This window comes from Chiroxiphia lanceolata, chromosome 7 (assembly GCF_009829145.1).
Source record: "Chiroxiphia lanceolata isolate bChiLan1 chromosome 7, bChiLan1.pri, whole genome shotgun sequence".
NCBI lineage: Eukaryota > Metazoa > Chordata > Aves > Passeriformes > Pipridae > Chiroxiphia > Chiroxiphia lanceolata.
Genome location: NC_045643.1, coordinates 17481151 through 18041473, shown reverse-complemented (window position 1 = coordinate 18041473; position 560323 = coordinate 17481151). Strand labels below are relative to the sequence as shown.

The following is a 560323-nucleotide window of genomic DNA, read 5'->3' as shown; positions in this document are numbered from 1 at the left end:
AAGGGCCTTTGTGTAAATCAAATGCAAGTCTTCATGTTATGGCCTAGGGAAGACTTAAATAGTGCCAACACCTTTGAGTTACCCTCAATGTGTATCCTCAAACCACTGACTGAACTCCCAACGTCTTGTCCCAGCACGCACAGGATTCAGAGTTAACCCTGGAGCTTGCTGCCTGAGAAGACAGTTGTTTCAAGCTCCTAGTCAAGAGTTTGGAAGTGACGCTGACACAGCAATAGATCCTGAAAGCCAAAGGTTCAGTCTTTCAGTTGAATGGATGAAAATCACTTCTTGAAACTTGGACTACAGATAACCTAAAACATTTCTCTCTCTTAAAGAAAAAGTGAAGTGTTCGAAGTGTTCTCCCTTAAATGTGAGAGAGAGCATACAATAGCAAAAAAAGAAAAAATGCTTGTGAGGTATATTCTGGAATACTCAGAGTTAATTGTTTGACAAGAAATTCTAACACTGCTCAGAGATGATCTACATAGTTCAGAATATAATGTAATATGCTCCTCTTGAAAGAAGTTGTCAGTATCTGATGGGTTTTTATTACAATTGCTCACTATAAAACGCACTATTTAATTACTAGCATGAAAGTGATTCTAGCATAAAGGAAGAAGGGGAAATGAGACCTCTCCACCTTTTCAACAGTTAATGCACTTGTGCATGTAAAAATACAATGCTTTTTCATATGTATTTTTAATGATGCATTGCATTTTCTTAGATCTGTGGGATCTAATTTCTCTATTGATGTCCTTAGATATGATGTAATACCTAAAGCAATATATGATGACAGTATATAATTTAAATAAATCTAAAATTCTTAAGATACTGGTCAAGAAGAGATTTGTGATTTTGTGCCCAACTTGACAATCCATTAAATGCCATGTGGTGTTCAGCTTCTAAAATATACTATCATTCCTAAGACATTTCATGTTGAGCTTCTAAGATAAGACAATTGTTTCCAAAATGTTGAATTAACACTTCTGCAAGGTTGTGTATAATCTGGAACTTTACATTTTTTAACCAGACAGCCAGATTTCAAAACATCCATTCTCCAGATATTGTAATAAAGTAATTGTCAAAATAAACATACTAACACAGAACATAATGACAGAAAACACAAATATTTTTAACAGTGAGTGGCAGGTTTTCAGTAAAGCAGAGCATAAGTCAGAGTTTATGACAAACAAGTTTTTTTCTTTTGTGCATCTCAGAATCTACAAACTGCAAGTGTACATGGTCATTCAATATTTATATGCACTATCAAAGAAAAAACTGAACACTGTGAATTTTCCTTACTCTGACTGAAAACTCTTGTACCAGGACAACCATATCCACTAGGAAAGCAGTATTATTTGGAAAGAGGCCAGATCAGACAGATGGCAGAGAAAAGGGAATCAGTGAAATGTTCAGTGTTGGAAAGTTTCAGTAGCAATGTAACATGTTAAAGGACAAAAAAATTGGTCAGTCTCTTCAGCTTCTGAGATTAGTAAAACCAAAGAAAGGTATAGCATAAGCAAAACATTTTTCAAAATTAAATCAAATAAATATAATCACCCGTGGCTTTGAGAAAAAATATCTGAAATATTTAGTGAAATAAGGTATCAAGCAGTACACTTTCTCTCCATATATAGTCCAAAATATTTTCCTGTGTTTTCCAAATGAGTATACACTGTATAAAAAAAATCATGGTCCTTTGCTACCTTAATTTTTAACATAAGTTTATGAAACTAGGGTAATTTGTTTCTTATTATTTTTATTATCTGTATGGCCACCTGTAACTTTCACCCTTCTAGGTATGATAAAAAGATAACAGATTTAGTTCAGGTGTATGATCAATAGGTTACACAGTTCAAGTCACTGGTCTTTATATGATGTAGTGCTGCTCACAAAAACCCGAGACAGACACCGTCTCTTTTCCTGTTTCAGGCACTGAGTTTAGAGATGCCCAGTGCAACCCTAAAGTAAAGATTTAACCAGAGCTAATTAAGCTATCAAACAAAGATTTGAGCAGATCTGCTTCTGTTACAAACAACACACAAAATGTTGATGTGGCTCTGTCATCCAGCCACTTGGACTCCTCACCTGGATAACTCTGGGAGATTGATACATTTGGGAATGAAGCTCTGACTCGTACAACAGCATCCATAGTGGTCAGGGACATAGGTGGCAACGAGCATCTGCTGAGACACTGGGGAGAATCCTGCGGAACTACAGTGAAACCAGTTATCGTTTGCAAACCCTCTGAACAGTTCAAGGGAAGTATTTTACATAGACACACTATCAAGGGTCCTGTAAAAATTTTTGTATTAAACACAACTTATATGTACATATTCTCTGTATCTTCTCCTATCCAGCTCAAAAACAGGGACAATACGGATTCCACTGTGCCAGCCATCATGCTATACAACTATTTTCATTTGTACTGCCACAAACAAAGAATTAAATATAAAAGTGGTACCTCTGGTATGAAATCTAGCTTTTATTGTTGAGATTATTTCCTTGCCCAGTGACATAAAAGTGATCGGTATGCCATTATGTGGATAAAACAATTAAAAAGTTTCTCAGAACTAACTCTGTCATCTTGGACAGCAAAATTACTGCTGCAAGGAGCCACCAGCACATTTGTTTTCATTATAATCAAATATACCATCCTAATCAAAATGATAATTTGACAGAGTTTTTTTTGTTCAACTCATGCCAATTTATCTATGTCAGTTCAGTGTTTATTATCTTACTGTCATGAAAGCTCTTATGCAGACTGCTAGTTCATTATCTATACATGAGTTTAAAACAGTAGTTTGCCTGATCAGAAATGCCAAGCAGCTTATCATTTTACATTTGACAAAATTATTTTGTAATAGGTTACTGGGTTTTCCTCTTAGAAAGCAATCTGTACTGAATATTTTGTTAAAATATAAGATAGTCAAAGCCTCTACTGGATAACTACAATTTCATTGGAGTACAGTGCTATTGTTTCAATTGATTGTATCTTGCAACAAAAATTTTGGCTAGTTGTAACAAAAATAACTATCAATTCTCAATCATACATTCTATTAAACACCTCTCTGTAAATTCTCAGATGTCATTTCTTTTGTCCACTTACAAGAATATAAAGCTGAAAAAAGTAGATTTTTTTTATTGGCAAAACACCAAGATTAATAAATGCTGAGTCTTAGCAAAAATCTGAACATTTTACATACTACTCTGGGAAAGTAACAAAGACACAGTAAAATATAACAACAAGGATATAGCCATGTAAAGAAATACAGAAGTTACATTAGTGATGAGTGTTTCATTTATGAGGGAATTGGATTTCTAGCTGTAGTTTGTTCCTTCAAATTTTAAGATCTTGTCTGTAAAAAGCCTTCTCATAATCTCTGTAGAACATTTTCCTAACTACCACTAACACTCAGTACATTCAGCTTCATATGATCTTGGTATGTATTTTCTAAAATTGTTTCATCTCTTCTGCCTGAATTTTTTTCTGATGTACCCCAGGCCCTGACTTAGTCAGCATCAACAGTCAGCAACACTCTTCTTGATACACTGGTCTTTCTTGAGTTAAGGTTTAACGTTTTCTTTTACTTTTAATATCTGCGCACCTTTGCAGGGGCTGTGTGGAGAAATCCCTGTGATTATGCCCTCCAGCTTGCCAGCTTTCTGTCAAGTGTTTTGTTTCCTTGTGCTCCCCTGTCTGCATCTGAAGCCTCTGATCTCACACCTACACTGCAACTTCTTTGGGATTCTGTCCTTGGTTAGTCTTCCCCAACCCCACCTTAAAAACCACCTCTCTTGACTTCAAATACAAATCCCTCTAGTGTACATGTGCCAACACAAACTACTTCAGTTCCCCGCTATCTGCATCTTACTATGACAGCTCTCTGGATCACTAGCTGATGATCAGTATGGCTGAAATAGAGTTGTTATTCTCTACACCCTTCTCTCTCTCCAAGTTAACCTTGCACAAGGTCTCCTGTTGTAATACTGCCATCCTTATGATCACTCAAACACACAATTCAGATATCATCTTCAACTTAGACCTCTCTATAGATCCTCTCCTAGTAGCTATGTACAAGGATTACAGAACCTTACTGCTTAGTGCATGAGGTAGTTTTCCCACACATCCATATAGGTAAAACTCTTCTCCAAACTCTTATCATCTCACGTCTTAGTTATTCCAGTATTGTTTCTTCAAATCCTGCCCAAATGCCATCCTGTTGGATGGTCAAAGAATAACACATATACCTTAGCCTACACTGCTCTTCACACTTGAGATTTTCAGAAATACCTGTAAAGGATAGTGTTATCTTCAGATCCTTCCTTCAAACTTTCTCTTACACTGTGCCAATTAAATGCTGAGAAAACTGCTGTGCTACACTCTCAGCCCCGCACTGCCACTGAGTCTTCTGCTTCCTGGTTATACCTACACTGCAAGGACTTTTGGGCAGGGCCAGCTTCTTGTGTTTGTATAGTGCCACCCAGAGCAAAGCCCACTTTATGACCAGAACTTCTGGAGGACATTGACCAGTACTGCAAAGCACAGCAAAGCATCACTGTGGTAAGAGCAGCTCTCTTTGTCAGCATAACTTTCCTTGATGCAGAAGGCAGTGAAACCCCAGCAGACCTTTCTTCCCAGACTTGTCTGCTGCAGCTTCTCTTAACAAAATAGTGTCTGCTTGACTTGGAGGCAGTCTGTCCAAGGGACATATCAGTGTCTCACCCTTTGAAGCCTGTCTAGCAGTCAACCAGCTTTCTTTTCCTCATCAGAGAAAGAATAAGGTAAAGTTTTAAGAGACAGAGCGAACAAAAACAGTGTCAAAACAAGCAGGGGCCAAATCCAGAACCTATTATATTTAAAGGAAATGCTAAATTTACTTTAATGGGCTTTGACAAAGGTCCCCTGTTATAAAGAAAAACAGGCTGAAGTTGGCCGAGTCATCACAGTAAGAGGCAGAACTCTCTTCCAGTTCCACCACTGAGTTATTCAGCCATTCCCAGCCACCTGCTGGCAGTTCACACTCCCTCTCCAGGCTGCCTTCCTGTAAAACTAACATATTCCAGCTGTTCTGTGGTCCCAGGCCTTAACTCTTACCTCCCCTAAGTACTTGTCTTCCTCCATATCTTCATTTTTCCCAAGGAACTTCATTTAATGGACTTTATGCAACTCTGTGATGAGGCCTAAGAGAAAGGTGAACTGTTTAGATTCTGGAGTAAAATAAAAAAACAAACAAGCCCAAATTTGGATCTTCTTCCTTTGGGAATTCTAGAGGGGTGAATAAGATAAAAATAATAATCTGTTCTGGATCTGAATATTTTGCAACCACTTGGTATTTTAATTCTAATGAGAACATAAAAATAAGTGATAAACAGGTCTTTAGCATTTCCCTTTCAAATTTATATCTCAGGAACAAAATTAGTCCTTGCCACCCAAGTTTTACATACATATTCTATCTATACTTTTCATATATATATGGATATAAACTTCTTTGTTCTAGTTCTACGGGACAATTGCTGCCTTGGTATATTTATAATACAGCAGACATAGTCTTAGTACTGTTGCCATGTGTCACTGGTCATCATGTGAGAAAAATCAAGGAAAAAACCCTACAGTTTCTTTATAAAAACAAACAAAAGCCTTAATTCAATTTCCCTAAACTAAACAAAAAAGTGTTATGATAATTTTGTATGTGTCTTCTTGTCATACTGATAACCAGCTACAGTACAGAGAATAAGTACTTCAATTCCATCCATGGTTCCCACCTATTAGGGGAAAGGTAAATAAGTTCTTCAAGAAGATTGCTTTACTTTGCTGCTTTTTCAAAATACATTTTCACATCCTCAGGTACTGTGTGTGGCCAAGCATTGTAATTGTTTCAGTTGGAAGAAACATCAAGTAGAATCTGTCAGTAAGTCAAATGCAGGGTCATAATTTAGGTTCTAAAATGTGAATCTGGGAGATGATGGGGGGAAAATATAAGAGGTCTACAATGACAGTACAGACACTAAGATAACATGGTAGCATACATTTAACCTCCACCTTGCACTCCACCTGTTCACATACAAAGAGTCAATTTATATTCTGTATGTTCTGTCTGTTTTGTGACAGAACATACACAGTTCATATTACAAAGTCATTAGCTGACATGCCTTATTGCAGGACTAATGTACTCTGTCAAATGCCTATACATGGAAGGAAGCACTTGGGATTGCAATGAAAATATCCATGAGGGATAGCATTGATTCACACCTTACTGGAGGTACTTACATAAGGCAAGCCAGCTGTTAAAAGGAGAAAGCTGGTTCAGTGCATTCTACAAGGATTTAAGACAGTTTGAGAAACAGTCTCAGTTATTAGGAATACCAAAGTTTTGGTGATCATCAAACATCCTAACAGGTGGCTAAAATGCACCGAGACCTAGCTTACATCTCAACTTTCATGTAGTTGAGAGTCCTTATCAATAACGTAAAAAGGATTAGAATAAGTTTTTACTACAGAGAAATTAAGCAACAAATAAAATTTATTCCAATTTTGATTTTTTTACTTGTATACAGTGATATATGTACATTCTCAATCTTTAAAAATAGTTTTAAAATTATATATTATTTCTAAGAGTATCAGAAACTGTACAGCATGAAAGGCAATTAGAGCATTGTATATCCATAGGAAGTACTTCAACAGATAGATGTAGAAAAAGAGGGATAAGATGGATTACCCTAAAGCATGCAGGAATTGGTCCAGAAATGTTTCAAAATTTTGCCATTGAATTGTGAAAGAAATAGTGAGAAAATATGGGAAATCCTATGCAAACCACAAAAAAAAATTCTGTGGATGATGACTAATCTTCTCTACTGAGCCCATATGCAGAGGCTTTTCCCTGCCCCTAAGAAAGCTAATCAATAAAATATGGAATCTAATTTGGATATTTATTTCTAGATCAAATATAAATTATTCATTGGTTCCTTTTGCAATTTGGGGGATTTTGATCCTGCCTCTTAAAATTTCTAAGTGAAGAGTCTATTTGAAACTTTTCACTATGATATGAGTACCCTGTGAAAGGAGAGAGTCGGTAGTGTCTACCAACCTAGACTAAACTGACTTTCAAGACAGCTAAGACGGCAGTCACATGGGGTTTGGTATATGCTTCATTTAAGGATGCTAAAATTATATGTCTGAAGAGTGGAAATTTGAGAAGTATTGATTTTAACTCTGAGTTACAAATCTCTCCAATTTATTTTTGTATTTGACTCTTTAGGGAGATTTATAGGGAGAATTAGAATATGAGTCTCCCACGTAAACTTCCTGTTGTGTGAAGTGGTATGCTGGTAAAATAGCCTTCAATTGCCACACTCTAAATAGCTCCAGGAGGTCCAAGGTATGGGGACATGGGGCAAGAGAGATAGAGCTTTGTCTACGATTTTGAGTAACTGGTGACCCTATAAAACAGGTTTATGCTGAGGATTATATCTTTCTAATATACTGTACAACAATGACAGTTAACACAGATGCTTTAGCAAGATCTTGCTAAGCAATGTATCAGCTTCCAAAAGCAAAGGCTGACAAGTCTTTAAAAGCGTAGTGATTGCTATTACAAGTTGCTAAGTAAGGTGTTTAGAAGTATTTAAAAGACACAATCTCTGGGTTAGCTGACATTTTTCTGACGATATTTTCTACTTTGTTTCTTACTCAGATGGCTTCAAATGGTGATTTGGGCAGCTGGAACCTGGGGGCATATTTGCTTCATTACATAGACTATTTTGTCAGCTGGAGCTGATTTTTTGTTAACACACAGATGGACACAGAAAACCTTCAAAGACGGTACAAATTTATTTTGTTTTAAATGTAAATACCACCCTGGTATCATTAATAGCCAAGCTAGCTTGTTCCTCTTAGCATTCTATGGCTTATATGCCAATAATCTCAGGGCTTTATTTTGCCTGATATAAATTTTCATTAAGCCTGAGGAGGGCTCTTTCTGTCTTTCCTGACTGATTCAGGTTTAATTGGCCTCTAAGGATAGTAAGCTGCTTGAGGGTTCTTTCAGAATCTGTGTTCCTCTGCTTCTTTGCCAAATATTTTTTTATTTCATCTAGCAATTTGTTTCCATCAGCTTCTTTTCTCCATTTTTGCTGCCAGAGACAAAGCTGCTACATTTTTTCTCTCATTATATAAGCATTCCCCCTATCCATGTTCTTGGAACAAACATCATTTTTCAGGTAGCTCCACCTTTTCTTTCAAAGTCTATTCTGACATGCCTTTAAAAAAGGTTTAGTCAGAAGATTTTTGCTATTTGCCTCTACTCCGGTCTAACTGAATCTCTGCAATAGATGTGTGGGCTGACCATGCCATTTAAATTCTTTCCAGCAAGGCCAAACCAAGTATAAAGAAGTCGGAACATAACTGAATCTGAGATAGAGACAGCATGAAAAAAATAGAAAACCAGAAAAACCCTATTATATAAGAAATTCAAAATTATACAGAAAACTACTTTCCTCTTAACTTTCTTTTTCTTTCTTAATAATCATATAACATTCTTGAAACTTTTTTTCCTTCTTTCTATTAGGGAAGACTAGGATTCTTATATGATTTCCTTTTAACTGAAGAGTTTTGCTATCCTTGTGCATTGTCCTGGTTTTTCATTCTCTTCAGTGTGGATATAGAAGCTTCCATTTCAGCAATATTTTATTTCCATAAGAGTACCGAATCTATTATTTGCTTGTCGTGTCTCTGTGCTTTTATAGTTTCAAAAATAGTCCCATTCTGCAACAGTAATTAGCAGATTTCTAAGCTGGTAGCTCACGGTTTGCTTTTTTGGGCTGTCTTTGTAGCCAGTACTTCTCTGTTCCCCTATGCAGCTTTATTCATGTAACAGATTTCCAACCATAAAGTTTGTGACAGTCAAAGCCATCTCTCTTTTCATAGATGATCACAACATTCAAATTAATGGCCATTTCATATGGCTGAATACTCAGACAGCCAAGCTGAGCCTGAGATGGATTCTGATCTCTCACAGATGATACTAGGTTCTTCAGTGGTGTAAACTACAAATTTTGAACCATAACATTGTCAAATATGCTCGCGTGTTCATGTCATATTCTGACATTAAAGAGTCTTTTAAAAAGGAAGAGAAAACTATTCCAGAATTTGGTGAAGTCCTGGATAGTAACAGCAGAAATTTTATCAAGAGGAGTCTAGCAAAAGTCAATAATTTACTGCATAACATTTTTTATGTGTAAGAACTAAACATTGCACAGAAAGGCTAAAAAAATGTACTATTTATACAGGGAGAGAAGAAAGACGAAAGACTCCAGAGTGATAAAAGTAATGGGAAAGAAATAATAGGGAGGAGACAGAAAAATAAAATGTTAAGACAGAGCAGTCTGCTTCTGACCCAAATGTGGTGAATGCTTCCCATTAAAGCAACTGTCTCAAACTAACGAGCACCTTGAATGAAATTCTGCATACACTAAACATCAAGGGGGACAAGATTCCATCACAGTGTTTGAGATAAAACCAAATAACTGTATAGATGTTTAAGACTGCTGTTAGCGTGCTTTTCGTAGTCTTTCTTGAAATGAAAAGAATGAGAGAGAAAAGCATGGAAGTAAATAGTTTAACAGTCTCATGCGAGTATTTACGCTTACCTGGCTGAAGAGAATCAGGAAAGTAAGTTCTCCCCGCTCAAGTGCTTGCTTGTAATTAGTCTTGGACCCTTTCGTTACCTTTTTCTTCCTCAAAATGTGCAAAACTTTCATGCTCGAAGAAATATTAATCTAAGGTAACAAGTGATAATATATTTGCCTTAGTAAGTTTACATATACAAAGAATATATGTCAATGGATACAAGATCTCTTTTATAAACAACATAGCCTCACATTACCTGATAATCATCAAATACAGTAGCTGTATCTCAGCCTGGTTTTGAAGTCTTGGGATTGCAGGTTCACATTTCACTTCTCTGCTATGCACAAATTGTCTGCACACACTAAATGAACAGATCAAAAAGTGTGCTGCCAAACACAGAAACTAAACAAGAAAAGAGAAGAAAACTTTTGGCCTCTGTGGTATTTTCCAGTTGTTGCTACTTTGAGCGTTCCTCAGATTAAGCGCAGGTTAAAATACCTCAAAGACAAATGTCATTTTAAATCGCAGGGATCACTAATATGTGCTGAACAGTGCACTTCAAAAACAGATCACATTTTGCATGCACACACCAGTCTTTAAACACTCAGGTTGCAAACTGTTTATATTTGACATGCCAAGTGCTGGGGGGAGGGTTGGTGTTGACTTTTTTATAACTTAGATAACTATTAATTTTTTAAGAACTTTGTTATAATCTTTTACAGCTGTTAACATTCTCTTATTCTGAAATCTACAATCTTTTTACAGTATTTGGTGCTGAACTTCAAAACTAGCCTGTTTCTAAAGCATGAGAAAAGTCATGAACATTGAAAGAAAATTCACAGCCCTTACTCAAAATAATAAAGGTGTTTCACTTGACTCATTTTTTGTGGCATAACACTGAACCGAGCTTTAATATGGCAATCACTCACTTCTGTCAAAAAACTTAGCAAAACAAAAGAATATAACTTGTGTGTAAGCAATAAATTATTTATGAATTTGTAGATTTAATTATATATTTTTATAAAAGTGAGAATTTTTTCTAATTTTATAGGTTTAATTGCATGAAGTTATATAGATGGGATAATGTAGTCTTGCACAGTTTTAAAAACCTGTGTGATGACTGAACAGGGGACATCCACAAACAGCTCTTTTACCTGAACATTCTCAGATGTAAAGGTCCCTTGCAATGACATCAGGCCAGTTAACTCTGCCCCCTTTTTATGTGTTCAACATTCAAGAGCAGAGTCCTTAGTTTGTTTTTTTACACTATCTCACTCATAAGCAGGACAGAACAAAGTTTTGACCATTTCTGCTCCAATGCTCTCTGCCTTCCATAAATAAACAGACAGGAAACATCTGTTACTCTTGCTTGAAGAGGCAGGAGGAGCAAAGGGGCTTCTAAGAAATTTGGAGAGCTGCAGAAGAGGTGAGTGTTGAGTGAGGCTGAAAATCAAGGACTGAAAGATTAACACTGGGAGGTTACAGTTCACCTCACATACTCTGCTCCCGAAGTCAGAGCTCATCCATGATTATTCCCACTCACTAGTGTTTGGTATCGTACATGTACTAAGCGGGAAAATTGTAAAATATGCCAGATCCTTCAATCCTCCTGCATTTAAAATATTTTTTGTAGCTACACCTTCCTCTGAGGACTGTTAAGACTTTCAGGGAAGCTCTCTCCAAATCTCAGATGAGCAAATACATAATTGGTCATATAAAGAGGTAATTAGCACAACTGAAAATGGTACTATTTCAATTCTTTGGGTAAATACTGATCGGAGAAGTCGTTTTTTTTCTAAGGAAACATAAGAGAAGTCCCCAAATGACATTAAGAATTGAACATAACTTTAAAAGGTGTGTTATTTACAGAAACTACTTGAATAGCTCCTTTGGAAGCATTTTGAGCTGTTAAATAATAATGTATTTAGGATACATTACATGTAGTTAGAACAGCTACAAATGTACGTGGAAAAATTATGATTAAATCCTGTTATCTCAGACAGCAGCTTCGGCACAAATAACCCCCAGAGCGAATTCTGGATTTAAGTCAAGAACACAAGGCTATGGCACCTGTGACTGCCTATGACGCCCCCTCACCTCTCACTGGCATGGCAGCACACTGGACAAACATCACTTAAAAACAAAGGCCACATGTTCGCACCCACAGCCCACTCTCACCACCTGCCTTTTCCCTCCTTAGCCCTGCAGGCCTTGTGTCACCTGGTAATGGGCAGAGGGGAGACGGGGCTTGGGGCCACAATGCCCACCCTGCGCTAGGCCACAGATCCCCGCTGCGAGCAGGACCTGGGCCAGCCCTTTGGGATGGTCTCTAAAATAAATAACGTCGATCCAATTGTGCTCTGTGTGTGCACATCCCTGTAGAGGTGGCTGCAGTGGAGTGATGGCCCGGGAGCCACAGGGCTGTGGAGATGTGGGGGGCCTGTGGGTCCTGCACCTGGCACCAGTGTACTGTGGACCTGGGCCACCACACGCCAGCTACCAGAACCGTGGAGACCAGCCCTCACCACAGCAGGGAGACTCGGCCCATGGGGCTGGGGAACTGAGAAATAACTTTTTCCTCCGACAATAAATAAAACCAATGTGCAAAAGAGCTATGGAAGAGTCAAGCAAGCCTGATGCTACCACAAGACCAACCCCCTCTCTCATTCTTAGCCTCCAGTCTAGTTCCTAAACAAGCTACAATATTCTTGTACTTAAATGAAAGGATTTAGCCAAGACACCACTCAAGCAGCAGCCCACAGTTCAGTCTTTAATGCACATCTGTTTTTCTCTATCGTAAATCACCTATAGTAGTGCATATTGCCAGATACAAGCTTCATTAGTTCTCAAGCAATAATGCATAGTATGGCAAACCCCAGTCTAGCACATGGGTTTCTGCTAGGATTATGGTATCTGATGACCTAGAAGAATTACAGCAGGAAAGAAGTGCAGTGAAGAACCAAAAGGCAACAAAGACTGCTACGAAAGCAACATGAATATTAGAAAGCTTTATGCAGCTCTCAACTTTTTCTTTCTGGCCCCCTTTCCTTGCTTTATTGCATCTTGTCTAACCCATTGATGGCCTCCCCCCAAATGGCTACAGTGACACGTGTCTGGAAACTGGACCCTAGAAGGTTTCAGTAAGGGCACCAGGGATTAGGACCCATATATCAACTCTTACTATTGTCTCTGCCTTCTGCAGCCCTGCTCCAACCCATCTGTTCCTACTTCTTCCCACCATCCTCCCGTTGTTCCTGTGTTCACAAGTCTTCCTTCCCAGGCCGTAATTTGTCACAAGAACACTTTTTCTTAACTGCTTGTTCAGTGTCTGCTACTAATAAGCTGCTTTATATCAGCTCACTTACCTGAGCTCTTCTTACCCACTCCCCCATGCTGCTCTTGAAAGTATGGCAAAGTGTTGCCATACAGCCCTGTGTCTGTCTGCTTCCAACCACCCTTGAGCATGAAAATGTTCCTTTATGCAAGGCTATAGCTGAGGTCCCAACAGGGATCCAAGGCTTACATAGTAAGGGATACAGCTGTGCCAGATTAGCTTGTCCTCAACAGCTCTGAAACAGACAAAGAGTGTGACCAAAAACAGCAGGAGATCAGAGAAGTGGAAGAACTGGTGGAAGGCCCTGGGGCAGGTTGCAGCCAAGCTAACGCTACAAGACATGGCTACTTCCCTTTCAGAAGCCATCATTTCACCACTAACCTTTCAGCAGTACCATTGTAGTAGTAAAATCAGACTCTAGTACCAGGGAGAGGAATGGCTGATAGAACACAAAAAAAAAAACCAGTCTCCAAACCCTCAGTGGTAGAAGCAATAGGATCTTTTTCTATTCTAATACCTTCCCTACATACCAATAATGATTCATGCAGTGGCCTAGACAAAGAGAACAGAAATCAGGAATCAATTTAACCAGTAAATGTAGATCAGTCCCATCAGAAACATCATCGTAGTGTCTCTACCACAGAGTAAACATATGCACAGAATCCCATTGATTTTCCCTGCAAACCTTACCATCATGTCATTTCTTCAGACACAGCAATGGTGGCTTGCAACATAATGGAGTAGACTTTCTCCTGTGTTTGTCTGTTAAATCAAAACATGTCCTGATGGAAGAAAAACATCTAGTTAGGAAGCACCTGTGATGAAGTAGCCACTGTGTGGGTTTGGGGCATAAATTATAAATAAAATTCTGTGAATACATTGCATGTTCCACAGAAAACAGAAGGCTGTACTTAAGAATGTGGGTGGGTGGGTGGCCCAGTGTATGTGAAAGTCAGGGACTCCTTTAGATAATGTAAGATTTCAGTGATATTTTGTCCAGGCCTGGAACCCAGCTCAACCCCCTCTGATGGTTCTTTTCTTGTCAGGGGCCACGATATCCTTACTTGAAAGACCTTTTTGGATAAAGGCGTGCTGGATTATGTGGTACCACTTACTGACTAATCATTGCTGCTTAAAAATTACTTGCTACTATGATCTGGCAGCCTATAATACTTGCAAGGTTCTTGAAAGTAGTCTTGTGAAAAATGCAGATATGTAAGATACACACAGAAGTAAATCTTGTTCTATCTGTAGGCATGACAGTAGTATGGTCAAGATTTGAACTTTCTGAGGCCACAAGAAAAGCTATGCTCAAGCAACAAATAGTTCCGAATCTTGCTTTGAAACCTTTTCTGGTGGTGTCCATCAAACGTGGAGTTCAAAATCTGTGTAATTGAGCCTTTTGACTAATAGAATGCATAGTTGGGGAAGAAAGGTTATTTCCTTGCAGGTAATTTTCATAGCATTCTTCTGCCAACTGTACTGACTTGTCCAGACAGAGGCTTGGTCAGCATCAAGATGCCAAAGTGAGCTCTGGAGTTACATAGAGACTGTTTTGAAACAGAAATGGGGCTTTTTTGTGTTGGTTGTTCCAAGATTAAGAAGGAATTGTATGTCAAACCGCTTGTAAAAATTCTTCCTTTTGATACCATCTTTTAGAAACTAGAGCACAGAATAACCTGATGCCAACCACTGGTGTGGAAAATGGCTACTATTCCTGTCTAGTCGAGTCAGCCACATCATCTTCTTCTGCCCTTTTCTATGGTACATGCTCTGCATTTGTGGTGGCAGGTAGTGGTAAAAAGCTGGAGGAAAGACAGCCAGTTGCTCATTAGTACTTACTTAAAGGACACAAGAACCACTCTTGACAGATGACTATTAGCTCCATTCTCTCTTTCCCCAGTACACAGAACAACTTGTGAGAGCACATATCAGAGCTTTCCTAAAGCCTTGGGAGGCTTATCTTACTGATGCCAGCAGCTCAAAATGCCTGAAATTAAGACCTGATATATCTTCTTCAGACAAGTCCAAAAGAAGTGCTTTGTTGAGTCCTTTGCCAGAGGAAAATCTGCATCATCAAACCAGAAAATCCTGCTCCTCACAGTCTTTTAGTGACATGATACTCTTCTTAGTCAGATTGCCCATTGGCCTGGTAAGTAACTGATTAAAACCTCCTTCTCTGTAAGAATCAGTGGTCTGTTGTAACTTGCAAGGATCAACCATTAGTTCTTTCAGGAATGAGCCCAAGAATACTTAGATTATAGCAAGTGTATGTATGTACAGGCCTTGTACTTACTGAAAGTAAGTACCCTGACTATTGAAATTGATGCTCTCAAGTTCATGCTCTCTTGCAGAGCCAGTATTAGTCTTCTTAATTAGTGATTACACCAGACTGCAAGAGATACAAACCACCCAAGGATCTAAGGGCTACTATATCAAGAAATTATACAAGCAAGGAAGCCTGACATGAAAATGAAAATAAGTATGTAAAATGCTAGACTGTACTAATAAAAAGCAAGAAGCACACCAAGCAACCCTTGTCAGGAATCCATGAAGAACTGGAAAGCCTTCTACAGAATGCACAATTTTGTCTTAGTATTGCATGAGTGACTAGAGGACCAGGAAAGCATGCCATGAGGTAGCAAGAACCCTAGATACACCAAAGATCTTAGGCTTGTGAACCCTTTGCCCTGGAGGTGAGCAGAGGGTTTTCAAAAATCACTATCACAGTGATTTTCAAAAATCACTAAGGGCAGATAGCCCTTAGACTGCAGGCTTTCCATCGCTTTCCTACACATTTCCAGAGTTACTTTCTTCCAAAACATCTACCTTCTGACTTAACAACAAAATATCCTTTTAAAAACTGTGCTACCTAAACACTAATTAAAGTAACCATTTGATGTAGTGAGCATAAAAGCTCTGAGAAAAAAAGCAATCTCGTCTTCAGCAACAAGGCATTAAAACACCTTCATCCACAGATGGGACTTCAGTGAAAGTGTCATTCCATAAAACTTGTGAAAAGCAGTTTAAGAAAGTAGTCCTCTTCCTTCCCACTTAAAATAATGCACTAATATAGCTACTAATGGCTAGTAAGATGAGAAACAGAACATAAGTATTAGAAATATACTAACATGCTCTGTGAACTATAACAGCTTTTGGAAACCAAGCCCATTCACCTGCCTAAAGGAAGTGGATTCAGAGTATGTTAATATATTGACAACATCCATGGAACACTGAAGTCTGAGCAGAACTCTCTTCTCTCGCAAGCTGCTGCCCTTTGACTTCCCAACCAATTTCCCCCTTTTATTTTATTAAACAGAAGATTAAGCTGATGGTGAATTAACTTGCTTTTCTCTGTACCTGTCAATTCCTGTTGCTTTGGATCTCAAAAGATTTGCATTAATTTTTTTTTCCCCACTAAACTGCAAATTCGGAAAATCTTACCTACATGACTTTTCCCAGTTCTCACTTTTCTAGGCTGAACTCTACCTGGTTTATCCAAAATTATTCTGGTCTGTCCTCTGGCCATTTCATACTCCAAGACTTTAGACTGCACAAATAAAAGCTCTTCACTTTCATTAGAGCATCACATACAACCATCACTCTAATTAACTCACAGTTCCCATTTAGTCACAGTTCCTTATCACTACTCTCTGTATTATGGCATCTGCCAGAGGCCTTAGATGCGACCTCTAGGATAGGGCCTACGTGTCCTTCATGCCCTGCTCAGCATAAGGTCAAAATGTTACCACTACACCAACACAGCATATAGTACATTCACGTCCATGCACATATACATGGGGCTTTTTCTGGAGCAAGAAGGTGGTGTATTATCATCTCCACGCCCATAGGGAAAGGAAGGACCTTTTCTGCTTTCCACCACCTAGCGCAAAATAAAACACGTCAGGCTATCAAGATGTATTATGAAATGACACCTTGTTAGTTAACAAGAAGCACAGTAAACTCATGTCAAAAGAAAAAAAAATAGTGTTTTATTAACTACCACACTGTTATAATACACTTTAAACGTACAATAAGGTAGCCTTTAAATTTGAGGTGGTTTTAAGAATAACAAATGAATAGATTTCCAAATGTTTGTAAATAGGTGAACTGCAGTAATTATTGTTGTACATTTTTTGAAAATGGTATAGCACTTACAGACTGGCTATATAACTTCATTTTGTACATTTTCTATAATTGAAAATATAAACAGTAATTAAAAAATAAAAAGAAAATTCAGCATAATAAAAAACATATATGTTTATCAGTTAAATGTACTGGATACATACAATTTTTAAGGGAAGAAGCAAAAAAAGGAAAGATGGCTGATATTTAAATGCAGATTGACTAACCAAAAACTAAACAACAAACAAATAAAAACCTCATAAACCCCCTAGTTCACTATGACTATATCCATATGTTTGGGAGTACTGTCAATATGGAAGTGATTTTTCTGTTGTATTTGCATATGTTATATTTTACTGGTAATTTACAAGATGGCTTTTAAGGCCCTGGGAGACACATGTTTTTTTGGAAAAAGATTTGAAAAAAAAAAATCACTGCTGAGACGCAATACACCTTATTTTTGGTCCTCCAATGTTCAAAAGAAGGGATATACTTCACTATAACATTTGCCTTACCACCCAAATGCCTCAACCTATACATATTTATTTTTCTTAACATTTTAAGCTTTTTAAACATTGGTTATATTGCCCACCTTGGTTATTGAAAGAATATTAACAAGACATCATTTTGGCAAATTAAATCTTAAACATGGCTTTTCAATAGGATTTAAAAGGTGACTATCCCTAGAGTTCCATGTTAAAATGTAGTTTTCAAAATCTTACAAGAGTAATGCTTAAAATATTGTACATAGTTAACCTAATTAAAATAATTAGCTTCAAAATGACAAGTTGATGAGCTAAGTAAAGCCTACACTATGTAACATTTGCTTGGAAACTTGATTTGTCAGTTATGCATAATAAAAATTCCAGTCATCAAGAAAATTACAAAATTTCTTTTATCATAATGTGATTTCTTTTCACCCATCAACTTCTTTTATCTTACAATAGATAAATACCAACGTGTTCTCATTTTTTTTTACACTAAACCACACAGGATTGATGCATTTGGTTAGACTACCATTTCCATCGTTAAATTCTTTTTTTTTTTTTTTTAATATAACTTGGTAAAATTTCATCTCTTCTAGATTCCAAAAGTACCTACAAAACCCATGCAATTTTACCATTTTAATATACTATGGAATATCATACAAAGTAAGGCATTTCAGTGTCATGTATAACCAAGTTACTGTCAATCCAAAAATTTTTGCACATCAATAAAAAGATATCTAAGAACTTAGGAACAATATTCTTCTCACTACTGTATAAAAATAACCACAATTAATAGGTATCTTGTGTAATATTTACTCCATTGTCTCGTTTCCCGAAACTGTGACAAGCTGTAAAGGTATTTCAGTGTTGGTAAGAATATCCTGATTGCTGGTGCCAGATGTATTAACAGTTCCTATTCCTGAAACAGAACCTTGTTGAATATTTGCAAGGATAAGTGTTGTTCCTCCTGCAGTAATCAAAGTATCATCAGGTGTTGCTTCTACTGATGCCAGCACTGTACTGCTAGAGTGAATACCTTTTTTATTCTGATGTGTTTTAATGTGTTTGGCAAGGTGGTCACTTCTCATAAAGCGTTTTGAACATTCTGGACAGACAAATTTCTTCTCACCTGTCACAGAAGATAAGAAAAAAAAAGACATTCAAGAACATTAAAAATATCACACATACACAAAAAACTGGAACAACTTACTGCCTTTAAGAGTCAGAATTCTAACAACATCTATACTGAAGAAAGCGATCCAACCTGTGTTAAATTTCTACACACCCATACAAATCCTTTATAGGAACTGAATTATTTTTTTGTGTCTAACTGAGCTTGTGGAGATCTTTCAGGCATGTAAAGAATATTGCCATCTCATATTCTTAGGCTGCTAAGTTTCATTGCAATTATTACCAATAAATAACTTTTAGAAGGAGAACAAAATCTACGAAATGACGGACATGGAAGACTCTATCACCTCCAGCAGAATCACACTTCAGACTGACAAAGAAGATCATAGGGTAATTCAGGTTTGAAGGGACCCTTCAGGTTTGAAGGGTCTTTATTCCGATCACTTTCTAAGCAGTCACCTATGAGGTCAGATCTGGTTGCTGAGGAATTTATCCAGTTTTGTTGAAAACCTTTAAGGATGGAGAGTGCAGAAACTCTATGGGCATCCTCTTGCAGTGCCTGGCAATTCCTATTAGAAAAAGGTTTTGTCTATAGCTGGTCTCAGTCTTTCCTGTTTCAACATATATGTTGTCTCATCCTCCAATCAATGCACCACCAGGGAAAGTTTGTCTTTGTCTTAATGGTAGCCTTTGCAGATACTAGAAGGTGGCTACTAAGCTCCCCCCTGCCATTACTGTTCTCTTTGTCCATCTAATAAGCCAAGTTCCCACAGCCCCTCCTCATAAGACAAATGCTTCTGCTTCCTGATCATCTTGGTCACCCATTAGTGAATTCAGTAATGTCATAAACGTCCTTCTTATACTGGGTGTTGAACACTAGATGCCATATTCTAGATGCAGTCTAACCAGTGCTGAGAAGGGGATAATCACTTCCCTACAATTAGTGTCTTTGCTTCTGTTGATAAAGCCCTGGTCATCTTTGCTCCTGGCTCTTGCTCACGTTCCAGTTGCCTATCAAGACTCCCACATACTTTTCAGTAGAGCTGTTTCCCAACTCTTTGTGCTTAACCTGTGTTGCTGTAAGGGTTAATTTCACCCCAGGAGCAGTACTTTGTGATTATCCTCACTGAATTTCCTAAGGTTCCCCTTAGCCCATTCCTTCAGCCTCGATCCCTCTCAATACCAGCCTTGCTGTCAAAAGCACTGACTGGTCGCCCCAGTTTGGGCTCATCCACAAAGCTAAGAAGAGAGAACTCTGCTGACTCCTCAGGTCAGTGATAAAGATGTTAAAACAGGTCAAAGGATGGATCTCTGCATTTTTCTACTTTTTACTGATATGCAGGTACACCAGGAGCCATTAACCATATCCTCTGACCTGGATCATTCAACTCGCCTTTCTTTTTAAAGCCATATATCTGTTTGTCCATCCAGAAAAACTGTAACATCCCAAATTGGGTTAGAGCATCCAAGATGTCTAACAAAAGCATAGGAACAAAACAGAAAACATTTTCCATAGACATTGCAGAGACATTTTTCTAAGCAATGCAAATGCTGATAAGCACATAAATTATTCATCTGTGGTCATGGGTTTTTTCAAATACTATAATCTTAAAAGGCAAGCATCCTGTAGAATGCAGTTTGTAGGAAAACAGGTAAAACAGACAACAGATTTGAAACTAACTTCTCTGGAAAGGTGGAATATCTACAATTATTTCTTTTCTTTATATTAGTCAAAAGGAGAAATGTGAACCTGGAGTTCCTAAAGGGTGGTCTAACCATGAAACTAAAAGATGCAGAATGAACCACCATCACATGCTCTTCCTTGATTTTGTGAATGATATCTAATCTCCTGGCCATCTAGTCCTCTATTTTTATTTTTCTTTTTTAAAATAATGGAAAATTATTGAAGTTTTGAGCTGGAACAACAGTTCTAATCTGGTTCAAACAATGACATGCACTGCTGAACCTGAATCAAAGTATTCTGATTTAACTATATTAAGCATTAGCTTAAATGTCAGTTCTGAATCAAGAGGTAGCTGTTTTCTCCTCAGACCTACCAAAGATTTTAAAGTGTATTAACAGCAATGAACTACTAGCTGATTTTAGAAAAAAGTCACATTGCATTAAAATCAATCCATTTCAAAGATACGTTCTCCTCTTAAAAGTTATTTATCAAAGCCCTCTCGATAACATTCCTGCAGTAAAATACACCAGAACCAAAGACTGAAACCTGTGTGCGTTCTTCGGTGTCGCTGAAGCTCATCACTGCGAGTGAACCTTTTGCCACAGAACATCCAGTTACAAACAAATGGACGCTCTCCAGAATGCCAGCGGAGATGAGCTCTCAAATGTGAAGTTTTCCCATACACTTTGCCACATCCTGGTATGTGACAAATGTGTTGCTTCTTTTTTCCCAAGTTGGAGCCTCTGCATTAAAAAATAATAATAATAAAAAAAAAAATCATTCATTCTAATACCTTCCTCCTAAATACTGGTTATGTATATACACAGGGCTACACATACCACAACAGATCTGCAAACCAACATGACCAGCTTTCTGTTTTTGTTTCAAATACAGTCCAAGTCCAGTACACTCCAGAAGAAGCTGGAAATAAATCCTATAATGCTATCCCAACTCTGCAATAAACTATAAATTCAATTTCAACTATGTGTAAAATTTACGTGATAGAAGTGTAATCTTTAGGAAGCATACATGGGTATGAAGTTGGAAATACAGTCATTACAGCAGTTCATACCATTTTGATGCCCATATTTTAAATTTCTCCCAGTTTCAGTTTTTACCATACCAAAGATAGTTTTGGCAAGGAAAACACAAATTACTGCAACTGCCAAATGGACACTGGAGATTTTGGCAACTGGGAAGAGAACAGATGGGACTTTTGGCATCTTGGGGAAACCTGAGAAGCAGTTTGGGGTTTGAAGACAAGCATAGTAATCTGAGTATTTTCACTAAAAGGGGTGGAAGCTAATCTTGCTGACATTTAAATTAATTCTTTCACATTTCAGGAAAAAGAAAATAAAAATCCATCACAATGAACACAGAATTCACAGATACTATAACTCAAACTAGTCAGCTTGACGATTATTTTAAGATGCTGCCTCACTGAAATGGCAGGTGATTGATTCAGGGGGAGCACCTGACACAAAAGTCTAATTTTTTTTTAATAAAATCACGAGAGATAAGAGCTTCTGAAGACCTAGAGAAAGAGATCAGTCTAGCCAGTGCAGGGCATCATGATTGATTTTAGTCAATTTAAGTGTTTGCTACTGCTGTAAGAAGCACTTCAGGGAATAGGTCTGGCTGACAACGCAGCTATATGAATGGTAAATGCTGGTACAAGGGAGGAGATTGGAAAATGCAGCCAAGCATCAGGCCACCTTATTCATCAGCAACGTTAACTCAGAACATCTTAAGTGGATTCTGAAATCACAGTCTTGGGTGCTCCATCCTCCATGACTGATTATACAATTTTCAGTTGCCTCCCCAGGTCAATTTTTTTCCCTTAAATTGTGTGCTAAGCTTCTGTTTAACTGTCCAGTGGCTGAAGGATTTGCCAAGTAACTGTTAAACCTAGATTCTCATCCCTGCATTCAGAACAATTCTGGTTTACATCTAATGAGGGTTCAGGGTAAAGTGCATACACACTTCAAGGACCTAGCAAGTATTTCCAGACATGAACAGAAACTAAGGGAATTCCAACCTAAGCGCTTATGTACCTAAAACATTCCAGATAGCCCAGAACAGTAAGGAGATAAAATCTCATCAAGTCCTACAAAATGTTTTTAAGACTTCTCAATATAGAGCAATCTTCATAGTACTTCATTAGTAATTTTGTTTCAGAAGAAAAAAATATCACCTTTACCTACTAATTATTTGTCATGACAATATATGTTTTGACTTCAGAAAAAATTCAAATGCAGTAGAAGCAGAATCCCAAAAGCTTTTGACTCTGCTGTTGTCACAGAAGAATCACATGAGCCTATGGACACAGTGACAGAAGAGATTCTGCTTATCTATCTAATTTGTTGGGTTTATGGCTACCACTCAATCCTCAGCCTCAAAGGAAGTTCATCTGCCTATTTTATCCAGCTTCTTTATAAATTTCATGCAAAAATTCTCTGACACCTGACCTGACATCTCAAGCTCTTCCCTCATTATTAGTTTTGGCAATAATATTTTTCGCCTTGATTTACCTTTTTCAAATGTCCTGAAAAATCACCACTTCTTTTGGGTAGGACAAATATTGCCTTTTTTACATCTCCTACCTCAGCTGAAACATCCATTTTTGGTAACCTTTGCTAAATCTAAACTGTCAGCTTTACACTCCTCTATGGGCCTTCCCTCAAACCAAGATTAAAAAGCAAAATTAACTGTAACATCAGGCATTATATGCCACCTACACAAAAGCTCAATACTCACAAGTTTTGAACATTCAGTCAATCTCAAAGGCATTTAGCAAAATGTCTTTAGATTGCTCCTCTTCTTTTCTAGTTTCTCAGCCCCTAAAGATGGCTAGGCTACCACACAAAACTCACTGTACCTGTAACAGTTCCAGGGGCATTCATCTATGGGCCCAAAGCACCCAGCTTCCCAGACTCCAAGGACAAAATTTTCTGCATTCCTCCATTTGCCTCACTGTAACCAGTTCCACTGTTCTCAGGATCTACATTCACCTTTATCTAATGACTCAGTTCTAGACAGCTCTTCTTCAGGTCCTCTTGTTCAGTGGCTAAATGCATTTGGCAATTGCAGTGCAAGGCAAAGGAACAGCCAGGGAACTCTTCTCCATTATGCAGTCTTGGTAACTGAAAGAATTCTCCACAGGATCCCACTATTCTGTGTTTTTTAGTTGCCTGTCCAACTCCATGTAACCCCTAAGAAGTGCTCAGCCTGTACTTAGTAAAACAGAATATATTCCTGCATTTGAGAATGTATTTCTGTATACAGAATAACTCTTGTATTTGGTATTTCATCCTCACACCATCTCCAAATATACCATAGTCTTCCTTTCCATAGTAATCAGTACAAATATTTTGTAACTTGGCATGATACAGAATACAAACTAAATGAAATCACATCAAAATTCCCAATCATTTGAAGTTTCTTCATTGCACCTTTAGTCTAGACTGAAGGAAACCAAGGTTCAACTCATGATCAGCTTACTGTGCATAGGTGGTGTAGAATATGTAATTTTAAGTACCTCACCTAATTGGTGACAGAATTCCTTAGCAGATTCCAAAGTTCAAAGTGATGGGAAAGTTAGGGATCCCCAGAATGAAATCTGCATAACTGCTGTGAATTACTAACTAAGTGTATTTATTCTACACAGCTTCATATAGCCATCTGCATGTTTGCTTCATGTGTGCTCTAAACTGACAGGATAGGAGCCAAATTCTGTCTGGACACCTCACAGCTGTGACAGCCTGGCACTATGCCCTAACACATCATGCTACGAGGCCTTTCTTGTTGCACTGGCCAATAACCATCATCACTGAGTAAAAGGATGTGACTCAGGTCTACTCCTTGACTGGAGTCTTAAAATCAATTAATATTTAAGTATTTTCATAATACATTTTAGCTTTATAGAGACTGAAAACCAAGTTTCTCAGTAACCAGACAGACTGCAACAATTTCAGCAGGAAACACCTTCATTCACTGAGAAACTAGACTATGTTCAGCAGTATTTCCAGGAAGAACATCAAGTATTTCAAAGGTAAAACATACACTTTTTAGTTATTTTAAAAGTGTGTATTTTAGAGTTACATACCTGAAAGCATACTCAGAAGCACTGTTCCTCTATACATCCAGACAGGAGTAGTTACATCTGAATGTAATTCCAGATGTAAATTGAGAGGAGGGTGAAATCTCTAGATGTAACTGAAAGGAGGCTGCACTTGCTACCCAAGTTGAGACACCCTAACTAAAAGCCTTATACAGCCTGTTTGAAATCAGAGTCATCCTTTGAGGTATGTCTCTCTCTCTCTGCTCACTTGCTTATTCCCCAATTACTACATAAGCTTGAGGTTATATAGTGGTGATTTACATACCATACTCTTCCTTTCCTACCTTCCCTCCTGCCAAGTAAGGTAAAGATAATAGGCTTCCCATTTCAAAGAACTGGTACAAATCTGAAGACTGCAATGTAGTCCCAATTCTTGTATCAAGAGTCAAAAAAAACCCCAAAAGGCCAACAACAAAACCCAGAAAGAACCTCTCAACTCCCCTTTGCATCCAGAAAATACAAAATGCAAGAAATACAAAAACTAAGGCTATACAATAGATGAAATGATGATGAAGTCTGCATGTGAAGCCATGTACTACCTTCTCCTACTCCATTTAGTGCATAGGAGCAATAATATTAATTGAGTGAAACACTATTTTTTCATACCAATTTAATGTGCTTTTCTTGTCTTACTAGTAACATATTAAGTACTATGTTAATACAGAATTATTCATTTCTCCAGTTTTTTTTTTCCTTGCCGTGGGTACTGACAATACTCACTCACAGTGTCTAAGCAATTCACAAACATTAATGGATTTATCATCTTGTAACACTCCTGTGTAGTGAACTTGAACTAGTACAATCACTTTGTACATCCAGATAAGAGGTAGAAAGAGATTAAGGCCAAAATTGTCAAACACCCACCAGCTTGAGGTGTCAAGTTCAATATAGCAGAAGCATATTTTCTTAGAGTACTGTAGATGTTCACAATTCAGCTCAATCGACTTCTTTACAGGAATGAATTCAGTACTTCTGCAGTGGACAAGGTGGGGTGGATAGACAAACACCTCCAAAACTTCAGAGCCCTGTTGCTGCAGTCCCGTATCTCATTCCCTAAACGCCTCCCAATTTCTGCAATAAGTGAAGCAGGTGACAATCATTACACAGCCCTGATTCACTCACTCCCTGTGCATCATCCATCCCATCCACTGAATGGCACTGGGATCATATGAAAAAAAAAGTATGCAGTCATGTAAGTAGAAACTAAGTGATAATGTATATGCACAAGGGATTAAAGTTGCCCAGGATATCTTAACGTCAGCATTCGCTCAATTTTCAATTTGTATCTTTAACAACATTTTAGAATTGTGAATGCTATTGGAATAAATTTACAAAACAAATGTCCTATTATCTGAAACTCTGCAAGTCACCGGCAGAGTTGAAAGACAAATCAAAACTCAGCATTACAGCACTAAACAAGTTAACTGTAGCAGCTACAGAACATGATCAGCGCTCAAAAATTCCTCCAAGTGGGCTTACTCCTTTTTCCTAGACTCTAAAGGAATTCTAAAGTTGCTCTAGCAACTGTAAGCATTTTCACTCTTTTTCTGTTTCCCTACCAGGGTCTCCTTCATTCTATTCCAGTTCTAATTCCTCTCACATCCTGACTCCTTGTCCTACTTTTCCTAGTTGCTTTGTACATTTGATGTGCCCAGGCCCCTCCTTTACAGTGGATTTCAGATTCTCATCTAACTAAACTTATCCTAGTTGTTATCTCTCATCTGAGTTTTGCACATCTGAGTTTCAAATCAGACCACACCCTTCTCCAGACTTCATCAAAACCATCTCTCAAAAAGATTCCCTCTTGGGCTTCAACTTTTTTGTGTTACAGCAACTCCACTTAGGAGGAAGAGGATTTTGCAGTACAGATTTCTAAATTAAAGCCACTGTAGTTTGGAATAGGGCATGAGGAAGATGAAGCATGTGAAATCTCTCCTAGGAGTACAGGCAGTGCAAATCACATTTTCAGAGTTTTTTCCCTAATTAAAACAAATCTCAACCCAGGGTGTACTTCTGGCAGATCTTCATGGCAGAGCCAAAGTTCACCAAGAACTTAGAAATGTCTGTGCCATGTTGCAGTGAAGTACCCACAGAAATTTAACAAGAGGACACTGATGGACAAAGATGCTGTATAACCCACAAATATTTTCACTAGCTTAATTTGTGATGTAAATGTATCTAAGTGTTTCTGTCTTAAACACTTAAAACTTACTTGGCATGGCTGCCTAAGATATTACCTCTCTGTGCTTGCAAGGAAGATATCTAGGATATTCAGCAAGAACTCACAAGAGACTGGACAATAGACATAATTCAGCCAGTACTATTAGAACTCTTAGTGCCACTGGACATGGACAGGTTCTTTAAAGAGATTTTAGTAATTTGCACTACAGTTCCCAAATAAATAAAGACTTCTATTTTAGAAAAGAAACTATTATCAAAATGTAAAAATTTTAGTGTATTGGAAAGAAGTCCCTGCACAATTCTGCCAAGAACAAACACACCTAAATATTTTCACTTGCAAAAGGCAGCTTATTATCCCCACTTCCCCTCTTATATCCATAATTGAGATGTTTAAAATGAAGTGTTTTGGAGTAGAATAAAATCTTTATAATAAAAAAACCTTGAATAATACTTTAATGAGATGCACAATAAAACATGGCTTCCAATGCAACTCTGAAGTTTTATGAGTTGGAACTTAGTACCTCTTTGTTAGTTAAATCTCCACTAACTTTGATTTAAAGGAAACAGACAATTCAAAATTCAGTATTTAGAGTTATTATACAAACTTTGTTTTTCCTAGGCAACCAGTGACTAAGAAAACTAGGATAACTGTATTTTTGTAACACTCTAAAGCAATCAAACTGTGGAAAAAATGCTCAATCACTGAGGAAATGCAGGAACACAGGATTTAATCAAGTCCTTGACATATGATAGGAAGCCAATCACAGATGTGCATATTCCAAAATATTTCATATTCCAAATTTTCATATTATTTAGGGCAATGTTCTATCTCCCTCAGTTTTACTAGGTGACATCCAACTCCAGACTTTTTCAACTAATCTCAGTGGAGTAACTCAGAAAGAATGGAATAATCTGCCTGTCCATCTGCAAGCCCATAAATAAAAGTGGTAGTCCTTTATTGCATAAGCTCTTTTGCATAAGCCTTTAGTTTCCTCTCACTGCAGACAACTGCTTTTAACAAAGGCTCCTTTTTTTCCTCACCCTTTGTTTGTTTTTCATCATTATATGCATTATAGGACATTACATACCTTCCACCACCTTCTTTGCAGTTGGGACATGTGCATGCTACTCGTCGCAGTCTTTTTCCCTCTTGATGTGGTTGGTCCCCTTCCCTCATCTACAACCTGTACTCTCAAATGTGTTAGATCATTGGTATTCAGTGTAGAATCACCACTGAGCTGCCACTCTTCTGGATCAGGATCCTCTTCTTTAATCCTAATATCTGAGGAAAAGAACAAACACAGATCCATAAGTAGCCCATTAGAGAGAAGGAAACCATAATGATCAAATCTTTTTGCTCTTAGAGCATTGTGTCAGTCAGAAGTCAATGTCCTTTAGTGCATACTGACATTGCTTCTGTGCCCTTGTAACCTGTAACGTATTTAAAAAGTTTATCTTACTGCACATTTCAAAGTTAAAGGCAAGCTATAACGAAGTATTAAAGTTTAAGTCTGACTGTTCTTGGTGAGGAACGCTGCCACCAGAATATTGCTTGCTTGAAACTTGGGAAAAACTGAGGAACAAGAGGTTGGACAGAGGTTGAAAAAATGTAAACACATGTTTCACATGATCCCGAGTAGCCATTTCTCTTTCCACAGAATTTCTCAATTAGTGCCACATGCAGTAGAAGAAACAGCCTTTCTCAATGGTCTTCAGAAGTTTTTCAGTATGCACAGTGATATATAAAGTAAATGAGAAATCAACCTAATAAAAGGCTTTGGTCTGAGAAAGACTGAGATACCTAAGGAAAACAAATTTATGTCTCTGTTCCATTTTCCCTTCTCACCTGAAATTTATGTCTTTTCCACAATATACAGAGAAGAAAACATTTAGGGAACAATGTTATTCAGCATTAGACAGAGGTAAGCAGCTCACAAACCACTTCAACATTTTGATGTGCCAGTAGTCAAAATAGGTCTTAGCAGTTTCATGGATGCATAAAGCTCCTAGTTATTCCTCACAGGATGGACATTTTGCAAGTATGTGTACCCTCTCCCCTACAGAGCATTCATTCAAACTAATCCAAGAACTAATTACAGCATCAAAACAACAATTATTTTAACAAATTACATTTTAATAGGAACACTTTTCCCCTCAAAACACTATTCTGTATTCCCAATGAGCTTAAAGTCTGGATTCTAAAAAGACAGTTTAGATATATAATTTTTAGAAAGCTGAACCCCAACCCCTTGTTCAGTTGAGTAACTTACTTTGTATTTTTTTCTATGAAAATGATTAGCCACTAGCACAAACTAATAAGCAAACCACCATAATTTTTGTAGGTTTTTTTTTTCTTTAACTTTTTGTTGAAGTTTTCAAACTAAAGGCTGTGTTATCTCTCTGGACATGTTCAAGAAACTACTGTCTCTAGCGAAAAACTCAATTGTCATGTAGATTTTTATCCTTAAGCACTGAAATTTTAACTGAGCATTGTGGCCACTCTTAAGTTCTTTCTGGGAGTCAGTGCATCAGCTATCATCTGTGTAATGAAGATCATACTACACAGATTACATTACAAAATATGAGAAAAAATGAGCTGGGTCATATCATAAGAGCCTCTTGTCCCGTAGAGATTAAGAAAGAAAACCAATGATAAAATACATAAAGAGTAATAGTTATGTGGTCTACCTTCAAATCATCTCCAAGCATTCATCTGTTTAGAGACAAAGGATTTGTCTCTAAAATTTGTCACAAAAATTTGCTTGATGCTAGTAAGGTCTCAGCCCAGTCATTCCCAACACCAGTTTGCCTTCTTTTGCCACATATATAACCATTTGCAGGACTGTGCTGTTCACCACTAATCTAACTATGGTACAGTAACTCTCTAGGAAACCACTATACTGGGAAGAGAATTCCAGGTCAGAAACAGAGAAGTCTAGAATATTTATCTGGTTTGGCTGCAAAAGTCAATGCCAAAACTAAGCTTGCATGAATATGATAGGCTCTGACTGTGGGAATCCAGGAGCTAGCACACTCAGTTTTGCCTGACTCTTTTACACATGTGGCACTACTGTGGTAAGCTTGTTCAAAGTCACCTGCACACTAAGCTTCACTGTTACCATAACAAGTTCACAATTGCAGACAGGCATCATAACAAATCTTTCACCTGAAGACACAGAAAACCTGTGGTGACTTCTGGTCTTCTGCATAAGCCACCAAACTATCTTTCCTACCAAATTAAGTAATTTTCTGAGACTCATCTATGAAGTAATTTTATTATCTCTAACAATTTGTATATATAGAATTAATTTTACATAAGCAATATTAAGCAGTATACATCAAAAAGTTATAGAATTATCTTTCAAATGGATACTATCAAGTATATTAATACATTCACTTAGAGTAACTTTAGAAAAAAACAAAAGCCTGCTTCACTCTTATGCAAAAGGGCACATAATAGGAATTCAAATACAGCAAAGCAGCAAGGCTGCCAGCACAGCCCAATGCAAGTCTCCAAGCAGTTCTTTTAGACTGGATACATTACACACCCATACTCAAAATTCTTTTATCAATCAAAGGTTCCACAAAGCATATACTGTATAAATTGGTTTTATTTAAAATAAGAATTAAAGTACTGTTAATAAAATAACACACTGTATTAAGAAGTAATTTCAGTATGATCTCACTAACATTAGACATTGGACATTTAGTGTGTTTGCAAAGTCAGTAGCTGAGTCCACTTAACACTGCATATATATAATTTGAAAGAGGTATGTCCTAGCAAAGATGAATGGATCAAATTAGGGTATGGATCTGTGCTCCCAAGACCCAACTCCACTACTGAAGTCAAACATACCATATAAGATATGATTTCTTCTATTATACTGACCTTCCAAAGTCACACTCCAGTAACAGAGATACACCTAAAATAGAAGCATGCCCAGAAAGTCTATTACTGCATGCTAGTATCCATGACTTTACACCTTCTTCTATGCAGTGTTTGTTTCATTTCACAACTTCATCATGAGTTCCTTTTATCAGTATGTCTCTATTCCCAGTCTCTCCCAATCACCACCCATTATTGCAGCAGCACAAAGACTCATGATAGCTTTATAATGGTAGAGGCATAATTAAGACATTTATTTGGGACCAAAAAAAAAAGAGGGTCAGACAAAGCACTCCTAACAGTTGAGGAACTGGAGAAAATAACAATTTACATAGGCATACAATACTTAATACTATTATTTAAAAATGCAAAACTGAAATGAAGGCTAAGTAGCACTGTGTTTGTAATTTTGTGCTGTGTTTACTGGTTATCTTGGTAAGACAGAAAGTCTAGCTATTGCTTTAGTTAATCCTCAGAAGGACTATCTTCTACTCCAGGCACACAGAAAGTACAACGTAAACTACCAGTATACAAACAGGACTTCTTAATACTTAATTATGTAGATTATACTTTAAATAAAAAACAATTAAAGAAACATCAATAGATTAGTGTTTATCTAGCCTCTCCAGGATATAGTATAGCAGAGAGTGGATTGCATCAAAACTCATAGTGAATGTGCCTTAATTGCCTTAAATGAGGTACTTGGAACTGATGCGTCTGTTGCCCTCCAAGTAGATTTTATATTATTGCAAGAGATAAAGTAAAATTCTGTGACTAATTTTGGAGGGAGGAGGGCATGCCACTCATGAAGGTGTTTGAAAGGGCAAACCATGGAGAAGAGTAAAAGATTAAGTCTTCTCCAATGCAATGGAATTTGAGATTATGCAAATTCATGTAGATACCAAAGACTGCATTTCTCTCTTCGTGTTCTTCTAGATGTGTTCTGTTCTAATTCAGCCTCAACTGACAGGTTTTACACATATTCTGCAAAAAATGGAACTAAAAGAATTACATAATCCCTAAAGTCATGACAAGCTGACACAAACACTAGTAAATTTGAGGCAACTTTTTGTCTTCTCCCAATTAGACATAGGTTAAATGAAGGTTACATTTTCTTTACTATTTTATTTCCATGCCTTCAAATTTCTATATGTTATTACTTCTTAATTAAATTCAAGACTTAGTATTAGATAAGTATGAAGATGAAATTTAGACAAAGATACTGTTTTAAACTGCCAACAGATTCTGAAACCCATATATTCTGTTCAAATTCTTCTTCCTATTTAGCATTCTAGATTTGTTTTAGGTTTTACTTTTCTCTAACAGATGGAAATTGGGATCTTGGTGTACAATTTTGTTCCAAAGGTAGCCTTTTTATTCAGCTAAGCTTTACAAGTTCCTGATCGGAAAGCGGAAATATGGTCTTTCAACTGAAAACAGATTGCAGCAGCACTGCAACATACCTTCACACCAATTTCCTCACAGCATCACAAATTGACTGTCTGCCATTTCAACATCTTGTAATCAGACATGTCTATTCATTTATTTTTCCGAATAGAGGCTTCTCTTCTTACCTCTCCCAAGAAAACAAATGTGAATTCCCATTTCCTTTCTGTCTTCTCTTGTTAATTTTGTTTTGTTTTCTCTACAGTGCAACCCACATTCCCTCAGTACCTTGACTCATCTTGCCTTAATCTCTAGATATGAGGAAGCTTTAATAAAGATGGTCAAATTTCTTAGACACTATCCTTGTTCATTCCCATCTAAACTAAACTTTCTAAATTAAACTATCTAAATTAAACTCCCTCTACTAGTTGACCAGCTGTGCAAGTCTTTCAGATGGGAAACTGAACAGAGTTAATGATTTTTACTCTGATTTGCCCCCCAAAACTTAGGTGTGAATTTAGGCATTTTTATTATACAATAAATTACAAGGCAACATAAGATACACTACAGATTGTCTTCTTGAAATACTGGTGAACCTCAACTCAGAAGACAGACTGTCAAGTAGATTCAATAGCTCTAAATCAGATTTTAATTTTCTGAGGAAAAACAACTTGTGTGTACAAGTCTAGGAGCAGGACCTCACAGTGCTGAATATTCAAGCAGTATCAGCAAAATGATTAAAATAGAACCAGAGATTTTTTTCCTTGCAAGAAATGCCACAACTGTATCTCCAAGTGATCCTATACAATATTCTAAGCCAATTATTTAAGAATTTGAATCACGAAAGCACTTAAGCCAGTGCTACCACAACACACATTATGCGTCAAAGAACAGTTACTTCCCCTACATTAACTCTACTCCCTTGAGATGTGCTATCTACAGATCCTCAAGATTTTGGATTCTTACAGACAGTAATGCCTGCTGTAGCATGCCCTTTTTCTGGTTTTCTCACGGTTGAAAATATAAGCAGGGATTAACTAAAAAGGGGGAAGAAGTCAATCATGCTTGACACAGAAGCCATGAATTCCATAAATATGTAAGGAAAGCAAGAGGACAGAGCAGCAGGATCAAGTATTTCAACCCAGAAGAGTATCAGACTGCTACTAGAGCCAGACAACAGAATTGTCAGCACTAATTCAGGAAGACAGAACTGTTCAGCAAGTGTTTCTGTTTAGGCAAAAGTCAAACAATGGTTCTATCACTAGATGAGAATGAAAAGCTTCCCACTGACAACAAGTCAGGAAGATGTAAAAACAGATACTGAAGTAAACACTTAATAAATCAACAGATTAGGATAATTTTCATTCAACACTTTTAAGAGAAGGCTGAAGAGCTCTCTGTGGTTTTAATGCTGTAAGCCTTTGACCATGTGAATGCTCCAGTGGGTTAGAAAAAAGCTAGTACTGTGATAATACTGAAAGAGGATAATCAAAGACTCAAAGAAGTAAGGAAAGAATTAATGTCACTCAAAATGGGATTATGTGAACAATTAGACTAAAAACTAAATTTTTTTTAATCAATGATGACACCGTTGTTGATATAATATACTTGAAAGTTCTGCACAGCAAGTGACTTATTAGGACAAAGGAAAACATTTTGATTAATGAAGTACAAAACATATGTGGAATACATGAATAAAGACTGACATGAAGTTTAGATGCACACTGAGAAACTATCATTTCTATACGACAAATTACAAGGACATGTCCCTGACAACGTCTGTTTTATCTCCTTTTGTCCTTAGAAATTACTACCTTTTGAAAAAAAAATTGTGCCTTCTCCAAGCAGTGAAAGACAACCCACCAACAACCCAGCCTGATCTTCAAGAGGGCAATCACAGCTAGGATCCTGGTGAGCATTCCTGGCATTATGAAAAGACTGCCACTGCCCTTGGAAGAAACTTCAGATACTTTTTACAAACCAGATGCACTGATAAGTTTTGTTCTGATGTGAGAGATCAGAACCAAAGTATGTGATCGTGCCCAAGAGGTTCCAAAGGCAAGAAAACTGTGCAGAACCTGAAACAATGGACCTAAGTGCTGAGACTGCAAAAAGACAGCAGATGAGTTTCTAGCCTTTTTTAAGTTGATGCAGTACTGGAAATAAAATCCCTTCCCTCTTTCACTTCATGGATACTTGCTGCACACTCCTACAGGTGTATTAGAGTTTTCCTTTTGCTTCAGGAGTATTTGCAAAAAGAGTATTTGAAAAACGAAAAAGAAACGAGCACCTGAAACTGGGTAATATATTCTTTTGTGAACATCCTGAGGATATCTGAGACTAAGATAAGTCAGGCTATTGTCCTTAACCTTGAGAATCTAAGTTGCACGCCCAGACACTTGGCATTCATGAGAGATGTTTACTTAGGTACATTTGTGCAACGAAGTTTCACCTCACCACTAGAGGCTGTAAGAAAATTGAGGAAGACTGAGCTGTTTTGGAACATAGAGCAGAATAGCACATGAAGCACAGAACAGGAAGGATGCAACAATTCAATCTTTTCAAGAATTTGAAAAAAAAAATGTAATTCTACTCCACAGCAATAGATTTGCATTAAAAAATTATCCAGACTAACCATAGTTCTGCTAACTTTCTTACACTTCAATTGAGATAATTACTATGTGCTGTTATAAGCAAGATTCTGAAACACATACAGCATGATCATCTAATTCTTCCACAATTTATTATTTCCTTTGAAAATGATGCTAAAATAAGGAATTAATTTAAGCATGCTGTAAGCAAACTATTACACAAGATTGGTACATAAATAGCTCTAATTCCCACACTAACTTAAATTCATCAGTTTCCAATTTTAATTTTCATATAAAAAATAAAACAGTAGGGGAATTGTTTTTAACTGTTTTGATTCTACAACATGCAAACTAAATGCCTCAAATGAAAACTGGATAGCCCTAAACAGATGTTGTGAGATGAAAATATTTACTCAACATCATTGTTTCAGTTTACTTCACGCATTTCACAAGACTTTTTAAAATCAGATTTAATTTCATAATAATAACATGCCCTTGTCTCAAAAGCTTGGTATAAAGAATGCCTTAGAAGGGAAACCTGCATAACTGAAATTAAAGGCTAAAAAACTGGAACTTAGAAAGGAAGAGAAAAAACTAAGTTGTGTAATACTGAAAACCAGCCAAAATTTTTTAAAAGTTCTAAATGCCAGAAGAAAGTGCAGAACACTACTTAAAGCATAGCTATCTCATCAGAAGCATTAAAACGTTAAAAATGGAGCATTCACAGTTTTACTTGCAGGGATGGTTGTTTCAATTTTGCTTGTTTGGGAGTTTAGACTGTTTTATGAAACAGATGTTAGCCCAAAGCCTCACAAGATATCAGTAGATGAAAGACAAATTGTCACCTGGGCAAACTATTTACCTGAAAACTGTCAGGTATTTTTGGTCAAATTTACAGTAGCTAAATTACTCCAGCATAAGATACCTGGCAGGAATGGAATGAAGTCACCACCACAAACAGCCACCACTCCCACTCATTATCAACTGGTGTAAGCTGACCAACAGCCCTGACTGCAAGTTCAATGGCAGCAGGCAGATGAGTCCGACAAGGAGCTGTGTACACTCTTGCAGAGGAGGAGCTGTGGAAGAAAGATGTAGAAATGCAGACCCCAGTTTTGCAGTGACACTTTGAGTCAACTCTTGAAAGGAATCCCTTTGACTTGATTCCATCTGTAGACCAATCTGGAAAACTGTTTGTAGAGGGTTTTTTTCTATTAAATAAATGAGTCTTTCCAGGTGAGCGTGTCTGGGCTGATAAGTAGCAAAGTCCATTCTCAAGCCAATGCTACTTTCTTTCAGGTAATTTCTAGTTTCTTCAGATGGTACTGGAATAGTCAAAAGAAGTATATATAAAAAAATGTATCCAGCATCCTATAAAGCGTTAAGCAACCTATATAAGAGCTGGTAAATTGCCTTTTTTTTTCCCAGGAAATAGCCAATCCAAAACTGTGATTCAGTACATTCCTAAATTAGCTGAGATGCTATTATGATTATATTTTGATTGACACAGTAAGTTTCCTTTGTCCAGACAACGGCAGAGGGAGAAAGGGCAGTGCAGGCAGGAATCCAAAAACTTACAGATTCCTCCGAATTGACAAAACTCACAGGATCAGAAATACGAAAACCAAGCCGGTACATTTCAGTACCCAATATTTTTCAAAAGAAACACTACTTTATATTAAATGTTTTAAGAAAAAAATCAAGATAAACATGCTAAAAAAACCTTTCTTGAAGAAGTAAGTCACTAAGGAGTAATGTGAACTGTGCATGTAATCGCTCTTTTTGTTACATACAACACAGTATCTTATTACGACTGCCAACAAAAGGAACAGACTACTAGAGAGCTTTCTCAGGGTTTAATTTCCTCTCAAGATCAAAAGACTGAAGCCAAACACAGGAGGGAAAGATATCTCTTTGCCAGTGTTTAACAGTAGATACTATTTGATACAGCTTTTGTTGGAAAAGCAATGCTGAAGAGAGTTTCAGCTATGACTAACCAATACCCTTCCCTTTGCCACCACAGGACAACACTAAGCACAATGAGGAATATGAGCTCTAATTAACATTTGAAGATTAAAAAACGCTCGGCCAAGACTTCTCAGGAGAAATTCAGTGCAACAGAAGTCTCTGCATATGTATGCCTGGTAAAGTGGACATTTTGGTAGAAAAATAATTACTGGACATTTTTCAAAGAAAACTGTACATTTACTGGACAGAGCTGTTGGCTTTGTATTAGGGGTTCTGGTGGCTTTCCATTATGCAAATAAAATATAGGACCTAGGTATAGACATTTTTAATCTCTCACACATTCATGAGTACAGTAAAGATGTCCCCTGCTACTTACCTGTGAAGTGAGCCTTGAAGAACACCTCTCACACAATGGCCTGTAACAACCAAAATCCAAAACCTACTGTTTTCACAGCTACACTGCTAATAGAGCAAAATACATTATCTGGACCTCGGGCAGTACCTGCATATTTATTTTTCACCAAAAGAAAGGGTGCCATACTATATTGTGAAGGGTTATAAACAAGAAGAGGAAGAACAATGCTTTCTGTTACTTTGAAAAAGTGAGTTTCTTCTAACATAAAGAGGGACCAATTACATTCTTCCCAAATTTAGGGGATGGTAGTTTTAATACCTTCCAGTCCATTTACTACTTCTAGACAAGTAGGAAGAATGTCACTATAAATCTCCACCTCATCTTTAATATAATCAGGTATTTATAGCTATTCACTTCAGGCAATAGTTTCTGCTATTCATCTAGTACTTCTGTCTATTTAATCACATTTCATATATCCATTTAATCTCTTGCCTTCCCATGTGAAATTTCTCATAGGAAAATACAGTTAAAGAATCCTTGATGGAACTCCCTTGCATTTTATTATGAACACCATTGAAATATTCTCAAGAACCATCAACAGACAAAGTGATACACATGGCACAGAGCAGGCTCAACTTCTTTTTCACGTCTTTTTTTTGCTTCCTTTCTCCTTTTCCTTTCTATCTTTCTTCTCAAGTTTCTGTTACATTTCTTCACAAGCAATAATATTAGCTACATACCAAACATAAATCTCAGAAATAAGTTCTCAACTTTCTTGTATTTGGTATTAGCCACAGGCCCTTTTTCCAAGATTTAGATTCTGACATCTGAGTTTACCTGTATTAACATGCACAATACGTGCTTTTTGTTACTGATGTCTGTACCCCATGTCCACACAGGTAACCAAGTATGATGGAGACAAAGACTTTCTCACTGGAAACAGAAAATGCCCTGAAATTTGGAATGCACTGTATGAAATTTACCAAGATAAACAAGCATTTTTATTTTTTCTCACATAAGAAACACCTATTTTAAGAAAACAGTACTTCTTCTCTGCTTACAGAGATAAAACACGCTGTGAAATTATCACTCATGACTGTACATTCTGAAATATACTGCAAATAAGTAGTACTGGAATTCACACATGTCCTTAAGCACAGACTCCATTTTGATATTTACATGCTTGTTTCACTTCTGCTTACATGAGCTTCCTACATCATAGTTACACTGATACTAAATCAGCAGGAAATGAGTTGAACAAAAGAGCAAATGAATAACAGCACCACAGGGGGTCTGAAAATTTTCAAGGGAAAAAAATTGCATCAACAGATATCTTTGGATTTTCCACAGAAACTTCATCTACTCAGGACTAGAAAGAATGGGTATGCTTATGATGGGTATGCCTTAGAATAGTGGCAGTTGAAAGCCAGATTTCCCCTCTTTCAATTTAGTATGCAGATCTTCTGTATGGTAAGTCTTGTAACCATCTATAAACACTGAAGTGCTGTTAACAAATAGGACCAGTTGGAGTTACAGGAGCTTATATGAAAGAAGTGAAGTAGGGCTATGTTCTACCATTCTAATGGAACAGTACTGTCAAATAAAACCTATCATCACTATGCTTAACCCACTGTATTATGTAGGCTTCCACAGCAAAACAATCATGTTCCGATAATCACCATTTAAACCAACGACATGCAGTAATATAAAAGAATTTTCTGCAAAAAGAGTAAAATAAATACCTGCAGGACTGCCAGCATTTTCTCCTTGATGCAGCTGAATACCAGCAGAATCTATAGAGTTTACTGTAACTGTCTGTAGATTTGGCAATTGAGCAGTGCTTAGACTAACTGGAGTTGACGTCAACGCCCCACCTGCTGCAACTTGGCCAAGAGTGAGAGTCTGCACAGGGGTCAGAGTTATTTGTTGACCAGGTGCATTCTGAATTTGCAAGTTCTGCAAGTTCTGAACTCCTTGCACTTGAAACGTCTGCCAGGTTATCTGCCCAGAAGGGGTCACTGTTTGTGCCTGAATTAAAAAAGTTCCAGGATTCAGCTGCAGTTGAAGATTTTGAAGAGCCTGCTGAGAAATACTTTGACTTGCTTGTACACCGTGGATTGTCTGTTGCGCAATACCTTGTACAATCTGGGCTTGACTGGTTGGCTGCTGAGATTCTTGTAGCTGTATGTGTTGTACAATTGGCTGTGCTGTGGAGACCTGAATATTCTGAGCCTGTGTGTCATCAGAGACTGACGTTTGGATGTAATTTCCCTGAAGATCAGAACTATGAACTTGAGCACTGGTTGTGGTCAAGTCATTTGCATTTTGTTCCAATATACTTGAACTGTCTATGGTAACGGGCAATTGTGATGAAGATGACGTTGGCACAAATAAGTCATTATCGGTCGCGGTTTCTGTAATTTCAGGAGAAACTTGCTCACCAGTCCTTTCAGAAGTATCTGAACTCTCCATGGCTTGTCCAGTATTTATCAAGTGCCCATCTGCATTAATGCCTGCTGTCATGGTTTGAGAACCACTGCCAAGTCCCAGAGAATCTAGATCGACACTATTGATGGGTACAAAAGTAATATTTCCTGGCAGTCCAAGAGGGACGTTAGCAACTACCTGTGCTTGGCCAGGGTAGGATGAACCACCAATTGCAACTCCCTGAACCTGGACTTGACCAGACTGACTAGATAAGATATTCTGAATATTAGCTGAAGATGTTCCAGAGGCAATGATGGTTTGATTAGAGCCAGGAATGATCTGAATTTGACCACTTTCTTGATTTATACTGCTATTATCAGAAGAGGCTGCAAAGCCAAGTTGAACTTGCTGACCATCCGCTGTCTGGATCTGGGGTATTACTTGGTATTGTACGTTAGACACTGTACCATTCGACGAATCTGATCCTGGTGCAACAGAAAAGATTTGTTGATTTTGCAAACTCTGAATAGGAAGGACATACTGCCCACTTGAAGTTACTGTGGCAGCACCTGGAATCTGTACTATATTACCAGCTTCGTCCTTTATAGTGGTAGGAGCTGCAGACAAGACCTCCCATCTGTTTGGAGTTCCGGCTAATTGCACAGAAGCCAAATCCCCTGTCTGAATAAAAAGAAAAAAGAAAAGACAAAATTAAAACAAGTGATGTACAGACTATGTGTTAGACCAATCATGCAATTCAACACTAGATATTGATACACTACTGGAAAACATGCAGTACAGCCTGTATGAACATCAGCAACCGGATTTAAAATTATGAAATACAGATTTTGTAAGTGAGCTAATGCCTAACTCAGGGTAACCAATCTGTAGGTTTTGAGCTGCACATTGCTTGCAAACTTCTCAAACACAGCTCCTATGTCATGGCTATGTCATGTGATCAGCAGCAGGGTTATTCTGGGGGGGTAGGGCTGCTGGGTAATCTAAACCCCTGGCTCTGGGAAGAAGGGAGCTGGCAGGGGCTCCTGGAGCTCTCAGCACCAATTTACCCCAGGACTCAGCTACACTCTGCACCCAGCCTGGCACCTATCACACAGAAGTGGAGGAATCGCCATGCAGCCAGTGCTGCCTATATCTCCTGGAGCTCCACTGCCTTTTGACTCTGTTATATACGATATAAGTGTGCATGTTGTGACTCTCAGCAGTACAGAGAATGTTAAGAGGTGACACAGTCACACAGCTGAAAAGACTGGACAGCCTCAGTTAAGTTACACTAACACAAAGTCCTACTATCTAGAAGTTTATAGGAGTTACTGTTTCACTAGGGAAGAAGGCTTCTAGACTAAGGATTTTTACACTGATATCAGGGTTGGATTAGTCATATGTATCATTTGGGGAGGGGGGGAATCTCTCTTAATTAAGTTGGAACAACAGAAAAGACCAGTGTTTCAGAACAGCCCCCCTAGATGGTTAAAAGAACCTAGTATGCTACTGGATTTTATTCAGCAAAGAAAAGGTAAAAAGCACTTACCTTTCTTTACCAAAGCAAGCTTTTTCAGAATAGGGTATTAAGAATTAGATTTAACATTCTGCAATGCTTAGCACAGATTTGCATAGTCAACCAACTTGATATTGTAAATAATAATCAATCTAAAGAATATCAAGTTTCTCTTTATCTGTTCTACCACACTACAGTAAACCAATAGAATAACTTAATATTTATCAACAAGCAACCAACTTGTCTTACAACCAATTCAGCTCTGTGAAACAAATTTAGTCCCTTTGTCAGAGTCCAGAGGACGTAGAAAGAAAACCTCTAGTTTGTCCTTCTGCACTGATACTGTGATCACTCCTGGTAGGGAAATTACCAGAGCATATCACAACTTCTTTGTGATGCTGCATTCTGACTTCACTTACAGTAAAGCCTGAATATGCAAAATATAGCATTCATCTAACTCTTTCCTAACACAGCACTGAGACTTAGCCAGCCTGAATGAATCCTGTGGCAGCTGAGTGAATTTAGTCCACAGCACTGGATGGGACTTTGCTCGTTTCACTTTCTTATCCTATTCTGGCCCACAACACTAAAATCTTCACATGTACAAAAAAAGTATTCTATTTTTTGAGTGCTTATTAAAAAACAGTTTCACTGTGCTTGTCAAGCTTCATTTCCAACAAGGAAACACATATCTTGGTTCTAAATACCTCTCAAGAACTGTACAAATAATGACTGTGAAAAAAAAAAAGAATGCTGGTTTTCTTTAGCCCTCAAAGATATGGGCCATTCACTTTAGAGTTGGACTCAATGATCCTTGTGGGTACCTTCCAACTCAAGATACTCTGATTCATGTGTGATTCATAACCTTACATGTAGTTTATTAGTAAACAGATACAGCATCATCAGAACAAAACTAATTTTATGGCCTTAATGCTTCAAGGAAAAGAAGGAGTAAAAGGAGTAATTGTAATTCCTTTTATTATTTTATTTTCCTCTTATACTGATTAACCTGTCATTTACAGAATATATTTAAATCCTTTAGTCTGTCAAGTTTGTAACTTATGATATTTGAAAAAAAAAGTAATATTCCATATCATATATCTTATCTAGAAGGTGGCAAAAAATTCCATTTTCCTCTGCTATCACATGAGCTTTATACATTTGCATTTAATATTGTTTACATACAGTTACCAGTTGCTGAAATGCTGCTAAGAAAGTTCATAACTACTCAATTCACAAGCATATAAATACTTATTAACTGAAGGTTTTATAAAGTAACAAAACACCCATAAAAGTTACAAGGTAAAACATCAGTCAGAAAACATCAAAAGCAAAAATATGACTGTTATATGTTTTAAGTGTGTAATTATAAAATAAATGTATAATATAACGTGCTGATAGTAGCTGTTAGAACAAAAGAGAAAGAAAAAGTAATGGAAACCATTACAAGTCTGATATAATTCTTCACTGATATAAAACTATGTACAAGCAAATGCTGCATGCTTAGGCTAAAACTGGACTGATCTAGTATGCAATAGCATGTCTGTGTGTACTCCTATGTAACACATATGAACATCCTCCACAGAAATAGTTCAAAGGGAATCTGTCTCCTTCATGATATGGAAGTGACCTACGTTATTGTATTTCCAAAACATGTAGATTCCCATATTGCCATTTTCATGTTAGGCACACATCTCTTCTCACCTTTTCACGATCTAGTGAAATCTTCCCTCAAATCCTGCTCTGTAAGACTTTTAGCACAATAGAGCCACTCTTCTAGTAGATGTACTTGTCAGTCCATGGAGAAGTTCAGGGCAGCCTGAACTTCTGCATGAGGATATGAAGCCACTGCTACACACAGCACTAAATGCCTGTTATTCACATGTTGCTCTTACAGCTGGCTATATCAGACACCAGCAGACGAATCATGAGGAGGGAGGGGCAAAAAAAGGGTGAGGCTTTCAAGAAGCTATCTGGCAGCTATTGAAATTACTAGCATTACAGCATGAAAAAAACCTGCATGGTAAAGAGTATTTAAGGATGATCTCTAACCTCAAATGGTCATCAACCTGTCATAACAAGATTGACTCTTATACCCTTTCTCAAAGTCTGATGGGCTAGTAGGACATTTCTTGGACTTCTTTCCTACTAACTAAAGAGTAGTAACCTTTCTTTGCATCCTCAGGCAATTAAGCATTTTGGTAGTAACTCAAAAGTTCTGCAACTGATATATGAGCAGTAACATCTGCAGCCTACTTGTTTACTGATCTTTACAAGGTAGTTGAAATCCTCCCAGTTTTATTTGTTGTCTCTCAGCCATCCGTGAAATATACTTAAGAGGGCAGAGATAAGGCAACAGCTCTTTTCCTTATCAACTGATGCTCAGGCAGCAGCTATTTGGAAGCTGTTCCTTTAAGAGAAGGCTGGACGGTTGCAATCCAAAGGCTCCGTTTCAAGAGGAAGGGACAAAGATCTGAGGAAAGTTCAGCACTAGCCAGCCAAGGAGGAGAGAACAGGAAGCAACGGGGAATTCACTGGAAGCAGCATCAGGAAACAAGAGAAAGAGACAGGAACAGAGCAAAGAGAGTAGCTGACATGAGACATGGGAAGAATTAAAATCAAATGATATGTCCACCTGGAGAAAGGTCAAGTACCAACAAAGAGTGGAAGCAACAACCGCTGTTCAGCCTGTCTTTTGATCCTTTAACAGGCCTTGTATAATTTCTAGTGGGTAAAATAAATAGATGTCTCTGAGCCAAAAATCCCATCCCTGAAGAATCAGGGGTCATGATAAATAAAAATCTAATAATTGTCTTGTTCAATGTGTTTAGAGAAAATTAAAGTAACATTAAGCCAAATGTGGAAGGAGATAAAAGAAAGGCATACAGAAGATAAAATACCTTTTAAAAGTGATCTAAACCATACTGAATGATAGAACTTGGGTTATAAAAAATAAAATATCCTTCACCAAAGTAAAACTGGAATGGGAAGAAATATCCCTGTGAGAACCTGCCAGGTTGTAGACACCTGAATTTCAACATGTCAAATGTGACCAACTGGGTACATGCCTTTGGCCATCAGTATTTTATTGCTAAAGAACAACTGAATGCTTATCTCTGCTGGTCTATTGTAGACTGCTTTTTACTGCACTTTTTGGAAAGTCACTTTTGCCCCATTTAGTCCTGGAGCAAAAGCATCAACAAAATGAGCAGAGGTGGACAGATAATGAGTCATGAGCTCCTAAACATTTAAAAATCACATACCAAAAGAAGAAGATTGGACACTGCCTCATCCAAATTGTTGTTTTATGAAAGAGTTAGGGTTCTAATGCATGAGTTTAATACCATGTGTTTACCAAGCTACAGTAAACTATCTCTGCATTCTTAGGTCATTACAAATACTAGATAAAATGCATTTGCTTCGACTCTTTCATTAAAGTATGAGCTAATACATTCTATCTTGTATTTGCCATAGGTTAAAACCATGTTAAACATCCGCCACTGTGGTTCAGTTGACACAAAGCTGCTTGTTAAGGCAAATTAATTCTGTTGCATGTTTCAGCCCTCTGCCAATGAAGCCACTCAATTCAGAGAAATACATGTGCCCAAATCAAATGTTTAGAGAAACAAAGAATGTTTCAGGGAAAAAGTATTATCTGGGCCTGCTTAAAATGTTACTTTAAAATACACGCTAATCTGGTGAAATACATCTGTGTCTCTTTTAAAGAACATCATCTTTTTTCTTAACGTGGACAACTGGAGTCAAAATTTCAGTAGCTTTTTATCAATCAGCAGAAGTTCAGAACCTGCCCAAATTAAGACAATACAATATTCCTGATGTTAGAAGAAACAAGGAAGCTGCAATACTAAGGAATGAAACATGGCAACAAGGAGACGTTTTTAACAAGACTGTAGGTAACTTCATTTGTTTATTAATTATTAATCTATATATGTGTATAAATCTCAATATAACTACATGCCAAACTAGAAATTAGCATTGTGTGAAATGGTTTGTTATCCTTGTGCTTTTAACTCAGGTTAAAACTCAGCTCATTCAAATCATCAAGTGGGACAAGACAGGAGGACCTGAGATCAGTCAGACTGAACTTGATCTTTGGGAAGGCAATGGAGCAAATAACCTTGAAAATAACCTTGAAAAAATTAGCCTTCAAATAAATTTGGGGGGTGTGGCAGGGGAGAAGGCAGTGATCAGAAGTAGCCAGCCTAGATTTAGAAAGTAGAAATAACTAAGTAACTAACCTGACAATGGGCTATGATCAGAAGACTGGCTTGGTAGATAAGGTTATGCAAGGAATATTATTTATCACTACTTCAGTCAGGCTTTTGACTCTGTCCCCCATAATGTAGGAAAAAACTTTTTTTTTTTTGTTACCATAAGGGTGGATCAAACACTGGAACAGGCTACCCAGAGAAGTTGTGGAGTCTCCATCCGTGGAGGTATTCAAAACTCACTGGACACAGTCCTGAGCAATCTCCTCTAACTGACCTGCTTTGAGCAAGTTGGGAGAGGACCAGATATTCTCCAGACTCCTTCCAAGCCTCAACTGTTCTATGAAATCTTAGACTTCTTACTAATGTTTAAAATTACAGAGAGAACTTTCTGGTTTATGCTGCCTTCAAATATGGAGATGCTTTAAAATGTACATTTTCTTACTTTCTCCAAAACTATAAAGAGAAATAAAACATAATTTTTTTAAAGAACATCCTTAAAGCAACTTCTTCTAGAAGAACTTCTATACTTGGTTCTAATCCAGTACTAGAAAGACTGTGTTCCCCTGGACAGCAGCAGGGGAAATACACTGTTAGTCACTACATTCTACCTGAAACTTCTTTATTCTGCAAAAGTATAAAACAAAGAGAAGCAAGACAATTTCAGGCAGACTTTTCTATAGTGGTTGAACACATTATGGTACACCCGTTCACATCCAGAAACATGGCATCAGGAAGCTATCTTATCACTCACAAAGGAAAAAATGGATGTCAGAATAATTCTGAACTTTCTCAAAATGATTATACAGGCCAGAGAACCAAGTGGTATAGTTAACTCTGACACGTGGCATTCATGCATATTTTTGCCTAGTGGAAAACATGAAATTTAAAATGCCTTCCAATTTCTCTATGCTATCACCACTACTAGTATTTCCCCCCAAACTGAGGTTGAGCTAGGTGCATCTCAGATGGTTACAGTAATGTTCTGAGGCATAAACAAACTGGAATTCCAGATTTTCATTAAGTTCTGTGAAGTAGTGATATTCAATTCTAAAGCTCAAGTTATGCCAAAGCAGTCTTAAAACACTGTAACCTTTATTTGTAAAAGATACAAAGAAATGCTTTGTCTATACCAGATAAATGATACTCATCTTCCCCATATTGCTAATTATTAAGCTGTCCAAATGTTTTCCACATCATGTTGGTAAGCAACAGCACAAATAAATCATATAAATAATTCCCCTCAGCCTTTTTTTTTTTTTTTTTAAGACTAGAGAATTAGCGTACCCAGCACCACACTAGATGCAACTACATACCACAACTGGGGCAGTCATTTCTGACAGCTCCCGTTCTTTGGCAGCTGCCAGAGCCCACAGTTACCAGCCAGCCTGCGCTTTTCCCAATTCCCCCGCCTTCCAGACCCCCCAAACAATCTCCCATCAGTCTTGCGCTGTATCCTCACCTATGCCAGTGCCACACAGACAACCATAAGAATGCTCTTGGGAGTGTGATAGTTAAAGTGAGTCTTTAGCTTTGCATTACAATGAAGTAAGAGAACACAAACAACTGGTTATCATCTCAGCTTTACAGCTTCTTAAACAATTATCTGATCGTGCCAACCATACAGCTGACCATCAACGCTTTGTCTGACCTAAATCTGTTTGCTTTTTTCGTTTTCACCCCTATGCACAGCTCTGCCACCTTCTGCTTTGTTTCTCATTTTCACCTAATGCTAAAATCTTCGCAGATGTTTAAACTGGAATGAAACTAGAGTATTTATAACTAAACGAAAAAGAATCCTAAATCTGACAGTTGGAAGTAGAATTATTAGTCAACGATAAATAGTGCAAAAGCAAGACCCAAAATAAAACTTCTCAGACTTTAAATTCCCAGGAGAGGGAAAGACATCCAGAGAGACCAAAACATGAGCTGTCATTCTAGGTCAAGCATTAGTGCATACCATCCTAGCAAGGCTTTCACACATACTAGAAGGCAGCAATATTCAAGGCAAGCATTTGAACAAACCACGGACGCAGCAGTATGGCAACTGAGGAGAAGATTCTCAGGTAAACAAATTCAAGGCCATGTACATGAAAATCAAAAAGCAGCAAGCAACACACAAAACAGTGATGCTGGTTGATCATAGGCAGAATAAATCACGGAATCAAAGCTGAAAGACTTCAGTCTTCATCAACGCACAGAGAGACAAGATTCGAAAGTAATGCCTGTTAGGGCCTCTCATTCAAAAGCAAATACAGTTCTAACCAGAATCCTGGGCGGAGCTGAAAACCTTGTGGACTAGAGACAGCCTGCCAGGACATTGACAGGATGGAAAGAAGAAGAGGGTTGAGTTTAATTCTGTCAATTGTTTTCATGTGTTTTCCATTACAAGCAGTTGCCATTTTCATTAGTCTTTTTACTTTGCCACTAATCCTGTCAGTGGCATAACAGCAAAGTCCACTCAAACAGCAGGCCTGGACTCAGATACCAACACAGAATCATAGCATAATTTCAGTTGGAAAGGACTTATGAAGGTCATCCGTCCCAACCCCTGGGTTTAAAGCAGAGACAACTAGATCACAACAAACAAGATCACATTTGCTCCAGTTCTTCCCAAATCCCATACACGCAATATTCCCTACATTCCTATGGGAGTTTTGCTGTTGCTTTTAAATCATACTGCTGGTCTCTTGGGGAGCAGCTGCAGCATTCCATTTCAGCCAGGAAAGCAGTGTGCTAGCCCAGCATATGGGCTCCAGCCCTGCCAGCTCCTAGGAAGCAAGTGGCAGTCAGTAAAACAGTAACAAAACAACCCCCAAACCACGGTGCCACTAGCCCTACACATGCAGGCTCTTCAAACACTTCTAAGAGGAAGTACTTAGTTTAACTTTTACTATCTCTTTGCATGGATTGAAAATTCTACCAGATGTTCAGCAGACAGAACTGCAGTCCAGGTATAGAACATACTGGGAAAAGGCTGCCTCCCCATCACTACATTAGGCACTATCACCAATACACAGATATCAAACTGATTCATCTATACTCCTGAGAAAGGAAGGAGCATCACAAACTGCAGGAAGACGCTTATGTCGCTATCTATGCATATAGATTTCATTTTCATTATGAGGTACCTACAACTGAAGGCTTTTTAGCTCCTTCCTCCATCCTCTGATAAGATAAACTCAGGGGACCAGAAAAAAAAAATCTTTACTGCACTAATCCCTTTTGGCCTTCTGTTTTCCACAAGGAATGTATTTCAGGGCCTTTAGTCCCTCCTCTCTCTTTATTAAGGTCATCTTAATTAAATCCAGTCTCTAGTTCAGCTGCTGTAGGTATCTCCTCCAATTTATATTTAGTTTCCACCCAAAATATTCTGAATCATTCAAGAGTTATGTTGTAGGAGTGTAAAAATTACCAGAATGCTATAACCTAACTCACAGAAGATATGTAGGAGGGGCCTATCTGCATGTATGAAAAGTAGTGAGTGAGCTTATATTCAGATTTGGTTTAAGATTTTGGCTTCTCTTGAATTGCATCTGCCCTGCCCTGAAAAGCTTCTTATACGTAAACGCAACAACAGATTAATTTAACAGGAATAAAGAAATACCATTTCAAAACTGCTTTGCCCATTTTGAACTATCAGGAACCATTTGTCCTGTACTACCATTCTAGTATCCTGTCAGACCTAGTACTGCTCATCCTAAGTGAACAACCCCTCCTCACGGTGCACAATTCCAGATTTACAATGAGAACAACCTCAAGGTGAACATAGGAAAGGAAGCAATTGATAAAATGTAATTCATTTTTCAATATGTATGTTTATACTTTTCAGTGCTGTATGCATCCAGTATTACGAAACAAATCTCAGAGCTATCAGGCACTTAACAACAATAGAAAGATTTTTAAAAACATACCGCTTGACCAAATAAACAAGTTTGGCAGAAAGGATGCTTCAAAGGGAGTCAGAATCTTAATATATTTTTGAGCTCTATCATTAGTCTACAACCTGCTGTATGACCTCAGACAGCTATTTTACTTCAGCTTCCCTTTATGTAAAGTAAGCTGAAATGCACAGACGAAAAGTACTTTAAAGTTTAGCACTCAAGTATTTAGAAACTTAACAATATCACTAACATTTCCACACTTGTTAAAAGCTTGCCACAGACGCTTCATGCACCAGTATAATGCTTTGAGTTTTTCTTCCTATTTGCAGAATTCTAAAACATACAAGGCTGTTGTATGGCAAGTTTAAAAAACAAAACTTGTTTTAAAAGAAAAGAAAAAAGGTTTTTTTGCTAATTTTAAAGATGTTTTTGTAAAGAAAAACTCAAATTAGAGGTAATATGTCTGGTTATCCAAGGCCAAAAAAACTACTTCAGCTTGTCATTTTAGAAGATATTTTGGAACTCTCTTTTAATATACCAATATTTTCAGCTATTTGGAAATGCACAAGAGCTTTGAGTTCTATGAGCCTATGCCAGCAAAAGAGTTTAGCCAGACCAATTTAGAAACATGTGAGTTTCCATTAGGCTTTTGTTATGCGGATTGTTAAATTAGCTTCAGCACGAATATATTTCTAGTCTGCAAGATCCCTCTCATCACGCAAGGTCCCAAGGTCATCAAGGTTCCTTTTCGAGCCGACAGCGCATGAGAGATAAGGACAGAAATTCGGTTTGCAATACGAGGAACCGCACGATAACTCTCCCTAGAAAAACCAGCGTCGACACAGGAAGCTGCTTTCCACCACTGCGTTCGCTTCTAAACAGCCATTTTACTTCACTACATCCTTCCCTACAGCCAGCCTTCATTTTGTGTTCCTGCCTGGCTGCGCGGTTCCCGGCTGACAGCCTGGAGAGGATACCGGGGGCGCGCTCAGGTGGAGGTGAGATGCCTCCCAGCATCGCCGGGTGCCGAGCGAGCCGTTCCGGTGCCCGGGTCGGGGGAGGGAGACTTCCCGCCTCCCCCCCTTTTTGAAAGTAAATGAAGCCGCCGCTCCCAATGGCGGGGGAGGGGGGAGCTTGGCTCCCTCCTCCTCCCGGGAGCCCGGCTCCTCCTGGAGAGGCAGGGGAGCCCGGGGACCCCTCTCCTGGCAGGTCGGCCCTGCTATCGTCCCTCCCCCCGGGCGGGCAGTGCCGTGTGTCCCGTCCCTCCCCCCGGGCGGGCGGGCTGGCTGTGCAGTCTCTCCCCCCGGCAGGCCGTGCGAGAGCGGCGGGGCGGGCACTCACCGCTCCGGCAGAGTGAGAGGCAGCGGCGGCGGCGGCCTCATCCTCCTCCGGCGACGGCGGGCCGATCTTGCTGCAGGTGGCCGCCAGCAGAGCGAGCGGTGACGGCTGCGCGTCCTACCCACAATGGGCGGGTTCAGGGAGAGAAGGGGGGTGGCGGTTAGTGCGGGACAGCGACCGGGCTCCTCGCAGACGCGCACACAGGAAGCGGCGGCGGCGGCACCGGCTCCGCACCCGCTCACAACGTGTCACCCGGGGGAGGGGGGGGGAAGGGGCCCGGCTGGGCCTGCGCTCACCTGGGGGGCGGCCGCCCCGGCGGAGGCCGAGGCGGCGCCGTTGCCGTGCTGGAGATACTCGCTGTGGCTGCTGCTGTCCACGTCTAAGGCAGCCATTTCCTCTTGTTTCACGGGCTTCTCGGGAGCTGCGGGCACAGCGGGGAGGGGGAGGGGAGAGTCACTGACGGGAGCGATCACCCCCCTCCCTCCCTCTCCCTCCCTCCCTTCCTCCCTCCCTCTCCCCCCCCCTAACCCCAGCGCTCCCCCCGCCCTCCCGCACGGAGCCCTCCTCCTCCTCCTCCTCCTCCTCCCCGTGCTGCTGCCCCTGCCCCTCTTCTCCCTCCTCCCCCTGCTCCTCCTGCTGCTGCTCTCAGTGCCGGTCTCGCCTCGCTCGCACACGGACGCTCCGGGGCCGGAGCGGGGACGCGCAGGGCCGGAGCAGGAGCGGGGAGCCCCCGGGGCGGCTCGGTCGGTGCGTACGTACCGGTCATGGTGTGAGTGCGAGCGGCCGGCTGGCTGGCTGGCTGGGCGGGAGGCAGGCAGGCAGGCAGGCTGGCTGGCTGGCTCGCACACAGGCCCTGCTGGCTGGGGCTAGGCGGCTGCCGCCGGGGACATGCTTATTGTGCTCACGGCGGGCTGAAGCGGCGGCGGCGGCCCGAGCCTACTCCGGTTTTTTTTTCCTATTTTGATTGACGGTGCGGGAAAGCCGAAAGGTGGGGCTTGCCGCGGGAGAGGGGGCCCGGCCGACACCGCCGCCCGCCCGCCCGCCCGCCTGCCAGCCCGGAACTCCCGCCCACGCCCGCGCGCGCGCGCGCTCATTGGCTGCGCCGCGCCGCCGCCGCCGCCCGCACTGGCCGCCCGGGCTGCCAGTCACCCGCCGGGGGCGGGGGGGGCGCCCCATGCCGGGGCGGCTTCCTGTTTGCCAGGGCTGGTGCGGGGAACAATGAGCGGGACCCGCCGGGAGCCCGCGGCCCGTGCCCGCCGGGCCCCTCCGCCCCGCCGCCGCCCCGACAGGCGGCCCAGCCGCCGCGCCCCCTTGATTTCCCGGGGTCTGTCCGCCCGCCCGCCCGCCCGCGGCGCAGGGGTCAGCGCACAGCCACAGCTGCGCGGTGGCGGTGGCGCTCTCTCCTCCCTGCCCGCCCCCCCGCGCCCCCGCCGCTCCTGTGCCCGGGGGGCGCCGGGCCGGGGCCGCGCTCGTTCGAAATCTCCCCGCCGGGGCTGTCAGTCACGGCTGGCTACAGCCGCGGCTCCGGGGCAGCGGCCGAGCTGCGTCCTGCCTGCACACAGCGCCGCCGCCGCAGCGCTTTGTCCCGTCGGCGCTAAGATGTCGGCGCAGCGTCCCCAGGGGAGCGGGCCCTGCCCGGCGGGTGCCGCCGGCGGCCCCCCCTCGGGACAGGGCACCCGGGCCAGCGTCGGGGGCTGCTCACGCCTCAGTGGGGCGGCCCTGTCGTGACGCGGTTGCATAAGCGCTGTGGCTGCAGCGGGCTCGCACGTGCCTGACCCGGCCGGGCCGAACATAAAAACCTCCTCTGCAAAACAGAGCCCGTCGAGGGTAGGGCCGTGAGTTAGATTTTAGCGCGACACGTCCTCCCAGCGGGAGTATCTGCCCTGAGCTGGGGAGCCGAGCCTTGGCACCGATCGGGTGTTTGTGCCAGCAGGTTTTATTTTGGTCATGTTAAGGAGAATTAATAAGATTCCCCTCAGCGTCAGTTTGCTGCTCTGCCCCTCGTGTTACGCAACACAAAGGAAACTGGGAGCTCTCTGATTGTTAAACTAAGGCAGGAAATATGTTTAAAGCGTTACATAAGTATATGATGATACAGGAATGATTATTAGTGGGGCCTGTTTCTCTGTTACACCACGTAGCTTGTGAAGGGTTCCTGTAAAGGGGAACAACGTCGGCTTGGCCTTCCCTTAGTCTAAATGCATGTGCAGGGTGACAGGACAGTGCGTGGGTTGAAGCAGTGATTTTGACCCTTAGCTTGCAAATTCCCCTGAAGAATGAATTTTTCTTAGTTAACTTTAGTGTGGTGTTCCAGAGAGTCTGAATGAGGCGGAAAAGTGTTAGACTGAAGAGCACAAACCTACTTTACTGTTACAATATTTAATGTAATTAGCACTGAGGATTACCTGGGAGATACAGCGAGCACAGACTCTCATATGTCAATAGTTATGCTGAGTATTTGTAGTCACCGGCTATGCAGATAAACCCACGGTGAGGTTAGTACCTAGGAAACCTAGAATTATGGTCAGGATTTTCAACAGCTTCTCTGAGCAGAGAATAAACAGTGCTTTTTAATCAATCCAGCACTATGACCCTGCAGTAACTGCCCAGTCTTAGTTTAGAAACTATTACCGAACAGGAAAAAGTGCACTGAGAAAATGTGAACTTAATATCAGGAAGTTATGATGAAAGAAGATTGCTATATCTTCACTGTCAGTGGAAGATTGCTCTTACTGTGTGATATTTAGTCTTATTTCAAGCCAATTTACTTTGCTAGTATGTTGAGAGTACCTTCAGGTAACTTAATAGTAAGTTGTAAATTAAATCCCAAGGCTGTTCGTTACAATTCATTTTTTCCAGGGCAGTTAAAAAAAAAAAATCCCACTTCTGTTTGTGAAATGTCTGTATTTGTTTACGTAGTCTTTTGTCATTCTACTTTAGAATCAGTTGTTGGCAAGTTAAATAACATAGCCATAAAGAAGAAGCTTTGGTTGCAATTTGTATTTTTTGTTTTAATAATAAAACAATGAGAAGCAAAAGTTGTAACTAGTTAGAGAAGTCAATTCTTTTTTACATAGTGTCGGAAATAATTTTTTGCCAGTGTAAGCTAAAGTATGCAATATTAAAGATGTGTCAGTAGGCATACATAAGGAAATTTTAGGAGATAAATGAAAATGCAATATCAGAAGTTACCAGTGAAATATATGGTAGTCTGTCATCCTGGATCCAGAACTATTACAGATTACTTTGGACTTCCAGTAAGGAAGTCGTTCGTTTAAAGACTGATGTGTAAGAAAAATAATTCCTGTTCATATGCTGTGAAAGAGGGAATGATAGTAAAAAACTGGCCCTTGCTATTTAGCAGGGTACTGCCAAACACTGTCAATGGCATTTTGCTTTAGGACAATTATGTTGTTTAGGACTTAATCTAAATATGAAAGTTGGTCTGCCTTCTACAATTGTGTGTATGTTGAGAGTTCTCTGACTTAAGTGAGGCCTTGTCAGTAGAGCAGTTTACCTGCATGGATCTGATTGCAGGCTTGGGGTGTAACTGCAGTGCTTTAGGATAGAAGTGTTTCAAATACCAATAATGGGATTGAGTTTATATATAAAAGAGTTTTTCAGTGCAGTACAACTCAGAGGTAATTAGGCTTAACAGCACTAGTTGAGGACCATCTTTTTCTAGTCAAGTATCTCAAATTAGGGAGGACGCTGTTATGGTAACATTAAATTCAGATAAAAAAGAAGCAAACCAGAACATTTGTAGACCATTTTAAAAGTATACAATTAAAAAATAAAATTACAAGAAAGTTGCAAAAAAAGATGTACTGTTATAAAAAAGAGGTGTGAAGAGACTCAGAAATATGTTAAATGTTAAATAGAAAGTGGTTGGTAATAGAAATCAAGTGTTTATATACCACTTCCCAGTGGAGATTAGGAACACGTGAGGAGGGAAAAAAAATTTAAAAAGAAAATACATTATTTGTAGGGTTTTTTCCTTATCAATATACTAGCATCAAGACATTCACTAGGAAAAAATTTTGGATGTATCAGGGAGATACTGTTTTGGAACTGGACCGAAGTTCTGTTAAGGGGCGATCTTCCTGCTGAGTTAGCACTGCTCTGATATCCCCACAGAGACTGAGCTCCATGCCCAATTAGAGGAGTCATTGTTTTCTCTTTCTTGAGATTACCCACCAGATGTACTGTATCAGTATGTGAGCTGAATAAACTAACCATGACCAGTTTATTATTAAAGAGCTTTGCCTCTTTAAGCCCCTGCCTCCTCCTTCTAGCCTGTTCATGGTAAACTGCAGGTCCTGGGATGAATTCTCAATCCATTTGCTGAAAATGGTGCGCTGCAATTTGAGCTGTGTACATACAGAGAAAGTAACACTGGTCTATACATAATGAGAATACCTCCAGCAGATACCAGAATGCAGTAGTTTCAGAACTGAGATGCAGCCTTAGTAGTAAGTAGCAGTGTACTTTGGGAGAGGAAGCAATGCCTACCTGCTTCTGATAAAACTTGAGAGAAGGTTTTGACAGAAAGAACACTAAAACTTGATACCTACCCTGTATTTCAGCTCAATGCTGAATTTGTGCACTGTAAGTTATATCTCATTGGTGTAAGTCTTGGAGCTCAGTCTCTGTGTGAGTATGTTCAGTACAAATTCAGAAGAAAGTGCACCACCTAACACAATTTCCAACCAGCACAGTGCCTGCTATACTTGGAAATGGTGTTTCTGTCTTAATAGCCCTTTGAAACTTCTGAGCTATGACATAATATTTCTGTCTTTTAATAGTCCCTTCTATTGGTAACCCTGCATTTATTTAAAAGAATGTATTATTGAAGGGCTGTTGGTATGTGGTCCAGTTCAGTGTTCACTCACAGCTGTGGTACTCTGTTCCTCTGTAAAGTGGTGGGTTTGCCGTGCTGAAGGCTAGAATGCAACTGGACAAGACGGACAGGAATGCATTCTGCTGGGATGTGTTCTGTACCACTGGGAAAACTCAGGCTGAGGTCGCTTTAGTTTGAAAGGCTGGGTTTAAAATTACATTGAAGAATCAGTAGGGATTCCATTCAACAAGTTAGCTTAACACTGCATTCAACAAGCTTCTGGAGAGACAACAAGCAGCATTATCTGCAAATCTTGTACCTCAGAAAGTAACCAGGACACAAAAAAAAATTCAGGGGAGGTATCCTTTTGAATTTGCTATAATAATCTGTTTAAAATTTAAGTAGAATACAGAAGGCCATATGTTTTGGTTTCTAAGTGCCAAATATTTACATGGTACTACAAAACCCAAGATAATTATAAGGTTCTGAATCAGACCTATTAAACTTACTAGAATTCATCTTCATTCTGGATTTTCGCCTTCCTTTGCACTTTGTTTGAGTCGTTCAGCAGAGAGGAAAAGGAACGTAGCTACCAGTCCTGGATACTGCACTCTTAATTTCTGCATCCTGTATGGGTCCGTTTGCTTAAAAATATTGGGACATCTTTACAGAGGGCCACAGGAAGAACTGACAGGATGTTGCGAGCTTTCGTGAGCCAGCACACAGTAGTTGGAGATAGTTGCATGACTTGACTGTAGAAATAAACAGAGAAATGAGCTTTTGCCCGGTATAAAATCAGCAGTGGTCAGAGAAAGGTGTTGACTGGCATTGTGTCATCATCCCCCAGAAAGCACCTCCCTGTTCTGACATGAGTGGCTACAAGACCACAAATTTTGCAAGGCGGGAGCAGGCTTGAGCAGTAGGTGTGGTTTGCCCAGAAGCTGAGCCAACCTAATAGCTCACAGACATCGCCATAAGAAAATAAACCCTGCAAAAATACTGCTCCCCTTATTGTGAGCTAAATTGAGTCAAACTAGACACAGTGGGGAACACGGGTGGGAGCAGATGAGGAGAGTTAAGACTCCTTTCAACAGCAGCAAGTAGATTAATTCAGTGTATCAAGCTTGCTAGACAACACAGGAATTTGCTTTTGGCTATGTTTTTGTAAAGTGCCTGTCAGTAGCCCAGGATTTCAAGCCTTAAAGGAGCACAAACAGTACATGGGAGCATGTGAAATATCAAGATATTTGTATAGTCTGCTGCACAAGTATGAGGGTATCCAAGTGTAACCATCTAAAAGACAAATAATATTTATTAATAGTGAAATTGGATTTTAGAAGAGCAATTTTTCTGTTTTAAATGGGGAAGCAATTATAAAAATACTAGTATCTGCTTGAAACAACTCCGTTAAAGAGAGGTCAAATTGAAATCTGGTATCTGGATCCAGCTGTTAGCAGGGCAGACGTTCGATTCCACTGGTCGGCTCACATCCAGTGGAAACTGTTGATGGGATAAAGGCAGGCCTAGCAAACTGATGGACAGTGTAGCAGCCACAGCAGGGACATGCCAGCTCCAGACACTTCCTGCACTTGGCTGGAGGTCTGAGGCACACAGCCTAGCCACAGTAAGAGGAAGAACCTGTGAATAAGTAGCCGTAGCCTAACAACCTAGTCTGTGCACAAACCTAAAGGCCGTGACTGTTCACCGACACAGATGACAGATCTTCGAGGAATGAGGCCAACAGAAAGTCCGTCCAAGCTCTACATCCACCAGTGTGTGAGGACAATCCTCTGCAACATTGTTTCTAGCCTAGTCATTGTATTTATGAATTTTTTTGAGCAATTGAGACAAAGTAAGTCATGTTCCTTTTTAGTCAGAAATTCTTCCTCGTTTGTTACAGCTGTAACTCTCCCCAGGTGATATGTTCTTGTATATTTTGCAAATTGTCAAATTCCCTGAGGACATCTAATATTTGACTCGTAAACAGGTTCTTGTCTGTAATAACATGTTAGAGAAAACTGTTTCTGCTGTTTTTTCTTTCTTTCTTGTGTTTAACTATGTGACTACGATAGGGGATAAATTTCAGTGTATTTGCACAAGTTGGGTTTTTTTCCCCCAATTAATTATTTTTGCTTTTAATTGTGTAACAAAATAAATAAAGAGAATATTAATTAAATCTTCCCTGTAAAATGTGTGGGTTTTATTCAACTGGCAGCATAGTCCATCTAAGTAAAAATTTATTTCATTAACAATATTTGTTTCTTATGAAGATAAAATGAATTCATCTAAGCTCCCTCCCATTTGGAGAGAGGTGGCAGGAAAAAGCAGATGGGTATATATCTGAAAACTTGCCATTTAGTGGGTTAATCACTGTAGACACTTCTTTCATTTTACCTCCCTTAAATTAGAAATACATATCTCTTTTTTCAAGCTTCCTGAAAGTTACTGCCTTTGGGCCCCATCATTATCCTGTTTGTTTATGCTTAATTCCTACCCTTCAAGGTCATCAGAACAGATAAAATTTAATTATAGAAATAATTGGGGGGGAAAAAATCATAGATCCTTTAGGTAAGGTTAGAAAAATTGTTCAGAGGAAGAGGCCACATAATGATGACTTGCAGAATCAGTAATAGAGCATCTAAGGATCTTTCTCCAGAACCCATCACAAAATTGGAATAGAAGTAAATAAATAGATACATAGATAAAGTCACCTGAAAGGAAAACATGTCTTGTATACTTCTTGTCTAATTCTATCTTTCTCCCAATTTGGCATTTTATTTTTAATAGTACTGATAGAAAAGTAGGCCATTGAAATGAAAGAGCCTGGCAAATTATATACTTGCACATATGTTTACTGAAAAATTGAAAACTTAATAGGAGTTACGAATTCTGAAAGGAAATACTTCTAGAGGGATGAAATGACTTATTTTTATGAATCTCAGTCTGAATTTCCCTTCCCAAAACAAAAGCAAGTAGGACTCTCTGGCTCCCTCTAGAAGAAGGAAGTGGGGGACTGTAGTCCAAACCACATCCTGTGCTCTTTCTGGCATTTCTCAGTTACAGCAGCCTAAAGGCCTGAACAGACAGTGAGGGGTCAAGTGAGTGTCCATTTAAGGACATTCCAAACCTGGATGGCAGTTCTAAATTCTTACGTATCTTTAGGTGAGGGGAGTTTTTTGTTGCTTAGGAGACAAAAATCCCTCACTGAATCTTTGAAAGAGGAGTTGTGGGTAGTGACTTGCAAAAGAGGGCTGGACAGGAGACAGCGTGACAAGAATCTTCCCTAAGCGATGTCTGGTGCAGGGAACAACCTGACCTCATAGTGGTTCTCAGCATTTTGTTTTAATTGGTGCTAGGAGACTGCACTCAGCCCATGTCATCTCAACTGGCTGGCTTGGATGCCCCCAAGGTGCCTGGTCTACTCACCCTATGAAGATTTCCAGTTGTTGAACAGAGTTTTGGCATGTTCAGAGTGGCATATAAAACCTTTGTTGTTTTTCCTACCAGCATAATTTCATTAAAGTAGACAAAAGCAGTAAAGAGGAGCAGAACAAATTAGGTTTGTGCCTTTCTACTTACTAACTTTGAAAAAGAAGGTGGATAGTTCTAGGGATCATTTCACATTTATCCGTGTTTACATTGCAGAGAAGTCAAAATTTAAAATTTGGACAAGACTGGTAACAGATGCATTCCCCTTACCTTCCTGCAATACCACAGGCAACCAGAACTGCATCACACATACCAAAGAAGAGAAGGCTGAGTGAGAGATGAAATTCCAGTTCTGGTCATAGAAGAAAACTGATTTGGCAGGGGGAAAGGGGAAAGTTACTAATTAAAATTTATCTAAGAAATGCCTCAGTAAAAGAATCATCAATCTATTTCAGCTGAAGTCTGAAAGAGGCACATTTGAGGCTAAAATGACAATAATTAACACACCAATGGTACTGACATAAAACACCAGTAGATGCTTTTTAACTGCTAATTAACCTCTGGCTTCTATAAGTATCCTTTAAAAAATGCACATCTTCATCACCTTCTTTGCTGCTCACTAGCAATCACATAGTTTATACTATTAGTCAGACCATGCTGCAGATTGCTCCTGGTCCTTTTGACCCGTTTCCATTTCCAAATTACTGCACAACCTTCCCAATCTAATGACACTTGCAAACATCTGCACTTGCTGCAGGTGCCCTTCCTATTTCTAAAAATTAATTAACGAAAGTTAATTATTTCTTAATGTATTGTTTCTCTCTCTTGTTTCAATTAATATCTGAGTTATTGAAGTGGATCATTTCTATTAGTTTGTTTTCACGAAGTTGGAAAACTCTAACTCCACTATCATCTTAATTACTTACAAATGAAGGGTAAAATGCCTTCTTTTCTGTGGCAAAGCTCCAAAAGATGTAATGGAGACGGGATGTCGCGGCAAACCTACATTCCCTACACATTCCTCCAGTCTCACCAGGACCACTCAGGCACTGGAGGCGAAGCGTGCGTGCCGTGCACAAGCACAAGTATACAGTTCCAGGACACAGAGCCCACCACATCTTTTACTTTATAATAGTGGTGCCAGATTTTCAGCAACACATGTTATGTTTAAACAAAGCAGTAATTGAATATTCTGTCTGCTGCATAGAAAAAAATTAGTTCATCCTCCTTTTCCTCTCCCAAAGAAATAGCATTCCAATACTTTTTTACCTAGCCTGGATTCCTATAGAAATTAAAAGGGGTTTGAGATCATTATCTCTTCATGTGTATAATAAATCTCTGTGTGTGTCCACATGTGTGCACACATACGTGCTTGTACATACTTGTGTGTTGTGCAAGAGAAAGGGAACAAGAACAAACAGTAGCCAATTTTAACCACATCTGACAGAGCAATAAAATGCTGAAAATGCTACATTCCTATACATTTCATAAGAACAGGCTGCTAAGAAAAAGGAGACCCACTGCAGCTTGAGTTAAACCCTTATTAAACACCAAGAAAACTGCAACGATGAAAGATGTTATGAATACCCACCCACAGGAAAAGCTGCAGCCAGAGCTTCCAGCTACGTAGACCTAGGAGAATCCAAAGATTTGCCCAAGGGAAACAAAGCCCTATCAGATTTGCAGCTCACAGGACTACTGGTTTGTGCTGGATTTCTAATCCATCACTGTCCTGCTCTGAAGATAACATACTCCATTTTTGCCCCTTGACTTCAGGGGAAAAAAAAAATTATTTTTTTTTAATACAGATTTCTCAAACCTGATGAGCTGAAACCTAAGATGAAAGGAAGGACCAGAACTGGTTCTTAAAAACCCCATGCGATACCCTCACCAGCATCCACACATACAGCACACTAGACAAAGAGAAAACAGCATCTTCAGTTTCTGGTGCACTGGAGACTGGAGAAAAACTTCATACTCTGTCAGCCTGGACTTTGGTCTTAAGTTAGCAAGAGTCAGTACTATTAAAAAGCCTTTCATCTCACCTTCTGACCTGTCACATCACTTATGTCCATTCTCAAAAGTTTGGTGAGAGACATGCATGTTGGGTCTTTAGATTTCCCTTTTTTTTCTGTAATACTGGTGTGGTATCTGTGCAGAGGACACAGCTGGAGGAGGGAGTTAAGTCAGGGTTCTTGGCAATGTTGACCTTGCCAGTGCAGTGCAGAGTCCTTGGCTCTGCTGGTCTGCCAGAGACTCCTGCCAGTGTCACATCTCTTTGGCATATCACTTGGGTGGTAAAGGAAAGCTGAAAGTGAGAGAGGACCCAAACACAGTCATGCACCATGGATCAGTAAGCAGACTATCTTCAAGAAGACACCCAGTATAGTGTTTGTCTCAGTCACGTTTCCTCCCTGTTTGTAGCTTGGGAGTGGTTTGACAAAGTTTGTTTCCTTCACCCCCTAGTTGTGTGTTCATCACCTGTCAGTCACACATCCAGGGACAAACTCTGGCACTCCAACATTCACAATCCCTTCTGGATGACTGCCTGACTTTTTATGTTCTAGTCACAGTAAGTCACCTTTCATCTATACCTCTCTTCTGCACTGTATACCCTCAGACCTTTCTTTGCTAGGCACGTTCACATCTCTAAAAATACAATCCAGGAACTTTTTATTCTTCTTGTTGTGCAGCAAGGAAACTTGTCTCTTAAGCTCGGCAGTCTTGCTTTTGGGTGCTGAGGCAATCAATGCACCTATGCTGCCTTGGATGCCTGTAGCCATATCTCGCAGTGCTCTGATACACTGTCCTTCGTACCCCACACAAAGGAAGGAGAGCTAATGAAAGAATTCAGCAGCCAAATCCTGCTATTCCCCTCTTCTTCCGAAAGAGATTAACTCCAAAAAAAGAGAAGTGCCCATTCTTATCACAGGGTGACAAAGGGATGTGTGTGGTATTGTTATTATTCTTGCTGCTGCATGTTTGTGAGGTTATCTTGAAATATTTTCTATGAAATTTTTTTGGGGGGTCTTTTGTTGCAAAGAGTATAATAATAACCTAAATGGTAATAAGAATCTCCAAATCTTGGAGCAATAAAGTCTTCCGAACCCTTAACTTCTAAACTTTAACAGTCTTCTAAACTAGCTACATTTTGCAATTTTATGGGAAAATAAATACCCATTCAATTTAGTATGTTATATCTATCAGTCCCTATTCTTCCTAGTGTAAAATAAGTTAGATGAGTAGCCTACTTTTTGTGCTTTGTCATTCATTACTTAAGGATATAGAGAGGAAGTTAGAACAGCATGTTGGTTAACTAAGTAAATATTTAACAAATTGACTCTGATTTTAACAATCTAAGGGAACAGTATCATAAAACCTTAGAAATTTGGCAGTATTCATCTGAGGTTTTTTATGTGACTCTCAAGTTAGTCATTGGAGCCATTTCATTTCCTGGATGAATTATGTAATTCCTGTAGTAGGACAGTTTAACATAAACACGTATAATAAAACAAGTCAGTTAAATCTGCAAGTTAATTCTAGGCCAAAGGGAGAAAGCTGCCTCCTTCTTATTTACTGTTCCCTAAGGAGTCAAGGCCTCAGAGCAGTAGGACTCTGTACGGACTAAAAGTTAAACTCACATTTGATTTCTGAGTTCCTGGGACCCAGACCCTTACAGTTCTGTTGTAATTCACATTTGGATGTGCTGTAGTCAGCAAACATTTCCTTATACCCCTGATATTCAGGCAACGGAGGAGACAGGCTGGGAAGCAGGTTTCTAAAGGTCACAGAAAAAAAAAAAAACAGCAGAGAACAATTTCAGGGGTTTACAAATTACCTGTGAAATTTAGCAATCTACCCTGGGGCTTTCCACGGGGAAAAGAAACTTACTGGTAAAAGTCAGCATAAAGGACTCTGATTTTTGGCTTCTGTAAAGTGTGAGTTAAACACCACTTTTGTCAAATAGAAATCTATAAGAATTATTGTATGTTAATGATTTCCCACAGGGGCAAAGAGGCAGCCATTTGCTCATCAAAAATGAGCAGCAACCAACACGACAGTGAGCTGATGATCCTTTCTCCCATTTCCTCATTGGTTTGTCTACTGTTTGTCCACATTTGCTGTGCAGGTCATCAGCATGAGGATTATAAGCAGAGACTTCACAGGGAACATAACTTGTGGTGTCCTAAGTGAAAAAGCCTCAACCTGCCCAGTATTTCATGGTTAATTCAATTCCCCATTTCAGCCTGTACCAGACTATTTAGAATGTATTAACCGAGTCTGAGAACCCCCAACTAGAGACTATGCAAAGTATTTTCATTGCTGCAGCTAATCTACGAAGACAAATATTATTGTGTTTACACTGTGAGAAACAAAATATCCTTATCTCCAATAAAAAACATTTGCTCTTTGTTGGATACCAACACTGTTCAACTCCAAAGCTGTTTGAAATCCTGGCTTGTTGCTTATCTAACTCAGTGGTGCCTGTACTAGAAGGAAATCAGACCTCCTTCTGATACTGTTCTACCTCCCTGCTTGAGGACTCAATCTGTTGAGGATGTTCTCCTCATGAAATCTCTTTTGGTCATGGAAGAGATTATCCCCATTTCACGGACATGAGTGAGATGTTCAAGAGTGACAAGAGCCTTGCCAGAGGTTACACATGAAGTCTCATGGCAGGACCAAGTAATAAAGTCCCATTTTTTAAATCCCAGTCCATCCTCTATTTCACCATCTTTTTACCTCAAAGAAGAAAAATGGATCAACATTATTCCTTGTCCTCTCTTTTGAACAAGAGCCTAATTATTTGACTACTGCTCTATTCCATTCTCCAGAAAACATTTTTCCTTACTTTTGTAGATTTTCCCCATACCTTCATGATTTACAAATTGCTGCCATACAGCATCAGTTAGTGTCCCGGGAAGCAGCAGGCCAGTTGTGGACACAGCTCCCAAGCAGTACCAGCCCAGGTTCTGTCTGTACTGTGCATCTGTAGTGATGCGGAATGAGAAAAACTCAAGGCATTAATGGTGAGAGATGCTCTGAATTCAGCAGTATCTCACTGTCCTCTTGGGTGCCCCAATGCCTGAGCAGGGAATCCTGCAAAGCCCATAGAGATCCTGCTGCTGCCTGCCCCATGCTCTCTGCTTTGGACCATTTTGCACACACCAACTTGAGCTTTTCAGCCTGGATGTTAATAGAAGCCATTCCCAACATTTTGTCAATTAGTTCTACTACCAAGATACTGGATGGAGACAACTTAGATCTGGTTTTCCACCTTTTTTTTTTTTTTAAGGTTGTGCTGCACTTAATAAAACCCCCAAACTAATCTTTCCAAGCCCACCACCTGTGCAGTATTAGTAGCTGTTTCCTTGTGGGACAGTACACTTCTCTCAATCATCTCTGTATGGTTTTCAAGCCTTACCATCCGCCCATCTAAGTTGTTAATTCTCTGTGACATTTCCCTGTATTTTTCTTTCAGAGAAGAAAGGGACCGTTGAAGAATATCGTGCAGTATCTCAAGCAGTTCCCAAATTAATTCCTCAAGGATCAGGCTGGTGAGAGGGCAGCACAACTCAGAGGCAGAGCCCAGCAGAATTTGTGGAGGAACCTTTGAGCCAGCAGCATGCTGCTTGAAAAGCCTTTCTCCTTTAGACACATTTGTGCCTCAAATCACTCACTACCAAATACAGAATGTATTCTTTAAAGGATACTACTTTCCCCACATGAGGTATATAAAACTGATGGAAAAAGCAAAGCTGAAAAATACAATGATACCATATGAGACGTGATTAAATCAAAATGCCCGCACAGCCTGACCTGGTGGCCATACAGGCCTTCACTTTACTCGCACAGGTAGGTGTATGAGATAGAACCAGACTGCCCAGGGGAGTAGAGGTATCCACACACACATGCTGCCAGCTATGGGATAGACCATGCGGGCACACGGCGTTCAAGCAGCCTGTCTGCATGTAGGAAGGGGCATTCAGCAGGACCACTGTTAATAACAGGAAGATATTAAAAGTAACCAAAGCAAAGAGGCACTGGCGGTTCACAGTTGCCGCTCCCACTGTCGTCATATGTGGCCATCACGGAAATGGTCAGTCTCAACTTTTTGTCTCAGTCAGATAGAAAACAACATTATCAGGTCCTTTCCCACCAGGGCTCCAGACCCAGGCACCCACTGCTCCCTTGGCCCCTGGCCTTTCTGCCCTGTTGCCCTCTGGCTGCTCCTGCAACGCAAGCACTGCAGAGCGATGGGTAAGGCAACAGCGCATGCCTTAGGCACACACACTCACCCGAGAAGCCCAGAAAAAATGCAGTGCAGTACGTGTATTTTTACATTTGAAGTGAAATAATGATATAAAAAACTGCCTAATTTGCATGGTTTACATAACATATCCTATAATCAGGAAAGGTAGTTCCTAGGAAAAAGTAAAGCATGAGTAGGAGAAGGATAAAGTCCTTCTTGCTACTTTTTAATCCCTTTCTTGCTGTATATGCTTCCTTTTTCCCTCCCAGGAAGCAGTCTTGCATTTTAGGGGCAATTCTTGATCTAAAAAACATTCTAGATTCTTTCACACGAAGAAAAAAACGTTTCTGATTCAGTGCTTACACTGGGTAGTTGTTTTAGTCCCAAAAACTGTGGCCAGCAAGACTAGGGCAGTGATCATACCCCTGTACTCAGAACTGGTAAGGCCAGACCTCCAATTCTGTGTTCAGTCTTGGGCTCCTCACTACAAGAAAGACATTGAGGTACTGAAGCATGTTCAGAGAAAGGCAAGGAAGATGTTGAAGGGTCAAGACAGAAAGTCATGTGAAGAGCAGCTGAGGGAGCTGGGGCTATTTAGTCTGGAGAAAAGGAGACACAGGGGGGACCTCATTGCTCTCGGCAGCTACCTGAAAGGAGGTTGTAGCAAGGTGGGGTTTGGTCTTTTCTCCTAAGTAACAAGCAACAGAGCAAGAGGAAACAGCCTCAAGTTGTGCCAGGGGAGGTTTAGATTAGATGTTAGGCAAAATCTCTTCACTGAAAGGGTTATCAAGCATTGAAACAGGCTGCCCAGGGAAGTGGTGGAGACACCATCCCTGTAGGGATTTAAAAGCCATGTAGATGTGACCCTTAGGGACACGGTTTAGTGGTGCACTTGGCAGTGCTGGGTTTAACGCTGGACTTGATCTTAAAGAACTTTTCCAATCTAAAAAATTCAATGATTCTAAAAAAGGAGGAATAACTCTCCCTCCCTTTGTTTCTTTTCCACTTTTGCCCAGTCCCTGGTCTGCTTCCTCTGTGGCTGATCTCATCTCTGTGTTTTTCTCATATATCTTGTGAGATTGCTCACTCCATCCATCACCTGTGCATTTGACACACATTTGCTTCCATGCCAAAGTCCCGAGTGAGCTCTGTTATGTAGTCCAAACCAGCTCAAAGTTGCAGCCACCTACCTTGTCTGCCAGCACTGCTTAAACTTCTCTCTCTTCAGGTATGTCCTTGACAGGTGTTTTGAGCTGATCCAGGCTTCGTTGTGGGGGCCCAAAACCCTCAGAGCTGGTGGTCCCAGCTGGGCTCATTTGCTCCTTCCCACCAGTGCTGCCCTGAAAGCCATTAAGGCACAACATTCGCCAGGAAACAATGACCTTGAGCAAATTCCCTCTGCTGCTGCAACACAAAGTATGAAAAGCAAGATCACAAATACTGCTGCAATAAGGTATTCTAGGTTTTGATGCACATCTGCTTGAACATTCAAAGATCCCAGCTCATCTCAACAGCTTTTAGACTTTGTCAGCATTTGCCTTGGTGTTTCTTTACCTCATACATAAAGACTAAAAGCCACTATTCAGGCCAAAACTAAAGGCTACACAAGCAAATGGACCGTTCATTTGTTGTGTAGTGTTTAACCATGGTATGAAATGAGCCATAAGAAAATGGCAGCCATTTACTGGAATTAACACACTTAGAAATAGATTGGGATAGTCATAATAACAAGATGCAACTTATATACCAGAAAAGCCTGTGCTTTGAGTTGTGTGCATCTGTTGCAAAATAGCACTTAGATGCTGCAGCACTGGGTGGTCATGCTGCTTGGTTGAATGAAAGGAAAAAACCAGACATGAGAGGAGAAAGCAAACTGTCCCTGCCCCTTGGGTCAGAGCACTGACAGTCTGCCCGCTCTGTTGCTCTGCCTGAGCACCTGAATCTGATCATACTTGCACTTCTGAGACATGAATACAAATATATCCCTTAAGTGCTGGCCAGCTGATTGCTTCTGTCTTGCAACATTTTGATATTGATTTTGGTATCCTTTTCTTATAAGGCTGATAAATACAATCTGAACATTGAGGAAACTGGAAGATCCAGTGTACTTCCACACTGACATTGCATTCCTAGAAGGTAAATCTAGTTAAGGCAAATCTTACCCCTCTGCAGGAACTCAAAGAAAACGCCACATACTCCTAGTTTAGATCTTTGATCCACCAGCTTTACACATGGAGCACAGCATGCCTTCCATGGAATTTTGCTGAGGGCTATTTTTCCCTCGTACTGCCAGTTGAGACCCCAGGAGGTGCAGTGTGCGTCTGTTCCAGCTGCAGGACAACAGCTGGGGGTCAAGAAAATCAGAGGCAGAACGGGCATCAAAACTATTTTCTGACTCATCACAAAAAAGCAATAGAGGAAAAAAAGTCTTTAAAATCCTCTCAAGATGTTTTTAATATTAAACATTAAAAATTATACAGATGTGATACAAGTTGCTCCCAAATAAACGAGAACTTTACAATCAGCTATTAGAATACTGTACAGTTTATAGTAATACTATTAAAACATAAAAATATTTACAGTCTTCTCTTCTAACCCAGGGATGTGCCAAAATGCAAAAAATAATTCTGGTAACAAGAAGACTTACAGACAAAATTGTCTTGCAACATTTCCCAAGCTGCAAATAGTGGAAATGCATTGGGATCCTGCTTGTTCACAGACACGGTTTAAACAGCAAACATCGGGTTTAAATATCAGGTCTCATCATAGGAGAGACACTCTACAGCTCCTGCTGGACACCTGGCAGTGGGTATCTCCCACCTTGGTCTTGGTCTCAATTAAGTTAAAAGAAGTGAATGAAACAGCATACCACATTCTCTATACTCTTACTAATGAACTGTTTCTAGCTGCTCTACGTTGGAAGTTTCTGAGCATCAGCCAATACTAGTCTTCTCATTATAGTGGTGCAAAGAAAGCCAGTAGTGGCTCCAAGGTTGGATAGGATTTAATGCTAAACACAGTACTAACAGATGAGTAGAAGGTATAATCAATCTATTTCACTGTTAGCCTACAGAGATATTTCCTTTGCAATTCAAGGCAAGGATCCAAGTATCTCCTAACTGTGCCTTCTTAGCTGCTATACTGGATTAGCCACTAGGGACTACAAAAGAAATTGTCCCATTCTGTTGAAGCCCAGTCAAGCAGGCAGTGGCAGGACTACCAGAGTCATATCCAAGTGGCCTGGCAGGGATGGGCACCTCAGTGGGGCTGTGCCACAGCCTCGGTAAGCCAGACCAACAGTGGATTATCCTGTCATGTCTTGTGGTTGCTTATATCCCACCACGAAGTTCTTGCTTCCCTTTCTTGGCCTATGATATCTTCTTTCTATTCCCTTCATCCCTAGCTGTCCTTGGTATTTATAGAAGTTTTAATTCTCTTTTGTTCAGCTTTATTTATTTTGTTTTCTTGTTGTTCTCAGTATTTCCACCCAAAGATACATGCTTTCTCCTCTCCTTTCAACATGCACATTTGGAACAAACAGCCACTGTGTGATCTCTGTACTTGTCCCTGCACAACCAAGGAGAAGAGAGGCATTGAGTAGAAATGAGAAAAAGAAATAGGGAATGAGGCTGAGTTCATTGCAGCTGCTGTGGTGCCTCTGAGCAAGGCTAGTCCTCCTACATGAGCCTAGAGCCTCCTACCTGCCCCATATCAACAGCAATGACTTTAGCAACCTAAATGTCACAAGGCTTTGCCTCCTTCTGCCTGACGTTCAGACAGTGCAGGGCATGTGGGAAAGAACTCACTCATTAAAATAACACCTTCAGTGGATCTTTTCTGAACCTCCTAAAATGCCAAGCAGCTACAGTGTTTCCAACAGGTCAGTGCAGAAGATACACAGCTCCCTGGATAACTCACCATGGTTCCCAGCTCTTCTTTTCCTGAATTCTTTTGAATCCTGGTAACCCCCGCATCACACCCACCACAAAGTGGGGTTCCAGCTGGCACTCTCCTACTGTGACATTGCACTGGGACCTGCCAGGACCTTACACCTCCTGTCCCAGTTCCTCCACCATACTGGTGTGGAGGAAATGGAATGCTGCCTTTGGCCGGTGACCTCCATGTGCCCCTCAAAAATCCCAGAGGGATGTGTGGGCCTTGTGAGCTCTTGCATACACATTCCTTGATATGACTGGAGTGTTATAAACTTCAGAGAAAAACAGGCTGCCATTTAGAAAAAGTAGTCTTAAAAATTCTTTATAGTAACAGCAAGTAATTTTTACATGGCTGATGTCTTTGAAATACTGAGTAATATCATGTATTCAGAGAGTCATAGCAAGATTTTTGTCTTGAGAATGGTTAATTTCCTGAAGCGCATATCAAAATCCCACCCAATGAATCCCTTCTGTGCAACCAAGCTTTCCTTGTTAAAATTCTACACAAGCATATTTCCTCCCTGCTCCCTCAGGTACCATTCTCCCTATGTACACTGCAATAACAACTGCGCCTTTACTAAAACTGAACACAATAACCAGGTCTTTGTAGAGGATAATTAACAGCCAGCAGTGAATCTTTGTGCTTATTCAATGGGATATGAATGAGTTATGAAAATTCTTTGCTGGAGAGGTAATGGGATATTGTTAAGTTTACATATGCTTCGCCTCTTGCATGATAGCATATTTATGGTGTTCATAGTTTAAAGTCAGAAATATGTACACATATATTATGCATTTGTATTCAGGCAGTTATGCCTCAACATGTTTGCCTCCCTTTTTGTCATTAACAAAATCCCCACTCCATCTGCATCTAATCTAAATTCCTCGTGTCCATTCTGAGCAGGATGAGTAGACCTGAGCCTCTCCAGCTGTTCCTAGAGATGCAAAGGTTCATTTCTGGAATTGAATTTCCACGGTCTTACATAAACTATCTAGGTTAGTGCCCTCACACAGGATACTTCACAGAGTACTTGGAGGTAAATATGATGACATTACACAGTTCTGAAATACATGGAGCCTGTAAATTTTTGTGTGCTTTTAATTTCATGATAGAAAACTGTCATGTGGTTCTTCACTACTGACCAGCTAAGTATGTGAGGAAAGTAGCAACTCTCATTTGCAGTAGTGTATATATATCCATAGAGTGTATTCATGTTTGTATATACATTATATATCTAAAATACAGAAATACCTCTCAACACTTAAGACTAAAAAACAATTGTAGCATAATTGAAATGGGAGCATGGTTTTTTTAAAGAAGAAATACTAATGACCATTGCTACAAAGGTAAAAGGAAGAAAATATATCCAGATATGTTTAAAAAATAATTAGTAAATAAAAATTTATAACAATAATTTATAATAATTAGTAAAACAGAACAGCTCTCACCTGACTGCACATTGCACGTGAACTCCCTCATCACCAGGGCGTCTTGAGATGCAACTGCTTGAGTGCAACAGACAGATGGGGACGTGCTGAGCTTTGTCACTGCTGTTACTTGAGTTTGCATTGCTAAGCACACACAAAAACTTGGGAACGCTCCCAGAAAAGGACTCTCTTCATCTAACCTTAGGCCTGTGAAATGGTTGGAAAAGCAATAATGTGATTGCTGGCATACCAACAAGTGTGCCAGGCAGCCGGTCTGGTGTAGGCTGGAAATCGACCACAACAGGGAATTTCCCATTGCAGGTCAGAGTTTGCCAAAACTGGAAAGATGGTCACACTTCACACCAGTACTCCCAGCAATAGCCCTCACACCATTTCTGTAATTGTTACTGAATAGGTGGGGGTTTTCTTCTCCCTTGCAACCTCAAAATCCCCTTTCAGTCCAGCAAGTCATTCACACTGAAGGTGTGTTTCCAAAGTGATGATCTTAAGAGAGGATGGGGAATAAAAACATTGCAGCCATCAGCTGCAGCAGAGCAGCCCTCACCTCCGAGGTGACCTCCAAAGGTACCCTTAGAGCCTCTGACCTCCTCCGCCCTTCTATCGTAATTTAAAGGAGTCTTTAATTGTTTTTTTCTTTGAAAACTAACAGGGACAGATGAGAGGTTTTACAGGATGGTTTGTTTATTTGTTTGTTTTCCTTTTGAAATTAGGTCCTGTCTCTCCCAGAAGGGTTTCTGGCTAACTGGACAGCTAATGAAACAATAATATTGTCTGAGACAGGGGAGTCAAAGTCTGGAGGGGAAACACATTTTTGTATTTATTTTTTGTTTTTAATCTGACTGCTTAGCATTCCTTCTTCCTAGTTGACATTTACTGGAGTTCGGTCATCAACGGACATTTTGGAGAAAAAAGCTTGTTGTAAAATATCCAAGAGGTCCACTCTTCCTAGCAAAGCTTCCACTCTAACAAACAGCTGCCAGCCCACAGAATGGTATTTCACGCAAGACCAGCATTTAGTACTGTGCACATTTTAGGGGTTAAGCAAAGCAAAAAAAAAGAGGATTTGTCTTTTAAGTATCTGTCCACTGCCTTTTTAACCATTGCACAAAAGAAAACAATAAAAAACCACGAAGTGTTCTGTAAACCACCTGTGAACAGGAGACACAATGAGTAGGAGATATTTAGTTCATTTGCAGGCATTTCTTCTATGCATCGTAAAACATGTGCTCTGTAGTCCTTAGCTAATGTGTCCTGTGCTGTGGTATAAATGAATGTGAACAGTTTGAACTGCTGGCCAGAAGGGCACTCAACAAGTGCTGCACTTGAAGTTATTTATTGCACAGATGAGTTAAAAACGAGTCTGATTCTGCACAGGTGCAAAAAAGCCACTCTTTGTACAGGAGAGTGTTTTGACATTAGATTAGGTTCAATAGATGATGATGGAGATGCATATGATGAATTTGTAACTATGGGGAAGCGAAGCATTGCTCCTGACCCAGATAAAATCCGAAGAGCTTTGCTGATGTCCGCACAGGAGGAGTCCTGCCTGCCTGCCCCTGCAGCCCTGCAGCTCCTGCCTGGGGCTGACAATGCTCCAGCACCTTTCCCAGCTCCGGCAGCCTCATCACAGCGACAAACACAAACATGGATTACTACACTAAACATGTCAAAGCTAAGTCAATAGTTTAATAACCACTATTAAGGCTTTTCCAAATCCATTTAACAACTGTAAATTATTCCAAAATAAAATAGCCTCAGCCAATCAGCTGTACAGTCACTGACCCACAACTATGTGCTTATTTCTCAATTAAGCAAATGTCCACACGCTGGTTGGCATTAGCTGCTTTTGTGGTTTTGTATGTTGCAAGATGCAGTGTATAAATCCCTCTCCCCTGCCTGAGAGCCTCAGCTGTATCTGACACCAGGTACTGCAGCTTCATCCTGGAGAGGAGGCTGGTGCTGGGATAGACCTCTCCACTCCAGTCGTCCCCTGCTATGCCCTCCCACATCCCCCAGCTAAAAATGCTGCCCAAACCCCCCTGGGCCTGCCAGGGCGCAGGACCACCCTGAAGTCCCATGATTACCTGTGCAAGGAGAAGTGTCGCTCACTGGCTGGAGTCATCCCTGAGGTCACTGGGACTGAGTGGGGGCTGCTGCCCTCACCTCTTGGAGCAGCATCTGAACTCCAGTCAGGCTTGCTGGGTCCTGGGTGCTTCGCCGGCACCAGGGAGACAACCTGGCAGCGGCAGAGCCGGCATTGCCAGTGAGGCAGAGCCTCGATGAGCCTGTGGCACTGCCAGTCGTTCAAAGCCGAAGAGTTTATAGTGGCCAATCAGCCCATCGCAGGGAGTGGGGAGAGCCCGGCAGGCACAGCAGGAATAATTGGAGGGAGCTCCTAATTAATTTGATAATAACCCTATCCTGTATTAACACACTCCACATGCAAAAATGGGTAAAAAGTGCCAATTAGTGAAAGTGAAAAAGAACGCGTGATGGGGATTCAGGGAACCTCGCAGCCAAGGCCTGACAGCGGGCAGGTGTGCCAGGCCCTCAGAGGCACTGTCCTTCCTCCTGCACTGGAGTGACGTGCCCTCAGCCTTTATAGCCTTGTGCCTGCTATAGCCTGTGCCTCCTATGGAAGGAGTTAGCTTCCTTCTCAGTACTTGCACCCATCAACCAGCTGTAGATGGGCTCATGGTACATTTTAGGGGTGCTCTAAATTTTTTTCCTAGTTGGTTTTGCAAGACCTAAAATCCTCATTCTCCTCAAATGCAGGGGAGCCTGTGGGAACTGAGTGCATGCAAGGCCTAAGGACTGGTAGAGCCAATACAGCAGGGCCTCTGCTTCTTTGAAAGGGGCTGTAGCTGCGTGGCCAAACTGGGCATCAACAGACATTTTAATCCTTCCACAGCCATCATTTTTTTATTGTTCAGTCTGCCAGGAGGTTTGGGGTGAAGAGGGCAGAGCAGCCCTCTGCACTTGAAGTTATTTATTGCACAGATGAGTTAAAAACGAATCAGATTTAGGATTTAATTTCTAAATACTGGTGTTGGCCTGCCACCAGCATGTAAGATAGCCCTTTTTTTTCTTCTTCTTCTATTAATCTGTATCAAGCTGTTTCATATTTTCACTCCTGAATTTTCTTAAAACTGTCAGCTTTCTGTATTACAGCCTAATCCCAGCACCAAAACTGGCCAATTCAATATATTTTTCAGAAAATATACAGAAAATTTTCAGAAAATATACGACTCAATGTTGTTAAAATTTTACTAGGTATCTTGTACTTACCACTTATAAAACTCCCATAAAGCATGCAGCTCTAATGAGCTCCAGCTTGCTTTCTGGGCAATTATGAAAGAGTGGGGGTTTTATTAATATTTGTGAACAGAAATCCATGCTCTGTGGATACTATTGTGATCACTGGAACAGACAAGTGGTGTTTACTTATTTCCTAATCTTGCAAAGCAGAGGGCAGGTGTAGGCATTTCTGTATTCCCATCATTGAGCAGTTCACAGAGCTGACAAGGAGAGGAAAAGAGAGAAGAGACAAGGATTTGCTGCTGGCTCCTGTTGGGACCAGAGCAGAGAAAGGGAACTCAAGTCCAACAGCTTGTCTTACAGCGGCAGGAAGTGACTTCCTGACACTCAATGTCCAGTACTTGCTTTCATGCACAGGAAAAGGATTGTTGGGCTTAAACAGGTGCCCCCAACACCACAGTGTCCCACATGTCAGGGTCACCAGCCCTTGGGGAAGTCAGCCGGGGGGTAAACAGATGAGAGGGCAATCGCAGTAAGTTCTCACCTGGGTGGGGATGTCTGTGCCTATCATGCCAATGGGGGTGAGCTGCACCCCAGCACCCTTGGCACACCCACATGTCCTCACCTGGGCTGAAATCATGTTTAACAAAGCCTCAGAGGAACCCTCCACCCTTGAGGAGCCCCCCCAGGCTGAGGAAGCAGAGAGTCAGGAGAGGGAGCCCAAAGTTGCAGCATGAGGAGGAAGTGGGGGTTGTACCTGTGCAGCAAAGCTGAGGAAGATTCCTCTCTGCATGTGGCAGTATCTCTAATGCTGGGGCCAAATCTTGGGTTTAAAACAAAGGCAAAAAGGAAAACTCTCCAAACATTCATAAGCCTCTTTAGAAAGCTTCAATTTAAGGTGAACCACAAAGCAGGCACCTTGCCACCAGGACTGCACTGCTTTTAGCTGATCGCATCTGTAATGGCAACCCAAGCATGCTGTTAAATGCTTTAATGCAGCCCTCTGGTCCCCAAAGCAACTTCCTCCTGTGAATGCCAGAGCCAGATCTCTGCTACAGCAAGCTTTAAATCTGGAAACACAAACTACTCTCCCATCTTGTTAGAGAATCAAAGTATTCACTGGGACACAGCAAACAGTAAACTGAATGCCCAAGTTAGGGGTAAGGAAGGCTATGTCTCTCTCTGCTTTGAGAGCACTCATGTTTGGGAAGTGTCGTTGACTAATAGTGGGAGCACTCGGTCACGGCACAGTCTGCCTTCTGGCTTTTAATTAAACAATGATACAAAGAGGCTGTCCTTTGTACCACATGCAACAGAGAAGGCATTGGCTCTGAAAAGCGCCCCTTCCACTGCTGTCAGCTCCCAGATAAGCACATTGTACAAGAGGAGGCATCTGCTCCTCCTTCCATGGAAATCTGTGAATTTTAGACTCCACTGCAGTAGAAAAGACTCGTCTCCAGTAGAAACAAGAAATAAAATACACTCTTTCCTTAGAGCAAACAGACCAAAACTGAAGCATGGGACAAAGTTAAAAAACCCCAACACACACAACTTTGATGTATTTGATGCAGGAAATGACATGGTTTCTCTAGCTACATTGCTATGAAATTTTAAGTGAAAGATTGCTTCCAGCAGAACACACTGATTAAATCTGAAGAGATTTAAGAAAAATTAACATTCCAAGTTCCAATTAATTTTCTGATTAAGAAGTCAAGATGGGTATGGAATTGGGAGTGGCAGCTGAGATGCGAGTCTTTCTCCTTGATTGTGCTTCTGTTTATTAAAGAAGTTTTAAAAACCAAGGTACGGCAGAATAAAAGACTGGCCTTTGATGTATGTGATATGCCATAAACCAGAACCAGTCCTTCAGATTTTTGCTTGTCAGCTTTACATTTATGAAACAGAAGCTGCCTTTGAATACAGTTTAACATGATTACAGGTCTCTCTATGACTGAAGTTCTCTCTTAAAAGTAGCCTGTGTACATTGCCCCTTTCTTCCTTTATGGTGTTAAAAAAAAAAAAAAAAAGGCCTGAAAGTTTTGAAAGCCATTGCTTGCTACTTGCCTCTTTTCCCTGGGATCCCAAACTTGTAGAAAATCTTGTCCTTTTTTGCTAGAGAAATTCGTAGATGATCTTGGCTTCTCCACAAGGGTAGAGGGGTTTCCTTGCTCCTGCGGAAAAGTAGGAGAAAGGCAGTTCCTCACTAAAAGAGCCTTTCTTATAAACGGATTAGTAATAACCCCAACAGTCTAAACAAGAAACATTTCTGTGTGCTGAGTGAGGATATTGAGCACTCGGCAGAAGTGAGCCCATATCAGCCATCCTCCAGCCAGCCACAGAGCCTCCCAGAACAGATGTGCCACTTCAGTGTTTAGAAACATACAACTGAAAAGCAAAATCCTTTCGAAGATCTCCTTTACATGTTAATAATCAAGCAGCCCATTATTTTCAAGGAATATTGACTAGAAATCATTTCTGCAGAACCATGTTCATAACAAAATCTAAACCTTCAGCAGAAAAAATTGACTAGAAAGGGGGAAAACAGCCAAACTTACCTGTGTCAAGGAATTTGAGATACTTCCCCACGCCCAGATCAGCCACACGCAAATGCTAGAACAAGGGTTTACCTAAAAAATTGGGGTGGGGGGAAGTCACCCAGGAGTAGAGTGAACTATACTGAGATTCCAATGTACTGCAGGTAGTGAAAACTGTCTAACCCCCTGAAGTTTGCAATCCTCATCTAAAGTACTGTATACTCTGTAAGTAAAACCTCCTGCCCCAGAAATCCAAGGGAGGGTGAAAGAACTCACTTGAAGGTTTGTCTCTTTGAAAAAGACCTGAGGGAAGGGAAAAAGGTCCATTTCAGGGCTCACAGAATAAGTGTATTTAGATACTCCTCCTTAAGAAAGGACCCAGACGCAAGGAAGGTTTGTGCCACACTTTAAATCCAGGTTCCCAGGAAAACTTGCTTACAGAAAGATGAGAAGATCTGAGGATCATTACTGCAGAGGATTCAGAGAAATTATCTCCTAAAACGCAGTTGAAGAGAGAACTAGTCTTGGTCTCTCTTTGGCTTGAACCACTACTGAAATTTAATGCTGACAAATCAAAAAGGGATATATCCAGAATCCGTAACCCTGATAAAAATGGGAAATCTGTATCATCTTAATCAAAGGATATGCCACCCTGAGCTGGATCTGTGTCTTGTCCCTTGGCCTCATATGACTCCTGTGTGCTAGGGGTTAAGGGTTTGTTAAAGAATATCGGTTTTGATTAAGTGTCACATATGGTGTAAAACATCCTCTTTATCGCTGGCAGTGAAGGTTGGGGGCCAGACCGTGCCTTTTAGTGAGCTTCTAATATAAATTAGGTGTCTTAGGTAATGGGTGGTTTTCAGACAGGATTGATCTTTCTATGGTCCAGTGAAAGTAGGTGTGTTTGGTGAGATGTCACAAAAGCAAGCTTCCTGGCACCTATACTAATGGGCTGGTTACCCCTTTTGGAGTAGGACTTGAAAAATGTAGCACAGGATTCCCCCCCTCCCCCTTCTTAACTTTTTCATTTTCTTGATGTAATGGGCAAAGGTCTATATATCCTTTACTCCTTTGGTATTTCAGTTCTTGTATTTGCAGTATCACTCAGTGAATCTTAAGCCACTCATCCTTTTAGTCACTTACAGCTTCCTAAACTTGCATGAACTTGAAGATGAAGTGGTTATGAGTAGACTGTGTTACTTACTATTTTTATCAGTGTACAACCTTTAAAGAAAAAGGTATCAAATACACCATCACCACCACAACCAAATGATTTCTATTCCTCATTAAGTCCTCCTTGGAAACTTTGATGGCACGGAAACCTAGGAAGAACTGCAGAGATGTTAAACCCTAAGTTCCCCTACCTCAAAAATAAGAGCAAACATGCATTTCTATAGACATCAAAACGTGTCTGTATTTTCCTCTTTATGAAGCAGAAATTCTCTCAGCTTTGTGCAAAGAGTGGCATGATCAAAAGCACAAACTGAGCACACGAGATCCAGAAGCTGTAATGCAGAGTCTAACCACGGACCTCAGGTAAAGAGGGTATATACAAAATAAACCTTTCCTTTATAGTTCATTGACACATCATAGTTAAAACTTTTGTGAAAAGTTTCCATGGGTTTATGAAGAAATGAAAGTACAAATGTTGGTACTGCAGGCTCATAAACCCATCTGCTGAACAAAATCCTCAAATCTTTAAACACACAAGAATATGTCACAAACGTTTTCATATTTCATTGCATTTACCACATATACAATCATCATTGGAGTACTAGTAAATATCAAATTTGTTAAAAATATTTAGATAATCAAGATACATATGTCTATATCGATTCTGACCCAGAAAGGTTTCCTTGGACCCCGATTTAACTAACTGGGATAACAAAGATTTAAAGCATGAATACCCTTAATTTGCTTATAAAAATGTGTTCGTCTTTAGACAAAGACTTAAGTGCGTCTGTAACTCCAGGCACAGAGGAGCTTCACGAGATACAGTGGGATCATTGTGATTAAAGTTTCATTTGCCTGAAAACCATAACAGAACTGGCCTGAGATATGGCCTTCCATTTTGGTTATTTCAGATATGAAGCATAAAAACTGTCCTGTCAGCATGGGACACCTAGACAGCTTTTTCTCTCTCCTATCTCAGGACCTCTTCTGCTTATTTTTGTTTATTTCCTCATTGTTATAATGAGGTAACTTTGTCAAAGTGCTTTTGAATATCTGTCTTATTAGAGACACTTTCAAAAAACCTGAATAACCAGTTGAGGTTTGGGGTTTTTAATACCATCAAAGGATGGTATTAAAACTTATACTTACACCCCATGTTTGCAAACAGATTCCTAGTTGTCACCTCCTACGTCCAAAGGGGACATGTGGAACCAGTAGTGTGACAGATGGGTATTTCTACTTGGGAAATCACATAGTGAGACAAGAAAACAGAAATTTTTCTTGTGAGGGTGCTTGGTGGGGACTTCTGAGGGAACCAATAGGCAGGCACAGGCACTGAGGTCCTCAGACAGGCCCCCAGCAAGGTTCAGGCACTGAAATGCCTTTGGCCTCATGGGCTGGTCTTTTAGCCCCAAAAAGAAATCAAGCTCTCTTATTTCGAAGGTGCACACCTTGACAGTCAAGGATACAGTATGTTTTGATTTCTAATGTATTTAAAGATATTTTGTCCCAAATGAAGACATCAAATGGAATACAAATAACATATGTATTCTTACTGATTGCTAGAAATAATCCATGAGTACTTGTAAGATACAATTTGACATAGTATTAAAATACAAGTTATGCAAACAGACCTCCACTGCCTTTGAAAACAGAACTACTAATTTCAGGGTGAACATACTCATCTCAGAGTGGCTGCAATGCCAATGCCCTTCCAAACCACTCCAGGAGCTTATTTAAGAGATAACATGCATTTTATGAGCCTGTCTTATATGACATCTCATGTTATCCCTCACGGAGGAACTGAAAAATGTTTCAAAACTGCAGTTTGCACAATAAGTCATTCACCCATCAGAAACACTCCTGATCCTGCAGGAACAGCAGCCCAGCAGCAGAGTACCTGCAATGCTGAGTGTCACTTAGCTTTGCCAATTGGCTGTCACTGGGACCATGTCATCAGGAGCACGCAGGATACTTAGGATCAAATTTGGAAGAGCTGATGCCAGAAGCAGGGGAGTTGGGCAGACCCACTGCAGCAGAAGCTCCCTGCAAGCTTCCTGAGCCCTGGCAGGACTACTTTGGATTGCTTCCTCTGACTCTCATCACTGTCCTAATTTCTTGTAATTTTTTTTTTTAATGGCTTAGACATAATTTCAAGATGCTCCTATATCCTCATTACATGTTACATGTTAGCACAGCCTAGTTTGTCACAGAAGCACCCCTTCTCACTGGAGGAATGGAAGGGGATGGTGGGATGGAGCTCAGCCCTGCCATGCTCACTACTCCTCTCCCAGGCACTGGGTTGGGGACTGGTACAGAGGTTGCTGTACCTTCAAGAGGTTGCTGGTCAAGTTGCTTGTGCATCCTTCCCAAATGTACTTTTTCACAGTCTGGGAATTACGGAATATTTCCAACAAGGATACACTGGTTTATTCTGAGCTCGCCCTGTGCATCAGCAGGACAGGAGTAAACAGGCTGTTTGCAGGACCAGGAGCAGCCTGGACCTCCTTGCAGCCCCATTATCCATCAGAGAGGGAAGTTTGCCAGGGGCTTACCTTACAGAGCCAGGATGGCAGCAGCATCCCAGCAGCGCTTTCTGGATTGCCTTGTCATCCTGTTTCCCAGAGACATCTTGACACCCCTGTCTGGGACCATGAGGAGCACACAACAGGATTCAGCTACTAGCAGTTCATTTCCTCTGTTCCACAGCAACATTACTACAAAGACAAATAATAAAGATATATCACTGCTGCAAAGAAGGATTATAGAAATATGGGAGACTCTCCACCTTATACCACATACAGAGATTTTGTGTCTCCCTTGTGTTATTCAGACGGGCAGAGAGAACAAGTGCTAGAAAAGTAACGTTGAATAGAAGTTGCCTGTAGGATCAGTTCTATACTTATCACTCTCTTTTTTGTGCTGATGCAAATATAAACTAATGAAAGTCATGACAAAAAAAAGTGATTGGATTCCTGAGATTTCCCCTTTCATCCTGTGACCATCAAATGGTGGGCTGATCTCCTGGTGAGCTGGCTGCCCTTGCCTGAAGCGTGAACAAGGGGAGGACCATTCTGTTTGGGGATGAAGCACGGAAAGAGGGGAAAACTTAAGGCCTATTGCCATGGGTAGTTCATGGGGCCTTGTGAGTGGTCCTGATTAAATGTACCATAGCATATCCTACTTGAAAGGCCAACCTACTTTAATGTCAACACAGCCCAAAAGAGGGTAAGTCTTAAATGCAGTTTGATACCCCATCAATTCTACATATCCTTTTGAAGGGGCTCTCCTGCAGCCCTTACCAGTGCAAAATTGCTCTGTACAGAAGAGGCTCTTCCAGGGTTTGATAGTTTCCTCTTTGTGAATGGATGAGAAGAAAAATATGACCCAAACACCTTGACCTTTAAAGAACAGTGTTGTCAAATTCAAAGGACGATTTTCACAAAATGGAGCGTTTAATTGCTCACTGTTCTCCCTGCGCACAAAGTCTCCAATTACTATTCTGCACTCACTTTGGTTTTATTAATTTCTAATTCCTATTGGACTTTATCCACTAGATGGGAGAAGAGTGGGTTTCATGTGCTGTGTTACAGATCCACCTCTGCTGTGGAGACAGACCAGAGGCCGTCCCCAGTCCCACAGGAGCCCTGGCTGCCCGGCCCAAACCCCAGGTGTCAAGCCTGAAGCATCGTCACACACGAGGCCTTTCTGAGCTGCATTTCAGCATCTCTGCTCCCTCAGGAACTCATGGTGCTTTGTGCCACCCCGGGGTGTGCCGAGCTTTGCCTGAGGCTCCTGTGGTGGCTGGTGACAGATGAGCTTGACAGCCTGCTCAGTCCAGGTGACTGAGCATTAGCTTGCCTGTGAGTGCAGGCGCTAAGTAAATCTCGTTCCTAATCTAAATCGCTTTTGATAAGAACAAAAGCTGTGTGCAAATGAATATTTCCATCTTATTTCAAATTCTAGGTTTCAACTGCAATATTAATGCTATTTTACAGTGTAATTTACTTGTAATAATATATCATTATTGCCATTTTACAGTTTTCTCTTAAAGTAGTAAAGAAAATGTTTTAAAAGGCACAAATAGGTGCAGCACAAATCTCCATTCAGCCTAAGAATCTGTGCTCTCCCATCAGAATGGCACGTAATTGAAAACAATGACAGCCCCAATGGGCCAAACACTCCAGTCATTAACGCATTTTTATTTTGGAATAAAAGAGCATGCTTACAGCTTTTTTCTCAAATAGTAAATATAAATTAAACATTTCTCTTCCTTTCCCAGAATGCCGCTTGCCAGTGAAGCCAGGGCTGACCACAAACATTATCCACAAGCACATCTCAAAACAGCACACTGGGTTTAGACACCAAACTCCCCAAGGTGAAGGGTTTCCTGCAACACAGCACATAAAAGGTGGCCTGCAAGAGGAGAAGTGTCCTTACCTGGTGGCAAGTTCCTGATACCCTGGTAACTGTACTGCTAGGTTGGTAGGCATTGCCTTCAAAAGCCAGGCTGTGTACAAAGGGATGGAGGTGTCACAAGCATGCAGTATCGCTTAATGGAGAAGACGTATGTCATACATGTAACTGTAAACAGTTATGTTTCCATCTCTCCTATATATCTGTAGATGAAAACTGATGCACTATTAGTACTCTTGCTGACTGAAGGAACCAAAAGACTGTCAGAGACTTCTCATCCTTTTCCAGAAGGATTCCCACCACTCTTCCCCCATAACAACACTCCACAGACTGATGGGCTCAAGGCTATTTGAGATCCGAGTGGTCAGGAGGGTGTAGGTTACACATCAAATTGTTTCCTGCAGGCTGAGGTTTTATCCCAGTAGTGACTATTGTTCAGTAGCTGTGAGATTTATACCACATTTCAAAAATATGATTTCTCAGTGTGATCTCTGTCTGAATTTGGCAGAAAAATATTTAATGGCTGGCAAAACATTAGTAAATAAAAGCAGATCAAGATGATGTTGTTACAATAACAGATTACATTACTATTCCCTGTCCTTAGGAAAACCCTGATTAGAGCAAGATCCTCATGGGGTCTTATGAATAAGTCAGGAAGGGGCTCTAATGACCCCACGTGAGAGTGTACGAGCTGCAGCGCAGCCAGCGAGATGCCAGGTGCCTCTCAGAAGCAGGCACTAGTCTGGATGACTAACAGCAGTTATCACAGGGGGTTGTTGATTTTCTTTAATAATTTGGGACAGATTTTCTGCTGATATAAAATAGTACTGCTCTATTGAAGCCAAGAGAATGCTGCCAATTTATAACAGCAAAAACTGACCCTTAATCTATTTTTAATCCCTTTATTATTCATTATCTTTTTGAAGAATTGTACCTCAGTCTGAATACTCCCCACTACAGGGACAAGCAACAGACTTTTCTTGTTAATCAGTGTATGGGAAACTCCAATAGCTGAAGTACCCTTCCACCTTTGCAAGCGCACCTAGCACTGATTGCTGATCTTATATCTTGAAATGCATAATTACTGAACTAAGAGAAAATTACTTTTTGCTTGTGAGTGTCAGGACAGCTCTGAATCCATGAATGACTCACCCTCAGGCACTGGTGTTTAATTTATGAGTTATTTATCTCCTTGCACACACCCCAGCACAAACAATTATACTTAGTAATTTGTTGATCTTATCAAGGCTGTTTGATGTTAGTATTGCTACCTCCAATAATGCTGTGCTTTGAAACTTAAACAGGATTTCTAACCAAATTTGGATGATTCATATTACAGGGAAATTTAACTCTTCAGCAACTAGAAGGTTTTGTGTGCAATTTTCAAAGTATCTTTCGCTGACAAATTTGGCGAGTTGGACCTTCATCAGCATGAGAGCCCCTGATTAGAGTTAGAGCTAGTTTTGTCCTTACACAGCATGGGTGACTGTTTCTAGTAGAGGACAAGAGAGGGGAGTGGGTCCCTGTCCTAGGTCAGAGCAAGAGCGTTACTTCCACCCGCCCCGTCCATGCTTGGGGCTAGCTGCAATGGCCTGGTACAGTCAAAACATCCAACATTCACACACCAATCTGCAGTGTCCTCCCTCAGAGCCTGTACTGCTGCTCTGGCTTTCTCCTGGGAACCTTTTTATGTGGGCAACAGCCTTCCTCATTACCGAGCAAGGACTTTATTAACCTTTAAACTATTACATGTTTACTGTAAATCAAGCTCTATGAACACTTTGCACAATGTAACTCTGTTGTCAGGTGCAGGTACTAAACCTGGGGCCACACTCGTTTACCTCATCCTGTGTTTCGGGTGCAGGCAGCTACTCTGCACCTATGGTCATGTGGTGGTGAAGGCTGTCACAAATGGGTTTCCAAAATCACCCTCATAAACCTTCTTGCCTCCCCCTTGCATGCTGCTATGATCATTAGGCTCACCAAAATACAGCAAGTGAACCTGGTATAAGAGGTACAAGCAGTGCAGAGATTTCATAGAATCACAGAATGGTTTGGGTTGGCAGAGACCTTAAAGACCATCTAGTTCCAACCCCCTGTCATGGGCAGGGACACCTTCCACTAGACCAGGTTGCTCAAAGCCCCATCCAATCTGGCCTTGAACATTTCCAGGGATGGGGCATCCACAGCTTCTCTGGGCAACCTGTTCCAGTGTCTCACCATGCTCATAATGAAGAATTTCTTCCTAATATCTAAACCCACTCTCTTTCAGTTTAAAGCCATTGCCCCTTGTCCTATTGCTACATGCCCTTGCAAAAATAATTTAAGTCTGCCATTTTAAGTCCAGGCTCAAATTAGCTGTACCTGCAGGTCTGGCGGTGCTGCTGTGGGTGAGGCAGGGGATCTCTGCCTGTGGCTGTGGTGGTGGGAGCTGTGCAGCCAGTGCACACCCAGCTCTGCTTGAGCTGAAGGGTCTGGGTCACTGGGGATGAAAACACGGTCAACACAGAGCAGTACTTTTTCCATCCTTACTCGTACCAAAATAGCCCTTGATATGTTACTTGTGTTTGTGCAAACACCCATATATAATCTTAGGCTTTTCAATTCCCCCTGTTGCGCAGAGTTCCTGCCCCACAGGGCCCAGCAGTGCCAAAGCCAAAGTCCTTTCCCTCCCACAGCAGCAGCAGAGCTGCCAAGAATAAGAACCCCTCATGTTCCTGCTCAGCCAGCCCAGGGCTGTTGGTCCACTTACTTTCCAAGACTCAGGTGCATGTATTTTGTTAACTTACACATCCCACGTAGCCTTGCAACAGCCACAGATTAGATTTTCTGTGTGGTTTACGAAGATTCTCTGTGCTGAGCACACATACTTTGCATGTAGAAAATAAAATGCTACAGGCATTCTGTAACTGCAGAGAGCCATATGAGCTCTGATGGGCAGGCACCTACCCAATCATTGGTTCCTGACAGCAAGCACACACATGTAAAATATGTGTCTATTCCAATGGATCCGGAATGGGCACTACCTGGAGATAGAAGCCAAGAAATAACTGCTTCAAAGACAGCCTTGAAATGCTAAATTTACTTTAAAACTTTCAAAGCCCAACCAGCTATTTCAATCCACGGGGATAGTGTGATGAATACCATTACTTTGATTATTATTATTTATTTTCTTCCAAAGCCTCTGGTGGTTTTTTCTGTTTTAGTTGAAGTGAAATGGTGGATTAGCATAATCAAACATATGGAATCAGTATGGTGGGAGTAAAAACTAAAAGAAGTGAATATTAGTTTTAAACAATTACACACTTCTAATGACTTCCCCTGCTTCATCCTCTGTGAGTTGAATTCATGGGTGGAGAGATATGGTAAAATTTAGCTAATATTCTTTAAACTGCAAACCTTGCCACACACGTTGATCTTTCAAAATGCAGTTTTACAGTCCTACCCTGCAGCTGGTAGAATAAATGCTCAGTGCTTAAAGCACCTGGTGTAACAGGGCATAAAGCACCCCTGCTGACCGCCTCAGTAAGGACCAACCGTGCTCTGCAAGGACAGTTTGAACAGGCCTGGCAGCCACAAGAACATAAAACACTGCACTGAGAACTCACCTTCCCGGTGCATGTGAAGCTACAAGGGTGATTTGCCAGTTTGCTGGTGCAGAGGCAGGAGGAGAGCACTGTCACAGGGCTGAATGCCTGGGGACACACGTACTCAGCACAGCTGCCCCTGCCCACAGCAGGCACTGCTGGGCAACAGCATCAATAAAGTGCCAGGAGGTGTTCAGACAAGCTACAGCTACAGTGCAGCCACTCCAGCCATAAGCCTGTTCTGTGGAAAAAGAGGAAGGAAAATATGGCTTACAACATGGTGTTTTTGAAGCAGGTGCTCTGGCATACAGACTCCTTGACAGGCCCCGTGATCTGGGAAGAGATCAGGGTGAAATTGGATGATGAAGGGTGGAAGATAGATGGAAAACTGCAGCAGGTAAGAAAGGATGCTTGAGGAAAAGGAAATTTAAAACAATTACAATCATGCTACCAACCTCTACAGAGCTAAACAGAGTAAATGAAAGAACAAATAAATGTGACATTAAGAAAATACGATACTTTTTTTTCAAGTAAAGATTTTAAACAAAATGCAGAACTGAGACAGACATTAAAGAGATCATTCTCTTTACTGGTGTTTGAGGATAGCCTTTGAAGAAAAGTTGTTTTGGAGAAGAGGCAAGAAAGGAGGTAATGGGTCAGATCATAGGCCCAGCCAGTCCAGCATCCCAATTTTTGACAGTGCTTGACAGATGCTTGACAGAGATAAAGATGTACATACCAGTCTTTTTCCCAGCATTCAGCAATTCGTGACTTAAGGGCACTCAAAGTGCAGAGGTTATATCTCTTTTTTTCACAGGGCATTTCTTTCCCAATCAACCCCATTTTTCCTTCCCCCTCCATAGCTTTGCCCAAGTGTTTTTGAATGCTTGCAACCTTCAGCATTCACATCATCTTGTGGCAAGAAGTGCACAGCTGAAACCATACGAAATAAGTATTTGTTTTAGCCTGCCACCCACACCAGCCTGAGCACTGAATTCATGAAGACACAGAAAGCCTTCAGTCCTTTGTGGAATTTTCTGACTCCAAAGATGCCTAAATGGCAGCTGAGAGATGGCCAGCTATACCTTGGTGCCTCTCATCCTGCTGAAATGTTTACTTCAGTTTTCCCATAGCTGGATGAACACACCAGAGTTTCAGACAGTTAGTGACTCTTTCTAGTTCATCACCGATCACTGAGCACACCCACTATCAGTTTTACTTTAGGCAACATACTGTGGAAATTACATTGTATTTTATCTGTTACATTAATCCACACAGAAAGCCCAAGCTTGCTTCCTGTATGCTGTTCTGGGAAACACTTATTAGGACAGATAATTATATCCTATACAAGAGGTATCTGTGGATACAAAAAGACTTCAAAATTAAAGTTTTTCTTTATGCTTCTTAATGGCCTGAAATGTCACATCTTTGGGTGCCCAAGCACATCACCTTGATATAGCTATTGACGCTGCCAAAGTCAGCAATAAGCCCTTATATGTCTACAGCAATGTTTTTATTTGACCAGGCACATACCTTTAAAAGTAAATCTCCTTAACACACCTCTTCACTAACACACATACACACACACTCTCTCTCCCTGCCCCTGCATTCCACAGGACTCTCACAGCAGACAAACTGGTTATCCCTTGAGTATCATACAGCAAACTTGAGACTGAAGTGGAAACTGCCCTCTAACTCATGGGACCAGCCTGCAACTAGTCCAAGGTACCCCTCCAATACATGCCATGAGGGCATCAGGTCCCCTATGCCAACAGTTTCACTCTCCAGATCTATTCCTAGAGTCAATCCAAGGGGCAGTGCAGGCACAGCCCCTTTCACCAGTTCCACTAGTGTCTGTTTAATCCCAGAAGCATCAATGTCATGGCTATCAGGCACTGAGGCATGCAAATGAAGAGGAAGGGTTCCTCCTCCTTTGTAAAATTCCCTACTTTCCGTACTTTGGAAGAGCAGTGCCTACAATGTTTTCTCGCCCTTCTCCAGCTGCAGAAACAATGTCTCCTTCTACTCACTGCCACCATGCCAATGGCAGTGAAAAGCATGCAGGCAGATTTCATGAGTGTTTTCTTAAATAGCAAATGTGAGTAGGACTGATACATTGCACTTGGAGTCACCTGTGCAGGCTGAATTGCATAAATAATGTGTGCCTGGATTATGTTAAATCACAGTTCTATTTAAAACAGGGTGTCTGACACTTGCTACATATATCTAGAAATTTTTAGGAGTTGTACATCTTGAATGCAAAGACCCACTGAGGAGAAACGGGCTGCACATATTTAACATGACCACTGTGACAAGTCACCAGTGACAGAAGTAACAGAGCTTATCAGAGTATTCTTTCTTTTAATAAAACTTGGGTTTATTCTGGAATAATTGATTAGCTTCAGTAGGTAAAAGAACATTAGTTAAAACAGCTGAAGAGATGAACTATTCAGGCAAATTAATAAACTGAAACATAAAATGTTATAGAATATATATTTTTAAAGTGTGGTAAATATTTTAAGTTCATTTTCTATTTTCAGAATACTGTAGTAACATCAAAAACCCTGTCTACCAACACCTTAGTTTGATTTTTAACTATTTTTATTTTTACAGCACGGATGTATCATGAAGTACACACATTCAAATTGAAACAATTTGGGAGCATGGGAATATTTAGGAAACCAGAACATATTTCTGACAGGACAAGAGAACACGTTTCAGTGGGTATTAGTGCAGTAAAGAGGTTACTTCTCTTTCAGCAGCACATATACTCCACTTCTCACTCACCTTTCATTGTGTCTAAAACCCAGCATGAGCCCTTCTCTGTTACTAGCACCTTGCTGACTTCCAAGAGAAACAGGTAGGCTCTGTTTTCTTTTGGATTTGACTTTTAACACAAGATTTGATGGTCCTAATCTTTTCTCAATTATGTAACATCAAAATAACATCAAAATAACGCCAGGAACAAATACTAGCCGCACCAGGGAGACAACACAAAAGAGAATTTCAAGGGTTCCAGAACATCTGAAGCTCTAATTTCTCTGCTTTACAATACTCTCCCCCCCTCCTGCCACCATGAAAAAAGGAGATGCTCTTTAAAACAAAATCAACAACTACGTATTGAAGTCATCTGCCCTCCCTCTTTCTCTTCAGTGCAATTAAAGGCATGATGCCAACTTTTCAACAATGAGGCTCGTGGCTCTGGCTGAACCATGTCTTACTCTCTCAGAAATGAGCAATGAAGCTCAAAGGCAGCATCTCAAGGGAAGCCTCGGAACAGGATGTGACCAGTGCTTCCAGTGTCTTACACACAAAGTGGGAGTTAGCCAGTGGCAATTGCTTTTTCAAAGTTTATAGCAAGTGAATTTACCACAATGACACAAGAGGCCTGACACACCAACAAGCTATAGGTAGCAACAGCATCTCTCCCAGCCCTGACTGCAGTGAACCTGTAGCTGAAACCCCAGGCATACGGGCACTCAGAAAAAGCCAGGCTGCTTTAAATACACTGAACATACAGTGAGAAAGGGCAGCTCTACAGCTCACGTTAAAAGTACAAACTTGGTTTGATTTTTGCCAACACCTTATTTTTCCGTGTTACCCAAAGTGACCAGCTATCCTTCATTGTTAAAAGTAAAGGGGTAAAAAAGTACTCACAGCTGCAACCTCATTTCAGCAGAACAACTTACCTATCCAGCACAGCGTGACCTCTCCCTTCACAGCACTATCTGTGTCACCCTCCGCTGACCTGAAAACCAGACCTGGAAGGACAACACGCAACATCAGGCACCACTGCTCCAGCCTCAATGATTTATTAATTTCAAGGCAAGAGTGAAACACTCTTTCAAAATTATTTGAACAAAAAATCCTCAGTCTCACAGATAACATGATTTTTCCACATGTATTTCCTCTCTCCAGTAAATATCATTTATGATGCCTCCATTCTTATTATCCTTACTATCATCTTTCAGTGAATGTCCATCTACAAATTCATTAACTTTTTTGAGACAAATCACTGGCATCCTAATCTTCTGATTCCCATGAAAGACTCACTTTCAAGATACAATTGCAGCTGCCCCACACTGCCAGTTACTGTATCATACACGTCTTAAAATTCTGTAATCAGCATCCACCAGGTGCCGTATCGCATTCAGCACACCACAGTCAGTCAATACAGACATCCCCAAACACACCAAGGCTGGTTTTGTCAAATGTTTTATTGAGTGTAGACATCTGGAGTACTGTAAAACATGCATTATCTGTAGATTCAAAAAGGAGCAAGCCACATTGTCCTCACTGTCAAACGTGTCAGGCTTGGCATACATGATGGAGATTAATGAAGTATCATGAGAGTAATATGGTTCCCGAAAAGCTCCTACAATTTGGAGTAGGGTCTTAATCGTTTGAAATGCAAAGCTGTTCACATTTAGTGAACTTGCATGTTTGCTGGAGGTGCCATATTTTAATTCAAAACAAACAAGAATAATTTCACTGGGGGGAAGGGGAGGTTCCCTAGGTAGAAACTGTATGCTTTTTGTTTCCAGATATTCCATCCCAAATAAAAATTCATATGCTTTTTGAAGCAACACAGTTTATTTCTGAATGAACAACATCTGATATTCATTTCTTCTTAGGTTGTTGAGGTGTATTAAATTTAAAGAAGATAATATCTCCATCCTCCACAATGTAATTTCTGCCTTGTTGTCTGTATTTTCCAGCAGCCTGTAAATGGAACAGACAAAAGGAAAATGGGTTATTTCATTAGACATTTTACAATCTTTTCAAATGGCAATTATTTAAATACATTTTGGTAAAGAAATGGTACTACTTCAGCTTCAGAGATTGACAGTAACAATACTCCTCAGTTTGACATCACTTGGTTTTACGTACATATAAAATATATACAAAAGTAATTTAACCTCCACTGGATCTGTAGCGCTTAAAATGCATCTGCATTATATAGTGGTAAACCCTGTAAAGCCTGGCAAATCTTAAGATCAAGGACGCTAAAACAGCTCAATTTTTTTTCCCTGGCTTTCTTTTTCTTCATCTGAAAAACCTGCAGACGGCAAACAGTGGTGGCAGGAATATAAAACAGTGTTGCTGGAAAGGGTGATCAGCAACAGTCTACACAGCTTTTACCTGTGATACCTGAACTGATACCTGAACTACTTTTGAGCGGCTGGACGAGAGAGCACTGTCAAAACTAACGATGGGAACACGGTGCAAAAGTCTCAACTGCACATGCCTCGTGCTTCGAGTGCGGCTCTCTTGTCTGCTTGTGCCTAGATAATGAAGGGCTGAGGAGCACAAAATGCAGGCTCAGTTTTTTTGTCAGAAGTCTCCTTTAGAAGAAATTTGCTTCAGAAGGACAGATAGAAGAGCAGATAGGCTGTGAAACCAGGATACAGGAGAAGGCATAAGGACCAAAGACATGAAAAGGAAATTCATTATGAAAACGCTGTACTTGAGGAGAGCAGAAAATAGGCAAGGAATGTATTAAATATCAGTACTCTCTGCATTAGAATTTATTCTTATATTTTTCTACCGTTATCTCGTTGTAATTAAACCTAGTATTACAGAGGCTGTGGCATTAGGACTGACAGGTTGGGCGGGAGGTGGTCTGTTGAAGCATTTATCTTAAAAAGTGTCTACAATATGGAAAAGTTGAGAGCTTCTGCTTTAGTTCAATAACCATTCCTGTTTTGAAGTTTTCTCTTGCAGGAGAAAGTGCTTCCATGCAAGACCTCACTGTGCCATTATTCTCAATGACACTATCACAGTGGTGGCATCCTAAGATCCCATTACAGGAAAGCTGTTAACTAATGACCTTAGTTGCTGTAGAACAGATCAGATTAATGGTACACAGTTAACTTAGACACCTTTCTTTCACAAAACCTGCTCTGTAAGGAAATGTATTTCCTCATATTGCTGTCTAGAAATGTAGAGGCTCGACAACCTTTTTGCCGCCATTCCTTTTTTAAACACTGTCCCCAGTGATGCCAGCATATGGAAAACTGCAGCTTAGATAACCTCAACAATAAATATATAGTGAAATACTATCAATAAACAAGAAGTAGTACCTTGCAAATGTTTTTATATTTCCCCTGGAAATCTGTTTAGACTGTAAAAGGTTTCCTTTCAAGTTCTTTCCTTTGAAGATTCTAATAATGCTCAAAGTCAAGAGTAATTAGACTAATTGATGGTATAAACACTAATAAAACAGTGCTGTAAAAATCATCAGCAAGTGTAAGCTGCAGGCACAGGTACAGAGACATTTTACAGTTGAATGCATTTATTACTCACAAATATTTGTAGAAAAAACTGACCTCCACAAACTAACAATACAGATTTTTTTAGCAGAGTAGTGCATCCTGTCATAGTGGCATAGACTTCTTTAATTAAATACATTTTGACACACTAATGTAAGTTTATGTATTTTTGTTACCAGTTTACAGTTAATTAAAAGTGACAGTGTTCCTTTAAATTCTCTAGAGACCATTTAATCCATTTCCATTGCTATCAGAAACACTGGTTGAAAAAATCAATACCCATTTGTGAATCTTGAGTATGTATTAAACAAGACACGTCTAACCAGTTCATTTGCACTTGAAAGCAGCCATCTGTAGAAGCCAGCTTTGCCTAAGCAGATATGATTGCTAATAATGTGATATCCCTGTAGACTACAAAGCCCACACAGAGCTATTCAGTGTATAGTTCACAGCACTGGCATTAAATTAGTTATGCTGTACTGGTGTTAAACACACACAAAATCAAACTTAAAAATCGATCAACTTGATAACATACAAAGCAAGCAACTCCCATTACCACTATTATTTCAGTTGACTCCTCGAAGCTCCTAAATTTAATTTTGAAATTTACCATCAATATAAAAGCAATTAGTATTGTGTATGGCATGAAACATTGTATTAAATGCAAATTAGAAAAGACCAGAGGAGTATGACACTTTATTCTAAGAACAAGGTTTTTTTCTAACCTTGATTTTAAAACTAAGTAACAACTGCAAATATGCTTGTTGTACAGATACTTTGTAACAGTAAAAATTTAATAATTAAATATGATTTGAGCATGGGAGCTTGATTTTTAGAATCTCACACTGCGAAAAGCAAGTAAAAATATACAAGTAAAATACTGATTAATTTAATAGGTGTTAACTGATGCGGCTTCTCAGGGAAAACATTCATATTCGAGCATCAAAAACTGTTGCTGGCAAAATTTGAATCAGTTACGTAAAGTGGTTTCTGACTGCAGAATATTAGATTTATTTATAGCTGTGGTTTCACTTTACAGCTACAACTCTACTTCCCTTTTCATAAAGCAGTTCACATGTCGCAACGAACCAATTATATGGGATTTTTTTCCCCTCACTTCCTGGGGTTCAAACAAACCTATTAAAGTCCCGCTGCTCAGTATGATCTTCCTTAGTGATACCACTGAGAATAGGCTGAATTCGAAATCATAGTTTTGCATACCTTTCAAGCTATCAAATAGCAAACAATAAAGCCGAACCTTTTAAATTCTTTAACACATTATAGTGTGTAGGAACCTTCAAATACTGAGACTGAGTAAATCAGACTAATGTGCTTTGTAATTGCAATTTTCTAAAATACAAATCTTAAGAAAACGTCAAAAATGCCAAACGAGAAATCAAACGTGTAGGAAATACAGGGAAGTTTCTCTGCTTAAAGAAGGTGGATATAATGCATTACCAACACAGAGAAGAACAGCTTCTCTTATAACATTTATTTGCCATGTACAAGTTAATTTCATACTTAATAACTTCAAATCAGATATAATTTGTCAGCTCTAAAAGGGCACAAGTTTGGGCACCCAAGCAGTCTCTGCCCTCTAGTGTTGAGAAAGCAGATAAAACTCTTCTCAATACAAGTGAAACCACAAAGAACCGTGAGCTCAAGAAAAAAAGTTTTTCATTAAATATCTTCACTGTCTATTCAGCAGACAGTAGCCAGGAAAATTCACCTATCATATTTTGTGGACTCACTATTACTGTCACTCTGAACGACCAAAGTAAGGTATGGCATTTTTGAGTAAGACATCAAAGATCAATTGAATTAAACACTGAAATGGTAAATTTTAAGATCCTAATTATACTTATCAGAGCCTAGAAGTGGAACCCACTAATACTGAAAAAAGGGGTATATTTTTATAATATAATATTTTCTCAATCATTTGCATCTGACATTTGTAAAAACCTTTATTCCAAACTCAAAACAAGATGACAGACTATTAGAAGAAACAGATTTTCTGCATTTCTTGATTTTCCTTTTAGAAGTGACTAAAAAGTCTGCTCTCTCATCTTAAAAATCTGATTTTCCAAAAACAAGCTAAATTTAAAGCTTATTAAATTCTGAACAGTAACATGTAAAAAGAGAGAAAATATTCAGTCCACACACTGTCGTATCTTGGATACTAAAACAGTTGCATTCCTGTCCAGTAAGTTGGTGCATTTGAACTCTTTCTTAAGTAAAAGATGAAAACAGATTTTTGTCTTTTGCTAGAGGTGACTGTGAAGATTTGCTTAGCATTAAGAACTTCTTCCCAGTGAAAAACAGAGTTGAAATGGAAAAATGGCACATATGGAAGAAGGGAGTAGAAAAGGATGGGGAGCTCACCTTGACAGCAGCCTCTGAACCTCCTTCTTTAAAATCTTCATATTTCATTACTTCAGCCATAATGAATCCCTTTTCAAAATCTGTGTGAATCTTCCCTGCTGCCTGAGGAGCCTTCGTCCCTTTCTGTCAAAGGAGAGACCAGAAGAAAATTAATTGCATTTAAGAAGATTGATTGCAGGAAAGAGGTTTCTCCTTTTTTATATGCTTTCAAGATCTGCTGAAACTTTGTTTCGTATCAGCTAAAATGTCAGGCATACAGCTGGGTGATCCTTAATACTGGGACACACAGACAGACACCTTCGTCACAGATAAACCAACCGATATTAAAGAGCAGCAGCTTTGTTTTTCCTAATAGGTATCAACAGCAGTATTGATTTTGATTGTGTTTTATTGTGAGATTCACTTCGATCTCTAGCTTTCCACACTGAAAGATTTTTAAACAACTTTAAAATCTGAATGACTCAGGACTTTTACCTACATCCAGATAATTTCAACTAAATGATAACATTCACTGGTGAACCAAATTTGCACTGAGAAATGATTTATGGATCTCAAGCCTTATACATTAGCTTATTTTTATTTCAGAATAATTTTATTAAGTTTGATATAGAACAAACTAAGTATTCTTACAAAAATGTCAACATCTGAATCACTAAAAAATAAAAAATCACAGGCAACTATAAGATAATTTAAGTTTATGCAGTAGAGAAGAATGCATTATAACTGCATGCTTCAAATTACAAGGACATACATTCTGTGCACATACAACCATGGAGAGAAATTTGAGAAATAATGGTGACCTAAAGGCTGCTTAATAAAGCATGTTAAAGTGCTAAGGAGTCTGACACTGTAAAGCACAGTTTTTACAATAAAAGATGTATTGGGTTAATATGGCTACTCACTGATGCTTACCTGACTAAATATCTTTGCACATTAAATCAAAGATACTTACAATCAGTCTTAAGATAAACCAGCTTTCAAATTTTCTAATAAAGAGCAAGCATTTCTCCTACTGAAAACAGTGGAGTTTCACAATGTGCTTTTAAAAACTACAGGAGGACTCAGAAAAACAAAACTTCTGCTTTTATATTATTTTGGTAGCTATTTCAGGGACTTTAGCTAGCAGTTATCATGTAAAAGAAGATGAGAGGAGAAAACTAAAAAAAATAAACACACTTATAAGAAAATAAGTTTAATGTGCTAAAACACATACACAAACATCTGTAGCAGTACTATTAAAAATATAAATTTACAGGAAATTATGTTGATTAATGAAAACAAATTAATTCCATTGAATGAAATTAAATACAGCACTGAAATTCATTGCACAGCACTAAATACACTGATGCAAACAATAAAAGCTCAAAGACAGAGCTGCATCTCCAAAAGTTGACATTACTGTAATTTTTAAGAGTTTGTAACTACATGCATTTCAAAATATTTTTCAATATTGATCTTTATATTATAACATATTTACATTCAAAGGCAAACCACTACAGCTCAGCTCTTACTGTCCTCTGGGAATAAATTAGTTGATCTCTATGGCTATAATCATCCTACATCAATATTTAAAATACATAATATTATTTTCAGCATTAAATAAGTTCCCAGATAAACATATAAAACTACCAAAATAAACTAGGTCTAAATAGTAAAAGACCTGAATTACTGTATACTGATTTTAGGTTTTTGAGCCCAACTGTGTATCCATGAGGAATATAATGACGTTATATTGCTTTTATTGCTGAAAATGTAATCCGAGCAAAGCAAAGGAGGAATGAACCATCCGCAACCCAAACAAACTTAGTGAATACAAAATGAAAAGCAACATCAATTTCACTGCAGACAAACCCAGTCACACAGATTAAGCAAGCACAATACTGGTACGTCTTATCTCTGACCACAGGAGGAGGGTAGACAGATTCTACAGGATGAAGAAATTCAGACTATGTAATAGGCAGAATCAATTGTTACCTGCCTCAATCAATGCAGCTCCACTTTCACTGTTCAGCAGCTCACAAATAATTAAAGTTATCCTGGACAAAAACCTCATCTGTAATGACTAGCTAACCGCCACCATGACAAACTTCAAAGTCAGTGATATCAATCTGAATTCAATAGTGTGGAACTGGATATAGCTGATGAATAAGTATGAATCTTACCCTGATGGTCCATGCACGCACTTCATCTGGGCCTGCAGTGAAAAAGTATTCTAGTTGGAGTGCTGCATATCCAGCCTTAATGATCTTTGCTAAAGCACTGAAAAAAAAAAGAAAAAAAAGAAAGAATCCAATTCATTCAGCATATACACATAAAACAGCTAAATGCGCCAAGTAATCAATTTACGTGGAAAGACATCACATATTTTGAAGATACCAGGTCTACTTTTTAAGCACAGCAATAATTGCAGTAGCCTTTTACTTTGAACTCTCTTCAGAAGAACCACTTTTTTACTGCAGAATCATAAATATAGTATTTTGATTTGTTTATTTGGCAGACTACAGAAACATGGGATAAATTTAAATCACTCTATCAGGCAGCACTTTTGGTCTCATGCAATTTTCAGGACTCCAGGTCATGAAAGCATATCTGTTTGACTGAAATTCAATATTGAAACAATTTATTACAGTTCTTCAAAAAATTATGGCAAAATTTTCTCCACCATCCTCATTCCCCATGGATGACGAAACAGTTTTGGTGATCATTCCTCCTCAAAAATATACATAACTAATACCTATGTTATAATTAAAACACTGTACAGAGATGACAGATGACAGTTAAAAACTTAATTTAAAATAAATCTTTTCACTCTGTCTCATGGTAAAGAAAGGAGAAGATTCTCTCTTTATAATGGTAATTACTCTGTCATTTATTATTCTATCAGCGCAAGCAATTAAATTACTGCAAGGAAATAGTTGATAATAAAGTGTAGGGAAAATGAATGCTAATTAACCTTTGTGTCATGTTCTCTTCCAGATACTTCTGTTTCTCCTCAGCACTCATATCTTGCAACTTGAGTTCCAAGGCCCCACTAAAAGGAATGACCAAAGCACCCGGGTCGTGCTTGTCCACCCACTCTTTAATTTTTATCAACCTGTAGACAACAAAGGGCACAACATTATCTTGTAGTGCATGCATGGCTGTACCACATTCATTATTATCAAGTAGCACATACATATTCATAAGAATTGCACGGATTTATGATGCCATCTTTTTGTGTATTGCTTTCCAAGGTCAAGGCATTAACAGGCAGCAATTGCTTCAGGTGTACTCCATTAACATTTCACTGTTTCTTGGTTTCTGTTTGGCATTTAATCTATCAGAAATAGGCATAATTTGGGACAATAACTAGGTGTTTGGTAGAGGTTAAATACTTGCAATCTGAAATGTATGAATAAAACTTTCTGAGAGAAAAATGTACTTCCAAGAGTGATATTTATCAAATATGGTAAAAACTGAAGGCCTTCAGTTTTTCCTGAGTTTTTTTTCCTTTTTAATAAAATAAAAAGGCATCTCAGTAGCTGGGGCAGCTGATATTAACAGATAGAAAAGAACACCATAAACTCCTATATAGCAAGTCACACCCTGCTTTTTCTGGCTATTGATCTTGGAATATGCCACAGCTGACGAATACATGGCTGTGTTTCTACTAGTTTTTCCCTTCTTTCTACTGTTGACCCAGGACAAAGCTTCTGGATATTACACTATGATTATTTTTAAATAAACAATAAAATTTCCTTTTTCTCTTCATCTTCAATAACTGGCAACATCCATAGTCGTTTGGTGTTCATCCTTTTTTTAAGTTGAATGAAACAACAAATTTAGAGCTACAGTTGGTAGTTTTTCAGTGTTCAATATCCTATTAGAGTTAAGCAAAACTGGCAGCCTCCAGGCAGCCAGAAGGGCCAACCACGTCCTGAGGGGCATCATGCCCAGCATCGCCAGCCGGTCGAGGGAGGGATTGTCCCGCTCTGCTCTGCACTGGGGCAGCCTCACCTTGAATATTGTGGCAGTTCTGGGCATCACAGTATAGGAAAGATATTAAGCTATTAGAGAGCATCCAAAGGAGGACAACGAAGGTGATGAAGGGCCTTGAGGGGAAGCCGTGTGAGGAGCGGCTGAGGGCACTTGGTCTGTTCAGCGTGGAGAAGAGGAGACTGAGGGGAGAGCTCATTGCAGTTACAGCTTCCTCCTGAGGGGATGAAGAGCGGCAGGCATTGATCTCTTCTCTGTGGTGACCAGTGACAGGATCTGAAGCTGAGTGAGGGGAGGATTAGGTTGGATATTGTAAAAAGTTTCTTCACCCAGAGGGTGGTTGGGCACTGGAACAGGTTCCCGAGGAAAGTGGTCACAGCACCAAGCCTGACAGAGTTCAAGAAACATCTGGATGATACTCTCAAGCACATGGTGTGATCCTTGGGATGTCCTGTGCAGGGCCAGGAGTTGGACTCAGTAATCCTTGTGGGTCCTTTCCAACTCAGAATATTGTATGATTCAGTGAAAACTTCACAGCAATAGCTGGTATTTAAAAATCCTCTAAATGCAGGCAACACATTCATGACTTCAAGTACTATTTATTTTAAATTGATGGGAGACACTTATAAACTACCTCTAAAGAGTTCCCTGTTATTACCAGGGCACTATTTCTGAACAGGTGTGAATAGTAAGAATGACAACTCTGCTCAGTAAGCAAACACAAGAGGCATGGGAATACTTCCTGTACAAATAACCAAATTAAAAAACGGTGCTTTGGGTGCCAGAGATGTTTCAGACCTGAAGCACCCACTATACAGCACAGGGCTTTATGCTTGCTGAGTTCTTTTTCTTAGTCCTGCTAATCTGCAAGATTTAGACTAAGGTTTTAACTGCTATTATACTAAAGTGCTTTGAAACTGTGGCCTGCAAACCTTTAAATAATCAATGCAAATGTCACTTCAGAAAAAAATGAACTGAACCACAAGTTCATCAACACACATTTGTCAAAGAAAATAGCAGGGGATCAGAGCTATTATGAGATTAAGTGCATGGCCCACTGAGTAGGGTTTTAGATGGGACAAAGAATATAGAAGTTCACTCAACAGTTTTCACACGTTTGTTATATAAGGCTGGTCTTCTATCATTTACTTATGTAAATAACCATCAGTGTTTTTCAATCCTCATTATACTAATCTTTTTTTCCTCCAGTTACCCAATGAAAATATAGTCTGGTATCCAGGACTGATATTTAAACACTACTGCTTTCAGAAACATCTGAATTGAAAATCACACTTAAGGTGTGTTTCTGAATGTAACATTTAACAGCACTTCTAAAACCAACATTTGTAGTTAACTAATTTATTTTGGCTAACAAACTGGGTATCAAAGTTCTGAGCTTATAAATGCCAACTTTATACAGAAAATATATCTCAAAATGAATCTAATATTCATAAGCGTATTTCAACATTTGTGCATACATCCTTTAGAGATTTCTTTAAGGAAGTATCTAACATTCGTCTCTAGACTAATTCAATAATGTGCTAAGTGAAAGACAGAATGAAACATGCAAACTTGAAAAAGTGAAATGAGCATGAAAATAATGTCAAAAATTGGATTCAAATTCTGTTTGGTAAATATGGTCATCATAACTAATAAACTAAGAACTATTGTGGAACAACAAGATAAGAAATAATTACTTTGGCTAAAACACCAATTCAGAATAATAATAGTTTCAGACTGTCATTTTAACAGCTTTTCTATTGAGTCCTTAGAGGGATTATTTGCATTCCTCAGGTATTCTATTGTACGATTCAGATGAATAAAGACTTACAAATCATTCCTCTACCGCCAGTGTGAGACTTTGATCCAGTGAATACACCATTGTACCTTAACTATAATTGGCAAAAAACCTGACAGTGTAGAGCATCACAAGCTTAATAACAAAGGAGAATATCTCAAAGTGTTGACAGATGATCTTCATAATGCAGGAGCAGAGCTGGTACATTTTAGCAATAAATGAGCACTGAGGTCTAAAGGTCTCTGAAGTGACTGACATCAGACCTGCTACAGCCTCACTAAAAGAATAAGGTACTGCATCCCACTCCGTACAGACAGATTCTCTGCCAGAGTCTTTCACTTTTGTGACTTTCAATGTCACAGGAATTACCAAAAAGTACCAGGGAATTCCCTTAAAGGTGATAAAAATAAATAAAACAAAAAAATGTAAACACTCAAGTATAAATATTGATATATTTCAAAATTACATTTTCCCCAAAGCAAAAGGCTTGACTAATAATCAATAAAATAATAGTGCAAATTTGCTTTCCTATTAGGGATAACTAAGTGTGCTAAACAGAACAAAATGATCTTAACAAATGGTAACAATTAATGTCAAAGTCTGTTTTACTTGAGCACATAATTTTTCCAAGGAAATGATGTATGTCTGTAAAAGGACAGCATTAGTACACTTATTTGGGCTTTTGTTAAGATAAGCAAATCCTGGAGTATCTCTCCATTATTTCATGCTATACTTGAAAATGAACGATGAAGGGTATTGGATTTTAGGCTTAGAGAAAAGACTTTTGACACTTTATACAAAAACACCACACACTAAAAAATGAAAAGTAAAAAAGAAAAAAACAAAGAAAACCACCCAACAATAGAACTGGAAGCACCAATGGCCATGATTAACAGCTGAAACTACTTTAAGAAACAAGTAACTATTCGAGATGAAAACCCTTCTTCACAAAGTAAACTGAAAACCGTGAAAACAGTGTACACATGAAAAGTGATTTAAAATACCCTCTTTCCCAATTAGGTTTCTAAAAATGTCATTATTAGTAGAGTTACAACTAAATTCTGATTATACAACATAAATCAGAAAGAAGAAAGCTTATGCTAGTACTACTCAATAATAACAGCAAGGGAACTCTTTGACATCCAACAGCTTTTCCCTATTGAGATGGCTTGGTTCTTCCCTCCCCTGTGCAGAGGAGGAGTGTGCCAACAGCAACTACTGAGGGTTCCCGAATTGAAATCTGATTCTATTTGCCACAAAATGGACAAAATATCCTTTCCGAAAAGAAAATACAGACCCGAGAGACAGCAAGACATCCATTCATTCTGTGACAGCAAAAAGAAAATATGTACAACTGTGTAAAAATCTGACACAAGAACAAAACCCAGGCAAGCGCAAAAACAGATTTTATCAGCTTGCAAGTGAAGGCAGCACTGAAAATCCTGGCAAGGAAAAACAGCAAAGAGGAATTCAGATGCTCCCTTCCACCTAACACTGTTACTGTTATTTGGTAAGGAGTATCAGAACCATATCAGCATATCTACTAAACAAAAGGTGCCAGTGACTTCAAGAGCAGAAGGATCAGGACAACTACCAGAGTTAACTCCTGATAGTAAATCAGAAGTCAGAAGACTTTGGAGAAAGGTTTAAAAATGATGGCACTCATTGAGAAGGCCAATAAGCAAAGAACACCACAAAGGGGAGTTGTACAGAAGGGGATGTCTTTGCTTTAAAATGGTGATGCTTGCTGAGGCAGAAGAAACCAAAACCTGCAGCCAACCAAAATAAAAAGGTACAAAAGTTGCAGCATGTACGTTAACTACAAATCAATATTTGAGAGAATTTCACATGAGAGATCCAGCTGGGAACAGAGACAGAGTTCAGATAGAAATCTGAAGTAGTGATGGAAGAGAGAAGCTGCAGAGAAAGCTTAAGCTCGGTGGACACCTGCAAGACAAGATGATCTGAAAAACTGACCCCTGAGAAGAAAGGTGATTTGTGACAGTATGCTTTTGTACAAGCAAGACCAAAAAAACCCCCATCTAACTCATGGAAGAGAAACAATTGTTTTTCTGTTCTGAACTGAGTGGAACATGGCAGAAACAGAAGGGCATGGCAAGGACAAAGAAAACATCAGGCAGCACAAGAAGGAAAGAAACAAATGTAGGTAAGATCAAACTAAATTATCCAAATATACAAAAGACTCAAAAAAAGATCCACAGATAGGAGTGAGAACAAGAAGACCTAGAAATTCCAACAGGCTCTTCTTGTTGGCAGTTCTGAGCAATTCTGATTTTCAAAACCTTCCAAACTCAATCTGTTTAGTGCTTGCAAAAGTTTTCCATATGTGTAGCCTAAGCCACCTTTATTTCAATTTAAATGCATTAGTTAAACTGAGCCTGTAGGCTATGAACTGAGAATACACACTCCCTATTTTTTCTTAAAACTTGAGGTCTTTTTTATTTTGAGCTTTCCTTGTAAACCACATACTACTTCTAACTTTGAACCTTTTTTCTGGAATCTCTCCAATTGGTCTAAAAGTTTCTGGAAGCATACATTACCTAATGCACTCCTCAGAGCTCTCAATAATAATGTCTTACAAGCACTAAAAATACTAGAGGATTAACTCAACTTTTCAGGCGATTCTCCTTTTTATTAAACCCAGTCTAGCATTTGCTTTTTTGTGACAGCACTGCAACACTATCTCAAACTCAGTTTATAACTTACTGTGTGACCCTGCTTGGCTAGCTATTCTTACTACTGTGTTTGCATAGTTGATTATTCCTGCATAAAATCTTTCTCAGGAATTGCACCGTAGCTGTTTTTTTCCTAATGATTTCTTCTATTTCTTGATATGCTCCTAAATTATCATTTTGTTCTATACATACATGGACATCTCCTAGTTTGGGGGTCATCTACAAATTTAACAAGAATGCTCACAATCCAGCTCATTAATGGAAATACCTAACAGTATTCAACCAGCAGCCAGTTCTGCAGCTCTCATAATGAGATATTATTTGTTTGGAAAGTGTATCACTCATAACTATGCTCTATGTATTATCTTCCAACTAGTCTTGCACACTCAACTTCCAGTAGTTCCCATCTTGTTCAAATATTTCCTATTTTGTTTATGAGAATGTTGTTAAGGCATCGAAATCTTTAAAGGCTTAATAAAAATCCCAATATGTAGTAAAGTATATTTTTTCACTACATGCAAGACCATTAAATTTATCACAAACAAAATATTAGTCACATGACAATTTAGACAAGTCATAAACAGACAACATGAATTCATGAAGACTACTGGGTTGCCTGAAGAGAATTAAAACGTTGAATTGTTCCAACATTTTTCTTGAAACCAAAGGAAAACACATTGACTTTAAAATATCTTCTTTCTTCTTCCCTCTGTGGCTTTCTTTTGTCTTTTGAAGCCTCATTCATTATCCACAAATTATCTAATATGATGATGAATTGGGCAACAATTATTTTTTTTGCCAGGTCCGAAAACTGTGAGGACCACTAAGTTTAGATGATTTGGTGGGATGGGAGAGGAAAATCTAATCTACCTAAGCACCCGTATTGTATGACACAGCTCCTAGGTGATGTCCTTCCCTTCTATTCTGTGAGCATGCACAGAATCCACAAAGATCAGGTTCCACTGTTCTCAGTGCTGTACATATGTATAGGTGAGTATGTGTATGTATTCATACATAAATCAGAAACATGCACAGGTTCAGTAAGCTTTCATGCCAAATTTCTATAAATAACAAAGAATGGAATGGTAAAAGTGACACGGGACTCACTCTGCTGTATCAGAGTACCATGCTGTAACTCTTTACTGCTACCTGCCTCTCTTAGGGTATCCCTTTCTTCTTGCACTACATAATGAGAAAGGATGACTAAACGGGAAAACATTAAGGAACAAAAAGGTACCTTCTTCCTCACCATGATAGTTTCCTTTTTATGAAAATCACAAATCTACAGGAGGTTTGGGAGTACCTGTTACAGACCTTGGCAACCACGTTTCAAATCATCAGTGACACTTAGGAATTTTTTTATTCCCTGTTCCCAGCTGGCCAAATGGAACACAGTAATCCTTTGATTTCAAAAGCCCTTTCCCAGCCCCCACTTTCTAGTAACAGTTCAGAACAAACACACTGCCTCCACACACTCGCCGTACTACTGGGCTGCTCCCTGGTCAGGAGTGTCCTCTCAGCCCCTCAGGAAAAGAGCTTCAGGGACTCAGCACTGCGTTTATCCTGAACACTTTAAGTTCCTTGATAGCTGTCTACAGTTCAATGTCTATATTTCCCCCCCAGTAGTCACTGCATTCAGACGGACTTTACGAGAGACCAATGTGGAGAACCCGTCTCACATGTTAGATGTCATATCTCCCAACACAGATTGACTCGAGCCTTGAAACATGCCGTGGAATAGTCTTTTAAAATTTTTACTACAACATTTCTGGGGACTTGTAACACACCCCATGATCTCAGGAACCTTATGACAAAATGGATATATATAAAGTATTTCATTCTACTAGATCCGGATTCCACATTTTTTAACTTCATTGTAATTTCAATTTATACTGTATCAAAAAAAAAAATCATAGAAGTTCCTGATCAACACTGTCATTTGACATTTATTATAGATGGGTTTATAACTTTCCTTAACATTCTCCTTTGAAATGTAAGTAATCCCAGGCTCTCTGCCTCATGTGCGTCAAAGCAAGTTCTTCCAGGGCCTTGATCTCTATTATGGTCATTATCTTAAATCCCCTATAATTCTGCAAAATCATTTGTTAGATGGGGTGACTAGTATTGCACCTATTTTAGTTCAGGTCGTATCCCAGATTCTAAAGAAACATTTTCATAATGTGGACATGAGTTTCTCATCCCATTCCTTATCCATCCAGATGTTACTCTTGATTTTCTGCTACCAGCTGCACACGGAGCAGGGACCCTACCAGCACTCCCTGCATACTCAAACTGTTCACCCACAAAAATAACCCAGTAGAAAAGCAGGTTTGGGAGGGAGAATTTAATTCTTTCATATCCCCCCTCTCCCGCCCTTGTCTTTTAAGATGGACTAGTTCACTTTCCCACATACCCTATCAACTGTCTGTGCCAACATAACTGAAGGGTGATGTAGGAACAGGTGAAGCCTGTTAAGGACGGGGTGCCTAAATTGGTCTACACCCCAAAAAAAGAGTGATGCCATGGAGCCAAATTCAATCAGAAATGTTGTTGTTTGTTATTGGAGAATGCTCGTAAATGGCATGACCCCTGAGTAAAATTATCCCATATGAGATCACTTACAAACGGATTCTTCCAGGCAGAAAGTATTAGTTGACAGGAAGAAAAAAAATCAAGGCAATATTCTGAAAATTCATATCAAAGCACTTCATGCCCTCAAGATATAATTCTGTTAACGAACTGTCTAACATGAGATGTTATTAATATACAGTTCTCATTTTACCTGGTGTAGAAAGCTACCTAGAGACACTGTCTGTTTAATGGTATGCTAAAAACACGTAAGGACACAACCCGTCACTTACAGCTTTATACTACTGACTAGTTTTTGAATGTATTTCACATAAAGATTTGGCTTAACTGACATGAAACTTTTTCAGTTTGCAAGATGTGGGAATTGTGAAAGAAATAATACCAGAGAATATAATATTACCTGTAAATCAAGGACAGGCAGTACTTAATGGACAAAATATTTTTATAACTAGGAGAAATAAAGCAAGCGTAACAGAAAAATAAAGTTCATGACCTACAAACAGTTTGAATTAAAAAATATCAAGATGGTAGAAAGACAAAGAGGTAAAATAATCCAGAATGAATTTTTTCTACTGATATATATAAATAGAGCTCCCAGTAAGAAAAGCTTTTTCAGTGCATTATACAGCTTATATAATTCCACCTAACAAAAGGGCAGTCAAGGTAACCCTATATTAAACATTTGTAAGAAGCATCATTCAGAAAGAATATAGATCTTAAAATCCACTTTTAAAACATTAGTTTCTGATCTAATTTTCAGGACTGCAGTAATATCTCTATCCAGACTACGGTCCTCACTAAAGTGATCAAAATTAATTATGATTTAAACAGTAAGTAAAATGGTACTACACTGCCACTGTACCACGTTGCTGGCAGGCTTAGAGTCCCTAGTTCTCCTTGGTCTGCCAATTGCAAACATAGATTCTGTCTTAACTAAAGAGGCAGCTATAGCTGTTGTTGTCAGCAAGGATCAAGCACAGCCAAGACTGAACTACTGATGAACCTGCATAACAATACAAACTGCAACAAATGGTGCACATTACATTTCCTAGTTATGGGCAAACAGGCTCTACTTGTAGCATTTGTACCTTGGACTGGAAAGATGCCTTTTAAAGTCACATCTTGTTGTTCCTTCTGCTGTCATTTATAAAGTGCATAGTTTAGAAAGGTTTTCTTGAAAACTATAACAATCTAATTTAACAAATGATCATTCATAAATTATAGCAAGAAGAGGCAAATCTCAGTCACAAGACTTACATGCAAAATGATGACTGAGGTACTACTACAAATTAGTAGAAAGAACTCCTATTCCATATTCATGCCGTGGTCTGATATTTTTAACTTTTGTCTCTTGAAAGGACTTCTTTATGTCACATGGAAAACTGTATTCTTAAGTGTCCTGTACAAAGTAGGACAATTCATACCAACAGTTATAGTAAAGTCTCAAATATATAAACTCAAAAAATTGTAAGCCATTTATACATAGAATATTTGATTAAAAAACCAAAACAGGTGATGCCTTAACAAGATAAACTTTACATGAAATACATGATGGACACCACCATTTTAAATTTATATTCTTTAATTCTTTTATGCACTGTGTGCATGCAAGCAAAATACATAGTCATACTCCCAGACAAACAAAACTATCTATATAAAACTTCTATGTAATGAAATAAATATATACAAACAATGCTTGAAATAAGACACTATAAAGACCAATTGAGAATGTATTTCACTAGTATTAATTAAAAATTCTGCAATGAGTAACACAAATGCAGACTACAACATTGTTAGTTTTGGCTTGTGCTGATGGCACACAGCAATTTAATGAAACCTAAATAAACTGGATAAGAATATTCCCCTCTAGTTCTCTTACTGAAATATCCTCTCCTTCTCACAAATAATAGAGGGAAACGTCTTCCTCACTTCTCCAGAATTAGCCTGTGTGATCTTAATTGCAGAGCCTCTCTAGACCACAGAATTCACATGAATGTTCTCTTCCTTCCTCTATCAGTTGCTAAAAACTATGTAAGTATTAAAATTGCAAGAGTCAAATTTACCACAATAAGAATATTTGAATTAAAGTAATAAACCCTGCTTATTCCTTCTGCCCCCTTGGGCCATTACCAACTACTAACATTTTGTGATGACACAATACTACAATTTTACAATTCTATGTTTTAAGAAACAATTTTAATGAGACTAGTAAAAAGAATCATAGAAGCTGGTGTACACTGGGCTAAGTTGTGGGATTTTTGGTGCAAAAAGATCGAACTTGCCACTAGGCTGGAATATGCTACTCAATAAATGAGAAATTAACTGGTATTTATCCAGACAAAGAACATCATCTAAGCTCTCAGTATAACAAGAAAAGAGTTGAGTTGAATGGTTAATATTCAAACGACAGCAACTCAAAGAATACAAGGCTTTATTTCAGGGCTCCATTTCTCACTTTCTTCTTAAAGCATCTTCCCTCTCCCCTTTCCATAGGCTACTTTAGAAACTAACCCTCACCTTAAGTGCCTAAGACACATAAAATTATATGGTGTGCCTCAGCCTCACCTCCTGCTAATATATTTCCCAAAAATACTGTCTAATAAATACAACAGCATATACTAACTATACTGTCATATGAACATGTCCATGTCCAAGTAAAACGCTAAATGAGTTTGGGATTTCTCAGTGTCCAGAGATGCCTTGTATGAAATGCACTTCACTAATTTGAAAAGCTGTCACAAAAATGTTCACAGACACAGTCTGTTCACCTGTCTAAACTATGGTGAAATGAAAAAAAAAATTAACAATGTCTGAATAATCTACTAAAACATACTTGTCCTAGGGGAACACTAACTTGAATTTTTTTCAGAAGCAGGAATAAGTATCTGGATCAGTGTCACGCCCCATTTATCTGACAGACTAAAGGATCTGTTAGACACAGATTTTTAAGGTTGAAAATGGAATGACAAAGTAAATTTGTGTCAGAAATAAATACTTCTGTGGGTGGGTGTACCTAAAACATTTTTATTTTCAAGCACAAAACTAAAATTTGGTTTATTAGAAAACTATTAGTTAACCTATCTTCATTTTCATATCAGTTATGGAATGAGGAAGCATTCAATGCCCCTAGCAATTTCAACAATATAAAAATAATTTGAATAAAAAGAAGTTCCACCTTGAAGTTACAGCACAATGGTAGGCTTTACCCTTACAAACACTGGCATTAACAATAGGATCAAAAAGCCAAACCTAAAAAGCAAGCTAGTTTTATTTTTATGACTTGGCCCAGAAACCATTTTTCAATAGAAAGTCAGAACATTAGCCCAAAACCATACTAATTCATGTTCAGTCTCTTGAGTAAAGAAAAGGCTCCATGTGTGGTGGCATACATGATAGTTGTCAACATAAATGAAAATGTTCATGAATAAAAAACAGGCTGTATAAAGAGCTAATTATAATATTGCTATCAATTGCTAGCTTGCGCTTGCAAATCTTTCATATCATATAAATGCATTGTTTTTGACATTTCTCTGTAGCTAAACATCACATCATTTCACTTTTTAAAAGTAGTTCAAATATGCATGGGATATACTATAAGGAATGTGATCTACAGTTACACTGAAAAGGAAAAAAACTATGACATAAATGCACAGTCATTAAAAATTTAAAACATCAATCATTTCCCAAGTAAAAAAAAAAAATCTAGACTTCTAACAGCCTCTATAAAATAATTTCTACTTTCTGTATATTCATCCTTTCTATCCAAAACAGTTGAAAACACTTCACCCAATTATGCAGTTGAAGACTAAAATAATACATACATCCAAAGCATTAGTGACATTGTGAAATTATTCAACTTGCATCCAGATGTTTTCTTATCATTAGAAACACTGTTTATTTGCTTGAGGCAACCACCTACACTCTTCTAGGACATAAACTGTGAGAAATGTTTCAGTAACCAATGAAAAGCACCGTTCCTATTTTAATGCTCAAATGTTTTCTTCTGTTTTAGAAGTAGCATAGAATCTAAGTTTGTAAAAGACCTGCTCAACAGGCCCTGGTAAGTAATAAATGGTTAAAAGCAAACCTAGCCAAAGGAAAAATACTAAAATATCAAAGTGGGCAGTTATTCTGGGACATGATAGTCTATCCATTTCTCCACCAAAGAGTCACTTAACCAACATATACAATGCAATTTCAGTCTTAGTTTGCTTGAGCAATGACACCATGAAAGGAGAAATGATGACAGAAAATAACCTTGGGTAAACCCAAGTAATTTGGTTTAAAGGAAAAAATAAACCATGTCCTGATAAATTTATTCTCTCATTGATATGACATATGATTTTCTATACAGGAGAAAATACATCTGTAAAATATTTGATAGTGTGCTGTGTGTGAAATTACTCATTCAACTGGAGAAGAGGGGAAAGTGGATTTGTACAGACCGTGGACCAAGTAATGCGCTGGAGAACAAATTGGTGGTTTAGGCTATTGCTAATCAAACTTCACAAGGATCAAACTTAGGACTGATCTTGTTTAAATACATTAATGACCTTGATACAAACATTAGTTGCATGCAAAGTTTATGTTCAGTACAGAAGCAGGAGACATTTTCCTCAAGGAAAGTTATCATCATCAATTGGAAGGGACAGAAGGGGGATCATGAAGGGTTAGTGTTCTTCAGAGCAACTCTAAGCCATCACAATGCAACAGGAAAAAGGTAAATGTAATCTACAGATCCTGCTGGAAATGCTTCCCTTTGTTTAACAGGATGCTTTACATCTGCACATAAGGTATTCATGAAATACGTGGAATACTACATGCAGTTGTGATCAGTTAAATTCAGAACAGGTCTAATATTATCAGAGGAATGGGAACCTCATGTATATGACAGAGAGAAAAAAATTTATTAATTCCAGCTTTCAATAAGTACTGGAAGTAAACACCAATTAGATAAGATACTATTTAGTCTACAGGACAAAGCTGCCCGAACCACCAATGAAATAAGCCAGTCATGGAAAAAGAGACTGGAAATCAGCTGAACATTTTCAACCCTAGGCAGCAGCAAGGTTCTGTGAGCAGTCTCCCAATACAAAGTGCAAAACAATCGGCTACTGTTAAAAAAAAAAACAACAAACCCACAACCAAAAAAACCCTACCACCTTAATTAATTTATGAAAGTCATTATACTGTGTAGTTACCAACAATAACTGGTTCTGTGCTGAATGCAGAGGAGGGATTACAGTAATTTAGGGATTACCGTATAGTTACATGGAAGCACTACACTTTGTGAATTCAGAAGTACTTAAAGGCTATGCAGAAATGCAAAAGGGGGACAAAGGTCTCAATTTCATACGTAAAAACCAATACCTCCACTGGGGAGAAGGCACAAAGAATTCAACCACCACATACTCGACTGGGCTAGTGTTAGCCAGCTGACCAGCAGCAATAGGGCTGTCAGACTGATCACTATGCAAAAAGTCCTCCCAAGCCACAGAATACGATGCTACCTGCTGTTCAGTGCCTCATGGCACTGCTTTTTAAAGAAGGAGTATAAATTAGGGATCACTGTTGTAAGGAAACAAGACTCAAACTCTTGGACAACTAGACTTCATGAGTTCTGTTCTTCCAAAATAAAATGTAATTAAAGTCAAAAGTAGCCCATTATATCATATATAGTTACCAGTACCACTCATGAGGAGAGCACAGGTGAGGCAGAAGAGGTGGCTGCATTACTTGTGTCATAGTTGGCACTAAGTCATATCAAAATTTGGGCAAGGTACAATTTTTAAAATACCACTAATGAGAACACTGGACTTCTTTATCCTAATTGGTTAAATGAAGAAAATTAAGAATATTAACTTTAACATGTGTAAATATTTAAAATGAAATTTTCCTACTTGGCATCACAAACAGAGATCTAAAAGAAACAGAAATAAAACCCAGTCCTCCATCAGCAATTCTCCAGGCATGTAAAATGCCTTTAATATAAAGCCATCTCTTATCCTTCTCAAGTTCCACATCACAGTCAAATTTTGCTCCAGAGAAAGTGAATCCCATCATCATGAGTCTCCTATCCTATCCGACCCTACTGCACCCTCAAGAGTAAGCTTGTCCTTTGGATTCAGCAAGACCAGGTTGGCTGTAAAGGAAAGGAACACCCATAAGCAGACAACCCTTTGGGGCAGGATACTGATTTTGAAATGCACTGGCAACTTTTGTTGGAACATTTTTGAACTTCAAAGTGTTTCCTATTACAACATTAAGACACTTAATACAGCTGCACATGATTTCCAATTTCTAAAAAAGCAACCAATAAACACATTAAATTCTAAACTGAATGTACTCATTACATACTCATTACACAAACCTATCTTTGAGCTAATGGAGCTACAGTGAGTACTTGCCCCTCAACAGACTAGAGGCTATTCTACTGTAAGATATCACAGACACTACTAAGAACACAGAAACAAAGCACATAGTACCTCTGAATTTCATGCCATGCTTTGTAAGGAATAAAATCTAGTGAGTACAGTCTCTTCTGATCCCTTCTTCCCAAAATATGTCCACTTTCCCATCCAACAGTTCTTCGCCTTCTGTTGCTCACTGTGCTTTCTTTTCCCAGTGTTATCCTCCAGTCTTCAAAGCTTTCCATCTTGGTACAACAGCTCTTTAGCAAGATGTTTCGAAATGCAATCAACAAAACTGAGTCCTCCCTCCTACCCCAGCTTGGGTCACTCCCACACTCCTCCTTCCTTTTATCTCATTTGCAGGGTTACCAGTTCTGGTCCTGGCCAGGGACCCACTTCCTGCTCCGTTTCCTTTGTGCTTTAACATACAGAGGTACATCAGAGGCACTTCCTAATTCCTGTTAGGCCTGGTCAATTCTTAAATTTAGCAACAGCTATTTCAAAGAAAAATTCCTTAGCCACTGTGTATCTCACAGTATTTAGCACTAAAATAAACGTCTACCACTGCACTTTCTTATACTTTTTTTTAGAAAATAAATCATACAAATATTAACATTTTAAAATTTGTGTTCTGTACAAATCCAATGTATACTAATAGGCTGAAATGAACTAGGCTCAGGAACAAAATACCAATTTAATAAACAAAACCAACCAAACAAAAAACCAATCCATTATATAGTTACTTCAGTAGCAGAGACACAGTAAAGATATATCTTATCAGATATATACAGTAATATCTGTTATAAAGAAATATTCAATACAAGTCTTTCAGTAGAATCTAGAAAAGCACAGAGCATACAGTTGTACACTTATCAGACAAAATCTCTTCACACAGGCAAAGAACAAAAAATGGAAATCTAAACAGAGCAAACTGAAACACGGTAACACTAACCAATATTGTATCTTTTCTGGGAAGAAAAGTTTCTCTCAGAAAAATATGTAGTCAATAGTTTCTGTTGTGCATTCATCTAGTTACTGCATGCTGTACTTCTGATACAAACCTGTGGAGCGTGCAACAGCAAACGCCAAGAGTACAAAAGTCTTTATATGACAATATTTTAGTTCTGCTCATGCATGTCCTCAGTTTTGCTATTTACCACAAAGAAAGCCCAACTATACATTATGAATCAATCAGAAAGAGGACACATTTTTAATGTTTTAACAAAAATAATGCAAAGTATGGAACTTCACTGTGATGAGATGCCTAAACCAGAAATATTTCTCCAGCACTACAGCAGTTATAACATATTACATAATAATCCTTTATGGAGAAAGCTCTTACTGAATTTGTAAAAAACTTTGTATGTTGCAATTTTCAGAAAAGCACCATTCTATAAATGCATCCCATTCATTCAGAAGCAACCCAGAATCAGTACTATAGAAGCTAAAGGTACTCTCAATGCAATGATTCATAGTTTCCCTAATAGAAAGATTCAGCAGTTTTCAGACGAGACCTTTATTCCCTCTCTGAATAAATGATGCCTGAAATTTTTATTCTTGTTCTAATGGAATTTCAATGGCCTTCACTGCAAATCTACTGGAAATTTTCGCATATTAAGTGGAAAAAATTAAATGATGTTAACCACATTTTAATGTGATTAAGGCTGACAGGGTCATTATTTCTGCTAATCACTCAGTTTAAAAAGCTCAAACAAAACTTTGTAATAGTCAACGTTTTTTCTGGTTTTCCATATGTCTACGATAGTTGAGAATTAAAGCCACTACAGAATATGAAACACGGCATGTATAATAAAAAGGATATATCAAATGTTTTCTGCAACTTGTACATGGATTTCATTATAATTAATTAAAGATTAAAAAAGGGTGGGGAATCATTCTTACAGTATGTATACCCCTTTACTTCTTTTGTCTTCCTCAATCAAAAGACGAAATAGAACAAGGGAATATATATATCTCTTTTCTTGTAGCTCCTATTTGCTATTGAAAACGAGAAAATATTTCTGCACGTCTTTACTGTGAACTAAAAGGTATATGTAAACACTGAAAATAATTTCTTAGAGCATGTCTGTTAGGCTCTGCAATAAGGAGTTCTGCTTATTACCATTTAGGATGGCATAAGCTGGAAAATGGGCATGAAAACAGTAGAAGAGAGGTAAGTGGCAGTGATGAAGAGCAAAGAATAGATAGTTTTCAGAGCGTCTTGTAGTTTTCGCTCATGGAGGATCAACAATAGAACAGAAAATTAAGGAGACCGCTGCTCTGGTCACCGGCTCAGCTTGAGAAGCACAGCCTTACAGCCAGCCCTCCTGCTCAAAGGTTTGCCACCGACAGCAGCAACCGTCGATGGAGCAACTCCCCAGGATCGACCACAGAACACAGAAGCCTTGAGGGTGATGGAAAAGGGTGGAAGGACTTAAATTAAAAAACAGACAGAAGTTTGTCTTGTTCATGCTACCAGAGGAGGGGGGGATGTTATTTGTGGGATTTATACTTTGTTTCTTTCTGGGTGGCAGGAGGTTGTTCACAGGTTTTCTTTGACTTGGGTTTTAGGCTTTTTGAAGGATAACCATTTTCTGTAACGACCACCACTGTAATGCTTATTGCTGTTAATATTAAATATCACCCTCTGTGGTTCATCATTTCTGGAGGACCTGTACCTCTCACGCCATGTTATCTCTCTCCTCACAAACCCCATACTTACAGATGATTAAAAAAACAGGGGGTAAAAAAAGGCACGTCAGCATCCAAATTCATTTTTTCTATGTAAGTAACTTGCTTAATACTTAAGTTACTTAGACGAGAATGAAAGTGCAGACAGACTGATTCACATTGATCATTCCCATATGGTTTAATAGATACATTTCAACCTTACTGAATCACTAAAAACTGTATTACAGTAGCTTCTTGGATTACCAAAAATAATATTTAAAAATAGTAAACAGATCATTACCTTACTAACCTTAAGGTATGTGAAATTTATCTGAAAAATATTTTATTTCCTTTCCATTCCTTGGCAAAGTATCCAAACACAAAGATTTTTAGATCTACTTTATGATTATAAGAAAAGATGCTGAGTAAAAAAAATGGTAATTAATCACACATCTTTTCATGTAAGACTTTATTTCTATCTTCCTATCTAGAATGTACTGTTAACTATTTCAACAGCCAGCAGTTTCTTTTCCTAACAAACATTTGCTTCACACCTGAATACCTTCCATGACAAGAAAAAAAGTCCAATGACATTAGATCACTTACTATCAAGAACAAACTAGGTTAACATTAATACCATATACAGTTGTAGTTTGTGATGTTCTCAAAAAGAAACATTATTGGTATTGTTGGACTTTCTAGTTTTAGTGTGAAGCCATGCACTAGTGCATCAACTAACAACCCCACTGAATTCTTGTGCTCATCTAAGAAGGGACCCTGCTGAATGTCCTAATGCATCTTATTGTGAATCTTCAGCAAATAAAACTTCATGTATGAGCTCATGATGTGCTTTGCTGCTGGAAAGTCACAGGCTCTGTGGGAAGCTTTTTATCTTCCCAGCAGTCAGTTCTCTGAGAACATCAGTGCAGCTACTGTAGTTACCTGTAGATTACTTGTATTTTCTCACATCTGTGTCCAGCAATCTAAACCATGATGATAAAGGGTCATTAGGTTTTGAGTGAGGAAGGGGATGGACTAGACAATTTGCTCTGATAAGCTCCTTGTTGCGAGTGCCGGTTTAGAATGTGAAATGCAGGGTTATGCACATTCTCAACTCAAAACCCTGTGCTCTCAGAGCACCAATTAAAAATCATACTCAGCCCATCTTAAACTACATGAACACATCTTACCTGAATTTTTTACAATTAATAATATTGCAATAACCTAATTCTATCATGATAAGAAGGACATCAACTATCTATTAGCCACAAAAGAATTCAGGTACAATTACTAAGATAACTGCTGTTTGGAGCACAGCAAAGCAATTTCCCACAGTGGGACTTACAGTTCAATTTACCAGTTGGGCAAATATTTTGTGCTCTGTAGTGGTCCACAGAGTTAACAGTTACCTGTAACATTTGAGCAGTGTTATACTTGGAGAAAACTTTTTTCAACCTAAACAGGTGTTTCAGCTTTATCCGTTCCCATGAATACAGATTTTTTTTCCCAACTCTGTTCTAAGACCTCTTTTAAGACTTTTCAATTAACATTCAATGCAAATTTATGAAAGAGCCAATGGTCCTATTTTCCCATTCCAAGTTACTCACAATGAGATCTTGTAAGTTATAGGCTTCTTGGAAGAGGGATGAGAATAAGCACAGTGTCACCTATAAAATTATGTTAGTCCTCAAGTAACTTGATGAAGTGGTAACAGGCTTTTTTTTCTTTTTCCTTATGGGATATTTTGAATTCAGTAAAATAATAAAAAATCCCCCAATCACATGAATTAAACAAAATGGAAGAAGGTTGTGTTTTCATACGCAACAAAAGCAGATAATACCACGAATACAGTATACAGTTCCAATGACATGGTCAGTGACAGAACTGTGAGAATCCCTTAAAATATTTATTGGGAAATTTTGTGTCAAACTCCAGAAAGTATCATGATATTATCTTAGTCAACAGACTAACAGACAAAGGAAAGACAACGGAGTCACTGAATATTTCTTGGTCAATGTACAAGCCATCACAAGAAATTCAGAGATTTAAGGGTATCAAGAATATAACTACCAGACTTCCCTCTTCTTGAAATTAAAGATTAAAATAATTACCGTTCAAACACTAACTCATCAGCTTAGATAGTTCAAAAGGGTTTTTCGCCATTGCCCTTGCAGAGATGATGATATCCTGCTACGTTGCTTTTGAGTCTTAATTTCAAGTCAGTGAAGAAATACAGAAGGCTGATATTTTACACAAAAAGGTCTATTTCCAAATTAGAATAATCGTAGCAATGCACGGGCTCATAATGGATTTTTCACCAAGATTCAAAGACAGCATTTGAAAGAGAGTTCTTTAATTTTATCAATTAATTCTATTTCACACCTATGCATCTTCTAGTTCTGACTTCTGCAAGAGAACTAGCTACATACACCACATCTGTATTTATTTTTTTTTATTACTACATGGTCTTTAATGAAAATGCATCATTTTGAGAACGTTAACAGTCTGCATCACGAGAAAAAATGAATCCTTAATAATTATTCATACACCAAGTAGCTGTAAACCGAAATCATTTCAGAAGACCTGAATGTGTCAAGAACTTTGACAATTATGACTGGAGCCAGGAAACTGTAGCACTGCAGAATTTCTTATGAATTTTTCTAGTTACTTTTTATAAATGCTGTCCTAGATGACAGCTTAATGTGTACCACATGCAATATTTATTCTTCTTCAGTGTCAGACTGTCTAGCCATCCAAGGGAATACAAAGAATGTCACTTATTAGGATAAAAGCACAAGGAAGGTAATCAAGGACATATGTAACATCAGCCAATCATGCCCTATTTCAACATCCTATTCCATTCATAACAGTTCAACAATTATTTGCTTACTGATAACTTGCTTTCAGGCTGTTTGTGTTCCCCATAATGGTGGTTTGCATTTATTTTGCTCTTTAGAATTGGACACTTGCTGTGCCATGCATGTTTGTCAAAACTTTCTATCTTCTGTCAGAAATAGCTTTAGCATATCAAATAATTTCTGTTTGTCAGAAATCACTAATAGAACAATCTAGTTACCTTCTATGTCAATAGGGTACTAACACAACTAGAAATTAGAAACAAAAGGCTATCAGACACCACACTGCAAGACAGGAAGCTAAAACTATGTTTCTATTTAATATACTTTGATCATATAGCTGTGTCTTTATGGAAAACCTAGTATAGACATTAGATTCTGACTGGAATGGAAATGTACTTCAGCAAGATACTATCTGAACACAAATTCATTAACCTTGTTTTTAAGCTCGAGAACTAAATTCCTTAGTAGTCCTTCATGCCTCTTGACCATATTTCTACTTATTTATTTTACCAAATGCCTATACAAAATACTTGCAGACATCTTATCTGCTGATTCCAATCTATCTGATGGATCAAGTTATGAAAAAGCATTAGTTCACAAAGACAAGACAGGCAGATAGAGGGAGCCAAAGACAAACATTTACCCTCCATAAAGTTATTTTTAAATAATAGTACTAATAATAATTTTTAAAAATCCTATGGGAAACTGAACACACATGCACTTGCATGCACACTTCATTAATCTGAGTATCCTGGCACATAAAGGTTTTATTAAATAAAAAACAGGTATGGATTTAATGAGCCTCTGAAATAAAACATAAGCTGGAAGTACCATCACATGTTTTAGATTGACAACATGGTGCAGGTTTTCAATATATTAGGTGTAAGATTTTCTCTTTTGTTTTAATAAAAGCCATTTGGATTTAAATACATTTTCGCTTCAGAAATGTCCTACTGTGCCAATGCATGAGAACAAGAGAGAGACTCGATATACAATGAATCTGATTAATGCATTTTCATTGTCCGAGTCAATGAAGTACAAAACCAGCACATGCACTTAACTCTCTTTCAAGTACTTACCTTCTAAATCTCTCTTCAAGTTTTAGAAACTAATGTCAGAGAACAGTCAATCCCAAACATTATTCTATTTAACTTCTCTTCAAATTAACAATAATTAAGCTCAAGCATTGATAATAAAGGATAATAAGATATGCATGTCTCATCTGACAGTTCTTCCATTAAACATATGTAACGTACAAACTTTCCAGTTTAAACATGAAGATGCATCTATTCCTGGTTTCAAGGCAAGAATACATGGTTCTATCGATTGTAAAACTAGTGACTATCAACATCCAAACATAAGTCATCAGTATTAGCCATTAGAAAAAACTCAAGTTGTGAAAATAATATACTCTGCCAAAACTCTAGAAGGTAAGATATATTTCTTGGGAAACACAAGCAGTTAAATGAAAACATATTTCCACATATGTAATAAAAAAAGAGTTGTAAATAACCACAAAACTAAAAGGAAAACTGTTTTTTAAAAAAATGCATCAGATTTTCAAAATAGTCATCAATGAGAAATGTCTGTCAATTGTGAAACAAAGAATTCACATAGAACAAAAGTAAACCTAAAAAATGGGTGCCAAAGCCACAGCAGCCTATATTTCCAACTCTATAAAAGAATCATCCTTCTTAAACATTATTTTTCCATTTATAATAAATGATGTTCCCCTGTAGACCTTATTTATAGAAAACAGAACAATGTTTCATAACATATTCCTCCAGAGCATGAAGATGTTTCAGACCATTCACAAAGAACAATTTCAAGACGAGTATTTTTCCCATATCCTATAAATATCTCAAATATCAATTGCAGTGAGAGGAAGAATGGTAGGTGAAATAAAATAAACTTCAACTACAAAAACCCAGTGATATTAACACAATTCTGTAGCATGTGATAGCAAGGAATGTTTCAGGAAATGATCCAGACAAATTCAATAAGCAGAATTTTAGAGGTATATACAGATACTTTGCGAATCATATACACCAATACTGAGCAACACATTATGGAAAGATATTTACGAATTTGGACATTGTTTAAGAGATAGTATTACAGCAATGCTGATTGCAACGCGAAATCCAAAAAAGCAAAAGAAATACAAGTATATTCTCTTGTTATTTCCTAATGAGATGATATTATCATAGGCTTTTTGCTTTAAAAAAAGTCTAAAATCAAAGCTCATCTGCCAGTTATTGCAACTGTTGATGTGCCTAATATGAGAGTGAAGGACTGTCCTCTCAAAATCCACCAGTTACGGGCAGCAAGGAGGCATTAGATCCTAAAAAAGGAGGAGCTACTCACATTGCTCCCATCACACCAAGGGAGACCACAGCCACCCACCTCTCTAAAGTCATTGGACAGCCTTCCTCTCCATCTTCCAGATTCTCAATAGCACCCCCCCAAAAACAACTGCTGGCTTTTAAATGCTATGTCAGATATAACAGCGACCCAACAGATGTTAAAAGCTGGGGACGCATGCCCATATTATCTATTTCCCCCTTAATTTCAAAGAGAATTTATTTGTTTTAAGGACTATGCACAACTTCTGTTCCTATAGTGTCTAGTTGACAAAGGCAGGCTAACAATGCTCATTCATTCTGAAAGGCACGGGGCTTAATAAATTAATCAGTAATAAATAACTTAAGATCAGTAACTGAAGAATAAACAACTACTAAAAAGAAGAAAAATCTCTTGCACAAATCTCTATTAGTTTATTTGTAAAGCAAAAAAGACAAAAACTCCCATTATTAAAAATAACCAAATCCTACTTTCCACAATAAGACCTGCTCATTAATGGGACAAAGTCCAGTTATTCTTTGAGCTTGTAAGTGAAACCATGGCTTGTACCTCTTTCTCTCCCAAAATTCCCGACATTCAAATATGCAGAAACAGTTACAGCATATTAGAAGATAGCATTTTAACTGCAATGAAAGAAGTTTAACTGGACCTTTGTACCTTGCATCACAAAATATTTTCGTATATCAACAATTAACAGCAAAATGCAGCAGAACAAAGCTCAGTCTTCTAGTAGATTTAGACACTAATTTTCAATCAAAGAGTAACCTTAATCCCTGCAAAATTTAACTGAGGAGACTATTTCACCCTACTTCATTTTCATTCTTTCATCAATATCATTATAACCAAAAATCACTGCAGTGAAGGTAGCTGTACTTGTAACACACAACAACTCAAAAGAGTACAGAAACCAAGTGGTTTATTTTTTCATTACTAATGATGTTTCTTATCAGGATCTTCAAATGTGAAAGGATTTTGACCCAAACATCTACAGGCTTACGTGCATAGTCAAACTGCTTTACTCTAAAATGCGTAAGAGTGAAATTCACTACTGTACTCTATTTACCAGGGTTTGAAATCTGCATCTAAGACAATATGGAACAGAGATGACAGCACTGGCATGGTGGTTAGCACCCACTCTCCTCCAAAAACTCCTGAGGACCTGTCGATGAGGTTGTGTAGGTGATGCTCAGGACTAGCAACTTGATTACACAATCTGGTCCTCAATATGAAAGCTGGGTTCTTAAGCTGCTTGTCCTTCCCTTTTCTTCCATTCTATAATACGGACAAGTGACTAAAGCACTGTTTTGTCCTTCACTTTCTCATTTCAGTGTTTAGGACATCACTGGCTCAGAGTACTGTGAAAGAGAAATGCCTATTCTCCTAAATGTAAACCAGTCTGAATCTAAGAACATAGGATATAAAAAGATGAGACACTCTGAAGCTAAAAACTCACTTAAGAGTATTAAAAAAGGTGTCAAGCTACTGAGAATTCCCAAACTCATTTAGTTGCCAGTAAAAGTGATATAGGAAAGCTATATAAAACTATACATTGTCAAAACTGTGATCTAACCTACAACAAATAAGGGAAGCAGTGATTAGTCAGCTAAGGCTGTGACAGCATTGTTCAGTGAGGGACCTCAGCTACACACAGCAGACACTTAAATGACTCTGAGCACATTTGGAAGGCCTTTGAAAAAGAGGACTGACAGAACACATAGTGTCTTTGCAGATATCATTCAGGAGACAAACCACTGATACCATTCCAGAAAAAAATATGCAATTGCTAGACAATATCAATATTTTTATTGGGTAACTTGATTTTAAAGTGAAGAACATTTCTCAAGAAATTTTGTCTACAATTTCACCAGCAATAAGACTTTTAGGGAAACACTGAAGAAAACTGATGCATGAAGCACAAGTTTCTCAACAGTGGAGTGTAAGCTCTTCACACAACATAGTAAGCTCTTCACACAACATACCGGGAGAAGGAAGAGCAGTTATTTATTCGCCTCTGCTTTCTGCATATCCACTACACAGTAACAAAATCTATACTCAAGAGACATCTCTGCAGCTCAGGTTTGCTTCTGAGCAGCTTAAGCATTCTCCAGTTTAAAAGAAGATTGAAGTTCATAAAGGATGTTGTACCTCGTTATGCATCCAGAGTCAGAAACATGTCACATTGTAATGATTTTGCAACAGAACTTACATCATTGTCTTAGACAATGTTACCACATACCATTTTCTTCTGGAGGTCCTTCTCTTTGCTGCTCATGTAATCTATACACTGGATGAATCCAAGTTGTGTAATTAATTGATTTTAAACATAGTGCAACATTATTCTTCTCTCATTTAGTACTTTTCATCTTCAGCAGCACGTTTATAAAGGTGACAAAAATATTCATTGAAAAGTCCAAATTCCACTGAAGATCAAGAAGAAACAAAGCTTCTGAAGTGTTCAGACAGTATATACAAATAAAGATGCCTTTTTTTACACTGCACAGCTTTGGATAACTTTGTAAATAGTTAAGTTTTTGTTTGTTGCAAGTTAGCATCTACTACTTTAGATTTTGCCCATGAAAATCCAAGTGTCTAAATAAAATATCACACAAATTACTTCATTCCTCAACTGCCACGAGAGATTAAAAAAAAGCACCATTGCAGGTAGCAATTCATAAGACTACACAAGCCAACTACAAAACTGGTGGAGCATCCGAACTCATAGCCACAGTTGTTCAATGTTACAACTGAACCCACAGAATTGTGTATAAACAACTCAGAAATTGTGGTGATGACAGCCAAAAAAAAAATTAAAAACACCGAGAAGAGCATCTGGAGAGAGAAGAAAAGGAAAAGAAGATGGTAAGCAAAGCTGAATTGTTCAAAGGGAGGTTTGGATGACATGCAGCTGGTAAGACAGGAATCATACACACAGCGATGAGGTTGAAAAGTTACTTGTAGCTGCTTTCACTCAGCACAGCCTTACTGCTATGAAGTGTTAATAAACAGTTCTTTTACATTACTCTGATAGTACAATTAGCTTGGTGCCCACGGATGCTCTCAGAGTACACAAGAGGCTCTGTGGGTTATGGTTATGGTGGGCTGGTGTTTGGTGCTGTGGTGTGCTGGGCTGCCATGTGTCACTCAGAACACCGGAAAGACTGCTCTTCATTACTCTGGTCACCCTGCTCTCTACAGTCTGCAGCCTTTCATGAGTTCTAACCATACTGTGCTGCTACCTTTATCTGCCCAGGACAGGCCCTCCCAAAAACCAGAAGGTCCCCCTCTACCACAACCACCCCTCTTTTTACCAGTTCAAGACTCAACATATCCCAAGTAAATTACTGAGGCTTTATTTATTCCCTGACTTCACAATCTACACTTCAGCTTCACAACCTACACTTCAGTGCCACGTTGTAATCAGATGGACCAGAATTTTTGTAAACAGCTTCACCATACAGCATTGTCCACTTTTAAAACATACAGAAACTTTTTATTTGAAAAATTCACTGTCCTAATACTTAGGAGCCAAGACTCTACATTCAGCACAGAGTAAACTTGCTATCAGAGATTAACCATCACACTTGAGCAAAAGATGAATACTGTAGTGAAGCTAGACTCCTGGAAGGTGCTTTTGTGTCTGGGATGAGGTTACACACTGATGCTGAGAGCAGGGACCCATCTTTCCATGCCTACAGACATGTCCCCAACACCTGCTATTACCCAAACAATATCTATTCACATTCAAACGGACAGGGGACTCCAAAGGGCCAGGGAAAAGAAAGCAAAGCAAAGCAGGAAGTCTGGTGAAAGCAATCATCCAGACCAGAGGACTGGACTGGAACTAAGCCAGCAAGAAGGGGATGAAATCAAAGGAGAGGGAGGTGGAATCTGGCAAAGACCCGTGGAGAACACATCAGCAAGGGAAAGGGTGGGGAAAAGTGTCTGGGACAGACAGAACAACTAAATGAGAAGTCACTGGAATTGGTAAGATAGAAGATTATGAGAAGTCAATCGGCAATGTCAGACAATGGTGCTGGAAAGAAAACAGACTGCCATTTGGTTGATGGATGATTAATTAATTTGTAGTCATTAATTAGTTTGTATAAGAAACAATAAAGAATAACTGTTTATTAAGCAAACATGTACTATCCCCTACTACACTAGGTAAGTGCTCTATGTAAAACATATGCAATCCTCTAGCTGAAACAACTTGAGCTGTAAGATACTCTTCCTCAGTCAGGCAGTAAAGATGCAGCAAGATGCCTAAATTCTGAATCTAGTTAACTTTGAGTATCTGACTTATCAACTTGCATGTGCAAAACTCTATTTATACACAGAAAACATAAATCACCTCCTAATATTTTTAAAAAAATATTTCAGTTGCAAGGCAGGAACAAGAAGTGTAATATACTTGTAAAAAAAAATTTATTTTCCAAATCCGTCAACATAGAAGAGAACCTTAAAATCATTAAGCAGCCATGTCAAGAAAAGATCTAAATATCATGATGGCATTACTACTTATAATTATGATTTTAAAATTTCTACAAATACATTCTCAAATATATTTATAAGAATAAAATGTCTCTGCCTAAAGATCCATACCCACAGAAACACGATGGAGAACTGCAAGTGTCCATTCATTACTAGATAATAACTTTCTTTCCTAACTAGTTTAAAAGTGAAGGACCAAGTGAAGCAGATTAATTCATACTCAAACCTATTGAGTCTTCCTTGTACTTGACCCCTGATATTTCTTTCTTCATGTCAGATTTTCCCACCCTCTCCATTTTTTTTTTAATATTCGGAACATCTGAAGCAATATGAAAAAGATGAATAGAAAAGGATTATTCACTCACATACTACAAGATCTAAGGAGCATCAAATGAAATTATGATGTGGCAGATCCAAAACAAGCATAAGGAAGTACTTCTCCATATAGCACATAGTTAAGCTATGTGCTATATGAAGCCCCTGCTTCAGGATATTGAGATGCCAAAAAGTATACTTGGGTTCAAAAGGTCAATGGCTAAATTTATAGAATAAAAATCAGTCAAAAAGTATTAACCACAAGTATATCATATCTGGCTTAGTCAGTTCTACAATAACAGATTGCAAGAAGCTGGATGCATACATTCTGTTTGCTTAATCTGTTCCTATAATCTTCTCTGGACATCTGTTAGTGGCCTGCCAGAAACACAATACTAGAAAAGACAGACCTTTCATCCAACCTAATTATGCCTCTTCTAGTTTAAGAACATTAAAAATGTGATAAAAACTAAAGGGGAAAATTTTATTTATTATGATATATATGCTGCTTTTCTAAATACACAGGAGTAAGATACTAACTTCCCTACCCCACCAACACCCAAATTATTTCTAACAGATTGTCTACCATAACATTTTGAGAAACAATTCCTTAAAAATAACATAACATTTGGATATTCAACAAATCTGAATTATATTACAGAAAACAATGTTCAAAAATCCATATCAAGTCTCAGACAATTTAGTTACAATGCTAGAAATATTAGAAAACCATCAGCAGCATAATCGGCTCTTTGAATTACAGTCTAGGCATAGGATGGTAAAATTCACTTGACTAGACCTGAGAAGTTGAGTCAAAACATCAGTTTATGCAGTTTTGACACATGGAGTATTCCTGGTTCTTTCTGCAAAGAGTAAGTCCAAAATACCAAACTAAACACGATGCTAAGCACAGCCCACTATATTTTCCCATTAATTAGCTCAATATATTTCATAATTGGAATCCATATTATGAGCCACTAAAAGCACTAAAGTCTCTTTAGCAAGACTAAAATGTAAACCTTTAATTAGATGAAGGGCTGACAAATCTGATATCCTGGATTTACACGACATCCTGTGACTCAGAAACCAGTTTCAACTGATAATTAATAGGCTTACCTAGAACACTTTCATGGTAAAACTCAAATACATATACACCATGTTGAGGCACTAGATCCACATAAAAAACATTAGGAATTATTAAAAGAAAAGTTGAAGTATTCATTTAGAGCAGAGTAATATGTATGAAGAATGGTTTCAGTGGATTCCCCCAGAAACATCAAGATTACTGTCATCTGATCATAACACAAGTGCGACTAACACAGCTGCCATGTCAGCTTCTCTTCAGGGGCTAGGTCTTAATCATAAATCAACTGAATGACTAATTCAACATTGTTAAAACCAGCAAGTAACTGCTTGGAGCCATTCCAGTTTTTACATCTTTCAAAAGGTCAATACACCTACTCAAACACACAATAGTCCTATCTCTCACAGTGTTTTCTTCTTTTCTTGGATTGAAAAATAACATGTTGGCACTTAAATGTAAGTTTGTTTTAACTAACAATTAAAATGTTCATTAATTCTGAAAGAGTGACCTAGTAAAACAAAGACAATTTTAGTTTTCCTCTCCACCCACAATCTCTCCTCTCCTTTGCTGTTTTAAACACTTACATAGTTGCAAAAGTTGATGAAAACATTTTACAGCGGAGCATTTCCTGCATTAACCTTACTTTTGTTAAAGTAATTATTATAAATTAAGCTCAGAAATAAATTTTTTTGGAGACGAATGACTGGTCTAGATGTGCCTTGCATTTCAAATATGAATCTCTACCCCTCAAAATAATAACAAAAATCACAAAGTGGCATCTAGCAGTAAAATATATTCTAATCATTTACATCTGCTTGCACCACACAAATAACAGAAGTCTATCGTTAGCATCCTTCATAGAAAATATTTATTCTGCTCTTAAATATAAAAGCTATGTTGCATAAACAGAGGATTTAAAGCTGTGGCAGAGTGGCTGAAGGAAAGGAAATGGCAATCTTTCTGGCTCTAGTAGATGCCTTTCCCTATCACACAATGTTTCCCACTCATAAATACATGACAAATACTTCCTCAATCATTTTTTACGAGCAGGGATGCACAGGGGGTAGTCAATGGCTAGCTTGAGGGAAAATAGGAACAGCAGGAGGCAGAAACTGTACTGAAATGGCTATGTGGTAAATTCTCTTCTGGAACATCACTCAGATACCCAGGCTTTGATCTTTCAGCTACAATTACACTCACATCCACAAGATCTGGGTATACTTTTTAAAAACTAAATAATTAATTGTAATAGAAACAGTTAAACGGTTTCATTATATGACTCCTCAACTCAAACCTCTGATTTTTTACAAATTAAAAATTGCAATTTATCTGAAGATTTGCTTTCAATTGGGTTTAACTATGTCATCATCACAACTAGTCTCACAAAAAACATGGGGTGACTGGCGACAGCTAAATCACAGACTGGCGTCGCCTAAGTAGTCTGGCTACCATTAGGGTCTGGGAAATGGTATTTACTGTACAATTAGAGCCAGTGAGCTCTACCTGTAATCATCCAAATACAGGTGTGAGGATCCTTTTTTGGACAGGGAAACCGACTCATCCATTTTCACATAAACTTCCATGCCTGTACTGTTAGAGCAAACCTTAGGAAACCTCAGTGTCTGTACTTTGAAAAGAATATCACCTGATAATAACAGAGCAAATATGACTATCTTGATCTTAAAAACTTCCTTGGGTAGAACCACTTCTTATTTTAAATTGTCCTACCCAAAAAACATTTAAAGAAGGAACAAATTAGTTTAAAATTATAAAATTTGGCCAAACACGAAGAGCTTACATTATTATATTAGTTATCAAGTCTGTTCTAAAGTCTGTCTTCAGGGCTGAGAGGGTTGCTATTAAAATACGTTAAATTTTGTTCTTTAACACTAACACAAAATGTCTTGTAGTATCAAAAGGACAGTTTTAGTTGCAGTAATTTCACAGAATTTATTCTAATGATTTATTGGAGTTAACCATCTGACATTAATTATTGTTTTGGCTTCCAGTCTATGAATGTTTATTTTTCAGTTTAAAGCCTTCTCACTCTTTGATATCATATGGAAATGAGAATTTTTAATGGAAAATTGAAACCATGTGCATCTAAGTACTTAATGAAGTACAGGGAGAAACAGAGGGTATACTTTAGGAGAATTCAGATATTCCGCTTTAGATACTTTTGATTTGTTTGGATGAGTTACATGCATATATCTGTTCACAAACATACATTTATACATCTTCAAAGTATCTCACAAGTACAGTGTTTAAAATTCTGAATTTTAAGAAAATATTTGCCGTTTGGTTGTGTTTTTTTAAACTAAATACACTGCTGTAGATTTTTTTTAATCATATACTAACTACATAATCTGTTCCCTCCTCCACAAATCAAATATTTATCCTATCTAGAGCTTCCAACAACATGCTAAATGCTGTACTTCTCAACAGTGGATTCCCACCATATGTCTACCATGTTAGGACTGGATCTTCATCCAGTTCACTGAATGTCTGATAGACTGATTTTGTAACCATCATATCCTTGAGTCATAATATTGATGTCAGGAATACTTGACTAAAACCTGAGCTGTTCATGGCATTAAAGCCCATCAAAAGAGGCCTGTAAACCACAAGCAATGTTCAAGCAGTGGCAAGAAAGCCAGGCAGCCAACTGCAAAATGAAGATACTGTTAAAAGGTGCAATTTTGCCACAGTTTGAAACATTTCTGTGCAACTCACATAGCTTTAGTCTTCTGGCATTCAATTCATTCCTTTGGAATGAAAAAATATGTTGTTCAGACAGACAATCAGCATTATATAACATGATAAAGCCACATGTTTATTTAAATCAGTACTTCCAAATTAAATCTATTTTCTTCATAGTTAATGGATTCATGTAAAAACAGAAGGAAGGAAAGCATATTCCTTTCTGCAGTCAGGGTTTCACCATATGCATTGTACTCAAGCAGCACATCAGTGGGAGCATAACAAGTAACAGAAGCGCAAGATTAGTTTATATTGTTATTTTAATTAATATCCTTGGTGATCTAAATGCGCAAGGAATTACTGACCATTGAAAAATGTGAAACAGAAACAAATTTAGACATTTAACCTGTACACACTCACCACTTGTTTTTCTTTCTAATGTAGTCTTTTTCAGAGAGATTAACCAAGTAGATCATCGGTTTTGAAGTAAAAAACAAATGTTTGTTCAAAACATCAATCTGGAAGTGAAAATATAGGAGGAGAATTTTAGAAGGAGATTATACTAACTTGAATTAATTTTATTATAATTTTCCTCATGGTATGTCTGAGAAGGCTACAGGATTCAAGTATAATCTATAAATCACAGGTAAACACAGAATCAGCTGATAAATTTAACATTGTATACACTATAAAATCTAAAAAAAAAAAAAAAATCACCTTTAAAAAAGGCAGTAACAGGTAGCAAAATTAGAAGTCAGTTCATGGGATAATATTTATAACCTACCTCTTTGTCATTCCAATCATGATAGAAGCGGACAGCTTTCTTTTCATCTATTACCCACGTCCTGATTTTGCACATTACGTCCTACACAAGATCAAGAAAAAAAAAGTCAAAAACTCAGCTGGATATCAGACTATTCTCTCCCCTAAACAAGGCATGTATACATTAAAATTCAAAACATACACACAAATTAAAAATTAGATAATACCTTTTAGAAACAAGTTTTTACTCTCCCAGAAAAACAGAAATTGCTGCTATAAAAGTCACTAAAGAGCAATATGGATTATTAAAACCATACAAATCCCATAATTAGGAAGATAAATTCACAATACGCAAGTATCATCTCTTGCCACCAAGAAAATAAGCAGAGCTCATACAATATATGTAAAAATCAGTACATTTTAGATTGCTTTTCAAACTCAGTAAGACGCGACATTTCAGCATCCAGCGGGAGAGACCACGTACAATATAAACATGCCATTAAGAAAAGGGAATGGGTGGGACAAAACACAACAAATATCTTTTTTTTTTTCTTCAAATTGTGAGCAAAAGAAATGGAGCCTATTATTGATGATCCACCCTCAAGAAATTAATTCAAATGGCCAAAGCCCTTTTTATTCCGCATTAATTTTTCGCCAACACCTTCTCCCTCCCCCCCCAAAATGAAACCTGCCAAAGCCTCCATTACACAATGGCAAGAGCCTTGCACTGGTGACCTCCAACCAGCTGCATTCACTTTCAGAACATCTCTCTCGGCAGGAAATCTAAAGGCCTTTTAGTTAGCAAGCTAGTGTGCATTCAGAAGGAGTAACTGCAGGAAGAGCCCAATGTGCTTTGTTTCTCTGGCCTTTCTTCACAGAAAGATTAATCATCTGTGAAATGGAAACGGCAAACAGCAAGTGACACAAACTGAACCCTTCAAGCCTTTCCTCATCAGTTTTGTGGTCGTGAATCCGAAAGCTGCGTGTGGCACGGTTCTCCTTACAGGCAGGTGTTAATAAAAGGCTCTTGGGTCTGAAAGGTCAAACTTGGCTCTTCTAGGAGTAGTACATTTTAGAGTCGCCTATTTTTTGTTGTAGATAATTTATGATCATGCTTTAAATAATGCATTTTTTAAAGTTGTAATTGACGCAACTGAGCATTAAGATCTTTAAAATACAAGGAAACATTCCCTAAACTGTTGAGTGCACAACATTTTTTGCACTTAATGCTGTGTGGTTGAAGTACATTTATAAACAACCACAAATAACATCAGTATTTACTACCGTCTTTTCTAGTCTTGCGGTAGCTTTAGTGGAGGAAAAAAAAAAAAAGAAAAAGAAAAAGCTCTTCTAAATCTTCAGATCCTGATTTGAAACCCTCCAGGAACAGGACTCCCCACAGATTTTAACAAGGAAGGGGCAAGCTAAAACTTTTAATGAAATCTAACATGTTCTGCCTAAGAATAATCACTTTTACTCTCCTATAACTGAATTTCACTCATAAATGTTTAAAAGTGGCTAATATAACACCATTTCCTACAAGGAGAAGATCAAAGTGCTATATTACAAATGCATTATGATTAAAAAAGCACTGTGCAGCTTTGCTATTAACTGTTCTTTAAACCCTAAAAGGCTTCCCATAGATCTCACTTGGCACTGCATATACAACCTTTGACAAGTAATGTAGACCATTTTTATTCATTGCCTAAAATTGTAGGCAATTATGTGCGTCACACTGGCCACCTGCAAATTCTGAATGCCTGCTCCAGTTGTCAGAGCAAAAAACTAATGTCGGAGGGGATTAATCTAGGGGGAGAGAGTCCTCTTTAATGGCTCCAGCAGGTGAAATGGCCCAGCTGGTTACTATGATGAGTGGCCAGAACAGCTTATGTAGAGACATGCAACAAGATTACACATAAAGAAGAAAACAGTGGTACCATCTTATCTTTAACCCTATGTGCTTTTTATTTTTTAATTAATCACTATAAACAAGATAAGGGAAGCAATTCTATCAGTAAGTACTTTTCATTTAAGATCTTTATCTTCAGCTTCTCCTTAAACAGACATATCTAAAAATCAACACAACAACCAAGATTCCTGTTCAGCAGTGAAGGAATTCTGGTGACACACTATTTTGGATTTTAAACTAATTCTGTAGGCACCTACCAGGTGGCTTTCAGCATTACAGTTTCCTCCCAATAGCAATGCATTATTACACATAAATTGGAGTTGGTAAAAAACTGACAGAAAAAAACCCACTATCGTACAAGTTATCAAAGCCAAACTTTCAGGCTTAAGCAGAAATTAAGTGTTTTCTAATCACACTGTAAGGGGAGCTATATAACACAGAACCTCCAGAAAATTTCAAGCATCAACACAGCAAATAAGGTTTAGCCTTTCTAAAGCCTATCTAAGCACAGAGCTGCCAATCAAAAACCTCTCTTCCACATTCACCTGCTACCTACAGTGACACATCTAAACCCATTTTGGCACTGACTTAGTTTTTCTAAGTTCTCATTTAGGTACCTGACTTGATGCTGTTTGCAACTGTTGTTCTAAAGAGTAATTATACGGACAATTTCCACAGGGAAGGCAGACCAACAACTGCATATGCTGGGGGGAACCGACAGCTGTATACTTGCCAGTTCTCTTTTGGTTTTACAGAGAAGATGGCAAAGTATTAGAAAACCTTCCTTAGATAAAAGGATGGAAACTTGTAAGCAAGTACAGCATTTATGTATGAAGCTGGCAAAGCAGCAATACAAAGATTTCTCTGATGCTCTATCTGGGCAGCAGTCACACTATGCAGAATATAAGGCATACAGTCCAGAAACCTAAAAATGGGACAGATGAACTCAGATTTCCCTGTCAATATGAAGAAAGGCAAATATTTCCATATATTTCTTTTTCACTCAGTTGCCTCAATACTCTGAACAAACATGCAAGAAGCACACTTTCAGATTATATCTCATGTAGCACCATTTTTAGTTTTACTATTTGCTTCTATCTAGGACCGGTGAAAAACTACGAACTAACCTTTTTATCTTCACTATCACTGTAACAGTCATTTAAACACATTTAATCACTACTCTAGTTAACTTCATGACGCTTAATGACACAATACAGAGCAATGATCCACTTTGTTTCATTAGATCTGGCCTCCTCAGTTGCACACTTCGAGGTCAATCTGTCACCAGCAGAATGATCCACTTTGCCTTGTCTGATGAGAGGGGTACTCTTGTTGTTTTTCAGCTACCAACATTATAACAAGCACCATTCAAAAGGCTGCCAAAAAAACCTCTGAAATCCAATTTACTTACAGTTGTCAAGGCATATGGAATACAGCAAATTTCATGAATGTCAAATATAATTGTTTTAAAAATCAGTTAATTTCTGATTATATTCACAGCAAGATACTTAGCACATGTGCTTACTTAGTATATTTAGCCATATGCAATACAGTGATTTTAATTTATGTCCTGCTCTCATTTTCTAAAGGCCACAAGTGGTCAGCCCACAAATGCTAAGCAGGACTTTAACAGTAAGTCCAGTAGTATAAAACAATGAAATACATGTAAATTGCATATAACAGATTTACCAAGACATGCTCATGAGACACTACTGTGTTGAAAAATGTGCATACATTAATAAACTTTCTGGATGAATGATAGCAATAATATGTGCCAATGCCAAATTCTTCTTACAGCATGAGGGACTAAACTGAAGCTTGGAAAACTCACTTGCCTACTTGGCATCAGAGAATTGTGATTTTTTTGTTGTAAATTAGCAGGGCATGTAATTAACTTCCGCAAATTTAATAAAGAAGTAAGCAGTTGTGAGGATTATCACTTCACACTTCAAAGTGCAAGTGAATTCTCTGTGATCCTGCAGGCAGTGCAAAAGTCTCCACTACTACAAAGAGTAACTGTGAGTACAGTAGGCTTTTTCCCCCATCAAGGGAAGTATAGATTGTTTCTCAGTGCATTTATTCATTTCCTTCAAAACTTCCAAGATGTAATAACTTACCATCTCCCAGTAAAAGCTTCAAAAGCAGTTAAATACTTTTTATTAAAGTGTTTCAATGGCCTAAAAATTTATCATTTCTACTGCTCTGCTGCTTGGGAAAGCTATAAGGCGTACCTAAAACATTACCTGTAGCTCTTGGTTAGCTCTTCATTTCACACAAAAGTTCAACAGCATAGCATATCAATATTAAAGGTGATGGTGTATAACTAACATACGCTGACTTCCCTAAGGAACCTGCTACAGTGGTGTAAGGTATTTAATTAGTAAATCACTGCATACACTAAATGGAGTGAACCCCACCTCACCACCTAACCAGTAGGTCTCAGAATGTAACTGTAAATAGAAAATCCAATGAATGTGCTTCCAGTGTGGCTCCAAACAAACTTTGCATTTCTCCAATAATCATCTTTCAACGGGCAAAAAAGACCATGTTAATGACACACAGATTCTGAGAATAGGAAATTACTAACAATGTGAATTGTGTGTAGTGACCAGAACTGCAACACAGATTTAGTGAAAGCAAACCATGCTTTTCAGTACAATACATTGAAGTTCATACACTTGCTGGGTGGGGGACAAGGGAGGGTGGATACATTATTTACCAGGTAGATGACTTCTCTCTTGGTGGAGTGACTGAGAAGCCTGGAAGGTCACAAGCAAGTGAACTGTATCGTAACTATAAGACTAATAGAATCTTTGAGTATAAAAACAGGCTAATGTCCAGTGTGAATAATTCCACACTTATCTCTCCTGAAATACTGACAAACTGGAGGAGAAAAATAAGAGGTTTTGAAAAAGTGCTCATACTTGAAGACTTGATGTTCTTAAATCCCATGTTTTTATACTTATTGCATTTTATATATATATATAATTAACAAAAAACTCACATAGTACAGGGCTTTTCACACTAGCATGCTGAAGCCTGACAAATACAGGCTAAAGCTGTCTTATTTCTAAACAGTAAAGATAATTAATCACTGGCATAGCTTATGTAAGTTGAAGTAATTTATCTCTAGCCCAAAAATATTTAAATAGAGGTTAATTTTTCTCCTAAGAGATACATTCTATTTTCACCATGACTGTAAGAATTAAACTGGGATATGCAAGAGATCAAACCAGATAATAATCAGTATTTTATCTGGCCTTCAAAATTCATATGATGGTTTTTCAGATACAGAGGGAGAACAATGCTATTTGAGGTACTCATAGCTAGTTTAACTGTGCTGCACCAAGAGCAATTTATTGAGTACACACAATTTTCCTTGTTAGCACAAGGTGTACAGTGTGCACTGTGCCCACAGTGCACAGACCCTCCATTCACAGTTTTCCTTGGAAATCTCTTCAGTTCTACTGAGCATAGACTAGGTTCTCTACTTTTCCTGGAGGTTTTCTGGTGATTTAAAAGTGTGAGGCTGAAGTGACAAAGTAAGAATTTATTTTAAAAATACTGTTTAGAAACAACAGTATTTTAAAGGACAATTAAGACAAATTTTGCAGTTTAAAGAAAAGGCTGGTTCAAGTTTTTCCATGGTGTTAAGCACTCAAATAAGTTGTAGCAGCTGGGCACAGGAAAGAGAACAAGCCAGGTACTGCATCAACTGGAGTGACAATAAGCTAGCTCCTCTGTGGTACAAAACAATGTCTAATCTCTTACAATTCCCTTGCTCACTGACTTTAATGAAAATACAATGGGAGAAGTAATGGATTTAGGACAAGTGTATTATCCTTTCTTCTATTTAATACCTTTTAACAGAGCCTGTACAAGCTGTACGTGATATAAGATCACTTAGAGCTAGATATCAATAACGTTTATGAAACCACAACAAGTACTTTCACCCGAAACATCCTACAGGTTTTCCAGGTCATGTAATTTATGTCAATAATCCCCAAATTCTCCTGCATAGGTCACCCTTGTGGGTTCTATGGCGTTATACATAAAATGACACAGTCACTTGTCACTTCTCAAAGAAAAAAACAGGCAAGAATACAGAAAACAGTCTATCTACAAGTGATTATTTCTAGCAGTTCAGAAATTCAGAATAGGGAAATCACACTGAAAAGTAAAATGAAACATCTTCTGTACAGTTTCACTAAACTTCTCTTACTGCACTTACTATATATTCTTACTTACACTTATTTCCAAATAAACAGATGTGAATGCATTTGTTGCAAATGTGAATTAAGCCAAATGAAAATACAACTACGAATACATAGAGTTATTTTGGTGTATGTACGCACAATGTACGTAAGTGGCTTGGATCTAGACATACCCAGGCAGACATTATTTACAAAAGTAATTACTTTAAGCCACTTGTCAAATCTACACAGGAAAGATCAGCCTTGACAGAAAGTATTTAAGCACTGACTTCTCTTTGTCTACTGATAATACCAAAAGAATCCAAACGTGTATTTACACATTATGTACTTTTAAGTCATGCTTTACTACTGATTAATTCACAAACATCTGCCATGAATATTTTCCTGCTACATTCAAAATGTTCTCCAGAATGAACTTTAATTTCCTCTAAATACCACATTAAGCACAGTAAATGGTCCACTCAAGATTTTAGGCATAATTACATGCATTAAGAATATAAATATTTTCTCGATTCCCTATGATTTAAGTTAGTAATTGTAAAAGCCATCGGCAGAAAGTATGTCAACAGTGTACGTGTAACGCTGCTTCTTTCTTTCCACTTCCAGTGGAAGAAACAGGCTTCTCAAATTCTCCGCTCACTAAAGGAGACCAAAGAAACTGGAAAAAATATTATACGATTCACTGCTGTATTTATCTTCAACTTGGAATGAAAGAAAGGTGAAAATTCCCAACTGACATCATCAGTTAGAGGAAATAAGAGTTCATCCATCCGTAAGAACTCTGGCAAGCGCTTGCAGCACGAGGTCAGCGAATTCTGCTTGGCACCATCCCATTCATCAGAATATTGCAGGAAGGAAAGATTTTCATCTAGTATATATTGGTAATAATAAGAAACTGAATCTACCAGCTCTCTGCTGTACATGAGTATCTCCCACACCACACTGGTGATTTTAACAACAAATGATGAACAAAAAAATATCTTTCAAGCAGTTACTGTATTTTCAGGACAGGACCAAGATATTAAATGTAAAGGAGGGGAATGGAGGAGATTAAAGCTACCTAAAATGTAACTAGGAAGATTTTGCTTTACTCATCATAGTACATATATGCTGAAAAATACAATGAGCACAGGCAGAGTGTAAGTATCAATTATTAGTTCATCACCCGTCACAGTAACAAACCAAAGCTTGATGCCTTTCTTTTAAATTGAATATGCACTAGATGATTCCTGTACCACTACATTAAAAAGGAGTCTCTAACTGCTCTTTTCATAACTGCAATTACTTTTGCTCTTAAAAAATGTGTTTGATTTGAAAAACTAATTTTTAAAGACTGACTTTAACAGTGCAGTGAAATTTATGTATCTCGCAGGACTTGTGAAAGCACCCTGTTCAACTGAACACTGGAAGTTCAAATGCAGTGAACAGTGATCCTGACCTACTGTGAAAGCCACCTTTCAACTGAAAATTGGAAGCTCAAACACTGCAGACATTGATACTGACCTAACGATTTTGTCTTCACATCAGTAACATCAATAATCTGCATCAACTCAACTACACAAAGTATTCTTGGGGTCAGATGTATGAATCACAATACCACTGCCTAAGAATTGTTCTGTGCTGGAATTCAAGATTTCATGCACTAACAAAGACCTGAAGGAATATCTTTTGCAGAGGGTGAGTCTCTAAGGACTAGAATTGAATCATACTGGAAGGGTAACGGAATAGAATCCTGTAATAATGTTCACTTAACTATATCAGATGATATTAACTTGAAGATTTCTGTCTTCATGACTGAAAAATCTCATAAATTAAAAAAATTTTTTTTAAACTGATTTTAGAATTTGCACATTCTGATCTATAAAGTCATACATATTTGAATGTTACGTTGAAATCTCCTGCTATCCAAAATGAAAGATGAATAATAAGCTAATAATAAAGTTAAACTCAATATCTACCTCATGTCTCTGCAGATACAAGCATCAGACAGATTTAAAATATAAAATCAAAATTACTCTGATTGCTTTCTGAAATTATATATGCACTGTTCTAATACATGCAAATAACAGGAGTGCTTTTATTCTAGAGTATCTTTTCAGAAGGTTATAGCCAAAATAATATTTAAAGGTATACCACATCTGAAAGACTAGTACCCTTAGTAATAGCAGATAGTCATTTCTAAGAAGGAAGTAGAAACAAAACAGACAAAAATACATGTGTAAAGGAAGCTATTCCAAGCTCATGTCAACATCACATGTTGCTGATCTTGGACAATATTGTGCCATTGATTTTTAAGTAGAACTTGAAAATTATTTCATTGATGGTTCCTTAACAACAGTTGGCTATTTTATTTCTGCTGACAGGGGATTGAGAAATCAATTCTCTGAGAGACAGGATGAACAGTTAACACTATTCAACTGCAAAAGCCAGGTCACTGCACAAAGGTGAACTTACCAACTGTAGGCAATGTGGGCTTAGGTAGAGGAAAAATGATAATTACCAAGTTATAACACAATGCAAGGCAGTGGGCAATCAAATACAAATCTCAGATTTAAGTGCTGTCGACTGATACACACTGTCAATTTTCTATTTTTCTCCTCTTAAACCTTTTGGAGATTTCAGACTACCAAGTTACCGTTGTGGAGGCTTACTGATAAAGAGAATCCTCTAAAGCAGACAATTCATATTTATAAAATAAGATGAATAACTTCTACAACTCTCAACCAGTTAAAATTCTTAAGAAATTCTCAAGTGTCTTCACTTAAATTGCTTCCAAAAAGGATGGGGGAAAGTAAACAATAAAAAAAGGGAGACTAAAATTCTTACATTGTGCCTTAAAAACAAAACCAAAACAATCCACGAATACCAGATTTTTTTCCCTGTAACCTCCTAGTTTTCCTGAAAGGGAAAATAACTGGGAACACTCAGAGCATAGACAAGAGCTGTTTGTTCCACACCTCTGCTATGGTAAGAACAGACTAATAGCAATGGCTATGTATTATACCAGCAAATAACTTCAAAAGGCAAATCCTGAGAAGTTCTCTCCCAGTCCTGTCCCATCCTCCCTTTTTTTGAAGACAACCTGTTTGGAAAAAAGTATTAATTTTTGGCCCTGGAAAGAGGAAGCCTTGAACAGTAGCTGCAAGCCACATGGAAACACTACAGATTGTGCTGGACACAGAACTGTCTCTGTGGCCAACAAGCTACCTGCAGAATGCAATGGATTCGTGAAGTGCAGGATGATCAAACAGCCAAAATACACTCCTAACATTTGGCTCCCGCTTTAGAGAGGAGGCATAATCTTTAACTGCTTTTTTCATCAATCCCATACAGTTTTCCTCCTAGACCAGTAAGTCACTTACTGCACAGTCAATCCCACAGTACAATATATAGAACGCAACCACAGGCCTTCTCTGCAACACAAAACATTAAAGGAAAAGAGGCAAAGCAAAATCTACAGGACTGCCTCACAACCCAGTGGCTGAACATCTAAATAAACCCAGTAGCGGCTGGAAATGCCCAAGAATTGCTGTTACAGTCTTACAGTTACACAATTCTACTTGTAGAAGGTGTGTAACTGGACCTAAGGATTGATTTACCAGGAAAAGAAAAGTAACTAGGCGGAGCTTTCACAGGCCTTTACCATTAAAAAAGTCTATTTTACGAAGGCCTACTGTCTACCTTACAATTCAAGCATACAAGTCACAATAGAAGACAAGCAAGAAGATTCAAGACCAGCAGGACTCAGGCATTATGCCCCACAGCACTTCCTGAAGAGATTCCCTAGTGACTATAGTTCCTATGTGCAGCCTTTGTCTCAAGGGGAGCATTAATTTGTCCCCCCTCACTCTGTTCAGCCACCCCTTCCCATTAAACAAAGTCATTTAATGCCTTTGAAACCTCTATTGTTGTTGACAGTCAGCTGAGACTGGTCATGTGTAACATCTGTTACTGAGAACACAACTGGTAGGGCAACACGACTTCAAGAACCTGGTGTGTTCATAAAAAAAAAAAGGATTAAAAAACCCCAATGAATGACAAGAAGAGTAAGTTACAAACAAAAGGTGACAAAGACATTTTGACAGGTGAACTATAGATGAAGCAATAGTAAGGAGACTGAAAGCAGAGGCAAAGAAATGGATGAGAAACCGAAGCTGGGTGAAGACATTAATAACGTAGATTTAAGATTTTTCTTTAATTAATTTAAATTGCATTTCTAGATTTGAAGTTTTTATTTACTGTCTCCCTTAACTTGAGAATCATCTGATATTTTCTGTTTTCAAACACATACCAACTTTCTGTAGTTAAAAAAATGGGTAAGAGCAACTCTGTCATAAAACCATAATGGTACCTACCATCCATTAGTTACATGATCACTATTACAAATTTTATTTCAAGCACACTTCAGTTATGACTCTTTGCAATTACAAAAATGCCAACTTCTTCCTTAGCACAGGAAGAACATAGATTGTCACATGAAATCCTCAGAGCACCCAGAAAGGTACACTCAAAAGCTTGACAAGAAGGTTCCATCATAAGGAACTGAGCAAAGCTGTTTCCAAAGACAGCCACACAAAAAGGTAAGCAAGGAGAGCTCAAGACTGGGGCAGAACAGCATCACAACACTCATTTTCATCATCTCATACCAATGTAAAATTTAGCCTTAGGCTGAGCTTTGAATTCGCTACGGACAGGGTTTTTGCTTGCACATTTCTATAAGATGAATTAAAAGGTGAAAGACTGTGTGGATGCTATTTGGAACTGTAGGCATAAGCTGCACTGTTCCTCTGAGCATGTGAAACCTTTTGTAAAAGATAAAAATCACTGCCCACATGTACCCAGGGCTGGGTTCACACGTCAGATAAGACCTGAAATGAAGTATACCTGGTTTTCTCTCTCCGGACTTAGGTGAAAGCCTTTAAATCACCCAACAATAGCCTTTTGTTCTGGTTCAGACCAATCAGGGAATAAAATACTTTTCAAGCTGAATGAAGACTAGTTCTTCAGCAACAGAAATTACCAAAGAAGTGCTTTTTAACACTGCATCATGAAGTTGAACATTTTGGAGGGATGTTCATTCTCACTTTCTATTAATTTCCAAATACTAGGTAGGGCCAACAAATTCCACTGCACTTCAATACTGCTAAATTAACCCACCAGTACCAATATAACAATGTTTTTCTTACTACTTGCTATCAAAAAAGCCATGGGAGAAAACAGTATTTTTTACTACTTAACTGTTAAGCATAAATAGTCTATTTCTACAATGATAAACTACTGTAATAATTAATTAGAGAATGTGTTTTATATACCACCTCAAGTATTTATAGAAGATTAATGAAATAAAGAAAAATTAATAACTAGACTACTAGCAAAGTGTAGGAGACTCAAAAGTCAAGTAGCAGTAAAATATTAATTTGCAAAAATATACTTGGAAGTTGATAATTATTATACCTTTCTAATTTACAAAGAAACACCACTACTACCCTGTGATAATTGAGCTCATTTAAGCAGCTTTCCACAACAACATTCTAAAATTAATTTCAACTAGCAGTTTTTATTTAACATGCACTAAAAGACACAAAGTGCAACCATACCAAGAAAATATATTCCCTTGTTGGCTACAGGAATACTAGTATTGACATCATAGTAGAACTCAACAGTAAGAATAATTTGGAAGTGTCTGATGGACTTTGAATTACAACTAAACACTGGTGTAAGTTTGATGAAGCATTGTCAATTCTCACATAAAGCTGTGCCAGCAAGAAAATAACAGTTAAATTTCAGAAGTTACAATTAGCTTAATCTGTGAAGTCTTACACTTTTGCCAATTCAGCAAATCATTCCAGTAATTTTTCAATTCATAATAATAATTACATTAAAATACAGTAGTAGTGTTTTGTATTATACATGTAGGATATCAATAACAAAACCCAACAATACAAATATTTCAATTCAATGCTAAGACTACTTAAAGATTTGCCTTTATAGGTCAAGTACTCACATATTCAGGTTTTAATTTCTTGTCTCCTCCTCTTACAGCTACTTTTTCAAGCTTGTCTATGCTCTGCATGATCAACTCCTCATCTTTAAGTCTAAGCTCCTCATGTATTATTTCAATGTCACGAACAGGATCTACACTTCCTTCAACATGAGTGATATCATCATCTTCAAATGCTCCTAAAACAAAAGAACACATAAGTTACTTATTAAGCTAAAAAGACAAGAAGAACATATTTAGAACACACTATTACAAGTCACAAGAACTGGAGATTAAAAAGTCAGTAGGTCTGTCATACTGCCCATGTACAAGTGTCACATGCAATGCTTTATATCATCCTGTCTTAGTATATTAATTTATGTACCAACTCCAAAATCCAAAGCTCGCTCTATATATACAAAGCATAGCACTTTGCCATTTCAGGAGAGCACTTAAGGCATCTTTAAGAGTTTCTTCTGCATAGGAATAGGCTAGAGCAGTTTCCTGAGAATAGGTAACTGTTTTTAACAGTATCCAACCTACCAGTAGCAAACACAGTAACTAAATTGAACATCAGAGAACATTTTAATACATCTAGTAATGACTACAAGAATCATGGAAAGAAAACCTTACAAATCGCCCTGGCACACCTCACTGGCTGACCAATTTTATGTGTTAAGAAAAGAAGAAGTTCTAGATAAAGAATTCTGAAGTTCTGAACGACTCTTAAGTGTTTCCAAGGGAAACGGGGCTTAGAAAAAAAGGCCTGAAATCATCTGGCAGACCTCGTCCCTGTTTCAATCTACTTTATCACTGTGGTTCTGACGGTGATTAGATAATGAACCACTCAGACACACAATTTACACAGCAGCTAATTTCATCGGCCTGATTTGAGGGTATGGTTTTTAGGGGGCCATCAAAGAAGTAGATGAAGGTGCATTTGTCATATATGAGTGACAACCATTCACACTATCTGAACAAAATGGTGCTGGCCCTTATTAGAAACACATGCTATTATCACATATTTAAAGTGCAGTTGAAGCCATAATTTCAAATTGCCAACTGGAAACATAAGGTTAAAACAACCAGATATTACTGAAGCATGTGTGCTGACTTCATGCCCTTCTGATGACAATCTGGCAACATAATTCAACTAGGATTTAAATTATCAGATAAGCAGCTTCACACACACACACAAAAAAAATCCAGCCCCCCCCCAAAATCAATACCTATTAAAAAAATATTAACAGTTAAAATCTATTTATTACTTCTTCCTGGATCAATTTTCAGAGTATTTGCATGCCTAGTCTGTAACATTAAAGATATGCCTGAGAAATTAACCACAAAAGTAATATAATTTTAACATTACCAAAATTAAAATCAACTGATTCTTTACACAGGAAAAAAACCTAAGCCATTTCTTGTATTGAGAAAGATCAGAAACAGGGTAGACAACAAACAATTCCTTAGATTTTATACAGAAAGTTGTGGGGGTTCTTTGTTGTCATGCACATCTTAAACTTCATCTTTTATTTTAACTTACTGAAAACAGTGGTTTTAACAACAAAGCTTTTACATCAAAGCACATGGAACACAGGTTTAAAATGTTGTTGACAGTCAAATGTCAAAATCGTTTTCACATAAACTTAAGAAAAGCCGTTAAAACTGTGGTTACCACAAGTTCCCTCCTCTCTCATTAACTGTTTGTCTCCAAAGATCATCAGTGAGCTCTGATGCTGGCAGTGACAGGAGAACAGGTTGCTGTGTCAAATGGAAACCCACTACACTAACCCATACCAATGACAGACAATTAAGGAAGAGATACTGTAGCCCTGGTCTTCCATAAATACTTACCTGTGCACCTGACTGAACAGGACATGGGTTGTTTAGATGAACAAATACTGTTAGAAAACAGCTTAACAGCTCTGTTCTAATTAACAAGAAAAATATTGAATAAAAAGGGGAAAGTAGGAAGATGGCACCACGCATATCGACAGAAAGTCTACTTGCCCAGCCTTCTCAACAGATGAGTAGTACTTATGCAGCCAAAAATCTATCATCAAGAAAAAGTTTATGTATAAAGGAAAAAGCATCTGTTACCATCTAAATAATATATTCTCAAGTTGTTTACATCTTCTTTCTGCATTTGGTGTCCAAGGGTTTAAAAAACAACAAAAATCCCCACACTGTTAAAGTCAGGAGAAAAGCTCCGTGAGTACAAAGATCTTGCATTTAGAACACAAAAATAAATAAAGTAAACAGCTTGTTTCGGTCTTAAGGAAGAATGATGCTTTTCTGAAAAAGCAAGTGTAAGATGAATTAGCAACAACAAAAAACAGCTTATACTTTTCCATTTTCTTCAACAACAGTAAAATATTTCTCCAGCAATTATCTTCATTTCTTCACATCTCGCTGTTCCTTTTCACCAAAATATCCAGTTCTTTACTCATCCAAAAACAATTAATTCAGTGTATTTCCACCCCAATAAAACTGAATCTAAGCATTTCATGTGCACTCTCTTCCCAATCCACTAAAGGCTCTAACCCATGGACACTTCCAATGTCCTGCCAGCATTTTCTTCAAGTCTCCTCCTCCTGTCACACCTGTGTCAGCAGCCATCCTGCAGCTCATTTATGCAACATCGATGAGAACAGACCCCTGTCTGGCAACAGGCAGTTGCTTGCTTGGGTAAAAAGCTCCTCTACCGAGCCTTTGATTTCCCACTTGAGGTAATAATTCAGCCTTCTCTCCTCCTCACTGGGTTGCTTGACTCTTCTCATGGAAGAAATGAACACTACTTGAATATTCCAATAAAACTATGGATTTTGAGCTTCAATTTTCAATTCTACACTTAGAGGAAAAATATGTTTTTCTAACTCGAAAAGAAGAAAACCTATCAACAGCTGTGCTGCCAAAGGCCATACATGTCTCTTTTAAACAGATAGGAAATCCATTAAATTTATCATAGCAGGTTTTATTTTTTCTTAATTTATCAAGAACGCTTAGATAAGAGCAATTTAAACCTCTTCCCATTTAGACAGACACAGTCTATGAGGAAGTGGTAGGTATAAGATTTTCCATACACAAAAGACCAAACTGGTATTAATGTCCACATCTTGGTGCAAACAAGAGATTCTTCTGGATAAGCAACAGGCATTGAGCTTCGTTTGTCAATGTCTACTTCAGTCATCAGTGTAAAACATTGAGATCATCCTCTGACCATGTGGGATGTACCTTGAGCAATCTCTTATGCCAGCCTGAAGCCTGCTTTGCAGGGAAAGTCGGGCACAAACCACATGGAGCACTGTAGGGAATTCAATTCTGGTCTGCAGAGCTGCATGCAGACATAGCAAGCTGTTACTGGTGGTAACCTTAGGAATTAGGCTCTGGGCAAGAAATGAGATCTCTTGGAAAAAGTACAACTGTAAGAAACTGGCAAAGTTAAACTACTAGAATAACATTTTACCCAGTCCCTGGTTTAAAAAACAGTCTATATAAAAATTTAAAGTAGTAGGAAAAAACGGAATCGTAAAACTGATTCAAGAAATAGGACAGATGAGAAAATGAGTATAGTATTTGCAGCTTTCAAAGATGAAAATAAGAACTATAATACTAATCTACAAATCTTATCTGAAATAGATTGTTAACAGTATATTGCTATTATTACTTTGTCTCTCTGCCTTTCCATGAAATTTCTCTGTCAAGCAAGGCCTTTAACTCTCTTTTACTAGGCAAGATGGTATGACAGTCCCACTTTCCCTCTAGCATATACAGCAGCAAAACAGAAAGCTCTATTTTAAAATATAACAAATGGGAGACTAAGAATGACATCACTGTCCAGTTAAAGACAGCGCAATAGCTGTACAATGAACATGATGCACAAGGTGGACACAGGCCATGAACACTAAGTAGTCGTCTAAGCAGTTGACATCTAGCACTATGTAGAAAAGCAGCCTGTTGAAACTAAAAACTGCTGAAATGGAAGAAACAGGGAAGATAGGAGGTAGGTCTTGAGATGCAAGATCACAGCAAACAAATGAGAATTTCAATTTTCTGAAGGAACAGGTAAGATTATATTGGGTATCAGGCAAAAAAAAGAATACCGGTTAGTTTATAGACATTGAAGAGGGAAAATGAAAACTAAACACTGACAAAGAAATCCTTATATTTGCTTGTCTGATACTGATCTCTGATTACAACAGAATCAATGAGAAAAATAACGGGGAGAAGGAGGAACAGACATCTGGCAGTCTTGTTTTGATCTCAAGCTGATTACAGCTTGAGAGAGCTTGTTAGAAAAATGATGGAGCAAAGGTTCCCCAAAATTATCCTAACAGGGCATCCAGGTGGGGAAGCAAAGGACTAGAACGGGATAGTTGCAGAAGAACAGAGAGGACAAACATGCCAGAGGTAAAGCATATTCTGGTGATGAGTTGTGTTTAAATTTGGTGAACCTCAAACACAACATGTCTGTCTTCTTATCAACATGAGGGTCCAACTTCTGTAAATAGGAGGGACCTTTCCAAGGTTAGAAACTTGTTCACACACTATGCTCTGCAGCGCACTCACACCTGCCAGGCTACTGACTGTTGAGCTCTGTGGTCTAGCTTTCAAAGTTTTCATTTTAAAAAATCAGTTTTTCCCAAGTTGTGATAAAAAATTTGTCTTTAAAAGAAGATGTTGTGGTATTTTGGAATTTCAACTAACAAACTGTTTTAACTAGCCACTTTATTTATTAAAAAATAAATTTAATATTAACATCTCCAAAACTAACCATACCACTGTGTTTTCAAGGCAGCATGACCCATGGACAATGACCTTCCCCAATTAATATAACGAAAATCCATTGTTCTTCCTGTGTGTTCATAACTGCATTTGATTTTAAAACAGAAGGACTCCACATTTCTCAAACATTACCCCAAGCCACATTACCTTCCTTTTGACTGCTTCCTAAAGTTATACTGCCTGTGCTCCAAAATAGCCCGCTTTCTGCTACAGGAAACTATGGCATACTAGTGTAAGAGAGAAAAGGAATCAATTTACCACATGGGGAGAGAAAAATACATACATAAAATAGACTTACTCAAGAATCTCCCCAAGGAAGCATCTGTTTGTCAACAACTAAGCTAATCATACAGCAATACAGGAAGGTCAACTGGGAGACCCTAATAAGTAACTTCATTATCTAAAAATCTGATTATAACTTCCCTGGTGTCTTGTGTATCTCACCAGAGGTAAACTATAACGTTATCAGAAACTTGTCAAAAGGAAGTTGAACAGAAACCACGTCTTTTATATTTTAAGTATCCTAGCAGTAAGTATTTTTTTTAAATAATCTCCCATAACATGCTCATGGATTTGCACTCTAGCTTTAAAGACCCAACCCTGACACGTTAGTGTAAAAGAAGAAAATTACCAAGTTAGAAACATCAGGCTCACTGTAAGTAAACATCTGCTGTGGTAAATTCCCATAATGTTTTAGTAGCATCCAGATACTGCTATTAAAACAATGCGAGTATTTAGACAGGAAAATAGTAAACCATAATACAGGAGCAGAATTCATTTTTGCAATCTAACAGCCCCAAAATAATGATTTAATCTGAAGTTACTAGACATTACAAGCTTGGAAATTATCACTGCCACATCCAGCTCCCTCTTCTGTTGCCAGTGTGTTCGAACTTGAAATATTCTTCAGTTTCAGGGAAGGATTTATCTTTGGCTGAGAACTTTATCTGGGCTGTTTGGGTCCAAGTGTGGTGGGCCCAAAATTATTTTTAAAATGGCATTAAAGATGTAATGCAGCAATAGCCAGTTCTGCACTTTGCTTTCAAATAACACTAGATAAAAAAAGATGCAGAAAACAGAACAAAGGGCTGGAGAAGATGTGTAACCTGACTCTAGTTTTTCCCCAGTGAAGTGGAGGAACTGTGTGTTTGTCAGGACTTGATGGCAGCCAGGACACACAGACTAGATCTGTTCTTCACATGCAAAAGTAATAGCACATAAATATGTATACAGCACAGCAGTAACAAATGCCACATTTTAAATGGCATCATCTAATGGCATGCACTTTTCTTTCCATTTCTTTCAAGAATCAGCTTCAAAATTCTTTGACAAAATTTACCTCTCAGCTTCCAGAAATTTTTGCATTGCTTATGTTATACCTGTCAAGATCTGATGACTGTATGTTATGTATTCATCTGAACAGAACCACTACACTTAGTTACAGGCTATCATCAACCAATTCATTCTCTTGCTAAAATCAAGTCATCCAATTACTCCTTGACTAATCAAGGCTGTTTTGGCTTTTTCTTTTTTCAAAAGGTACTCAACAGCATAAACAGTTCACTTACAAGAAATGGAAAGGGGCTAATCAGCAGAATTATTGTTTTGCTGCCACAATTTGCAGTATTTAAATGTAGTTGCTGATTGGACTGAAAGTTTTATGATATAGCATATAAAACTAGTTGACAGAAAAAAGAAGCTGCCTATAGCCTAAACCTTATCGTTTCTAGCTGCTCCAAGCTGCCACTGAGATGCTAAAATCCAAATCAAAATACTGCTACTAAACTTATCTTATTCTGCTCCTAATTGCAATTATGGAAATTAATTAATATCTTCAAATTAATTTATATTTAATATATCAGTCACTTCATTTCTCTAATTATAGTTAACCTTTAAAGTTAAATGGAACCAAATATCTAGCTAATATTAAGCTCCACATGACAGCATTTTGGCATCTTGTATTCATTTACAAAAGATAAGCAACTGCATTGGTAAATGTTATGCCGTAATTAAGAAGGATATTCTACAATCTGATGAGAATCTGAACTGCATCACAAGCCGAAACTCCCATCAGTATTTAGGGTAATGACCAGCATTTTTTGTCAATAAGCTATAAGGGAATGTTTAATAACACCACCAAAAAACAGACCTAGAGAATAACTGATACTTGTACTTCCTCTCCCGCATACAGTCAATGACTGTTATCAAACAGAGCTGCTCATCTCAGACTGATACAGCACATCACAATACACGTACACACCCTGCTATAAGCCCTGAAATAGAAGAGCAATAATATTTATCTGGCCACTTACTGGTGGGAATGGGGAAGAGAACAAAAAGAAATAAAATATGGTAAGTTGGGTGGGGAGCTAGAAACAAGGTATTTCTTTGAGCTATCAAAAAACAAGAATACAAGTGTCAAAAAACCATTAAATTACAAATAATATCTATACTTAGACTGGCTTGACATGCTATCATCAGTATTCTGAAGATTTAAACAGTAAAAGATACTGCTATTTCTGACTGAGGTACAGGTACATTTAACATTACAGAATGTACTAAACTTTGATGGTAGTACATTTTACTACACATATTTATGATTAGAAAGACAAAATAGTACCATCAGAGTCAACATTTTACAGCTTCTTAAATGTAGCACGTGTTAACAAAGAACCAACAAATAAAGTAGGTTTAGCATGTTTTCCCTTGCAAGCTAATTTCAAGTGAAATTAATCACCTGTAACACAAACCTAATATTCTTTAAGCAGAGTAATTTTCAGTTGAAGAAGGTGCACCTGCCTACATCTTCAACATAAGCAAAATCAAGTACAAAAACATTAAATAAAATGCTGTAGTAAACCTTGACTTCTGAAGAAAGAATTTTTTCAGACATCTTTTGTGGCTTTGTTTTGTGCTACAGCCCCTTAAGTTTTGTCTTCATAAAGCCCTAACTAGTTGTAATCACTCACAGTCTAATTGTGGACATTTATCTGCTTTTCTTATGCATAGAACATAGCTATTAAAGCTGAATGGTGATGGTGTGAAGTATAGGTTAAATTGGGTGAAATTAAAGCAAATTACTCTGGGATGTGGAACTCTGAAAATAGAAACCGCCAATGATTTGCAACCCTCTTGATGATCAGCTTCACAGAACCCTAAATGACAAGAAAACTTACATATTTTAAAGTTAACTAGATTTTTTTTTAAATAATATGTATAAATTTATTTTAAATGCAAGCAGTCACTTTGGCAATAATTATTTTGTTCTACCCGCATCATAAAAATATAAGAAAAAATTTTAATTCCCATTTAAAACACTTGCTTTTATTCCGAAGTTTAGCTGATCTTTAGCAACAAAAACCCAGCTCAGAATATTAGTTGCAACATTAATGACTTTGAACACAACATTACAGTTTATGTGTACCACATGGCTATACAGACACAGGACGGTAAAAGCAGCTGCTTTGGGTTCTCTTGACTGGTGCGGTATTAGGACTTAATTCATTACTTACCTATATAAAAGATAAGCAGTTACATTTACCCTGCTGAGCCCTAATACCACAGCAGTCAGGAGAGAGCAAATCAAGCACCACTCCCCAGAAGTCTGAAATAGCGGCTGAATGGCAGTCCTTTCACTATCAAACCTATTGGGAGTATTTGACAAAAAAGGGCATGTCCATTTCTGCACCGGCAGACACACAATGGGAGCATGGAGCAGCAATACAGGATTCTAAATGACTGTAGTATCAACTTCTTAGGCATACAAAGAATTTACATTTGCATAAAAGTACTCGTCAAGTGAGTACTGCGCGAGGTCAGAGATGAGAATTATAACCTCCTCGGGAAACACTGAGGCAAAGCAATTCACTTCAGGACATGAGAGTCGGCAGAAGAGACTACAATCCAGTTCCTGATGGAAGCAGTTTTAACAGAGAAAAGCTGTTACCAAGACAGTCATTCCAATGAGCTTATCTGTAAAATCCTGCTCCAGAGCTCTTACTCTTGAGTCTATCTGACAAATATTAGTGATTTATTTCAAATGTAAAATATGTTTACTTGCCATTGCTCTTTCATCCTGGAACCACTGGGATGTAGTTGACACTCTGCAGGCAAAACCTTCTACCTGCTGAGATTTGCTATTAAGTTGGTCATACTGGGTAAAGGACATTAATTGACAGCTGAAGGAATAAATCTTTGAGCCCTTCGTGCCTCCGTTTGCCAAGGGCTTGCTCTGACTGCCCTTGATCATGCATTTTAAATATTATCACCGCACTGCCCACCAAACAGTGCTTGGGACACACTCCTTAATTTCCCTTCTTGCAACACTCATTACCCAGTATCACAGTACACGGTAATTCGCTCAGACTCATTTTTAGAAGACACTAGGAAGGACAGCACTCAATGTAAAACTTTTTGAGATGGTTGACATACCATATAAGTCATTTAAAATAAGAATTCCTTAGGAAAAAAATAGTCTCTCTGTTCCAATTTTTCCAAACTACAACTGTGTTAATTGGAAGAAGAAGGGGCAAATTTGGAACCTAGCCTGGACCACCACAAAATGTTCAAAAGCCAAAAAGGCTGAAGAATGTGAACATTTGCTTCATTGACAAGTGCTCTTGTCACCCTGAGCTCAGTCATGCTCTATTTTATGTTACTTTCTGTTCTAATGACTGAAAACCTTCCTTTGTGAGGAAGTGATGAAAAGAGAAGCAAAGAGGAACAAGGTGGAGCCTCCACTCACCCTCCCTGGCGAGTGCTCCACAGCAGCACCACCTGCATAAAGAACACTGCACACAGGAAGGTCTGGCCACAAATATCAGTGGATAACTTTTAACATGTACCATATATCCAGACAATCTTCCTCCTCAAAAGTGGTCTGGAACTCATGTACCTGCAAATCTGACAGCATCTACACTGTACTAAAACACAGTTCCCAAGCAGAAACTGTTTGGAAAGTAGAAATAAGCCTCTATCTGCATTCATACTACTTCCACCAACACCAGATCTCTGTGCTGCATTTTACCCCTTTTTTATAAAGGTCAGTCATCCAGGTCTTCTCTTTAGGAATACTCAGTGCCAAGCTCTATGGTGTCAGTCTTAACTGGAATCTCTGAGGGTCACCATAACAAAATACAATTGCTAGCAATAACTGTGTTTTTAAGACAATGTATATCCAGAGATCGTGTATAGCAACTAGCAGCCATCAGCAGAAACCCTCAGGCAGTTCTGTCTGGTCTTGAATGACCAAATATACAGGAAACATTTTAATTATTTGTGGACAATTTATCTGGGTCACAGATTGATTACATCAAAGATACAGAACTATAAAAAACCCCACATGAGCTCTGAAGTTTTATTGGGTCTAGAATAGCACTACTTAGCAGTTACCACAACTGTACTCCTACTGAACCACTCTGGATACCTAGTGCTGCAACAAAGTCCAAGACATTAAATTTGCTGAGCCCACTCTGGCTCCTGTGCAGAGACAGCTCAACTTCCTGTTCTGCATTCTTCAACAACTTCAAGAGTTATCAGTCTTCGCAAAATAATGAACAGAGAATGAGCAGTTCAATTCACCACAGAATGCAAAACTACAACCCTCCTGGAACCTGCAATAAAGGCTACAAAATTATTCCAATACAGCAACTTCTCTTCAAAAACATTTAAAGCAGTATCTTAAGCTATATAAATACCTAGACAAAACTCAGTAATGACAAGTCTTCAGCTACAAGAAGTTAGTTATCTAAGCAGTTCCCAAATATTACAAAAGTTAAAATGATATTTTTGTTACAATAAAACAAGCGCTAGAAAAAATGGATTATAGAATTTGCCAGAGTAGGGAAAAAAAAAAATCTATGTTTATAGTCAGTCAGAGATTAAGAGAGTACTTAGAAGAAGGGTATTTATAACAAGTTTTAAATTCTGTCCATCATATGTTAACAAAGAACCTTTTTCTCCATATCTGAATGTTCCTCCTTTTGAGGATCTATTTCATTGCACAGTGGAGGTATGGAGGAGTAAACATACTTCAGAGAAGACCAGTCAACGTGTAACAAAAATGAGAGTTGAAGACTTAAATCAGTAGAAATTGTTTTATCAGTCCCATTAGGTATGCATATGCCCTAAGTAAGTTTGTAATGAAGCGCTGTGTTGCTAAGTGAATAAAATAGCTTTAAAAACAAAAGCAAAATGCCTCTCACTAAATTTACCTTATAAAAATGCGTCTCATCATAAAGCCTTCCCTCTGGACATTCTGGCCCACATTCATAACGTAATACACACACTTAATGCAAAAGCAGCAATACAATTCATTCACTTTTATCCTTTGCAAATCAACTCAAATTTTATACAAGTGCTGCCTATAGGTTTATATTAATAAAAATCCTCATAATAATAATTTTTAAAATGTATCACCAGTTGGTTAAGAGCTTATATTTTTCACATGCCATGTTTACTTTTCAACAAATTAAAGGTGATGTTACAGTTCTTAGGACCTCATATAACAGTACAGGCTTGGAATCACAAGAAATATCAAATGATCTTTTTAGAACAGAATCTGAAATACTGAAACCAAAAGGTAATATATAATTTGCATCTTATCTGAGATGCTAGACTTGATAAAAAGGGTTTGCAGTATTTCCTGTTTGATGTTCAAATATTAATATAACAGTTAACCAGATAAAACTCAATACTAATATTTTACTTTGAATATTAGTCTCTTCCTTATAATGATCAAAACAACATCCCAACAAAAAAATAATACATTGCTTGCTACAGATTGGCTGGCCCATTACATAGGATGCAAAGAACTCATTTTGTATATTGTTGCAGTAAAGTAATCCCTAGCCCTTCAACATTTGCTTTTCTTTTCAGTTACATTTTAGTTTAACAGCAACTACATCCTGGACCATGTCAGTTGTGTTCTGTAACTATCTGGCACCATCTAGTAGGCACTGGTATCTTCTTTACTAAAACCCGTTAAGAGACTGTGTTAAGGGGTTGTGACAAGGGTGATACTGAACAGATATGCAAACTTGTTTATTTGAATCTCATATGGTCAAGCAAATGTTTTATATTGAATAAGGTACAGATAGCTATAGTCACTTACTACTTGTACACTGAGCAAGTGTCTTCTGTCTACCTTGAAAAAGTACATTAAATACTTGTGTGTATGTTGCAGTTTGCAAGTAATTTAAGAATCTGCTGGCAAATTTTAGCAACAGATGACAAAATGCATTGTTTTAAGCATCTGTGCAAACACTGGTCAGTTGTTCCCTTTTCCTATCCTGAAAACATGCAAATAAATTAGAAACTAAGAAAGAAAACATATGCTTTGATTAACCTGAATCCTGGATATGCAGGGTGGGTTTTTTCCATGATGGTCAAAGCAGAGTCCCTTGTAGGTCCTAATATTGAGGGGGAGGGGAAGGGGGCAATATGAACATATCGAGGCTACTTCATTATGTTCCCGAGGTGTGACTGAGTAGAAATCTTCATTTCCAACTGTATGACTCCTTTAGCCTGCAAGCAAATAGAAATACGCAGCCCCACTGTTCCTTCTCTTTGCAAAATAAATATATAAATATGATACTTTTGCAACATCTAACCACAGCTTTTTAAGCTGAAACAGTTCTTCTCCTTTTACTTTAGATGTCAAATCCATCACAAAAAAGAATTTTGTTTTTAAAAGACCTCCTCAATGAAGCAGTTCGTTTCTCTGCCATTTAGCTCACTGTATTTTTACAAGCACCAGGCTGAGCAAACTATGATTGAGAGAAGCCATCTTATGCACATTGCTGTTGTCCCACATCATTCAGAACAAACCTTTTTAGATCGTTAACTACCACAGGAGTGCTGATTACACAGGCACCAGCAATTTCCTAACCAATGACCACCTGAACAATGATGTGTTCAGCTTCTCAGACCCTGAAGCCTTTCAGAGGTGAATCATTTCACAGTTTGGAACTAGATCTCCATAGCAACTTCCCTTTGAGGGTTTTAGAATCACCATCCCGTAATTCTATGATCATCAAGCTCAACCATTCCCAATGGTTCTTTTCACAGCAGATGGAAAAGGAAGCCTTGAAATTTTACAGTCTATTTCAAGCAATTCATCTGGCAGCCTATTAGAATTCAAAATATTTCGACCTTCAATCACAAAGCATGTTATCTGAAGCTGTGGTGATCTCAAGTCAAGACAAGCAGACGTTTTAGTCTAATCATCCATGATGAGAAGAGACTGACAAAAACTCTTAATTCAACCACCATCAAAATGCTTATTTTAACTGCATGAAAGTCTTTCAACAGGCAATGAAAACACACCATGTACCATTTTATCACAACCTTCCATTCAAGGGAAATATGAATTCTGAATATTGGCATGGATCTTTGCACTCCCCGACTGCTTTTGAACAAATATCTGCTTCTTGAAAGTCAGTATAAATCCAAATCTACCACATTATTTCCAACAGCTGTCAAGAAAAATGATGGAAGCAAACTGCAATTAAACTTCTCACGAGTCAGTACAATAATGCTGCAAATGAGTTACTTATCAACAGATCCAGTTTGCTAAAGGCATCTTCTAAGAAAGTCAAATCACTTACTTCTCAGAAAATAGATACCAATTAAATTATGAAAACATAGCATTGTCTAAAATCTTGAAGCAAAGCTCAGTTTCATAATAATCATAACCAGAAGGGTATTTAAAGTTGGGGGGGTTCCCCTCTCTGTTCAAAATTCCCAACTCGATTCCCTCTGTTTGCAGTTAAAGAAACATTTCCCTTCTCCTAAGTTTTTCAGTCAACCACCGACATAATCCCATCAGGGGCACAAAAGCTTTAAATTTGAAAATATTTTCACCTAAAAGCCAAGGCTGATTCATTCATATCTATAAACCTTAAACACAAGTTAAATGAAAATGTTTTAAAGTCTCAGTTATACACTGCTATGTTATTAATACAGTTATCAGGCAACTAAAGAATACACCTCCAACTTTCCGTAAAAAAATGCCACTAATAGTATCTAACTAAATCAGCAGTAAGTTTACTTTAAAAAAAAAAAGAAATTACCATTTAGTAAGTAGACAATAAGACTTTGATACTCAAAACAACTGCTGTAAAAATGCATCAAACTTAAAAGGAAAAACAGAAGGCCCCTCCTGTACCAAAGCCCCACTGCCCACTATGAATAGTGAAATAAGGGAAATTAACGCGTATGTTACATTTTGTAACATTTGTAGAGGAAGGAACGCTTATTTGTTTTACTTTCTTTGAATGAAAAAAAGGTATCTTCAGTGTCTGTAAGTAGTTACTTAACTGAGAGAGTGGCCACAATTGAAACCCTCTCTACGGCACTTAAAATGCCACATTTTATTAGGCTACAGAGGAAAAAACAACCAACCCCCCCAGCTGACCTTACCCTCTTAGGTATCAACACTGTTGAGCCATATCTTTACTTCAAAGAAAAACTGTTAAAAAACTAGAAACATATTAAAAAGGCCCACAAAACTAAAAAATCTTGAATATAATAATTTGTTGACTGGTGGAATACCAAGAGTTAATATTTTGGCAAAGTAATTCTGAAAACATTTTTTTTTTCTGTAAAAGAAATGATGATGAAAATCTTTGGGGGAATAAACTGGCACAATACAGGATTCATCTTCATATATGTTGCGCCATTTGCAAAGTTAGCTTGTGATCAGCTTACACTGTACTTGAAGATCGGAGGGGAAGTATGTGAACACTAACCACAAAGTCTAACTAAGGATGAAGCTAGAATTTAAGATACAGCAAAGCAAATGACAAAGTTATGCATCAGTTGAAAATGTAAACTGGTTTTTTCTATGTAAAATCGACTGAAACAAATATGGATTTTATTCTAGCAATCTGAGAAAGAAACACCATAGAAAAACCCTCGAGTATGCAAAGTACCATCTCCTGCAAAGACCAGACATTATGGCAATTATATGCGAATATTATTAAAATTCTGAGCAGTTTCTAGTGCTAGATTGGTTAAATTAATAGCCAGTATAAATACTACTGTAAATATCTTTTTAAAGGAGACAAAGAAGTTACAGGATACATTTTAAAATACTCAAAATTCTAGTCAAAAAAGTTTCAACTTTTTTATTTTAATATGGAAGGTAATCAAATATCTTTGTTATCAGAAGTTTCAAGTAATCTATAAAGCTTCACTTCTTTTTGTCTGTTTACTAAATATAACCACTATGTACAGTCTTTCATTTAGCACTTTTTCTAGCTGAAATTGAAAACAAAACTGCCCACGAGCACTAAGTTATTTACACATCTTGCTCATTAAAAAGTACAACTGTCAATACAGTAATACTCTGCTTACACGTGCAGAAAGAACTACACTCATGCAGTTTGGCAGTGTAGCTACTGCTAAATGTAATTTGAATAGGAGCACTTTAAAAAAATTCTTTAGTAATAGTTAATGATAACTACCTTGCATTGTACAATCAGATTGTCAGCAAAGGATGCCTATTAGTAACACATATGCAAATCATTCAAGAGTTACATCTTTACAACCTATTCTATGATGATGCACAGTTATGATTCAAAGTATTTTCATGGTATTTTATCAGATATTTTTCATAAACAGTAATTTTAAAATCTGGGAGGCAATTCTTAAAATTGTCTTCATATACTAAGAATAAGACTGCACTTTCAGCTTTTCCTCTTCCCAATATCCCCACTACAGTATCTGAGAAATCTCATCTTAAGCACAGTAGTTATATATTAGCTCACCGTTTAACAATCTAGAATAACCTTAAGTTTATTTCATAACATATAATCAAGCAACATACGGTAATTAAAGCACACTGAAAACAGCAGTTACTAGCTAATTAACATTACAGAAACACTTTTCTTAATGCTAGAAAAAGACAAAGATGTTATAAAGTACCGTCGCATGAGGAAGAGTTTGTTACAAACCTTTTCAACTTAGGAATTTGAAATTAAATTACATTTAATTCATGAATTAAAAACATCAATGCAAGTTACACAGGGTTAGGTGAGCCATTTAGGGATTACCCTACAAGGTTCACGTAGGGCAAGGACCATTAACATAACCTGTTTCACCCCTCAGGACAGCTCACCATTTGCAAACACACCCAACCCCTGTATTATCCTTATTCATGCAGAATTAAAGAACTGATACAGTTTCACTATTTTTTCATGGCAGTAAGATGTATTTTGGCATCACCACAGCACCTGACTGCAGCTAGGGAGAAGCAGCAGAGACTAACTCGAGCTGTGACAGTGGCACCCTGGGCTGAAGTTAAGGCACAGTCGCCAAGACGGTCGCTGTGTTCTTCGAAATGCACTGGTTTGCAACCTCAGTTCAGCAGTGTACTTCTTCAGATCATTATGTTCTGGTTTGCAATTAAATTCAAACTTTAAAACATTTTACAGTATTTTACCTCTACATGCCATTTTTAAATCCACCTTGTATTTGTTACATCATGTTTTATATTTCACATCTGTATTAACAGTAACACCCAAAAAGGCCTGCTTGGTAAAATTGTGTGTGCACACACAGCTCTAGCAAGTAGTCTCTAAAGAGACCAACACTTTCATATGAAAATATATTCTGATATTTTTCCCCACTGTTTGTATTACAGCATTATTTACCAGCTTCTATATATTCTTATCTGTTCTTATATACTTTTATTAGTTAACATAATTTTTCAACATCAGGACTTATTTTGTGTTACTTGCCTTCTATTCTAAGTTTTCCAAACACAGTGCATATGAAGGCATAGTAGCTTTCCCCACAGTTTCAGGGTTACTAGATGGGCAAACACAAGGATTAAAGCTGCAAAGTAGTTGTTGGTTAGTAGTAAAAAAGATCAGGCCTACCATAAAGTTTGGCACACAACCACAATTAATTTTGTCTTCACATACAGGCACAGGACAGTGTATAAACAAAACCACATGGCCAACGCCGAATGGATGTTGGACTGCCTCTCTCAGTGGTATTGCCTTAGTTTCCTAGTCACTATAAGCTGGTAATAGTATGTACACCTTTGAAGGTTGTTTTCTTTAATTTAAATAAAGGTACACTCAAATTCTCAAAGTTCTTTACATATGAATGTCAGCACGAACACTTGTATCATGCAGCAAAGTCAAGCAGGTCACCAGGAATTGCCTTTTAGCATGAGGAAACATGCATCTTAAAACATTTCAGAATGAAAAATAATCAATACTCATGTTATCATCCTTCATTTGACCACTGCCTTTTTAAACATCACTACTACCACAACTTTTTTAATAGGTTGTGATACGAACTGCCAAACTCATGGCAGTGAGACACTTCAGAAAACACTGAAACAGACAGTGTTGATCACTAATTCCAGCACACATCTTTTGTTCAAGGTTTGGTTTGAAACTGGTCTTATTTTCCTGATAAAATAAGCCTAAAAGTCATTTAGACAGAATGAAGACCCTCTCCATCTCAAAACACTCAAACTCTCCAGAAGAAAAGGACTATGCTGGCCATAATGCTTCTGGCAATTTTTGAAGTCTCTGAAGCAAGTCCTTGTCCATCAGCACTTAAATCTATAAAAATACTTTCATCCAATTATTGTAGCAAGGTTCCTTGCAATTTTTACCCTAAAGCTATCATGTAGTATTTGTCTTGGACCTCATCTATCCTGAAGAGGCCATCATTCTCATAAAAAAAGACAGAATTATTCCAGGGTTCCTGAAACTAGTAGACTCTCAGTAGATGCGGAACCACAATACTTAACTTCTTCACAATAGATGAAAGATGACAAAAAATCCACCTAAATTTCAAAGCACATGAAAAAGGCATATGCAATATTCAAGCATTTACATAGATGCCTCTAACACTACTGCTATAGATGCTTCCCAAAATAGCAAGTCAAACACCACCACCACCCCTTCAGGAAGTTTCACTCAACTTACAGCCTGCTCACCATTTGCCCACAGAAAAGAGCCAACAGGAGCAAGTCAGAGGCCAGAACTGTCCTAGCAGACTTCATGTCACTTGCTAGTTCAAGGAGGAGAATCTGACAGAAAAGATCTCTTAAGAGTTATATCCTGCTTTTCAGTAACCTTATGATTCCAAACCAGTTTAACTTTGTTATAAAGATACAGTTCACAGTTTAATTTTTCCTTTTTGTAAGAACCTTGATAAAGAATACTATATGTACTTTTTACATAATGTAATGGTCTAATCTGAATTGGATCAGGGATTTAAAAAAAAAAATCTGTATCACATAACATAGAATGAAAATGTTACCCATTCAAGATTCTTTCTTTTTCATTGGGCAAGAAAACCCTGATGTTCATAGCTTATGAAAATACAATGCATAAACTTGAAAAAGGTTAGAAACACACCACAAATAAACAAGACATCTTTACCGCTAACAAAAAAAACAAATTGAAGAAAGCATAGCTGCTGCAATGGTATGAAAACAATGAAAACAGGGTGCATTTTACTTTCAGCTAACCAATGTTAACTGAATGCTTATTTTTCAAACTATTTGTTTTTAAGAAAATTTTCTGAAATTTTTGAGATATTACTGAAGAAAAGAGAAGCTTCCAAGAAGCTATAAAGCTGTTAAGTTTCTGTTCCAACATTTATTTAACAGTACACACACACATAAAATCTTTTTGTTTAAATAAACTGGTAAGCAGTATAGCTAAGAAAAAACATGTTCAGTGAACAGAAGATGGATTACCCTTGACTAGGTTTTCCATTTTGGTGAAAAATCAGAACTCTGATCACAAGTTAATTTTTCTCTGTGGTTTGCTGATTACTAACATTAAAAAATGTTCTCTGAGTCATTTGAATCATCCGTTTCTTTACAACATGCTTTTAGTTACTTGTTTTCAATTTTCAACACAACATTGCTGATAATATTACAGTATCCCCTCCTCCTACGAGAGGCAGTTACAGCCTGCCTGCATTCCACAGGAAGACGCCGCTTTTCTCTCAGATGTAGCTCCATCTGCCTTTCTCCCCAACACTGCAGCCACAAGCCCAGCTTACCCATCCACTCAATCCATCAGGATATTAAAGCTGATGGTATATGATATATGAGACTGATTTATGTGTTCAAAATAAATTATACAAGTAATATTTCCCCTTACCAAAGATTTCCAAAAGGTTCTTTCTTCTCAAATATGCTGAATATTTCATCCTAGTTACGTGGAAATATTTCTGTGCAGTGCTTGTACAATACAGAATTAATGCACTTCCACATAATTACGCATGTTCTGAAACAATGAACAGTTATTTGTTCTCTAAGGTAAAGTTTAAAACACAGAAAACAACAAATGTAACTTCCCACTGATTTTATGGGTGAGATTTGAAATTGCTTTGCGCGAACTTATCAAATTCCACCAAATTTAACATTTCAATTTAAAACAATTGTCTTATAGCTGCAGTGGTCCCAAAGTTATCTTTCCAGTCAAGAAGCTTTTAGCTCTGTGAAACTGCAAACAAATCATTGTTTCTCATCTTTTCTGTGCTCTAGTACAGTAAATTAACAGCATTCTAGTAAATAGCACCACTGACATACAAAATCCTGTTAACCAACATCACCCCGCTGTTACAGAGCAAGAAAACAAAAAGTAAGAAGGCAAAAGACCTCAAGCTAGCAAACCACGTGCAGACACATTCTGAAAAAAAATCCATAAACAGAAAGAGATGAGAGAAAAGTGTAACTTGAGGTTTTTAGCTGACAAAGGCAGCATTTCTCTCCAGCAGGGAGGGAATTTGGATTTTGCTTATGAGAACCAGATGAAGGGACATGAAGAAGTAAGAACTCCTTGTGTGACTGTGACAAGTTGGAAATGATGGTGGTCTGCACCAACCTGTCCACACATAGGCGGCCCGGGAAGCTTGAAGGCACTTTCTAGGCAGGTAGCACCTATCACCTCTGCAGGCTCCTGGCATGACCCCTCCTGAGAATCCCATGTTCTCTCTCCCAAACATGGTCCAACGTGTTCCCGACACAGGAAAACAGAGATGAAACCAAGGAAGCCGTCCAGCCTGCAGCAGCAGTGCGCCATGAGAGAATCCCCCTCACCCAGAGGTACAGACACATCCACGGGGCACAAATATGAGAACCACAAATAGGAGTACTCCTGGACATGCTCTTTGACTTAATTGTTTCCTTTATCCATTAAACAGCAAGCTGCACATTCGTATCTACAGCAAGACTAGGAAAAGTTACGACATAGCTTTTACAATGATTGATTAGGAAAATTGAGATTACGATGTATTTACCTTTTGAAGTCCATCATATCATTCAACAAAAACGCTCAAATGCAGCAGTCAAAATATCTTAGCATGACAACATTACACACACAATATGGGAGGAAAATGAAAACTTACTAATATCTAGCACTTTCTAAAAAAGTATAGGGTTTCATTAAAAAGAAAATATTAAATATTCTGAATGTTTTCTTCTGTTAATAACTGAAACCCTGCTGAGGTTTAGTGAGTAAGACAACTGAAAAGTTGAGTAGCCAATTCAACTGGCGGTACCTTTGCTCTGCTAGGTGTATTCACACTGCACTCTCCAGCTCCAATAATGGTTAAATCAAGTCCAAAAATGACACTGCAACACTTCTCCATAAAGGGAAATATATGCACACAACAGAATCCCACAATTACTTACTCAAAGAGTGCAACTGCATTCATTAACACACAAAACTACTCCCAGTGAAAACACAGAGAGAAGGAAAAATTAAATTTAAACAAGTTGTTTTTTTTATTTCAGTATGGAACAAATCAACTACAAGGAAACATTCTCCCCCACCCTTCTCCCAAGAAGAATTTGTATTTATAAATGATCAATTAACTCATACACTATAGTATTCATTCTATGTGGCACAGTCACATTAATGTCACTCTGCAAATGTAAGCAATACAGAAGAGGGGAGGGTATTTATTTTGGGGTTTTTTATAAATATATACTGATTAGTTTAGGTTCGGACCAAGCCATCCTTATTTACACTAAGCAGAACTTGACTGCAATTCATGGAATTTGAATCACAAACACAGTATGAGTAAATAAAAGAACTGCACCCTTGGAAAGGATATAGAAGTACTTTATAAAAGATCACTTTTGTTCTCTCTCCCTACTTGCTTATATACACATTCCATGAAAAATGACAACAGGAAAATATGTGAAAGGATAAGAGCAAGAATCAGCAATTTACCAGTTAGCACCTTAAAATGATTCAATTTTTATTGAACAATAAAAATACCTTAGTAAACTGAATGCTGTTAATGGTTTATCAGTTTAAACATAATCATATTCTTATCAAAGCCACTGTATGGGAAGAGACTGTATGAGTACAGCTGCATTTTTTTAATACAATTTTTACATAGTCTTTAGCTTGCATTTGTATTCTTTTCACATCCCAATCTCTACAGGATTACTGTTGGAACAGTGCTGTAGTCATTATTTGATTGTAAGCTACTTTTGACTTTATCTAAATCTCTAACTTGCAGTATGCATCATAAGGGTAAGTTACTAGATCAGCATGAAAGAATAGCAAAGTTGAATCTATATGCTCATGTCTCAAGGAGAGCATAACCTCTAACTCTCCTTCTTCTGGTCCAAGGAGGGGAGGTGACTGCTAAAGTCAGCCTTCAATGCTCCAGGACTAGTCTGTAGCCACAGAGATTTTATCACAGATTCAGTAGAGCCAGTAACTCCTGCATGCAAATTAATACAGAATTACACAGTTGTCTTATATTCCTTACAAAAACAGAGCAATTTAATATAAAAATCAGCAATATTGTAGCTTAGTTATAGTCTAATTTCTTCAAATGGGAACTATGTCTCACATAACTTTAAGTATATGGAAATTCTGAATAGAAGTTATACCTTTCCTAAGGTTACGTGAAAAAAACCCAGGCCTATTGTGTACTTAATCAACATACAAAAACTATACTAATTGTACCTGCTTAATTGAACTTCCCACAAAAATCACCCTCGATTCAATACTACAGAATTTGAGGAGGGGACAGCAGATTTTCCACAAATTTCTATAGCACTGAATATCTTTAACACAAGGAAAACAATACTAAGAAATCATAACTCAATCACATGCAAATTCTTCCCATTCACTTTGAAGTGGAAAGACTTCAAAATAAAGCCATAACAGAGGAACAGAACATCACAGCTAAGGTATTTCCAACAGAGAAAGCCATTCAGTAGGTATCTGTACAGTCACTAGTACAGTAGGGTCAGAGTCAGAAAAACAGGTTTGGTTTGGGGTTTTATTTTAAACCATGCAAACAAAAACTATTCTGTTCATGTCAAAATGTGTTCTTATGGAACAAAACATCTCCTGCAGTCCAGATCACTCCACTGCAAGGCTTTTTTCTCTGTGGCGATATCATCGTGTGCCATTAATTTGCTAGGTGAAAAAAAAAAACAAAACTGAAGCCTAACATGTATTTTTATCTACTTGTTAAAAAAAGTACGAGAAAAGCTTTCCATAATGGAAAAGGGAGGAGGAATGGAGGGGGTGGGAGACAAGAACAGGACACAAAAAACCACCTTTTCCAAAGACTGTTCTAGGCAAAAGGGACATGTCATGTTAAACAGTAGTCAATAGCTGTACGCAACCAGTAAACAAATTCAGCTCTATGAAAAAAGAACTACATCACCATTTAGTGGTTGCAATTTAGATTATTCTAGCGTGTAATACTTTAATTGTAGAAAACAAAGCTGATGTCACAAACACAAAAGAACTTCTTGCAAAGCAAGCACCACAAGTAATTTTTATGCTGCCACCAATGGCTGACAAGTGATGAGCACTTTGTTCGAATTCATATAGTTATGCATCTAAGGCAACAGGTGGCTTATAAAAAGAAAACACTGAGAGCTTTTTAACTCTTCATTATCAAAATTTTTATAATATGTTTTATCATAATGACTAAACAATCTCTACAAATAAAAGCTCAACATACAAACTACAAAGATGAACTATGGCTCAGGGAAAATTATCCATTATTTTGCTAAAAGCAGAAACTGAGGTAAGGTTCTGGATCCCATTGACTTGAGCTCTGCCTACACTCACAATGTTTTGTAATTGCACAAAGCACTCAATATTTTAGTACCTTGTGATACATAAATTAAATCAATTTAAGACAAGAAGTTTTATATTTTCTTGCTGACTCTCTTTTCTATATCCATCTCAAACAACAGCTGAATATTGTAGCACCATAGTAAGGAAATTTCTGTTTTCATGTCTTGAAACCAATTGAAAGTGATGTGCTTCAGTTGTTATTTAATATAGTTTTGGGCCAAGAGTGGCATTAGAGAAACGACAGGTTTTTTTCCTAAATACTGCACAATCTAGTGAATAGTTTTGTTTTCTTTAAGCACGCAGAGAGTTATAAAAGAAAAAAATAATTAAAACTCTACGCTACAATGAATCCAGGAAAATACTTCACATTTGCATTTAAGTGCAAGAGACTTACAAGCCAAATAAAAGAAACCATAAACACACAGATAATCCAGATTAAAAATTTAAAAATTAAATAAAATAACCTAGAATGATATTGACTGATTTAGTTATATATTTAAAAAATTGGAAGATAAGTTGAGAAGACAAAAATGCAGTAAGCATACCAAAGAAAGCTTTATATTCTGCCTTGTGATTAAACTATGAAATAATCATCTGCTAATGATCAAAACATTTTAGTGTTTGCTGGTTTGGACAGATTAAACTCACCAAGATATCAGACTGTTTCCTCTGCATGGTAATTTTACCATGTCATCCCTAAAAATTAAAATATATGACACATCAATATTTCTTATCTTATACACTACACATATATACTCATACACACACAATTTCTATGGTGATGTTCATTGGATTAATTTTTCTGCTTTATGACACTTCAGAACAGCCCAACTCAGTCTTAACATGCCTATCTTTCAGATTCTCTCTGCTTCTTTCCGTATTTTCTCCTTTTGAAAGCAAGCAATCCCTCTCAGGTAGCCTACACTCCTGTAGTTCTACATTTCCCTGCTTTTGCAACTCTTTCACACACTTGACTTCCCATTCCTGCTGCTATTTAGTTTTGAGACATCAATTTTCACATCGAATTACCAAAGCTGGGTGCATAAAAATATTCAATAAGCATCATGGAATTGATATCTCAGTAATAGCTATCTAGGTACGTACTGAAACCCCAACCTGTGCTCAAACATACTTTAAAAGTTTAACTAGTAAAGTGAGCTTGAGGCACAGAAGCTTATCTGCCATCAACCTTATTGGAAGAAAAACCTGTATGATGGGGCTGGGGGGTGGAAATGAAGGCAGAGAGAAGGAAGCAGAGAGAGTGTTTGATTTTGTAATGAAAGTCTTTTAAATTAACTTTAACGAAAAGAAATTAACCACATAATACCTGAATACTCAGAAAATTAATTACGTATATAACGATAAACACTGAGGTTCTAAAGAATCTTCTTGCTGTTTTATCAACAACAGATAAAGCCCTACTTTAACTGCAAAACTCAAAGTAAGAACCAAAAATAGCATTTCTGAGGTATTTCACAAGAACAAATGGTTGGCCTGATAACTCATGTATTTTGTTAATTGCCTCCAGTATGAAAAAAAAAGGATGCCATTGGCATCACATATTTCCTATCTACCTGTGCTTTTTACAAATGTTTTTCAATTTACCAATCTCAGCTTAATGCTCCCTCAGCTAGAACAGCATGATTGTTTGCTGCATTACATGTTAAATCTGGTTAGAGAAATGACCTATTTTTAAAATAACCCAGCCAGAAGAATATGGTTATTTTTAAAAACCAAAAGCCCTCTTACTACATGGTTCCACAATCAATTCCAAAAGCACAGGAGAAAGTGGCTGCATATAGAAGAGAAAAGGTGTCGGAGTGCAGAGCTGCTTCAGCTCTCAAAAGACATTCTTATTCAGTGTACGAGTCTGGCACAAAGTATTGACTTGGAAAGGGACAGACACCTGTTCTTCTAGAAAATGGCATTTTGGTCATTGTGGAAAACAGGCCTGCTCCAATAAATAGCAATTCTGAAAGAAAACTGACCTAGAGGGTGTTCTGTCAGTTTATTAAACAGTCTCATAGACTCTCATAGGCAAAGAAAAAGGAAGGAACTCTGAACTGACACCCCAAGGATCTCAGACAGATTTGCCTGACACACAAAAAACAGTCTTACAACAGCATATCTTAGCTAACCTAGGAGCCCTATTTAGTTTGTCTAGGATAAGTAACTTATAGCCAGAATAAGAAACCCAAAGCCAGGTTCCTCCTGGTCTTCATTTGCAGTATTTGCTCCACTGTTCAGTACACAGCAAATCGCATACATACACCATGGAAATACCAGTACAACAAACCCAGATAATTAGGGAGAATTCAATTCATATATTTTGAGGGCCAGAAGACCTAGTAGAAGATAAAGTGCATTCAAAACAACTTGCAAGTATAAAGCTTACTATAAGTGTAAATACAATGAACGTACATCCAATAATGTATGCAAACATTAATGGAATACAAACTGAACAAAAAACCATGACATGGCAAAGTTCTTTTTAATAAAATAAACCAGCACCAAAGAGCTCTGCTATTCTGCATAGCCACTTCAAAAATACTTTATCCCTTCTTCAAATAGATTACTAGCTTTCCAGGTTTTTTTCCTTAGATTCTTAGACTTTAGTTCCTATTTAAAGAGACAAAGAGAAAAATTTTCAGAGTAACTTGGTTCCTCGCCTCAAGGCACTAAAAGCTACACTACACTACTTGTACCTCTAGCAGGAGCCAAAGCATTGGTTCCTCCATCACCTGGACACCACCACTCTCACAGATGATGCATCACAATCACTTCTGCAACTGCTCCTTGTCTATTTGAATACGTCAGCCTCAGAAATAATTACATCGGCTCATTTGATATTGACCCACTCGCACATCTGCTGGCCATACTCAACTGTGGAGCAACAAAGAGGCCCTGAGCACCAACAGTTAACTTCTACTGCTGCCTACAAATCCAACACAGGCCCATGCCCAGCCTATTAGGAAGCATAGCCATCTACGTTTAAATTGGAAATGCTTCTAAGGACCTATTTTAAAGTTTTCCTTAAGACTCTGCATCAAAAACAAAACCCAAAAACCCACAACAAAAAGCAATTAAGTCCCTATATCATGAGGAATGCACTTTTGAGAAAGTCACTTTCTGAAAGGGATGCTAAAATATTCTCAGTTTACAAACCACTCACCTTTCTGATACAATCACTGCAGCTAATTAAAGTGAAAAAAATCAGTCTCTTACCTTCTTCTGTTCCTACAGTCTGGTAAAGAACTGTTATTTTATCTTTTCTAAGGTAGCCTTCCTCCGACCAAAGGAAAACAGGTTTTCACATTTCATATAAGCAAAACAAAAACCAAAATCCAAAAACCCAAACCAAACCAACCAACCAAACAAATGCCAAAAAAACAAAATCCATCTGCAGTATTTTTCCCTTCAAGCTTTTGAGAAAGTCCATGGAACAACCTATTGTCACCTTAAAAAAGCCAGGATACCCCATACCATCAGTAAAGACTCCCACTCAAACATGTATTTCAGAAACAGTCCTCTGAACTCCCCAACACCACCACACATTGACAATTTCTTTAGAGTATTACAGAGAAAAACTCATCTGTATTGCCTAAATAGCAATTATACACTTCCAAATCACATGCAGAACTATAATAAAAGTAGTTGTAGGTCAAATAATAACAGTGACTCAGTAAAGATAGCCTGCCTAGTCTTTATTCTTGGGGGGGTGGGGGGGGTTTACTGGTCAAGTACTTTATGACTCACAGTACAGTATATTAGAAATTTTCTATGTATTCTTTAGAATTGAGAGATTGCCCTTGTAGCTCAGTAGGCAGCTCTCCTGTTTCTGGCCCACGAGGTCATAGCTTTAAGTCCCTGCTGAGGAAACTTAACAAGTTCCATCTATAAATAGAATGGCATTAGATGCTGCTACTCCAGCAAGGGTGGTGGCCTTTAGACAAGAAATTTTTATGTTTTCATCTGTTCTGATACAAAAAAGAAACTGGACATAGAGAAGCACAGGGTATTATGCTAAAGATGAATGACAAAGAGGCCTCCAAAATCCACTGTAACTTCAATTAGCGTGAGACTAACAATGCTAGTATTATCAAACTTCAATAATGGCTAGAGAAGAATGCAAGAACAATAGTTTTCCTTCTCAATAAGTAATTAACTAAAATTACAGACTTTACAGTATTTGAGACTGAAATGAAACCGCATAGGTACTATACAATCAAAATTCAACTTGTGACATCAAGAGGCAACCTCAACATAAAACAAACTTTGGAGTGTTTAATTAGTTACAAAATGTTTGAACATCCACAGTTCTCATCCTTTCTGCAGAAGTAAAGTATATCCTTGAGAGACATTTATTTAATTATCAGGGCTTAAAACTGTACTAATCTGCAATGTATAAATTTTTGCTCCTAATATCCATATATTCAGAGAGGCTTATTCAGCCCTCAGAACAACTACTACTTGTGAGAAATTTGAAAATAAAGCCTATTTAAACTCTTACATGAGTTTTTTTTGTGCTTTAAACTGTAGTTACCTGGCCTTAGAGGAGTATGGATTAAAGCTCAGGTATCACTTTCACTCAGCCTGGCAATGTAATTTACTGTTCAATAAAGACAAAGGCTAACTCACTAGAGTGATGACAATTTTCCAGCACCTTTTCCACAATGTGCACCCACATGCCCAGGAAAACAAATTCATTCCTCTGTGGGAAAGAAAGCCGCAAGCAGCACACTGCAAACAGCTCTGAGGTACAAACTCACAAATTTTGTCAATATATGCACACCAAAAGGAAAGAAACACCAGCAACACAATAGAAGATGAGGGTGATTTTACAACGTGATTTCCTAGATCTCAAACACACTAATATTATGCTCAAGAACAACAGGTCTTGCAAAGTTCTACTGCAATCGTTGAGCTTAGGAGGTTATTGCCCTTCTAGTAATTATCTTCTTGCCTACGTGAAAAATCTGATTAGTTAAAAGTTTTTTACAGCTGGCCAAACTAAGCTAGTTGGTCCTGCACTGGCAGTGATCTATCAAATAGGATGCTGGTGTACAAAATGTCTCCCTCCCTCTTGCAGGTTTAGGTTTCAAGGTAGTACTAGTTCAAACCCCAAGTCAGAAGATTCACAAGAATCCCATTCTGGTCCTTTGATTCCACTATCAGTATTTTGGACAATAATGTACTACTATGCAAAGCACACACAAGGTTCTTTTCTGCTCTTCAGGTGCTTCTACTAAATAGACTACATCAGCAGACAACTGCTTCTGAGCATCAACCTTCATCACAGGTCTCTTCCTATGTTATTGTATTGAAGAGTAGGCACATGAAAAAGACAACAGCACTAGCTCTCCAAGATGGCTTAAGGCTAGTACCTGACACTAATGACAACTGCATTTCCCTGCAATAAATCTTGTGTAAAGGCAGAACTTCTTGAAAATCTGTGTTCCATGAATCATTTACCCCTCGAATCCCTTCTTTATTGGGTACTTTGTGGATTTAGAGGGTTTTTTGCCTCAAACCAAATTCTGTGTCTGAATAAATAAAAATGAAAAAAAAAAAGTTTTTATTCAAACATGCTTCCTTTTCACAGAATCACAGAATCTGCTGAGTTGAAAGGGACCCACAAGGATCATTTAGTCCAACTTCTGGTCCTGCACAGGACAGCCCCAAGAGTCACGCCAGGTGCCTGAGAGTATCATCCAAACCCTTCTTGAATTCTGTCAGGCTTAGTGCTGTGACCACTTCCCTGGGGAGCCTGTTCCAGTGCCCAACCACCCTCTGGGTGAAGAAACTTTTTCTAATATCCAACCTAAACCTCCCCTGACACAATCCCAAGCCATTCCCTCGGGTTCTGCCTGTCACTGGTCACCACAGAGAAGAGATCAGTGCCTGCCCCGCCTCTCCCTCTCATGAGGAAGTTGTAGACTGCAATGAGGTCTCCCCTCAGTCTCCTTTTCGTTACTTCACATTATCTAGAGGGGGAATGGAGACTTGTATGTATATAGAATTTCTCTATATAATGTTGTTTGCTTCAGAACTTAACTTCATCCCCTTTGAGAAGGCACTGTTCCCAATCCTGTTTTACCACACAGAACGTGGTACAGTATCAAGAGGGTTGCAAAGGGTTTGGGTTTTTTCTGTGACCTGATATTCTGAAATTGCAACATACAATGCAAAAATAGTCTTTCTAATATAAACTATTTCACTTTTGGTAATGACTTTGCTAAAAAGAGTAGAGGAATGCCATTTTCACAACTTTGTGATCACAAATATCTCCCATGCAAAACCTTTTCTCAGAATTAAAACACTATACAATATTTTAAAAAAAACACAAACAAACAAACCCATAAACAAACAAAAAACCCCAAGCATCAGGTTAATACACAGCCACAACTGCCACTTTAATTTGAAACCCTTCATTTAATATAGAGAAGTAACTGAAAGGCAGCTAAAAAGTTTAGCTGAACTGTGAGCCACTCCAAATATTTTATTAAGCTTTAATTTAGTTACTCTAACAACAAATAAGAAGGAAGAGAAAATCTCAGTAAGAACAATCACCTACTCAATAGCATACAGCGATACATCTTGACTGTATAACACTAACAAGTTTAATATGTGCAAACTATTTTTAAACTTTGTTAGCTTCGCAGTGAAAGGTTTGTATTGAAAATGAGCAACCCTTTTTTAACAAGTGGCAATTACATTTAGTAAAATACACCAAAAACAAACCCTCTTCAAAAAATTGAACCAAAATATGTCAAAGACAATAAATATTTGTAAGACAGCTATGTTTACATCATTTCAAGGTGACTTTTGACACACTGTAAAAATGAAAAAACAGCTTCAGATATTAGCAGTGACATAGCCAAGCTACAGCTGCATAAACAGAGACACTGTGATTCCCAGTGCATGGAACACACATGCTGAAGGGATGAGGTGTAACTCATACTTTGCTCACTGAAATGCTAGTGCAGTGGAGAGTGGCTAAGTGATATCCTCACATGCCTCCTCTCTGTAGCAGTCAGACTCCAGGAGAAGCAATGATTTCTTCTTAGAGAACAAGGGGGAAAAAAATGCATCATGCCTCAGCTGTATAAAGCTACAGAACGATTAGCATTTTTATATAGAAATTACACACATTTTTATATAAAGTCAAACAATTAGGTCAAAAAAGAGGATGTATCTTATTCAGTTAAATAACTTCGTTATCACCTCTTTGATTTTTACAGGCAAATCAAAACATTGGCAGTATTACTGCGAGTTACCATTAACCCTCATGCTGATAAAAAAATAATGAAGTTAATTTGATTTTAAATGCTGAGCAAAAAATCAGTACAAATATTGTCAAACTCAGTTTTGATTAGTGCTTATTTCAAACAAGAATAAACTATGCTCAGCTGACGTGATTCATATCTATCAAAGCCTTCAATAATGGCAAACAAGTTTAGAAGTTACCTAAAACCCTGAAGGAGCAGAACCAGGGAGCGTAAACATTTCCAGTTTTAACAGACATAAAACTGGAGCAAGCACAATTAAGGCTTTCTAGGAACCAATTCACACTGGTCACACCAGCCACTTCTATAAGACCGCAGGGGATGTTTACCTAGCTTCATGGCTCTTTCACTCTTATCACAAAGAACAAGATTTCACAGATTATCAGTTATCAAACTCCCCATCCTGCTCCTAAAAGGCAGCTGCAGCTCCTCTGCTGTAAAGCCAGAGCACTTCCAGGCAGAGCAGGAGCTTCCCACCCCTACCAGCCGGCACTCCCCCAGCACCATGTCACCACAGGCGGCTCACATGTCACTCTACAGGACTGGGACACCAGCTGATGGCACACAGATGAGCTCTCAAGTTCTTCCACAAAACCCAGTGTTGCCTGCCCTACTCTTAACATTGGGCACCCAACCCCCGTGGTTTTTTATTAATTGAAAAGAAGCATTTTGATAGCAAAGTACTTTTACAGACAAATGTCTTCCCCATTTCTGTAACTTTGAAAAGACTGGATTTCATTAAAGAAACTAAAAATAAGAGAAAAAAATGTGGAACATATTTTCTAGAAAACTAGGACTGCAGGATATCAGTCGGAAGAGAAACTCAAAAACATGAAGAGCTCTGGCTGTTTAACATCCAGTACATTTAAAAGCTTGACAGAGCTATAGCAGGGACTAAATACTGACATCTACCATTTTCTTCACTGAAGCATTGTTTAGGAGCAATTTGTAAATTTACACTTGTAACAAGCTTGCCATTTATAGTCCACCATACAAAGAAAGTAATTTTCTACAAGTACTTGTGACTGATCTGCCATAAAAGTTGAAAGGTGGTTAAAGCCATGAAATTTGGAAGAAACACTATCAGAACCTTCAAATAGCCTCCCTTCTGTAACCAAAAAACATTGCTGCCTCAGTAAAAGCTGTAATACACCTGAAACACAGAAAACAGAACTGTCAAAAATGTTTCAAATTAAACAGTGAAACTTGGAAGATGAACAAAGCTGTAACGACCTTAAAGCATGTGTTACTATGGTACAATGCTGTAGGCACCACTATCCAGGACACACAACCACTTTAAAATTAAATTCCCCCTTCACTCAGCCAATAAGTAAGGAAGTATATCTTTCTGAGGTTTTGATAACTGGATTTGGCCAAAAGTAAATTACACCCCTACCCCAAGAAACTGGGATAACATCTGAAATTTTTCTTTTTAAGTGTATGGAAATCAAATGGTTTAGTTTAAATATCAGTAAATAATTTTCCGTTTGTGCACTTGAATAGAAAAAAATACATAGGAGGTATCAAACCCCAAAAATGGACTGCTCTATTCTGTATATGAAAACTTAACCACCTTGCTTGCTGAGGTAAGAGAATCTGCTTCATACTGTTACTAATCATGTACAAAAATACAGTGGTGCTCAACACAAACTTACCTCTCCTTTTACTTGTCCTATTACCTTACCATGTGCTGTTTTCACAGATGTTGCCTGCTTCTTTGCATATATTAAAATACAGGTTAGACTTAAAACAATGTTTTTATTGATTTAATGAATACCATGTCTGTCAGAGAAAGTACAGTCTACATGGGATAAGGAAATCTGAAGGCTGAAAATACACAGTCATTTTGAGGTGGAAGTACTGTCTTTTTCTAAATGAAGTAAGGGAAGTAGAGAATTTGCCACACGGAAACTGTTTTCATTTCTACTCAGCTTTATGCCATGCAAAAAACAGTTTGGGTAGATACCACACAGAACTTCCACAGTTCCAACAAAAACATAACTATAATTACTGTGAAAGTACCATAGCTGCAGCTCACCTGTGTGCTCTGTAGTTGATAAACTGATAAGCAACAGGTTTCTTCAAAAGCCATCCATAGAGGTAGCAACAGTGTATTCTGTTATGGCAGCTAAATAAACACAAATAAACATTCTGTCCTAAAGAAAACACAGTTGGACACATCCTCAACAAATAAAGAAAACAGGATCAAAACCTTTAGCCTAAGACTATAAAATACCTTTGATGAGATATCCAAAGTTTGGCTCATACTCAACAAAAGCTCTCCATTCCTAGTAAGCCACTTCCTTGCCTATCGTTACCTTAATTAATACAATGTGAGTTAATTTTCAAACTCTTTCTGCAAAAATACCAACAGAACAAAGCTAAGTCAAACAAGCCCTTCTTCAATAAACTCAGGCATGCAGACCTTGAAGTTTACAGCACAAATCCCACAATGACCTGCTTCTGACTTCCTGCCTGGCATTCATCAATAAGAAAAAGACCAGTTCTCCAAAGGACTCTGCTTCCCATGCTGGCCATCACCATGGGCAGCAGAAGTACATACCACAACAGCATAAAGACAGGGAGCAACACTTTCAGCGCTCAAAGGTGAAAATTTATTCAGATCCAATCAAAACCTTAGTGAAAACAAACACTAAATTTTTCATGCTTTGAAAATGCAGGGTCTCCAGATCACTTCCTAGTACAGCTCTTCTTAAAAACACGTTATCATTGTCATCTTCTCTTCCTCTTCAGCAACACCTCCTTTCCAGCTTGCTGGCATACAAGCCTCACCTTCCAGCCCACTGCTTATTCTCCTTGCATAGGAGCAGCCTGCCTTGGTAACCCATTTAAGTCAGTTTTATGTGGCTGCAGAGGTTCAGTATTTATTGCCTACCTGCCAGGCTGAAAACTGACAGCTGCTTTCAGGGCACTGGTTCCCAAAGATACTCAGTTCATTAAGAACTTGGACCAAACCCTGGTAAAAGGCAACAAAGAAGCTTCATCCCAGGATCTGGAAAGTTCAAGGACTTACAAAAGCAGCTTAGGTAGTTTCTATAATCAAACAGAAACCATACAAGCTCCAGACATGACATAGGCTCATTGAAAATATTCTGACGGGTGGATGGGTGTAAAAACGTTACAACATATTAAAAAGGTCTATACATTTTTATATTATAAGTTACCATGGCATGTTGAAAACTTCAGTGAGTTCTAGGTTTTTTAACTAGAGTTTGTGTTGTATAACTAATAGATTCTTTTTCAAAAAATTTATTTACCAGAGGACTATTACTATTTTTAGTACCAAATCTTCATTTTTTTAGTATTCTGGGGAAAGTAGAACTACTATGCATTTCACAGGGGAAAACAAAAAGTAATTTTATATGCCTCAAGCATAAAATTTTGCATCAGCTTTATTATTATTATTATCCCTAATAGTATTTTGAAAGAGCTTTGGGTTTATTAGGCAATTAACACCCACAAAAATAATTTCATTCCTCTTGCAATCCCCAATGAAAAATACAAATGGTGCTATCCCTTATAATAGCTACCTGAACCAAATGCTTAGGATTATTCAACATATAGATTAAGAACCATCTTCTCCAATGGCTATTGTATCAATCTGTTCCTTACCATGCATTTATGATACAAGTATCAAAACAGAGCAAGTATAAAAAGTTTATCATACCTGGCAAAACAGTATCAATCCCAGGACAGGCCATATTCAGGGAAACTCATCTTCACCTCCTCCTTTTTCTAGTGTTATTGCAGGAATGGTTCTTGGGTAGTTACAAATATTTAAACTAGACTGATGTATTACTATATTAGTATTGATTTTGTTTTAGAAACACCCTGCCCAAAGAATTTTTTGCACCAATCACCAAATAAAAGTATTTCTACCTTTTTTGGTTTATTTTGTTCTATTGTTTCTTTACTCCCTGCATAGTGACCAACCAAAAAGACAACAACAAAGGTGTCCAGTTTCCTCAAATCTGCAGAAACATGAGGCTTTTCCAATACTCAAAGTATATTTTGCAAACCAGCATATACTTTCAATGAGATTTTAAGTCCAAGCTTGCAATTGCTGTTAATATGACTCTGAAGGCCAGTTCTACACTGTGGTAATAGGTGACTAAAGGGAATCAAAACCTTTGGTGTAACTGAGAAATGTTCAGAATTCACATGGAGAAGGACGTGTAAGGGGGTGTTTAAGACTCAATACAAGTCACACAGACATCAGGAAAAGGAAAGAAATGAGGCTTGCCCTGTGAGGAACAGAATCACAGAATCTGCTACTAACCCCCTATTTTCATTTTCTACTTCCATTTCATCCTTTTATTATCACATTCCATTCTTCCTCCTTTAAGAAACTAAATAAACTGCCCTGCACTACTGGCAGAAGAAAATAACAAACAATTATTCCAGATTTCCAAAAATCCAGTTCCTTTTTAAGTCTTCAGTACAATGCTTATGAAGAAAGGCATACATGTTATATAGCAGAGGATGAGAACCATCTTGGTTGGAAAAACCCAAAACATGATGACTTTGAATTGAAAGGTAAAGGTTAAAATTGTAATGGATATGTGCTCCACAGTTATTAGAGTACAACAACGCTGTCCTTATGCTAGAGAAAACAGATAAATAAGTTTACATACGCATCAGATGAAAGATCCCATCACAGGCGTTAATGTGAGACAAGAAGGAATTTCCTAAGCCTTGTCCAGTGTGGGCTCCTTTCACAAGGCCAGCAATATCCACCACATTCAGAAATGCTGGAATTTTGCTGAAATATGAAAGTCAGAAGTTTCATTACTGAAGCATATTAGTAAAAATTTTTTGGCACAGAAATAAATTCAGAACATGAAAATCCAACATTTCTTTTTTCTAGAACAAGTTAAACATCACACTATGAAACACATTACAAAATTCCCCACCCTCCCTTGTAACCCTAACCCTTCTCTAATTTCTCTGTAAATATTTATGTAAAATTAAGTAAACTAATTTTGAAGTAAGTAAACTAGTTTTTTGGAACTATACAGACAACTATACAATAATCAACAAGCTTGGTTCAGCAGGCATAAAGTCTATAATGTGTAAGGCACAATTTTCATAGCACCAAAGGGATGAGACATACAAATGGCCATTGCACTCTGCTATCACACACCTCTAAGGTCACCATTCAGTTCTGTAAGTTATGTAATTTTTCTCAGAAGACAAGGGTATTTTTTAAATACAGTGGTGATTAAAACTAGCAGTGATCAAAGCAGAAAACAAGTTAAGATGAAGCTTGTATTATAATGTAAACAGTTGCAATGTTTTCCACCACAGTGAACTGCAAAGGGTTAAGCAGACACATCCACATGACATTTTATTCAGCAACAACACAACAGTCACGAAGCTCAAACTACCTGACACAAAAATGGAAAAAAGCTTTTAAACTAATGGAAAATGAATATAGAAATTTATAAACTACAAATCTTTTATCCTCTGCAAATTATCAAGTTGTTTTAAAATTAGCAAATACCTTAACAGACATTCATTTTTTCATGTATACTCTAAACCAAATTACTTCTCAAAATCCAGCTCAGTCGGGGGAAAAAAAAAACAAACAAACAAAAAATACGTTAAATCTTTGTGAAAAGGTGTTGACTAAAAGCACCTTCACGTGGTCTACACAAATGACAATACCACCATAAACAGACACACCGATGTGAAGGGTGTGACTTGCACTCTGCAGCCTGTGGGAGCACACAGTGCCAATTTGAAAGCACTAAGTGTTAGGTCTTATGGTGAGTGTTCTGTTTTACAGTGAGTGTCAGGTCTTATGGTGAGTGTTCTGTTTTACAGTGAGTGTCAGGTCTTATGGTGAGTGTTCTGTTTTACAGTGAGTGTCTTCAACATGAGATTCAAATCTAAAGATATAAATTCTGTGGTCTACCTTAAGATGTCTTTTCCAAACACCTGCCTTTGCAGTGCTGCTCAGAGACAGAAGCAACCACTAAGATGGGAATGAGGGCTAGGGATGACCTAGCCAGTAACCTCCTAGACAACCCTATAGAAAAACCTTCTCTGAGCAGCATTACACTTCTGAAGTCTTTCCTGTCCACAGCCCAAACTGAGCTTTACTTTTTTTAGTGTGACAACTTGCTGATAAATACATTTGTTTTTTTCAAATACTGAAATATTTGATGGCATGACTGCTGTCAAATCTGTAAGAGCAGGAAAATCCACTGGCATCAGAAAACAACTCTTTTCTTATCCCAGTGCCTGGTAGGACAGCTATGGCCCAGACAGAAAAAAATGTAGTTACAGAAATCTATGGATCACTGTCTCTGCTCAGAGCAACTGGCTTAGGCTGAAAAAAAGCACATTTCCAACTTTTTTTCCTTGGTGCTATCCCACTTCCACTTGACTGAAAATAGCACAACACATGGTTTAATATCAGCAGGTGCACCTCCTCGCTTCAAATGAACTCCCTAATCTGGGAAGAGATGATCCACTAGAATCTGTCTTAATATGGAACACCAGTTATTTCTGGAAGAGTGGTAATCTAAAAGTTTTGTTTTCAATCTTGCTCTAACACTTCCCAAGACACATAATCTCTTCCAAGTAAAATAATTTCACAATACCAGATCACAATACAAAATACAATTTTTTTTTTTTACCAAGTTGAAGTTCAAAGTATCACTAAATCTGTCAGGTGTAATAAACTAGGAACTTAATGACATGTTTCATGCCGTTAATACCTTTGTGATGTGCTTAGAAAGAAGCATGAATACCCTGAAGGGTGATTTTGAAAAAACAGACATGAAAATATTTACAAAATCCAAGTACACAATATGCTGACTTTTAGCTTTAAACTTCACTAGGCCTATGAAAAGAAGGGCCTATCCTTGGGAAGACAAATATCACGTGCTGAATGTTAATGCTGTGGAATGCAGTAGAAAGAACATTAATATAAGAACATTCTGAAATAAACCAATTTTGCAAATTTCTCATTTTTGTCCCACTATGGTTTTCTTAGCAAACTACCTTTTTTTTTTTAACTACCAGTACACAAACTAAGAAACAACAAATCCTTATCTAAGGCACTACTCACATTCTGAAGACAAAAGCCAGTAACTCCTTTTGCCTGATACAAACACAAAGCTGACATACTTCAGAAGAAACAGCAGCCACTTCCCAGTCAGACTTGTTAGAACTCCTTGCTTTTTGACATATAACTAACTCAAAAGCAAGACAGAAAAATACTGCTCTTTAAAGCACTTCTCCATTGTCATTTAAACTGTTTTAAGAAAAACAGAGGTGGTGTTAGAAATGTTGTATGCTCCCCTCTCACCTTTCTGGTAGGATTAACTTCCTGACCAGCCATCAGAACAATTCACACTTTCCCTACAAAGATGCCACATTAGAGCAAGGCAGATACCTTCATATGCAGATGACCACTCTATCACCAGATTCAACCTCATTTGCTAGACAATGGGAAGAAACCACGGTACATTCATTTCACAGTTGACTAGTACAAGCAAGAGACCTTTGAAGTATCCGGGTTTCCAGGACGTTTTCTCACCTTCACTTCGGGTACCACAAAGCTAACATTCCAAGCAAATTAATACTATCCCCACTCCTAGGTCTAAATATCTGTTTCATCATAGAAAGATGAATACCGAGAAAAGCAGACAAAGGCACAAGCTAGTCACACCTTCCTGTACTCCGAAGGACAAACAGTAAACATCATGAAACTAAATAAAGAGAAAACACTGCACACAATGGTGGGAAAGTACCCTATACCTCGAATATGGTTACTGTAGACTTAACTGGATTGTCCTATTTTCTTTTTTCCTCCTTCTCTAAACAAATTAATTTCCATTTCTTAAGATTCGTTAGTCAGCATTAGCATAATGTCACTGAGCCTCAAATGATCATCAGGAACAGGTGGCATCAGCAGATCATTTGTACAAATCAGTGCAACACCAACCTACCATAAAGCATGTCACAGAAATTTATAGTAATTGTATGAATAGTATGAAACAGAATACCAAATTCAGAAGTATCTCTGTATTTTAATCACAGGTGTAATCCTTGAGCAAGGATTTTTTACCTCACTTAGACAGCAACAGTGGGTTTGTGTTAGTGTCCTACCTTCACTGTATAAGGGACTGTGCAGTAAAGAGCACAAGGACTCTCTGGGCCAGACCAAGTTCAGTTTTGTAGTTCAGTGGTTACAGTTTTCATTGAGGAATAAGAGGCTTACACCATCCATAGGGTTACACATTTTACAGGGGATGAGGCCTATTTTTCACCAACTTGGTTTCAAATTTCACTTCAAACTTCAGTCCAAAACAGTTATTTAAACAGGCAAGAGGAGTTTCTTTACCTGACCTGTTGTCCAGTACAGCAGTTCTGAATGGTACAATGCAGTCAGTTACCTATTTGCTTCTAAAATGCACACATATATGGTATCTCTAATTTGTTGTGAGTATTGTTTTTCTAAAATTTGAAGGGAAGAGGCATACATTTATTTCTTGGGTTTCCACTAGTAATTGCTTTGTAGTAATCACTGTTTCTCTCCCTGGGTTTTTTACACCTCTAGGTTTCCACAATCTCTCTTCACCAGTGCAAACAAAACCCCATTAGTTTCTCTACAGCATTTGCTACAGTTTACTTAAATTTCACATCCACCACAAGACCCTGGAAAGCCACATGACAGCTTCAAGTAAATTCAAAGTGCAGCAGTTTTCCAGTAAGCCTAGATGATAATACTCATAACATACTTCTTACTCATGTCTTTAATAGTTCAAGAACTTTCTCTCAACTCAAACTCTACCTAAACCTATAGGTCCCACAAAAGGCCAGATTCTTCAGTATTAAGGTATAATGTCCAGCTTCCCTTTCTCTTTGGTAAAGCCAAACGTGCCACTCATCTCCTAATTCCAGCATAGGCTCTTCTGCCTTTAAAAGCATCTATGTTAAATCTGTTAGAAAAGAAACTATTCTTCTTCCCGAAAATTCATACAACTTAAGTAGGAGTCATCTGTGAAGAGTTCACAAGTGACCTAAAGTAAAAGCAGCGACATAGGAGAACATATATATTGTGATAAACTCAGAGAGCCATTGAACTTTCAGTATGTCCTCACTGCTATTTTTGGCTCATTTCCAAACAGAAATGAACAGTCCAAAAACCCTCCCTCTTCCAGGAGACTGTATTCCCGCTTACAGCTTCTGCAATCAATCTTGCAAGCAGTTTTGACCAATGTAAGCAAAATCCCTCACTGGGCAATTAAAGGAATCTGCTTCTGAAGAACTAGGTACTGCAGATGAACCCTGATCATTTCTATGCAAGAATGATTTCATTAATAGCATTTTATCCATGCTACTGACAAACAAGACTTGAACCTAATGGCACATGAACCAGAAGTGAAAAATCTGCTAATTAAATTGCGCTTATATGAATCATAAAAAGGTAAGAGCTTCAATGTGGATTACAACACACAGTCTGTGTCCTGTATATATCAAACACCTATTCAGTAAGTTATTACACCAACAAAATACAACTAATGAAATTTTGCCTTCTCCCATCAGGCAGAAAAGATGGCTTGAGTCACCAGTACTTAAGGTCTTTCATTAACTGCTGGCAAATTTGCAATGCTAGAACATACATCGCAGCCCAGCTGATTTACACAGGCTCAGAAACAACTGAAGAGCAGGCAAATTCAGTGACACCAAAGGAAGAAGAACATTAACAGCAGGATATACGTGCCAATTTTCAGTTGTTTTCAGTAAAAAATGGGATTGTTTAGATGTGCTTACAGATGCTGATACATTAGTTACATCCAGCTAAGTTATTGGTGTCTCACTCTGGAATTACAGGTGGTTTCCATTTACATAAATGCTCTTCTTAAATCTAGATTAAGTCGCACATAATGTCACTCAGAAAGTCCCACTGCTGACCTCATCTCTAATAACGCTTTCCAGCAACTGATTAACAATTCTGACTTTAAAACTTTATCAAATATCTAAGTATGCTGTCATATAATGATAGTCCTATCTACAGTGAGCTGAAGGGAACTTTTACCTAATATTGCAGAGGACTGCATGAATTTTTATCAGCCTACAATGCACCAGAACAAACCAAAGCAATCTGCTGACAAAAAGATCAGAGATCCTGAAGTATAATGGGCAGTGCTAGAGTTGAAGAGGGGTAGTTGCAATTTATGTATTATCCTCCTTTGAGATAACCAGGACTGCTTTAAAATTTAAGTTCGAAAAGCACATCCAAGATAGATTAAAAAAAGACTGAAATAGAAATGTTTGGGGGTGCAATAAGCTCTGTGTTTTGTGAACACATATGTGCAAGACAACTCACCCATTTACAGGTGCAAACAAGGAATGAAACAAATATTGACAGTTTTAAAGCAGTTTGGTTCATTCTTTCTCACTTTACTCATTTCTGCTTATAATCTCATTTGATTTTAACTAAGGGAAGAAGTAGAAACATAGACTTCAAAATCACCTTTTTTACTAATGTTTTCACACAAGTTGATTATTATCAGCCAATACAGTCCTTCAGATGTAACTATTTACAGTCAGGCTGTAGATTAGTCAGCTTAGGCTTACAGTGCTTCTTCCTGAGTATTTCTTTTAGTTAATCATGTAGCTTAAGGTAAGGAAGGAAGAAAGAATGCAAATATTTGCAGTGAGAAGTTTATCTGGGGCACAAAATAAATAAACTAAAGAGGACATTGCAGTTTCCTTCACCCTCTCAGTCAAAATCATTTTCAGGCTTGAATCAAATGCCCTGAGGCACATCTCCTGGTCAGGCACAGCACACTACAGCTGTTGGCAGTAGGCAGGTCCGTATGAGCCAAGCCCAGTGGGTACATATAGGCAGAGGCTTTCAAGTTATGACACAAATCACTTGTTCAAATTACATGAGTTAGAAATACTTTTTAGTGTAAGTATGTCGAACTTTAACGTGATTAAGCAGCATCTGAATTAAAGTTGTAAGAAAAAATGCAAGAAAATAACTTTATTAAAGCCTTTATTAAGTTAATAAAATTTTAGATGTACTACACTCAGTTCTTTTATTCTCTGAGACACAATGCCCCATATAAAATATTAACTGCAGATAACAGATCAAGTGTTTCTGGCTTCCATGTCACAATTTTCATTGCAGGAGTTACTTGTTCAGATGATAAACACCTCTTTTCCATTTTAGAATTAACAAATCTCAGCCTCTGATACCTATTTAGGATTCATAAATTAGCTGGGGGGAAGGGGAAAATACACCTTTCTGCTTTAGTTCCTGCTGAAGTGAATCAGTCTAAAGAAAACATTCTCTTTCCAATTAGTAAATAGGAACTAATCCAAACATTAGTCTGTCAAACCCTGCCTGAAAGTACCTGTGTTGGGGGAACAGGGGTAGGAGGACAACAAAATAAAAAACCAGCAGTCTCCTTTCTGAAAAAGCTGCATGTGGGCACAATGTAACAAATATGAGTTTTCACTGAATACTGCAATAAATATAACACAAACAAATAAATATATACATTAAATTAGTAACATAATATAAACAAAGACCTTAAAATAACAAGCATTAAGAATTGGTTTTAGCAGATTAAGTTTTCTTCTTTTTTGTAATATCCACAATTTCATTCATGCCAAAAAGCAAGCAATAGATAACATTAAAGCTCAAAGAAATTTGCTCAGCTATATCATTTGGTAACAACATAGCATTTTTTACTGGAAGTTCTTGGAGTCCACCTTCTGTGTACAGTCTCTATCACTGAACTTATCTACTGTCAACAGTCATATACATATACATCATATACATCCAACTGCTGCAGAAATAAAAAATGCACAGGTTACAAGTTCTGGCACTGTACTTTAATCTAATAAGTACAGATTTAACTGTGCATAATAGTCTCTAAATTGTTGCCTACATGACTTCATTTACAAACATTCCCATTTCCAATCAAGTAATACCAGTCAGCTTTCACACTAGCTAGCAAGTAGCACATCAGTCCCAACCAAGCTGATGCTCTCCTCCTTCAGAGAGAGGAATGGATCTTCAAGCAATAAACAGTACCTGAAGAGTCTAACTCTTCCTCCAATGGCAGAACAGCCCCTAGCTCATACCAGCAACATCCTTGGCAATAGTCAGTCTCCCTGTAGCAGCAGCAATCTCAGTTCAGTGTGACAGTCAGCAGCTGCCAGCCCAGCCCTCTCCTGCTCTTCCCTCCACTGGCTCACAGCAGGCACCAAGACACGATCACTTTGGCCTGTCATACATTATTTTAGTTAAAACAAAGTCATCCCTTCCCCCCCCCAATAATGTCTGCAGTTATGTGAAGACTAAGTGCAACACATGGAAAATAAAAACCTGAATGCTTTAGATTTTGAAAGACAAAATCTTGAGGCTAGACAAGAGTCTAATTTAAAGAGAATTCACTGTTTATAAAACATTCTGCGTGCACAGATGGATTACGTCTACTAATCCAAACAAGCACAAAATTAACATAGGACGTGTTACATAAAGATGAAGAACAAAATCAAGACTATACAGAGAAATTAAGACATTTAAATTACAATTCAGTAGCATATCTTTGTGACTGTAGCCTTCTCTTCCTGAGTTAGTCTCAGGCAGACAAGCCCAAACAACCCAGTAAGTTACCTCAGGCTACTGTGCTACTGAATTATCACTATCACTGCTTTATTACTGTTACAGTGAAATATTAAACTCATATAAGCAGCATAAGTGACCTCAGGAGCTATAACTATCCACTAATACCCACACTCATTGACTGTAAGTACCAGAATCATGGTTGGGCTTCGTGAACAAAGATTTGGGAAGGACTCTACCCACATTTGCTGCAAGTGCACTGTGGCTAAAAAGGCCAATGTGAGACAGACAAGTCCGGTTGCAAAAGGCAAATAAGTACCAAATACTGCCAAAAAGCATTCAAATGAAAGCTGATTATCCAGCTCATTATCAAATGAATACAGATTCAGCAAATAAACTATTTTCATCAATATTTAAGAGTGATGAGAGAGAGGAAAAAAAGAGCAAGGGAGGGAATTTTCAAGTCTGAGAACACACGTACAAGTATTCACAATCTTTACATCTGTCCTTGTAAGGTGAAATGACCTAAGGCAGGTGAGGGAGAGGTAACAATCTCTTTGTCACTTCAATTAGTAATTCAGAAACAGCCATTTATAGTTAAGTTAGAAGAAAAAGAGATTATTGAAGTGGTCAGAGTGGCACTAATACTATAATTTATAAGAGATTTGTCAACAAAACTTAAAGACTACACCATTATCTCTGCACAATCAACAGCCTGAAAGTTTTGTCTCTAATTCAGCAGTTTTGGTTTTGTGATCCATACAGTAACAAGTATGCTTAATGTTGACTTGAGCAGGAAAAGCAAGATAACATGTTATAACAATCCCCATAAACAAACAGCTTTGTATCAATGCAGTATTTAAAAAGTGCACAATAATTACAGACAGAAGTAGCTTGTTTGGACCTGAAAATTAAGTGTCAGCATATGGATTTTTCATTAGCAACTGATCAATCTTCTTTTTAATTGTGGGTGTGATCTAGCTCTAAAGTTGAGGCCCAGGTGTTGAACAAATGCACAGACATACACGCTAGTTTGCCCTATGGTTTATGTACACTCACTTTACTCAAGATACCTCTGCAAGTAATTGCAAACTAAAATTAATGACTCACAAGTCCTTATTAAAGTATGTTTTCTGAAAGCACCTTAAATTTTGCTTTTAAAGAAAAAAAAAATTCCCACACTGAACATACAGAGCAGATTACAGAAACAGTCAACAGCAGAAACCATTGATGGGACAAAATTAATACACTCCTAGAATAATGATAGAATCAGAAGAGACGTAGTGTAGGAATATCCCTGAATATATCAAGTAACAAGTAGCAGAGCCTATTAAAATGGGAGAAAAGACACAGGCAAAAAAGGCTGCCCATAAATCTTCCTGCCAAATGACTGAGGACGAGGATGCAGGGATGTTGGCAGGTATTGGCTACCTACAGCATATACAATATTCCGAATGATACAAAATACATGGTGGAAATCTTAGAAATTAGACACCTCATGACATGTCAGGTATGTCCACTACTGTTCATCTTCCAGATCTCTTCAGAATCCTTCAAGTCACCTGGGAGCACCCAGCTTCAAAGACAGGAACACCAAGCACCAAACAGTGCTGAGCAGTGACTAGCAGCTCCCACATTTATCATTCTCATACAACAAAAGTCATACTGGGGGTATGGGAAAGGTAAAATCCACATTTCACATTCTAATGCATAATTTCACATTCTAAAACAGATGTCAGTAAAAACTTAAAAGATATTACAGTGGTACTAAACTTTTATGAAAACTTTTAGTTCCACAGTACTACTTTAGCTGCTTAACTGAAGAAAAATGTTAAGAATTTGAGTTACCTTGGAGGTTTGTGATACTGGCATAGGAAGTCAAATCTGTCATCTGGCACAGGTACTCGACTCTCATTTGGATCAATAGTACAGAAAGGGAAATTTTCTGCTGCTGCTTGACTCTTAGTTAACACATTGAAAAACGTTGATTTCCTATAAACAAAACACACACATTCTTGAAGAAGTCCAATTTAGAAGCATTTAAAAGGACTGGATAAAAACACATCTTATTCCAACTTGAAAGCAATACTGAGCTTTCCCTTTACTTCAGTGACAGTGACCATTCCCCTGACTCTAGCAGAAGACATTCTTAAATATGTATCTGGAGTGTCTCACTGAAACCCAATGATGTTTGCCTCTCTTCCCTACCCTTCAAAATTCCCTCAAGTAACTATATTGCACATGCCTATTAGCAAATATAAGTCACAAGCAATGCACAGCCCTACTGACCATTTTTCATTTTCCTCAAGTACAAAGTGAGACACCCATAAGAATGCTTGAAATTAATTTTTGAACTAGTTTTGCCATGACTCACCAGCTCTTTCCACAAGTGCATTGTTCCTTCAGATTTATTTACATAGTAACACAATTTCAGTATCTAAGCAATAAAAGTCAACAATCAAAAAAGAGAAAAAAGGGGCACAGAAAGCAAACCACAACAGTTAATCAATTACAAGTAACTGTTTATGCATATGAAGATACAGTTCTACCTGACCAAACCTTTTTCATCCTTGTTAAACATCAGTGGGAAAAGCCTACAAGTGCTCTATCAGGAAAAAAGAGAACACTTTCCCTTAAACCAAGTAGTAGATTACTTTTCTAGCTGGCATTTATTACACCAAAAGAGAGCAATTCTTGAGTTATTGCTCAGAGAACGTTCTTTATCAACTCCCAAATCTTCTACCATAAATATTCAGATTGTTGTGGGTTTTTATTTGTTTGCTGGGGTTTTTTTGTTGCACACAACTTCTCAGCCACTGGGAAGAAAAAAACTGAGCGCTGCCCTGCGTATGGTTGACATGCACAAAAGTCACAATTTTCTTTAAAGTTACACCAAAACATAACCACAAATGCTATTTATCCCCATTAACATGCTGTACAGTGTTACTCCTAATTATTTCCTTTATGGACTGCATCTTACCTGCATCTACCTGAAAAATAAAATAAATGATGATGAAAAGACAAGAAAGCAATGCTCATGGCTTCGAGACATGGCACAAAGGTTTTTCCTCTAATTTTTTAAAGATTTAAAGTTTTGAGATACTGAAAACTTCTCTTAGTAAATACGACGTATGAATTAATACCAAAAAGTTACACAGTTATACTCTCGAAGTAATCAATTCATCATCCTTTTCAAGTATAGCTCCTCTGAGGAGCTGTAACAACTACAGCTGAGAATCATGACAGAATCAAGGATTCACCTTCCATCATCTCTCCCAAACTGTCATTTACACAACATGTTTCATTACAAACTCTGAAGAAGCTTCAAGAAAAGAAGTTCTCTTCACTGTTAATGACACTTATGAATAATTAATCCATTCCTGTGCACATCATCCCCAAACAGAAACTTGCAGGCACGTGTTCCTATGTATTTGCATGAAAACATACATCACACACGCACAACAGTGGAAGCAAGGAAGTGCAAAACACATAGTGTTTTATAAAAGTCAGCAATTGCTAAGACTCGTCCTTTCTTTGAATCCTTGACTATTGTCTTGTCCAGACTTGTGCATACCTGTCTCTCGCTACCTGTTTTACACGGCTCCACCTGTAAGCAGCTCCAGCTAAAGATGGAAGTCTATCACCGAACAGTAAGACTCGGACTGTGTCCCTCAGCTCGTATCCCCACCCGCCTTCACCCAGAGACCGCGTCAGGTCGCTCTGCCCGGCGAGGGGCAAACCCGGGACCCCGCTCCCCGGTCCCCGCCACCACTTACCCCACGTTCGGCAGCCCGACGATCCCAATCTTCAGGGACGTCCCGAACCGTCCGATGATCGGGTGCGACTTGACCCCATCGCCTCCCTTCTTCGGGGGCATCTGAAAGCACAGAGTAAGGCACGCTGAGCTCCCCGCGACACCCCCGCGCACCCTCCCCGCCCCGTCCCCTCCCGGCGCGGCGGCCCAGCTGGGGCCTCCGCCTCCAGTAGGCCGCGCAGAGACGCCCGCGTTGCAGTGCCGGGTGGGGGCGCGGCGCTGCCGGGGGTCCCGGCGGCGGTGCCGGGGCGGGGCGGGCGGTCCCGCTCACCTCGGCCCGGCCCGGCCCGGCCCCGCCGCGCAGCAAACGCGCCCGTGGACCCTCGCACGCGGACACGCCGGCGGAAGGGGCGGTGCCGCGTGCGGCCATTGGCCGGGAGCGGCGCGAGGGGAAAGGTCGCGCCGGGGGCGGTGCCGAGGGAGCGCTCCCGCCCCGCCCCCTGCGGCCCCCGCGCCGGCCCCGCCCCCTCAGGGCCACCGTGCGGAAATGGGGACGGGCGGGGAGGCGCTGAGGCACAAAGAGGAACGCTCTTGGCTGCGAGCAGGGACGCGGGCACAAATCGCAGAATCAATGAGGTTGCAAAAGACCTCTGAGATCATCGAGTCCAACCTATGACCGAACACCACGTTGTCAACCAGAGCATGGCATTCGGTGCCATGTCCAGCCTTTCCTTAAACACCTAGAGGGACGGTAACTTCACCACCTTGGGCAGCCCGTTCCAATGTCTAATCACCCTTTCTGGGAAGAAGTTTGTCCTAATGTCCAACCTAAATCCTGATGCAGCTGAAGGCTATATCCTCTCGGCACTATTTGCCTGCGAGAAGAGACCGACCCCCACCTGGCTACAACCTTCTTTCACGTACTTGTAAAAAGCTGTAAGGTCACCCCTGAGCCTCCTCTTCTCTAGATTAGCGTCCTGGTCTTCTGTTTCCCAGCCTAACAATCCTGCACCAGAGCAGGAAGCACTGGAAAGCTGAAATACCCAGTGCCCAGAGAAGCGCCCTAGGCATCCATATGCTTTTGGGATTCAAAAGAGCGCTGGTAGTTGGACCCACCACGAGATTTTTGTTCATGCTTATCTAGATATTTATAAAGATGGTCGTCAAGAGGAGACCATTATAAACACATTGGGATTTATTTATAACTATTTACATGGGAAATTAATAAAATAATCTAGGAATAAAATAGAGATTTCATTAAGTAAAGATGAAACATTTAGAATCTATAAAAATTAATTTTGGAATGTTACAGAAGTGAGACTGGGACTCTTAAACAAAACTAGACATTTTCTTTAACTCAGGCTCTGCCTCTCTGAACTATTAAAGACAGGCACCATCAAGTGTTGCCTGCTAAGAAAATTGAAGGAGAGAAGACAGTAAAAACTGTTCTTATAGCATGTCCTATTTTAAGTCCATAAGATAAAATTCTCAAAACTTGAAAAACACCAGAGTGAAGGAGTCAAGGTGAGAGTATCATCAGATTATATATCATCTCTATCACAATAAGAGGAATATAATCTTGACCATTTATTTAAATCCTTCTTTTTTTTTCTTTCTTTTTTAAAGAAAGGACACTTTTACTAACCCTAATTTGATATTATACATAAAAAATGGCTATTACAACTTTTTAATTCAGTGACATGAGATTTTTGCAACAATAATGCTGAGGAAGAGAATACTGTGTCTGTTAGCATAGTATTAGTACTGTTAGTACAGTGATAATAACAATCAGTTCTTGCTGGTAGTATGCTTATGGGGTCTTTCTACTGTCTTAAGATCTATCACTACACATTTAAGAGGAGAAAAAAAAGAATATCAACCATCTAATTCAGATTAATATACACTTACTTCACTGTTGAATAAAGCTAATGTATTACTACACCGAACATTCAGAAATATTGAAATTAACAAAAATTATTTATAAATAAATGCAGAGCAGCTCCTGCATCCTTCACATCCCTAAATTACAAACTTCAGTAATCAAATTTAGTTTCCTTTTCAGGAATGGAATAAACATATCCTAATTTTCCACCCTTCTGAAGTTCAAGACACTTTTATCCATACTTGTCCTGAAAGTAGGGTTATGCAAGACTGTTTCACAGCAACAGTAAGGGATGGATTAGTTCTATTAATAAGGTCATAAACTGTCTGAAAGACTATTTTTGGGGAGCTTTTCTGTTTATTAAATTTTTTCACCATCCTAACATTTTGTCAGACAATGCTGTTGTCCAGTCTAGGCATGATAGCTCTCAGAAGATAAACTTTTTGACTGTCTTCTTAAAATAAAAATATTTAACTGTGCTAAATGTTTTTGTGTGACTGGAAAGTTGGTATTTATCTGGCAGCCGATCAAGTCTAACTTTTTTTGCTTAGCAGTTCATAAGCACAATACAGACACAAGCAGTTCGATACATTAAGAAGTGTGTGTGTGTACACACAAATAATAGAGCCTACAACAGGTATAATTCTGATTGGGGAAAACAGCTGAACTCTGGAAGACAAACAAAATTAAGATCCTGACTGCTTTTGCTGTACTTCAATAAGACTACATATGGTACCGAAGTCAATGCTGTGTGTGCAAAAATTTGCAAGTTTGAATATAAGTTTTTAATTTATGCTCTTCATACAACATACTGTAATAATGCCCACCCCTCCCGCCCTCCCTCCGGTCTCTATATCCAGTTTACTGTTAGCATGGCCACTTCACTCAATACAGATACAGGACTTCAAAGCATTTGATTCCTTCAGGTAGAAATCGAGTCTTGGCAATGTAACACTTCATCTTACATGCTTTTGATTTTGAGTTGCTTTTAAAGTCAAGGTTTGCCTTACTTGGCTGAATATTTCTATCCAAATCTGTCATAATGGTGAAGACCTCATTTTAAACTGGCATACATAGTTTAAACCATAATAACCTTGACCATATTACATTTAAAATGTGTTTTATAAGCTTAATGGGAAAAAAAAAAAATCTAGAGAGCAATCATCTCAATGTCAACTCTCCAACACAGAAGTACTGCACAAATACAGCTTACTGTACAGCTGGAACATGTGCAGAAGTCAAAGAGCCCTGGAGCAACTCTACCTGATTAAAAACAATGTTTAAGGGACAGTAATAAAACAAACACTTTGTTGTTTCTGCCACCAACATACTCTTTGCTTTTTGCTGCCCAGAACATATATTTACAGCAGAGTCACTGTTAACTGCAAAAATAAGTGGTTCTGTATAACTGAAAGAATAAAGACAGAGTCCCTGATCCTTGCTGTGACCAGGCAATGTTCAGTGCAACCCAGGGGGTGAGAAAAACAGAGCTGCTTTTGCACACCACCACTCTGAATTACCTGGGTCTCTGCCACTTGGAGGGCGCTGGATGACTTCCTGTAATAAATACACTCAGTGCTAAAAAGAAACAGTATTCAAGGGCAGGTCTAAACTAAATGGTGTTCATCGAGTTCTGTGAAGTTTAAAGGTAGTCATCACCCAGCTGAACTGTGCTTGAATACAATATTTTTAAATATTATGTGGTTTTCCTTTTAACTGTGGATTCAGGCAGTTTCATAGAGAATTTAACCTTATTCCATTCTTTATACACTTAAATTCATTCTTTGCATTTTATATTTAGTCATTTTCATGCTTTGGTATTCCGGTAACTGTCCTTATTTTAAGACCAGTAACAGATTGTTAATGATGTTAATGCTGCCCCAAAATTGGTCAGGATTGCTGTGGTGGCATAAAGCATCTCTCACCCCTTTCTGCAATATCCTAGACTTTGTCAGTCTAGAAGCATATAGTGCAGAACAGTCTGATCTGCCACATATTATTAATATTTCTAGATCATGAGTCTGGCAATATCAGCTGAATTTCGTAACTTTAATGTGGACAATGTCACTAACTGACATAATGCATACTGAGAAGTTCACAGTGAGAACAGTGAAAGAGATTAGCTCATAGGAAGAGAGAGAAAGCCAAGAAGAGAGAGGTTTTATAGTAGGAGAAATAACCTGTGAATTAATGAAATTTTAGTTCAAAAGTTACAGGTCTACTTTGAATATTTCAGTAGCTTAGCAAAATGAGAGTCCCAATATAAAATAAAAGTAGGTTTATGATTAATAATAATAAAAACAGAGAAAACCCCCTTAAATTGGGAATAATCATGAGGTGAGCAATACAGGGCTTTTTCTAGGCTTCCAGGCAGTTAGGACCATTCTAGCATGATCATTTTTTTCTACAAATTAAACCATAAGACATGAAAGAACTGTTAAAAGAAAATAAATGGTAATAGTCTAAGAAAAAGGGTTAGATTTCATTTTATTTAGTGCTGTGAATGACAGCACTTAATTGTGGATTAATCAGGATGCTTGATCGTTGAACAACTAAGTTTTAGAAAGGAACATAAGTATTAAATACTTCTTGTGCCTTGAAGGGTATTACTGAACACGGAAGAAGATTCTCTAACCTACAAATAGGGAGAGTTCTGTCTCTGACTGTGGGATATACCTGTATACCTATCAGCAAAAACAAAAATCAAGCCAAAAAGAACCCACCATAGCCCACCCTGCAAGAATGCTGACTAGGAATAAACCCACTGAAGGACTTATTCTTGAATCTGTTTTCTATAATATTAGGGCATGTTCAGCAGCCTGGAAGATACCTGCAAGAAAGAAACCTTAGGGAAAATAAACTTCTCCATAATTTGCTCTAACCTCTACCATTTTGTGCGAGGTGCAAGTTTGAAGTTACAACTTAGAAAGCTAAAGTAACATATTTGGCATTTAGTCTAGATTATTGACTGGTTGCAGCTAAATGTCTACACAAGAATAGCAGACTCTTGCTAGCTTTCAAAGACATTTCATCTTTCTCTTCTAGGGCACAACAATGTTTGTAACATTTTTAGGATAGATACAATTACTTCATATATTGAACACAGTAGAAAAAAGTATTGAGAGATCAGGATAATTGAACTCAAAAACGTCATCTCAGGAAAAAGACCATAAACCTCATTCTGGGCCTAATGCAGGCTGAACAGTTATATTCTAGCCTGATAAGATACATTGTATTTTGATGGAAGAACAAGATGAGCTTCTTAATATACTACATAAGTGATAACTATATGTTTTATATATCACATATGTGCAAAATGACTGTAAAATGAAAACCAAACAAAATATTGAAGTACATCATGCAGCAATTCTAGAAGTGTTTTAAATTTTATCTATATTGTATTTATTTTACTTTATAACGTCAGGTTGTAATGTATTTTATAACATGAAGAGTTCAGATAAAGCTCAATAATATTCATCTACATTTCTAGCAGTTGAGAAAAAGAGTTACTCATGGGAAATAGTTAGGACACCATTTGCAAAACAGCAAAGAATTCTTTACACTCTGGAAAATCTGCAACCTTTACCAGGTCATCCAAAGTTCTCACAAAAATTGCATGTATGGCTGGATGTGGAGCCTGGTGCAGTACACAGAAAGGGGCTGTGACATGTCCTCTGGGGTTATTCATTAAAGCCCCAAAGTGCTCACACCTGTACATGTAGAAAGGTGGTAACAGGGATACAGACTACATCTTCAAGATGGGATTGCATATGAAAATTTCAAGAGTTTACAACAGCAATCAACTAGTTTTGCCTCCTGAAGGTATGTTGTTTAGGATGAGCAGCTGGTTGTATACCACAGTCCAATTCAGAAACGCTGTGGTAGCACCACACCCCTAGAGAAGGTAGGATGACAGTTTCTGTTCTATGTTAGGATTACAGCGACCTCTGTAAATACAATGGAGATTTATTTTGTAGAAGGCTTCAGTTTACACATAAATACTACTAGCATACTGCTGATATTGCATGCTTGTGGTTATAATAAGAATTCAATCATTTTTTCCTTGTAACTCAGCTACTATATTATAAAAATCCAATAAAAAAATCAATTTAAAACTTGGATCACATATACATTATTTTTCTTTAATTTCATGGTAGCGTTCTTATTTATAAGAAAAAGTCACAATGCAATTATGCCTCACTTGTGCATTCAGGAGAGGACCTCTTTGCTGCTTTGTAACTTTGTAATTCTCTATTCAGAAGAGCTTAGAAGCTCAGCAAAGCTTCACTCAACACCAATGTTTTTCCCATAATTTACTTACAAAGTTGTTCATAACCTTCCATTCTCGACTGTGCAGTACTCTCATCTGTAAATGTGGGATTTGACATTTTGTAACTTAGGAAACAACTTGTAAATGAACACTGTTGGTGGTGCCAGCATAAACCAAGAGTCCACAGTCATTGCAGAGACCCTGGCAGTCATCTCTACGGGTACCTCGTCACAGTTGTTGCCAGATAATGGTGGGTGCAAGACAACTCTTCAGGTACCAGTGCAGCTGATATAAACCTACTAGCAGTCAGCTTCCCATTGTATCCCATGCCCTGTTTTCCTAAAGGAGAATTACATTCATGTCAGTAACAGGAAGAGATCACTGTCCTGCCCTGCTAGTTGCTGGGCTGGAGGATGCACACGCAGCAGGACAAAACTGTGCATGCTCTGCAGAGGAATTATGGAAAGACAATGAAATCCTATTACCAAACACTGAGAAGTTACTTATCAAGTGGTAAAGATTATTATGACCATGTTAAGAAATAAAACATGATCATAGAAATTCTGTTGTCTCACAACCCTAATATTTTTGTGGGTACAACCAAAGTTTGACTTAATAGCATGAATGCTTGGATATAGATTTCACTAACAAGGATCTCAAAACCCAAATAAATTCTGCAGAGGGATTTTCAGTCAGAGTTTAACTACTGGTTGCCACTATGTAAAATTTCTGTCCTGCTGAAGAAACACAAGAGCGTGGCCTATTGCAAATAAGTATTTTTCTGCCAAATCTAATCTACATCTTTTTATACACTTATGTCAATATTTTATACCCCAGTCTCCCTTTTAAACCAAAGCTTTGGCTTACAAAGTATTTTTATTCCTCTCAATAGCTTTACTTAGACCCTCACATCTTTACTACAATGCAAAAGAAAGGTTAGTGCATTTGCAGCAAGTGCATTGAGAACCCTGAAGTGGAGAAGAACTACTGCTGACCAGCTGGGGGAAGGCACTGAAATAACATCAGTGACCTGCTACGAGAAGAAAGACATGTGACCACTCTCATGTCAGATGAAAAAAACCTTTAATAGTTTAATTGAAACAGATTGATTGTATCTCTTTCCTTGTGACACCGAAATTTTGCCTGTCACAATGACCTTCCATAGGGAAGAGCAGTCTTTACTGGAAAAGGTACTCACTCGCTCTGCTTTCTCAGTAAGGGAGGTCTTAGGACATTTGCCATGCCAGTTACAATTTCCAGAAAGCCTGACATCACCTGAGAAATTACATATTTGTGTTGGTCTATTTTAGAAGTCAGGTTCTTAAAGTGTGACACCTTGTTCCTAACCACAGGCTATCTGACAAGAAGTGAATCCAGTTGTCAAAAATTTTTAATGTCAAGAATATGAGAATCTCTGAAAGGTCCATAGCCTGTAGTCATGTCTGTCTAACGCAAGTGGGTAGCTTAAGTAATTTGGGAAGAAAAGTTTATTTCCTGACTGCACAGAGCTCTGCCTGCCAACTTATAGATAATATGTATTCTTTTTTCACTTCAAGGTGGGCAATATTATTTCTTTGCACATTATATGAACCTAGAGGAGACCATATTATTAATGATTTGAGGTATCTAGCTTTTTTAAACTGCTTAAAATAAAAAGAGTCAAAGATGGGTACCTGAAGTTATACAAGATCCCTTTAAGATATTTGTAGAACATTGGACATGAAAAAATACTCTTCTTTTCTTACTTTCCTGAGTATCTCATCTATGATCCATTCTTTTATAATAAATGTACATGCTGATAAATAGTAAAAAATAACTATATATATATTAATTATGTTGTGATTGTTTGTCTTTTTTTTTCCATAATAACATCTTTTGTGTATATTCTGATCATTTTTGGGAAGGTCTTATGATCTAATCTCCAATCTATTTAAAAGAAAATGCTTTGTGTGCCATTTTATACTCATGGTCGTTTGGAGTTCTATTTCAGCTTCATTAATATTGATGGAACTTGTCTCTGCACTCATTCTCAGCAGATTCTTTGAAATTAATCTTCAGCATTTACTGTGATTTGTTTCTGTTTTCTGCTTCATCCCTGATTCCAGCTCTTCTCTAGTTAATTTTGTTTTCTTTATTTTTATCCACTTGCTATGACGGTTCTACTACTTGTGCCACTGTGGTGTGTCAGTCCTTTATGGGATCCCTGTTTCATCTCTGCCTTTCATTGTGATTTTCCATCATTATGGGCCTCTTGAATAAAAATGTAGCCCTTGTTTCTGGCAAAGTCCATGTTCCTTTTCTTTCTGTGTGATTTTCCATCATTACTGTTCTTAAATTTCTTGAATAATGATACATACTATGAACAAATGGATGAAGCAGTAATGGCTTCATCAGTGTTTTCTAAAATATATCTGCAGCTTTTGGAGCATACAGTGCTACACCAGAGTCTGTGGCATGTTTGTAAAAGCTTGATTTTTAAAGTGTATTTTGCAGGCTATTGATGACTATGCTGCTCTGCATTAATAATTTGCTTTCTTTCTAACATTATCTACTTCTCAGAATAGTGGTTCTAAAAAGATATTGAAATTGAGGAATAAGTATTAGCACTGCACATCTTTGTATAAAAATGGTGAAAACATAATCACTTTGTGATGTTTACAGCAATACCACTATGTTATGGAACTAACAGGATTCTTGTTAGGCCTTTTACATGCAGGATGTATGAATAGATTTCAGAATCCTTATTAAAACAAGTCAACATTTTAATTTGAAGTAGCATATCATAATAAACAAGTAATCAGAATAAATGTTTTAAAAATCTATCCGCAAAAATGGGATAAATGAAAAGTTGTACTTCAGTACTAATTAGTTAAATTTGAGTTGTGTCAAATACATGATGGAAACCAAAACTGTGGAAACATTTAAAGTTAAAATCTCAAGGAATAGCATCAGTTCACCAGTTTGAACAATGGAAATCTTAAATATGCAATAATATAAGTTGGGATAAAAATAAGGAACAAAATATGATAAAATATTTCCTACCTTATTTGATAGTAGTGGCACAGTAACTTAGTCCACAAAGTGCTTCAGTAGTTGTAAAAGGGTAAAAATGTCAATTAAAAAATACTAGCCAAGTATGTCAATGACTTCAGCATTAACATTTTTTTAACATAGTCTGTTAAATTATAGTCATTAATGTTTCATTCTGAAGGACAGATGGAAAGCCTAAAGGTCTTAAAGATCCAGAGTGGCTTGCAGAAGTAAACCTTTGTTTCAAAAAACATTTATAATGACATTTACAATTGGCTACAGTCTTTCCCACCAAAATAAATGGGTCTTGTGGTTTTAATTAGAGAAAACCTGGTTTGTTTGTGTCCTGTTTTTTTTCATTTGAATTACAAGTAGCCAAATTCCTTGAAGTTCTCTAAAGATGTGAAATGTGCCAGTTAGCGGCTCCAGCTCACTGCCCAGGAGCTGGAGACACTGCCCCCTTCACACCAGAGCAGTTGGTGTGCAGGTGAGACACCCACAAAATTCCACTCATGCACACAGCGTGGCAGTAAGGCCAGTGGGAACAGCTTCCCCACAATATCTGAGCAAAAAGAGCAAAGCAGGTTTGCCAATGGTAACCAGAATTAGTCCTTTAATTGCTAGAAAAGTCAGTAGTGACAAAACATGTCTGTGGTCAAGCTAGGTAGCCAAGTAAAAATAGATTGGATCACATGATCGTCAACAGAGGTCACAGAACTAGGGGCAGGCACACCTACAACCTCACCCCTCAGTGTAAACACAGCTCTCAAGCATAGAAAACAAGCTCCCAATGAGACACTCTCTCACAGGTCGATTCACAGCATTTGATCCCGGGTGACAGTCCTGCCCTGAGCACAAGCAGCCAAGGTCTTGGGCAAGTGGGAGAAGGTTGTCAGGCTTTTACACTTCATTCAGGGTCCTGACCCAAGCAGCTTTCGGTAATTGATGCTCCTTACCTTGGTACCTTGATTTAGCCTGAAACATACAGCTGAGAATGCTTTTATATCCCCATCAGTTAATCTTCCAAAGAATCAATGACTGTTTGATAATGTTTTTATTAATGATTTCTTCTTACTACATTCCCTTACAGTGTGAGCTTGGTGCCTCAGTGACAGCTATTTTAGCTGCACTGCTGGTTCAGTGAAAAGCCTTGGGAAGACTGCTAATTTATGATATGTATCTGCCAAATTATGATCCCACTCCAATTTTCTTCCCTCGCAGTGTTTTGTAGACAGGAATGCGGAGGTAGGTGGCCAAGTTTGAATAACTGTGTTATGTTAGTTCAGTAACAATGAACTGTCATTATTTTTGGTTAATGTTAAAGTCTAACTGGTGTATGGCCTGACAAACACATCTGAAACATTAACAGACTCTGGAAAAGAAATCTTCACTCAATTACAGGGCTGTGTCCAACCATTCTAATGAGAAGATGAGATTGGTTTGCAGCACAAAGTGGGAGAAGACTTAATAGAATCAGTCAGTTTTAGTGGTATCTCTGCTTCAATAATCAATTTATGTCAATTTATACCCATTTTTTTTTAAGTAAATGGTTGAGAACATTATTATTTTTTTAACTTCCAGGTAAAGGTATTTCTCTATTCATTTTATCTGGGGTAAGTTATGAAGTCATTTCTCAAATGCAAGTTTCAGTCCATCATTAAATAATAACTTGAATGACTGCTCCTCTTTTCTTAACTCTTAGATTAGAAACATACCTGCACATTCTGAATCTGCAAGTTCCAGTCCTAATCATTCTTTGTTTCAGAACAGTACTAACAAAAGTAGTATGTAGCTACTGTCTCTATCAACCTCAATACATATTACAGAAAAAAAAAAGAGTTATAAAAGGTTTTAATGTATCCAAGTTGTTTTCCCTGATTCAGCAGACTCATCATGTTCTTAATTTTGTTATGCAAAGAGCCAGGCTATGTCTTGTTTTCAAACCAAAACAATAATTAAAATACACAGAAAAAAATATTCACAGTATAAAAAATAGCAGTTAGAAAATATTCTTTAGAATAAAAATTGGAGCTCATATGTTCATGCCTTGTTTCACTGGATAAAAATCCAGATGACTTCACATCAAGATAAAGTTAACCCTTTTCACAGCAATTATCCGTGATACTTTTCATGTTGGCTAATAATTTCTGCGTGACCTGAGCAGAAACATGGGCTACTTTTAAAAGCATACAACAATCAAGGAAGATTCTGAGTCATTGAAAGTCCACCCAACATAAGCCTCAATACACTTACCAACTCACATTTCCTTGTAAGAAACCAGTAATGATATTCTGCCTATATCCTCTGCACATTTTTGAGTTGTTCCCATGTGGCAACACAGGAAATATCCTATCACTTCTCTTTCAATCTCACGGGTCATATATTCAGGGGAATTAGCAGCAGCAGCAACACTATTTGCAAACTCATGTTATCTGCAAGGCAGGGTAAGAACTATTGATTCAGGCCAAAGGTGATCTCAAGTCTCTCCTGTTATTTCTTCTATTATTTCTGGGGGTCTTTTTGTTCAGTACTTGGTGCATCAATGAAATTAGATGAGACTGAAATACCATTTGCCTCAGGATTCTTTTGAGCTTAAGATTCCCACTTCTCTGGAGAGGTGTACTGTGAAGCACAAAATGCCTAAGAACAGCATTCAGTCAGGAAAGAGATGATGGTCACTAGTGCCAGTATTCACCTCACTGCTGCAATAACTTGAGGGCATAGATGACCTCCATAGCATTGAAGCTGAAGTTATGAAGCTCAACAACTGTACTAGCCACAAAAATATCTTTAATAGCCAGATTTAGTAAAGCACTTGTTAAAAAGAACACATTGTCCGTATATATCATATACAAACCCCAGCCACCTCCCCAGTCTGTACCTGAAAGTATGAACAGAGTAGCCATAATGCAGCATCCACCTCCGAAAGCTAGGAGAGAAATAAGGCAATTAAAACTGTGAACTGGCCACTTATATAGCCTTGTTACACTTAGCACCTGCTTGAATGCCTTCTGCCCAGCTGAGCAACATCAAGCCGTCTTAGAAATACCCAAGCAGGGGCTTTTGGGGAACAGACAAAGCTCAAGAGATCTCTGGCCTAGAAAAGAAAATCTAGAAGGTTTCTCTAGTGTTTCAGGAAACTACAAAATTAGTGAAAACCATTAATTGCACAAGTGATGTTCTGTGGATGAACTCAGTTTCTCAGAAAATTTCCCCAGATTTCTTTAGAAATAATCCAAAGGTCCGAGCAGCCTGTGAATCACAAACACTGCCTGGGAGATACTATGTCCAAGAGTATGCCATCAACAAATGCAATCATTAGATTTACAAAATAAATTATTTTCTGCTTGGAATTTTTTCTTACTTCAGAGGTCAATTTCATATCAATATTATCTAGTACACAACATAATATTATATGCAATACACTGAGATAGTTTATAAAATAACTTCAAAAGTAGTTTCGCGTCTTTTCTTTCCTTAAGGTCAAATAAATATATATGCAGTCAATGTACAACCATCATAGAACTCAAAAATCGCTCAAAGTTGTGACTTCAACTCAAAAATAATAAGAACAAGTAGCATTTTAAAGGAGGGAAGAAAGATAAACTGATTACTTAATTTTTTTATTTTTTGCATCTCTAAGGAGAGTTGATAACTCCTCTTTAAAAATGTCAGCCTTCAATAAATTTACAAATATGCCTGGCTGCAGGTACAAGTGCGATGCAGAAGCTGCAGGATACTGAAGCCACTCCCATAACATTTAAGTGAGGGTGTACATCAAACCAGGAGATTTATAGTAATCCCCTGCTATTAGACACACTTTTCTTGAAAGTGTGAGTTCCCCTATTAGCTGCTCAGCAGGGGACTCCATTTACCCTGCAAGTGGTCTGAGGCATGCAAAATGTTTAAATTTTGAGAGAACCACAAACAGCAATGTTTCCAGAGTACAAAACATGACCTATTTTTTTAATTGCTCATAAAACAAGACACGTCCAAAGTGACATGGATACAAATAGCTTAACTTTAACCTGCCTAGAGCCAGCTCTGTAACTCACGCACCGTGAGGATTTGGTTGTGAAGCCTCCTCAGTTAAATCAACAATCAGTCAGGTGAAAAACTGATGCTGCAGTATCTCACAGACTAGCCTTTCTGAAAAGATGAAACTATAACAACAACAAGGCCACATCAGACTTGACAAAGAGGTCACTAGTAAAAAGCATTTTGTCAGCAACTTCAGTACTGCAGTTTCAAATTTCTGGAATTTCTGGAGACTGCAAGAGTTAAGCCCTTTGAAAATACTTGATATTTTAATATTTTGAGATCTTTCCTTCTTTCCCCCTGTTTCAGTATGTACCTTTCAGTATTACTGACTGAAGAAATATCAGCCTTCTTAGCTCTGAAATTTGAAATCGCAGTAGACTGTGAGCTGTGGTAGGTATGTGCATCTAGAGATTGGAAATTCATCCAGGGAAACCATCTGGAAAAAAAAAAATCCTGATTTAAAAAAGTCTGAATAATTTTTCTCATGGATATGGACTAAAATATATTTGTGCCTTAAGAAGCTTGAGAGACTTTTGTTTATCTGAGATTAAAGATGGTAATCTATAGTCTCAAAACCCTAAATCACAAAAATTTCTCATATTTCTGCTTATAAAAATGTTTTTTTTAAATCTTTATTAAATTAGCTCTGTGGTGGGGTGAATAAACACTAAAGAAGAAGTTCTGTAATTGATTCTGAAGCTAGATTCCAGTCAATAGATAGTAATTTGGTTAGGTATCAAGACATTTGATTATAAGGCTTTTATTCGTTATTTACATTTTGTTTTTGTAACATTTAGCTTCAACTCTTTTGAAATAGATTAAACAGTGACTATTTTTAGTGTTTATTCCAACAACTGCAAAATAATCCTTCAGATTTACTAATACCAATCCACAATCAAACAATTTGCAAATGCAGGCTATATACAATTAGTAGGGCTTGCTGAATGAGCTCTTCACGTTTTTAAGATTCATGTCTACTTTGATGTGAAAACAGAATAATTTTAGTTTCAACATGCATTTTAGATAGTGCACTGCTGAAAGCATATTCATACTGCAACCACATCCCATCACTAATGGAGAACTGGACATAGAAGTATTTTCTTCAAACTGACAGATCAAATCTGAAACTGCTCAGAAATGCAGGTTATGAATTTTTTCCATTGTACACAACTCTGTGGCTACATACTACTTTCAACAATTATAAACAACCAAAAAACAATGTTAACGTAGGTAAAAATTACAGGTACACCTCATCTTCTGACAGTCTTATGTCTGGACAATTACAGCATTGCATTGGCACGTTAAATGGCAACTTACATATTCACATATTAATGTATTCACATCAAGTAGTACATTAGTTTTCATTTTGCTGCTGTCATTAATTTTTTTTTTAAATCAATGCTTTTGGCTTTTTTCTTTTGCTCTTTGGCTTATCCCAAAATAGAAAGTAAAGTTAGAAGTTTTTTCTGCTTTGGAATTTAAAAGATAGATATGCAAATGAGGTATAGATGTATAATGCTAGAGTTGGGTAGGTCTTTTCTCCTTTTCACTTAATAAAATAAATACTTGTATGCAAACATCAGATCTCACCCTAGAGCTAATATATACAGCTAATATATAATTACTATGGGATCAGATGTGATCCTAATCTAGTAGTAATTAGAGTATAAATGATGTGGGATTTTTAAATGAACCCTTTCAGTGTAGGCCAGTACAATGTCTCAATGTTAGTTCAAGTCCTGTCATTGGAAAGACTCTAAATACAGTAGTATTTTGCTTCCTTAGACGGAGTAAAACCTCTTTTGGCAGAGTACTCTTTCATGAGTAAAGTTTCAACATTTGAGAAGATTATGAAACTATGTAGGAGTTTAACTACAGTCAAAGGTTCTGAGGCCCTATGAGTGATTCCAGTGTGAGTATTGCTCTTCAAGACAGTTACTCTCAACAAGCTTCCCTGAGTTACCTTAGTATTATTCATATAGTACTGCATTAATAAATTTGGCTAATATTCCCAAAATGTTCTCTGCTGAGAAGTCAATATTAACCAAATCCAGGGTTCTGCAGAGTCATACACAATGTGCACATTTGAAGAACAAAGCAATAGCAACCCAAACTCCCTATGCTGCTGAAGAAGAATCCTTTTAATAGCAATCCCAACTCCTTATGCTCCTGAAGAAGAATCCTTTTCAACCACAAATTTAGTGGAAAAGCTTTGGCGCAAGTAGAGACAACAGTTTAATATATTCCTAAACAGCTTAATTGGCTTTGTATAATGATTGCCCTCCTGCTCAGATATTGGTATGCCCCCGTTGCTATTCTCCTAACCATGTGGAACACATACTATTCTGCCACATGTTAGATTTCAAACTTTATATTATTTAAATACCATGGCACTGTGTGTTATTAATCAAAATCTCAATATTTTGGAGCTGTTTGTTAAACAATTTTCTAGCATCAAAACCTTACAAAATCACAATCTGAGACACTCAGCTGCCTTGAAGCTCTCTTCAGAGAACACTTCAAAGAGGAAGTTTTTTGTAGAGGTCACTTAACTATATTCTACCCTATAAATGCAATGAAACATTTTTTGTTTTAAAAATTGGAAGGAAAAAATGTTATATAATTGTTTTAAATTGTTGGACTATTTAAAAAGTCATGTTAAAATAGTTACATTCCATGATGAGACTTGTCTTATAACTTTTGACATGCATAAGCTATAAAGCATGCCTATTATTAATTTCAGGAATAGTTTTGGATACCTACAGTGAATTAAACTGTCACAGTTGATATAATTATTAAGCAAGATTATAGACCATGCTCGGAAGTTCAAATAGTGCCCATTTCAAAAGTCCCCTCAGTAGTTATGAGTCCAAGAGCAACCTACCATGACTGGTCACACTCTTGCAGCAGGGTATGAAAGCTCTTTTTGTTTAAAGCTTGTTTTCTCAATCCTAGTTACAGCAGAGTGGTGTAAGTGCAAGAGATTTGAGTTGTTATTAAATTTAATGCATCTCATTAACACTTTTTACATGCACATACAACCAATATGGAGCATAAAAGTGGAGCATGTAGTACTTGTCACTCCGTTTCAAAACTTCAGATTTGTTGCCTGTATGAAACAGGCTGAGTAACTTCACTGCAGCAAACAAAGTCTAGTGGACAGTGTGTAGATGAACATTCTTAACATTATCAATCAAATTGCAGGTATCTGTAGTACCACTTTCACCTTTTTATATCAAATGATGTGTGATCAAGGGCTGTTAGATAAACCCCAACACAGCTCTTTTGCTAAACCAGAAACTCAACAGACAGACTAATGCTGGACCTGCTGCATTCTTAAAAGTGGAATTAACATTCTTAAAAGAGGAAATACACCAATGCATGTACGCTTTCAAATACACTGTAATGTGAGGGAAATCAATTTACTTAGAGAAATATTTTCAGCTATACATTGGAAAAAAGATCTGAACTACACAGGAAAAAAATCACTCTATTTTGAATTTTAAGTAGAGCAACAGGGTTTGCGATGCTGTTTGCAACACTGCTGTTTTCATGTTCACTGAAATGGTCGATACCTTCACAAACTAAACAGAAGATTTGATCTTAGGGCAGTAGTCTCACTGAAGCCTTCTGACCAGATAACTACTTCATTTTTCAATGTCATTTACACTTGTACAAATGTGGAATATCCTATCTGGAATGAATTTAAACTAGTCTTGTGAATGTAAATTTATGTAAAAGAGTATAGAAATTAAAGTACACTGTTTAGCAATGCTTCTTCCTTTTAAAGATTTTAAAATATTCTTTTTAGCTAGTATAAAGAAAACATGGGCACACATATGCCCACATATGGATGTATGCAGTTACACACCTCCCCCAGAATGCCATATGGGCTGGCTGGCTGCTAGTCATTTTGATCCAGGTAATCAACATAGAAATAACATTTTCTTCTTCTCTGAGAAATTTTATATAATATGCAAGTATTTCATTAAACCTTCCCTTATTTTGCATCAAGTGCTTAAAAAAAAATCAAACAACTCACACTAAAACATGGTCCTAGCTGATTATAAAATTATAAAACGTGATTATAAAATAAGCCTTGCAAAAATAAATAGTTCTGTCTTTGTTTCCAGAAAAAAGATGGTAGTAGCAGACAAATTATTAAATATAATAATCTGGATATATTTGCCACATTCAGGTATACGGAAGGCCTGGAAAAGTGGTATTTCTTAGTTGTGCAAATTACTTGAATCCAAAATATAATTGTCAGTGTTTCTGGGGCAGCATCAATATTTAAAGTGGATTCCTTTTCTTTCACTTTTTCCAACTGTTTTTACAGTAACTTTTGTTTGATAGTGATAAACCACTCTCATCTACAGCATTTACCTTAAGAGTTTAGTAAAATATGTGCTATAGAATAGGAGAAAAATACTGACCTCTTAAAGGCTTTACACCTCCTTTCTCCCTCCTTCTCCTTTTCTTTTTTTCCTTTTGTTCTTATTATATCTACGTCTCCAAGGTCTGTCTCTTGGTGCTTGGTACACTATCACTGTGTTAAAGGTGAATTTCTACAGTTCAATCGGAGATAGTTTTTCCAGGGTGGGTCACATTCTGTTGACAGGTATCGTGCGCCTTGTCTCCTAGCAAATGATCAGTTTGGAATCTCATCCTAACTGATATTTGCTCTTCGGGGATGGATAAAAAAACCACAATGTGTTCTATAAAGCTCAAATTTGCCTTAGCAAACAAAACATCTGCTAGATTTGTGAGTGACTTGTGACAGCAGGAGACATCAGCACTGGCCTCCTCAACAGAAGACACTGCTATTAATGGAAGCTATTATGGAAGAATTCTGGCAAGAATTTTTTTTTTCCAAACAGCTAAAAAAAATTAAAGAAAAAATATGTTATGTTGTTATGGTAACAGCTATTTGAAAAATACTGTAACAAAAGGCAATCTAATATCAAACTACCAAGCTGTTAGTTTGACTATTTGGTTTTCTTTTTAAGCAGTTTATTTACAGAGATCCCCTCCCTCTTCCTTATGCAGTCACAAGTGTGAGTGTGCATGCTTAGGTAAGACACCATCTGCAAATAATTGGTGTTTGTAGCATTTCAGTCTTGGAGCTGCAAAATTCCAGATACTGCAGATTTTTGCACATCACTAGAACATCCAGTTTTATATAGGCTGAGTCGCTCCCTCACATGGCAATAAACCATATTTTGTGGCATTTCCAGTACGCACTTCTGGCACAAAGAGGTGCTCCTGTGCTCCTCATGCTTCATGGAATGTGGCTAGTCAATTTGTGGGTACCACAGCTGCTCTGTGGAAAATGCCATGTCACATCTTGGTGGTCTGGAATCAGCACCCTCCCAAATGCTGGGAAAACAAGGTTCCCAAACAGTCTTAGGAGTTAAAGCAGCATGCAACATACCTTTCCAAAGCCTGCAATTGTATTTTGTACGTTACACCTTTTTGGAAAAATTTCTCTGAATAAGCACAAGTTTCTAGTGCACTAACTTCTATATCTTACTTTGAATAGGAGCATGTAGTCCTCACTCAGATAAAGCTTCTTTTGAAGTTACTGCATAACAACTTGGGTAATGACTGAAAGGTCTGTCTACTTGATCTTACATATCACATGTACAGTGATAATACGAAAGAGCTGGAGGACACAACCAGCTCCTCCTCTTAGACCTGTGCTTTCAGCCATGATGTGTACAAAAAACGAGACAAACAGCACACATTTTTGTGGTACTTGTCTCAGGCTGAACAAACCTTGGAGCTTTGCTAAATGTCCTCCAAAATCCATAATGGAGGAGCAAGTTACACTGTGTTAAGTACTGCCTAGGAATTGTGAACATCCAATTTCTTAATATGGAGGTGAGATTTTAAAAATGTGAAACTTGCACTTTGTTTCACTGCTTTCAATCCCCTTGAGATGTTTAATGGTCTGCCCTTTTCATCCATTCATCCAATTTCAATTAAAGTAACTAACATGGTTTATCTATAAAGATTACAAATGCAGGGGTGGAGTGATACAAATTTCAGCTTCTAGTTGTTTTGCTGTAACTGGGAATTTTGCAGTCATGTTGTTTTCCAAAGAGACAAATATTTTTAGTGTCAATATTACAATTTAGCTATGTTCATGCGCAATAAAAGCCATGAGAAATATCAGATAACAAAAAATCCACTACAGCTTATTTTGCATCATTTTGCAAAAGAGAAAGTGAGTTATGGGTTCTCAGTGACAATCCAAAGTCAGCAACAATGTGCTGTATAGGTCCTACTGACACTCATCTGCATATATGGGAATGCATTTAGAAACTGAATGCAAGTGGTGGTATTTTCTGAACACCCCCCCCCAAAATCCCTTGAGCATTTCAGACATTCCACTCAAAGTGATTCTTTAATGTGGGACCTACTTACCGCATTTGTTTTACATTAGAAAACGCTGTATAGGTTGTTTACATATGGAAAAGTCAGTGGAGAGAGATTTCTGTAACTGTTCAGAAAGAAAGACTGCAATGTTACTGTAACAAGGACAATTATGGACAGACACAGGTAATAGCTGTTTAGAAAATGTTAGAAGCATTATTGTGGATGATAGACATTCCTTTCTTAGCACTGCCCTTGCCCAAATTTCATTTTCTGTTGTGGTGTCCACCTAGATTGCTTAAGACAGCTGTAGTCTTCTCATCTACATTAAGGTAACAAAAAGTTGACTGCTGAGTTGTCCCAGGTGGAGTTCATCTGTACAAAGGCCTGAAACTGTGAGGGAATACCTAAAATGTCAGATATGTCCAGTACCTAGTGCTGCTGCAAATTATCACCTCTTCCAGGTCACAAAGGCCAAAATAATTTCCAGCTCTATTTTTCTAAAAGCCATTTTCATTTAATCTGTCCTTTACAAATGGTAAATTTAATGAGAACTTCAGGAATAATTCAAACTAAAATTAAGAAAAAATACCTTGATATATACATAGGCAATTCAGATATATTTTAGTAAGCAACAACCTGGCCACTATTAAAATAGTTCTCAAGTACTATTGAAATAATAAGTATGCTCGCAAAGGAAACCTGCTTGCTTTTAAAGTGACTGTATGCATTATTACAGCTTCTTCTGATAATAGCACATTTAATACCAAGGCTAAGATGCAATCAATCTTTTTTGTTGGAAGAAGGTGTTATATTGTACCCGTATGCTTATACTCACCTAGGAGTTTCAATCCACTAAATTAATCCAGCCTGAGGTTCAGGAGGGCTGTTGCTCGCTTGGCCTCCACTGTATTCTTCTTGCTGGCTTTGCAGAGCAGCAGAGAGCAAAGGAGGTGAGAGTGGGACCAGGGAAAAGGAAGAGGTCTGTCTCTAAAGAGACACTGAATTAGACTGGAGTGAATAGCTTATGTCCTCTGTAATTATACACACATTGAACCCTTTACAGTTGACTTAAGTTACTTCGAACTGCATTGGTGTGGCCCTCCATACTGATTAAAAGCAGCATCTATTTACCTTAACAATAAATGTGGAGATTAGTAAAAGTTCACTTGATCATAATAAGAAGATAGATAATTAAAGGGCAATGCAACCCAGATGGAACATAAGGTACTGAAGCAGTATATTAGGAAGCATAGGCTGCTTTTGTACATGTGTAGGTTAAGGACTGCAGAAATCCCTTCAAGTAGACAGTTTTTATAGCGATACTTGAAGTAGAGGAAGGCCAAAACATGTCCTGAGCAGGCTGGCCTGGCAATTCTCCTAGGCAAAGTGACAAATACAAAGCTCTCGTAAAGGAAAAAGACTTTAAAGCACAATGTGACTAAATGGACCATTTCTACAAAACCTTTGAAAGAGGCCTCCACATCTTCTATTCTTCTTTGATGTCTCCTCCATGATAAGGAGCAAATTTAAGGTAAGCAGGACACGCTGCTGATTCTGTGGGTTAAGCTCTTGATGGTGCAGGGTCTACAAGAAAGGGAAGAACTGGGTTTAGTATGTGACAGACTCAACAGAAACTTCGCATTGTGGGATCTTCTAAAGGGAAGGGGGAGGACACCTCCTATTCCTATTGCAACTATCTTTTGGTTTTACACGGTAGAAGCGTTTTACTAACCCCTTTCTATTAAGGAAGTAAGCAGCTAATAACTAAAGAAGTGAATAGTATCAATTCCATATAGACAACTTGGAAAAGCAGTAAACGGTTGTATCTATGTTTTGTAACAAAAGGGTTGTAACCAGGACTCGACAAGCATCCCTTGTTTCTCTTCTTTGTACCCATATTGATGCACTGAATGCTTAACTCCTCGCAGAAAATTATGTGATAAAATGGTGACTTTTGACAAGCACCGCAGCAATTTCCAGAGACCAGACTGTTGCTAAAACACAAATGATAGTTGGTACCTTAAATTAATAACATTCTCTCTTGTGTGATATTCCAAAATAAATTTCCAGCTGAACCAAGACTTAAAGATGTTTTGGCTTTTTTTCTAACAAACACTGTTACCATTTACACTGGTCCCATCAAAGTCACATTTTAAGGAATGGCTTAGCTCATATGTGTGGCGTTTTGTTTCTCAGCAGTTTTAATTTTAAGCATGTCAGAACTGTTTAACACTAAGCCAAAGATTCATTCGGTCACTTGGTAGCTATTGAGAATAATTTTGCAGTGCTAAGTAGCAAGGTGAATAATGTTAGCAAAAAGGTAAGGAAAATGCAAGAAACAGAGGCTGTCCATTGAATGAATGGCAAATCACGGTCCCATTCCTTCTGACCTGAATCTCTGTACCCCTAATAAATTATTGGCAAGCATAAAGTCACCAGCCTCTCCCAGACCTTTACTTTGAGGTTGCCAGGAGCTGGGAGGAATTACACAGGCGTGAGAGTTTCCCTGGGTCTTCTGAAAGAAGACGAAGAAAGACAGACGCAAGGCCTACAGGGTAGCAGCTTCAGCTCTCATAGCAGCTGCTATTTTGTAGTTTCTTCGTTGTAGAGTGGTTAGAATAACCATCCATGGTGTAGAAGACTGCACACAGCCTGTTCCTCCATCAGCTGGCACATCCCAGCCAGGTCTCTGCTCCACAGCGGTCTTGGAACTTCCAGGGGCTCATGCATGGTTCTGTGTCCACAATGTCATTAAAAGGCTACAAAAAGCTAACCAGACACTTTGTTGAACCTATGTGTAAGGCACAGCTTTCCTCCTTGCATTGCATATGCACAGCAGATTAGTGTCTTCTTTAGGAAGCAGTCACAGATCTCTTTGTTTCCTTCTTTCAGGTACAAGGTGAATTAATCCATTTGGAAACCAGCAAATGCTCCCCTCCCTTCCTCTCCCACAAGCCTGAATTCTTCCACCCTACATTTCTTGACAATAAAGACAGATAAAACTCAGATGCCCTACCAGAGGAAGGAATTGAGCCTGTTTCTTTGCATGTAAGTTTTCTAAATAAGTCGCTTTTGTTGTTTAAAGCTGTGATGAATGGAGACACAGGGCCAGGTTGGTCGCTGGAACAGTACAATGGATGTAAGGTTTTTTTCTTTGCCATATAAATCATTCACATTGTTTAAGGTACATTGATCAATCTAATGGCTTGTAATAGGCTCCTAATTGCCACTAGGAAAGTATTGCAAGCTTGCATTTGAACGTGAAATGGTTCATGATCTGAGCTGAAATTCACCTTAAGCTTGAGTTCTAGTAATTACAGAACACAGAAAGAGCACAATGAACGGTTCCCCGTCTTTCCTCGCCCTAATCCCAGGACAGGGTGAGAGTGGAAAAGAGAACATCAGAATGGGAGATCCAGCGTATTTTCCTCTTCCAAAACAGCAGTTCATTAACGGACGAAAGCTGCAGGAGGATTTATTGGTCATTGTGGACCGAAGAGAACTTTGTAATGTCAATCATCCTGCCTATTACGCTGCCACATATCTCTATCTGCAGATAGACAGCTTGCTTAATCACAACCAACATTCTGAGTCACGCCTGGCTGAAAACGTGGTATAAAAAGCTAGGAGGGTACCAGAAGCGGGATGCCATGGGAAACGCGGGGACAGGACTTCTCCGTGAGGAGGTTGCTCCGGTGAGGCACCCGCCCGTTCCCCTGCCCGCCCGCCCGGTGCTGCCGCTTCCCGCGCCCCGACTGGCGCCGCCGGGGGAGCCGCGGGGCGGAGGAGCCGCGGGGCGCAGGGGCCGGGCGGGCCGGGGGCGGCCGGGGCGGGCTGGGCGCTGGCAGGGACCGCCGAGCCCGCCGTCCCGGCCGCCGCTTCCCTCCTCACCGCACGCACCTCATTACCGAGTCAGCAGAGCCGCTTTAATGGACTTGTGTGGAAAGGCGGTTTTCCGCTCTATAAACGTTGGGTCCCAGCGTTTACTAATTAAACTCCTTCTATTTAGAAACACCTGCATTTTAAGAAAGCTTTCTGAACGCTAGCACTGACTGAATTTCCAGCCTGCTGCAGTCTGAGCTTGTCATGCCTAACCCATGTATCATAACAGCATTGGAGAGCATGTGAACCAAGAGACAAAATCCTCGTACAATACTCCTCGCACAACGTTCCTCAGACTTTCCTACCAAGGCAGAAAACAAATCTATGATGCTGTTGAATAATCTCCCAATAATTGTAGTAATTAAAATCATCATCCAGTCTGCAGTCACCTTCCTTCCTTTGACACTAGTCTTCCCTTGAATTGTTAACGTGTCTCCGGCTGAGATAAACAGAACAAGGGAGCTTTAAAATACACGGTCCAAATAAATTTAGCGGAAGAGAATTAGTTCCACAGACACGCTTTTGACTGCGTTCAGTAGGCGACAGGATTTCTAAAACTATCATGCAGATTTCTCAAATGCAGGGTAATATGGGTCTCCCTGCTACTCTTAAATAGTGTCACCTTAAAGATCGAGGAGAAGATGAAAGCTCAGCCTGGTGCTCCACCTCGGGGCTCGGTGTGCTGGGGGCAGGAGGAGAGGGGAGTGCACCATGTAACAAACATCTTATGAAAGATCAAGCAGAAATTGTGCGAGAGTGCCATAATTTTAATTTAATTTCCATGATCAATTTGATCCCAGTGCTCATTCTCTTTTTATTAACTATAAAAGATTTCCTTCTAATCAAAAGCTGCACTTCATCTTTACCCACAAATGAAAAACTCTATAGCAGAAAGAATTCAGTGCACTCAACAGGCACCACGGTCTGTATTTTAACAATATGTCTACATATCCTTCTCCCTTTTAAGGTCTAGTCTTGGGCAGAATATAGTGGGGAAGCCTTAACTGAAGTTATTAATTTATCACCAGGTACCCCTCTGCATTGCTCTGATAATCAATGGTGGTTTCTAGATCATGTAAATGAAGAGTGTAATTGGGGGGGGGAGGGGGTTTCGCACGGAAGTCCTGTTGATAAAAAAAAAAAATCTGGCAGGACGCAATTATTTATCTCGGCAATGAGCAGTTTGCGTGTTTCCTGCCCACGTCCCTTCTGTTTGACAGAAAATGAGGCTGCTTTCTTGAACTTGGAAGGGTTTGCCCCTTTCCCACCCGTAACATCCATGAGCAAAACTCCATGCCCGTCCTAGGATTCAGGAAAAATTGTACGGCAACCTCACATTTAACTGCTATTAAATCGATTTATTTGGAAAATATTTGGCAGCTCTTTTCCCGAGCTCTGTTTGAACAGAAGAGTCATTTCATCTGATGTTCTTGAATATAAACCCAGGAGCTTCCCAGCCATCTTTAATGAACGAATTGTTTCCCAGCTCTACCTCCTAAAGACAGCAACTTTAGTAGTTGCACAGATCAAAAGACACGCGTAGAGAGAAGATGGGAAACAATATTGTTCAAAGGAAGTGAACTGTTGCATTTAATTAGGCTATTCTTTATTAGTATTCATATTGAGATTTTTTCCTAAGATTTATGTTGATTTAACTGTAATGTATTTATGATGTAAATATATTCCGAGATGAAAACGTCACGGATCAATTGTAAAGGACCCGGATACATAATTTTAAAAAATCAGTTTCAGTTTATGTGAGGTTCTCACCCCACTTTCGCTTCTTAGTCAGATTTGTTTATGCAGAATCGACATTTAATAGTGCTAATTGCACTCCAGTTAAATTGCCCTGATTGCAGAAAGGGAAGCAATTTTCGTGCTCTCTGTCTGGGTTTGGAAGAAATTGTTTTATATTCACCTCTTTATAAAGAAGTGGAGATAAGGCACCGAGCCTTTGCACAAATTGCACTTATGGGCTGACTGGCAGCATTCAGGCTCTATAATAGAGCATTATTTGGCCGTTTTGAATAATGTAAAGCATTTGCTGAAAGCTATTCTCCTGAAAATTGCTTTAACTTTTAAAAGGGTGATGATTCACTCCAAACCAGGCCTTTGTTACATTGTCATTATCCCCCCAAATGTTTTAACAGTCAGCTCAACACTTTAGCATAACACATTGATCTTTGTTTAAAAACTCGATTTTTGGAGTATGAAAAAATCTGTCAGAAAATACTTGACCCCCTAAAGATTTTAGCAGCGTTACCCCTTCCGCCGCCATTCCCTCAGCCCTTCCACCGCCTGCCTCGTTCCTGCGGGTTTTAGTTACTTTTCCGACTACAAAGGGGCGAGGAGATGGATGTGCGGCAGGCAGAGCCGCCCGCCTGCCTTCAAGCACAGCAGAATCCCTACTTTGCTGTGGGAGCGCAAGCGGGCAGCGGATGCCTTTACTCGCTGATGTAGAGGCAACATTTTTAAACGTCACTCTCTCGATCTGCCTTCCAGACGTATTTTATTGATGACTTTCCCCAAGATAAGAGGAAAGACCCTCTCCCCCCGCCGCCCTGGGGTTGGCCAGAAGCGCCGCGCTGCTACTTGACGACCACCACGGAAGGCTCCTGGGAAGGGAAGGAGCGGGTTTCCCCCCGGAGGAAAGGAGGAAGGAAAGAAGGAAGGAGAGAAGGAAGGAGTCACCTGTTGGGCGATGGCTCCCGGATGCCCCTGTCGGACTCCTCGCCTCGCCCGCGGGGGTTATGTCGCTCCCCCCGCCACCGCCTTTCCGCCGCCTCCACCCGCCGAGCGCTACAGCCCCCCTGGGTCCCAGCCGCCGCTCAGGATCTGCTCGGGGCAGACCTTTCGGAGGAAGGGTTTACCATGCACTCCCCGGACCCCTGCGCCGGCTGCGAGTCAATGTGGAAAGAATTAAGCGCAGAACAGTATTTCCTCCTACTGCCCCGACTCTGTTTAATACGTGGCGACAAAAAGGCGAGCGCCCTTTGAAAATAGCCTTAGACGTTTAAATAAAAGATAATCTCCAGGGGCATCCTTCCCTAGCGTGGCAGGCGTCCCGCAGATTGCATAACACAATGTAAAATAAATTGCAATGCCCGCCTTATTTAAGCACACACATACAAAAAAATATAAAAACATGTAAAGAAAAGCGAAATCCCCTCAATTTCCCGGTTTCTCCATTTTGTTCCACAGCGATGCCTATTTTGCATCTGCTAGGTGGTTTTATACTGGATGGCTGAGGCGGCACCGAGAAGAAGGAAATATTGACTCAAATGCAGAGCAAGGGCCCAGCGTTGCTTGAACGCACTCATCATATTTCTGGTTCAGAATTGTACCCAGCTGCACTGGGGACGGCAGAAAGGAGAGGGAAAAACTCCTATTCCCATCCTCACAGAGACGACTGCAATGATGAAAAGTTGCACGCCTATTGATCTTCCGCAGGCACAGTACGGGCAGGTTCTAGCCAATTACTTAAGAAGCCTCAAATAATTACAAATCAAAGGGACTAGCTTCCAAGACATTGAGGAGCCGAGGTTTGGACTTACATTTCGCACATGCAGAGAGCAGGTAAAGTCTCTGTCGCTCCCTGGGCGTGTGGAGTGTGCACAGTGCAGAGGCCACAGGCAAGTGCTGGGGAGGCTTATTCCAGCAGCGCCCTAGCACTGCTAGGAGGGAGCAAGCCTTCTCCCATTAGCAGCACTGCTTCCACGAGAGTACATGAGGCTTGAAAAACGTGCTGCCGGCTGCGAATTTGACTTTCAAAGTGTTTTGCTGGCGATTACTCTGTAAAATAATATCCTCTCTCCTAAGCGACAGGATGTCATATGCCCCTTGTCCTCTCTCCCGCCCCAGTACAAGAGCAAAGGGATGCCTGTCGGTCCCTGCCTTTGGATTTTTTTGGCGCTTTATATAACTAAAAAGCCTTCTCGGTTCCTTTTGCAAAGAAAGTAAGAAATACGTTGTGGTGGAAATCACTGCTAGCATTTAGCAAAGAAAAACCAAAAAATTAACGTGTTTTCACAAAATGTCATTAGGCGCTGTGAGGTTATTCATATCCAACACGGACAGCTCCCAAACGGTCTGAAAAAGGAGGCAGAGGGCCTGTTGAATAAAAGCGAGGCAGGTATGGTTTACTGGCCGCGAGGATCGCAGGTGACCGCACCGGCAGCGGGGGATATGACACCTCCTGCACAGTTTACAGGCGGCAGCGGAGCGGCGTCGGGCGTGACACCAGCCCTCCGCCGGCGCTGACCCCGCTCCCGACCGCTGCCCCCGCGGCTGTCGGTGCGTGCCCGGCGGGAGCGCGGCGCGGGGCGGGCGGGAATTGCGGCGCGGCCGGGCCGGGGAGTTTTCTCCCCACGCGCTCACTGGCACGCGCCCCGCGCCCCGGCGCCGGCACCTCCGCGCAGCCTGATTGGCTGCCGGGCCGCTCCGGGCCGCTCCGCCCGCGCCCTCATTGGGCGAGCGCCGCCGCCAGCGGTACTTCAAAGCGGGCGCTGCCCGCACTTAGGCAGAGTTTGGCCCCGCCGCGCCGGAGTGTCCTTAGTGCCGCCGGGCAGCGCGGGGCGCACACCGAGCGCCGTCCCCTCCGCCCCACCGCCCAGCCCACGGACGTGCTATGGCTACGTCTATCCTCGGGGTAAGTCGCATCGCGCGCTTCCTCGCGGCTTCCCCCTGGAAAAACTGCCGTTGCCGCCGCCGCGTCGTGGCTGCCCCTCGCACAAACCGCGAGGATGGGAGGTGATCCCGGCCCGCCTCGGGGGATTTCACTGCGGGCAGCCCATCGGGTCGTTACCAAAGAGTTTAGTCTGAAAACTCGCTGGGCCGGAGAGAAGCCGTGCTGCTTCTGCTTTCTTTTGTTTTGGTTTGGGTTTTTTGTTTGTTGGTTTGTTGTTGGGGTTTTTTTTTATAACTCGAACTACGGTTGATTTCCAAAGATTTTCGCCAGCCCGGCGTTGCGCGTGGCGACGGTCAGAAGACTCCGCACACCGCTCGCCTTGCTGCCATCTCGTTTTTCCGTCTCTCCTGTACGGTTGCTCGAGGAGACGCCGCATTTCGTTCCCACGGGATTTTTGGTTTAACGGTAGTACGCTCGAGCAGCCCTCTCGGAACACGCGTGTCGCTCGTGGCCGTCGGGATCCGCTTCCGATGTAAAACGCCTCGGGCGCCGAGACCGGTCCCCGGCTGAAAACGAGTTGTGCCGAGCGGGGCAGGGCTGAACCTTCCTCCGAAATAAGAGAAAACTTTTCCGCGGTAGCGCTCTTTGCGCCGCGGTTCTACCAGCGCTGCCGCGTCCCCGCGGGAGCCTGGCGAGGCAGCAGGGGTTAGGCTGACGGGCCGGCTTTGTCTCTCCCGCAGGAAGAGCCGAGATTTGGAACGACTCCCCTGGCCATGCTGGCCGCCACCTGCAACAAGATCGGCAACACCAGTCCCCTGACCACCCTGCCCGAGTCCAGCGCCTTCGCCAAAGGGGGCTTCCACCCCTGGAAACGCTCCACCTCCAGCTGCAACCTCGGCTCCAGCCTCTCGGGCTTCACGGTGGCCACGAGCAGGGGCTCCAATGGACTGGCCAGCAGCACGGGCACCGCCAACAGCGCCTTCTGCCTGGCTTCCACCTCGCCCACTTCCTCGGCCTTCAGCAGCGACTACAGCGGCCTCTTCTCCAACTCAGCCGCGGCGGCGGGCGTGTCCCCGCAGGAGCCCGGCGGGCAGTCGGCCTTCATCTCCAAAGTGCACAGCTCGGCGGCCGAGAGCCTCTACCCGCGGGTGGGCATGGCGCACCCCTACGAGTCCTGGTACAAGTCGGGCTTCCACTCCACGCTCTCGGCGGGCGAAGTGGCCAACGGGGCGGCCTCCTCCTGGTGGGATGTGCACACCAACCCAGGCTCCTGGCTGGAGGTGCAGAACCCGGCGGGGGGGCTGCAGAGCTCGCTGCACTCGGGCGCCCCCCAGGCCTCGCTGCACTCCCAACTGGGCACCTACAACCCCGACTTCAGCTCCCTCACCCACTCCGCCTTCAGCTCCACCGGCCTGGGCTCCACGGCCGCCTCGCACCTGCTCTCCACCAGCCAGCACCTGCTCACCCAGGAGGGCTTCAAGCCCGTGCTGCCCTCCTATACGGACTCCAGCGCGGCGGTGGCGGCAGCCAGCGCTATGATCTCGGGCGCCGCCGCCGCCGCCGCCGGGGGCGGCTCGGCCCGCTCCGCCCGGCGCTACTCGGGCCGCGCCACCTGCGACTGCCCCAACTGCCAGGAGGCCGAGCGGCTCGGGCCGGCGGGGGCCAGCCTGCGGCGCAAGGGGCTGCACAGCTGCCACATCCCCGGCTGCGGAAAGGTGTACGGCAAGACCTCGCACCTGAAGGCGCACCTGCGCTGGCACACGGGCGAGCGGCCCTTCGTCTGCAACTGGCTCTTCTGCGGGAAGCGATTCACCCGCTCCGACGAGCTGCAGCGGCACCTGCGGACTCACACGGGCGAGAAGCGCTTTGCCTGCCCCGTCTGCAACAAGCGCTTCATGCGCAGCGACCACCTGAGCAAACACATTAAAACGCACAACGGGGGCGGCGGGGGCAAAAAGGGCAGCGACAGCGACACGGACGCCAGCAACCTGGAGACGCCGCGCTCCGAGTCCCCCGACCTCATCCTGCACGAGGGGGTGGGCGCCGCCGCCCGCGGACCGGGCAAGGAACCTACCGCGGGGCCCGGCGACTCCTAGGGCAGAGCCGCCGGAGCCGCCCGGACTGAGCCCCGCGCCGGCCGGAGGGACACGAGCCGCCCCGCCGCCGACAGCGCCCCGGGCCGCAGCGGGCAGGGCCGGGCAGGGCCGGCGGACGGCGGTGCCGGAGAGACGCGGGCCCCGTCCCGCCCGGCCAGTAGGTACCGAGTGACACTTTCTTCCGCTTCCCTTTTCTCTTTCTATTGGAAGGCAAGCATCCTAAGAGAGGCTTAAGGTGAGAAATCCAGCTGCAACTCCGAGACGATCCCTCTGTATCTCATAAACATCTGTATAAATAGGGTTCAAAAAAGAAGAAAAAAAAAAAAAGAAAACCAGATCGTGTTCCCTTATTTTTCTTGTAAATGTTGATCTGATAAGGGGTTTGGGGGATTTTTTTTTTAATTGGTGAATTCCTGAAATTCAGGGAGGTTTTGGGGTTTTGATTATTTTTTTTTATTTTAAATTTCTGATGCACTTTGTGGAAGTCAGTATATATGTAAAAGATATTTAAAATGTTGAGTTAACACTTCACTCAAACACACGTAAGTTAAGGTCTCTTAAAGAAATTAAATGCGTTTATCTGTATGGAAAAAATCTTGACATATTTTCATTTTGGTATTATTAAAGGACTCTGAACAATATACTCACGGGTTTGTTCTTCTTCATGCCCCCTCCTTTCCCCCGCCCAGTCCTTGCAGGGGTCAGGTTTTTAGTGGGAGCCCTCGCACCCCCTTCCCATCCTCTTTACAGTCACTGTGATTAAAAATGCAGCCAGCAATGATAGCCGGGAGGGGAAGGGACCGGCCCCCGAGCCAGGCGCGCTGAACCTCTCTGCTCGCTCTTTTCAAACCTCCTTAGGTTTAGTTTATTAAAAAAAAAAAACAAAAAAAAACCAAAAAAAAACCAACAACAAAAAAACCCCCAAAACCAAACAAATTTAAACGGAGTCCGAGCCCCGCTACACCAGCCAGGAACCATGCCAAAACCTAAGTGTCTTTGGCGAAACCATCCCCAAAATCAAGTGACGGCGAACTGTACTGAGGAACTATTTATTTAATTTAAAAAACCTTTAGCGCCACAAGGCTGCCTAGGCTGGGAGGTGATCTCGGGGGAATAAATCGCTAGAGTCAATACTCCGGAAAAGACATTTCATGCCTAAATGAAAATCTTGTTAAATGTTATTAATTTTGACTTAGAGCACACAGCAGCCCCCTGTGCCTTGTATTCCCTTATTAGGGATTCATGTCTTATCAAATATCTAATTAATCTCCTAGACATCATTTGTTCTGGCCAACTTTATCTCAGCTGGTCCACGGGGAAAACTCCGAATATTCTCGGTGACAAAGCTCCCTTGAAGATCCTTTTAATTGTCCAAATTAACTGCACCAAATTTGCATGTCAAACGGTAAAGGGCAACCTAAGATAAAATGTAAACGTTTTAAAAGCCCCAAACTAAGCACTTGATTTGATAACTAGGCTTTTTAATGTTATGGAAGACAACTGCTCCTTTCCTTTTCAAAGACAGTTGATCTATGCAAATAGTGAATTGGAAATGCTTATGTCCCCATGCAGTCAAATGGTCCTTGCATGTTATTTGAATATCAGTGGCTCTGCTATTGAAAAGGTTCAAGGATGCTCTCTGACTTCTTTGTGATTACTCAGTGCAGCGTCTTATTCTGAAGAAAAAAAACTCAGGAATAATTAAAGGCTGGGCTAAGGCCTGGGAACACATTTGGGACAGGAATCTCATTTAGACAGGCTCTTTCAAAATAAGGCACAGTTAAATTGACCAGAAGGCAATTATTGAAATGAAAATTATTTTCCCTCCCTTTGTCTCCTGACCACCAACCTAACAGTCACAGTATTTTTTTTAAAAGGCAAATTGTTAAATGAGATAATTGTGTTATTAAAAAAAAAAAAAAAGAGGAGGGGGGAGGGAAAAAAGTTAATTTACTCTGCCCAGTACAGATTGGATGAATACAAATATTTTAATCCTCCATAAAACAGGGAATGCAAATAACATCGGGAAACGGATTCTGCTGTCGGCCACCAACTGGAATAAAGACGTTGCGTTAAAGAAAATACATCTGCCGTGAATACTAATAACCGCGTCCCACCTCCTCCGCGCCACTATTGCACAAAAGCGGCCGGGCAGCGCCGACACCGCCTGTGCCCCGGGGCGGCGGCGGGAGCCCGGCGGTCCGTTCCGCGGGCCGAGGGAAGGGAGCCACCCGGGAGAGGCACCTCGCATCCCCGCTGCCGACCGCACCTTCCCCGAGAGCCGCTCCGGAATGTTCCCGGCCAAAAGCATCCCGGCAAGGTGCCTCTCCTCCCGGCCCGGGGGGGGCAGGTTTCCCGGTGGGCAGGGGAGGGGAGTGGGCGCGGGGGACGCGCTCGGGCGGCGGTAACACACAGAGCGGGCCGGGCGGCGGGACCCGGCTCTCCTCCCTGCCGGGCGGCCCGGGGGCTGCGCAGGAATGCACCCGCGCGGGGTGTTGGGCAGAAGTCAGCTTTGTTTTCGATTTATAATAAAACACATCAAAGGACACCATCCAGGTCCAGTTTCTGCCAGGCCGGGGTTACAATTCTCAGCTCAGTGATCAAGGACCTCTTTGCATTGCCTTTGCCCCTTCGGGTCAGAAAACGTCCATCACTTACAGACTCCCCAGAAACGAGGAAGGGAGAAGCTCTGGGCCGCAGAACCGGTTCGTTTAACCAGGAAAATAGAAAGCATGTCACCTTTTTAAAAATAAATGACACCATTCTTTCGTAAGTGTTGGCGATAATTATATGGTCTGGGGAACTTCTACACAAAAAACCCCTGAAGAACAAACGGTGTGAGAACCGAAAAATAAATCTGATTTCAGTCTTTGAACCCGTAGTTCAGCAATACCTCTTTAGTGAGAGGACGCTAACCCGAGAGCGGGAAAGCACCGGGAACGGGAGGGATGTCCTCTCGGGCTCCAGCGGGATGGGGGCACAGGGGAAGCCGGGCTCCCCGCCGCCTTGGCCCCGCTCGCCCGTGAGCTGTGCCTACCTCCCATTTACATCCCGCTTCAGGAGGGAATGCTGTCCTTTCCCATACCTCGTGGACAGCACTTTCACCCCTGCTCCGCGAGCCCGTTAAAACACGGCCAACAACGGGCCAGCGACAGCAACAACCACCGCCGGGAGAAGGTAAAATGCCAGGAAAAATTATCTAGTAAATGTCATTCGATCGCCAGGTCCCCCGTTCGCAGGAAGCGTGTCCCTTGCCCCCCGCGGCGAGTTACAGCCCCAACGGCTCGTTTTACACTTTAAAGGTAACATTAATGTTTTTGTTCTAATGCGATAATATATAAACACCCGATCCCGTGCCTGGACAGCTTCTTAATTGCGTCTTTCAATTCAAATGGAAACTTTATCTGCGGGAGCTGTAATTTACTTGCAGCCATTATCTGTTCGCCAGGATCCTCTCCCACCCTTCCAAAATGCAGATGAAGGGAAGCTAACAGACAGCCCGCCCCTTTGGGTAATTGGTGCGCTAAGTGTTTATTTTAAGTGAGAATAATTTAGCTACAAATTTCCTCAAGGAATAACATCCTCCACACACTAAAAAGCAGACCAGGAGGCACAATCCGGAGCCCGCACACCGGGACGCGCCCGGCGCTGCCCGGCCGGGGCCGCTCGGCGGCTGCCGGGCGCCACCTACAGGCGCTGCCGCGGCGGGCGGCGGGCCGGGGGCGCGGCCGGGGCGGCCGCGGGGGCGGCGGCGCTGCGCGGGCCGGGCCTCGCCGAGGAGCCGGCGGCGGGAGTGCGGGGGGGCCGGGGCGGGCGGGGGCCGCGGCTGGCCGGGCAGGGCCCGGGGAGCGGGCGGGCGCGAACTTCTCCGGGAGCCGGCGCGGCGGGACGGGCCCGCCGCGGCCACGCGCGCACCCACCGCAGGGCGGCCGGCGCGGCCCCGCCGCTCCCCCGGGCCGTCACCGCCCCCCGCGCGGCCCCGCGGGACAGCCCCGCACCTGCGGCCGGGCGCGGCTCCCGGCGGGCTCCCGCCGTGGGGCCCCGGGCGCGGTTCCGCCGCCGCTGCCGCCTCGTTGCCGCTGTTGTTGCACAAACGCGCGGCAGCGCTGCTCCCGAGATGTGCTAATTGGTACCTGGCTGGCAGGGCGCGGGGCCCCTGTCCGCTCCCCGGCACAAAGTAGGCTGCTAGGAAATTTGAAATTGCCTTTCAGCCTAAAGCTGCCTTACCTGAATGTCATAATTACAGTAATTATGTACATCCAAATTACATGCTAATTAAATTAGAATCAAATCGCTCTAAATCGAAATCAAATGAGGTAGCGAGAATTAATCAATGACAACATAAATAGAGAGCTTCCTTCAGGGATATTTATTGTACCGATCCGAGCAGGAGCCCGATCTGAGAGTCACCCGATTATTTACTTTCGGAGCAGGAATAATTTACTGCACGGCGTTACTTCCAAGCCATGGGTCCGGCGGGGCGGCAGAGCCGGAGCGCGGGCCGGGAGCCTTTCTCCCGAGGCTCCCCGCCGGCCCTGCCCGCCCCGAGAGCCGCCCGCCGGGCCCGGCGGGGGCGGGAGCCGTGCCGGTCCCGTCCCAGCCCCAGCCTGAGCCCGCCGGGCCGCGCAGCAGGAGGGGCCCGGCAGAGCCGCCCTCCCGCCCGCCCCAGGGGAGCCGGCGGCCCGCGCTCCGGCGCCGGGCAGTCCCGGCCGCTGCGCTCCCCGCCGGGCTGTGGGAGCCGCCGCACGGCGCCGCGGCCCCCGCCGCCCAGCCCCGCACAGGGTTAACCCTATTCCGCGGCTTGTACGAAGATAAATAAATAAATAAATAACTCTATCGCTAGAGCCGCTCTTACCGCCATCCGCGAACCGACAGCACCTCCTGCCGGGCCCCGCTGGCTCTGCCGACCGCCCGCGCTCGGCCCGGGCCGGCGTGTCCCGCGTTCTTCTGGGCCGGGCGGGGCCGGGCGCGCGCAGCCGCCCCGCACCGCGGGCGGAGCCGTCGGGCCCGCCCGGGCACAGCGGCCAAACGCGGCCCCGACCCTGCCCCTTCTAACCCAGCGACGCTGCCCGCTGCACCCCGGCCAGGCCCCGGCGTGGCGAAGGCGGCCTGTCCGTCCCGCAGCCGGGGGCGCTGAGGGTCGCTCCCGTAGCGGTGAGGGGACACAAACCGGCCTAGGGAAGGCACCGAGAGCAGTGATCCCCTTCCTCTACAGCCGCACCAACCTTCCCCCGGCAGGCTCACTGGTTTGTTTCAAAACTCTTCCACGCGTAGTCTTTGCTACATCCAAAATGTCATGATTCTTCTGCCAGTCTTTTCCCATGCGAAAAGGCAGGATGCACATAGCACACAGTTTAACTACATGGAGAGGAATGCAGAGCCCACAAAAAAGCCTAATGCTGTGGATATCGGTCCATCGTTCTTCAGGTGGGAGTCAGTTGCATTGTGATTGGCAGGTTCCTGTGCCAAACACAAAAGAACGAGAGAGCGCCCAAAGCAAAAGACAGTTCTTTGGAGCAGAGGCACCTTCCAGTACCTACTGGTTATTCTTCTTATCTTTCATGCTGCACTTAACACGAAAATGTTCTACCAGTGTATGCCATTTCCTCTGTCACATAACTCCATCCTCTCTTACAAAGAAGGATAATAAATCCTTTGCAAGAGGTTTTGTTTAGATTGCCAAAACAGGCATTTTGGCAGCCTCCTCCTGTCCTTTCTACATCAGAGCTTCGACACATGCATCAGTATGGGGGGGGGTGACTATTGCAGGGGAGTCACCACTGCTGTGCATGCTCTTTAACTCCCAGCTACTTCAGCAAGAACGCCTGGAGCAACCTAATGCAACACACTGAAAAGGTGACATCCTTTAATGGTTCACCCTTTCAAACTCTTCACATGCACTTAGACGATAAGCCAGGTCACTTTCACCATGTATTATTATACTCTGTGCGATGCTGAAAATCTTCTGAGTGACCATTTTAAGAAGTAGAAGTGGCCTGGTAATAAAAGATAGTCCCATTTGTCCTGTGAGTGAGGAGGATAAGAAAGTTGCTGGAATACTGAGCACAGTGACTCCTTTTCACATGTCCACTAATGAATGTACTTCCATCTGCCATCCTAAAAGGGCAGAGAAACCTTTCCTTTGCAATAAAAACCTTGTGAAGTGTTGCCTTGTGCATTGTACTGATTCAGAACTCTGGAGAAGGCAATTATTAATGGTTTTAAAGAATAAGGTATTTTATTATGGAAGTTCATCTTCATAGCAGTGTATGCAGAAAATGACTGACAATCATTAAAAACAGAGGAAGTTTGTTTCATGAAAACAAAAGGATGACTATTTACATTAACTTTCTACCACAAACAAGAAAATACCTGAAACAGTTGAGGCAGTAAATATTCTTTTCATGTCTTGAGAGATTATTGAACAAAAACTTGACATTGTACTGACACATACCAACAGGGGTTCAAGATGTTTAGATAGCCCTGACCAAGCTGTACACTGCAGGAGGCCAAAAAATGTTGGCTACACACTTATGTGAACTATGTCTCTCTGCTCTGTTGTTCTAACTCATGAAATTGATCTCTTACAGGGAACTTTAGGAAAAATGCTTCAGTATGAAAAAACAAAACCCTCTACAAGACAATGCTTTGATATCTGAAGCAGTGATTTTATCCAGAACTATCTCAAACGTTTATTAGCAGTTAGCATATCTCAGGGCTCCTCCTGATTTACTCTCTGCTTCCCCTCACAGTTGTGTCTAAACAGAAATCACCACTGACAATCCAAGAGTATCACATACTGCTTTGAAATATTTTAAAACCCTAAAATCAGGTCTATGAATTACTGCATGTATAGAAGGGGTATTTGCCAATAAGCATATTTAGATAGTAAGAAAAATACCATAACATTTATACCTAATTTATAAATATTCCAACATGATAGAATTGATGGTGTTGGCTTTATGTAGGAAATGCTAGTTACAGAGGTTGGAAAATGAAAAGCAGTATGTAATTGAGCCCTTGTTAAAGGTATTCATCAAAACCCAGAGACATTCTTGTTTGCACCTGTCCTCTATACTATCTATTTTTTTTCCTCTCTCTGCTTCTGCTTCTACTGCGTCTGCTCCTTTCTCTCTGTTCCACTTTACTGCACTTGTCCCCATAGCCTTCTCTACATTTTTTCTTCTCTCTGTGTACATCTGTGCTGGGGCTTCTGGTTACATTTCTCCGGTGCCGCTCTTCACCGGGGCTTTGACTTGGACTTTTTCTTATGTGCCTTTGCCTGGAACTGCTATGACTTGTGCAAGGGCTTCTCCTGCTCCCCTCATTCATGCTTTGGTTTCTACTGTCCCTCTCCTTTCTTTCACTCTCTCTCGTGTTGGTGCTATGGTATCTGCTTTTGGACTTTCTTTCCTCCTCACAGGAGTTCCATTTGTTGTTCTCTGCAGAACTATCTTGCTTTAAAAGCCTGTACTTCTCCCTGTCTTTGTCCTTGTTACCGTGACTACTGGAGAGATCTTCATAAAGTTTTTCCTTCCTCATCTTTGCCTTTCCTTCTGAATCGCTGCTGCTGCTAGCCTCTGAAAACTTCTCTTTTTTTCTTTTCTTAGAATCTGTCTTCTTTTGTGCTGCTTTATCTCTGCTGTCAGTCTCGCTATCACTGCTGCTTACTGAAGTCTCACTGGAGGATGAGGAAGAGGATCTCGTCTTATGTTTCTTGTGTTTACTTTTGCTTTTTTTCTTTTGCTTTTTCTTCTTTCTGTCTTTCTTTTTCTTTTTCTTCTCTAGACGATCCAACTTCCTTTTATTTTCAAAATAAAAGAGTAGCACAATCAGTGTGTTAAGATATCCTAAATTACAAAGCTGTTTTCTTTTAAAATTCACCACTTCTGATGACCAACACAAATGCACTCTTTTCCATATAAATATGTTGAATTCCTTTCCTCTTTTAGCAAAGTATTATTTTAAAACCTCCACTCTGACATTACCCATAGTAAGTAGTCCACAGCTGCTCCCTCGAAACAAGAGTAATATGATTCTTTAATTCTTTAATTTTAATGTCAGTTTTGGCCTTGTAACTATGAATAAATACATTCAGTAGTCCTTTTTTTTCCCCTGTCTGGCTGCTCTGAAAACTTTAGAAAATCATTGCTGCTTTTGTTTGTGCATTTTAAAAAGAGATTTTGAAAATGAAAAAACGCAATTAGTATTCAGTTTCAATTAATAATGAAAACTGAGACTCCAAAGCCTACATCTCTGAGTTCTCCAGGAAAATAATACAGGTATTTTCAGTTATCTCTTCTGCCACAACTAGAAGTTTACATTTTCTATATGTAAATACAATCCATCATGCACATGCATTCACTGCTATTTTACTATTTTCACATAGTTTTTATTTTGCTTTTTGTGTTTATTCTAAAAAAAAAACAGTGACTGAATAGTGAAACTGCTTTCACTGTATTAAAAAAATCCCTTCAGACTAGTAAAATCTAAAGGAGCCACATATTTACTAAACTTCAACTTTCAAAATATAAAGGATTATAAAAATTTCAATGTGTTGGGCCAGCAGAAGTTCAAACAAAATACCATTTTAAATGACTCAAACTACATACACATTCCTTATTTAAAAGGAACATAAAATATGCCAACTATTTTCAAAGAAGTATCTATTATATATGTGAATACCATATGTACCTACTTACTTATGTACCTTAGCCATTCACCTTCCTCCACTCCTCCCACTCCTTGTATATATGACATCTTTTAACCTTAAAAGACCATTTTAACTGTATGCCTGTATGCAGTAGCAGGTATTTCTGATTTGAATAATTTTCAGGTTATTTCAAGATAACATTGCAAATTAACAGAGAAAAGAAAAACGCGAGTCATGTGACACACAAAATCAGTTGGATAAAAGCAAAGCATGGAAACCTCATTAACTCAGACCCTCAGGGGGCAGAGAGCTGCAAACCCTGACCCCAGCACAGGGTGGAGCTGGGCCAACCTTGGCCCTGGGGTGCAAGGTCACATTCAGTTCAACCACATGGCAGAAAATAAACTCTGTCAAATTGTAAACCATTAAAAAAGAACACAGAATTTTTAATCACAGAAGAAGACACTGTAAACAATGGAGTGAAGAATAATATTTTAAAATAGCAACTGACAGCATCTTCAGTGAGCCAATTATTATTTCAGTGTATCAGTTAAATTGAGTTCCAGTACAAAGACATCAAAATAAAACAAACAGATGAAAAAAAAATCATGCTGCATAATGCTATTTGTGGTCAAGTGTATGTTAAACCAAGCTAATTTTTTTTGTACTGATAGTGCTGAATGGCACCAAAGAGTTACAGTGCCAATCATGGAGTCACAACTACAGGTGATACAGAACTTCTCCACTAGGTACCACACCTACCTTAAAAGTTTCTGTTTTTGTTTGGTTGACAGTGATTTTAAAAATTCAACTTCTGGATCATCATCTCCTTCACTTGCAACAAACTCCTAGAAGAATGCAATAAGACATTAAGTTATTATATATAAAAATAATGTCTTCATTCAGATTTCTGTTTTAAAAGTGATGCCTCTATGTACCTTATTTTTGCACAGACACAAATACACTTTATTACTAAGTCAGCTTGAGACTCTTTCTAAAGAGCAGCATACCCACTACAGAGTGAAAAACCCTGACATTCTGTCTCAAAGCTGAGTAGGTGTTATAACGTGGGGGTTACACAACAAGAGTTATTAGTAGCATATGAAAAAAGCCCTGCTAGGGAAAGAAACATTTCTGAAATAGTTAATAAAAATGAGCCAATTTTGGAGCCCACGGTTCCCCAGGATAAGTCACTCTGTTGTTATCATGCTTGGATGAATAGGCAAGATGCTAGTCCTGCTCGAACTCAGAGTAATTTAAGCAAATTACTTTTCTGTCTCGGTTTAGTCATTAGGAAAATGGGTATTAACACATCTACTTCACTGTTGTGTTATTAGTCTTTAAATGTTCATAAAGTGTTCTAGCAATGCAAAATACTGTAATCATATAATCTACATACAGTAACGCAATCAGCAAAGCATAACTACTTTGAAGACCCTGAATTCCTCAAATTATGTGCATCTGGTACACTACAGTTCTTCAGAGTGATGTTTTTAATTTTAGTCACATTCAGAAGGGAAAAGAAGAAATAAAGATTAAAAACCTTTTCCAAAGAAACCCCTGCACACCTAGCATAAAGCAAACATACTGGTATCACCATGATTCACTTAACAGTGCCCATATGCTACATTTTTGGGCTACGTAGCTTTTTTTAAAGGCAAAGGTAGGAGACACAATGAATTAATTGTTGATTTAATGAAGAGCTCAATACCAGCTTGTAGTCATCCTCTCTTTACTAGTGGTCTGACTATCCTGCCATATGAACAAAGGTTATTTCAAGGAGTGTATATTAATTTTTCACTTTACATTTTTGTTAAATCATGTCAATTAGAAATACACTTTGTGCAGACTAAGCAAAGGTAATTGAACATTTTCACTCCCAGAAATAATAACTGAAACAATAGTGAATCAAGTGAAAAAAAATCTCCCTCAGATATAGCATTCCTGGCAGTAATTATTTGTGCATATGGCCTCGAACTTCATCCGAAAGCTAGCACTGCATCAGAAGGATGCAGCAAAACCCCTAACCACACCTTCAAGAAAAATTCAATTTCTATTCACCCAGAGCAGGGATTTAATTTATTATATGTGCTTTTAAAAGAAGTAATTTATGACTCACCGTTCTGACAGAAACAAAGCTGGAAAACTGTAAGTTTATGGACATTTTTCTACTGGTATAGCTATTCAGCTTTACTATGGATATGCATATTTGAAAACATTAAGTAACAATTCACAAGCAATCACATTTAGATTTATAGACATTTTCAGCTTACTGGTAAAAAGGTATTACCTGTGATGGATCATTTGCGGTCAAGTTTCTCCCCAGCACATTTTGTTTCAGTGCAAACCCACTGTTTCTCATCTCCGCTATTAGCTCCGAGGGGTGCATTGATGGCCCTGTTCACAAAAATCACAGTTTGAATGTATCATTTATATCTCTCTACCTTTTTTGGACTCCACAGTAGGAATTCAGTTGAAGCTTTGTTAAGTAAAATCACAGCTGAATCAACTCAATAATCTTCTGCTGAGCAAATAATCAGATATGATTTTCTAAAACAGCAGTCTGACGATTCAGAATGGAAAATAATTGCATTTTTCTTTAAGTACAAGGGAATTCTCTTATGTAAGTTTGTCATGTTGAAAACAATATATTTAGGTAAGTCTAGTAATATATTTTTATTATAGTAAAAAAGCCCAGGAAACCTAAATAGAGAACATTAAGTAAGACTTTTAGCTGCCTCCTTTCCCTTAAAACAATGGGAAAATGCACTTCTAATATGTCACTAGTAACACATTTTTCATAATGACACAAATATTTGAACTTCAATGTAAAAAGTAACATCAGATACATAGTATACTTATGGAATATACATGAAAAAAAAAATCTATGTCCTTACTTATTCTAGGGACTGCCAAATATGCCGAGTCTCTAGACTGTTACCTCCTCAGAGAGTTCTGTTTTTATTAGCTTAAAAACTATGCTATATATTCCATTGGAGTAGGTGTTTGGGATTAAGCACATGCTTGCTTTCTTTGCAAACATCTAACAAGTAGTACAATACAGGATGTATTATGTATCATTCAGACTTGACTGCATAATTTATAAACCCTGTAACTCAATGCCTTAATTGAATCCCCATGATCACCAAAACTTCACGTACTTGTCCGATTAGGTACTTTTTCTTCACCCTAAACATTCACTCTTGTTAGGTCACTTTCAGTAAATTTCCTTCCCAGTTCCTTGCTAACCTTACTGTCAATGAACCAGCACTCCTGTGTAAGGTAAATCTATATTAGGAGGAATGTATAAGAGAGCATGGAGCACATGATTACTATCACTGCAGTAAACTACTGTAAATTATAAGATTAACTAGTCTTATGAAACATACCGATCCTGTTTTGTGGTTTTAAGAGTTTCTTAGTTGTGGAGATTGACAAAACTGTTACATTTTTAACACAGACAAGTATGGAAAGTAAAGGAGATTTTCATTATGGAATATATAGGGAAAGTAATACAGCACTTTCTCAAAAAATGTCAACTTCTTAGTTTTCCCATATAATACACTACCTTGCAGAAACGAGCAGGCCTACATATAAAGCAGGAAGGAAGAAAACAAAACTTTGAAAATGGTTTAAGGAGCCCTTGCATTACTTTTTTTTCGCACAAGTTCTTTATTTTGTCAGGCAAAAGAATTTTTTAATGAGATACCTTTTAGTCTTTCCTTGAGTTTACATTTTTATAAGTAAGGGGTTATTCCCCATCCCCCCATATACTTTACCAAAAGTGCTTTTTCTTTTTACGGGTTACAGTGTAATTGTAAACTGGCAATTAATTAATGTATATAGGCTCCAGTGTCTACATCTTCGTGTATTTCAAATTTAAAACCTTGCTCCGCTTGCCCAAATCTACTCTGGCTGGAACAGAAACCAATATTAGACAGACACCTAAACATAGAATTTGGTACCAGAAGATGCCTTGATTTGAAAAGTTCACATAAACCAGCCATAGACTTCAGTCAAATACCTTTTATGAGGAAGCCAAATGGAGACAAAGCATAAAGTCATGAAAGAAGATTTCACCATACCAAAGAGACACTTTAAGAGTTGAAGGCTGGAATACCCCTATTATTCAAAGTCAGTAAGAGCCACTGCCTAATTAAGTAACTTAACTAACTCCTTAGGTATTCCCCTTCAGTGTCTCAGCATTTTACACATTTTGATGTGTTTCTGATACTTAATTATTCTCATTACTGTGATTACATAAATAGAGAAATACACCTTGTCCAAATCTATAGAGGTTTGCAAAAGAACTAAGACAGAAGCCCTAACCTTGTGTTTCCATACGAGGATTATGGACAGAATTGAGACCAGAGAGGCATCAAGGCATATCAGCCTTCAAAATCACATTTCAAAATTAGTTTCTAGACAAAAACCTTTCTAGCATTCTTTGTGCATAACACTGGAAAGAGGTAAGCAAAATAACTTCCTCTTTTACACAAAAAGTTTATCATGAATGCCCAACACTACTGATTTTTTGCATTTGTGCCCAGTGGATGTCAGTTGTGCTGTAACACACAGATCCACAGAAGTGAACAAGAGACCTGCCAGAGTGGCTGCCCAAGCTGGGATCCAACATACTTTGGAGTTAGCTTCCATGTGCTTTTTACAGGTGAAATCAGCACTAGGTTTAAAAACCAAAAACACAGGTAAGCTTAGAAGGAAAGTAAGCCAGGATAAAAATAAATTTATTTGACTTCTGTTTCCTTGTATACTAATGATGTCAAAGAGACACTCATAGCTCCACCTACAATATTTTAGTTACAACACAGTATTACCATGACAAGGACAGTTCCCAAACTGCCATTATTCCTGTTTTGTGGGCGTATACAAGCTACATGCAATGCACCTACAGAAACTCAAACTGAAGTGGTTTATGAAATAAATTATTCCTGTTTTGGTCTCCCTCACATTTGTGAGGGCAACAGTAACTTAGGTTCAGCCTAGCTTGTGAGAAGATGCAAGAATCTCCATTAAGCTTTTCTAAGTACATTATTTTTACTGTAACTAAAGGTTTTAGAAAACACTAGGAAATGAGATTCAGAAAATAAACCAACCCCATAAATGGAAGCAGAGTCAAAACACAGTCCTATTTCACAACCCTTCTGTGTGCAGACTCCGGCCAGGCATGACACAGGCAGCTGTCTACAACGTCGATTATGGAGGACACCTCTTGCACCATGGCATATTTGCAGTTTTAAAAACATTAACATTTTTGAGAGGATGACAGAGGTGAACTTACTCACACTTTTTTTTTTAACAGCTAATGCTGCTGAGCTTCTCAGAAGCACTGCTGCCCAATGACAGCAAGACAGCTGTAGGGACACTAGAGAGAAAACAATCTCTGATCCGGAAAGTCTAAAGAGACTGTTTTCTACCTGGTTACAAGTCCAGGCTGAGAAGTTCAATTAAGACATTATATTTGACAATGGCTGCACAGTTAAATAGCAAACTTCTATTACTATCTACTTTCTGCAACATGAGAATGAAGAAAACGTTTATTCTCATATGCAAATTCCTTTGCATGGAATCAAAGGAATCTAATGCTTGGTGACTTTTTTTTCCCATCCATACCTCAAAAGACTGCTTTTGATTTATATTTTAATGATGTTGATAAGCAGGTATGATTTTCTTTGAAATATCAGTGACAGATTGAGGTCTCCCAGGATTCCTGGGCAGAACTATTTTATGTGCCAGCCTTGAGGCTTGTAACATACTTCTTTTTGGGATGCTTGTTCACAGAGTCTTAAAAGGTGTAGATGCCTATATCTGTGAGCAAACAATCACATTCCCATTTCTACACTATAAAATTAAATAGGGGATTTCCCCTGGCTAATGAGACAAAAACTATAAAAGAACTCCAAAACACTGAACCTCACTTAACAAAGGTTTGAAAACCTCAGAAGTGTCCTTGCCTTCCCTATTAAGCAGTTAAAGTCTAAACCTCGAAGCCACCAGTATACTGGCTGGCAGAGGACCTCTTCCTTTGTTTGGTGTGAATTGATTGTGGATTCCTGCTTGTTGGAGATGTGACTGTGCCCAGTGTGAGGAAACCTGGCTTGCCTGGTAACCCAAAGAGGTAAATCTTTTCAGCCTGTCTTTGGCTTATGACTACACTTATGTCATCACCCTTCAAGATTGTCAGACAAAACCGTACTAGGAGTATCTGTATGTAACAATTAAGTCATCAGCTGTAAAACAGACAGTAAAACTGAGCTGAGAGGCTCTCAGTTGGCTAAAACCTTTGGCTATGATGATAGCTACTTATTCTTGAACAGCACCCATCAACTTGCAAAGAATCTCTGATGATGCCATCAATGGCCTCATATGCGCATTCCTTATGGGCTTGAGACAACCTGTGAAGAAGCTACCTTTGTGATCTCGTGCAGGTGAAATCATCTAGAGATGATATTGTGCCATGAGCTGGCAGAACTTTAGATATAGGAACCCTGTAAAAATAGCTGATTGCTACAACTTCTGACAACTAGTCTCTCAGCATTCTTTCATCAGCAAACTAAAAATAAGTTCAAAGTTACAATCTGTTTCTTATTCTTTCTGAAACAAGTCAAATACGGTACCTTGCTATTTTTGAACATGACTGTCAAGCTTATTTTCTGAAACTTGCATTTTGATAGGAAAAAAAAAGAGAAAAAAAAATCTTTAAAACTTTTCCGGATGAGACTTGGTTAAAACTAATACATTTATCTGCTTAAAAAAATTCATGGTCTTGGAAAAGCTTTTTGCCATATAGTGTAATTAACTGCTTGTGAATATGATACTTATTTTTAAGCCTTAGGACAACTGACAACTTGTTACATTTTGTACACTTACAGGTACTTAAAATTATATTAAGAGCTTGCACAAAAAAGGTTCCATAGTTGAAGACCTACCAAGGATTTTTTAAATATTTTATCATTGCTATTATAATTCTCAAGAAACAGTGTTGCCAAGCAAATAGGTTAGAGTTTCTTCCTGCTTCTTATTCCCACAGAAGTTCTTGCTGCATTAATTCTCTCTGTTATCTTCTGCTTAAGATACTATTTAAGGGTAAAATTCAGATAGCTTAGTTGATTCAAAGAGCTGGGGCACAAAATCTAGAAAAATCAAACCATTCACTGAAGTGTGAAAAGAAGGACTTGAGTCTTCACAAAGTACAACCCAAGTGCAACCTTAGTTCGACAGTTGTTGATGCAACCTTATAATACTTGTATAATTAAATAAACAGAAGAGATGTAAATAAATTTTTTTTCTCAGGCCTATATGAGCATCAATTATAGTGGATTGCAGAAGGATATTGTATTAGAATTTCTATAACATACTGTAAATTTGCCTTTTTTTAGAATGAAGATCACTCCAATTTCTCATCACACAACTGAGATCAATTTAGCAGAATCAGTTCTGCTTCTACTAAGCAACCAGGAGGGGAACAGAATTCTGGATTTCAATTACTTAAGAGCCTACCTTACAGCAAGCACTCCCACCCTGCATTACTACCTCCCTCCTGTCCCAGAAACAAGAGAAACCTGTAGCTGCGATTAGTTTTCTATTCTGTCTGTATTTCCCTTGAAGCTACAAATGCAGAGTGGGTGTAACACCATGTTGTTGCCAGAAGTCTCCTCTAAGAGGCACAGGCACAGGTCTGTCCTTAGGAGAGCAATGCCAGCTCTAACACACTATCCAGCAGGCCTCCCATAGAGTGTGTAAAGCACATTTCTCAAATTATCCAATATGAGGAAACAGTATGCTAAAATGTCTTTTCATAACAACTATGATTAAATACCACTTTCTCTGCTACACTTTCCATGGTAGTAAGGACAGACCATAATGGTATGATTGCCAGTATCACCAAAAATAGCAGTTTTACTTCCATCTACTCATAGATTGACAGTATAGTATTGACAGTATTTGCCCAATTTATTGATAAAAACTTCCACTACTGTCACCAGTGCAGATGAGCAAACTGAATTATTTGCAATCAACTAAGTTTTAAATGGATTTTTATTGTGGAATATATAAGGAAAGCAAAGACATAAGAACCAGTAATATTGTAACCATTATTCCCACCCGTGGAAGGGGAAATTACAATAAGTTGTACTTACATAGTAGCTGCAGCTATGGAACTATATGATATTTAAAATCCTTTCCAACCCAGGCCATTCTATGTATTGTCATGAAATGAAATAGAAAGCTCTATGCAAAGATTACTGGAAAAGGTAGTAGATTCTTCATGGTGTCTTTTTAACTACAACTACTTACTTTTATTATGTGACTAATACATCTGTTCTAGAACAAGCAGCAGTCACAAGCATTGAGGCCATGTTACTGAGAACACAGCTGCGTTGGGCAGGGCAGCTGCGTCTCCAGGATGAAGGACCACCGCCTCCCTAAGATCCTGCTCTATGGTGAACTTGCCACTGGCTGCCGCATGAGAGGAGCCCCAAAGAGAAGATACAAGGACTCCCTGAGACAACATCTCAGCCTTGGCCATATTGATCACCATAACTGGTCTACTCTGGCCTCCAATCGGGAGGTCTGGAGACACACCATCTGTAACGCTGCTGATGCCTTTGAGAACACACGCAGGATCACTCTTGGGAAGAAAAGACAACGCAGAAAGAATCGTGCCTTGCAGAATGTACCACCTGAGGAGTCTTTCTGCTGTGCCTTTTGCAACCGGACATGCCTGTCTCATATTGGCCTTTTTAGCCACCAGCGTGCTTGTAACAAACGTGGGTAGAGCCCTTCCCAAATCTTCGTTCGCGAAGCCTGGCCATGATGGTGATGACTTACTTTTATTTTAACTAATGCTCATTTTGTGTATCATCAAAACAGAATGTTTAGAATAGGGCTTCTCTAGAGCTTCCCCTTCCTGAGAATGTGTTCTGGCATGGGACATCTTTTAGCTTACAGATGTGATCATTTTAATCTAAAATTATCACCATCATCACACCATCAGATCTCTGCTGACTTGGTAATAGAGAGACAATTTACATGAACATAAATGTAAACCAAGCACACTTGTGTACCTGCTGTCAATTAGCCAGTATACGTTGCACTCAGTGTACTCCACAGGACCATGTTTAAAAATTAATTTATGAATCACGAACAAAATACTCTCCAGGCTTCTCCTTTATTACTACATATTTTTCTGTTAACAGAGTAGGCCTAAAGCATGTTGTCTTCGTCTTTTTTAATATGTAGCTTGGACCACATGAGGCCATAACTCTTCCAAACTGAAATTTGATTTTATACATAACAGTGATTCTAAAGCCATGCTTTGCTGCGAAAAGTAAATAAATACGCAGGGAGTACACAAACACCTTTTTCACATTAATTAGGTTTTATAAAACCATTCTGCTGGTGGGTTTTAGTCTAGCACATAATCATATGAAGGGTGAATACACTCTGAATTGAGAATGCTGCCTCTCTGTGTGGTAGCAAAGACATAACACATCACACAATGCTTTTCAGGTTTTGCTTTAGAAGAGAAACTAACTTTAAAATTAGCATAGACAGTTTTGTCAATGCATCCATACACTTTTTTGTTCTGTCCACAGAGTTTCATATGGTAATTTTTATATGGCTTAAAAGGAAATTGAACAAAAAATGAAAAAAAATTACAGAATGAGCTTAATCACGCTGCATAGTCTGTGAACTTTTATTGTGGTTGTGATAGAGATAAGAGTAGACACTTATTTTATATAAGGATAAAGAACTATTATCAAAACTATGTGATCATGACACAGAGTAAATTTATGCTGCCTCCACTACTTCAGAATTGATCATCTTTTACTGATAATTTTTCTATCTATTTCAGAGATGACTGCATTTAGACCATTATTACACTTCAAAGCAACTGCTGCAGTTGGCATTGACTGAAATCAATGACTAAAACCTCTAGCTTTTAATTAGCTCTTCTTCAGAGGGCCTGCAGTTTAACTGTATTTAACACTTTAGCACAGAATTTCAGCGTAATTTGCCACGCTTTTGTCATATAGTATTTCAGAGAAACTTGAGTTTCCTTTTTACTTTCTTGGAATAGTAAAAACCATTTAACATTATCAAACTGCTATAGGAATCCATATTTATTGCTTAAATGCTAAGCACAAGACTTCTAATAGAAATCTGTATTTTATGCATTCACACCAAATACTGAGGCTTCTGAAGCATAAATGGAGGATTATTCTAAAATGTGACAGTTCTTAAACTATGTGAAGATTTAGTTAAGGTTCCTACTGTTAACAATCAAAGGTCTCAGCTGCAGATCGTGAAGGAAGGTTTCACACACTGTATGTTTCTACAGATGACCATTTATACAAATATTCACCGTTAAGGTATTCAAATAGCTTTTGTTTGTTATTATAGATTCAAGAGAACATTTAAATAAATTCCTGCATTCTCAATACAATGCAGACCTTTATCTGTTCGGAAACAAAAACCATGTTTGTCACCGGAAAACTGCGGTGAGATACAGACATTATGTAAAACAGACCTAGATTTCCTTTTTTGCTGTCTCTGCATGACTGATAATCTAAATCATCACTATGGAAAGGTATCTTACCCAAAAGCTAAAGATTAGTTGAACACACTAAGTGATAAATGGATGGAAACCACAACCACTATTAGTTTAGGGGTACTCAGGTGATGAAAAGAGAGAACACAAACTGTAGGAGCTGCTAATGGGTCTTTGGAAGGGGGCACCTGCACAGATATACCTGCAGTTTCTTTATCTTGGTAGACCATAAGACACTAGATACACATACATGTTGCTCCACTACAGTTTTACCATTGTGTGCCTGAATTTTCCACAAAGTGCTAAGCACTTTACAGTACTTTCTTCTCAGTAATTCCACTGCACGGATCACATGTGAGCTCTAAGCCATTCTAGTCAGCTCTAAGACATTCAAAGCACTCCATAGCAGAGAAGGATGCCCAGCACTCACCGGGCTCAGCTTTCATAGGCCAAGAGCACAAGAACACTTTTTAATGTTACCATCCCACTTTTACTATGCTATTAATACAGTTACTTCCCCATTTGAGACACCAGCCTTACTTCCTACTTCATAAGAAAGTATAAGATTCATAGTGGGTTCTATGTTCTAAAAAATATTTATTATATAATAAGTTATAGCTTTTTAGTAATCCCACCCCCCCACACACCTGCCTAAACCATCACTGAACAAGACAGATTGCTTGCAAGCAAGAAGAGGGTAAAAAAAAAAAAGGTGTTCAGTTTGTCCTAACTTTACCTGACCAAGAAAGTTGAAGGAAATTTTGAAGTAAAATAATAGTATTATTTCAAAACATTTTGCACAGAACACCTAATAATCTCAGTTCTAATCAAGTCAAAGGCTTTTCAGAATTCACAAAAAAAGCACTGAAAACCACAAAAACAACAGATGCTGCTGGTTAATGATAAAACTGGATTGTAAAAACAGGCAAGCTTTGAGATGCTAGTGATCTGGGGTTTTTTGCTGGTTTGTATTACATGTTGCATACATGCATATATACACAGTGGCATGTAAAGTCAGAAGCATAATGGATATTTTCATCTTGTCTGAACTTTGAAAGTTAGGATTTTATCAGTAAAACACCCTGTAAATCAGTTTAGCCCAAAAAAAGCATTTTGATTGCCTAATTTAGCTTTGTAAAGGAGAAGTAAATCTTCTAAGTTGGTCTCTGTAAGCCTCACAGCTGGAACATCCTAACACTACTTTGCAGTTTCCAGTGATCAAAGTAAGTTACTTTATATCTAAAATGAAGAATTTCATAATGGAAATAATGCAACACCGGGGGGTGCAGTTATCATGAAATAATTACACTCCTGGGAGATTACAGACAAGGCTGTACCCCAGGGGTGTGATTATCCCATGATAACCACATCCACTGAAATTGCCTTATTGCAAAAATAATCTCTAGTCACTGGTGAGATATTATTCAATAGGTGTTTTTTTTAATGGTAAGATTATTATTTTTTGTATGAATTACTACTAGATTAGTAAAATGGTCCCAGAAGCAAAATAACCAAGCCACCATGCCTAAGTTAAGGCACCGATTGTAATTACTTTTGTTTGCTGGAGCACTGCAATGTATGTCAGATCTTGAAAGACAGCAATATACAGTTCTGTGCCACAGAGATGCTTTGCCCTGCAGCAGTTCCACCAGAGGAAACTGAAGTCTGTGACTGGTCTTTGCACATGAGATATTCAACACTGATTCCAAAACGGCAATTGCCAATCAGTTTTATGTGCCAGGAGGAAGATTACAATGTAGTCTTCCCACAAGATTCAAAGAAAACCATCCTTCTGCTGAAACGAATCACAGCTTACAGAATTTATGGGAAAGAAACACCTTATACTGGTTATGATGGGGGAAAAAAATGTCTATCTAGTTAATCAATTTCCTTAAAGGGAAAGAGAAGAAGAACTACAAATAAAGCAACTACATCAGACACAGGAGTTTCACTTTCATTTATTTGTACTCAAACAAACTCTGATGCCGAAAAAATAATCCAAGTCCAAATAAGATATTTTGTTTTGCTCTTTCTGAAGCAGGAAAAACTCAGAACAAAACACAAGCTAAACTTGTATCAAGGCCTGATAGAAGTCTCTGACAGAGAAGTCAGACTATTTCTTAAAACCTATTTCTGCAGCAATTAGTGATGTCCTTAGAATAACAGATCCAGCACCATGAGACCAAGTATTCCCAAGCACTGATTGCTTAGAGATTCATTACCAGCCAGGATGCTTTGTTGTACACAGACCAGAGTCTCCCAACACTGTGCTGATGCATGGTGTGCTCTAACAAGGGAGAGTATTTTCCAAGTTTGAAGAATTCTAACCTAAATTTAGGTAGTGTAACTACCACGCACTGCCTAAAAAAATTATTCTGTTCAATTTGCGTGAAAAGGATGCAAGAACGACTTCTATTAGGATGAAAAGAGTATAAATCAGAAGCAATGAAGTGCTGCCAAGTAAATAACTTCAGAGCAATAGAGCTTTATCCACTGACTTTACAAAAAATTTCAAAGATTTTCTCTTAAAAAACAAAGTTTCAGTGATTTATGATGTAAATTTGGTTCTTCTAATACAATTAATTTCACAAACTAATTGGAATCCTTATATATTGACTATTGTACTGAAATTTTATTCTCATTATATCTGTATTTCTCAGCTGTACCCTTTCATTCATGAGACAATATTTATATTTCAATTTCCTGAAAAACAAGCTAGAAACAAGCTTCCAGTTACCTGCTAAATATGGAAATACTTCCTGACTTTTGAAAGTGCTCTAATAATTTAGCACGATGTTTTTCAACTTTTTGAGAGTTCATTGCAAATGTATTCTTACACATTTAGCTATTAAAAAGCCCAGTCAAGTAAGTTTAATACACACACCTGGTGTATACTACAAGCAACCACTCGCTATCCTTGAAATCCCTATTCATTGCTCTGTTTAGAGGTATGTGTTTTCCTCTACGTTTTAGAAACCACCAGACAGCTTCAGGAAAATTGTACTAACTACCTGACCTTAGAAGCCAAGTAGTTTTGTACTTTTTTTTTTTTTTCTGTTGCTGGCAATCACAATAAATGAAAAACTATTTACATGCTTTTTACCAGTTTTCTAAGCATGAGGAGACACACACTTGTGACACACGGAGGGAGGTGCCAGTGGGAAGCAATTCACATGCAATTCAACTTGCTTCAAGTGCAAGGAGTTTTTTAAACCTCAGCAGCAGTTCACAAAACACAGAACACAGGTTCCATAAAAGGATGATCTCATAAAAAGTCTCTGTCCTTTACAAAGTACTATTTTCTAGAGTTCCAGTCAGTCTAAAGAACAGTGTGGCAATAGACATTTTTGCAGTAGTATAAAATAATAAAAAATAATCAGTAATTTAGCCTAGACACAAAGAAGCAGCTTAGGAGTGCATGCAATGATTGATAAAGAGAAGCAGGAAGAAACAGAGCTTGAGGAGATATGTTTGCATAGAGGAACAGATGAAGGTTCTTGGAGGTGGAAATAGATGCAGCAGAGCTCACTGCAGATCTGCAGCACTGTAAACCAAGGAGAATACTCAGCAATGCAAAGATAATTACTTACTCCCATCCCAGCCAACACATGGGATGGTGTCAGGCTTTTGATTAAAAATCTCACTTTTTTTTTTTTTTAAATGTGTGACATAAACTTTAACATGCCACATGGATGAATTATGAGTCTTAAGAAAAGCAGTGAATTCAAGAACTTATGTTCTCACGTAACTGTAGTGCTTCATTTACACACGTGAAATTTCCAGAAATCAAAAGGAGTGTAACTTAACTTGCTATTAAATCAGATGAAGTTTTAGAAGTTGATGAAAGGATTGTATTCCTGAGGTTACAAAAAGCAGAAAACCTTTCATCTGATGATGTAATTAATATTACCACCTTCTCAAAGCCTTGTATTTGCTATTAAATCAATTTTAAATTGTTTTGAACTTTCCCTACAGAGTTTTTACATAGTCTCCCTGAAAGAAAGAGAAAGCAGCAGTATCATTACAGCTGACTATTCAAACCCAAGAACAGTGTCTCACAAATTATATATACAAATCCTGATCTGTCGCCCACCCCTATTCCCTGAAATCCTTCCTCAGCCTACAATCAGCATAGCACACTGTCTTCTAAGTTCCAGAGTTGAAAATGAGAGGGCAGTGGTGCAGTGTGAGAACATCTAAGTAGTTTCACATCACTTTCCTTCATGCAGAATTCATCATATATGTGAAATCCTCTCTTTAGGCTTAGAAAGACAGTTTAAAAAGCAATCTGGAGGACATCTTTCCAAGTGGGAAACACCCACAGCACTCAAACGCTGCCTACACCTACATAGTTAGCTCGTAAGGTTTGAAAGAAGCAGTTCGTCTTCTACTGGCACTGCAATGTGTCTGTATTACACTGTGCTGAATAATAAGGAGTCCACATTCAGGTTTGTCCAAGCATGTACAAATACTTTCTGCTTTCTCAACCAAACACTCCTAAAATTTACACATGTCATTTGGACTGGGGGGGGTGGGAGTGAGTTCTGTAGCACAGAAGGATATCTGACATGCAAGAGCTACAATGCTCTAAGCACAATTTTTTCTAAGGTAAGAATCAGGCAAGAAAATGATTTAATATTATAACCTATTGAATAGAAAGGCTGAGCAAGTCAACTACAGGATGAGTAATATGATGGCATAATCACCAGACAATGCCTAAAAGAAGATTAAGAAACACCATTTCCTTTAACTCAAGTCTTCCAGGCTCCATCTCAAAGAAACTATATATCTAATATATATCCAATTCTGAAAACCAAGATTGTTTGTAGCCTAAATACTACATAAAATTGTTATAACCTCAACAAAGATAGAAGAAAACCTGATGCTATCAAGTGTGCGACTGTAATGGTATCCCTGCAAAATCCAAGACACAACACATGGCTTTAAAGCAACAGTACAGCAAGGCTGAAGACTCCCCCATGCTACCTGATGTTTCTTTAACGTGCCACAATTTTAAGAATCTTGAAAGTGTTACAGACATGGGTCAACTCACAGAAAACAAAGTACTGTAGGCAAAAAAAACCCCACCTCAATTTGAATGCTAATATCCACTTCTTTAAACCTAATCTAACACTAAATGATGTGTGACTTCAAGTAACAGGAAAACTAATAGAAGAAAAAAACTGTAGTTCAAGAAGCAACAAGAAGCCAGCTGAAAGGAAACCAGGTGTTTGGAAATCCACTTATAGAAGCACAACTACATAAAAAAATCCCACAAACCTCTCCTTTTACCGAGTGATTAATAAAGATATAGGGATATATTCCAGCTTTTTCATGCAGTTTGCTTGAATTTGAACTGAGACAGTCTGACAATCCATTCATTTTTTTGGTGACACAAATTTTGCCATTCTGATATAAAACGTCTCATTGCAGCTTCTCAATTTTTGCCACAGATAGGATCAAAGCAACAGTCATTATGGAGTCTTTTTAAATGTGTTATTAATCTAAAAATTAGGTCCCTGCAATTTGAAATAATTAACTCAAAATTGTGGATCCTACATTTGGAATTAACTGTTTTCCCCATTTCATCAACTCTTTGAAACATAAAATTAAACCCCCTAAAATTAAACGTGATGAGTTCCCCCCAAGTGTCTAAGCAACACATTTAAAAGACATTCACTGCCTACCTGACCCATCACTGGAGACTGAACTCGCATTAATTCCAGAGAGGCCAAATAAGGGACATTCTCGATCAGTGTTTATATGACCCCACTTGTGGCATTTGATACACCTCACATTCCGCACCTAAAGGGAAAAAAACAGTTCACACAATTTAGCTAAAAATACAACCTAAAATTTACAGAAATATCTGCATTATTAGGCATAAGAGAAGCTTTTAAACTCACTGAGAAACAGACGACAAAATTAAGAGAGTCCATGTGAATGTTCTGCAGTTAGATAACATTTGAAACATACTCAAGACATCCACAGAGTGAAATTTATGTAACTTGCCTGGATACCAAATGGCTGATCTCTGATATTCATATCATCCTTAGCATATCTGTTACACAAACACAAAAGAAAACAAATACTCAATTCACTGTTATTAAAAAAAAAAAATACGCAAAACTAACTTGTTGTTAAGTTTATGTCCATTTCAGAGATATAATTCTTGTAAATATTGTTTTTAATGTACTTTCAAATACGGATGTAAAAGTAAAAAAAAAACAAAGCTGAGCAAGGACATAGTTCCAAGTTTGCAGGTTTTACTAATTAAATGTCAGGACATGAAAAGATCACACAAGTGACCTGTTCAAAAATAAAACAGAGAAAAAAAAAGGAAAAAGAGGAAAAGGATATAAAAGGTAAGTAAAAAGAAAACAACTTATTCAGATAAAATCCAGAAATCTTACTTTTCTCGAGGGGCAACTTTTTGCCATTCGAATTTGTATTCAGTTTCTCCTTCTTGCTATAAAACAGAAAACATGGTAAGTTTGATTTTTTTTAAGAATATGTTTTAAGTAAGTGGGAAGAAAACTTAAAGAAATGATTTAATGAAATACCTCTTTTGTTTCCTCTTTGAATTTTCAGAAATCATGCAAAGAAAAGAAATTATATGTTAATTAATGTATGTAAAATACAGGTGGTGTCTAAGCTGAAGACAAAACATTTTATGCTTTATACTTATCAATAGTGCGAATACTCAGAAAGCAGCTTTATTTAAATAGAGCACACTTAAAATAATCAGTCTCTAGGATACAATTATAAATCCTCTAAACCCAGAATCATCTTCTAAAATAATACTGATTTGTCATACAAGTAAAAAATTTTAAATGTATTTTTCCAAGAGTAGTAACAATACTTAAAATATTTTTTAAAAGTTTAGCAGGTACTTAGTAACTTCTGTTTATGACAGCACTACATAGCCATGGTCAGATCCCCCAGAGACAGGTCAGGCAGCCCTTTTGACTAGAGAATCTCAGTATTTATTACTTATATAACTTCTGCAAATTAAATTTTTGTGCTGCTATTTCCTATATTTGACAAGTAACAAACTGACTTATGGGCATAACTTTTAAACAAAAGCAACCTGCTATTTCTACAAAGGAGAGTAGGCCAAAATACAGGTTTGTGTTGTCCAAGTCATTGCCTTGGTAAGGCCTAGTCCTCCCCATCCAATAGCTTTATAACTGGCTAAAGAAACACCCTTGGTCAAGGACAGAATTTATGCTTTTTCCTGGAAAGATATTTTATCTGTTTTTCCCCTTCACACTGAACCATTGCTTAAAAAAACCTCAACCATCCTCTTTGAAAAAAATTAAAGAAGTGTGAAATCAAAATTATTACATAGTACATATATGTCTGCATATTCCCAAAGGAAGAACTAAAATAATAACACCTCCCTGCATTACCTCACTATGATCATGTTATTTTAAAATAAAAAACATTGTGCTTATTTCTTCAGAAGATTTTTAGTTCTGCAGTACTGAATCAGGACTCAGAATCAGGAAACCACAGTACCTTTCTTTGCTCCAGGTGGGGCTTCATACATGAAATTAAGACCATTCTTCACACGCTCATCACCCATAAGCAACCTAAATAAAAAGGGCAGAGCCTGAGGTGTTACACACAAAACAGTCACACCCGTATCACTTACTAAAACAAAAAGAAACATGCAGTATGAAATTGTTGTAATTGGCATTTTTTCATTTCTTAATGCAAGTAACAAAAGCTGAGTATCAAAAGAGAGACCAGACCTGAGAGACCAGTCAATGTTTTTGCATGCTCCATAGCGTACCAAAAATCACACATTTCAATCACAACTGAAACGTAACTCTGTGTCCACAGAATTAAGAACACAGATTCCTATGTGATACAAATGTATAACTATACAAGGTTTTTGCTGTTCTGTGCAACATATTTTGCAACTAATTAGAAAACAAACACAGGCCACTTTAAAGAAGTTCCTGTGACCTCTGCTTAATCAGACAACACTTTATGAGTCACTATCCTCTCCTACTACTACTGTCAACAGGAGACAGTAGTTCAAATTGCTCGCAGTAAAATGGCCTTCACTACCATGAAAACAAGAAACAGTAGGAAGAAGTGTGTGATCTTATGCCAGTTCTCACCTATTATCATAGGATTCCTGTTCTTTCAAATACTGTTGCATTAATTCTTCTTGTTTCTTCTTATCATATGATATTTTCTGTTCTGCCATCCATACCTAATTAAAACAATTAGGTTTCTATTTTAAACAAATACAAAAACTATCACAAAATATATTAATGTATAAAAACTCAACTGGTGTAATCTATACTTAACAAGGGAAGACTACCATTCTAATCACATAAAATACATTATTTTAATCCAGTATTGCAACTCCCCACAAGCAGTAATTTTGAGAAACTGCAACTCCAACAACGTTTACAAACTGAAAAGACAGGAGAAAATTTGGTAACTCAAAGAGAAAAGTCGGCTCAGAAAACCCCCTGAGCATGTCACTGTTTCCCCTGGAGTGTCACTCCCTCGCCGAAGCCCCCCAGACCCCAAACCCCAGGTTCTCTCGGAAGTCCAGGACACAGTTCTGGGGAGGAGAGACCTGTTGGTTAGGTGTGAAATAGGGACGAAACACGGGCACAATCGTGACAGGTGGTTTCCTGTACGGTGGACGGTAGCTATTTATCCTGAGGATCAGGTGTTGAAAAGCTGGAGCCAGGAAAACGCGACAGTCCTACACACCTGTGGACACGAAAACCCGAAGTTTCAAGTATTTCCTATTTTCCCTGCTCCCTCCTTTCTCTTTGCCCCGGTCCCGGTCCCATCCCAGGGTGCCGACGAGCCTCTCTTGTGCCGCTGCGGTGCCGGGAGCCCGTCATCCACCCCCCCCTCACCTTTTTGATGTTGGACTTGGAGGCGGGGTGAAAATCCTTCTTGCACATGAAGTTGGCGAACGACTTCCCCATGGCGGCGGCGGGCAGCGAGCGAGGGAGCCACCAGCTCCCTCATGGACACAGGGAGAGGAACAGGGACAGGGCTCGGGATGCTCCGGGGCCGCCTCGGCCCGGCCTTCCGGGTCGGCGGGCGGGTCTTCCGCGGGCGCCGCCGGCCCCGCCCCGCCGCCGGTGCCGCCGCTGTCCCCGCCGGGCCCGCTCAGCGGCCGCCACAATGTCGCCCTGGCCGTCGCCCCGCTCCTGCGACACCTTCGTGGCGCTGCCGCCCGCCGCGGCCGGGGGCCGCGTGGTGTTCGGGAAGAACTCGGACCGGCCGGCGGACGAGGTGCAGGAGGTCGTGCACTTCCCGGCCGCGACGCACCCGCCCGGCGCCGCGCTGGAGGTGAGGGCAGGACGAGTCCTGCGGGAGGTGGCGAAAACACTCCTCTCACCCCGCTACCTGCGTGCTTAGCCCGCGATTTGGCCGGTGACCCGCGGTGTGCTCTGACCCCTTGCAGTGCACCTACATCAGCATCGAGCAGGCGGAGCGGACCCACGCCGTGGTGCTGAGCCGCCCCGCCTGGCTCTGGGGCGCGGAGATGGGAGCCAACGAGCACGGCGTGTGCATCGGGAACGAAGCCGTGTGGGGCAGGGAAGAGGTCTGCGATAGCGAAGCTCTCCTCGGCATGGACCTCGTAAGGTTTGCACAGGCCTTTCTGGTGAATGGTATTTCGGATTTGCAATTTAACGTGGAAACATTTGGTTTGAGTTATATGGGGAAATATGTCCTTTCACTTTCAGAAAACACTTCTTCCACTATTCTAGCTATGGTTAAAAATAAGTACTTATTGGCACAGGCATTAAATCTCTGCCAGGAGCCCACAGGAGTTATCAAGCATTAGACCAGAATCTGTCAAGGAAATTAGCAAGCATTTTTCTCTCTGTAAAAGTTTATACTAAACTGAAACAATTCTTTTAAGAGCACAGGTAGACTTCAGGAACTAGTGTTTGGACCTTTTTCTAGGGTCTGTACTCATTTCCTATTTCCCTCATCTTACACACACATAATTTTAAGTTTCAGTCTTCGCTGCACCTCTCTGTGTAAATAACAACAGCTTCATGTGCCTACCCCACTGGGTGCCAGTGTAACTCTCATTAACCTACAGCAGTCAGTCAGCTCTTCTCGGTACTGTTTCCCCTCAGTCCAATACCCACACAGGACTTGCAGGCATTTTGTAGGAGCCTTCTCCCTGCTTTTCTGTATTTCCATTTGGGTTTTTCCCCACATCAAGCACTTTGAGGACCTACTTCAAATAAGCCCTTTAAGTGACTTGCTCATTTTTCTTACCAGATCATACAAGTGTCAGGTACATATAGAAATAGCATTCCAGGTCAATTTGAATACTCAAGCTGAATAGCTGTATGTGGAGTTTATAGTTCCAAAGATAACATCTACCTTTTTTTTTTTTAGGCTTGGACTTGAAAGAGCAGACACAGCTGAAAAGGCTCTTAATGTCATAGTTGATTTGCTGGAAAAATATGGGCAGGGAGGAAACTGTATGGAGAGCCACATGACATTTACATACCATAACAGTTTTCTGATAGCTGACAGAAAGGAAGCATGGGTGTTGGAGACATCAGGAAAATACTGGGCAGCAGAAAAAGTAGAAGGTATGGATGATGCTCTTTGTTTTAAATATTTCAAATGCAATGACAATTGGCAGTTCTCCACTTTTCATTTACCATTTCATTAAGGCATCAAACTAACTTCCAGCTACATACATGTGCCTCTGAACAGGAGTTGCTTCCTAGGGCATGAGTGTGGAGTGGTGAGCAGTTTGTCAGAGGAGCTCAGTGACAGGGCCTTTTCAGAGTCAGAGGTACCCACTTCTGCACTTGGAATACAGAGGACAGCATGAGAAAGACAGCAGTATGTATGGTCATAGGGATGGTGGCAATCAATGGCAATTTCATCTGGTGACAGGATTGCTGTACTGGGCTCTGAAGAAGTTGCTTCTTTCAGTGGACTTAAAAGGACAAGCTATGTCTTTGGAGGTTTAAGAGGAAGAATGTAAAGATGGGAATAATCAGGACAGAACCTGAAGTACAATGTTGGCAATAGGAGCAAATGAGTCAGAACTGAGTGGCAGTGGAATTTCAATCAGAATACATATAGCTAGGGAGAGAGGGCCAAAAATAAACCATGGGACTCAAAGATCTTGCAGGAAACTCTTCATTGCTAATTTGCTTTAGTAAAGTAATTGTAAACAAAATCCCAAGAAAAATCATTCTATGTATTGAAACAGTTCTTTCCTCAATTTACAAACAGGAGGTGTACGTAATATTTCCAACCAGCTCTCTATCACAACCAAGATTGACAGAGAACACCCAAAATTGAAGGAATATGCTAAAAGCAATGGCTGGTGGGATGGGGAAAAGGAATTTGATTTCGCTGCCACATATTCTTATGTCAATACTGCCAGAATGACCACAACCAGAGGCCGATATTGTGAAGGCTATAAACTTCTGAACAAACATAAAGGTATAATTTTTATATATATTCTTTTTTAAGATATGCAAAGTATTTAGTGAGCTATATTAATCATAAATGATTATATATCTTATGCAGGCAATTATTCATATGACTTGGTGAACCAGAACTTACTAGAATAACTTTTTGCCTAAAGGAGAAGTGCTGAACTTGAAATTTTCTATCCATTTTTGACAGTATGTTCATGAGGGAAAATTAAAACAAGGGTCAAATATCAAACATACACAGCAACAATTGTGAGAGATCACATTATGACCATATCACTAAATACTGTGTAAGACCTGTTCCGAAACATTTTGATAGGCTATGTATTATTACTCTACTTCTAAGGAAAAAAAACTAGAGGCTAAAACAGACTTCCAGTGGTTTGCAGCCACAAAGAACCTTATGAATAACTTCAGGCTGGTACCATTCATATAGGCCTCAGGCAGCAGCACAGCACTCAGATACATATCTTGCATTTATTTTTGACACTGGTTTTTAAGTCCCTGTAGTTTCACTGTAACTGCTACTCTAATCTTGTGTAGTCTAATAAAACTCACTAAGAGCAGAAGAAAATAATCTTCTGTACTCTAAGCAGGTGCTCCTAATCACTAAACTTACTCACTTATTTTTCAGACCCCCAGAGAAAGAAGCTATTACTTCTCTTCTAACTGCATCTGTATTCACTTGCTCATTTGAAGGAATTAATCTGAACCAAGATTACACTGCACCTCTTCGGTTTTTTCTTACTTATTTAGCTGAACTCTGCCAGACCAGGTTTAGCATTTAGTTAATGCATCAGAGTGAATTACCTTTTGCAATTTTGCTCTAGTGATCATGTAAATCCTGCATTCATTTTGGGAATTGCAGGTTCTGAATACTGAAAGCATTTTCATAATACCTGTATTTACCTGTATTTTAACAACGCTAAGATTCTATCTGCGTTTTCATTCTAAATCCCCATTTTCAGGCATTTACCTGAGCTATTTGAAAAATCCCACTAGGTGTTCAGGTTATCAGCCTCATATGGCTCACTTTGTTTAGATTTATTTTAAATAGGTGCTGTAACTAAAAGCTACTTGGTTTACAGCTTCAGTAAAATCACTGGTTTCTTCATCTACCCTTCCCCGCTTTTTCACTCGGTGGCATTACAGTTGTGGGTTTTTTTCAGGCTACCTACCATGTGAAGACCATTTTTAGATAAATATTATTTTTATTTCAAAAAATAGGGAATGTATTTCAGGCATACAAAATTATAATAAATTCTAATGGAAAATGTGCAGTACCTTCTTTCCTGCTGGACAGATTGCCAAGCTGCAGTTGACATACTGACCTTTGCTTCTTTTAATTTCCTTGTCTAGCTTGCTGATGTCTTTAATTCTCCGACTTTCCCGGGCAACTGTGGGAATACTTAAGAGTGTTTCCTTGCTGGAATGTAGTGCTGCATGCCTGTCTACAGGCAATTTGGATCATGCATGAAAAAACAGTATTGAAGACATCTGACTTACACGCAATCACTTTAAAAGGAAACAGCAAGGCAGTTTAAAAGAAGAATCTTTATGCAGTTAGAACTCACTGAGGGAAACATTAAAATATTAAAAATGTAGATGATACCTTCAAATAAAAAAAAAGTGAATGAACTGTTTTTGTACCAGAAGTATACGGATACACCAAATGTGAAAACTTCTGCAAGTGCTGCCTGTTAGAATATTGGATGGCTTGGTGATACCATGCCAGTATCTGAGCTTCAGTGTATGCTATACATGAACAGCAATATCATTTGAGCACTGGATGCAGAGGCCTATGTGGAAAGGGCTTTGTTTCACCTGAGAAGAAAGAGTTATTTTCACAGAGACACTTGACACTATACCTCCCACAGGGTGCTGATTAAGACTTCTTTACAAATGAATGTACTACTTTAGTTTCTGTTGATTCTGAATATAGAACATGTTATTCCAGTGCATCCTTTTGATTGTCAACTTGAAGCCCAAGTGCTTTTTAAGGTCAGAGGATGAAAATACATTAAAAAAAAAAAAAGCCACCAAAAAAACCAAACCAAAACCAAACCCAAAAAACAAGTGACAGTCTTGGTGTTTTGTTTTCAAAGTTTCACACAAAATCCACACACAGTGGTTATTATTTTTATATTTTCAAAGCAACACAGTGGTATTAACTGTTCAAATACCAAACAGTATTGTAATGACTTAACTTCCACACAGTGCTCAGAGTTCAGCATTTAATCCAAGCTACTAATTTTCATCTGAAAAGTTACTTTGTCAATGGCCATTTGCTAGTCATATGTAATTTACCTGTCTGGGAAATACTACTTGTTTTCATCCTCCCCCCTTTTTAAGTCATATTATAGTGCATTATCACTTTGGGGAAAGCAGTAACATTTATATGTGTATTAGCTATTAAGGTATGCCATTAAGATGATTTTTTTTTCCTGCCAACACAGACAAACTAAAACGGCCATTGCCTATTAAAGGAAAAAGCAGCCAGTTGTAGTGAACATGGCATTTAGTTGGTATTATAGGTAGCTCTGTGTCTAAATAATTGTATTGTATCTTAAATAGGATCTATCACTTCTGAAATAATGATGGAAATTCTTCGTGACAAAGAGAGTGGCATTAACATGGAAGGTGGATTTATGACAACTGGCAGCATGGTGTCTGTACTGCCTCAGCAGCCTAATCTGCCCTGTATTCACTACTTTACTGGAACTCCAGATCCAGCAAGGTGATATAGCAGCAAGTAAATAGGATAAAAAATTGCAAATATCTAAATGAAAAAGTGCTGCAGTTTGTCTAATTATATTTCTTTTTGCTTTGTTTTTCTTTCCCCCCTGAAAAAGCAGAATCAAATGTAGGAGGAACATAATGTATTATGTACCTTAATGCTCTGTACCAACCTACTTAGTGAAATACTGCTGTGACACTGACTTAAAAATCAGTTAGATTTTTTTTTTTAATACTTCCTTCTTGAAAGAAGGAAGTAGAAGAATGGGGGAAAATACTGACTCAACAATTTTAACAAAACTGGGTCAGTAAAGGATCTCTGTTCTATTTTCTCTTTCTAGGTCTGTATTCAAGCCTTTCATTTTTGTGCCCGATATTACTCAGTTATTAAAAACTACATCCCCTACATTTGGTCATGATGATCCAGTTAAGAAGCAACCGCGTTTCCAGAGTAAGCCAGATCGAAGACATGAGCTCTATAAAAAACATGAAAGTGCCGCTGTAGTTATGGAAACTAATGAGGTACGTTGATTAAATTAGATTTCAATGCAAGCAGGTGGTTTATATAAGCTCCTTGCTCACATTTTGTTAATGCAGTGCCATTTAATGCCCTTTGATGGATGGCAAAGAACAGTGTAGTGCCCCAGAAGCCCCTTGTGTTGGCATCTAGCAGGCACATTTCAAACTGCAGCCAGCACTGTAGTGTACTCCCAGGCTGAGGCCCAGGTAAGTATCTGCATGGCTCACCTTTAAAAAGCTGTCCACCACAGAGTCCTGCACCAGTCAGATAAGGGGGAAATGCTTGAGCAGCCACAAGGGAATAGACAACTCAAACTCTTCAGGTCTCCGGCAGAAAGGAGGGCTTGCCTTTCATCATTGCTTGGTGTGGACAGGAAAGGAAACAAAGATGACAAAGATAGCTGTACACAAAGGTGAAGCAGGAAAGGAGTTGCTTACTTTGAACAGCAGCATCTCTCCTATTTACAGATATGTGTTCTTAAAGATAAGTCAGTCATATGCTCACTTAAGTTTTGGTAACATAAATATCTGAAGCAGCTTTAATTTTATTTTCAATCCATCAGAAGGGTGTAGGGAGATGAAGTGAATGCTAGATGTTAGGAAAGGTATCTAAGAAAACCTGTCAGGGTGCTGACTTGTACCAATACAAGTGTGTACCCTAGAAATTCTTAAAAGATTAATATACGGACTGTAGAACAGAATTATGTTAGGGTGATCACTATGTACTCTATATCTTTTAGTGAAATAGATGTTTCTTTTTGCAGGGCAAAGGTAAAGAAATGCTTGAGGAGATACAGAAGCTGGAGAAACAGAAGATAAGTCAAATGGAATCAATCCTGCAAAATGGATGTCTTGATGTTAACCAAGTGGTTAAACTTTTTTCACAGTGTGTAGAAGAAGAACTCAAAATATATAGCTAAGAATATTATTTGAATGGGGTAAAATTCTGCATTACAATTAGGTTTTCAATGAAGAGGCTATATAGATTACATCTTATTTTCAGTATACCACTTAATATGGACAGTTTTAAAATTGCAGATTCAATATTTAGGACAAATATTAGGCTTTTGATTGTAGGAAGCAATGCTGAAAAGGCTCCTAAGAGCTGGGCAGTGGCTTTGTACATGGCACAAAGCTGTCAGCAGAGACTGATTTTGCCAACAAACAGATGCAATTAGAATGCAATAGCTTGACTAAATTGTGGAACAGCTCCATCTCTGGATGAAGAACACCAATTCAGCTTTGGAGAACTCAGTTCTAGTGTACACACATGTAGCTTTTATAGTCAAGAGAACTGTAGCAGAAGTCAGACTACCTGAATTAAAATGGCCATGCTGAAGACTTTGCAAAATGTAGAATCTGTGCTGAGTGCTGAATGAAAAGGAAAGTGATATGCAAGTCAAGTAAGATCGATAGTCAGTTGTTTGATGAAACCATTCTAAGACACATTTCTTATATGAACCTTCTACTCCGTCAATGTAAAATAGGCTAAGAGTTCAAGGTATATTAAAAACAAATCACAGTTATAAATTTTACCATGAGTGGTTGTGAAATCTGATTACATGGAATTCATCAATGCAAGCATCCTGTAAGTTACCATACAGTTTTCACTTCCCCTTCTATTTTCCCCACCCTGATACTGAAAAATAAACTTATTTACATAGAATATGATTATTGTCAAATTAATTCTCCAATGCACTTTATAATGCACTATCATGTGGGAGTTTTAAAATGTTTCTTGAATTGTTACTTTTTAAAATTGGGCAACCAGAAAGGAAGAGTTTGGGTACAAAAGTCTGTACATGTACTCAGCAGGACACTTAAAAGTACTTTTAATTTTTTTTTTTCACTTCATATTAAGCCTTTTAACCATAACTTCATTTGCCAAAATTAGTAGACTGTGGAGTTAATTTAATCAAGCTTTTTGCCTGGCCTGATGCTGTTTAAAAGTAATGATCAATATATGACACTTCTTTTATTATCTGTGGGAAGGGACAAACTGAACAAATGACAAAGAAGGAAGATTCTGACTTTACCACATGATGAAGCAGGATAAAAAGTATGACTGCAAGGAGAAAAACCAAACCACTCAAAAGCCAACACTTCTGCAAACCTTTAGAAGAAAACATGTAACATGAAATGGAGCATTAGAGCTGCAGCAGCAATATGTGAAATGATCCAGCATCCCCACAGACACAGCAGACCACAGAAAGAGCATTCTTTGATTATTTCTCTATATTTAGTCTAGAATAATCTCAGATGCTAAAGATGGGGCCATGAACATGCAGTTTTCTCATTTTGTAAACTGTTCTATCCCCCACTGGTAAAAAAAGTAAGTACATGCAAATGAATAGTCAGTGAAGTTTGCAGAATTAATATGAAAAGTAAGAACTGGGCAGAACTTATTCTTTTTGATGCTAAAATGAAAGTAGAAATTAATTTGGGATGCTGTGTTCAGATCCACAGTAAGAAACTAATGAGTCAGGAAAAGCTCTTGAACTTTCTAGTTCTAGTGTGCCATGTGGCAATAGCAAGCAGGACTGAGCAGCAAGTTAAACTGAAAGCAAGTTGGAGTTGACTGTGATCCTTTTGAACCTGTGTTTGTTGACAATAAAATTTCATAGAAGTGCAACAGTACATAGTGGATGTTTGTTAACTGGAAGATAGATTTAATAAAAATTTGCTGCATTTACTTGTTTTCCTTATGGACGTCCATATCTAACAACCATGTGTATCTTTGTCCTATTTTTGCTCATCAGCTGTTCCACACTAGCTCTTTCATAGCTTCAAAGCATCAGTAAATGTCAGGTAAAACTGTGCTGAAACCAAGGTATGAATCAAGTTTACAGGCAGCATAGCAAAACAAGTGAAACAATTTTATGCTACACTGCAAATACTGAAGTTACACAGGAAGGACAATAGTGAAGTCAGTGGAGTCTCTAACTGAACTTTTTGGCCACTTAATCACAGGGTGACAATTCAGTAGGTTAAGCATATCGGCCCAGTTGTAATTCAGGCAGGTACAGTCCAACTGTTCCTCTTGTTTATGTGTTGCTTTTTATATTAACTGGTCTACAGGATAGAAAGTAAAAACAATGTAATGAGTGGAGACAGTTCAAGTGATGGCCAAAAGAGTAAGGATATTTCAGTACCTTTTTATTTCGGGATTTCATCCTCCTGAAATAAATGCGGTGTAAAAATATTAAACAAAAAAAATCAGAATGTCCTCTAGAGGGCAATCTTTGCATGGATTTCACCTAGGAATGTATCACAGCTGATTTTAAAAGGTCTAGAGGTTATGAAGGAACATTATTTAAAAAAAAAAAAGTACTAAAATTTCTACTTAGAAAACTACAAGTGTTATATCCATCCCTGTCCATTATCACAATTATTTTGAGATTAGTCCTAGAAGAACGATCCAGTGTTTCACTGGATATTCCTCTGCACTTACTCGTTCAGCAGATGTTTTCATGGAACTTAACTTCCAAGTTAACTGAGAATTACCCCAAATTAACCCACCTTCAAAATAAAAAATCTCATTGCACCACTGGCCAGCAAAACCACCACAAATCCACATATCAGTAGATCAACTACTGACATAACATCAAATTGTCAACTACTCTAAAACTTCTCCTTGGTAGAAGTAACTACTTACCAGATAAAAAGTTTCTTAATTTTCTAAAGCTATTCAAGTCTATTCTTGGTTTCCAGAAGTACCCAGTGATTTAGAAACTCTAAGCAGAAATTTTGAGCAATTTCTTACTTACAGATACGTTGTGTTCAAATCTAGGAAATAGCAGAGCCGTTATAAAAAAAAGGAAGCAGGACTTTCACGATGAAAATGAAAAAGACAAGAGTGCAAGAACAATGATTATGAATAGGACTGTAAAACTGCCCTAAGATCAAATTCTTGAATATCTGAAGAATTTAAAAAAATTTAATTGCATTTGATAAGTAGATCATAATGTGGAACGTTCCTGGTACGGACGTATCTTTCTGTGGACGCCCATTAACGAGTTCTCTGTCTACTTAAAAAGTATGAAGGGTGGATTTAAGAAATACCAGAACTGAAACCCAAGAGCCACTTTAACAAATCTCTCAGAAAAATACATTTGTCATAAACCTTGACATGCACATATAACACTCTCACATCTCACATCACAACACAGATCCAAACTCTGAAATCAAGTAATAGATTTATTGACAAATTACAGTATTTAGAAGCCAGGCATACTCACAGCTTCTGCTCTTTAGTCACATATATCTAATTATTCCAAAATATTTGATGCAGTTGTCTTCAGCAGTTATTATGGAAATACACTACTGTTTTCCTTTGTGGACACAGCCTGATACAAATGTCAATTATTTTGTTGCTGGAAAACATTAAAATATGTCAGTTTCCATAGCATACATACACAGTAGAATGCAGTTATGTTTCTGTGCACACTGCAAAAGTGCAATAAGAATGACAGTAAAAGGAATTATTTTTTCAATGTAAGTCCTGCATGGAGTTATAGCAACCATAAAACAACTGCTACTTGAACAGGAGCTTATGCTGCTAAAATAATTTTTAATTCTTAATACAAAGTGGATGCAAAATTAGGTAGAATAAAAACCTGTGTACTAAAAAAAAGGGAAAAAAAAAGAAGGGAAAGACTTTTAAAAACAAGGATGAGAGAAGTTATTCATATGCTTGAGCAAATTTTTTTTTTTTAATACCTGGATTCCTTTCCCTCACTATATAAAGTTTTTGTATAGACATATAAATGCTGTTCTTGCAGTTTTAAAAGGGCAGCACAATGGTTATCAGATATAACACTTGGTCTTTAACCTTTTTAAAATACTGCAGAAGACACATAGGTTCTCAGATTCTGCTTTCAGTGCACAGGAATCTAAGTGACACTAAAGTAATTATTTAGATATTGTAGGAGGATACCTGAGGTCTATTAGAAACCTGTGTTAGGCAACCAACTAAAATTTAGGATCTTTAGCTACTCTAAACCCCAATTTGGATGTTCAGTTAGGATTCTTTATATAATAGATTTTAAAAAATCATTGTATTTAATTTTAAAAGTTCCATGATTTGAAAAACAATTTTGTCTTGACTCACACATGTCTCCAAGGCTTCCATAAAATCCTTATTTGAGGCTGGCGCTTCTGAATTAAACTGTAAAGGCTAATTTCAGAATGTAAAAACCTACTCTTGACAAAGCTGTTACTACCAACATAAGGCAAAATTTCAGAACAAATTGTTTATTCTATGATGTAATTTCCTAATTTGGAAGAGTGCTGCATGTTTTTATGGTTTTGAGATTTGGTAGGTTTGTACAAAACCATTATTTATTCCACTTGGTATTTCCTCAGCTTTAATCCTCTGACATTGGGAACATTGTCAGAACAATTCCACTTTTATAAATGGAGGATTTTATCTTTAAGGGAGAAAAAAACCCACCTGATCTGAGGTGTAAAGAGCTAGAAAAAGTTCCTGGTGTTAGACAAGAGCAGAATAGTCAAAACTGGGGTATGATTGAAGAAATCCTACTTCTATGAAGTCAGGGGGAAGCCTGACTGTAAACAGGCATCGATATTTCATCACACTAAAATATGGAAAACATTCAGCAACATGAAAAATACCTTTTATGGGGTTTTTCTTCCTCATTGTGGCATCAGTCACTAAAGCTGCTGTTATAATGCCTATAAAATACAACAGTGACACATATAATTTTACTATCTGTTTTGCTCAGAATGGAAAAAATGCTCTAAATCCAGAGCATCTGGTTTCGTTTAGTTGCATTCTGGTTGGAATGCTCACTAAGTATCACTTGCTACCATTTCCTTCAAAATAGACACAAATAGATCCACATCTCTCAATCTTACAAGAGAGAATAGCACAGTTCCCTGAGAGCCCTGAGAAAGAAATACTTCCAGTTCCAGTGGTGAAGGCAGAGGTTGGTCACATCTACCCCTAACTACCTGTCCCTTGCCTACATGCTCAGGTCAATGGCTCTCAACTGCAACTGATCTCTTCGGAATAAAGCGGTAATACAAGTATTCATCCCGAAATTCAAATTCATTTGTAATGTGCTGGACGACACCTCCTTTCATCAGTCTGTCCCCGTACATCACAGCTTCGCCACGGTCGGAGGCAAGGCCAACTTGAATGAGCCAGTTCACCAGGTCACAGCCAAAGAAGATGCCAGTGGAGATCTTTGCACCACACCTGTATGTCAAAGGAATGATTCACCCACATGTTCTGTAAATCTGGTATCACCACTGCACGATGGGGAAAGGCAAGGAAAAATAGCAGGAAACAAGGAAAGATATCATGATAGTTAAGAGCACGTTAGAAGAGAGTTTGCAAGTTTTGTATATTAGGGACATGCCAATGTTCCCTACCATTTCCTACAGACATTTCAACGAGAAGCAATATGGACATACAAAGTTGTTTTACACTTGTGTAAATAAACTTCAGTGGGCATAAGTAGCAATTTTCCTAAAAACTCACACAATGTAATTTTATTTCGACTTCCTACATACTTGTTACCATGACCATTCTGCAACAAAATATCTGATCTGAGAGCAGTCTCTGCCCCCAGCAACAGAGACTCAAGTCTGAACTTTAATTCCTTTTTATAATTTATGGACAGCTTTAAACAGACACTAACTGTTTACGTACATTGTAAACAAAAACCATTTACAACTTGCATATCCTGTTAAGTATTTACCACACAGGCAGTACTAAGAATAAACAAAACCTTTACAACAAGAATAATTTTCTTCTACATATTTATGAGGCCATGCCACTAGCATCTACCTAGTTGCAGTAAAAATGCCATGCAAAAATTTAGCTGCAGCAATTAATGTTTCTGGTTATCTAAAATCTATGCTATGGAAACCAAGCCCAGGGTTTCTGAAGGCAATTAAGAGCTACAAGACAGCATAAACCAAACTTGTTTCCCCTATTTTTTAAGTTAAAAGCAGTACTAACACAGAGCAAGTGTTAACATCTACTAGCAGAGATGCAAAACTTAAAATAAATTAAAATCCATAGTTATAAGGTCTCAGTTATGTTACTTTTAAATCAAAGAGGACAGGATCGAGACAGATGAATATTTAAAATGAGAAGATAAATGTTTTGTTTTAATTCACATGGACAAATAAGACATGAAACAAGTTCTGCACAGACATATTACAACAATGAAGCAACAAACATCCTATTTTCATGTATTCTCAGGCGGATGTATGATTAATAAAAACCACAAAAGCCAACTTAATGAACAGCCCAAAGCCCAAGAAACCACAACAGCAGAAGAGGCACAGGAAACACAGATGTAAAACCTGTTCTGTTTCACAACAGATGTTTTCTGACATCTTTCTTATGGAACATAACTGACTTCTGAGGTGACTGAACAAAATCTTGATGCTGTCTAAAACAGTTCTGTAATGTGGTTTTGGACTATCTGACCATTAAAAGACCACCCCATCCTGCCAAACTAGTCCTACTTAAAAGTTTACACGATATGAAAAGTCAAAGTGCCTATTAGAACAATTCTTCATGTCTCCATTTATTATATTTAAATAAATGCAGAATCTTTTTCTTATTCCCATTGCTTCTGTCTGCATTTTATTTCTCATCCACCTACACATACCTGATGACATAATCCTTGATTGAGGTATCATAATTTGCTTCTGAAAGCTCTGCTGATCTCACAAATTGAGGTTTAGGCCTCGTTAGAGGTACGAGCAAAAGAAATTTTATAATTAACTATAACTAGACACATTAACTAACTAGACACATTAACTATTACAAGTATTATGATATACATTTTTTCAGAACTATTTTATCTCCTGAACTCCAGTTAAATGCAAAAACTGGTGCAATCCCTTAACGATATAAAACTTTTTGTAATTTATTGAAACCCTAGATGGGATGTGATAACTTGCACCTCAGTGTTTCAGTGTGAGACCAGAAACATTTTTCTCTTAAATTTTTAAACCTCAGGGATTGAATAAATATGCCACAATAGGAATTGCCCACAGATTAAACTGCATTTAATTATTTTTAAAAGGTGATTTATGACCTTTGTAACAGGTTATATGTGCAGGGAAGAACCTTACCTTCTGCCTCTGACAATGCTTTTGACACAGTGATCTCTGTGATAACGAACAAACTGTTGACAGGTCATCCTGATTTCCTCAGGTACAGAGGGGTCTGTATGCCCTGCTGCTTCTCTTCCACCCCAGAAAAATGCAAGCCTAAAAAAAAAAAATAAAATTAAACCCAGCAAAACTACCAGGGCCATTTTTTTTTGGAACAGGAAATAACAGAATGGAACTCCTAGGAAGGTTACCACAACTGTTTTACTCTTGGTGCCCAATACTTTACATATAATCTTCCTAATATACTTGTATGGCTTTTGAACACCGAGAAATGTTATTCTAGGCTCAGGCAGAAGGAAAGTCAGAGTAGCTGGGAGCTAGCTTTTGCTGCTGCATTCACATGGCAGCCAGTGAGCTCTAAGTTGAAGATGGCTTTGTACAACTTACTCCTCCACAGTGAAAGTGCCCATCCACACAAAATAGGTGCATGAGGTTATGAATACGGGACTTTCAAACAGCGATGATATAATCTGATTCAGCATCCATATCTAAGTTTTAATTTGCCAGCAGAAATTATTTCTGAAGATCCAACATTTGGCAAAAATTTTGCCTCTAGGGAACCCTCAGGATTTTTGTCTTCAAAAGTGTCATTAGGACAGCAGTAAAACCTCATGCACAGTAAACTGCAATTACGTCTCCATAAGTGGGAGAGAAAAGAAATTTGGAAGACTGAACAAATAGGAAATGGAATGCTACAGCACTGAACACTCAATACCCTTCAAAAATGACTATCGGTCATAATTCAGTTTATAAGTGTAAAGATTCTATTTACCTTCGCTTGCACGGTAGAATAATTAAATGCTTATCTAAGCCAAAAATACCGAAGCAAATGAAGCCCTGGAGGAAAAAAAAAATATAGAAAAAGCAGCATTAAGCAAAAACTTTGGTTTCTATAAACAGAAATTAAATGTTGAAAACTCAGTGCCAAACATACATGTAAAGTATTCCTCTTCTCTAGATAGCATTCAAAATGCATTTTGTTTCTGCTTTGATTTTTCATTTGGACCTTAAAAATACAGATTAATACATAACAGTCCACCAAATAAACCCTTCAAGAAACAGCTGGGTAAAAGTAGTGTTGTGACATGACACTTGACACTTTGGGATAACTGGCTATCCTTATACAGCCAGTTATTAAATCCATCTTTGTTAATGTCAAGAAAAGAAGAGATTTACTGTAATTCAAGTGCTAGAATGCTCTCTACTTAATTCATTTTTCTGTGCAGTTTTTATACAAAACTACTATCATTATTTGATACCACAGTGCATCCTGTAGGCACACCTGCCCATGGATCTGTAAACCATTCCTCTAGTATGTATATTAACACTGCCTCGTTTCCACCTTCACACGTAACAAAGCTACCATGTATAAATTTGCACTGAAATAGGCCATGTGCAGCCAGAACAATCATCTGTATGTCAGCTCTTAGCTAAAGGTGCTGCCACTGAAACTAGGGATAGTAACTTAAGGCTTATAGCCAAAGTATCCCTGCAGTCATCTTGCAACTGTTATACCAGTGTAACTCCACAGAAGGGACACTGGGGAAGCTTTCTGGTACAAAGTGGGCAAAATTCCTACTTGGTTTCCATAAGCATTTGACATTCAGTGGTCATTTGTACCTTTGGAAGTGTTCATGGTCATAGAAGACATGCATTATGAAAGAAAGCTATTAAAGCAAAAGGAAAAGTTTGAGGAAAAAAAAGACAAAACACAAGGAGCTGGTGACTTTGGCATTGTTTCAAAACTTCAACTTACAGTGCTTGTAACAGCATCTGTTGCAACAACCATCAACAAAGTAACTTTCAGAACAAACATTGTTAAGTACCTGACCAAAATTAAACACAGCACAGAAGAACTGCAATTCCACATACAGCCTCCCGGGCTCTTGGTTGAACAGCCACCACAAACAACTGGAGAGATTCTGTAAAGAAAATGAAAAAAACCCCGAATAACAAAACCCATAAACCTAAGCTGATTGTTAAAAATCAAATGCACTTTCTTATTTTTCACATGCTAATAGATTCTTACACAGTTTTCATGGTCTCTATTTAATGAATGATTCAGATAAAGACAAATCACAGGCAATAAACACATTAAAACATCATTTGAGTTAAGCTTAAAAGCTAGGTGGGAGGGGAAGGCTTGGTTGTTTTAAACATAGTACTGCAAATCATACCAGTGTAGAGGTCCTGCCTCTTTACATGTTTACAAAAGGAACTTACTTTAAGCATACTTAGGTATTCAATCTAAGACAGCCAATATTAGCCCTGACAGATTTGTACTGTTTGCCTTTAGGCCTATTTAGCTGAATCCAGTGCTTTCTACATATTTCCTGCATAGTTAAGATTAGGTTAAGCTGAAGCACATACCACTTCAGCTATTTTAGATGCCTGGTAGAAGGAAAAAAACTCTCTTAAGTTAACCCATTTGTGTGTAAAGACTAATTAATGTAACTTTATTTCACTATGAAATAAAATTATTTCATAGTGTCTATGTAATCATCCAGATACAACTAAAATATAGGCTAACGTTTGCTAGACTTCTCAAAGATAGAAGATGTAAAAAAAAATACTAGCATAAAATATTTGATAGAGGAAATTTGAGAGAGGGAAACCTTCCATTTTGTAATTTAACAGAACCTGAAAAGCAACAGTAGTAGGCATTAACCCACACAGTTGTGCTGCACTGTCCTGTTTCACAGTATTGCGTATTTATGCTACACTATTTTCCATTTCAAATAAAAATACCCCCTCAACTGTAATCCACAAGAAACTCAATTTTGAGCATTACATTCAAACACAGAGAGTTGTTTCTCATCTTTTCAGAGCTAAAAATTCAAATTATATCCCCAATGCATTACATTCTCGTATTTCCTACTTGTAGGTGGAGGTAGATGCAATCACAGCTGGGATTGCATCAGTAATGAGAAGTGGCACCATTAACTTAGCTACATTGTCTCCAAACCACCACTAAAAGCAACAAAATTGCATTTTCCCATTTAAAATAATCTTAAAATTATTCTTCATTACTAAAACACCTCAGAGAAATCCCAGTTTCACTACAAACGTGATCAGATGGACCAATTTTTGTAGTCTCCTTCAGAAGTACAGTTCAGTTTATATTTTTAATTATTGTCTAGGGAAGAAGACTTAACTCTTGAGAAAAATGGGAAGAGGGGCACTAATGATGAATTAATTATCAAATTATATCTTTCCATTTTTTTCCCTTTAGGGTTCTCTGGTGTGGCTTGCTCACTATCATCATTAGTCTTAACTTGCCTTTAATTTATGATCTGGCACAGAAAAATTAATTTTATGACACCCCTCTTCCAGTAAGGAACCAAAATAGAGCCTCTATTTTATTTAATGAATTGTTACATAAGTAAATGGAAGATTTTTACTGGACTGTCTACATAGCTTTCCTAAAAATCATTCTACCTCGATGAGTTAAACAACATGGGGAGAAAAAAATATTTACAGCAAACAGGCCAACAACAAGAAGTAAGCACAGCAGCACATGTCTGGCCAGCTGTTTGTCTCCAGTCTGTAGCAGCTGTTCTTCCTGAGCCAATACACACGTTTGAGCACTGCAATGACTCACACACTGATCCACTGAAAAACAAATCAGAAATTTTTGATTAGGCCTCTATCTTGTGAACTCCATGAGCAAACTTGTTAATGTCACTTGCTGAGTCAAATTACCCTGTAAGTACCTATACTGAAGTGACACATGCAAAATTTAACGTCGGCTTTGACAATAACCTGTTCAGACATCTACTCAAATGAAACAGTAATTTACATGCACTACTAAAATGAAGGAACTTTTTGCAACAGAATTCTTCTTTCAAAGATTTAACTCAAACTGATGTTATGGTTAATATTTGGAAAACATTACTAGAAATAATGAAACACGCCCCTCCCCCCATTTCTCTAGTTTTTAAATTAATTTCTGAAAAAAAAAATCAAATATACAGTCAGCTCTAATGTTTTTACTCTGCATCTCTGTGTTGTTGAGCTCTAGATCAGACACACAATCAACCACACTTATTTCAGGTCTGTAAATGTATTTTTAACATATTATATCAGAACACCATCATAATTCTTTCAATCAAAAGAGCCAAACAGAGCAAATGGATGCTTGTCTCCCAGCTACAGAGTTCTAAGTAAGTAATTCTGAGTATCTTCCTCTAGATGGCAGTGAAAAACTTCCTGGTAAGGGCATACCTAAGAATTTTCACCAGATACCTGTCACAGCAGCTTAGCGGGATAGTAAAAGAATTAGTAATTACTGCAGCCAAAGTTACACAAGTGTATGCATTACAATTTGTTTTTACTGATTATAGTTTTGAAGTGTTCACTCAGGAGGTTGAAATAATTTCCACTCAATCATAAGGTATTTTTTGCCTTATCTTTCAGGATAAGAAAATTAAACTGGCCTTCCTCTATCACTGCAGACATTCTTACAATTCTTGTTTAAATTACTTAGTAGATAAAATAGTTGGCAAAATAGGTAGAAACCTAGAATTTTGTGAGAGGAGATATAACTGAAGTATGCTTCAGTGTGAAATATTTAGATTTGCTGAAAATTATGTTGCATGTAAACAAAACATAAGGATACAAACTTGTTAAGATTGCAAAAAAACCAAGAAAAAGAAATAGGAAAAAGAGCAAGGCTGTACTGCTGCTAGCTTTGATTACTGGAAGTGATGCAAAATGACAATGTGCTGGGCAGGCAGTTTTCCATTAGGTGCTGAACAGTCAGTTTAATCCATTTTTTTCTACTTTAGTGAATCCTAAGGTCCTCTTAGTCAATTTTCGCCATCTCTCTCTCCTAGACATGAACAGTACAGCACCATGGACATTTAATCTAATTTGCAATAAGCACTAGATCCCTCTAGATCTCATTCAGTGATCAAAACACAACAAAGTCTTTTTTAAAAGATGTAAGATGTGAATATGAGAATGTAAAAGAGCATGTTTATGTTAAAAGCTTGATGCAAAGTAGGGTTATGCATTCAACTTCCCAGCATCCAAACAAGACAATGGCAGAGAGGTAAAGTCTGAATGCTTAGGATGACATGTTAAAGTAGCTTAGTGTTAAAAAAACATCCGAAACAACTGTCCCTCTTGAGTACTGAAAGATTACAAACTACCAGCAGAAGAGAACAAACACCTAAAATATTGAATTCAATATGAAATATAAGGTATCCAGGTAGAGTTGAAAGCACAACAGTCCCAACAGTTTCTTTGTGAAAACAACACATAAATGTTGAGGTAGAGCTTGTAGTATTAAAACAAGAAGATACTACTGTTTTACCTGTCTCTATTGGAGGAACCTTGCATTCAACAGCATTTGACACCGCTTTGCTCTCTTTAGCACAGGATAATTCACCATTTGTTGTTTGACAAGAACAGCAACCTACTAAGCATATACAGTAATAGGATAGTTAGTTTCCAAGTATAACAATATATTCTATGTAGCTTTAAATATTATGCTCAAAAAATAACCCAAAAGGAGAAAACAGAGCTAATTTTTCCAATTTGCTGAGAAATTAAACAGGTTACAATATTAATATTTAGGAAGTGTTTAATGTTACACTACCACCATGGAAGTAACATAAGTACTTTTAGCTAGATGCAAAAAAAAAAAATGGAAAGTGATCAAAAAGGCTACACACAAAAAAGAAGGATTAGAAACACATTGAGTGCTTCTGCTGGCATATAATTCTTTTGCAGAGAGAGGGTTTAGTGAGTAAACAATCTCAGACTCCTCGTGGACTGTACTTATCACAGCCTTATCAAGATACCACTACTTACATAAAAACCATACACGTGCTTTTTTCTTGTCCACTTCCCCAACTCTTACAATAAAACTTTCCTTAGAAACATAAAGTTAAATCCTTGGGCAGTTATATCTAGATTTTCTTCTGTCCTAGTGTAACACCTGAAGGTGTAAACTGCCCTTACCAGGTCAGAATTAAATTTGGAATATTAGTTTACAGTACCCCAAGCCATTTACTGTTTTTACCCCTTTCTGCTGATGTCTGTGCAGAAGACCCTGGAGAAGGCTGTGCAGAAGACCCTGGAGAAGGCTGTGCAGAAGACCCTGGAGAAGGCTGTGCAGAAGACCCTGGAGAAGGCTGAGGCACAGAGGCTGAAATGTGTTTCTGCTCACTCCCTCCCACTTCAACCTCCTCCACTTGGCTTCGTGGTGAATATGGGTTCAACACCTCATAGTTTGACTCCTGCCTATTTCTGTTCATGCACATAAGTGAAATGCCTGACATCAATATACTGATGAACAGGATCACTGCTGTGGTAATTATCTGTTAAGAAAGCAAAGAAAACACACTTAAAGAAATAGTGTGAAATAGTGGCATATATCTGCCTTTCTAACTTCGGTAATTTTCCAAATATACATACAAATGCATCTGAATAAGACTAAGTTTTCTGTATTAACTGCTCTTGCACCTTGTGACACTGAAAGAGCAATCAGTACATGAGACTAATTTTCCTTACAGTTTTTTTTTTTTTTCAGTGTGGACCCCTATTTCCCAGCAATCCAAAAACCTCCCCTCATCATTGTCACCTTTTCTCTGAGGATCAGTAGCCTCCAAGTTAAGTTCTGCTCAGGTACCTTTTAATTCCAAAGAGGAAAGTGCTCTAATTTCCAAGCTTTTGTCCAGGGGGAGCACCCTATTAATTAACCTTTCCTTCTAATCATCTGCCACTGATACCCAAAGTCCACTCTAAGGCTATTTAATACTTGTGAAAATGCCACATGAATAATACTAAGTGATGCATTGACTCCCTATCCATAAGAAAGACAGAGACAAAACGTGACAAGTATCTGTGCTAGTACATTTTACATCCTCTGATAAGAGGAACCATTGGTAGTTCAGGCTCAGGGCCTTTCAACCCATGATTGTGCAGAGACACCTCCCCCAGTGCAAGCAGTTACTGCTACACAGGTAAAGTAGATCCTATCTGTTACAGACCAGAAGCCATTAATTAGCTATTGGATAATAACAATTTTAGATAATTATCAAGCGAGACTACAAATTAGTCACCAGGAAAAGGGCTCTGCAATTCACTACCACTCCTAAGCCTTTCCTTTGGAAAGCCTACTCCCCCTTTTTCTTAGTCATAGCTGACTAAACATGAAGTTCCTTGTTCAAACAAGTTTTCCTAATGGTTCATTACAGAAATTCATTTTTGTATTGATCTATAAGCATTTTACAATGATATGTTTATTTTGGTAGCCTATACTTCGCCAGAAAGGTACTTGCATTAGAAGCAGAGAACACAATTTCTCACTAATGTATTGGATATGGCAGAAGTCTGAAGTGATGAGGACAGAATATGTTCATACCTGGTATTTTCCATAGAAAAAGGCAGAGTCAATACTAGTGTTGTTACGTTCACCAACAATTAGTAAGACTCCCACCAGAACTGTTGGGATTCTGAAAGAGTAAAATTGGAAGTATGTAACATATTTAGCATGCTCCCACTAATTCTGCAGGGAAGCATTTGAATTAACTTACCCCCATCCAGCTATGATGATAAATCCAATGGGAATCTTTACTGTTTCTCTCTTCTTCAATAGAAACAAAGAGAAAGATAGAAAACCTAAAAAAACAAACAAAAATCCATCAAAACAAAACCAAAAGAAACACCTTGTTTATTATTAAAAAGGGAATCAATAAGTACAGAGTCTAGAAGGTGTATGATGTAACCTACTCAATAACTCAAGATATTCTTCTCAGACATTTCAATACTCTGCAATTGTTTTTCTAGCTGTATTCTGAGAAAGTAAATTAGAAATACCCATTGTCTTAAAAAATCATGTTAATAGTGAAACTGAAGAAATTTCAGGATATTTTATATTTAACATCCACTTCTAAATATTAAGAAAGGTTCACAACAATATAAAAGATGTCATAAGAACATTTAAGACACAAGTAACTAATTTCGTAAGGTACCGACACAGTTGTTCTACTCTGACACTCTTGAGTAACCAACAAATAATGTTGTATTCTATTATAACATTTCTTTAAAACCTGACTAGTCCTTCGTAAAGCCAATGATAAATTTAACAAAAAAGTTTTATATATTTTTACATATATAACTATACATGGGAGTATCTTCTGGAACTGCCTATTCTATTCACAACTCAGCAGATCAGCAACATTCTCATGTTGAAGCAAAGTTAGTATTTATGTTACACTTTACCAAGCATGAGCTACCTATTTCAGCTAAACACCACAGGAATTAAACCCTAAGAATTCTAGACTCGGGAACAGTACAAAAACTCTTTTGAATACCCAAAGTATTTTTTAAATCATATATGTAAGGTTCTCTGAGCTTCTTGATGCATCTTTCAATTCTGTCTTATTTCAATCCCTTCTTAATCATATACACACATATTGTTTTTAGAAATTACAATTGCCAGGGTAAAGAGATGTTAGAGTTACTTTGGTATTTCTCTTCATTCTGTATTTTCTACTTTTTGAGGCACCAAGTTTTCAAATCTACTTAATGCTGCATAATTAAAATATTAAACTCTGCAGTAATTAAAAATTGCCATTAAGACTTTGACTAGCTGAAGGGTAGCCCACCACATTCACTCTATTTGTAATTGCTTCTGCCTCCAGAGCAGGTTCTTGTCTCCTGTCACACACTAGCCAGGCTGCTGTATCCAGCAAAGACAAACAAGACCTGCCCTAGGTATAAGCTTCCAACAGCAGAAGCAGTGTCTGACACTTAGCCCTGTGCTGCCAGTGCTGCAGCTTGGCACAACTTAAGTATACATATTTATAGAACTACATACAAGTGAAAGGAATGATTACTCTGAAGAATGCAGCAACATTATTTCAGTACATTAATCTTTTATTACAGTACCTAAGTTCTGTTGAGAAAAATCATACCTGTCCATAGGTAGGTGCTGTAAAGTGAGCTGTAGAGAAATATAAAAACTAGGATCTGCATGGTGATGTCTTTCTCTTTAACAACGAAATTCCATACCACCATTCCAATGCAAGCAATAAACTGGAAAGAAAGGTGAGATGCCATCATTTAAATTGGGAAACCAGAATGACAAGAGAAACTAAACACAGTGCAATATACTTGCAATAAGCTTCAAAACTCCAACCCCAGATTTACTGGAGTGTGATTTTACAAACTGGATACTTCTCTTAGCAATAAAGCACTGCCACAGTAAATTCAGTATTGCAGCTCTGTCACTCAACTATGGTACCCTATTTTCGGAAGGGTTTTTTTGAGAGCAATTATATACTTCATATAAACTGGGAGCAAGGCCAATCTGAAAAAAACCAACTTTATATACCTTTATAATAAGTAAAAGTTGATGTTTTTGATAAGTACAAATCATTTATTTGAAATGATTTGCACATGAAATTGAGGTCAACAGATGTTTGTTCAGCAAAGAATTTGAACAGTTTTCACCCAGTGATATGGGATATATGATAATTTTAGTACTGAAGGAATCCAAAAAGATAGGCTGAAATATTATGGAAATAGTAACACAGTAGTTCAGGTTTTTTATGATGAAAGCTAACTTTCCTGTTACAGAACAGAAGCACCTGCAGTTCTTGTACATGCCATTTTTTTTAATGTGACTCCATGATCAAAGCTCAGAGTTTACTATATATATACATAGAGATATTTTTTTAAAAAAAGCCAGAACACTTCAGAAAGCACTACCACACAGATGTATTACAAGCACAGGCTGTTCTCACTGAAATTATAGGCAGTTGTGCAGTTGACTTCAAGGGAATAAGGAGCATCTACACTCTGTAGTTCTCTCTCAGATTAAATTACAATTAAAATTAATAGAGAGCCATTTGGCTTTGGCCTTCCCTAGCCACCAGCCATTAATTCCCACACCCCTTCCTTTCACCAGCACTTGCACCTGTCTGATCCCTCAGCAAGCCACTTCAGGGGGATAAACATCACAGGGATTATTTTTCTATTTGGCTCCTTGAATCCGGTCAAACATACACTACTCTTCCTGGTACTGCTGACTTCAAATCAGTATAAATTGAACAGAAGTGCACTCAACAGTATTGGGCAGTAACTGAAAATACATTTCAGAAGCCACTCTCCATTCTGATTGCTTATAGTTCTGTTTGAGAACCATAGTACCAGCATTAACTATAATTTTCTTCAAGGGTATATTTTAAGGCACAGAAATTGTTTAGACAAGTCACACATTAGAGTTCCCTGCCCTTCATAGATGGCTATAAAGATATCACTGTAGAAACCAAACTTGTAAAAATGTTTAAAAAGACTTAAATCATCAAACTCACACAACAGCATTCTTCTTACTACTGACCTGAGCAACAAGTAGATTTGTTGTAATCATATGAGGAAGCTGTTTGTATTTCTTACTCAGAAGAACAACAATAAGAGACCAGGTCTGTAACATACAAGAAAAAAATAATTTAAGAATAAAATCAAACCCAAAAGAACAAAGAATATTCTTGCAGACTATGGTGAAGTTAAATACACAACAAATCTGGAAATGTTTCTTAACAACATGACTACTCTAAGCAGCTTCATACCAACTGCTGTCAGTCCCTATGCCTCTGCAGCTGTAGCCAGAAAAAGCAATGCATCTTTGTGTTCTCATGATGGTGAAATATTCCCAGGAAGCACCAAGAACTTGCCTCTAGTGTACAGAAGCCTATTTGTTCCTCGGAATATAAATGACCACAGAGTGACCTGGCAACTTAGAATTTAAGATTCTCACCCATCTCCCCTGAATCTTCCAAAATTACATGAGAGCAAGTGGCAGCATTAATTTCTGGCTTCCCTTCAGGCACAGTTTCAAGACAAGAAGATTTCTTGTCTTGAACAACTGAGACAACAACTTCAGAAAATTTCAACTCCTTCAAACATAAATGTTTTTATTTCAAAAAAGTAAATAGAATAATCACACTATCTGTATTTTTTTTTATAAAGTCAAAACACAATTCACATTGGACTTCTGGATTATCTCGCTTTTTAAGAAAAGAATTTCTAGGAAAGGAATTTGATAAGTTAAACCTTTCAGGTTAAACATTTTCATTAATACTCATTAAGATTTCATTAAATAAATATTCAGTGACATTTCTGGAGCTAAAGTTTGTACACAGCCTTCATTACTGTGATATCCAAGCACCTTATTTGGCTTGATGTAATTAGTCCCTGTGGTGCAAGCTAGTACTGTAATTCCCTCACACCCTGTTATTAAAAAATGAAAACAAACCCAAACAAAAAAGAAACTCCCAAGCCCTGCACTAAGAGCTCTAATTCAGCTCTTTCTCTATAGTGCAGCTTTCCAGCAGACCCACTGCTAAATCAAAATTTTTAACTCCTTCCTTATCTTTCTGCAACAGAATATGATGAGGAAATATGAGTCTTATTGTGACTTAATTTGCTGCTTGTGTACTACTACTACCCTGACACAACAGTGTGTTTTTGTATTTCACTTCACCAGCACCTACCAGAGAAATGAGGCTGACGATACTGATGTCAAAGCTAACGTTTTGGAGTGCAGATGCCAGTGGGTTGGGGTCCATAGATGGAATGGTCAACAGCCAAGCAGACACATACATAATGGGTGCAGACACAAAAGTGCTTATCACCATGCCTGAGGTAATCTGCAAAAAGAGTCAAACAAAAACAGAGTTAATCAGATCTCGAGCTAAATAATCTTCTTTCAGGAACACAACCACTGGCAAAATTGGACCTTTGAATTAAACATATACAGACCTTTAACAAATCTGTGAGTTGCTTCTATAACAAATTATTTAGAATTTAAGCCAGAAAGTATCCGGCTTATAAATGCAGCTAAACTGAACATTTTTACAAGCTTCTGAAATAGCAGGAATAGAGAGTTCCCTACTGTAAATTCTTATAGCTTTTTTATGGGTGTCAAATACACTAGTGATTACAGCCTAGAGGTGAATTTACACTGTCACAATTTACTTTTGGATGCAAATATTCATTCCATAAATAAATAACAAAACATATAGTTATGCAAATACTAATATGCACCAATTCATGAGAATAAACCATATATATTTACATTCAAATGATTTCTAGTTTGACATCTCATTGTTTTTCTGCTTTCTGGAATTTGCCTAGTGATGGAAGTGTGAATTGTCGCTCATACTACAGACCACTGCTTTAAACAGATTTCCTGAGTTTGTAGGGCACAAAATTCTATCAAGATTTATTTTTAGTATCCTTTCCCCCCCTTATCTTAAAAACAAAACAAAACAAAACCCAAACATCTAAATAACCCCAAAACAGAAAACATTAAAACCAATAGAAGTTAACAGAAATGCTTCAATGTCACTTCAAGTGGAAGAAACATCTCTAAAATTGGTATTTTAAGTTGAAAAGGTAATTGGTACTCTCTACTATACATAAAAAAGCGTAAAATGCGTTTTTATCACAAGGTTTAATTGAAGAACAACACAACTGGATCAGTTAAAGCATAAGATCTTTCAGCATTGAACTAACACTATTCTTACAAGTCAGTAACGTAATTTCTCTTTTTCTAAAAAACAGTATCTCAAAGATTAGGTCTTTGAAAAAAACAACAAAAAAAACCAAACCCAAAACCCAACAAAGATGCAAGTTCTTCATATTTAAAGTTATCCTAGTTCTTCCTACTAGAGTCATGAATAAAAAAAGCATGAGGACTTATATATGAACATCTACTATCAAGGCACTTGAGAGATCAGGAAAGGTCCAGGGAGTACAAGTAAGTCTAAGATGTCTGTACTACAGAAAAGCAAATTCTTCAAGCCTACTTATTTAAATATTTCATCAACAAAGTTAAGCTCAAATTTAGCACATATTTGGAAAAGTCTAACTACGTACAATTCCCACTTCCATATTAAATTGACTTGCAAATATCGCGACACCAGGTGCTGCTGGAAAAACTCCATAAAGAAATGCATAGTTTGATAAACTGGTGTGGTTGACCACGCTGTCACTCCTGTCCAAGAGTTCCACCATTTCTCTACAGAGAAATGGCATCATAAGTCTGAAAAGAGAAGGGGGAAAAAATTGAAAAAATATAATTCAAGCTATAGCAATAGACTCTTCTTTATTCAGAAAATGAACCAAAAGGAAATTTAAGGTTTGTTTGAATACTATTTATGAAAAGCAAAATACTAACATCATTTTGAATGATTGCCTTTACTGTTACCAAGGCATTTACCAGCTGCTTAAAAATCTTATGTCACAAGTTACACACACACAAAAAAAAAGATAAAAATGACAACAAACTCTGGGATATAAGCAGACATATTATTTGTATAAACCTTGGATTTAGAAAGGTAAAACATAAAAAACCCCTCATTTTTCAACTGTTAAATAGTAGCTATAAGCAGTCAGAAGCTGTGAAACTCTGACCACCTTTCTGCAAGCTGTCTGAAATATAACAAGGGCTCAAGTTAAAGTATCCCATTCCAAATGTTTTGGCCAGCAAACTCCCTGCATCAATGCTATTTTGTTCACCTTTAGCAATAGCCTAGATCTCACAGAAACCCAGTGTAAGCCTTACACAGGGTCACCAGTAAAGCAAAGTGGTAATATTAAAACCCAATTTTTTTTACATTCTTACAAAATTTGTCATTTACAGATTAGGTCTTTAAGTTTGCTAGTTAGTTGTACTGATATTCAAATGCACCTTCAAAATTTACAACAAACTCGACCACCAAACAATGATTCCATTATGTTAATTGTAGCTCTGTAGGACAAACTATTTATGTCACCACTGAGATATATTCAAGGGAAGATAATGAGTTCTAAATACAACTTGTCATTTCTTCATGCTTAAAAGTCAAGCAGTTTAAAAGCATAAGGCGACCATTTTTAAGCTCTTCCAATACAGCACTTTCTAAGATTTATAGATAAAGCAAGGAAAAACAACTCATTTAGAGATGCATTATTTAAGCCAAATAAAATACAAATACTAATCAAATGTACTTAAAATCACTATTGTCTAAGTATTTATTTAATAAACTTTAATTTAAGCTAGTAATTCCCCAACTACTTCAATTCATGATAGATGGCCTGCAGGCAGTCCATGAAGCCACAGCACCCCTGATTTTTTTTTTCTCTGCAGAGCCTGACAACAGGTTGTAGTCTGCTTAATTTCCCTTAAAAGTTAACAGTTGTATAGTATCAAAGAGTTTGGGAAGTACTCAAAATACTGAAAGTGAAACATACTATCATTATAATGCTTTTGAGAGAAAAGCCATCTGACCAAGGTATTCAGAGCTTAAAACAGCTAAAGAACGAAATTACAAAAATACATAAATCAAACTTACAGTTTAGCTGTGATGAGAAGGATCAGTGCAACAAACATACCCTTTGTCAGTTTTTTTGTTTGTCCCACCATAGTTAGTCCAAGGTAAAAAAGTGCAGAGCCAGAAAAAGAACTGCCCAGTCCATCGAGGAAGTTTTCAAGGTATTCGGGAATTTTCTGGCCAAGAATAAAGTTTGAGGCAATTCCTATGAAGACCATGAATACAATTGGGTTCTGCAAAACTCGAAGGAGTGCTAGGCCCACTATTTTGATTTTGCTGTGTGGCACAGTGCGATTATCCCTCCACTTCTGGATTTCACAGAAGATAAACCCCAGGGGGTTTAGCATCATAAGAGATATTGGAGCCACTAGGTAAATGTACTGGAGATACTCGGGGTAAGTGGTTTGATATAAAGCTTCAACTAGAAGACAGGAAATGAAGAGTGATGAGTGATAACATTTCAGTACAAAAATACATTAATACTGAACTTAAATATTGCTGTTTGAAAACTAAAGAAAATTATTTCTTTTTCCTTCAGAAATAACTGAAGGATTCATTTTTATTAACAATCAATATAAGATGATGCAGTAAGAGAAGTATGCCCAATCACATCAGTCCACAGTCATCTAATGAACAAATTAAAGACAAAACACTAACTATCCAATACTTTTTCATGATTCTACAAATAGTCAACATTTATAGACAAAAAGAAAGAAAACAATATAATAAGCCTATGTTTCCTTTGAGTCATCCCAAATGCTGGAAAAATTTGGGCTTTATTTCTGACTTGCTTTTCCTCCCCAGGAATGTGACAAGTATGGATAATTAAATGCACCTTTGGAGGACACAGGTTGCTTCCCATCTTAGGGGAGTTTCACATCTCTGAAATTTAATCAGTTTTTACTGGGTAAGTCAGGTGTGATCATTTCAATACACAGCAAAGCAACAACCAAATAAAAAATAGCTTATCACTTAATTATTAGTTCATTCTCTGGGACTACTCAGGACAAGAGTTATTGCTGTAGTTATGGCCCTTCAAGGAACTTTAAATCAAGTGCATTTGTTTTCATTGCTACTACATACTTTTGAGTCAAAGTAGAATTGCTTCTTATTTCAAGTTTGTACTAACGGCACTTCAAAAATGATGAAAATACTTTGGAAAGATATACAAGATTAAATTCTAGGGTGCATTAAAAAAAACTCGATGATTTGAAAGTACAATGTTGTCTTTTACCTGTCTTATAATGTTACTACATTCAGTAATTTTATTGTTATTATCAATAACATAACTATTAATAGAATCTTAATTATAATATATAAATATATAGTTAATATTACTACTATAAGAATAATTACTATATATACTATATAGATATATAAGACATATATATTATATATACTATGAATAATAACAACATTATTAACCTGTTATTTTTCTGAAAAGGTTTTCCCTCATGACTACGTTTTTCAAAATCCAAAATATTTTTATCTTTATATTATTTCTTCTGAAACTTCTGAATACTAAATCAGCACTCAGTATGAACAGTCTTCTCTTCAGACTGAATAAACTGACATTCTCAATTAGCTGATATATGATATATACAAGAAAAGGCACTAAAGATGTTTTTCCTCTTACAGACCATGATCAAAATACCTATACAAGAACTACCTGTGCTAAAATGCTGAATAAACTGCTGAACAGAACTGCTGAGTGTGTGGTTAGTTACTGCATTTAACAAACCAGTTTTAAGCACTAAACACATTTTGATAAATAAAAACATGTTGGATGCTTTTTATGTAAATACTTTTTTTTCTAAAACCTCAAACCTCAGAGTGATGTTTTATATTGCTTTATACAGATATATATATTTATACAAATGCAACTCAATACAAGCCACATGTAAGTAGTGCCTGAGTGAAAATTTAAAAAGCCATTACTTTCTGGCAAAGTGAAACTGCATACTTAATACAATATATCAAGGTCTATATGTACTTTTACTGATGTATGAAGCCACAATGCATTTTCCAGGGTACAAAAAGTGTAACTAGATCACTGAGCCAGTGGGTGAAAAGAAATAGAAATTACTCCAAAGGAATCATTATGACAGTGAAAATAATCCACAACTTCTACTGCTGATGAAACTTTTTTTTTTTTATTTAAATGAAGGTGCCCACTTGTTGATCATAACAAAAAATTGAAATCAAAGATATATTTTTTTGTAAATCAGTTCTCCATATCTCAGCTGCTCAAAATTACATACAAGTCACACACTAGTTGTCCTAATGTTACTAATACAATTAGTAACATTAAAGTCATGGTAACTGAGCCATCATCCACACAACAGTTCTGCTACACCTGTGCTTTAACAATATAGCATTAGAGAACAGGTGAAGCTGTTCTGTCAGTTGTATCATCTCACCCAGTAATAAAAAACAAACAAAGCTTTCTATCATAGTAGTTTTATCTACATCAGAGGGGTGCTAGCAAACCTCTGTGCCAGCTTTCTTTCACCCCAACATCACTGTCATAGCCACGATAACAGAAAAACACAGTGATGATCTTTGATAATTTAACCTGCATTTTGATTTTCCTATGTGCAAATCTTTGTTAAACAGCAAAAAACCAGCATAGTAAAGAAGTAATAATAAATAATAATAGTAATAGATTAAAGAAATTACATCAGCTGAAGACTCAGGAAGTTATTGATTTAAGTGCTCAAACTGCCTTTTAAAATAGTGTTGTTTTAATACACTGATTTGTCAATACTGATTATTTTTTTTTTCCCTTACAAATTTCAACTCCTACAGCTTTTTAAAACATATTTCCATTAAAAGATCAGGTTTTGTTCAAAACACTACCTGTCACCATACATAAAAAGAAGCAAGGCATTCTTTGTTGCCCAAGTGTCCTGAAGACACTTCAGAGAAGTCATTAATAGTAAAAACTTTGTGTAGGTGACAGCATGAACTCTAAGAAACAGACAAACCTCAAGGCCTACAGTGTCATTGTTGCAGTAAGTATTCCAGCAAAGCTCTTAATGAACTTAATGGTGTAGATTTTGGCATTATCATACCCAGAAAAATATGACTCATAAGTAATGAAATATCTGGAGTAATACGTAGTCTGACAAGAAAGTCAAAATAGAAAGAATGTTTTAACCAAGATACAATGGAAATACATTTAGACAAGCCCAAAATATATATATATATAAAAACTCAGAAACACTAATTGGCATTTCAAACACATACCAAGAAACAAAGATACAATCCTCAGCCATATTTGTGACATACTTCTGATTTCTTTTAAGAGGAATAAATTTCAGAAGATACAACTGAGGGAAACACAGCATTTTCAGCTAAAGAAGAAAAAGCTTGCAATTGCATTTTATACATATCTAGCCAATCTGAAGAGAGTAAGGAAGACTGAAGATTATCCTGAGCATGCTGCCCTGGGATAAAGAAACTGCTAACTCCTCAAATCATCTAAAATATGGGGCTACTTGTTATGTATAATCTGGAATTGCACAGTTAGGCTTCTCTTTTGTAACTGTTTTTTCAATTCTGTAACCAAATGTCCCGCTTTTGGTTTTGCTAGAACAAACTTGCTTTCTTTTTTTGTTCTTAACCTTGCCTAGATGATAAGTGATCTCAAAGAGAATTTTGCGAGACACTTCAGAAATTACTTTGATAGCATGGAACTCAGTTCAGAAGCCAATTTCACATCATGGAAAAAAAAGCAAACATGTCGAGAACAGTGACAATTAAAAGAAAAAGCATACTTACCTATTGGATATCCCAGTGCAAAGTCATTGCTTTGTGTAGCAAAAATAGGGAACAAACCTGCTTTGCTAAATCGATTTTCAGGATTGGCTACCAACAATGTTAAAATGCAGACTAAAAAAAACACAGCAGCTTTGGCAACTAAAACACTGTACAGGAAGGACCAGTTCACATTAGAAAAGTTAAGTACCACCATGTTTTTGAACAGTAATGCTGGGAGTGCAAAGCGGGACACAAAATTTCCCAGTCCTTTGGCCTGAGTTGATGTGATAATGTTGGCTCTTCCAGCTATGTAGCCACAAAGAATTATTCCAAAGCATTCCAACAGGGCTGGGAAAAGCCTGCTTATTGACATAGAAGGAGTACCACTGGTGGTATTGAGTCCAGCTTGTCCAGGCAAAGAAATAGACATATTTGCTGAATATGAGAGGTTCTTTGCAGTGAAGTCTGGATAGCTATCCATTTCCTTTGACCACCTCTTCTAAAAGAAGAGTATGAAATGATCTCATCTGTAAAAGAAACAAAAGTACATTTATTAACTTCCGAAACTGTGTTTTTTGAATATTTATGGTACTAGGCTTGCTAAAAGAAGAGTTTACACTTACAAGTGCGTTACAAACAAATAACGAGACAGATTACAAATAGCTAAAGAGAAATGACTCTGAGAAAATCGTTCCATACACATATGATCTTCAGACATCATTCATAACTCCACACAACTGAACAAGACAATTGATAGAAGGCAAAAATCCCAAAAGAAATAAGAGGGTAATACTGAAATATGAAAACTAAATGCAGATTGAGGATTCAAAAAATCTCTTGGAAGGAAAAGAGATAAAAAGGCCTTTTTTTTTGCTATTATTGTAGGATCTAAATATCATCTGGAATAAATTACAACCATTCAGCATTTTCCAGTCATTGTTTCAGAAAACAGGAATTGCTAAATTCTCAGAGTATATTCCTCATTTCCAGACCACCATTACAAGCCTAGTTAACTGTAACACTAAAGCATAAGACTCTTTACATTCTCATTAGCAGCCTGTAACCTACACATTCTCCACACATCAACATCCCACTCCCCTGTGCTTCCTTATTAAGTACAAGCTTATGCCCTCTTAAATTATTACAGAATAGACAATAGGAATAGCCCTTATAAGAACTGAGCACCAGGCAAGGCAGATAAATTTGACCAAGAATCATAGCTTCTCCACTCTAGCACAAACACTGTTGACAAGGTCCTCTCTACCTTCCAGAAAGATTTAGAGATCAAATCATCATCTCACCCTCTAAGTTTGTACCTTGCTTTATGCAACTTTGACCTCTCCCAACATTTCAGTTTCATGTGCTAATAACACACTTTCCAGTTAGCAAAGAATCTACATATGACACAGTGGTCAATGATCTAATTCACCACACTAGTGCCTACTCACATTTCTATACACGATTCTTCAGGCCTGTAGCAGTGAAATTTAATTATGCATTAAGTACTTACGTACAACAGAAATGTCTTGTTACTCCTGTTCCTCACTTGTTAGCAGTGATCCCCTTTGAAAGGGCTGACCAGAACACTGCAGGTTTTATGTGCCAGCAGACATGTAAAGTCTGCAAATCAGATGAAGAGAGTGGACATTGAACACTAATATTCATCGGTCAATAGCAAGCTCTTGCCAGAAGCAGAAACGGCTTTGGTGATACAGCTCTGCAAATTGTGCAGTCCATCACCTAACTCTAAATGTAAAATTCTGACATGATTAAATCCTGAAGTACTCTGGATAGGAAGTCAAGATAACTTACACACTTTGTAGGGATAGAAACCGAGGTAAACGTGAACTGATTTGCCATAAGCCATGTAACGTACCAGTGGCAAAGCTGAGATTGTCCATTCCCAAACAGTGTTTTGTACAGCACAATCTGTGCAAATTAATAACTGGTTTAAGAGTCTTCCCAGTCTCTTTGTATCCTATCCACAAGGAACACAGAACTCATAACAGCCAGGCAAATAAGCAAGTAAATCAAGTCAGCGCAAAGGTGAGATCTCGTATGCTCTATTTCACACCCTGGCATCCAGCACACACATAATTCATATGTAGCATAAACTCTTTGACTCATGACTTTTATCTGTGCCTGAGGCTTTTAGTAAGCACTTCTACAATACTGTTTTAATTCATCTGGACTGAGTAGCTGCATCATCCAAATCTGTCCAGTAGCCTTGGTTACCTCTTCTCCCAAGGAAAACAAGTCTCACACCAAGTAGGGCTTATTTTAAAGCATATTTTTCTTACATTATAGATGATACATTCACTTAGATTTATTTGGACCAAGAGCTCAAAGCATTATCTACTGCAGAACAATGGAAAAACTTGCAATAAATGAAGAAGACAACAAACCATCTCTTCTAGTAGAAAAACTTAAGGATGTTGTTGGAATTTGCAAAATATCCAAAAGAGAATCAGAGATAGATTCCCAATATTAAATTCTTGAAAGAAATCAGCCACATTTTACACTAGCTGCAAGGTGAAAAGCAGGTTTCTGGCACAGCCCCAAGTCAAATTCTTCAAGCTTACAGAACTGCACAGAGGTAAAGCTCCTGGCAATGCAACATGTTCAACCTACTCGCTGCTCTCTTGAGGGTTTTTTTCAGCCATAAGATAAAGAAGAAGCTTTTTTAACAAAATGCAACATTTGATCTGTAGTGGAAATGTATTCCAGCTGTATCTATCCCTTTTCATCTCCTGTGCCTCCCTATCCAAGGCTAATGACAAAATTTATTCTTACTCACAAAAGCCACAGATTTTCAGCACTATAGTATCTCCTTACCCTTTTTCTCTCCTGAAGAGTGGTTTGACATATCCAGGCTTTTTGCTTGCACAGACTGAGCCTATCAATATTGCTACACAAGCCCATATTTTTAAACCAAAATTGTGCCTAAATTAAACACTTCTCTCATTATTTCTCCTCATAGAATTGCTACAAAATATAGAAATGCCCTTGTCCCCATCTCATAATTCTGGACTTAAACAACTCTTTAGAAGACTGAATTATGTTGTATCGGTCAATGGCACACGCTAAATCCTGTATCTTCCTCACTAGATCAAAACTGACATGGATACACACCCACACATCCTACAACCATCCTTTGTAAAGTGCCACAAATATTCCTGCGGCCTTCTTTCAGACTACCTTTACCTTGAACTTCATTACAAGGGACCCTCTGAAGTCATATAGGTTCAATTTTTGGCGAACCACATGAGTTTCAAAGAGAGAAACTGCATCACAGTAAAAGCTGCTACTGGCACTCCTCAGAAGGCTTTGGGAGTGAATCACCTCTTCAGCTCCCGAGACATGCACATCCCCAAATCTTCACATTTAACACAGATTATTGCAGAGCAGTATTTTCCAGAAATGCAGGCTCTTGCACAGCATGCTGCTTAACACAGTAAATGTATATCTCAGTGCCTTTTGCTCTACAGGATACAGGCATTTATATAACTGTTGTGAGATTACGCAATGACTAATTGCAGATTTAATATACAGCCTTATTACAGCGCAGGCTTAACTCAGACTAGCATCTCACAAGAGTGAAATTGTCTCCAATCACAGTCCTCAATGAAATCAAAGATAATGATCTTATGCAGAACTGAAACCTGATTCTGTTCTTATAGTAGATGTAACAAAATAATGACACTAAAATAAGGAAATATAACACAGTTCCAAGGGAAAGCACTTAGCTTTGACTCCGTAGGGTATGATTTGTGGTTATCCTTTCAGAGACTGAGGATTGAATCCCTGAACACTCAGCCACAGCTGCATTGTTGGGAACTGCAGGCCAATACAGACAAAGCTTTTAGGAATAATGCTGCCTTATCTGCTGTCGACTGTGTTAAGCATAGCTGCTTGCAGCCAGACCATCAACTTGCATTTTTAAGGAAGGACAGTAGAGCCAGCACAAGAGGAAGCCTTGTATGAAGACCAACAATACAGACAGAGCAAGGAGGAGTGCAGTTTACACTTCCCATGAAACAAACTGGAGCACTGACATTTGCCCATTTCTCTTGTAGGCTGTCAGTATTTGTAAAGTGTTAAAATTCACCAGACCAGAAACTTAATTTTCCAGCAGCTGTGAGTTAAGCAACATCAGGTTCCTCCAAGTACAGAAATAGAGAAGTTGTCTCCTTTACAAGTAGGAAAATCCCTTTCATCTTCTTTTTCAATGAAAGTCAAAGACAGTTTGAGAGAATAGAAGAGATAACCTCAACGTACATCCCCCTTTTGGTTTCTCACTCTTAAGCTTTCAACTGATAATCACTCTTAGGATAATGTGGTGACACTGGCAAGGCTGTGCACATTGTTCATAAATTATATCCCCCAATATGACCTACTTTAATGCAACTCAGAAACTTTCCTACTTTAATGCAATGTGGAAACATCCCAAGGATGACACATTATTTTACTCAGGAAGCTGAAAGTAGAATTGAGGCAGGAAGAGTTACATTTGTGGCAGCTCTAGCACATCATCCTCAGCTCAGATTAAGCATCTACTACATGCATTTTCATGTCAAAATTTGTGCAGTAAGTCAAAGAGGAAGGAACTGTGGGGAGATACAATGATAAAATTAAGTGGGAAGAAGTGATTACTGCAGTTCCTATTCTTTCAAGTTAACCATGATTTTTACTCTTCTCTTTAATGGGCTAAGAAAACAGAGAAAGGGCAATATTGTAACAGCAATTAACCCCAGAAGTGGGCCACCTCTATCTGCAAATCTAGACAATACCGCAAGAAATATCAGACCTTACATGTCTCTGAGTAGCTGTTTTTCAAGATCATGTTTCCTTTTTCATTCTTCTCCTGTGATGCGACAACAAGAAGGCACCTGGCAGCGGAGCAGCGCGGGGAGCCGCGTGTGCTGGGAACCCTCGATGCCGAGGCCTGCCCTGGGTACCACTGGCAGAACTCACACCGCAACACTTCAAGTTACATCAAATTCTGGCAGCGTGGGAGTTCAGACAGGCCCAAATGAAGCAACAGTTGCCAGCAGCACAAAATATCAACCCAGAAAACAAATGGGAAACACACCTCCCTTTAATTTTAAATTAGGCTCATCTTTGGGCTTGTCAGCAGATAGGTGCATACTTCTAAAGCAACAGCATACCTTTTTCAAAAGGCAGGTTATATTTTCTTGCCAGAAATCCTTAAAAAGCAGCTCACTTGCATCACTTGCCAAACTGGGATGCAAAATCCTTTGACCCGCAGAGAGAAAGCCACAACAAAACGAACGCCTCTCGCCTGCCCTTTCCCTGCCCATCACTGCTCTCCTTCTCATGGTCACCTACGAGCACACATCGTTTTCACTCAAAGATAAAAACCCAGCAGCAGTGCCCTGTGCGACAGCTGCCTCAATAGCAAATACAGCCAGAAACCGGCGAAGGACGAGCGGGCAGCTTACCTACTCAGCTTTCGGCAGGCGCCTACGCACAGGAGTGCGCGGGGAGGGTTCGTACTCTGCCAAAGTGAGAACCTCTCTAAGGCCGAGGCCGCCGGTACCGAGGAGGGGAGGGCTGGCCCGCCCCGGCCCGCCCCGCCAGCGACAGCCCGGCACGCGCCGCCGGCTCAGCGGCCCGGGAGGGCGGGCGGGGGCCGGGGCCGGGGCTGCGGGCGGGCCGGGGCTGTGCGGCGGCGCCGGCGGGGAGGGATCAGCCGCAAGATGGCGGCTCGTCGGTCGCCGGGCGGGGGGGGCGGCCCGGGCGCGGGGCGTCCTCGCGGCCGCCTCAGCCCCGAGGGCTTCCCTCGCGCTCGGGAGGCCCCTTCCCGGGGATAAGCGAGCGGAATAAGCTCCTGCCGCCGCCAGCTGCTCCCCCGGACCGCCCGCCACCGGGTGCGGAGGCCGGGCACAGCCGCCGCTCTCCCCGTGGGGCAGAACGCGGCCCCGGGCTCGGCGGGGCCACCCTCAGTTATCTGCCCGAGCCAGCGCTGCCGCCGCAGCTCGGCGGGGCTGATAGCGGGGCTGGCTCCCTGCGGCAGCCCGTCCCTGAGCCTTCTGCAGCAATTTCAACTTTTTTAGCAGTTAGAGCGCTTAGAAACGAACCGCCGTGTTTTCCACGTGGCATCCCTTCCACAAACTTGGCCAGTCAGTGATTGCCCCACTAAAAACTAACAGCTGGTAACGGCCAAAGTTTTTCTGGCAGAAAACGAGGATACAGGCTTCTTGACGCTTCTCGTTTGTAACACAATTGAAGGCACAGCAGTTCCAGCTACCCTTTTTCTAAGAACCAAGACAGATATTGCTGCTGCAAAGAGAGCAAGTGTGAATTCAGTGTATTGTATTCTTCCTTTTATAATTGACTTGACTCAAACCAGCTTGCCTTGCTTGTTAATTATGGTAAACACATGGCAATAGTATCCCAGCTGGAGGAGGGCAGTTTTCCTGGCAGGGTCTACGTGCTCAGTAGTTTCCCACTCCAAATTGGGAACTTCAAGCAAAAAAAGAACCATTCCTTTTCCCCTTTCCTGTAACACCCAGAGAAGACCAAAATAGAGCAGAAGGGAGAACTATCTCAACCAAAAAAGATGTATGTGATTGACAATTTTTGAAGCGCTGTGTCAGATATGACCTAATAATTTTGCCCATAGTCCATTCAGTTCCCAAGGTCTACTGTCAAAATACTTACAGGAACCTCACCAGAAACAAACCAGATATTATATATAAAGAGCAGCAATGTAACAAAAATAACCCTTAAGGGAATTGAGAGACCAGAGAAGGCTTGAGAAAATCCCATAAAGAATGCAGACAGGGATAAAAACTTGTGGGGATAAACATGGCTGTTAGAAACTTTTAGAAGGTACTATATTGTTAATATTGTATATCTGCTTTAATTTTAATTTAAAGGTACTGATGCTTAAATTTTATATTGCTGCACTAAAAGGGTATACACTGAATAGAACCTCAACTGACAGGTAGCAGCAGTGCCAGTGCCTGCCTCCCATTCCTATACATATCCTGTCCCTACTTTGGGTCAACATATCCCAACCAAAAGATCAGCAAGAGATTGTTCCAAAGCTGTGTCAATGTTTATTATGTATGTTTATTGCTGGAAGGTGGTGCAGCCTATTGGGTAACACTCTCCCACTGAAAGGTTAGGGTGGGACTTTGTTTTGATACAAACACTAATAAAGAAGACTCTTTTGTTAATTTATTCAGTGTTAAAGTTTCTCTGTTTGGCACCCGACAAAGATCACTTTGAGACTGATTTGGATTAGTTTTTGGAAATACAGTATAATGAGGTCTTTCAGACTTTTTTGGCTTTCTGCCTTTCATCCTTCCCTATAGAAATGACACGCCTTAGAAGGACACGCTCTGGATAGTAGCAAGGGAAGCATATCAGACTGTACTAAGAAATCTTGGTAAAAATGTATGCCTTCCCTTCTCTTGAACTCATTTCTTCCTCTTGAAAGATCATTAGTGATTCAGCATTTAATCAAGTATTTAAAATACGAGAATCCTTCAGTGCATTATTTTAAAAGAGCATAAATTTGGCTAAATAGGCTGCTCATTGACTGCTATTGATATCCACCAACCAATAGCATGATTTCCCAGTAGCAGGACAGAGATGAATGTTTGTCTCATCTGTAATATATACAGTGTACTAAATCAGGCAAGATGCTTGACCTGAGTCTTGTGTTTTCTTTTGGGGAACTCCAAGGAATAAAAAGTATAATACTCAAAAAAATTAAATAGTAAAAAACCCAAAAGCTCAAGAAAGTAAAATACTCAAAAGAATGAAAATGTAGTACCAAAGGCACATGATGAGATAAAAAATACAATAAAATTACTATTGCTGTCTAAATAAAGGGAAAATTATATGAATGAAAATAAATAGGACTTAATATAGCATATTTCCTCTTGAAGATTTTTATCTTTTAAACAGATTATGTGCAGCCTTGCAGCTATCTGTCAGTGACATGGAGCCTCTTCGGAGATAGACAGGGAAGAGCACTAGGGTCTGACCCCTTAACCTGTTAAGAAACATGAAATTGTTATTAACCAGACTGCACCCCCAGAGCTGCACCGTGAATAACTAAAACACTGGATTACAGAACCAGTTATCCACTGCTTGGGAAATGTTGGGAACACAGTTTTCTGGCATCTTTCAACCTGGATAATTAGCAATAACTTAATGTTGGAATCAAGAAGTCTTTCTAATGCATATACACAGGATAGTCCTGCTTCCTAGAACAGCAAAAGACTATTTTCTCACTGGTTGACACGTCCCCACTCCTTCATCATTTAATCAAAGCTCTGTAGACCCTTTCTTTGAGCCACATGTTCTCTGGCCTTGCAAGTACCCTTGTTTTCCATGGAGCCTCTTCCTGTTCCAACACCTTGGCTTTATCATAGAGTTTGCTTTCCTTTTCCCTTTAAGATCTTTGTAAACTAAGGGTAACAGTTATGAACACAAGTTCTCATGGAGTTTCACCCAGCCCACAGAAGTATCAAAAAGTCCCCATGCATGAATTAAAACCCAAAATATTTGGCCTAGCAATGCCCATAGCTATAATAATGTGACTAATGCATGGGAAAGTTTTTTTGTCTACAAACTCCTGAGAGGACAGGTTTATACAGTCCATCAGCTCTTGATCACATCTATCCTCCACCCCCTTGACTTTTATTCTGTTTTCACTCAAATTCGATGTTTCCATCCACTTATGTTTCACCAAAGTAGTCCATAGAATGTGTGGGAGATAATTTCTGCTTTTTGATCTAGGCAGTAGCTCACCCAATGAAAAGCAGCTGGAGCAACCATTACATGAGTTGTCCTGCTGCCCTGTGGCTTTCATTGTACTCATTTACCTGCAACAATTACACATACACAGGCTGGCCCCACACAGGAACTGCAAGAGGCTTACTCTCTCAATGAGAACAGGTTTCACCTAATTCAGCTTTTAAGAACTGGCAGTGACCACATACAAACATATTTTTCAAAGGCATACAACTGAGACAATTTGGACAGATTTTCAGGGAGGGTCACAAAGGTATCTTTGCACTTGATGTGAAGACTACTTTACTGGTAAACTGCGAGCACTTGTTGCAAAACCTGAAACACTGGAGTATTCTGAAGAAAAGCCTTCAAGAATTTACTGCAAGCATTTCTCCAGTTTGTTTCTGAAAATACTAAAAGTAACTGGTTTTCTTTCTTTCTTTTTTTTTTCTGGAGAGCTGGCATGCAAGTTGTAGTCAAATTGTTAGGGTATGGTGATAACTGAAAGACAACTTTGCCTTAAAATAGGAAGTGCGCTGTCAGCTTCAAAGCAGCATTATTGACTGAAAATGTGGAACATCTCACTAAATAACCTCTCAGTAGGATATTACAAAAAAGTGACTTTTCCAAGAATAGACATAAATAAGAATACAGAATATTAGCAGACAGGAAGAATGTTGGCCAATGCATCAGGATGAAATCTGTCTGGAAATTTACAGGTATAATCTCAGTGCAATTTTCAAACAGCTGTGTACCTAGTTTTCAACAGCATGGAAAAATCCAAAACACAGTAATTACAACAATGGGTAGAGAGACTAGCACTTCTTAGGTAATCTCCTTATATTCAATTACAGAAGAAAATACTTCCTCAATGCTCTTTGGCTATTGACAATGAGCCAAATTTTATATGAAATTGGAGTTATACCCACAGAGAACAATGGTCTTGTAACTCTAGTACTGGAAGAACTACTGTTCTTGTACTGCTCATTGCTTAAAATGTCAATAGATGATATAATGCACAAGGCAGGGACCCATGCTTGACCTCTGTTAAATTTTGTTAGCTGACTCCACCTAAAAATGTATGTCTAACTCTGGTTATTTAAAAATGTAGTTCAGGTTTCAGAAGGTTTGTTAGTTTGTAATGTCTGTTCTCTTGCAGTTGTGTGTAAGATGTTCAGGAAGAACACAAAGTGCTTATCTATATCTAGAGGTGTCTGGTCACTTACACTGACTCACTTGGTTACTGGAAAATAAACTGTTGCTTACAATATACATATGTTTGGTGAGGTGGTTAAGCAGCAAGGGAAACCTGAGGAAAATTAATCTGTAAACACAAAATAAGCCCCTGGATTTCATCTCTGGAGAGTGTTGTCAAATGGAAAGCACTTCTCCCATGAAAGAATTTTCCAAACTTTTGATGCTTAAACACCATAAAAATATACAACATCTGAGAGCAATCCTGAGAGCAATATAACACAGAGACCAGGAAAATGCCAAGCCAGATACTGTTACCCATAAGCTTAAAGCTTGTTAACACAGAAATCACAGGGGATGCACTGGATGTTTACATTCACCTCAGTTACCTTGGAACACTTTCGTAAAACATCTTCCTTCTCAAGAAAGCTATTTATCTGCTCATCTACAATTTCGCAGTAGGATGCCTCATTATCTACGTTGGTTATGAGAACTTAATTGGTATTTTTCATATAGTATCTTTTGTAAGACAATGTGTACGTCCAAGGTGGTTTTGAAACCATGTTTACTGCACTGTACTCACTCACTTCCACTTTGTTCTGTGGCTGAGACAAGGGCATGTGTTACTGGTATGTCACAGAGCTGTAGGTGCAATTATAGTCTTCAAAACACTCTATCTGCCAAAAGAAAATACATGAAGCTAGTGTAGTCAGCTTGCAGAAAGTCAAACTTATACTTCAGCAATAATTATGTATGTTCAGGTCTGTTGAAATAGATTGCTCTAGTAATCAAGCACAGTAAACATTGTGCATGGTGAAATTCACCTCTCTAAAGCAAAAAGTAAAGAAAGAGGTTCAAATTAGATTGCACTGAATTCAGTAAAGTTCAGAATAACCACATGTAATTTCAATACCAGAAGCTTCTTCTGAAATTGCTTTCAGGGGAGACAAAGCAATGTTGAAGAGAGCTCCTAAAGGTACAACTTTCATCATTGGTGCTAGGGCATCAACATGTTACGTGGCTCAGCAAGAAGGTAAATGTGCTGAAATCAAATGCAAGTACTCAAAAATAAATTCTATAGTTAACCAGTCTGACTGGGGAAAAAAAAAGTACGCAAAAGTCACATAAGGAAATCAGCATTTTAGCTTAGTGTTTACTAATGCTTTATCTGGAAAATCATGATTAAATCTTGTCCATTTGCGTCATATTATGGTTAGAGCTGTATCTACTGAAGGTAGACACTTAAGATATTTTTTTACGTTTTCACATAGACATGGCTAACAGTATGTGGTGATATTATTAAGAATAGGGCACAAGAGTTACAGCTCTTCCTTGACCTAAGAAAATCTGTTCATTCATTTTGACATAGGCAACGTATTACTTACATGTTCTCAGCACTCTTAGTGCTCAGTGACTGTAAGACTACTCCAATTTGGCCTGATTCCTCAAAAAAAAAACAACCCAAAACTCCAAACAAAACAACATCAACAAAAATACCCAACCCACAAAAAAACCCCAAAATTAATAAAACCAGAAGAGCTATCAGTGTTGCACACAAGTTAGCAGATGTTGCTTTGCTCAGGAAAACCACATTAAAGCAAGCTGCAGAGTTTAAATAAGCTGTTTCTGATGTGTAGCTGGATGTAGCAGTTTATTCAGCAAGCAACCGATTAGTAAAGAAATCCCACCAAATAAGCCAATCCCTCCCAAATAAACAAATAAATCACAAACCAAACTTTGTTATCACAAATCAAAAGCTTTGGAAGTACATTCAGAATATGACCCAAATCTCCATAAACTTTTTCCAGTTACTAAGCTTCCATTTGTGATCACACCATATCCCACCATTTCCCAAGCCACTATTTATTACTTACACAAATACAGTTTAAATGTTGTACAAGAAATGTATTGGTTGCAGTGTATTGTCTCCTGTGGTAGAAATGTGGTAGAAATAGTTTTTTGTTTATTTATTTCTTATTCATTTCACTACTCAACCCTTTCTGCTACTGTGTCACAGGACTGTATGAACAAACTCTCTTCTTCCTGAATTTTTCTGCAGAAAGGTACCTTTTCCTCATTATGTTCCGCAATTTGCCATTTCATTTAAATTTGTGGCAAATATTTTAGTCTCCTATGTATCTCCAGATTGCTTTCTATTTCTTTGACTTACAATAGAAAGAAATTTCTTTCTTCTGTTAAATATTAGAGTAAATATTGGTTTTAAGACAGCAGTATTGTCAGAGTAGCTTTCTTACAGCTTTCTGTTACTTCCTCTTGGTATTTTCAATTATAAAAAAGGTATTTTGTTTTAATGCCTACCATCTTCTCCAGCTGCAGCGAAACTTTATTAGCTAAAGTTTAGGTCGAATAGCATGCTGCTTTCTGTTGGTCTGAATGTAGAATCAAGTGTGTTTTCCTGTTGCACCATTTTTATGCCAATACTGGGATTTGACTTGCCTAAGAGCTGTGTAACTGCATGGAGAGTCAGGCCGGATGCACCTGGAATGAAATCGCTGCTGTGCCAACAGCGTGTAGTGTTCCTAAAATGCTGAACTGTGCGTTTCCTTATCATATAATCACAGAATGGTTTGAGTTGGAAGGGGCCTTAAAGACCACCTAGTTCCAAGCCCCCAGCCATGGGCAGGGACACCTGCCAGTGGGCCAGGCTGCTCAGTTGTGGGTAGTTAAGCTCGAGGAGCAGAGGTTATGAGTTGCTGATCCTACACGCAGTGGAACGGCGGTGAACATTCCCGGCTGACACGACCGTCCCCACGGACGGCTCCCGGGACCTTCCCGACGGGACGGCGCGGGGGCGGCAGCGCAGCCGGGAGCGGCACCTGGCGGCCGGCGCCGCACACGGCCGAGGGCCGGGAACCGGCAACCGGCAACCGGGAACCGGCAACCGGCAACCGGCAACCGGGAGCGGGCGGGCAGGGCAGGAGAAGGTGAGCGGCCGCACCTGGAGCAGCAAAGGTGGTTTGGGAATGAGCATCTGCAGCATAAAGAGAATTCCTAGACTGGGGGTGCATCGCAACTGTTCCCACCTGCTTAATTAGCAAACAAACAAGGCTTCTCATTTTCTGGTGCATGCTTGTACTAGGATTTATATTACAATTGTTTGCAGCTAAAACATATATTTACAATTTCTCCCCTCGCTCACAAGCGCCCATATGTATAAGAGAGGGAGGAATGAAGGTTCTGGCACAGAGGGCATGGGGTAATTCTCTTACAGAACACAGCAGGACTTTTGTTTTTAAATCAGGAGTAATCTGGACCAAACACACCAGCCCCACAGTTGCTGGGCAGCTGGATGAAGGCACAGCAGCAGTCCTGCAGGCACTGTTCAGGAGATGAAACTATATAATTAGCAGAAAGTAACAGATATCTTTATGTTTTCAAACAAAGGTTCCCAGGTTTCATAAGTAACCCAAGCTCCTTGTCAAATAGCAGAAGTGAAAGTTTCTGTTTTAAGTAGGGAGGGGAAAAAAACCTCAACAGAAGGATTTGAGCAGTCTGCTGGTGTTGAGACAGCACGGAAAGTACTGACGGGCTCTGCAGTCTCTCGCAAACAGCGCAAATAACATTTACAAGGTATGCTAGTTCCACTATCAACATACATATGACAGAGGCTGGGGTTTAAGTCTGGCCTTTCACCCACAGCCTTTACCTTGCTCTCTTCACAAGTGCTCTGACTGCTCCAGCTGCCTTTTGCTCTCACAGCTTGGGAGTACGCAGCGTTCAGATGCAGGGGCTCTGCTGCTCCACAGGGCACGCGAGGGCTCACGAGTAACTCTGAATTTACTAAAATTTCTGCTAGAATGGAGAAGGACAGGAATGACTCATTTTCACAGCCCTGTATACATGAATGCTTCCTTCAAGTTGGGTAACACCCAACACCCACAGACTAAACACTCATCTTTTTGTGAACACAAAAACATTTTCAGAAGGGAACTGGTTACATGCCTTATCGTGTACAGCATTCACACAAGCTTGGAGCCAATTTTTGCACACAGGTAAATGCAAAAGGTAGCCAAAGTGGTCCCCTTTCGGAAGGGAGTTGGACAGTGATAAAGCCCTGCCCTGACTGCATGGAGAGATCACTGGTTCCTGTTTTGGAGAAAAAAAGGATGCACAGCAACCAACAATGTTTCTGTCCTCAGCCCTTCTGCCTACCTTTAACTTAGAGGTGCTTAGGCAGAGATTTCTCCTGTGTTCTAGCAAAAAAAAAAAAAAAAAAAGGGAAAAAAGAAAATAAATAAGAAGAGCAGTTCGATATTGAAAATGAGAAAGGTACTTTTGTAGGCTAAATTCCAGCACTCTTGAAGAAATGACTTTTTTGTTCACTGGGAAAAAAAAAGTGAAGAGCCCTATTGCAATGGAGTAGAAAGCTTGGCAGTATCATATAGACAGCATTCATGATAGACTTCTATTTTACATTTTGAATGTAGCTTTTGCAGAAGTCATATATCTTAAAGCCATAAAAGTGTTTTAGGATTAAAGAAGAGATTATCTAATGTTGTTATTCAGTAGACAGATAGATGTTGGACACAAAGTAGTGTTAGCAGCAGCCACCCAATTTATTCTCTCTGTTTATTCAAATATTTTTGTGTCAGTCATCCTTTCCTCAGGAATGTTTCTGTACCTGGACTGCTAGATAGGTTAAGAGCCTGATTGCTAATGCAGCTCTTGATCTATTTCATTAATTAACCTAAATAATACATTAATTGTTGCACAGAAATATATGGGCCAATATTTAATCCCCCAAATCAGTAATTTGCTGGGACTAATTTACTACGTTCAGTGTAAAATGGACTCAGACTGGGTGAGAGGGCAGAAAGAAACAGCCTGTGCATAGGAGGCAGGAAGGTCATTGGAAGTTGAACCACGATCAAAGGAGTTGCATATTTTCTATGTGTGCTGTGTGCAACACATGAGCCTTCCTGCAACTGCAGGGAGCACTCAGAAATGTTTTACAGTGTAGACTCTGAGTTTCTTTTAAATCAACAGCATTTTTTGAGTTAAATGGAGGAAGACTATATTGTGGTTATGACAAGGTTACAGCATGCTCAGTTCAGTTCCTTCTTCCTGAAGTAAAGCAAGTAATTTAATTTCTTGAAAAACAAAAAGAACCATATTTCCTTTGGAAAACAGTCCTACGACCTGATCGTTACATACCTCTGTGTTCTCGTTCAAGGCTACAGCCACTGAGATCTGCAAACAAAGGTCTCGGCCTGCTGAGCCAGCCCCTTTACAGCTCACCCTCTGCCCTCCATCATGGTTTCTCTATATATACAGTCCAGGCACCGGGACTGCTGGGCTTCTGGGCTACATGAGTGATGGTGGCCTTCTAAGAAAATTTTCTCTGTCTCAGTCAGTCTGCAAAATGAACAAATCAACAAGCAGTCCCCAGAGATGTCAAGGGATCCACCACCTGTGTAAGAGTAAGCCTGATGCTTCAGTCTTTGCAAGATAGATGCATTACAGCACAGAGCTTTTTAGCTCAGGGTTTTAAATGACATTTCTAATTTCTGCGGAGAAGCTGCATGTGCAGCCTGAATTTGAGCCTCCTTTGGATTTTTATATCAAAGGGCCTTTCTCTGATGAACATGGTCCAAATTATCTGAAAAGGTTAACATCCACGATCAAGAACAGGTCTCCAAAGTCAAAAGGAGGGTTCCATTTGTTTGACATTCTCTGGCAGCTTTCTGCCTAGTGAGTGGAGACATGACGAACAAAAATCTACACTTAACTAGAGTGATTTTCCATGTCATCTCCCCATGGCAAGTACTTAGCTTGCCTGGCCAAGAGCCAATGCCCACAGCTCACCCAACAGCCACCCAGAAGTACAGCATCACTGACCACTGATTTTTGATTCTTTATCCTAAAGTAAACTCTTTATTTCTCCTTATCTACAGGTGTCTAATCTTCATTGTATGTAGGACCAAAGTCCTCTGAGCATTATTGCTGTGCAATGGCAGGCAGAAGGGGAGGAGAACAGCTCAACCCAGCTCCTGCCAGGCTCACTGTTATGCTCCTGCTAAAGCTAATGTGTGCTTTTGTCAAAGAAGCAACTGCAGTTATTCTCAGTGTAACAGTCTGCACCACCAATTATAATAAAAGTAAAATTTATTTGGTATAGAACAGAAAAACAGGGAGAACAAAATCACTTACAAAATAAATGTTAAGCAAAAAAAATTCACAGAACTAGATTAATATTTTATAAAAAGCTCAAACTTTAAGCATCTGATAAAAACATGTTACTTTCTGCTCAGCCTATGTTTTATGCTTCTCTCTCTTGTGTGGCTTTGGAAGTCCAAATTTAGATGTCTTCGTCTGCATGCATTAGTTTACACTAAAGAACATTTATCACAGACAAACTGTATTTCAAAATGGCAGCATATTGAAGGGCTACTCCCTTTTGTAAGACATGCGGTTTCCATTTTTCTCTTTCGGTCTGCATACCTACCTGCTGCATACTCACTCACCGAGACCATACACATGTGCCCTGCTTCTGGCTGAGTTACTCCAACACTCCCCTTTTTGCCAATGTTCCAGGCTTACATTTTAACTGAATGGTCCAGTCACATCCATCTTACAGGCTACAAGATCCCCGTTTTCTGCCAATATACATGAAGAACCATTCCATGAACTTAATGTGCTTCTGGATACCTTAGGTGAGAGATTCTCCTTATTTTCTGGTGAATACTGTTTGAAAGATTAAAGTTCATACAATATATGTTACACAGAGTCAATGTACCGCCATAACAAGTTGTTTGCACCTGACTGTGAGACCAGGGTGTTCACGCTATCACGATGTGGTACTACATACAAGCACATTTTATATTGTAATTTTTACTCTAGTATTGATAACAACATTCAGTCAATCATTTTTTATTTCTTTGACCAATCTTTTCTTTTCCAGTGTCCTGTGGCTGAGGAGCCCTCTCTAGGTCTCTCAACATTTGACATTCTGCTTGAAATAATCTCAGTTTGATCATTCAACTTCATTCTTTGCTTCCAAGGCAAAAAGTACCCTTTCTATTTCCATACTTCTGCACAGGAAATTGTTGTTACAATATATGTAAAGCATGATAGCAGTTTAGTTCCTTCATTCTCTGTTCCAAGGCAGATCTATAAGAGTCATGTAAACAGTTGTTGCTGGAAGGAGTAACTACTGTCCAGTTTTTTAAGTGGCAATTTAAGGAACTACTTTAACAGTTCAGTCTTGCAGAAAAAAATTAATTCTTATGATTCTTTTAGTGTTGGGAAATGCTGGCTTCTAAACAGGAACTTTGCAACCTTATTTATTTCATTTACAGAAATATATGCTTCCTGAATCACAAGCTCAGTTTCCTTTAACAACTCTGAACATTAATCACTGTCACCTCTTCACCCAGTGGTCGGTGCAGAAAGTCGTAACAAACATAACATACACTTTTCTTCTAAAAACATAGAGGAAAAATTATTTTCACGTGGTATAGAAGTTATTCTCATTTTATTTACTGAGTTGAATTAAACAAAAATGAACATCCGTGGCCATTGTAACACAGTGTGAGTCTTAGTGATAATGTAAGAAGAGAGTCTGAGGTGTGAAGGTTTATAATGCAAGGCCATTGAAACAAACCCAGCAAATCTTATATGCAAGCAGTGAATCAAATTTAGTCCTGTAATAACCTATGCAACCACACTGAAGTCAGCTAGGCTGTGCGGACAGCAGCCTCAGACACTGGTTTTGTGAAAGAGTTAAATTTTCAGAGCAATACCAACAACTGACTGTGAAGCCAACCAGTGCCCACATACACCTCACCTACTCACTGAGCTCCACCTGAAGTGAGCCAATTGGGCACATAACAGCAGTGCTTGGCTCAAACAGAGCCAATGCTCCTGTCGGCACTATTTACGTGAGGACTCGGAAGAGCAACGTCTGTTCATTTTTCTAGTGAGACACAGAAAAGTTGACTAAAAAAGTCATAAGGCACCATTGATTCAATCTGTTTTGTATTATTCTTTTTTAACACTTCATAGTGAAATAAATACTTTAATACTGATCATATTGTAAATAGCTACTGATATAAGAAGCAATATATTGAATGATAAAATGCTGCATTGTTCTGGAATATATCTAGGGACATTTATAGCAGAAGATATAAATGGAAAAGTTGTTGTTAGGTGAAGAAAAATGCCTCTTTCTGCAGTGTTAAGCTATTTTACATGTATGCCAAACATCCATTCTGAAGAGATTTGTAGAGTTAAAAGAATCGCTAAAATGTAGGCAGGTCAGGTTTCTTGGCTTGTTAACTGAGGGCCTTTTACATAGCACATTTCAAAGTGAAACTAAAGCTAGTTTACCACTTTGGTAGTGGTCCAGATTTCTGGTCGGAAAACCTTGCTGAAAAGATCAAATATAATATATTTGAATGAAACAGAGAGTTGGCAGAACAATGGGCAGCATTTTCATTGAATTATTAAAGTAAAACATGTTGGAAGCAGGTAAGTTTCAAAAAAGGTATAGTTTCTGGAGGGTTGAGGGATCTTTTTGGCTGCATAGCTATTTGGATATTAATAAAGATTTGGCAGGTCAAGGTACTGAAAATATTATATTCTTAAATTCAAAACGTTGTCTCTTAGAAAGTTTTAAGTGCTTCAGTTTAAAACCATGAATACAATAATTTATCCTTTAAGTTATTATCCTAAAATTCTTATTTGGACTTCTATTCACATAATAATATCTCAAAGAGACAGGCACTTTGTTTAAGTGACATCCATAAAATACATATACAAATTCAATATTGTGCTAGGTTTGATCCCAAGGTGCACCTGTCACATGGAGGTCCCACTAGTATCTGTTTAAGAAACTCTTACAGCCACGATCCTGCAATTAGATGTAGATACATCCCTGCGCCTGCGCATTTAATTGCAGGTTCAGGACCATAAACAGTAACTTATAATAGGTCATTAGATATAAAAATGTAAAAAACAGGTACACAATCAAACTCTATCACAGCTAAAAAGGTTTTGTAAACAAACACTGGAAAGAACAAATTAAATTTGATCTGGCCAAATCCAACTCTGTCTCATCCCCTTCAATGTGTCTGTCCAGGCTGTCAGGCAGAAAGGGGATCTGCCCCTCGACACTCACAAAAAGAGCAAAAAGCCCTATGCACAGACAATGCAGTGGGGTCCAGACTCTCTGGCTAAATTCTCTAATTTTTCAAGGATTGACCTCATTCTAGCTGCAGAGTGTACTTAGGATCATGTCTCCCATGCTAGAGAAACATTGTCTTAACCTACATGACTAGTTTTTATGGGTTTTAGTTTTTTTTGAGCAACATCCAGTGAAACATGGCTGCTGACACAGGCTTGGTGGGAATCCCAAGAGCACTTTGAAGAAACACACTGAGATTTAGGTGAAATTTTTCAGAGCTAACCTTCGGAGGTCCAATTAACAAAGAGCAATATTTCATTCAGCAATATTTCAAATCCAGAATTATAATCTTCCTCTAATTTCCAAAAGCATTTTATATGTGTTTATATCCACTTGTAAAATTCAGTCATACAATGAACTCTTCCTCATATACAAAATTCAAAAGCCATTAAACATATTAACCACTTGTCACAATGCTAGAATACCTCACTCTCTCTTCTATTAATGTAAGCATTGCTGCTTTCTGTGGAGAATCATCTCAGCAAAGTTTGAAAGGACAGGCTTCATGGCAAACTCAGAAGACCATATCTTCCCATTTCTCTTGAACCAGTGCAGACAGCAAATTTTGGATGCTTCCACTTGAATGCACAAACCCCAGGCCCCCTTCACTACACCAAAGGGCTTTCACATTTTTGACCTCAGCTGCTCTGCTGTAATGCAAGTCAAATACAAGCTCTCTGAGAGTTGTGACCTAAGTCCCAGGAAACTTTTTAAGTCAAAACCCATTGTTTAATTGTACCAAAGAAATAACTGGAAAGCAGTCTGTGGAGCACTGGTATTAGTGATGCTTTAAAGGAGGAGCCTGCAATGACAATAATTGCCGCATTTGCACCAAGACTACTTTCTGAGGACTCTTCGCATGCAGTATCAGGCAGAGGGTATTACAGTAATCCAGGGCATGGATGACTCTGGGTTGGTCCACATTGCAGTAGGAAACAATTTGGTCATTGGAAGCATAACACTATTAAAACTAGGAAAGAGGGATTAAAAAAATAGATAGCTAGATAGATTTTATGCTGATGAATTCTTCACTTGTGCTTTTCTTTGGAAGATTCTCTGCAGATGAAAACAAGGCCAGATACATCCCATCCTTGAGGCAAGATGTGCTACGTATTGTTTAAGATTTCCGTGGCTAAGCTGAAGTGAAAAAGTTAAGGATGAACTCTTGGTCACCATGTAGTAGGTCTATGGCCTCCAGAAGCAGATGGGCCAAGTTAGGCATGCAAAAAAGGATCCAAGGGACTCTTGGTTACACATTTTTCCCCAGCAACTGTTTTTTTAAACATAAAATACTTCATGATTCAAATAATACAGGCACTGTACCCAAAGTGAATGAAACAGCTTTGTTCAAGCTCTGTCAAATTCAAAGCCAGACCTCCCATGGAGCTCTTCAGGGGACAGGGTTGGACACAGTGAGCACGGTGCACGTATATTGTGTATGGTCCACAAAACGCCTGCAGTATAAGCAAATAAAATTCATAGCTTTGAGCAACTACAGTTCCTAAGCCGCATCTATTACTTCTGTAATAGAGACTGAAGTTTGTTCCAGCTGACAAGCCAAAAGTGGAAATAAATCAAGACAGACAACTTTCCAATGATGTGGACAGGAGAACTGACTCGAAGGAAACTTGAAAACAGATGTTGCCCAAAAATGGGCCAGAACCCATTTCACCTTGGTATAGGCGGGAGCGGGGGGGCACCTCTTTCTTTTCGGACAGAGCCACCTAAAAGAGAAAGAAAGTTTTTTTGTGTTACTCCTTCTGGAATACTCCTTCTTTTGAAGTGGGAGTTTACATCCAAGCAATTAATTCAGTAACTGGTGGAAACCTACTACTTTCCTTGCCTGGCCATTAAAAAAAAATAAAAAAATCTTTGTTGAGTTTCTAGTTAGTTTATTAAACAACATCAGAACTTCAAACACTGTAAAACAAAGTTTTTACCTAATGTTATCCCCAAATGCCTGGAAAGCACATATATTTCAGTCCTTTTCCTCTTTCCTAAAACATATTGATAGTTCTTGCTAGCTTTACTGATTTATGCAAACACATACCTTCTCAGTGCTATTTGCAACACATGCAAATTTCAATGAAGAGTGGCAAGCTCTAAACACAATAACATTTCAAAGCTCTTAATGTTTTTCCCTATATGAAGATTTTCATTGCAAACTCATGAAAGAAAACACAAAAAAATGCATATGTTACTTTGCCTCTCTTTGTGGAGTAATAAAAATGGGATGAAAGCTAACAGGCCATAGTGAAGGGTCAGAGACTAAGAGGAATTTCTGCTTCAAACCAAAACCTCATCGTTTGGAAACAGGAGAGAAACATCTGAGTGTACAGATGATTACAGGATAACTATGGGTCACCAATGTCACTGGTTACGAAAGAAGTAAATTGATCCTTGGGTGTATCAGGCAAAATACCATTAATGAAGACAGGAAACATTTGTGCTGCTGTAGAAGACGTGTTTGAAACCTGAACTGAAACAGTATGTCATTCTGATTGGAAAAGACAAAATCAAACTGAAATATATACATAAGCAGCCCTGATAATCAGAGACCATAGCTTGGAAGCAAAGTATGGTACATCCAGATTTAATCAGCCCAGCAAAACAAAAACAGAGAGGAGGATATGACTGTTGTCTTGAAAAATACTAGGGGTTTAACACACTAGAAGAGAGGAAAACTAAACTCAGGGATGATGCTGACACAAGAATAAGTGAGTTGTGCATAAATTTAGATAGGAAATGAGGAGGAAGTCCTAGGGGATTTTGTGGTTCTGGCTGCCTATAGCAGAAGGGCTGACTATAATGGCAGGGCTGGTCGCTTACAGTACACGTTTCAACTGAGAAGACAAACAATTCTCTCTTCAAATACAAGTCTAAGAGGGTTTGTGCCTGCAAACTTGCATTTAGCTTTTCCTGTGTGGTGAGGATGGGTGACCAGATTGTTAGTCTGAGAAGTCTTGAAACCTCAGAATCCAGTCTCTTTCCCATCTGCATTGTTTTTAGGATAATACATTGAAATTCCAACAGCAGAGGTGAAATAAACTTACCTCTACTTTCATTTCTTGCTAGTTTACTGGGATAACTTCTGTTCATGGGCACATATGGTTCTGGAGGTGGCAAATCAGATAGAGGATGAAAAGAAAATCTGCTTTCCCATTCATCTGAAAAAAATCCCATGCAATTTACCCATTAGTTTTCTGACACAGCTTAGGAAAGTCAATTGACATTAATATCACATTTAATGGATGTTTTATATTGTAAAATGCTTACATAGCTGAGTTTTGAACCAGCATTCTGTTAGCAAGTCAGAGAAGAAGATGCTTTAGGTTAGTTTGAGAATGAAAATTCTTATTTACTGTAACTGATCACTTAGACAGTTTAATGCAAAATCACAGATCAGGAAAACTGCCATAATTCCACTAATAAGTGAAATAAGTCTTACACTCCCTTCCATGTATAACAGATCTGCTTTTAACATACACAGACACACACACATACATATATATGTGCTACCAGAACTACGTAGTGTCTTCTACTTCAGAACAGTATTTTGTTGCTGGTATAAAATTTTCTGATACTCATATGTCATTGAAACACAGAGCTCAAAAGCATCTCCTATAGGCAGTGTTTTTTCTTTCTTAATATTTATATTGGAAAAAGAAAATTTGGGGCCATTTTGATAAAATTTATGACAGAGAATCCTATATGTAACTAGTATCAAAACCAGAAAAATACAGCAGTTGCAATTCTCTTTAGACTACACAGGCCCTGTTGTTGTAGTTCCTGAGTCTATAGGATTCTAAGGAATAAAGCAAGCTGATAAGTTTCTTCACTGAAATAATAGGAAATGTTCAAAGAGCTCTGTTCTGAACCTGAATTTGAAGGCCTAAGGAAGAAAGTGTGGGCTATCTTAAACTTTGTAACTTCTTCACTTGCTTGCTCCAGGACTTTGTAACCACAACTTTCTTGCAATATTGTTATATTTTATTGCATAACGTAATGAACAGCTGAGTAAGTTTCACCTGGCATTAGTACATGTGGTTATTTGCTGGGATCCAGTTTTTCTATGTCTACTCCCAATGGTTGCAATCAGAAATCAGTGTGTAAAAGAGCTGCAGGTTCTGAACCCTCCAAATGACTTGCGTAGGAAAAAATGCATCTGTGACCCACCTGCCTTATCTGATGTGTGAAGATGTTTCAAAAGCATGACTTACAGTTTTATTTTCTGTTTGCTTTTTTTAACCTTATAAATGTCAGAAATACCAATTTTGTCCTCCTGTAATTAGCTGGAGGATTTATCTGTTCTATGCAAATAGAAAACAATTAAAAAGAAAAGCATGATGAATCTTTAAAACACGGCAGTCTTGGACCTCATCTTTTCAATAAACACTAGCAGAAATAGATACTTGACATTTTCAGCAACATTCTGACAATCTCTTCACTCATCTGTTTTTCAGCTTTCAGTTTTGAGTCATCTAACTTGTTCTGACATCCAAAATGTCAGAGTAGCTACGGTTTGAACTCAGAGTTGAAACAATCCCCTTTGTTTTTTTCAGGGTATTTTTGAAAGAGTTATTTTGGAGACTGTATTGATGACTTTGCAGTTCTGCTCTATGTATGGCATATTTACTCGATTCTTACTTGGCAGGGTTGATTGAGATCCCAGTGATACTTCTGTTGGTCAGAAGTCAAAGGTCAGCACCGGAAACAAAGTCTCTATCCCAAACCTTTTTTGACACATTAAGGCCAAAATAGTACACCGTTTCTATCAAAGGCAAACAACTGGGAGGATGGCTTACCATCACCTGGGTCCTGGAAGCCATTTCTGACAGCTGATGAAGGTGGTGGCGGCGGTGGTGGTGCTGCCGAACCCGGCCGGTCTGGGGGAAGCGGAGGTCGAGGTCCACCTCTTGGGCTGTCCAGCCCTGCCCGGGATGGCAGCTGGGGAGTAGCGGGCAAAGCCCTTGAAGTGCTTCCATTCCTGCTTATGGGAGGAGGTGGTGGGAGGGGGCCTAAAGAAAGACAAGAGACAAGCACACAAATGCTGTTAGCACCAGGGGTTATTCTGTTGGGATGCCTGCATCCCAAGGCCTCCCACTAACAAAACAGAGAGGAAGGGCTGTCTTAGGGCCCTTGGCCCCAAGTGGTAATGGCCTTCAGCACCCACTTCCCTGCTCTCCAGGGCTCCCTAGGGAGTTAGTGCTGATTTGAAGAGTACAGCTCAGGGGAGCAGGGTATATCTAAACATAAATACACCACAGTGTCCATATTCCCATTACTCTCAGCTACAGAGGTCTCTGTAGAAGCGCTGGTCCTTGAAGCTACTTTTAAACCACTCTAACTTAGCAGTGCTCACAACAAGCAGAAGTTACAGCTGGAATTCAGGGTGTTGTGGAGGTCCAAGGCAAGAGAACATGTAGAAGAAGACATCTGCTACCCTCAGAGGTTCTTTGTCCATAGGGGTGTTCCCCTCTAGGTCACAGCCTGGATCTGTGATGGCACACAGGGGAGTTCAGCCCAGGAATGGCAGCATTAAGCTGCATCACATCAGCTCACTTATTTATAAACAAATGAGCTGCATGACAAGTTTTTCGGTAGTTGGACCATATCCATCTCCCTCTGAACTGGAAACAGACCTCACACATAGACTGGCATTTCCAGTGTTTGTGTATCTGTGTAACTGGCACAGTGACATAACAGGTCAAATACAAAGGCACAGCCCATGTAATACAGGACCAGGGCTATCCTGAGGGCAGGGGAAGGGTGCTGATATAAGAAAAGTAAATAAAGACAAGAAAGCAGCTGCTGCCAGGGAGAGAGGTATCCATGGTTAGGACACAAGGAGGTGAAGCAGAGGGTGTGGAGGGCTACGCGTGTTCAAAGTCTCACTACCTCTATTTAGCATAGTTGGGCAACTGACAATTATGTTCATTTTTACGGAATGCTCCCCTGTCCTGATGAAACCTATCTACAGACATGCATTTTGAAAAAGAGAGCAACAAATACTGTGTCTCCAGCAACAAGCATTGAAACATCTTTCAAGAAACATGCTATACTTTGTGGATTTCCCCCCCCTTCTTATTTTATATATTACTCAAGTTTGCCTTCAGGGAATGGCTTCTAAGAATGAGAAGCATTTAGCAACTTTCAGAATAGTTTTGCTTGCTCTCTCTCTAAACCTAGCTAAACTCCATCATCTATATCGAACTACTGCAAAATAGCTGTATTTATGTTTATAACTTACTGCTACAACTTCCTTCTACTTACTAAGCCATCAGAAGGGTAGTGCAGGTTTGCTAAAACCATTGGCTTCAGGAAAGAGTCAACCAGGAAAGCACTAGTGGAAACTGAGGCCATCATGGAACAAGCTCTTGGAATTGCAGACATTCTCTGCAACTTTCCATCCTCCCAGTCAATTGTGTCAGGATTTCTCTGATTTATTTACTGCAGGCTGCACTAGCATTATGCCATTCTTTGGGCTGGCAACCAGCTCCACAAAGTATGGTTTTGGGGTCAGTATTTTCTGTAGCTGCACAGCTGTGGCAGGTGCTGTGCTACTGCAGATCCAGGCTGGTTCAAGGAGCTGGAAAGTAACACAGGTGGCTGTCACCAGTGGGAGCTCCTATGACATTCGTTTCCATTGTCTAGGACTGGGCAGGTTTGAGATGATTTCAAACTTCTATTCCATAGGATGAAATGAAAGGCAACTCTACTGAGCTTCACAGTATTATCTTCTGGGCAATGCTTTTCTCCTCATGATGTTGCAGGGCCTGGCTGTGACTAAATTCTCTCATCTCAAATGGGGGAACCATCAGGTATTACAGAGCTATGATGCACAATTCTTAAAAGTTATGAACAATAGTTGTCACAGAGGACAAAGTATATTATGAAATAACTCAAAGGAGACATTTCTACTTTCAAATTTGATATCTACATATGGTAAGTAACAATTTATTCACACTGTAACAACTGCTATTATATTTAACAACTGTTGGCTTGGTCTTTTATTAAAATAATTTGTATTTGGCTATGTTTGTGCCTCCCAACACGTAGAAGGTCAAGTTTCACAAACCTCCATTCATGAGAATGCCACCATTAACTCACACTGGTTGACTCAGGAAGGCAAATGTTGTCACCCACCAGAAGCCAGGTAAAACAGCTTCTCTGCATCCAAAAACGTAATGGGGAAATCCCATTGGCAATCCTTTTCAATTACAGTAATTATAACGAAAGTTACCAAGATCTGCAGAAGTACACGTGAGTATGCTGGTGATGCACTGTGACTTTCCTCAAGCCATCGTGACGCCAATAAACCCTCTCTTCCAACTGCAGAATCCTTAGTGCCTCGCACGGGTGCCATACTGGCATATATTTGTCACCCATGTGAAGCCGCTGCGTGCATGGCCCAAGAACCCTCGCCCGGTCCCCCGCGCCCACCGGTTCCTCCCTACCTGAGCGGCCGGGCGGGTCCCTGACGGGTGGCGGCGGCCTCTCGCTGGGCGGCGGGGGCAGCGGTCCGGAGCGGCCCCCGCCGGGCGCCGGGCACGACCCCAGCGAGATGTTCCTCTGCGGCAGCCGCGGCATCTCGTCGCCGCCGGCGGGGGCGGGCGGGACGGGGGGCGGCCCCGGCCGGCTGGGGGGCGGCGGCGGGGGCGCCGGGGCGCCGAGGGCGGGCCGGGGGGCGGCGGGCACGGGCGGCTTGCTGTTCTGCGGCGGCGGCGGGGGCAGCGGCCCCTCCCGGGCGGCGGACGGCCGGTGCCCGGCGGGGGGCGGCGGCGGCGGCGGCTTGTCCTCCGCCGGCCGGCCCGGGGTGGGCGGCAGCGGCGGCCGGCCCGAGAACGGGGGCATCGCGCCGGGGCCGGGCTGCCGCAGCGGTCCGGCCGACCCCGCGCCCCGGCTGCCCGGGAACGGCGGGGGCGAGGGCCCCAGGCTGGGCTGCCGGGTCACGCCCGGCACCGGCGGCGACCCCCGGTTGTGCAGGCTGGAGGCGATGGGCCGGGGCGTGCTGGGCACCGGCGGCGGCGCCGCCTCGGGCTTGGAGCCGGCGTCGGGTCTGGGCGGCGGCAGGCGGCTCCTCTGCGGGTCGGGGGCGGCGGTCCTTGGCCCCGACGGCGGCCCCGGGAAGCGCGGCGGGCCGCTCGGCGGCGAGAACGGCTTGGCGGCGGCGGAGCGGCCTCCGGGCGGCAGGACGGGCGGGCGGCCTCCCCCGGAGTCTGCGGACACAGGACAGGGGCATGAGCGCCGTCGGAGCGGCACTGCGGTGCCGCACGGGCCGTCCCGAGGCACTGAGAGCGGCTGGGGAGCAGCCCGGCACGGGGCACACCAGCCCTGGGGCTCAGCACCAACCCCGGCACCACTGGGGAACCACTCCAATAGCAGGTTACAGCCCGATATTGCTTATGAGGTACGACTTCAGTGTCCCTAAAGTAACACAAGTGATACAGCCATCACAGCAAGCAATGACACAGGGAGGGAAGAAATGGTAAAGAACAAGTATTGGATACCATCAACCTGAGAGCAAAGAAACGTTAGCTTTTAAATGATCTTTAACAACAACAGTCCGGCAAAAGGCTCTTTTCAGCCCTTTCTAGTAGCGGTTATCTAAGGATGTAGTTGTGCACATCAGGAAGATGGCAGCAGGCCCTGCAGTTGAAGAAGTACTGTTCTGTGATGCCAGGAACTTTTGTGTTAATACAAGTTCCCAAAATAGACTGTGACACAATAGAAAATACCAGGTCCGAGAGCCTGTTTTGTACGTCTGCTGAAAAATTATGTTAGGCTATAAAATATGTAATGTTTGTAACACCCTACAACCCCCATTGCACAGTCCTTCTTCAACAAGCATGAAATCCTCTGTCCTTAAACTTTCAAAACTCACTGGCCCCGGATGTCCTTCTTTTCAAGGGGCATGAGGCTCTTGGCAGCTGTTTTGTCAGCCAGAAGTACAGTGCCTGCCCCAGACAAGCCTCAACTGCAGTGTGTGTACCAGCCAGCTGGGATGCCTCGTGCACTCCCTAAGCGGCAAATCACACTGTTGTAGAGCTGATGCAGATGTACTTTCCATTTGGAAAATAGATCCTTTTTCCTGGTGCACAAGAAAGAATTAGCCTGGATCCTCCTATATTCCCCTCTGGTCCTGCACACCAATAGCTGAGGCAGGACCTAGTCTGCTTGACTGTACTTTGCAAGCAGCAATCCAGCACTGCCAAGATCTTTAGTTTTCATCAATAACTAAGAGGATGGGTGGAAAGGGAGTCCCACCTCTCATAAAACCTCATAGTAAAATAAAACAAGATTCAAGCTGAAAATTACATTTCCTAAGAGTCTAAGATATTTGATGGCTTTTTCAATCCCAGCAGGTAATATGAAGGTTTTAAGCAATATAATTTATTTTTTCACACTGGAACTGCAAGATCTCTCTTACCGGCATCTCGACTTGCAGCAGATCTGAGCTTTGGCATTCCTGCTTGAAAAAGGCCTCCAAGGCCAGGTGGTCCACCGCCACTGAAGCCGCCACCACTGCCACCACCAAAACCCCCACCACTGCCACCGCCACCTCCTCCAAAGCCACCGCCGCCACCTCCACCAGGTCCTTTGGGTTCTATTGGAAAAAAAAAAATCCTCCATGTTAGTGAAGCAAGACTGATCCTGAAAAGTCATCTCGTCCATTAGAGCAATGCTTGCAGCTGGTGAAAAATGGATGAGCTTTCAAAATACACAGGGTTTGGATCATCACAGCTGCCATCACCAACACTATTGCACCGTGGCAGAGGTGGCGTGATAATCATAGCCCCTGTATTTTATTAAGCTATCAATTTCCTTTAGTCTGCTCTGGACTAGAAAGCAGATAAAATTGCTGTGGAGAATTTGGAATTGAGCATGGATGGGACCTCTAGAATATCATGTTGTCTTTGTTAGCATCTTAGTAGCTTCTTTCTGTTTCTTTGTACTTCTGTTCTCTTATCCTTGCCCTCCACTTCTCCATAAGCAGAAACAGGGCAGTCTCATGGAAAATAAGGAAGGAAGGAGGAAGACAGAGGGTCCTTCCTCTTGAAGGTGTGTCTGGTGATCGCTTCTGGGAATGCACCTCTCATTACTGATGATGTTGCAACATCTCTATTTATCAAAACAAAGCTTAGTAGGGAAAGAGATCCCATTTCTGATTACTTTTCTGTAGATTCAGAAATGCAGTGATGGGATCATTAGCTGTTAATGTTTCCAATAGGCAGGAATTATTTTATCAGCTCCCCCCACTTTCTCTCCTGTTTCTCTCTAATGTCAGTATTTCTGCTGTGACAACACTGAGTTGCCAAAAGTAAAATGAAAGTGTTTCCACAACTACCAGTACAGAGAAGAGCCCTATTCAGAGCATCACTGCCAAATGAGCAGGCCCACAGGTTGGGATATCTGTGGAGATCAGTTCTCAGATGATGGGCTACATGGACGAGGATCAATGGCTTCATCTCTTGGAATCTTGATTTCCACAACTTTGGGTTGGCAATAATTTCACTGACTTTACGGTAACTAAAACTTGTGGATCAAAAGCACTTCTAAAAATCCCCCCAAGAAAAAAGGAGGAAGAGTGTGTCCATGGACGCATGTTTCACATTATCCTTCTCAAGCACGTCAGCTCGGTTTGGCTCTGACTCACACAGGGTGTGAACCTCTGGAGAAATGCTGCTACTATGGTTAAGTCTTTCATCATGATTTGTTAATTCATGTAAACAAGATAATAGGCTGCATAATTTTTATCTTACTGTTTACCCCCTCCTTTAATCCCCTCCAGCTCATTACAATAGCTAGAACGTGCAACTTCGCATTCAGAGATAATAAGGGTTTAAAAACTGTAGCTGGCTGATTGCAGGACTGCATCTATTTTTTTAAATTATTTTTATTTGGTCACATTCCTCTTGGCATTTCCTGCTTTCCTCATCATCTTCCTAACAAAATCCAGTCTTTAACTGCATGGCCAAACCTAAACTGAGGTGTACCACATTTGCTAATCAGTCTGTAGAAGTGTCTTCTCTCCTTAGGCAATAAATCCTGTTCCTCTGTCAGAGCGGGACTGTGTTCCTCACACTTCTCCTGTTTCTGGTCTGTCTTCCCAACATTTTTGCTACATGGGCTTTTCCAGCCTCCTCTCAGCACCTACCAAGATGTTCTGTGAGACACAGCAGCAGCATAGATGGATGGAGCCCTTGTTTCCATTCAAGTAAGTGGAGGCACTGCCTTGTGCCACAGTACTGGTGGGCAGGCTGGGCAACAAGGCTCAGCCAAAAAGATAACACCCCTGAGTCACTCCAGGAATGGTAAAACTGCGTGCAGAGTGACACACAGGTGGAGTTGTGGCTTGTGGCTGTGGTTCTGCTTTAAGTGGTACTGAGGCCATTAAAGAGCCAATGGTGTCATGCCAGACACGCATTTATTCTTATATTGTTTATGCAAAAGTAGAGTCTGAAATTCCAATTTATTCTCTGTCCTCTCCTCAGTCCTGATGGGGGTTTTGTTTTCCTGATCTGCTGCAGCTCCTCAGCAGAACTCCTAGTAGGGCTTGCATAGTTTTCTGATATAAGCAAACAAGAAAATAAACTGCTGTATGAGGATAAGCAAACAAATTAACATTCACATTTCATAAGCAGTACTTGATTTCTCAGCTGACTATTCATCCATGATGAACAGAATTTACTTTTATGCGTGCCACTACTGGCACTTTATTCTACCTACAGTTCATCTGATGATAATTTTCTGCATTCAGATATGTAGAACCATTCACACCTATAGATACTGCAACATATAGAATCATACTTACTGTCTAAAATTGGGGCACTTCTGTCATTAGTAACAGTCTTCTTGAGCTTTTTTCCTTTGGTAATATCAGATAATAGAGCATTTCTCCCTGCTTGTTCTGACCTGCTTAGGGATGGCTTTTCAGTATTTGCCTGCAAAATAAAATTAAAAATGAGGAGGCAAAATAAACCTCAACTTCTAGATAAAAGTTCTCTTCAAATACGGTAGTTACTTGAGACTCCAGTTTCAGTTGGAACAGCACTGGAGTGGGTAGCATGCCATGTCTATTTTTGTGAATGATGTTAAAGGTAGTTGGCCTTGTTACTGACTCAAGGCCCCAAACGCTGCTACTATTCTAACCCATACTAATCACCAGAAACTGAATACTTCCATGTGAATTCACATTCTTTAAACTCAAGATTCAGAGTTTCTGATTTTTTAAAGCCAAGGCATATCTATGGCAAATTACATACATAATCTGATTACACAAGAAAACGAGCATTCTCAAAAGTTGTAGTGAAATACAAATTCTAGATAAATCAGAAGAAAGATGGACCTTTATTATTTTAGTTTTGTTAGGAGTATTTAAAAATGGCAATCGCTACTTCTATATATAGACTTCTTCATCTAGATCAAATGAAACCTTTAGATGCATGAGGTTTGTCTCAATGGTCCTCTCTTTTCAGTTTATGTTTCGTTGACACAGTTTTTCAAGGAGTAACAAAAAAACCCCAAACCATACACATACATACACATACATATGCACATATATATGCCTCTTATAGGAAATAGTGGTTTCTGAAAAACTTTCCAACTTATCAGATCAGTGTTACAGAGATTTCCTGAAAGGTAGAGAGAGTTGCCATGGAGGGACGAAGAAGAGAGTCATACTTGGGGTGGAAAATGAGGGAAAGACTCTTCAGAGGCACAGCGCATTCCATCTGTGTAACCGGCTTGGGGTTTGCTCTGAAAGTATCTGAGTACTTTAAAACGGCATTTCAAGAAGCCTCTTCCTTCTTGTCAGTGAGATGACTGACTATTGGGCAGGCAAACATAGCACAAGATTTATTTCAGCTTAGGCTTAAAATTAAATCAGGTCCAATGTAGTTTCACCCACTGTGTCAGCAGTGGATCCTGTGCTCTGATACCCCAAGTTGGTTGAGGGAGCTGTGCTAGCTAAGAACTATCCTTACCGAATTTAAACAATAGGATTGATTTTTTCCAGCTCAGGTCATGTAAGTACTAGAGTAGCAGGTGGGAGTACATGTCTGGAGAAAGTCAAGGGGATACCAAGACTTCAATTTCCCTGACTTAGACAAGCTGTTGTCTCTCCACCAGATCAAACCACCAGTGTGGGAGGGAGAGAAGGATGGAGAATCAGAGTAGACAGTAACATCCATATGAGCACTGGAAAGGAGTGAAAGTGATGGTCTTTCTCACAGGATCAATAATCAACCAAAACCAAAATGTTGGAGAGCTTTCCCCAAATGTCAGTGCATACCCTCATCCACACCTCCCTACCTCTGGACATCCAATGTCACATCCAATGAGACAAGCAGCAGTAGAGAACAGTGCATATGGTACATTTACCTCCTGTAAAACTTACCAAGGCTAGTGTTGGGGGTGGAGGGGGAGCTGGAGGGGGAGGCACAGGCATGGTGGAAGGCTGAGCTCTGTCTGCTCTTGCTAAGAAACCTGCACAGCAAAACACAAACACACAAAACTCAAAGATTAACACATCTTAATAAATAAAGTTCTACTCATCTAAAAAGCATCCTTTATCTTTTACATTTTCTAAGTCTAAATAATATATAAAAAGCACTTCATATTTAATTGTATGGAAACCAGCTGCATCTTTAAAGAAGGGCTCCCTACATAAGCCCCATTGCCATATAAACTCATAGACATACACATCCAGTTTTGCACACTTACACAATCCATGCAATGGAAAAAATGCAGTAACAAATTGTACTCTTTTAATCCAACAATCTTCTTCCCATGGAAGTGCTTCAGGATAGTTCCATAGCTACACCATCAACCCTTGCTTCAAGAAAATATCATACTTTAAGATCCTACTCAGAAAGTCAGATGCTGACCTGTTAAATCCCTTCAGTTGCTAAAAGATTCACACATATGCTGTTATGAGTAGGGTGGAACAGCAGAACTCTAGGACAGACTCATGCTTCTTCCTTTCTCCCTGCTTGCTCTGAAGATTCCATGCTCCATCATCACATGTGAATGCACTTTCGTCCTCCTCAGAGGCAGCACACACAGTCATGCTATGTGCATTTTCCCTGAGGAGAAGAGCAAGTAGGCAGCCCGGCCTCTCAGCTGCAGGCTGCTGCAAAGGGAAAAGCCTGACTGCTAAAGCTTAGCCTTTCACTATATTCGCTACTGGAGACCAGGCTCCCACTTTTCCACACTCCAACCAAAACTTTCAACCTAGGAGGGTCACACCTGGGATGCAGAACTTCATTGAAACAAAAATACAAAACAACAAAAAAAAGAAAGGCCAAGTGTCAAAGACTTTTTTTTTTTTAAGTCACTAGGTCTTTTTGTGGCATTTTGGCACCCAGCTCGCTGAAACTGTGCCTGTTGGGGCTTTGGGGCTTTTCTAATGGTGCTGTGGCATTTCAGTGTGTGCTTTACTCTTTCACCTGAGCTTTCACCTTCTGCTGGCCCATCCACCTGAGCCAGCAATGATTTGCCACCATTTATACAGCGTTTGCACACAACAGGTAAACATAGTGGGAATAGGAATGCGGGTTATTCTCCAGACAACCCCAGGCTGACAGCTGAAGTCCTCAGGGCAGTTATTTACAAGAATACACAGCTTTTACTTTTTTAAGTAACTTATGTGGTTTTTGATGAAACCAAGGGGAAGTGTAACAGCATAGTATCTGTCAAATCAACATCATGCTAGGTACAGTACCCTTTACAGTTTAAATGAACATTAGGAAAAATTGCTGAATGAAACAAAATGGCATTTGCAGTGAGGGTTTGAGGTGAGTCACAACCTACAATGTCTCTAATGGCTCCAACATGATCTATGATGTGTGTGAAAAAAAAAATGGTACAGAAAGTACAGATTTATCTCATCAGATGTTCATGCTCCAAAAGAATTAGAATACAGCTACAAACACCCCCCCCCAAAAAAAAAATTGCTGACCTACCTTCCTCAGAAGAAAGCTTTTCTGAAATAAGACTTTAATAGATTTTGTGTAAAATCTTTAGAGAGGAAAGGGCTTAGAAAGGAGTCAGACTCATCACCCCTAGCTCTGGCTGAATGTCTAGAAAAACCATGGAGTTCGAAGTGGCGTGAGGCACTAGTACTGTCTCTAGTGTTTGCAGGTTTTCTTCTCCCATACTGCAAAAACTGTTTCTCTTTCCGGTTACTGCAAAAGAGTGAGCAGAGCAGAGGGGAAGCTGGCCCATGGACAGACTGACTGACAAAGAGGAAACTGTGTGAAGCCAAGCCTACGCACTGTGCAAATGCACGCATTCGCAAAGTGCTGCAAACAGACCAGCCTGCTCTCATCAGTCCTCTGGTGCATTACTGAGCATCTTAGGGTTTTTCCAGAGAAACAAGTTTCACATTCAGAGGATCTGCTTGAATTCAGTTATATTCCTATCTTCTGTATTTCTAGCTCTCAGTTGTTACATAAGACTCTGCACAAAGCCCGATCCTTTCCTGATCTGCACATTCTAAATCCAATATTTGAAATCTGAAGCCTATTAAAAGCACCAAGACTAATGCTGCTTTGTTCTTCAGCTTCCTGTTTAAAAAAATAGTCAACAGGAAAATTATTTCTTACAGCAGACCACAACCATCCTGTTTCTTAACACAGTCTTTTCACAGCTGCAGTTGTCTCTAGCTTAACTGTGCCATGAGGGTATTTCACCAAGCTTTTAACTACTTCAACTGATTAAAAAGAGCAAGTCTGCTCTCTGCACTGCTTTGCTAAGAGGCCAAAGCAGTCTGGATAATGTACTGGGTTTCTTTGGCACGCCATGTGTCACAGGAAGGTTTCTGGAACAGGCAGAATACAGTTTGGTTTGATATCAGACTTTTAAATGAATCCCTTAAGGCAGCTCAGACCTGAATGCAGCAAGTGAGCCAGGTGGTCTACAAAGCACTTTCTGTAAAATACCATAACTTGTTTACCTCCCTGTCAGTTAAGAGATTGCTTCCTGCATGCTTGGGCTGCTCTGCTCTACTTCTATGTCCTTTTAACTTGTTGTTTTAGATCAGCTTCTTAAGGAATTGGTGGGGATAGAGGGGAAGAAAGGTGATGCTTGAAGCCTGAGTTCTCTAAGGGGAAGCCACTACCCACAGACACATCCAGCTTCTCCAAAACCCTCCCTGCGCAGACAATTTGCAAGGAGGTAATGGGGAGAAAGGCACTAGGTATTCCCTCCTTCTCTATCCCATCTTACATGTACCCATAGTCACTAGCTGCACAGTAGCTAGTATTTCTGATACTAAAGGGCTTTTTCAACAGAATTGAAGTGAAAATTAGGTACACACAGCTGCACAATGGTGAGCTTAGCATTTAGCTACTGCTGAACAAGCCCTGTGGCCCTCAAAGGTAGGCTGGAAAATGGCATTTTGGAAGCACAGGACAAGCTTCTATAATAAGACAAACTCAGGTAGAACTGGATTGAAGTTTAATGCAAGCATCCTGCAGGGTTGTTTACTCATGATGTTCTAGAGCACAGACTTCCTTTAGGGGCCATTAGAAAAGAGAACACATGCTTTGACTCAGAAACCTGCATGCCCATGCAAAAATGTATACTACATACACTTACAGAGCCAGCAAAACACCCCATATTGTCAAATTTTAGTTTAAAACCAGAGTTACAACACCACTCTTACTTTTGTCACTCTGACTCTGCTTCTGCTGATAAAGAAGAGAATTTCAGAAACTCAAGCTGAAACTTCACAGAAAGAAACGGCACCTCTGTCTTTGAAGCTCCAACTCACCCTTGCTGTTTGGTTAGATTCTGTACAATCTATTTTTTTGTCTGACTTATTGTAAGAAAAAAAAAAGAGGCCCTTTGGATTTTAACATTTGATCACTATAAGCTTGTAGGAAGAATAATAATGTTCTGAAGAGATGCAGTGACCTGCTGACTTGCCCCCACAGCACAGGGGGATGAGAAATACCTCTTGGGCTGCAGAACCAAAGCAGCTGAGTCAGCACAATGCTGAACTTGAATTTTGCAGCTGCTTTGTTCATCACTAATTCCCAGGAGCATGGAGATGTCCTAAGATGTTAAGTGTAACTGCAATTAGAGGAAAGCTTTGGTTACTGTCCTACACTTCAGCAATACACTCAGATCATTATTTGCTCTTGGTCAGTGGGAAAGAGCTGAATTTAAGAAATGGGCATTATGTTCAATTGTTAACAGTTGACACTATAAAATACCTGAAATAGTAACTGATCCACCCAATAATAAATTTTATCCACCAAATCTGTTAACAACCAAGTTGATTATAACACTCGGTGTTGCAGGGTGTTAAAAAGGAGCCAGTTGCAAAAGACTGAAGGTGTATTGATACTTGAAAACCCAGGATAGGTGTCCTAGCATATTTTCTAGGCCGCAATGTAAGCCATCACTGCTTTTAAGAGCTGCATGTTAATGTTCTGTCTAGATGAGCACCGGTGGTGCAGCAGAAAGGATTCCGGTAACTAACCCGCACACCTACACTGCAGCATCGGCCACGGAGCCCCAAACACAAAGGTCTGTATTGTGAGCAGGACAGAAGGATTTCCACAGCCGGCAGCAGCGGCAGCAGCTGCTCTCCCGCTGCGCAGCAGGCGCCAGCAGCACCGTGCACACTGCCGGCTCCTCCGAGAGCCAGCCCCGGTCGCCCTGGGCTCTGCTATCGCCGTGAGCAGGCACCCACCGCATCCCCACACCCGCTCTGCACCGCCCCGGACACGACACAGCCCCGGGGCCGGGGCAGCCTCCCTGCACACCCTTCTCGAGGAGGCTGAGCACAGAGCCCGCGTCTGCTGCCTTTGGAGAAAGCCAGCCCAGCCGCCGGCAAACGAGATGCTCCAAAGCTGCCTAAGTAAAGAATACCTGCATAAGAAAGCTCTCATTTTTGCAAACTACCAGGCACACCCGGCAGTCGCTATCAGGAACGATATAAAAATATTGTGATATGCAATAGATAATGATAAAAACTAATTTCATTTAAAAACTAAAATAGACGAGAGAGAAAGCATACATTGCGTACTGCAAAGAGCCTCTTGCTCCTCAGAGTAATATATGAAGAGCAATGAGCAAAACTGTCACTACACTGAATTACATGAAACAGAAATTCTGGGTATTTCAGATTTAATTTGTTATTTCAGAAATTATTTTAGGAGCATTACAAATGCTAAAAAGGAATGTGACCTTTAATGTGGGATGGAGAGTTTGAACAATTAGACTGCAAGTGCACAGTTTGCATCTGGTCAGCCATTAAGAGCTGCTTGAAGGCCCTCCCTCTTAAACATATTGAGTCAGAGGCAGACAGACAGCTCACTGTGGTTAATCATTTCCTGCATGATTAATTTCCATGCAAAAAAAGAGGAAGGAACAAACAACTGTAGAAATAAAATAGAATTGATAAATTTAAGGGGAAAAAACCCTGAAATTGCCAGTTAAAATGCTGATTGCTCCTCTATGCAAAAGGACTCGACTTCCAAACTAGTGTTGATTTGGTTCTTTCAAAATGCATCACTTTCTCCTAATGAAAGAAGGGAAAATTTTTTTTAAAAGTCTGAATTTGAGGCAGTTGGGCTACGTTACCAAGTACTTTAGTAAGGTAGTTCTCAAAACAAAAAGGACAACTAACTGTAAACACATTATAAAGTGGTTGGAAAACCACTTAAAATCAGTTTTATATGGATCATGATAGTTTTTCATGAGTCATTTTTTAACAGAGTACAGAGCTATTAAAGCTTTTTGATAAAAAATGTTACAGTGATGTCATGAAATTTGAGCCACCCTGTTCCCACTTTACTGTGCAGACCCAAGTCATTAGTAAGTCTCTATGTCCCACATTCCACCACCATATTCTCCCAAGGCCAGAGGGGCTGTCTGCACTAAGTCAGTGCAGGAGTGTGGCATGGTGTGAATGAGAACTTCAGAGGTTTCTGAAGGTGCTCCTCCCATGCAACACCATGCCTGTAAATCCCACCTGAAAAAGCCAGGTACTTCTTCTCTTTTTATTAACGTTTCTAAATATAGAGCAACCCATATATAAATATACAGGTAGATGATTTTAAACCCCTAAAGAGTTCAGCAAAGGCACTAAACTGAATTCAGTAGAGCATGAAGCTACTTGAATATACTGAAGAGGAACTCCCTTGCAAGGTGGAAAAAAAAGAATATTTAGAAGACTCTCTGGCCTCACTCACTCACTAGAGGAGTGAAAAGCCTGTCAGACGCTTAAGTAACCTGATGCTATTTTTGAGACACAGGGAATTGCTGTATAAGAACCCTATAGTCACAGGGAGAGCCTGGATTTTCATTCTCCTAACTTGAAGCTGAGGAGGTCTGAAGGAAGAAATGTGTCACCTAAAATGTTATTATCAGTATTTTTGGATCCTTTAACACCACTGACTGGTCTTTTAAGGATGGTTTCTGGGTGAAACAACAATCCTTCTGGTGCAGAGATAACAAGGCTTTGTGGCCTGAGAAAGGACATTTAAAAGGGTGTGAGAATGCAAACTGTCCTATCCTGTCTGGAGGAAGCTGTGATAGCGAAACTTTTCACCCTTAAAACCACTTGCAGGGAACTGGACAGCCAAAAGGGAGACCCACAGAGGAGAAGTGACTTTGGATATCTGAGACCCAGGGAAATTCTGGGGAGCTGCCGCTGCCAGAGAGAGGAAGCCTGCTTTACTGGGGACTTTTCACGTTTCAAAGAAACTCTCTGCAGTACATGAAATGAGTGGTTTGAGTATTACTTTCCACCAGACTGAAATGCCAACCCTTACACAAAATGCCAGGGCAGATTAGGTGCACCAGTGATGGAAAGCTCTTGCCTAGACCCCGAGCCAGAGCTTCCTGTCTCTTTCCACAAACTGCCATCGGAGGGGTGATGGATGATGGGCTTTATTCACACCAGGTGTATAAAGTGGATGAGGTCTGTGTGGTCCCAAAATAGGATTTGGCCCAAGCTGAATGACACACAGGAGGATCTCCCATGGGGAACTGCACCTTTACAAACTCGGCAGTGATCGTCTGGGGGATGCAACACCATCCTGCTGCAGATAGGGAACAAAAAGGAGAGAAGAGGAAAGCAAGAGCCTGGAGGTCTCTGGTAGAAGTGCACGGGGTAGTTCTTGGAGAAGAAACAGATGTAAAGCCCCTATTACAGTGAGCATTTTTTTCAGCCCTACGGAGGCTGCAGAGAGATGATATATTTCTTGTTTTGGTTTGGACATACCCTTTTTAATAAATTGCAGAGTTCTTTTACCTCTTACAGCAGTGTGACTGAGCTATGTGAAGGTGCTGGGGAGCTAGTGATGAGCAGTAAAGATAAATAACAACAATAGGAAACAAAGGATATGACTAGTTAGGAAAAAAGTGTGAGGATGCCGTGAGGTGCTTTCACCTCTTTGTGCATCTTATCCCAGGCATCTGTGCTCTGTCAGCCCTACAGAATCTCCACCTCCCTTCACATCCCAGAGCATCCGGCCAAGAGCAGTGATCCTTCAGGCAGCACTGTCTGCATCTCACACTGGGCAATTCCCCAGAGACCTAAAACCCCCTGAACACTATCAATCTACTTCTTACCATCATAGGAATATAGTAATAAAGCAGGTTACTGTGGGGTGTCAGTGACAAGTGAGCCAACAGACCACTGAGCGAGCACATGATTGCTGGGTGCCAAGCAGTAGTAGCTAGCTGCACCTATGGCCCATGGCTACCTGCATCCATCAAACCTCATCTGTCAAATGCAATCAAGAGTTATATGGCAAAAATCCAGTGGTGCTGCATCCGTGGAAAGTTACAGCTAAGAAATAGGCCACTATAGTGTCAGAATGTTGTTTTAATCCAAGTATTTTAAAAATATTTTTCTTGTCAGTGACATATTTTTCAAGATATGCAGAGGATCATAGGCAATGGCTAGCTTTGGAGAACTTCCCCTAGTCACCAATATAGTCCCTATGTGGAAGAAACAGCAAAGCTTTTGGATAGTTTAAGTGTTTGGATGTTGACTTGAGAAAAGCTGATAACGTAAGAGCAAATACACTATAGCAGAAAGTATCTGACTCACTGAAAACAGAAATTGCTTCCGTCCAGTCCATACTCCTATATTTTCTTTCAGCCAGTGCTTTCAGAGGAGATGTAGAAAAATATTCCTGTCTGCTCAGACTCCGAGAGTCATCTCACATCCCCTGCCACAATGACCTGGCACTGGGAAGCAGGACTTCAGCCCTACAAATGACACTTGGAGCAAAGGCCCTGCACCAGGCACAAGAGGAGGGAATCTCCACAATGTCTTAAAACAGGCACATGTGAGTCATTCCTCAGAAGGAGGCCAGGGCTAAATCCAGCAGAGAAATCTACAGTTACTGTCCTCAGGACAGGAGGACACATCTTGAGACAGTGCAATGTCCTACAGCTCTCCCCCACCCTTTCATGTCAAAAAAAGAAGAGCCCTTCCTAGGACCAACCACTCTGCAAAAAGCCCTATGGCAAAAGGCTTCACCCTCTCTCCCAGGCAGAAGTGATGGTTAAAGGACTGAGCTGTTTGTGCCTGAGCTCTTTTTCAGCTGTCCAGAGTAGAGTTTTGTGCAGCACTCCACCATCCACAGCAGCCTCTAGTCAAGCCGAGTGTTTGAAACAACACACAAGGCTGTGTTATCCCAGGCACACTGCCCAATGCAGCCAACAAGGATTCATCCAGGCTGGAGGCAACCTCAGCATGCAGACCTAAAGAAAGCGACATTTGACTCCTGGTGCTGTGGAGAAGCCACAGGGACAATATACTTTGGGCAATAAGGACCCAGTGTCTCTCTCCAGCTTATTCCCTTGTCTGTTAGTCCTTGTGAACATTTTGTGTTCACAAAATACTGTTCCTAACACGTAGCCCAAGAGCTTTTCTCCAGTGGGGCTGCTTTTTCCAGTGTCTCATTGCTGTAGTAGTGATCACTCAGTGTCATGTGGCTGTTCAGCACTGCATAGCTTTCTCCCCAAAACCTGAGCTGTTTTAAGCTGTAGGAGCTGTTGGTAGGGTGAACAGGCTAGTTCAGAAATTAAGGATTTCTGAGTATTGGCTCCAGCTTATTCAGTCCTAAATCAGAACAAAAATAATTGCATGAAGTTGGAAGAATTCCTTAAGAACAGGACTTTTTCTACCAGCTTATCCCCTCAACACAGCACTGCTCATCCCTCTAACCGGACAGGGTCATTCATGGCCTGGCGGTGGCAGGCAGCCCACAGAGAGAGGCAGGAAGGGATGTTTCCCACAACCCACACCTGGTGACCAAGAGGTGGAAAGGCATAGCCTGGCCCTTGGAATCCCTGGCTTGTTACTATGGGAAAACAACTTTTGTTCGTACTATCATACCAGCCTTTTGCCTTTCCATCTATTAATCCACTTTTATTTTTAGGATGTTACAGCTCTGACCAATTGTTTGCTTTGTGTAACATGAAAGCAATTCTGCTATTTAAATCAAACTGACAGAAATCTGGAGGATTTTTTTCCCTTCTCTCCACTGTTTTGTGGCATAACAGGCCAAAAGCACTAGATATCAGTCTGATTTTTTTTTCCCTGGACACTTGAGCTGTTGCAACTTTCAGTCAGTTCAGAAAGAAGTCAAAAAAGGAATCAAATATGGGGAGCAAGTCCTGGGATTTTGCTGGTGGACTTCTGCTGCCCACAGTGGGTGTGCTGCAGTCCCCTTTGCATCAGTAGTTATAAGAAGAGGGGCTTCTCTCTGCAAATCCTGAGGCTGGGATGAAAAGAGCCTGTTTGGAGCCACAGGTTACATCGTGGGAGCTCTGAGACACCCCACACCACATCCTCTCCATGCCCCGGGCACTAAATTAATAATGCTGTGACCTGCATAATGCCATTGCTGAAGCTGTGTCTTCTTTCACCTTTGTCTTACCAACAAGATGACACAAAGCTATAGTTGAAAACATTTTGCTATAATGAATACTTACAGAAAAGGATCAAGAATCTCCAACACTGTCAGATTATTTTACGTCTCAGTAGGTGTAGGTTTAGAATTGAATTGGCTTCAGCATTCAAATAGGCTTTTTTAACATAAAGCATTTTCTTCATCACAATCAACTAAGTCTTACTAACCATGCAGCAAACTGTGACTAGTCTACTAAAGGCAGCAGCATCTATAAAATAATATTAAAATAGCAACCGCCTTTAAAGGGGAAATATGAGGCATATAAGGGCCAGACATGTGGAATGAATTTAAAGCACTGTTTTCCAATCCCTGCCTCTTATAAATATTGTGATATTCCTATTAAAATGTTGAAAAACTACAGTGTACAGAGATTAATTCAGATTTCACATCAAAAGCCCAAACAAAAAGTTAAGAGGCCTGGGCAGTCAGCAGGGAAAGAGCAACTACATAAGCAAAGTGCATTAGTTTTTACAGCCCAGGTGTTGATATAAATTAGAGTAACTTGAATATCTGTCATTAGAAGAGCAATCTAAGACTGATCTGCCCAGAGTGTGGGAAAAATAAAACAAAACCCAGCCTCAGATCTGCATGATGTAAGGTAGCGTGCTTTGCCAAAGACAGTGGAGGAAAACAAACACCACCTCAGAGCCAGGTTACTGTTAATAAAAGCCTCAGTTCAGCGCAGCAAGCCCCATAAATAAGTTTTGTGAGAAACAGGCAACCAAGACTGGTAAAGATTTTAATTAAAAAGAAAAAAATCTAATTTTCCATTCTGAAAGTTAATTTTGAATGATTTGAGACTGCGAAGTGCTGAGACTACAAACCTCCACTAAACAGGGTGGAGATGGAGAGTCTGATTTTACTCTCATGAGAGTTCATGGAAAGGCTCAGGACAGTTTTCAGAGGAGGCTGGATGAGAGCCACTGTACCTTCTGACTTTGCTGAAAGCATCTGAATTGAGATGAGACTTAGAGATTAAGAAGAGTTCATCCCATGAAATCCCTTGATGATCTCTGCTGTACAGGGATTTGCACTGTAGCTCGAGGTTAGTCATTAAACCAGATCATTTGTGAGGCACCGAATCCTATTTGCACTTAAGTAATGAATTTGAGAAGTGTCACAGTCAGCAAGCAAGGCTGGCCTTGGCTCCCACAATGCCATCCTTTGGATGCCAAAGGCTGGTGGAGCAAGGACCACAGCCATGACTATGCACAGTGATGCCATGACTTGTGTTCAGCACTGCTGGAATCTTGCTTCATGAACCTAGGGAGAGCATCCAGCAAGGTATACTTTCATTTGTCTCAACGGACCATGACCTATTGAAAAACTCCCCGTAAATTACCCTCTGTGCCCTGCTCACAGACCACAAACTGAATAGAAACTCACGTCACATCTTACAAACTGACTAGATACTAAATGAAGACTCATTCTGCATATGACTTGTATCCCATGTGTTCACAAACCTTCTCTGACCTCCAGTCCAAAAAGCTATAAGACAGCATTTGATCTGCCATTTGAATGCTTATTTCAGTAACGTGGCCAGGAAAACTTAAGTTCTTTGTAAACTCTGCTGGGTTGCTACAAAACAATTACTTTTTTATAATTCACATTCCTAAAAGAATTAATCCAAGTTTGTAAATAAAACAATTGAAAATTTTCAGTTTTCTGAAATGAATATACACAAGATACACCATTACTTTGCACACTTAGGAATTTTTAGTATTTACTATGATTGGTATTTTATCTTAGATCCCCTTCTCTGAAAGCAGCTACAAAATGAAACTCTCTCTCTTACAAATTTTATATGACTAGCTTACAGTAATTAAAAATTAGTATAGCTTTCAGCCCCCCAAAACACTGATGTATGTGATGCTGGGCAGTGCACGCTGGGCATCTGCACTCACAGGCAGTTGGACGACAAAGAGACCATTTGCACAAGCACTCAAAGAAACTCAGAGCATCCGTTCTTACTTGCTTGGAAGAGAGCTTCTGCCCTCTGAGGTTTGGCCTGCTCTGTAGCTCATACTGTGTCTCAGAAAGCTTTCAGATGGGCTGCTATGGTTTCAGTAATTATTTTTAAAGGTTCTCGGCAATATAAAAACAAATCTGTGCAAGAGTCTTTAAAATCAGGATGGAAATAATAAGTGGGAGGGAAAAGAGGAGGCAAAAGTAATCTGAAACAAAAAGAGTGCTTGCTTGAGTAAACAACCCATCCCCAAACTCTGGGACTTCAATCTCCCTTTCTTCACATTGGAGCCAACCTTAGCTCACCCCAAACTACTCAGATACCATGGCCAAAAGTTGACCATCTGCTCTAAAGGGTCTACAAAACTTTAGAAACTGCATCCAAAGCAATTAAAAAACCCAACCAAACCCCAAGGTTAAGGATAAGAGATTAATTTTAATCTTAAATATCTTACCATACATATATTGGTTTGAAATGGATTCATTTAAAAACAACAAAGAAAAGCAACAATATTACTGAAAACACATTACTGCACACATGAAACTACATGATCATCTAATATCCTGGCAGTACTGGCAAATGATGTCTTGTTCTAATCTGTATTAAATACAATTCCAAAATGTTATGTTCCTGCACCACCAGATTATTTGCCTGGTTGGAATTCAGCAGTAAACTTCTCCTGCAACTTACTTCAGAGATATACATAGAGGAAGCAATACATTATTTCTACTAAAAATTGTCTAATAAGGCAACTCAAAAACTATCTTTAGATGGCTTTTACAAAACTAACAGACCAGATAACCATTAAGTAACCACTGAATAAAGTAGACTAAAAGTTGACATGATCTCTATATTGTTTGGTTCTTTGTATCATATATAAAATCTACTAAATCTGATCATCATTTTCTCTATTTTAAAAAGCATAGATTTTATAACATACCCATATTAATTGTGTCAGAGCCACCACTTTTATTACTACAGCAAGATAAGCTTAATTTTAAAATTCTATTTTTTTAAAATAAAAGTAAAAAAAAAAAGTGTCAGCTGTCCTTAGCTGATAGGAATGGCTTTGACTTCACTCCAGATCTTTCTTAGGTCTCTTCTACCAGAAGAACATATAATCCAAAAGTTGTAATAGGAATCTGTACAATAAATGATGAGGGCTGCCAGTGGAAGCTCTAGGGCTAAAGCAGACTGCCAGCAGGGAAGAGAAAGACTTGTCTTTTGCTTCTGCAATACTGAACTACTGAATCCATCACAAGCCTTATTCTGAGCTGACCAGAACTTCCCTGCCTCCAACAGCAGTCACTGGACAAAACAAACTGCTACCTAATGGAAATATGTACAGAAACCCTGCAGAGGATCTCCTGTTCTAGACTCCCTTCTTGTGAAGAGCAGCTTCAGAGCAAATTAATAGTTTGTTGACTGCCCTGCAGGAGGTCACCTCCAAGCCAGGGGCTTGTGGAACCGGTGGACTGGTTTTTAGAGATGTCCCCAGGCAAGGAGCCTGATGCCCTGGTGGCTGCTACCTCAAACTCCCATTCACAGCTGGAGCAGTGGAAGGACAAACCTGATATTCCTCTTCCTCTGTTTTAGTTTAGTTTGGCTCTTTGTGAAGCATTCAAAAATCTAACCCACAGTGCATTGAATACTTCTCCACATGTAATAGGAGAGACCTTGGCCTTCAGTATCTGAAGGCATGTGTGCAAATCACTGGCAATACTCATGTGCTGTTCCTATCACCGGCAATTTCCACTTGGTCCAATCTGGAAAACATCCTGAGTAACACGAGGGTGAATTTTTCTGTTAAGTATTTCCAACACTGCCTTTTGGCAAGAAAAAATGTCAAAAGTCACTTGGAAAAGAAAGGTACAGCTAAGAGATGTTTCAATTATTTCATAAATAAGCTGCCAAAATGCAAAGAGCAAAATCCAGGCAATAATAATATTCTTCATATTTATACTATTAGAAGCCAAGCAGAGATCAGAATATTGACCAATCACAATTATATTTTGTTTAATTTACTAGAATAGAGCTACAACAACAATTCAACTCAAAATAGCTTTGTAAAGCCATTTTTATATAAATAATTTCATCTACTTTTGCAGCAGTACTTGATATTTATGCAATATAATATTTATGAAATATAGGTGAGATAAAATTGAATCAGAGGGTTCCGATTATCCATCTGGGCCTTTAGCTGAAGACTCAAGCATTGACAGTGGGACCATGAAATTTGCACATATACATGTGAGTACACAGTCCACATATGCAGCAGATGATGCCAACTGAAACACAGTAAGGGCAACAAAGTTGTCTGTACCTAATCTAAGGTTTTCATTGTCCAGCTGAAGGCCCTATAAGTTAAGATAGCTTCTGAAGATTTCATTTATGAAATACACTTATCTACTTGTTTTGGCAGTTATCTAATAGATGGCAAGGTCCAAGTTCTGTTTTGCATCAGTCTGTGGTTCTTTCAAACTCAAAGCAACTCTAACGTTACATGAAAGACAGAATCTAGATTCCCTGATCTACCTGGAGAAGCACAAAAATTTGTATGAGTTTAATAATGTGGGATTTGGGGAAAAAAATAGTGGGAAATAAATTTTATGTCCTGACAAAGTTTGAGACATAAGAGATTTCTATCTTAATCAGGAATTAAAAAACAACCCAAACATTCTGTTGTTGGAAGTCTAAATTTCAGCAGATCCTATATTCCACTTCAAGTATTCTAAATTTCTTTTAAAAGCTCACAATTCTCCTTTCATCTCAGGGAAAGAAAGGTTGTGATAGGTTTTGATAAACTGATAAACTGATAGTATTAATTAGAATCTATTTTCAATAAAAATGTCCCAAGAAACTATAACTACAATCAATAACTTTGACACCCAGACTAAATTTTCCAACTTAGGCATCTAAATCCAATTGCTAGATGCTTATGTTTTCTCAGCTTCCTCAAGGTATTGACATGGTGCTGCCAACCTGGCACAGGGGTCTCTTACGGACTCCTGATGCCCTGATTATCCCTGGTCCTGGGAGGGACATGGGACAAGTCAGTGCTACTAGAGCTAAGACTGGGAGGACCCAGATGCAGACAAGCCAGGGGGGCCACAGTCTTGTAAAGGGCTCTAGTTTAAAGCAAGGCACAAATCAAACAAAAAGCAACCAAGGACACCAAACTGAAAACGCCCTTCTGCTTTCCTCCGCATCTCCGATTACAGAAGTTTTTGCTCCAATTTATTTCTCTTTGGAAACAACTTTTTACAGCTGCACATGGCAAGTACTTAGCTAGTGAGCAAAGAAGATGGAAAGAATGATTATTAATGGATTCTGCCAAAAAATAGGGCAAAGTCTTTCACAGCTTAGGACAAGAACTAGTCGATCTTCCCCTAAGTGAAGAGGAGGCATGTCTTGTGCTGCCTTCCTGAGAAGGAAAACAGCACAGCCGCATTGCCTACTGCAGCAACCCAGGCTGGAAACATACAGCACCCTTCCACTTTCTACTTGTGAAGCTGGTTGAGTCAATACACACTAAACCAGAACGTTTGCCCAAGTAAAAACCAAGCAGTTCCACTTGGTTATCTGCATTTTATTTTAAATATTTATATCTCTAATTGTTTTCTACGACCTTTGACAACCAATTGTTTCCATGCAGCAAGTGTAGTCAAAGGCAGTGTGCCATGTGGGTGCCAGTCCTGCAGGGCATTGGTCTACCAGAGTGCCCAGGTCACTGCAGTGACATCCCATATGAGGTCATATCTAGCTGACTGCATAGGTCAGACCCAGGTGGACGTGCTAGGCAGGTGAATATGCCAAGAGGGACAAATCAACATCTTGCCTGAACTCGGCAGGAGCCACAAGCCATTGCTTGAGGAGAGACAAGCTGCCCCAGACAGCTGCTCTGGGGTCTGCAGCGGCTCCTGCTCTTGCCAGATTTTTGGAAGTGGTGCCCAGCCAGCATTGCACCTTCATGTTAGCTGGCAGCTCTGAGGCAGCCTGCCACACAGGCCGTGCAGGACCTCGCTGGGAGCCCAGGAAGCATCTGGGTTTGGAGATTATTTGCCTCTGTTCATGACAGTGGGTCTAACTGAGCTCCTGCTAGTATTCCAAATGCAGGTTTTTGCATTAAAAGTAATAGTTTGTTGTAGTTCAAGCTAAAAAAAAAAGTATGTATGGCATACCACTGCCACGAAAAAACATACCCACAAAACCAAAAGCAGCCACATACCATCATTCAACACTTGCATTTCCTCTTTAGAACATTCAACATGTCCTCTTACTCAGGAGAGTCCTCCACAGGACTGCTCAAATTTGTCCTTGCTAATGCCAGTCTACCAGAAGCTCAGAGAAGAAAACAAATTAGTCACAGCAGGCTGGAGTACTCAGTGCAGGTGCCCTGAAACAGCAGGTATTGGAGGGTAGCAACTAATTTCCCCTTTAATTTATTTGTAATAGGAGTGGCTGTCACAGTTGTTAAGCCCTAGCTAAAGTTAGCATCACATCTGCCAAATCCTGTAAATATGGCCAAAACACTGACCAGACTGACTGAATTATTTGGTTAGCTTGCATGGGCAAAACCAGACTGTGTTTATTTTCAGAAAATTTGAAGGCTAAGTTTAGCATATGGCAGACTGAAATAAGACTCTCAACATCTCTCCTTTCAAAACCAGAATTTGTAATTAAATGGAGAGTTAAGAGCTACTTAAAATCTGAGGCCACAGGCTTCCAGATAAAAAGAAAATTTTTTCCAAACTCAGAGAGCTGTAATATCTGGATCAAACCCACAGCTGCAAGGAAGCTTTGTATTGATTTATGGGGGCATAAGATGTTATTATTCTCATGAAGTCTACTTTCTCTCTTAAACTGCCGGCCTGATGACTGGCAAAGGACCATCGTTTTGTTCTATATCTGCCAAGGCCCCCGTGAGCAGGCAGACTCCCAGAAGGCCAGGTTACAGGGGATGCCAGTCTGGGCACCATCACAGAGTCAAAAAGCTCTGCTCACAGAAGGGGTACAGTGGCACCAGGGCTGCTGTGTCAACAAAGCAGGAACTCCACAGACTAACGCTTCTTTAGGTGAGCCCTGATCCATCAGAACTTGATATTAGGAAATGCTGTTCAATGCAGACCAAGCTGGTTTTGCACAGCCAGCATGAATTTGAAGTTTGCCATTAGTACCAGAGATTTGAGATCTGTGTTAAAAATGAGCAGTTTGCCACAACTGTTCACCTGAGACAGCAGCAGGTCCTGCCTTTTCAGGTCTCCCTCTTATGCCAGGATCAGACCTGGTTGTTACGTGCCAGCTGCTAACAGTAACTCAATATTTCCCACAGTGCTGAGTATAATGCACTCATTTTACCTGTTCACTCTCAAATTAAAAGAACAAAATCTCCTCAGGAAACTCAGGAACAGAATTTTACTTTCCCTCCCTGAAAAGTGGAGTATGGAGTATACTGTACTGTACATATGGAAATGTTAATTTTAAAGGCAATAACTATTCGGCATTCATCAATAACCAGAGAAATTCAGTCATGTCAACAAGGAGACTGAAATACTGAACAAAAGACAGCAGGGCTGGAAGAAGGCATCTACTCTTCCACTGAGTCACTATGGCAGGTATTTATCTCTTTTCTCTCTAAAAATCTCCACTGATGGAAACTCTGCAATATCCCTCAGTCATCTACCTCATTAGCATGACACCAAATAAAGCTTTTCCCAGTGCTTAATTTAGACCTCCTTTGCTATGATTTCATTTACTATTTCTCATCCTATTTACAACTGATGCTTAGAAGAATTTATTCCTTTCCTCTTCATGGTTATTTGAAAACTGTTTACATGTCCCTTTGATCTTCTCCTCTTTAGGCTAAGCAATCATATTTCTTTCAGTCTTTCTTCATAGGTTGTATTTGTGTTGTCTGTCATCATTACTGTGTTCATAGGTCATTCCATACTCCCAAATCATATGTGAAATGCGTGAGGGTGACATAATTCACCGTCTTTATCTCAGTATTGCATTGTAAGTTTTTTTGCAGCATCCAATTTACTAATTTGAAATAAAATATAAACGTCAATTTAAAAGTACTGATATTTTCCCTATCTGCATGTCTCCCTCCTTTAAACAGGCCATCCTTTCCTATCACCGATGTCCAAACAGGTATGTTTGACTACTGATCACTCAGTAGTACCCTCTTTTTTGGTCCTGTGGAAATAACTCTTCAAAAAACAGTGTTTGCACCCATCCTCATCCTGTAGCAGTCCATCATGCCTGATAAGAGTTGTGGATCCATGAATGAAGCGAAACATTTCTGTTCCTAGGGCTAACTCTTCCCTCTCACATCTCCCAAGCCTGGCACCCAGATTTCTTCAGACTGTAGTTTCCAAAGCAAGTGCACTGCTGAAACTACACCAAAACATCAACCCACATGGACCAGCTAGAGACCTTATCAAGGAGGAACCCTGAATGGTTTTGTACTCACGTCTACGGATAACCAAAATCACAGGCACCTCTGGGACCCTCCCAGCATCAGTTTCTACCTGGTCCACTAATCACAAAGAAGCCACAGTTGGGGCTTACAACACAGGGCACTTGAGATAGAAAATAATCCTTGATCTACTGGACTGCACCAGCTCTAGGTCGGCATGTTGCGGCCTTTCTACAGCACATACTTTCTGATGGACCTTCTGCTTCAGTGAAAAAAAAAGTAAACTTACTGTTCTTTCTTTCTTATTAACTATATGTCTCAGTGAACCTTTTCATATTATTACTGTTCATTAGCACCACACCATAAACATTGTAGGCTTCACTGTACAGTTTTCAAGTGTAATGCCATCTGCTCTAAGTCAGGACAACGACACATTACAGTGCTTGGTCATATAATATCTTAGGTCTCCTGACCTACTTACCAAGTGTCAAATCCCTTCACTATTAGCCTTGTGCTACTGGAATGAAAAAAAACCCAACAAACCAACCTGCTGCACATGTTAAAAGCTTGTGGATTTGGCATAAAATTTGATGTAACCTAAGGCACCTAACTGTCATTAGGAAAGGTGTGCCACATCAGAGAATGCCAGTAAACTGGTACTGCCATTAATCCTGCCCTGGAGAAGAATGACTCCTATACTGTCACACTGCAATCTAAGACATGAGATGGCTCTACACCTTCCAACTCTTATAGGCCAGGAATGCCACACACCAGAGATGTTTCCCTGTGCTGCTGCTCACACCATGACTTCTACCCACTCCCATCCCTCTCGGTGCAAATCCCACAGGTTCTGTACCTGGTCACCAGCAGGAGAGATGTTTTCATAGAATACAAGGCCTGGTCAATTCATCCAGAATACACTTCCTGAAGTTAATTCAATTGCAAAAACATTTCCCAGGTTGCACACTCCTGCAAGGAAGAAAAGAACTATTAATTGTGAACCATTTGGGATCACAGAGCCTGGGTACATATCTACTATGTATTTCCTTGCATAAATTGAAATTCTGCATGAGAAACTGGCAGCATGTGAAGAAGAGCCCCTCTCCTTCTAAAGAGGAATTAGAACAGGAAAACACACTGGCTGTGCTCTCCATATCAGTCCCTGAGGCCAAAGAACCCAACTTGTTCTCAAAGAAATTTAAGATAATTCCCCAGCTTCAGCATAGCATAGTAAAAGCCAATATAAATGGTGGAGGGAAAACAGAAAAGCATAAAAACCCTGTAGACGGACATGATGGTAAGACTGAACAGAATTATCCACTACTACAGTTGCTCCTCATAAGAGACGTGGTTTGATAACTAGCTTTGTAATAGGGAGGTTTCTATAGTTTAAGCTAGAGAAAAATGCAGGCAAATGCTGAAAAAAATCAATTAAACGAAAGTAAAATTAACCTCCTTCAATGTCTAGATGCTTTTAACAGCTAATTACAGAAATGACTTGCAGAACTTACATTCATGTGTGGGAGCAAGGAAGGCAGAGGGAACAGCTAGCAAGATGTGACAGAGATGTGCTGCAAATAATATCCCAGCAAAAGATACACTTGTCCATTTGATATATTTAGCATTACAACAAAAAAAAAAGTCTTTAACAACGCAGTAATTTTAAAATAAAATATAAGAACAGTAACCATTCAGCATTTTACAGATTTACTTCTATTTAGAAACCAGTCTCAAGACTCCAGCCCCTCACTGCCATGAAATCTTTGCGTACACTATGAGGTGAAATGAAACCTGCTATAAACTCTCTGAAGCTGGCTCATGCAGTTCAGGTTTGCATTAGGTGGTGTTGCACATCTTAACTCCTACTTCTTCCCTTGCAGAGAGTAGAATACTGTGGATGTGGATCCAGGTGCACAGTGGACACAAGATCAACAGAGTAATGCAGACGAGTAGTTTTTGGGGAGCAAAACTGGCCAGTAACTAAGGTGGCATTGAGTCATTTATTCTGTTTATTTGCAGAATTAAGGATTCTTTAATGTTGCTTTCATCTAACTGAAGTTCTCTCAAACCTAAAAACTTCTATACTAACACTGGCCAAGGGAAAGAAACAAACATAAACAATTAAAAAAAATACAGAAAAATGAATTTTTCTTCCATAGATGCTATGAACACACACAAACACATGCACACAGTCTCTCTTCCTTCTGAAGTTCAACAGAAGAGCAGCATTTTTTTCCTGAGCACAGAATTTGTCCCCATCTGGTTCCATTTTTTACTATTTTCTTTTTTGGTTTCCTTCTCTCTAATTCCAATGCATATTTATTTCATTTTGTTTAGTCTGTGCTCTTTATTCCCTTTCCTCTTTTTGCAGATTTCCTTTTTAATTTGTTAGAGGAAGAAACATTCTTTCCCTGGTTTTCATAATACAAGCTGGTGGAAAGAGCCCATTCAGAAATCCTCCCTCTTCAACAACCACTCCTGCTCTTTCAATCCTGGTTGCCTGTCTTCACTCCCGGTAGCAGAGTAGAAGTGTTAGGTTTATTTATTTAGGAAAGAGTATTGGTTTGTTTTGTAATTCAGTTTCAAATGGCTGGCACAAGCCTCTGCGTGGAGGCTGAAATATATTATTTACGAGCCATTATATTTAGCTTAAAACAACTCCTAATCTATTTGAGATGAGCCACTCTAAGACAGGATTAGACTGAAATGAAAATGTCTGCAGTGGGATTTTACTAAATTGCTTTTAAATCACATTCCTAGTTAAACAGTGCTCTGGTGAAGGCTATAACCCCTAATACATCAGAAAGGCTGATTTGGGGCAGAACTTTGGCTCTCTGAAAACTTGCTGGTTTTACAGAAGCAGGGGAGCCCCTCTAAGGCCAAAGCCTTCTCTGCGTGTAAAACCTCAAAGCTTGAAACATGAGAGCAAGCTCTCAAGGCTGAGCCACAGATCTGTTAACTGCCCAGAAACAGAGCCCTGTCATTCCCAGAAACAGAGCCCCGCTATTCCCATCTCGCCCAGACCCTCAGTGCTGTGCAGTAGGGCCAGATGCAGCATCCACTTCCACGTGCGGGAGGAGGTGAGTACTTCCCTGCTTGTGCAGCCTGGTCTGTCTGGAGCCACTGCATCCATCTTATGCAGATGTTTCTATGCTGACAACAGGATGAACGCACTGGGTGGGATGAGGAGGCTGAGAGAGCTGCGCAGCTTGGTCTGGTTTTCTACATAATCGGGGAAATGTTCTTAAAAATATTTGGGAAAAGTATGGGCAGTTTTAGGAACACTTTCCTGACACTCAGATATCTGATTTTAACATCTGTCGTGCCCTTGTTACAGCATTGTCATCCCCAGCAGCTGCATTTCATGCTAGATTGCTGCCACTGCCACTGTACAAGCTCCTCTGCCTCACAGGTTGTGACACTGCCCGGTGAGCAGGGGGGGCACTTGCCACCACCGCCTGAGCCCTATGCGGCCGTCACCTCCTCTTCCCCCCATGCTCTCCCAGCACCATGCAGGCCCTATGCTGGGATTTAATTTGTTCATATTCTCTGCAGTATTACTACTATATTCTACATTTTATCATCATTAAGGTTGCTTTCTTTGTAACTTTCATTCCAACTTTGCACTTAAGATTTATAATTAAACACAATCCCCTAGTAATTTAAAAGTAAGAATTATATTTTTGCACGGGAGTACAGAACATACATCCCATTAAACAGTCTCCCCCTGAGAGCTCCCAAGTTCTCCAGAACCAACCAAGTGCCATTTTATTCCAGATACAGAAAAGTCGTGATGGAATTCCTCAACAGAAATCACCAGGAATGAGAGAAAACCTTAACAAGAGACTACACCAGTAAAATCAAAGAGAACAGCTACTTGGTACAGCCAAAACAAACAAAGTGAAGTTTTCGCTACAGTCAGTGGTTTTAACCTGTGCTTGGAAAAGCGCTTTCTGGTATTTATTCACTGAATACTTCTATTAAAAATTCAGACCTTTTACTTATTATATGAAAGTCTTAACAAGATAGAGAAGATTTCATTCACACGTCTAACGTGACTCAGGTCCACATTGCTGTTGTACTGCAAGGCAGGTTCCAAGCTTCTCACAAACCAAGCTAACTCACAGATGAGCTTCCTATTTTTGCCCTGTACCATTCTGCTCTGAAAGCCCACGTTGTTTACTACCTGCTAACGCAACTGCCATATGGACCACTCCTTATCCACTGCCACCAAAAGTCAGTGAAAATACACATGCAGAACCCCTGTAGGATAGTTAAAGAGATGTTTTAAGAGGACTAACCTGTGCTATTTGAATCCGTTGGAGGTCACCCAGTTCTGAACTTCCTCAGCAGCTTCGGTCTTGTTTCCTGTAGAGTGGCATGTGACACCACACTTCCTCACCGCACCTTGCTAGACTCACTTTAAAATCAGATGAAACAATTAACTATCCCTAACAGCATGTTTAAGAAATTTCTGATCTAATGTTGAACCACTGACATTTTTGCATAGCCAGAGTCCTCTTCTACTGCCTTCTGAATCACTCCACGATTCAGTGGACCTTTCTGTACTTTCTTGATATTGATATCAAATGCTGAATGTGATTCTGCTCAGTGTCCCCCCTGCTTCTTTTAAAGAGGAAACAAATGCAGTAGTGGAGAATGTAATTACGCTGCAAGTGTGGGAAACTTCACTTAAAGGATATTTGTTTATCAAATTTTCATAGCGGTAATGAGTTGATGAATTCAAACAGATGCACTTATCAGCAATTTTCAGAAATATTTTCCTTTGAATACCGCAAACAGAAGTTTGAGTCCTATGAAAAGTAGTTCATGTCTTTAGAAGAGTAGGGTTTTCTCAGCTGTAACAGTGTGAATACATATACTGATATCTAGTGCAGGGATGAACAGGCCTGAATATATGTCACAAAAAGAAGGACAGTAAAGTCCTGGATTAGAGTAGTATGTTTACAGGACTAGTCAATACATGTTGCTTTATCATATTTTTCTTAAAGTCACGCGAATTTTGGAAAGGCAATCTAATCCTAAGTGGTACCAACACCAGAAATACTGACACAGCCTGGAGATAAAGTTTGAAGACTACCATATCAGAGGAGAGGCAGAATGGTCTTACCAGGGTCAGCAAGGAGACACTGCTCTGCTTGAAGATGCTCCTCGTGGAACATGTTAAACACTCTTCAATTAGGCTAATGGAAAGTAGTGGAGATAAATTAAATATCCCTTTATTTAGTGAGAGCTGAAATAACAACGTCCAGTGCCTGGGGCACTGATCAGCCTGGCAAGGACTGTGTGAAGGCAGTGGGTTACAAAGCCAGAGGGGTTCCCTTACAGACTGATTGCAAACATCTGTGCTGGAGCACAGATTGGGTTTAGCTGCACCTAAGTGTGAAAGTGAAGACCCTGAAGGTAGGGAGAGTGAATAAACAGAGAGCAATGCTGCACATTTGGGATGCAAGGCTTTTGGCACACATTCATGGCTGTCCTGCCAACACCATTCAGTTCTCCCACCACACACCACAGTTGTCTCAAGTGTGTTGGCACAGTGGTTCCACAGCCTGTGCCATGGACCACATTGAGGAACTGATCTAGTGGTCAAAGGGTGATCAGTTTTTTTCTTTTCTTTTTCTCATTCTCAGACATGAGGGGACAAGTGTTAGCAGGAAGCCATTACCCAGGCTGTAACACAAAACCACAGCTACAGTGAGAGACCCAAGCCAATGGCAGCTGCTTCTCTGCCCACAAATTGATGCATTCTGTGTAATTTCTACATAAATTAAGAGGTTTCCACTAAAACGTCATCTTTTAAATTAACCTGTGCCAGATGAAGACACCAGTGTTGTGAACAGCCTCCCTGTGACCACCAGCCAGGGAGTACATTCCTATCTGCTGCCTCAGGGCTTCCTACCACTGCTTGCTTGTTTGCTACTATCAAATGAGCCAAACTAGATCCAACAATTTTTATCAGTGGGTTAAAATAATCTGTCTAATCCCATTGGAAATGAAGTGACAATGTCTTTGAGGATCCCACAGAGATGTGGGAGTAATGAACTCTGGCAAAGAGGTAGCAACAACAGGATTTCATGGAGCAGCAGCTAAGTATTGAACATATCACACCCAGCTAATAAGAGATGTAAGTATTTTATGTGTAAATATGTAAAGGATAACCACACAAAACAAAATATATTCATGATGGCAAAACACTCCAAAACTAGTCCACAAAGTGGATGCTTTTACATGAGATACTTTCCGAGCACACACATAACCCCCTTACTTGTGCACACACATCTGAGCTCCTGCAGCTGTAGTAGGAGAGCATGTGCAAACACATGTCTGCTGATGCACCTGCTCTGCCCCACTGAAGGTTTTAGGCCAAATGGCCAAGGTATTATTTACACTGGAAGACATTTGAGAGCTCTGTAAGGCTCATGCAGCTTAAGCATTTTCCCCCCAGTAAGTGTGCAGAGACATGATACACCAGACCCTGAGCTTCAGAGGCACTGAGGGGAAGTTGAAGAGTTCAGGAAGTGGCCATGTTTGCTCTCAGCACACTGCTGCTTTGTCCTCCCCCAGCTGCTCCCACAGGGGCTTTCAGACAGCCAGGATCCCTCACAAGAGAAGGGTTATTTATCTCTGTTTTAAGAAGAGGCTGCATTTACAAAGTCACTTTTAATGTGTCAACCTCTGCGTGAGGATCTAGTCACATACATTGGGCTGTGCCAAAGCTCTGCTTGGAGCTGCTGGTGGGGCAAATCTACTTTTATATCCCCCCCAGACATGGGGGTTGTTCAAGATGGCAGGAATTCATTTGCCCAGCAGGTAGCTTGCAGCAGTCTCCCAATCACTTTTAATCTGTGCCCAAGCAAAACAGCCTCCCAGGATGTTGCTTCAGCCAAGTTCAGAGTGCAGCAGCACCTCGCCACGCCTTTCAGTGGGGCCATGGAGAGGGCACTGCAGGGACAGCAGATGCAGCTGTGTGACACTGGGGGGACCCACCGCGTCCACAGAGGTCTCACACAGCAGGGTTTGCTGAGTCACCACAGACACCAGAGCATCTGCCAGCTCTGACTATGGACCATTAAGACATGAAGAGAAACATATGAAGCCTGATAAATTCTGTAATCTGTGAACAAACCACTTATTTCTCCATCCTTGTCACAGATGAAGCATCTGTTGGCTAGCACCTTCCAGAGGAGCAAAGTTTTGACAGGGATTTTTGGCAGTAATCTTGTGTAAACCAATGACTTGCAACTAATGCTATGTCTCACCTTATATATACACTAGACAAAACCCTCTCTATGGCTTCTGACTAGAAAGTATACCTGAAGCTCTTCTTTATGTACATCTGGGTACTTCATGGAGGCATCTGCACTAACCCTGCAGATGGCACAAGTTATTTTTAAAACCATAAACTGACTTCCCCTCACTTGCTGTGAGATCAAATACTGTTTGATTTATGAATAAAGGACCACCCCAGCAGCAATAACAACTTGCACAGTGGCCTAACAGATAAGCTACACAGGGATGTTAATAGACACTGCTGTAAAGCTATTTGCACAAATGATAAGCTTGTCCTGTGCTATCGGGATAAAAAGGCAATCACGGGCTCTGAGGTTTTTGGTTTAGATTAGAAATTTGCACTACCCTATGTCCATACATCTGAGTATACTGGACATGGTGACCCAGGCTAATAGAGCATGCTGAAACCCAGCATTCAATATATCTCTTGCCTTATAAAAATGGTCCCCATTTATTCATTATATGGAAATCCCCCCCCCCTTCACTAACATGGCTACCACACACACCCCCTCCCCCTGCACAGAATAGTGGAAATGTTTGGGGCTGTTTTCTCTCTGGTACCCATCACCAGCAAATATGAAAAATTAACATGTCACTTCTCAGGCAAAACAGTCTGTACTGCTCCTGACTTTGAGCAGGCAAGGTGAGTGCAGGAGTAAGCCATAGTGTGGAACTGCTAATGTGCAGCTACAAATAAACCGACCAACCAACCCCAAATCTGTTAGCCAAATCACCAGAGCCAAGCACTGATACAGAGGTGTCCAAACTTCAAAGCAGGAGCACAGTCGGCAAGTTTGTTGAAAGAATTACAACCAGGCATGGAAACTGGGACTTCTCAGTAGCATATAAACCCTGCTGTTTCCATTTCCTCTTTCTCATTATCGGCACAGACGGGGGCTGAAGATTAGTAAACAGTGGGTGTTTGAGGTGAATTAGAGCATGTGTGATGTAGAGCTAGGTATCCTAGTGGCATCTGTGTGACTTCGGAGTGATGTAAATATTTAATGTTGCCCACTATATTTCTTCAAAATGATGAAATATTAACACGTTCCTTGGGGATGGGAAAATCATACCAGGTAAAACAATCTATTTTGTCCTTCATCTAGGATGTGAATGAAATCTGATGGACAAAAATTTTCTGGCAGATTCCCCTGCTGTAGCCATGTATATGTGAAAATGAAGAGTTTTAACACTGTTCATGTCCTGTCTGAAACCAGGGAAAAAAACCCAAAACCCAAGAAATTCTGGGACAAAACTCTCTACACAGCTACAGGCATATAAAACATTACATTTTCAGCTGCCACTCGGTTTTAGCCACAAATTATCCTTTAAGAGGACAATCATGTAAATAAAAGCCATTCCTAAGAAAATGTACTATGCCTAGAAATGCCTATGTATGTCTTGACTTGAGTGAAACCCACTGAATGGACAAACCTTGCTCTCAAAGTTACTTGCCCTCCTTGGTCCTATAATATAGACAACAACAGACCCCTGAAGAAGAGTTCTGCACTGCATAGATATTTTATATATCTATATATATGTCATATTTCTAAAAGGAGAACTCTGTCTTTTAGAAGTCCCTTCATATCATCATAGAAATTTCTAATAACCTTAATGTATTCTCAGAAACCAAAAAGGAAGTTTTAATAAAAGGAACAGTAGTAGTTGTAGTTTCCAATGGTTATTTTCACATAAAACCTAATTTCTTAGTTTGTTGCTTTTTTATAAAATAAGCTTGAAACACAGTTTCTCTTTGACCCTATCAAAGAATATGAGATTACTCAGCAGGTCCATGAACATAAGAATCAATGTGTGCTATCTTTCCAAAGGGTATTTTCAATACTCTTTGCCCAGTAAAATCTGCCTAGCTGTTTTTCTAGAGCAGCTGTTTTTCTGTTATACTTTGCTAATGGCATGCCCAGGCTTCATGTACCTTTTTCCAATACATGAGCATCCTATGACGGCAAAATTAAAAGATATTTATTATTGAACAACTTGTCTTCACCAAATATTCATATCTGCAATTTGAAAATTTTCAGACTCATGCAAATAGCTGAAAAATTTTTATATACTTGGTTATTTTAGTAGAAAACAACTGTTTTTAAAAGATCGCACTTGAATCTGAGTAATATTTTATATTCAAATCTCCCATCAGCATTTGTGTACATATGTATACACAGACACATATTTGTATATGCAAGTAAAGTTAAATAAATCTACACTTTAGAAATCGTGACCTACCACAACATGTTAAAGCTACACAAACATTGTGTATGTGTATGTATTAAAGCCATGCAAACAATATTCACTGGCAAGAGCTATTACTGCTGCTTAGTTTATTTCCCCTTTACAATCTCAATTTCCTATCCAAAGCTCATGCCCTTGTAATTTTTTTTCAAAGGTAAAGTAAGTCCCAATCTTTGGGAACTTTAGTCCACTTCTTGCATTCTTCCCATGGGTGGTATAGTCCACATCAGGAATAACTGGATGCCAAATATAGCCACAGATGTGAGTCTCTGCATACTTGCTGGGTGATTATAAAATAGAATCAGCTTCTCTGATGTTGTATAATGGATGAAATCTTTTATCCTTTGCTTAGGTACCAGTGCCAGCAATCCCATACTGATTTGAACTATGCCCAAGTAAGGTGAGCAAGATCAGGTCATGTGCAAGGTCATGTGTTTTTTGTTTCTCTGTATTCTCCCAAGAATATACAGGAGAAAGGGAGGCTCAGTGTATGAATATGTATATACACTATATATCACATTATAATTTAATTATCTATGCAATTACTATTAATTAGGAGAGCAGTAGTTAAAAGTGACAGAGAATTTGCAGTCCGTGAAAAGCATCTGGATCAGCCTTGGAGACTAACATTCTCTGTTTCCTTAGATGGTGGAAAAAAATTCATCCCTGTTGTGAAATCCTACATCTCACTTGCACATAAGGAGTAGCTACATGGGACACATCTAAGCAAGACTGATTGCACAACTATGTCAAGTGTTGGCCCTGGTCCAAAAGGATTACTCAGTTAGCCATCAGGGAACAGTTTCCAACCTTGTGGACAATCATGATGGCTTTCAGCATGGAAGTCATTCTATGCCATTCTGAGCAGGAAATTCTGTCTTGCACCTGGCATTACCAACTCATTGACTCATTACCAACTCATTAGACTATGCTAAACCTGACAGAAAGCAATGTTTAGTAACAGCTCACCCGGCTTAGAGATAAACTGCTGATTTAGAAATAAAATGCCCTATATTGCCATTCATCAAAATCTGGTTTTATCAACTGCTGAAACTGAGTCAGTAACTGGGAGACTGCACTCACAAGTAATAAAGCAACACCTCTACCTCAAAAGGCTATGAGACTATCCTGCTGTTCCCACAGCTAGACAAATAAAAGGAGCTGGGCTTCTCATGCCTTGGATATGCAAGTTGCCATAACATGCTTGGGAACTGACAATCAGGACAACCCAAATGTGCAGGCTGAGTTTGAAAGTGGAGGCAGTGGTATGATATTCAGGCTCCAAACAGCTTGGCAACAGGTCTCTCTCATTAGCAGAAGTCTGACACAACTATAACTGACCTTGGAATCATCTGTCGGCATCTGTCGGCATCCCACTCTACATGTGTTTTGTTTCTTTCTTCTCCCACTAGCAAAAGGCCAAGTACTCAGTAGAGAACAGAAAAATTAAAGTATATGGCTTATGGCTTCAAGGGTGTTACCTATGCACAACAGAAACCCCCAACTGTGTAGTTTGAAGCAAGTGCTGCTAACAGAGCAGAAATGCCTTGCAGTTCAATTTCTAGACTATTCAGCAAAGTTGGCTGGCTCTCCTGAGAGGCTGCACCACAGCAGTGACCTAAGAGAACAGTGCAGAGGAAAACAGCAAGGACCTCCAAAAACCCTCCTACTCAGCCTGAAAAATCACAGCTGCCCCAGAGTAAGGGGGATCCTATAAGCATGGGCCGCTTGGGGTAGGAGAAAAGATTAGTCATGGGCATTTTGGTAGAGCCCAACAGTTCCAGTTGGTCTGTGGGCCAAGTACCAGCAGTCCCAGCACAGTTCCTTACAGAGTTGATACTCTCTGGCTCTCATCAACAATGCCTCAAAGCATCCCCACACGCTGCAGGAGCCTAAAGGTGTTTTTTCACCTGCTTCCCTGATGCTACATGGTGCCAGCAGGGGTTCGGCTGCACCAGCTGTGAGACAGGCTGTATATACCTACTTGAGGTTTCATGATGTTACTAGTTTGGATTTAAGTAAACTTCGTGACACTAAACTTTGGGGGATTTGCTACTAAATGGGACAAGGACTGTTCTCTCAACTTCTAATGCCTAAGCCAGCACCTCACTTCACTTTGGGAAATTCTAGTTTTGAAGACCCTTGATTGTCCATGAGGCTATTTCCATAATTATACTCTTAAGAACTATTTTAAAATTCCCTCATTTTATACTTGTCCTATACCAGACAGTATTCCTTTGTGATAGGGTCTGAGATCCAGAACTGATGCACATTACAGAAAATGACAGTGATACCAAGGGTCATATGCTCCACTGAGAAATGAAGAAACCAGGACCTGGATGCGCCAGAGTTAAATACAGAAACTGACACTGCAATTTGTGACAATGTCACCAGACAGAACCAAGAGTTTCTACAACCAACATGCCTGCAAATAATCTGGTTTTTTCCCTCCCCACTACAATCACATCACAGTGACCCTAGAAATCTTTAAAAAAAAAAAAAAGTCAGCATTGGAGCTTTAAAGCAGAAGGGTGATCCTGCCTTTAGGATGCTGATTTCCAAAAATAACCACCAGTGTCTACCTGAGAACAGAGGGAGCATTTCCAGAAGCCTAACAAAAAAAAATAGCCCAGAGAAAAGCCCTAGGAAACACTGTCCTGACCTTATCTGGAGCAATCCTGCTCCACTGGTCTCATCTCAGCACAGATCCCTCACAGCAACCTTACATCAAGGCCAGGGTTGCACCTACCAGACTTTTGCTAGTCCAGAGTGATTTTTTTAGTGTATCTCTGTTCTCACTTCCTAGGGCATAAAACCTCAATAAGAAATAGCAGTGGGACATTTCTTTATCTCTAAATAAGGGGAATAAAATGAAAATACACTATTTTTTTTTTTGATTTTCCCTTCTTGCAGGTTTTTCGATTCTATATGCACTTGCTTTTATCTGTATCTCACAGTGGATGGCCTGCAGCAAAGGCCTTGGAATCTGTAAATGCTATGGTATTATACATCACGTGGTATAATTACCACAGTTTCTTTAAGGCCTCCTCAGTCTTGCTGATTAGTGAGTGGACAGTGAACAAACATATTTTTGAGAAAAACAAAAGCTTTTAGTCTAAACAAAAAATAGCCGTCATATACCACTCTTACTATGAACTCCATTATTTCTCCTAAGAGGAAACTTTCTTGGGGAACTTCTAAAGTAACACAAACGAGGAGAAAACAATGACAATTCTTTCCCTTGGCAGCACAAAATCCCTCAGTGTTCTCATTTAAGTACTGCACATGATGACATCCAACTGGGTTTTACCCTGCAATTCACTCGCATTATCAGGGATGTTCTGCTAAACAACTGGCACATTTTAGATGAATAAAGAGGGAACTTGTCCAGTCATCTCAAGCTGTTTGTCAGTTATGGAACACTTAATTTTCTAGTTCCCTATAGCAGCTTAAGTTAATTTGTCTTCCTCTTGACACCAGTCAGCATGCACACTTTTTTTAAGGATGCACACATGAAAAAAAAGAAAATGCTATAATAAAACTTGGAGACACTGATCCTGCAGAGAGCTGCTAGGAAAAGGATAACCAATAAATGAGGAAATAAATATTGCTGTAGTTCCACCTAAGGGTACAAGTAAGTATAAGTAAGCAGCAACTCCTCAGAGTAAGATGCTTCACTCTGAAAAGCATCATCATCTTTAGTTTTAACTTCAAATGAGATAAGAACATGAGCTGTTCATTTATACCCAAGGGACATTAATCAGTTCAATTAAGAATAATCTATTTAAAGTAAATTGTGCATGAAATAATTTTTCTGTCCCTCCCTAAGCCACATATTAAGATCAAACGCAGAACTTTTATTTGAAAATACAGGAGGAAGTTCCAAGGGAAAATTAGTTTTTTATTATTTGCTTTTGCCTACTATTAAAACAAAGTTTTGGGCAGTCTGCTGCCATTTGAGAGTTTCAGGTTCCAAGATGCCATCAGAACTATTGATAGGAAAAGCTGTGCTTTTAAGGAATCTCTTTCTCTCTGTTTCAAAGCAGTATTAGTCCGGAGTGGTTTAAAAACACAACCTGCAGACAGAAATTATGATATACTGGTAGGTGTTGCCTTTGTGGCCTCAGCTGAACAGCATTCTCCCTAAAACTGAAATGATCATACTTGCATACCTTCCTTACCACCTCATTGCTATCATTTGATTTTTCATTTCATCCCACTGGAACAGAAAATGTATTTCTACTGGGCATTGCTCCCTATCTCAGTGGTCTTAAAATCAAAGATAAGACATATGACCGTACAAAAAACACAAAGGAGCATCTGACCAAAGAGAGATACATTTAAAGAGACCATTACATTGAGTCATGCAAACTCACTTATGGTGAGCAAGTGGTTTCTTTACTTACAACATGCACAACACAGCACCTTTTATAGTTTACATTTAATATTTCCTTTAAAAACTGTTTTCAGCAGCTTCAAATGTGAAAATTCTCTCTTTTTTGCATCTCCCTGCCAGAAAAACAGCTTTGGAAATATGTTAAGCAAAGTAGGTCAGGCAACATTAGGTAAAACAGAATATGAGCAGAGCAGTGAATGATGTGACAGTCACAGGAGGACTGATGAGTTGGAGCAAATTGAAGAGAGGATTGCAGAGCTCAGTACTGCCTGGCTGATGCTGTCCATGTTTGCCAAACTGCAAGTCAAATTGATCCAAAAGAGCATCAAAGTAAGTATCCTTGAATTACTAACTGAGGAACCTTTCCTCAGGTAGAAAGTGAGGGGGAGAATAAGCAATCCTTCCCTTCTCCCCACCAAATACTTTCTGTCCTCCATGTCTTTCTGTTAAACAGCTATCGAGCTGATGCTAGTTACAAACACAGTTATCACCCTGTTTAGACTACTCATAAAAGGAAGGTTCCTGATTAATGCCACCCTTACACCTCTGGAATGCTACTTCAGCTGGAGCTGCAAGGTACCTCCAGGCACCCACAGTTTTTCTCAGGGACCAGGGTAATTTGAGGGTAGCTAAAGGTCCCACCATTTTCAGAGCCTGACAGTGAGGTGAGCCAATAAGGCACTGTCTGTTCCCAGCACAAATAGCAGATACACCACTAATCTAATTTAAGGCAGCAGTTCTCACTTAACTGTTCTAAAAAAATAGGGGAGGGGAAAGGGGAAAATTAAAGAAAGGGAAAAAAAAAAAAGTTGGGAAAAAATGGAAGCTCAGGCAAACCACTCTTTCAGTTTTTGAAAAAGGGGCCAGAGCACAGCTCAGAGTCATGGGTGCATGGACTGGTCTAGAGGGACACTATCTGCTGAAACTCTTTCTTAATTCCCAAGAACAAGTATTTTAAGGATGGTATTTTGCACACTACACTCACCCTTTCACAGTCTCTCTTGTCTAAGAAGATCCTTAAACCAGCAAAAGAGAAGACCACATGAAAAAAATAACCTTAAAACAAAACCAGAGAACCAGAGTCTGGATCAGAAAATTAATTACATATTCTGTAATTTAAAAGTCAGAACCACAGGAGATTAAGTTCTCTATAGCCTCAGGTTCAGCGTAAAGAAACTCACACTGCTAACCAAATCCTGCAGTGTGCTGAGCCAGTATCATAAACCTATGGCAGAGGCTGGACCTGCCAGCCTTGGGCAGCCCCTATCAGCACACTCAGGTGTGCACTGTAGGTATTTCCCTTCCCAAAAATTTCCAAGTTCTCAGCTCTACACATATTCCCATTGCAAAGAGGGCTTCTCTAATGCTTAAAAGAGACTGCTGTATTCAGCCATACCACAGAGCGTGGCTAATTTGGGATCCATTTGTGAGCACTCACACTTGCCTTGCTTCCACTGCAGCCAGGCATAACACCCATACCTATCTTCCACACAAAGCTGCCCAGACAAATCAGCTTTATGTAGCTGGCAGGCTCAGCTGTTACAGGGCATTACTCTGACACACAGCCCTCTTCACAGAACATCAGTGCACGTGTATAACTGGACAACAGGTTGTGGCAACAATAAAATAACACATTATCCTATCTGATTTCTATGACTTAAAGGATTTCCCAACTTGCCATGCCTGCTGATGCCCTCTTAACATTTAGAGACTTGTGTCAAGTGAGCTACAAAACTGATCTGTTATTGTGGAGAACAAGCAATGGATAGATCTGCTGAATGATGCAAGACTCCACTGACTTTTAGTTATGCTTATGCAACTCCATAGTTCCACAGCTGCTAATAATTAGCAGATGATCTGCGTAAGTGCTAGACAAAAAAAAAAAAAGGAGAATCCTACTTCATCACTTAAGAAACAAGCTACCAAAACAAGAGTAATGATTTTTTTTTCCATCTGACATGATTTTCTTTCTCTCCTCTCAACAGAACTCAAACAAACACAGCATAACGAATTCAGCATAACTTATAACTGAAGATCTGAATGGTGCCTTGTTCGTAGCATTTGGATTTGAAACACAGATGCAGTTAAATCACAGCTTAACTCCTTCCATGATACTCTTTAAAATGCTGATCTGTGTTCTTCTCAGCTTACAGATTTTTAAAAAGTTTTCAAGTGAGAGTTTTCTTTTTTAAACAAAGAGAGATTCAAACTTGGATTCAGTGTACAGCTTTCTCTGCTCTTTTCCTCTCTTAAAAAATAAGAGATTAATTGTTGTGCAACTAACTGGGAATAACATCACTTTCTAAAAATTTCCTTTGCAGCTCTTGTCTTTATTTCACCAAATTCTTTTCCAGACCTGATGTTCTAGGTTTCCTGAAAAAAATCAGTGCACTAAATTGTTCTTTAGTACTAAAACTGCCTATGAATATGACAGAAAAAGCGAGAACAGGAAAAAAAAGGAATAGGATCTGTCAGTGGGTAAGAGTAGACTCTGTTGCCAAGTGATCTGAAAATAGTTGAGTAGGGAAAGGAGCTAGTTTTATGTTTAAAGACAGAGTCTTTTAGCTACTAAGGCATTAGTCTGCCAGTCAGAAAATTTCTGATCCTCTTCCAGCACTATCACTGACCTGCTGCTATGAGACTTTGGGCAAAATTACTTCCTTACACTATGGTTCTCTATGTACTCCAATTTTTGAAGTCTTTATTCAGACTTCTCAAGGCCATTTTCAAATATTTTGAGACCACTTTTATTCCCACATGTTCTGGGGACAGATAAAAGCAGTCATGCTTTTCGAGTAATGCAAAAACATAGCCTACAGCCAGCTGGAAGGAACTGCTGGATCTCATCTAGTTCAGAGCAAGGCTAACCTGGCTTAGAGCAGATTGCTTGAGCCTTATCCAGGCCAGTTTTCAGACCATCTCCAACAACAGAGACTCCACAATCTCTATGGTCAACCAGTTTCAGTGGTTAGCCACCCTCACTACAAGGACCTTACTGGCAATTTTTGTAGGAAGCAGGACAACATGCTGAAGAATGCAGTTTCTTCTTAGGGCTCACTTCTGGTCCTGTTAAGTCAGGGTCCAGGAAAATACAGAGAAGCCTGCTCCACATTGCTTGCTCTTCATGGCAAGAGGATTTCAGCACTCAAGCACAGCATTCGCCAAAAATATTAAAGAGAGGGAGGAAGAGGGAATCACCTCACTTCCTGAAGTTATCACAAGAGAAACATGCACAAGCTATTTCAGGCTCACTGACCTGCTAAGAGCATTTATTTTAACCTCTGTATTACTTCCCATTAAAGAATATCCTGTAGTTTCTTCAGCATGAGATACATACTCAGGTTGAGCTCAAATGAGATAGAGAGCTCTCTCATGAAAGCATGCACTGGCAGACAGAAGGGCCCTTCTCATGGACTTTGTTGCAAGAAGGAAACGACAGGAGCTACACACACACATACACCTAGGAGATTAAGGATGAGGGGTGCCACATAAACACATTAAATCTTAGAAACTTTTCTTCTTAGTAGTTTAAGGAGTTACAAAACTATACATTCTAACTCCAGAGCATACTTATATGTAATTGGATCCAAATGAAGAACACTAATGAAGTTATGGCTGAGTTAAGTGTTACAAAACAGACTCTCAAACTACTCCTTGTGCTTCCCGTTTATCTCCTTCCAGGAATTAGGAAAAACTTTCTATTCTGAATTCCTTTGATCTCTCAGATTTAGACGAAACTGCTCCCCCGCCACTTGCATCTCCAGCCTTAGAGACAGTCTTGACTGATCTTTGTCAACTGTCTTGGATGAGGCCCAAGGACAGCTGCTCTTGCAGACTTGTGTGCTTGCAAGACTGAAGAGTGATCCCAGTATCTTTCGGGGCCTTGATGTTCAGGGTTATTTCCACTGAAAATAATCTTTTCACTATTCAGATTTCACTCTCAGCTCAGCAGCAGTGACAGAGTCCTCAGAGAGAATCACAACAGAGTACTAACATAGTAAACAGTTCATTATTTTCTTCTTCCTCCTGTTCAGACACCCAGACATACACACACACACGTAGCTGGTGCTAAGTGACAGCACTACACTATCATACTGGTCACTACAAGCACACAAAATACTTTAAGTGAAGCATTCTACTAAAGCATGATTATAGACATCTTTCTTAAATTTAGTTTTTAATGATGCCTTTTCTGGCCTATTTGCCAACTAACAGTTCAGCAGTTATCTTTCAATAATAGATTTTCACATCTATATTTGAAGTAAGGAGCTAAACAAGTAGGTGTTAACAGCACACAGGACTGTTACATAAGGTAGCTGCCTTGATGATTTGTGTCTACTTCCAGCACCCTCTTCTTTAATACTACCAAAATCTCTTCTACTATCCCAGAATTTAACGATCTCCCCATACAAAGACTGGTCTCCCCAGCCCTCAAATACAGCCAGCACCAAGGTACTCAAATACAGCCAGCACCAAGGTACTCAAATACAGCCAGCACCAAGGTACTCAAATACAGCCAGCACCAAGGTACTCAAATACAGCCAGCACCAAGGTACTCAAATACAGCCAGCACCAAGGTACTCAAATACAGCCAGCACCAAGGTACTCAAATACAGCCAGCACCAAGGTACTCAAATACAGCCAGCACCAAGGTACTCAAATACAGCCAGCACCAAGGTACTCAAATACAGCCAGCACCAAGGTACTCAAATACAGCCAGCACCAATGATTTTGAACCAAGACAGTCAAGTCTCTTTTTATAAGGGATCCCACAGACCAAGTGTTAGAGTGCACCACATGAAGAAGAGGAGAAAGTGTTCACATTGGAGCCAAGAATAAGAGAAATCAGTAGAAAGAACACAAAAACATTTAATGAGATTTGAATTTTGATAACACTTCATTGTTGTAAAGAAGTCACAATGCAGATATGTTTACCTTGGCAAAAGCATAAACTTCAAAGAACTCCTCCCCTCTGTTGCATCACTATTTTTTATGGTTTCTATATGTAACTCCATTAACCACATGGAGATTCAATGTAGTTAAAGGCACAGAACACTTCAAGGCTGTTGCATAAAGACATTTTACTAAATTGTACATGTACACCAAAAACAATATATGCACCTCCAAAGGAAGCCTCTGTATTCCTGTCTTCATGTCACAATTGTCAGACAACACCAACATACACTTTTCTCCCTCCAAAGCAGCTTGGTGTTTATACAGGCAGGGCAGATTACATAGCTGTTAGAACTTTAAGCACTGTAGGTAATAGAGAACAGTACTGTAGCATGCTCCCTTCACAAAGGGATTAGCATTGCTCGTCCTCCTCAGTGGCCTTTTCAGGGTTTGAAAGTCATCAGATATAAAAATCATACTTGTTCTCACAGGTGGGAAATTGCTCTTTCTATAGCAAGTATCTTTTTCTAGATGCAAATTTTCAATTCTGACTGTGTTATACAGGTAAAAGCACTGAAGCCCTGCTTCCATTTTATGATAACTCAGTTTTTCTTAGGAAAACAAAAAAAAGAGAATAAAAAAGAGAAAGGTTTAGTAGCAATGCAGTTGCCAAACAGTACCTTGCTACCTGATGCCATTTAGAGAGCAAACTAATGATGGAGAAAGTTAAACATGTAATTTCAGTAGAAATAGCAGCACCAGTTTGGACTCAGCTAGAGAACTTCAAGTGTTTTAATTCCCAGTAGTTGGGGGGAGGGATCTCAAAGCAGGAGGCAGGGGAGAATCAGCACAGGGCTGAGAGAGGACTTCTATACAGACAGAGCAGTAGCTGCTCGCTCCTTTTCTCCTTACCCAGATTTCTTAACTTTTCAGCAATTCACTTTAGAGCACAACCCCACAAATAACTGGTAGAGGCTGAAGCAGCTGCTGCACAGTTGGGAGGAACAGCTGAGCAGCCATAAGACATTAGAGAAGGGTGGGAGGGACAGGAGCAGAGGCAGGAACTCCTAAGCTGCCAAGGGTAACATGTAGAGTAACCACAGCCTCCAGGGCACAGTCCCCTGCCCCAAAAAACCTCACTCCAGTCAAGGCCAGCCAGAGGAACTGGCGTGCCTCTTGCTTCACATTCCTTGGAAACTTGCCTTAACCAACTATGGAAATAATCATTTCATGTACAACATGAAGAACTACACATTTGACAGGCAGATGCTAAGGGCAACGTCCTGCTCAGCTTGAGGTCAGAGGATGCTGAAGAGCCTAGAAGAATGAGGCAGAAAGACACATAATACTTCAGGAATGAAAAGCGGTGCTTTCTGGAGGAACAATAACAGGGATTCAAGAGATACAATCTTAATTTTAGGATATTTGCTCTTGCCTAGCTAAACAGGTCTTTAAATAACATTTGTGCATATATAAAAAGCTTTTCCTCTCCATTTGTAGCTTTCATCTACTCCCCACACCGATTCTCTCTCATATTCTCTTCCTGATTCTCCCTTTCTGCATGTCCTCCTCTCACGTGCTCCTGCTGCACATGGGGCAGAAGTGCTCTGGAACAGCTGTATTTCCTCCTCGTGTGTTCCTTCCCCTCACAGCAGAGGGGAAAGTACGTGCCAGCTCAGCTTGCCTCGTGCTTCATAGCACTTGAAAAGGTACACTGCCAGAGCAGGTCCCTCCAGGGCAGCACTGCCATGCCTCTTGCCTTCACTGCAGGACACACTGTGAGTAACATACAGAGGCTAAACAGACTCTGAGAGGACCTCTTCTTTTTCAGATGGCCTCTTAGGTCTCTGCACTGTCCTCCCAAGCTGGGCTTGGAAAAGGTAATGGACAGAGGAAACAGAGGGGAAAGTAGAAAGAGTTAAAAAGGGTGTGAACAAGGAGCAAAAGACACTGCCCACTCTCTGGAGGTCAAGACAACTGAGAACATCTGCTTATTACAGCTCTGCCTTTGAGAAAGCACTTCAAGAGTAAAGGAGCAATTTAGAAGTACCTCACGGTGGGTTCCTAAACAAGCACATCTTATTGCCAGAGACAATTGCTGTATCACTTTTGTTTTATAGAGAAGGCTCAAATAGGATACATGGTAACTGCTGAGGAACACCTGCCTTCCGAGGAGGCATACAGTCCTGCTCTGCAGGAGCTGTTAGTTAGAAACTGAAGCACAACAATTAGAGTAGCAGAAGCAAACAAAGGGGAAGACAAGGTAAAACTTGAAGACTATTTGCTGTTGCCAAAACCGATTCCTTTCACCAGCCCCCAAGAGCCAGCTCGGAGGGCAGAGACCTGCTTTGTTGATTCTACCAGAAAGCCAACCTACAAGGTCCACCTCATCATTTGCTGCAGACGAAAGCACTTGAGAGAGGAAGGCTGCCACACAAACACCTGCGTGAGTGTGTGACCAAAAGAAATCATGCCCTGCGTGGATGCCACACGTGCGGGCAGCGGTGGATGCCAAGGTTCCAGCGTGTGCCACAGCCCCAGTGTGGCTCTTCCCACCCTGCCATGCCAGCCGGAATTCCACAGCCGTGGCTGTACCGCAGCAGGGATGGCCAAGGATGCCACGAGCCACCTCCTCTGCCCGGGCAGAGGCACAGTCCGAGCTGCCAGGAGGGGCCGGGGGCTGCGCCCGGAGGCCACCGCCGCCCGCACCGCGGGCACGCACCCAACCCCGGGGGAAGCGAGGGGAAGCAGGGAGGGATCCCAGCCTGCCAGCACGGCTTCGGGAGGTAGGAGGAAGGCGTCCAGCCCAAGACAGAGCAGTCTGGAAGAAAAGAGAGAAAGAGCAGACAGGCACGAAGCGAGACTCGGCTCCCGACCCTTGTACCCGGAGGGCGCTGGTCCCGCGGGGCCGGGGGAGCCGAGCCGCCCGAGCGCAGCGGCCGCCGGGGCCCCGCCCGCCCCAGAGACCCCCCCCGCCCCGCCGGCTCTGGGCAGCAGAGCCCCGCCGGGCCCCCCAGCCCCGCGCCCCCTTACCGCGCTCCGTGCGGGCGAGGCGGCGGGAGGGGACGGCGGGTCCCGCCGGCGCTGCAGCCGCTGCGGCGGCCGGGACATGTTGGGCCGGGCGGCTATTTATAGCGGCAGGAAGCGGCGCCGCGGCTCTGGGGCGCCTCTCCCGCGCCGCCGCACATGCCCCGGGCCGGGCCGGGCCGCCGCGGGTGGGTGCCCGCCCCCCGTCTCCCGCCCCCGGGGCTGTGCCCCTCGGCCCGGTGAGGCTCCCGCGGGGTGATCTTTGCCGGTGATCTGGTGGTGGCCGTGCCCCCGCCCGCACTCGCGGTCCTCCCGGGGGGAGATCACACCAGTCAGAGTTACAGAGGTAGCCCCCTTACAGGGAGGTGGGTCCAGGTTCCCAAGTGCCAACGGCCTGAACCGTGACTTTGGGAGCTCTTCCGGGGACTCATCCCATTCAGACCCTCACCGGTTCCCCGGTCATGGCCTCACCCGCAGGGGCAGCTCTGTATTCCGTGCCCTCTTGGCCACCGCTGCCCCCTTGTCCGGGAGCGCCGGAGGGCAGAGATGTGCTGGGTTCCCCTGCTCCGCAGGGACAGCCCCAGCCCCTGCCCTGCTACGGGACAGCCGCCCACCTGCCCGCAGGCTGGGCACAGGGCTCCTCTAGCCCCGCTCACGCTGCTCCACTCGGCCACAGAGCTCTCCACACGACTCGTTCTCCCTACCTGCCTCCGATGGCCTTGATGGCAGCCAGCAGGGAAGGGGTAGTGGAGCCTGGGGAATGGAAAGGCAGCAGGCAGACACACAGAGTGGAGTAGAAACGTAATAAAACAGTGGGAAAGAGGTACTTGCTTTTTCCCTGTTAAGGTTTGCAGTATACCGAGATGTGGGAAGGTCAATTACCCCTCTCTACATGATGGCCCAGAAGGTATTTGTGCTTCATTCCTCAATTAACTCACACAGAGATTGCTTTACCAGACAACCAATAGAATCTGCTCCCTTTCCCCTCTCAGCTTGACTAAGTTTTCTAGAAGCAAAATTTCTGTTAATCTTTTTAGATCCAGCACTGAAGCTTTAAATGGAAAAATGCCCAAAGTATATGTAATGGAGTACCTTGTGCATATAGGAGCAAGGATTGAAGGGCAAGAGCTGTGTGCTTAGTGTCTATTTGAGCCAACACATTGATCTCATATGTTTTTGTCTCTGTAGGATTTTACGTTTTGGAGGTGTTGGGATGTTTTTTGTTTACTCCATGCATAGACATGGTGCAGTCCAGCAGCTACATAACACTGTTATCTAAAATATATGAATGTTAGGGACAGGTGTCCTGAAAAACTTAAATATGCACTTCATTCACTTGTAGCAACATGTCCCAGCAAGGTCAAAGACTGAGTAACCTGTGTGCTAAGCTAACCTGCTGCAACTTACTTTCATGTTTTCATCGGGAGATGAGCAGTTGCCTAAAGGCACAGCATTATGGTGAGACATGCTGTCATAAGAGCAATGGCATTACTGATCAGCCATCAGTGTAAGGTTGGAAACCTTGCCAGGCTTTTATATAGGTCATTTCTCTGTTTCTGTGTCATTGCATGGTTGGAATATTCCAAGACAGACACAAAAACTGGTACAATTTTTTATGTCTACCCTTTTCTGACCCATACACACAATGTAGATTAGCTTGCAAGCAAAAATTATGGTGCTCACAAATAGTAAAACTGCAGGTAGTCTGTGTTTACTGCTTTTACAGTCCCAAAGCTCTCTGAAAAGGGTCACAAATCCACATGAGGTTCCCAAACACAGCATAGAGCATTTGGGTCATTGATTAGCTGAACAGTCATGTAGAGGCAAACAGCTTCCTCTTGTCTACATACTGGGGAAATACTATGTGATGTGTTTATTCCAGGCTCCGTATGGGATAAGAAGCAAACGCTGATACAGATCTCTTGGCTGTTAGAAGTTGGGAAGATGTGCTGCAATGGGAAATCTGTGTTGAGATGACAGGAAATGGTGACGCCTCTTGCTAGGAAACAGTTGTCCCTTTATGGGGAGTCCACTGAGTGGCCCATCATCACTGTGCTGCAGTAGCCTACGAACTCCTTTGGACTCTTGCCTGCTGGTCAGCCTGGCCTGTCCCATGGTAACAATGAAATTGTTCTGTCCTTGCTGTAGACAATCCATCTACAGCCGGGGGGACTCAGCAGGGCTCTTGCAGTGATCATGGAAATACTTGCCTGCAGGTTGGTTGTTTTCCATAGCTGTGTCAGTCTTTTATACTTTATCAGGGAATGAAGTACATTTATTTTAAATAATCTTTAGCAAAGCAATGCATGATTGCCCTTTCTATGGTTGGGACTTGATTTTCAGAAAGAGAGAAAGTACTCCAGAGTTTTGTTAGAAGTCAGTGTCTGTGCAACATTCAGCTGAGAGAAGCTTAGGAGACTTTGTGTGGGTTTCACAATTTTTAAAAGAAAGAGAGAGGGAGAAAGTTTATACCCAGGAGCATGCCTAGCGGCCTGGAGGCTATGCTAGACTTTGTCTAGCACTAGTAAACATATGAAAACGTGAGGTCTTGTGGCTGGGTTCAAGGAGAACAACCTTCTAAAAGTGTCCAAAGTCAAAACATTTCTGATGTGCTAAGCTATCAGTGACTTTAAAGGTGGCATCTTGCATGCCATCATACCAGAAAACAAACCTTTCAGGGAGGTAATGTGCTCCCTTTCTCCACTAGCAGCATAGTGTTCATGCACTTTGTGGGTCCTGTGTTACACGTACTCTCTCTTGTCCCGCTGTCCCTACCTGCAGTGGTTTGCTTCAGCTGTGGAAACAGAACTGCTGGGTCAGCATGCTGATGAAACTCACACTGCTTTCACACATCTCTGGAGAGATGACCACAGCAAGGAGGTTGGCAGCAACTTATATCCTGGAGCAAAAAATGAGTACTTAAGTTATCTTACAATTGCCTGAAAAAATAACCTGACTTTTTAAAAGCTCAAACTGAAGGAGGCTGCAGGACCCAGGCACTAGTGGCAGGTGAATGATCACACCTGCCACACACAAGCTCATAATCAAGCATTTGGAGTTCAGTGAGTGTCATTTTTCTTTTCTCTCTCTTGATCAGCTCAACTACATTTTACAAAGCCAAGATCCTACTGGCTGAATAGACAGAATGAGGACATTGGATTCAGCTTAGCTGTCTGGTGATGATGGAGAGCAGCAGCCTGTTCTGGTTACAGACTCACGTAGAGGTGAAACTGCTCCCTTGGACCTGGTACAAGGTAATGGACTTTAAAAACTCAAATAACCCCCTCAGAAGGGTCAGGTCTCTTGAAGAGCAAAGTGCCAAAGGGGAAAGAGATTTGAGGGTGACTGCATCCCTGAGAGCTGCATATCCATGACACAGTAGAGAGTAGCTGAAGGTCAGCTAAAAGGATGGGAAGGGGAAAGTTAACTGTCACATGGATTAAAAATTGGAAAGAGAATCAGACTGAAAAAGATGGAGATGTTCCAGGGAGCTATTCTATTAAGGACATAAATAGGGTGTTATCAACAAGCTCAAATTAAACAAAAGCGGCTTTAGTAGCAAGAAGATGGCAGTGAAAAGAGAGACTAGTTAACTGCTTAGGGTACTATCACTATAAAAGCAACACCTTCTCACCCAGAGGCCACTGGTCTACCTTCATTTAAATGAGATCTGCCTACTTCAGCACCATGGTGTTTGCATGTCATTACTTTTTACACCTGCTAGAAAAATTTAACAATGAGTGTGTGAGGCCTGCTTCTTGTTTTGCTTATCATGAGAATTGTTAGTTAAAGCTCAGAGCTGAAATGTGCCTGTTTATGGCAATGAGGCAACAGAGATGCCTGTGTGGGTTGCATGAGTATTACCAGGGTCATCTCTCCCTGGGGCTGCTGGTTCTACCTATGTAGGAGAGAAGAGAGTTTAGTGCAGGGAGAGACCACAGTAAATGAGAAATCATTAGACAACACATACTTATGCAGTGACAGCAAATTATCTGTGACCATAACAGAACATTTAAAACATTCAAAGCTACTATTTTAGCAGATCCTGACATATTAAAAAGACAGTAGTAGTTGAGAAGAAATAGTCTGCATGTAGGTAAGGGTACTCTTTCAGTAGATGAATACTGGTAACAGAGGATGTTAGTGGTAAGCAAGTGGTTTGCAAGAGAAATGTATCACAAAGATGATCTAGGAACAAAATAGAGGCTGGTACAGTCTGAATATTCAAAGCAAAGCAAAAAAAAAAAAAAAAAGAAAAAGTGTGCTTATTGATGCTTGGCAAACCTTCTGTTTGGAGAGTCAGAGTACAATGCCCAGAATCTGCAACCTAAGAAGAGAAGTTATTAGCATTTATTTTTGCCTGGTGTCACATCTTTTGAGATACAAGTAGTTCATCAAGACTCAGAGTGATAGGAAGGCAGAAGATTTGCTATGCCTATAAGACAAATAGAGCCATCACAAATGAAAATTTTTGAATAAATAATTTGAAAATGTTTTCTGAGGAAGAGGAATGAAAACATTGGTAGATAACTGTGTATGAAGAGAGCTGGAGAAGCAAGCAGGCAGGTACACGTATGCATGCACGCACCCTGACACACACATAAGGGGAATCAGGAGGCCAAGACCCAGATCTGACTTGGGGAAGCTGAATAAAGGTACTGTGGATGCTCACCATGAATCTTATTACTTGATGCTTATTTTTAATGCTAAAATTCAACCACATGCTGCTCTAAGAGGATTGTTCTCTCAATTTTAGTGCCACTCACAGGCTCCCAAATTAAATTCCAGGCACTATTGTGCTGCAGCTTAGCTCATCGTGAGCAGGGACCTACGTGACTCCCCGTGAGGGCTGAGAGCTGGGAAGTCACACTGAAGATAACCCGAGCTGCAGCGAACACTCCCTCTGTCAGCAGAGATTTCACCCAGCATACATCTTTGGCAATCGTTTACAGGGTTACTGATCATCCAGGGAGGCAAAGATTACCATGCTTTAAACCAGAAGAGCTGAGCAGAGTGCTACAAGTGATCAATTGCCTCAGACAAACTGTTTTCTTAGGACTGCATCTCTCCAAAATATTTTCCAGCAAACACTACGCAACGATGGGAGTGTTGCACAAGTGCCTAATTTTCCCTACAGTGTTTCAAATGCCTGTTCTCTGCAGGCATGACACATTCCTGTAGAGCATTAATATAATACAAATTAGTTTATTAAACTCACAGCAAATTATTTACAGCTGTTAGCAAAGTAGTCCTCTTGGCTTGGATAACCAGCTGGGAATGATGAGTAACTTGTCGCAGTTGCCCCACCTCTCTTTCTTTATTTTTGAGGAAAATAGGCAGCACTGCTAGTATTGCCACACAGTATTATTGAAATGCACAGAGGCTTCTTGCTTACTAACCCCAGCTGTCTTTGGCCAAAAGCAGCACTACTTTGCTTTAGCCACCAGAGTGAGCTGCTGCTCAACTTTTGAATAAAGTTTGGATAATTATTTGTGTTGCTCGGAAGAGGTGTCCTGTCATTTTTGTCGTATATAAGTACAGCTAAGATCCACACCTTCCCGAGGACTGATCTGTGTGATGCTGTGTCTGACGTTAATGCTCACGATTTATTTCAGCAGGGCAGGGGATAGTTTTCAGGAAACAGAGAGAATTGTGTTAAGGCAAACACACCCAAGTTTGAAGGTGCCCCCACATTACTCATCACTCAAAATGAAGAGTGGAAAACAGCCTTCCAAGAGCAGAGTAGGTTTAATATGGAGATTATCCTAGGAAAAGGTTGGATCCTTCCCACAGTAAGGAGTAAGTCTCTCCTCTTTGCTGCAGCAAGAGTTTCTACAGGTAGAGTCATGTATGAGTCAGTCAGTTCAGATTTGTGCATGAAAAGCAAGTGTTTAAGCATGAAGTTCAAGATATTTCTGATGGTTACATGTAGTGTTATAAGAGGAGTAATTTGTGACCCTGCCAATACAAAAGCCACAGTGCAGATATTGAAACCAGCTTGAATGCTAAAGTTGGATACAGATTTACAGCTCAGCTAAAGCTTATTACACTGCTATTGACTTCACTGGAATTGTATCTGTTGCTTACAAAGTCAGACAGTCTTATTAATACATTAACATTTTTAATAAATGGTAAAATGGATCAAAACCTGGCTGACAGCCATTCAAGTTTACCAGTAATATAAGTGTTTCTTTTTGGCAATGAAATACCACTGAGCAGCAGCTCAAAAGTGCTAAGTATGGAGCCTTATGTTTTATTGTCCCTGCTCTTTCCCAGCAGGAACTGATTCCTGTCAGTGAAACTTTCAGAGGCTGCCCAGATTTTGATAGTTATGATGCTTTCAGATGTTCGGAGCAGCAAATAGTTTCCAGCTCACATTCATCCTTGCTGATTTAATTCAATAAGTCGACCAGCAAATACAGCTAATGTTCCTATAAAACAAACTAGCATAAATATGCCAAGGAGAAGATGATCAAGCACCATCGCAACAAACTTCCATTCTTCTGCAGCCTGGGAAAGAAACAAAGGAGATGGTAAAACCTCTGCAGAGCCATGTTTATTATGGGCATTCTTTTAATGTGCTATCTTGAACAATGGTAAGGCTCTTCTATAAATTCCATTATTGTTATGCAAAAAATACTAATTTTCTTTTCAAAAGCATGTCAGTGGTTAAGAAAGCCTAAGCAACCTCGAAATAGAAGTTTCAACACTAAACTGACCAGAAACCCTGGCAATTTACTGATCAATTTAATTTTAAAAAATGTTGAAAAGCTTAATTTTTAGGCCAATGGTTTCTGTTGAAAGCAAAAACTTTAGTTTGACCCAACTGACTTCGGTTTTTCCATTGTGTTTAACTTCTCGTGGGATATCTAGGCAATTTCCATTAATTTAACTCTAATCCCTGCTTTCCATGCCTAGTATATACTCTGAGGTCTTGTAAAACCTTCTTGGTAGCTCCCTTAGTCTTTCTTCCAGTTGTGGCACACTGTGAACCGCTTTCTCTGTGACTGCCTTTTCACTGCATGCCTTTGCTGGGAACCCAGAATGGTAAGGCTGAGCGGAGTGTGAGGCATGAAGTACAGCAGGGCTCAGGATTTCCACCCTGTAACTCTACTTTAAGCAGTGACACGTGCTGGCCTAAAGCACCTTCTACTTTTGCCTTGGTTGTCCCACAAGTAAAAGAGGCTGTTGTAATTATCTAGAGGATACTGATGATGAGTACTGGCTTGAGGTGGTTCATAAGTGAATACAATGAAGCAACAGCCTTCAGAAGCCATAGCTTTCAGTTCATTTGAGGAACTTGACTTTTGAACCCCCCTGGAAGTGATATCAACACAAGCAGCTGGGCTCCACTTCCAAAGGGGGCACTTGGCGGTAACCTGAAGATCCTCCTTGTAAGCCTAGGAGAAAGTGAAGCCAAGGGATGCTGAAGCCACGCCAGCCCTGCTCAGAATAACACTTTATCTGCAGAGAGGCATAGGAGTCATGGGGAACATGAGACTACAGCCAGAGTCATTCCACATGCTCCAGGAATTTGGTCACAGGAACAAACACTGTGGTGTAAATCCTGTCCATGGGAAGGAAGTGCCTCCTTTTCACCAGCATGGGCCAAATTATTTTCTCAGAGAACTCTCCCTGTCTTCAGGCTAGCCTGCAGCCCAACAGGAAAGGACTATGACCCTTTAGAAGGGTGAAGTACCAAGACTGAATTACCTCTGCAAAAGCTGTGTGAGCTGTGAAAACTGAAATAAATGAGGGGTTAATTGTGTCAGATGTGCTAGAAGGAGGCAGAACTAGATTTTCCTGGGGAACACTGCCATGTGTGACTCTATATGCTTTTATCCTTCCTTTGGCTTGCAATGTGGAAAAAGTCAGTAATCAGAGTAGCTCATGACGTGCTTCATTTGGAGGGACTACTTGTAACAGTCAGGAATAAAACAAAACATTTTCAAAATTGGAATTATCATTTTTAAGTTACATTTAACACTTCTCAGATAAAACTACTAGTCTTTTGGAGCTTGGCTTGCTTCCTGGTTTTTCAAAAGCAATAGGATCTTGCTTACCGCAGAGGGAAGATGCCCGAGTGGGAGACGGGAGGAATGTGTTTTGGAACTTGCTTACAGTTCTTGAAACTGCTTTCCTGCTCACAGACACTCCATGTCTATGGCTTCACATACCACATTTAGAAAACCTTAGTACTGACACTTTTTTTCCTTCCTCTTATTTTGGGGGGCCAATATTCAATTACCATCTGTGACAATTGTCTGTCTCTCCTTTTTGACTGCATCAAGGGGAGAAGTCTGTCCACTGCTAAAGCCAAATCAGGGCTTGGAGTGTTTTTGTAAGGCAGGGATATTTTGCCAAAAAAGTAAGATGTAGCAATTTGAAAGCTAGAAATGAATCATGCACAAAAAATGCCTTACATTACTGGCTTCTTGGTCCGATTTCATCGTTTCCGCAATGTATTTGATTCCCTCTATAGCATTTTTCACATCTGGATTTTTGGTAAGCGGGGAGTAGAAGTTGACAGGCACAGAGCCTGACTTCCCAGAAATGTCAGAAATATCAATATCTTCTGCAAAAATATTTCTGTCTTGTTTATCCCTGGATGGTCGTTTCATTGTAGAGAAAAACATGACGTTTGGGATTGTGTCAATAAAGATCTGAAAAGAAAGAGGGAAGATGACAGTTTCTGGTCTGTGGGGCTGTGTTACAGATGCAGCTGTGTGCTGAACAAAGACAAGTCTCTCCGCTCCCAGATTGCTTCCCGTGCTGGATCTGCTACAGATTCCCTCTTGGAGTATGTCACAGCCCACGCCTCAGTTTCACTGGGGCTTTTGTCAGCCTCCTGCCCTGGGGCAGAGGGAGTCACCCACAGGCCTGCCACACCATTTCTTTAAAACATTTCCCCCTGCCATACACCCAACATCCACACATGAAGTGGGAAGCAATGCTCTGGAGCAGACCCTCAGCTAGCATGAGCTGGCAGAGCTTTGTTCATCTCATCTAATTTGAAACATATTACTTACAAATCTGACTTGAAGAATAGACTACAAAGAACCTCTTTTGGCTACTTACATTTGACTTTCCTATTACAAATGTTTGATATACATGCATATAAGGCTTACAATAAATTCCTTTGGAGTGACAGAGGCTTGCTGCCAGAGCAATGTTAAGCACATACTCTGTTTGCCTGTTGAAATTTCACTTCTGCAGGGATTATATGTCTGCAAAAGGATCTGATATAAGCTGTAGCCTTATATATAATTAGAGATACACAGAACAATCTCCTTCCATTTCATGGTTTAGTATGAACGCAGGCAGACTTCAGAGGGGCAAGAATTACTGAATGGATCAGATAATTTTTGGTACTGTTTCCCTGGAAAAGAACTTGTAATGACAGACAACCAATTTTTTCTGCATCTTGTGGTTACCATTTAGACTCCTGTGCAAGGATCTTCCCAAGGGCTGCAGAGCAGCTATATACTGGAAAAGTACAGAGAAGATTGTTTAGCTTTTGCTAAACTGTCTTTTGCAAAACAGGATGCTGAACTCAGGTATTCCTAATGGCCTTTGTGCTCTGCACTCACGCAGGCCAGGGACTTGGCCACTGGCAGGCAGCAGTGCCTTGCAGTCAAACGGAGAATTAGACCAGGAAATGTAATATGAGTCCAGATGGACATTTTCTTTTCCCTGTACCTTCAGCTGCTCATGTTTTGTCTTATCTGTTCCCTGCAAGACTCTACCCCAGGGGACAATTGTGTTACTTACGGGAGCACTTTAGTAGTCTTGCTGACTTTATGCACAGCTAAGTAGTAAACACCGGCTCTTGTGCCTAGAGACATTTAACATGATGCATTTACTTCCCCAATTCTTGTTGACTTTTATTAGAAAGCCTGCCAATAATATATGGAGCGTTCAGTGGAAACCAGCAAACATGCAAAGCCATAGAGCTTACCTTCCTGACCCAGTGTGGCATGGTGTGAGTGCTTGGGGAGCGGTGGTGGGTGTTGATGACAATGACCGTGATGATGATTGAAGCGATGACAAACACCATTGTAAACAACATGTATTTGCCTATCAGAGGCACTGCACTGGAGGTGGAAGGGATCAACTCCACAATGACCAGAAGGAACACAGTCAAAGACAGCAGGACAGAGATGCTGAGAGTCATTTTCTCACCTGCCATGAAAACAAAACAAACAAAAAAAAGATAATACCTTTGCTGCTCCTATCATGCGGTACAGAAAGTATTTATTTAAGATCCAGGATGTGGATGATAGCTGTTCACAAAAATACAGGTGTGCATTTGGAGTGCTATGGTCTCTGCTGGCATCCGAAACAGTAACTAGGCTGGACAAACCTGAGAGCCTAACAGAGCATCAACTCCAGGACAAAGGTGGGAATTACCAGGTAGGGCTGGGCTGAAGTGTGGGTGAGAGATATGGAAAGTTTACTTGCCAAGAGCATTTCATTACTTGCCAGGGCTGTGTATTTCCAACAATGCAGTATATGCACCTAATTAGCACTTGCTCCACAGCCTCCTGGGAGTTTGCTTGCATTGCTCTCTGGCTCTGGGCTGAGAGAGCAGACAAAAAATTACATATGACACCAGAGGTCAGTTGCTGTTTGAGATCTCCCAGTATGTATGTAGGGTGTCAAAAATGAGCCATAAAACATTATTCACACATTTTTTTATCCAGTTCAACTTTCTAGAAAGTATTCCACTGAAAAAAAAAAAATCAATTTTTTCATAAGAAAGGACTTACTAAAATCAAGCGCTGTGAAAAGCTGACAAAAGGCAAAAGGAATGAAGCAGAGGAAATGGTTGCAGGGAGCACAAGATGCTCAGCAGTGACAAAGGAGGCCAGAATAGGCCAGGATTACTCTCTGTGTCAGACAAGGTAATGTGTGTGAGAAGATAACAAGCTCTCTGCTCTAACTCGATGCAGAAGGACCTCAGTCACCCTCATGTGCTCACTTACTGCATGATGTACTAACACCCTGACTACCTATCTATGGCAAAACATAAAAATTAACCAGCTAAATCTTTGGTTTGTAGAAGTTAACTGGATAGTTAATCAGCAATTTCTGAGAGAAAGCACCTCAAATTATTTCTATGAATAGTTTCAGCTTTTGGCACTTATCCTTTCTTTGCAGAATATTTAGAGCCATTTCTTTCAGTGGAAATGTCCAGTTTTTGTGTGCACTGGCCTTGAGGTTGGCTAGTGATTTCAAATACTATGAATTTCTCAGGAACTTGTTAGAAGAGCAATTTCTATGGCAGTAGAATGAATAAATTTACGTACCTGAATCTGTGGGTAGGTAAAAAACTAACCCTGTTAAAAAGGAGAAGAGCAGGCAGGGGATGATGACATTCACGATGAAGTAGAGAGGCAGGCGTTGCATGAGGAAGTGGTAGGTGATGTCCAGGTAAGGGGTATCAGGACAGCAAGCATAGTAAACCCAGTGCTTCCAGCCACGGTAATCCTTCATCACCCACTCCCCACTCTCCATGAAGTTACTCAGATCTGGACGATCACTCTCCTGGCAGCAAAATCCCAAACAAATTCTTAATACCAGATGTTTTGAACCAAATCAAAACTTGGCACATTTGGCTCAGGAACAGGATTCCAAATAACTCAGGCACTTCATCATTTTTTGTGAGCAAACCACTCTTGTCTGTGTTATTTTGCCTTAGAATATCAGCCTCTACACAGCATTCAACTCAATATTTTACAGTTAGGGATAGTAGACTGAATAAGTATTACAAATAGGAGGTGTACTTGAGGGGCCAGGGAAAGAGTCCTTGGCAATGGAAAGTCATGAGCGGAGAAAATGCAGCCCCCCAAAAAACTCAAGGAAACAAACAGAGGCAGGACAGGCAGCACCATAAGGAGCAGTGCGAAGCTGACGGAGGACAGACAGGTAGGAGGCTGTTAGGGCCCAGGAATTATACGCGTCCAGAATTTTAGAAGCCAAAACAGGAAATATTGTCCTGGATCTACAAAAAGGGCTTTTCTATTTTACAGGTAGTGCCTGCTTGTTTTTCCAGTCAAAACGAGTTCATATTCCATTCTAAATCTGAGATTTCCCTAAAAACATACTCAGGTCTTTACTGCTTTTCCCAATTGCAAACTCCTTGCTTACCGGGTTAATAACAACCATTGTCCCATCATACGTCCAAGTTCCCAACTTCATACTGCAGTTCTGCTCGTCAAATGGGAAGTGCGTGACTATAATTTCGCAGTAACTCTTAAAAATAGCTGGTGGTGTCCAGGTGATCAGACCTGTGTGCTCCAGAAGGACTTTGGTGTATTTTACAATGGCAAAATCACCATCTGCGCTGCAAAAGGAACAAGGACATTAACAGCAATGTGGGCAGAATAATTGACATGGTCACAAAAGGATTTCTGCCTGTGGGTCAGCTGGTCCCCCAGTGCCATTGTCCCTTCTCCTGGAGAAGCTTGCTCTGAGAAATACTACCCACTGGATCAGATGTTATGGGAAAACTGCCCCACCGAAGTGGTGCCATGGAGCAGAGCTCCCTCTCCCACCCTTCTTCCCCAGGCAGCTGGCACTCCTTACTTGTTGTAAAGTACAAGGTCTGGCCGCCAGATATCATCCGAAGGGATGCGGATTTTTTTCACACCACCATAGTCGTCTGGATTCCACTTGAGGTTGACATCTGTCCATTGCTAAAGAGGGAAGATTTCAGTCCCTGAAAACCTCTTCTAGCACTTCTGGGGATAGTTTTAGTACTTCCTAGAAACAACACCTCTCTTGCTTCAGGATATGCAGGTAAGTATAAATATATGGGAGTGGGAGCCCCAGCTCATTTTTTCATTAATTTAAATTTTGGTTTAAGAAACTTATTTAAAAACCCCCAAAAACCCAAAAAGTAAATAATACAAAAGATAAATATATTAGAAGTCTATTATTTGAAATACAGTGCAAAACGTTTTTCTTAAGACTCTTAGTGTCTAGAGCATTTTATTATTGAGACCCTAGAAAGAAGAAATGCTTTGCTAGCTGACCCAACCTGTCCAAATTGCCTCTGAAAGTATGGCAGAGTAATTAATTCCTGGCTGTGTCCAGTGTGTTTATTTGAATTAGATTAAATGGTTGAGAATATTTAGAGTTACCTGTTTCAGGCGTACATTGGTTGTCACAATCTGATTTACTTCATCCTTAAAAAAAAGAAAGAAAAGAAGGAAGAAAATAATAAAAAAAAAGAAGGCAGTAACAGCAAACAGAATTAAAGGAGAAACATTGTTTCCTTAGAAAGAAAACCAACTGTTTGGCACTGTCACGTAAGCCAGCTGATCAACATGTACCACACGTTCATACCGTACCACGCTAATCAGCTGGATGAGCTGCAGCCCGACGGTGACGACGACGGCGTCCCGATGGTCCTCGACTGGGCGCACCACCTTGTTGTAGTCCCTGAACAAGTCCTCAACAAGGCGAGTCTCGTGTTCGTAGCACAGGGCCAGCCCAGCTGCAGAACAGCAGGGGTGGCACCAGTGAGACGGGGCAGGGAACAGGCTACGGCACCGTCAGTCTGAGGTGGGCATGAAGGAAATACTGACAACACCAAGCTGCTGCTGTGGGGGACTCCTCGTTTCAGACATGCACTACGTGCACTGTAAATGCCATCAGTGGGGGTAACTGCCTATCTGATTTGGGTACAGCTTAGGGGTTGGAGGCAACAACAGTCTCCAACCAGGAGATGAACAAAACCAAATAGCCAGGATTGTGGACATCAAACTGAGCATTAGAAATCTCCTCCGGGATTTTCCAGCCTGCAACTGTGCTGACATGCAATAATTGTGGACAGTTAAGCAGAGAGAATGCACAATATCAGGGATTTCTAATGTTGTCTTCTCCACCTTCAATTCCACAGACTTGCCTGTGACAGTAACATTAAAGGAGAGGGCCAACACATCAGTCGTTGAGATGAAATCACCACCCAGACTCCTTGCATCTGCAATCTGAGCAGAACTCCTGGTGGGAGTTGCTCAGGTTGTGCAGGTGGTGTGGGCTCTATTTCTCTCTCTTCACGGGAGGTCTCAACCTATCTGTAGACAGCTCTGCCCACAGGCTGCTCAGTGTGACTTGGCAGTGCTGTGTCAAAGAGCCCTTGTAGGAAAAACGTCACAAGTGAAAATGGCAGGGAGCAGTTCTGTTCCAGTGGAACCCTCATAGTATCTGTGCATGGCACTGCCCTCCCAAGGAGCAAGGGCACAGAAAAACAGATGGACCTCATTTCGAGAGACCCTGTGGCAGAACACGCAGGTACATGATGTGCTCAGCTTGTAGCTGCTTCACTGTTACAGGGGAGTAAAGCAAACGGAAGGGCTGCTTGGGGATGTTTTTGTATGTATCCCCTCCTAAACATAGTGAGAGGGAACAGAACAGTTGATCCTTGCTGCAAGCATTTCTGGCAGATCCCACCCTTGCCTCCCCCTCTCAGTTGAATCCTGGACCATTGAAGTCAATAAGAGTTTTGGCGCTGACTCCAACCTAAGCCAAGATTTCCCCTTGTTTCCTAACTGATTTTTCATCAGCTTTTATATAGCTGAGATTTCCAAGGATTCTGTCTTGGCCTTGTCCTGCCATAAGATTATATTAAAATACTTGGATGCCAATGAGAAAAGCCTGTCACAGACAGGCACTGCTTTTTTCCCCTGCCAGAAAGGCTGGGCTATGGTGGCAAGAGTCATCTTTCAATTTTTAAGTTATGATCACAACATCACATCTAATTCAAACTCTTTGCTATGCTTCATTAATCCGATTAAAATTGCCCCCTTCTGGTGTGCCTCGGTAGGAATTTAGTATACTGCTTGAATTCAGTAAAAAATTTTTAGGATCACAAAGTAGTTATTCTTTTAAGAGACAGTTTAAAAAGAATTATCTCGGTACAACACATGCAGCTGCAAATCAATTCAACCTCTTTATCAGTCATTCCACAACATAATGAAATTTCTTGTAAAAACTTTTTATATTCCAAGCTGTGCTAAATAGATCCTTTCATATATTTTGAAATACATGTAGCACTAGGGTAGATTGGAGCAATTAAATGCAAAACCAGAAAAACAATTAAACCTAGAATCTCAATTTGAAATATCTGGTGCCTGAAATTACAAATATCTGAACTGCTAATGCACTCCAAAGCTCTCCTTTAAATTATTTAGTGTGTTCATAAAACTTTATCAGTAGGACAGGCTGCTCCCAGAACACATATTCACTCGTTCTGATGTATATGCAAAGCCCTGGTCCCACACATTCAGGAAGGAGATGACCCCTTTCAAGGCTGGAACACCTTTACCTGCAGAGATGAGGAGGAGTATGTGATGGGCCTTCATCATCCCAGCTCCCTCTTGCTGCAGTCATACAGATGAAGGCACACACAAAGCACCTTTAAGGTCTGTTCAGAGGAGGGCTGTGCTGCCTCCTGCCAGGGTGCTGCCAAAATATAACTACCAGGGTATTGATTTACAGCACCTGTTTTGGGAATGACAGCTGAGGGCCACTGCACCACCGGGTTGGAAATGGGAGCACAGTGTGTTTCACCAGTCAAATATCTTCTGCAGTTTACAAAAGGTCATTTTTTCTAAGTGGCAGTGTGATCTGTGACTTAATAAACAAATAAATCCACAAATGAAGCTAAGAAAGAATTATCTGTAAGTAACTGAACATCTTAGTGAGACCTCAGAAACTTTCTGAGCTGAAGACCCAAAGTTGTGTGTCACCCTTTTGAACAGAGCAACTTACCAGATTTAGGATTTTGTTTCTTTGAGAGAAAACAGATCACAGTCATTTATTTCTGATACACCCTCAACAGCATATAGATGACATGCTGGGATGAGGCTGCTCACTTGGCCTTACAGACAGATGGGAAATCTTCGAAGAAGTGAACAAATACATTGAAGAGAGATCCATCTCCTTGAATCTACTGGAATTTTCAGAAGGTACCTAGTAGAGTCCCCACCTTAAAAGCTGTTAACTAACCTTAGTAACCTGAAGCAAGAGGGACACCCTCTCTCCCCACCCCACCATCCATATACTTACTGAACTCATAAAGTCAAATGGTAGGAACACGGCTGGTGGTTTTGACAGCAGGCAGATCCAGTGGATTCCTGTAGGGCATTCAAGTGCTTGCTCTTTATTGCCATAAATCACCTGGAAAAGCAGTGAAAAGCGGTGTGTTTGGTAATAACAATCAGTTATTCAGGCTAACAAAAAAAATAAGAAACTACGAAGAATCGTCTGTCTATCTATCTATCTATCTCATATATATATGTCTGTCTACTCTGAGCTCACCAATATCACTCAGGAACAAAATCTTGAGAGAGATAGTCCTGTGAAGTGTCCAGCAGTTCCTAGGAAAGAAGATGAAGCAAATATGAATGATGCTGAAAATCCATGATGACCTGAGTGTTCTTTGCAGTTCCAGTCCTCTGGTTTTAAAAGACTTGGAAAAGACCCAGGAGAAAGTGACAACATCCACAGTACAAACTGGCTTCTGTACCTGGAACAGATAGTATGAACCAGCAGCCTGAAAGAGAAGCCAGAGAGAGAGCTTTAGTAGAGTCTGTAAAATACCAAATGGTCTGGAGAAGGCAGATTCGGATTCACTAGCTGTCCCCAGGCAAAAAAGTAGAGGGCATTGAGGGAAACTTAGAGTTGTCAGGCTTAACCAAGACTCTCCTTCACACAGCATGGCTGCAGTGGAGTGTGGTGCCACAGGAGTGTCTGGTTGTCAGAGGTTTGTCTGTATTCAGAAAAAATAGTTTGATAAATTAATTTCATACTATTAAGTACACCCCCCAGTCCTAAGAAGTCTGTCACAGAAGTCCCAGAATCAGAAGTCCCAGGTGGCTGCAGTAGTGCCCTGGGGATATATTGCCTAATGCTTATGCTGTTCTTGTGTTTTCCCTAGGCACCTATCATGTAAAGACAGGACATGGCACTGGATCGCCTACCACAACCACTCTTAAACACTGTACCAAATTCCCTTTTCCAGAAAACATTGCCAGCAAAAACCTTTCTTAGCTTTGCCTCTGGGTGACGCCAGATGCATTTTCTATTTCTGCTGGGTAGCCTTTGTGCTGGCTGCCAGTTGGTTTGGTGTTTCACGCTGGATGCCTTTATTATTATTATTATTATTATTTTTAATCAGTCTCCCTCACCCACTCACCTCCACTAAATCAGCATTCAGCCTCTGCATTTACATTTATCCTCCAGTAAAAACTCTCCATCTACATAACTCTGGCCTTCTTCCTAGCTAATTCCCAGACAGCAGCTCCCATTGTTGCAGCTATCTTATTTCAAACCAGCGTCTGACTGCTTCCAGCCTTTATCCCAGGCCAGGCAGCTGCCGTGAATAGCAAAGATAAAATTGCATGGAGGCATTGCTGGAATGCTGACCATGGCCCTCCGGATCCGTTCGGGGTCTTTCAAAGCATTCCTGCCCACCCCAGGCAGGGCTGGCAGGTTCACTTTGAAACAGATGGAGAAGAGTGTTACCACACTCTGGCAAATTATAGCTCTTGGGTTACATAAGTTTCTGTCCCCCTCCCCCCGAAAAGGTCTAGCTCTTGGAGTCAGCAGGGTGCAGAGTTTGTAGGGGTCCTAAAAAATCTGCGGCTTTAGCAAGGGGTTATTTCTTGCGCAGCTGAGCTGAGCACTCCCAGGCACCCCTGGGAGCCAGGCACCCCTCACTGTCTGGAAGTCAGAGCTTGTGCTGGAAGAGGAAGAAGCAGGTATTTGGGGAAGGCCTTTAGGGAGCAGCAGCCTGGCTGCAAGGAATGTTTCCTGGCAGAGGCACGAGGCCTTTTCCCTCCCAAAAAAACAAGGCAACCTGACCTACTGTGGTTAAATACGGACAGAGAAGTCAATGCTGTTTGTTGTTAATGGGGGAATGTGACCCATATGACCGAGGTGAAAAAGCAAGGGGAGGGAACAAGCTACACTGAGTGCCTGAATTTGATCCATTGCTAGGATGGGAGGTTTTTTTGCCTTCAGAGTATTCAGAGAATTTTTTGACAAACGTTTTATTCCCACACAACCCCCCCCTTTTTATGTCTATCTTGACTCCATGCTTTCTGGCTTGTTTTTTTGAGCCCCCTTACCAGCTCTCAGACAAACCCACTACCCACCATGCTAACAGCAGACCAACCTTGTTCAGATTGATTGGAAAGCAATAGAACTCACTGCTTGCTGAATTTAGGGCATTGTTCCTTCCATCCATGTACAAGGAACAAATGCTGCAAGGCTGCTCCTGCCCAGAGGAAGTCGGTCCTGAACAAGTGCTCCTACAGGTAGGTCTCTTTGGCAGGGCAGTATCGTACAGACACAGTGCAAGCGAGCAGAATACCCTAATGCTTTTGACAGAGTGAGGAATACAAGATTTTAACTGAAATTTTGGTCAAGGGATTGTATGCATAAAGGCAATGCCCGATAGAAGAGAGCCAGTGCCAGAGGCTCCAACAGATAGGCGGACGACACGGCCTGTGGGAGGGTGGGGGTGATGTGAAGCAGAAGCAAAAGCAGTAAAAAGAACAGAGAGAGATTAGATAGTACATCAGGGAAATTAAAGGAACAAAAGCTGAAAAATAACAGCACTGTTCATTTAGTGGAGTTAGCTTTCCAGTGCAGTATATACCTTTTTTAATATATTTTTGTATCAGAAAAACGGCACTTGTTGGTGACAGTAAATTATGGCAGCACTGGACAAGAGAAGGCAGATGGTTAGACAAGTATCTGTGAGTTTGCCATGTTCCCAGACTGCCCCTGGTTACAGTCATCATTGGCACACATTCCCCTCTGGAAGCCCTCGCAGGAGCCCGGCGGCTCGGCTCGATGGCCGCCAGATGGCAACAGCTGGCTGAGGGGATGAGCGGGCACACGGCGGCCTTCGGGAGAGCCACCTCAAACAGTCCCTGGCAAGAGAAAACAGCGGGAGGACATAGTTTCTAGAAGAAATTCATTCGAGGAATTAGCGACAGTCTTGAGATGCTGAAGGACTGCACTTCTCCGTTCATTCCAGTGCCCATAAGAATATGCTGAGCATTAATATACACATCAGTAGGTACTGATAATTAGGATTAAATTCCTCAAATCAAGAAATTCAAAGTTACAGTTTTCCATACCTAGACACACCTCCACGAACTCACAAATATATTTTATCCCCATGGATATTTGTAGCAAATTTGGTTTCAGCATATATTTTGTTTGTTTCCTTCTACACCACCAAAGGAATTGAAAATACCAAAAACTTGCTCAAAAGCATTGGCCTTAACCTGTGCAGTTACAGAGATTGCAAGTTACAGCGTAGACACGGTGCACACATCTAATCTGAAGGATGCTTCTGAAAAAAAAGAACCTGAGTCTGGAAAGAAAGAACAAGGAAGAGGTCGGCAGTCAGACAGAGAAACCACGATCACGAAAGACATAGTTAGATCAGTTGCACAACTGCTAACTTATTGCAGGTGAGAAGAAACACTGCTCCCTATGCCAGCCCTCATGGTCATGCTTCTCAGACAAAAATGACACTGGCAACAGAGACTCATTTAACCATTTTGGGCAAAGCAGGTGCAGCAGTGAGAATGGAGACAGAAATAACTGTAAACACAATCAGGAGAGGTGACAGACAGACACAAGCTGAGCAGTCACAAAATGTCCAAGGAATTGGTAAGCAGGCTAGAGCTTCACATGGCCTTTCTGTTATGGACACTCCAGGAAACCAGTCCTGGAGCTGAATAAAGTTGCTGAAAAGAGCAGTGGCGTATTCAACCCCAGCTGTCATCCCTGACACAATTGCTTCTAGGGCCCCAATCTGATTAAAAGGTTTGTCTCTGGGATCTTGGTGGGTCATACTGGAAAGCCAAACAAGACAACAAAAGAGGACAAGTCCATTAGCTGTGAGGTTTGCTCTGCCCTGCTCCTGTGGGCCACTCTGTCAGCATAGCAGCTTGAATGAACCATGCTAGAGTGGTGGGGACAGCAGAGGAACAGCTTTGCTGGTCCATCTCCTCTGGTAGACTTTCCTGCACAGCAGGACTCCTGAGATACTCTGCTTCTGTGGTCAGGAAAATCTCATTCATTCTCAGATGCAGGTAGGTGGCACCTATATTTATTAAAGGCTCTACCCTTTTTCAGCAGCTCAAGCTGAAAAATGTACTTAGCCTGGCACAGATCATTAATGCTACCTGTTCTGAACTTCCTCTGCTATCACCAGCCATGAATTCTCTCTGCAGATGCAGAAAACTCCACAAAGCACAAAAGTCTGGCAGCTGATAGTAAAACTAGGCAGAGAAGATATCTGTATGTCAAAATTGGGAACTAGGTGGCCACTGCCAGCTCTGCCACATCCTGACAGTGGAGACATCCAAGGCAGTGTATAAATGACTCTTAGGCATCTGAGTGCTATGTTATCCTGGCAGTGTCTGCCTCTGGAGGTGGCATTATATCATCATATTATATCTTTTGGGTGCACATTCTGATGCTATTTGTAAGTATATAGTGGAGTTACTACCAGCAGAGTAAGTGGAGCCTGGCATTGCCTGGCTTCTGGAAATGCATGTATCATATCCCTTCCGCGTTTCATACAGTGGCTTTCATGAGTGGGACCACAGGCAGCATTTAGCCTGAAATATTTCTCTGGATGCTAACATTTATCTGCTCAAATACACCTATCTGTTCCTAAAGGCAGATGATTCTCCACTGGAGTAACTGCAAGGCAGACTGTTCAAGTTCAGCTTTACATGAAAGCAAGCTGCTTGTTCAGCTCCCATGAGGTCTGACATGTTTTAGCCAGTATTACACAGCTCAGAGTTTTCCTGAAGACATTTTGAGGGGTGCTCCACTAAACAGTCAGTGGAAAGAAGAGCTGGCAATGTGGGAAGTATGTTTTAATGCTTAAAAACTGCTGCATGGATTAACTGACACAGACTGTTCTATGATTGCTGGCCCACAAGGATATAATTGACTACAACCCTTTCGCAATGTCATCACTCCAAAATAAAGGCAATTAACTCCTGTAACATGGAGCACCCCACAGCACATTCCCCACATAACCCCAGCTACAGGATGAGAGCACAAACATCCATCTGGATGTCATCTGCTCCCCCTGGGGTGCCTGCACTGTGGTGAGAGGCAGACATGCTAAACCACCCCACATCACACCTGCAGTAAGTGCAACTAGGATAAACTTTTGTGATCCTGAAAACACCTCTGTAACCCTGCGAGAATCCCATGACATCTAGCTTTGAGGTGCAGGTTCTGTCATTGCCAGTATTATCTGGATAAACACATAGAAACAAGTTTATTTTTAATTCTGCTAGTAGGTTGAGTGGCAGAGCGCTCTCCCTTCACACATAGTGCTTCCCCTCCATAAGCCCTCACTGATCCCAGAAAACACTTAACACAGATCTCTGTGATGCAACCCTCTCACCTGGGGCTGCAGTGTTTGCTTTTAGAAAGTTGACATCTACCTCACTGTGCTACCTGAGCCATCACAGCATTTTAAAGCAGGAAGCACCACCCTCTAACCGTGCTGTCCATTAGCTCCCAGGGACAGATTTCTATTCCTGTGCATGACACACTTGGATATGTTGATGTGTGCTTTACCCAGGACTGACCTCACGGCAAATACTCACTTTTATTGCTTACACTGGGATATTTGCCAGCATACACAGCATTTTCTTGGTAATTAGTGGAAAATACTGACTTCTGGTGTGTAGCTCTCACCTGTCATACAAAGTTTATTTTGCCTTCTTGGCAGCCTGTAAGATCTTTACCATGTTCCTCTTGTGTTGGACAATAGGGAACTTACAAGTTTGTGTTTATAACTGATAAAACAGAAAAAAATATATACTCTAAACTCCAGAAACACCTTCCAAGTGATAACTGGGTCGCTGCAGGAGGGGTGGGGGCTGGCAGTGGTGAGGTACATGTGGGTGGGACTGCACGCCGGGCAAGAGTCAGGGGCTGATTCCCACCCCTCTGACAGCCCCAGGACTTTGTACTTGGAATTGCACATGAAGCCAAATTCCAGGTTTCCCTGTTCACCGATATTTGGGATTTGGCATGAATTCAAAACACCACACTCAGGGCAGTTTGGGAAATATCTTGGTAAACACACAGCACAGCGAGGGGAGCAATGTGAGTGTAACCCAAGCCATGCAGGAGCCAGAGGAACAGCCGCTTAAGAGAAACTGGCATTGGAACAGAGAGTTCCAGTTTAACGATTCTTAACAAAGCCTGGTCTCCAGATTAGCCTAATTGTGAAATTCATCCTCCTAGCAGACAAAAGGCACATCTATGCTGACTTGTCACACAGCCCTGGAGTTTGCACACAGTCTGTGTTCACACATAAAAGCTTACAGAGCAGCACGGCAAGTGGCTTCGTGGTGTGAGCAGCTTAGCAGTGTCCATGTGATACACATTATTCCATTACAACATCCAGCCCAACCATACTGTCTTCATTAAGAAGAAAATATTCCATATGACTATTTTCCGGGGTCAGTTTTTGTGGCTACTTTATATAATCAATTCTGAAATCTTTACAATATCTTTCCTTTCTTCTCTTTCTGTGGCCCCTGCAATTGTAGGTCACTGGTGATGTACTGGAATGAGTATTGGGAAGGCTGCTCACTGACTGCTGGCTCTCCAGGAATGTTATGACAGCACCAAGAGCCTCATTCTTAACTAACACTATTAGCAAACTGACACAATGCCTTAGGAATGAGGCTAACCCTGACATCAGAGCCGCAGATGAAAAAGGCAGATGAAAAAGGGAACATAAGTGGGGTTTTTTCTCCCACCAGTGCAAGAGAGGGAGAATGTCAGATCCCTCCTGATGCTGGGAGAGACTTCCAAACCAAGGATGGACACAGATCACGAAACAAGCCAGTCCACACTTTCCATGGCAGTACCTCCAGCTTTTTCTTTAGCCTCCTGTGCTGCCAATATCCTCACCAGGCAATGACAAGCCACTTCTTTGCTGTAACTTCAGACCAACCCTTTATGGTACAGAGAGAGAACTTCAAAGTAAGCCATGGGCAGGCCAGAACTCTTCCTCCAATGAGAAGGCACAAAGGAGCTGCAGGGACTCAGCATTGTACCATATTTGAAATTATTAAGAAGAGTGAGCATCTGGATTGCTGCACATAGACTATTGGGGTTTGGGGGTTTTTAACAAAATTTAAAGCCAGTGTATCTGCTGTACTGTAACAAAACTGGAAATTATACTTTTTCTTCATAAGACAAGATTATGTGAGGACTGGGGAAGTACTTCCAGGAGAAGTTCACAGTTTTCTGTGAGGAAGTGATTTGCAAGTGTCAGTGCAACTCACCTTGCAACAGCCCCCCCCTTCATGTGTATTTCATTATTTGCCTCTGCCTACTTTTAATAAAAATGCTCAGCTGGGCTTTGAACCTCTCTTTTTGTGAGGTATCTTAGACACCACCACCATGGTGCAGGACAACTCACCTTACAGCAATCTCAGTGTACAGCAGTTTAGTGGAAGATGTCATGTGAGAGGTGTTGTATGGTACAAACAGCGTATGTCCAGCATCACAATGCTGGAAAACATGAGTTCTTTTGAGTTTAGTGAGTGATCCTTCAAGCAAGCTTTAGGATACACCACTTTAAGAATATTAATCTACAAAATGAGTAATTTTAATAGTTTAGACAATCCTATTTGCATTAGTGACACAGTTAGTAATAAGACTAAAAAAAAAAAAAGAGGCAAAGAGAAGAAGCTTAGCATTCAATCTCTAGGCTTGATAGGAAGAAACAAAAATTACAGGCAACACAGTGCTTGAAAATAAATCCTGGTTGGCTGCCAAATGTATTTTTCAAAACAATGCCTAATTGCCTCAGGAAATACATTAATCAAAGGCTCCCAGAGGCCTAAGAACCATTTGCTCCAATCCACCAAGGCAGAGTACTGATAAAGACCTGAGTAATGTAAGGAGCTACATATGTCCTTGAGACAGAATACGTGTACAATAGGAGAGGACACCTAACTAAAAGCTTTTAACCAAGTTCTTTTAGCAGCTTACTGACACCACTCTTAGGAGAGATCAAAGAAATAAAAATGCTATTCTGACCATGAAACCAGCAACAGATATCAGATAATTTAATTGAACCGTGCTGTCCAAACTGAAATATAGAAGGCAACATCAAGAAGAGTATCTCTGTGGTGTGACTCACATCATGGAGAGAGACAATCAGTTTATGCAAGGAGTGTTCTCCAAATATATATATATAACCCCAAATGTCCACGACCAAGGCAGATGAAGAGTGTGCTAAGAACTGAAGGAGAGTTGGACCCCTCAATGCATACATAAGGCTTCCTCCTCTCAGCACATCAGTCTAGGGTCCTGGGATTCAGCTCACAGCTGGAGGCAGAGCTCACAGTGACAGTCAGCCCAGTGCTGCAGAGAGGACATCCTGGGGAGGTTTGCTGGAGGTACAATACCAAGCCCCTCAACCAACTTCTCATGCCCCACTGTCAGGCACACTCCTGCCAGCAGGAGTGGCCAAAGCAGAAGGTACTCTTGCCTTACATGGTTTGCTCAGCAGTCGCTTTAAACCAGAACACATGTCCTAACTCTCCTCCTCATGCATTACATAAGCTTTCTAGGGCTGAGGTGTAGTTGCTAAGCAGTAATTTTGCATGACTAAAAAAGAAACCCATGATTGCTAGGTTCACTAAATGTTTTTTTCTCCTTATTGCGATATAATTATAGCTATAATAAAAACATTGCAGAACATTCATCAGCATGCAAAAATTAGGTCAGGAACAGAGTAAGTATATAAGTTTGGTATTGCATAAAATCATAATTAACAGGCTTTTCCATCCTATCACCTAACCTGACATTAACAGAAGTTCATGTTTCAAAAGGCAGCTCGCTTCTCTCATCACAGAGGTCTCCTAAAGCCTCACCAAAGGTTCCCTTCCTACAGCCTCAGCACACAGCATTTTCCCTCTGCTCTGCAGTCTGAAATGGAGACAGTGACACATCCCTCCAGTGGGGAGCTGGAGGCAGATGTGGCCCCATCCAGGAAAGGAGCCCTGCACCCAGACCAGGTCCATGGGGCACACATGCCGTGCAGAGCAGGTCCGGTGTGCTGCTACATGCCAGGCTGCCATGCACTCTGTGGGCTCACAGGGAGGGAGCCCAGAACCAAGGCACTCCGTGCCAGCCTGCTGCCAGCTGGGACATCTTTTGCATAGAGTTGCAGAGGCCTGGCCCAGTCAACCTTGTGCTGAACCACTGGATTAATTCAGTGCTGGGATATTTTCCTGAAATTGCTGCAAAATTTCTTCCCTTTTCCCCCTTTTTATCCTAAAGCTCCTAATTATGTCCCCAAACAATGTCCAATATAGCTTTCCCCCTCCAATGTTTCTGATATTTAATTTTTTTAGACATACATTTTAACACTTACTCACTGCCTCCATAATTTTTACTAATTTTGCCTTTCTTTATCCTTGTTGAGACTTGCTTTCCCTCATGGTCTGTGCAAATTCCTTGACTACTGCCAACTCATGTGTCTTGCCAGTGCTCTTCATTTCTTCCTTAGAAGTCCAAGGAAGAAGCTTGCCACAATTTAATCCCTACTTTCTCATCTTTTTCACTGAGCCAACTGCCCTGTGATAAGATGTTGCCAGTGAGTTGGTTCCTCCGTCCAGCCTCGCCCTGAGCTGCCCACATCTATCCCTTGGCATTGGAGACAACACATATTTATCATGGAAATAAATTCCTTCAGAGAACAAATCAACTTAGTGATAGCCTTTGCTTCTTATGACCTAGATTATTTGTTGTATTGTCACTTAACTAATACAAATAGTAAAAATACCAGATTTCCATGTTTAATTAAAAAATTGAATAAATGAAACTTAAATCATGTAATTGCCTATGTGCCCATGGGAAATATCTTCCTGATTAGCAAAAAGAAGTATCAAATTCACTGCAAAGACAACATTTATTTCTGTACTACCTGTTTTAATGATTACCCATCAGGAAAGATCAGTTTCATTCCAATGGTAACAAAAACAAGATTAAAATGGAGGCTTTGCCTCCACACTTCATGAGAATAAAAAAATAGTCACTGGATATTGATTCCTGTGATTCCAAGTCATTGATTGTTGGGGTCCTCAATTCCACATTCCTGCCCCTAACACAGCATGACTCATATACTTGAACCCAAGAGATGTGCACTCTGTGGGGGCAGTTCTGTTCCACGTGGGGTGAGCAGGGTGGTTAGCAAACAGTGCCAGCCTTCATTAGTTGAATACTGAGATTATTTGGTGTCAAACACATTCTGAAGCTTTATCATTACTTGGGATGCAGTTTCCTTCACAGTCCATTTTCCCTGAGTCTCACATTCTGAAGTGTGCTAATCACAGCAGGGACTGGCTGCCTGATCTCTGAGCTCCTGCACCTACCGCTCATTAGGGCAGGAATGTACAGGCTTCGAGGAGAAGTTACGCTTCTTGAGCTGGGTTTTTGGTGGGTGTTTTTGTTTACTTTGGGTGTGGGGGGCTGTGGACCGTTTGCTTGCTTTGGTGTTTGGTTTGGTTACACCCCCCTCCCCCAGCAGTGGGTTCCTATTTAGACTTTCTCCTTTCCTGCAGGAACTTCCATTATTATAATCCCTTGTTAAACTCTGCTTGAAAGAAGTCATCTCCAGCAGAAGATGGGTGCTTGGTAGTAGCTAATAAACCTTGTTCGCCCCATGTGCATTGACTATCCCCAGAGCAAATCTGTGCTTACTCTTTTGGGTGTTTTCTCTCTGATCCAGCTTCACACCTCTCAGTGGCCATCGCTACTTCTAAATGCAGTTCAAAGCACCTTTAGCAAAGCAAGGGGAGCAGCTCTTACCATCAGCAGCACCTGCCTGCTGTTGCACTGAGATGGATACTTCACACCAGAAGAAGTGGTAATTATCTAAATTACTGCCATTTACTACATAGAATTTAGAAGTGGGACTACAGCTACCTAGTTCAGGTTTGCTTGCACAGTGCTGGAGAACAGCAGATGCCTTTTGCTCAGATAAGCTAAGGGCAGACAGTGCCACCACACAGCTAGAGCTGCTGTGGCAGAGCCATGCCCTTCTCTGCCCCTGCCCCGTGTCAGCTACTGCTGAGTGCTTTGGGAAGAGGATGCTTCTGCCACAGCTGGCTGTGATGGTACCAGGTGTCAGGACAAGCACGTAACAGGTAATGCAAACGCTGCAGTGCAACATGTGTATGCAAAACCCCACCAGCACCATTTAGGTAAAAAAATCCTATCTCCTGATCACAGACCCAATGACATTAGAGTGCTGCCATGGCAAGGAACTGAGAGCTGATTGCAGTGACAGGACATTGCAAAGGGTCAGCCACTGTGAGGCATCCTGAAGGATGCGATGGAGGGTCTGAGGAGCGGGATACACAGGACCATTAGGCAAAACAGGAGTGAGGAAATGCATCACATACTATCAAGGCAACAGTATGTTGGCTTGGAACAAGGTAGCATGAATGTTTGGCTGCAGAAGAGTGCAAGGCAGATGTGACTGAGAGGCATATGGGCCACTTTTTGGGCTGGGGGGAAGGCAAGGCTATGGTTGGAGACAAAGTCTTCCCTCTATGTCAGTTGACTGGGATAAATAAAGTGGTAATGTGCACTAATTAACACAGGAGTTATAACAGCAAGTCACTTTTAGTACTACATAAGGTTGGAAAAAAACCCCCTGACACTTTAGATTCTCTCAAAATCTCCTCCACTCCGCCTCCCCAGCAGCCCCAGCCCAGAGCAGCATTTCCCACATGCTTACCAGTGTACAGCTCCAGCTTCACCCTTTTCTTCCTGGGATCCTTCATTCCCCAATTCCAGGGGACCTGCAGAGGAGCCACTTTCTCTCCTTTCTTCTCCTAGCAAGGCAGGCAGGAAGGGGAATGCAGGGAGACACTTTATTACTAACAGCTTTATTACACACAGCTGGGTGTGATCTCTAGGGGATTATTCCTTCTTGTTCTCCTCCTGATCCAGATGATGTTTGCAGGGCAGGCTGAGTGTTTGCACCAGAGCTGAATGTTTGAAGTACAAAGCAAGTGTTCTGGGGTGTATCTGCATTTGAAATTCAGTGGTGTATCTCTCTACTCTGGGCAGCTACAATTGTGTAATTGTAAACTGCAATTCCAGTTCATATAGGTAATCATAACAATACATATAAAATATGAAGTAGTAGATGGTTTGACAATACTTTTTTGGTTTATTTAAGAGTTTTGAAGCATTTTTGAAAGGCATCTTGGACAATGAAGAAAGGATTTTTCATAGCAGCAAGGAATTTGTGGGAACCTTAGCAAAGTGTCAGGCTCCAAAGTATTTAGATCAGAATGGTCTTGTCAAGACTGGTAAAAGTCTAACTCACTGCTTTAAAGTCAGAGGTTGTTCGGGATTAAAGTGCCAATGTAAAAAATGAAACAAGCGGTATTTTTGAAATATGTTCATTAAGTAAAAATAAATAGCTTAATGTTAGAGTTCTAAAAGCAAAATTTAATAAATTAATATATGCATGCCAGATAAAAATACAAAATTACAATTGAAATAGCAATAATAATAAAGGAACACTGTTCAGCATTGCAGATTTCACTGCAACCACCATAAACATAATTGAGAATTACTTAAAGTAACATTTAAAGTACAACTTTGTTTCTGATAAAAACAAATTACTATACGATGAAAAAATGGAAAGAAACCCAAGAAGAAATCAGTCCCAAAAGTGGAAGAGAATAATATAAAATGTCAATAAATAGCCAGAGGCTCCATTTCACATAAGTTGGCCTTCTTTTTAGTATCAGAAACCAATTACATAGAACAAAAAAGCAAATTCACAACAGGTTTACACGGAGAAACATGCTGAATTACAATCACAAACTATCCAGAACAAAGATGCTGCACCAGTTCAGTTGTTTTCTTCATGGAATGAGTCTCACCAGAACAGGGAGAACAGGGAGCAAATCATGCACTAATTTTAGGCTTTTTGTTTTTTATTTTACCATGATAAACACCCATGATTACTAGTACTGGAAAGTATGTGTTAACCTTTTTCAACATCAGCTGAATGGCACTACAGAAACGACAAAGAGTTCCTTCATTTTTATCCTGAATACACCAAAAGCTCTAGCAAATATGGAATTCAGTGACAAGAGCCATTAAATGACTTTAAAATATTCCTTCATCCATAGAACACTGTTGCTTCCTTTTTTATTACAAAACCCCCAAAATATTCAAAATAAAATGTCTTCATTTTTTATAAGCATCTCCACCACAAGTCTCTGATAACGGATGTCATTCAATGCTGCCATTGCATCCAGCTCTGGCGCTCTCATAAGAGTTGGTCCAAAAACTATGCCCAGGTTCTCTGCACTCATCAGATTTTCCTTTTCATGGAGTGTTACTCTGTAAAAAAAAAAAAAAAGATAGTGATTTTCACATTTCTTTTGTGCCAAACTATGCCTATATACGCTTGAAACCCAAGAAAACTGGACAGAAATGTGCACCTTTTCCCACGGAAAGGAATGTGTGTCCTTCCCCAAGGAGAGACCGCCATTTCCAGCAGGTCACATATGGGAGTGTCAGGTGAAACACTCAGAACTGAGTGAAAGCAAATGCTGTGTGGGTTTGTGGTGAGTCAGTGTCTCTGTCCTCCTGCCATGCACACAGACTGTGCTCACTTGCATTGCATGAACAAATCCTTTGGTATACAAAAAATAATGTGTCTGATTACCTGAATTCAGCAGCAAGACAACAGCTCACAGCTTCTTTTAGCAAAAGAATTAAAAAGTTTAAAAAGACTGAATTTTCTCACCCTTCTGCCTTATCATTCACCCATACCAGAAATACGATGCGCAAAAGGAACTTGCTAAATAGAGCAGCAACAGCTACTCTTGAACAGGGTGAGGAAAAATTTACTTCACACTTCACAAGCTGTAAGGTGTGTTTTTTTGTTCCCATGTCTCTCATCTCTGTGTCCATTCTAAAACACTTGTTAGAAATGTCATTGAAATAAACGGACAAATCAGGCAGAAATGCAGTAGTTGAATTTTGCCTGAGGCACTCAGCAGAGTCAACATATTCCTACTTGCAGAAGAACTACAAAAAGAAAAAAGCAGAAGAGAGCTTAAAATAAAGTATTTTTCTAAGGAAAAGGAATGATTCTTAATATTGATAATAAGTTCATGTTACTCGAGAAACTAAAATGGATACTCTAACATGCCACATCAATATTTTCCCCCTGCTTTCCTGAATGAAATAGAACCTGTGCTGTTGTACTGGATATTCATCTGTCAGACTTTCTTTAACAATTTTTCAGCCTACTAACCAACTTCAATCATGTCTTGGGGAGCAGGAAAAACCTCACACAGAATTTATGTTCCTACAGTTTTGAGAAGGTGGCAGGTAGAACAAGAGGCTCCACAGTGCTGAGGCAGAGCTCACTGGACACGTGGCTGGAGGTCCAATTAACACTTTGCCTAATCAGCTGAAGCCTAGCGCCTGACATGCTTTTTTAGGGTGTCAGGAATCTCAAGGGTAGATGAGATTTAGCAGAAAAAGACACCAGTCTATAACCATTAAGCTGTATTAGTCTCTTGACTAGGGAGTGACTTATCACTCCCAGAGGTACGAATGGCTTTTTTACCGTAAATATTCACTGTAACCTTAAATATAGAACATATTTGTTAGGCAGATGATTTTTGTGTTTCAACACTGTGGAGTTTTTTTACTTATTTTCTTCAAGTGCTTTAAGACAGATAAACCCCTGTGTATGAGTATTTGCTGTTGTGCACACTACCCCTCCCTGCCACAATCCCTCTCAAGGATTTGGTGGGCCTTGACCAGACTTTTTGGGAGGTGCTAACATGGACTGATTGCTAAAAATGAGTCTGGCTTAAGAGTTCTTTCCAGCTATTCCACCTACCTCTTCAGATGTGCCATGAGATATCGTAATGTTTCACAGTGTGCAGGCGGCAGCAGCTTCAACGCCTCATGGAGAATTTCCAGCTGTTCATCCGGATCGGTGGTTTCTGAAACACAGATGCTCAACTGTCACCACATGTACAGCCAGAATTCACACACAGAAAGGCAACAACTGGTCGCCTGCACAGAAGACAGGGTCTCACAGCTCTGCTGGATTACTCATAGCAGAGGATTTGCCTGCCCAAAATGGTGCTCAGAGCACCATCAGGATGTGACTAGTTTTGGACAAAGAAAACTCCCCAAAGCAAACTGCACTCCACTGAAAGATTCCCTGCAGCCTATTAAAAAAATTCCTCCAGCAATCCTTGCTGACTGGACTAGTTTTGCACAAATAATCTACAGGTGCAACTCTGGGAGAGCACAAGGTACTGGGAACTTTGCCATCTGTGCCTTTGGCTGTCTCCATACTACTTGGAAAGAACCTTCTCCAGAGGAGCAGTAAGGCCAGCATCCAGCCCTTGTTTTCTACCCACGGCTACTTTACACCTTTCCAGGTGTGGCTGGTGTGACTACTACATTGCAGAGATGCTTCAGGCAGCCAGGATGTTCGGGAGAGATGTTCCAGCTGGGCTTACTGATGTGCTTGCAGACCCACTTTCTGCAAGGCCAGCCCCAAAGGTGGCCTTAGGATGAGTGCTTATCAGGTTATTGAAACACTCAAAATGGACAACTCCAGAAACAAATGACATCTTATTTCTAAACATTTCCATAAATCACCTCCTTTTTGGCAACATACACCCAACAGACTTTAAATAACACTGTCAAGTACCAGGGATTCATGCAAGGCACACAAGTGATGTAATCCACATGTGATTAAAAGGAAGCATTCCTGGTGACAAAGGCAAAGAAAAATGTAACCACGATCACGTAGCATCACACAGTCAGATCATAATGTGCAGTGCATATCTACTCCTGCAATCCTTACTAAATAGGGCATGCAGGATAAGAGCTGATGGAACAGCTATTAAATTAACAGGACAGTACAGCACAAAAAGGAGAAGAAAAGGACAATGAAAAGCAGGAGTAAAATGCGTTATACTTACTTGCAGACTCTATAAACTTTGGGTAGGCATCATACGTGATGAGTGGAATTGGTAAATCCCTGAAGTACAGTTTAAGTGCACCAGTGATAATATTGATATCTTCATACATATTCACAGAAATATCAGCTTTTTCTCCATCTGTGTGGAGAAGGCACTGACATTAAAGCCTTGGAAATGTAAACAGATGTAAACAGCATTCAAAAGAAAAATAATAACTTTGTTAAGCAAACATTATTGAAACAGACATGACTACAGATTTTGGTTTTTAGAAGTATAACAGAGTTAACTGGATTGTGAATTTCATCATTTCAGGGAGAAAACCTCAAGCATTTTATAATGAAATATATCCTTTCTTTGTTTCAGATAATTACTAAAAAATACAGTTTGTTGGATTTTTTCTACAAACTTGCCTGCCTGATCTCGCAGAATTTGTCTTGTATTAATGTGTGGACATTTAGCCATTTCTGAACACACTGTGTTGCCAAACAACACATTTGTCAGCCCTGAATGAAAAATCAGGGGAGTCTGGGGAAAAAAGCAAAAAACAGAAAACCAACTTTGTCCATAGCCCCCCATTTTTATAAGAAGAACATGTGTTCACCATTTAGCTACAACATACTACCTACTCTGGACTGCAGCGGATACAGATCAAGAACTTGGCTTCCCCAGCACATCCCCACCCTGCTAACACTGCAGAGGAGACAGATGTTGTCTGAATAGGTCCAGTCCTCCAGAGAAACAGGAAAGAGAGTTTCCAGTACAGATTTTGGCCTTGATTTCTGTTGGGATAGGGAGACTGCAGCTGGAAAAAGCTTTTAATGTTCCCAATGCCTTTTCTCAGAGAGAAGAGTTTGTTCTCACTGACCTCCTTTTAGTCTGTAATAATTCAAACTTTGTTTGCACTATTGCATTCATCTTATTATTTTGGAGCTTTCATCCAGAAAGATGGATTTAAGTTGCACAGCCCTCTTAAGGCAGTTCACCACTTACCCTCTATCCCTCCCCCAGCCCTCTGAGCGTAGTTTTACTTGCAAAACTAGGGCAGTAGTTCAGAAAGCTTTGTCCTTTCCTACACACATGGTTACTGGAGCACAGATACTGATGGAAGGAGAAAAGTAGATCTTTTGTAATAAAGGCCACAGTGAAGCTGATATGCTTTTCTGACGGGGAGTCTCCCCTCCTGCTGGCACAGCCGTCGGACTCCTTCAGACCACTGATGCAGTGGAGCATGAGACACAGGCTGTGTATATTTAAAACATCAGCACAAAGTTCCAGCATGCAGGAAAGGTTGTACCTCTGTCAAATGCCATTTTGACATCTTCGATAAGATCACTAAATCCCGAGACTCTGTACAGTCCTTCGGAATTAAGACCTGCAATAAACATTTTAACAATATTAAAATTAGTCTTAATTTTAGTTTCCTTCTACCCAGGTTCTTGCCAGGTTTTTCATTTAAGGCAGAAAAAGTAAGCATGTTTTAAAAGCCTTATCGGGTTTTTCCTCTAGAATGAAACCTTATCCTGGGTTTTTAACCTTGACCCTTGCAGTAGCTGTCTTATTATAGCAGCACTAAATTATGTTTACGCAAATGATTTCAGAGCTGAACAAACATATTAAACCAATTACAACTGATTTAAAAATAACTGAGATTAACATACTTGATGATTGGTCATTATTTCAGAATGAAAACAAATATGCTAATTCTAGAAAAGGACACTCAGTGTGGATATGGGGAATGAGCAAGAGGGAACACAACAATTCTAACTGCCTTTGTTTTACCACATTCACTTAATTTTTAAAATAAATATATTACTGGAAAGTTAGGTGCCAATATATAACTGTGAAGCAGTAACTGTCTATTAAGCAATTTCTAGCAGAATCTATAAAAATTATAAATGGGTATGAAACATGAAATAATGCAAAGTATAATATTAGCTGTGCAGGGTAATTGGCAGTCATAAAATGTCTTGTGCAAATCTGTTTTGAACAATCATACATTCAGCAGAAATCCAGATGACCCAGATCAATCTAAATGGATTATCAGCAAAGCAACAGAAGTCCATTAACGATGCCTTACCTCTAGATTCAATTTCCCTAATGCACATGTCTACTACCATTGGTCTCTTAGTGAAGTGTGCTTTTACTAGTGTGGTAAGGTCACAGCTGTACACTTTTTTGACATGCTTCAGGTCTGGCTTGCAGTCATTTGGGACCATCTTGGAACACTGCTTGTGCACGTTTAAACCACAATCTGAGGGAAAAAATGAAAATATGATTAGGCTGGTGTTTGGTAAAAATGTATCCCAAGGTCAGGACTGTGGAGTATGGACATCTCCTGCAGGGTCTGACCTCAGCTCACAACTGTTACTTCTGCTGAGGGCCCTTAACCATCAAATGTGTGAAGTAGGGATAGCCCTGAAGTAAGGATTTCCTACCCGAGACGTTTTTCTACCCCTAGAAGGTCTAACACAAAGTGACAAACTTTCCATATGGTTTTTCGAATGAGGAGCTGAGGGTCCCCACAACTATTACATACATTGCTGTCATGACATAGACTCTCTTCCCAAGTTACTGGGGATTTCCTAACACTTCTATCTTCAGTGTAGTCCTGGACTCTGACACTTTAGACATCTCCTGGGGGAGATGAAGGTAGGAACTGGGTTACAATCAGGCTACAACCTCTCTGCAGTGTGTGCTGGCAAGGCAATGCCAAGACCTGAACCCCTTCAGGGACCCCTATGCTCTGGCCAGGTATGGCAGCCCTTGCTTGTTCCCCTGTTTGGAGGGGAGCTGTAAAACAAACATGGGGGTCACCACGCTGGCTGGTGACTTCTTGCTACCAAGCAGTTGCCAAAGGGTTTTGCTGAGTTACAGTGGCTGGAATTTTGATGCCATTTCAAAGGGTGTTTCTGACACAGTGTTGTAAGGCACCAAAATGATTCTTTTAACTTTAAAATTACTTAGGAATATTTTTTTTTAACAAAAACAAATAACTCCACAGCTTTATTGTAAACATATGGAGAATGAGAATTAGTTTAAGTGAAACTTAATTAAGATCAGGGTATAGGAAAATATTTTTCTGCCTAAAACCCACCAAGAATATAATGTTCAGGGTTTGGGAAGGAAAAATCTAGGAAAGCACCACCAATTACACAGTGAAGATGGGAAGAGCAATACAGCACCCCTGAAGCTAAGCCCACACTGCGATCAGCACCATGAGGCTGCAGACCTGAGGCACTGGCCCTGTGTGACTCTGTTTTCACTGCCATCTCTCCTCTTCTGCAATGCAGACTCACAGGTGCTTGTGAGGAAACAGCACCTGGCAAGAATGGCAGCACATCACAGACAGGGTGGTTGGCATGCTCTGCTGGGCACTCCATATACACTGGGACTCCAGTGCTGCAAGCATTTCTGTACCTCACTGCACTGCCATCTGGAGTGCCCTGGATTTCTGCAGGATTAAGGGACGTAGGAGCTTGAAGGATCAATGCCTTGATGAGAATCTGTACTATCTTCTCCCACTGCAGTACTGGGTATCTATTGAGATTCTGTTCGCATTTCATTCCTGTTGATTTTGCCAGTATTTGTATTTTCATTAAAGCTCCAGATTATTTGACTTCGTTTTTTCCAACACAGTAAACCCCAGAATTCATGGCTAAGTTTACTTTCCACTAAGTCTGCTGCAGCCTGCTGCTAAAAGCACTTTGTTTACTTAAAAGGCCTGTAAAGCAACAAGATTTGTCACTTAGGAACCTCTGGTTGCAATTAAAGTTCAGTGTGTCACCTTCAATCAGTCAAAACTTGCACAGATCCTGATCCAGATGAAATGGCTGATTAGAATTCTCTTTAGGTATTTCTGTGCAGGAGCGACTCCCTTCCTTGTGAGGAGCAGGTAATACACACGCAGGGGACTGAGAACACTGAATTTCCCTCCTGGTTGTGATTCTGTGCTGCGACCCCCTAAGTGGGCAAAACCACACAACCCAATATGCTGTTACTCCTGGAGGTACCTTGGGGCCCACCCTGGGCAGCCTTGGTGGCTTACACTGACCCACAGCCCTCTTGGGCTCACTTCAGCTGCTACACATCCCAGTGGGCTGCCTGGGAGCCCAGGGCAGGGGCAGGCTCCACTGCTGCCCCTCCAGGCACGGAGAAGTGCAGTTTGGTCACTTGGGTTCCTTCAGTGTTTGCTAAGTCATCTCATTGGTGACAGTGCAGAAACAGTAACAGTCTTGCTTTCATCTGAGCACTTTTTAAATCCCATATTTAATCAAGCACTCTAAGACCCCAAACTGGAAGGTGTGTGAACATGTACATGCCCAGCATGGAATGAAACTCTGAGCACCCCAGCCAGCACAGGCAAGGGGAGCTCCATCTGCACTTTAAATATCTATGCCCTGTGCTACATTTTGCCTGAACTTTGAAAAACCAGGTCCCTCTGTGCTTTAAATAGGGAACCCACATTCACTGGAAACTTGTGACCTGAGCCCTTTAGTGTGTCACTACTTCAGCTGTAACATGGCAAGGAGAAGCTGTTCTTGTCTCCTCTGGGTCTTGTAGAAACAAGTTCATTAAATGTTTGCTGAAATGTGGAGGAAAAATTACTCGTCTTTGGTGTAAGGTTCGAATACTGCGTCATTAGTAAGACCAGCACTTTTAAAAATAAGAAGACAAAATACTGAATAAAAGTTATTAAAGCAGTCTGCTTTCAAAATATAGATGAAGTTGTGGAGTAAAAATAATGAGTAGTCCAATAATTAGAGGCAACATCTTAACACACACACAAGGGAAGCAATCTGAGACCACACAGGAAATCTTAATTCTTAACTTCCTTTACTTTGAAACCTTAACTTTTCAGTAACAGTATTTACAAATGCAAATATAATTATTGTACACAGAATTCCTAAAATTGCTGCAAAAAGCACCTTTTCCAAAATGCATGAATTTCTCTAGTATGTCTGGCAAAAATGATGTCTACAAGACTGGAATGGCAGCACCACACTCATGAGGACTCATGAATGGTTCTGTGCGTGCAAATTAGCTGCTTCACACAGACAGCAGTATAGCTCAGAGTTATGTTTCTGGGAATCCAAGGATAATTAAGAATAAAATATACAAAAAAAAGAGAAAAAAACATACTCCCAAGTATCTTACACTTGACTTAAACCAATTATGGCCTTGACTGAGATGATCCTAATTATATTTATATACAAGAAAATTTCAATTCATTAAAATCTCTAACTTACGGAGATGTTTTCAGTGTGAAAACCTTGCTTCTGACAATAATTGTGTTATTGCTAATCCCATAGATTCAGAAGGGCTTTTGATCTGACCTCATTAATACCAGAATAATAATTACAAATGCAGAAGTCAACTTTTCTCCTCTCTCTTTTGTTCTTCCTTTGCATTTGATTAGATTTTATGTACCACCCCATTGCTTAAGGGCTTCCCAACACTCCTGAGAAACATTTAAAACCTAGAAATATTTCAGATACCTAATATTTAGAAAATGTGTGAGCATTATGTTCAATATTATTGGGCTATGTGGTGTCCTTCTAATAACCAAGGCTTTTTGCCTCTTATGTAAGCGTAGGAAACCATCTTACTTTAGCAAATCCACATCAGTAAATACTTCTATGAAATTTCAGTGAATTTGCATCAGAAAAATTGTATTTCTCCCAATAAAGCAGCTGAAACTCACCAATGCCGTGCTTCCTACAAAGTGGGCCTCTATCCCCAACTAACAATACTTCCTGAAAGGCAGAACATCCATGTCTTGGTCACTAGTCCCTATGGGAGAAGGTCAGTCCTACCCTCCACAGAGCACTGGGAATTTGCTAGTTTTGTACTTAACTATACTCTGCTTACTTGCTAGTACTAAAAGACAGGAATTATGCTGCAAATTGAATATTATTAGATAAAAAATGTCCTCTGTTCTCATTGCAGATGCATTGAAAGCTTCAAACCCCATTATTTTAGAACCAACTAGGAAGGAAGAAGAAAGCCAAGTTCTGAATTCCTCTGCGTGCTGCTGCATGGTGATGTCTTGTTCACACATGAGCTTCATGATTTGGCTGAGTTCATTAAGACCAAAAGGATTAATTTAATTTCCAATTGAGGGTCTATTTACTTTTCATTATGTCAAAACAAATCCAGAATAGTCGAATTGGTGTTAGCAGCTTTACTCCAGATCTAAAGTAACCATGAACCTTATCCATTTCTTACAGAAGTTCATCAGCACTTAAGAGCTGGCTGGGTATATAACTTGGTGAGGAGCTACAGAAAAATCCCCCTACAGCATTGTATCTGCTGATATATATATATATATCTGCTATAATAATATAGGACAGATGTAAAAGATGCAGTCATGAGCCCTTGCAGGTCAATAGTAAAACTTCTTTGGTTAATTAGAATTTCACCTCATACAGAGATAATTTCTCAGAACTGGAATTGTAAGTCACTCTTACTATTGCTTTTTTACAGTGCTATGAAACTGTGGCCAACTTTCAAATACACCACATGTGATCAAACCCAGTGCAGTCATAAATTCAAGAGCTTATAGGAAGTTTGGAAATTTAAGGGGGGTGAGGAGAAAGTAATTTTAGATGACAGGTTTAGAAGTCTGTGCTAAGCCCTGGCTTTAATAGCATATTGATCTAGGAGTTCAGGTGGGCTGTGACATTACTTCTAGGAGAGGTACTAAATTTACAATCAGCCTAACAATAGTTTCCTATGATGCCTAGGAAAAGGTTTGGCAATGTTTTAGAAACAGCTAATACTGATGTTAGTCCACTGGGCTGAAAGAACAAATAACACTTTCATATTAATGCCTGAGCAGAGCCAAAAGATATATGTACGTTAATACTGCCCCATGAGCACACAATATAAATATTTGCAGAGACTAAAATATACCTAGCTGTCACCTTTTGTTGTACTGTTTGATTTGACTTCTGTCAGTTTTAGATTTCCTTTGGTTTATGATTTACTGGCTAACATGGCTGCTGATCATGCTCCACTGGAATGATACCTTACGCTACATACATCACTCTAATTACATTTCTGAATTATCCCAAAGAAGATCGATGCATTCTATCACAGCTGAAGAGCAGCTTTAAGAGCTAAAAGGTAGATTTACATCATCCACAAAAAGTTCCAAAAGACTCTTCTGAGGTTTATGGTAAGTGTAGGAGAGTGGGAAGCATGGAGCTGGGGTGCTAGCATCTTGTCTTGCCTTGGGCTGGTCCACTGCAGTACCCACCAGATAGGGTAACACCCTTACATTTGGTGAGCTGACACACGAAGATGATGGGCTGTACACAAGCACAGAGTATTGGCATCGTTACTTTTGCAAGGGTGAACAGGTTAGAAATGAATTTGCTCTCATACATCACTCATGAGCTAGTAGTTTTTCTTTAATAATTTAAGGCTCTTTTCTGTAGCAGAGTAAGCAGTGTTTTTGTGGGATGCAGAGTATTCAAACAAGCAAGTGATCGCAGCAACCCCACTGGCCCCACGTGCTGCACTTTGTGCTTCCAAGCAGAATGCAGCAGGGTGCTGTGAAGGTCTGCCCTCTTCCTCCTCCTTGGCAAAGCTGCTGCAACCTGGGTGGCCACACTAGAGCTGCCACACTGCCTCAAATATGTGTTATTTGTTAACGTGTGATGCACATCTGGAAGCAACCTTGGTCCCACCAGTCTTAAGCCACTTCATTAAGCAGCCCCACGGCAAAAATTGCTCTCTAAAACCTGCTTTCATCCACACCACTATATCATGCACTACAGGGCAAATCATTCTAAGAATGGAATTTCTAGAAGGGAGCTAGTTACTTGGCAACAAAATTACCTAAAACTACAGAAAAATCAGAGCTTATGAAAAATGAAAAAAAGCCCATCAAACCAGCCAATTCCCCCTTATCTCAAATCAAAATAATACATAATATCTGTGCCTCCAAAAGCTGGACACGTTTGGTGGCAGTGATCTGATTTTATGGAAGTCTTGAAAGATCAGAGTCACTTTGTTCAAGAACTTCCCTGGCTTCCTGCCACGACACCTGCCTACCTCAGCAGCCCCCCCGATGGGCTACTGGCTTGCTCAAAGTTTCCAGGTCTGCGTGGGCTTGAAGATAAAGCTGCTTTTAGGACTTACAGTTTCAAGAATATATAGCTCCAGAAGAGCTTCCCCATGGGAACGGCTCTGTCTGATTAGCATTTTAAATTCTGGAGCTCATTCCTCACAGGAACACCACCAGATCTCGAGCTGGTGGAACAGCCTGTCAGGCAGCTCGCATCTCCAACAGCATCACCACCTGCTAGGGGTGGGCAGGGACTGGTCTTCAAACAGTACCCTTCCCACAACCCTGACCCCTGTGGCATTGCTTTGCTCTTTTGGCCTATATTGGGCTGACCATCTGTGCCCTGCGTTCTACAACCAGCAGATTCTGGGTGCACATCTCAGAAGGGCCGTGGATGTGTTTTTAAGGCACAAGTGTGGGCAGAACGGGAGCTTTTCATGACTATCATCCAAAATACCTTGAGAGTGGGCAACACGATGAGCCCACTCTGCATTTCCTTTTGCTGACTTAAGTCACAAGACTGTCAGCCATTCTTCCAGGAACTAAAAGCGTGAGCATTCTGCCTACAAAACTAATGCCTTGGGATGCACAGGCTCCTTTGTGCTCTCCTTCATCCTTACACACCAATGGAGGAGCACAGGGCTGTCCAACACAAAAGATTTCATAGCAAGGCAAAACAAAATAGCAAAGGAAATGGGGCAGTTGTACATCTTTCAACTGTTGGAGAAGGAAATGGATGAAATGGGGAAATTAAACACTTAAGTAGTCATTCACAAAACAATCCCGCTTTGAGACTGTACTTTAACAATTCTGAAAATGAACCACAGGGCTCACTGTGCTCAGGGCTGGCAGCAATATTGCTTGGGCTCAGCTAGTGGCAGCTGCTTGCCTGCACATTGATAGTTCTGTTGCAAGTTTATCTCTATCAGTTCTCCAGTGAGAAGTTACTTGCTCCAAGGAAAGCAAAAGATAGGCAAGTGGTGCATGGGTGGCAAGCTGACATGGTTTGGAGCAAATCTATAAAGGCAGCAGAAATGGTGCTTCCTGTACAGCCTCAGAGGGTTGTGCAGCCAGGTGTTACAAGGAACAGCCTAAAACACTATCAAAAGCATCCAGTGAAATAGATTTAAATAAAATTATTTTTAAGATAAGCTAATTAATACTTTGTAACCAGCCTGTTCCAAAGAAACCTTTTGATTAAATTGCTTATTAATTAAAAACAACAATCAAAAGGATACAGAGCAAGGACTTAGAGAGTTCTGATGAGCTGGACCCATGCAGCACCTTAATAAATCTACTAATCTACTTGTTTACCAGTCCACTTGGGCAGTACACTAACAGCACCATTAATGCTCTAGTCTCTGAGAACACAACGTTATTCTCTTGTCAATGTTACCGGGTGTTACATGCTCGTATCATTCACAGAATGAACTCCTTGGTGCACATCTGCAAATTTTCTTTGAATTTGTTAATAGTTTTGTCTTCTGAATACATTTTGGGCAACAGGATGAGCCCCATGAGGACGGGGGAGCCTTACATGGGAGAAATGTAATTAAGAATACGTTTTTCTAAGTTCATGCACTCGATTTTGAGCTGGGGCAAACTCTTATGCCTTCATTAGCTTCTACTGAGCTTCAGTGTTCACACAAGGTGGTGGCATTATAATTTCAAATACTTCTCCAGTAATTTCTACTTATGGCAGAAGCCTGAAGAAAAGCACACTAGAGATGGAGCACGCCATCAGAAAAGGCAGGTTCCTTACATACAGATGAGCCTTCATCTCACAAAGTTTTTAAGGGCCTGTGGCTTGGATGCAAAAGTTGGAAGTATGACCCTCAGGCAATAGGGCAGATGCTTATTTTAAGGATTCACTCTAAGGAAGCAAATCTGTCTTTAAAGAAGTTGATGAAATAAAGATCAAATTTGAGAGAATAACATCAAAGGAAAAAGAAATTATTCCTCTTCTGCTAGATATATCTTCAGCAGAAGTCAGACCACATATTATGTCCACCAATTAATGTCCTACAAGATCCAGATCCTGGACATCACCCCAAGTCTTAATTTTGGAAGACAATGAAGTTCTTCCCATGTTTGGTGGTTTGTATTAATCCCCAAACTTTTGTAGTCCAGATAGCAGCCAACTTCTTACTTCAACTAATAATCATCAACCAGCTGTCAGACGTGCTGCCTATGTTTACACCTTGTTTTTATGGAAGGAAAAGATGCGGTCCTCCTCCTTTGTCTGCCATAAATCTTGAACAAGGATAAGCTAGGGAGAATCCACCTTCCAGGGGTTAATCATACAGGACTGAACCTGACAAGATACTGAACGCACTCTGCCAAAAGACAGAGAGGGACACATTCAGCTATGCTGGACTGGACAGGAACAAAGCATGAATCAAGTTGAAGTTGCTAAGGCATCCTTCTGGTTTCTATGGCATGTGTACTGTTATGAATATTTAGTTCTGGTTTATTATTCTTCAAAGGATTGCCTTAGTTCGTGTAACATAAACTATCAGCCATTAAAAATAATTTTCCAGTTCCTCCTTCTTTCTGAAATGGGTAACATTCGTCTTTGTTGTCCAGTCTTGGACTGTCTCACACTTATCTTCTTCCATGTTTTTGTGCTTCTGCAGAGAATAGGATTTAAAATGGTCGAGAGCAGTCCATGCAGTAATCCATTTCTATTTGTTAAACTTACCACTTCTGCACAACAGAATCCTTTTGAGATGTGCACCTGTTTGCTATAAAAAGCAGATGCTTTAAAAAGTATAAAACTTCCTATGATCCATACAGTTTTGCTCATACGTATTTCCAATAAAATGATTGTACAGACCATCAGATAGATTTTGTGGATTTCCCTGGAGTGGCATTGAACCCCATTTGAATACAAGTAGGCTGTGTCCTGCTGAAAGCTGTAATTTTTTTGGAGTACAAATCCACTCTGAAAAGCAATGGCCTCGTGTGGCTCCTAGTTTACCGTGCCTCATTGTCTCCATATTAAAATAGCTCAGTTCGGAAGCAAAACGATTACCTTTTTTTTTTTTTTTTAAAGCACTGTAAGACCACATAAACTCAGCCAAACTCACAACACTCAAGCCTGAGCTCTTCCACACTAGCACGTTAACACTGGTTACACAGGCCCTCACTATATGTCTGTGTACCTCCGACGTTCCTCCGAAACGCCCAGGTTTGTACAGCTTCCGGCTCGGCTGCCCTGCACAGCATCAGCTGCCAGGAACGGGCAGACACTGCTGGGAGTGAAGCACAGACAAGGCAGAGCAGGGAACTGCTGATCCTGTCCTGCCATCTCCACCTCCACAGGGCTCTGCCCAGGGTCCCTCTCCTCTGCCCAGACACTGATTTGTATGAAACCTATGAGAATAAAATCCTCTGGGAAGCCTTTGGGAAGCTATCGTTGAGGATGGCCAGTGGCTCAAAGCCAGCCTTGTGGTGAGGGAAGGACAAGCCAGGTGGGTCAGCTGCAATCCATGCCCTTGGGAAAGCCCAACTCTTTTGCTCCTCAACCACAAGTGAGCCAGGCAGGACACACTGCAGCAACCAGACCTGCTGGGCTGAGGGAGCACTGCTTGGCAGCCTCGCCACCCCACGGGTCCTTCTCACACCCCAGCTCATGGTGCTGCACATCAGCAGCTTGTCCAGCTGCACCAGCTGTGCCCACGACCTTGAGCATGGCTCAATAAACCTCAGCATCCTCCTGCCCCAACACCTTGCTGTTGCTCCAGCAAGAGAATGTGGTTGTACGACATGGGATTTAAAAATATAAATAAGATCACAGAAATTACTGGGAGCTACCAACAGGAACATGAAACCTCACACAAGACAGAAAACCCTAATTATAGCTTCTGAACCTATGAAGTCATCTAATACACATATGTTCCTCTACACTGCAAGGAGGAAAAAGGACACATGCAGTACTTATTACCATTCTCATAAGAAGAAAAGAAAACCAGACTTTGGAAGCTTTTGGAAATCTACAATTTAGAAAATCTGCATAAATCTAGAAAATCAGCTCTACTTTATTAAAAAAAAAAAAGGCAGTACAAAATCATAAGTACTTTGGGTTTAATTGTAAATGCAATAGTATTAATTTTACAGTGACAAGCAGCATTGCAAGTCTTCATACTGTTTGTTTTTATTGTTTTTGTGGATCAAAGTTACCAAACACTGATCTGAAAAATACCTGATATCTCTCCTTAATACCCTAACTGAGGAATCTGAGGCAAGGAAGGAAGGAAGACGGCACACTTACTGACTGAAGCATCATTAAAAAATGACTAATGAGATAACAGTTCAAAACCAAAATTAAGCTGCTTCTTTCTCTCCTAGCATTGTACACCCTGTGTAAAATCAACAGCAGGAAAAGTACAAACCATCTGCATTCACAAGTGAAGGATGTGGCTGCAACTGTATATTCTTAGTAGAGGGAAAATACTGAGAAAGGAAATGCCACTTTTACATAATCATGTCTTAAAACAGAGCTGCACTCTCTAATCCATCCTGGACAGTGCAGAGGCTACTGATAACAACAAAATGCTGCATTCAAATAATTATGGGTGAAAAATTTAAAAATATTCCAATCCTACTTGGCTAGAAATTATTTTAAATTTTACACTATTTAACAGTTCTGTGATAAAAAACCTTCTTATTTGCTTGAGACAAGACTTCAGAAAGCCTTAGACAGAGCAGATTTTCTTAAATTAGCTTGAAAATTCAGTTTCCAGGGCAACGTATGCAGGTCTTCATACATCAACATCTCTTTGCACCATTTTTATAAATATGGTTCCTTGCTAGAATATCATAAAATACTTTTCAAATACAGTAAACTATTTTGACCACTTTGATCCTTTTTTTTTGGCCTTTCAAAAAAGCTGACTGTCCTTTCTTTTCAGAAGAATCTTATCAATAACATTGTAAACTGTTCTCCTTCAGAGAGGTTTTATCACAGAAACGCCCGCAGTGACACCCATGCGTGTAATAGATTTCTACCAGCACCTGAGTGCTTATGTAACATTTCAGTAGGCATTCCTTATTCATCATCCCTTTTCTTACCTTCTTTTTAGTTTGCAAGTAGGAGACATGACTTAGGGTCTGTGGCATGGTGGGAGTCTGCTGGTTTACATATAAAATTAACCTGAATGTCTATTTCAGAGCAGTAACATGAAATTTGCTGATGCCCACCTTGCACATTAAGATCCTCAGTGACTTTCTCACACCTACCAATACACAGAATAGTATAAAAGGAATAAAACTAACTATGCATCTATCTTTTTCATCCTCCATTCTAAAAAGGTGGGGAAAAAAAACCCCTTAATGATGATTACTGTTTCCTCTCCATGAGTCCTTGAGAAGTGCTTTGTGTAACTCCAGTGAGTTACTGAAACAGGTACCTGAAAACATCAGCAGCAGAGTGGATACACTTCCTTCTTCCATTTAACAGGGGCCTGATTGGAACCCTGCCCCATGGTGTTATGGTGGAGAAGGCATGTTACATAGCTACAACACGAGGACTGTCTTAGGAAAAGAAGACTGAACAACTGTTACCTGCACATTTTACTCCCTGAGCAATGAGGCCCCACATGAAGTTGGCACAGTATTCACACCAGTGTGGGCCTCTGAACGTGTGCACCTGGAAGAGAGCAGCAGAAAGAAAAGTTACAAAAAATGACCCAACTATTTCACAGTATCAATGTGTCTCGACAGGGCAGAATTCCTCTTCTTAGAAGGCACCACATGCAGTTGCTGGAAGGTTCCCTTTATCACTGCAGGAAAGGAAGAAAGGAACTAAGAAAAATTTAAGAACCAAGACTCTTGCAGACTCATGGAAAACAGGAGTTCTCCATCCTGGGGCATCCAGAGCAGCAGAATTGGATCTGCAGGGGTCTGCTCCAAGACCAGACAGGGCAGAGAAGCAATGGCTGGGCAGAGCCCTTCTCCTGCCTCTCGGCATCCCTCTGTCTGAGCAGCATTTTGGCCGCAAGGTGAGGCTTTTGCAGCAACCATGCAAGAGTTCACCTTTCAATTTAAAATGCCTTCTCCCTTCCATAAGGTACTGTGTGAAATGCGTAGGGGGCTGCAAGATTTCACCTCAGGTGGAAGGAGTCCTGCCAGGCAAAAATACCAGTGCCACACAGAAATACTGCAAATGCGCTTAGAGACTTTCCAGTTTAGAATAATTCTAAAAGGAAATTAATTCTTTTCAGACTAATGCTACATACTGAAAATCCAAAATCCAAAATGGAAAAAAAGAATCCACTAAACCAGGAAAAAAAACAATCTAAAGTAGGAAAAACACCTGATGCTGCTTTCATTCCTGGTTCACATGCTTGTTACAAATCCCGCAGCCACCATTAACTGCTTCTGATTTTATTCTGATAAAGTTCCTGCTGTAGGAAACCACAGGATTCTTTACAGAGAAAATCATTACTTCCTTAGCCAGCGTAAAAGGCTTTGAGCTGCTATTTAGAATAGACAGGCTGACAAAAAGAATCAGTAACTGACAATCATAAAGAAATGAAATTTGCAGTGAAATATAGTAAAAATGCTTTAGGCTTAAGTCACTTGGTTCTCCAGAGTTACTGCGCAAGTATTGGAGAGGGCATAACCTCACACTTGTGCAGTGCCTGGCTGGATCAGTGTGGAGCAGAAGAGAGATGGAGCTGGTGGAAACGTGCGTTCCTAAAATCCGCACAGGGCTCTGGTTATAAATACCGAAAGGTGAAGTGGCCTGACTGAGGTCCAAGGGTCGCCCACACCACTGACATAAGAGGCAGCTGGATCCCAGCTGATACTTGCCACGACCAAGTGACAACCCAGAGCAATTCAGACCACATTTCAGGTTTGGCTAAAGGAAGGTCTGCAGCCTCCTGTGCATTTGCTGCCTCCAGAGCAGCAGTAAGGTAGATTGCTGTGACAGCTTGGAAAGTTACTTGTGAAGTCACCAAGTAATTCACATGCCCCTTTTGCTAAGCTGGGCTTCCGATTGCCTCCACAGAAGCATAATGGTGCAAAGCGAGGTGGAGGCTGCCTCCCCCAGCCCTGCCTGCTGCCGTCGGCACCCACTGCCACGTGCCTTTGGGAGGTGCAATGTGCTCCACCAGCCCTCTGCTCCCTGCAGCTCCAGCTGACTTCTGCAAAGCAAATGATGACAAGATTGTCGGCAGCTGTAAGCTCCACTTTCTTTTTTCCTCTCACCACAAAGCCATTTTTCACATCTTTCTCTCCATTTCCCACCTGCACTACCCACATCCTCTTGGCTTTACTCCTCAGTCTTGTGTTTTTTATTCAGGTCTTTGGCAGTATTTCCTTCCCAGAATATGAACATTCTAATATCCTCAAGCAAAACACTGTCTTTAACGTCTGCAGGACTAACAGAACTTTTTCAAGGGGAAAAAAAGCACCTCATTTCAGTTACCATCTTTTTTTTGGGAGGAGGAGTGTGTCAAAGTAACATTCCCCCCAAACCCCACTTATTTAAAATATTCTCAATAATTCTGTTGAGGAATACTGAAACAAAAAGTGACATTTCAGAAGTCTGGACAACAAATAATTTCTTTTCAGAACACTTCTCAGTTTTATAAGGTTTTTTGTTTTATTTTGGCTTTAGTATCTCTGATTGCAAAGGGGGGGGATTTTGTCTCGTTCCTTGAAATGATGACATTTTGGATTCTTTCTTTAGGCAGAACAAGAACAAATTCTGACACATTAATATTTCTCTCTAAATAAAAAGAATTATACTATCCTACCCTATGCCTCTCTGGTTGCTGATTTCAATTCATCAAATTCACCAAACGTGCTATTTGCTGAAGCATTTCTAATGCTGTCCTTAGGTGCTGAGGTCCTAACATGGCCTCTCCAGAGCTGTCTCCAGCACTGATACTCACTAAACCTCAGATGTCCAGTCTCTAATTGGCTGTTGTTTTAGCAGTGAACATCCTTCCTTCTTGGCATCTTGCTCCCCACCGTGGTCTGCATGCTTCCACTTCCTCCTGACTGTCCTTAGGAACTCTTCTGCAGAGTCTATCACATCCCAAATCTGCCACTCCAATCTTTTGCCTCCATTTATATTATTATGACCTTTTCCTATGACCTAAGTTTCTCTTATGTGTCTAATAACTATGATCCACCTAGATACAAACAAAAAATTACCTTTCTACCACAACCAGTTCCCCTAACAACACCCTGGCTCTCAGCTCACCCCTCAAAAGGGCTTACATGACTCATCATCAACTTAAAAATGACAAGGACAAAGCAGACTTTCCTTTTCCCTACCAACACTGCATGTATTGGTCATCCTTCACAAGACCAGGATTAACTTTGCCCTTCAGGACCACTGTTTCAGCATTATTAGCACTGTTCTCTCATCCCATGCAGCCAGGCTTCATCCAAATATTGAAATGCCTTTCCATATCATCAGTGAGAAGATTTATCCAGAGCCTGCTCTGCTTTATGCTGCCCCATCCAAATTACTTCTTCTTATCCATTATTCTGATTGCAAACTCAAACAGATTAAAAGGTGAAGGTAGGTTTTCCTGTGTCCCATAATGCTCTACTTTGCCTCATCCTTTATCTGACATGCAACAGGGAGGTTCTCTGGCAATATTAATCAGGAGGCCCAAAGGTCATGTTGTCCTTCCACCCCTGGTGTACACAACCCCGCAAGATCAGCCCTGAAGTCTCTTTTGGGGTTTCTAAGCAGTGTTGTCTTTTCCCAGAGCTCAGTGGTGCCAGAGCATCAATCTTCCCACTACCATGGACTGGAACTGGACAGCTAACCCTGCACTTATCTGAATACACGCCATCTCTGGGAATTTAATCAGATACAGTAAGTGATGCCAGAAAATACTGAAAAATTGGTCTTCCAAGGTCAGAACAGACTAATCATAATTCTTCCTGGAGGATGGGGCCTGGCAGCATGCTGAAAAGAAACACCTTAGCATCCCTTTGCTAGTTCAAGAGCCAGCACCTGCAAACAATACTGCAGTTACTACATGATACTGTTTAATACAGCATTCTGATTTTTATATTTAATTCCCCACTCTGAAAACCTGCCAAGCAACTTGCTTGCTTTCAAAACTTAAAGATGCTTTCCAGAAAATTTTCTAAAAACACACCCAGCAGAGTCCCAGAGATCCTGACAAATTACAAGAGGTTTCTCTCCCCTTATAAAAAGAGCATCTGCCATATGCAGATTTTACTGTCTTATAAAATGTGAGAAAGCAGGATTGCCAACTGTGGCTTTATATCTCCCAATCCTTCCATTCTCACTCCCACCCAAAAATCTCTCTCTTTCCATAAGGCTTCAAATTGAAGTGATTTTTTTTTTTAAGAATCTGGAAAATGAGTGAGTGAGAGAACAAGTTTAACTAGTTTTAATCTTAATTTATAAAATTCCAAGGGAAAAAAATAAATTTAAAAGAAAAGTCTAGATAATTTTAAAGCACAATACCCGCTTCAAAAACTAGACAAAAATACTATTACTAAGCTGTCCTGCAAGTCTGAGGTAAGAGGAGAGCCTCACATTGGTTTTACACCTAGGCAATTCTATTTTGAAGTCTCCTGAAATATCAGCAAGGTATAACAAGCATTTAACTACTGTGATCTAAGTAGGAGAACAGTTTTTTGCTTAGGCTTGAAAGATATTTTCTTATACAAAGGGGAAAATAGCTTAACTCCTGTGATTAATAACTGTGTTATAGAATTTCACTTACTTTTGTTTCACATTTAATTAAAATATTTCTTAGAAAAGACAAATTTTTAGGAGAATCAAATAAAAAATGATCCAGTGGCTCTGACAACAGATTATCCCACAAGCTGTGAACTCCTCAAGCAGATCTCTCATCATTATTTCTCAGGCTCTATAAAGGTACTGTTGAAGTTAGTTACCCATGTATCTCATAACTACACTTATTTTTTACATTTTTGGTTTTTCCTAGGCAGTTATTCAGCTACTCTTGATTGCTATCTGAAAATCAAGAATGAGCCAGCAAATAATTCATACTCTTAACTGGGAGACTTATACGAGTTGTCAAGGCAGGGAGGAAGAGAATGAGGAACTAGCAGCAAAGAGCTGTGCAAATGTGATACGAGAGAAGTCAGTGAATCAGCAGAGCTTAAGCCAATGATGGGAAGAAGCAGGGCTGGGTTTGAAAAACTATGATTACGGAAAATCAACACTGAGCACAGAAACCATAAGTGTTTGTGACAGTATATAAAAAAGCCTTCCTTTGTTGAAAGGCTGCTGCCATGGTCTCCCTGAAGGCTTGCTCCATCAGGACCCTGATCTCTACAGAGCACCTCTTCCACAGCTCTCCACACTGAACTGCTGGTCAGAGTAACAGGGTTTGGAAAATCCCGGCACTATCATCTATGTTGGGATGAAACAGGATGAAAAAGGATGGAAAAAAATACTGCCGATCTACCCTCTTGGGCTACCAGAGTCCTACACTCCAGGCAGAAGCCTTGCTGGTGCTCAGAGAGGAGACCAAGTCGACCAGGGACTGAATACATGGCACGCACCCAGCTTTGCACCACATGATGCTCCAAAGGTATAGTTCTGCTGGCTATACTGTCTTTTAAACAAATTCCCAAGGATGATGGGACACTGCTGATGGAGGCTGTCAGCTCAGTGATCCTAGCTGATTTGCAGTTCCACCAACTGAATTCTGCCTGTTGGGACTCTACATGGATACGGGAGACTCTGTAAATCTCAATTAAAATGATGAACTCAGCCCGTATTATTAACGTCTGTCTTCCCTGTCACAGCTGATTTTAACAGGCACTGAGCACAACCTTGCTGGCATCCAATAGGCATGTCCTTTTCGTCCATCCCTGGTCCAGACACACACAGCCTGGGTGTGAAGGGTACAGAAGAGATATGAGTGCGAAAGTCAATCAACTCAACCATAAGTTTGGGCAATGCTTCGATTTAATCCTTTTGTATATTATGATTCGATAGTGTCTCTAAAACAAAGGTCTCAAGCACTCCGAATATTCCAGCACACGATATTTCTCCCATGAGGAAAATATTGCTGCTGCTGAGTAATGTAAGAAGCAAAAAAGACAGCCATGACAACCCACATGGCAGAGCCGTATCTGCAAGATAACTGCTTTCATGTGAAGATGTAACAGAAATGAATGTAACCGAGGCCACTGAAACATACCTTTCTCCAAAACTAGAGCTGATTTTGGCTAGCCCAGCTGGGGTGGTACCACGGGAAGCCAGCCTGGGACCACCCCAATGACTTCGTCCAGCAGCTCTTGAGAGGAGAGATGCTGTCAGAATGCTCATTCAGAGCATGGAGTATAAATAGCATCGTTATCGCCAGTGGGCACTGACACGAATGTGGAGCAGGCCAATCTCCCTCCAGGTCCTCTCCCACTCAGAGCCAGGAGCACTGTCATGTCTTGTTTACTTTCTGGTTTTCACTGACTGTGTCAGCAGAGATGGGAACAACTGGAAATTGAGGTTAAGTTGTGTTCTATGAGAGTCAACGTGGCAAACAAGAATACCAGGTTGCTGGCTTTTCTGCTTGAAAATGGAATGAAAATGGCCACCTTTCTTTCAGGACGGAATACCAGATTTTCTTTAAATTGATATCTGGAAACTGAAACATTTTGCATTTTATTCCAGGTCCAAGTTACTCGATACATGTGTCCATGCAAAACATTCTGAAACTGGAGATGAAAATAGAATAAAATCCTCAGAATTAAAGTTGCATATTTATATGTACACATACCACATATGCTATATGTAATGGTGTGAATATAATAAATGCAATGATGTAAATGGAATATAAACCCCTGAGAGATTCCTTAATAAATGCTTTTGCAATGATGCTAAGGCTAATTTGGAGGAAAAGCTGTTGACGGTAAGAGAGCATAACATGCTCTACAAGCTTCTAAAAGGTAAAGTCCCAGTCCTCCCCAGCAGAGCACTTCCTGGGTTCACCACAGAGGAGAGCTGCTCTGTTTTCAGGCTGTGTACATGGAAGACTCACAGGATCCACACTTGAGGACTAATAAAACTGTTGGTGGGGTGGCAAGAAATTTCAGCTTAAATAAATCAAGGATTTAGAAAAAGGCTTTATCTTTCTCTCTATTTCCCGCCGGCTTTTTTTTTCTTAACAGAGGCAAAACCTGAATTCAGGGACTAGCACTAGGAAACCAGAAAGGGTTAAGTAATATTTTGCTATTTGGCATCTGCTTTGGAAAAGGCCTGGATTTGCAAAAAAAAAGTAAAAAAGTAACATAAAATAAATAGCCTAGGAGACTAAAATCCATCAATGCTTAAAAGCTTTTCGGGTTTGAACTGTTTTATAATATACTATCAGAAGCAACAACATAGAGTTGATGAGGTCTTCTCAGAAGTTTTGTGGCAGTTTTCCTCCAGTTACGTTCTCCAGGTATTTTCTCTGCCTTTGAACAATTTTTTTCCCCTCAAGTACTAGGAATCTAATAGAAACATCAAATTTCCTGAAGTTTTCTTATCTGTGAGAACGCACAGTGACTCTCCCCAGGGACTGCGCCAGAGGCACCCAGCTCTCTCTCTGAATATTCATTTGAGTGCAGTGGTTCAATTAAAGATGTTTTGAAAATATGTTCAGTGCCAGGTCCATTCCTAATAAAAACCCCAGCATCCTCTTTTCAGCGGAACTAGATCAATTTACCCCAAATTGGCATCTGCCCCAGTTTTCAGATCATCAGAAATAGAAACGAGTTCACAGTACAAGTCACAGAAAAATGGCTCTGCTTAATATAGTAACCGTTTGTTATTGTTTCTGGTCTTTTTGCAGCACTTCTGCATTTTCCATCTCCCAGTTTCCTAGTGTTTAGGCATGGCTCTGCTGAGCAGCTCTTGTTAGAATAAGACGTGGCATGGAAGCGATTTGCTACGACCTTTTGACTAGCAAAGCACCTAGCACAGATACAATTGCCCTGGTAAAATCTGAGCCAGGGCCAGGGCAGCTTATTTGTTTTAAGGAAGTGGGGCAAGTTTCACTGGCAGAGCAACTCTTGTTAAAATCAGCAGTCCCTCCATTAAAGTGATGCTTAAGTCTGTCTATACTAGCAAACTCTTTGCAGTAAGGACTGATCCTCACCTGAGCCTTCACTTCTTGTGCACATTTAAGGCTATATTCTCCATTTACTTCCAGAAAAGCATGTTGTCTCTAATTTGGAGCTCCCATTCAGCCTTTCAGATGGGCCACCCTCAAAGAAAAAGCCAGGAGGTTGCTTCAGTTGAGGAGGGAGATAAGGAATCTCAACAAACAAGGCTCATCAGCATCTTGGCTGACTTAGTTTAAGCAACCATGGAAAAACATCTCTCCTCTCTGGAAGAACTGTTGGCTTGAAAGGGAATTATGTTCTGAATGTTCACTGATTCAGCAAGCGGCAACTTGCAACTGTTATTTACTACAATTAATTGACTGTGCCGTCAGGCATTAGTAAGATAGTGACTAGGAAACAGCATGACAGTACCAAGTACTGCACAGAAACACAGCAAAAAATAGTCTTCCGGAGACATATCCATTTTGTGAACCGTAAGAGAGAAATGAGACAATATCCTATGGAAAATGATGCATGGAAACACAGATTTCAGTTCAGCTCTGACAGGCACAGACACCTTCTTGCTTCAGTGAAGCATCAGAGCAATAATGTAGGTAGAAGAGTGGGTCTGTGCCTTGGACCACTGGCAGTTAGAAAACACCTGCAGGGTGTTCCGCTGGCTCAAGTCATCAGGAGCCAGAGATGTCTGAAGGAATACCTGTAACCAGCCAAGGAAGCTAAAAATTCCCCAGGGTCCATGAGTCACAAAAGCTGGAGGGGAAGGATGACCTTTAAGGTGTTTTGTCCAGGCTTATTTTATATTTGCCAAGCAATAAGGAGGTTATTGCACTGACTGACAAATTTCACTACCCAGGGGATTTCTTGCTGTTAATCTCAAATTTTCACTTTCCTCTTCCTTTTAAGCTATCATCCCATAACTCCCAGCTAATGTTCCTCTTCCACAACTGTGCTCCTTACCATTAACATTTTTTAAGCACAGTTTTACTGTTTTCTCCAACCCCACACAAACGACAGGCAAAGAAGCAAGGTCAGTGCCCAAGTCCAAAGCACAGCACCAGGTAGTGAGGAGGTGCAGAAGATATTCCATGTCAGGTAGGGATGGACTTGGGCAGGAGGCACCTCATTAGGTGTACCTTCTCTTTTGTCAGAAAAAAAATACGGGATTTAGAGGGGAGATGGAGAGATGAGGAGATGCAGAGTGGGAAAGTGCAGAGGACTGAGTAAGGGGAATCCTGTGTATTCACTACCCTAATAAACTGCCTCACCAGAGAGAGAAGATGGAGAAAACCTTAAACACAACTTGGATTACCCTGCTGTGTAAGTCCTTTGGCCTACAGCCCACCTCACACATCCCAACCCAGAGCTCCACTGAGTCCTCCTCTCAATAACCAACCTGGAACATTTCAATCCACATGGCACCTTGCCACAGGCCCATTTTCTCCTCAAATTTGTGGTCCCTGCTGTTGCCTGAAGCTCCTCTTTCACCTGTCTGCCCAGGAGGTGTGCAGCTGCTTCCTACCTTAAAGTTATTGAATAGACTAGATATCAGCTGGGTCAAGAAATTTGATTTTAATTTACAAGCTATCACAGTTACTGCCTTTTGGGGACAAGATAAGCAAGTATGAGATTTATAAGGGACAGTAACCAGCATTCTTATTGGGTTGAGGTGTAGAATAAGTTTCAGGGAAAAACAAAGCATGATTCTACTCTTATCCACTTCTATGAAATTACAGAACTCTGTAACTCTTCTGTTACAGAACTTTCCCCAATGATAAAGCTTCTTTTTGTAAGAAAGTAACGCCACTGGCTTCAGCTATGCTCCCTGTCAGTATTTCAAAGAGCACACCACAGGTCTCCCAGTGCTTCTAAACAGAAGATGCTCTTGTCCATCTACATTGGGTGGAAGAATGAGCACACACATGTCCATATGGATAAGTTTGTACCAGAGAGTATGGGGAAATTTATTCCCCATGGTGGGTAAGAAACTGAAACAAAGAAAAAGCCTTTCTGTGAGAGAAGGTGGGGCTGAAATTTTGAGGACTGTGAAGTGACTGTCCTGATTTGGTCTAATGATTCATTTTACAAGAGATCTCATTCGGTGTGCTGGATTTCAGAAAAGCAGAGTAAATGGAAGCAAAAGTAATCAAATATGCAAATAGACAGACCCAGTCAAATCACATTCACAGTCCTAGCTCACCTTCAAATCCCATTATTCAATTAGAGCTAAATAAAATGCTGTGTCAAATAACGCAAGTCTCTTTCAACTGATATATTTGAATTAATAGAAGATGAATTTTCTATATTAGATTTATAGAGGAGAACACAGAAATGCTAATTTAAATTTTTTTAATAAATTTGAAAAGGTAAAAATATCCTTAAAAATATTTTTAATACCTAGCTCTCGCCCCAAGGGACAGGAATTAAAAACTTAGTCAGAACTGACATTTATAAATCATCCCTTTCTTTACTTATAGAGATCGATTTAAGAGAATTCAGCCACACTGTATTTGCATCTGAGATGTGCTCATCAGAGACCAAACCTCTGCAGTCAGGAGAATATTACAGAGCTGGAGATCATTACCGACCAGCTCTGCCCTCAGAGCTCCCTGTCACCCCGGCTAGTCAGCCTGCTCCCTTCAGGCAGAAGACAACTCACATTCCAGGAGATTTAAATAAGATTAAAATCTCTCAAAACCCCAGCTGTGTCAGCACTCCTAGCAAAACTGTCTTTACATTCTTCTTTCAAACAACCCTTGGAGCGAAACACAGGTTAATAGATTTATTCAGGAATCCTCTCGATGATTTAAAAGCAGCTTTCATGTTCACCCCTCCCGCAGGCATCTGCACTTCTATGATGACCATTGCTACACTGCTCCTCTGCCAATGTGTTCCTCTACCTGAGTTTTGCTGCGGGCAACAGGGACTAAGGGTTCAAACTTCACCTGTATCCCCACCTACCCACCTCAAAGAGACAGGAGCTGCAGGGGTGGAGGGAGGGAGAACTGAGGTCTCCTAGCCTGTGGCCAAGTCTCTTGGGTGTTTGCTAACCCCAGCCTGCATCTGGAGTGGCTGCTGCTGTCATCTTCCCTTCTCCAAGACAACGGTGCTTATTATTGTGCATTAATGACTCTTCACTTCTCCCCCTCTGCCAGGATGCTACAGCATTTCCAGTATAAAAGGATTTCCAAGCCCCCTTCATTTCTGTGACTAGTGATGTGACTGATCAAAGAAGCAGCTGGGTCCCTATCTGTTGCCTTGTGCCTGCAAAAGAAAAAGCAGATTAGCCGCAGAGGTACAAAGCAGCGGGAGTCCTCCTGTTTGCCGTGGAGCCTCTGGGGACAGCAGTCACTGTTGGTTAGCTGAACTAGATAAATTTATTTCGTTTCTGGGTTGTTTTTTCTTGTTTTGTTTCAAAATTCTATGTTGAAGACTCTGGACCTGACATTTCCTTCCTTCCCACATGGGTGGCACATTTGCTACTTGGCAGGCAACCTAGGAGACTTGTGCAGACATTTTAAATGATGACATCTATACATGTGAGAAGAAAAATTTGACAGATGCAAGAAATGATAAAGGAGAGAAGCACATGAGCTAATGATGGTCACACAATTTAGATCCGTAACACAGTAATTACTAAGAGCTTAATTTTTGTTTTCAATGTGAGAGTTGCCATATTTAGAGTTCATGAACATCAGCAGCATTCCTTCAGCAGGTAGGTTTGTTGCAGCACACCCTTTAGGGTGGCAAGAGGCTCGTCCCCTTCTGCTTTTTTATAGCAAAAATTATCTGTGTGACTCCATTCCACTTACTGGAGAAAAGAGTTACTTCTCAAGGTATATTTTTCTGGCAACTGTACATATAGAGGAACTACCGTAAAACTATCATGAAGAAAAAAATCGGTGTGGAAAGTCTGTACTGTAGCTATGACCTTGGAGCAGACATACAGTCTGTTTTTGAAAAAGACTGGAAAGCTCACGGCTTCCAAACTTTCCATAAACAATTTCTGGAAGAAAAACAAATAAATAAATCCAAATGAATGAAAATCAGGTGATCAGATTATTTTCAAAACAGATGTGTTTCAGGCTGTTAAAGAAAACAACTAGGGAATACAGATGTGCACAAAATTAAATCCGTATTATCCTACACACACTGTAGTACATGGAAAATCACTATCTGCTGCCATCTGCGAGAATTATCTTCAAACTCTCAGGAACAAATGAGACATGCAAGACATTGCATATCTTTAGGACACCTCAGGAGCCTGTGAAGAAATGCTCTGTATTTAACTGACAGTCAGGATTATTTTATGCCAAGCGTTCATATTAAAACACTTACATACCATTTTGTATATGGTTTTCGAATTCATGTTTTACATAAGAACTCAAATCAAACAAACCATCCTGATCACAGAAAGTTTCCACTTTTGGTGATTATCTGAACTCATAAGCCAAAACGTGGTTTAATTAAAATCAAATGGAAGATAGCTAAATTTACATATGTGCATGCATGTGTACATTCACATATGCCCAGGCATGTGATGGAAATCAAAACTGAAAATAAGAGACATTTAACAGAGTCATATATCATCAGATGCCTGTATTATATTAACAATCTCCCCTTTTATTAAAAGAAATAAAAGATAACTTTTCTTTTTACATTAAAGATAAAATTTGGGCTTCCGATACTACATATGAAGTTTGTACCATCGTCTACGGGAATTCAGTATAATATCAATTTACTTAGTCTTACAATTAAAACTGCCTATCATCCAATGCATTTGACCGCCAAAAGGTTAAATTACTAAATCCTTACCGGATGCTTATTACAGATACAGACATAAAACATGCATATGTTGTACTGACATATCTCTCTCTTATCAAAGAGCATTGTTTATTTAAAACAATTAAAACAATAATTAGAACCTACACAGAAGACTAAGTAAATGTTATTAAAAAACAGTTGCTCATGCCAGCAGCTTCAACAGCCCCATGGCATAAGCCATGCTGTTATCAATACACTCAATTCATTGACAGAGGAGAAAAGCCAGAAACTATGGGAAATGCAGACCATCTGCCCGATCCAGATGCAGTAGAACACACTTCTTACCTCCAAAGCTATTTACCAGTGACAAACTGAGATAAGATCAGTGTAATCATCTAACCACAGATCTAAGTGGTTAGATGATTTTTTTGCATCGTAAGTAAAACTGAACTACATTAATTTGGATTGAAAGAAAACTTTGCCAGTTTTTCTCAGCTTTAGCATCTCCCTCGGTATAAACCAAATCTAAATAAGAGATAACCTAGATACAGCAAATATTATTGAAACAAACATATGCGCACAAGCAGACAAAACCGAAGTCCTCGTTCTTCTGCTGGTATGTTCTAAAGACGCCTAATTGATTTAACGGGCAATGAGATTTAATTGCAGCTTTTAAGTTCCTAGAAAGTCATAGTCTGCATACAGATGATTTTCTTGCAATACTGGACCCATTTTAAAACACAAGCTATAGTCTCTATGCCTGAAAAAGAAATTAAGTAGGAACATTTCTTACCTTGAAATTATGAACCTTCTCGTATTTTGGAACATGTTCATTTTCTTTCAGAGTTGCTCTTCGGACGAGCGATGTCAACTGTGAATAAGCAAAGAGTTTAAGAGGTTGCCAGATTGTCACGGACGACTTCCGAGCGCCCAGTTTCATGCCCAAGGCTGCGAGCAGTAGATCGCGCTGCCGGCTGTGCTGCCCGGCGCGGTGCCCCGCAGCGCCGCTCGCCCGGTGCGCTGCCCAGGGCTCCCTGGCCGGCATCGCTGGCGCGGCGGAGGCGGCGCGGCCCCGGGCCCGTCACACTCGGGCTGGCGGCGCGGCGCGGACCATGGCGGAGCTCAAGCTGCAGGGGCGGCCATGCGGGGCCGGGGCTCGGCGGGGCGGGGGGCTCGGCGCGGCCCGCGGGCGGCCGGCGGGCCGGGGGCGCGCGGCAGCGGCAGCCGGCGGCGGGGACGCGCAGCCCGCGGCCGCTCCCTCCATCGGCGGCGGCCGGCGCGGGGGGCGCGGGGACGCGCACGCCTCGTGCCCTGCGCACGCCCCGCTCCCGGCGCGGGGGCGGCGCGGCTCCGCGGGGAACGGGAGCGGGAGCGGCACCGCCCCGGGGCGGCCGCAGCCAAGGGAACCAATGGAGCCTGGTGCGCGCCGGGAGAGGCACCCGCGGGATGAATCAAGCACCGCTGCAAAATGGCACCTCCGCGCCCTTCGGGGGTGCCAGGACAGGCAGGGCAGCGACCGGCAGCCCCAGGGGGCACGGCAGGGAGCGGATCTCCCCGATCCCTCCGTCTGACGTGGCCCGTGCACCAGGAGGTACGGCCGGGAGCGGTTAACGGGACCGCTGACGCTCATCACTTTTCCCCTAAAATTACATTTTCCGATTCTTTTCGTATAAAAAGAGGGTGACCAATCTCAAATCATGTAGGGATGCGAACACAAATGCCACTCAAAGTTCATTGCACCACTCCATCCACCAAAGACCCCGAACCCCGATTTGCTGGTGGTGCCTCTTTTTAGGAGTTTACAGATACTAACAGAAGGTGAATGACCACAGTTTCCAATTGGACCGAAACCCGAAGTTTGGACGGGCGCAACTGACAATGAAATGTGCAACGGGCAGTCAGGTCCTGGCTAGCCCTTGCACAAAGTAAAGGAAACAGTATTTCACACAACCACTAAAGCCTTGGACTTGTTGCCTTAGGTGCAAAAATCAACGGGCTCACGAAGGACAGCGCAGACCATGACATACCCACCCGGAGCTGCTCACCCAGGCAGCCCAGCTCAGGGGGCTCCCTCCAGCTGCGCACTGACAGTCGGAAGGAGACACTATGACGGCCACTCGACTCCTGTGCTTTTTCTTCTAGTGCTCTCCAAGCATGTGTGAACGGTCTTTGCCAGAGACAGCAAAAATGGACTCTTGATCTGACTCAGTACAGCAAGGATTTACACCGTGGGGCTGACCACCATCCTGACATTCAGGGTGCCAGGACACCTCTCCTTGTGCACAGCCTGCCTGTGCAGTCAGAGCGCAGCCCTCCCTCCCCTGCCACAGGCTGCAGCACCGCAACTGCTCTCCGTTCTGCAGCAAAGGTATTTTTATCTCTCCTGAGTCAGTAACCAAAGACAAGCACAGTTTGTCACAGGCTTCTGGGTGGAATGGGTATGTGCTTTGCAGCTGGATCACAGTGTTACAGATTAGCTCAGTCCTGCCAATACAGCTGAGAGTAATACTCACTGGGAGCCCCTCTTCTGTTCCCTTGCATGGCCACCTGTACCTTCTCTACAGGTTTTAAAAATATGCTGGGTCTCAGCATATGGTCAGGGTGCAGAGATTAAGGATCAAGGCTGGTGCTTCACGAAACACTAGTCTGCAACACAAGTTAATAACTAATAATCAAAACACTGGCTACAGGGTGAAGCTGTCAGGCATTAGGAGTACTTGACTCAATTCCCACTTTCAGTACAGAGAAGGGGCTGGTTGATCCATCCTATCAAGAAATAATTTTCCAATGACTACCTCAATCTGCCTGTCTTGCTTTTAACCACTCCCTTCTAATGCAGGTGCATAAATACTCCTTTTTCTGCACCTCCTTACAAATATAACACTCCATGGCTACAGGAGATCAAGAAAACTGAGGTGAGGAGTAAGAGATGGCAAAAACTGACCACTTCATCTACGTAAGTGTGAGAATAGTAGGGACTCTCAGGGGAGGAGGAAGCAGGCAGGCTTTTGAGCTCATTCTTTCCTTTCCTTCTAGCTAAAGTCACTTCACAGTTTCATTCCCAAGAACTACGTCAAGTAAAAGTCTTCATGGAACAATGTGGACCTACACCTGCCCCAGAGGAGTCATCTTCTCCAAACAACTTTGAGTAACAACAGGCTCAGGAAGCAAATTGTGAATTCTAGAAACATTTCATTACACTTTTCCTTGGAACCCAAAATTCCTCTTATTTTTTAAAGGGAAAAAATACATCAACAAAATTTCATATTGGGAAATAGATTCTTTGAAAATTTAATTTGCTGGAAAAAAATAACCCAGTGATTTCCAACAATACATTTACTATCAGAATCTACCTTAAGAAGCCAGACAAAGCATGCTGAACTTTCAGTCATTGGTAGAGCACGTATCTGGTTTTTGACATACTTACTCCTTAATTGTCAGCATCCCTTTTCCTAATTCTGAAGAACTGAGTTACTTTCAATGGCACTTTAGAGTCATGCTAGTAGAAACAGATCTCTGGATCCTGGAAAATTAAATTTAAGAATGCCAATAAAAAGACAAGTGAAACTACCCAACAGGGAAATGTCCTATCTCATGGTTGTAATTATGAAAATGTGTTATAATCTGGAAAGTAGTTATATGATTATGAATTTTAATTTTAACACTGCTTTGTGTTACAGTAATCTAACTCAGACTGGTTATTGGTTATACATAAATCAGCTTCCCATTGTTCAGTGCAAAGCATTTTCTCCTGTTTACAAATAAAGGAATACTGGGCTCACCTACACCTACAGACATTCACCTCTGCTATATGCACTACAGTTGTGTACACCAGAAACCTACACTGAAAGAAAGTTCACAGAATCACAGAATATGCCGAGTTAGAAGGGACCCACAAGGATCATCAAGTCCAACTCCTGGCCCTGCACAGGACCATCCCCAAGAGTCACACCATGTGCCTGAGAGTATCATACAAACTTTGTCAGTCTTGTTGCTGTGATCACTTCCCTGGGGAGCCTGTTCCAGTGCCCAACCGCTCTCTTCTGGGTGAAGAACCTTTTTCTAATATCCAACCTAAATCTCCCCTGACACAACTTCAGGCCATTCCCTCGGGTTCTGTCACTGGTCACCACAGAGAAGAAATCAGTGCCTGCCCCTCCTCTTCCCCTCACGAGGAAGTTGTAACTGCAGTGAGGTCTCCCCACAGTCTCCTCTTCTCCAGGCTGAACAGACCAAGTGACCTCAGCTGCTCCTCATATGGCTTCCCCTCAAGGCCCTTCACCATCTTTGTTGCTCTCCTTTGCATGCTCTCTAACAGCTTAATATCTTTCCTATATCGCAGTGAGTTAAAGTCATAAATTCAGCAACTGAAAAATTATGAAAAAATACATATATGCTATCTATTTCTTACATAGGTTTCCCCAACATAAAATTGTGCTATAATTAAAATTTATACAACTGCTTTCAGATGACATAATTTTTTAACGTGTATGCCTAACTTTGGGAGTTTGGCTTTGCAAAGTAGTGCTCTTCTTAACACAGACCAATTCCCTTTTTTTTCGAAAACCAAAATGAAGAATGAAATTTCTGTTGTACTCAGCCTCCTGACCACGTTTTGGGTCATCAGGCAGGCCCAGATCTAACTTACCAGTATGTGAGATAATAAAGTAAGAGAGAGCAAGCTACTGTCCTCAGGTAGCCCTAGTCACTGCACAGGTGAGTCATCATTCCTGAGATCAAACAAGTGAAGTCACAGACTTGGGGCTTCAACTCAAATCCTGCAGGAAGCTATCCTCTCCTGAGACACTCTCCTGCTCCAGGGGCTCCATGCTGTCTCTATTGCCGACAGTCTGTAGGTCCTGCTCTCCTTACACCCTTGGATGGCTTTTGATTCAACGCCTGCTCTCCACCACTGGCTCCTGCACTCCCACCCGCCAGCTAAATCTCCTCTCCAGAGCCCTTTCATTTTCCAACAAGTTATCTTTTTAACTTGCTGTGCCTGAAGTCTATCTTAATGGGCACAATTATCTGATACTGCCTGGTACACACTGGATGAAAATGAGGCAGAAATCCAGGGAGGAAAGTAATCTCCCTTCCACTTTTCTAAGTCTTGATTTTATTTTTTTATTAATTGTTTGTGACAGACATGTGCAATCATTACATGCGTAGGGAGCAATATGCCCTGCAGACTCCAGGAGTAAGGAAACTGTAGGGCTGTCATTCTTAAATTTAATTTCAGGACATGATTTCACAGGATCGAGGTGAAATGAAAATGGAATGACTGGAAGCAATAGCCAAGCAGCCTGTCAGCAGAACATGCAACCAGAGCAGCCTCTCAGTCCTCTACATTTTAGTGACTTAAGCACTAAAAACCAAACCCAGCAACACAACAGCCTTTAAACCAAGACATCTGTTTAGAGATTCTACATTGTACATATGGACTGAAGGGGAAAAAAAAAAGGAAAAGACTGTAACCTGCTATTTCAAATGTTCTCATTTGTTATAAAACCTCAACTGTAAGAGTGGTTCAGTATAGATTCTTCTGGGACTCCACTTTCCTTACTTGTCTCTGGAGTAGTCCTTCAGAGTGCAGGAGAAACAGCTGTTTTCTTGAGCACTATTTGCTCTCAGTATTAGCTGCATAATGTATGCATATTTTCTGGTACTAATCTCCCAATCAGTAAGTCTTATTATGAAGCCTTCACAGAATTGATTTAAAAGTCATCCCTGACTTGCAGTAAATTCCAATTAGTCACTCACTGAAAGACATATTGTGGAAGTTTAATCCAGTCACACAATTCAGTCAACATCATACAAATTATCTTTCTAAAACGGGAAACCAATGCATTCCCATTTGTTGAGTAATAAACTAAAGTTACTCCAGAAAAAACCCAAAAAACCAAAAAACCAAACCAAACCAAAACAGAAAACTTCAAGTCAGGTTAAGCTCACAAGTCCTAAAATAACCAGATCAGAGTTGATCAGGTCTCCTGAAGACTGTGTGCCTTTCCAATACAATGGAGTGTTTAGTTTCATGAGCACCTGGCTCTGCTCTTAAACACATTATCATGTTTTCTTCACTCTCAGGAATGCATGTGCAGTAGACAGCAGGCCTTTCATTCTCATATGGTATTTTCATGTTGTTATGACTAAATATGCCTTTATTATTTCAGACTTTATATATAATACGATTCCTTCCCTCAAAGGAATGTATTTTAATAATAATATTAGCCAGCAGTTATATTGCATGTGTTTTTTAAAAACATCAAAGATGATGCCCTATTGTACATATATCAAGAAACAAGACATTTGGTTTGCTGTGCAGTGAGCCACTGTACATTTTACCATATTCTGTTTCACTGTACAGCTAACCTAGCCAAATGCATGTGCTCAGAAAATCCTTCCTTGTCTGAACACTTTATGAGCATATTTTATGGGCTCAGTACATGATTTTCAAAAGCTAATCAGTCAGATTGTGAAACTGAGCCCAATTTCCTCAATGCTGTTCTTAGTGGAAGCTTGTTCCATGCTAAATATAATTTCCCCAGTCATCTTTCATAGTATTGTTACAAGGGGGAAAAGGGAGCCCAAAATGCTACTTAAATAAAAGTAGTGATCAGCTGCTTTCAATAAATTTTCTTCACTTGTAGATATACTAATACCAGGCACAGCCTCTGCCCACAGACATGTGGCATGAGCAGAGGGTAGGAATGCTATTCAAAGAAAAGGCCAACCTGAAAGCTGACCATCTCAGAAGCTGGATGGGAAGGACCATCAGGGCTGGACCTCTCTTGCTGCCATTCCAACACAACCACATTTACCTGGCACATGGACACCACCAGGCTCCCACAGTGCTCAAAGTATAATGGAATCCTTAGGCAACACAGAAGCCCGCTTTCAGTTCAGAGTTAACCACAGGGGAGTTGGGGTTTAAGACATGGTTAAATGATGAAAACCTACTGCTGAGAAAAGTTCTGGTTTTTCTAACAAAATTTTCCAAATGGACTGAATTCTAATTAAATCAGACCTTTCCCCACCCCCTCCAACAAAACACTTATTGCAAAATCCAATAAAATGGCTATTTACATTTTTTATGTAAGTGTATATGATTTCCACAGTAAGTAATGAATATTTTTATATCTAGAATCTTAGAAGAAGTTTTTAAATTTCAATTTTTAAATTGAAAATTTAATTAAACAAATTCAGCCAAAATGTTGTCTTGATTTAAAGTATGCCTGTTAAATTAAAAAAATAAATTTAGTTTAGTTTAAACTATGGAAAAAATGTTGCCCAATATTGCTGCTAGAAATTACTGCACTGACAGTGAGTTCATTCAGTACTGTATTGTGCAATACAATTAAAGTGTATTGGCATTATTTGGGAAGATTGTATGTTCACACTGGTGTGCTTACCATGTTTTCATAACAAGGGAGCATACTCATAAAAAAGCAGAGAGATCTTAAAGGAAGCCAACAGAAAAGTTTTTCTGCAGCTTTAGTCCTTTAATGTACTGGTCCCTGCAGTTGATTGGGATCTGGGTCAGCCAGTTTATTTTGTTCCTGGTGGCAAGATCCTGGGTTGCAGATTTGCTCCCAGCAGTTCCCAATATGGGCCTTTGGAAATGACAATTCAAAACCGGGCACTGGCAAAAAGCACCCATGTGACTATATCTCTCTTTCAGAAACTGGCAAGACAAAGCAAATGAACATTTATTGTTCTGGAGATATTGGCACAAAAGCAAGATACTTTTCAGTGGCAAATACAATCCATTTTACTCCTTAGGGAGAGGGCTATTTTGGTATATAACTATGGATCTAGCCGTGGCAAAAATAAAATAAAAATTTCACAGTGCCTCCACTAAGAAGTTCTGCTTTTGGTCTAGTTCTGGGGGACTTTGCTAACATCAAGCAACTTAGCTTTTAGGGAGGTCAGTAACTGATGCACTGCGTACACTGACAGAGCGGGGTAATTCCAGGGATTTCCTCCACACTCCATAGGTACAAATCTCACTACAGGGGTGTATGTGGGCATGTGAGAATGTGCACAGGTAGGGGTGTGGATGTTGCAATCAATAATGGTGCTAAGCTGGGTTTTATAAGCTACAGATACAACTTCCTTTACGCTGTATAAATAATAACATGCTCCTGCTCCCAACAGGGTTGTGTTCTGGATGAGAAAGTGCAGTCCTGCCCTCTTCCCAAGGCTCCTGCCTTGTCCTGAGCCAGCTGAAGCCACAGGGCTCTTCCCTGCAGACCCCAATGCAAGATGCCCCCATGACCCCAGATGCCTCTGTAAAAATAACCAACTGTTCCAGCCCTTTCCTTAAAGACAGACTACCAGTCTGCTTGCAAGAGGCAGGATATAACTGCTTGACAAAAGTGGAGCTGCTACCAAGCTGTGTGACACCAAGGCAGGAGATGCCAATCAAACACCATGATAAAAGCTACCCAGAAAGCTAAAAAATGAGCTCTTTTCACTCCTAACTCTGACTGTGGCGAGGAAAGTAGTTCCCCGTGACCATGAGTTCAAGCTGAGGTATCAGCCTCAGCAATTGTCTCCTTGCTTTGTAGCAGCTCGTTACCACAACCCCATTCTTCCACTGGGAAAACAAACTGCATTAACAGGGGGCCAACTCCAGCCAAACTTGCAAAGTACAGAAAGGGACCAAGAACTGGTAGAGCACAGAAGATACCACCTCCCTGCCTCAGGGGGCTGGCTGTTTCCCAGGCAAAGAGTTCCAGATTCGTGAACAAGAAGAGAAGCATCATTAAACACTGGAATTTGTCTCCAGTAAATCCTTCAAAGACTGTCCTTTGCAATTTTGCTTTCCATCCTTTCCATCCACCCTTCCATCCTCCATAGTTTTGGTTTTGGTCCATCCTATCTTCCTCCCCTCCTGCAGGAGCCTGGGCCATGAAGGTGATAAGTTAAACAGTGAGTTAAAGCAATTAAAGAATACGCCTGTGCCAGGTACTCTTCTCCCTGGGAAAGGCAGAAGCAGAGAGACTGGGAGGACTACTCACATAGTTTAAGTTAACTATTATACCATTATACATCACTAAATCAGGGCTAGAGAGATCTGTTCTGCAGCTGTGAGACCTTTGGGAAGAGGAATTGAAACAAGGAGCTCTGCCTAAGGGAGGAACCCTCACACTGGTCAGCAGAGAGCCTGTTCCTCAACAGCTCCTCCATCCTGCTCCCACTGAGTCAAGCATTTTCTATTTCAGCTAACAGCATTGTGTTTCCTTCCCATCCCTTGGTATGTGGTGTGTCTCCTTGCTGGCCTGCAGAGAGCTGTGCTGCTGTGACCAAGGCATGACTGACTTTCACTGCAGTGAGGGGTCACTCCAGCAGAAGCTTCTTTACTCGTGACATGTCAAGGCAGACTGTATTCCAAAAAGACCTTAAAAGTAATTTATAAATGCCATGTGCTCTATAGCAGTGGTAAGAATCAAAATGTAACACAAATTGGCAGCTGCATGAATGCCACTCTTTTGGCAAATGCTCTTTCTTACTGATATACTACATTAAAGTATCATAAGAGAAAACACACTGTTAAGACTAATCTTCTGAAACCACAAGGGACTGGTAATAATTTATTCCTCATCTGACCCATACTGTTATAAGGATTTCCTCAAATAAAAGGAAAAATAAAAATAAAAGAGAAGGCACATCAAAAAGTTTAACCATACCCTTTTGATATGGAAATACATAAGTTACAACACTTCCTTTATAATATCAATTTAAGAATCATATTGATAAAAGCAGTTTTTACAAGCAACCTCTATATCTTTTTGGAACTGAAAATGTATACACTTAGGGATAATGATAACCATGTAATCTACAAGGTCTTTCTATTATTGTATTTATTAGGTTTTTTTAATTTATTCCTTATGGAATAGGAGCTTTGGCTACTGGTATAACGTGGGCAAGAGTATGGAAAATTCTTTTTATGTCTCATTGATATTTTCTTACCTGATGTATAATACTCATTTCACATTAGCCTCATTTGGCAGTCTAATGCATCTAATATTAGCCTTTTTTGTTCTACACAGTAATTCAATTTGGAATAATTCAATGAATGTTATAATTGAAAACTGCAGCTCATTAATTTCTAAACACTCTTTGTATTTCAGACTACACCTGCTCCTTTGGCATATCCTCTGTTTCAAATCCATCCTCTTCTTCCTGAATAAACTATGTTGCTATGATACATGTGCTGTCACAGTTTCTTTCTTAAACATACTTACAGTCCATAATCATACTTATTTAGCATAAATAAGACTAAGAATGCAAAGTCTCCTAATTGTTCCTCAATTATCACTTGATTCAAACCCATGAGTCAAGGTGAAAACAGTTTTTAACCTGAAGGAATACTACAGTTGTCACGTGGATATACGCAACATTCTTGCAAAATTCATAATGGTGAAAACCTGATTATGGACCATCTCACTGCAAAAAAAAAATAAAAAAATGGGGTGACTCCCAGTGCTCACCAGCACTCCTTGTGGACCCCAATTACCAGTTTTCTACGTCTATATCTGTCCCTGGGCATAGCTGCACCAGTGCTGTGGGTCAGGGTCTATTCATTTTATACAATGTAATTAGGCAGACTTGGAGAATGAGGTGGGCTGATCACCCTTCAGATGAGTCTCGTGTGTGCTCCCACTACTCTTGCATAAATCTCTATTTAAATCAAGACTGCTCTGAAACCTGCAATGAATGAAACCAGAGTGGAACTGGCAGTGGAATTATACTCTGCTCCCAAACTCAAATTACCAGTTATTAACAAATTATCAGTTTATTTCCACCCATAAAATCATCTAATCCCTGATCACATTCTCTGAAAAGGCCCCTTTTACTTCTGTTAACCACTGTTCCAATTTTCTCCTCTCTCCATTTCCACATATGGCTCATCTTTCCTATTTATTCCCTCTTAGTTTCCTAATTGACATTTTAAAGTGCTTCTATCATGAAAATTTTCATGTAAGGGCAGGAAACATCCCATTTCCCTACAGAAAGCTATGACTGTTAAAAATTTTTGAGACAGGCACTCAAGAAACCATCATCTCAAATGGTCAAACACAGCATCTTTGAAACAAATTTAAATAACGACTTGATTTGGAAATGGAATGATTTTGAATAATTCAAAATGGGGCTGGCAACGCAACTCCCCATCATAAATTTGGGCTACACAGAATATTAACCTTTTGAGGGAGAAGCATTGGCATGTGGACAAGTTATACAACCTCTGTTACACAGGAGAGACTCCAGGGGGCTTTATTTTCCCACCCTCCCAGCAAGTCTGTGGTTTCTTACAACATAATGTTTAACTGATGTCTACTTTCAGTAAACACTACTCCCAGGTCCCAATCAGTACATTTGGGATTTCAGGTGTGTGCAATTTTTGAACAGCAGCTTTTATTGTGAGTATGAGTCATGTCAAAGCTAAAAGACTAAGTTTGGAGTATATTTCCATTACTTAAATTCATTGGAAATGAACAAAATGTTAAACCAGCGCATCTGCTTCCTTCTTTCTTAGTGTGCTTTTCATCTCATCTTACAGGGCAATTTTTCATTTGTACTGCCACTGTCAACTAGCACTTTAAATGACACTGCTTATTTCTAACACCGAGGTGGTTTGAATTTTCAACAATAAAAACAGCCCAAGAGAATTAACCCATAAAGCCTATAAAGAAAATAATTATCCAATAAGCTCTCAGCATGATCAGCTTGCTGAGCAGTGAGTCTGCCTGGCAAACTTCAGTGTGACAGAGGTGACTGGAAGCTCCCAGGCACCCGGCTGCAGCACTGCGACGAACGCTAGCAAGGATTTGGGTGGAGGCTGGAGGGAATGAGAAGCTGTCACTTAAGAGACTGAGCACTTGAAATTCTGTGAAACATAACAACACAGAATACTTTTTGCAATTTTTGTGCATTTGCATTAAACACATTGCTACTCTAATCATCAGCCAATTCACAGAAATGCCTGAATGCAAATGCAATTCACTATCATATTAACTCTGGGAAATGGCTTCAACATTTTTCAGCAATGTAAAATCATCAGAAATCTTCTACCAATAAACTATTTGATACATGATATAAAGCATAGAGCTTATAAAATATTGCACCATTACATGCAAAATGGAAATTGGGAACACAGCCTTTCATATTTTCACAGAATTCCTCCAATCCTCTCTCAGGAAGGGTAAAAGCTGCTTGCCTCTAAGTGCTACTAATCTAATTCACAAATTGGGAAACATGAAAAAATTTATTAAATCACATACACATATGACTAAGGCTTAATAGAGGACATTTCAGTCTGTGATACTAGCTCTAATGTTCCTTAGGCAACCTATTTCAAACTGCTTAAGCTCTAAGAAAATGCAGTAATAATCCCCACTGAACAGCAATATAATCAAAGTGCATTATAATATGAACTTCACTATTAGAAACACATTATCCTGTAATTATCTTGGAAGTTGTATGGAGGAATATCAATACTAAGATGATGAAGATCAGAGCAAGAACTGTTCATCAACTGAGAACCAGATCTTTCAGCGTGGCAATTCTTACCTTGCTTAAACATTAGGACTGTAGGAACTGTAAACGCCAAAAGCAACACTGTTTCTAACTGCTGATGCTATGCAGAAAAAAGGTTAAATATGGAAAAGTTTTATGTTCTAAAAGTTAACGATCAAAGGAAGACTTTGCAAAACTGTCAAGAGTTGCTGTCTTCACTGATGACAAGTGTGACAGGTTTGAAATAATAGGAGCAAGTAGTTTATTGAGTTAGTAATAAAACTGCTCTCCTTACTTTGTTCAAAGTCAGAAAACATTCAGCTAGAGACTAAAATTAAGCATGAGAAGTTTCAGCTGAAAATATATTTTTTCTTGCAAAAGATTAAAAAGAAAGAAACGAGGGCCACAACAGATCAGCTGTGGCATTAAGCAAAGCATAAATGGTGGTTCTTTTTTATTTTTATAGTCTAATACATCATTTAGGCACCCGTAACTACTACTCTTTCTGCTACCACTTCTAAACCAATCATTTCACTCTTCATGAGTCTTAAGGATTTGGTAACCGCTTATGAATGGGCAATTATTAGTGGAGCAGATGCACCTGTCTATCAGGGGATTTTCTAACCGGATGGGGGGCGACACAGCAGACCACCACAGACTCATGTCCTTTCCATCTTTGTACAGAAGCCAAATGACATGGATTTGTACTTGTGAGCATGTTGAGAGTGACCAATGTAAAATGCTTTTCCCACTCCCACCTATACACATACACACACAGACAGAAAAAACAGTAAGGAAAGAAAGGAGTTCATCTGAAAAGAGAGAAGGGTAAGCAGAGAAAATCCCTGCTAGTCAGACTCTGAGTATAGGTTTAAACAGGCTACACATTGCTGAAGAAGGCATAAAACACAAGACATATCAGATATTAGTTCACAGCCAAAGGTGCAACCAACTGCACTTCCTGCAGCCCCAGCTTTTCCTTGGGTCTCTCATGTTCTACTACTGACCAGACCTGACCCTGCCCAGTTTATGAGATTGGACACAATCGTAGCCCAAGGTGATTATCACCAGCTATACAGTGTCACGTTATAAAGTCTAAGTGAGGTAAGAAACTTGTAAATAACAAAATTATCCTTTTATAGGGCTCTTAATTCAACAGTCCAGTCTGTTTCCTGTAGAAGTGATTAGTAATAGAAAATAATTAGGAGATGCCAGATGGGAGGAGGAGTTAGAAAAAAAAGACCCAAAACTCACACAGCTAAGGAATGAGAACAACAAACGAGGGAGCTGCCAGCTAGCAACCCACCACAGTCCCTCACCATCCAGAAAGCCCTTTGCATAAGCAATAAATGAGAACCACACACCTGCTTTAGAGGCAGCTCTGAGAGAGACCCACCTTCTCCCTTCTTGGGCCACTGCATGGATTATTCAGTTGCGAGAAGGCATAAAAAGTCAAGGGTAACAACAGGGTTTTTTTAAAAAGTAGGGAAAGAAAATTATAATTTCCTTATATATGTCTAAGGGGCTTCCCCGCTGTACATCTAGGCAGCCTTTTTGGAAACCTCACGTACGAGGCCCATAGGGAAGGTAAGAAGACTCCCACAGTGTGCTAAGGCTGAAGCCACGATGGCTCTCCATTGCTCACTGGGAGTTGAGATGGACCTCTGTATTTCTGTGTCCCATCTACCAAGATCCACCAGGATGGGAAACTCTCTCACCCTGAAGAGCACCCAAAGAAAGCTATCATCTTTGGCTATTCCAGAGTGAAGGGAGATTATTTCTTCCCTCCCTGTGAGTCTTCTTGCACTAGCCTATCCCAGTTAAAAAGGAAGGAGACTTCTGACAGTATATGTAAGAGAGGCTAGGGCTATACAGTACTTTTTGAGGGACATTAAAAATGTAACCAGATCCAAACCACTGTTAGAAATTCTGAAAAGAACTGTGGTGAGGGCTTCACACTGACTGATCTCACAACATGGAGAAACAGGAAAAGAGTAGTTTATTCACTGCTAATAGTTTCATTTTATCAGTAACAAGCATTATTCTTCAGAATTAATTGCACAGCAACTGTAATGCTTTACAGCCTTTTTAACAGTTATGTACACTATTCATCTTAGAAAGGCTCAATCAGGCACAGGGCATATGCTGAGGGTAATTACTCACCACGTTTTTGCTGAGGGTCTGATGTGTGAGTCTGAAAGACTAACCCCCCCTCTGATTTCACATGGCAGCTGCCTGTGTCAGTATAATTAGACACCAAACTTTCTGAAGATTGTATCTTTGTGTACACATCCCACATGCCAGATCATGAGAGCCACACTTAGCTGAAAAAGCAGAAAGTAACTTGAAAGGTCATCTCAGCAAACAGAGAAGTGACTTGTACCCATTAACAAAAGGCTGAAACAGGATTCTCAACTGTGCTTACCTACCCAGTGGAGCAAACACCTCTACAGGAGTTGCATAGCAACAGGAGGTGCAGTTTGTGCTTGAAATGCAACCTGACCTAAGGCACTCCTCAGTGGCTGAAGTTTGTGGAGCCTTATTTGTTTTGAACCTCATCATACTAGATCAGCAACATGCAATCAGGCTACCAGCACAAACACACGACTTTTACTGCACATTAATCCCACATTACTGTGTAAGCATTACAACGATGTGCTTTGAAGGTATGTACAGACAGATAGACACTCCCCCTCTCTTTCCCCCCAGAGGCAGGCAGGCAGGCAGGCAGGCAAACAAGGTCCTGCGAGGCTCACTGGAATTAGCTGGGATGCCATTTCCATAGCATTAGTAACCTGCAGGAACTAACAGTGCACAGCTGAGAACCAACCAGAGCTGGCACCAAGAGGAAAATAAAGAATTTGGTCTGAGAAAAACAGAAAAGCTATGGGACAGTGTTTGGCATTGGAGCTGAGCTACAGGTCCAGTTAGAGACCCTTAAAAAACAAGTCTTGCTTGCTAATTTATCCTTTATAAGCATGAGATACTGATAAGAGTAAACTAGATATTCTGTGTCTGACCCAGGATTTAAATTAACAAAGTGTATGCTTCATTTGGAAGCTCTGAATCTTAAAACAAGATCAGTTTATATAATCTTTTTCAGTGAATCAATTTTACTGCCATAATGAACATAAATAATGGCTGAGGTTACTCTTGGTGATTATGAGTAGAAAAAGCACCCTGCAGTTTGGAGAAAAGAATTTTCTTTGTGCTGATGTCTGCATGCTGGGCAACACATGCACTTAACTCTCCTTTCTTGGGTATTAATAAATATAGGATTAAGTTAAAGACATATATGCCTATAAAAAGGCATTGTAACCATTTGCAGTCTTAGCTTGAACTGCATGTGCCATATATAAAAACATATGTGACACTAGTTTCCCACCACCATAAATGCTAATGCATAGAAAGGAAAGATGAGGAAGACTGAGGCTGGGGCAAACTCTTCTGAGTACAATGTTGCTGATATGCTGGAGCAGCTACCTAAAAAGTAGGCTTGTCTTTCATCCTGCAAAGAATTTTGTTCGTATTGACAAAATTGTCTGTACTTTGAAGTCTCTACTGAAAGATGGGCTAAACCCAGAAGAAATAAATAGAAGTTTCTGCCTTCCACAGAGTTATGTTTTATTTATAAATTACATTAAACTTACAGAGTGATTGTCATGGACACCCGCGCAGGGACTGGAAAGGAACATTTGTGAGAAAAGAGTTGACAATCTCCTCAAGTTAACCCATGGGATTCTTCACTCCTCAGTCTCCTGCATCTTTTAAACGTACTTTAAGGTAAACATTTCTTAGTTGTACTTTTCATAGAATCAGCCGGGTTGGAAAAGACCTCCGAGATCATCAAGTCCAACCCTTGATCCACTACCACTGCTGTTACTAGACCATGGCACTAAGTGCCACATCCAGTTTCATCTTAAAAACCTCCAGGGACAGAGAATCCACCACTTCCTTGGGCAGCCCATTCCAATGCCTGATTACCCTCCCTGTAAAAAATTTCTTCCTAATGTCCAACCTAAACCTCCCCTGGCACAGTTCAAGATCGCGCCCTCTTGTCCTACTGCTGGTTGCCTGGGAGAAGAGACCAACGCCCACCTGGCTACAACCTCCTCTCAGGTAGTTGTAGAGAGTGATGAGGTCTCCCTGAGCCTCCTCCTCTCCAGGATAAACAACCTTGGCTCCCTCAGCCTCTCCTCATAGGACTTGTGCTTGAGTCCCTTCACCAGCCTCGTTGCTCTTCTCTGGACCTGCTCCAGCACCTCAATATCCTTCCTGAACATTATTGCTTCATCACTACCTTTGTTATAGCTATGGCTCATTTAGATGTTGTATACATTATATGCCCATCTTTCTCTTAATTCAAGTAAATGGAAATATTTCAAACAATTTCCAGCATGAAGATTGCTTCAAGTCTCAAGCCACACTTTCCTCCCTGATTATTATGACCACATCTTCTTTTTAGCTCCTATCAGTTCCAGAATTGGCATTCCTGGGCACCAAACAGTGCTGTACAAAGCTGTCTTCCTCCATCACAGACCTTAATAAGGGTGCCTGTGCTTCTATGACAGCCTGCTGTAACTTCCTCAGCTACAGTTTCTCATGTCCTTTCACTGAAGATAAAATAAAAAACCTTGGTGAAGGAAAGGTTTAAGGAGATCTTACCAATGGACCTGACTGACAGCAAAAGTAAAAAAGTAGTAGTGTCATTAACAAAAGTATCAGTGTCAGTTCAACGTTGGAAAGCGAGACTGCTCCCTCGGCAAACACCCATAAGCATGATCCTTGACTTTTCATGTGGAGTCTATTCTGAATCCACTGGGAATGTACAGAGAGGTTGCATTTAACTTTGTAATCTGGATTATTTTTGGAGGCAGATGTAAAAGCATGTTTTCTAGTAAAATGATACAGATTTACATTTCCAGATTTCTTTGCATGGGGCTGTGGAAAATTAGCCTTCATTACTATGGAGGAAAAAATGGTATCACCACTAAGGTAACTGAAAACAGAAGATTGCCTTTGTTGGGTGACTGGTGCTACAAACCTTCTCTCAATTCCTTCCATCTATCGGAATTGAATTGAGTGTAGTACAGTCTAAAAGGGGTCTTTAATTGGTTTGTAACCACTGAAGTTTCATGAAGAAATAGCACACATCACCAAAGTAAACATGAATAAATGTGGTTCAGTTGCTATCCTAATATTAACCTCAGCATTTCATTCTGAAATACAGGATAACTCATAACTAATAATTTCATTTTCTCATAACAAATATTAAATCTTGAATCAATCATTCATACAACTTCTTACACTAATATAAAGAAAAAAAAAAGCATGTCAAAATAAAAAAAACCCCAAAACATGTTTTGCAGGGCTTTAAAGAAGGACTTTGATATACGTATCTAGATGTTTACTAATTTCTGAGAGTTACCATTTTTATAAGGTATTTAACTGAATTAAGTCATCTGCTCTAAGGTCATAATTACATTTGAGTGTGGAGAATGTTCAGAGATCCATCAGCATTCAAGGCACAGGAGGAATACTAAATCTTATGATACTTGGTATTATTTTCACTTCCACACTAGGCCACACAGATTGAATCCACATGGGAAGCCCTCCTTCAAATTAGTCTTAGCCCTCTCTTAACACATAGACCATGAAGGCTCCACAATTGAGTTCTAAACAATCTGCAGACTGTTTTGGGAACCAGCATTACCTTTTTAGCCCAGCAGCTAACATGTCTATTCGGGGCACTCAAGCATGACAAGTACTCCTGTTTTTAATCTCCACTCCTCCAGTTATCTCTCACTATTTATCAATTTCTTCATAGGTTATGAAAAGCATTAAATCATTAACCAGGAATTTTAATTTTTAATATATACCTGTATATGGTGCGCAGTCATATTCCTTCTCATAATCAGTGAAGTACATGCTGTGCAGTGGATTATATTCTTGTGCTTTTCCTATTAAAAACTGCATCTTAAATCACACCACAATATGGTCTCTTGCAGGACTCAGGAGAATTGCCATTTGTGTCCTACCATCCTTATCTAATGATTGCATAGTTTTTGTCTTTTCATCTCCTATGGTCTTTAAATCTTTCCCCTTTACTAAGGCTCAGGTATTGCATATGAAAAGTGTCACTCAAAACACATGCTGAATTCTTCTACAATATGTTAATTGCAGAAAAGAGTGGGGACCAAATAAAGTATTTCCAGTGCATGCTGGGAGGCATCTAACACTAATATGAGGCATTCCCTGCTACTGCCCCCCCCAGATTGAAGACTAGGTGAGTGTTCTTTAATATTTCATTCTCAAGCTTGGGGTATGTTCTCTAGCTGCCCAGTTTCCATGGCAGAAAGGGAAACTCCATTCCCACCAGCTGTTCCCTAGGCTGTGACTGTGTCTTTGTGTCTCTCCTTCTTCAGAAGGGCTTATATTTCATACACCACCCACAAATGATTGGGCAACAGTCACAAAGTTTAGATTTGTATCTGAACAGCCTCGGCAAATCTGGGAACGTATTTAGGCTCAGTACCATCAGTGTTAAAGACTCAGGCTTCTTTCTCTCCTTACAGAGGAGGAGACATACTGTGTAGGGAGAAGCTGTGCAACTACAGTATAGAACTGATAAAGATTTGTTAATTGTCAAATACTGTACACCCTTCAGAATTTTCATCCTCACCATGGGGCTAATGGGCACACAGATCTTGCTGTTTGGATCAAAAGACAATGAGTTTTTTTTGTTGTACTCTGAACATTTTTCTTTGTATTCATTGAGATTCAATGATATTCTCTTTATAGAGATAGGAATCACTCTGCCATTCCTCCCATCAAAAAGAAAGAAAAACCACTTGACCAATTTATAAATGTCTGCTTGTTCCAACTGCTGAGATTGCTTCTGGGATCAGGTGTTGGTCATGAGGTTGAAGGCCTTACTCTCCTTGGAGATTTGCAGGGTGAAAGGACAATGTGTCATTTTCCACCAAAACCCTAAGAGCTGCAAAGGCAGCACAGACATCACCTCTGTGCCACTCCATGGTGAGAAAGATCACACTGTACCTTTCCCATGCAGCCATGGGTAGCAATCTCAACTGGATAATGACTCAGAAAGTAAATTGAAATCTCCACAATTAACTATACTGTGATGTCTGTATGCCTCAGTGTGTTCATATCAACGTGGTTCCATGACAAAAAGAAAAGGCTCAAAAGCTCTGCTTCAGGACAGAAAACACCACTGCTGTTGAACTATGTTGTGGATGAAGCCCCTTTAGTTGCTTTTAAGTTTCAGACAAAGAGGGTGTGATGTTGTGATTACACGACTCACCTGTCTGAATGTTTTTACCTAAAATTTCAATATTTGAGAAATATTCAATAGTCCTTGAGCTATTTAATTAAAAATATTTCAAAACAGTATGTATAACCTTGTTGGTGAGTGACATAACACAACGTAATCTATGGAAAAACCAGCATTCTTCAATACTAATCATTGAAATTCCTTTACTATGAACACTTTTTCATCAATTTAAAAAACGTTGTAAGAGAACAGAGTTCAGTTGTCACTTGAAAGTTTCTAAACGCAGGAAGAGTTAATTTTACCAAAGAAACCCAAAGCAGTGACTTCCAGAAGTCTTACAGAAGATTTTTACCCAGGTTTTGCATTATAATAAACCGTCTATGATAATATGCAAAAAAAAATCCTTTTGAAACAGCATGCTGAAAGCAGCAGCTGTCAGGCACTGTAAGTGATAACTCACTCCTCTGCTACTGGTACCCAACAGGCAAGAAATTGGATATTTAACATGGCCAGGTAGCTTCAATATCCCCATCAGTATTTCTTTTGTCAAAATGATCTGATAACGGTGAAGATTCATACTTTAAGCTAAGTTAGGTGCTTCATCTCTCAGCAAATTCAGAGCAGAATGATAGATTCTGATGAAGAAGGACTTCAAGGACCAAAGCTATGAGCTTCCTCTCTCTGTGTACTCTCTACAGAGTTTAGTTTCACTGTAATAGTCATGCAGGTTGGAAGTTGTCAGTCAGATCTTTCCTCTACCTCAAAAAAACCTAAAATCACAGACATATTTCTGATTGGAAAGACAGGATCCCAGCTAAGGTTAGCATTTTTTCTAAGCACTATGTTAGATACTCCTAATGTCATTCTGAAGTTTGTGAAATAGGGGAACATATGAGACTATTATACATGCATTAACAACTACACATGTGTAAAAATAACTTTTAAAAAGACTTTCATATGTCAGATTTTCAATAAACAAAGTATTTAATTTAACACAATGGAATTTACATTATGTTTTCTTTTTAACTTTAGTCACTGAAACATAAATTAGATTTTAGGCAACTGCTCTGTCTGCCCATTACCTTCCCTACCTCCTTTAATATTTTTATGTTCACTGGTTCTAAGATTTCTTTCTTGTTCTTTTTTTTTTATAATCCAGGATGCAATTACTTCTCAGCTGATAGTGCAACTCTCTGAAGAGAGCAATCCTTCTTCGTAAGTCTGGCTGAGGCCAAAAATAGCTCTGTCAGCTTCTGATAGGCTGAACCTAGTCAAGTGAAATGTTTTAACATTTTATCAACTTAATGAACAGTCTTATTTATAATGTGGACAACTTCACTGTCATTGTATGCAGACTGCTGAATAGATTATGGAATGCGTTTGTTTGGGGAATGCTGAATATGAAAATAAAATTTTTGACCAAAAAGTAGTTGACTTATATACTGTAAACAATTTAAAGATTAAATACTGTTTGCCCATTTGAAATAAAGGAATGGCTTAATGGTAATATCTATAACTGTAAACATACCCGAAGAAAGGAATCTCAGAAGGACAAATAACTAACTGCCAAATCATGAAGATTTTCAATATGCAAAAATTACCACTATAAAATTCTATAACCAGTTTAAATATTATTATTAATGTAACACTGGAAATTAATATGTAGACTAAATATCTGCAGATACTTTTAGTACTTTACAGTAGAGTGAGAAGGTTAAAAGTAAGAAGTCTAACAGAAAAAAAAGTGTGGGTTAACAATTGCTTACCCTCTTTTCTGCTACCTCATCCTCTCCTGTAGACTCTTTGCCATCATGTTCATCTCTCAGGGTTGGCATATGCTTTTTGTGTGCTGGCTCTCTGTTTAAAGTTGTATATCCTATGTGTTCATAAATTGGATTTATTGTCATCTTGGAAATGTATTCAGCTGCCTTCGTTTCAATATAAAGAGTAATCAATCCATCTGTCACCAGGTCATGGATGGACTCAAAACGTTTCTCCCCAACAAAGTGCTTTCCATCGTAGTAGAGTCTGAAGTTTCTGGTTTGACTTCCAAATCTGCCTCAATGAAATGGGAAAGTGTTTTTTTTTAAAGAACAGTAAGCAGAATAAATAAGAGTAAGCAAGCCTTTGCAAACAATTAAAAACACTTTATCACTTAAAGCTGTGACTACGCTCTGTGTCTGGTCCAGCCGAGTGGAGAACCACTACCTAGCACACATAGGAAGGAGAAATCAACAACAACTGCAGATAGATAGCCAAAACAGTGAGTGTCCCAGAAGGAGCTGTTTGTTCTTTTTTTCTTTTAGCCTCTCCATTATCCCATGGAAAAAGTGAAAAATTACTTCACACTCTTTATGGTTTTTTTTAGTACATTACTACTACATCACCATAGTCAATTCGCTTGGCTCTGATATGAAGAGTTCTCATAATAGAGTCCTCTATTACAGTTGATCAATATGGAGTTTTGATGCTGTCTCAGACCTCTGCGCCCCTGCTTGCTTGCAGGAAGAGGCCATTCAGGGTTCAGCTGAGCTTCAGTGCCAACAATTACACTGAAGTAGAACTGCTGCCAGAACTGGAGCAGCACAGGACAAAATGGCACAAGGGCAAGCATTCTTTATTCCTGGCCAAAGGCCCAGGACTAACCCTTCAAGCTTTGTACAAAAGTCCTTCTGTGTTATGCTTAGTAAGTCCCAAGCTTCAAGCAAATCTCTGAAATATACAGGATATATAACATGAAAGCTATCCAACACTGGCCATTCTGCATCAGGGTGGAATAGGATTTAGATACAGGCTCTTAGCAACCATAAGAACGCAAATTTTACCTGAACGGTAGCATATTTTCACAAACTGTACATAGAATCTGCAGCAATTTACTGCCTCTAAGCAGTCTAAACACGTGAAAACACACTAGTGTTTGCACTTGGCAAGAACCAACACACTTCCTGAGGAGCAGATGGAGGCAAGAAGCCACTTTCACAGCTCACTCCAATGCTGTTCCTTGGTCAGTCAGTACCCTTGGTCAAGGGTACTGGACCCCCTTACAAGGTCAGATCTGCCAAATAACTACGAAAAACTAAATTTGAAAGGATGGATTGCTTTCACTTTACAATCAAATGCTTCACAGGAGATGTTAAGAAACACAGTAAACACTGGTACTTTGCTGAAGTGGCTCCTCTTCTCAGTGGGGCCTTGCCAAACAGCAGAAAGTATAATTAATTTTAGACCTTGCCTCAGGTAAAATATTGCACTCTTCTTGAAAATATGGGCAAAAATACATGGTTCTGCGATCTGCATTTTTTTCTGTGTTCTAAATCAAAATGCCAAATCTTCCCATCCCCCCTATCAATAGTCTGACAGTGACAGCAATTTCAGAAGCTGTTATTTCTACATAAAACTCAAATGTGAGGGGGCCCTCAGGAATCTGCATCCTGCTCAGTAAGGAAAGAGAATACGATGTGTAGGAACTATGTGGGCATTTCACTGCAAATTAATAGTTACTTCCATGCACATTTTTATGCCACACAAACTAGAAGTTCATTGAATCAAGCTGAAATGCAAGAAATTACAAAATGACAGAAAGAAACAAATTTTTACTTGATCCTAATTTCATCACAAGATGCAGTTCTGAGTGAATACAAGTAATTTAGAAAGCAGAAAGATAATGTTGTAAGTTACAGCAGAAGGGGTAGACGTGTTCAGACTCACTCTTCAGGGCATCTTTATACTCAACAGAGTGTGTGGCAAACAAGCTTTGACCACAAGACATCCTCCTTGTATACCCTTGACTGTCAGAGAAGTCAACATGAGCCAAGAGTGCTCAGCACTTTGCAGTGCCAAAATGAGCAACCTTCACTGTCATCTGCTCAAGTCAGTGGGAATAATGCACATTGAGCACATACAAGCACCTTGATGTTAAACTTCATCGGAGACCAATAAGTTTGAAGGTGAAGAATAATGGGCCTTAAATGACAATATACATTAGAATAACTTTTATTAAGAGATGCAGGTGAACTGCTGCTCTAATCAGTAACATCTGCTCTGACAGTACTTAGAGCGGAGTTTTAAACAAGCTGAAGGTCATTTTCTGCTCTCAGCTTTCTAGAAGAAAAAGTATGACACTAATCTCATCAAGAGAAGATAAGGCACAGAAAAACATCTCAGGGCCTATTACTAAGTGTGCGTGGTGCCTTTACTTTAGCAACACCCCTTGAAGTCTAAAACTAGTTCTGAAGAACAAGACGACCAAATACAGAGAACAAATATAAGTTCTTAGAGGGTTAGTCCTCTTTCCATCAGGGTCAGAAGGCACGCACTCCTACCCCAGGTATGTTTTACTGAGCAGCCACTATGCTCTACATCTATTCAGACTGCTGCACATAAAGTGTGTCTTCGAGAGATACCATAAGGAATAGGATTTCCAAGAGATGAATTGTTTGCCTTTATCTATTTTCCCATTTGTTCCAAACCAAATTTTTTACTCTATTATTTTCTTATTGGATACATTGTGGAGAAACACACTGTTTTTCAAATAGAATCCTATTAGTAGCAAGGAGATAAACCCCCCAAAATCCCCACCAGTCAATGAAGCACCAATCTCCTACAAAAACTGTATCGTCAATAGTGTGTCTCAGAATCCTGTTTTCTTTCAAATTAATTTAAATTTTTTCCTGACCACACAAAGACACTGTTTTGATTAAATTACAATATAAAAACAAATATACATGTTCAATTGAAAATTATTAATTAAAATTTAATCTTCAGTCCCTTCAGTCTTACTTAAAACTATGGTTTAAATTTTTCCATTACCAAGACTATTTTCTTATGTTTACTTCCTATAACATTCCTGAAGTCTTGTTAATTATACATCACCGTGGCAACTAAGCAGAATCAAGATTTGATATTTCAACTTCCTGATGGTCTCTTCCTAGAGACAAGCACTAGTACCAGCTGGCTTTTGTTTAAGAAGTAGAAAGCAGGACACAGATAAAGTATGTTTTCTTTTGGTTTAAAGAGGGGAGCATTAGATGTTTTTCCAAGAAAAAGAAAAAGGCCTCTGACATGTCAAACAGTCCCATTGTGTCCACTGTGCATTTGATTGCAAGCAGCAGGACTACAGATAAAAGACTTTTTTTATTCCAAGTTGTCTGAAAAGCAATCACTTTGTCTAGTTCCTTTGGTTGCCAATGGGGCAGAGTGGATAACAACGTGGGAAAATGTATTAAACGGCAGAGCAAATGCGGCCAGTAATGAAGGACCGAGGAGCTGAATTAGGTATCATACCATGAGAGAACAGAATAAACCACCTACCCTGGATGTACCATTCACTGAAGAAACAAAAGGAAGAAGCAAAGGACCGAGAGCCCGTACATACTTTCTTACCATCTGAGAAGATGGATTTTTCAGTCCACATACAGAATTGTACAGTAGCTATTCACCACTTTCACGGGCTATTTTATGATGAGAAGACTTTCTAGACAAAGGCATTATTTAGAATATGTAGCTGCAACCACACCACAGAGTTAATGCCCCTCAGGACTACTCGTGTCCTCCTTAGTTTCAAGCAACTTCATACACTGAACTGGGAAATGTAAGTCTGAGCCTAAAGGTCACTTGGACTTAATCTTCCCTTGGAGAAGGAGTGTCTTAATGTGCTTTGTGGCCAGAAGGCAGAAGTCTTACTTAAAATCAGGTGCCAGAATTTCAGTTCTAACTTCAGAAAACTCTCAACCAACACTTATGACCAGAGACTTGACACTCCATAAAAAGCCACAGGAATATAAGCAATATTGCAATCAGGAATGTCTCCTAATCATGCTGTGTTCTTGGAAATGAAAACAAATTATTCCACAGATCCTCTTCTGGCCCATTTCCTTGTCAAACAAACTAAGCCTTGCATGCAGCCAACACCTCTACACAGTTATCACTGAAGGTCTCCAACTCCTGAGAGTAGCTCCTTTTTAAATTTTATTTAATTATTTATTGGCAACAACATTTCTGAGGATGGCCAGGAATGAGGAATTGTGGAACTTGCCAACTTTCCAGAGTACCTGCCTGTATCAGGGGTTAATCACGCTGATACTTTTGGTCTGTGTGTGGCCCAGCCACCTGTAAAAGTTTTGTTCTTTCCCTGCCAAGTTATGAGAAAACAAGTACTGATAAACAGGTACTTCCTCCTTAGAGAGAGAGCTTCTTGTATAAACTGTTTTAATTGGTGTTCTGTGACTGGCTCATCATCTGTCAAGGACATTTGAAGGAGAAACTGAAGAGGAGTTGATGAAGTAATGCCCCGAGACTCAATTAGAACAGACCTCCAAAGCATGCTGCGCATGTGGAAGGGAAATTCCAAAGTACACACGCATGCACTGAAGGGATGCACTTGCATAACCAAGGGGGTGGGACTGAGAACCTCTGGTGGGGTGGTGCTGGCCACACCTGCCTAGGCAGACCTAATCAGTTAACTGTATAAAAGCAGATAGCTCTTTTTTGGAGGGTAGCAAGCTTCACATCAAGGACAACGTTGCCTTTTGGTGGGGACGCCTGCCAATGTGTGAGCCTACTCTCTCCAGGAATGCAGCTCCTGCTATGGGTAACTATAGGCATTCTGGGACGGTAAGACAGCTTTATATGCAACAGCTGGGTGACTGAGGAGGTCATACTGAAGGCTTATCTCTCTCCTCCTTCCTCTCTTTTGGGTTTATTCATTTTGTTGGCCACCTCTTGGTAATACATACCAGTTTTGTTGAGCTTTCAGTGGTGTCATGGTTTCAGATTTCAGTATGATCCGAACCCTCCCCTAATACACTGCCTGACAAATAACATAGTTTTCAAAACCTTAGCAGTATTTTACAAGAACACAATATGTATAAATGAAATCGAATGCATTAGGGATTGAAAGTAAAGGTGCATTTTATACAAGCGGGGACAAAAAATCCTCACTGTCTGATATGGCTGGGAAGGGTGGCAGAGTACAGTCATTAGGGATAGTTTTCCAGTGCCATTTGGAAGGGCGGCACTGGTTGTCTGACTGTTGCTTATGAACACGAATAAAGTATAAACTTATCCCGAAAGCCTGGTAAGACCCATGCACTAGCTCAATGCATGATACTTTAGTTCAGCATGGAAAATGTATGGCATCCTTCAGAACAGCAAACAAATTCCAGATCTGGAACTGCAATGTGTCTATCCCATGCCAATGCAGACAGAATCCTCAGCTCCCTCTAACTGGGATCAAATAAAAAAATTTAGAGCTTGTGCTGTACCACTGACAACAGCTTCCCAGCAGTCTCTCTCAATTCAGAGACTTTTACCTGCATCTCTGCCCAGACTTGCTTGTCCAAGTGGGAAAACAATACTGTGCAAATAGTGTGCTGCAAACACCAGGCAGTGAGGACCAGAGCAATGGCACTTCCCTGTGGATCATAAGCACTGTCAGGGACAAACCAACTGCTCTAGGGCATTGGCAGTAGGAGACAGCTGCTGAAAACAAGGAAGACAAAGTGTTATCAGCCCTTGGTAGCTGTAATGGAGTGTTTCACAAAAAAATCTAACAAAATAAGAAATGTATTCTTTTGTCTCAATGTCTTATTTTACTATTAACAGCTGATTTTCACCATATCAAACTCTGAAGAAATGTCAGCTGATCAAGGAGTATGTATGTTATTAATATGCAGTCAGATCACTTAATACTTAAGATAACTGTTACTGTTCTTGATCAGTGATAAACATTTGAAAAGAATCTGTTTGCTTTGAACAGATGCATTATCTCTCCTTAGTACTGTGCTTACATGCCCTATTCCATTTAAACTTGATACAAGTTGCTGGGATTGATTTGATGATTGTATCAGAATCCATACCAATGTTTTGGGCAATGTTTTACTGCCTTTTCTACCTGATGAAAGTTCTATACTTCCTGCAAAAAGACTCACTGTGGTTAGAGGTTGAGACACATTTGAATTCTACATACACGTGGGAACATATTAAAAGCCTGATATCTTCTCTTTAATTGAAAATATTTGGAAACCTACGCCAATTTATCTGGAATAAATACCTTCACGAAATGTTACTAGCAGGAACGTTAGTAAACTTTCACAGTTTCATATTAAGTAAATACTTACAGGTCTTTACCAAAATTTTTTAAGAAATGTTATTCAAGAGTTAATTTTACAGTGTGACTTTATGCTACTAAGAGCTTTCATATTACTTTAAAATAGAACTGTGTTTCAGTTCTTCTAAATTAAGGTATCAGCCCTCACCAGTGTCTGCTCAGCGAACTTCAAAATGTGCATGCAAATTTTACTCTATGTATAAAGTTTTCATTTTAGATCATATATGATACTGTTTTTCTGGTATATTTAGAAGTAGAACAACATTGGAAATGCAACAGAAATTCCACTGCAACTGAGTACTATGGAGAGAGAACTGCCACAGTATAATGCTCAAACATGTTCGTATTTATTATTTCATTTAGAGCAGCTTTTCTTACAAGTGCTTAAGTTCATAGAGACACAGAATGGTTTGGGTTGGACCTTTAAAGGTCATCTAGTCCAATACCCCCATAATAAGCAGTGACATCTTAACCTAGACCAGGATGCTCAGAGCACTGTCCAATGAACATTTCCAGGGATGGGGCATCTTATCACCTCTCTGGGCAATCTGTTCCAGTGTTTCACCAACCTCATCATAAAAAATTTCTTTTTTTATATATACTTAAAATTTTCCCTCTCTTAGTTTAGAAGTTACTCATGACTGTCATATTTCTGTTTTGCTTCTATAGACCTTCTCACACTAAGAGCAACTTTCTCTTAATTTATCTTCCTAAAACAATATGCATATTTTAATTCAGTATAGCAAGGAAACCTGAGTGGAAGGCATCAACCAAAACTCAAAGAAATGTCCTTATCATAAAATAGTTTTGCAAGTGCAAAAAGAGTTTTTTGAGAGCAGAGTGGAGAAACATTGTTTCTGTTGTTGTTCCTGTTCTTTGATTTGGTTTTTTTTAATGTACATGGCAGGTGGTTTAAGGTCTCAAAAAAAAAAAATCCCTACGATTAAAAATAACTACAGTAAGATTTCTGTCCCAGAGAGATTTTGTCAAATCAGATTTGCCTTAAGCCACTGTTAATTTCAACCTTATAGTGCAGGTTTACTTACTTAAAGCTATTACAGCATTTGCTACTCACTTAGCTTGTTTTCTCAATGTATTCTATCTCTGATCTTCTGGTATTCATTCATTATATTTTTGCAAACAGTGAGATTCACCAATATACCCATCCTGCTCTCTAAAATGCTTTTTCCTCAAGGCTTCATTCCTTAACAATAAACAAGCATAATAATGTAAAATGAAATAGTTCCTGCATATATAACACACACTGTTAGAATTTTTGGGGCTACTAACAGTTCATCAGTGAGGACTGGTAGGTTTTTTACTATTATATTCTGTTTTCTAGAATACAATTTCTTCCTTCAGGCAAATGCAAGCAATAGCTAGGGCAGATGTCAATTTATTACTGAAACTGTTAGAGTTCATTTACTCATCTCAAGATACAAAAGAAAAAAATTAGCCTGATTCTCTTCCTAGCACCTATCAAATCAGAAGGAACCATACTTACATCAGCTGAGCTACACTAAGCATAAAGGAGAGAGAAGGAAGAGGAAAACTGGGCCAGATAACATTTATTACTGTCAGTTGTTTTAAGGTTTGAATAATTCATAGATGTTTTGATGAAAACAATTATGAGATTAAACAACAATAGAAGGCTATTGTGTGTTGTCTTGAAAACATGTTTATAAAGCATCCATAGTATCTAGAGCTGAAGGACTTTTTTGCTTATTAATGAAGCACAGGAATCAAGGTGTTTCTCCAAATACAAAAATTTCTAAATATGTATTCCAAAAACATACAAAAGAAGAGGCCAATCAAAAGGACTAAAGGCAGTAGAGAAAAAGGGGCATTCCAGTAGAACCTGCAAGAGACAGAAACGATGTGCATGCTTTTGATGGGGAGGAGAGAGCAATCTATGCCATGTACTTGTATACACAATTTAACTATCAACTGGTTGTACTACAGTTTACCTTATTACTATTTCAACTCCAACAGTGCCTAGAAGCTTCAAACTCAGCAGACATTATACACCATAAAAATAGCACAATACAACAGAGATTCCTGCTCAGGAACTGTGACTGGGGGTAGTCTGAGACATGGGCTACTTTCAGTCTATCTGGCCCATTTTTAAGAGAACCCAGACTTTTGTCCTGAACAGGCATGCGAGACAATAGGGGAGAGAAAATACCCTCTCTGATGGAGAAATGAGGCATGCAAAACTTAATAGCCCCAAACCAAGTCATATGTGAAGCCAAGAAGTGAGCCCAGATCTTCTGAGCTCCACCGCAGTACCTCACCACAAGCCCAATACCTCCACTGTGCAACAGATTACACCAGATCTTAGTGGTGTAGAAGGAGCTACAGTCAGGGCGAAGGACACGGCATAAAATGAACATGAGCTATGTGCACTGAGCCCAGACACGTCTTGGACAAGTTCTACCAAAAAAGTTCACAACACCACCGAAGCAGAGAATATTCCTCTGAGAAGTGCTGAACTTACACAAGCAGGAGAAAGACCGCAGCAAACTGAATTGCCAAAGATAAATTAGACACTCTAGCCAAAAGAAAACAGAGCTGACAACAACAACAGATGGGAAGAGGAGGGAAGGAGAACAGGAACACAGCAAGAAGACGTGAACCATAAGGAAAAAAGCATTCTAATCTGTGGGAGGACCTAGGTAACCAGTTAATTACTCATTAAAGTTAGTAGCTATTTATTATTATTATAAATACTTAAGTGAAGCCATCCTGGTAGGGCCCAGGTGCACTTACATAAGGCAGATGACATGCTGGACACCTATGCTGTTTACTGGTAGCTGAACCTTGTTATTGACAAACTAACAGAGTATATTATTTAGTGTGAAATTTTATATAGGGAAAGAAACTTTTTACATGTAAGATCATTTAAACAGAGGGCCAATTGTTTTACGTGAGAGCAGAAAAGCAAGCTCCAAAATTTATCAGTGCATTTTCCCCTGGGTTTTTCATCTAGCAACCAAGGAATATTGTGTGAATATTTTAGAAAGGTTTCTAGAAACTGAATTCAGCCCTTGCTACTGCCAATCACTGCATTTGCAAATCAGGTAAAAAAAATACACAGAAAGATATGCAAAGTTTAGTCTTTAAAATGGTCTTTATAATATTTTTCCTACCAATTAGCATGATGTCAGAATACTGTTACCATGGTAAAGTGAAGGGATGCAGTTAGCTACTGTTTTGCTGAGCTCCTTCTGACTACTTATAGATCAGCTGTGGATTTAGGATAAACTAGACCAAATTTTGATACATCCATAATTCAAGAAATGTAACTCAGCTATTACCACGTAGAAAGTAGTTTCAAACATTTCTTCTTTCCCTCATTGCTCTCCCATGTCCCAGTCTGTACAACAAGAGCAGATGCACAGTTCTAACCTCTGAAATCGAGAAGCCTTTTGCAGATGTTGAATTCTACATGCGTAAGTAATCCCACAGCAATTAACGCACGTTCTGGAACAGCACTACACACGTGTCCCACAAGAGCCCACTGAAAATAAACAGCATCCGGCTACCAAAGCAGTTGTCCTCTGAAATTTAAAAGGTTCATCTGCAGCATTATGTTCTAATAGCCCATCAATGAGGTCTCCTTTTAAAATGCCAGTGGCTAGTTCCTTAACACAATTTCATAATTTCTTGCACAACACATGCAGTTGGTCTGCTAAAATAAAGATTACTAATTTTTGACATTTATTTCACCTCAAGAATTCTTTCCTGGTGCTACATAATCTTGAATGTGCCCTAACTCCCAAACATAAAGAAAACATGACTCATAATCACAGCTCACATTATTACCTTTTTTTTTAAATCATGCTGCAGAACCTTATTTCGATTCGTTCTCAGTATCACAACAATAGAATTTGCAGGAAGGAAACCATGGTAACCAATTAACTGTGCTACAGCAGATATCTGCTCAAAAGAACATGCAGTACCATCACACTTCAACGCCTACCCACTAGTACAATCTCTACCCATTTCCTCTTTATCCTCATCCTAATTATTAAACAAAATCTCCACCACAAAAGGCTACACTGCAAACCACATCTTACTGTGACTGTCATTTGCTGTAGGTCCTAACATTAAGCAATGTACTACTCTTTTGCTAAATTTAAAATTTAAAAGCAGACCTAATAGCTCCAGAAGTCAATTAGGAATTTTTATTCTTTTAATCTGTTTGGAACATTGAATTAACATTACAATGCATTTTATATATTTTTATTGTAACAGAGACTTGCAGATATGCATGGACACAGATATATATCTACAATAATTTTTTATGTTACTAATTTTCCTTAACCCTCAGGATTGCAAAGCATTTTCAGTGGCATTCTCTGATTAATTAATTAGTAAACACTGGTGAATGCATCCATGATTAAGTACAGGCATTAAATAGAGTAGGGTGCTGATTTGTTGCTCTCATTTGTGTTTATGCTTTATTCTCTTTATCTGGTGTCTGAGCTGATACAATTTTACAGGCCTTCTTAGGCTCTGAACATCAATTTTGTTTGAAGGACAGCTCTGAATATTTAGTCAAATTTATACACTTAAAATGACATTTAAATTATAATTTTCTTTTTCTTTAAGAACATACTTCTACCTCTGTTACAAATTCTGAGAAATTTGTTTTCTGAAAAAAATCACCCTCTTTTGTTTCAAATTTAGATTTAAAAGGTAGTCTGCCTTGAAAAAAAGTCATGATCCAAATTAATTGCACAATAATGGATGAAAGTAGACAAAAATAGCTCATCAGAAGATGATCAAAATGCAGCTTCTTATATAAGTGGAAAACAGATTTTACAGAAACTCAACAGCAACTTTAAAAACTGAAAAGTTTTTTTGCAGTTAACAGTCACCTTCCCTACCCTATTGAAGAAAAAATATTAAAAACCTTCACTTTGAACTCAGTTAACTATTCCAGAGCATCGCAGTAAGAATATTTGACTGCCTTGCTTAAATCTGCAAAAATATTGGTTTTTGCTGTCCTATATTTGGTCATTTAAGCAGTGCTAGGCTATGTCTGTAGCTATTGCAGCTCAGGAACAAGATCTTTAAATCTACTGAAGCTAGTTCTATAAAAGTGCCACAGCCTAATGCTTCACAGCTGTCAAAAATTCATTTAAAAAGGTTTAGAGAACAAAGAACTAAAATACCGTGGCCCACTTCATCTTGAACATGATGTGCAGTCCTGTCTGGTATGAACACACCTTTGAGATTTTAGACATCAGCTACAATAGCTCATGGAATCAAATTTGAAGTTTTCCATGACGATTTGAGGAGTTGTCTGGCTTGGGTCCTCGGGACAAAGCACGAAAAGCTTGCTCTTTTCCATTGTAGGAAAGATGACTGGAAATATTTCATTACAGAGACATCATACTTTGCCACAGAAAGGGATATGATCCTGTTTCACTAAACTGCTCTTCACGACTGGATGCACTGGGTTTTTCAGGATTCCCAGGCATGCTGACACAAACACTGGAAGAAGACATCTGCCAGAGCTGGACGTGCTGAGCTATCTGTATCACTGAATTGCCTCCCTCCCCAGCAGAAGAACCGGTAACTACAAGCCAGGAAACAAAGCTGTCTCAGTCTCAGCATCAGCTGCTCCTACCCAAAGGTACCACAAGACTTTTACGTCTCGATGAACCAGCATTTCATGATGCAACCACACTTCAGAGGCAGTTTGCAATTTGCCCTAATCAGAATTGACAGACTGTCAGATCAACAAATCAGGCAACAAACACAGTGACAGAGAGATTGAACAGATACACAGAAATACAGAGGGAACCAAGTGTTTATGCCAAGAGTCAATGAGTACCCTCAAGAATCTAAATTTTCCTAACTTTTTTCATTTTTTTCCAAAACATGCCTGAAAAACAATCAGAACACATGGATATTTAATTTTATGTTTTGTCACTATGCTATTTGTTGCAGAATTAGAGAACCTCTAAAGCATTTCTGTGTTAACTTCACAAAATTCCATGAAACCCGTTCTGTGTCTGTTTCTTTATATAAAACTAACAGCCGACCAAGTTTTCTTTCCTCCCACACCTTCTAAAGGGTAAAACAGAGGTAAAGAAGGAAAAGCAAAAATCATACTGAAGTTATCTTAAAATTAACATGACTATTTGAAGGACAGAGTGGCACTTAAACCTAGTATGAAAATATCAAAATGATTCACACAGCTAGAAGAGAAAGGGTGAAATTAGAGACCCTGAACTCAAAGTCTTCTGTTGAACTTGGAAGGTTTTGCTCATACATACCACCCTACTGACAAGATCCATTTTTGGCCATGGAAATGACATTCTTAAATTCCTACTGGGATTATCTATACTTCAGATAGGGCTGCCTTTGCCATCTGGCAGTGTAGTGACACAAACACAAATGATGGTCTCAAAAAATGCTATAAATTACAGGTAAAATACATGAATTCACGATGGGAATCACAGCAAACTTCTCACAATTAGGATGAGCAGACCGCAGAAAGGGTCTAGTCTTTAAGAGAGGCTACAGTGTCAGCAATGCAGTCAGTGGGCACATTGGCTAATGGGTATATTCTGCATATATAATTCCAGGGAGAGGAAAAATAGAAACTGAGCAAAACTCTCCCTCCAGTCAGTGGAAACACAGAGTCCTGCTACACTTTCTAATAGAGAGAAGAAGAAATCCTAGTGGTAAAATTCTCATGTGTGGAAGACATGGCACTGCAGTTCACAGAGCTCCCAAGGTATGAGAGTAAAGACCCTCGTTCACACACTTTGAAGGCCAACAGCAGGCATTACCTGCTGTGGGATGGAAACCACCCACCTAGACCCACTGCCCTTAATACACAAGTCATTCAGGTAGCACTTAAACATAATGAGATGGCTGCAAGATGCTTCAGTTTCAGATTCTGATGTGTTTTGCTGAATGCTGAATTTCCTCAAAATAAATCAATGATAACATCTTTGCTACCACTTGAAACCTTTTCCCAAATTGATCACCAATAGCTATCCATTCTTTTTTCTGTTGGGTATAAAAATTTATTTTATTGCTTTCAAAGCTTCCAGTTGCTTTCAAGGTTTCCAGTTTGAAAGAGATATTATCAAACCTAAAAAAAAGCCATCTTTTGACTTGCTGGACTGGAGGCGCATTTGAAAAACAAACTGTAGCAATACATCCTACGAGATGCTCAGCAGCTTTGTCTTTGACAGCCTACAGGCCCTATGCCTTCTGCACCATCAGAAGCAAGGGGCAGGAGCTCTGTCTTCAAGCCAGGTGTTACAACAACTGTTTTCCTTTTAGTTTTAAATGAATATTGCAAGAGCAGAAGAAGATAAAATTGACTACTGCTTTAATAAGAACCCAAATTTACCCTGTTAATGCAATACAGTGTAAATTCTCTTTGGAAAGAGTTTCCAAAGATTCTCTTTGGAATCTTATTACTACAGAAACAAATATCTCATTAAAATATACCTTTTTTTCCCCTGAAAAAGAAAACCGATTCATCACAATCTATTATTTCAAGATATCATTATTTTAATTAAACTCTTATTTTACCCATATCAAACTTTTAGTAACTGCATCTTCTCCTTCAATGTTTTTCTGTCCCACTTAGATTTAAAACATTGCTAATAATCACCATCTCCCATTTGAGTACTTAGGTGTGTAGCACAGGCCAAAATAACCTCCATTTTCTTAAAGGTAATGAAACTATTTAAAACCTACAACTATTTTCATTTGAGCTCTTATTTCAGTTTTTTATTTCTATCTGATCCACGTGCCAGAATTTTGCAGAATGAAGGAAGCGGATCTGCAAACACTGTTAGCTAGCAGCTGTTCAGACAAAAAACCACTCCTGATTTATTGCCATCCCACAGAGGGAGAACTAAGTGCTCCTCAGCAACAGCTAGCTAGCCAGTAACCCACACGGTAGACTAGTCAGGGGAACTCATACAATGCCTTTTATTTCTTGACCACCTGCTCTCCCAACATTTGCACGGGGTCACATCTGTAACATAGTGGGAGAAGGGCAAATGAAGCACCACCAGCAAAACCAGTTGCTACTATCCTGATGGTGCAAACAATAAGGAATGTTAGCACTTCAGAAAGGGCTAGGGAAATTCAAAGACACCAAATCTGTAATTAGGGTAAAAAAGTACCATGATTTAAAAAAAAAAATTAAAACAATTACAAGGAAGTTTAAGATCTGAGGTCAACAACACAGTAAAGTCTTCTGAATATTTTATAAATTTAAAAATGAAATATTAATTACCGACCTTAATGCCAAAGTGTAGGTTCCAGGTTGCCTTTGGCTTTCACGAATGAGATAGCTTCCCTCTGCAACACTTAATAATTGGTCAGCTTCCTCCCTCGAGATCATCCCATGGAATCTAAGGAACAAAAATTTTTTTGAAACCCATGCCTTTTCTCTCTTAAATCACCTTTTGCTCTTCTTTTAAAAAGCACCAGCCACAGCAATTAAAAAAGAAACAAACATTAAAATGACTGATTTGCAGGAACCTACAGCTTAAATTAATCTCCCTTTCTGCCTGTATTTGAAGTCACTTTAAATGGTTTAGAAAGGCTTCTAGGAAACAATATCTATGAAACAACTATATTGCTTTTTAAATCTGCATCTATCAATTTAATATGTAGAAATAAATCCATTCTCTCCTGCTGGCTTCACATGTTTTGTGCCAGTGGCATGCAATCAAACATTCTGAAGCATTCAAGGATATTATATGCAATCCCCAAGATTTTAGCAAGTTGCCATAATCTCAGTAATTACTGGTGTAATAACCTAGCAACACTACACATCTTTTACCAAAATAAACCTAAGTAAGGTCTTTGTTTCTCCACACTAAATCTAACCATCTTTGCCTTAGCAACCTAAACCAGAAGACACATACAGACTGTACATTTGTGATCCAAATATCTTTTTCCTACACAGAAACACCTTTTTGCAAAGCCAGCTGGAAGGGGAGGTAGAAAAAGATAATCCTTTGAAAGTACAGAAACACATGTATGTTTTTCTCACTCAGTGAGAATATAGCACTCAGTGATATCCATTATCCATCAGAAACTGCAGCTGCAATTTTAGGCAGACAAAAGCAATGGTACTGCAATAACAATTTGATGGCGAGCAAAGGGACACTGCTGTAAAACATACAGAAGAAACACGGCACAGAGTAAACACTTGCCACCTTCTGTAACTAGTAACAACCAACATGTTCAGATAAACCACTTTTAGAGGTGTATGTTACTTACTCTCTTCCATAATATTTGGGTCTGTTCTCTACCTAGAAGAAACAACAGAAATTGTAATGTTTCATAACAAGAGAACATATACAGCAAGCATACTGTCCACAATATAGTATTAAAAATAGAGAGGGATATAATGTGAAAGTACAGACAAAAATCATCTACTATCCAGAATTTCTCCTGTGATTAGAACATAGGGAAACCATAGGTAGGCCTTCAGGAAACACTGCACTTCTGAATGGCCTGGAGTGAGACAGGATGAACCACTTGGATCATGTCATCCTCAGGACTCCGCATATACAAACTGATGGCATTGAATATTTCTTGTACAAGCTGCCAAAAAGGGACAACAATGTTTGAATTTCATTCATGTAAGTGCACAGTATTGTTGAGTGCACTGATAGAGTGAAACATCTATAGAACACTTAAATTTATAGGTTACCTTCCATCACAGAGCTGCTGGTGCCACTGCTGAAGGAAATAAAGCCACTACCATATCCTCTCAGAGTGAGGGCAAATGGTTAATTAAAGTGGCTAAATTAAAGTGATCAAGTGCCTCAGCCTTGTACTTCTCAACTTTATTAAACTATGTGATCTGTAGTATCAACTAAAAGATCTCAACAACAGGTATGCATGTGTTATGTTGTGTAACTCCAATCTGACTGTGCTCTAGAGACCATACTGCATAAATGCACACAAAATGCAAGGGTGTCAGATTGCAATTTGCCTGATAATTATTTTGGATGAAATAATGCATCTGCATTTTTCCAGGACGTTTAGAGCTAAGTGAGGAATGGTAGACCTCCCAGAAATCGGCTCAATAATCTAAACCACCAGATTATCCTTTCTTGTTAAATTTAAAGGAGGAAACTCTTTGGGGAGTAAAATTCAACAGTTATGCAACCTGAGCTACAAAAGTATAAAACAATTCAGCTATACTGAAACATAAAATACAGTAAACTGCCAATTCAGTTTCTTTTTTCCATCTTTTCAACAGAAAGCCTATTAATATTAGCACTTTTCTCCAATTATTTCAGTGGAGTATAAAGATTTCAGATGTCCAAAACAACAAAAACCGACATACATCCTGATGTACAGTCTAAGAACAATTCTTCCACATTCCCAGTAAATAAAAAGCTATTGTGATGGTTCATCACTTTTGAAAAAACATTCCATCACTGAAAAGATTTATCTTGTTCTAAAAGATTTCCTTTTCCTTTATAAGAGCAAACAAGAGTTGACTGGGGTTATAACTGTTTTCAAAGGGCCTGAAGAGACTTAATAATTTCAATAAAGAAGAAAGGTATTAAATTTTTTTTTTTTAAAATGTAGGCTATTTCTTAATAAGAAGATAGCAATACGAACAGAGAAAAAGTGAAAGCATTTTATTGTTGATATTACAGAAACTTGCAACAATTCCTAACTAAACCCTTAAGCCAAGACACTAGGTTCAGGCAGTTATTAAAAGAAGAATCCTGTCATGAATAAGATTTTGTTGTCTGTCTACTGAGATTTTATATTTATCTCAGCGAATTTATATGACAGAATTGGAAAATTTATAAAAGCAAAGGCATTCATTTTCAGAAATGGATTACTAATGTGACAGAGCATCTTCAGAGTACTTGCAATTCGTAAGACAATTTATAATATACTCTGTGTGCAAACATTTGAAAGTGTGAATTAGCAGAAGACTGAAGCAAAGCATGAGAAAAAAAGCTGCACTGGACTTCCAGTTAATTGTAGCTGGGCTTGCAGTTCATCTTGGTGGATGATGAGTTAAAAAGGAAAATAACTACGTCTGTTAACTCTGAGTCTCTACTGATCAGTTTTACCAACTTGCAAAAAACCTTTAGTATAAATGTTGAAGTGCAGCACTGTCTGCTTGTATAAGACTTAGTACAGCTGGAACCTCAATTCACTGAGTTTTATTGCCTGTTTGTGTTTTGGGTTTTTTTCCACAACTTTTTACATTTATGATAATATTAGGGTTTTTTTGACATCTAGATTGAATACATACATTAAGACTTTAAGGAAATTCCATCAGAACTCAGCAGAGGCCTTGTAATTCATTCAGAATTAGCTGGGCTACATATACAGTGCAGTTCATATGTACTCAAAAACCCACACAGATTCCCTGTAAGCCAAATTTACCATGTAAGACAGTAAACACTGTTCTCCAGCTTCCCATAAAAAGTGCTTTTACATCAACTATACTCCTAGCAAGTCAGACATAGCGTTTGTTCTTACTTTAGGTATCCTTAGCTGCACCAGAACCAGAAGTAACATGCAGCTTTTTTGGTCTTTTGTGTCTGCCTGGACTTCACAAAGTTCCTGACTGATCATATTCTACATAATTAATTCTACAATTTAGAATCACAGGCACCCATGTATCCTCCCATTGTACATGAGCACTGAAAGCCAAAACATTTTAATTTAGAAGCTTCATTAGTCTAACTTTAACAGCCAGTCATCCTTAAGGAGACAAAACCAAAACATCCATCTGGACTGGAACTAAAACCCACCTAAGAAAGGAAATACATTTTTAAATAAGATCAAAGCCATAGCAAGAAATTGGTCATTTTAGCTAAAACTGTTAGCTGAAAATACAGTATAATTATCCTCTGCAGAGTTTCTTTCTGATTTGGAAGTATTTCTGGACTAAAGTATCATTAAGCACAAGTAAAGGCAACCTTAAGTACTTAATTTTCTCTGTATCCTGCAAAGATCAGCTGAACGCTCTCTTTTGACTTCTCCAGACATTTTATTTATGGGAAAAAATTCCTATTGCTGTTTGTTTCGCTAAGTTTTAAAAATTGCTTCTAACTTAGGAAAAAAAAAGGTGAGATATTTGTTTTCAGTGTGTATACTTGTATATCACTGATGCAGAGGCCAGAGGAAAAAAATACGGTCTCCCTATGATACCTGCAAGAAACACAAAAATCAACAAGATATCCACCATTGTTTAATTTCTGATTTTTTCAAACTGAGGTGTGAAATCAAGGAAACCAAATTTATAAACAGGTAAGTGGGGTAGATTTGGCAAGTACCTTACAGTAGCCATTCCTTTGGAAAAGAGCTTAGCTACCACGAAATTTGGGAAGTCAACCTGGTCGAATATCCTACAGAAAAAGCCACCTTACAAACAGCTCTAACAAGGATGTGCATTATATATGCCCATCTATATGTTTATAACAGACCATTTTCACAATGCTACACAGAGATGCTGTTTGATAGGCTTCTTAACTACTAGCACTGAATTAGGATGAAGCCTCCCAATAGGACAGAAAAGGCCAGTGCTTTTAATTATATCCATAATACATAATTTTTCATATAGTTATTTAAAATTTAGCATGCAATGCTTTCATATAGCAGTCAAGGATGCCCTAAATATGCCTGCACATGCATATGTAAAAGATTATATGCACAAAAATTACAAATTTCGTAGAGGAAATACAATATTAATTGGACAAACAACATTATAATTTGGATGCAAGCCTCATGCAGAAGTCAGATATCCTTAGAATGTTATGGAATCATCAACTTTAGCCTCACAGAATGCTAAAAGCCTTGGCTCTGCTGCACCTTCACAATAAAAAATCCCAAATGAATGCAATGCTCTTTTACTTCTGAGCCCTTCCACTGATCTGTGTGTTGCTCTAATATGAAACTGGTGTAGCAGAGCAGAAACTTGAATTCTTTGTATTTGAGAAGCATTTCATGTTAAGTAGGTCATTCTGTTGAATACACCTCTCGGTATCAGCACTTGTACAACGTGTGCCTTTGCACATTAAATAAAAGGTTGGGGTTTTTATGGTGTGATTTCCAATTATTCTTTAACAAGCGCTTTTTTCCCTTAATCATCACTTTTGCTTATGTCAACAAGTGGATTACAGTAAGGCAAGAAGAGCAATTTTTGTGCTAATACCTCACCAAATTACATATTGTTCCCTCCTACTGACCTCTTTGATGTTCTCAGGACCAAGATTCTTTTCCTAATATTTATGAATTTGTTTATACAGCTGAATAATTCAACCACTTAGGAAAAGATTCTGCTCCCCACTGACTCATGCATGGCTGCTAATAGAAACCCAGCTGAGAAAGAACAGATCACAAAGCTCAACACAAGCAGAAGAGGCTGAGACTAGAGGGAAAGGTTAAACAAATTACTGCTCGCTGAATATATTTTCACTTCAAATCAGCTCAGCTGCATAAATTGTTCAACACTTATAATGAAAACCAGTTATGTGCATTATAAAGAATTAATGCAGAAGTAGGAAAATGCACACCGATACCATATTCTTTCAATTTTACCTTTATTAGATAAAAATAAGCTTCAAAGAACTTTTTTGAAAATAACCTGATTCTTTAATGATAAAATGTGTATTTAATGTGTTCTGTTCTGCAGCTAAATATCTGGAACTGACTGATTCTTTGATAGTTCCATTTTATCAATTCTCACTGGTTTCTAAATCTGCAGCTTTTAGTTCTTAGTTTCTACAACAATGTTCATGGTGCAGACACAGGCTTACGCTGCGGAGTTCAAGAAGCTATTTTAAAATACAGAATATCTCATTTTTCTGTTCGCTCTGACACAGGGATAGTTTTACACTTACGTAAAGTTTGTCATATGTTATCATCTTGTTTTGGAATAAATTCATAGAAATATGACATTAAAGGCACTAATGTGTTGCCTTTCTTTTTTCAGTGATGACAGGACTTAGCAGAGTGTTTTGATTGTTTGTGGTACTTTTGCCAATCTCCCATTAACAGGCTATCAGTTCATAGAATTAGACCCGGAGGACCTCTCTATGTAGGGATGCAGTGAGATCAGGTACCCTCCAAAGAGCCTGGATGATTAGTTCATGCAGGACAGCACTCACCCATGGCAAATATTCCTTTGTAAACCAGTCCAAGTTTTCAATTTGCTACCTGTATAGCTAATAAAATTTTCTAACTTAAATTCAGTGATAATGAGCATGAGAAAGTTGTAGTACTCAGTGTGATTCGTATTTGAAGAAGTTTTACACAGATGCTTCTACATTTGGCTGGCAAGAGTAAGTCTCTTGTTTGATTCTAAAAAGAAGACAATCTGTATCTGATCAATAGCTGAAAGATTTTCAGCACTCCAGAGGCAGGAGACATTTTTAATTTTCATATACTGAATACACATTTATGTCTGCTTATTTGACCAGATAGGCTAATAGTATTCTGAGAAATAGTACAAAGGAGAACTTGGTATAAAATCTGCTTGTGACTTCTTATCACCTAGGGCAAAACGACCCCAAAGCAATTCTCTGCAGCCAAACTAGCATGGGATATAATGCCAACAGATCTTGCTGAATATACCAGACTTCTTTTATCAGTTTACAGTTTCTTCTTGACTACAGGGTACATATACTTTGTGCAGCTGACATGCAAAATATTTATGAGCATTACACTATAAGTCTGCTACTATGGGGGTAAACAATAGCAAGATTCCGAGATAAGACTCAAAAAATAAAAGGCTACAGTGATTATTGTACAGCTGTAACATCAGCACCTCAATGAACAGTGTCAGAAAAAACCTACCAAAAATCCCTTGAAGTGTTTTACAATACACAAATACCTACACATACTACCACTTCTTCCACCAGGGAAATACTTTTGATGAGAGGAAGAAAAAACCAACTGTCCAGCAGCACTTTACAACAACAAACACAATCCACTGGAGGAAAGGAATAAAATACTTTATCCAGATGAGCACTCTGAACAATCATAAACCAGTACTGTAAGACTAAGCTTTTACAAGAATTCAGATACTTTGTATATTACTGTAATGAAACAATGTATCATAGAGAACACACAAAATAGAAGAGAACCTTCTTAATAATGTTGCAATGGGAATAAAAAACTGGAAAACCTTCCTTTTCTTCACAGCTCAGATCTTATCTTCTGTACTTTCCTTCAAATCTCCATCCCAATTTATTTTATGTACATAAGATACTTGCACAACAATTTTAACAAGAATACCTCTGTTTGGACACTCATTAACAGTAGAAACCCTTGTCAAAACAAACTTTTTGCTAAAATTCCTGTAAAATTCGTGTGTTGTTCTTTTCTATAGCTATATCTTTCCTAAGTGCAATAAGTTACAGCTATACCTTTTTTAAAAACACAAATCTATCAAATTCACAAAGGAAAGCAAGCATGCTTCCACGAAGTGCAGTATTTCACTTTTGTTAAATTTCTGTTTTATTTTAAAAATTTACAGACTACTTCACAGAATCACAATTGGGCATTTGAAGAGACAACAGAGAAACACCCATTTAATTCTGTCAAGTAATTCTCCTTGTGATCTAAACTATAAGCTATTATTGTTCCAGACAGTGTTAGATCTCTCTGTATTTATTACTACATTGAAGCAACTAACATGTCTCAAAGATTAATTTTCTTTCTCTTGGCAAAGATTAAATTTCTTTTTCTCTTGATAAAAATACTCAATTTTTATTGTAGCCATGTAATAAACTTCAGTTATTCAGTAAGAGCTGTGTGTTGTAATACTGCCTAACATTTCAGAATTTTTGAAACTGAAATTAATGTCTCCCAGGTTCCTAACTGAAGCTGCAAGACAGATGTAGTTATGAGTAAATCTTGCTGGCACCCATGTTTGTTATCAGTTAAACCCTCCAGCACCACAGCTCTGGAGAGGTGCTGTTCTGTTGAATGGGAGCTCAGGGCACACTAGAATTTGGGGTCTGCCTCAACAGCTGACACCACGAGCAGGTGCTTCTGTATCACTGTCTATCAACAGGATCCCATAGTTACCAGTTCAGTCTTAAAATCTGTGGCTCTGCATAGCTTAGCTCCTGCTATTAATGAGTCTTAAGTATTATGACTCAAATAACAGCACCAGGGTTCAGTCTTCCCTCTGCTCATTTATTTTACACATCTAGCAGTGATGTCTGGATAAACAGGTACATAGTCCCCCTCTACAGCTCTGCTCTTGCTTCTTTGAATTTCTGACCCAAAAAGGAGGAGAAAATGTGTGTTTCCATGTATCTAAGAATCAAAAAGTATTAAATGATTCTCAGGTATACACATGATACTCAAAATGCTTTTAATTCCATTTTTAGACCAAATGGATTTCCAAGTACCAGTGCCCCCAAGGCTACTCGCTCCAATCACAGCACAAAAAGTGTCCCAAAGAACCACTGTTGGGGTTGGACACAATTAAGTATAGACATAGAATTACTGGACTCTATAATAAACTGAATGTCATAATACCTACCTCACGAGTGCAGGTTATTCTTCTAGGATGAGGAGCTTCCTGTTGCAACTGATACACTGGGAGGAGGCAGAAGTTAAACTCTAATTAATACAGAATCGTTGCAGTAGTTAGACATTTTAACATTAAATATTGCTGTTTAAATAAGGAGACTTTCTGCAAAGTTTAATGCAAGGATACTAAGGATACCAAAGTCTCAAAATTTACCAATATGTGTTCAGAAAAAAGAATGTTACTAGCCAAAACAGGATATTTATTTTCTTTACAATTAATTGATCAAGTAATATGGAATAACTAGGTGAGACCAGTTAAGTTTCCAACAAGAAGATCAGAAAAAGAATCATACTAAACACAAATTAAAGTTTATTATATGTCAAATCGGGCTGCTGTCAGACTTTCTTCAGTAAACAGATGGAGCCCCATCCTACTATGCTGAGCACACAGTCATATGTCAAGACAAGAATCACTGAAAACTATGCAGTATCACTCTGCTTTTGCCACTGTTCAGTGATGACCTTTCTGAAGAAAGAGAAAGATGGCCTTTGCATTTGCAGATCAAAAGACATCAGGAGTTGAGCAGCAGAGTAAAACACTTAAAGCCCAAATCAGGACATACACTTACTTACATTTACATCTTCTCTCCTCCTTTTTCTCTGTTTTTAAAATAAGCTTCGTCACACCACAATAGATCTTAGGAACCACACATAAATTTCATGGTACTAGTATGTGCAGACTTTCTAATATAATACCAACTTCTACCCCAACTGAGTGTGGTTTGGCAAGTCTCCTTCAAAATGAGGCTGTCAACACTAAGTTAGTATTTGAACAGTACTCTAGAGCTGAAAAAATTGATGTTTGGAATTGTAATCTTTCAAAGTTAAATTATGTTTCAATTAGTACTAATACCAAGGTCTAATAACATGTGTTATCACCTTCTTAAGGTATTAAGACTATACAGTAACAAATACGATTTGACTTCATTACACTTCTCATTTGATTACAAGTCTTTTCCACTGGCAAATGCTGTATTTATGGGCTAAGTTACATTGGAATGGAGAAAATGGCAAGATGCCAGATGATCACAGAATCATAAGATAAACTGGAAAAAAACACTGCCTTTGTTCCACACAAAAAAAGCTAATGGTTTTTCCTGTTGTTACTAAAATCGATCCTTACCATTTGGTATTGGTAATACAAGAATGATTTTTGCAAGTGATGAAGATCAGCACATTGGTATATAAAAATGCAGTTTGCATTTCAAGCATAGCACGACCATTTATTTTGCCAGCAGTTCCCTAGCTTTTACTGTAAAAGCTGTGTTTGATGGCACCAGGCCTTGTCCATATCTAATTCTGAAAACTGCAGGGCCAAGTTCAAAGAAAAAACAAATAAAATTACAGATCAAGTATGGATTTTTCTGAATTTCAAAGAAGAGCGGTGGAGACTTACAATGGGCATGGCCTACAGAAATTGGTTGAAAACTGAGAACTGTTTTCCACCTTACTTCAAGCCAGGTTGAAAAGATTTTCTGAAAGGAAATTATTTTTCACCAATGGCAGTACTCCTCTTCCAGCAAGAAGCACAGCAGGTTGACTAGTTAAGTTACAAAACAGGATGCCTATCCCTCCTCCTCTAATTGATGTATGCAATTCAAACCGTTCAACACCAGTTTCCTTGCTGTAATTATTGCCAGGAAAGTCAAAGAAGACATTCCTCTTCATCTGTCATGAGACAGAAACATAATCAAACCCTGTGATTCTGAGCTTACTTCTGAACCACATGAAGGGTTCACCATGGCAGGCAAACAATGATGTTGTAGGAGAGTGGGTGCATACACATTTGCATGTGCCTATGCTTTCAGCTCCTGGCAAGGTGCCAATGAAAACTGGGTATTTAGAGAGCTTGTACCTCCCCATTACAGATTATGGCAGGGAACAAAACAAACAAGGAAGCAGTGTTCCCCAGTTCACAGAAGGTACACTGAAAAAAATACTTTAAACTGCTCTCTTAACACTTACTCTCTTTCTAACCATGGTTCTCACCAACCCTTTAAGAACACTCCCATATCTCTGACTGAAAAGTCTCCCACTGCAGGATGGAAACCTTTTGAAATAACTACATTTTATCAGGTGCTAAATCTCCCCAACCTTTAGAGGGGACATTTTCATGGTGTAAAATGTTGCTTGAGCAAATCCTTTATCCAGCCTGAAGACATCAAGCTGAATATATACAAAGTAACGCAAGTGTAAGTCTGATGTCCCTAAACTGCTAAGTGTGTTATACACACAAACATTCTGCTTTCAAAATCTGCTTTTCACAGAAGACTCTTCTTTCTTGCTGTGTTTCCTTGAGTCTCAAAATGTCTTACATCTTGGCTTTTCTATCTACAAAGAACTAGAATTTGTATGTGAGATACTATGGGAAGCTGAGATGCCCTTTTACAGTGCCATTTGTCTCATGTTCTCTTCTATGTCCCTGAACCTTCATTAGCCCAGCCAAACAACAGGTCATTCCTTTAAGTGGAATTCTTTTGTATTTAAAAATTTAATGTTGGTTGCCATTTGTCTCATGTTCTCTTCTATGTCCCTGAACCTTCATTAGCCCAGCCAAACAACAGGTCATTCCTTTAAGTGGAATTCTTTTGTATTTAAAAATTTAATGTTGGTTGTGCTTTTTTATGGGTTTGAGTTTTTTGGTTTGTGAGGAGTTTTTTTGTGGTTTGTTTTTTTTTTTTTTTTTTTTTTTATTTTTAAATAAAACCCAGCAAGTTGTGAAGTTCCCGAGAGAGTGGCACTCTGATCTCAGGGCAATGCACCTGGACTGTTGTCCTGCTCACCTGACTAAGGCAGCTGCAAGGCCAGCTTCCTCTGGGCTAGGGCACACACACTGAAGAGTTGCAGAGCCCAGACCAGCAGGCTTCAAAAAACCTGCTTGTGATTTGTCATGCCAGGCCAAACAAATGCTCTTGTTTTACCACATAATTTTATGCACAATGTGAGCAAGCATTATGCTTGCTCACACTCAAGCCATATAGTTATTACAACTAAGGGCAGCATGGTTATAAAAAGCAATAATATTACATCAGCAAATTCTGGAGGCAAACAATTTATTTTGAGTCTTTTTCTAACCAGTTCAAGTCTCAGCTCTAGTAATGCAAGGTACTAGATCACAAGGTACCTTAAAAGTTTGTAAGGTCACCAACTTTAAGGCATGAATAGAATTTATGTGAACCCTGGTCTAGGCAGCCAAACCAATATAAATCAGACCAACCAGGAGTGGGACAACTTAGTTAATAACGTGCAGAGAATCCACTACTCCAAATAATCAATGCTCACTTGTCCTTGGAGGTTGTTCAACTGCACTATCTCTAAGCAGCAATGAACCCCTTGATGCTTCTTAAACTCACATTCTGATGAAAAGAAAAATAAGTCTTTTAAAGCACCCAAGCAAAACTTTTTCAGCTCTGAGTTGGAGAAAAAAAGCGCTGAGATACTTACAGTAAGATTTCCAAACAGGTGGTCTGTATTCATCAGTATCTGAAAGAAAATAAAAAATCTTAATGTTGTGTGGGAAACATTTTAACACAGAAATAACCCTGCAGACGCACTTGCAGAATTATTAAGCTAAATACTGCACATAGGTTCTAAATTATTATAGAACAACCTGTTACAAGTTCCCCCCTTACTCAAACTAAAACCATGAAAAGGTATTTCTTTATCCAGCTAGAAAAACTAAAGAAATACATTTGCAAAATGGCAAACACGCAGATCAGAAGCCAACATACTGTGAGGGGGAAGGGGAATTCATATTATTTTACTATACATATATCTATAAATTCTATTTTAAACTACATCAGAAAGATTTTTTTTATCTCAATTTATATTCCAATAAATGGGTTTCCATGCAACTTATTCCTATCATTAGCTTTTTCCTCTTCTGGACAGCAATTAACAACTAAAATAAAATCAGAGTATGAAAGTACTGTGAAATATTTTGAAAAAAAGAAGGACTTTACAATCTCTATTTGGAAGTAGTGAGTATGTATTAAAAGTACCAACATAATTTTAATCCCAAATTTTAATTCTCAAATCAAATAAAAATAAAATTTCAGTGTCTTCTACGTTTCTGTCACCCTTATGACTCGCTGACAACTAATCTGACATTTTGAGCTCAGGGTTATGATGCAAACTTCAACTCTGATCCACTGTTTTACCACTCTTGACCAGCTTCAGTTTTGATGCTACAAGTCACTGAGGCTTTCTGCAAGACGCTGTGCTCTCTGCCTCTGAGCTGGTCAGAGTTACTCCATACTCATAACACTACAAGGTCACAAGCTGAGCCAACCACACACCCAGCCTTGCTGTCTGAAGCCTCTTCTGACTGCAGCATTCATATCTGAGCTCTGTTTGCAGTTCTCTGCTTGCTGTAACTACCTGCTGCAGCCAACAACCCCCAAATTTCTAGGTTTTATTATAAGGTTACATAAAGATCAAGCAATCTGGGAACCCGTTGCCTGAATTTTAGCCTGAGTGGCATCTACACTTGAGAGTCCTTAAGGCCTGCAAAACTAAGCCTGAAGCACAGAAAGGATTTTGCTTTGCCTCCCCTTAGGGTAAGGAATCTGTCTTCTTCAGATACTTGCTGTTGTCCATTTCTCCCACATATAGTCATGCCAAAAATCTCTAAATTAGAGCTTAGTGGAACAAGGTATTTTCCAGTTTAATTGACACAGGCTTGCTCAGATCCTCTCAGCACACTCTCTGCCCTGCCTGTACTGTAATTTTTTACCCTGTATTTTAGCTCTACACATGAAGAGGATGCAGTCCTTGCAAACTACCTTGGTGGCAGTGGGTTTTATGAATACAATCCATTATGACTTTATTATTGAGGTAGCACTCAATTAAACTGCCATCCCCCAGAATATGATGAGTTTTGATCTTTGGAAGGTCCTGCAGATGCTCTACCACGTCCTGTGGATTGGTCAAAACACCTTGAATCTGCAGAGAGACCTTAAGCAGCTTGCACTGTACTATGGCAGTAAAAGCAAATCAGCAGCAACAGATGCAGCCACAGTTATTCATTCCTACTTTGATACCTTTAATTAAGGTAGTGCAAGTCGATTCATTCCAGAAGCATTGTAATGTGATCCCTTAGCAATGCAATGTCACATGGAAAAGGGGCAAAATTTCTATGTAAAAATAATAGCTTTAGTCCCAGAAGACAACTCTTACCCCACTAGCTGAATTCGCTTTTGCTATACTCTGTTTTTTGGCAATACATGCACCCACTAAATTTACAAATAAATAATCTAAGTAAAGGACAACACACTGTATTTGCAAAATATGAGCTGACTGTTATGAAAATACACATATCCTGGCAGTCTAACCTATACTTGCTCACACTCAAGCCATATAATTGTTGCAACTAAGGGTAGCATGGTTATAAAACTAAAAAGCAACAATATTTGTGCCAAACAAAAAACCTCAAACCTTGTTAAAGTCAGGCAAGAACAGCAGTAACTTTCATACAACAAACATTTAACATTCAGAAATGGGAAGGAATGATTTATGTTATGCAGCTGTGCACAGGATTTTATTAGAAAAAAAATCTGCCAGTGAGCTTTATTGCCTTTACAGTGTGAGAATACCCTCCGGCCATCCGCATGAGGTAATGAAAAAACAAAAGGTCATTTCTATTGTGATTTTTTAAAAAAAGTTATATAAAACACTGTAGTAGCAAGTACAGCACAGTAGCAACGGTGAAGCAGAGGGTCTGTAGTGTTAGTTTCTGTGCAAGAATGTTTCTATTACTAAAACTATCCCACTACACAAATATGAAATAAGAGAAGCATAAACACAACCCCTGTCTATTAGTTACCCCTTTTAAAAGATTAACTGATGTGGTCGCATTTAACACATCATCAGTATTTTGAAATGCATTATCAAGAGAAGGGCTTGATTTTCAGACAGTTCAGGCTTTCATGTTTGGCATCTCCAATTAGGCATCTGAAAAGCACTTTAGGGCATGATAAAAAACCCACAGAAAATGCGGAAGCCAAAATACGTTTTCTCACTAATGCTGCACCACTTTCTAATTAACACAATCAACTCTACGCTGTCAGTTCTCAGATTTTTTCACAGTAGCTCAGCTCTGCTAAATGTTTCCAGGATAAAATAATTTTCTATAAGCTGTGCATCACGTTTTAACCAACTGCATTTTCTGCCTTAAGCAAGATGCAATTCAGCTTAAAGCTACACTTCTCCAAAGGCCTAGAGCACTACAGATGACATAAATACCTAAACTGATGCTACCAGCTCTGTGATCCCACCGGCATTGGTGAGATTTTTGCCAGTATGGGGGCGCTCTCATCAGCAAGGACTCTTTAGATCACGGACACTGTCCATGTACATAAATCCAATTTCAAACAGAGACCACCTTCAAGCTGACAGATACCTTCACTCAGAATTAGCTGAGCTACATACACAGTACAGTTTGCGTAAAAAGCCACATAGCTTCCCTGTAAGCCAAATTTACCATGTAAGACTGTAAACACTGATCTCCAACTTTCTGTAGAGCTTCCAGCAAGCATTGTTACACCAACTTTACTCCCAGTAACATGGGCATAGTGTTTGTTCTTACTTTAGCAAGACTTACAAGCAATATTTAAGGTCATCAGTTTCTATATGCAGAGTCCTATGGATGACAAGATCCAAGTGGCTCATCCTTTCTCACTCCATCTCAAGCCGTTCAGAAGCGCAATGTTTCTTCAAGATATACCTTTGGTTCCCCTATGTTCTAACCACAGGAGAAGTTCTGAACACTCAGCACTTTCTTGCCATCATCTTCTTGCCTCACAAACACACTTTTCCCTCCTCTCTTTTCCAGGACTTTGCCTTTCCCCCAGCCTCAGCACCCTTCATCTGCACGCAAGACCTCTCATCCTTAAGCAGTGCTTTGGTTTGCTTCCCACTGTTGTCCTGCTAGGATTCACCTACCAGCCCACTCAGCATCTCATTCTCAAGCCATCTCGTCTCATCTCATCTCTACTCAAAGTTTCCTTGAAATTTGCTTAAATGCAGAGAAAACAGAGATAGAAAGCCCAGAACAGCACAACAGGCAGCTCCTGGCAACAGCCAGAAATGTCACAGTGGGCAGGAGTGTTGCTCTCTGGGCCCAGCATGCCCTCCTTTGAACGCACCAATTCATGAAAAAAAAAAGGAAACTATGATCTTGGACACAAACCGCTGGCAATGAAGAACTGAAAAGCACAGAGTGACCATCAGAAATACACACTTCCACAGAAAAGGGCTTCTGCCAACAGACAATCTACAGCCATTCAGAAGTTCATATACAGACACAAACACTAGGAGAGCATCTCAGATTTTCCATAAACACAAACGTGACTAATTGTGACATTACAATGTGGTATTTTCCTTCTTTCTTACCCACTCTTATTTTATCCATTATATAAATCTGGACAACTGCAGTACTTTCAGTGTACATTTTAACTGCAGATATGAAAACTGTTACTATTGCCTCAAACTCTTTAGAGTGTTTGTCTTTGTGTATTCCTTTTACAGAAAGAATAAAAATGTTTACCTCTGCTTGAAATGGTTCTCTCTCCCCATCGAAGATCAGTCAGCTCTAGGGTAGAGGAGCAGCAGCAATTTAACTCTGCATGGTAACCCCATAAAGCAATGTAGGACTTAGAGAGATTTCCTGTAGAGAATTCAATTTTATTTTTGTTTTACTGGGTGTCATTCCCTGCAGCATGGTCATCTCTAACATCAGAGGGTAACGCTGTCTAGAAGGAAATAATCAGCTATCTGCTGACACAGCAGCTCTTGCCCCAGAGTTTGATTTTCTTTGATAATATCCCTATTGAACCCAAGTGAGGCCTCAGGTGGTGAACTTTGTGGAAGAGGCCAGTTCTCAGTAATGTGGACCAAACACCAATATCATCAGGAGAAAAAAATGTCTTATTTCACGTTCTGAACTGAACTCGGGCCAAAAAATGGTGTAAGTCACATTCTTCTGTAAGCTACAGCCTAGGCACTAACCAGAAAGCATTAGCATGTGTTGTGAGATGCTAATCTTGCTTTGTTTGGCAGCAGCATCTGTCAAAAATTAACTCCTGGAGAGATGCACAACCAGTGGACGTGGCCATTTGCTGACCCATACAACAGACTCCTTATTGTGCCTGAAAAACTTTTTCTAAAAAATTCCTCCTTCGCCCCAAATCTTCCTTATTAGCAACTTCTCTATGCCCAAAGGATGCATGTAAAAAAAAAAATAAAAAAATCACTCGACCTAGAGAAACAAAGCCATAATTATTGGCTGGTGAGATTATCAAGCCACAAAAAACCAGCCCAGTTGAACAGAAAACATAATTTCATCTCTGTTTTTCAGAGTACAAGTGCCAACAGCATTTCAGAAACTAAGCTCAAGTCATCACAAAATGTTTTCAGCAGCATTCAAGCAGGTCCTAGCAGTTAGGGCTTTTACACACTCCAACCAAAATAAAACTCAAACAGCATTGAGGTAATTAAAGGATGAATACAGTCACTGCCCTAGGCAGCAGCATTAAAACAGATGGGCTTCAACTCCATGGTTTCAGGGTAAATAGGAGAAGCCGATCATTGACTGCAGCAGCACTGGAAGGGTTCTGCAGAAGGCCCCGTGCAGCTGGCAGCAGGAGGGGAAAGTGATGGCAGGCAGCTTCTGGGAGGGGGCAGCAGGGTGGAGGGTGCAGAGAATGGCCAAAATAGCCCTGTCTATTGCATGTGTACTAAAGAAGGAAGGGGCACACACCAAATATCCTTCATCACTCCTAGACGAGACCTTGGGATGTGCATTTCTTTCTACAAAGTCCCTTTCCACCCCTCTGCTACCAGCAGCAGTAAGTTAATGACAGTCTGTAACGGGGTGGGGGGCAGAAGCAGCACCTCAGTGCAAAGAGCAAGCACCACACGTGGCTACACGTGCATTACACGAGGTCCTGTGGAATCCAACCCGTCCCCTGCTCTTGGCTTCAGGGTGCCACACACACACAAGCTGCCAAAGGCCATCTGGCATTTCATTTCAGTCGGTGCTCAATAAACCAGAGAGAAAGCTGAGGTCAGGCTTTCTTGCTTGGCATGAAATGTTTTCTTAGAAACAAATACTTCTTCAGCATTCAAGTCCATCACATGAATACGAAAAGGGAAATGATCCTCTGGCTCAATCTCAACCTGTCGTCACCTTTTGATAGTAAGGGGTAACAAACCATTTCTGACCAAAATATCTTGCACAGACTTACAGCACTCTTTTTAAGACATGTCAGGCAACTTTCTGGTATGTTGTCTTTTTCTTAAATAAAAACTATTACATTGTTATTTTACAAAAAATGTTGGGGATTAAAAGTCACTGAATAAATAATGTTAATCCAGAAGTAATGTTGCTTTATTAGCCCCTTAAAGCAAAGACATTAATGATAAGAACCTGATGGCATACATGGCCTGGAGCCATGTGGAAAGCATTAGGGTTTCACAACTAGTGTGTCACAGAATTTCCTTTGTTTATGGGAAGATCCCCACAGGGCTGAGAACACCCCAGGCAATAGAGCCACATTTTCTGCCAATTTCCAAATATACAATATGATACTCAGCAACAATGACTGATACTTCTAGACTGATACTTCTAGACTGATACTTCTAGACTGATACTTCTAGACTGATACTTCTAGACTGATACTTCTAGACTGATACTTCTAGACTGATACTTCTAGACTGATACTTCTAGACTGATACTGGGTCTTTGATGCTACTTCAATGTTATCCTTGGCACACAATTTCCTTTGAATTAGAAAAAAAAGCTTGAAAACTTTTAGACTCATAAAGGCTCTTCCTAAGGCAGTCAGACACCATTGCTGTAAGGAGCTTCAGTGCAAAAGCTTCCAAGTGAGCCATCTATTTCTCCACCTTTTCTGGGCAGAGAAAGACATCAGACAGGCATCCACTTTAACATGTGGGCAGACGTAAGAGCTCTGCCTGTGGTCCCAGCAGTGTGCAGACAGCTAACCCTCCCCATGGAGGATCCCCTGCTCTGAGCCCACTGTGCTGCTGACACAACCCACCCTGGTGGGGAGCTGCAGTGGGGTACCTGTTAAGTGTTAACTAAATCTCAGTCTGATCACAGAGACGAATTGCCTCTAGGACCAAAGGGGAGCTATTGCCAGCTTATGTGGGTTTGCCTTCTGTCAGTGGATGGCAACTTGCAGGCAGAGGACACAAGCAGCTGGCTCAAATACCTGTTTGCTGGGAAAGCTGGTACGCAAGAAAGGCCGTCCACCACTCAAGCCATCCACCCAAAGGGATGTGTCCAAGCCTTTGGGCAGAGGGACAGTCACCAGCGACAGCTCTCCTTACATAAAGTTCTACTGCTTGGCCTTGTCCTTTGGCACAGGCTACACTCCTTAATGCCCATAAATTCCCATGCACGTGGTCAGCTTTGGACTTTTAAAATTAAATGATGTTTGAGTTATCTAAGCAAGAAAATAGTTGAATGTATTTTCTTCTCTTTTCAAAGGCATTCGCATCTGGGAGGAGAACAAGATCACAATACAATCAAAAGGAAAGATAAAAACCAGTGAAAACAGGCACAGATAACAAAAGCATCCCTTTGGCTGCAAGATCACTACCTACACTGCGCTACATCACACACACTGTGCCCCAGGAATTTTTAACAGGACAAAAATTATTTTATATGCTCTTTCATCCTCACATGTTTTTGCTTTTACTACTGCAAATAAGTACAATTAGGTTTCTAATTAATCCTGGAGTTAAAATGATTAAGTGAAAGCCAGTGTGAACAATGCCCCAGAAAGCCACAAAGGCTAATACCATTTCTCCGATGTGACCAAGTGGGAGACAAGAAAGCACACTCAGCAAAAGTGAAGGGGCTTAAAGAAGGGCATGCTCTGAATAACTGCCTCAGTCTTGGGGGGGAAAGAGAACTCAGATCACATTGCCATTCTGGTTTCTACAAATGTCTGGTCTAGCAACAATAAATTCTGTGGGAATGCTTCTAATGGGGTTGAACAAGAGACCCACTAAAACCAGCCAGAGTCAATGCTTTTATTAGCAGATCTACTATTATGGCTCTTTATGAATGATGGAAATTTTAATAAGTAATATTTTGCCCATCACAAGCACTGTTGCTGTTTAAATGAACTCATCTTCTAAGTGATTAGACCAGTTGCAAATGATCCATTTCTGGATTTTCTTTTAACCAAGCAAGGGAAGCAAGTATTCATTTTCCTCCCCTTTGCCAGATAAATACTGACACATGACTGCATGACCGATGAGAATAAAAATTTTTAAATCCTTTACGACAAAAAAATTCAAATTAATTTAAATTTTAAGCTGGAATTTTCACATATGCAATGTTAATAAGCAAAACACAGCTGTTTTTCTTTTTGTCTTGACTGCAGTTTAATGGAGGGGTAGGGAAATACCCATGCCATGAAAGCACAGGTAGCTTACTGTTTAAGATAAGTTTCAAAACCTCTAGTATTATTTTTTAGTGTTGCTGAACATATAAAAATTAGATCTCCAAGAGGTAAAAAGATGACAAGTGCCACCTTGTGGGCATATAACAAAGACAGAATTAATGCTGCTGTTTCCAAGGGGGTATCTCTGCCTCCAGGCAACAGGCTGCAGCTGATTTTCAGTATTACTGGGAACACCAGCTTTGCTCCCTAAGATAAGACAGACACGATGGGAACTGATACCTGACATGGCTCTGTGGGTCAGCTGCAGGTGCAACAACAGAGTCAGGCCACCAGGTACCTGTAACCCCCTGCTTACTTTGCCACAGGAGTCCATGACAGCTCTACACAGTCACAGGTATCCTGAAATGTCTAATTTACACAGTAAAAAACTTCCAGATGTTGTCCAAATCAAACATGCCTCTCTAATGTATCTATTTCAAAGAAAAACAGCCTGTGAATTTATTTTTTTTAAACTCATTTTTTTAAAAACTGACTGTGTCTGGCTGCAGCTCTGAAGTGCTGGATCAATGAAGTAGGCATTCCCCATCCTCCCTAAGGTTTGAAAGTTCTGTTGCAACCTAATTTTGCAAGTTCAAAATTGACAGAAATATGCCTTTATTGGACGAATCACATCTTTAGATTTAACAGGAAATTTGTCCAAATATCTTTTAAATCAGTACAGCAAACTCTTGTAAATTCAGAGTTATGTCAGGTAACACAAGCTGGAACACTGTAATCAAACTTCTCTGGGTTTAAATCCAGACTGGTTTTCTTCAGAGACACTGTTTTGATCATGGTCAGTGAAGTTTCCTTGGAAGCCTGGAGAAATGCTTGCTTAGGCTATTGCTCTTACAGTCTCTCATTCCAGCTATGGCAAGGGTAATACAGCAGAAGACATTTAACCTTCGACATATCCTTCCTATTTTTTCTCTTCCACAAATCCATCTTTGTCTCCTATTTTAAAAGTCTGCCTGCACAGAGACTGAGCTCATTTCCCATCACTTGCTTCATTCTTCCAACATTAATAATACTAAGAGGGGCCACATCAGTTTTACCATAACTTCAAGTCAGTGACAACTGTTACAGCCACAGCCTCAAGGCATTCATCAAAATATTCTGTCTTCATTTCTCTAACACATCTACCAGGAAATATTGATTGCAGCTTGATTACACAAATATTCTGAACAGTTGCCCTAACAGTGAAAAAGAACACATGATACAGTATAAAAGTGTCTTCTAGCTCTAAATAATCCTCTCCTCTGAATATGAAGTCTGTCCAGTCAAGGTTGAGCAGAAGAGGCCCTAAAAAAAAGACAAGCTTTCAGGCACTTTTGAAATACAACTCCTTCATCTATTGCATAATGCCCTAATTTCCTGAATGGGGAGACATGCTTTATCACCATTTGCTTGGTTGCTTTGAATTTTTTTTTTCCACACAAGACACAGAAATAATAAGTTCACTTTCCTGCTCTAAATCCACTTTAAGTAAAGCGTTGTGGCTTTACCAAAAGCTGAATCACAACAAGAGTACAACACTGACTGCTTCCCTATCCATTGTTAAGTATCTGCTGAGAACTTGTCAGCCCTTGCATTTTAGACCAAGAAAGCTGCTGTGCATTCATCAGCCTCCTGGGGGGAAAAAAAACCCTAAACCAAACCACCCATTAGCAGCCCAGGCAAAAAATCAGCATCATCCAGAGAAAATTAAAAGCAGATCTGATTTCTGACTTCTGTTATAACTGGCCTCAAGATAGACTCGTGTTCCAAAGCACATCTAACTGTGTCAGATGGTCTAATAGATGCTGTTGCCTCTCCTTCCCCAAACTTGACCCATTCAACTCCTAGACCATCAAGTTACAACAAACCTATTATGATTCTTATTACAAACAGATTTTTCATTTTCTAAAACAGTTGTCAATAATACACATCATCGCTCAGGCAAAAATACGGTTTGTATTTATGTCCTTATTTGCAGAGCAGATACAACTACCAAGTAAAGTACCCTTGCCCGGGATCGTGATGTGTTTTTAACGTCATGAAGAAAAGTCCTAAAAACCATTATTGGCAGAGTCTGAGAAAGGGAAATGGACACAATGTGGTAGGATACCTTTTCTTGAATTGGAATTTAAGTTATTATTCCAAAAGGCATTCTCCAGTTGCTGTGAGCTTTTCCGCAGTCTGAAAGCTGCACCACTCCTTATCTCTTCTGTTCTCATATAAACATCCAAGAGGCCTCCAATGGCACAAAGTAGGATGCTCCAGGTTAAAAAGTTGAAAAGTTCACATTCCTTTTAGGCAATTCCATAGCTCACTGTTACAACTGCAGTCAAAGAACTACGGCAAACGATATTTACCCAACAGCCCCTCTGTGTTTATAGCATTATATCCATCTTTTTCATAACTATTTTACTCCTCATCTGCTGCAGTAGGTAGGAACAGAGAAAGGAGAGATAGCAGGTGTGAGAGTCAGTACATGGAGAAGCTGTGCTTGGGTCCACTCCTGCACCACCCAGCACATTGTGGGGCTGGAGCAACAGCCAAACAACTGTCTCAGAGGTGCTCCTAGCAGCTCTGCAAGCACTGAGAGGTGTTTCTACATGGGCTCCCCATCTGTCCTCAGTTCCTTCTGTGTTTGGAGGAGAAAAGTAGATCAGGGGAGCTGGGAACAGGCTGCTGGAAGGAGTGCTGAACACAAAGGTTTGTCACCTCCCTGCGGGAATGGGAAAACTAGTGGGAAAGCGTGATATGATCAATGCTCAGAGATAACCTCCAAGTCCTTTCCCCAGTTAACTCCATATGTTCTCTCCCTCTACAGGAAATTAATTCAGATGGTTTCTTGTCTCTGTATTGGAGGTTCTTTCTCCTTTTTTCTGCTAATTAGAAGAAAGAAATATTGGTCCACAAACAACTGAAACTTGAGTTATTAGCTCTCGTATCACGGCAATGCATTAAACAGGAGATTTTCAACAATTACTAGGTGCATTTCTGGGATACTGATGTATCCTTGTTGGAACTGAGATCCCATGGAAATGTCCACAAGTGAAAAGCAGTCTTTGTCCTACAGAACAAGAAATCTAAACAGAAAATAGGAACAGGAGCTGGTGGGAGAAGCAGAGGCCTTTGTAGATGAGATCATCCTATAGATCAAAGAAAGATCAGTATCTATATTCCCAAGTCTTGCTAAACCAATATTCCCCCAGCCAACATTGTCTCTCTGGATAACAGCTCTTTTAGTGTCTTCAGCTTCACTTTGACTTTATAAAAAGAAGCTTATCATGGCAAATGACAGCACAGGAAAACATATACAGACAGACACAGGACAGAGATAGGATATGATAGATCAAAAACCCATGTTATAGTTTAAAAATGGTCCTGGCCTGACTATATGGCTTGCTGGGAACTGCTGGAGGCAGAACATTGCAAGAAATTGTCAGATTGTAATACACAGGATTTCCATACAGAAATAAGGGCAAATGCAGCTCTGAGACCACAGCAAGCCCTGCCTGTGTCTTCCACAGCTGCTCTTGAACAGTAATGGGAGAAGGAAGATGCCATTTTTTTTTTTACATTTAAGAATCAGGACTAACATGACTAACACGATTCATGCAGCATCAAAGCACCCCACCAACAAAGGAAAAAAAAAAGCTCGTTCTGTTTCTCACAGATCTTTCTACTCAGTGGGGAAAAAAGCCAACAAGCTGAGTTAGCCGAGTGAGCTCTCCCTCTGACAGAGCAGTCTGCAACTCACTTATCTCAGAGGCTGCTTTGGAGTAACCCCCCAAGTTACCAGCCCAGGAGTGCATCATTCTCTGTCCCGCCCAGGAGCTCACCATGCTTGGGACAGCTGTGACACAGGGGCTATGTTTCAGCTCCTGCTAATTCTGAGCCTGCAAAAGAGCAAGTCAGGACAAAACGATCACCTTTGGTCTGATGCAGGAGGAGGTGGATGGAGTGGGGATATCTTCTTATATAGTACAGTTGCAATGAAAGCTCAGGAATAAGAGATGCTCCACTGAGTTACTGATGAGCTTGCTGCTCTGCCACCAAGGAGGGGCACACAAGGGTGCTGGGAGGGAGCTGTGACCACAGCTTGTTTTGACAAGATGTGGAATTGGGCAGATACACAGGTCAGCCAGGAGTTCCTCGAGAACCACATGAAAGCAATAGCACAGCTATATGCACATGAGCTCACCATTGGAAACGAATGATGTAACAAGTTTCCTCTCCTCTTGTGTTTTTTTCAGGTTGGTAATTTTCCTTCACATACTTGCAAATATTTACCTTGTTATACTAAAAATGTTATTTCTCAACAAAGAAGTACCTAACATAGTTCATTTACTATGTAAATTTTGGCATTGAAATAATATTCAACACAAAGTTTCTGAATGTTTTCTCACCAGGGTGAAGAATCACTATTTCATTTCAAAATACTTCTCTGCTTCTATTAAACCCATGAAGACTTTTTTCAACACTTGCAAGTCCTATTTATAGATATACTCCTAAGAAAAAAAGTACTGGAAAGGAAATCAGTAAAATTAATTGCTGTGTCAAAATCATGCTTCCTTTATTGGAAGGATATATCCATGTGTGCATGTTCAGCATGTAAGGCAGAGGTGAGGAAGAAGTACATCCTGTTGGGGGTCTTTTTGTGGGGTGTTTTTGTTTTGGGTTGTTCTTTTTTTGTTTTCTTTTTAATGAAAAGCGATCCAAGATTGCACTTTGAAGCATTGAGTTCAGATTCATACGGAAACCATAAAGCGCAGCTGAAAAACCCTGGAAGACTGGCACTACCAAATAATTATCAGCAATTTTTATAGTCTGCAATCTGCTCTGGATTGTATATATATCAGACACTAATTCACCATTGAGGAGCCTGACTTGTACCCTGCCACGAGAGAGTAAGGAATGGTCAGGTACTGCACTAATGCACTGGGTTCGTTTTTCAGAACTGTACTATTACTCCCTTTTTCACAGTCCCCTATTTACACTGCACAAGAATCATGTCATACTCCTTATCCATTGCTGCAGCAGTACTTAAGACTTGCTACATGAAACTCTTCAGTGTGAGGGTGGTGAAACACTGGAACAAGCTGCCCAGAGAAGTTGCGGATGCCCCATTCCTGGAAGTGTCAAGGCCAGGTTGGATGAGGCTTTGAGCAATGTGATCTACTAGAAGGTGCCCATAGCAGGGAGGTTGGAACTAGATGATCTTAAGGTCCCCTCTAACTGAAACCACTGTGATGCTCTACTGTACTTGCTATATAATTTAAATGGTTGCAGTTATGGCTTTGTAGTTGTGGTGTTACATCACAATGCAATGGGCAACAAAACAATTCTAGTATTTAGGAAGCAGAGTTTTATCTTACCTTTAGAGTGAAATTTCTCCCAAGCAAGCTGTCTTGGGACATTCAGTTTCTGATCAAGATCAGAAAACATTTTTAATTTCAGCTTCTAAGTGGCAAAGCTACCTATAAGCAGCTGCTCTTGCAACAAAGGAAGCAGGAAGGAGACGGAGATGGAGAGGAGGACTGCCAGCAGAAAGGAAATCACCAACTCCCACCAGCATCAGGAATATCCAGTTGTTGATGTTTTCAACAGAGCCAGATCCTGCCACCTGCACCAAAGATGGACTGTGACAGTGGACTTCCTCACAGAGTTGGCAGAGACCAAAAGGGCAGTTACCTGCTCACTGTGAGCAGGAAAGTGTTGCTTGCAACTTCTTCAGTGATCCACACCAGAGGATGCAGTTTTTCCCAATAGCATTTTTTCCCAAGGGACGAAGATTCCGTCACGTGAAAAACAGACTTTATCACATCCTATTAGCATTAACAATATTTTTAACCCAAATCTACCAGCGCTGACATGACCACCCTTCCATGGTGCTTATCACAGAACTGCTAATAAAGTCATAAAAATAAATTTGGGCATGAATGTATCAAAATATATCATGGAAATTAGACTCCCACAGGAATAAATGGATTTTTTGAGCACAATTTCTAGTAACTATGAAATCACTTCAGATCCATCACCTTTTTCATTCTGACAGAGTGCTGGAGATGCCAAATGTCAATCAATTCTATATTCACAGAGGCTGCTGAACACACAGTGAATACTATTGGTTTCCCAGCTGGGTGTGACCAACCCTCTCCCCTTCTCCTGACTAGAATCAGGACAGTGACCAACCATGCACTCCACTGTACAGCCAACCCTCAGGAACAGTGTTGAGAACTGCAAGAACTCTTCCTAGCATCTCTTCAGGCATTGCCGGTAGGGTGCTTGAGGTCCAGATGTCATGCACTTACAAAGTCCTAGCTGTATTGTTAAATGCTTTAGAAGAACAATATTTCAGAGACTTAAATAATACTTTTCCTTTTTCAATATAGACTCAAAAAATCAAAATCTAGAGGGTTTTTAATTTTCTGCCATCATTTGTGAAATGTAAAGGGCCAGATACAGTCCACCCCACTGAAAGAACAACCAAGTCCGTTCATGATTTTATCAGGGAGGAGGAAGCATCTCATACTCTGCTAATAACTACAAAAGTGCCCTTGGGCCAGGTCTTGTGTCTGTTTTGTTTCATTATGAAGACAGTGTTGTGCAGAGCTGTACGATCTCTGCCACAGGGTGGAGCAGCTCAATAGCCTGAGCTGCTGATGCTAAGCCCCACGTTCAGAAAAAACGAAAAATCATCTCATAATGCACAGTCAACTTAGACTGCACAGACCAGTTACCAATGTCTGCACCCTTGGGGATCCTGATTATGTTCTTTTATTTAAGGAAAATAACACAGTCTTCCAAAAGGATTGCATTGGGTTTATGCTTTGAGTTTACTGATTAAAGTAGTATTTAAAGTAATGACTATGGCACTGCCATTGTGTGTAAACAGTCTTTTCTGACACAGAGATGTGCTTTCTATCAATGGAAATCTTTTCATACACCTAAAGACCAGTTAAGAACTCTTGGAGAGAGTTCGTAAGAGAACAAGAGATCTTGTGGATCTCTCATATGGAGACCCAACAAGCAGAATGCATCAGTTGAGTCCAAAACAAATAGAAGAAAACCCAGATTTACACCTGAAGCATCGTCCTTGGCTGAAGTGAAGTGTACATCGCCGAGGCTTGGGAAATCTTCCTGGATCTCAGATCCAAAGTGTATTTCACTTCAACATCATCGGATGAGATCTGGTTACACAGACTATCTCCACTTCTTAGTGGGTCACTGATGTCAAGGAGGAAGGAACACCCATGTTCAGTGTGCCTGAAATGATGATAGCACAAGAGAATCTCCTTGAAGAAAATTCCAAATCTCAATCTTAATTCATTACTTGAGCACACAAGAGGACCTACCCTTTCCAGTTCAGCAACATTGTAAACCTCTGGCTTTCTTAAGATCTTTCTACAATATTCACAATTAATAGGAAACAAAATTTTATACCAGCCACTGCATGAAGCACACTCCCAGGCACTAAGCTGAGAAGCCATGACTGAAATTTTTTCATCCTTGTTTATAAGTGTTAGTGTCACTTCTCCGATATTTTTATCAGTTGATACCAATTAACTAGTTAATAGATCAGTCTTCTTTTCCCAGATCCTATGCAGGTTTTCCTTCCAATTGCATTGCTGGCAAAACCTTTCAAGGTTGCTCTCCTTATTTGCTTCATTAGGTTCTATAAATCAGGAAAGGTTATCACAGTACCTAGGAAAAGAAATTCTTATGATTCTCAGCACTTGGGCACTTTCTTTCCCAGACACATGAACAGGAGCCAGGAAGGTCTAGTTTCTCTCTACAGTGGTTCCAATTTTTAACAAATCACCTTCATTCTTAAATCTTGTTTAAAACAAACAAACAAACAAAAACCCCAAACATTGTACTAATGTCCCTAAATTGTTTTGTCTAATTAGACTATCTGTAGTTCTCATTGTGACTAGATGTTGAATTGCTTAAATCTCCTCTAAAATTGGCCTGTCACTTGGTAGTGAATGAAGCCCAAATATTTTCAGCAAGGGTCAAACACTTCAAGAGTATCTACTGTAACCAGGTTAAAAAAAGATCAGTTTGAATTCACTGTTTTTCTGGTGAAAAAGATCCAGCACAGGCAGTGCCGCATGTGGTATGTATTCACTTTGTTTCTCATCTTATGCTCTTAAAACAGTTCTCAAAGTTCTTTACACACTTTTTTTAGCCTAGAAGCATCCGTGATAGGTATCATTCCTATAGCATCCCACATTTATGTTCTCTGTAGTGACAAAAGCCCTACTGTAAATATCCCAATTCCATGAACAAACTTCTATCACCTATTCAGTTAAAGAACATATTCAAAAAACACTTTCCTGGTACAACCTGACTCTTTAGTTAAGGGGCTCTGTCAGTAAACTTTACCATCACACCTAGCCAAAAGTTTTAAGCACAGTTTAGGGTCACATATACAAATATAAAGAAGAACTTGAATTGTAGGTGATCTATTTATTTCCTGTTCTTAGAAGGCTCTGCACACAAGACAAGAAATAAGCAGATTGAGTATTTCCTATCCCACAAAGAATCTGTAAACATTACCTGTTGTAATTTTTTAAAGGAACATTTATTTTCTATGTACCTGTGCTAACCAAGCACTCTAAAATTTAACACCCTTTCCCAAGATAGCAAAACATTTATTTAGAGAGCAATTTCTCTCTTTAAGATTGATACATTAGAAAATATGTGCTTGTACCCACATAAGTATACCCTACCTTTTGAAGCAGCCATGAGTCAATAAGCACAGTTTGCATGGAGAACATTAATCATAGATGCATAGAACTTTAAATAGTAATTTGTTAATTAGTATTTCCAGTATGGAAGAACTTACTTCAAAAGGTTCACTTCCATACCTATAGTACCAAACAGATTCACAGAAAATTAATTCTGTGCAGTATGATAGAGCTCACAGCTGGGGAAGCTATTCTGTCAAGTGAGCAAATTAATATTTACGTGTTCTTTCAGAAATGTATGGACACCTGAAATGGAAGTATAATTAGCTTCTTTGTCCCTACCCTTCCTGCCTGTAGCAGTATATTACTTGTTTCTTTTAATCTGGTATTTTCCCTATAGATTTCTCTAAAAACTGCCCTTGTTCATCATCCCTTATATAACCGTATCTGTCATGCTGAATACAGCTCTGTTTCTAATCCCATTCATCTGTAGCCACTCATCAGAATGCAAGTACTTCAAAGATTAAAAGAGAATTGCTTCACTTTTCATTTCTTAACCACCAATATTCAGGGATGAGTTTTCATCCATTGGCAGGCTCTGAGCAAGAAGGCAAGAGCATGAATAACTAATGACAAATATATCCATGAAGATCTCTCCTGGCTGTTTTGAAATGTCTTTGTTCACACAAGAGAGTTGATGAGCAAACAACTGAACAGGAAGGGAATTCATAAAACACGAGCAATTCGTAAGCACTAAAACATAACAAAACTATTTTTCTTTCAAGGTACAATGCTGACTTTCTTTAAACACTTCTCAGGACATTCAAAGACTCAAGCAAACAGTAATGGGATAACTTAATACTTCCCTCCTTTTCCCTATACATTGTTGGTTATCTTTCCCATACTTGAATCGTCCAAGTGGAACGGCAGCACACACCTCAGCCTTGTCACTGTGCGATCTCACAATTTAGGGTATTAACAGATGGGCTTTAGGAAGTCTAGAAACATGACTGATTGTTCTTCCTGTCTCTAGGAAGCTGCTACCCCTTGCACAGATTCAATGGAGCAGAATTGGCAGGTACCCCTCAGCCATCTCCCTGCAGGCAAGTGGCTTCAGCCCAACTCCACGACGGCTGGGCATGAAGCCACTGGACTTGGTGCTGAAACAGCAGAGAAGGACTCTGGTTTATAAGCCATTTCAGCTGCTGCAGCAGGCAGGAAGAAAGAGAGAGAAAAAGGAGGCTACAGCTGTAATCACCACAGCCTTCTGTAAGGGAACACGCATCTGCTTTAGGATGAAAAACAGCACTAGAACTGGACATCTGCTCAAGTTCCAGACATTTATACACACCACATGGAAAAGTGTGCAATGTTTTGTGGACTAAGATATTTTAAAATCCCCACCAACTCTTAGTAGGCAATTCATATGATATCACATCCATCACATCTATTATTTGCAACAAACAAAAGGATCAGAGCATTTTTTTCCAGACAGGATCTGCTTTCCTCTGTCAAACCTGCATTCTACATGCTTGGTCACTAGAGGACAAACTGAATGTACTGGCAAAACCCTACCTCTGCTGGTACCACAAAAAGCCATGTCACATGTGGGTGACCACCAAAAGTCACAACAGGTCATTTCTGCCACCATAACTTTACCGAATCATTGAATATCCTGAGTTGGAAGGCACCCAAAAGGATCATTAAGTCCAGCTCCTGGCCCTGCACAGGACAACCCCCAAAATCCCACCATGTCTGTGAGCATTAACTTCGTGTAACTATGAACCCTGCTGGGATGACACTTTTGCCTGAAGTAGCCAGAGTGATTGATAGGTAACAGAGGCACATTTTCAGCTAACAACCTCCATGCTCTCCCATCACTGATTGCTTCCAACAGGGACTCCTCTTCCTCTCTGTGTCTGTGGAACAGCTGAACTCCTCTTCCCCATAGCCCATCCCACAAACAGACTCATCATCTGTACCACTGCACCACGGGAACACGGGCAGTTCCCTACTGATCTTCCATACAGCCAGCTGTCAGCACTGGATATCTTGGAAGGTCATGACTGAGACAATATGGTAAAATGAAGAAAATAATTTTAAAATAACCAAAACTGATAAAGTGAAGAGTCTTAACATTTTCCTCCTTTGTACTTTAATGTTGCATCCCAATCTCGACAATAAGCTGTAACTGAAATGGCATAAGTTAGGAGACACACATAGTCCAAGGTAACAGCCTTTTTTTGATACCAGAAAAATGCTGTTGATACACTAGAAGCTCTTTTCTTCAACCAACTTTCCAAAGAGTCTCAAGGTGCCACCTCAAAGGTGTAAACTGCAGTTAGTGCTCCTGTGGCTATGGGGGGCTGTTCTGGGTACAATGGCAAAGGCCAACCTCGAACAGGAAGCTCCCAACCACTGTCAAGTAAAAATAAGGTACACCTGACTTTTCAACTGCCTCGTAATCCCATGTCCATTTTAATCCAGAATCTGCAACGTCACCCTGATCTCTAGACCTGTCCCCTTATAGTGCAGTCTTTGGACTATGCACCAAAATAGCCATGAACCAGTGTCAAGAGCATGGATAAAGTGCATTATGACACTTCTCATCCCCTCTCCCTTCCTGTGCTCACACACATACACAGTAATTGAAAGAGACCCAGAAAACTTGGTGAATTTTCTCCCCCATTCAAGCTGACACGGCAATTTATCTCAAATTTTACATGCTTTTGGAGCACAACTTATTAGAAGCAACCCAAGAACATGTGAAATTTGGTTCAGGGGAAATAAAAACACAAAGTTGAGCCTAGAATTTATGTGAATGAGCAGAACCAAAGAAACAACTCCTTTGGAACCTGTTTACTCAGGGCAATTTTACTGGTATAAGACAGGTGTGAATTTAAAATAGTACAATTACAGATGCTTAGTCCCTCAAAATAGATATATTAATTCAGACACATTTATTTTCCTCAGATTTGCTTATGTTGCTTTGGTAGGGGTATATTTTGAAACAAACTAAAATCCACTCTTTTGTGGGTTATATTTTTATGAGTTGCTATGGGTCAGCTGTAGCACAGTAACTGAAAACGCAACTATCCACAGGCAGCCAAAATCTAAAATAAAGGTTGAACTCTGTCCTGAAGCTCATAGCAAGCACATTGTGGTCTGTCTTTGTTATTTGCTGAGACAAAGTGTGGCAAGCTACCTCAGCTCAGAGAAACACAGCAACACAGTTAGCTGTGCTAGCTCAACCATAAGTTAATCACTACAGCATCTGCAAACATACTGCACTTTCATACATTTCTGCATTTACACAACTCACACTCCTGCATAGTTTAAGACATACTCTAAAGCTTTTACATTTGTGAAAGACACCGCATTCATTTGTTGACACACATGAGCCATATTTGTTGCATTGTTTTATTGTCACTTTGTATTTTCTTAAAAGCGTGTTAATCCTGAGGTTTTAACCTTGGCAAGATAACGTTTAAAACCTAGACACAGCACAGTACTCCATTCTATCTTCTCTTGACTCATTATCTTTTACATGTATCAATGTCATTTACCGTAACAACAGACGTGCTAACACAAAAACTTCAATTTACTTTGTAACGCAAATTTGTATTAATAGAAAATGTCATTCAGTAGACCAAACATATGTGAATTAGAACTGAATCACAGGAGTTTTAAAAAAAAAAAGGTACTTGATGTAGGAATGCCATGTTCTTTAAAAGCTAAAATTAAAATATTCTTAATTTTTGCAGACAAAGATGTACACTCAGCATGGAAAATGTATTTTCAACAGTCTAAAAATTCTTTTTCTGTTAGAGACTACAGTATTTACCTCCAGTGCCTGTGTAACAAACTACATATTTTCTTAACAATCTATTTACAATGATACAGTGAAACATGTGCAGTAGTTGTTTTACAACAGCCAATCTGCCATTTGATCTCTATGTTCACTTTTGCTTCTAAATTAAAGAGCTCGATGCTCACCCTGTACCCGACAATGTGCAGGGCCCCGTACGTGCACCTCCTAAAATCTGGGGACTCACATGAACTCAAGTGACAACATCAGGCCTATAATGATAGGCGCAGTTTACTCTACTGTGACCTATGATCTGTGACCTTTTGCATCCTGAAAAACGCGAGCAGGAAATATAAGAGACAGCACAGTAACTAAATCCAATACTGCACAGATTTTATCTACAGAGAGCTATCTTGCAACACGAGCTAAACTTGTTTTTAGATGGGGCTTAATATGCCACAATAATATAACAGGTGTTAAATTTTAGAAAAACCCATGAAACTGTTTTTATCCTTTTAAGAAGTCGTATCAGCCCAAGAATCAGTAGATGAATGAAAGCAAGTAATTTGTTTACACATGAACCAAAATCCACAGTCTATGCACTACGAATAGACTTCATATCCTCACTTAAACCTGTTCACTAGAAATCACTTCTGGTGCACGAGCCTCCTAGGAGAGAGTATCCCGATTATCCTGCTAACTCTGTACTGACGTTAGTCATGTTAATTTCTCCTTTCCTTCGCATTGCTGCATTTACCTAACGTTGCTAGACGCAGTTCTCCCCCCCCCCCCCGTAAAATTAAGCATGTTAAGCACAAACAAGCTTAATTTAATAACCTTACTTAACAGCACCCGCATGTTCAACAGTTTAAACTACAGTTCTCCCACGCCGGTTCCCACCACGCCGTGAAACACAACCACACCGGGCTGCACTCGCAGCTTCCCGAAACATCCTTTCTCGGACTGTGCCGCTGAACACCTCGGCAGGGACACACCAGGTCCCCGCGGGCAGCGGTGCCCGGAGCGCCCCCGGGGGTCCCTCCCGAGCCAGTCCCCAACTCCGCCGCGCAGCCCCTCGGCGGCCGCGGGCTTCCCGAGGCACCGTAACTTCTACCCTCCTGCCCCAGCCGACCCCCGCCGGCCCGGCCCCGGGCTGCCCCGCCGGGGCGCGATTCCCCGCAGCCCCCGGGCCCGGCCCTGCGGGGCGGCGCCCACGCCCAGGCGCTGCCGCGCCGCAGACAATGGGGGCGGCAGCCCCGCGCCCGCCGGGCCGCGGCGGCGGCGGCGCTTCACTCACCGAACAAGGTCAGAGCCATCGCGGCGGCGGCGGGGCGGGCCCGGGGGGCGGCGAGGGCTGACCGGGCGGCGCGGCGCTGGCATTGGCGCGGCGGCAGCTCTCGCATCAGCGGCGGGGCGCGCCTGCAACACAAGTTGGGCGCGGGGCTGTCAGGACGCCCCGCGGCACCGGCGGCAGCCGCCACTTGCTGCCGCGGGGCGGGTCGGGCGCAGCCCGCAGGGGAGGGGAGGGCAGGGCCGGGGGATGTCGGGGGAGGGCGGCCGGGGACGCGCGGCACCGGGGGCAGCCCGCGCCCGCCCCCCGCCCGCTGCTCACGCTGCGTCCGCCTCGGGGAGCCATCTTGCGCCGCACGGCCCGGCCCCGCCCGCCGCGGCCGCCGGGACGGTTCCCATGGCAACGCGGCCGCCGCCGCTGGGGCACAAAGGGAAGCGCGTCCCTCCCGCGGGGCTCCCGGCTCCCATCCCCGCACACCGACGGGGCACCGGCTCGTCCCTCGGGCACCGCCGAGCCGTCCCGCACGCCTTTGCTCCTCTGAGAAGATTCCCCGTGGAAAGCACCGCTGCCCCACCGCCAGTGCTTCCTCCGCCTTGGCGGGGCTTTGCCTGCCTGGTCCGGCAGGAGAGCCAGCGGTCCTGTGAAACACATGACTTTTGAAAGCGAGGTGAGAATTGCCTCTTAAATGCCGGCAAGCACGAAGAGAGCAAACCCATATATTTCCCCTCCAAATCTTTGATTTGAGAAATTTCAGCCAGCTCAGCTACCGTCATTTTTCGCTGTCCAGGACTGTAAACTTCAGAGCTAAAAGCATTTAATTGAGAAGACAGCATCGCGCCTGGTGTAACTCACTTATACAGTTTGCATTTTCAACCTGAAAACAGATACAACAGAGGGTAGCGAGTACTCGGCAGACCCTCCCAGCACACGCACGATAACCAGACCCACCTCTCTTGGCTGTACAGAAGTTTCTCACTCACAGGTACTTCTCTCAGATGCAAACTGTGCGTGCTGAGAATTCAAATCCAGCCTGAGCACAATCCACACAAGTTTAATCTACTACAGCTGTAGAAATTCACAACCTTCAGCCGAAGGCTTTGGAGACCTTAGCCAGGGCAAGCAGGCTTTGCACGTGTTTTTATGAACATCATAGAGCCTGTCCCACCTTCGCTTGGGGCACTGTGGTGGCTTCTGCAGCGGGTGCACAGTGAGAAACCTGCCTTCAAGACAAGATTTTTGGCAGAGGAGAGCCTGAAGGAAGAAGAGTGTGTACATAGGCTGCATCCACAGCTGCTGCAATTAATGGTTCCGGTTCTGTGAATGCAGCTCAGGGTCAGCAAGTACATAAAATACATTTTCTTTCAACAATACAACTAAAACAAAGGTCTGTCTGAAAAATAGGTGGTTTATGCAGCTAGCTGTTTTCATGCTCAGTGTCCTACCTAATCTTTTTTGTAGACAACAAAAGGACAAGATAGTGTGGGAGTTTTCAGTATCTTTAAATCTGGTTTAAGACAACAAGAAAAACATGCAGCTTTTTTATGTCTGTCAAATATTTCAAAACATAGGTTTTTATGTTGATATACTTTGCTTAGCATGCAAAGTTAAAAGAAAAATAAACGTTTTATCCCAGAGTGATAATTTCCTTCATTTTGTTCCTTCCAAAGGAATTCCAGCATGATGGACCTGATTTCACAAAACATTTTCATTTTGCATGTATAAAGTGCAAAAGTTTATTGAGCAGCTGGACTACTGAGAAATAATATTTTAATTGCAGAGCTAAAAGGTTAAAAATAGATGAAAACTGGTTTGGAAAAAAGCAACACAATAAATCTTTGCCATCCTGCCTACATGATTTGACCTTTGTGTGCACGGAGTGTTTTGCTTGGCTTTTTGGAAGTAAGTTAGACCTTCCTACAGATTTTTTTCCCTCTTACATTTCCTGGAATTAAATTCTAAGCTTTCACTCCAACTTCCTTCAATTAAACGGCCACTTTTTACTATTCCACTACTCCCAAATCTTCATTGCTAACTACTGAACTGCATGTTTACTTTAAAAATGCTTTCCTGTACAGAGAGTGTAACACAGTTTTTCATAATAGGCATTATCAATACTAGAGTTGTTAAGATCAGTCTGAATAATTTGATTAGTCGTTTCAATTGTCTAATAATGCCTTTGCTATTAGTGCAGTTGTGGCTAAAACCTAGGGAAGTGTGTTGGTCATTTCACAGTTAGTTACTGGAGCTGTATTTTACTGTGCCTGGAAGAGTTCTGCAGCTGATCTGAACTTTCAAAACAAATTGAGCTCAATCATTATCTCTGATTAGATGCTTTTCTTGGTTTAGGAGGATGTCTTGAGCCAGGCTCCAGCACCCTGCAGAGAACAGCAGCAGATTTTTGGAAGGACTTCACCATCAAGCTCATACCCAGGGCTCTCAACCAGCCCTCACAGGTGTTGGCACAAAAAAGGTGACGGGGGTAGCAAGGAGTGTCTCTGTACGCAGTATGTACCCTCTTACCCGATGGCAGCTCTGGCTTTTACAAGGGCTGACAGCCTTAACATGGCAGGAAGAAATCAAAGATGCAAAGCAGAGAAAAAAAATTAGCCTGAAGTTCACCAGGCAAAGATCCCTTCCACCGCACCCTACTTTTGAATGGACCTGAAATCCTCATGGAGATTTTTGTTTAACAGCAACATTATCTTAAAATTACATAATGCCTTATCGAGCCAGCACATTAGTGCACCAGCAATAACAATGATTTAACTGCTACTGTGGGAATTTCGTTAGAAGAGAGCTGGAGCTGACTGAGCACTGACCCGTGTCGCCTTGCACAGGGGCGAAGGGAGGAAATGCAGATGCTCGGGAGCAGCTGAACCACAGCTCCCACCTGGGCCTGTTTGGCCAGAGGGGCTGTTCCTTCGCAGAGACCCCAGAGCATGGGTTTGATCTTTTGCAGGGGAGAGCACAAAAGAGAACCCTGTTGTGCATGACCTTGATGTAAATGGCAGCACGTATGACCTTAGTGTCTTGTTTCCCTGGATCTTTAGCCCTTGAAAAGCCCTCCTTTGCAAAATTGGCTTGTTAGCATCACTTAGTGTAGAAAAAGCACTATTATACTTGCCACCTCCCAGGAGTATTTAGGGGTGTATTTACAAAGTGTACCTCAAGGATAAAGTCTCCAAAGAGAAATACATGCGTAAAATGCTATTTTCTCGCCTGCTCACTGTCTTTCAGTAGGTTTCTTGCCTTGTCTCCCAAACCTCAAGGGTCTTTAAAAACTGCACTCAGTTACTACTGCTTCATTATTGAGGTAAAATTTCATCACTGGGATTTGCGATTTGTTTCTAGTGTTTAGGCTTTTTTATTTTGGCCCCTCTCCTTTTGCTGCCTTGCTCTGGGTGCTGAGCACTATGGGACCAGTATCCCATTTTCTAGTGGCCTTTCTTTGATCCATCACTTTGTCTGAGAGTCTGGTACAAAACTGCTTCTAATTACCTGACATTTAGTCTTCAAACCTTAACTAATTCACTAATCACGTAGTGATAAATGAGATTTTTAAAATTAATCACTGACATTTTTAAAGATTTATACACAACTGGAAAAAAAAGTTCCCAGCTAGTAAATATAATGTTGTGTGAAGGAAAAAAAAAACCCACTATAAATTAAAGCTGTCCTGTATTAAAGGGAAGCAGTAAAATTGAAGACATGGGGAGATGTTACCTGATGAATAGCGGTAGCATCTTATCACAGTTAGTGTCTTTGTGCTACAGACCCCCTTGACAGCAGGGAAACAGCACTGGTAAAAGCCTTGTCACATGCAGAATTTAATTTAACTTCTAATGTGTAGTTGCTGGGAGTTTGTGAGGCAGGCAGGGAGGTGGCCAAGGGCTGCCTTACCAAGCAGATTCAGAGTTCACAGTATTTTCAATGGAACATTTACTCCTTGGAAAACAGCAAGGCAGATTTCTACCACTTATTCAGTAAGATAAATTCAATTATTTTAGCTAATTTAAAAGTCATCAATTAAAAGTTTGAAGACTGACTACCAAGCTTGCTAGTTATAATTAATGTTTATGTAGATGACAACTATTTAAATGTAACATCAAGCCTTATCACCAAACCCAGGATTGTCATTGCACATTACCAGCATTTTGGATAATCTTTCTCCCTTTAATGAGAGAACTGGCATTTGAGCTTATATTTTGGATGCTGCTATTGTTTATTATTAATAGCAAAGTTATTTAAACACAATATTACCTAACACTGTTACAGGCATAGAAGGAGAGAGAATTCCTGCATCAAATACAGCCTCTATGAGCAACCTTTGCAAACCAGACATAATCAGTGTTTTACTGGGATCTATGCTAGACTGTAGATTTTGGTGGTAATTTTTTTTCTTTTATCTACAGGGTACAGACTAGCAAAATAACAGTTACTAGGGGGAACTTGCATGTTGAATTTTATGATCATTGCCAAAGAAAGTGACATAAGTGTAACATATCCACCATGGCTCCTGTTTTAAATCACAACTACCAAATTAGGAACTCACATTTGGCATCCTACCCAAATCCATAGGACTGGCACTATGTCCCATAACAACTTACAGCAGTTTAGTACACAGTAGGTGGTGTACACCAATGAAATGAAAAATGGGCTTAACACACCTGCTTCTGGCTGTGTCATGAAAAAATGTTTGACAGAAATAGCTGGCAATGACAACCTTTAGAGTTGGATTTTTTCCTGGTTACAGTCAAAGTGAATGCCACAAGATCTAAGGGGAACCAGCACATGAGCACAGTCATAGTTTTAAAACTAAAGCTGTTTTCTTTGAAGCCTAGAGAATGTGCTTTGTTTAGACTGATGTTATGAGATATTATGCCATTTTTGAATGGAACTGCATTAAAGTAAAAAAAGCTCCCCCTTGCCTATGTTTCCTGAACAAAGTCCTTTCTGAAAAAATTTTTAATGAATTTTACATCATGACTCCCACTTAATTGGATTTCCAAGATGTGCATAAATGTGGTGAGAATTACATCATGAACAGGTACTATGGATAGGATATAGGTGATGCTACCTATGTATCTTGGCAAAATCATATGATCTTAAACTTTGATGCTGACACGTGGGGCATTTCTCTCACAGCAGGTTCCTGATGATATTTAGAGGCAGCAATGTTAAAATAGGCAAGTGACTAAACTATTTATAACTGCAAAAGGGCTTTTTTTTTTATTATTTGCAGCTGGTCTGAAGGTACTTTAACACCAGACTTTTTATGAGCTTTCTTACTGCTCATGTGCACACTTACTAGCATATCCCATCAGCAGAGACTTCTAGTGTGAGATCAGCTAGTAATAAAATTATTAAAATATTAGGAAATTTCAAAATTGCTTGCACTTTTGCTCAGATGTAAGAGCCACATACTCTAAGTTACATTTTTAAGAGTCTTGTGCAAGAAACACAATATGTTTTTGATTGCTTGTTTTATTAAGTGAAATGAACAGGCTAATTAAAGAAATTCCAGGAAGTTTCTGCTTTCTGTCTCCTAGGGACAAGCCTCAAGTGTCAAAGGAGATAATACTGATGGCTATAAAACACCTAAGTGTGTTTATACTGGCTGTAAAATGCAACTTATAGCTTCTATTTAACTTTAATATTTCCTTTTTATACCACGCTTAGAAATTCCTATTAAGGCATTAGTTGAAGTAGTGCTTGTATATATTTGAAAAAAATCCCTGGTAATTGCAAGTTAAAAAACAGAAGGCAAGCCATTGGCAAAACAGTCTTGGGAATAAACTGTTATGACTATAATTTCATCCATAAACACTAAAAACTAAGAACAAGCTAGCCATCAAAAAATATAGAAGTCTCCAAGATACCTCTAGTCTTGTGTTTCAAAATATGTTTAACGCTGAGTGATGAACTCCTACTTGAAGCCATAAGCTATGCCACAGAGCTGGCTGTGGTTCTGCAATCAGTTCGGACTTCTAGAACCACTAGATCCACTTGTACTTTTAGATCCACTGGATGGATTTGAAGGATTGTTAAAGAAATTGAACATTCTCATAAGCAACCCAAACCAGCAATTCTGAGAGGCTATATAGAACTGACACACAATTACTCGATTTTCTATTACCAGTCCTTCAAAGTAATTTCTATATTCTTACAGAACCTATGTATGTGTTACTGAAGCGAGTCGAAAGTAATGTTTTTAATGAGGATATTAGTTATCCCATGCAACTTGCTTCTCAGAAAGAGTTGCATCTTCTAGACTACTTAGGGTTCTTTGAGATAATGTTCATGTTTTAGAGCACATGAAATGTTTAAGGGTATTTTAAGGCTCAGTAATGCACTTTACTTGAACAAAGGTGTATGAGCCCTGGTAAGGCAAACTGCATCGGATTTGAAGTTGAATTCTATGTGATAGTTTAGAAAATGGACTATATGAATAAGAAATGAAGTTTGGAAAAGTTCTGATAATTCCTGCTGTATAGACATATGCAATCTACTTATCAGGTGCCTTTGTAAAATGAACTTTAATGACTTGAAGATGCTTCTAAGTCCAAGCCTCAGAGTGTTGAGATAGCAGAAGCACTGGATAACTAATTTGCAGTTCAACAAGTCTCTGAGAGATGTCTTTACTTCCACCAGGAAGACTTTTGAAGAATATAAAATCTTCCAAACCAAGCAAGTGGGCAAGCACATGCACTAGTGATATCTCTCTGCTTTAATGCACAGCTAAGTGTGAGCAGGCAGGTAACGGCAGCAGGGTGCAAAAGGCAGCAGAGAATAATGTGGGAAATATCTTTCAAGACCAGCATTAGTTCAGGATTGCAGAGAGACGACATTTACCAAAGCAACTTCAAAGAGCTGAAAGAGATTAAAGTTTTCCTCTTAATGAATCTAAAGTGTTACTGAAAGGATCAATAGCTCTTCTGTTAAACAAGCTGTTCAAATCAAGTATTCCTGGAGAGGAGATAAACCAGTCCTGGAAGTAATAGTGAGATTTAATTAGAATTTGAAATTGTTCAGTATTCGTTAATTTATTTGCCAGTATCACAATAGTTTTAGTGAACTGTAAGTTTACAACAGTAGGATTCCTTATGAAAGGAAAAAAATTATCTGATTCTTTCTGAGTCCTTTTAACTGTGCCTCAATTATTTATTATGTAGCCCACATAGAGAGAAATTTCTCTTTTCTGTACCTGATGTCACTGTTTTTTTCTGGGGGAGGAGGAGAGAAGGAAGGGAGAAAAAAATCGTTACTTCCTGTTTCTTTAATAATAAAATAATTGCATCCCATTGTTATGCACGTTTTCCTTATTGTTAACCAAGACACATGGAAAGCCCCTCAACAAAGCAAAACTAAATTAGCAGATATCCAGGTCCTAAATTGGATGCCAGAGACTATTACTAAGACTTGGCAACTTTTCAGCTGTGCATGCAGCAGTTTTATTTAAAAAACATCAGAGATCAGGTAACTGATCTTGCAATCTGACTTGCCCATCACCACATCAACCTCAGATCTGGAATTCAACCTCATGTATTCAATTGTAAACTCATGCAATCCTCAATCAAACAGATATATAGGAAACTAATTCCTGGTTTAGTCCTTCCAACATCCAGTTCCTAGCAGTTTTCTACACAGATATGATCCCAGTGCTTTCAGCCTATGCAAACACAATGACTTCAGAATTCAGAATTAATCTGCACAACAAGTCACTAATAAGGGAAGCAGTTTCCAAAGAGGACCATTTGGGTTTTTTCTTAAACCCCAATAAGTCAGGAAGGTATGTTTTGGACATACACAACCAAGTAAAGCTCTTTGGGAAACTCTGTACAACGCTGCAGGAGCAGGGGGATCCAGGCCCTCACCATTTTGGTGTGGGTTACAGCAACATTTCAACTGCCAGTTTGCTGCTTGTTGTCAGAAAACAGTTTCTTTGGTCCACCAAGGGAAAGCTGCTCTCCTTTGTGCTCCCAGATGGATGTATTTTCATGAAGAATGTGTCTTAAACTATTTTATGGGAACAATGGCTAAAGAAATCTAGTTAGTTTATCCTCAGAGTGTTCAAATCAAAAGCAATAATCCAGATTATTATGTTATACAGCATTAAAATAATTTCCTCTTTATAGCATATAATCATTAGCCACATAAAGACAATTTCCCCCCCCCCCCCAACCACTGAAAGTAACATTGTCTGTATTCTGTCCAGTTCTTTGAAGGAAGGAAAAATATTGTGTAGGCACTATATATGGTTTCACTTGCCTTTGTATTTAGCTAGATAGCTTCAAAAACATAGATGCAAAGTTCAGGTGGATCATTACCAATCAGTTGTTTTCCCTACTCTTTCTCCTTTATTTAAAGATTTGATTGCATGGTCACTTGCTCTTCAGATTTCTTTTCTTTCCTGTGTGCACAGCAAAACACCTTCCTTCTGACTGCGGAGAATCCTAAGAATCCTCTTTAAAGCATCCTGCTGCTCTGAAAACTTGAGAGTGAAGGGCAGATATAGCGATAACAGCTGCAAGACTGCAGTTGTTACTCAGAGAAAGCCACTATCTTTAAGAAATTGTCCCAGATATAGGGATTTCATTGTGTACTTTTAGCAAGGACAAACAAGACAGATTTCTTGGTGCTTTTCAGACTGCATTTACCACTGCTTCCCGAACCCTTCCTGTCCCACCTACCTAAATGTGCTTCCATGACAATTTACTCCCACCAAAACCAGCGCTGCTCTAGTCCTGTTTCTGTTCCCTCCTATTTCTCTGCAGCTGCACTGGCTGTTGGCCAACACCAGGGCCTAGGAAAATAACCAGCAGCATCCTAGAGGGACAGATGAGTACACGAGTGCCATTGCTGCCATCACGGCAAGGGCAGGGACTCCAGAGCAGCCCAAACTCTCCGAAGACCCTCTTGATAAACTGTGCTGTGAGTGCCCTTGTTAATCACTCTTTAATCTGCTGCAGTTTACTTCAAATACCATACAAAACAAGAATCAAAATGAAGGATTTCTTTATCCATCCACAAACTCTTTCACAGACCATCAAACTGATGTCATGCCACCTTCATAGACTTTACAGTGACATCAGTGGGACAGATTAGATTTCTGCACCAGCCTGCAGAACACACCCCAGAGACCCTCGGTCTGAGCACAGCCCTGGCGACTGCTGCTGCTGCTGCAAACATCTTGCAACGGAACAGGGCAACACGGACCAGTAGATGAAGAAATTCAAATAGTGCATGCAAAAAGCAGACCCATAAACAACAACAATAACAACCTCCCTACCACAATGAAGTGCAAACTCATAGAAAGGTGAAACATTGCAGAGCTCTCTTCAGTCAGCTCCATGTATAAAGCCAGACTATCTCCATCAGTGGGCTCATATCACATGCATGGTCCTATGCCCACTTTACATTGATGAATATATTTACATAGAATAATTTTTAAAATTATTTTATTATTTATTCTTGCTGTACAAGTAAAGTCCTTTATTCAACTCTACAAGCCAGTTTATGGCAGTTACTTTTTCAGGAGTCTATTCTAGAAGCCAAATTTGTTTTGTTAATTTTTTTTAGAGTTTATATTCTACTCTAAGAAGTGAAGTAGGCAAACTGTGCCATGAAGAAACCTATACCATTCCCTGGTAGTTCATTAGAAGAGCAAAAGGGATGGCTTCCCCTTAACTCCTTGGAGAATGACAAACCAGAGGGCAAAGCTTCCTACCAGGAGAGGGACAGAATCAGTAAAGCAGAGGTGGCTTTCAGCTCCTTTCATACAGCGCTGGCCAAATGATATTTTATTATCAAGTAACAGGAAGGTGCAGCCTACCAACTAGGTATGAAATTTTATTCAACCCTTAGCAGGGGAAAACTCCATGACCTACCTGGGCCCAGCTGCAGAGGCAGGCAAGGAGCTCCCAGGTAGCATAGCAGTGTGGTGTCCCTGCCACGGCTGGCCCAGGTTGGGGGGACTGTACCTTCCCTCTCCCTCTTTATCTTCTTCTCTCAAGAGCTTAATGCACTGTAAAATGTAGAATATTAGGAAAAAAGTATGAAAACGATGTCAATGTAAATAAAGTATTTTCTGAAAATATTCAGCAGTTACCACTAGATGGCATTTGGGTCCTGAGAAATTAGAAACTCACAGAGTTCAAATTAGATGTTACAGACAGCAGGAAACAGTAAGAAATGGAATTACTTATCTCATTCAGTTAATAATTTATTATCCATTGTCTTGTATAAGCAAGACATCACTAACAGAAGACATTTTATTTTCAAGTTTATAAATTGCTTTTATTTAACTATAGCTCTTCAAGTGACTCTTCAACCCTCTGCTCAGTAGGCAGAGGTTTGAGCTGTAGTCAGCACTTACCAAAAATCTCTTCCACACTTTTAAATGAAAGACAAATGCAGGCCAATTCACAGACTTTGAGCATGCCATGGAAATCTGCCAGAAATGCCTTGCTCCAGTAACTATACACAGTATTTCCTGTGTTATTTTTGGATAAACCCTTAATAGAGACTGCAGTACAAAAAATAATTCCCATTCAGGAATAGAGCTGTTACAGTTTGCTTATTATGAAGTAATAATTTAATAATATTCACTTATTATATTTTTCACTGGTTCATTTTAATGTCAGCTTGTAAAAGCTGTGATATACAAGGTGACATTTACATTCTTAATCTTTGCAGGGTACAATGTATCATACCCAGAGGTGCAATGAAGCTCTACTGGGCACAACCTGGGGTGACATATAGGTGGCATTGTTTAATATGACATTGTTTGAAAACTGTAAGCCTCTCCATGTCAGATTAAACTAAGCAAGGGTATTTCCCTTACTCTGCATCAAAATAGGAGACTGAGAAGTGAACTATTAACTTTTTCCTTAAAAGAGACTAGAGTACAGTTAACTCTTACTTATAGAAAGTCAAAACACCTTCAATAAATGTCCTTAATTTTGCATGTATGCAAATATTATGAGGATGTTTTTTCATTAGATTATCATAAGCACTGCTGCTCTGAGCATATAGCATCCTAACAGTTCATCACAACAAAATTCAGCAATGAGAATATTCATGAAAATAATCCTCACCTTTTCATAAAACAGGCACAAGTTTCTCTGAAGTTCTCAATGTAGGAAAACTGCTTTGCTTTAAGTCAAGTATTTTAAGAGATAGTGTACTGCAAAATTAATTGGCTTTTTAAAATGGCTTTGTATTGTTTTAGTAAGTATATACCCACACTTTTTTTAGTTTAAATTTAGCTTAATACTATTCTCCAGCAACATAAACTGGACTGGAATAAATCAACAGACATGTCAAACCAAAAGTTTACAATCTGTAAAAGTCTGTGTTTGTAACAATCTAATTCTGCCAAACTGGTGACATTTTCTTAGGTAGACAAGACTCACAGGATTTTATGCACCCTCAGGAACATGCCTGGGTGCCTGGCATATTGCAAAGGGCAGTTCCGTGAAGGTGGGGGGTGTGCCTTTATCCAGTATGTGAAAACAACAACAAAACCTAAACTAGATGTGAACTTACAAGAGCAGGTGAAGATCATGCATTTCTTTCTTGAAACAAAATGACCTTGCCAGACCTTTGTAAAAAGTAAAAGTTCAAAATTTATATAACAAACTGGTACTTACAATTTAAGTATAAATCCAAGTCAGTATAAAGTGTTTCTATCCCAAGAAGCCAATGCTGTGCCATATGTGACAAATACAACTGTCAACTCAGAAATAGCATTGCAGTTGTATGGTGACTGGGAACAGAGCTCAAAGTTCTATGGCCAGCAACCTCCCTACACAGCATTCAAGAGAGTGCTGCATAATTTATAGAAGAAAAAAGAGTAAAGTGCTATTAGAATCAGAGCCCTAAAAATTTGGGATAGACAGCTAGATACAGAATGAAGGAATATTTTACACATATGTGCAAGTCATAAATTGTAATCTTAATAAATTAACAGTCATTAAATAGTCAACAAAATGAGCAAGTGTTCAAAATGTTCTTATCAACCAGTGAAATATACAGCATCTGCTCGACATTTACGTGGATTATCTATTTTTTTGACAAAAATCATTAGTCCTTTATATCAATTCTGCTGAAAGAGAGGACAGAAAGCAAGAAAACCTTTTGCTTGTTTTCAAATCACAGCCAGGCTGACTATAAAGTCTGTTGGCATTTTAGAGGCAACCAGAATGACTATATCACTTTTAACAGAATTTTTCTCAACACACCCTTATGAATAATAGCATGTTTGTACTACTTACCTCAAGTGAGATCCAAACATTCCTAACATCACTGTAAACATTTGGAAGGAATATATCTTCACAGAATGCATCCTTGTGTCAGAGGAAAGGGCTGCTATAGTTTAGCAGTGAAAGATAGCACCTTCTTGCTCAGAGGAAATAGTAGGCAATAGTTCAGACATTCCCCCCCCCCCCCGAGTTTCATTCTTTCAATTTATTCAGAAAGTCAATTTATTTTGTTTGCTGCTAAGGCAGAGGGCTCATTCTCTCCTTGCTCATCTCCCTTTTCTCCTGATTAGAATCCCAGACGTAGGACATGGATATGATTTCTGATTTTATTTTTAAACATAAACAAATTAGTAGGCTTTTTGAAATCATCCAGTTAATAAAATACATCAGCCCAGTAATTTCTCAAAGGCAGTGTTTTTGCCTCCTGTAATGGCCTAGAACAAGTGATTCAGCTATAGGGAGGGAAGTACTATTTATGTACCATGCCAATAGTAGCTTGCAGCAAAACAAGAGCAGGAATGTTTTTAGGCAGTAAAAAACCCGCAGACTTTTATCTTTCAGGTAGCTGAACACAGCCGTCAGACAGACATTCAGTGCATTCCATCCACGTGCACAGGATGGTGTTAAATGGAGGTGTAATAACTCATGTTTGTACTTTGATGTACTGAGATAGCCACAGGCAAGAGTGAAGCAAGGAAAATCTGGTTACCTGCAAGGAATCTATGTGCCAGCACTTCATTCCTGAAGCTCATCACAGGCTAGCACCGACAGACCTCCCTAAGCTCATTAATTGTAAACTGGAGTATGAGCAGGCTCTGCTGCCTATGGTGGTTACAAATACTGCCCACCTCCCCTACCCTACTTTCTTTCTGCTGTTGGTATTAAAACCATATAAAAGTTCCCAGAACCATGACTCCTTTTCTTTGCTTCAAGCTGTTTGCAACTTTTATGTTTGTTACCACTTCTAGTTTGTCTAGGCAGCTTAGGATACTGTTCTTTACACTGACTACAAATAATAAATATTCTTGCATAATAATTTTACAACACTTTCTAATTAGCTATTCATTCCCAGATTAAATTGTTACAGGTAGTTTATTTAGAAACTTAAGAACCTTATCTTCTGTTCCTTCTTCTTCCCCAAAATGAATAGCATTAAGTGCTTGGAACAATATACATCATTATAAAACTGGTAATAGAGGAGGGATAAAGATTTGAGCAAGGCTTAAAATAAAATCATTACATAAACTGGATCAAGTTTAAGTGTCAATATTATATTGATAGCCACATGATTAGATGATAACTAACCCCATACCTAGGAAGTTAAAACTCTTTTTGAAGAGAGTTGCACTTTGCAGAATTATGAAGCTATCAGCCTACAACCCACACTCATTAGTTGTGCAGAGCATCTGCAATGAGTCTTTGTAACAGTTAAAGGTCCCTCCATACCTAAACATATGTATTATAATATAACTTGGTTAGGACGATATAAAATGTCAAGATATCATAAGCTTCTCATATCTATTTTAGCTGAAGAAAACAAGATATACAGTGTGCAGAAATTCCTTTTCTGACTACTAACTTCTCAAAACAGAAGTTTGCTATAGAGAGTTAACCAAGGAGGAAGCAATATGAAAAAAGAAGCAATTCCACACTAAATATATAAGCACTTTCTGGGGCTCATCACACAAGGAAAAATATTTTGAAGAAAGTGAAGGAAAAAAAAAAAGAAAAGAAGTCATATTAAAACCTAAAATCAAAAGGACAGGAAACTTACCGTTAAAGAATACGAAACTTTGAAAATTTCATGATACTGTTGTCCGAACCAGCCCTACACAGTGTTATACAAGACACAGGTTAAAATAATCATACCTGTATTACCATCAATCTGATGGTTAAAAATACATGTAAAGACAACCACAAGCCAATCTTACACTCACGGTTCTGCAATGTAAATGAGCACAGTTCCAATTATGTCTCTACTGAGGGGAGCAACAGGCAGCATATAAATGCAAACAGCCTTCATTAGACACATTGCCATGAGTATATTAATCATGTCAAGAAGCATTGCTGAAGTTTCCTTCAGCGCAATTTAACATACCTTACTTTATTAGGATGCACTCAATTTCACTATGTTTTCTCCTCATTATCATTTATGATGACCAATTAAAATGTTTGTGTCTGTCTTTAAGCAAATTACTTCTGTAATTCAGGTAGCTGAAATCACCACTCATCCCACACTTCTGTCATCTCCCTCCCTCAGTGTAATATCTTTCTTTGCCCAGCCTCTATTAGCATTTTAAAGAGAAAAAGCTTACTCGGATTGAGTAGTTAAGGTATAAACCTGAGTCTTTTTACAGGACAGAAATTAAAAAGCGGGTTGATTCTCCACCCCACCCCTCCACCCCCTGCCCTGAGTATCCCTGTTATACTGCCTTCTTTTTTTTCCCCTTGGAGTGACAAGTATAACTCATATAGTCAGAAAAAGAACATTCTGGAGCAATGGAGGCCTCGGGCATTATTCTCATATTGGGCTCAAAGTTGTGAGCAGCTTAACTTCATTTCCTTTGGTCCATACAAAGGCAGTAAAGGCAACAACTGGAAACACGTAACAGCTTTACCCTTTTGTTTCCTCCAAAGCCTCTATAGTGGGGTTCTGTCAAGAGCTTTTCAAATGATAACAAAACATGCCTCTCCATGTATGTTTCCAACACCCACAAATAAGCCCAAACCATTTTTACTATTCTAAAAATCAGGCGAGGGCATGATTTTTTATGAACCTCTGACAACATGACTGTTGTCAGCCGTTCATCTGACTATAGCTGTTATTTCTGGCTTCATGTACATTGAAATAAGATTAAAATAGCTAAAACTTAGCTGGAAATTCTGATTACATACAGTGCTTTTGCTGTGGAACTCAGGGCAACCAGAAATGGCTGAGCAACATCTGGGATCACCAAGCTATGTTTATGAACTCATTTGTCTGTGGATTACCCTGGGCTCCTGGAACTAATGATACAAGGTTTATTCCTCAGAAGCTGCTGGAGCTCAACTACAGAGCAGTGGAATTTGCCTTATTTTCTATAGAAATGTACATGTTCTTGTTTACATAACATTACTCTGACATTACAGTAATGCCTTCCAGAAAAACGCTGATAATTGCAAGGGTGAAGAAATAAGTCTGAAGACAGTGCTGCCTTTTAGAACAATTATAATTTCATTAAAATAGGAACATAACTTAAAGATAGATTTTATTCTCTTTGATGATTTACTCATGCAAACTGCACATAAAAGAAAACAGTACAGTTTGTGAAACATGTCAAATGTAAAGACCCAAAATGCTAAGTACAGAAGTAGTGTGACATACGTCTCAAAACGGAATCCATGGTAGTACGGCTAATACCTTTTCTCTATTTGCTGAACACAGATTTTAATGGTTCTTTTTCCAGCCCCACTGTTAAATCCATTAACTGTTTACATATCTCCTATACACTTATGTAGACTTATTTTACAAGCGCAACAGTTTTGTTATAAAAAAACTCCACTTATATGATTTAAAAGCCTTTGTGTTTAGGAGAGCAAATTATAGTATAATCAACAAGGCCTTATCTAGTCCACCAAAATTACAATGAAAAGTGACTGTAGAGCTTTCTTGCAGAATTCACATTTTGTGCCTATGCAATTAATTTCGTTCTCACAAGAGTTCCATTGTATTTCCCCATCCTGGAAACATTCAATAACTGTTACAGCTTTTTATGTTGAAATTGGGAAAGTAAGACTTTTAAACACATGAGGTTTTCAACACAACTTTCTTAGATTTAAAATACAAAATATTTAGAATCCCTATTATTTTCATGCTTAAAGCCCTGCAATGATACATATACGACTTAGATACTTCTTTGTCCAGCTTTCATTATAGTATGGTTGTATATATATTGCAGAAATTATGATTTTCCTGTGGATCAATTACATTTTTAGACTTAAAACTGAACCGAACAGAAACTTGATGGCACTGACACTTAAAAACACATGGTATAGTGTGGAGAAGGAAGAGCAAATGAACTACACAACCCATTATAAATGCATTAAATCTTTGTTATATACATAATGGAATCCTGCTTTACTGCCAGTTGCTACTATGCATCTGTTTTTGCTATTATACAAAGTTTTCCGACCTGAAAGCACACATCTACTTTTTTTAAAACAACTTAATCTATTGTAAAATATTAAACTGTATTTTGACATGAGTACAGAATCAAAATAGATAATGGCACATTTAAAAAACTCAATATCCTACAGATGATTGGATAATGAGAAAAAGTGTACCTACAATCATCTCATCAGAAACAAACTACATCATGGAATGTTAGTTATCCAAGTTCGCACAGTAAATAACATTTTAAAACTGCAATCACCTATCAGCCAGCATCACATTGAAGGCATCTTTAAACATTCAAGCAAAAGACTGCTGGCATTAACTACTGAACCATTCTCACGCACACACCACACACACCACATTATAATTACATTGTTTCCAAGATACGGTAGATACTGATTTTTTTTTCCACAAGAAAGGTATCAAAATTTTTGCTACTAAAAGATGACAGTGCTTACACAAGAATTAAGTACAAGTTAGCTTGCAAATACAAGACAATGACAAAAAAAAGTCGAGTTGTCTGAAGAAGGATTTTAGGCTTTTCTGGCATCCAAAACCTTGAGTAAACTCCTTAGTCTGCGACTCAAAAATCCACAAAATATCATCCTACTTTGGAATACTATGTATTCCATATCTGATAACCCTGTATTTTACAATATGCTTACTGATTTCAGCCTGGCATCAAGGGGTGGTTATAGATATCTATTCTGACTAGAGAAATAAAGCTCTTCTCCCACCAGAATGGAAGTGTTGGAGTGGAAAAAACCAAACACCTGACATCAATTTAAACTTAAAAAAAAAAAAATCAAATCTATTTAGTAATGATCCTCATCTAGGATTGGTATGTGCATAAGAGTACTGTATCTCATATACTGTACTGGCCCTATTAAAATTAAGAACCCCAACAGTTAAAAGCCAACCAAAATGCTATACATAAAACAACCCAAATGTTTTTCTCCCAATGTTCTTCCTCTCATAATGTGCAAAACAACAAAAAGGCAAAAAGACTAAAAGCAAATTTACTGTAACTGTCTTTCTCTTGCCTAGTGCTTTATGACCTTGCTAACGTTACAAAGTCAATAGGGACTATGCAGAACTTTGGTATAAAAATGTCACATAATATTACTATCACAGTCTTGGGGATGACCTTCAGTAATTCACCCCAATGTTTGTTGAAATAATACCAAATTAAAAATGAAATAAACCACATTGTACTGTACACACACTTTACACATTAAGCACAAAAAATAACTAGTAAAACTAATACTTAAAAAAAAAAAAAGTCTTTTGCCAAGAGACTAGAACTGCTGTTCTGTCTCATCTCCACCTGCCAATCGTTAAAGCCAAATTTAAGTTGGATTTTTAAAAACGAGTAATTTTAAGCTACAATTTCTCCTAGATGGAGACTGGTCTTTTGTTGGTTTCCCTTTAAAGTCACAGGTGTGTATCTAAGAAACTGATGCAACGCAAGTTTTTAATCAACTTCCTGAAGGCTGCGACTGGGAGGGAGGCGCCATGACGATCTGGGAAAGCACGGGCTCCGTGCTCTGGTCCGCCATCTGGGTGAGAACGGAGGTGGCCACCGCTTCGGCCTTGGAAGTGGAGCTTACGCCGTTGGAAGTGCTGACAGAACTGTGCTGAATAGCTTCTGTGTGTGGACTGCTTGGCACTGATATGTCTTCCGAGCTGTCATCTTTCTCTGCAGCTGAAGAAGAAAAACTAATTGATTTTGTCTCCCGGAATGCACACCACCCCATCCCAGTAACAGCAATCAGTCCCTAAATGATTAAAATTCATGGTGTAACGCAGCACAAATGGCAAAACAATCTTATTTTCGTTTTTTAAAAAAAGAAATACTACTTTGTAAGCAAAAAACCAGACTGCAGAATGGACTATTCAGGAAACCAGAACTGATTTTCACATCTTCAAAGCCATGATTAAAATGGTCTGATTTCTTCCTAGTTAATCAGCTGGTGGGTACCATGCCTAATTCTAATGATGCATGTTCACATCAATAAGCAATATTCACAGACTAAAAACGCTACCAGACCTCTTCTTTCTATATGAATTTGCTTTAGATTTTAAATATATGCTATTTACTGCATCTCCTTTCAGTAATGAATACTCGTGATCATGAATAAGATATCTGAAAAAATACTATTTATAGCACTATATTAATTGGACAATACTTCAACAAGTTTTTAACTCACATTCTTCTAAGGAATGAAGTTCCATATCTTTTTTAGTATACAAATGCCTCTCAATAGGGTTTAAAATTGTTAAAAATAGTTTTAAAAATATCTTCAGAATATTTCAGGTGTTCTCCACAAAACTGAAGTGAATTAGCCACAGAGTTACACCATTTTTTCCCATGACAGAGGGTAAGCAGGTTAAAAAATAATTTTCACTGTGCAAAATCAGAATTTCCAAAATGAACATAATTTTAAATGTCTTTCTTGCACAGACCTCCTAGTCATTCTAAAATCATTCTTTTTTCCAGAGTTGCAAATGTTTGCCAAGGCATTATGCAAACACTGTCAAGCAAAAAGCTGAGCTGAAGGCTAAAAAAAAACAAAAAAAGAAAATAAGCTTACTGTTTTTTACTCAAAATTAGAAATAGGAATGCTGAATTTCACTGTAACTTTTTTGTACCACTTTGTGTTACCTAATGTTTTCAAATATTTTTAAAACCAGTTTTACACGCCAGCTAAAAGCAGTACCCAGATGGAATACTGGAAGTGCCTTTTAAACCACTACTGACTATGGTGATATACACAGAGCCAGAAGCAGGCATGAACCATTGCTTTTGACTAAACAATGGAACAAAGCTTGACTTTCTCCAGTCTTGTCTTTGCAATCCCTTTCAAATTTGCTTGAGATTGGCCTATGAATTTAGAAGTGCCCCAGGGGAAGAGAAAGGATGGGAAAGGATGACATGAGAAGACGAGCAACGCTGTTGTATCATATCCTTGTTTCCACAGAAAGTCAGGCTAACAGCAGCAACAGAACACTAAGCATCAACAAACAATAGTGAAATAAAGTTCATGTTGGACTTAGGTTTATATAACATATCAGCTATGGGTAAGAAAATTTGCTACATTAGCAAGTCAAGACCCCAATATAAAGATCTTTTAGCAGCCCCATGCATACTATTAACACACTTCTCTTCAAAGCTTAAAATCAATTCTATTACTGACTGCTTCTAGAAAATAATAGTAAGGTCAAAAAAGATGGGTAAGCAAGGAAACTGCTATATTTCTTTCTAACAAATACTGCCTACACAATCAAAGTGGCAATTTCTCTTACAACTCTACTACAAGAGCATGGCCATAATTGTTCGGAAGTTATAATGTTCTTGCCCACAAGGCCAACTATTTTACAGATACTGCACTTTTTCAAAAACAGATCTTTCAATTATTAAAGGAGAGAGGAACACATGACACTGAGCTAGATCTGCTGACAATTACCACATATCCAAAGGTTTCATAATAACTGTATACAGCAAGAAGAAGAAAATTAGGACACTTCAGAAAGACACTTGTGATCCTTAGCAGAGTTTGCCCGTTCAAGAACAGAAAGAACATGAACAAGTGTCAATTCAGTTAACAGTATTCAACAGGATTTCATCTTTGCTGTACCTCTATCAAGACGTACATTGATCTCATGTAAAAACAAGGAGCAAACTTTGTTAAAAATAGAAACTCTAGTGTCACTTCCCCGAGTAGCATATTCTTCCCCTCAGACAGAATGAAATGGCAGCAAGTAGGATGACATGTATCAAATACAGTCTCCCTGCTGTAACACCTGCTCCTCCTCTCCAGAGCTGCTGTTATTTTCCTATGAATCTCCATCTTCCTATCAAGCTTCTTGTGCTGATCTCCAATTTCCTTGTTGTCCAAATTCTCCTTATACCCAAGAAAAAGGGTTAGTTTTAAATGCTATGAGCAAGAGATAGAGAGGAAGTTAAAATAGATCATGAGATAAGAGAGGAAGTTAAAATAGATCATGATCTTTCAGCTGCAGAAGGAAGGTCTTCCATTGTCATGTCTCCCTTAACATGTACGTTCTTAACTCAAAAGAAATTTCTGTAATAATATCACAATGGTAAAGAACATGAGAGAGGTTTGATTTTCTCACTTTGATGGGCTTAGGAAAACCCTATATGCGCTGGAAGAAACAGTTATGAGTACACTTATGATCACCAATAGACGTGTTCATTTCATTGAGCAGATAAATACACTGTGCTGAAGACACAAAAATACGTGATTCCAGGTATTTTCAGATGCCAGGGGCTAGAGAGGGGGAGCTTACAGCAGACCCAGACCTAACACTAGTTCATGGTAATAAATTGGACTGGAAGCGTAAACCCTTGTAATAACTACAAACCAATATTTAGAAATGAGGTGCCACCCTAAAGAATAGCTATTTGGATTTTCTTTAATGTCCTTCCTAAGGTAGCCCTAACTTTACAGGAATAGTGGCCAAAAGCTGAATAAAAACTCCATTTGAGAAATGAAAACCAAACAAGAAAATCACTCAATGAATACAGAAGATACTTAAAAGTCACCTCATTACAGAGGTGACTTGTTTTCTTAAGCCTGAAGACTGGGAATAAAGAACAAAGGCTTTTAGAAGAACACAGGAAAGTCATACTTAAATTCTGATTTCTTCCTTTTTTCTTAGTTGACCAGAGAATTGCCAGACACAGGACTGTGGTTTCAAGGGTGCAGCTGATACATACCAGAATCATACTATAGCTAACAATGAAAAAAAAAAAAAAAAGCCAAGGCATTTTAGCTTTTTTCATGGCTCCCCCAGCTTTGCCTCAAATCAAGGAAAATACACAGTCCAAATTAGAAATTAATCTACAGAAATAACGTTTGCTGTATATTAGAAAGTTGAAAATTTACAGAGCTACATCACATGACCTTTCTTCAAGGCCAGATAGTTCCTAGACAGGCTGTGTCATGAGAGGAGAGCTATTTTGGAAATTGAATGCAACGTGGACTAGATGAGCTATAGAAAAGAATTAAAAAACAAAAAAGCAGAGATTTTTGAGGATGCACTGAAAAGTACCCTTTTAGAGTACTCAAACTATTTGCTTCTTAGCTCTGCTTATCAACAGCTTTCATTCAGGCAAGCAAACAAAGAAGGATTTCAGTCTCCAGAAGAAAAAAACCCACCAAAACCAAAATGAGAGTGAGTACACAAGCACCAACATGTGATTCTGAACTCCTTCAGTTCCCTGATAATCACTAGAAAGGAAGCCTCATGGTAATTATTATTAGGCCTTTCAAGGCCTATAGAGGGACTTAAGCCTAGTAATGCTCATTTCCAGCGAGTTGGCCCTTGTGAATGTCCCCTGCAGTCACTGAAGAGCTGTTATTTATCCAGAACAGGCTGCAGGAGCGTAGTGGTTTGAGAGGTTCAAATCATTCCAGGCCTGAAACTGGTTAGTCACCTTCTACCATTTCTTTAAAACTAACTACAGAAAGAGCACAAATCCTCTCATTTAACATCACCTACACTGCAGCCTCTATTTATCTTCATTTATATTCAGTTTAGAACAAATGCTCTCGAATATTATGATGTCCTTGTCAAAAATATGAAAAAATACCTAAAAATCCCTTTACTTTCCTTTTTTTTCAAAACTTTGATTTTCACAATACATTTTCTTTTCACAAGTTTTCCCCTTTCTCCTACTACAAGTCCAGAAAAATCCTGAGAAAATATAGAGTGTATTGCAGAAGACTTCTAGAAACTATCTAGTATGGAAAAGATAACATGAAAAATAAATGAACAGCATCTGGATTTCTTCTATACACAGCACTTTCCCTGCCACGGCTTAACATACATTCAGAACCAACAGCATCCTTCACTGAGAAATAAAAAAGTTTAGGCTGGCTGAAAACTCAAACATTGCAACAGAAATTCATCCATACTAACTCAAAGTGCAATAATGATCTTTCTGGTTTCTCTGTCCTGATGACACCCTCTTTTGAAGCAGGAACAAGACTTTAAATAAAGAAAATATGATCCCAAGAACAATCTTAAAAGAAAGAGGTACCTGCAGTTTTATGCTTTTCATTTGGCTTGTGAAAAAATTGCCTGGAAAATTGAGAAGATCTTAAAAGGTATGCAAAATTAAGTGCCAAAAATACCCTGAAAAGTGATAGATTATTTGTGCCTATTTAAATGCATAAAAATAACATGAAAACCCATAAAATTGTGGACTTAGCTGTTAAAACAGCTAACACGGCCTAAACTATCATTTTTTAAGCAGTGCACAATACTCAGCACTGCAGGAGTTCTGTAAGCTGAGGTCTTCAATTCTTCCACAGAGACAAGACTATTAAACCACTCACTACATTTCTGAAGCAATTCAACTTCGATTACTTGATGAATATAATATGTTTATTTACAGGAACACCATTTTCATGAACATATTGACTGAAACAATGTTTTCCTCTCATAAATTCTACTGTGGGTATGTCACTTAGCCAACATGCCTTCCTAACAATATTCATACAGAGATAACATGACAAAATCCTTTCAGAGGGATGGCATTACAACTATCATTCATGTTAAATTTTTACTTTCAAGAGACTTTTCAAGAAACTAAGTGAGCTACGCTTCCAATCTCCTTGCTAACTATTATTTTTTTCTAAAATTTGCTTTTGCCACTAATTAGTATTTTAGGTCTAATTCATTTTGCATTCTTCAGTAAATCAGAAGCATTATAGTCCTTTTCTGAGGGCAGAAAACCAGCATTCCTAAAGAGGTCATTTGCTAACTCTTCAACAAAGAAATCCTTACCATGTAACCAGTTTGTCAATTTATGACTTACGATTAAATATTTTTCATGACAATTCAGGAACATGCACCCTCAAACCCATCAAAATTTAAGAACCCTACAGGGTTTTTTTGTTTTGTTTTGGTTTTTTTAAAAACCTTGCATGCATAATGCTATCTCCCTAGTAGCTTCCCTATGAAATTATCTTGTTCTGTCAGACGGGAGCCATAATGGCCTCATCCCTGCAGCAATCATTGTTAATATAAATCCCAAACATATTTCTATACTGTTCCAATTTACTCCAAGATGCTATTTTCTGTCTTGTCAAAATGACTGGAGATCAAAGGACCAAGATTTATAAGCTCAAAACTGACAAAATCAGTATTCTAAATATATATGGCAATACAGAGTTGCTAAATCTCCTGAATCTTTTAAATTAAAAAATATTGCCCATTCTGATGAAATTGCTTACAATGACTACAAGTAAAGATGGTGGCCATTAAGTTTTATCGCAAGCACCTGAGGATCTGTTTGCATGCAATACAAAATGTTCCTTTATTCTCCTGAATTACTGACACTGGCAAATTAAAATGAAGTGGCTACATATGGCAGAAACAATCTTCACATTTACAAATATCTTGAAATATCACTAAATCATAAAAACGAAAGCTGTGGGTTATATATTATGAATGTTGCCTAATGCATTCCCAGCTCAGTTATTTGTAACAAATTTGTGTACAATGGACAAAATTGGCCATTTATTCTACAGCAGCAGCAGCTGGTTCTGGCACTGTGTATCACAGCCAAAAAGGAAGTTACAAGTCAGGAAAGCATAATTAACCTTTAAAATGCTGGAAGGATGAAAAATCAAAAGAACAATTTAAAGTAAAAATATAGATTAGAAAAAAACTGGTATTGAAAGTCTCAGTATTCCCGTCAATATTAGAACTCCTTTTAAAAACACCCTGTTTATAGAACAGCAGTCACTTAACGTGGAAATCAGAACAATCTAGAAGACATTGTACAGTAGGAGCCATGAACCTGCATCTGATTATTTTAATGGCTTGACTGATCCTGGATGTTGTGGTAAATGAGGACAGCTGTTACAGTACCTCTACTGAAATCTCATTATGATGAAGGAAAAAAACCCACAAGGACCTTTCACTGTACTAAGCTAAGATAATGTATAAAAAATGGTTTATCATGTGCTCTTAATACTTTAATTATATTTTCCAAAGCAGGTGTAGTAACCAATAGTCCTTAAATGCTAATTATCATATGCATTTATTAAGCCAACATAAAACCTTCAACATTATGCAACAATTCACTTTCGACTTAAAAATACATTTCTAAATACCACATATTAATTCCTGTCTTCCAATAACCTTTGAGATTAAAAAAAAAAATCTTTAATGTAATATATGTAATATTAGAACTGCACTTCTCAATTTTAATGCTCATTCAGTTCACTTTGGCAGTATTTCATTGATGCAGCCTCAGGCTATAGGTAATGGAACATTACTCACTATGATAGCCAGATTTCTTCTGCATGGCAGTTACAGGGCAATCTTTATGAGCCAGAAGAAGCTGTTTCAGCTGTGCCACTTCATTTCTCAGCAGGGTGACTTCGTTCTAAAGGAGAAGAAAGTTATATACTTTACCAGGCTCAAACTACACACGTTTTGAAGGTAAGCATTAAGTTTTATAGGATTTTCAGTTGTTCATTTAGGGGTAGCTAAAATACAAGAAGTTTCCATTTGGCATATACTACAAAAACGTATGCATTTCTTTTATCTCAGAAAATGTAAATATTAGCTGAAACTTTGCTAACTTTATTATTTTCTATAACTAGGAAATGCTTTTTAAAAAAAAAATACAACATATGTTTTTCAGTTTGCAGATGTAGAGTTTACATATAGTCTCATTCACATGATCCAGCTACTGAGAGGCTCTTCTGGAAGGTTTTGTGATGAATTCTAATCAGAGTAAACCTACATTTAGCTACACACATCTTAACAGATGCCACAGCCAACATTAAGAAAAGGGAAAAAAATATAAAATAAAATCCAAAAAGCCAATGCAGAATAATTTTTTAGTGACTATTATACTTGGACTTCAAAAAAGAAAATCTCATGTAATGGAAAATAATTTAGCAAATATTTGCTGATCTCCAGACCCATTTTTTCCTTTGGCAGCCATACATAAACGTGTTGTAAGAAGGAATCACTGATAATAATGACAAAATCCTGAGATGTCTGCTTATGCCACTAAAGTGTAGTGTGACCTAGGAGACAGCACCTGCAAAATCTAGTGACTGGGTTCGTCTCCAGACTGTGCCTTTCCACTACTGGGTGACCTTGAGCAAGGTCATTTTACTGCTTTGTGCTTCACTTTCCCCATTTGTAAAACGGAAGACAGCAACACTTACCTTCCCTGTAAAGCAGTTTGGTGTCTGTAGATGAGAAGTGCTACATAACTGCATTACATGTGACAATCTAAATTAGGAATGGTATGGCATTTTGATAGAACCATTTTCACTTTAAATAGTAGAAAAATATTATTAATCAAGTTATCTGTAATGCTTTGTGATCCCCATATCTTGACACAATATGTATTTTTCATGGGTTACTGTATTTTAAATATAAATCCTTTCCACTGACACTTGAAGTTACTTTAAGTATAAGAACCTTTGCACATTAGCATAATATATCACACACGTGACATAATTGTTTGGTAAAAGCTTATGTTTATGCATTTAGGAGCAAGTTAAAATAAAAGCAAACACAGGAAAATTGGATTGCAACTAAAATTATCTGGAAAAATAAACCACAAGAAAGTCAACTTATTTACTTGTAAGCTAGAAATAAGGCAATGCAGTCAGAAATGAGATGAATTACAAGTAAAACAATTCCAAAGAAAAACAGTTTTTTCAGAACAGAACTTACTAGGTTTAATTATGCTAAGTAACTAAAATACCAGATTGTTAAAAGCTCTTCTTTGTATTCTCTCGCTCCATTTAGAAGACAACAAATTTCAAGCCTTTATCCTTACAAAATCCTGTTAAACTGTTAAGGACTCCTTTTCTATTCAGTCATTTCACTGTGTAAAATATCTCTTTTAGAAACTTTATATTAAAAGCAAAAGCTGAGAGATGCCAAAAATCTGACTTCACAAACATTTTTAACAAAAGAAAAATGTGACTGCAAACAAAAAAGGTTGCAACTAAAGAAACCCAAACAAAAGCCTCATAAATTCTCTGCCAGCTGGCGTTACACGTCCTGAAACCTTAGGCTGTTAAGAAAGCACACTACGAGGGCCTCCAGCTCTCAGTCTCCCCTTAGTTCACCATGTTACTTACTGAGGAGACACAAATCTGGACGCAAAGCAGGGAGCTGCACAGAACTGACATAGCTGGGGGGAAGAAAAAGCCCATATTGATGTAGTTTAGAGACAACTGCTTGATAATCTACAGAAGTAACAACATCCAAGACTATGAAATATACTTCTGTTTAGTTCAAAGGAACCTTGGCAAAAGAAGTGATCAAATCAGGAAAAAGTTTCCAGAAATTTTCTATCTTGTCTCCCACATTTTAAGGAGGAATTTTATACAGAAAAAGGACATTTAAGTATGAAGTTGCAGTTTATCTGTGTAAATAAAATAATGTTGTGGTGGTGGGGAAACAGTTTTCCCCCCCTCTCAAACCATGACAAATGTTTATGAAAAATTTTTACAAGTTTATAGATTAATGTCAGCTGCATTAAAAATATTAAGAATGTTCCTAGCAAAAATACAAAAAGCAAATATATTATCTTGCATTAAAGTAGACTTGAAAAAATGGAACAGCATTCCCATATAAAAAAAGGGTTGAGGTAATCTCAATAACAATGCTAGCTGTGTATTCCATAATATGAACACTTGTGCCAAGAATGCTATATGCAATGCACAAATCACTCCTAAACTAGAACTGAGTTATGTCTGCTAGACACGTGGGACATGGAATGTCACAGAAAGGCAATCTATGGTTGCCATTTATATATTATCACTTCTAACTGGTGAAGAGGGGCTGTTGAAACCAATTCCTCTACACATTGTAGTAACGTATCTTGTATGTGACAATGGTAAGTCTTTTTCATCTTGTTCAAAACACATTAACGTTAACGTGTGGTGGTCATTTAACATGTGGTTAACCTGTTGAAAACAGGCTAACAAGCAACATGTGGAATAAACACTTTAACAGTTGGCATGAAGAAAGATTATTTCAAGTTTTCGTACTGGAAAGGTCGTCCTCATTAATGAGTCTTTGAGTCAAGTGTAGGCATCAACATTTCTTTAAATAAGCATGAAATATACCTCACACGCTGTCTAGAAGAATTTGTACGTTCCCACGTTTCAAAATGTGCTAACATTAAAAAGCAGGTTTCTGGAGGAAAGCATATTGACTTTTACCTGCACTCCATCATTCAAAAGATGCTCTCCCTTTTGTATTCTTATGAAGATATACCACACAGTGTACAACACGTTCTTCCGTATCTGCCTCTTTCTCCTTGCATCCAAAATGCATATGTAATGCTGGAACTGGATTAACCCTTACTCAGCAAGGTGTGGGACAGTATTTGTGATATATATTTACCAGAATTATTATCAGAGACAGGTAGATGTGACTTCTGGGGATAGGGGATTGTCTGTGGCTGAGTTAAACAACGCTCTTGCTGCTTCTTTTTGAACAACTTCCTATATGGGAAAGGATCTTTACTCACGGGCATACTTTCACAATTCAGCCTTCCTAAAGCAGCTTCTGCAGCATCAGTACAAACCATCACTTGATTGCTGCTCATTGAGAACCCACAGTAACGCTGTGAGGAAGACAGCCTATTCTTCTTCTAATACTTTGTCCTCTAAGACTATTAAAGCAACAGGGACCAAATACAGTCCATATAATGCACTTTGGCATCTGATCCTGCAATACCGCTGAGTGGTCACTGTGGACACACCATCAATACCTTCTTAATACATTATACAGCACCCTGTACCCTGCAGGACTGTGCAAGGCATACAAGCTAAACAAGGTGATGAACAAAATTTAAGATTAATAAACCAGTCAACACATTAGTAGAACACCCAGTCTACAAAAATCAATAGTAAATAAACTTTAAATGGTTGGAAGCATGAAAAATATTTACATAGCAGAGCCTAAAATAAAACCAGCCTGCCTAACCTATGTATGTTACTAGCGTGATGTAACAGATGGAAATTTTCCCTTAAGCAAAAATTTGAAAAATACTGCTTAAAAAGGAAATTACCTTCAAACATTTAAAAGAACTTGGCAGAAGTTAATCTACAGAACAAAATACATACGTCAACTAAGTAAACCTCTTCAAAATCCATATGTACTGTTAGCAAGCCTTTCAGCCTTAAAAACCTTCCCATTGACATCAGAAGCTTTAACACAGACATTACAAGAAAGCTACTGTGTTGAAAGGAGTCAGAATTGTTACATGAAGCAATGCAGTGCAGTCATTTTCGTAGGAACCTGCTTTTGGAAATGTGACATCTCGGTAAATTCAGCTAAGCAGGCCACTTAGATATTAAACAAAATATGAACTACTAACCCAAACACTCAGTCTATAAAACTGCACTAAGGCAAAATTCCAAACTTATTAAATTTTCTATTAAATATAAAGTAAGTAATCATGGGTCATAACTGCCCACTGTGCTGATCATCTGTGTTAGCCTGTCAAGTGAAGAATTATTATGGAAATACAGGATTGATTAATGTTTTCACATAAAGTACAATTTAATTATTTCTCTGACATTCAATTTTCTTTACAAGTCATTCTGTTCTTTACAGTTAACAGTTTTGCTTTGGTTAGATCATAAGAAAACCTTCCTTGAATTCACTATTACTGAGTTAACTCTTGGAAACCTTTTGGTTTTTTTTGTTATAAAAACTGGTACATATAAGTGATAAGTTCATGTGATACAAAATATTACTTTCACTAAAAAACTGAACTATGGCCATTTTTTTTCCATTCTCCTTCACTTGTTTCTTAGATTATTTAAACTACAGTGCTATGTATAATTTTGTAATTATTGGACTTAATTCAGAATTGTGACTGCATTAAATGAACACGTCTAAAAACTGTGAACAGATATGAGAATATATATTTGCAAGAAATTTAACTAATGCTGGTGCAGTGTCATGATTCTTGGAACACAGGAAACCATTTCATGCTGTGTGCTTAGGCAGGAATTTTTTTACATTTTAGGGTCTGGGATGCTGAGTATTTTTAAAGACATGAAGATGACTCATACACTGTAATTTTGATTACATGATAAAAAGTAATCTCAACATTCCCTACTTTCTTGTTAGTAAAACTATGATGTTTTCTTTACCAAACAGCATGTAAGAGAAGCTCCTATAGGAAAGAGATGTGAATTTGACTCAGTGGACTGAGTGAATTTGACTCGGATGAAGAAAAGGAAGTGAAAGTTTAACATATGAAAATACATTTCACTACATTTTCTAAATGAATGCTTCATTTAGGAAATGACATAATTTTTCCTTTCAGGAAATTTCAAAATGAAGCTTTTAGACTTTTTATTTTGAAAACAATACTTTGTGCCAATTCTTCTGTGCTGCTGGAAAACATTAGGAAAGTATGCTTTAACATTTAAGACTAGTTTAAATAAAAGGGTCATGGATTGTTCTCTAGGGGAAAAAGTGTGCCCACGTGACAACCTTCCGAGATTGACAACCTCAGATGATGAGGTGGAAAAATGAGCAGCAGCATACACTAGCCTATCCTCTTACAGCATACTTCCATCTCTATAGGATTTATGCACACTGGGAGGGCAGCGTGGTGAAATCTGCACTGCCACTGCCTGTGTTGTACCTGTTCTGTGGACAAAAGAGGCCTTCAGTTTCCAGTGATGTCAATCTGGCACCTTTCACGAGCACTACATTCACTTTAAAGGAAAAAAAGTGAAGTTTAAAAGAACCACAAGAAATAAACTCAAAACTTATTTAAGTAACTCAGGTTGTGAAACAAATTATTAAGAGCAAGATGTGTTCAAGTAAGACTATTACATTGCTAATAAGCCTTTACTCCAACACATCTTGTCATCTTTGTTTAGTATCATAGTCTGAAAGTTATTTAAAATGGAACACAGGATTAAAAGATATGATCCTAAAGTTCACACGTTGTGAAATAGGAGTATGCTCTTATACTCTAATTTTACTGCTATATGCAATTAGTGCTGAATTTTCAAGTCTGATCTGAGCCATCAGTTACAAAATCATTTCTATTTCAGATTTCATGCAAAGTTTTAAATTCCATTGAGAATCACTGTCTAAGAATGGAAAAACTTAACTCATTTTGACTTGAAATAAAAAGTATACCTGTAACTGGCCATTTAGTGAGCTCAGGTCCTCGGCTTTTTTCTCCAATGACTGCACCCAGACTTTCCGTTTCTGTCGGCACCTGGAAGCAGCAGCCCGGTTTCTCTCCAGAAACTTTCTCCTTTTCTCATCAGGGTCTTCATTGGCAGCTCTTCTTCGCCGACCACCTGTATTTGGTGTTTGTGGCGTAGGCTGAGCCGGTGATGCCTGAAAACAGTAGAAAGTATTAATTAAGTTATCAGTATAATGCCTCTCATGACTTAACCTACAGCACTGGTATAAATAGTCATCACATCTTGAGAAAAGCATTCAGCACATTTCTAAATACATTTCTTCTGTGGAAAGTTATGTCCATTTAACTCTACAGCTAGGGTTGTAAAACTTCTACCGTATTTACACTCCTGATCATCTTACATTAACATATTACACCCAAAATAGCTTTCAAATTACATTGAGTAGGAGATACATTTTCTATTTTTGACTCTTCCAAAATACTCTTCCCACAAACCTCGTCACAACTCAATTGCTTAAGCCCACCACACAGAAGCTGTTTGACAAATGCTGCCAGTGCTGAGACTCACTGATCCCTGAACCTCCAGATAGCAATTTCCTACTTGTTGATGTGTTCCCCACCACTGAATACCAATTTCCCTTAATCCACCCACATATTATGACAGGATCAAAAAATTTCAATACTTTAAATTATACATTATGCTCATTTCACAGCTGTATACAGAACCTAAACAAAGATTCAACAAAACATGATAAGAATATAATGGATTTTAAAATCCCTTAATGGGATAACATAGACAGAACATAACTGTCTACATGACATATTCACAGGTGCACCTGCACGTTCAGTCTAGCGCAGCAAGAAAGTTTTTCTTTTTAAACTAAAACCCCCAAATATGTATCAGTTGGCATATCAATTTGGCATAAATTCTAGACAGCTAATAATAAAAAAAATCTGGGAACTCAAATCTGCCTTTTAAGAATGAAACACTTGCAATTTTTTATTAATACTAATTGTGAAATAACCATAAAATAATCAAACAGCAAGATTTCCACCTTGAAAATTCTGCTATGTGATATTACAAAAATATTCTTTTAAAAACTGAAAGAAGTATGGGGAACAGCAACAATAAAAAGGAGATCATTTTATGATGGGTCACCCTTTTCCTTCTTTTGTTCCAAATATATTTCTTTTGATACATTATCTGACTTTACTGGCCAGTCTAAGAATGTGAGGCTTTCACTGCAGATACAGGTCCTTCTGGTTCTGGATCCGGTGTGTGACTTTTATAAAATCAGTATTATGCTACAAATTCTGAAAATAATTCTTAGAGATTTTTTAAAGCATTTTGAAAACACATTTCAACTGGTTTTTTTAGACACAGAACAGCTGCAATCCTCCAGGATTCACCCAGGGAAGTCTGTCTTTCCTCCAGCAGCACTCCCACTTCCAGTCTGACTCAGAGGTCTTGCCTTTTACTCCCCTGTTCTCATCTAACATCCCAAAAGCACAGCACACCATACCTAAAATCAGAGCCCCCCTTTCAGAACCTGAGATGACACAGTACACTTAACCATAGAGCCAAAACTCTTCATGTGCCAGCCCAGAAAGGATCTTTCAAATAAATTAACAAAGCATGATACCTGATGGAATTAAAAAATTTCTAAGAGCATTTAAACATACAACGTATGCAACAGAAATACAAAATAAAACCACTTTTTTTTTCCCCCAGTATATATATTGACCAGCTGTACAAATTTCAGCTACCACAGAATCTCCTGTTAATGAACTCCATAAAGCAGGACTTAGTCCTAAATTTAAGAAGATGGGTAATATTTATTTTGAAATGATCGTCTTGGATAACAGATTTTAGAAGCATTAAGAACATGTAAGAACTATAAACACTTTACTGCTACAGAACTACTGACTCCAAGAGGAGTACATTAACATCTATTTCACAAATCAAGAGTAAAGAAAAAATATATTTATTTGCAAAATAAAGAAAGGGTGTAAGAAGTACATGTCCACTCTGTTGTCATACCGGTGTTTCAGTTGTTGAAGTTGCAGGCTGTTGTAGTGACTGTGGTCGTGGTTCCTCTGACTGAGTCCTAACCAACCCACTTGGATGTCCCTTGGCAGTATCTCCATTTGTTACCTGAGGGTGCTGCTGGGTCAAGGCTGCTTTCAATCTCTGAAAGCAGAAAAAAAAGAAGGGGAAAAAAAAGAAATATTCTATCATGCTAACTTAAGCAAATAATTATTTATACTAGTAGTTACTTCCATTTTGGAAACAGGAGTTCCACCTCTTAGACAGTTGTTTCTTTCAACAGTGATCTAGGCATATACCTACTAATAGGTAACAATTTTTGGCAAGCATGACAATAGCAATAAGGCTTACATAGGATCCCAGAAAGAAAGGGATTGTAAGCTGTAAGGAGAAGTAAAGATAAAGCCTCCTTCTTGATGAACTGTGCCCAAAAGCAGATTTCTGGAAGGCCAGGAACAAACACTTGCTGAGACTGATAGCACACAAAGGTGTGCTACCACGTGTAACCACCACACATGAAGGAAAATAAGTAAAAAACAGAATGTAAACATCTTTCCATTTTAGAAATTCTGGTATTCTCTATCCATTTAAAATAGCTCGTTATGCCTCCACTTTTTCATGGTCTTTACAAATACTCACCTCTGAAATCCTTCCTATGGTAATTAGATGAAAGCCAAGATGTTTGCTGAAACATCTTAAAAATGCACAAAATACTTGTGCAGGTTATATGTAAAAACTATTTATGTAGAAATATGCAAGGTAACTCTTATGGCATGCTATTTTACAGTAAAAAACTGCTAAAAGGTTTTGATGTTCTTCCTTTATTGTACACAGCCACTACGAAAAACAGAAAGTTTCCCAGAATGAAGAAGGCAGTTTCAGAAAAGTACACAAACCAAATTTACTGCAATTTCCCCAGAGCTCAGCGTTAACAACAAAAATTTAGGATAGCTGCAAGCACTAGGGCAGGGCTACAAAAACTTTCACGATAACGTGTTCATACTTTTTAGTATACGTACAGCACTCTGAAAGCCTGTAGGTATTTAACACTCAAGAATTAATTTGTACCTTCCTAATTCTTCTTGGAAAACAAGCTAACAAAAAAGTTTAAGTTCCTGTCTCCAGCAAGGCCTAAGTGTTTTCTAACTGTCTAATAAAATTGCTAAAACCAAACCCTATGATCTTCCTGCAACAACTGCAAAGTTGATTCCTCCCCCTCCTTCAACTAATCCTGGTTTCTAAATGGTAAATTTTTCTATGCAGCCACCAGAACTACCAGGGAAACATATCATTTCCAAGTCAGTTTGTAAATAATATTTTTAGAAGGAAGTAGCAAGTTTTTAACAATAATATGACAATATTCTTTCTAAAAGTTATTAACATACGATTTTTCCCAACACGTTTTCATTTATGACCTAAATTACTCTAGAGGTATTTCTTGTATTATAACTTACTGTTAGGACGTGACAAACTTTCATCAGTCATCATCAAGAGAGTAGTGACAGTAGGAATCAGTTGTAACAAATCAGTTACAATGTGTCTACTTTAACTTTTGAGGTTTTAAAGGGTATGCTCTCTTTTATTGCAAGCCCTCATATTAGGAGATTTTTCAAAGTTACTGTTTCAAAAATTACTTGTATTGGGTTTGCGCAGCAAGATTTTGGAGGGAGTGGGGAAACCTGATGACAACCAAGGTTTTTTGGTATTATTTGGTTATAGGCAAACTAAAACTGGTATTTTCAGATAGCTTAATAGCTTTTGAAGTCTTGATAGGAAGATTTTATTGTTCATGTATATCCTTGAAAACAAATCCTCACCACATCTGTCAAAATTTGGTAGGACCAGATCATTCTATCAAGAGCTCACAGAAACAAGATAATATACTCCAGAAACAATTTGTGAAAAACTCAGATCCATATTTCATATCTGCCACAAAAGCTCATCAGAGTAATAACCCTCCTTCTCCTGGGTGTTATCCTACCATCTGCTGCTCTATTACTTATCTTTATTTTGCAACTAATTAACAGCATAATCTTCTAAATTCAGCAAGTTAATTATCATTATTGTGGTCTTTGCAGCATCATCAGTCCTTATGAAGTCTTGTCTCTCCACCCCCAGAGAACATATGAAAATGAAGTAGGTTGTGAGAGGGTCTGTTTCTTTAGAGTAGGCTCATTAGGTGTTTGCTGATTAGCTCGGCATGCAGAGAGACAGGTCAGAAGAATTCTGCTGAACACAAGGTCCCATGCCGGGCTCCAGCAAGTTAATGTTGGTTTCTGAACATTTGCCAAGCTGCCCTCTGTCACTTCTGAGTAGAAACCTCCTGCGGAAAGTCTACTGGTTGCCCACTGAGCACAAGGTATTTCTCAGATTGTGACAAAAGGTTTTATATGCAAAGAAGGAGACTGAGGAAAACATTCAGTGTTAAAGCAACTTTTAAGTTCTTCAGAAACTTCTGCAATACACGCAGAAGGGTCTGAACATTAGGTCTGCATTCACAAGCTGTACACTCAAAAAAGAATGTTTTACAGCTGCAACTCAAGGCTCGTGTTTCATACACCAAAAGCATACAATTACGGGTCTTCTCACAAGATCAGAATCAATTCTACAACATTTAGAATCATGCATCCTTATCTTAGTGACAAAGTTTTTTTGTTTTGTTGGTTTTGTTTTTTTAAAGGCAGCTATTGCATCTACTTTAAGCCTCTCTAAAATACCATAAAACTGACTTATACATTTGATTTTACTTAAGTATGTGAAAGTTAGTTTCTTTAGCATAACAAACATGGAGTCATGTCAGAAAAACTGACAATTTATATTAAGTGTGCCACAGAAATCTGAAACTCATTTTCACTTCTATTGAATGTCATTCTCAGTACAAGATGGAAGGGTATTTTCAAAAGAATAGCAGTAAAAGACAGCTTGTGTCTGAATAAAATCTCTAGTCATTTTTCACTTCAGTTCTACAACTAGTAGGAGAAAGAGGATCCAAGAACATTCAAAACTATAGTTAACAGTGTCTTTCACAGGTGTGACTGGACCAGCTATATTCACTACAGTAACTTCAGTACTCGGGTAATAAAATTAAAACGCAATCTAATTTCATGTAATTCTTCCACAGCACTGAAACACATACAGCATTGTGTACATGTTTCTGTGGTGAAGCAGACACTAAGATTATGCTTAATGCACTCTTCTACTAAATGTCAGCTGTTTCAGTCAAGAGCCTCTTGCAATAATGTCACCAATCTAAGGATTTGGCTCACTGCATAGCCAATTTTTAAATTTCTGTCTGTCATCGTTTCATGATTTTTAATGACTTTTTTTTCCTCTCAGTCATCAGTCCTTGCAGCTGACATATATTTTTCTATCTGCTATTTCACTCAGTGAACCTGTTCCCAAATGCAACTGTCCCTCTATGGAATTCACATGACCATTTAGTGTCAAGCAACTTAAATAGTAACCAGAGAAAGGACTATTTCAGAAAAAAAACCCCCAAGTTCTAGAGGTGACATCTCAGTAACTTGCTTTACATGAATAACCAAAACTGCCATGCTGAAGGAGTTTGACACTTCAGATTGAAAACTTTATCAAACACAGAAATAAATACACAGTTTTGATTATTAAGTTTGGACACTCTAATCTAAAAACACTTACAAAAGCTGTAAGAGAGCCCATTTACCAAAAGGAAGAAGTCTCCAAAAGCTGCCCACAGTGGGAAAAATTACTCAGCAAGTATCTTAGTTCCCTTATCCTTAAAGGGTTTTAAGACTTATGACAGCTGAAGAAAAATTTTAACTGTGCTCTAGGAAGGCCCATTACCAAAGACATCTTCCACCAGTTATTTTAAGCTTTAGCTTTTAGAAATGAAAATATCAATTTGTTTTACTAAGGTTCGGTCATGAATTTATAAAAAAAATATACACTGCTCTTTGTACAATTTGGAACATGCAGCTCATAAAAAATCAACAGGTATTCATAAAAATAGAGAAAAATGTGTTGTTTTCATGTTAATAAAAATCAATAAATTATCCAAATTCATATTTAAATAATTAAGTTTCATAGCATTAGGAAATAATAGCACTACAATCTCTAATTTGACTTTAATTGGTTCCCAACTTCACTTAAAAAAAAAAGTTACACAACAGTAGCCTTTTGTAAGCAGGTAAGAGAGAAATAAATGATTGCAATAAGGAATGAAATCAGAGCATGAAGTACTTTTCTTACTACAAAACTGCATCAGCTCCTTAAAATGTCATGCAAGACATGAACTGCAGAAATACCTTCTGCAAAGGAAGGCCCAAAGCACAAAAGCCTTTTTGGCCACCTGGGCTCACTGATGGCTCATATTCAGCTGGCTGCTGATCAGCACCCCCAGGTTCTTTTCCAAAAATCAGCTTTCCAGACACTTTGCCCCCAGTCTGTAGTGCTGCTGGGGCTGTTATGACCCAAGTGCTCATACAATTGTCCTCGTCCCATGCATCCAACCTGCCCAGATCCCTCCACAAGGCAGAGCCTGCAGATCGACACTCTTGCCCAAACTGGTGTCATGTGCAAACTGACTGAGGGAGGGCTCCATTCTGATCGTTGATAAAGATATTGAACAAAACTGGCCCCAACACTGAGCCCTGGGGAACAGCACTTGTAACTGGCCACAAACTGGATTTAACTCCATTCACCATCACTTTCTGGGCTCAGCCATCCAGCCATGCCTGTCTAAGCCATGGGCAGTCAGTTTCCCCAGGAGAATGCTGTGGCAAACAGAGTCAAAGGCTTTAAAAAAGTCCAGATAGACAACACTGACAGTCTTTTCCTCGTCCACTAAGTAGGTCACCTTGTCACAGAAGCCAAGCAGGTCAGTGAAGCACAACCTGCCTTCCACAGATCCAAGCTGGCTGGGTCTGATCCCCTGGTTTTCCTGTATGCGCCATGGGATGGCACTCAAAATCATCTGCTCCATGACCTTCCCCAACACAGAGGTCAAGATGACAGGCCTTTAGTTCCCAGGATCCTCCTTCTGGCCCTTCTTGAAGATGAGCATCACATTTACATTACATTACTCTGGTCACCTGGGACCTCCTCAGTTAGCCAGGACTACCAGTAAAAGATTGAAAGAGGCTTGGCAAGCTTTTTCACTAGTTCCCTAGTTGCATAACCTCACAACACCCATGTAGTCCTCCTGAGTTGCCTGCCCCTTCTCCCACAGGTCATAAACTTTCCCTTTTTTCCTGAGTTCCAGCCAAAGCTCTCTGTTCAGCCAGGCCAGTCTTCTTCTCTGCTGGCTCACTGTTCATCACAAGGGGATGGCCTGCTCCTGTACTTTTGAAATTTTCTTCTCAAAGGATGTCCTGAACTCCTTTGCCCTGCAGAATTGCCTCCCAACATGAGGGAGAAATGTGCCTATGGTAGGCAAAGAGACAGAGGACATGTTCCCAGTGTTCTGCTAACTTAATTGCACTAATAAATCCACAAATTGCAGTATACCATTAATGCAATTAAATTTGTAACAGCTTGTATTTCAACACTATATGTGAACTATTAATGAAATAAAAAACAAACTGTAAAACTAAATATTAAGTCTTCTGTTGGCTTAACCAGGAACACAAGTGAAAAATAAACCTGGTTACCATACCTTTGCAGAATTGAGTATGTAGCAAGTAAAATTATTTTCAAGAGATACATGAAAAAGAAGGGGGTTGATATCACAAAGACTTAAATTTTAAAAATTAAATGGAACTTTGCATTTAATAAACCATCACATATCTGCCAACAATACATCACATGGCACAGAGACTTAATCTTCCTGTTTGGAAGCTCTTCTACATAAACATTAAGTTTCTCATTAAATTGCTTTTACTTTCAGAGTGATAAGAAATTAAGTTTTTTATTTTTTGCGAATAGGCACTATATAAAAGTAAATGAGCGTAAGAAATACACATAATTCTGATATTCTTGAATTCTACTCATGCTTGATATTAAGTGACAAGAAAGGAGAGAAGAAATACTGCAAATACCCTTTTCACAGTCTCACTTTAGGAAAAAAGATAAGCAATCACTGAAGTGCATATATTAGCTAAATTGTAATGAGAAGGCTAATGAGACTGTTAAAATTTAAGTCTAATGATTTTTGTTTTTCTTTGCATTTGAGTGATTGCTTCTTTCAACTTGACATCAAAGTCTTTGCCACATCCATGTATTTCCTTTCTGCCCTTAAAAGCTTTTTAAGAGCAAATCGCTCAGTAATACACTTAAAAACCTAATTTCTTGCCCATCTGAAAAATTATTTGAAACCAATTCCTCCTGGATTTCACAAAGCAGAATTCAGAGCATAAGTTTCCTAACTCTAAGACATGCAGTTTCTGAGAAAACAGTTCTTGTTTTCACTTTCTTACATTCTTCTTTCCTGGATTTAAGGTAAACAGAGCTGGTTACATTTAGATATCCCCTCAAATATTAAAAGATTCCTTTTCCCATTCCCGAGGGGACAAAGATGTACAGAAATACACCTTCTTCCTTTCTGTCCCTCTCTATACTCTTTCAACAGAGGAGGGAACTGAAGGAGGACCTGACAGCATCAGGCCCAGTCAGGGCACCAGTAACCACCTCTTCTCAACAGCTTCAGTACCTGGTAAACGTGGTCTAGTTTGCCCACTCTACTGGAATCCCATTACTTCAGACAGCACAATAACCAGTATTCCCAGACTCACTGTTTTTCATATTGTGGATTGAGAAGAGAAAATGGGTAAGGAAAGACAGCCCACAGATTTAGGACAATAGAAATGAGGTATCAAAGAATGTTCAGGGCATCCTCACACTTACCAATATTAATGTAGAAAAATATATTTTATCTAGCAGGTGTTCCTGATTCTTTTTTTGCACAAAGTAAGAGTTGAAGGAAGACAAACACTATTTCAGAGGACAGATACTGTTTATAGAGGCATCTTGTAAATATGTAACTGGTTAATTATTGTTTAATAATAGGTTTTCTATTGCTTTAGACCAGCTGGAATAAACAAACAAACGGGATAGCAAAAAAAGAGAAGCAACTACCTAATGTTGCAGAAAATTTTTCAAGAAATTGATTAATTCAAATACCATCATAAATGGATCACTACTATTAAGAAAAACAAACAAAAACCAACAAAGACAAAAACCCCAAAATTTCTTTTGCTTGTTTTACTAATGATTTTTCCAAATAATCCTCAAACCCCCTAAAATACCCAACACAACAGAAACAACCTCCACACAGAACAATTTGTTAACTATGTCAGTAACACATATCTAATTACAAAACTCTTGCCAGGTGGATTATATCCAGTTGAGATTCTGAAAACATTTTTAAAGAAACCTTTTTCTTTTCCTAGTTTTTTAAGCAATATTATGTTCTTTGGGAGGAAACATATTCTGCTTTTCTGAAGGAAATGTTCACTGTTAAGATGCTACTAATCTTGTCTTTCTTCCAACTAATATTTCCCATCCTCCGATACAAGGAGCAAGAAGGAGTTTAGTTAAAATCTAATGAATTTAAAAGAATGTTTAAAAATAAAATCAACAGAACTAACATAGGCTGAAATTGGAAAGAGCGGTAAAATAAATGCAGCTGTTATTATTCTGCTTTTATTAAACCTGTACTTGCAGAATTTAGACTAACAAAAGAAAACTAAAGCTGTTTTAAAAAGCAACAGAATTTAATTAATTTCTGAAGTTATTCTTCTTGAGGAATAATGGAGTTTTTCACTTACCAATTTAGCCTCAGACTGCACTGGCTGTGGGGAGGAAGGCCCTGGGATTCCTGGGATACTAGGCACCATGGTGACAGGTCTAACAAGCTGACCAGATAAAGTATAAAAATGAAGAAAACCTGAGTATGTTATCATAATAGAGAGCATATGACAACACTACCCTCTGAAGCCAAAACAGCTATCAAGGTGCTTATAACTAAGTTCTATGCTGCACTTATGCAAATTTGCTCCACTTTCAAATTAATATAGCATCATGCTTACTTACTGGAACTGCAGCAGGGACATGCACATTAGAATTTGTGATAGATGCAGGAATAGCAACAGGCATGGTTTGTCCATTAGGAAGATGTAACAGCAGAGGAAAAGGACCTGGAACTGGACTGAAAAAGGAATGAACTATATAAAAGAAAACTTATCCAGAGAAGAGAACAAGTTTACACATTATTTTAAATTGGTTTGTTTCTTTACAGGTGTAATGTAATATTCATTTGGAGATCAAAAATATGAACTTAGTGATGTGGAGAACATGGCATTATATCTCACATGTAGTGAAAGTTACATGTTTCATGTGTAGTAAAGCACCACGTTACACCAAAGCATCTCAAATTCATACATTAACTGCAGAAACAGTAACTGAAAGTAAACAAGATTTTCAAATTCTGCAAGAAAACATTTTACTAAGATTTATGTAACTTACACTATTGGTCTGTTAGATGATGGAGCCTGGGTAATAACAGTACTAGAAGTTGGTGATGGTATTGCCTGTTGAATAATAACACTCGAGTCAGAACTCGTAAGTAGTACATTAGGAACTTGTAGTGATGCTGGACGAACTATTGTTGATGTAGGCTGTGCAGTCTGCTGCAGTGACACTTCCTGAGAAAAAATAAAGGTTAATCAGTTTGTAAATTACAATTAGAGACCACCAATTCCGACTGTTAAATGAACACAGTTTGAAGGAACAAATCAGAATTTCAGTAACATTATGCAAGTAGAATCAGTTATACAATTAAAAACATTCAAAAAACCCCTTCTAGATGAATAATTTAAACCATCAAAGTAAAATTTGTTCCAACGACAGTGATTTTAGCTTTATGACAAACCTGGCAACTTATGCTAAGGCTGCTATTACTTATCATTCAGTTTTGATCAGATTTTAATTTTTTTTTCCAAACCCATGGTGCTATCAACACCATCATGTTTACCCACACTCCAAATAAGGAAAACGTTTTATGGTGTCCTTATGTACATTTCAGTTTCAGTCCATTGTTCTGGCTTTAAACAAGAGAAACAAGAGTTTTATGGTTCAGTAACAACAAAAAAACCCTTTTTGTTTTTTTTTTTAAGCTTTTATCCTTAACCCATGAAGCTCTCTTAACTAGAGTGATAAAAATACTTGGAGTGTTACATTCAGAACTCTGCAAAAATATATATGTATCTTGATGCAGAAAAAATTTCTTGGGCACAGGACTTAAACATTTTTAGGTGCAAATAAAGTGTAGACAGAAATTACCATAGTTCTTAGCTTAGCAATGAGGTAAAGTACATTATCAATTGAATGTTGTACTTGCATTTGCTATTTCTGAAAACCCAGAAGGCCTTATTGTAACCAAAGCCTTCTTTCTCAGAAAACCCTTGACATTGTCAGACTTCAAATTTACCTTCAGACTGGCTTTTTACAAGTTATTTATTCTTTTGACAATACCTACTGCAATCAATGACACATAAAATCACATTCTTAAGACCAGTAGACTTTTGCTCTGCTGTTTCATAGAATTTCATAGAATCAGCTGGGTTGGAAGGGACCTCCGAGATCATCAAGTCCAACCCTTGATCCACTACCGCTGCAGTTGCCAGACCATGGCACTAAGTGCCACATCCAGTCTTGTCTTAAAAACCTCCAGGAACGGAGAATCCACCACTTCCTTGGGCAGCCCATTCCAATGGCTGATTACCCTCTCTGTAAAGAAATTCTTTCTAATATCTAACCTAAACCTCCCCTGGCACAGCTTAAGAAAATGTTAAACCGTAATTCAATGAAAACATCTCATACCTGTGTCATACAGGCTGCACTGATTATTATTTCCTCTGAATTAAGCTAAAGTTTTGAAAATTCATCCACAAAGCTTTAAGTACTAAGGTCTTAGCTCTCTTAATAGATTGCCTTTTTTTTTTGTACATTAATGTAAAACGTGTGTCCTCCTCTGAGCAATTTGTAGAACTGAAAGTCTGCTGGCAAACTGCGGCCTTCACAAAGGAAAGGACTTTCGATGAAATTTTCTCCCTCCAACAGCTGGATTTGTCATCAGGATTCACTAGTTCATTCAGTCTTTTCCCCATGGGACCTAAAAGACTATTCACAGTGAATGAAGAGTTTTTGGAAACTAACAGTGAGCTGAGTTGAGGAAAGCAGGAATTTTTTTCTTTAGCATCAATCTGAGATATAATATTGGAACACAGTACCTAGAATTACAGATAAGCATTCAGTAAAGAGAAGAACACATCCAGTACAGAATGGTAGAAACAAAAAAACCCAGAGCCCAATGCGTACTCTTAGGACAAGATTAAATACTCCTTTGCAAATCAGGAATTTGGTAGAACAGCTATACAGCTCTTACTCAACAAGAAGAGCCTCAGCGAAAACATAAATGAGACTGAACTGTTTGACTGTGGGACATTAGAGGAAGGCATAAGGGGAAAACACTTGCCCTGATAATCTTTTGGCAATGCCCAATTCAGAAATTAGCATTGTGTCATTCTTCACTGGTTTCAGCTTACCCTTTCCTGCCTGCTGTTACCCTTTCCTGCCACTATTACCTCTCTCATTACTGTGAGCAAGGAGCCAGTAAAAAGTCGGTTCCCATTGTAGGATCTTGACAGAGGAACACCCATATTTGCCTCTAACAGCCAGCTGAGGTCTTTTCCTTATTCCTCCTTTCATCTGAAACATCTTCATACATGGTAACCACATATATAAAAAAGTACATGTATCGTTATAAGTGCAGTTATATGAACACTCCAGAATAAATAGCTATCACAAAGAAATTCTGAATTCCATAAAAGAGAAGAAAAGGACAGTTGGTCAAAAGCAGCCATGGAGCCATGGATACACCTTTAATACAAAAACGCAAACTAACCATATATTCACACACTGTCAACAACAGCAATGTCATAACAGCCCCTTCTGTATGGGTTTGTCCCAGTGGCTTCTCTAAGTACCTCTGTGTGTGGATGGCAAAACAGCTATCAAAATAGAGGAGGCCAAGAAAAGAAGTGCCAAGAGGTAGCATGTGCAAGTCTCTCATCAACAGACAAGCTCCAGAGAAAACCATCCTTGCAACAACTCATGAACTCAGAACACCAGCTGAATCTGTATGCTAGCGTGAACATGCTTCACAATTCAGACAACATTCAAAATTACGGTGGCTCATATGCAAACCAGGACTACAGGACTATATATACACTTGATAAAGAATGGACACTTGGAAGAACTTCCACAGACTCATAGAATGGTTGAAGCTGGAAGTGCCTTTTAAAGATCATTCCAGTCCAACCCTTCTGCCATGGCTATGAGTATCTTCCACTAGATCAGGTTGCTCAGAGCCCCAACCAACCTGATCCTGAGCGCTTTCTGAACACCTACCTAGAAGTCACTGCAAGTCAGCAAAACCTTCTACCTCTCAGCAAGCAGCTGGGATTGGTCTCCCAAGTGTTGCTGCAACCAGGTAACAACCTATGAGTGAGCAAGTAAGTTATGGCAGTCTGTAAATACTTCTTTGTTCTTCGTAACAGCAACTTAATTAACGGGTGTTCTAATAAATACTGACTGTAAAACTGGATCTCTCCCTGGCTTGAACTCCTACTAGGAAAAATGCTGAGAAAACAGCAACACTCTGCTCACATTTCTCAACTTCTGCAGGCCACATTCAGCAGCAGCACCACATTCCAAGCAGCACCCTCAGCCTTGCTCAGCTTGTCTCTACAATCAGACATCAGAACAGCACTGAGCAGCAGCACTGATACAGTGACACACTGAAATTACATCATGAATGAGACAAGCTTACAAATACTGTAAAGCATTGAGATATACTTTTCACTTGATGCTAACAGATACTGAACCGCTACTGTATAAAGATATTATCTTCTGCCAAAATTAGACTACTGGGAATAAGTATTTGCAGCAAAAAAAACAAACTAACCTCTGAAACAAAGAACAAATGAAATAAAGACAACTTATGATTTGGACTACGATTCACTTAATCTAAGCAGTTCTTTACACATATTTCTTTAAACTACTTTTACTATTTTTGAGACTACATGATTGCCTTGATTACCCATGATCACTCATCCTTGCTAACTAATAAAACTGAGCAAAGCTTTTTAAGGACAAATCTGAATGGAAACTCTCTTCAATTTCTGTCACACACTCCAGGTTGTTCTCACATTGGTTCCTGTTGGCAGTATAAGAGAAAGAGTTGAAATCAGAGAGGTTCAGACTAGATCCAAAGAAAAACACTTTCCTCACAGGAACAGCTGGTACTGGAGCAGGCTGCAGGGAGAGGCTGTGCAGCCTCTCTCCCACAGAGGTTTCAAGACCAGACTGTGCAAAGTGCTGAGTAACATGTTCCGATGTCAGAGCTAACTCCTGCTTTGAGGAGGAAGTTGGACCAGGAAATCCTGCAGTTCCTTCCAAACTGAATTACCCTGTGATTCTAAAATATCCTGCTGATTTTTGGGAGTAAGGTATTTGAAGTAAGACAAGAAACGATTAATTTCACTATTTTTGCTTCATTTTATGTTCTTCAAGAGAACTCCACATGATGAAAACACTGTAAGTCACATATTGAAGTGATCATTACTATTAAAACATTTATTTCTTCATTAAAGCAACAGTTCTAAAACTGATTTGACTACAGCATCCTCTAGTGACAGACAATACTTCAGTCTTCTATGAGTATTAGGTAAACTCAAAAAAAGCAAACGCCTGGGATCACTTTTAAACACATTGTTATATCTTAAAGAGTATAACATTTGAAACAAAATTACCTGGTGCTTAGTTTTGTATACTTTTGTAGAACACCCCCATCTACAAAACAGTTTTTGGTAAAACATAGGCTAAACAAAAACATATACATGAAGGGTCCAAATTTTTGATGTTATTTAAAAGCAAAAGCAATAAAACCAAAAAAACTTTCTTTGGGTTTTTTTTAACAAATGATGATGCATAAACAGGAATAAAGAGCCCCTTTAGTGTTTTCCAACATAGAGTGAATCTTAAATTTGACTTCCTTTCTAGCTTTACTGGAGGCAAAGAAATAATTGCAATGAACAAAGGCAACTAAAGAACTGAACAAATGATCTACACAGCCACCGGAATTAAGGCAAACGAAAACGCTTTTCCTTTCAACCACGTAAGTGGTGTGGCTATTATCATGTACAACAAACGTACAGACCATCAGAAGCTTTGAAAAATAAATTCCCAAAAGAGAAAAATAAAGGTTCTGACCTTTTCATCATTGGTAGTAGACTCTGGATGAGGTAAAGGACTATCTTGATGAGTTGTCTCTACAACTGAAGGTTCTTCAATTTTATTTCTTATAATTGGTGTTGCAAGAGGAGACAGATCTAGAGGCATCTGTGAGAAACAATGTAAACCAAAATTACCCAATCTCTAAAAAGTTAAACTAAGCAAGAAAATGTAAATAACTAAAGAGAAATACCAGCCCATAACAACACAGGTGCTGATGTTTGAAAAATGATGTTTGCAGACGAATTACCAGTCAAGGTTATTTTACCAGTAGCTGCATGAACACCAATATTCAGTAACACCAATGTCAGACTAAGTATTCTCTTCTTGAGAATTAAAAACATTCTTAAAGTTTTCCTTTCCCAAGAGTCACAAGAAAATTATAGCTGAGGAAGGATTGTGTTACACTTAAATTACAGCTAAAATAAGGTACTACTCCTCTATAAATTACTAGACCTCATGCCACAAAGCACAAAATCCTAACTATATTTTCAAATTAAGAAAAGCTACTATGGACAATTAATTTCAAGCTTATTGCAGCAAATAATTATTGAAAAAGCAATTTTTATATCACTACACAGGCAAAATCCACTGGGACATCTGAAATGCCACAGAGAAATTAAGTAACAAAAGTACTTAAAGCAATACTATAGATTTGAAAGCCTACACTCCTGTCTAGTCTGCTATCCAAATACTTTCGGAAGAAACTTTCCCCAAAGCTCATCTTCTTTTTAAGTTCTTCCAGATGCCTTTTTTTCCAATTCAGTTCCTAGTTTTCCTATATAATATATTACTAATAGAGAGGGAGGACTGCGAGAAGTGGAATCTCTTCATACCATATGTGAGCATGAAACACTTCAGAAAAAAACAAACTATCCATCCCCTAGGAAGTGTGCTATTTTTCCACACTTTGCTGTGATCAGTTATTATGTAACTCATCCAGAGATATGGCAGGACTGTGTTTCTTCTTGTAACAGAGAGGGCAGGTTGGAAAACTAGTATCAATTAAAGAAATAGACAAAATGTTTAAAATACTTTGCAATACTTACAACCTCCCCCAAGACAGTGGTGAACTATACAGAAAATACAGTCTTAGTAAATTCAGAATCAGTTTTACCATAAGTCATGTTATAAAAACAGCATATATCAATTAGAAAAAATAAAACTAAAAATCCATGATTTGATATAGTTGTGGCACCAAAGCAAGGGTGAGGCTTATCAGGAATGGATAATAATCCATCTTATTCAGAAGTACCTCTAAAAATCTTTACTGAAACAAAGTAAATGAAGCTACTGATTCTACAAAATCTGTATAAATGAGTATAAAATTGTATTTTTTATCACTTCCTATGGAAGTCAATCAGGTAATCAACTAAAGGCAAAACTATTCAAAGGGGACATTGAACAAAATTTTTTATTTGCAGAAGTATTTAGACTAGATACTTTAAGAGCTAAGAAAAAGTCAATGTGTCCCACTGTGCATGCTAACTATGCAAAATTAATCAGATAAACTAACCTTCAGAAGAGTAATCACAGATTTGTATTCTCTCCATACAACATATATAAGCAGCTAACAAATTATTATTGGTATAGTTTAGAAAGCAATATATAAATCCAAAGTTTGCTTTTTGAATGGAACTTCTGATACAAAAAAGTAGAAGCTTTGAGAAGAAAAAGTTTTTGAACATACTTTCTTAATGTCATCTTCAGAAGCCTTTTTAAACTCATTTTCAAAAGGACTTGCTAATTCATTGAATAAGCCCACTTCTTCACAGTTCTTCAAGAATCGAGTTGGTGTTGGTGTCTGATCTGAAATGAAGTGTATAAACCCCCCACAATTTTATTTTTAAAATACTATTTATGAACCTACTTATCGTAAATACTTTTCAGGATACAAACAAACAGAAAGAGATGAGGAGGTTGGAAACTCTTGTGCCTTGCAGGCGGCTCCGCTCTGCCCTCCAGGGAGGCAGCCAGCAGGCACACTCCACCTGCTGGAGACAAATAACTGGAGCCTGCAAAGCAGTAAGCCCCTTATAATTTTGGGAGGCTATCAAACCATTTCTTCTGTGTCCACAAACCACAGGGAGCTATTCTCAAGTGCACAGTAGATCACTTCAGTGAGCAAGCAGGCTTTATTTTCAAATAAAGATAAAGCCCACATGAAGGCTTTTAATAAAGAGAGAGAAAAGTGCACAGCTCACAGCCAGTTTGCTTCGTTCTTTTCATAATTTGACAGCAGTAGTGACTACTTTCCAGTGCATGGAACTTCTAAAAGAGAGTGAGATACTGTACACGAGATCATATTGACTCCTATGATGCCTGTATTATCAAGCTGGAATCATAAGACTTCTGGCATCTGGGTGCCCAAATGAAGCACTTCATGAAGCAATTTCAAAAATGTCTTTATACAAAATCTGGTACTATGTAAATTTGCCTTATTTTACTGTCATTACCAGGTCAAAATTAACCACATTTGCCACAGAGTTACCTGCATTTAAAATACTGTAATATGGTATTATTATGTGTAGTTACTAATGTAACCTGGTGTTTCCGACAGTTCCTGCACTGGAATGTGGCTGCACAGAGACAGACACTGTCATGGTTTCATTCTCAAACACCTGATTATTTGACAGGTTCCCTTTCTTATGGTAAAATTGCCAAGGAGCATATTAATAATTTTAAAATTTGTAACTGCTAGTTTAAGAGCAATATTTTTTTGTCTGCTTGTCCTAACAAATTAGGCACTTAAAAAGAAAACAAATAACCAGAAAACGTCTGGAAGCCTTCGTGAAGTTCATTTAGGCTGCTCCACCACTGAAAAAAAACCCCAGCCTGACTGTAACTTTAGAATACTTAGCACATGCTATCTGCATTCAAAAACTTTAAAATTTATAATGCAATCAATCATCCATTGGTGATTACTTCTGATCCTGGACAAACGAGAAAAGTTAGTTACAACTGACCAAAGTTATTGATAATTTAAAAATATTTAGATTATATATCAGAGACAAATAAAAGTAACTTATGGAGAATAATACTGGCTTCAAATGAATTATGTAAGAAAATATCACCTAAGCACACACTGTAGTGAAGAAAATGTTTCATATTCTCTTAACATAAGTCTATGCATTATGTACAAAAAAATGCATAAAATATATGCCCATTTCAGCAAAAAAGGAAACAAACCAGTTACAAAAGTATATACTAACCAGCCACAATGACACTATCATTACGAGCCGGACCAAATTTCAGTGTCATCTCATGTTTATGTTTATGGACAGCCAAATGATCCTCATTGGTAAAACGCTGCAGCAGAAAGTTTTAAGAAACAGTTGAAATTCTGAGTGTGAACAGAGTAAATGACATGCCACAGAAAGCAACTTTTACAACACAAAAAACTATCCTTACGACATTAAAAGATAACCCTTTTAGGTAGATATGTCTTGCTCCTTGGTCAACACTACCAAGTAGAAATATAAAATTCAAATGATGTTCACAGTAACTAAATATACCAGGAAAATTGTAGTATAAGTACTTGAATTCATTCAAACTGCAAGATAGAACTTGAGAGTGCTGCAGACTCCATCAACCATCGGCAAACAGTCAAATGGATCTTGACAATGTCTAGTAATTCATTACCACTACTTCATTACTGCATTGTGTGTATTATCACAATAATGAGAATTGATTTGTAATCACAAACTTCACTGTATTTAATAGCATAAAGACAAAATAAACTATAGCTCCTGCTCCCTGACTATTTACTACATAAAATAAGGGGCAGATAGAATGGGAAACACTGGAACAATGATCAGACAACTGAAATGCTGCGAACGAACTAAACTTACCAGCACTTTAGAAATCTGTCAGGTTTTCAAAACTATGCTAGTTTTGTGCATACTTTTCCCAAAATTCAGGGTATATACTATAAAAAAAGCAATAAGCAGGCAAACTAGGTGCTGTAAAACAGATATTCTTATTTTCACTAACCTGAAATTTGCTATGCATCTGCAACTGTGGGTAAAGTTAGTGTTTCAATTGACATAATCTAAGAAAATGTTTCCCAAGATGCAGGTTTCCTAAAACTGAAATTCTTACTTTTCTTTGTGAACATTTGAGCCTCAAATTATGTTTCTGGTTATGCCTCACTAATATAAGTCACTCCACATCTATCTTATAACGATACAATCAGAAACCAATACACAAGCTTAGCTGACCTCAGAGTACAGCCATTCAGAATGTTTCTGTGAGAAAGGACATGTGTATGTGGAACTGTGAGGGAAATGAAAAAATCCAGGATCACTGTGGGACACGGTGAAACAGGCCAGGGACTTTTTTTTTTTGTTAGAACTCTGTTGTCCAGGGTTTCAAATACTCAGTTCTCCATAACTCCTGTACCCTATCTCTACATACAGCATAAGACAGGACATAAGTCTCATGCTAAAGGAGTTAAATGCATCTTTCTGTTTCCACTAAGCGATGGACAAGGTCTTTCAGAGGGAAGAGGATTTCCAGATCCTGGCTCTCTCTATTCTGTAATATGAATTTTGGAGAATCCTATCTATTCTGGAGAAGCCTTGCCCATTTACAGGGACATGAACTTTGCTCCTCGCCTGCACTGCAATCCCAACTGCTGTAGCCCCATGATGTGTCTTCTATGAGACTTATTTACTAAAACACTTCTGACAGAGCTTACATCGCAATGAGACTCAAATAGGATGGGGACAAACATGCTGCTTAGGAGAAAGTAGTCCTCTTCTCTTACTTTCGATGTCTCTGAACATGAGACATAGTAAGAAATCTTACTCCTTTCCCGCTTTAAATACAGAAGGCTCCGTTAATATAACATTAATGCTGTCATTCATCATAAGAACTAAGTGTTCAGAATAAAAAGGAGAGTATTTTGAACTCAAAATCCAACTAAATCAAAGTGCACTAATAAAATGAAAAACATCTTGTTTAAGAAATCTATTCTATATAAAGACAGCAGCTATAATACAATGAAAAGATTCAGTTTATGAAATTAATTCTATATAAAGGATGTCCATCTCATGCAGTAGATAATGCAAAGTCACCTACTTTCAGGTTACTAAATTGAAGTGTTAAGACAACTTCCTTTTAAGCAACCATCTCCTAAAACACTCCCTAACATTTTTACTTTTCTGCTCACATTCACCTCTATATATACTAATGCTATTTACTAGAGCACATTAAAACTATAATAGGAATTGAAATACATTTTGTGGCATGAATACTGTTAGCATCTTCCTATACACAAAAATATACATAAAACAAAATTATGCCATTAAATACTTGCAACCATCTTAGCTGTGAAGATTAGTGACAAGCAAGCTCCACACCAACACTGAAGTATTCTGGAAAATACAGATTACCTGATACAAATTAGGTTGTTTCTTGATTATTTTTTTTAATGAAAGTAAATGGATAAACACACAATATGCTACAAATTCTGGCTGTCACCTGCTCTTCAGCAAAACATACTTTGTAGCAATTATCATCATTGCCTTTTCTTCAATCTCTAAAAATACATTGCACTGTTATAATTTTATTTCATTAATGTTACTATCTTCAGTTCAGACCATTACCTGGCCACATCCAGGGGCAGTGCATAAAAAGGGTTTGTCATCACTCATATTCCACAGGTCGTTGTGCTACCTGTATTAAAATTAGAATTGAACAAATTTTACAAACACTGCAACAAACTATCAATACCTCAACATCCACATTTTAATATTCCATGGGCAAGAATTTCTGCCTTCTGGCTATACTAATATTCTAAGTACCCAGGATTCAAAGAGTACAGATTTCAAGCTATGTCAGGAAGGTACACAGAACCCAACAGAGACAGAGCAGGTTTTGAACACACACTTAACCGGAAATGCAAGTGTTCATATGTAACATCAGTAACTGCAGAAAGTATCTGAAAACACAGTAAGACAACTTGTCACTGAAATCAAATACTTTGTAATAATTATCCAATTTCCACAATTAAAAAAGTATAAAAGCAGCAGACAGTAGCAAGTAGTCAAGGTTACGGTTCCAACAGAAGAGGAAGCGTTGATTCCTTAGTCTTTTCACAATCTTTACTTAAAGCTCATCTTTAAAGATAAGTTGATACTTAGCCCTTTGCATAAACTGTTACAAATTTAATTACAAAAACATGTACTTCAGCAATATTTCAGCCACTAAATTATTAACAGGCTAAAATATTTAAGAAAGAAGAGATATTAATTATATTTAGTGCTATTTTGCATACTCACCCCACAAATACACATACCTGCCAGATTTCACATATAAACCTTTTTCATAGGGCAAACTATCATATCCTCCTTTTCATGGCAATGAACTGTAACTAAAAGAAGATATTAATTATTATGCATGCTAAAAAGCTAATAATGCATGATTTTGTAAAGATAAATGACAAAATGCCCACTATTCACCCAGGAAACACAACGGTTTTTCAAAGAAATGGTTACTTCAATACACCCTCTCTAATTAGTTGTGGCATCTGTGGTTTTACCCTGGAGGAAATACATTCATGTTTAAATGTGAGTATTTGTATGGAGAACTAACAATGTTAGTTCTGAACACTATTTAGCTTGATGAAGCAGATAAACAGAGATGCCTTTATGATTAAAAATCATAAGCAGAATAAATCCATCTCTCCCCCAGTATGCTGGTCATGCAGAGTTGCAAGGTTTCTGGAACTGTCTAGCCATCCTAAGAATGCCCACATCTGGTACACCACTGAACACCAGACACAGGACAAATCAAGTACACCTAAGCAAATTTTGCACTTATTACCTCAGAGATCTATAGGAACATGTTACCTCATCCTTTTGCCTGTACCTGTACAGTAAAAAACTGTACAGACTTTTTGGATATTACTTCAAGGAGGAAGGAATCCCAGTGTCCTTGGACATGAACATCAAACAGCAAAGAAACAAAACATGCAGTGCAGGAGATTCCAAACTGTCGCATCTAAATATATATGTTTAACAGAATGAGGATACTGAGCTGAGATCACAAGTCAAGAACAGATGAATGGCTGCCAGAAACTTTAAGAGTCTTTGGCACTGACAGTTCAGGGAAACATTTACGTCCCAAAGGAAAGATGCCAAAGCAAATCAGGGATGGAGACTGTTCTGCTGTTCTTTGCAAATAGTTCATAACCTGTCTCAAGTTTCTGAAAGAGTATTTCTTGAACTGTTCAAACTATGAATTTCGTACTCTCACTAAGAAAGAGTATTAACAAGTTATGGGCAAGTCTCATGACTGTGGCTTCAGGGTAAGAGAAAAGGTCTTTATCAATGAAGCTTTAAGATTATATCCTTACATTATGTAGAACTTCAACAGACACTTAAAAGCTATCCCACAAGCTTATTATCCTTCTTCAGCTATGTAACAATCTTATTTTTTTAAAATCAGGTTTAAACTAGAGGAGCCTGTCTCATTGAGATCTCAAAAGGAATTTGTTTTTTTAAAAATCTGTGATCAAGGGACACCATAAAGTTATATATGGCTACATATGCCACCATATGCTAATATACATGTATAGATTATGAGTTACATCCATATAAAAAATGTCTCATAGTGTAAGAAACAATTGTGGTTTTGGGTTTTTTTATCCAAATAATGAAGATTTTGATTAACCAAAATGCATGTAGGACATTTTTTCTGCTGTTACCATATCTTGCTGTCAGTCTCTGAGAAATGCATAGAATCAGCCATAAAATCTACTCTATCCATACTGTTAGCATTTTTCTTAGGTGATAAGATGTAAAGGTCAATTTTTTAAGTCTGCTCATTTTCCCTTTTAAAGGAGTATCACCAAAGCATATATTTGCATATGAAGTTGTTGTCTGGTTCCATGTGTTGGTTTGAGAAGCTTGTGAATTTTGAATGCCTGATATATAAATTAAAAATCAATCCTTGTGAAAAAGAAAAGCAGTGCTGTCTTCCTGGCAAACTTACTGGAAAAAAGTTGGAGATAAATTCATGTCCTCATCTTTGTAACATTATTTGACTGCAGGCCACATGGAATTTTGTGAGGTAATCCCTTGTAAAAAGATTCCAGCTAATATCTGAAGAAAAAAATTATCTTGAAGCACTGAAATTTTTGCACCTGAAAGGGTGCTCACATTCCAAGCATGATCTCTGACATTTTAAATCTAAATAGAAACTGGATCTGACAGGATGGAAAAACAAAGGGTTTGCATTCATTAGTGTTGCCAAATTGATAAGAATCGTATTTATGTATTACAAAGACAAATGCAAAGCTTGCACCTAAAACGAAACAACTCCATGCAGCAGTGGAGGGTGAGGGGCAACTGGCTGTCAAGCACCTTAGGGGCAGAATCTCTAACTCCTGGCGGTCAAAAAACTGAATGCGATCCAGCATCACGCCACTCGCAGCACTGAAAGCCAACAGGCTACTGGGATGAATTAGCAAAGGCACAGCAACCAGATGAAGGGAATTGATTATTCCCCTTTATCTGGCACACATAAGGCTACAGCTGGAGTGCTATATCCACTGTTGAGCTCCTCAAGACAGTTGATGAACTGGAGAGAAACCACCCAGGGCCCCATCAAAACAGGAATATCAAGAAGCAAAGTTTGTTCAGAATAGAGAAGGAAGGCTAAGGAAGGACATACTTGCTATCTGATACTATCTGATGTATTGATAGAGACAAGACAGATCCAGACTTTGTGTAGAGTACAAGAAAAGGATGAGATGCAGCATTCACAAGGCACACCAGGAAAGTTAAGAGCAAGGTACAGGTTGCCCAGTGGGGCTGTGGAATCTCCATCCTTGTAGGAATTCAAAATTTGAGTGGATGAAATTCTGAGCAACCCAAGATAATTCTGAAATTTAAAGTATACCATAGAGATATCATAGTTAGAAACAGAAGTGAACAACTGCAATAGACAATCCAAACTTGGGAAATGTTCTGACAGCTTTAGAAGAGTCTGCATAGTTAACTTCACAGCCCAACAACTAAAGTTGTTGCTGCTACAAAATACAAACAAACCTTTGCCTCCTCTTTTCCTTCTGGATTACACTGCCTGACAGGCACAGCAAGACTAACACACAGAAGGCAAATTTTCAGAAAAAAATGTTTGTAATTCCCGCTCTGATTTCAAGAGTCTCTGTTGGAAACTGATTGCTCTAAGTGAGAATATCACAGTAAGAAAGAAGAATTTAAAAAATACTATCCCCCTGAAAACCAAAATAGCAACTTAAATGCCATCTTGACAAAAATGTTAATCACCCAACCAAATGAGAAATAAAATACATAAAGTGATTGCCCCATCAGTAGAGGTGAATTATGGACACCTTGGACTGTTACCCAGGCAACAGCAAACACCTTGACCCATCGAAAAAAGGATGGTTTCTGAAGGAATCCAATCTGAATGCGAAACTCCAGCCTTAACTAACCTCTTCAGACAAAATGAGCATTCAGTGACGTGATTCTTACTACAGTCCACTGAACTGCAACTTTCTTCTGTAATCTTCCAACCCTACGTTCCTTTCAGTAGCATAAAGAAGTCCATACAAAGAATCTGAAGTCACACAATAACAGGATCAGAGCTGAACATGGGAAAACCATGAAATAATCGTGGTAATATAATCACCTTCGGTACTGAAATCAGAAAATACTCTCGCTTTTTTGGTGTTTGCTCCATACTTTCAATGCAAAAGTAAAATACTTTCAAAGCACGCCTATTTAAAATGTCATAAGCCTCTTCTATTGCTTTTGGAATGTAAATGGTGCAGTAAAATATATAAATAAGTATATATGCATCCTCAAGATATATATAATACAGAGAAATAAAAACAAGGTTTGCAAGTAATTGACTAATATTCAGGATGATGTGCTTATTTAAAAATAAAGATGTCTCTATACAATGCTACACTAATGTTTACCTAAATGTGCTACAAAATTAGCTTCAACAATTACCTGCATATTTCTATAAGATTTTAAATAAACATCTTGGGTACACTTTGTAGAAACTATTACTACATAGTCTGAGGCTTGCTTTCAAAATACCTTTCTGTAGACAATTTGTAAAAGAATAGAATCATACCATACACTGAGTTAAACCACGTCTTATTGGCTTATTTTACTGGTAAAGGTTCTTCTGTCTTCTTTTAATTTCCCACATATAGGAGCATGGCAAACACAACTTATACCCTGTTTCAAAATTTATTTTCTATTTAAGTAGCTTTTTAAACTGTATACATATTGATAGTCCTTGCAAAAACCTCCACAAATTTGCTGAGAAAAATAATTCCTTGTACATCTCTAGTAAAGATTCATCAGACTTACAGCTAAAGCCTCTGCTTCACCTGTAGAAAGCAAGTTTTGTGCTGAAAGACCTCCATGCACGAACCTGCTCAGGGGCTGTGCAGTCTTACCCTGTGATTACTTATTTTAAGCACTGTAGCAACAGAGACTGCCCTCTGACACGTCAGGGCTGACACAGACAGCATGGAGTAAAACTGCCAGAGCCAAACACAGAAAAGACAACTATAAACACACATAACCCTCACAAACAAACAAAAACCTTAAAACTTTTGAAGGACAGCATTCCTCTGCTGGCCAACCAGCAAGAAGAGATGCATATTCTCACAACTGTGTCACCCCCCCAAACTGGACAGTCCATAGAGGACAATCTGTCAGTCTGCAGCCACAGTAATAGCTGATTTATCTACTACTGCTCACATGTGAAGCACATCCAAGCTCTGCAGCCAGACTGATCACTTGCATGTGGCTCCAACTCAAGAAACATCTCTACATTCTGGTTTGAAAAAAGATGAAAGTTGGACAAAAGCTATATTAGGCCACTGAGACGAGTTAGAATTACAGTAGTCCATCATCATTCAGTCTTCTCTGGGTCCAAACATTACAAAGTGCTTATGTTACAGTATCAGTGATGTATTTTCCTACGGATGTTTGCATTTCCTCAAGACTGATCATGTCTACTCAACATTTCCCTTTATTCTTTGCATTTGATCTGGGACTGTGCCCCTTTTACTGCAAGATACAGTAGCCTCACTGTGCAGAGAATTATTAACTCTTACTAAGCTTTTCTGTAAACCTCATCATAGTGTGTAGTTACTTTAGATAGTATAAAACTTTAAAGCTTCATTTTGTAATAGGAAACTGAAGCATAAAATGATAAGGTCAATATTTTTAAGTCTTTGTCAACTTTAAGAGCTCTACTTGAGGTACATACTCACTCAAAGTGAACTGAACATATTTGCCACAGTAAAGGATAACATTCTCTTACTAGTTACTCGAAGAGCTGAATTTAGTGTTTTGCTTAGTTTCTTTAGATGAGGGGGAAAAAAACCACCAAAAACATAAAGGGCAGTTATTTTTGTTTTCCAAATTTAAACACCTCAAAATTAAAAGAGATGGCTTTCTCATGCAATCAAACAGATCAACACAAATCAAAATGAATGTGGCACCTTTATACATTCAACACTTGCATACAGTATTCAAAGCATCAATTTTAATCAGTTCCCACATTTGAGTCTATATTTCCACAATTTTCTGTAGAGGTAGACATACAAATTTTGAGTAAAAATCAGAAGTTAGTAGGTAGAATATACTACTTAATAAGAAGTGACATAAATTTAAAAAAATTAAAGTTTTGTATTTTAAAGGAAAAAAAAGCATTGCTCCACTTACCTGGAGGGACTGGAACAGCTATTTTTTCTGTTTCCTACAAAGCAAAAGAAGAAAGGTGAAGCAAAAGCAGTGTAATTAATACTTGACCATCACAGTGCACTTTCAGAAGCGATTTGACTAACTGTATTTGTGTCACACTGTAGAATTCAGCATTTCTAAAAATTAAAACTGATCGATGAAGAAAATGGAGGAGATAAAATTTGAAAAATAAACACATTTGTCCTCATAATGAAAGTAAGATTGGCAGAAAGTAGCTTAGTAGATTCTGCAAGGAAACTACAACCCATAGTCCACAATATTTAAAGATTGCAAATATCAAAACCCGATGAACAGGAAAACAGGAGCTGCTTCTTCAGACTACACTGCTTAGTAGAAAAGTTGTGCTATTTTGTACAAGACACATGATCTGTTTCAGAGAGTTCTGGGGAAGACTAAGGAAGACTGGAACACCTGTAGTATAATGCTCAGATTTTTTCTTTAAAAAAGTCAAATGTTACGCACTTTGTGCTGCTATTATTAATTAACTGTTTATATCTGATGTCTAAAGTTAATTCCATACCTTCCATGGTTTGTCTAAATTCTGTAGAGGGGAGAGCCTCTAGACAAGAAGAACAGATCCAAGAATCAACAAGTTCAAATAAGAACAAGAAAGCCAGTTGGAGAGATAGTCACATACACAGAAACAAAGCAATTAAGTTCCTTCACCTCTGCTGAAGGAGCAGGCTTCCTCTACAAGAGGACACATTTCTGCTAAGGAGAGAACACTAAGGGCATTAAGAAAGGTCCTTAGGCCAAATGCTTCCTGCTGGCTGAATAGGCACCTTCTAATTCAACCCTCTGGCTTCAGTATTTTTCAGAGGCACCTTGATCTTTCTTTAACTTATTAAAAATTCAGGCTGTGTGACTACAGCTCTTGCAGATAAATGAAAAGTCAATGAACCTCAAAGAAGAAATATAGAGGGGTTAATATTCCACCCATCTTTTTACAATTTGCTTACAGAGATATTAGGGCTTACTTTCCCCAGCTCATTTATCTAGGTTTGGACGTCTTCATATTGCCCATCAACCTAACAAACATTAGAAATCCAACCTTCTTTTTCCACACTACTTTCAACAAATTAAAAAAAAGCTTAACAAAAAGTTACTTCCTTTTCACATTTTCTCAGACTGCATCCCTGAATTATAAAATTGAATACAATAATTAAGAATTTAATTTTTAAAAAAATCTTTAAATATATCAAAAATATCCCACTACAAGACTCCTCTTGCTCATTAAAACAGAATGATCTTATTCTATAAGATCATTGTATATAAGTAATTATATCAACGACCATTGGCATTCATCTAGAAAGGGAAACATACAGTATTGCTTGGAATGCTTTACTGAAGAGAAGCTCTCATGTGAAGTGAAGCTAATGGAAAAGTTCTCAGGCTGCACTGACACTGACACAGAATAAAGTTGGAAACAGTACAGACTTGAAAAAAAATATTTATTGCACGATTATTAAATATTGACTCATATTTCTATCACTAACTATAACCAATGCCTCTTTAGAGTGCACATTATATGTGAAGCAAATGCAGTTGAGTTATGCAGGAGGACAACGATAACTTGAAATCTGTTAATTGTTAAAAAAAAAAAAGTTAAAATTATTGAATCAAGTTTGCTCCTTTGAGAATAGTTAATGCATAGTTTTTATACAGAAATTCAAGACTATTTTAAGAAACCATTACTAATGTTGATATTAGACATAAGAAACTTTTAAAGTTAGTAAAACTCCTTGGAGCTAGAAATGTGCATTCCTAAGTTTAAATTTGTTAAGAATGGAAGAAAAACCAGTTGATGACAGAAAAAGAATTTTTAGCACTATGTACGTCCAAAATGTAATGAAACCATAATCAGAATAATATTTCAAGCTGTTCAACATTTTGTCACAAAAGAGAAAACTACACTTAATAAAAGTATGTATGATCAAATTTAAGAGCTGAAAGCACCTTATGTTAGATACTGCATAGTCTAGAAGTTTCTGGAAAAAGACATATCAAACATACTCATATTTCTAGAATCCAGGTTAGGATAGAAACATCAACTACATTGTGAAGATCAGAAGTTCAACTAGTTGATTAAGCATTAACATGCAATATCAGTATTGAAACATAAAGTCAAAATGGATTTTTAAAAGAGCTGCTTCACTTTATGGACACATTAAGGTTTTTTATTATTTCACAATTCTTTTGATGCACTATATAACAAGCAATTCTTGACAAAATTACTGTTTTGTTTTTTAACAAGACAACAATTTTGATTCTTGAATGCAGAATTATAAACACTTAAGAGAATTTAAGTGAATGCCTAACTCAACTATAGTTTGCCCCTCTGAAATTGTGTCTGCAACTGGATGTCCATTAACTGAACGGCAACCTGTTTCAGAGGATGACTGAAGAAATCCCATCTGGAACACCTGGAGAAGACCAGGACCACAAGGCCTCATCCTATCAGCTGGTGCTGAATTTAGCATCTAACAGTGTTATGACCTTAACTTCAGGAATATTTGTTTTTATTAACTTTTATCTGGTTTTATGCTCAGCCAGACCTGGGGACATGACGTTCACCCCCACGAATACAATTTGACCAGAAGAAAACAAAAATATTATTTTAAAGGTAGAAAATAAAATACACTTGGGCCATACTCGAGGTCACTATTTGGAAAGCAGAGAACGGTTCAGAATTTTCAGCTTTACTTAAATTTCTCATTCCAGTGCAAGGGAACAGGCGACAGCATCACTATTTGAAGATAAACATCTCTGGGAGACAGCAACGCAAGGAAAAGCAAATGACTGACACAGAGTGCATGGACAGGACAGGAAGACACTCATGGATCTCCCTTCAAGAAAAGGGATAGAAAAAGGCTATAGAATGAATAAGACTGCAGAAGCAATATGGCAGCACACACATGCCCTAACTACAAACATCAGGTTGCATCGTGGCATAAAACATTTGTGCCTGAAACACCGTGCAGCCATCACTGATTGAGAGTCTGTGATGTGTCTTTTTCAAGAGAGCTTCAGAGACCTTCTGTTAGGCAACTCGAGAGGCATAATGCACAATAACAGGCAAAGTCAATGAGGCAGCTGGTCCAGGAGGTCCACGTCCACGGCCAAACCCCAAGCAGGCCAAGACCTCCCTGTGGTGCAGAAAAGCTGTTCGCACCCCCCGTCCAACGCCCCTCACACCCGCACCCCTCTCGGCACTCTCCGCACCAGCACCGGCACGGATCGAGATCTCCTTCCAAAGCAGAAGATGGATGGGGAGGACGCCTCCTTGGAGCCGAGCCGAGGCGGAAAGGCGAGGCCGGGCCGCCCCCTCCTCCCGCCCTGTGCCCACCACCGCGGGCCGGGCCGGGCCGGGGCAGGTCCCGGCGCTGCCCCCGCAGGGTTTCCCGCTCCCGGATGCGCCGCAGCCCCTTCGCCCACCCGCTCGCCCCGCCAGGCCCTACCTCCTGGCGGGTGCCGGTGTCCGCGGCGCCGGCCGGGCCGCCCCGCCCCGCTCTAGGGGCGGCGGGAGCCGCAGGCCGCGCTGGGGGAGGGGGCTGCCGCGGAGAGCGGCAGCGGCGCCATGTTACTGCCTCCCGGGCATCCCCCGCCTACCGCCGCGCGGGCCGCTCCCGCCGCGCCGCACCCGGTGCCCCCGCCCGCCCGGCGCCGCCGCAGCTCGGAGGGAGGAGGAGCCGCGGGGCCGGGCCGGGCCGGGCCGGGCCGTGTTTACAAACTCACCCGGAACGCGGCCGCACCGCACATTAAAGGCCGGGTCCCCCGCGGGCTTCCGTCACCTCTCGCGAGATCGCCGCTGACACCTCCGCGGGGGCGGGGTGGTCACGTGGCGAGCGGGGGCGCGGCCGTCACACCCAAAGCCAGCGGGGCGGGAGCAGCGCCCGGTCTCGCCGCGGACACCGAACGCGGGGCTGCCCAGGGCTCCGCTGCCTCATCGGGGCAGCACCTCTGCCGCGACAGCCGGGCCGTGGCGGTACCAGGCCCGGCGCGGTGGGAGGAGCAGGATCTGTGCAGCCATGGCGGACGGGAGCGCGGGATGGAGCGCCCGTCCCCTGCTGCGGGAGGGCTGGGAGCTGCTGCGAAGGGAAGGCAGCAGGCAGGGTCTAAACCACTGCCTGGCTGTGCTCAGTGGCAAGTCTTCACGTGCTTGTCACATCTAATTTTTGGAATAATCAGACCTCCAAAGCCCTGTACTGGCTACATTACGCTGGTTTCCCCATCTCTCTTCACGCAACTCGGGGCAGGAGCTTGGTGTGTGCCTGAAGCCGTGGTTCTGCTAAACGTTCGCCATAGTTGATGTATCAAAAATGCTGCAGCACTATAGAATGATGGCAAGCACCTCTATTTTACACAGGAAGAACTAAAAGCATTTTGTATTAATTAAAAAAAATATAGCCATATATGGCAACACAGTTTAGCTAGTATGTGCTCTGAATCACAGATGAAGTTTTAATTCTGTGCCTGTGTATCATTTCAAACTGTCTTGTTCTGAGACTGATCCGAGATTATGAGACTGTAACAATAAAGTATTCAGAAAAAAGTATTGTTAGTCTCAGTAATATACATTTTGTCTGAGTTTCTCTGAACTTGCAAAAGACAATATAGTATGTTTCATTTCTTGTGTATTGTTTTGGTAGGCACTATACAGCATTTTTGAAAAGTTCTTTGAGATATGGTAGGATAAAAAGCACTGCATAAAAGTACACTTTTCACTTAAAGGTGGTATTATTCTTTAACGTAGCATGTTGCAAAGGACTCAAATGTGAGTGCAGAAGAGAGGAATAGAGATCTTAAATATTTCTTTCTTCACAGAGCAACTAAAAGCTGTATTGGAAGCAAGCATTTTTCAATGGTTTACCTCCACCATCACATGGCAGCAGCAGTCCTGAGCCTGAACAAAAAAACCTGAACTGCAAGTGCTTTTTTTCAGTCTGAAACTGGTGCAAAAAAGACAGAGGGAAACGAGGAAAATGAAAAAAACAGCAGCAGGATGTTCACTTTTACCTGCAGCAATAACTTAAGAGCGTAATTGCTAACATAAGCATTTCCTTCATTATCCATTAGAATAACACACTGTGCACACCACTTCCAGAGGTGGCGTCAGGTCTGATCTACCTGAACAGCAGGAAGAACAGTTATTCAGAGACAATGAAGATCTGCTTCACTTAGCTTCATTTTCAACAATGAAACATGAACAGTCTTGGGGTTCTGGAGAACCTCTAACACAAATTTTCATGAGTTGACAATCTCTATGGTCAGCATGGTCCATGTCAGAAGAAACCGTGAAAAAGGTTTCAAGGAAGCGAAGCCTACAGTATCACCTCAAAAAAATTAAATTTGGTTTCTCTGGCTTACAGAAAGATTTCTTGATGTAAACTGTTGTGGAGAAGATTGAGAGACCTTGGTCTGCTCCTGCTCTATCAATCCAAAGAGGTTGGATTGGTGTTTTTTTTGGTAAAAAAAAAAAAAAAATTAGTCTTTTACACATTTATAGTTGACACTTTTGTGAGCATTTTAGGAAAACAAGTACTCTTTGTCAGACCACTCAAATTGACCAACTAAGCTCTGTTTTTTAAGAATAGGGAAAATGGAGGAATAGAGAAAGGGTTCAATGTGTTCTATGATAGTTCAGCTGTCAACATCTGCCCATCACTCGTTAACTCTAAGCCCCTTATTGTCTATAAGGAGGATAATCCTCTGTGCGAAGGTTTGTGGCCATGTTTTGACAGTCCTCGATTAATCTTTATCTGTAAAATCCAGATCCAATTCTTTCACGATTGGCATAACCAAACAGCAATTTTGCTTGAGTTTGGCCTATGCTCATCAGTCTGAGTGATTTAAAAGATAACAAGCTTGGGGAGATGCTACTACTAAAACAGACTTCACATCCAGATACAGGATCACCCAAGATGTCCTGCTGCCTTTCAGGAGAGGCTGATCACAAGAAAAAGGATACATGTTGACACAGTGAAGCATATGGGAAAATATGGGATGTAAATCCAGAAATTATTATTCAAACCTGATTCAAGTAACTCATGGTGACTCAGGTGGCTTTCTTACTGAGGTTATGGAGCAATAGCTTAGCCGGGTCTTCTATCTACACTGAACACATAATAACAACTCAGCAGAAACATTTTATTTGCAAACAAATTCCTAAGTAGAATTAACAGAGACGGAGCTAGACTTGACTGAGACAAGTTTGAAGATGCCTGTTTGGCCAAATCCCAGTGAGAAGGAAATCTGAAGCTTGAATTAAGCTAATCCACTAGACTGTCCATGATATTAGGAAATGTAGATTGCGATATCATATCTCTGCTGTACTCAAAGAACAGAATAAAGTTCATCACCTACCAGGGCAGCAGTACACATACAAGCTTTAGTCTAGATTATCTACCTTTCAACCAGGGTAAATGCACTGCATGTCAGCTTTGCAACTCAACAGCTTATGAGAATGGGTAAGCCAGTTCCTAAAATCAACACTGCATGAGTGTAGACATGGAAGATACCTGCAATATCCTTCACCTCCTACCCTCTCCACAAAACCCTTACAGATCTTGTCATATAAGACACTACTTGTGATAAAGCTAATACTTAAAAGATGCTACATATTCTACACTCCTGAAATTCACATATATAAAAGGATGTTCTCTGTATTAGAGATGCCTATTTTCTCCCAAGAACATGTGGGGAAAGCTACTTCTCATGCTAGGGCCACATTATGTTACATGAATCACAGTACAATTTAGGTTGGGAAACACCTTTAAGGAAAGGTCTCTTAGAACTTTAAGATCATCAAGTCCAACTAGTAACATAACACTGCAAAGTCCACCACATCTCTGTAAACACCAATTTGGTACTTTTTAATTCAGATGAAAAAATCTTACCTGCATCTTGCACTGATCTGAGAGTCAGTAATCCTCTCTCCACTTCCTACAGGATAGGCATCTATATTTAATTCAGTAATTACGCGTTTAATAGGAAGATGACAGAGCATTTAACAAACTCGCTCACATTCTTACCAAGTTCAGCTTGTATTTGTCAAATGATAAGATTAATATTCTGAATAAAGTTTGAGATGTAATCAACCCCCCGACCAGATTACCAGAGTAGCACAAAGTATTTTGCTCCAAGTGTAGATGACACTATAAATGTATTTAGATTGTTACAAGACAGATACTATGAGAAGGACAGATAGATACCGCAGCAATATTTTTGTAACAAAAATGCTTTGATCCTAATGCTCTTAAAAGAATTTGCAAGATAATGCAGGGCTGACTTTACAAAATTAGGAAACTGGAAGCTCTTCCTTTTAATTAGGTGGAGCCAAGAGTATAATATCAGTGTCACAACTAATTGATTTGGACCAAACTGAATCAATCATTAATTTAGTTCAATGGGGACACATGTCAGATCCAAGTGGAAAACTTTTACCATGGTAATCAAAATTTCTAATGTAGCTGAAAACTGACACAAAGAGAACTTTCTTTAACCTTCCATGGATTTGTGTTTAGCTCCTTCTATTAAGAGGTGCCAGAACAACTTATGTGTCAGCTAGCTTGAGAAAAAAACAATTGTGCAGAGAAACAGCGCTGGACGTTTAAAACGCAAACAGGAGGGCGGCCAGCACTACAGCCTTTCACACCTCATCTCTGCATCCTTTCATCTTTCAAAGATATGCCACGTGGATTTTAACAAACAAGCCACATGACCATCTATATTAATGCTTGGCTTGAGGTCATTATTTGAAAGGTCCTATGCAATACGTCATTATCAGGAGAAATCCACAGCGACTGAACAACAAAATGCCATCTTCCAGATATCCTAGTGAGAAAGACAATAAATGCAGGCAACAGGTTGACAGTTAAAGTTATCTTTAATGAAATGACTTTGGAAATAGCATCAATTTCCATGACACCAACATTTTGGGAGTCCCATAAAATGCAGTTACATTCCAATGCCAGTATTTCAGGCAGATCTCCATTCACATGGCAAATAGGATCAAGAAAGCAACCATCAGACAGAAGAGACCCATAGCTTCAGACAGGGCGAATCCCAGGATAGCATATGAGAACAGCTGCTGCTTCAGAGAAGGATTTCTAAAAGAAAGTGAAGGTGTAAGACCTTTTTATCTTTACAATTAAGATGTTTCTCATATAGTTTAACCTCATACTTCCTTGCTACAGAACAGGAAACTCCAATAAATCCAAGCAGAACTATTTTTTTGCAAGGATTTCACTGAAGACAAATGAGTTGGCAATTAAGACTAGATTCAGGTTATGCAGATGGTACAGGGGTTTTCCAAATGAGCAGTTTTTATGACTACGTTCATATATACTTTTGAATTTGACTTCTCTACATCCTCCCATGCAGAAACTATCAGCACTATGCTTTAGGCATTTATTTCACATCTGTGACATGAGAACTATACTCCCAATGTAGTTTATAATGTTTTAAGCAGCTCAAGACAAATACAGGAACTGAAATCACTGGGGGGGGAGAAATTCACAGCAATTTTTTGCAAAAGTGCAATGAATATACCTTCAAGAAGTGAGAGGAAAAAGTATTCAACATAAAACTATGAAGTAATGTTCTACAACTTCTTATTGACATGTTCATGCCAAATTCAAAAACCAATGCATTAATTTTGTACTGAAAATACTTGTTTCTCCAATGGAAAGTGAAGTTGTCTTCAGTAGGGCTTAAAAACCTTTGTTAAGAAATAAGACTTAAGTCTTAACTGGCTGAAAGAGTAATGAACAATATGAAACCTTTTTTATGCCTGTATCAGTTCTGCTCTTTCATGATGTCATGTGAACTATTTATATAACAGGAATGTTGCAAAGTTATGTGGAAATTCATCCCTACTACAAAATCCTCACCCTCACCCCCTTCAGATTTCTAGAAGGAATGATAATTCATTTGATAAATTACATACTTTGTGTGCAAAGCTGAATGTGTTAGAAAACTGAATTAAACATCCATTTATAAACAACAATCTGGACTATGAAGACTAAACCACACAGACTCACACTCCTTATTACCAGTTTTCAGACTGTTTTTCTCTAGGAACTTTTCCTCTCACATGGGAAAAGACCCAGGATGGATTTTTAATTCATTTCTAGGCTTGAAGGCTGAAACACTAGACTTCAGTGACTGAAAGACCAAGCAAGTCTAATGGTGCAATTTCTTTCACAGCTCTCCTCCAGGTAGAGTGTACAAAGTTCTGAATTTAACAGAGCTGTCCTGATGAATATAGTACAGTTTCATATGATTCTATTCAGCCATGTTTATCAGTAACAGTAATCATTAACAGAATTTATTACAGTGCCAACATCCTTACTACAACTTAGCTGATCTGGGGGTTCTATCTCAAGACACATCTGCATACAACTTAAAAGAGTTTTAAAAGAGAGGGAGATTGATTACCTGGCATAACCAATGATTAGACTACCGAAGACTGTTCCAATACCAGCACCAGAACCAGCCACACCTACTGTGGCTGCACCAGCACCAATGAATTTGGCAGCAGTGTCAATGTCCCTGCTGATAGCACTAGTCTGGAATTCTCTAAGTGCTAGTCGGGAGACAGTATTTTGGGCCCCATTAACTGTTGAGTTGCCCTAAGAAAACAAAACAAGAAAAAGCATTATATTCAGACACAAGACCATGTGGCAGTGTTATTATCCAGTATTAAAAGTTGTATTAGATCAAATGTCTAGCTCTTTGTCCAAGTGATGACATTGTAAGAGTTAAAACTTCAGAATGTTACCCGTTCCACCTGAAAGCATCAACTTTAAATGTGAAACACTTCTCAGGGGAAACAGCAAGACAGTAACAAGTATTATTAGGTGTTTCACTTAAGTTTCACACTATAGGTATTTGAGTTAGTTCAAGTGAACTCTAGGCTGAGGACTTTTAGGCTCACCAGGTAATTTAAGAATATACAGAATTTTGTTTATAAGGTACCTCTCCATTCTTGATCTCTGGCCTAGACAACACAGACGCCGAAAGTGGTCTGTACAAGACTCTTGATCCAGCACGGATCTGCAAGAGGAGGAAAAAAACTATAAAAGAAGAAACATTTGATCACAGCTGTTCCATACAATAGTCTGTAAGATTATAAGGCTATTAGCTACTAAGCCATTTGTCTTCCTTGCAAGATGGCCATCTCTGCACAGCTGGATATACAATCAATGACAGAGAAGCAAGCACTGTCATGCAATCTGACAGCACCATTCTCAGCAGATGTTAGTGCAAATAGCCACATCATTCAACGACCCTGTACATGCATTATGCTGACAACGTAGCAAAACACCAATAAAAAGGCCCGACAGATCAGCAGGCAGTGATATGCGTTTTGAAATGAAAAAATAAAAGTCTTCAAAATGAATTTCAAAGCTGTTAAATGCATAGGTGTAATCTAGACTTTTAAATCTAGCGAGGCACAAATGAATGAATTCTGTTTCACAAGAGGCCTGCATGTGTCCTTGGGCTCCTGGCAGCGTAAGGTCATATAGGCTCTTGCACAAATCTCTTCCTGCAGGGTAAACCTGTACCTGCACCACGCAAAACCAGACGTTCTGCAGGCCAGAGAGATCGTTTTCATGCAGGTCACTCTTTTGTCTCCGCAAGGGCAAAAAGTCCCGGCCTTGCACAGGACAAGTAACAGGCTGGAGTTTGACCTACAGCGAGGCGCGGAGAGCAGCAGGCCCAAGAGCCACAGGCTGCGTTACCCTCCCCCTCCGCCGCTGTGTACGGAGGCCCCTCACCTTGGCACCGGGCCGCGGCCCCCGCCAAGGAGGCGGGAAGGAGAACGCGGCCCTGCCGCAGCCCGACCGCCCCTCCCTCGCCCCTCCGCACTTGGGCGGGCGGTTCTCGCTACGGGCTCGTCCCGGGGCCCCGCCGCAGGACCCACAGGCCCGCCCGACCCGCGGGGGCCCCGCCGCCGCCACGGCTCCCGCCGCTGCCCGGGACGCAGCCGCTGAGGAGGCGCAGGCGCCCCCGCGGGCCCCCACTCACCAGGGAGGGCGAGGTGGCGAGCTTGGCGCAAGCGAACATCTTAGCGGGCGGCGTCCCGGGGGTCGCGATCCGGCGTCTCTGTGGAGAGGGAGAGAGTGAGGGAGCGGCGAGCGGGGGCGGCGATGGTTGCGGATGGCGCGGGGAGCGCGGCTCTCACCGTGCGGCTGCCGCGCTCGGGCCGAGGGCGGGCGGGCTGGGCCGGGCTGCGCAGGCGCGGCGGGGCCGGGCGGCGGAAGGGGCGGGGCGCGCCCAAGGTCACTTTGTGCCGGCGCCATTGGCGGCCGCGGGGGGCGCGGTGCGCGCGTGCGCGCCGCTGCTCCCGCGCAGCCGCAGTCGCACCGCGCCAGCCGGGGGCGGGGCAGGGGCGGGGCGAATGCTGAGGGCGGGGCGGGGATGTGGTGTTGGGGACGCGGTGTTGTGGTAGCGGTGTCGTGGTGTTAGTGACGCGCTATCGCGCTGGCTGTGTCGTGGGGTCGATGACACGGTGTCAGTGCTACGGTGTCGGTGTCGCGGTGTCGCGCCCCCTCCCCGGGACTCGGGTCACCGGCAGGAGAAGGGGACGCGTCCGAGAACACCTGCTGTGTCCTCGTATGCGGCTACTGTTTAATTAGTAATGCTCAAAAAGCCCCTCCTGTTTAATGAGTAATTTTGCACCATGAGCAGGTTCACACCCAAGCAACGACAAAAATCCTTTTTAATCAAGCTTAGTCGAAACAGGATTATCATCACTGAGCTGGGCATGTGTTCTGAGATTCCCGCGTTAATCACTCACACGTGCTTTGGTGTTTTTCATTTGATAACGGGATCATCATTTTAATGGTCATTTTCCATTGTAAGTAGTATTAGCATCAACTAGGAAAGATGCAGAAAAATCCACATTTTACGTAAAACTTTGGGAAATGTATTTAAGTCATTGCACAATTTTGACTTGATACAATCTGTGCCATAAAAATAAATTCTAAATAGTCTGTGTGTAGCATACTGCCTCTAAGGGAGCAAGTAAGAGGATATGTGCATCGTGTTTAGGGATGGAAACATAGCACAGTCTCTTAGGACTCAGCTACTGGCCTCCTGCAAACTTACACAGACGATTTATGTTGTTGTCATGGATTAAAACACACGTGCCACACAGCTGACATGCTCTGTATCAGCAACTTGAACACCCACCGCCAAACATGATCAATAGGTACTTTCAGCAGCTGTGTACTAATGTAAATGACAATTTTCCTTTTATAACCTACAACACAGTGTCTTCTGATCCTCAGGTACAGTGGAGGTGTACTCAGTTATAGGTCTGAAGGTGAGAAACAGTACAGTTTGAATTTCCCAGCATTGTGCTCCCTGCCTCAATACAACAGCAAGCTTGGTTTTGTTCCAGTGTTCATCCAGAGTCTTAGTTACAGAGCACTATAAAATCAGCCTGTAAAGGCCAGCAAAAGAGGTCATAAGTTGCTGGTGGTTTTGTATTTTTTATTTTTCCTTTCACAGCTTACACCCATTCTTTGGAAACTGAGGTGCACATTGGCAGATCTGCTGTGCCTGCCATGTGGTTCTTCCATAGTCAAACACTAAGAAATAAGTATCAATGGCAAAACCCTTTAATGGTTAGGCAGAACTTTTCACTTAAAAAAAAATAAAATTTAATTTATATGCTACTGTGGGAACAAATATTTCCAGCACCATTTTATTCATTAATAAAACCAGAAAGCAAACGTGGATGCTGTAGAGTTGGAATGACTTAAATGTGACATGCTGCTGTACCCTAACATACAGAGCACACCATTTATGAAGTAGTGTACTTCACCTTAGGAAGTGTAGCAGTGAGCAGGCTGTTTACAACAAAGGAATTCACTTTGTTCACAGACGGAAGTACAGCACAGAGACATGCTTTCTTCTTGGGAAAGTGGAGGTCTGGGCCTCCAGGTATGACACAGATCTTCCTCCAGCTCTCAGGAATGGAGAGGACACAGTATGCATAGTACAAAGTCACATGGGTTCAAAGATGCATTAAATGGAAACTCTTCGTTCATGAAAGTGCCCTCTTGTGTCATGATTCTCGTGCTGGAATGTTTTGCAAAAAAATGCATTCACAAGCTCTTTGTTGTGAATAACATCAGAACCACCATTAAACACTTGTTGATTGTTGCTTTTAAGGCATAACAGGTTATTCTGTATTTTGAATGTGACTCAGCTGTCGCTTTCAGGAGGAGTTAGAAGAGCAGTTACTGATCTCTAGGGGCCATGTTGATTTTAATTCAAGCAGATCTTCATAAAGAAAGACTTGTTAATCTCACACCATTTCCTATCTGGTTGACCTGCTGTTAGGTCCGCAAGGAAATACATCAATGCACTAAAGACAGTATAATTTCTAGTCACTCACCACGTTTCTTAAAATCTATTCTACTTGGAATATTATCTTAGGCTCTCAAAATCTCTTAGGGTAGATTCCCAGTTTTTCAACTGTCTCCCCCCGTCAGGACCAGTTATGCGTGTGCACAGTAGCAAAGGCTGTCAGAGGAGATTTTCTCCCCATTTTGCCTCTGGCGAGGAAGATACTTGAGTAGTACAGATGTTTGAGTAGTACATGGTGCCTGAAGAGCCAGTTCACTCCTCTCCCACATCTTCCTGCTGCTTAGCCAGGTTTGGGACAGGGCAGTAAGAACAGCAAGTGACCACTAGCTGTGGTTCACTAGTGTGGCCTTCTCCTTTCCCAGAACGGAAAGAGAAAAGATAATCTCAGATTTCACAAACCCTCTAGAAACTTCCTACGAAACTGTAAAGATTCTCCCGGTCCTTTTGTCCTTATTTTTAGAAAAGCAACAGTCTTTTTCACTCTTGCTGCCAAGCAGCTAATTTCTTAGGTACACCATGTGATTAATCAGTCCTATAGTGACATGCAGTTTCATTTGTAACCCTGAAATGAATTGGTATCTACACATATCAAGCTCTGAATGTTACAACAGACAAGTATCAGCAGAATAGATATTGCATTCAAATGGCATTTTTCTGGTGACGTCTTAAAAGAGAACTATCTGAGCCTTATAGCTGTCCAGAAAGCAGATAATAAGGAAACTGGGCACAGTACCCTTAAACTGGAAAGCCTGCCTGGTAAATATGGGTTGCTTTTCCTCCAGGTACAGACAAATGATGGCAGTTGCATATTGGTTCAATTGAACAAGTAAAATCCTGTTCAATGCTGAATAAATGAGCGTGTCGTAAGTGCTTTCAACAGAAGGGTCTGAGAAAGTTCAACATTTATTATTAATAACTTATAAAAGATGAATGTCTGTTCTATATTTGCTGAAGGAGAAACCTTGGCTAGTCAAGAGAAATCCCATTGTCCAAAGCCTAAATAAAATGTTCTCCTTCTACATTGAAACCTATTCTTCCAGGTTAAATTTATCTCCCAGCAGAGGATTATTAACTCAAAACATGTCCCACACTCACACTAGTCTTTTTTTTTTAAATCTGTTTTGAGGAGGAGATGTGTCTGGAAAACCAATATATTCCAATAACTCTTAATTGTTGGAAGACCCCCAAGGAGGACATTGGATCAAAGGCCTCCTGAGATTCTCCTAATGTTTGTGAAATGTTTTAAAGCTTAAGGTGGTGTTATTACCTCAGTGTTAGCGCTCTTGAACACCCAGATTTATGATGTACTTTGCAGGGCATTGATTGATATTGATTTACAAAGTCAGGGTTTTTCAGCATTTTTCACAGCTTGGGCCATGTTTCAGTTCTACTTCTTCCATTCACAGCCATGTAGTTGAATCTTCCCCTTCAGGACTGCATAGGTCCTTTCATACAACTGGGGTAATGGCCTGTAGAAAGAAGGTATATAGAGCAGAATTAATACACTCCAGAATATTTAAACCATTTTAGATCTGGAAAGAAGAAACAAAGCCATTATTAGATAGCCCTGCTTTAAGGAGAAATTCTCTTGGTAGCACACTCTTAATACCTGTTTACTTTATTGATTATTAGTAGTTAGCAAATTTTGATGCAAGTAATGTTGCAAGTTTTAACTACAGAGTTGACTGGATTGTAAGAGATGCTTTATAGGAATGCAGAAGATAAAGTTTTTTTCTCCACATTCTAAACTTCTCCTTTACAGGAGAAAGGTAGAAACTGTTTCTTGAGTGATTTTTGTCCTCCAGACTACTTACTCAAGCAATTTTTTTTCTAAAATTATTTTTTTATAGTCTCGACAGCTCCCTTCGGTGGAGAGCGGGAGGCAATTAACAAAGTAGAGCTAATTTAGGCTGTAGAGCATTCTGCTCAACAGTCCATTGATTATTTTAACACCTGAGTCCTAGAAATGGATGACATTAGCCACAAACATTATACCATGTTCATACTAGGCAAGATTTGCAATGTATGCTAATATCATTGAGAACATTAATGAAATTTGAATCAAAAATCATGATAATCCTTATCATGTAATTTTAAAATCTGCTTTAAATAGCACAATGATTATATGTATAGGGTCTGCTACTACAATAGCCATTATACATCAAAATGGGATGTTGTCAAGAGGAAAAACATTCTGCCACAGCAGAAATTCAGCATGGCAAAGAGGCGTTCTCGTTCCTATCCTAGCTATTGGATTCTGGTGGAAAGTGAGATCAAGACTCCAAGAAATCTTGCCAGAAAAGACTGGTAGAGCTGCTCTCACTCTGGATAACAAGCCCTATTGTCTGCGTTCAGGTTCTGCTGGTTACCTTCAGGATGATGTATGGCAGTGTAAACATGTTTTACCCTCCTGTAAAACGCAGCATATCATAAGGTAGAAGATAATCTTGCATTTTTAAAATTAATTTTATATGTCAAAAATTATAATTTGTATATAAAATTATGCTTCCCTATTTTAATGTAACTTTTATTTGTATTTCATAGACTAATAGAATTGTTAAAGTTGGAAAAGACCTCAAAGATCATTGAGTCCAACCATTAACCTTTCCGATGTAACTTTAAGTGAAAGGAAGTATTAGGTTCATGAATAGTTTCAACTGATGCTTCACATCTATTGCACTATGTGTGTCAGGATTGCCACATTCAGAGTGAGCTCTCATGTGTTTAAAAATCATTATTCTGTGTCTATGCAATATTTTTCAGAAATGGATCTTTGAGGAAAAGCTGTAATAAAACAATCCACTGATTTTTAATCAAAGTAATTTTTATAAATGCGCAGAAAATTCAGGACATTTAAAATGAATGTATCTCTTCATGTATTACTTTAGAACATGAACTCTATTAACTAAGGTTTCTTACTGAGATGACTCATGATATTACTCAAGGTTGTGTTGGAAAAAAGAGCTGATACCTGAAATGATCAGTCAGTTCATTGGATAACACACATATAGATTTCTAGTCTACAGAATATCACTGGATTAAATGAAAATAAATTCAGCAATGCTTTTTATTCCTACTAATAGTATTAAAACTTTTTTGAAGAGAAAGCAGGGTTCAGCTGTAAGATGACACTATTAGCTGCACTGGTTAGAACACAACATCAGCAACCCAGTTGTAATACCTTTCGTATGATACACAGCACAGACAGCCATGAATTTGTCCATACTAGAGCCAATATTTTTTTCAGAGGTATCCATAAATTTTGGTTGCTGAATTTGAACAAATCCAAAATGGAGGGATGTTTTGTTTGTAGGCTCTTCTGGGAGTCCAGTCATTTTGTGCAGTGGGAATTGCAACACCAGATTCTTAGTTTTTGAACAGAAGTACCTAAGCAATTTTTGTTCTTCCTGTTTCTCAGAATCACATAAATGATCATAGATAAGTCTTTTGGGGTGATATATTTTGGCTGTTCAAAATCTGAAAAGAGAAATAGAGAAAGTAGCTGTTCAGTGTGCAAAAAAACCCATAGGATTTAGTTATTCTTGTTTGGAGATTAAGTTAGTGTTTTGGATAACTGATCTGTTATGGCCATTTGTGCCAAAGAGAAAAGCAGGGCACACGTACCTCTCAGGACTGTCGCAGAGGGATTTTGCCTTCCTCCACCCTCTTCACAGAGACTATAGTTCCAGTTTATGATCCCTGGGGGGAGAGGAGATGGGAGATAGGACTATAGCCCATTAATACATGCAAGATTCATTTGCTTAATTGTAAATGACGTACCTCCCAGTTATAACTTTACATTCTCATAAACTTGCAAATTGCTTTGGGCTCACAGCCTGAAAGGCAGAATATAAATGAACAATACTCATTATCATCCAAAAGCTTTTCAGTGCAAACCACTTAGGAGAAAACCTGTGGAATCCTTTTCACTCTGATGTACAGGTTCTACACTCTAGGACCTGGTGCCAATCTGAATCCAGAGAAAAAGTTGTTCTAATTCAGCTAACTACTATCATGTTTTGCATCGCTCAGATAAGCTATTTTTAAATTACTATAATTGATTTTGCTCATAGTTACAAAAGAGATCATATATTCTTGTATTTCGTACCTCAAGTAGAGAAAGTCTGGACAGCCTGCCATTTCTAAATTCTTGGAAAGGACTCTGTCCCTAATACTTAGACTTGATGAACATCCTGGTTCTCTGGCATGCCTGTATTCATTCCCATCTGTCATGCTGGCATTGTTCCCACTTGGAATTATCTATGCCAATTTCAACAGGGCATAGGTGCTAACCAAACATGGTTTTAGAGGGACAGCTTTCATAACACAGCAAGTGCCATCTCTTTTGCCAGGAGATCCTGCTGTTTGCAAATAATTGCAGCTTAAGGCCACATGCCTCATTACATGAGATCACATCTGTAGATGCTTGTGGGCATCATAAAAAAAATCAACAAATGTCTACTGTATTTCTCTTTCAGCTTGGCTTAATGATCCGAATTTTGCATGTGGAGAATGAATGCTGGGCACCTTGTTAACAGGAGTGAACAATAGGCTGTTATATGCCCCAAGCAGTCTTAACAGGTTGCTGCATCAAAGCTGGGACAACAGAGTGCAGAAGTTTACCAGAGCTGCACTGCTTTTTCAGGTGGCTTTTGACTGCTTGGTGTCTGTGGTGTATTCTGAGGAGAGAATGATAGACCATTGCCTTTTTGCACCACATTTGGCTTTCCAGGTTCTCAACAGATATGTGTATAAGGCATATTCTGTCCCCACACAATTGTAAAGTGGCACATATGCATAACAAAATTATACTTCTTATTAAAATTTTTAGTCTATATAAAGCTCTATATAAGATACATTTTAATAGTATCATATAGTAGATAATTAGTATCACCTTAGTATCATATTAATATATTATAGCTGTACTTAAATTCTGTTTTACTCCACTGAACACATTACTTGTGTTAGCAGAATTATTCTGTACTGTATAAGGCTAGAAACGCCTTAGAAATGGCTTAGGAAAGAGCAAAACCTGTTCACAAGCCTCAACTGGACAGCAACCTGTGCTCAAATTTTAAAATATAATTTTGTAGTTAAGCAAAAGAATATTTTGCCCAGAATATTTCTTGAAAAACACTATTTGAAATAAAGTAAGATTCAGGGTAGATAATTTCCAGCCGTATATTTCTAGTTTACCGGGGATCTGTGGAAAATAAACCAAAAAAATGCAACCCCCTCGACACCCATAGTGTTTTGGCAGTACTACACTCACAGTATAGCACTAGGAAGGACCAAGTTCACATGCCCTGCATAAAAATGCAGTTTTGCAAATCGTGAAAGGTATTTTCAGTCATTCTGTTTATCAGCAAAACCCACTTAAGGCTGTCTTTAGTTATATTTTACCTCTCTCTAAAAGAGTGATGAATTTAAGAAAGTTCAGAAGGGTCAGATGTTTTTTAGAGTCCTAGCATTTTCAAGGATGCAGAGTGACAAGTAGACACACGAATATACTGAAAAATTCTGTTGGGAATCAAGGTCTAGGATTACCAAACATTTATGCTGACTGTACATTTCAGAATAGCACTGTGTATATTTCTGATAATGTTGTTGTTGTTTAGCATGTTTGTCCAATTGGGGTACAGTTGACAAGATATCATAGGCTGTGAAACATACTTAATGTGCTTCTCCTATGCTATTGAAAAGCCCAGCTTCAAAATACTGTATTGAGCTCAAGAAACAATTTCACAGTACATTATTGTATCAATTGTTACTAATCTTTTCCTCTTCTCACCTGTCTCTGTCCTTAGTTTTTTTGGCAGCTAACCTGACCTTGTGGACTGTCAGCACTGATTTTTTTCCCATACCACTTGGACTCAGAGATATTCTTTTTTTTCCTTTCTTTTTCTTACCTTCCCCTGTCTCCTAAAAGTGCTCCCTCATAATAATTGTATACCTTAGATATCACCTGTTCCTCAAGTAAGGGCAGCAGAGTGGCAGAAGAGGTGTATGTTATTAGTGCCACAGAACAAAACAAACCTCAAGGCAGATGCTTGAGGGAGCAGGGGTTTTCCAACCCAATAGCTCATGAGGGGTGGAAACAAGGTTCTACTCCAGCACAGTCAGACCAGGAGCTGCCTCATGCAGGGGCTGTTGGAGTTTTGGGTCAGTGGTATTTTGATTGTTTCTTACCAGTCACAACAGCAGAGTTATAAGGCTGTCTGGTCAGTCTTAGCTACGATATGCTGCAGTAAACAGCCAGTCCCTTATCTCTCTGTACAAACCTCAAATTTTTCCCGTAAAATATGAAGTCAGATGTGGTACTCTTGTTAGGGAACACCTAACAGCAGCATTGCCAAGGCAGGCAGTTGAGTAGTTGTAAAAAATGACCTGTGCACGTTCAGGCAGCTTGGAAGCTTTGGCTCATTGAACTGCTATCTCAAGAACACCAATAATTAAAGAGAGCTAATTTGAAAAAGCCATGTCTGGATTGCTCCAGTTCATGGCTGGATTGTGTTTTTAATGCCTCTAAAATGAGTAATAGTGTGTATAAATAGTGACATCCAGTGTTCAGTTAGATCAACCACAGGTTCGTGTTCTGTAAGGTCTTTCAATTAAAAGATTTATTACAAACCCTATTTAAAATGCCTATGTAAAGATAGTAGGGTAATTTGAATATTAACTACCTGCCAACTGCAACACACCTCCACAATAAAAATTTCCTTCCTGGCTTGTTGAGGAACAACAATGATGTGGCTCTTGTATAATGCTTTAACTTTCTTTTTTATGACAGCAAGCATCCTATTATACCCAGGTGTTCTTGATTTCTTCTTTCTCTGCTCCTGTTTCTGTGAATATGGCCATTAGGGCAGCAGTCATAAAGGATGTGTTCACCACTTCCTTCTCTGTCTGTCTCTTAACATAGCCACAAGTCCACCATCTTCTATCCACATTAATTCCCTGAGGTTTCCACACAGTATTTGTGTTGACTGCCTTAATTTTGATCTTCTCTAATCATTCCCTGCCAGATGGCAGTTAAATTTTAATGATCCCTGTAAAAATAGTTCCCTTTCTTCTTTTAATCAGTCACGTGTGTTTGCTTAGCTAACTGTTAGATGTTCAGAAAGCATGAAGGGACCACCAACACAATTACTTCAAAATACACATCCGTATTGTGATTTCAATGTTACGTAAAAGTGAAGGGTTATAGGGTAAGCAAGATTCCTGGAAATTAGCATGGGCTACTTGACCTTAAATTTTCTTTATTTCTTTAGATTTATTAAAAAGATTAAAATAATAATTTGTGATCTTTTATATAATCAAATGTAGTTTATTTTTAGTGTCTTCTAGGCTCAAATGTTTGTTTTCTGTGCTAGAAAGTGTGTGAGTATTAAGCTCTCAGGGACGAATTGAGCAATAGACTTAAGTAGATGCTTAACTTCAAGTACATGTGTATGGTTAATGATAGATAATACATCCTTGAGCAAGGTACTTTGAGGTATGCTTAATGTTGGGTCCCTAAGTAGTTCCACTGAAATAATTTACCTTCTTGCATGTTTAAGGCTATGTACTGACACCTAATGACACAGAACCTGAAATTCTCCAGTATGCATTTATTTGATTGAAGCTTATTAAAGGTTTGAGGCTTTTGCTGAATTGAGAATTTAATTCAATTGCATATTCATGATATGCCTAAGTAGCAAATCACTTTAGAAGGAAATGGTTTAAGCCATATCAAACACTTATGGAGCAGGTAATACTGTACCTCTGAGGAATATGGAGAGCCTGGGAAAGTGACAGGCTAGGAGTCTAATCCAGCTCAGAGTACTGCCAGAGAAAACCATGCTGTGGAATTAAATGGAAACTGGATCAGGCCCTGAATGCCTTGCCTAAAGCAATACAGGAAATATATAGCAGAGTCACTAACAGAACCCAGATCTTCTGACTCAAATTAGTCTTCTTTTGTATCTAACATCTGTGTATGCTGCAACTGGATGTGTCATCACAGCCTGTGCAGGCTGGCTTCTAGATAAAAGCTCACGTGATGACTCTTACGCATACTGCAGGAATCACCCCACCTACACATCCCAGTAAGATGAGGCTGGCAGAAGTACAGGCCATCCTCATTATCCTCCCTGGTAGAAGACTGAGAAAATAGGGATACTTGTACCTTTCTCCAAGCATGCTTTAACAACCATCTCCAGAAGTTATCAGACTTGACAAAGTATGCACTGCAACAGTACTCTGGAATTTCTGATCACCTTCGTGCTTTTTGCTTTTGCCATCAATGCCAGTGAGCTGGACAAAGGGAGTTGCTTCAGCTCCAGTTTTTCCTGTTATGCCTTGATTAGCAATAAGCAATTTGGTTCTAACATAATAGAAATTTTTACCTGAAAGGAAAATTCTCTGTGCTCCATCTAGGTATTTTTCCTCAGCTTCTTTTTATATACAAAATTTTTTGGTAAGATTTGGGCCAGAGAGCAGAGACATAGATGGGACTGTTTGCATTATGCTAATAACCAGATGACCTCATTGAGATCAGGGCTTCAGGGTACTGAATGCTGCCAAAAATGTAATAAAAGTCAATTCCTGCCCAAAGGAACATGAAGTCTAAATACACAAGCTATTTGGTAACTCTGGGACAGAGAGATTGATTTGCCCAGTGTCAGACTGTACCTGTTGCTAGTGACTCGATCTCTTGTGCCTTAGCCAATGGCCTTAACCCCAGCACCACTCTTCTTCTCTATTTATAAATAATTAAAAGCAGAGCCCAGCTTTGCTAAGTTTTGGTATGTCTGAAGTGTAAAATCTGTCAGCTGTGTAAGACTGGACATACCTTTATCTTTCTTTCCCTTAGTTTTCTCTGCTGTTTCCGTATCAGAGAAACATACACTGGTTCCTTACTTGCTTGGCTAAGGATTACAAATATATAAATGAGCTAAGCAGAGCTTGCTGGGCTGATGATGGCTACTAGCAGGTGTCGAAGTGAAGGCATTCCTCTATGGACACAACTCATCACGGCTGGGCTGATGCCCAGTTCATGGGAGGGAACATGAATCTTCTGAATGGAAAGAGAGATAAATTACATCTAAACACTCTAATGATGATAATGTAGAGAGACAGATGTGGTAACTGAGTGTTAGAATCCCTCCATACGCTCTTTACTCCTATGATACTATCACATCATATACTACTGACTGATGTAAGCCAGATGCAAAAACAGAATGTTGAGTTTATCCTCTCAGCTTCCCTGGATTTGTGCACCTTTTAGCTAGAAATATTTTTCCTTGGCAAATTGACACAAAGGTCACCTTTATGAGCTTTTATGAAGAGTGAATTGGAAAAAACTCACTGGCCTTTGTTTCAGCTGCACAACTTTTGCTAAAGCATTTTTTCTATAAAAATCAAGACAAGCACAGCTCAGAAATCAGAATCTGGGCAAGGAATTTTGTGTCCTTGTTCGTAGTGCAGCTACTCACATCCTTGCAAAGAGGGTGCCATTCAAAGACTTGTGATTCAGAAGCGGTTGGGATCCACCTTATGTAAATGTAAAAGACATAATGATTTCACAAGGTGAAAGGCAGCAGAGGAGGAGAAGCAGAGCACTGCCAAGTGAGGGTAAGTGTGGAGAATATGCAACAACGATATGCAGAACGTTTCTACACCTGATATAGTACATGCCAGTAGTTAAGGCAGAAAGCCAAAGGTAATGAGCACTGGGAGAATTACGGAAGCTCCTTTTTGGCCCAAGTTCTTGCTTGTAATTAAAGCGCTATCCTCTACTGATCCTTCAGGTGTTATTGGAATGATTTTTTCCAGGCTTCAAGGGAGAATCAATCCCTACAGAATGAAGGAAACTCACTTTACATTATAGCTCTGTGCTAAAAGCAAGCTACGGATGTGACTCATGAGTATTCTTAATAGTTTTCAAAGAAAGTGAAATTCCTAAGTGAAGTTTTGATTTTAATTTAGAAAGTGATTTTTATGTGTGCTCCAAGATGAATAGGAAATAATAGGTATGTTAACATATTTATGTTATTAGAACCTATAATGAAATGTACATTAAAGTGTCTTTATTGTATTTATTAGAATTTATATTTTAAAATATTTCTGTACAGTATTAGGAAGAAATAAGGCAAATAATAGCCATCCAGGAATATTCTCCATTGGTCTGTACTTTCCATCAATTTTAAAAATAGGCTATTTATTTTTCTTTAACCAGATTCTAATGTATTCACACACAAAGAGTGGTTATAAGACATTGTAATCTCATTCCCGGATAACAGATTTAGTTTTTATATATCTAGTCAGCTCCTTCTTACCTACAATATTGAATTTCAAAGAGTTGGTGGCTACTCCATGGTGCTGAAAATGTTTCTTTCTATATCTCTTTTAGTTTCCAGCCTTGAAATCTTTTTGAAAGATAATCTATACTTGAGAAAATAGTCAGACTGAGAAATCAAAGACTAACTTGGCAATCCCATTAAAGTGCATGTAACAGTCACTTAGCTTTCCTTGCCTTCTCCACTCTTCCTTTGTATGTTTTTATTTCAGTTACAAACTCTTTAGGACCAACATTTGTTTTTACTTATGAAAAGGGATCTTGGACAATTGTATGTTTTCCAAATAACCAAATTTATTTTTATTCTATTAATTTTATGGGTATGGGCATCTGAGTTCAGAAGCATCCTTTAGAAGTGTGCATTTGGGCAAAACATCCCAAAACTTTTAAAGATAAAGCAGTAAACCTGGGAAGCACTGAATACTTAACTGACAAATCAGAAAGATAAGCAAAATAATCATTGGAGCTGGGGAAAATATGCAAGTTTACAGATAACTATCATGCCAAAATTGTTTGCTGATAGATTTTTTAATTTTATTTTTAATTTTTTTTTCCTGGGAGTTCAATGATGTAGCATAATGAAAGGGAGGAACTGTTAATTTAATTTGAAACTGGAAATTAAAAAACAGTGGGCTTAACCGCAAATTGGAAACAATGGAAAACCCCTGTGACTCAGTCATTGAAAACCATATTGGGAAAAGCACTACACTTGATTGCACACCTACAAGGATGAGGCAAACTGCCCTCTCTGTGTGTTACTGCCGATATTGGGAAGACACATACTTCATAAGTACCATTAAATACACTATTTCTGTTACAGAGTAGTGCATGTAGTTGCTGGTCAAATTATGGAAAGGACTTCCCCTTTGGCTGCCCATAACTGATTAAGAGCATCACGTAGTTCCTTTCTCTGCTTATCAATAAGGTATTCTTTGAATCACACAAAATGAGTACACTGGTAGAATAAAAAACAAAACCACCACAAACAAACAAGAAAAAGGAGATTATACTAAATTAAACTTCAGCTACTAGTGGAAGTAGACTAGTAAGTCTAACATAAAATAATCTTCCATGCTATCTCCTGTCTTTTTACCTTGTGATAACGGTAAGAGGTGGTTTTATTAGAAGGACATTTGCGTCTTATTTAATGTAGAAGGATTTTTTGAAAAACAG

The 560323-nt window shown here is 39.5% G+C and overlaps 11 protein-coding genes and 3 long non-coding RNA genes across 34 annotated transcripts; 3 read left to right on the top strand and 11 right to left on the bottom strand.

Moving 5' to 3' along the window:
- Positions 1-5103: 5103 nt before the first annotated feature.
- On the bottom strand, positions 5104-11032 carry LOC116789819. The gene is made up of 3 exons (XR_004358163.1): positions 10783-11032; positions 9649-9777; positions 5104-5184 (listed from the first exon to the last, which is right to left on the bottom strand). It is a non-coding gene; the product is annotated as an uncharacterized LOC116789819 (long non-coding RNA).
- Positions 11033-16931: 5899 nt separating this feature from the next.
- SP3 (Sp3 transcription factor) lies at positions 16932-51317 on the bottom strand. The gene is given in 8 exon segments (XM_032692930.1): positions 16932-18704; positions 20937-21133; positions 27780-27862; positions 27864-27973; positions 38620-39985; positions 50275-50388; positions 50568-50692; positions 51031-51317. Coding segments are annotated over 8 exon segments (2319 nt in total). The 5' UTR covers positions 51038-51317; the 3' UTR covers positions 16932-18387.
- Positions 51318-60523: 9206 nt separating this feature from the next.
- Positions 60524-68692, bottom strand: LOC116789532. Its single transcript, XR_004358071.1, has 4 exons — positions 68615-68692; positions 65984-66194; positions 62182-62318; positions 60524-60848 (listed from the first exon to the last, which is right to left on the bottom strand). It is a non-coding gene; the product is annotated as an uncharacterized LOC116789532 (long non-coding RNA).
- Positions 68693-89344: 20652 nt separating this feature from the next.
- Positions 89345-207620, bottom strand: OLA1 (Obg like ATPase 1). 4 transcript variants are annotated; one of them, XM_032693286.1, is made up of 11 exons: positions 207602-207620; positions 187185-187285; positions 185257-185400; positions 175442-175569; positions 140636-140811; positions 128531-128611; positions 128167-128264; positions 96753-96893; positions 95962-96058; positions 93800-93922; positions 89345-89867 (listed from the first exon to the last, which is right to left on the bottom strand). In XM_032693286.1, exons 2-11 carry the CDS (start codon positions 187283-187285, stop codon positions 89766-89768), a joined length of 1191 nt encoding a protein of 396 aa, XP_032549177.1. In that variant the 5' UTR covers positions 207602-207620; the 3' UTR covers positions 89345-89765. The 4 variants fall into 4 exon arrangements, with proteins under 4 accessions (XP_032549177.1, XP_032549174.1, XP_032549175.1 ...); XM_032693283.1 differs by lacking the exon at positions 207602-207620 and adding an exon at positions 187501-187584 and having other exon boundaries at positions 187185-187287; XM_032693284.1 differs by lacking the exon at positions 207602-207620 and adding an exon at positions 187494-187566.
- A 7493-nt stretch (positions 207621-215113) lies between these two features.
- SP9 (Sp9 transcription factor) lies at positions 215114-217690 on the top strand. Of its 2 annotated transcripts, XM_032693282.1 has the most exons (3): positions 215114-215296; positions 215595-215740; positions 216016-217690. In XM_032693282.1, exon 3 carries the CDS (start codon positions 216049-216051, stop codon positions 217369-217371), a length of 1323 nt encoding a protein of 440 aa, XP_032549173.1. In that variant the 5' UTR covers positions 215114-215296; positions 215595-215740; positions 216016-216048; the 3' UTR covers positions 217372-217690. The 2 variants fall into 2 exon arrangements, with proteins under 2 accessions (XP_032549173.1, XP_032549172.1); XM_032693281.1 differs by lacking the exon at positions 215595-215740 and having other exon boundaries at positions 215175-215296.
- Positions 217691-223580: 5890 nt separating this feature from the next.
- Positions 223581-245673, bottom strand: CIR1 (corepressor interacting with RBPJ, CIR1). 2 transcript variants are annotated; one of them, XM_032693711.1, is made up of 10 exons: positions 245489-245673; positions 244727-244821; positions 244116-244189; positions 243158-243171; positions 243008-243063; positions 242607-242655; positions 242282-242399; positions 228315-228421; positions 226787-226872; positions 223581-225172 (listed from the first exon to the last, which is right to left on the bottom strand). In XM_032693711.1, exons 1-10 carry the CDS (start codon positions 245558-245560, stop codon positions 224449-224451), a joined length of 1395 nt encoding a protein of 464 aa, XP_032549602.1. In that variant the 5' UTR covers positions 245561-245673; the 3' UTR covers positions 223581-224448. The 2 variants fall into 2 exon arrangements, with proteins under 2 accessions (XP_032549602.1, XP_032549603.1); XM_032693712.1 differs by lacking the exon at positions 245489-245673 and adding an exon at positions 245337-245417.
- Positions 245674-245704: 31 nt separating this feature from the next.
- Positions 245705-252850, top strand: SCRN3 (secernin 3). Its single transcript, XM_032693713.1, has 7 exons — positions 245705-245930; positions 246046-246227; positions 246999-247198; positions 247857-248069; positions 250637-250799; positions 251140-251320; positions 252082-252850. The coding sequence occupies exons 1-7, from the start codon at positions 245763-245765 to the stop codon at positions 252235-252237; spliced, it is 1263 nt and encodes a 420-aa protein (XP_032549604.1). The 5' UTR covers positions 245705-245762; the 3' UTR covers positions 252238-252850.
- Positions 252851-255494: 2644 nt separating this feature from the next.
- GPR155 (G protein-coupled receptor 155) lies at positions 255495-283177 on the bottom strand. Of its 5 annotated transcripts, none has more exons than XR_004358109.1 (17): positions 283032-283177; positions 277591-278096; positions 273829-274228; positions 272372-272537; positions 270985-271140; positions 269832-269915; positions 268405-268525; positions 267022-267106; positions 266850-266940; positions 265506-265803; positions 264795-264899; positions 262956-263089; positions 261304-261399; positions 260250-260314; positions 259436-259573; positions 256952-257537; positions 255495-255690 (listed from the first exon to the last, which is right to left on the bottom strand). XR_004358109.1 is itself a non-coding variant. In XM_032693707.1 (17 exons), the coding sequence occupies exons 2-16, from the start codon at positions 278048-278050 to the stop codon at positions 256984-256986; spliced, it is 2427 nt and encodes an 808-aa protein (XP_032549598.1). In that variant the 5' UTR covers positions 278051-278096; positions 283032-283177; the 3' UTR covers positions 255495-255690; positions 256952-256983. The 5 variants fall into 5 exon arrangements, 4 of the variants coding, with proteins under 4 accessions (XP_032549598.1, XP_032549595.1, XP_032549596.1 ...); XM_032693707.1 differs by having other exon boundaries at positions 256952-257011; XM_032693704.1 differs by having other exon boundaries at positions 255497-257537.
- Positions 272544-350603, bottom strand: WIPF1 (WAS/WASL interacting protein family member 1). 3 transcript variants are annotated; one of them, XR_004358110.1, is made up of 10 exons: positions 349960-350027; positions 328933-329045; positions 310140-310228; positions 308556-308685; positions 306171-306347; positions 304198-304959; positions 301546-301758; positions 299794-299907; positions 295445-298464; positions 272544-273204 (listed from the first exon to the last, which is right to left on the bottom strand). XR_004358110.1 is itself a non-coding variant. In XM_032693709.1 (9 exons), the coding sequence occupies exons 3-9, from the start codon at positions 310188-310190 to the stop codon at positions 298409-298411; spliced, it is 1503 nt and encodes a 500-aa protein (XP_032549600.1). In that variant the 5' UTR covers positions 310191-310228; positions 328933-329045; positions 350313-350603; the 3' UTR covers positions 293652-298408. The 3 variants fall into 3 exon arrangements, 2 of the variants coding, with proteins under 2 accessions (XP_032549600.1, XP_032549599.1); XM_032693709.1 differs by lacking the exons at positions 272544-273204; positions 349960-350027 and adding an exon at positions 350313-350603 and having other exon boundaries at positions 293652-298464; XM_032693708.1 differs by lacking the exon at positions 272544-273204 and having other exon boundaries at positions 293652-298464.
- Positions 350604-356186: 5583 nt separating this feature from the next.
- CHRNA1 (cholinergic receptor nicotinic alpha 1 subunit) lies at positions 356187-365406 on the bottom strand. 2 transcript variants are annotated; one of them, XM_032693879.1, is made up of 9 exons: positions 365289-365406; positions 363309-363454; positions 363099-363143; positions 362542-362651; positions 362104-362299; positions 361263-361500; positions 359912-360135; positions 358377-358616; positions 356187-356463 (listed from the first exon to the last, which is right to left on the bottom strand). In XM_032693879.1, the coding sequence occupies exons 1-9, from the start codon at positions 365347-365349 to the stop codon at positions 356332-356334; spliced, it is 1392 nt and encodes a 463-aa protein (XP_032549770.1). In that variant the 5' UTR covers positions 365350-365406; the 3' UTR covers positions 356187-356331. The 2 variants fall into 2 exon arrangements, with proteins under 2 accessions (XP_032549770.1, XP_032549771.1); XM_032693880.1 differs by having other exon boundaries at positions 365285-365389.
- A 12875-nt stretch (positions 365407-378281) lies between these two features.
- On the bottom strand, positions 378282-477855 carry CHN1 (chimerin 1). Its single transcript, XM_032692752.1, has 13 exons — positions 477735-477855; positions 455913-455951; positions 452419-452474; positions 445158-445189; positions 444167-444280; positions 429541-429829; positions 408752-408829; positions 395674-395758; positions 384115-384288; positions 383332-383409; positions 382038-382175; positions 380936-381041; positions 378282-379416 (listed from the first exon to the last, which is right to left on the bottom strand). The coding sequence occupies exons 1-13, from the start codon at positions 477838-477840 to the stop codon at positions 379245-379247; spliced, it is 1467 nt and encodes a 488-aa protein (XP_032548643.1). The 5' UTR covers positions 477841-477855; the 3' UTR covers positions 378282-379244.
- LOC116789213 lies at positions 409308-417435 on the top strand. Of its 2 annotated transcripts, none has more exons than XR_004357941.1 (4): positions 409308-409549; positions 410101-410326; positions 410798-410914; positions 416116-417435. It is a non-coding gene; the product is annotated as an uncharacterized LOC116789213 (long non-coding RNA). The 2 variants fall into 2 exon arrangements; XR_004357942.1 differs by lacking the exon at positions 416116-417435 and adding an exon at positions 410995-411629.
- A 15327-nt stretch (positions 477856-493182) lies between the features above and the next one.
- Positions 493183-539259, bottom strand: ATF2 (activating transcription factor 2). Of its 8 annotated transcripts, XM_032692918.1 has the most exons (15): positions 539164-539219; positions 535390-535423; positions 533780-533878; positions 529968-530036; positions 529276-529345; positions 526879-526975; positions 525357-525475; positions 523646-523774; positions 518837-519015; positions 518405-518519; positions 518140-518226; positions 510392-510541; positions 508338-508544; positions 502464-502569; positions 493183-495849 (listed from the first exon to the last, which is right to left on the bottom strand). In XM_032692918.1, exons 5-15 carry the CDS (start codon positions 529321-529323, stop codon positions 495623-495625), a joined length of 1464 nt encoding a protein of 487 aa, XP_032548809.1. In that variant the 5' UTR covers positions 529324-529345; positions 529968-530036; positions 533780-533878; positions 535390-535423; positions 539164-539219; the 3' UTR covers positions 493183-495622. The 8 variants fall into 8 exon arrangements, with proteins under 8 accessions (XP_032548809.1, XP_032548806.1, XP_032548807.1 ...); XM_032692915.1 differs by lacking the exon at positions 533780-533878 and having other exon boundaries at positions 539164-539259; XM_032692916.1 differs by lacking the exons at positions 533780-533878; positions 539164-539219 and adding an exon at positions 538887-538962.
- A 4035-nt stretch (positions 539260-543294) lies between these two features.
- ATP5MC3 (ATP synthase membrane subunit c locus 3) lies at positions 543295-546673 on the bottom strand. Its single transcript, XM_032693609.1, has 5 exons — positions 546617-546673; positions 546460-546537; positions 545407-545484; positions 544867-545060; positions 543295-543536 (listed from the first exon to the last, which is right to left on the bottom strand). Exons 2-5 carry the CDS (start codon positions 546496-546498, stop codon positions 543422-543424), a joined length of 426 nt encoding a protein of 141 aa, XP_032549500.1. The 5' UTR covers positions 546499-546537; positions 546617-546673; the 3' UTR covers positions 543295-543421.
- Positions 546674-560323: the final 13650 nt, after the last annotated feature.

Coding starts and splice junctions, on each gene's coding strand:
- ATP5MC3 (XM_032693609.1), bottom strand. CDS start 546,498: ATGTTCGCTTGCGCCAAGCTCGCCACCTCGCCCTCCCTG. Junction 545,061..545,406: donor CAGAGATCAAGAATGGAGAG/GTACCTTATAAA, acceptor TTGTTTTCTTAG/GGCAACTCAACAGTTAATGG. Junction 543,537..544,866: donor CTAATCATTGGTTATGCCAG/GTAATCAATCTC, acceptor ACTTTCTTTTAG/AAATCCTTCTCTGAAGCAGC.
- SP9 (XM_032693281.1), top strand. CDS start 215,276: ATGGCTACGTCTATCCTCGGG. Junction 215,297..216,015: donor TGGCTACGTCTATCCTCGGG/GTAAGTCGCATC, acceptor TCTCTCCCGCAG/GAAGAGCCGAGATTTGGAAC.
- CIR1 (XM_032693711.1), bottom strand. CDS start 245,560: ATGGGGAAGTCGTTCGCCAACTTCATGTGCAAGAAGGATTTTCACCCC. Junction 244,822..245,488: donor CCAAGTCCAACATCAAAAAG/GTGAGGGGGGGG, acceptor TGTTTTAATTAG/GTATGGATGGCAGAACAGAA. Junction 242,400..242,606: donor ATCAGCCATTTGGTATCCAG/GCAAGTTACATA, acceptor TTTTCCCTTTAG/GTGCGGAATGTGAGGTGTAT.
- SCRN3 (XM_032693713.1), top strand. CDS start 245,763: ATGTCGCCCTGGCCGTCGCCCCGCTCCTGCGACACCTTCGTGGCGCTG. Junction 248,070..250,636: donor ACTTCTGAACAAACATAAAG/GTATAATTTTTA, acceptor TATCTTAAATAG/GATCTATCACTTCTGAAATA. Junction 251,321..252,081: donor TAGTTATGGAAACTAATGAG/GTACGTTGATTA, acceptor TTCTTTTTGCAG/GGCAAAGGTAAAGAAATGCT.
- CHN1 (XM_032692752.1), bottom strand. CDS start 477,840: ATGCGAGAGCTGCCGCCGCGCCAATGCCAGCGCCGCGCCGCCCGGTCA. Junction 384,289..395,673: donor TCAGGGAGTAAAATGTGCAG/GTAACAGTTGTT, acceptor TTTTTCCCTCAG/ATTGTGGTTTAAACGTGCAC. Junction 379,417..380,935: donor CTCATGGCACATCTGAAGAG/GTAGGTGGAATA, acceptor TTTTTTTTACAG/AGTAACACTCCATGAAAAGG.
- ATF2 (XM_032692915.1), bottom strand. CDS start 529,323: ATGAGTGATGACAAACCCTTTTTATGCACTGCCCCTGGATGTGGCCAG. Junction 518,520..518,836: donor TCATCTAACAGACCAATAGT/GTAAGTTACATA, acceptor TTCCTTTTTCAG/TCCAGTTCCAGGTCCTTTTC. Junction 495,850..502,463: donor GAAGAAATCTGGCTATCATA/GTGAGTAATGTT, acceptor TTTCTTCTTCAG/CTGCAGAGAAAGATGACAGC.
- GPR155 (XM_032693704.1), bottom strand. CDS start 278,050: ATGGATAGCTATCCAGACTTCACTGCAAAGAACCTCTCATATTCAGCA. Junction 272,538..273,828: donor CTTCTCATCACAGCTAAACT/GTAAGTTTGATT, acceptor TTCTCTTTTCAG/ACTTATGATGCCATTTCTCT. Junction 264,900..265,505: donor ACAGACATCAGCAGAAAGGG/GTAAAAACAGTA, acceptor GTATATGCTTAG/TAGGTTGCTGTTCTTGTCAA.
- WIPF1 (XM_032693709.1), bottom strand. CDS start 310,190: ATGCCTGTGCCTCCCCCTCCAGCTCCCCCTCCACCCCCAACACTAGCC. Junction 308,686..310,139: donor CACCCCCAACACTAGCCTTG/GTAAGTTTTACA, acceptor TTTATTTTGCAG/GCAAATACTGAAAAGCCATC. Junction 306,348..308,555: donor AAGTGCCCCAATTTTAGACA/GTAAGTATGATT, acceptor TTTTTCCAATAG/AACCCAAAGGACCTGGTGGA.
- CHRNA1 (XM_032693879.1), bottom strand. CDS start 365,349: ATGACTGCAGCAAGAGGGAGCTGGGATGATGAAGGCCCATCACATACT. Junction 361,501..362,103: donor CAATGGTTGTTATTAACCCG/GTAAGCAAGGAG, acceptor TTTTGCTGCCAG/GAGAGTGATCGTCCAGATCT. Junction 356,464..358,376: donor CGGACCAAGAAGCCAGTAAT/GTAAGGCATTTT, acceptor TTTCTTTCCCAG/GCTGCAGAAGAATGGAAGTT.
- OLA1 (XM_032693286.1), bottom strand. CDS start 187,285: ATGCCCCCGAAGAAGGGAGGCGATGGGGTCAAGTCGCACCCGATCATC. Junction 175,570..185,256: donor CAGTATCACAAACCTCCAAG/GTAACTCAAATT, acceptor TTCATATTTCAG/CAAAATTCCAGCATTTCTGA. Junction 96,894..128,166: donor ATTAGAAAGAAAAACAAGTG/GTGAGTGTGTAC, acceptor TGTTGTCTACAG/GTTGATAAAAATTAAAGAGT.